General features: G+C 41.6%; 13 protein-coding genes, 1 long non-coding RNA gene, 3 other non-coding genes and 2 pseudogenes across 30 annotated transcripts; 9 read left to right on the forward strand and 10 right to left on the reverse strand.

The window, feature by feature from the left end:
* Nucleotides 1–250: 250 nt before the first annotated feature.
* On the forward strand, nt 251–8,483 carry Tmed6 (transmembrane p24 trafficking protein 6). Its single transcript, XM_047529829.1, has 4 exons — nt 251–643; nt 2,874–3,000; nt 4,448–4,596; nt 8,097–8,483. The coding sequence occupies exons 1-4, from the start codon at nt 347–349 to the stop codon at nt 8,328–8,330; spliced, it is 807 nt and encodes a 268-aa protein (XP_047385785.1). The 5' UTR covers nt 251–346; the 3' UTR covers nt 8,331–8,483.
* A 671-nt stretch (nt 8,484–9,154) lies between these two features.
* Nucleotides 9,155–11,584, reverse strand: Nip7 (nucleolar pre-rRNA processing protein NIP7). Its single transcript, XM_047529830.1, has 5 exons — nt 11,390–11,584; nt 11,185–11,271; nt 10,952–11,090; nt 10,142–10,282; nt 9,155–9,925 (listed from the first exon to the last, which is right to left on the reverse strand). Exons 1-5 carry the CDS (start codon nt 11,443–11,445, stop codon nt 9,806–9,808), a joined length of 543 nt encoding a protein of 180 aa, XP_047385786.1. The 5' UTR covers nt 11,446–11,584; the 3' UTR covers nt 9,155–9,805.
* Nucleotides 11,585–11,679: 95 nt separating this feature from the next.
* Nucleotides 11,680–22,466, forward strand: Cog8 (component of oligomeric golgi complex 8). Of its 4 annotated transcripts, XM_047529820.1 has the most exons (7): nt 11,680–12,094; nt 13,608–13,815; nt 14,774–15,601; nt 16,783–16,951; nt 18,250–18,425; nt 18,631; nt 20,409–22,384. In XM_047529820.1, exons 1-7 carry the CDS (start codon nt 11,712–11,714, stop codon nt 20,564–20,566), a joined length of 1,923 nt encoding a protein of 640 aa, XP_047385776.1. In that variant the 5' UTR covers nt 11,680–11,711; the 3' UTR covers nt 20,567–22,384. The 4 variants fall into 4 exon arrangements, with proteins under 4 accessions (XP_047385776.1, XP_047385774.1, XP_047385777.1 ...); XM_047529818.1 differs by lacking the exon at nt 20,409–22,384 and having other exon boundaries at nt 18,250–18,768; XM_047529821.1 differs by lacking the exons at nt 16,783–16,951; nt 18,250–18,425; nt 18,631 and having other exon boundaries at nt 20,409–22,395.
* Nucleotides 20,631–35,421, reverse strand: Vps4a (vacuolar protein sorting 4 homolog A). Of its 6 annotated transcripts, none has more exons than XM_047529827.1 (12): nt 35,236–35,420; nt 31,545–31,656; nt 31,303–31,450; nt 29,779–29,840; nt 29,555–29,674; nt 28,814–28,970; nt 28,110–28,258; nt 27,656–27,737; nt 27,070–27,289; nt 25,046–25,186; nt 24,268–24,381; nt 20,631–20,649 (listed from the first exon to the last, which is right to left on the reverse strand). In XM_047529827.1, the coding sequence occupies exons 1-11, from the start codon at nt 35,254–35,256 to the stop codon at nt 24,280–24,282; spliced, it is 1,314 nt and encodes a 437-aa protein (XP_047385783.1). In that variant the 5' UTR covers nt 35,257–35,420; the 3' UTR covers nt 20,631–20,649; nt 24,268–24,279. The 6 variants fall into 6 exon arrangements, with proteins under 6 accessions (XP_047385783.1, XP_047385781.1, XP_047385782.1 ...); XM_047529825.1 differs by having other exon boundaries at nt 20,634–20,649; nt 24,258–24,381; XM_047529826.1 differs by lacking the exon at nt 20,631–20,649 and adding an exon at nt 23,625–23,822.
* A 7,973-nt stretch (nt 35,422–43,394) lies between these two features.
* Sntb2 (syntrophin beta 2) lies at nt 43,395–132,381 on the reverse strand. The gene is made up of 7 exons (XM_047529389.1): nt 131,762–132,381; nt 79,959–80,172; nt 71,916–72,126; nt 63,719–63,861; nt 57,248–57,444; nt 49,641–49,825; nt 43,395–47,290 (listed from the first exon to the last, which is right to left on the reverse strand). The coding sequence occupies exons 1-7, from the start codon at nt 132,339–132,341 to the stop codon at nt 47,198–47,200; spliced, it is 1,623 nt and encodes a 540-aa protein (XP_047385345.1). The 5' UTR covers nt 132,342–132,381; the 3' UTR covers nt 43,395–47,197.
* Nucleotides 132,382–142,454: 10,073 nt separating this feature from the next.
* Nucleotides 142,455–142,893, reverse strand: LOC124966511 (small nuclear ribonucleoprotein G-like). Its single transcript, XM_047527814.1, has one exon. It carries the CDS (start codon nt 142,754–142,756, stop codon nt 142,526–142,528), a length of 231 nt encoding a protein of 76 aa, XP_047383770.1. The 5' UTR covers nt 142,757–142,893; the 3' UTR covers nt 142,455–142,525.
* On the reverse strand, nt 142,865–170,107 carry Utp4 (UTP4 small subunit processome component). Of its 3 annotated transcripts, none has more exons than XM_047527804.1 (17): nt 169,956–170,107; nt 169,055–169,215; nt 166,447–166,638; nt 164,849–164,933; nt 163,244–163,333; nt 158,930–159,141; nt 156,862–157,033; nt 156,669–156,760; nt 154,833–154,929; nt 153,728–153,792; nt 152,056–152,178; nt 151,454–151,610; nt 150,204–150,310; nt 148,249–148,344; nt 145,405–145,590; nt 143,877–143,987; nt 142,866–143,084 (listed from the first exon to the last, which is right to left on the reverse strand). In XM_047527804.1, exons 2-17 carry the CDS (start codon nt 169,211–169,213, stop codon nt 142,968–142,970), a joined length of 2,061 nt encoding a protein of 686 aa, XP_047383760.1. In that variant the 5' UTR covers nt 169,214–169,215; nt 169,956–170,107; the 3' UTR covers nt 142,866–142,967. The 3 variants fall into 3 exon arrangements, with proteins under 3 accessions (XP_047383762.1, XP_047383760.1, XP_047383761.1); XM_047527805.1 differs by lacking the exon at nt 169,956–170,107 and adding an exon at nt 169,662–169,938; XM_047527806.1 differs by lacking the exon at nt 163,244–163,333 and having other exon boundaries at nt 142,865–143,084.
* Chtf8 (chromosome transmission fidelity factor 8) lies at nt 170,065–179,676 on the forward strand. 2 transcript variants are annotated; one of them, XM_047527812.1, is made up of 4 exons: nt 170,065–170,160; nt 178,616–178,673; nt 178,929–179,046; nt 179,452–179,676. In XM_047527812.1, the coding sequence occupies exons 2-4, from the start codon at nt 178,651–178,653 to the stop codon at nt 179,674–179,676; spliced, it is 366 nt and encodes a 121-aa protein (XP_047383768.1). In that variant the 5' UTR covers nt 170,065–170,160; nt 178,616–178,650. The 2 variants fall into 2 exon arrangements, with proteins under 2 accessions (XP_047383768.1, XP_047383769.1); XM_047527813.1 differs by lacking the exon at nt 170,065–170,160 and adding an exon at nt 170,515–170,562.
* Derpc (DERPC proline and glycine rich nuclear protein) lies at nt 179,673–181,992 on the forward strand. Its single transcript, XM_047527811.1, has one exon. The coding sequence runs from the start codon at nt 179,673–179,675 to the stop codon at nt 181,293–181,295; it is 1,623 nt and encodes a 540-aa protein (XP_047383767.1). The 3' UTR covers nt 181,296–181,992.
* Nucleotides 181,993–183,604: 1,612 nt separating this feature from the next.
* Nucleotides 183,605–185,680, forward strand: LOC124966963 (U4/U6.U5 tri-snRNP-associated protein 1-like; annotated as a pseudogene).
* Nucleotides 184,950–185,026, forward strand: Trnaa-ugc (transfer RNA alanine (anticodon UGC)). Its single transcript has one exon. It is a non-coding gene; the product is annotated as a tRNA-Ala (tRNA).
* A 2,551-nt stretch (nt 185,681–188,231) lies between the features above and the next one.
* Has3 (hyaluronan synthase 3) lies at nt 188,232–206,193 on the reverse strand. 3 transcript variants are annotated; one of them, XM_047527808.1, is made up of 5 exons: nt 197,170–197,364; nt 196,692–196,959; nt 193,250–193,885; nt 189,975–190,076; nt 188,232–189,187 (listed from the first exon to the last, which is right to left on the reverse strand). In XM_047527808.1, the coding sequence occupies exons 3-5, from the start codon at nt 193,883–193,885 to the stop codon at nt 188,264–188,266; spliced, it is 1,662 nt and encodes a 553-aa protein (XP_047383764.1). In that variant the 5' UTR covers nt 196,692–196,959; nt 197,170–197,364; the 3' UTR covers nt 188,232–188,263. The 3 variants fall into 3 exon arrangements, with proteins under 3 accessions (XP_047383764.1, XP_047383766.1, XP_047383765.1); XM_047527810.1 differs by lacking the exons at nt 196,692–196,959; nt 197,170–197,364 and adding an exon at nt 206,135–206,193; XM_047527809.1 differs by lacking the exon at nt 196,692–196,959.
* Nucleotides 206,194–213,145: 6,952 nt separating this feature from the next.
* Tango6 (transport and golgi organization 6 homolog) lies at nt 213,146–384,683 on the reverse strand. Its single transcript, XM_047530021.1, is given in 19 exon segments — nt 213,146–213,728; nt 237,957–238,070; nt 247,525–247,676; nt 285,225–285,365; nt 313,545–313,602; nt 315,980–316,492; nt 326,031–326,044; nt 326,047–326,164; nt 335,107–335,298; nt 337,135–337,267; nt 342,216–342,392; nt 343,820–343,932; nt 366,129–366,211; nt 368,699–368,861; nt 370,117–370,253; nt 372,748–372,889; nt 376,470–376,586; nt 378,074–378,714; nt 384,587–384,683. Coding segments are annotated over 19 exon segments (3,282 nt in total). The 3' UTR covers nt 213,146–213,551.
* Nucleotides 303,074–303,192, reverse strand: LOC124967637 (small nucleolar RNA SNORA26). Its single transcript, XR_007105559.1, has one exon. It is a non-coding gene; the product is annotated as a small nucleolar RNA SNORA26 (small nucleolar RNA).
* Nucleotides 384,684–391,375: 6,692 nt separating the features above from the next.
* On the reverse strand, nt 391,376–465,530 carry Cdh1 (cadherin 1). Its single transcript, XM_047528055.1, has 16 exons — nt 465,346–465,530; nt 464,413–464,527; nt 417,106–417,332; nt 411,714–411,866; nt 411,417–411,572; nt 410,560–410,704; nt 408,564–408,739; nt 408,162–408,290; nt 406,323–406,505; nt 405,011–405,255; nt 402,020–402,165; nt 399,576–399,800; nt 399,053–399,280; nt 396,953–397,083; nt 395,145–395,288; nt 391,376–393,031 (listed from the first exon to the last, which is right to left on the reverse strand). The coding sequence occupies exons 1-16, from the start codon at nt 465,391–465,393 to the stop codon at nt 392,822–392,824; spliced, it is 2,661 nt and encodes an 886-aa protein (XP_047384011.1). The 5' UTR covers nt 465,394–465,530; the 3' UTR covers nt 391,376–392,821.
* Nucleotides 438,351–438,407, forward strand: LOC124967685 (uncharacterized; annotated as a pseudogene).
* On the forward strand, nt 465,186–485,261 carry LOC124966612 (uncharacterized). The gene is made up of 4 exons (XR_007105376.1): nt 465,186–465,314; nt 465,496–465,548; nt 483,624–483,790; nt 485,211–485,261. It is a non-coding gene; the product is annotated as an uncharacterized LOC124966612 (long non-coding RNA).
* Nucleotides 485,262–497,961: 12,700 nt separating this feature from the next.
* On the reverse strand, nt 497,962–542,750 carry Cdh3 (cadherin 3). Its single transcript, XM_047530015.1, has 16 exons — nt 542,614–542,750; nt 542,299–542,419; nt 516,076–516,158; nt 514,631–514,756; nt 514,243–514,398; nt 514,006–514,150; nt 512,395–512,570; nt 511,610–511,738; nt 510,440–510,625; nt 508,429–508,670; nt 507,654–507,799; nt 506,690–506,914; nt 501,376–501,582; nt 500,282–500,412; nt 499,808–499,954; nt 497,962–498,892 (listed from the first exon to the last, which is right to left on the reverse strand). Exons 1-16 carry the CDS (start codon nt 542,659–542,661, stop codon nt 498,683–498,685), a joined length of 2,478 nt encoding a protein of 825 aa, XP_047385971.1. The 5' UTR covers nt 542,662–542,750; the 3' UTR covers nt 497,962–498,682.
* Nucleotides 515,631–515,704, forward strand: Trnaa-ugc (transfer RNA alanine (anticodon UGC)). The gene has a single exon. It is a non-coding gene; the product is annotated as a tRNA-Ala (tRNA).
* Nucleotides 542,751–576,716: the final 33,966 nt, after the last annotated feature.

Raw genomic sequence — 576,716 nt, forward strand, 5'->3', positions numbered from 1 at the left:
GTCTGATAAGCTACTTAGTTTTTTGTTTTATTTTTTTGGGGTGTACTGGGGATTGAACTCAGGGGCACTCGACCACTGAGCCACATCCCAGCCTTATTTTGTATTTTATTTAGAGACAGGGTCTCACTGAGTTGCTTAGTGCCTTGCTTTTTGCTGAGTCTGGCTTTGAATTCAAGATCCTCCTGCTTCAGCATCCGGAGCCACTGCGCCCAGCTAAGCCACTTACGCCAGTTTTTGAGGCAAAGGAAAAAACTCTCCCATGAGTCAAACATGGGAGTTCTATGGCAGTTCTACTATGGCATATCTATGTATAGCTCTAAAATTGGCTGAAATATAACCCGAGTTAATGATTAGCCCAATGGTTATCAGAACTACCTGGATCTACAGGGCTTCGAGCAGTCCACCTGCAGAGGAGTCGACAGAAGGCAGCATGTCCCCTTTACTCCTTAGGGCTTGGCTATTGGTTTTAAATCTAGTGATTTCTGCTAGGAGCCAGAAGACAGAACCCTTAAGTGGCTCTGGGGACCAACCGCTGTTCCATAGAGCTGATCGACATGACTTTGCCATCATGATCCCTCCAGGAAATACAGAATGCTTTTGGCAATTTGCCCACCAGACTGGATACTTCTATTTCAGTTATGAGGTACTTGGGTTTCTCTGGCCATACGGGGAAGTTTTTTTTCCTTTTGTAACACGAGTCAGGTTTAGATCAAACCAAGTTCTAGCTGTCTATTATGCTGTGATCCCCACCTACTGATGAAATAGATCTGCAGTTAGAGGGAAACTCTTGGTGAGAGCTGGCGGAATAATCATTCGCCAATGGGAGGTAAAACATATGGCTTGGCTTCTCAAACTGGGGCTGCAGAAGTGTGCTCAAAGCCATGGGACCAAGGAGATATCTCTCCCTGGAGAGGCAACCATTTCATTTACTTGGATTTTGGGATGATAGGAGAAAGGATACATTTTAAAAATTTTTTAAAAATTGAATACATGAGTCCCCAGCATACAAAAATAAATAAAACATGAATATAATACAAAGCCCAATGAAAACACATGAACTTTGCAGATTGACCCAGAGGTTTTTAAAGAAAATTGCTGGGCTGGGGAGATAGCTCAGTTGGTAGAGTGCTCACCTCACAAGCACAAGGCCCTGGGTTCAATCCCCAGCACTGCAAAAAAAAAAAAAAAAAAAAAGAAAACTGCTGTACTGAATGGGGCTGAGGGAGCCACATCCACTCTACTAGTAACTTTTAGAGGTAATCATGGCAGACTGGATAATTGCTGGCTCAAAGTTTTCCATGCAGCCAGACATCTTTTAGCAAGGTAAATGTGTTCGTTACTTCTCTATAAGTCAAGTACTTCTTTTAGCAAGGTAAATGTGTTCGTTACTTCTCTATAAGTCAAGTACTTTTGCCCATATTGTGATCTTACACCGTATTGCTCAAGGATGATGAACACTTAAAGTTAGAAGCTGTTCTTTTCTTTCCTCCCTCCCTCCTTTCTTCCTTCCTCTAGGGATTGAACCCAGTGGTGATCTACCACTCAGATACATCCCCAGCCCTTCTTTCCTTCCTTCATTTTTTTTTATGTTTTTTTTTTTGGGTGCTGGGGATCGAACCCAGGGCCTTGTGCTTACAAGGCAAGCACTCTACCGTCTGAGCTATCTCCCCAGCCCCTCCTTCCTTCATTTTTAAAAATTTTTTTCTAGATGTTGATAGACCTTTATTTTATTCATTTATATGTGGTGCTGAGAATAGAACCCAGTGCTTCACACATGCTAGGCAAGTGCTCTACCACTGAGCCACAACTCCAGCTGCCCTCTTCCTTTATTTTCATTTATATTTTATCTATATATTTTTGGGGCTGGGATTGAATCCAGGGGTGCTTAACCACTGAATCACATCCTCAGCCCTTTTAAAATATTTTTCATTTTGAGACACGGATCTCGTTAAATTGCTGAGGGTCCTCATGAAATTGCTGAGGTGGCCTCAAACTTTAGATCTTCCTGCCTTGGCCTCCCTAGCTGCTGAGATTAGAAGCATGAGCAACCGCCCCCTGACCTTCCTTTATTTATCCCATACTGGGGATTGAACTCAGAAGCCTTCTACCACTAAGCCACGCCCCTAACCTTTGTTATTTTGAGACAGGGTCTTGCTCAGTTGCCCAGGCTGGGCACCGTCTTACTATCCTCCTGCCTCACCTGAGTAGCTTGGATCTCAGGTGTGCAACACTGTGCCTAGCGAGGCTGTTACCTTTCCTTTGTTCTTTATCTTAGAAACCTGTTAACTCTTCAATTTTTTTATATAGTAATAGATAATATTGATCTTACTCCACCCCACCAAAACTTTCAGAGCTTTTTCTTATCTCTGAATTTGTATTAAAACAGTAGCTACTATAGCTTGGGTTTATCAAGATCCAGTTTGGGGACAGGTGTCCATGGAATGTCTGCTATAGGCATGGGCTGCCAAGCAGCAAATGCCCAAATCTGGGACACCACCAGGGAGCTCAGCAACCAAGCAAGTTCAGCCAAGAACTCTACAGGCAGAATTGTACATACCAACTGATCCATACAAGCTGTGTGGCTGGAGACAGTCTTCTTCTTTAGCAGGGGAGCCATTGGCATTTTGGGCAATTATTTGTCCTACCGTGCCATGTCTGACATTGCAGATTTGTTCAGATGCGGCTCCTCACAACACCATTACTGTGACAACCAAAAAGCTCAATTCCAAACTCACCAGAAGGGGGATTGGGTGGTCGGTACCATGCCAGACTGAGAACCACTGAGCTGATGATTATGGGACGTCAATCTTACCACCTAGCTGGCTTCTTGGTGATGTAGCAGGGCCTTTTGTCCCTCCTTAATGTCTTGGCAGGTTCAGCGGATACTCGGGATGTCACATGAACGGCATGTTGCTGCCACTGCACATACCCCACAGGGTTTCCTCATAGGCACCTCCCAGGATGTTCGGGGCCAGATTAATTTCTTTGTCCAAGAGACAGGTCTGTTTTCCTCCCCACAGCTATTATAATAATCAGAGGTTTCTATGAAATTGGGAAAATAATGAGGAAGTACATAGAGATGGTGAAAACGGTAGGATGGTAGGAAGAAAATTTAGCCTTCACCTCCAAGAGTTTCTTGGAGACCTCTGACATCTAAGGATGTCAACTGGCATTCCAATGGCAGTTTGGGAGCAGGGTCTCAAGGTGAGCATTATAAACCCAGGGTATGGAAGTTCAATTTTGTTTTTTCCTGGTAAGAGGGACTGACCCCAGGGGCTCTCATGCTAGGCAAGTACTCCCACTGAACAACACCCACAGCCCGAAGTTGCCCAGGCTGGCTTCTAACTTAGATCCTCCTGCCTCAACCTCTCAAGTAGCTGAATTACAGGTGTGCGCCATTCACTGCACTCAGTGGAAACTCAATTTTCTCATCTCTCCAAATGATCAAATTCTTAGAAAGTGACTAAAACAGGGCTGGGGAAATGGCTCAGTTGGTAGAGTGCTTGCCTTGCAAGCACAAGGGCTTGGGTTCGATTCCCCAGTACCAAAAAAAAAAAAAAAAAAAAAGGAAGTGACTAAAACAAAAACAAGTTATAATACAGATTTCCAATTAACAAATTTCAGTCATTTAAAAGCAGATTCAGCACAAAGGAAAATGCATGGTCATGTGAGAGACCCACACTCCACAGCAAAGCACTTCTCCAGCCAAAGTACCTAGAGCCAGATCAAGCCTATTCACTTTGGACAGCACCAGGCAATCTTCGTAACTAAGCAAGTGTCCTAATAAACAAGGCAGATTTCCCAACAGAGGCATCAGACAGTCCTCCACTGTGTAGCACATGTGAAGGATACTCATTCCATACTAAAGGATGTTTACCATTTCTGGCGCCTGTGGCGCCAATAGTGCCTTTCAAAATTGCCACACTTTTATAATTCTGCCATGACCCCTGACGCACAGAGAGGTGATCCAGTTCAAAATAACTCTAATAGAAACCCCATCAGTTGCTGAATAGATCACCCTGCGGGCAATTACTCTAATAGGGCAGTTTTTTCATTCACGAAGCATCAATTTTTTTTCCTAGTTTCAAGTTCAAGATGGTGTCCTCAGCTCTAACAGTGTACAAGACACAGAAAAACACGTGCTCTAAATCCCAACAGTCTGTTGAGAAGGAATATCTTAATAAGAGATATGGCAATTACAGGTTAGGAGAAAGGGAAAACATTGTTATCTGCCCAGTATAAAACGAAAGTTATGATATTTAATAAAATATATTGATAATATTTAGTAAGACTAGAACAGTGTCCTCCATGTTTAAAAATGGGATATTTCCTAAGTAAAAAGAATGTGCAGCAGTAGCAATTTAAAAAGGGGAATAGGTATCTCCAAGAAAACCTTAAGATAGGGTGGGAGACCAAAGACTTGGTAATGATCTAGGAATTCCTACAGGTTATTATCAGCTTTGCCTAAAAACTCAGCAAAATCACTTTGGTTCTGTGCAAGTGTACCTCAACTTTGGAGTTTTCTACGAAGGGCCAGAGATGGACCACAAACACATTCAAAGAAAAAAACTGAACGATACCCTGGATGCAATTCAGGTAATATGTTCTGTGAGAAAGAAATAGCCATGGAAATTGATTTGATAAAGATTAAAAATTATGGGGGCAATATCCTTGAGGGTTCATATTTGTAGAAACCAAACAGACAAGAGGATCTGAATCCTTTAACAGATTTTTATGACTTAGAGCTCTTTAAATTCCTCCTGTTTTATTCCACAGGCTAGTAAACTGTGGCTCACAAAACCAAATAGGGCCTACTACCTGTATGTTTGTGTACACACACGCGTGCACGCGCGCACACACACACACACACAGATATAATCCATATACAATTCACTAACCTTAACTACATTTCATTGGCTTTTAGTATATTCACAAGGTTGTACAACCATCCCCAGCATCTAATCCAGAATAAGTTCATCACCCCAAAGAGAAATTCCACCTGCTAGTCACTCTCAATTCCCCCATGATCTCTCCACCCTGGCAACCACTATTCTATTGTTTCTACAGATTTACCTATCCTGCAAATTTCACATAAATGGAATCACGCATGTCACCTTTTGTGATTGGCTTCTTCCACTCATGTTTTCAAGGTTTATTCATGTGGCATGTATTAGCAATTTATTCCTTTCTATGGATGAATAATATTCTCTTGTGTGAATAAACATTTTATTACCCACTTATCAGTTGAGGGAACTTTGAGTTGTTTCCACCTTTTGGCTATCACAATCTGACCATGAAATGTGCCTACAAGCATTTGTGCTAGTTTCTACTTTGGTCTACCTAAAAGTAGAATTGTTGGGTTACATTGTACCTGTTTGAGGAACAGCCATACTATCTCCCACAGTGGCTAAATCATTTTACCTTCCCATTAGCTGTGTATGAGGATAATTTTGACACATTCTGACACTAATTTTATAGTCATACTAGTGAATATGAAGTGGTTTGTGGTTTGAGTTACATTTCCCTAATAATTAATGTTAAGCATCTTTTCATGTGCTTATTGTGTGTATGTGTGTGTGTGTGTGTGTGTGTGTGTGTGTGAACTAGGGATTGAACCCAGAGGTGCTTTACCACTAAGTCACATCCCTGGCCTTTTTATATTTAAGAGGTTCTTTTTTTTATTTTTGCGGTGCTGGGGATCGAACCCAGGGCCTTGTGCTTGCAAGGCAAACACTCTACCAACTGAGCTATCTCCCCAGACCAAGAGGTTCTTGCTAAATTGCTTAGGGGCTAAGTTGCCAAGGCTGGCCTTGAATTTGTGATCCTCTTTTCTCAGCTTCCCAAGTTACAAATGCTTCCGAGATTTAGTGCTCAGCTGCATATCTGCTTTAAAAATTCTATGCTAATTCTTTTTTTTTTGTACCAGGGATTGAACCCAGGGGTGCTTAACCACTGAGCCACATTCCCAGCCCTCTTGTATATTTTTTTAGAGATAGGGTCTCACTAAGTTGCTGAGGCTGGGTTTAAGCTCTTGATCCTCCTGGGTCGCTGGGATTACAAGTATGTGCCACCACGCCTGGCTTCCTTTGCTCATTCTTAATTTGGGTGGGTTGAGCTGGGGATTTGATTCAGTTGTAGGACACTTGCCTAGTATGCACAATTCTAGCACCCCACACTCCTGCCATAAATAGTTATTTTTTGTGGTAGTGGGGATTGATCTAGGGGCACTCTACCACTGAACCACACCCCAGTCCTTTTGAGATAGGGTCTTGCTAAATTGGCAATGCTGGCCTCAAACTTGTGATCCTCCTACCTCAAGCCTCCCAAGTCACTGGGATAACAGGCATGTGCCCAGCTTGGGTTGTCTTTGTAGAGTTGTTTTATTTATATAACCTGGACAGGAGTCCATATCAGATAAATGATTTGCAGATAATCCTGTGGGATGTTTTTTCACTTTCATTCTTTGTTCTCCTTGTGGTACTAGAGACTGAAGCCAAGGGCCTTGTGCATGCTAGACTTGTACCCTACTACTGAGCTACATCCCAGCACCACCCCCACCTTTTATTTAATATTTTTTATTTCAATGGACACAATACCTTTATTTATTTATCGTTATGTGGTGATAAGGATTGAATCCAGTGCCTCACATGTGCTAGGTGAGCACTCTACTACTGAGCTACAACCCTAACTCCATTTTAAAATTTGAGACAGGGTCTCATTAGGCTGCCCAGGCTAACCTCAAATTTGTGATGCTCCTGACTCAGCCTTCCAAGTGGTTGGGATTATAGGTATGTACCTCTGAGCCAGTTTTTCTCTCCTGATAGTCTCCTTCGTGTGCAAAAGCTGTTTTGTAAATGGAAGTTTTATTTTTATTTATTTTTGTGGTACTAGGAACTGAATGCTATTGTAAATCAAAGTTTTATTTGAAGAGTCATGCTCATATGACAAATACAAGGTATCTATGGCCACTTTTGTACTACAATGGCAGAATTTAGAGTTGCAAGAGGACAAGATGGTCTGTAAAACCCAAAATATTTACTGCCTACAGGCAGTAAGAAATCACCAAAAGTGTAATAAAGGGTGGAATACATGCCTAAGTACAGAGATCCTCTGGAAACAACTTTCTAATAAAGCACTGAAGCTTTTTCATCATAAAAAAATAAAACGGGGGCCTGGGGATATAGCTCAGCTGGTAGAGTGCTTGCCTCATAAGCACAAGGCCCTGGGTTCAATCCCCAGCACCACAAAAAAAAAAAAAAATAAAATAAAAAAAAATAAAAAAATAAAACGGGTTGGGGATATAGCTCAATTGGTAGAGTGCTTGCCTGGCATGTACAAGGACCTGGGATCAATTCCCAGCACTTAAAAAAGAAAAGAAAAGAAAAGAAAACAACTTTTTATAGGGGGACTAGGGATGTAGCTCAGTGGCAGAATATTTGCCTACCACAGATGAAGAGGCCCTGGATTCTAACCCCAGCACCACATACACATTTTTTTTTTTTTTTTTTTTGGCATGCCGGGGACTGAACCCAGTAATGTGTGCATGCCAGGCAAGCACTATACCACCAAGTCACATCCCCAGTTCCCCAATATTAAAAAAAAAAACAAAACCACTCTGCCACCCTGTTGTACAGACTACTTTTGATATACAGCAAAACTAACACTGTTTTTTTTTCCCCTTTTTTGGTACTAGGGATTGAAACAAGGGCCACTCTACCCAAGCCACAACCCTACCCTGCCTTGCCCCTGATTTTTGAGTCAGGGTCTCACTCACTCAGTTGCCTTTAATTTGAACTTGTGATCCTTGATCCTCCAGCCTCAACCTCCTGAGTCAATGGGATTACAAGAGTATGCCACCATGCCCAGCTTCAAAGTTAGCATTTATCAACTATAATAGTTTTACAGGGCTGGGGATTTAGCTTAGTGGTAGTGTTTGCCTAGAGTGTGCTGGTTTGAGCCCTAGCACTGCCAAATACATTGTATTATATACCTTAAAATCATGAGTAAATTACTTAACTTTCTGATAGGTTAGTGCTGGTGAGCACCCATGAGGATAGTTGGGGGGTGGATCCCTTTCTTTATTTTTTCTCCCACAGGAGAGTACACGAAAGGTGCACAACAATGTCTTCCACATGTGGCGATTCTACACCTTGACACGAATGAGGAAAACAGCTGACTTTTTCCTTGTCCAATCAAACTACACCTATGTGAACTGGTGGTCAGCAGCCCAGAGCCTTGTTATTGTTCTTTCTGGGATTTTGCAGCTCTATTTCTTGAAGCGTCTCTTCAGTGTTCCAACAACTATTGACACAAAAAAGCCAAGATGCTAAGCTGACTCCAGCATCTGGACTTTTCTTCTGGGGCAGCAGCTTTTTCAAAACTTTGGTCAAATCAGCTTTGAAAAGTTATTGAGGGAAAAAAATCAATTTAATATTTTAATCTATTGTGATTATCAACAAAAGCAAAAAAGGCAATAAAATTCATAGTGCAAATGTTCTGAGGTTATCTATTTCTAAAATAAGTATTAAATGCCAAGATCAAAACAGTGTTCATCACAAAGCAGTCCATTAGCCTTCAGTGATTCTACTTAGAGGTTAACAGAAAACCGTGGAAGGGAGAAGAGTAGAAAATGATGGGACAAAAGCAAATTTGCTTGCAGAGAATAAGAGGAGTTGGTAGAGTGCTTTTTGTAGTTTAAAGTATTTTATTTTTAAAGATGTCAATTTTGGAATTAAAAGTATTATATTCATTTAAGAAATTATTTTGTTTTACAGTACAGGTAGCTTTTAAAACTTCTGGCTCTAAAATGTTCTGTATAAAATATTTAATTCTATAAGTGATTTTGAGGAAGTATGAAGATGAAGGAGCTGAATTATTTCAGGGTTTGTAATTAGTGCTTTTTTGTTCAGTCTAGTCAGGTAAGTAAAGGTTGATAAGTGTTTTATAAAATCAAAGTAATGAAACAAAATTACAAACTGGGATCATCCCATCCAAGAAAAAGATTTTAAAAAATGTAAAAAGACAACGTAATCAAATTATACTCATAAGACCCTATGCTTAGTCAAAGAAATATGTAATATATGTAATATAAAAATAACTCCTCTACCATTTTCTCCAACACCTATTATTTGCCAGACACTGTGCCTTATGCTTTACAATCATGATTCCTAATCCTAAAAAACATTCTTAGGCTGATGGCTAAAGCTGGTTTTTAGTTTTTTTTTTTAAACAGAAGAAAATGAAGCTTACCCATGGTCATACAGCTGATAAGTGGCAGAAGTGGGATTCGAATCCAAGTTTTTCTTATACCATACAGCATTTACTGTATAGAAAAACAGCTGACTAAATTGCACTTATTATTTTAGCCAAATTCATATCTTAAAACCTCAGACATGGCCTACTATTCTTATATAGCAGTATCTATCTTTTGTGATATTAATAAATAACAAAGAAAATCCATTGTGTTCTTACCATGAGTCTGGAAAACAGTGTTATCACAGATAACAATTAATACTATATTCTTGTCCTCAGTTCCAATAATTTAGGAGCTATTACTCAGAACAAGAGCCCTCTGATTCAAATATAAAAATCACAAATGCAAAGATCTAAAACCTCACTTTTGAGTCATTTCTGTATAGTAAGAAAGAGCCTGCACTTGTCAGTGATAATGAGAATATTACACTAAGAAGTCCCTGTAGAGGTCACAGTGCTGACAAAATTCAACATGATGGAGGCATCTGCACAGACACAGGAAACAAAGCTAGGCCCTTCCACACAGCTGTTAAGTTCTCGCGATGACTTCATTTTAAGTCAATGTCTCTTCATGACGTACATATTCCCCAATGTCTGCTTGATGAAATACCACAATCGCCATGGGGTCTACTTTCCTGCAGTCTTGTGTGGACTTTGCTGCTACCCCAAAACCCTGGGATTCAAAAGAAGAGACACTAATTCACTCAAGTCATTCAACAAGCCCATGTTGAGGATTGAAAACAATAAAAATGAGAAAAAAACACAGTTCTTCTCCTAGAGGAATTCAAAAGGTGCTTAGAAATTAGTCTCTCAGGTGGACAGACTGAAAATATATCCTTCTTGAATAAAAGGACAGTTGGATTTTGTAACAGCTACCATCTTTACTTACCAAAGGGATGTCTGCCATGGAGTACACCACCACTCCCTGGTACTGAGAAGTGTTTTCAGTGATTCGACCCAGACCAGATTTCAACACATGGTTTCCATACAGGAAGGACTGCTCTGCTCCAGGCTTTATCCACACTTTATACTGTAAGACAAAATTAAAATACAAAAGAGAAAAAACAGTCATAGTTATATCCATGTAGACAAGTTACCTGCTGCTCTGTGATTAATTTCTGAAAAGAATTTGGGGAGAGGGGGAGGTGATGTTTCCCTCAAATTGTTCATCCGCTGAACAGAACTGCCATAAAGTTCCTCAGCTCTACAAGCAATTTTTCCCATGGACAGTTTAACAGCTCTTTTTCTGGATCCCAGTACTCTCCTCATCACAGTCATTTATTTGATTTCTCATCTTGAGCTGGATCTGCATAGGCTTTTCTACTTTGCTGGAGATAACTATACAATGCAGCTGCATGGCCAAGCAGCAAGTCCTACAAACATCCCCATGTGCTGGCACAGGGCCAGGTACTCTCAGGCACTCCACAGAAAAACAGCTGCCCAATAATTTGCGGGTTTTTTTGGTGGGGAGGGAGGTACTGGGGACTGAACCCAGGGTGCTTTACTACTGAGCCACATTCTCAGCCCTCGTTTTGTTTTGAGACAGGGTCTCACTAAATTGCGGAGGCTGGTCTTGAAATTGCCATCCTACTGACTCAGCCTCCCAAGTTGCTGGGATTACAGGCATGTGTCACCGTTTCAACGTGCCCCTCATCTTTGATCTACTTCCCAATGACGAAATGGAAGGCATCCCACAAACCTTGGCATACGGTGCAAGGTAATCCAGAGCTGTAATGTGCAAACGGAACTTGTGGGTCTTAGTGAACTTTCCAAAGCAGGTCCCCAGCGATACGAGCTTGTCCCCGGAGATATTGGCGCCCAGCTTCAAAATCTTCTCACTAACGGGATAAGCGGGAGGAAGGTTTCGAGTGAGGGAGGCTGACGGGACGCCAGCCTCCACTCGTCCACACTGCCTGCCCAGCAACGCCTCACCTCACGTAGTACACCCGGTCGTTGTGCAGCCTGAAACAGTAGGTGCCATCGGGCCTGTCGACCAGCAGCTGAAGATTCTCCCCGATGCTGAGGGTAAAAAGAGGACTGGAGGCCGCGCCCGAACGGATGCACCCCGGTACCGCGTCCCCACTCCACCCAGGGTCCACCGCACACACACTCCCTCGTCCGCCCCGAGTGCTCCTACTATTTGGCTATCTTCTCAAACATTACACGGGTCTCCTCCTCAGTCAAAGGCCGCATTTTCCCGCTGGGTTGAAACACCGGATCCTCGTGCCTCAGTAGTCAGAAACGGAAGTCGGGTACCGGCGGCTCCCTGGCAACCCAAAGCCTGCCCCTCTAGCCCCGTCCTGCACTAGTGCCCCCTTGCCTGGAGGACCGCCGGGAAAAGAAAGTCGGCCAGATAGGAAACCATAGAGACAGGAAATGTGTCCCGGTCGTTTCCGGTCCCCAATGCTCCGCCCGCGCCCTCGCCGGTCTGGAGGAGAAGTGACGCGGCTGCCGGGAAGATGGCGGCTGCGGCGACTCTTCCATCCTCGTCCACGGCCACGGCCGCGGCCGCGGCTCTCGGAGAGGTGGAGGATGAAGGGCTCCTGGCGTCGCTGTTCCGGGACCGCTTCCCCGAGGCCCAGTGGCGGGAGCGGCCCGATGTGGGCCGCTACCTCCGGGAATTGAGCGGCTCCGGGCTGGAGCGGCTGCGGCGCGAGCCCGAGCGCCTAGCCGAGGAGCGGGCGCAGCTGCTGCAACAGACGCGCGACTTGGCCTTCGCCAACTACAAGACCTTTATCCGTGGCGCGGAGTGCACCGAGCGCATCCACCGCCTCTTCGGCGACGTGGAGGCGTCCCTCGGCCGCCTGCTCGACCGCTTGCCCAGCTTCCAGCAGAACTGCAGGTGCAGCCGCCCGGCCCTAAAGGGCTTCTCTGATTATGATAACTGACATTTAGGATGATAGAAATAGCTAACACATTGCGCATACTATGTGCTGGCTCTCCGCTGAACACTTTATTAATCCATTTAAACCTCACAACAGCCTTCGAGGTAGCTACTGTAATTACCATTTTATAAATAAGGAAGTTGAGATACAGGTTAGTGATTTGTTTATTACACAGCTACTAAGTTTTCAAGTCGCGATTGGAACCCAGGAGCATATTCCTCCTTGTAGGGCTGTTGTACTAATTAAATAAAAAGAATCCACGTAAAGCATTTATCATTGGGTCTGACATAGCTCACAATAAATGCCAGCTTACTATATGTGCACATTTATGTAATTATGTATATATACAACAGCTCACATAGAATGCCATCTGCTCCAAAACACTGACAGGAGGCTGACTAGGAAATCCTCCCATTTTGGGGCATCACAGACAATAAAAATTTTGTTTTTGAGCTATATTGTACTTTCTTGGGTCACAGTCCAGTTTCCCTAAACTGTAGTCCAGACTTTTATGATTCAAGTTTAATTTTCCTTTTGATCCTTTAGATATTTAACAGCTTTTGTACCCTCCATGCCCCAAAATAGATGAGGGACTTCATAGAGCAAGTTCCTGCAGTTACTACAGAGAAATAACAAAGTAGATGTGATGGGAACTAAGGCGGAACAGTAGCATAGGACATTAAAACCTGAGGGAACTTGGGGCAAGGTTGTGTCTTGTAGGCTAGTTAGTGCTTTATTATGAAAGTAACTATTATTAAAGGAATATTTGTCTCTTTTACTCTGCCTATTAAGAATTAACAGTGGTGCATGCCTAGAATCCCAGTGACTTGGGAAGCTGAGGCAGGAGGATTGCAAATTTGAAACCAACCTCAGCAACTTATGGAGGCCCTAAGGACTTAGCAAGACCCTGTCTCAAAAAAAAAGGGGGTGGGGCGGGGGCTGGGGATACAGCTCAGTTGGTAGAGTGCTTGTGCTTGCCTCTCTTGCACAAGGCCCTGGGTTCAATCCCTAGCACTACCACTACCAAAAAAAAAAAAAAAAGGAAAGAAAGAAAGGAAAGGGCTGGGGATGTGGCTTAGTGGCTAATTAACCCTGGGTTCAATCTCTGGTGCCAAAAAAAAAAAAAAGATTTGCAAATGAGGAAACACTTCCAGAGAGATGAGCTCCCTTGCTGCAGTTACTTATTTCCCCTTTACAGGATCTAGAAAAATCTAGTCCTATGTGTGCCAGTCCATGCAGCTGGTTGAGATCTATCAGTCATTTATTAGTTGTGTGATATTGGACAAGTTGCTTCACCTATCTGAGATTAAAAATTTCCTCAGGTACATTTATTTACTTTATAGGTTTGGTGTAAGGATTAAATCAGGTAAGCCATTTAACCCAGTGCCCAGTTTATAGTAAGTGCTTGGTAACCAGCTAATGTTTGGGGGCAGAGCATTAAGGGACTAACATTATCTTGATTATTTCTAGGAACTTTGTGAAGGAAGCTGAAGAGATCAGCTCTAATCGCCGGATGAACACCCTGACTCTAAACCGGCACACAGAAATCCTGGAAATTCTGGAGATCCCTCAGCTCATGGATACCTGTGTCCGGAACAGCTACTATGAAGAAGCCCTGGAGCTTGCAGCCTATGTACGACGACTGGAAAGGAAATACTCCTCCATCCCTGTCATCCAGGTAGCCTACTTGCTTAGAATATTCAAGCTGATTTTTTTTTCTCCCCAGTATTAGGGATTGCCCTCAGACCTTCTTTTTTGATTTTTTTAGGACTGGGGATTGAACCCAGGAGTACTTCACCACTGAGCTATGTCCCTACATTCCCGGCCCTTTTTATTTTTTATTTTGAGATAGGGTCTTATTCAGTTGATAAGGGTCTTGCTGAGTTGCTGAGGATGGCCTTGAACTTGGCAATCTTCCTGGCTCAGCCTCCTGAGCGACTGAGATTATAGGTCAGGGCCATCACAAGTGGCTAAAATGATCTTATAATCATTAATTCTGTGATTGTGACTGAACTGTTAGATAAAAACCTTTGCATGTTTCACGTCAGTTTCTGTCAGGGAGGCAGGCTTGAGCAGAAAACATTAATTAATTCACTCAAAGATACATGTTAATCATGTGCCAGGCACTGATATAGGTGCCAGGACTATGGTTGATCAAAGTAGCCAAGGCCATGGCTCTCATGAAGCTTATATGCTAGTGGAGGTCTGATAATTAACAAATAAATAAATAATGTGATCATTTTAGATAGTGGTAAGTATCTGAAGAAAATAAACTAGGGACCAGACATTGTGATCCCAGCCACTCTGGGGGCTAAGACAGGAGGATTACAAATTTGAGGTCAGTCTTAGCAACTTAGTGAGACCCTGTCTCAAAATAAAAATAAAAAGAACTAGGAATATAGCTATATATGTATAGCTATGGCACCCCTAGGTTCAACTCCATTACAAAAAAAAAAAAAAAGAATTATAAGCAAGGGAGTTATGCAACCAGACCTTTTTTTGTGAACCTGGTAGCGTCAGCATTAGAGATGTATTTTGTATGTCAGGAAAACCATGGGAAGTTGGTCTGCAATGTTCAGGGTTAGCGGAGTGGGTTTCAGAGAGTGTCTGTTCTTACTCACTCCCTGTATCATCAGGGCATTGTGAATGAAGTGCGCCAGTCCATGCAGCTGATGCTGAGCCAACTGATCCAGCAACTGAGGACCAACATCCAGCTCCCTGCCTGCCTCCGTGTCATTGGCTACCTACGGCGCATGGACATCTTCACTGAAGCTGAGCTAAGAGTAAAGTTTCTTCAGGCCCGAGATGCTTGGCTCCGTTCCATCCTGACTGCCATCCCTAATGATGATCCCTATTTCCATATCACAAAAACTATTGAGGCCTGCCGAGTCCACCTTTTTGATATCATCACACAGTACCGTGCCATCTTCTCAGATGAGGACCCACTGCTGCCCACTGCCACTGGGGAGCACACAGTGAATGAGGGTGCCATCTTCCATGGCTGGGTGCTGCAGAAAGTTTCGCAGTTCCTGCAAGTGCTGGAGACTGACCTTTACCGGGGGATAGGAGGCCGCCTGGACTCTCTGCTGGGCCAGTGCATGTACTTTGGGCTGTCCTTCAGCCGGGTGGGGGCTGATTTCCGGGGTCAGTTGGCTCCTGTTTTCCAGCGGGTGGCCATCAGTACTTTCCAGAAAGCAATTCAGGAAGCAGTGGAAAAATTCCAGGATGAAATGAATTCCTATACCCTCATCTCAGCTCCAGCCATTCTGGGCAGCAGTAACATTCCTGCTGCTGTGCCAGCCACTCAGCCAGGGACACTGCAGCCACCAATGGTACTTTTAGACTTCCCACCCCTTGCCTGCTTCCTCAACAATATTCTGGTTGCCTTCAATGATCTGCGTCTCTGCTGCCCTGTGGCCCTGGCACAGGATGTGACTGGTGCCTTGGAGGATGCCCTTACCAAGGTGAGTGTATTCATTGTTTTTTCTCCTACCCTGGACCTTCTTTGGTAACAGATGGCCAGACTTTTGTAATAAACCAGTTCATGTGAAAGTGGTGTCTGCTGACCTGGAGAAGTTGTGTGGTTTTAAAGGTTTTTCTAGTTGAGAAGCTTCTGCTTTGTGGAACCTAGAACTGTCCATGAAGTGGCTCACCTGAGATCATGATTCAGTAATATATTAGTTTTCTACTACTGTATAACAAATTTCCACAAATCTAGCAGCTTAAAATAGTACATCTATTATTGTCAGGCACAGCATCCCTAGGTCCTATTTAGGGTTCTCACCAGGTTGTAGTCAAGTTATCTAGGCTGTGGTAGTGTCTGTAGCTAAAGACTCTCTTTCAGGCTCATTCCGGTTGGCAGTTTTCATTCCATATAGTTGGAAAAGTTGCAGGACTGAGATCCTCAAATCTCAACAGCTGTCCCCTCCACTGGCAGCTCACAGCAGGGCTGTTGGTTCTTTTTTTTTTTTTTTTTTTTTTGGTATTAGGAATTGAACCGAGGGGTGCTTAACCATTGAGCATATCCCCAGCCCTTTTTATATTTTTTTTAGAGAAGGAATCTCACTGAGTTGCTTAGGGCCTTGCTAAGTTGCTAAGGCTGGCTTTGAACTCGTGATCTTCCTCCCTCGGCCTCCTGAGCCGCTGGGTATACAGGCATGTGCCACCATGCCCAGCTATGGCTGTTTCTTGAAGGCCAGCAGGAGCGCATCTCCCCAACTTGAGTCTCTTCTTTTAGTATCCTATTTTAAAAGGTTCCTCTGTCATGTGTAACTAAAAAGGACAAATTAAAAAGAAAAAGGGTCATTTGATTAAGCATACCTATCTAGGATAATCTCCCTTTTGAATAATTCAGTCAGTTGCTTGATTTTCCTGGATCCTCTTCCAGCCCTGCAAGGATATCAAAAACCATGTATTCTCTGTATAATTCCATGACTCTCTTCCACTAGAACTGGAAACTATGTCAGTAATGAAACAAATTGGATAAGAAATATATCAGGAAAATGACAATTGCAAAGATTGACCACAATTCTGAGTTTAAACAAGATAGTATTGTTTGGAGTGACTTCATGAAAACCTGAAGGCTGCATGTTTGTGTTCCATTTCATGCACTGTGCAAGTGATTGATGGCATTCTTGTCTCTTAGGTAACTAAAATAATCCTGGCCTTCCATCGCGCTGAAGAGGCTGCCTTCAGCAGTGGAGAACAAGAACTCTTCGTCCAATTCTGCACTGTCTTCCTGGAAGACCTTGTTCCTTATTTAAATCGTTGTCTCCAAGTCCTTTTCCCACCAGCTCAGATTGCACAAACTTTAGGTAAGAGAAAGGAGAAAGCATTTTTAAAAAATCTTTTATTGGTATGTAATTTGTTTTTTAGTAAATGTACAATCACACCATAGGATATTATAACATTTCCAACACCTCAAAATAGATCATTCGTGCCCACTTATAGTTCCTCCTCAATCACAGCCTGAGCCCCAGGCAACCTCCCTTCTGTTTATTTCTGTTCCAGTTTATTTTTGTGGTGTTGGAGATCAAACCAGGGGCCTTCTGTTTGTCTGCAAGACCTCTATCCCTGAACTGTATCCCCAGCCCCAGAGAAGCATTTTTTGCTTTGTTTTTGTTGTACTGGGGGTTGAACCCAGGGGTACTCTACCACTGAGCTGTGCCCCAGCCCATTTTCTTGAGACAAGGTCTCACTAAGTTGCTGGGGCTGACCTCAACTGTGATCTTCATGCCTCAGTCTCCAAGTCATTGGAATTACAGGTGTAAGTCACCACACACAGCATTAGAGAAGTGTTTTTGTTATTTATTTAGGGTTTTTTGAGGGTCGTGCTGGGGATTGAACCAGGGTCTCAAGCACACTAGGCAAGGATTATACAGCCAGAGAGAGGAGGGGTTTTAAAAATATTTTTTTCCCCAATTTGCTTTCTCTTCACTGTGTCCCATCCTGATGGTGGTGAGGGAGGCACAACTTCCCAAAGGGCAGTAAGTTAGTGATCACATTGGCTAAGAGTGGCTGCCCTCCACCTTAGCCCTAATTTTCCCTTGGGTCTGTCCCAGGAAACTGTTTAGTAATCTTTTGGCTCTGGCTCCATCTACCCTTCCCTATGCTATTCCAAATTACCTTTGTGGTCTTGCTTTACAGTATAGCTTCTTGTCCCACATCACAAAGATGGTCTTTGCTGTGTTGAAATATATAATTGTGAGCGAGGCTTGATGTCCCACCCCTGTAATTCCAGAGATTCAGGAGGTTGAGGCAGGAGGATCTCAAGTTCAAAGCCAGCCTCAGGAACGGAAAAGACTTTGTCTCTAAATACAAAAGTGCTGGGCTGGGGAGATAGCTCAGTTGGTAGAGTGCTTCCCTCATAAGCACAAGGCCCTGGGTTCAATCCCCAGCACCGCAAAAAAAAAAAAAACACACACACAAAAAAACACAAAAGTGCTGAGATGTAGTCCAGTGAACTCTGGGTTCAATCCCTGGTACCAAAAAAATAAATAAATAAAGTAATTGGTGTATGTTCCTTACTCTTTAGTGTTTTTTCTTGTGACTTCTGCATTTGATTTTATTAATAACTTTTTTTCTATTTCACTTTCTCTACCGTCTGGGGCAGGCATTCCACCCACTCAGCTCTCCAAGTACGGAAACCTCGGGCACGTGAACATCATCCTTATCCAGGAGCCTCTCGCCTTTATCCTGCCTAAGAGAGAGATGGTCTTTTCTCTAGATGACAAGGAGCTAGCGCCCAAGCTTACAGCTTCAGCACCGGAGCTTCCTGCCGAGGAGCCAGTTCTGGGGTCTGCTGCTGCAGCCTGTCACACTGATGAGCCAGAGGAGATGGAGCCAGTGGAGTCGCTGCAGGGGAAGCTGATGGAGGGGGGCCCGTTGCTGGCCGAGGTGCCTAGTACAGGGTCTTAGCCTGTGTTCGCACCGCCCAAGAGGGGAACAGTGTGTGGTGCGTAGGATCAGGGGTTCCAGCAACACCGGGGAATAGAGTCGCTCTCGGTCAGGGCTGCCTCGCCCAGGACAGGCTGGGAGGAAGCTGGGAGGGTGTTCACCGGGACAAAGCGGGTACTTCCCAGTCACTCTTGTACGTCGGCAGAATTTAACAATAAAGCTGGACCATCTTCACCGTCTTGACTACTGTCCTATGGCTGATGGCCTTGCCCAAGGCACGCGGGAACTACACTTCCCGGCGTCCCTGGCGGCGGCGGAGCGGGAGGGAAACGGCGGGGGCAGCGGGTTCCTGCTGGTGCCATGGGTTGGCTGTTGAACGGACTGCTGCTGTTTGGACCGCTGCGGGCGCGTGCCTGCCCACGGACCGCCTGGCTGTGCGGGGCACAGGCGAGTGCCGCCCGGGTCTGTAGCTCTACGGCGGCCGCGGACGGCCTGGCGGGCCCCGCGCGCCGGCGCTCCTACTGGCACTACGTGAGACGTCTGATACTAGGTGCGCCGCAGCCGCCGTACCTGCACGTGTGCCAGGTCGGGGACCCGGTGCTGCGAGCCGTGGCGGCCCCAGTGGAGCCGGCTCAACTGGCGAGCCCCGAGCTGCAGCGGTTGGTGCAGCGGCTGGTGCAGGTGATGCGGCGCCGGCGATGCGTAGGCCTGAGCGCGCCGCAGCTGGGGGTGCCGCTGCAGGTGCTGGCCCTGGAGTTCCCCGAGGCGCTCTTCCGCGCCTGCGCGCCGCGCCTGCGCGAGCTCCGCCAAATGGAGCCTTTTCCGCTGCGCGTGCTCGTGAACCCCAGTCTGCGGGTGCTGGACAGCCGTCTTGTCACCTTTCCCGAGGGCTGCGAGAGCGTCGCCGGCTTCCTGGCTTGCGTTCCCCGCTTCCAGGCTGTGCAGATCTCAGGTGCGGGCGGCAGGGCCTGGGGACGGCTAGATAACCTTGCGCTCTCGCCCTGCCAGTGGAGGCGGCGGCACCGAAGCCCACGGAATGGTCTCTGCGAATGTCCAGCGAGAGTGCAGACATATGCATAGTTTGTCTGCAGAGCCTCCCTTGGGAGCGAAGCAGGACCTGGGAGCGCACGGAACTCAGGACTGACGGACGGGTGGGGAAGGAGGCGCCTGTCGGGCCAGGGCCCCTCGGGACACGGGTCGGGAGGTGCCCTAATTCCGCAGTTAGCTCCCAGTCCGGCCTCGACTTTATTCTCTTTCCCTGTCTCCCTCCCTGCTGCTCTCTTCCTCTTTCCCCACCCCACATTCATTCTCTCTCTCTCTCCATCCCACTTTCTCCTGCTCCACTTTATCTGTCAAGATGGGTTTGGAGAAGTGGAACCCAACTTTGCCCAGCCCAGGGCAATAAGCCATTCCGCCTCTGTCATACCGTAGATGCTTTGTGGAATGTGGTTCTCTGGCGGGGTTGGGATGATTGTTTTTCTTGAGCAGATCACTTGGTCCAAGAGCATCAGAAGGTGTTTCTTTATTTTCTACTGTACCAGGCTGAAATACCTTTGATAGGAAGCAACACTTGAGAAGTGGGAGGAGTCTTCAGAAAGGAGGCGTCTTAGCAAAAGTTTTTCATTGCCCGCCCCATACTGAGCACCACAACCTTATTATTAGAGGGGGAACCAGGTTGAATACTTGGGAGTGGCCAGAGGTGAGGCATCTTCTCTAGGAGGGGTAGGGCCTGCTGTCTATATTTGCTTCCTGATGTTGCCTCTTGTAAATAGGAGCAAACAGGGGAGGGAGCAGGGAACAGTGCAAGGAGGTTGAGAATGGTGCAGTTCGGCATGTCCTCACCTCACCTGGATCATCATGTAACTTCCTTTGCAGGGATGGACCCAAGAGGAGAGCAGGTGGAGTGGCAAGCAAAAGGATGGACTGCCCGCATCATCCAGCATGAGATGGACCACTTGCAAGGCTGCCTGTTCATTGACAAAATGGACAGCAGGACGTTTACAAACATCCACTGGATGGAGGTGAATGACTGAGGCATTCCTGCTGGAGCTGAGGATCTGGAAAACCCTTGAGCTGGGAACATCTTACTTGGCTTCACATTGGTATTAGTCCAGATCTGAAAGAAAACAGTGGACTGCCAATGCATGTCGAACTGATTTGGAGGAATATCTTAGGAATGTTTATTCAAGTCAGGTTTGGACAAAATACTGCTACAACTTGAGAAAAATAACCCCCCTGAAGTGGATGTTACCTGACAATTTTGTATGAAGAGAATTGGGGCAAGTAAATAACCATTCTCAGAAGTGATATCATAAAAGTCTTGTATAACCTACTCCCAAAGCCAAGATTTCATAATAATAGAGTCCCCAAATATTGGAAAACTGTGTTTAAAAATGCAGGTAAGGCAGAGGTTGACCATATTCCCTGAGTTCTGCTTTTTACAAAAGGCTGTGTCTGACTTGCAGAGTCCTTATTTGCCTTGGACATCAGCTGCTTATAAAAGTAAAACACAGGACAGAGTGGTCCCAATTCAAGAAAGTGTTTAATGACATTATTAATGTAAATAAGTATCCACACATTTTAACAGGTCCAGATAGTTTAGGTCTCCACCTTTCATTTTATTTTTTATTTTTTAAAAATGGCATCTTGCTGCATTGCCCAGGCTGGGCTCAAACTCCCAATCTTCTTGCCTCAACCTCTGAAGTAGGTGGGATTATAGGCATGTACCACTGTACCCAGCTCAGGTCTTTTACCTGCCACCTTTAACAAAGTTAGAAAAAAGTTTGCTGCTAAGATCTGTTGAATAGCTGGTACTTGGCTCATTGTTTGGGTGGAGGCCATGGAACAGGGCTGCAGGTGGGGATGATAACTGATAGCCCCTTCCTGTCATAATTAAAACGAATGAGCATTATACTGACCAGTGTTTAACTTTTAAGAAACTGTCAAGAGTTTTGTTAAGAGGTGAAGGAATTCCAAAAGTATTAGGTAAATTGTCTAACCTCATTCTTATATTGAGGTTTGAGGTATTCAGGTTTTTTTTTTTGTTTTTTTTGTATTGCTGGAGGCTGTGCAAAGGCTCTATCACTGAGCTACACCCTTAGCCTCTGAAGCAGGTATTCTTGTAAAACAAAATCCTCTAAATCAATGTATACAGTGAGGACTGGGGGTATAGGTCAATGGCAGATCAGAGCACTTGTCTAGCATGCAGGAGGTCCTGGGTTCAATCCCAAGTACTGCAAAAATACAACAACATGCATGGTGGTGCATGCCTGTAATTTTAGCTACTTAGGAGGCTGAAGTAAGAAAATTACAAGTTGGAGGCCAGCCTTGACAACTTACTGAGACTCTGTCTCAAAAACTAAAAAGGGCTGGGAATGTAGCTCAGTGATAGGGAGCCCAGTAAATTATTTAGAGAAAAAGTGTTTTAAACAGTAGTTAGACAAACCCAGGAAACACCCACTCTTGCCTGTAGTTTTCTCTAACTTTGGAGCAGGCTGACTGGCTGAAGATGGAGTGAAGATGGAGTCAAAATGGAGAGGAGTCACAAGGAAGCACTGCCCCAAGGTTAGAGGCTCAGCTATTAGGGATGTTTGTAGAAAGCACTTCTTTACACTGAAAACAATGGCCTTTAAAATTAGAATTCAGTGAGTATTCGTTCACTTGAACAGTGTTCAGAAGCTCCTGCAGAGTGACATCAAAACATTCTAATGCTTCCTTATAGTCTTCTGAGGGTCACAGCCCTTTGTTAGTATCAACAAATCTTTGTATTTCCAATAAAGAAAACTTCTCCCACCAAGTTATTGGCCACACAAACCACACATACATACCAATCAGAATCTTGAATTTTTTTTTTTTTTTTTTTCTTTTTGGTATCAGGGATTGAACTCAGGGGTGCTTAATCACTAAGCCACATGCCCAGCCTGTTTTATTTATTTTGAGACAGGGCCTAAGTTGCTTAGGGCCTCGTTAAGTTGCTGGCCCCCAACTTGTAATCCTCCTGCCTCAGCCTCTGAAGTTGCTGGGATTATAAGCTTGTGCCACCACCCCTGGTCCCATTCAGGTTTTAAGAGAGGAATTAAGGCTGGAGGTATAACTCATTGGTAGAGAATGTGCTTAATATGCTTGAGGGCCTGCAAAGTCCCAATAAAATAAAATATAGGATAATACCAGTTTTGGAAGGAAGAATGGCTAGACCATTCCTTCACAGGCTGTAGTCTTTGTTTCCTGTCAGGCCTTTTCCATGTGCATGTGGTTTGACTAGTGTATTCCTGTGCACAGGGTGAAGCTGAAAGTGCTGTGTCTATTCCATGTCACAAGGCATTTCTGGGACTACCAGCTTTGGAACCTTGGTGTCTATTTCAGGGGTCACCATGTCCATTGGCTGCCTGGCAGGCAACGTAAATGAGTGGGGAAGGGGAACTCCTAAACAGGGCAGCCCCTGTTCAGCAGCTGCTGATAGGCTGTCTCACAGGGATGCAGGCCCAGCTTTACCTCCAGAGCCAGAAATCTGCTTTTTTATTTTTTACTTTTGGTACTGGGGATTGAACACAGGGTGCTTTATCACTGAGCTGCATCCCCAGCCCTTTTAATTCTATTTTTTTTTATTTTGAGACAGGGCCTCACCAAATTGCTGAGGCTGGCCTTGAACTTGGGACCCTCTGGTCTCAGGCTTTCAAGTCACTGGGATTACACGTATGTGTCACCACCCGGCAAAATCTGCATTTTTATGTCAATTCTTGATTTTTAAATGTTGGCAGCAGACCAAACCAAACAGCTATAGATTATGTCTGGCACACAGGCCTCCCAGTTTGCAGTCTCTGATCTGGACACTGGACAATAGGAAAAGCTGACCAGGTCCCTTAAATACCCCCAGCCAATCTTCTGAGCCTTAGCTGGAGGGGCTCTTGCCACCTTACCAGAGAGCAGGCCTGAGAACTGTTAACAGATGGCCAGCATTCCTGCTTGCTTCCTACTCTGCTGAGAGGAGAGAGGAAGAGAGGAGGAAGCAAAGAAAATCAGAGCATCTTACTAGAATCAAGAGTGGCCTTCAGGTAGCCCCAGACAAGTCAAAGATGAGACCACTCCAGTGGCTCAAGAAGGGAAAAGGATTTATTAGACCATCTCCAGGATAGGGACCCAGGGCAGCGGCTGGGTTCAGTGCTCTTACACTCGGGAGGGAAAAGGCAGCAGTGAAGATGCACCTGCCTTCTCTCCTGATCAAAACAGCTTTGTGCTCACAGAAACCATCTCCTCCTCTTGCAAGGAAGACACAGGGCCCTGGATGCAAACCTAGGAGGTTGGGAATGGCTTTTCTTACTCTTCATCAGTCTGTTCTCAAGGAGTCAAACTTGGACATAAAAGGAGCAGGGAGCTGGGGCCTGGCTACCCCCACTCCTGGACACTTCCAGGGGATTTTATCTTTATAAACAAGACAAATCAAAGCAGCATTAATTTAGGGGAACAAAAATAAAAAATAAAGATATGGAGGGGCAGGGAAAGAACTGGTCAGCATCCACAAGAGAGAAGTAGGAAGAGCCAGTATCCACTGAGTGCCAGACCGCAGCGGAGCGTCGGCTGCCATGGAGGCCCTTTTCTTCCTGCTCCCTGGCTGGCGGCCAGACAGCAGAGGAGACACTGGTGACTTTAGGACAAGCCCTGGAGCCCTGTCTGGCCACCAGTGTAGGGAGTACTGTAGATCTGCCCCATTCAACCTCCCACCTTCACCTTCACCCACGTGAAGAAGCTTTTAACTCTCCTGTCCAAAGTCCTCTGAAAATTTCTTCACTTTCAGGAGGTCATCTGCATTCACTGTGGGTCGGGTGGTGGCCAAAGACCGGAGCATGTCGGACTGCAAAGACAAGAGCATCCTACTGAGAAGCAGCCAGGCTCCAGGTGCTCGGCCTCCTTCCTTGCAAAGCTGTGCCATCTAGGTTAGCAAGAGGCCTGTCTTCCATGTCACTGCCCAGTACAGAACTCCCTATGTTTGCTCCACTTGAATCTGCCTGTGACAGGGACCCTCTTCCATACTGAGGCAGCACATATCATTTCCAGAGGCCTGATCTGAATGAATCATGATTCTATCATCTCATAACTCCCATTTTTTAATTGCACGTCCATCACACCAGGACAGAATGAGCACTGTGACTGGTAAGACTAGGAGATGGAGAGGGCCAGACTACTTGGGTGACAGGCTTGCCTCTGCCACTGCATTAAATGAAACCTTGCTGACATACTTTTTCTTGTTCCTTCTGGACCACTAAGTCAAACCCCTGGAATGACAGTCACATTATCTAGACTTTACTCTTATTGCTAAAGAATATAAACTGATAAAGCTACTGCCTCTGCCCCCCATTTAGTCACAGCAAGAGTCTCAGCAACCCAAACCTGCAAGGACACTGTTTCAGAGGAGCCATGATAACCCAGGACACGGAAAGAAACTCAGTTTTCATCTTGAACCCAGGCCCCTAATTTTTTGGACTCTGTAAAGCCCTCTCTCCCAGCTGTTTACTTACCATGCAAACCACAGGCTCTAAGAGTTTGTCACCAGGGACATCCATCCAAGTCATTTCTATGGCCCCTGGGTCCCCTGGAGAGCATGGGGTCAGGAGGTCATCAATCACAATGCTAGGGTTGGTGCGAGAAGGACCGCAGACCTGAAACCAAGCAGGAATTTGACAGGCTGGTATAGCTGTTCTTAGGGGACAGCAGACACCTCAAGGATTTCTAAGGATGTCTTTAAGGAAGGGAATGGTTGGTTTTCTAGGACATCAGGATCAGAGGAGGAATAGGCTCTTTCAGAACTCCTGGGCTAGCTGGGCACGATGGCACATGCCTGTAATCCCAGGAACTCAATAGACTGAGGCAAGAGGATCATGAGTTCAAAGCCAGCCTTAGTGAGGCTCTAAGCAATTTGGTGAGACCCCATCTCAAAAAATAAAAAGGGCTAGGGATGTGGCTCAGTGGTTAAGCACCCCTGAGTTCAATCTCTGGTACCAAACAAAACAAAACTCCTGGGCTAGCAGGACAGAGTGGCACATGCCTATAATCCCAGCTACACAGGAGACTGAGGCAGGAGGATCACAGATTCTAGGCCAGCCTGGGCAACTTAGCAAAGCCATGTCTCAAAATTAAAAATAAAAAGGGCTACCTGGACACAGTGGTGCATGCCTCTAATGTCAGCAGCTCTCAGGAAGCTGAGGTAGGAGGATTGTGAGTTCAAACCCAGCCTCAGCAACTTAGTGAGACCCTGTCTCTAAATAAAAATATTAAAAAGTGCTGGGGATGTGGCTCAGTGGTTAAGCCCTTGAGTTCAATCTTCAGCATACACAAATACACAAAAAGGGCTGAGGATGTAGCTCAGTGGTAAGGGCCTCTGGGTTCAATCCCCAGCACTGGAAACAAACAAACAAAACAACTCCTGTGCTGAGTGGTCAAAGTGGCTCAGTCAAATTTCAGAGTGTATTGACAGCATGCTCTGACAGCTACTGACCTCTAGAATCTCAACTAATATTCCCAAACATCTCACCTTCCTTATTTTACTTATTTAGGATAGAACCCAGTGCCTTGCACGTGCTAGGCAAGCGCTAGCAAGCACTCTACCACTGAGCTACAAACCCAGCCCTCACCTTCCTTATTAATGCCACTAAATTTCATCAAAAATGCAGTAGCAATAAAAAAATTTTTTTCCACTGAAGTGTATGCCCTAGCAAAACATTCCCCCAAATACCCTAACACTTTTTCCATTACCTTCAATTTTTGATTCAAATGTCACCCTGGTGTTGCCTGACCTTTAATAGTGCAACCTGCCTGCCCCCTAAAACTCTGGCACTCCTGGTCTACCTTACCCTGCTTAGTTCTTCCTCATCACCTGCTAAGGAACTGACTTTTATCTTATTTATTATTGGTGTCCCCCCACTTGAAGGGAGGCTACTAGAAAGAAGGGAGTTTTGTCTGTTATGGTCACTAATGACTTCTCAGCACCTAGGACCGTCAGGCACACAGGACACACAGCAGACACTCAGTAAAGATCTGCTGAAGGAGAGCGTGGGTCCTCCTTACAATTAGTAACATTCAAGCATTTACTTGGCATCTACTCTCACACAACACAGTGCAGCTTGGGGAGGCTGCAGAGCTGTGGAGACAGTGCCCATTTTTTGGCTCCTCACAATCAGAGACAGACACACTTAGGCAAGGGCTGCAGTGATGGCAGGGCAGGTGCCAGCCTGTCCCCTGGAACCAGCAGGCACACCTGACTCTTTTCCATGGTTCTCCAAGAAATTGAGAAATGTGTTCTCTGAGCAGCCAGGGAGCTGGCAAAGAAAACAGATACCCGTTGGAGATACTGCCTAAGCCAGTACTGGCCACTCACCTGATTTTTTTTGGTACTGGGGATTGATCCCAGGGATGCTCTACCACTGAGCGACATTCCCAGTCCTTATTCTTTATTTTGAGATAGGGTTTCACGAAGTTGCCAGTTTTGGCCTCAAACTTGCAATCGCCCTGCCTGGACTTCCCAAGTCACCCAGCCACCACTCACCTTCTTGAAGTGTGTTGCTGACTGCACTTTTCTGACGGGCTGCATAAGGGAGTCCCTCACAATGATGCTGATGTCTGCACCCGAGTAGCCTTCTGTCTTCCGGGCCAGCTCGTGGATGTTGGCATCTGTGAGGTTGTGGGGAGTGCTCCCCAGATGCAATCGGAACATCTGGGCACGGGCAGCTTCTTCTGGCAGTGGGATATAAATGCGCTTTTCAAACCTAAAGAGCCAAATGCAAAGCAGGAAATGAAAGCTGACCACAGAATGGAGTTAAAGAAGGCACAGCATGAAGATCAAATGGGATGTACTTTCAGGCCAGCGTTGCTGGCACCTCAAGAAGCTGGCTTCAGGGCTGGGGATATAGCTCAGTTGGTAGAGTGCTTGCCTTGCAAGTACAAGGCCCTGGGTTCAAATCCCCAGCACCACAAAAAAAAAAAAAAAAAAAAAAAAAAAAGAAGCTGGCTTCATAAGGGCTCTGCTCCAATCAGACCAGGGAGGACACCAGAGAATGAAGTCAGAGTGCACCCACAGGCTGCCAATGGCCTGAGGAAGAAGTTAGTCCCCAGCCCGTCCGTGGAAGACTTACCTCCTTCTAATAGCCGAATCCAACACCCAGGGGATGTTTGTGGCACCAAGAACCAGAGTTCCGTCATTGTTATTCCCCACCCCTATGGAGAAAGGGAGACAAAGATGTGGACACTTGCAAAGGTCAGTCAGAATTCTTGGGACAGACCTCAGGGGAAGCCATCCCTGTGCCACCATTGGCAGGATCCCAACTGAAACTAAACCATACCCTAGTCTGGCTTTGCTGGGGTGAACAGACCGACAGCACCATCTGCCACAGGAAAGGTAGAGTGGCTGGCTGGCAAAGGCCTCAACAACCTCTCTGTGGTGAAAACCCACTTAAGGACTGAGGAGATGATGCCAAGAAGTGCTTTTCCTCCACTCCGAGGACAATCATCCAGCTACAGCAAAATCTGGAGCCCTGAGTTGGCTTTAGGTGGAATGACGACCCAGGGGGCACCCAGACTGGCACGCACCCTGCATCTGGACCAAGAACTCTGTTTTGATCCTTCGGGCAGCCTCACTCTCATTTTCATTCCGGGACCCACAGAGGGAATCCACCTCATCGATGAAGATGATGGAGGGCTTGTGCTGCCTGGCCAGCTCAAACAGATTCTTGACTAGCCTGTAAGGGTAAAAAAGGGGTTAGGATTGGGATGTTCCCAAACATGCCCACCCAGGGTTCCAGTCACCACTTCTGCCCTTCCTGCAAGGAGGTTGAAAATTAATGTCAAGGAGAATGGTGGTGACAGATTCTTTGGCAGCAGTGCACTAAGAAGAAGAGCATGCCTTGGCACCAGCTTCAGACCCTGGGGGCCCATGCACTAGTTCTGGACTTAGAACAAGTCATTTCTCTTGCTCTAAGCCTCAGTTTCGTCATCTGCAAGATAGGAATCAGTGTGGGGAGAAACTAAATCCTCTGATAGGACAGTCAGCTCATACTCAGTCATGGTTAGGTCCTTCCCTTTCTTTCTTGAGTACTTCATCTCTCCCAAGTTCTCTTCTAGTCACTTATCAGGATGGTGTCCCAACCAATAAGCTGGTAAGATTTCACTCTCCTGGCTACTTTTCCTGAATATTAAACAGCAGCTTGTCTTGGTGGCAACTCCAAGGGGCAAGGAAGCTGGACCACCACAGCTGCCAGAGCTGCCAGGAGAGTGCAGCCCCATGGCTGACTTACTTCTCACTTTCCCCCAACCACTTAGACATCAAGTCTGAGGAGGACACAGAGAAGAAGGTAGAGTTGTTGGCCTCTGTTGCCACAGCCTTGGCCAGATAGGATTTCCCTGTGCCAGGGGGTCCAAAGAGCAGTATCCCTCGCCAAGGGGTACGCTTGCCTGCAACAGAGAATAACTGAAGTAAGCCTCCTGGTTGGAGAATGGGAAAAGGACAAACAAACAAAAAGAGCAGAGGGTCTGCGGGCACTGTAAGTACAGTAAGAAAGAGAAAGGCCTAGAAAACAATCGATTCTAGGAACAAAGTGAGGAATTAAACACCTACTGGAAGCTTAGTTTTTGTTTTCTGTTTTTGTTTTTGTGATGCTGGGGATTGAACCAGGGCCTCACCCATGCTTATGCTCTATCACTGAGCTACACCCCCAATCCCCTAGCCCTTGTTAATGATCTTCATTGTTCTTGCCAAGTGATACTGGCTGGCACTGGTTCCTGATCCTGCCCACCCACTAAAATGGGTCAACTCAAAGTTTTAGTCACACAGATGCTTTTGATGCCACAGTAGATAACTGATGAGCAGATCTTGGGGCTTCTCCTGACAAAGCACATGGCAAGGCCAGGCCTGATCTTCTTGGGCTAAGGAAGCTGATGCCATCTGCTCCAGGACATTTCAGAGGGGGAGCCCCAGGATGGCTCCCTCAGAAGCCTGATAGTGTTATACCTGAGCTTCAGGTGGCTCGACTCTTTACCTGTGAACAAGTGTGGGAATTTAATTGGCAAAATGACAGCTTCTTTGAGAGCCTCCTTGGCTCCCTCCAGCCCTGCCACATCATTCCATCGAATGTTGGGCTTCTCCATCACAACAGCACCTACAGAGGGAAGCAGAACCAGAGTCCAACCTGTGATCATGAGTCGAGCCAACAGGAGACCATGCCACATTCCTCCCATTGCCACATGCCTGCAGGCTTCTTACCCATCAGTTGTTCTTGCAATTTCTTTTTCTCTGGATTATCCCCTTCACTGTCACTATCACTGCTAGGAAAGGAAATAGAAGATCACAAGCTGGCCCTTCAGCCTGGGAGCAGGGAGGCCCTCAGGGGGAGGCCACACTGCTGTAGATAAAGAATGCCCCCTCTTCAACACTGGTAAGGGACTGGTAGGCAGGAACCTTGAGACACCAGGGCCACTGGCTATCCACCAGCCCATAACCTATTCTCATTTCTTCATTAAGGGAACAAGGATAGAGATTTCTGGCCTCTCCCAAGGGCTGGTAAGGGAAATGTGCTTTGGCTAAGTCTGAAGAGCAGTCGGTCAAGCCAATGTAGCTGTCAGGACCCTTTCCTATGGACTTGGAAAGAGCACATGGCAGTGACTCCAAAACGGTTCCAAGGACAGAAAGGAGGTAAAGTTTAAATCAAAAGATGAGGGGCTAGGGTTGTGGCTCAGTGGTAGAGCGCTTGCCTAGCACATGTGAGGCACTGGGTTCAATTGTCAGCACCACATATAAATAAATGAATAAAAATAAAGGTCTATCAACATCTAAAAAAAAAAAAAGATGAATGTGCTCTCATCCCAAGAGCCAGCTCCTATCCTATCATTTATTCATCATTCACAAAACTCTTCTATCCCTTTTGGAGACCCTTGGCCTCTTAGTTCTTTGGTATGTCTCTGGTTCTAGGGAACCAGACCACAGGCATGGACTCTCTGTCCAGGAGAGCATCTCACCTCTGATGAGGCAGCTGACACATACTCACTTCTTTCCTACCCTGTAACTCTCCAGCCCCAGGGGCCCTTGCCAGACTCCAGATACATTTGTTCTTATCTGACTGGGATCACTGTGGTAAGTGAACCCCAGACCTGAGATGAGAGGCCACAGAGAGACCACTAGCTGTGGGATGAGAAAAAGAGGCCCTGGATGGGGGTCCAGACTCTAATCATGTTCTAGCTCATTGACCTTAGCTAATCTCAGCCTCTCAGTTTCTGTTGCCTTACCTGTCAGATGAAGATAATGGTTCTCTGTGATAATAGCAGCTGATGTTTACTGAATGCTTACTGTGCACCAAGCTCCCATCTAAGGTTTTACCCATATCATCTCATCTGCTCCTTACAAAACTAGGAGAAGAGGTCTATCATTTTCCCTTTATGACATGAGACTATAGAGACATAGAAGTCAAGGTCCCATGGCAAGGTAGTGGGAGAGCCAGGGTTCTATTGAGCCGCACTGCAAAGGCCAAGGCTCATCACCCCATGCTAGGCCCCCTACCTCCCTATGGCTTTTCTATACAGATCCAATAACATAACATGGGTGAGTATTCTGCAAAGTCTTAATGAAAACAGCTGTTGGCATTATTGTTATGAGTGGAATTCCCCAGAAAGAGGATGCCATGAGAGTCCAAGGCAGCATTAGCACCAAGAATAACAGTGATATGCGAAGAGGGCACATGCACATGGTGCCTCAGTTTCCACCAGGGTCAGTAGTGTGCTCCAGCACACTCACCCCTTGCCTTCGCTCTGATTCTCTTTGACTGGCTTTTTGCCGTGTTTCTCTTTGTTTCTTAAATAATCCTTCAGCTTCTCCGCCCGGTCTAAGTACTGCACGCACTTGGCTCGAATGCTCTCCTTGGCCTTGTCACTGTGTGCCTCATCTGCAAAAAGGGAAGCAGAAAACGGACCCATGAGCTTTGTGTGCCCACCCTGCTCCCGAGAACTCTGAAGATGGAGGGCCCTGACGTGACTCACACTTGATAGCGTGGAGGAAATACTCCACAGCATGCTGGTAAAGCCGGAGTGCCTCCTCGTAGTTCTTGGCTTTATCCTCTTCTGTGGCTTTTGTCACCAGATCAATGGCTTTCTGGAAAAACAAGGCAAATAGCTCAGGTTGCTTCCTAGGAGATTCAGAAAGCCCCTTGGGGTCACAAGCAGCAGAATGAGATATGAGGAGAGAGTGCCAGACCTGTGGATTCATTGGTTGCAGATCAGTATATTGCCCTATTTTTCTCACATCAACTGAGGCCTTAAAGGCAGCTTTAAAAGACAATCGTCTTGGCTGGAGATGTAACAGTGGTAGAGCGCTTGCTTGCCTAGCATGGGTTTGATCTTTGGTACTGCCAAAACAACGACAACAACAAAAAACAATTGTCAGGCTGGGGTTTTGGCTCAGTGTTAGAGCGCTTGCCTGGCATGTGTAAGGCCCTGGTTTTGATCCTCAGCATCTCATAAAAATAAATTAATTAAATAAAGGTCCACTGACAACTAAAGAAAAAAAAATTGTCCCTCTTCCCAGAGAGATCATATAGTTCAAAACAATATCCTCTCCAGTTCTCTGGAGCACAGCAAGTGAAAACCTGACCTAATATCTGGGGTTTGGGGTTCAAGGAAGAAAACCAGACTAAGCTGAGAAGGAAAACTGGAAGCAATTGATTGCTGTGTTGCTCAGCAAGGAGGTCAGACACTGCACTGGGCCTTGGGGCTGCGAAAGAGCCAGTCAGGTAGGAAAGCCTTTCACAGACCCAAGAGAAGGGCTTCAGTACACCTACACATTCTCCACGGGCCCACCTCAACTTGCTTCCCTCAGCTGAAAAGGGAAGACCGTTTTCTTAAACTGCCTGAAGGTGACACTTGGCCACATGGCTCCATATAATACCTGTAGTTCCAGGAAGGAAAATGCTTGCTTACTACAGATGACATATGCTGCCAGTTGAGGGAAACTCCCTTGGAACTTCTTTTATTTTTTTATTTTCTTTTATTTTTTTGTAGTTATAGATGGACAGCATGTCTTTACTTGTTTATTTTTATGTGGTGCTGAGGACCGAACCCAGTGCCTCACACATGCGAGGCAAGTGTTCTGCCACTGAGCCCCAGCCCCAGCCCCTCCCTTGGAACTTCTAAGAACTCTGTGAGCAATGTCTTTGGGAGTCATCTAAGTCTTATAGGTCTCTATATTGGCTAAATTGCAAACTGGAAGCACCTACACATTCAGTTTTAGAAACTGCAGCTTCCCCAACCCACAAGCTGGACCAGAATTCATCTCTACCCGGTGCAGCTCTAGTAGCTAGGCTGGCAGATCCCACTGCAGACCTAGTTCCAGTCACAGCAAATGATAACCTCCTGACCAACTCTGGCAGGGTCAGAGCACTGGTTCAGTCTTTCATCTGTAAGAAGTCTCCCAAAGAAAGGCACAAGGAGAGCTCTACGAGACTGACAGGGAAACAAGCCAGGTATCCCCTCCCAAGTGTCAACTTTAGAGTTAAAGAAAATTATCTTCTCTTTTTGGCTGAGGGAAGCAAGCTGAGGTGCACCAGTTGAAGGATGTATAGGGTCCTCACTAGACTGAAAAGACAGGAAAAGTGAGTGTTGGCTACTACTGTCAGTCTTTGCTCCTTCCTCTGCCTACTGACAGAGGAAGACTAGGAGTCCTGAACCTTCATGCACAATCAGCTAAAGCACAAATCCTGTCTATTTACCATAGACCTTTAGATAAGGCATGGAGACCATATTCCCATCCTGGTGGCTTCTCCAGAACAAACAACCCAGTTCCTTGGACTTTTTTCACTCAGTACTGCTCCTTGCTTGGGTCTGTCCTTTTGAAGTGGGGGCTCTGAACAAAGTTCAAGGTATGCTCTGCTCCATGGGGCAAGGGAGGGGCTCATCCCTGCTGTCCTTCTAGACATTCTTACTAATGCACTGAAGTGCCTTAGATTTTTCAGGCAACCAATACTGTTTTTACACGCAGGGTGCAGTTTTAATGAAAAACAGCTTTGCATAACAAGAGGGTAAGGTGACAAAGCTGCCAGCCCGCCACATCTCTAGTAACAAGTATGGCAAAGGATGAGGATGAAGGAAAAAGTAACAAGGGTGTGCTAACAGAGGAACTGGCAAACATTTTTCTGAAAAGAATCAAAGAGCAAATATTCTAGAATTTGCTAGTCATACAATCTCTACTCAACTACTCAACTCAGCCACAGATAATATGTAAATGAATGAACTGGGATGTGTTCCAATAAAACTTTATTTATAGGCTCTGAAATTTGAATTTCAAATTATTTTCATATGTCATAAAAGTCTTTTTTTCCAGCCATTTAAAAAATGTAAATGCCTATGGCATTATGTTAAGCCAAAGAAGCCAGCCACATGTTGTATGATTCCATTTAGAGAAAATGCCCAGAATTGGCAAATCTATAGAGAAAGAGAGTGGATTAATGATTTCCTGAGAGGGACAGAGGGAATGGGGATTCTTTTCAGAGGGATGAAAATGTTCTAAAAAGTGAGGGGTGATGGCTGCACAACTGTGATTACACTAAAAACATTGAGTAGTATCTTTAAATGGGTAAACTGTGTGTCATGTGAGATGAGTTATATTCTAATAAAGTTGTTTTCAAGAAGCTGTAAAAAACATTTTTGGCTCACAAACTATACTAAAACTGGACTGGCAGATGGTATCTATGGACTGAAGTTTATAGATTCCTGTGGCAACATCTGAGTTTCTGCTGGTCGATAGTGGGTGCTGGCTTTGGACTCCATCTAATTCCTAGCCCAGTACCCCAATTCATTCCATGCTGGTCCCTACCTGGGGTAACCATCTCTCCTCCACCATCAGGTATCTGAATGCTACCTATCCTTTGATGCTCTAGCCAAATGCCCCCTTTTCCATGAAGTCTTGCCTGATTCTCCCAAGTGTTTATCTGCCATTGCTTACTGAGCAATTACTATGTACAAGACCTACAGTAAAAATGCTTTACCGGAATTATTCAACCTAGAGGCATCTTACAACAACCATATCCTACATCGCCCCATTTTACAGATGTGCATACCGGAGATTCCAAGATCAAAAACCTAGCCCAAGGTCACATGCTAGTGCGTGGCAGAGCTGGGGTTCGCACCCGGGTCTGAGGCCTGAGCATGTATGTTTGTTTTTTGACGGCACCTGGAGGACCGGCCCATCATTCATCCAAGCGGCGCCACCCAGCACCACCCTGCACAATCTAGGCAATGAATGAAGGGTCTCCGGCTAAGAAGAGGGAGTAGTAAACCCAAAAGGACCGTGGCTTGTTCGCAGAGGGCCGAGGAGCTGCCAGGGCCTAAGGGCAGGAGGGAGTGAGCATCGCTCCCTGAGCGACCGGAGGAACCTGGGTAGAGCCTGCCAAGGAGGCGGCCCGGGGCCCAGGAGCAGTTGTAAAGCGGCGGTTCTGGTCGCCGGCTGCACGTAGTGGCCTCTCGGCTCCGCCAGCAGGGCAAGGACCGGGGACCGGGGGGGTGGAGACCTCCCTCTGCTCCCAGTGCGTGAAAAGAGAAACGGCGGAGACGGGCCGGGTGCTCAGGCTGGACCCCGAGGCCAGGGCTCGGAGGTGGCCGCCCGCCCGCCGGCTCCAAGGCCCGCAGGCCCCGCCGCACCGCCTTCGGCCTCCGCAGCGGCCGGGCCGCGCCGAGGTACCTGGAGGGTTGACGTTGTCATTTCATCTCCTGGGTCCGCCCCACACCCCGCGGCGCTGCTTGCGACCTCGGTCCGACCCCGGGGAGCCGAGGTGCTGGGTCCGGCGCGGGGAGCCCGGCGGGTCGGCGCTGGGCGCGGGGAGGGCGGTCGCTCTCAGCCGGAGCCTAGTCGGAGGGCTAGCGAGCCGCGCGGCCCAGAGCGGTCGGGCCAGAGCCGCGCGGCTGCCTCCAAGCGGCCACGGCCGGCACTGCAGGCATCACTCTCTTGTGTTGGCCTGGCTGCAGGGTGCCGGCAGGGGGCGTGACGAGGACCGGGCGGGGCCGAGAGAGGGAGGGGGTGGGCCTTTCGGGACCTGGGTGAGGGGCGGGGCCAGGGTAGAATCCGGAAGTTCAGAACCACCCTCCAATGATAGTACCTGTAGGTGGTTTTAATCACACAGTAAACAAAACTCCCCGGAGCTGTGGTTTCCAGTGTTTAATAATGCATGGCAATTAATACCTACCCTGTCTGGCTTTGGGGGGAATGTATAAGCAAGCTAATGTACAGAGTCACGCACATTTTGGAGGCTCAATTCCTGATAACTTATGATCCTGGTGACTGTCTAAAGCCAGTTTTATTGTCTTTTAAAAATATTAGTCCGGGGCTGGGGAGATAGCTCAGCTGGTAGAGCGCTTGTCTCGCAAGCGCAAGGCCCTGAGTTCGATCCCCAGTACCCAAAAAAAAAAAAAAAAAAAAAAAAATTAGTCCTACTTTTCTTCTTCGGAAAGTGATTCTCTTAAATCTCCGATTCTGGGGCTTTACTTAGGTGAACTTCAGCACAGCAGATCGGTCGCTTAAGTTTGTTTATTCAGTATTTAGTAGGAAACGTCTGTGTGCTGGGTTCTGTACTAGTTTCTGGGGCTACAGCAATGATCACAACAGTTCAAGGGGAGTCCGCAGTCTGGGAAAGGAAGTTTATCAGGAGGTAATAAGCGTGTTGAGGCCAATGTGTAGAGACCCATGTGCTATGTGAACTCTGTATTTACCCAAAACACTGCTCAGGGAAGGCTCCAATTTAAGTGGAAATTTGAGGGATGAGGGAAAATGCATTCCAGGTTGGTGAAACAGCCTGTGCAAAGGCTCCAAGAGAAACTGGAAGATTCTGATAGCTAGAGAGGAAAATCAACGTGTACCACGAACATTTCTTGGGGAGGTGAACCAGGGCAAGGGCATTGACTGTGGTAAAGATTTCGGGTTGTATCTTAACAATAATAAGAAAATATTTTTACATATGCTTTTGTGCTTTTTAAAAAAAATAACTTTTTTTTAGTTTTAGATGGACACAATATCTTTTTTTTTTTTTTAATGCGGTGCAGAATAAGGATCGGACCCGGTGCCTCACACGTTTTAGGCAAGTGCTCTACCACTGATCCCCAGCCCCAACCCCATGTTTCTGTAATTTTTGAGTTTTTTTTTTTTTTTTTTTTTCATTTGATTAATTTTTTTGGTACCAGGAATTGAACCCAGGGGGGCTTTACCACTGAGTCACATCGTTTTTTAATATTTTATTTAGACAGGATCTCCTTGAGTTGCTTAGGGCCTCTCTAAATCGCAGAGGCTGACTTTGAACTCACCCTCCTTCTACCTCAGCCTCCTAAGACTCTGGGATTACAGGGGAGCACTACTGCACCTGACCCTTTTTTGCATTTTAGATAACGCTAATCCTGTTATAGAAAACAGATTGCAGGAATGGGATGGCTATTGCAGTGTGAAACTGCTGAAGAGAGGGAGGGAAATGTGGAGGGCTATAGAGAGAAGCATACAGAATGACAAGTTTTGGAAGACAAATCCTGAGTTTGGAAGTGGGTTGGATGTGGGGTATGAGGAGTAGGAGAGGAAAAGATGACTTCTGGCTTCAGCACCTAGACTGCTGGTGCAACTGAGATGGAGAATAATGGACAATACAGATTTGGGTGTCAGGAAGTGAGGAAGATCGTGAGTTTGAGGTTGAGGTGCCTTTGAAAGAGTCCTATGAAAACATTGTCAGTTGGAGATATTATATTTACATATGGAGCTCAAAAGAAAGATGAGGGGTGGGGCTCACACCTGGAGTCATCTGAGCGGAGGTGGGAATGAAAGTTGTGAGAGTTTCTAGGGAGTATAGAATACCATGAGGAGAACCTAAGACAGAGAGCTTTGAGGTTTGTTGATCAAGCAAAGACCACAAGCCTGCAAAAGCAGCTCCCAAAGAGCTGGAGGTAGGATAGCCAGAGGAACGTGTTGGAAGTCAGGGAAGAATGTCTCAAGGGGCGGGGAAAGTATTGATAAAGAGAGGGAACAACAGTACTTAGTGCAGATGAGAAGGCAGACAGTAATGTGCACGCAAGATGAGGGTGATGGGATGAGGAGGTGGGTGGGGAGAGGGGAGAAAGGAAAAGGGAGTGGAAAGCAGTGGTCTTGGTGGTTGGGTTATTAGTTACACTGAACAAATACATTTATTTAGAATAAGAGAGGTTACTTACTGAGAAGGTATTTACAAACATGGAAGTGGGGAAGTTAGAATCCTTATGTCAGAAGTGTCAGTGTGAACCCATGCTTTCTAAATATGATCTAGAAATCTATATAGGTATATTTGTGTACATAATCATGCACATTTTCCTTACTCTAGTAACAAGTATACCAAGCACTCAGATCTTGGTTTCTTTTTATCACCCTTCACTAGAAAGCCTCAGGGTCCCACTGAAGAATGGCCAAGTGGAAAATACAAAATGAACCTTTGTTGTGCCAAAAGTTAAAAAAAAAAAGTGATGACATATCAGAAGGACATAATAGCCAATTTCAAGGGGCTCCCCTTGGTCAAATCTAGGATAATGTGCACATCAAAATGAGCACTAGATGAGACCCTGGAGAGAGCATGGTCTCATTTTCATGGTTCCTGCCAATGAGGCAGGACCTGATCTGGTACTGAGGCAATACTAAATGGAGCCAGGTAGAGGGTTAACCTGCAGAATAAAAGACCTGTGTTCTTTGAGATGCTCAGGCACTTGAGAATCCAGAAAAAATTGAGGAACTGTTCCAGACTGAAGATACTGAAGAGACATGACAATCAAAATCAGCATGAGGCACTGGAATCAATCCTGGACCAGAAAGGAAAGGGAGGCATTGTTCTGGTAATTGGCATCATCTGAATGGGGTCTATGGAGTGGGTGGTACTTCTGTATCCATGTTGATTTCTTTTGGGGGAGGGGGACCAGGGATTGAACTCAGGGGCACTCAACCACTGAGTCACATCCCCAGCTCTATTTTTTGAATTTTATTTAGTGACAGGGTCTCACTGAGTTGCTTAGCACCTCGCCATTGTTGAGGCTGGCTTTGAACTCACTATCTTCCTGCCTCAGCCTCCCAAGCTGCTGGGATTACAGGTGTGCACCACTGCATCTGGCCCAACGTTGATTTCTTGATTGGGGGGTTGGATAGTGGCAATGCAGGGAGGGCTCCTTGAATTTTGGAGATATACACTACATAATTTAAGAATGTCACTTAAGGTTAAGGGTGTCATTTGGGCTGGGTTTGTAGTTCAATGACAAAGCAACTGCCTAGTACATGTGAGGGACTGGGTTAGATTGTTACCACCACAGAAAAATAAAATAATGATACTATGTAAAAACAAAACAAAAAGAAGAGTATCATGTAAGGAAAAGATAAGATGGGGAATGGAATGAGTATGAAAAATGTTAACTGGGAAATTTGGGTGAAGGGGATAGAGAAGTTGTACTGGTTTTGAAGCTTTCCTGTAGGTTTGAAACTATTTCATCATTTTTAAAAATAAAAAAATAAAGAAGTCTGAAAGTAATTTTTATTTACAGTATAAAGGTTACAAAGGTATATATGTATTTATATATATATATATAATACCCTTAAGTTACAAATTTTCATTGTAATATACAATGCTATATGTTGATGTGCAACTCAAGGCCAAGTGTTGTCTATGCATTTATAGGGTATACATAAAGCTTTTTTTTTTTTTTTTAATTAAGAACAAAAATACTGCCCTGTTTTATGCCATGGTTTTTTTGATTTGGTAGACAGAAGATTCAAGAGTTAAATTTTAAACAAGACTTAAAAAGAAGTCTTAAATATGGGATTCTAAAAAGAAGAAAAACCAGAATATCACATATTTCTAATTATCCATTGAAGTATTATTCTAGTTTTCTAAGTCTTTGTACTTAACAATAATGAAAATAGTATGGGAAAGAATACATACAAGTGGATATTATCAGAGTTTGCAGAGATTAACCAAAATAGGCCTTCAGTAGGTAGTGTTTTCCGTATTATCTTTTTTTTTTTTTAAATTAACTGGAGATTGAACCCAGAAACACTTTACCACTGAGCTACATCCGCAGTCCTTTTTTTATTTTTAATTTTGAGAAAGGGTTCTGCTAAGTTACTTAGGGCCTTGCTAAATTGCAGAGGCTGGCCTTGAACTTGTAATCCTCCTACCTCAGCTTCCCAAGTTGCTTGAATTACAGGCATGCACCACCATGTATGGTTCCCACATTATCTTCTAAAAGACCTCAGGACTGGTACCAAAAAGGAAACATTCTTTGAGCATGAAAGTCTTCTAATGCTGAACTCATCCCAGAGACTGTAAACATAACACTAACATCCTGTATTGGAAATAAAAAATTCTGAACCCAGTTCTTATGATTAGGGCAGATTGCTACAGGCAAGATCATGGAGACTGGTGATTATGCAAACCTGAAACTTAGTTTAAATACTTTCCTCTCCTCCAAATTCAATGAATTCACAAACAGAAGTGAAAAGACAACTGATACCTGTTCTAAAAGGACTGAGATAGAAGGAAAGCATTTCTTCCAAACTAGGAGGAACAGACACAATACTTATGTGCTGGTTTCAATAAAGTACAATCATTAGCACCTGGTTGTCAAAGGGCAGGTTTAAAGAAAAGATCAAGACCCTGAAAGCATGACCTAATTTTTGTGTACAACTCCAGGACACTTCAGAACCAAGGGGAAGGAGTCCTTATGCCATTCCCTCACAGATAGCTCAGGTACTTTCTGGGCATGATTAAGGATATTGCCTTGAAAGGTGACCATAATGATCAATGGAAGGCAAAATGGATAGAAAGGGACTGTTAACTGTATGAAAATCACGGAAAATTTAATCAACCTCTTTTATTTCCTTCAGGTGCCCTTTTCACCGAGTTTGAATGCCAGTGTTCTAGAACATTTCGCTAAATTTTAAATATCTTTAATTCAGTGGATTAATGGAAAAACACTCCATATACCATATGTCTGGAACTTTTCAGCATCATGATGCTGAAATGGTGTAAGTGTGGAAATTAATAGGTAAGCAAAATTTAAAAATAAGGGTTGAAGAAATATACACTTAGCTATGCAGTTTACAGTTAAGCAGTATTTAAAAAAAAAATTTCCCATTGATCCACTTTCAGCAATAGTGCTTATTTTTTGTTATGATTTATCTTACTAGGGATACTGTACACTATTCTCTTTCCCAAACTAAAGTCTAATTTTATAAAATTAAGCATGAAGACCAACCTACTTTAATATGCTTGGATCCTTTTGTGTTGGTATGGATCAAAGCTGGAGCATCCCTTCAAGTGTCTTACAGTTTGCCAGATCCAGATAAGCAGAGCAGCAGATCTACTATGGTAAAAATATGAAATGGCTAATCATTTAACCACTGATTGATAAAGAGATGGCATGAGGTGATTGTATTTGTAAGAGACTTCTATTGCTCTGGAGGAAGTGATAGAACAATCATTCCAAGGGTATATATATGACTGGAATAAAGAGGAACTCAAGCTGGGTATGAAAGTGCATGCCTATAACCCAGCAACTTGGGAGGCTGAAGCAAGAAAATCACAAGTTTGAGGTCAGCTTCAAAAAATTATCAAGGGGCTGGGGATATAGCTTAGTTGGTAGAGTGCTTCCCTTTCATGCACAAGGCCCTGGGTTCAATCCCCAGCACCGCAAAAAAAAAAAATAAATAAATAAAAAAGCAAAGCAAGGCCCAAATCAACTCCATGAGACCCTGTCTCAAACTTAAGAAATAAAAAATTAAGAGCCTGAAAAACAGTGTTGTATCAATGGCCTGAGAAAGGAACATAGAGGACTCGAATTTAGAATTCTATCCATATTCCTAGTCTTACAGTATAATGAACTATCTTTTCTATGTTGTATATTTTTAGTTTTAAGCAATCTATTTAATTTATTTATTTTTGGTACTGGGGATGGAATTCAGGGGTGCTTTACTATTGAGCTACATCTCCAGCCCTTTTTATATTTTGAGATAGGATCTCACTAACCAATCTATTTTCAATCAATTCAATTGCAATTCAAGGATTACAGTTCATATGGTAGATTTTTGCTGAATATAGTCAAATGGTCATTGAAGACCATGCAACAATTTGCAAAAGGCATAATTATGCATTACATTTTGATGTGAATTCACATCTAAAACTAGAATGTGCTTTGGTTTAGTCACCTGAGGTGGGAAAGAAGAATACAGGTGGCAAGAGATTAAGCTCAAGTTTACATTTTGAAGTAAAAGAAGGGCAGAAGGTACAGCTCAGTGGCAGAGCTCAGGTTTAGCATGCTCAAGGCACTGGGCTCAATACCCAGCACCAAAACAACAAAACAACAACAAACTTGTTGAAATATTCTTATTAGTTAATATTTAGCTGGGCACAGTGGTGCATGCCTGCAATCCCAGCAACTAAAGAGGCTGAGGCAGAAGGATCACAAGTGCAAAAGCAGCCTCAGCAACTTAGCAAGACCCTGTCTCAAAGCGAACAAAGGGATTAGGATGTAGTTCAGTGTTGATAGTGCCCTTGGTCCAATCCCCAGAACCATGAAAAAAATCTTGCAAGATAATACCTAACAACCATTCTTCTAGTTGGCAAAGTAGCCAGTGTCAAAAAGAGATAAGAAAACAGATGTGCTCTATGTGCCTATTTATTGTACCTTATCCTTAACTTGAAATTTTATCCTTTAATAGAACAAACTCGTATCACTGATCTACCAAGATGTTTCTGGGTTTTTTTAGAAAAGGGTTAGTCACCTAAGCAGTAAAATAAATTCCATTTAACATAATTAAAGCATAGGAATAACTATATTACCTAAAACACAGAATCCTGACATAAAAAGCATAATGACTTTAGAACTGTCTATCATCACAAATTTATTAAATGTCTATGTAACCAACATAGGGAATGATAAAAGTGTAAAACAGCGGGGAGGGTGGACTGCTGCTACCAGCTTTTAAAGACAATATGTGGAAAGTCAAAATAATTCTAGATTACCAAACAATTAAAATAAAGGACACAAAGAGAGAATGGTGGTAGATGACAGATTTCTCTCCTTTTTAGTGCAGCAGAGGCAAGGAGAAAAGACACAATAACAACTAAAATTTTAACTGGGATTTCCAAACTCAACATAGAATATAATACCACCTGACACAAGGTAATATTATACCTGATAGAGATACATAAAAAGAATGAATATGACTATGGTTAAACTGAACTCATTTATGCAGAATCCCAAATTTAAATCCCCTTTTATTACATAGATATTAAGAGCAGACCTGAGCAATCTGCTTTGAGACCAGAGATATCTGGCATTTTACTTCTTCATTAGGTAGGAAAAAAGAATGACTTTGGTTATCTAACCAGCCATTTCATTCATGGCATCTATAGCAGATGGCAGCCACATGGAAATGTATGCTGGTATTTGGATAGTTTAAATATTATGTACAATCTATAGCTTATAATCAGTGAAAATAAGAACATGGTTTAAAGTAAGTTTCCAAGATAAGATACAAAAGAGCAGAGAAAGTGCTTGAGTCTACAGGTCTTCCCTGAAAGTTTCAAAAATGTTTAACTCTTTAAGTAGGTAGGGCTTTTAAAATAGTTTGCATAGCAGCTTAGTGGGTAATTTGCATTAAAAAACATGGACAGATTTTTCCATAGTTTTGAAAACAAATATCCACCACATGCATATAAATTAAATAAGAAGACCTACAGTTTCTCACAAAATTAAAAAGAAAATCCATCATAACCTTTTCTCACACATTTGTCCATCAAAATAATTTACAGTGAAACCTCTTACTGGGAGAAACATAATCTTATTCAGATTCCACACAGTCTAAATTTTTTATTTAAAGAAAAAATTTTGGTTTATCAGCTAAGTACATTTAATCAGATGAAGAAAAGCTCTGTTGCCATTCTGCTTAGGAGGATAAGTTAGGAAAGCAATCAGAAACAATGTTAGCCATCTGTTGAATACAGATTTTTTTTTTCACTTACAAAAAAGTAAGAAATTCAGTCTCTCCTGCCATAAATAATTTTCAGTAACAAAGTTTATGAGAATTTCAAATGATAAAAACACACACTATCGGACTTTCCCTAGTCTAAAAATTACTGAACATTGCTTTTAATATAGGTGAATGGAATTTAAAGTAATATTTTTGATTGCCTACCCACGTCCCGATATTTAAATTGAAACTCTACTAGGTAGGTGAGTTTATAGTTACAACTATCTAATAAATACTTTATAAACATACATTTAGAATTTCTTCATATAGAATATTAGATACTAATTTCCAGGTAAGGTCTGTTTAATTGTTTCAGGAAAGGACAACCTTTTTAAAGAAAAATGGAGACTTTTATTTTATTCATTTATTTTGTTCCCTTTCTTTTCTTTTTATGGAAAGAAAGAAGTTTTAGGGAAGAGGAGGAAGACTTTTTATACACAACCTGGCTGTGTATAGCCATCTGTGCGGAATGTGGAGAAGATGCCTAAGTCCCTGGTCTCAGAGGTCACATCATGCTGCAATTTCCTTTCTATTCTACACATGGGAGCCCTCAACATCCTCATTAATTTTCTTAATTCACAATGAAAAAGAAATGAAATTTTTGCTGGTTCTATAAAGAGGTGGAATATAAAAATGTCCATTTGAAAATAATTTGCCATATTTTGGCATCTAAATATAAAATACATATATCAAGGTATTTCATCATAAAAAGCACTTCATTTATGATTTGAAATTCCCACAAACACACTTAATTGAAACAACCTTGACTGCCCACGACAAGAAAGCTGTCAAAGTATGTAAAACAATCAGCTTAGGGCTTTTGCTCTTGGGGCTCGTTAGTAGACAAAAACCCACCCACATATTTTCATTTTACATCAAACTCAAAAGATATTATTAAAAACCCTGTGAGCCTCAGTGCTATACATGACATTTAGTGATTTTATATATATATATATTTTTTTCAATTTTATTATTTATTTATTTTCTTCGAGGATTAGGGATTGAACCCAGGGGTGCTTTATCACCGAGCTACAAAAATTATTATTATTATTTTAATTTTGAGATGGGACCTCATCAAGTTGCTGAGGTTGGCCTTCAACTCAAGGTCCTCCTGCCTTAGTCTCCCAAGTTGCTGGGATTATAGGTGTGGGCTACTGTGCCTGGCACTGTGTGACAGTTTAAATTTGAGCAAAATGGGTTGAAATGCACAATGCCCTCTCTCTGCCCAAAAACTTTGTTATGTTTTAATCACACATATTTTACAGATCTTCTTCATATTAATAATGAGCAGGGTGGCTCAGAAATTTCCTGCAAATCTCTGTGGCTTAGATTTTCATATCAACACAAAAAGCTTCAACCAGATAGCTTTGCTGCTAACATCTGTGAATGCATCATTCAACTTTCACCTTAACATGAGTGTCCAAGCTCTCATCTGAGCTCATTATTTGTTGACCTTTTGCTTCCAGAAATCAGAGGTAGACCTTCAAAACATTTCCTCCATCAATTACATATATAGCTCAGATGCAACCACCTTAGGTTTCTGAATTTTCAAAATAAAAAGCTTTTGGGCTGACCACAGTGGCACATGCCTATAATCCCTGTGACTCCAGAAGCTGAGGCAAGAGGATCACAAATTTGAGTCAAGTAGCATGGTCCTGTGTCAAAATAAAAAGGGCTAGGATGTAGCTCAGTGGTAGAATGTCCCTGGATGCAATCCCTGGTATCAGGGTATGTGTGTTGGGGGCACTCCTGAAAGATATTCTTGTCTAAATTTTCATTTCCAATTTTAAATGGATCAGATCCATCATTTTTGGAGCTTCAACACTTACTTGAAGCTGGGGGCAGGACAGGCATCTCTCCCCAAGCTCTAATACTGTTCATCTCACAGCACAGGGTAAGAAGGACTATTTGTATGGGCAGAGGGAGGGCAAAGGGAGGACGTGGGGTCACAGCATCTGCTAGGATGTCTGCTCTCATGTGGCCCACTTATCAGTCAGTATGCATTCAAACAAAATAGCTCAAGTTTTGCATGAAAAGTTATTTTCCTTCCTTTTTTCTTCCCATCCCATTTGAAGTGCCACCCTCCTTCACCCTCTGTAGTGCTCACATTCCCATGTGGCGCTCCTGATAAATCTAGAAAATGAGAACTATTCCTAGATCTAGAGCACATCCACGTCAAAGTCTCCTCTTCTTTCAGATTCAGGGACTACACTATTCTTGACATTTTATGTAGATATTATACTATTTAAAAATGTTTTCAGAGATATATACCCCCTTCAAAATTAGGGAAAATAAGCTGAGTATGATTCTTCAAGACCACAAAAATCAGCAGTCTTACAGCTACTCTGTCCTAATGATGACACCTGACAATACTCAATACAACGAAAGTAACTGTGCCATGGTCTCATCACCCTGCCCTCTATAGGATGTGTTATGAAGTCAACAATTTGGCAGTGACTTGTCAATACCACTTTGCTGCCACAAAAGAGGACCAGTGCCAGGGCCAGGATCCTGTATGGGCTCACATAGTCCAAAGCAACTTGACATGATGCTGTGCAAAAGAACTGGCTTTGCCAACAAAGCTTACTCTTTAATCAAGATAGTTCTTTTGGATCTATTTTCCTCAAAGATATCTGCCAACCAGAAAAGATGCCATTAAGAAAGCTCGCCTCAAAGACTACTTTATGAAATTAGGATAGATAATACACCCAGTATGGCAGTGATATCCAGTTATTTAAATAGTGACTCATAAAGCTCCACTAACCCTAACGAAAGGCACATGTGGTAAGCGATAAAAGATGGCTTAGCTTAAAATGAGGATTTTCTTTTAAAATAAATCTTATAACGTCCCCTGGCTCCTACCAAAAACAAAGTCAGAAAAACCTAAAACAAGCAAAACTTTTCTTCCAAATAAGTGGTATCCAACTTGCTTTTCAGTTTGGTTACCACCAGAAAAGGAGTAGAAAGCAAGGCTAATCAAATTTGCAAGTTCTGAGCCCTAAAGTTAGCACTTATGAGTGGGAAAGCTGGTGATAAGGTGGGTAGTGATGGGCAGGTGGGGCAAGAACCAGCACAGATGAAAGAACCCTTTGGTGATGCAACTCAGAGACTTCCTAAAGTTGAAAGAGTAAGCTAAGGCAGTACACTACAAAGCATCCAACATCTGGAATGACCAAGAAGCAATAGCTGCTGTATACTAGCACCTGGGAAGGGATAACCATCCTAATAAGACACCAAGGCTAAGCCTAAAAACAAATTTTACAGGAAAAAACAAAACAAAACAAAATAAAACAGCAGCTCTTGGTTAGTTGATTATGTCCAAAAAAAGAAAAACACAGAGCCACCCTTTTTTAACAGGAAAAATAAACCTAATTACTTCTAAACCAAATTATAAAATGAAATGACAACAGCTTCATTTTGGAGCTTATTAGAGTCCTTGAATTTCTGACCAAAGTAGGCTCTTCTTTAAACCCAATATGGTTCCGCAGTGATTTGCAGGTCTTTGGGAAGGCACTGTGCTGGAGTAGAGAGAGCAAAGAGCTTTCTTTTTGTGCTTTTTTTTTTCTTTTTCTTTTTTTGGAGGCGAAAATACTTCTTGTGACAGTCAAGGTTCTTTCCTTTTTGCTGCTCATACAAGCAGTCCCATACGAGTGACTTTGGCCGACAAGAACGTGTGCAACACAAAAACAATCGGCTTTGGACAAGAGTGCAGGTCCACCGTCTATGGAGAAAAGACATTAATTATCATATATATGTACTTTAATAGAAAAATAATAAAATGAACAAATTTAGATGTGATATTCTTCTCATTCTACTCCTCCCTCTTGCCCCCAACACTAGAGATTAAACCCAGGGGTGTTTTGCATTGAATTATATCCCCAGTCCTTTTTAAAGCCCTGTTTTGAGAACAGGTTCTTGCTAAATTGCCAAGGTTAGCCTTAAACTTGTGTTCTTCCTGTCTCAGTCTCCTGAGTTGCTAGGATTACAGATGTGCACCACCTCCATGTGATATTCTAGTTTTCAAAAAGAACTTGGAAGGACTGGGGTATTGCTCAGATATCTGGCATGTTCAAGAAATTGGTCCAATTTCCAGCATGTGTGCAAACAACACACACACACAGAATAAAAGGAACTTAAAGAATGTGCCAGAGTAATGGAAACTCTTGGGAACCTAAAATAACAAACAAAAAATGTACTATGAAGAAAGGTTATTTCATGTCATAATTTCTCTTCCCCTAGTACTGAGAATTGAACCAGGGTTGCTCTAGCACTGAGCTATATCCCTAACCCTTTTTATTTTTTATTTTGAGGCAGGGTACTGCTAAATTTCCCCAGACTAGGCTTGAATTTGCAATTATTCTGCTTTAGCCTCCTGAGTAGCTAGAATTAAGGCCTGAACCACCATGTTCACTTTTTGTTTGTTTGTTTGTTTTTGAAGTGCTGGGTCTGGGCGCAGTGAAGAATGGCTATAATTCCAGTGACTTGGGAGGCTGAGAAAGGAGGATCACAAGTTCAAAACCAGTCTTAGCAACTTAGTGAGACCTTGTCTCAAAATAAAAAATAAAAAGGGCTGGGGATATGGCTCAATGGTAAAGAGCCTCTGGGTTCAATCCTCAGTGTCCTCTCCCCCTCAAAAAAGTGCTGGGGATCAAACTCATGACCATGCACATGGTAAGCACATGCTCTTCCACTGATAGTCTTGGGTTCATCATTTAAGATTTCCAGCCATGGGACCGGGGTTGTGGCTCAGTGGTACAGCATTTGCCTAGTATGTGTGAAGTACTGGGTTTAATTCTCAGTATCACATATAAATAAATAAAGGTACACTGACAACTTAAAAAAAAAAAAAAAAAGATTTCCAGCCATAGTTTTTCATTTGGAAGTAGAACTACATTATCTTTAAGATCTCTTTTAGTTCTAAAATTTCCAGATTCAGTGTTTCCAAATTCACAACCTACTGTGACTGTGTCAGGGGACATAGGATTTCATGTATGAGAAGACTTATACTACTAGTTCAATTTTGACAAATATACACAAAGACATTACTTTACTCCTTTATTAAAATTTATAATTTCTGAAGTACATTTGATATATCTTTCTAGTCCCTTTAAGAGGAATCATGACTTCCTGTTGATATTTCTTTGAAAGCACAAGGAGGTCGAGAAAGATGATAGTTGTGTGGAAAAGTTTCTTTTCTTTTTTTCTATTTTTCTGGGTACTGGGGTTTGAACTCAGGGGCACTCGACCACTGAGCCGCATCCCCGCCCTATTTTGTATTTTATTTAGAGAAAGGGTCTCACTGAGTTGCTTAGCACCTTGCTTCAGCTGAGGCTGACTTTGAACTGCAGATCCTCCTGCCTCAGCCTCTTGAGCTGCTGGGATTACAGGTGTGCACCACCACACCCGGCTGAGAAGTTTCTTTTTTCCTGATCAGCAGGCTTCTGTAGCAACCGAGCCACTTTATTACTCAGTTCTTGGGCTGGGGATGTAGCTCAGTGGTAGAGTACTGCTAATTACAGTAATGGATAGAATTACTTATTATGATAAAGACCTGTTTCTTAAAATGGTTATTTCTTGTCTTTTTCACATTTAAACAAAACTTTTAAAAAAGAGAAGGGTTTTCTAATGGGAAAAGAAAACAACACAAAAAGCCAAACCCAGCTGTCTGTAATCCCAGCAACTTAGGAGTCTGAGACAGAAAGATCTCAAGTTCAAGACCAGCGTCAGCAATTTAGCAAGATCCTATCTCAAAATAAAAAATAAAAAGGGCTGAGGATGTGGTTTAGTGGTTAAGTGTCCCTGGGTTCAAATCCTGGTACCAAAATATAAAAATTAAAACAAACAAACAAACAATAAAATAAAAAATAAAAAGGGTTGGGTTAAAGCACTCTGGGTTAAATCTCTAGTACAAACAAACAAATAACAAATCCCAAACCTAATGCTATCTTGAAAACTGAAGAAAAATTTCCTGGCTTCAAATGGAAAGTCAGGCCATGGTTTTCTATATAAGAAACACTGAGAAAGAAGGAGAAGATCTATTATTATATAAAGTTTTTCATCAACACTCTTACCAGTTCTCCCTCAGGACCACCAAAATCCAAATAGAGATTTCTGATGCCATCATCAGCGGACATTTTCAGTCGTTCAAATGGGTAGCGGTATAATATGGTGCTGGAGCCTCCATTTTCCCTGGAGATAGTGAACCCATTTTCATAGTGGACAGTGAATCTTACCTCTTGGCCATTTAACGTGCAGCCTGTCAAAGACAAGAAAAAAGAAAAGAAGAAAAATTAGTAGAGTCTCTACTTTAGTTGTCAAGTGGAAAAGGATTCTTCTGTCTTTGAAAAAGGAAAAAGAATCCTTTCTTTCCTTCTTTCCTTCCTCCCTTCCCTTCTTGGTACTGAGGATTAAACTCAGGGGTGCTTTACCACTGTGCTATATCCCTAGCCCTTTTTAAAATTTTGAGACGGGGGTCTCACTAAGTTGCCCAGGCTGGCTTCAGACTTGTAAACCTGTGATCCTACTGCCTCAGCCTCTACAGTCTCTGGGATTACAGGAGTGTATGTACCACTGCACCTAGTCAAGAATCTTTTCTTGAGAATATATGATGCCTATCCTAAAACTGCATATCAACTGAATATCAATTAGTCACTTGTACTGGCAAGATTTTATAAACTGTGTAGGTGTGTGTGGTACTGAAGTAAGAGGTGGGTGTTGTGGGGCATGCCTGTAACCCCAGTGATTTGGGGGGCTGAGGCAGGAGGATCACAGGTTCGAGGCCAGCCTCAGCACTTTAGCAAGGCCCTTTCTCAAAATAAAAAGTAAAAAGAGCTACAGATGTAGCTTGGTGGTACAGCACCCCTGGGTTCAATCCCCAGTCCAAAAAAAAAAGAGGCACAATCCCCATTCTCAACAAAAGCATGTCATGAAATCCCTTACTGTGTAAGACAGAATGTACAGAATGTGACTAAACACCAAACTAAGGAAAGGTTTCCTGGAAGAGATGGGCTCTATAGATAAAACTGGATGGGTACAGAGGATTAAGAAGGATTCAAGTAAGTGAGAAAGAGAAAAGAGCAAAGGCAGAGATGTCTTTTAGGGGCAATAACATGATTCAGTTGGTATTTGGGAAGGAGATAATGTTCATCAAAGGGAAAGGTTATGCTCAGTTGAAAGTCTTGTTGTCCTTTCAAAGATAAAACTCAAAGGTTACATCTAAATTGACAGGACACAAAAAATTTTGATCATCAAAACTAGCAAATACCTTCTATCAAGACTGCTGAGGGCTGGGGAGATAGCTCAGTTGGTAGCGTGCTTGCCTTGCAAGCACAAGGCCCTGGGTTTGATCCCCAGCACCGCAAAAAAAAAAAAAAAAAAGACTGCTGAAGTCTGTTTAGAGAAGACTTTGAGAAGAGATTATTAATGCAGGGGCTACAAGTAAGACTCTGAGACTTGGGAATTAGCACAGCTTAAACTGAACTTAAAAACATTTAAGGATCAGAACTGATCTTTGTTTGATCACTTTAACCAGAAAGAATGGCTCTTAAACAAGCAAGTCACCATATAAGTCCAATGTATCCTTTTTAAAAAAAATATTTTTTAGTTGTAGGTGGACAAAGTTTTATGTATGCATGTATGTGTGTATGTACGTGGTACTAAGAATTGAACCCAGTGCCTTACACTTGACAGACAAGTGCTCTACCACTGAGCCACAACCCCAGCCCCACGAGTTCAATATATTCTTCCACTGGATATGCAAAAACATTCAGTGAATCAAGGCAGCTGGTATGTTTAAGAAACTGGAGAAATGGAGAACAGATAAATATTGAAGGTGTTCTTGGCATTACTCAAAAGTTTTAGACAATGGACTTTGAATGGATGAGGGGTTTGGAGGAAGAGCTGGACGACATTCAAGGCAATCAGGATACAGTCCTATTAAAATCCCTAAAGCTACAGGACAGTCAAGAGTACGGAGGACTAAAGAGAAAAGAGGAACAGTTTTAGTCTATAAAACAAAAGTTCAAAGAAAAAAGGATCACCCAGGTCCTTGTATTTCTGGCTGGAGAAAGTGCAGTGTAGGCATGGAGTCAGATCACATGATCACAGCTAGGGAAGGCAATCTGTTAACTCCACAATAAGGTTGTTGTGCAAGAGATTTCTTCCATATTCTATTTTGAATTGTTTCCCCTCAGAAAGGAAGGAAAGGAAAGTGTGCATGTGTGTGTTACTTTAAAATATTGTTTATGATTACCTCAACCTTTAAAAGGGGATGTAAAGAATATCTGTAGGAGGGCTGGGGAGATAGCTCACTTGGTAGAGTGCTTGCCTTGCAAGCATAGGCCCTGGGTTCAATCCCCAGCACCACAAAAAAAATAAATAAATAAAAAATAAATAAATAAATAAAGAATATCTGTAGGAGTAATGAACCACAAGGAAAGAAGCCTTTGACTCTAACAACTGTGTGTCCCTGGAGGGCAGGCACCCACTATGATGAGACAGGAACCAAGGTCTGAGCTGTTGCAGTTGGCTTATTATAATCATCCTGATATCTTAATTCAATCTACCATCCACTCCAATTTATAGGTAACTCAGTAAAAAATTCAAAATACTGATTTTGCTTAATGGGGTTACCAGAAATATAAAAAGACAAACAATAGGACAATCGCCAGATATCAGATATTTGTTGAGATAATCAAGGGAGGGAGGTAAGCAAAACAGTGCTCAGCAGTAGGTGCTGTGTTCCTTTCGTTGAGTACAATTTGGGGTGAAGCTGGTGGACAGAACTGAAGATAAGGAAAGCAACTTCATTAGCCTGGACATAAAATATAGAAAATATATGTCAAGACTAACAGTCCAGGGCTGGGGATGTAGCTCAGTTGGTAGAGTGCTTGCCTTGCATGCACAAGGCCCTGGGTTCAATCCCCAGCACCAAAAAAAAAAAAAAAAAAAAAAATGGAATTCACAATGGAATTGTGAATTATGTCTTTACTAATTTTCACAGCCATTAATTAATTCATTCATATTTCAAATCCCTACTCTCACAGAGCAGAAGGGAAGACAGACTGGTAATCAAAACCAATATGCACTAGTGAAAAAAAATTTTTGTGCTCTATTTTGGGCAGCACTATGTTAGGTGCTAGGAGACAGAACTGAGTAAAAGAGCTGGCTTCTGTTCAGACAAGCAAGAAAGGAAAGTTAACATGGGCATCATATAATGAAGTAAGAGCTACAAGAGAGATGCACAAAATGCTGTGGAAAAGCTGAGAGGGGAGAGTAATGGGAACTAGAAAAGGCTTAAAAATAGGTGCAATTCAGGTATATCTTAAATAATAATGAAAATTATAACTGGTCATTTTGATAAATGTGTACTGTATTAGTTAACATAGATATTTTAACTCATCTAAAAATTAACATAATAAACTTTGAGGACTTCAAAAACTAACATCTTTAACTAGTTGAGAGTCAGCTCATTGCTATACCTACTTCAATACCTATCTGCAAGCTGGGGTAGGGGGTCAGGAACAAGGTGCTGATCAGGGATGGAGTGAGAAGATGGAAGAGAAAGGCCTGTGTGGATGAACCACACAGACCCAGGAATCATTCATCTAATATCAATCTTTTCTTTCCCTTCTATTTGCTACTGAAAATTAAAATAGTACATCAACATTTCCTTTTATTTCAACTCAAATTTTTGAAAACCAGAAAATCTAATTATCTACTCTAATTATTACACTCTAATCAAACTACCTAATATTCTCTTCACATCTCTGAGTTTTATTTCATGGATTTCAGGTTTTCTACAATCCACAGGAAGACTTGAGACCTATGGGTACTTCTTGGGGTCAAATAGAAAAGTAAAACTGCAGTATATTGAAGTCATTTATGTACATTTTAACTGCACAGATTCCTTATAAATTACTGGCTTTAAGGCATGAAGAAATCCCCAACACCAAAAACAAACAAATAAACAAAAAAGTAGAAAGAAATGCAAAAAAAGATATCACAGAACTCGTACATAAGCTATAAAAAAGGCTGGGGAGATAGCTCAGCTAGTAGAGTGCTTGCCTTGCAAGCACAAGGCCCTGGGTTCGATCCCCAGCACCGCAAAAAAAAAAAAAAAAGCTATAAAAAAATCATTGGTACACAGTCTAAGCATAGAAAAGCATGCCTAAAATTATCATCATGAAGAACAAAATACAACTTATGCTTATACTGACTCTGTGTTATAATCATTCCCTATTCTAGCATTCTCAGAAGGATCCTATCTATGATATATGCAGTAACTGCAGGTACATTTGAATGGTATGCTTCGTGGTTCACTCTGAATTCCCTTAAGATTGTTGTCTCTTTGTTGTTCTTTTCTTTTCTGGTTGTAGATGAACAAAATAACTTTATTTATTTATTTTTATGAGGTGCTGAGGATGGAAACCAGTGCCTCATGCGTGTGAGGCAAGTGCTCTACTACTGAGCTACAGCCCCAGTCCCTGTTGTTCTCTTTCAAGATGGGAAAATCTTACACTTAGGAGATATCTCCACTTTGCCACATGTTCTTTCCGTGTTGATAACAATGTTTGAACTCTTTACCACCTGTAGGGAAAGCCACTTCTGACCTCCCATAAGATTCTCTCACACCTGTCCTGTGGTTGGGGTGGACCTTCTGGCAGAAGGGAAGGGCATTTAGCAAGAGGATTCAGAGTCAAGTTATGAAGTTACTTTATTAGCATTAGCATTTCTGACTGCTTGAGAGTCTATTGAATCTTTGGGAAATTTTCTTCATTTTCAGATATCAGAAAAGACTCCTAGATCAAGGTCGGGTTAAATTTTTGCAATGGGTCCATTGGGAGGTGAGCTGAACCCTCAAAAAATTGCTCTGACACAATGGCTCAGGAGGCTGAGGCAGGAGGATCTCAAGTTCAAAGCCAGCCTCAGCAATGATGAGTACTAAGCAACTCAGTGAGAGCCTGTCTCTAAATAAAATACAAAATAGGACTGGTTGAGTGACCCTGAGTTCAATCCCTGGTACCACCAAAAAAAAAAAAAAAAAAATTACTCCAAGGTTGCCAAGGAAAAAAAACTGTAGCCCTGAAAGAGACTGAACTCTCAAACTTCAGCAGATGGTGAAATAAGTCAATCAAGACCAATCATTTTAAAAAGGTCTGCAATGAGCATTTCCCAGAGGCATAAATAATCTATACTTCAAAAATCTGACTTCACCTTGAAAACTTGTTATTAAACTAATTTTTCAAAAAATGGTTTTATTGAGATACAATTCACATATCATACAACCAATTCATCATTTGAAGCGTACAACTCAATAAATTTTTGTCTATCCAGAGTTGTAAGTATTCATTTACTTTTTATTTTAAAAAATTGTTTTTAGTTGTAGATGGACACAATACCTTTATTTTATTTATTTATTTTTATGTGGTGCTGAGGATTGAACCCAGTAACTCACACATGCCAGAGAGGCACTCTACCGCTGAGCCATAACTCTAGCTCTTCATTTATTTTTAATTAACAAAGAAAACATATCGGTTTTCTTTTTGGTACTTGGAATTGAACCCAGGAGCACTTTACCACTGAACTACATCCCCAGTCTTTTTATTTTTATTTTTAAAATTTTGAGATACTGTCTTGTTAAATTGCTGAGCATGGCCTCATACTTGTGATCTTCAGCAAGTTGTGATCCCAAGTTGCTGAGATAACAGGCCTGTGCCACTGTCTGGCCATATTGGTTTTCATCTACAATCTATAGCAGTGGTTCCCAATCCTAGTTGGATGTTAAAATAATCTGTGAGACTTTTAATGCCCTAGCCAAGTGAATAAGACTCTATGCTATGGAGACAGACCTTGGCCACTGATATTAAAAAGCTCTCTAGGCGTTTGTATGGTACAATCAAGGATGGGGAATGCTGATACATGGCATGAACACTTGGTGTTAGTAACAATTGCTGATTATTATGCTAATCTTTTTTCTTCTTCCTGGTATTAGGGACTAGATCCAGAGCCCTCTACCACTGGATTATATCTTTAGCTCTTTTTATTTTTTATTTTGAGACAGTGTCTTGCTAAGTTGCCAAGGTTGGCCTCCAACTTGAGATCCTCTTCTCTCCCACTTCCCAGTTGCTGGGATTATAGGTGTGTGCCTACTGTTCCCCAGTTCTTATTTATTTTTACTTCTCTTATTATAAAGCAAACACTTGGTAAATATTAAAATGCTCAGTAAATACTTGCTGATCTAAAGACGTAAGAAAGACTGACACTGTCCATTAGTTATCTAATATGGTCATAAGAACACATCATCATGAGAGGGAAATGCATGGGCCAAAGTAACTGGGCTTAGAGTCAGAAGACCCCAGTTCAAGCTCCAGTCACATTGACCCTAGTTTCTGTTAAATGAAAAACAATCTGGGACATCTATATGTATGAATGCAGTTATTGTAGTATATATGAAACAATACCCCAAATTCAGAGACTGATAAACACTGGCCACAAGAGGGCACTTTTACAATGGAAAGTGACATCAACTTTATTTTCTTTTAAGTGCTTAATTTGAGTAAGTATTGAGCACATATTTTTATCCCTTTGAAGAGAAATTCCTATTGCAAATTCTTTATTATTATTAGCATTGCCAGTACTGGAGACTGAATACAGGGGAACTCTACCACGGAGTCCTTTTTTGTTTAACTATTTTGGTATTGGGGATTGAATCCAGAGGCACTTTATCACTGAGTGACAACCCTAGCCCTATTTATTTAATTTCATTTTTGTACTGGGTAATGAACCCAGGGGCACTTAACCACTAAGCCACATTCCCTGCCCTTTATTTTATTTTAAGTTTTGAGACAGGGTCTCGCTAAGTTGCCTAGGGCTTCGTGAAATTGCTGAAGCTGCATTTGAACTTGTGATCCTCCTGCCCCAGCCTCCCCAGCTGCTGGGATTACAGGTGCGCATCACTGTGCCCAGTTTTTATTTTGAGACAAGGTCTTGCTTAGTTGCTTAGGACCTTGCTAAATTGCTGAGGTTGGCCTCAAACTTGCAATCCTCCTGTCTTGGCCTACTGAGTAACTGGGATTATAAGCATGTGCCACTATTCCTGGACAAATACTTTACTTTTTTCTGTAGTCATGAGTTTGCCAGATGCCCATACTTAAGAGTGTTTATTGATAACTCAAGATTCCAAACTTCTTAACTAGAGATTCAATGCATTTAATACTTAGTGAGTCCTTAAACTACTAAATATAGATGAAAATGATAGGCAAGAAAAATGCCATATTGAACATAAGGTGTTATGAATGTGCTTAGAGTCATGTGCCAGGCCTAGGAAAACCGCTTGTGATACATAGACACCAGGTTTCTTTCCATCATCGCCATTTTTAACTGCCACATTTTAGCACATTTTATAGTCTGGCACAAATGACAATGGTTGTACTTTAAAATGAAGCATAACAGTTCCATTTAGTTACTACTGGAAATGAAATATCAGTATCCTGCTGGGTGTAGTGGTGCACGCATGTAATCCCAGTGACTTGGGAGGCTGAGGCAGGAGAATTTAAATTGACAGGTCAGCCTCCACAACTTAGTGAGGATCTGTCTCAAAAAAAACTGGGGATATAGTCAATGGTAAAGCACCCTCAGTTCAATACTGGTACCAAGAAAAAAAAGTCAGCATCTCTACCTAGAGAGATTTCCTTGATCAGTTCAGCAGCAGCATGGCAACCCTGAACCAGTATCCTGGTCCAGGTTGATAGATCCCGATGTGTCTCCACCCTGAAGAGATGCATTTCAACGCCCTGCCGAGAGCCTGTCCTGGTGGCAAATGTAAGATCAGATCCCAGGGAAGGTGATCGACATCCAGTGCCAGAATGAACCAACCTAGGACCAAAACAGAGCATTACAGAAAGAATGTCAGGGATTGATGCTCATTGATAAGCAGAAACTTATAAAAGCCACCAGCAGTTTTTGGATAAGTACATTTCAAAGCAAGATAGTAGATACTATTTCTGTTTTCTCATAGAATGACCCCTAGTGATTGACATCTGAAAACAAGATACTGTCTTCATAAAGAAAATACCCATAGAGCTGGGTGCAGTGGCACATGCCTGTAATCCTAGCAACTTGGTAGCCTAAGGCAGGAAGATTACAAGTTTAAGGTCAGTCTCCACAATTTAGCAAGGCAAGGCTGTAGCAACTTAGTGAGATGCTGTTTTAAAATAAAAAATAAAAAGTTCTGGGGATGTGGCTCAGTGGTAAAACACCCTGAGTTCAATTCCCAATACCCACCCCAAAAGAAAGAAAAAAAAAGGGAAATCCTGTGAAGTCTCTCACATGAGTCTCTCACATGGATGAACCTCAAGGACATTATGTTAAATGAAATGCGTAAAGACAAATATCACACCATTTTATTTATAGAAGGTATCCGATACAGAGTAGTTCCAGAATTCTGGTTTTTTTTTGTTGTTGTTGCTGGGGTTTGAACCCAGGGCCTTATGCATGCAAGGCAAGCACTCTACCAACTGAGCTATATCCCCAGCCCTGTCCAATTGTTTTTGAAAGCTAGAATTTTATCACTGTTTTCATGTCAGCCTCATTTTGGTCATTTTAGAAAAAGTATCTGATAAATACCCAAGCTCTTCCAATTAAAAAATAGTCATCCATGAGGAAAACATCAAGTTCAGTTCACTTCTCGAGCTTTTCCTTAAGACAATAGCAGATCATACTTCAGTGTGAGTCAGAAGTGTTCTCTGGGGGCTGGGTGTGGGTGACAGGGATATTCTACCATGTTCAGTTTGATTGCTAATCTCAAGTCAGACATTATAAAATAGTCTAGAATAATTTTTTCCTACAGATTTGATTATGAAATATTTTGGACAGGGAATCTAATTCAAACCAGCTGCTGGATTCTTGTTGAGCAGAAGTTGGTTAGATACATTGCCAAAAGTCCCCTCTTATGGGGAGGCCAGATGAGCTCATGTAAAGGCATTTTAGCAGCCTTTGCTCCATTAGCACAACACTAACCCAATTTTCTATACTGTAAAATAGTCACTCTTTCTTTGAGCACTTTTTCTCTTATAAAAGAAGGCTTATAGGAAAATATTACAAAATCCACAGCACTTATGAAATCAATGTTTTTCTACCTGCATCATGTATCTGGCTTTAACCTCTTCGATATTTAATTAAAAAAAAAAAATTTCTGCCAGGCATGGTGGTGCATGCTTGTAATCCCAGTGACTCAGGAGGCCGAGGCAGGAGGCTCACAAGTTCAAAGTCAGTCTCAGCAACTTAGTAAGGCCCTGTCTCAAAATAAAAAATAAAAAGGGCTGGGGATGTGACTCAGTGTTTCAATTCCTAGTACAAAAAAAAAAAAAAAAAAAAATCTAGTTTTAATGTCAAGAAATGTATAAAATGAAAATGCTCTTTATTTCTCACTTTATGTTTTAATTCCTCAATGGCCTGAAATGTAGCTATTAAAACACACACACACACACACACCTCTCTAATCCAAGTATGCAATCCAATATAAACTGTAACTCAAGTTAATTTACATCACCGTAAAAATGTTATCATATTTTGAACTACAATTAATTTTTTTGTGTGTGGTAGTGGTCCTTGTGCATGCTAGGCAAATACTCCTACCATTGAACTATAGCCTCAGTCCCAAACTACAAGTAATTCTTTTTTTTTTTTTTTTTTTTTTTTGCAGTGCTGGGGATCAAACCCAGGGCCTTGTGCTTCCAAGGCAAGCACTCTACCGACTGAGCTATCTCCCCAGCCCCCAAACTACAATTAATTCTTATCAGGGATTATTTAGTTTGGTGCATGGCCAAGAGCCTTAATTTCTTTTCCTTCCCTGTATGTTTATGCTCTTTTCCCTATTTGCTTGTAAGAACATGTTACAGAGTATCGGAAATAGAAATATAGAAAACAAACATTCAGCCTTCTATCTCTCTTTTTTTCGGTGGTACTTGGGATTGAACCCAGGGGTACTTTACCACTGAGTCATATTCCCAGTCCTAACTTTTGAAGTTTTTGAGACGGTCTTGCTACATTACCCAAGCTGGCTTAGAATTTGTGACCCTCCTGCCTCAGTAATCTGAACAGCTGGGATTACAAGTATAGAACCCCATACCTGGTCTATTAAAATTTTTATTGAATACTAAATAATCATTATTACACAGCTAACACTTGAGCAGTTACAATGTATCAGGTACCACTCTAGGCATTTTATAAATATTAACTCATTTAACATCCGTATCCACCCTTTATTGAGGGTCCACTTAACAAATGAAAAATCTGTATTACAGAAAGGTTCAGGGCTGGGGAGATAGCTCAGCTGGTAGAGTGCTTGCCTCGAAAGCACAAGGCCCTGAGTTTGATCCCCAGTTCCGCAAAAAAAAAAAAAAAAAAAAAAGGTTCAGTAAAGGGCTCCCAATTACCTAATACTGGTGGTAGAATAGGAATTAGTATTCAGACTTATTCAGTCTTATTGTGGGTTGGTTTCAGTTCCTTTCATTAAATCTTTTTTTGGGGAATTTAATTGTTAATATCTTTATTGAGAATAATTCACACATCATTTATGTTCAATGGTCTTTAGTGTATTCAGGGTTGTACACCCAGCACCACATTCTGATTTAGCAGATTTTTATCATCCCAAAATTAAATCCTATGCATATTACCTCCTTAATTCTAGTAACAACTAATGAACTGTCTTCATAGATTTGCATATTCTGGATATTTCATATAAATGAAATGATATACTATGTGGTGCTTTATATTTTCAAGGTTCATCGATGTTGTAGCATCTATCGGAACTTTTTTTATTGCTAAATAATATTCTGTTATAGGGATATATAATTTTTTTCCACATTTTGTTTATCTAACAAAATTTTTGGATAAACAACCACTTATCAGTTGACAGACACTGGAGTGTTTCCATTTTGGGGTTATTATGAATAATACTGCTATGAATATTTGTGTATAATTTTCTGTGTGGACACAAGTTTCCATTTCTCTTGGGTATATAATGTAAGAGTGGAATTACTGGGTCGTGGTGACTCTATGTTTATTTAGCCTTTTTAAGAACTGCCAGACTATTTTCCACAGAGACTGTACCATTTTACATTCCCACTAACAGTGTATGAAGATTCCATTTTCTTCACATATTCACCTAAACTTAATATTATTATCTGTCTTTTTAATTATAGACATCTTAGAGGAAATGATAATTCACTAGTTTTGATTTGCATTTCCTTGATAGCTAATCATGTTGAGCATTTTTTCCTGTGTTTATTGGTATATCTTTCCAGACAAAAGTGTATTCTTTTTTTTTTTTTTTTGGGTATGTGTATGACACAGGATCTTGCCATTACCCAGGCTAGTCTCAAACTCATGGACTCAAATGACCCTCTAAAATAGCTGGGACTATAGGCAAACACCACCATACCTGGCTTTTCCCACTTTTTAAAAATTGTGGCACTAGGGATGAACACAGGGCCTCACATATGTCAAGCAAGTATTCTACTACCTAGCTACAACCCCATCCCTATACTCACTTTTCATTGGGTAATTTATCTTTTTATTATTGAGTTGTAAGGGTTGCTTATATGTTCTATATATAAGCTCTGATCAGAAACATAATCTTCAAATATTTACTCCTATTCTGTGAGTTGTATTTTCATCTTTTTTCATGGCAACAGTTGAAGAACAAAGGTTAGCTGGCCTCAGGGGCACATACCTGTAATCCCAGCACCTCAGAAGAACAAGCCAGGAGAAAGTTTGAGACTAGCCTCAGAAACTTAGCAAGGGCCTAAGCAACTTAGAGAGACCCTATTTGAAAATAAAAAATAAAAAGGGCTGGAGATATAGTTCAGTGATGAAGAGCCCCTGGGTTCATGTCCCAAAATAAAAAAACAAACAAAAAGTTGAAGAAGAAAAGTTAAGCCTTATTTATTTATTTTTTCCCCTTGCGACTTGTGCTTTGGTATTATACCTAAGAAGGCTCTACCTAATTCAAGGTCATGAAGATCTACTTCTATATTTTCTTCTATGAGCTTTATAGTTTTAGGTCTTAACTTTTGTCTATATCATTTCCCTAGATGCAATTTAATACCATATTGACAGTATAAACACAAGCACCCCATTTCCTTCTTTAGTACCAAAGTGCTGAGGTGATCTATATCCTGTCTAGCCTATGGCCAGAAATTATTTATTTGTGGAATTGTAGTTTCTAACTCATCTACAGGATGTGGGAAATTTCTGCTTTATCCTTCCAGGGATGCAGACTTTAAGGCAGGAGGATCACAAGTACAAGGTCAGTCTCAGTAATGTAGTATGGCCCTAAGCAACTTAGTGAGACCCTGTCTCAAAATGAAACATAAAAAGGGTGAGGCTGTAGCTCAGTGGTAAGGCACTACTGAGTTCAATCCCCTTTCACCACCCTCCCATCAAAAAAATAAAAAAATAAAAGAAAGGCTGGTGATGTAACTCAGTGGTAGAGCACTTTCCTAGCATGTGTGCAAGGCCCCAGGTACCACTAAAAAGGAAAAAAAGATGTTTAAGCCTAAAGCTACCCTCTTTGTTTTATCAGAACTAGAGTGTAAGACTCTTCCACAAAATTTAAACTTAAGACATCTCCAGAGTCATATTTACAAGTTCTAAATCTTTGGAAAATATGAACTTAATTGCTCTAATTATAACTACTGAAACATATCCACATATTTTTGTAGGATTCCTGTCATGTTCCCAATGTACTGTGAAAAAGTAACTACAATTTAAGTATAAGAACTTAAATAAGATTTATTGGTAGCCTATTATATGCAAAGCATCATAGGAAGTCCTAAAATGACTAAGTAATAGTTCCTGACTTCAATGAGATTATAACTTAGTTTGTATAAATAAACTGCAAAGAAACTGATAGTTAAATTCAGTCTTCTGCAGGTCTCTTTTGCCCTGAAGGCATTAAGGAGAGCATGCCTCTAATTCTTTTTTTTTTTTTTTTTGCGGTGCTGGGGAATCGAACCCAGGGCTTTGTGTTTGCAAGGCAAGCACTCTACCAACTGAACTATCTTCCCAGCCCCGCATGCCTCTAATTCTGAGGCTCAAAAGATCCTTTATCTTTATTCTGTGATCTAGGAGTTACAGCTAAATTATAGAGATACTTCTGGAAAGTTACATGAAAATTACATTTTCATAAAAAGAACAATACATGTAAAAGAACTTGGCAAGTTGAAGGAGACTCTATATATAAAGTCCAAGTCTTGTAATGCAAATCTTTATCTCTACTCAAAGCAGGAAATACTTTGTTCCCTATGGATATACCAGACAGTTCCATCATTTTGCTCTTTCACTATCACTTTTCTGTGGAACTCTTTGGTAATGTGTGGTTTTTGAGTTATTTCAACACCTGGTTCTTTTTTTTTTTCTTCTTTTCGTGGCCGTGCTGGGGATTGAACCGGGGGTCTCACCACACACACTAAGCAAGCACTTTACCACGGAGCTACATTCAGAGCCTAACACTTGATTCTTTTTTAAGTCCAAGTAAAAGTGAATTTGAATATGCTTTCTAGTTTTACAGTTATATACTTTAAGACATCCTGGCCCCCCCAAATCTAAATTTCTGTATTCTAATTCTCTTCCAACTCCCCACATATGGCATGCTGAAAATATTCTGTTGCTTTAGGTCAAAACAATGTTTGATGGAATCAAAATGATATGTTTCTTATATTAGGAAGAGAAGTGAAAATATTTTGGTTAAATTGTGTGGTTTATTCATGGTACCACATTTAGTTTTAAATGATTTCATCACCCAGTCAAAAGGCTTCTACAATATCAGTGGTTTTCTACTCACAGTCAATAAAATAAAGAAAAAACCCTATTATCTCTATGACTAAGCAAATCTTGAAGGGAGTGATTAGGAAGTTGCTTCAACAATTTAAAAGGGGCAAAGAAAAATACTAGTGATAGGAATACTTTATTCAGAGCTAGGAGCTGCAAAACGATAAACAGGTTATAAAATTTTTTGTCTACATCAACTATCTCAGCTACTTAAATGTTATCTTATGACCTAAGATAACAGAACTCACATTAAAATTTGTTAGTAGATTTAGATTCTTTCTTTCTTTCTTTTTTTTTTTTTGGTCTTTAGTCTTACCTTGTAGCAACAAGAGGGTAGCTATGGCACGGTGATGCCCAGGCATCTCTTGTCCATGGCATACAATCATAAAGCAGCAAGTCTTTCTCGGTCACAGCCATGAGGACAGGTCTCCATTGTTGTCTCCCACCATCTAGTTTTGCCTGTTACAATGGTGAAATCTAGAATCAGAGCTAATAATATGTCTCTGTAAAAATTTCTTCAGTGGTGTATTAACATAGTGGGTCTCCATTTTGTTTCCTTCTCCTAACCAGACTTGAGATACAGAAAACATCCCCATAAGGTTCCTTCCCACTGGTAGGGATTCTTCACTGTGAGGTGTAAGGTGGTGTGTCTATTTGAAAAAGCTCCCCCCAGCAAGTTACGATCTAGTGATATGACATAGTTCCTCCATTCCATAGTGAGTGAGTATTAATTATAATGAAATACATAGTAATGTGTTCAAAATGATAAAAGTTTCAGTATATCTGATGTATGAATAACATCTAAGTACAAGACAGAAACTCCTGCTACCTATTTCAACTATTAGCGAAGAAAATCTTCCTTTGAAGTAAGTCTATATACCTTTATTTTTTATGTTACGCTGAGGATTGAACCCAGTGCCCTTTATATGCTAGGCAAGTGCTCTACCACTGAGCCACAATCCCAATTCCAGTCTATATAATCTAAATAGCAACATTTTTCAAATGCTTTTGATCAAAACATGCAGTAAGAAATAAATTTTACATTTCAATACAATCTACACACACAAGTAAATGTTCTATTTTCCAAAATATTTTGGAATATATTCTGAGGTAACATTATTTTGTACAATGAACTCTGATAATTTCTATTTTATTTTTAAAAAAATACTGATCATATAATGGGGGGTGGGAGGTGTTAGCGTTAGGGTTAGGGTGAGGTTTAGGGTTAGGGATAAGGAGGGTGGCAAGAATGGAGGAAGGAAGGACTGTATAGAGGGAAAAGAGGGGTGGGAGGGGTGGGGGGGAAGGGAAAAAAAATAACAGAATGAATCAAACAACACTGCCCTATGTAAATTTATGATTACAGAAATGGTATGCCTTGACTCCATGTACAAATAGAGAAACAACATGTATCCCATTTGTTTACAATAAAAAAAAAATACTGATCATGGGTGGATATAACTCAGATGGTAGAGTGCTTGGGTTTAATCCCCAGCACTGAAAAAAAAAAAAAAATACTGATCATATACATATATGAAAACAGCAGTGAATCCCACCATTGTGTACATCCACAAAAATGGGGTCCTAATTAGAATCATGTTTCATGCTTGTATAATTATATCAAAACAGAGTCTACTGTCATGTGTAACTAAAAAGAACCAATAAAAAAATACTGATCATGATCTACTATGTTGTATTTTGGAAAACACAGATGTAAGAGTTCTTTTATTTTAGGAAATGTATTTTTCAGCTTTGAATGTACCACCACTTCATTTATCTGTATAAAGCTCTGTTATCTATGTAAGGGTTTAAAAATGTAAGAAAAAGTTGGGTATGATGGCACATGCACGTAATCCCAGGGATTTGGGAAACAGAAGCAGGAGGATCATAAGTTCAAGGCCAACCTTAGGAGGATCCTCTCAAAACAAAAAATAAAAGGGGCTGGAATGTAGCTCAGTGGAGAACACCCCTGGGTTCAATCCCCAGTACTGCAAGGGGTCAGGGGGAGTAGGAAAACAAGTGTGTATGCATATTATCAAGGATCCATTGGAGACAAAAAAAAAAAAAAAAAAAAAAAAAAAAAAAAAAAAAGCAAAAGATTATGTTCAAGAAAAGCCCTGTTAGCTGGGCATAGTGGTATATGCCTGTAATCCTAGCAACTTGGGAGGCTGAGACAGGAGGATCATTAAGTTCGAGGTCAGCCTCAGCAATTTAGCGAGACCCTAAACAACTTAGCAACACCCTGTCTCAAAATAAAAAATAAAAAGGGTTGGGGGTGCAGCCCACTGGTAAAGTACCCCTGGATTCAATCCTTAGTAGCATCCCCCACCCCAAAAAGAAGAAAAGCCCTGTCATCATCAAAACTTTTGGCCCTCCTCAGATGAGACCTTTGATCAGGGACTGCTTAAATAAACTGTATTTAACACTGATTCTTTAGCTCACCATCACTGCCTGTTTCAAGGAGATTTCAAGTTGATGAATCACTTGTCTCTTAAAGAATTGTCTTCAGAGCCACTTTTCATTTTTTTTTTCCTCTTGATTTCTGAAGGTAATCTGGACATGGCAGAACATCTTAAGGATACATTTATAATCCTCAAGTGGCCTGAATGGTTTTGGTCCTGTGGTTTTGTTTTGGTTCTGAGTATTGAACCCAGGGGTGCTTTACCACTGAGCTACATCCCCATTCTCCCTGCCTGGCCCCCCGTACTAGGAATTGAACCTAGGGGTGCTTAACCAGTGAGCAATATCCCCAGTCCTTTTTATGTATTTTTTTAGAGAATGGATCTCAACTGAGTTGCTTAGGGCCCGGCTAAGATGCTGAAGCTTGCTTTGAACTCATGATCCTCCTGCCTCAGCCTCCCAAGTCACTGAAAGTATGTGCCACCATGCCACTTTTTATTTTTTTATTTTATTTTAATTTTTTTGGGTGCTGGCGATTGAACCCAGGGCCTTGTGCTTGCAAGGCAAGCACTCTACCAACTGAGCTATCTCCCCAGCCCCTTATTTTTTATTTTGAGACAGGAATTCACTAAACAGCTGAATCTGGCCTGGATCTTGTGATCCTCCTGCCTCAGTCTCCCGAGTTGCTAGGATTACAGGTGTGCACCACCCTGCCAAGTTGGTTCTGTGTTATAATATCTACCACTGGGTCTCTCTTCTCCTAACCAGAGCCAGGAGCTAAATCCAGGAGCGGGAAATAAATTCTTGCCAGTGAAGAGACTCATGTTATACTACATACTGAACACAACAAAAAACATGACCTGACTCTCAAAATCAAGCAAAATATTGTAGAAATAATTATTCTTATCAGTGAATCTTAATTTTCTAAGCCTCTTTATTAGTTTATCAGTAACTCCACAATATCTGGAGGGTGAATATCAACTCTAAAGAGGTTGGTTCTCTTAGGTGCTTACTTTTTTTTTTTTTTTTTGTACCAGGGATTGAGCACAGGGGCACTCATTGAGCTCACTGAGCCACATCCCCAACTCTTTTTTATATTTTATTTAGAGACAGGGTCTCGTTGAGTTGCTGAGGCTGGCTTTGAACTTGTGATTCTACTGCCTTAGCCTCCCGATCCCCTGGGATTACAAGTATGCGCCACCATGCCCAGCAGATGCTTACAATTTTTTTACACTGGAACATAACATAGACACCCCAAAGGGATCTCTATGTTATGTTCACTACTAAATCTTGTTCCTTTCAATAGGGAAAATAATGTAAAATTTGTCTTCCTAAGAGGAAGATAATAATAATAATCTCATTTTTTTCTCTTTCCACAGTTTTTTATTAGAAATAATCTGATTTTTAAAACACTCTTCCCTAAGTTACAAGAGACATTTTGAAGGGTAGACCATAATATATGTATTTGGAAAATCTAAATCAAATGTATTTTTTCCCCAAAAAAGGTATTTTGAGATTTAAAGGATAAATGCTAATATCAAATTTAACTAACAATCTTTTAAAAAATTTGTATCCCTTAGATCTTTTAAGTCCTTAGATAATAGATAATAACTTTTCCCTCTTCTATTCACCATTGGAGAAAAATGAAATCTCAATTTTAGTTATTCTGTTCATCTATGTGCCTTAACTTTTAAGGATACTGTTTGCTTTCAGTGGAGTCAAAAATGCTTCCTGCTATATATGGTATGTGTTTTGGATTGTGGTATCAGCATAAGCAGCCTTGGGGCTCCATTACTGAGTTTTTGGCTAGAGTAAAAAGGGATACTAATGTTAGGGTTTCAATTTGTTTGTGTTTCAACACCCACACATACATATACCTGGCCAAACAACGATCTTTTCCAAATTTTATTTTCTAATAAACAGAGATGGATAGCACTAAAGGAAAAAAAAAAAAAAAAAAACTATTCGCTACTACTCATTCTTTAAATTCCTCAACCCTTAAATGGTTTTTAAAATGTTTTTTATTTATAGATAGACTCAATACCTTTATTTTATTTATTTAATTTTATGTGGTGCTGAGGATTGAACTCAGTGCCTCACACATGCTAAGAGGGGTTCTACTGCTGAGCCACGACCCCAGCCCTAAATGATCTTTTTTTTTTTTTTTTTTCTGAAAGATGATATACTTCTGTTCTTTATTACAGTAGAAAACAAAGAACAAAAACCATTCCACTAATCCCAATTTAGTGTATATGTTCCTAATTTGACTCTTTGTCCAATATGCCATTTATCACGAACAAAGCAGGAACAAAGCTTTTCTTTGATTGTCTTAGATTTTCTCATCAGTACCAAAGTGCTGCTAGGGGCAGTGGTGCATGCTTGTGATCCCAGTGACTCTGGAGTCTGAGGCAGGAGGTTTATAAGTGCAAGGCCAGTCAGCAACGTAGCAAGGCCCTAAGCAACTTAGTGAGACTCTGTCTCAAAATAAAAGATAAAAACGTTTGGGGATGTGGATTAGTGATTAAATGCCCTGGGTACCAATCTCCAGTACCAAAAACAAAAACAAACTGAACCAAACCAAACAAAACCTAAGTGCTTTTTAAAAAACCTAATTATATAGGTAACACATGACTTCCCTTTGGTGAACTAAAAGAAAATTTCCTTTTAAGAATATAACCAGACCCCAAAAACACAGGCAACAAAAGCAAAAGTATGGGAGTGTATCAAATTAAGAATCTTCTGCACAGCAAAGTAAACAATAAACAGAATAAAAAAAAACAACCCACAGATTGAAAATATTTGCCAATCCTTTATTAGATAAAAGGTTAATATCAAAAATATATAAGAAACTCAAACTATTCATTAACAACAAAATAACTCCATTAAAAAAATGGGCAAAGTATTTGCCTCCCATGTGTGAGGTCCTGGGTTCAAACCCCAACACCATGCATATACACACAAAGGTAAAGACTTGATCAGTCATTTCTCAAACAAAAACATATAAATGATCAACAATTACAAGACAAAAATGCTCAACATCTCTAATCATCAGGGAAATGCAAATTAAACCACCATTACATATCACATCACATCTGTAAAACTGCCTATTATCAAAAGGATGAAAGACAGTAAGCACGGGCAAGGAAATAAAGAAAAGGGAACCCACATACACTGTTGATGAGAAGTAAATTTGTTATGGTCATTATGAAAAACCTAAAAGTAAGCCAGACACGGTGGTACACACCTATAATCCCAGCTGTTCAGAAGGCAGAGGCAGGAGGATTGTAAGTTCAAAGCCAGCCTCAGTAATTTAGCATATCTCAAAATAAAAAATAAAAAGGGCTGGAGATGTGGCTCAGTAGTTAAGCTCCCCTAGGTTCAATCCCCAGTATAAACAAACAAACAAACAAAAACCATAACAAAAACCTAAAAATAGAAGTACTACTTCTGGGTATTTACTTAAATATTTGAAATCAGTCTGCACTCCCCCTTTTACTGGAACATTATTCATAACAGCCAAGACACGGAATCAACCTATGTGTTCTTCAATGATGAATGAATGAGGAAAATGAGGTACATATACATAAAAGAATCTATATAAAGTCTTAAGAAAGCAGTAAATTGTCATTTGCAACAACATGGATAAAACTGGAGGACATAATCTCTAGTGAAATATACCAGGCACAGACACAAATATTGTATTATCTCACGTATATGCAGAATCTTAAAAAAAGTTGATTTCACGGAAGTAAAGACTAGAATGGTGGTTACTGGAGGCTATGGGACAAGGAGTACATGAGAAAATGAAAGATGTTAGTAAAAGGGTACAAAGTTTCAGTTAGGAGGATTAAGTTCTAGTGATCTACTGAATAGCATAGTAACTACAGTTAATAATTTATTATATATTTAAAAATAGCTAAGAGAGGATTTTAAGTGTTTACACCATGAAGAATTTATAAATATCTGAAATAATGAATATGTTAATTAGCCTAATTTGATCATTTCACAATATATGCATATATTTAAACACCACATTTGGAACCCCAAAAATATATGCAATTATTATTTGTCAATGAAGATATGTGAACATGAATAATTTTTAAAAAAGAATATAACTAATAAATGGTAAAATATCAGTCACATAAAAATCAGTATCAATAAAAAGATGGAAATTCCTGTACATAGAACAGATTTTTTATTGGTTATCAAATATGTGTAATATATGTATTTCCTGCTTTAAGTAAACTCAATGTTTGACAATGTGAATGAAAAAAGATAAGGAGAAAAAATTTAAACAAATGATCCTTTCTAATATCTTTCTTTCTTTTTTGGTCCCAGGGATTGAACCCAGGGATGTTTAACCACTGAACCACATCCCCAGCCCTCATATTTTATTTTGAGACAGGATCTCACTAAGTTACTTAGGGACTTGTTGCTAAGTTGCTGAGGCTGGGTTTCAACTCTTTATCCTTCTGCCTCAGCCTCCTTAGCCACTGGGATTACAGGTGTGCACCACTGCACCCAGCATCCTTTCTAATTTCTCTGTCTAAAATAAATATCTTTTCTAAGTGCAAAAGTTTCATTTATCATTTATATATAAGCTTTTCAAGAAATACACCTTTGCAAAAAGAAGTATTTGCCAACATTAAACAGATTACATGATCCAAATTTTTCTTGATCATTTTCATACTCATATTAATCAACCCTATAGGAAGAAAGGGGTTGGTATTTACCTAGTTCAATGTTTATTAGATATGTGAACTCTTTATAATACTTCTGAGAAATGGCATTCAGTCTTGTTTGAACACCATATTCTGAGAATGAAATTTGACTTGGGTAACCCATAAAACTACTTCAAAGAGTGAAAATCAAGTCAGGTGTGGTAGTGCACCCCTGCAATTCCAGCAACCCTGGAGGTTGATACAGGAGGATCCCAAGTTCAAAGCCAATCTCCACAACTTAGCAAGGCCCTAAACAACGTAGTGAGACCCTGTTACAAAATGAAAAATAAAAAGGACTAGGGATGTAGCTCACTGAATTCAATTCCCACAACCAAAAAATATATATATAAATAAAAAATAAAAATAAAGAGTATTTTAGAAACAGTTCAAATTAGCAGAAATGTCTTTAGGATGGATGAAACTTCTCTTAAATTTATTTCCTAACTTGTATTCTTAGACAATATTTTATAAATATTTTAATTAAAAATTAGTGACTTATTTGCTTGCTTTTTATATGTATGTATGTAGACAAAGAAAACAAAACGATTGAGTATACACAAACCACTAGGTTAAGTTCTCTGGAAGCAAAAAGGATTTGGGAAAAAGTGTGCTCCTGTCTTCAAGTGAGTTGTGGAACTACATGTAAATATAGTACATAAAAAGCAGTTGTGATGAATCGGTGGCTTTACTTTTTTCCTTTTTAGAAGAAACCCAATTAAGTTCACTTAAAAGTCTGGCAATTTTCAAACATTTCTGGTGGAAAACTAAATTATTACAACCCCAACTGAAGATAACTTGGCAATATTTATCAAAATTATAAATGCACATATACTTTGTGGTAGTTTTAAAGTATAACAATAAATTCAGACAGCTCTATGTAAAGGAACTAAGACATCTGCCAATATCCAGGAAGAAACTGAGGCTTTAGTAGCCACAGAATGAATCATTTTTTTCTTTAATTTTAATTTTTTTTGATACTGAGGATGGAACCCAGGGGTGCTTTATAACTCAGCACATCCCAAGTCCTTTTTATCCTCATTTTGAGATAGGATCTTGCTAAGTTGTTGAGGCTGACTTCGAACTTGGAATTCTCTTGCCTTACCATCCTGAGCTGCTGAGATTACAGGTATTCACCACCATATCTGAATTCCCCAACCCCTTTTTATTTTGGGGTAGGGTCTCATTAAATTGTTGGCCTCAAACTTGTGATACTCCTGCCTCAGCCTCTCAAGTTGCACAAATGTGTACCAACATACCTGACTCAAACAAAGATTTGCACGGTAGACATTCAGGACCTAACTGCAAGATAAATATTACAGATAAATGCAATAGGACAACAATTCTGACTCTGAATGGGGGACCAATGAGACTCTGCTCTTCTTTTCAGCCTACCTGTTCTGCCAGCCAGGCAATGTGCTTGACTTCCTTGCTGCCTCCTGCTGTACTAGTTGCACCAAGCATGGCATTAAGCTCAGCCAACACCTGTGGGAGGAGAGCCATTATGTTGGTGTGGATAGCTATGAACCAGGAGTGTGCTGTGGCTGTATCCTTGCAGCGGAGGATCAACGTGTTCCTGCTATCAGGAGAATGTAGCTCTATCAATCTGTGTAAAAATAGAAAAGAAAAATGTGAGCTAGGTCAGAAGTCATCACACCTACCAGAGTTTAACATGCATAACTGCAAATTTAATTATACATTCCTCACAGAAAGACACTTTCTCTTAATTTCCTAGAGTACAATTTCAAAGAAAATCACACATGGAAATGTAATCACCAGAAACTGTAGGATGTACTGTATGTTAATGTAAGGAGTTAGGACAAAGGAAACTATTAGGGTCTTTAGTAGAACACTTGGCTTTGCTTTGGTTTTCATGTCTAAGAAGTGCAAAGTACGCTGGCTGAATGTCATAGGTACACTTGTAAATAAAGAAATGGTATTTTAAATTACTAAGATAATCCTGGTATAAGGTATTGCCAGGTATTTAAAAAAAACAAAAATTGACAAATAAGATGATGAAATTAACACTAAAGCTACATGAAGTAAGAAAGAAGGAAACAGAAGAATATGAAAATCTGCAATTCTTTTAGTGTATGGGTAACATCATATGATAAAATTATCTACTGAGTTTGGCAGAAAAATAGTTAAGAGACTGTCAACACTACAGCTGTTCTGCATTAGTTAATGCTTAACTAAGAACAATCTTTATGTCAAGAGTAACTTTTAGAAATTAAAAGAACTTTTTAATGTGTTCTGTGTTCTACATACATACATACATCTTTCAAAATGGAAAAAGGAAAAGCTGTTAGGAGTGATTCCCCTGGTAGGCTAGAAATTGACAAACTATTAGTGATCAAGAGGAGATTGTTATTTGTTGCTTTGAAGCACTGTCATCAGATTCTGCTCTACCTGTCGAAGATAAGCAATTGACAAGTGTGCTCTGATTTCTGCCTTGAAGCTGGAATTCTCTTCTGCCATATTTTTAAACCCTTCACAATTCAAAATATTTTAAGCTGCTACTTTTTATATGGCAAACATTCATTCTCATTTGAACTCTGGTTGGTTTATCCTCTCTTAAATAAACATTTATTGATCCTGTATTGTAATGGTAGATACTGTACTAGACACTGGTCTTAGACCAACATAGTGGGATCCCATCTCAAATAAGTAACGACGTAAGTGAACAAATAAAACTAAAACAGCACATAATACTATAATAATAAAACACTGCACTAAAGGGGAGTGTCATCTTTGTTTTCCTTATTATTATTATTATTATTATTATTTGCGGTGCTTGGGATTGAACCCAGGGTCTTGTGCTTGCGAGGCAGGCACTCTACCAACTGAGCTATATCCCCAGCCCTCATCTTTGTTTTAATCCTTGTATTGAGTTCATTATTCTGAGAAACTGCTCAAATAGCAATTAAAGTAGCTAAGCTTATTTTAGGGTAAATCTACTTAATGATAAGAAGTTATCCATAAAATACAATGCTAGTTTATGAGGTAACATTTGACTATAAGCCAAAAGCAAGTTATTTTATATTTTATTACTTATACTAATCTTAAAAAGTATTTCCAAAAATTCCTACATAAGATGGCAATGAAGCATATACAACTATTTTATTCCTTCTGAAATCCAATTAAAAACAACAGCAAAAAGGGATTATCTTTTAATCATATTTGTTTGTTTTTATACTGGAAATAGAACCCAGGGGCACTTTACCACTGAGCCGTATCTCCAGTTCATTTTTATTTGTTATTTTGAGAAAGGGTCTCACTAAGTTGCAAAGGCTTGTCTCAAATTTGGGATCCTCCTGCCTCAACTTCCTAAGTCTCTTTTCACTGATTTTTAATTTTATTTTTAACTGACATGTAATAATTGTTCAGCTAGGCATGGTGCCTTACCACTGAGCTTCATCGCCAGCCCTTTTTATTTTTTATTTTGAGACAGGGTCTCATTAGTTGCTTTCCTTAAGGGCCTCAGTAAATTGCTGAGGTTGCCCTCGTACTTGTGATCCTCATGCCTTGGCCTCCAGAGTTGCTGGGATTGCAGGTGTGTGCCACATTGCCTGGCCTGTTAACCCTTTTTTATTGAGTTTTCTTATTTTTGAATTGCATATTTCATTTATTTAGATTTTTTTCTAGCCCATTTATTATATGTATTATTACATGTATTTTGCAAAGATTTTTTCCTAATCTGTGGCTTGTTTTTTCATTCTCTTAGAATGTCTTTTGCAGAAGATATTTTAAATTTTAAGTTCAACCTGTCAATTTTTTCTTTATGAATTGTGTTTTTTTGTATTGAAGGTAAGAAGTCTTCATCAAATTTAAAGAGGATTTTTTAAAAGCATAATATTACCTACCAACTCAGGAAGAATAGGAAAGGAAAAATTATAGCAATATTTTAGAAACTGGCAAGAAGACAAGGGAGTCAAATGACTTTTCAGAAAAGTCTGACAAATTCCAGCTAATTTGTGTTACATAATCCCTAATAGTCTGGGAAATTGGTGGTACCAGTTACCTTCAAAAGTGGGAATAAAGCGTGCCACTAATATAAAGTGGCTGGTTGTGCAGACACAATGGCACATACCTGTAACTTCAGTGATTTAGGAAGCTGAGGCAGAAGGATTGAAAGTTTGGGATTAACCTCAGTAACTCAGTGAGACCCTATCTCAAAATAAAAAAGGGCATGCTTGTAATCCCAGTGGCTCAGGAAACTGAAGCAAGAGGATGGTGAGTTCAGAGCCAGTCTTAGCAATGTAGTGAGGCCCTAAGCAACTCAGTGAGACCCTGCCTCTAAATAAATATGAAAAAGGGCTGGGGATGTGGGTCAGTGGTTGAGTGCCCCTGAGTTCAATCACTGGTACCCTTCCCACCTAAAAAAGATACTCATTATTAATAACTGTAAGAATGAAAAATAAAGCTGTTATAAAACTAAGCAAGTTTAAACAGGAGTAAACAGTAGGACCACAGGGTTCAAAGATGAAAATAGGTAGTAAGTTATTTCCCAGGGCAGGATCACTTTTGCAGTTTCTTGAAAAGGCATTATGAAAATAGGGAATTAAATGAGAAGAAACTCCAAAATAGTATTTGTGAGTCTAGGATGCAGAAAAATCTGCCTTTGAAGAAGTCCCTAAAACTGAGAAGAGGGACAGAGTAATGCCTACAGCCTAGTGCTGTTTTAAAAATTCAAACGAAAACTCTGCTAATAAAAATGTGGAGGCAGTCTGCCAGTAATTGGGCCCAAAGAAGAGAAGAGGAAACAGCTATACAATGTGAAAAGTTTTAGTCTCAAACCACCAAGAATTTGAGAAATGCAATTTTATTTTGATCAGAAAAATCAAATCAATGTTAGATACATAAAAGCATAGGATTCTTTTAAGTTCAACATACTTTATTTCTTTTGTTTAGTAGAGTATTTGACATAATTTGTGTGCTCAATTTAGTAACATAACTTTGTCATAAATTCAAAATTCATCTTTACATGGAAAATAGCCAGTGTGAAGATGACCAAGACATTGTGAAACAGTGCAAAAGACAGACTTAGATTTCTGAAAAGCAGCATTTAAAAAAAAATTTTTTTTAGTTGTCAATGGACCTCTATTTTATTTATTTATATGTGATGATGAGAATCAAATCCAGTGCCTCACACATGCTAGGCAAATGCTCTGCCACTGAGCCACAACTGCAGCCCCCGAAAAGCAACATTTTAAGAACATTTTGATCTTGCTAAATGTCAACTGTCTACAATGCTGTTTGCAAAGGAACCAGCTCATGTTCTCTCCCCGGACTTCATCATTATTATTTAGCTTTCAGGTTGAATGAAACACTTATAAATTATCAGAACCATCTAGTGAGGTAGTGAAAATTCAAACTGGGAAAGGGGAGTAATTGGGTCCAGAGAAGAGAGGAGGAAATAGTTACAAACTTCCTCCTCCCACTTCAGAACTTTTTTCAGCTCTATGTAATAGAACCAAATCAAAATAGTTAAGTTGCTCTCTAATCTAAAATAATTTTATGGTTAGAAGTAAAGCCTTTACATAACAATGAAAAGTGAACCACAACAAATTCTGCTAAACACCCTCCAGAATGATTGATATTAAAAAGACGCAAGGTTGGTAAAGAAGTAATCAATGGGAACTTTGATACATTATTGGTGGGAACATAAAAAGGCACAACCAATTTGGAAGGAAGTTTCGGGAGTTTCTTTCCTTTTTATTTTTGTATCAGGGATAGAACCCAGGGGCACTTAACCACTGAATCAAATTCCTAGCCCTTTTTATTATTTTGAGACAGGGTTCAACTAAGTTGCTGAGGCTGGCTTTGAACTTGGGATCCTCCTGCATCAGTCGCCCATCCTCTGGGATTACCAGAGTACATCACCAAGCACAGCTGGCAGTTTCTTATAAAACAAAACATACACCTACTCTTGGACTTAATGATTTCACTCCTATGAATTTATCCAAGTGAAACAAAAATGTATGACCACAAAAGACTTGTAAAAATACATTCATAATAGCTGGGTGTAGTGGCTCATGTCTGTAATCACAGTTACTCAGGAGGCTGAGGCAGGAGGATCATAAGTTTGAGGCTAGCCCCAGCAACTTGGCAAAACCCTGTCTCAAAATTAAAAGAAAGGTTGTAGGGGGAGGACTGGGGGCTGGGGATGAAGCTCAGTGGTAGAGTGATTGCTTAGCATGCATGAGGCCCTGGGTTCAATCACCAGTACCATCACAAAAAAAAAAAAAAAATAGTATGTGTTTATAATAACTATCTCCAAACTGGAAATAGCTCAAGTGACTATCAATACAAAAGAAAAGAAAAACAAATTGACATTTAAGAGCTGGAGAATATTAAGGACCAAAAATCTCCAAGTGATTTATAGATATTATCTTACTTATTCTTGCAGTAATTCTTTTTTTCCCCAGTTTCAGATACATAATTTTCTGTGGTAAATTATAATTATATATAATAGTGGGATTCATTGTTACATATTCATACATGCACACAATTTAACAGTATAATTTGGTCAATATCATTCCCCATATTTCCCCTTTCCCTCTCCCTGGCCCTTTCCTCTACTCTTCTGATCTCCCTTTGATTTTCATGAGATGCTCCCAACCATTCTTTACCTTTTTCTCTCTAATTTCCACATATGAGAAAAAAACATGACCTTTAACTTTCTGAATTTGGCTTATTTCACTTAACATAATGTTCTCAAGTTCCATCCATTTTCCTACAAATGACACAATTTTGTGCATATTTATGATTGAATAAACTCCACTGTGTATATATACCACATTTTCTTTATCCATTCATCCACTGATGGATACCTCGGTTGGTGTTTGGTTACTATGAATTGTGCTGCTATAATCATGGGTATGCATCTATCACTATAATAGGCTAACTTTAATTCTTCAGAATAAAAATACTGAGGAGTAGTATAACTAGGTCATATGGTGGTTTCATTCCTAGTCTTTTGAGGAACTTCTATACTGATTTTCACAGTAGCTGCATTAATTTACAATTCCACCAACAGTGTAAAAGTGTTCTTTTTCTTCCACATCCTCTCCAGCATTTATTATTGTTTACATTCTTGATGACTGCCATTCTAACTGGAATGGGATAAAATCTCAGTGGAGTTTTATTTCCATTTTCCTATTGCTTAAGATGTTGACCATTTTTTCATACATTTGTTGGTCATTTGTATCTCTTTTTTGAGATGTGTCCATTCATTAATTGAGTTATTGCCCATTCATTAGTTTTTCTTTTTTAACTGTTAAATTTTCTGAGTTCTTTTTATAATTTTGGATATTAATCCTCTGTCAGAAGAGTAGCTAGCAAGTTGGGCACAGTGGCTCATGCCTGTAATTCCAGCAGCTTGGGAGGCTGAGACAGGAGCACTGGAAGTTCAAAGTCAGCTTCAGCAAAAGGGAGGCACTAAGCAACTTATTGAGACTCTGTCTCTAAATAAAATACAAAATAAGCCGGGGATGTGGCTCAGTGGTTGAGTGCCCCTGAGTTCAATCCCCAGTGCCAATTTAAAAAAAAAAAAAAAAAAAAAGTAGCTTGTTAGCAAAGATTTTCTCCCATTCTGTGGGTTCTCTTCATATTTTTAATTGTTTCCTTTGCATGCAGAAGCATTCCGTTTATTAATTCTTGGTATTATTTCCTAAGCTTTCAGGGTCCTATTGAGAAAGTCATTGCCTATACCTATATGTTAGAGTGTTGATCCTACATTTTCTTTTATGAGTTGCATACTTTCTGGTCTAACTCCTAGGTCTTTGATCCCATGTGACTTTTGTGCAGGGTAAGAGGTAAAGGTCTAGTCTCACTCTTCTATATATGGATAACCAGTTTTCTCAGAACCATTTGTTAAAAAGGCTGTCTTTTCTATAATATATGTTTTTGGCACCTTTGTCCTTGAAGTAGTTCTAAAGCGTCAAGTTGAAAGGCATTATGTCCATTTTACAGAGAAAACAGGAAAGAAAAATTAAAGAGCTTACTTAAGGACACTAACTATAGCTATAATATCTTAAGGACTTACCATGCCACCTTTTCAAACATTTTTTCATTAAATACTCCTATAATCTTTATTTTATACAGGAGGAAATCAAGGTATAGAGAAAAAAATAGGTTGGTCAAAGTTACAAAGCCTATCTTCCTAACATTTACAACTGAGGTGCCATTTGTCAATGGTTCTGTGTACTTTTTCTGCCAAGACACATAGGATAGATATTTACATTCTAGTAGTTACACATAATTCTACTGTATTTCTTTTCTCTTAAAAAAAAAAAAAACTGGAGCAAAAGTTAAAATATCATCATACGCTGGGCACAGTGGTGCACAACTGTAATCTCAGTGACTCAGGAGGCTGACGCAAGAAGATCTCAAGTTTGAGAACAGTCTCAGCAACTTGGTGAGGCCCTAAGCAACTTAGTGAGACCCTATCTCAAAATAAAAAATAAAAAGGGCTGGGAATGTAGCTCAGTGGTAAAGCATCACTGGTTTCAATTCCCAATACCATTAGGGGAAAAAAAAAGTCCAATCCAACTCTCACTTTGTAGAAGAGGAAACAGGTCAAGAGAAGCAAACCTGCCAGAGTAAGACTGCTAGCTGAGATAGCTAGATGTATAATGCAGATCTCTGACTCTTAACACCACCTACAATATAAGAATTTTCCTTATAAAAAGATACTTAATTTTTTTTTTTGTTTTTTTTTTTTGTTTTTTTTTTTGTTTAACTGGCACACACCAGCTGCACTAGCTACCTTGGGAAGCTAAGACAAGAGGATCACTTGAACCCAGGAGTTTGAGGCCATTCTAAGCAACACAGAGAAACCCCCTCCCCCAACAATATATATATTTTTTTTTGGATTAAGCATTGAACCCAGTAGCACTTTACCACTGACCTGGGTTCCCTGCCCTTTTTATTTTTTATTTTGAGACAGGGTTTCACTAACTGCTTAGGGCCTTACTAAGTTGCTAAGGCCGGACTTGAACTTGTGATCCTCCTGCCTCAGTCTCCTGAGGTTATAGGCAACTGCCGCATGCCTGACTCAAAAAAATACTTGTTTTTTCAATTATAAAGTATTCAAGTTCATAGGTTTTATTATTTTTTTTTTAAAGTAATAGACCTACAGAAAAGTATAAAATGAATAGAAGTGCCAACTTTCCTTCTACCCTTTGTTCCCATTTCACTCCCTAGGGGTAAGCACCATTAACAGTTTCATGTGAGTCTATTCAAAATTTTACTCTATATATACATGTATACATATTTGAAATAATTAAATATGAACTTAAAAAGTGAATATCTCATCTCTTATTGATGCTTTCCTTTGTATAATTTAGTTAATGGAGTCATGTATATATTTCAGCAAGTCCTTAAGTTTGTAAAGCTAAAAGTACCATGTTGATGTTCTTGTTAGGTACAGCTCACCTGTTTTCCAGATCCGGCATGCTTAGGTTTCTAGCAGCAAAGCACATTTTGAGAGGGATGACCTTTCTGTCCTTGGTGCTGTTCTGGTGTTTTGGAGAACCAGAGTCCTCACTGCCACTAAAGCTTGGTGACTGGGGAGCTGCACCTTCCCATGGCAGGTCTGATACTAAGGATGGCTTCTTGATATATGGTGTTACTTCTCGAATGAATTTTACTATGAACAAAAATCAAAGAAAAATTTTAGTATTTTTATTTCCTACGAAAAATAACAACCAAATTACACTTCTTCTGCCAAGATAGGATAGACATTCGCATGCTGATGAGTATAACCAAAGTTATGCATAATTCTTGTCTCACTACTATACTCATACTGTTTTTCTCTTCTCTAAAAAGAATACTATATGGAATGTTAGTGATATCATCATAGGAATAACCTTGAAGATATTATGTATCACATATAGGCAAAATCCAGGACAAAGTATAAAACAAAGGTCAAGAGCCATGAATCTACTTGAGATAGATTCAATGCCTCCTGTGACAGTGACATGTAGACAGATTTAGTCTCTCTTCCACATGAAAATCTTTCAAATATCTGAAAGACAGATTATATTTCTCTCTCCACACTAATCTAAGTATATCTAGTTCATTTCAATTCAGTCAACATCATCTATTAAGTGCCAGGCATTAGCTAGTCATTAAGCATGAAAGAACAAAGGAGGCATGGATTCTGCTCTAAAGGAATGCCCAGTCTACTGGAGAACAACTATGTAAACAGATCATTTTACAGTTCTGAAAAAAATTTACACAAAAATAAAATAAATTCAAGATAAAAACAAAGCAGAAACAACTGATCTCCCTGCTTATTCAAAACACCCCATTTCCATGAAAGTAGTCCCAGATTAAAATATGGCTTTTAGTGGATGGGAAACTTTCTTTTTTTGGTACTGGGGACTGAACCCAGATGTGCTTAATCAGTGAGCCACCTCCCAGTGCTTTTACTTTTTATTTTTGAGACAGGGTCTCACTTAAATTACTTAGGAACTTGTTAAATTGCTGAGGCTGGTCTCAAACTTGCAGACTTTCAGAGTCACTGGGATCTGTGCCCAGATCTGAAACATTTTTCTTTTTAGTTCACTTTTAGGACTCATAAAATACATTCTTTTACTTCACTCATGACTGACATATCATTTTTGAGGCACAGTACTCTTCTTTTCAAAAACTAGATAAACTGAAAATTATTAAAATCTTAAATAGCTTTAAAAAATACATAGTTGAAATTCCAGCTACTTGGTTATGAACTGAAATTTTAGCTTATATGATTGAACCCAACCTACTATGTATAACTATAAAGCTCTAAAAAAAAAACAAAACAAAACCCAGCTATTGAAGAGTCTGAGACAGTAGGATCGCAAAGTTTGAGGCCAGTCTTAGCAACATAGTGAGACTCTGTCTCAAAATAAAAAAATAAAAAGGACTGAGGATGGGGGGCTAGGGGCTAGCCTAGCATGTGTGAGGCACTGGGTCCATCAACAACTAAAATATATATTAAAAAAAAAAAAAGAACTGAGGGGCTGGGGAGATAGCTCAGTCGGTAGAGTGCTTGCCTTGTAAGCACAAGGCCCTGGGTTCGATCCCCAGCACCCCTCAAAAAAAAAAAAAAAAGAACCGAGGATGTAACTCAGGGGTAAAGCCCCCCCTAAGTTCCACTTCCAGAACCAAAGAAATAAAATAAATTAATTTTTTAAAAAATTATTTTAGTTGTCAATGGACCTTTATTTTATTTATTTATTTATATGTAGTGCTGGGAATTGAACCCAATGCCTCACACATGCTAGATAAGCACTCTGCCACTGAGCTATAACCACAGCCCTAATAGTTAATTAAAAAATAAGGGGGTGGGCTGGGGTGTGGTTCAGTGGTAGAGTGTCCTGCGTTTAATCCCTATTACTGTAAGAAAAAAAAAAAGTTGAATGTAAATGAATCTATTATCATTACCTCTATTGATATAATACATATTACATTAATATTCTACCTCTTTCAAATTCTAATGAGATAGGTCATTACAATAGTATCATACCTTTTAAAAACCTGAATAGATCATTGTCAATGCTTATCAATATCATAATAGCTAGTATTATTTTATAGCATTAGAAGTCTCACAAACCTGTGAAACTTCACTATCAAATAGACTAGTAAATATGAAAAATAATTAGATGTTTCTGAAAACCTAACTAACAACAATCCTTAAAAACATTTTCTTTTGGATAGGTAATATAGGTTGAATATCCTTTATCTGAAATGCTTAGGAGCAGAAGTGTTTCTGATTTTGGAATATTTCCATATACACAATGAATATTTTGGGGATGAGCCTCAAATCTAAACACAAAAATTAATTTAGGTTTCGAATACACATTATAAACATAGCTTAAAGGTAATTTTATATACAACAGTTTAAACACACCTGCATTTTGATTGTCACATTAAGTCAAGTGTGGAATTTTCAACTTGTGGTATCATGTTTGAGCTCAAAAAGTTTCAGATTTTGGAGTTTTTTGGATTTTGGATCTTTGGATGAAGGAAGATTAATCTATGCTCATACAATGCTCATAAAATGAAACTCAAAAGAAGATAGAAATGGGTTTATAATAAAAGTACAGATTTATAGCTGCCTAGTTCCATCCCAGAAGGCAATCACTGTATGGTCTTCCAGAGAGATACTAGATATGCTAAGCCTATATAAAAACAGACATACATTTTGTGCATCTCTCTATATAGATGTACATATATAGATGTACACATATTTCACACAATGGCAATATATATACACACTGTTTTCCATCTTGCTTTTTAAATTTAGTGATACTGACACTACTCCTCCCGCACTTTTCTTTTTTTCTTGAACAGTCTTTTACAAGCAGTCAACAGCTCTACCATACTGTGTGGTGATTCCATCTTTGAAATCTGACATATTTCAAATTCTAACTGCACTTGCATACTTTAAAACTGTGTGGCCTCACTCAACTGTTTTGAGGTCCTCATCTACAAAATAGGAGAAACTAAACAAGCAAAAGTTCTAGACACACACAAATATTCAATAATGAGTAGTGTCTTTCTTTTTCTTTTTCTGACTTAGAGTAGAAGTTAAAAACTTTAACACTAATCAGTAGGCAAAATAAATCCATTTCTTATACTAAAGAATACAATAATTCTAATGCCAATATTTAAATATAACATATGTACATTTGTGAACTTTCTCTGCACAGTTATATACGTATTTCTGGGTGGAAAAAATAAAACTGGCTGCCTCAGGTTACCAAGTAGATTTTTTCATCCTAGAAAAATGAGCAGTAGTACAGTTAGTATATCCCTTGAGCAGCTGACTTGGACTTTTCAAGACACTTTAACTCTGTGTTTTCAAGACAGTATTAGATCACAATAACTTGGCAGAAAATTCCTAAGTTTCTAATCACCAGAGCATGGTAGAGATACGATTTTTGAACATTTAAGGCATTATATCAACTATTGGGCTATCAACTTGGAAAAATAAAGATATTCTAAATGCCTATTCTAGAATATTACAGTGATTAGAAAGAACATTAGGGGCTGGAGATGTAGCTCAATGTGTGAAGTCCTGGGTTTGATTCCCAAGAAGAGGGAAAAAAAAAAAAAAAAAAAAAAAAAGAGAGGAAGAAGAAGAAAGGAAGAACCTGGCATGGTAGTGCATGCCTGTAATCCCAGCAGTATGTGCCACTGTATCCAGCTGGCTATATATTTATACCAAACAGAAGAAAACAAAACAAAAACTTTTTAAGAAACAAAGAACTTATTCTGAAATCTGGAAACTGCCATAAGCTGAAATCTTGTTTGGCCTTCAAAACATTTAATGTACTGGATGGGCTCCCAGATTCAATTGATTCAGGTACTAATGAATAAGGTTACAAGGAGTTCCATGTCTGAGACATTAGGCAGCATCTGATTTTAAAATGCATGCTGCTTATGTGGCTTTAAAAAAAATTTTTTTTTTTTTTTTTGTTACAAATGGACACATACCTTTATTTTATTTATTTTCATGTGATGCTGAGGATCAAAACCAGAACCTCGTGTGTGCTGGCAAGTGTTATGTTATGTTATGCCTTACCACTGAGCTACAACCCACCCTTTTATGTGGCTTTTTAGAGTTTATCCTGAAGATCCTTCATAGTATAGATACAGGCTATAGCTGTATATGTGTTTGGGTGAACTCATCACCTTCCCTTATAAAAACCACCCTCATATAATCATTATTTTCTTCTTTTAATATATTTAGTTGTAGGTGGACACAATACCTTTATTTTATTTATGTTCATGTGGTGCTGAGGATTGAACCCAGTGCCTCGTACATGTGAGGCAAGTGCTCTGCTCTACCACTGAGTTACAATCCCAGTCCCATTTTCTTTTTATCTATATCTTTTATTGTTTTCTTAACCCAGTTGGGGATCTTTAATGTAAGTTTAAGTGAAACTAAACAGGTCAAACAATGTGAGGTGCCATATTCCCCTTGCTTTTGCAAGCTAGCTTGTTTCTGAGTTATCCTCAAGGCAGAAGATGTGGCTCTGCATTCCACACAGGAATGAGTTATATGCTGACATCACTATTAAAGTATTCTCCCAAGGTTCTCCTCAACCTCATCCTAGCTCCCCATCAGAGCTGAGATGATAGGAGTTGGAGGAGGGTAACAGGAATGAAGGTGGTTAGAGGTAGTCAGATGCTATGATTCAATTGCAAGTAGATCTACTTAGATGTCTCAACAGACTGGATAAGGGGGTTGGGTGACAAAAAAGGGTCAAGGATGATTTCAAGATTTTTGTCCTGAACAAATGAAAGGAATAGAGTTGCTACTGATAGGTTTAGGAGGAAAGATTAGGAACTTGAGATACACATTAGAAAATCAGTCTCACAGGCACTAAATATGACTCTGCAGTCCAGGAAACAGGTCTGGGCTAGAGACATATATATGAGAACTATTAGCAAATAGTTGATGCTTAAAGACATGAAACTGGATCAGACTATTCTCTATCTCAAGGTCCCTGCAGGAAACAAAGAGTACAGGATTTAATACAAAGAAAATTTATAAAGGGGTGGGGCAGAGTACAGGGAAACCACAAGGGAAAAATCGCATGGTACCACAGGACTATTAACAGAGTGGTTGTTTCCACACTCAGGCCTGAAGGGACCAGGAGAGGAAGTGGCACCAGACCCATAAGAAGGATCTGTAGAGACTGACTTCAGAGAAGCAGGACGGTCAGTCAATTAAGTTAAACTAAGGTGACCTGACAGACTAGGAGTTGAAAGAATAACTACTACTCCAGCCCCACTCCAGCCTCCTCTTTTCTCTCCAGTGTCCTCCTTTGGCTCTTCATTGGTCCAATGCAACAAAAACGGAAGACCTGAGAAGCCTGTCAAAATGATCAATTCAGGGCAGTCTCCTGCCACAGACAGCAGGTAGAGGAACAGGAGTTACCTAGAGGGGCAAATGAAGACTCCAGCATAGTCACTAAGGACATGAGCATGAACCATAAAGAGGACATTCCACTGACAGAAGGCTGGGAAGAAGAGAAGGAATGCCAAAATAGACGGGTAGGCAGGCAGAGTCTCACAAGAGACAGACAAAGAATCCATAGAAATACTGGTCTAAAATAGTATCAAGTTTACCCAAACTGGAAAAGCCCTGTCTTGACCTGACTAACCCTGACTTGGCTCCTCCTTCTTTTTGCCATTCCTTGAGGAAAAAACAAAACAAAACAACAACAACAAAAAACTAGGTCATGCTTGCTGTTTCTATTTCTCCTTTCACTGCTTAATCTCTTCTGAATCCATCTGAATTCTTAAGAGTCACCAGTGTTTTCTTACCCAAACGAAAGGCCCTTCCTTCAATCTTTATGTTTGATCACTTTTATCTATGACAATGCACACTACTGACTGTTTTCTATTTCTCTTTACCAGCCATGTAATTTTTATTGCTTCTTTTCTCCTTCTATCCCTTCTATACAAGGTGGGTGCAGGGTTTGATTTTAGCACTTTCTTCTCACTTATCCTCTAGCCTCTGGCAACTTCCGTGCTAGATCTCTGGAACCATTATCTCTCCTTGGCCCTAATTCCTTCTAACTGGGTGCTGTCCCATCCTTTCACTATAGCCAAATGTGAATTAATCTTCATTATCCTTAATCCCCTCATCCTGTGTGTACTGTTTTAGTTATCAGCATTAGCATCAACATCTTTCTAGTCACTCAGACTCTGAATGAGTGGTATGGTAAGCCTAGTATAAGGTAACCTGTATTTTATTAAAGGTTGTCCAGGTAGTTGATTTTCAGGCTCACTCAAGGTTGGGAACTGCTTCTCTAAACTTCTGTAAGCTCCTCCCTCTCCCTAGCAACATATCTAATCAGGTGCTAGGCTAGCCCCACCACTAAATTGTTCTCTAATTTACTCACTTTCCTCAATTCCCACTGCCACTGTGCCTTTGGATCACACAGATTGTTATAATGGCCTTTCTTCTGTACTCCTTTGGTAATTGTGAAATATATACAAATTAAGTTACTAATATATACAATTAAAAATTATCATTTTCATCATTTTTCTCATGTACAGTTCAGTAGCATTAAGTACATTTACACTATTGTCACCACTATCACCACCCTCTCCATACTTTTCATTTTCCCAAAATGAAACTCTGTCCCTGTTAAACAGTAACTCCAGGAAGTCTCCTCCCCCTAGTTCTTGGCAACCCCTGTTCTACTTCCTGTCTTTATGAATTTGATTATTCTAGCTACCGGTATAGGTGAAATCGTACAAAATTTGTCTCTGCTTTTAATGGCCTCTTAACTGATATCCTTGCCTTCAGTCTCCCTGTTCTCATTCCTTTGTAAGAGGCTGCCAGGTTGGTTGTCCTGAACCTAGACTCATAATAGTCCACTCCCTATTTTGAAGAACCTCAGTGGTTTCCTATTGATTGAAGAATTCAGTCCAGCCATGCATGATGGAGTATACCTGTTATCACAGCTACTTAGGAGGCTGAGGCAGGAGGATCACAAGTCCTAGGGAAGCCTCAGCAATTTAGCAAAACCCTGTTTCAAAAAAGAGGTGGGAGCGGGGATATAGCTCAGTTGGTAGAGTGCTTGCCTTGCATGCACAAGGCCCTGGGTTCAAACCCCAGCCACTACAAAAAAAAAAAAAAAAAAAAAAAAGTGTGTGTGTGTTGGGGGTGTAGCCCAGAGGTGAAGAACTTGCCTAGCATGTGTGAAGTCCTAGGTTCAATCCCCAGTACCTACCTCGGGCCCCCGCCCCCAGGAAATACAGTCCAACTCTTTCTAGTGTAAATGAATTTTTCCAATCAATTCTCTTCTGTCTTCCCTTCTTACTATTTAAAGTGCTTGCAAAGGAAAACCCCTAAAAATTTCAAGGATAAGTACCGGCCAACACAAGTCACTGAACTACTTGTAGAAAGGCATATTCTGACTTTTCCTAGATGTGTCCTTATTCTTACTCCTACTCATTCCCTTATCTCTTTGTTTCCATCTTACACATTTTCCAAAGCACATCTCAATTCTATATCATCTGTTAATCCTAACACAAAAGTAGTAGGAACTTACTAAGATCTAATTGGGGCAAACCAATAATTTCATATATCCAATGGGATTGCAAGAAAGTTCATACGGCTCCAAGAAAAGTTGAAGAAGCTGTACCTAATAGGTTCAACTCACATTTCTAGGATATTTGAAGAAACTTTACACAGCAGCTGAAGTTGCCCCTGTTATTGGTCAGATATAGACATTTGTTCATTATAGGTCTGAAAGTAGAGAAGAAAAATCCTGGTACTATGTTATTAGCCCTGTGGAAACAGCAGTTTGAAACTGTCATATTGATATCAGGGTTTTTTTTGTTGTTGTTGTTCTTTTGGTCCCTTTCTTCCTTTCCTTTTAGTTCTTTTTCTTCTAGGTCCCATTACTGGGACTCTCACAGATATTCTTAAGGTCATTTATGGCAATCAAAGTCTCTGAAAAACTCTACCTTTTTCTATGCAGAGGTTACTGAGGAAAGTTTGGACAAGATGTCACACATGCTGTTTCTAACACATGGGTATACACTATATGGGTTTTGAAATACTATTTAAGATTTATTGCTTAGCTGGCACAGTGGCACACACCTGTAATTCCAGCAGCTTGGGAGACTGAGGCAGGAGGATCATGAGTACAAAGCCAGCTTCAGCAAAAGTGAGGTGAGACTCTGCTCTAAAGAAAATACAAAATAGGGCTGGGGATGAAGCTCAGTGGTTGAGTGCCTAAGTTAAATCCCTGGTACGCCGCCCCTCCCCTCCCCGCAAAATGATTTATTGCTTAGGATAGTTCCAGACCCAGGAAGTGAATAAGAATAGGGAAGACATCCCTTCTGCTGCTTCTTTTTCTTTCTTTTTGGTACTAGATATTTAACCCAGGGTCTTTTACCACTGAGTCACATTCCCAGCCCTTTTTCTTTTTTTATTTTAAGACAGGGTCTCACTAAATTGCTTAGTAACTCACTGAGTTGCTGAGGGAGACTGGCCTTGAACTTGCGATTCCCGTTTCACCTTCCTGGGCTGCTGGAGTTACAAGAGTATACCACCATGCACCGCCCCATTCTGTCTCTTAAAGTTGAAATTGGCAAAGACATTACTAATCACCTATCAGAAACCAAGTTGTACCACGTGCAATCTCCTCTGTATCTCCATTCTCTGGACTTGTTTCTTCCCTTATCAGCTGTTTGAAGATAGTCATTAACCCTCTCAGTTGGCCTCATCATTTTCTCCCAGATAATTAAACTGAAAATATAGAAAGAAAAAAAAAAAAATACAAAGATTTCTAATTTCACCCTATTTCTTCCAGACTATCTAGTCGTTTACTTAACACAGGAACTAACATTCTCCCATGTTTTACAAACTCCTCCAAGCATCATTTAAAAATATAGCATTCCATTGTGTGTTTACCACAATTTATTTAGGCATTCCCTAATTCCTAGGCTAGGTACTTAGTCTAAATAAGACTACAATAAACAACTTTTTCAAGGGAGAAATTATTGGTCAAAGAAACGTTATTGCCAAATTGCTTCCCAAAAGAACTGATCATTTACACTCTCACCAGCATATCCAGGTCAGCACATTGGTCAACATGAAATAATCTTGCATAAAACAATCTTTGCTGTTTTAAGAGGTGAAAAATTCTTTATATGCCCACCCAATCTTGATCTCCTACCTTTGCAATGCAGGATGTTATTATTTTATTCTCCTTAAAAGCAGGAAATCCAAGTTTCTTTATGTTTTTTTTTTTTTTTTTTGGTCTGAAGAGCTGAAGAGTGATTTGAGGAAGTGAGGAATCACAGGACAATCACCAGAATCTCCTATCTATCATAAATTTGAATCATATTTACTGATGTACCAATGTCTTATTTAATTTAGCATTGTTGCCTTAGGATTTAACTCTGTGACGTTATTAGTTCTTTTCTTCTAGTTAAGCACCAGAGAGGAAATGTTCACAATAAGGAAATGAAGCATGTCCTCAGAAGCAACATATGTGCTTGTAAGAGACATGATTTCAAAAAGCAGCTGTGGGGGGCTGGGGATATAACTCAGTGGTAGCACGCTTGCCTTGCATGTACAGGGCCCTGGGTTCAATCCCCAGCACCACCAAAAAAAAAAAAAAAAAAAAAAGTGGTTGGGTTGTGGCTCAATGGTAGAGCACTTGCCTGGCAAGTGTGAGCCACTGGGTTTGATTCTCAGCACCACATATAAATAAATAAATTAAATAAAGGTCCAAAAACAACAATAATAATAAAAAGCAACAGTAAGTATGTTTGGCAAAGGCATGGCAGTATATGTCTGTAATCCTATGAACTCGGGAGGCTGAGGCAAGAAGACTGCAAGTTTGAGGCCAGTCTCACTAATGTAGCAAAACTGTGTCTCAAAATAAAAAATAAAAGGGCTGAGATATAACTCGGTGGTAAAGCACCCCAGGGTAAATCCCCAATACAAAAAAAAAAAAAAGTTTATAAAATTTGGAAAATGCTTCATCCATCAATCATCAATCAATCAGGTTATGTATTTTTCTTTCCTTTTAGGATTGACATGTATATGTATTTATATATACATATACATATATATATATATATATATGTTTCATAAGCCAGTTCAACTCTTTGAACTTCTTTCTCCTCTTAAAAATATTATTTCATGTGAAACAATGTTCTAATTTGCTTCCTATCCTTCTGCTTACTTAAAATAAACAGATAAAAAAACTGATAGCATCAGTAGAAAAGTTTACACCACCTACTGGATTACATAAAATAGAGAGAACTTTAATTTTATTTTCATTAAAGCAGAGGCAATGAGAGGCAGTATAAAAGAAACAAGTTAGCTAGGAATAATTTTTATTGCCTCAGTCTCCTAAGGAAATTAATATCAAAGTAGAGACTAATTTTTTGGGAAAAAAAAAAGAAGAACCCTATCAAAATTCCAAAAATATAAAATGACTCATACCCTATAAAACTGAGGGTATCAGAGTTCTGCTAAAGATAAAAGCAAGTTCTCAGTTTCATACATAAAAAAGATTATATGTATAGATCAGTATGTTCATAAAGTTCTCAAGAAAATATGCCAATTTGCTAACAGTGGTTTCATTTGTGAGTGCAATTACAGGAACTTCTATTTTAGAAGTTAAATATTCCTATAATGTTTGAAACCTTTATAAAAGCTTGTGTCTGTAATAAATTTCAATATATGTAGTGTTCAAATACATGCCTTTAGATAATAATAGAAGAAAAAAAAGGAATTAGAAAAGTAACTTCCCTGAGTGCTGCATGCCTGTAATCCAGCTATTTGGGAGGCTGAGTCAGGAGAATAAAAATATCAAGGCCAACCTGGGCAATTTAGTAAGACCCTGTCTCAGAATTAAAAATAAAAAGGGCTGGGGCTGGGGATACAGCTCAGTTGGTAAAATAAATAAAATTAAAAGGCTGGAGTCCTAGCACCCATCTCTGCCCCAAAAGTAAAGTATCTAACAAGACCTGGAAGATAAAAGACACTGAAATGATCTACAGAATATGATTATTATGTAACACTGATAAATACCTGGATATGTAATTAAGATAGCTCAAGAAAGACAGCGAGCTAATTGTTCTGTCTCTCACAAAAAGATAAATTTTTACAGAATATAGCCTTCATCACATTCCACATATCACTATCCTAGCACTTATTATATGTCAGTTTGTTCTGTCCATCTGGCAATTGACCAATGATATATTGAAGAGAATAAAACTCAGAATCTACAGAAGTCAATAATAATTGCAACATTTCTACAGTGTTTACTTCTACAGTTCTTTCACTTTTTTCTTAGTTACCCTTCGGAACTATGTGGCAGTTTGTGCAGGACTATTTAACACCCTATTTAACATCACAGTCCCTATGTGATCTTTGTTTCTGACTGGCTTGATATCATACTTGCTTCTAACCTCCTCAGAGCAAGGTGTACCCTATTCCACCTAACATCATTACCATATTATGTCGACTTAATTGTAGTACAAATACATTTTTTCACTGATCAAAATTTGGCAGGGCATTGATAAAGGGTTTGTAGCAGGGATCATTAACACACAAGAAACACAGTAAATATTGGTTAGATGAATTACGAAATATTCTGTCAAAACTATAGCTATATTTTTGCAGTATTGATTCCTCTATCTTGTGGAAATCCTGAGAAATAATTATGGCATGAGTAAACAATTTGGTTAAAGATTGTTACTAATTGCTCTTGATTAAAGATTTTTGTAAATATTTGCATAATGGTCACTTTCTCTACATAATGAAAGGTGGTGGTCTATTGAGCTACATCTCCCTCCCTTCCTTTTTTTTTTTTTTTATTTTAAGTTTTTATTTTGCTAAAATTGCCCAGGTTGGCCTTGAACTTGCCATCCATCCTCCTGCCTAAATCTCCAAAGTTGTTGAGATTACAGGCATGCGTCTTGGAACCTGGCTTGCCATACACTCTATATGCAAGATTTTCTTTGTTAAGACCTACTCTGCTTAATTTGCTATTAAAACAAATCTGCCATTAGAGAAAAATTCTTCTTAATAAACTACTTTCATCTTTAACACAACTTATGGATGAGCTTTTTGCTCATGTAGTAATTTAAAAAATGCAAATTTATGGGGAAAATGAATTAAAACATTGTAAGTAAAGAAAGTTTTTACCTCACAACTCCTAAGGCACATGCTTTTATCTATTCCTAGGACAAATAAAAAGAAAACAAGATTTTACTTTTAAAACTGTTTCCCTCTTTTCAACAACAAAGGGCTATCCCACAAAGCCTGAGGGATATTAAAAATGTTTTATATACAGATTTTGTCTCCAAGTTTGTTTAGCTAAGGAAGAAAAAAAAAAATACATACCCCCAAAATAGGTCAACTAACAAAATACAAATTATAAGGCAAAATTTAATAAATTCTATAGAGATATAAATAAAAGGCTATGTATAATTGAATATAACAGCAAGCAAAATGAAATAACTGAAAAATACTTAAAAAATAATTAATATTTTTTTTCCACCAAATGAAAAAATTTTAGCACTTGAAATGCAAGGAAATCCTTAACCATACTTTTTGCTGCTAAGTGGATGTACCCTGGACTAGCTGGATAAACCGGATGGTTTGTTTTAGATCAGCACCCTGAGTGATAAACTATAGACGGAAATACAATATTAACCCGACACAATAGCTGTGTTCAAGGGGTCAGCAGCCACTCCATCCTGAACATCCACTCAGAGTCACCACTGGGGAGTAAGAAAGTCATCCAAGTTTCCATATCTTTAAACACTTTGTAATTTAAAAAAATTATACAAAAGAACTATTAGTAACTGCTTATTTTCATTAGGGATTTTCTGACAAAATTGGCAGAATTAATTGTGTTGAGGAAGAGGAGAAAGACAAAGATGTGTTCATGTTCTTTCCTTCTTCTTCTTACATAACACATGACTAAGGAATTCAGTTGCAGAAAACTGAACTATCACAGATAATAGAAACCAACTATGGAGTAAGGCATAATGGTGCATTCCAGTAATCCCAGTGACTGGGAGGCTAAGGTGGGACAACTGCAAGTTCACGGTCAGCTTAAACAACTTAGTGAGACCCTGTCTCAAATACAAATTTAAAAGGGCTAGGGGTGTGGCTCAAAGCCTTCAATTCTCAGTATGAAAAGAAATTAACTACTGAATGTTGAACTACAGAATAATAAGTTGCTCAACTCATATCAAGTAACTATTCACTGATAATGTTGTAAGTTAAATAGAGCTGGGGATGTTGCTCATAAAATACACCTGGGTTCAATCCCCATTAGCAAACCAAACCATATCAAAGCAAACAAACAAAAAGACCCCACTGGCTGGGGTTGTGGTTCAGTGGTAGAGCACTTGCCTAGCACATGTGAGGCACTAGGTTCGATCCTCAGCACTACATAAAAATAAATAAATAAAATAACATATTGTGTTCATTTACAATTTATTTTAAAAAAAGACCCCACTATAGTAATAATTTTTTAAGGCAAGATCCACTGATTAATCCTTAATATCAGTGGTTGAAAAGTTTAAAGAATAGCAGAATTTTGCCTTGTCTCAACATGTCATCCAAGATATTTATCAATTACAGGCAAAAAATAGTACTCTACGTAGAGAAACCTGACAGTAATCGAAATTTACATGAATATTAAAACATATCAATGTTACCCCCCCCATCAAGATACACTAAGAAGGTTATGTCACTTCTGTGGGTTTTTGTTATTGTCCTTGTTTGTGATGCTGAAGAACGGACCCAAGGCCTTATGAATGCTAAGCAAGCATTCTACTACTGCACTGAGTCAATTCTGTGGTATTCTTACCAAAAATGTATAACTTCCATCTATCAATGATAGGACAAGAGAAAAACTCACAATGAAGGATATTCTACAAAACCACTCATTAATATTCTTCAAAAGTGTCAATGTAACCAGGAGGGCTGGAGCTATAATGCAGTTGGTAGAGTGCTTGCCTCCTAAGTCGAGGCCCTGGGTTCAATCCCCAGCACCGCAAAAAAAAAAAAAAAAAAGGCAAGAGCAGTGGCTGTAATCCCAGCAGTATGGGAAGCTGAGACAGGAGGATCTCAAGTTCAGCAACTCAGTGAGACCCTGTCTTAAAATAAAAAAACAAAAAGAGCTGGGGATGTGGCTCAGCGGTAAAGCAATGCTGGGTTTAATCCCTGGTGCCTCCTCCTGCAAGAAAAGTCAAGGTAATGAAAAACAAGAATGAAGAACTGACAAAGACTGGAGGAAATTATGGAGATATGATAACTAAATCTCATGAGAGATCCTTGAACAGATCCTGAATCAGAAAAATCCCTGGTTACCCCCGCTCCTCCCCTGGCAAAAGATCAAAATATGGAGTACAGAGAAAATAGTCATCTATAAAACCAATAATTGTGTGTTTCTTTCTAGTTTTTTGTCTTGCTATTTTAACAGCTATAAATCATACCATATGTAAAATGCTGTATATTATTTTTTAAAAGAAATCTTACAGGATAGAGGTATAGCTCAGTGGTAGATTGCCCACCCAGCATGTATGAGGCCTTGGGTTTGATCTCTAGCACCACAAAACAAGAATAACAATTTAAAAATGTTGTTTTTACAAATAACAATGAAGCAGTATTTAAAAGGAACAATATTAGTTTATTGTTCTTTGTAAAAGTTATGTGTATTTAAAAAATGTTTTTAAAGTGGTGCTGAAGATCAAACCCAAAATCTCATACATGCTAAGCATATAATACACCCAGCTCAACTATATCTATTATTATTATTATTATTATTATTATTATTATTATTATTTTGGGTATTGGGGATTAAACTCAGGGGGGTAGTCAGTCACTGAGCCACATCCCCAGCCCTACTTTGTATTTCATTTAGGAACAGTGTCTCACTGAGTTGCTTAGCACCTTGATTTTGCTGAGGCTGATTTTGAACTTGCAATCCTCCTGCCTCAACCTTCTGAGCTGCTGGGATTACAGGCGTGCGCCACCTCCCCTGGCCACAACTACATTATTAAAAATAGAAACATATTACTCACAGCTGACTTTTTATGTTAAGCAAAATCAGGAAGACTAGAAAATAACTATAAAGAATCTATTGCAAAAAAGAACTAATAAAAATGATACCATAAACATCTGTGATTTAAAACCCGTTTGCTTTTCTAGAGTACCTAGGAAAGATGTTTTAGAATGTTTGTGGTAGAGGTGGCACATGTCTATAATCCCAGTGACTCAGGAGACTGAGACAAGAGGATCATAAATTCAAGTCCAGCCTCAACAACTTACCAAGACCTGTCTTTAAAAATTAAAAAAGGGGGGCTGGGGATATAGCTCAGTTGGTAGAGTGCTTGCCTCACAAGCACAAGGCCCTAGGTTCAGTCCTCTGCACTGCAAAATAAATACATACATACGTACATACATACATACATACATACATACATACATACATAAAGGTAGGGGGAGTGGGGCACAGTGGCATATACCTGTAATCCCAGCAACTTGGGAGGCTGAGGCAGGAGGACTACAAGTTCAAAGCTAGTCTCAGCAATTTAGTGAGGCCCTAAGCAACTTAGACCCTGTCTCAAAATAAAACATAAAAAATATGGCTGGGGATGTGGCTCAGTGGTTAAACACACCTGGGTTCAATTCCTGGTACCAAAAAACCCACAAAAATCAAAAAGGCAATGGAGAGCTGGTGATATAGCTTAGGGGCAAAGCACCCCTGGGTTTATTCCCCAGTAAAAGAAAGAAAAAGAAAGAGAAAGAAAAGAAAGAGAGAGAGAGAAAAAAAGAATCATACAACTAAAAAGGGTAGATGTTATTGTGTGTAAATTAGACCTCAAAAAATCTGACATGAAAATATTTATTTCTTGCAAAAGAATATGCATTTGCTATTAAAAAGCTTAAATAAGTTATGGGCATCTTCGTCTTAGAAATACACAAACTGGGGCTGGGGATGTAGCTCAGTGGTAGAATGTTTGCCTAGCAAGGTCTTGGTTTTGATCCACGACATCACAAAAACAACAAAAACTGGTTTCTATGATTATATTGGGTACAAACTATTAAATAACTGAGAAATGTACAATCACACAAGAGGATCCCTTAAAATATGACTGAAAACAGTCACTGTCTCAGAGATCTGCTCTACTACTGACTCCCCCTATGTAACCTTAACTCACTTAATCTCTTGACTTGCATTATAATCATCTATGTAGTAATAACTATTATAATGACATTACATGCTCTTAAGAGTCTTAAATATAAATTATCACACAATGCAATACTGTCTGTTCTGCCTTTGGGGAGACTGCTCATAATTTCAAAGGCATATCAGAATATTCTGAGTTGACTTCTCCAATGACCCAGACATTAAACTAACATCTCCCTATTCCCACTCAAGGTGATTAATAGCATCAGCAGCTGCCTAAGTTAGAAACTCAAGAGTATCTTCAGTTCTTCAGTCTATATCAGTTCTTCAAATATGAATACAGGGCTGGGGAGATAGCTCAGTCGGTAGAGTGCTTGCCTTGCAAGCATAAGGCCCTGGGTTCAATCACCAGCACCACAAAAAAAGAAAAAAAAAAAAAAATGAATACATAGGTAAATAGATCAGCAAGTGTCATTAAGCCTTCCTTTAAAATGTCTACTCTATTCTCCATTTATAATGCCATGCATTACTTCCCAATGGAACTAGAAAAAAAAAAAAGAAAAAAAAAAAAAAAAAAAAACCCTCTGTCCAGCTGCTTGACTGTCCTTCCTAATCCATCTTTTACACTGCCATAAGTTAAACTTCTAAAGCACAGTACTATTAAGTCCTTTAGTTTTGCTTAGGGTAAAAAAGTTCAAACTCCTTAATATGACATAAAATGCCTTTTTTTTTAAAACTGGGGATTAAAAATGGCTCATTTACCACTAAGCCACATTTTAATGGCTAGCTCAAAAATACTCTTCATAACCTTTTTAGCCTAATTTTTTAGCCATTCCTTCAATGCTTCAGCAGCTTAGATCTGTCAATGCAATTTTATTTATATCACTGGGCCTTAACTCACTGTGTTCGTTTTTCATGGAATGTTCTTTCTACTTCCCAAATTCTATCCCATATTCCAAGAGGATTAGGACAGCATATAAAGAATTCAGCATTTTATTATGAGTGCCAGTTCTACTATAAGGCTGGGTTCTTCAAATTACATACTAGCTCAGTTACCTTAACTACATTACCTAATTTTCAAAATCTCAATTTCTCAATTTGTAGAAGAGATATTAGATGATAGACTGGTTTGTCAATTAAATTAGATAATTCATGTAAAGCACCTAGATACTGTACACATGTCATGATGGATATTTTTGCTATATTTGTTTTCCCAGTGCCAAGTTGGGTGCCTGGGACATATGATATCTGTATCATATATTTTTAAATATATGTATTTAAAAAATACATATTGAGTGATGCAACAGCACACATCTGCAATCCTAGTGACTCCAGAGGCTTAGGCCTAAGTAATTTAGCAATAACAAGACCCTATAGATAGATACAGAGGGAGAATGAAGAAGAATTTTTCAATATAGTAATTAGTGGGTTTTTCTGAATATTGTTTAAAGTTGGGTTTTATTTTATTTTTTGGTATTGGGGATCTAACCCAGGGGCACTTTAGCACTGAGCTACATCCCCAGTCCCTTTTTACTTTTTAATTATGAGACAGGAACTCACTACATTGCTGAGGCTGGCCTTGAATTTGTGATCCTCCTGTCCCAAACTCCTGAGTTGCTGGGATTACAGGCATGAACCACCACACCCTGCTAAGGCTGGTTTTTAAAAGCTATTTTTAGTATACAGTGATGCAGGCTTAAATGGGACTAAAAAGTGTGTACAAGGATTAATACAAACCAATTATCAGTATCAGGACATTGATTTTAAATAGAATACATATTTTATTACATATTAAGTAGATATTATTATCATCATGCTATTTTTACTAATTGTAAAAAAAATTAATGCTATACCTAGGAAATAAATATATACATATAATTTTTTTTCCTTTGGTGCTAGGGTTTGAATCCAGGCAAGGTCTTAACAATGCTCAGGAACTTTTGAAATTTGATACTCAAAAGAAGTATCTCCTCAAAACACTCTTATGAGGAATGATAAATGGAAGAACACTTTTAAATCATACATTTACAAACAAGTATTAAAAAATGTGTTAGCCATGGGCAAAGTATAGAATACAGATATGAGATTCCAATAGACACTTTATTCAAGTCACACTATCAGCCTCTCTCTGCCATTCCATTTTTGAAAATGATTTGTAAATTCTTGTGAAAGAGAACATGCTTCTCTATAGCTGGAACTTTTTAATAATGAAAGAGGATCAAGAGTTCATATAGGTTTATTTTTGAATTTTAATCTGTGCTTTGTAAGTTAAGTGACTTATCCAAGGCCATGCAACTAGTGAGAAACTACACAGATCTTCACATGGCATGGACTTGAATTTGTTCTACCATTTTGGCTGCCCACATCTGACTGAACGCAAACCATCTTATGTTCTTATGTTTTATGCTTAGCACTGAAGGATGTATCTTGGGTGTACTTTCAACTTTGTAAGTTAGATCAGGCATTTTCCGGAGTTTGCACACTACATTTTGTTCATTGAAGCATGAGCCTTAGTGGGTATTACACCACCTGTGGTCAGTCATCTCATCTACAAAGGGAGTAGTTTCCACTTCTCCTCACACAGATAGAAACACAACAAGATGATGCCCATTGGCTCCTTCCGTGACCACAGCAGAAACTGCTAAGAGGTCACAGAATTTTTCCTCTGTTTGAAACTGGTCTTGGCTTCTCAATCCGAAAGATTGAACTCCAGGCAACTTCTTCTAATTGGAGTCTGATGATTATTACACACTTTTAATCATATGTAGTATATACTTGTAGCATATTTCTACATTGGTATGCATTATAGTTAATTATATACAAATATTTGCCTATCAAAGAATTAAAAATTCATGTAGACTAGCAAATGTCTTATGTATCTTTGCCTTTTGCTCAGCACATACTGCCAAATGTAATGACTTTCAAATGGTAGATATAATTTTTTGTGTATCTTAAAAGAATGAATAGAAATTTAAATGATTTTAGATACTTTTAGTTAAGACATTAATTTCCTAGGCACTGGAATTTTTTATGAAAAAATATATTTATGTGCACTTTCCATTCAAAGACACTTAGGTTATAAAGTGTAAATTATTTTTTCCCAAACCCAGGTATTTAATATTTTATTTTATCTCCTGGTCACCAATAATTTCAAATGTTTTTCCTAGTATATTCACTTATTCACTTAATTTTTCATTTAGTCAAAGTTATTCAGAATGTAGTCCAAAATAAATCTCACTGATTTCAAATGGAGACTATTTCAATCATCTATCACTTTGTATAAAAAATCTTTAACATCATTATATTCTAGTCTGTAATTACTTTTTCATTTCCTGTATCTTTATCTGTACACAGCATACACTTTTATAACTTTCTAACATCACTGCTTAAGCATTTGTACAGTATATGTTCTTCCTTCATCAAGTGTGACATTTTATATATTCCAACATACTTAAATCTTTTTCCCCAGAATAAATCAGGTGACTTAAGAGCAAAAAAAAAAAAAAAAAAAAAGTGTTAGCCAGCTTGATAGTACACATCTGTAATCCCAACAATTCAGGAGGCTGAGGCAGAAGGACTGCAAGTTTGAGACCAGTCTCAGAAGTTTTAGCAAGACCCTGACTCAAAAAATAAATAAGAGGTCTGGGGTTGTGGCTCAGGAGACTGAGGATAGAAGTTCAAAGCCAAAGCCACTAGACTGTTCACTTTGAAAGACTGAAATAAGTCACATCCATGGTCTCCTTCCCAGTCAAGGGCACTACAGCAACGGTATGGTGAGAAGGTAGTTAGAAAAGGAGTATGGTAGCCCAGTCAAGACAAAACTAAAATAAGAGACAGTAGAAAATACTGTTTTTCAAAGAAGGTTATTGCTTTTTGGAAGAAGATTGTGTCTCCCATGTATTCATTCTTTTAGAAAACTTATAGCCATACAACTGGTTTAATTCCGTTTTTAAAATTTTAGTTTTTCTTTATGTATAATCATAATAGCTACCTTTAGGTAGTTATTATTACTATTAAGTGAGTTAAGATACAAAAAGGGATTTCAGAAATTGTAAAAGTCATATAAATTTGAAGTACTACTATTATGAGGAACTTGATAAAACATTTTATGGGCTTCAGAAATAAGCACAATAGGGTGGGGTTGTGGCTCAGTGGTAGAGTACTCACCTAGCATGTGTGAGGCACTGGGTTTGATTCTCAGCACCACATAGAAATAAATAAGGTCCATCAACAACCAAAAAAAAAAAGAAAGAAAGAAACAGAAGCACAGTAGCACAGTACTTGGCAAGGAGCAGGTGTTCAATAAGTGTTTGTTGAATGAATTTGTGCATAAGGTGACTAGAACTTTCTTACAAGAAGCATTACCATGTGTATCATAGATTATGGGTGGTGCAAATTCAGAAAAATTACCAATGTGCCTTTCTGGGTCTAACCCATACATGCCACAGAACTACAGTGAACGTTAATAAAATGAAGCCCTTAAAAGTAGAACAGGACCCCTAAGGAATGAGGCTCCTTCTGAAAGAGGTTCCATCTTCAATATATGAGCCTATCGCAACAATATCACAAAAGGCCAGAATAAAGCTGAAAATTCAACCTAAAATATCCTCTTAAGAGTGGATAAAATTGTTTAAATTTTACAATTTTATTTTGTTTTGGTGGAAATCCTCAAAGTAGAAGACCATTAAACAAATACTATCCAGGAACAATGTAAGGAAGATGATGCCTGGAAACAGTGAGTTCTTTAATTAATAGGAAATATATCCTTTTTCTATGTAGGTGCTATGGTCTGAATGTATCAACCAAAATTCATATGTTGAAACTTAGTCCAAGGTAATGGTGGGTCCTACAGAAAGTGATTGAGTAATAAGAGCAAAGCCTCAAGAATTGGATTAATGGCTTTATAAGCACCCCTGGGTTCAATTCCCAATAACTCTCCCCACCAAAAAGATGTTCATTAGACTTTTATATGTGTTAATATTTCTCATAGTGCAGCCCATTAAAATAATGAAGAAAAAAAAAAGTACATTAATAAGAACCTAAAAGAAAATGGGTGTGGACTGGGGTGTGGCTCAGTGGTAGAGCACTTGCCTAACAAGTGTGAGGCACTGGGTTCAATCCTAAGCACCACATGAAAAATAAATAAATAAAATAAAGTTATTTTAAAAAAGAAAAAGAAAGTGGGTGTGAGGATCCCAGGGGAGTGGACAGTTACCATTCCATGGTATAAGAATCTACTGACCATACCTGTCATCAGTAAAGTACTGGGGAATTAAATATATAAAACATTCCATGAGTTATAGGCATGGTAGCACACACCTGTAATCCCAGTACTCATGAGGCTGAAGCTGAAGGATCGCAAGTTTGAGGTCTGCCCAGGCAACTAATTAGATCTTGTCTCAAAATAAAATAAGCCAGGCATAGTGGGGCACACCTGTAATCTCAGCAACTTGGGAGGCTGAAGCAGGAGCACGGCCAGGTTCAAGGCCAGCTTCAGTAATTTAGGTAGGCCCTAAGCAATTTAGTGAGAGCTTGTCTGAAAATAAAAAATAAAAAAAGTGCTAGGGATGTGGCTCAGTGCCTCTGGATTCAATTCCCAGTACCAAAAAATAAAAAAAATAAAAAAGAAAAGAAGAAAAGGGAGCTTAAGATGTAACTCAGTGGCAGAGCCTTTGCCTCCATGCACAAGGCCTGCAGTTCAATCTCCAGTTTTACGAACAACAACAACAACAACAAAAACTCCAAAACACAAAAAAATGACACATCCCATGTTTTCAAGAAACCAAATTAGAAGATAGCAGTATGCAATCTCCACTTCTGCTACTCATTTAATGTTCAATATGTACCAAAACAAAGTTAAATACTGTTTTATGAGTATAATTTCATTTAATCTTACAACAACCTTATGAAACATACATTATTACTCTCATTTTGCAGATAAGGAAACGGGTCTTAAGGTCAAAAATATCTTGCCATTTGTCACTCTGAATTAAGTAGCAAAGATGGGAAAAAAAAATGATGCATGTGTGTAACCACTACTATATTAGTGAACAATTACAACTATTATTACCACTTTTATAGAACTATATACAAAATTATACAAAGTAAAAAGGTAACAAAAAAAGAACACTCGATTGTGGAGAAAGAAGATGGAGTGCAGTCATCCAGGAAAACTTTTACAAAGGAGACCTTGATCACTAAGAGACAAGTAGAAGTGCCCCAGGCAAACAAGGTGGAAGTGAACATGTCTGGCTGGGTTTACAGCATATAGACAAAGACACAGAAGCAAGGAGTAAATTAAACATTCAGAGAAATATAAGTAACTAGGAAAGACTAGACTGTAGAGTTCAAGGTGAAAAGTAGTACTCTACTTTTGAAAGGTTACTGATATTCAGCTAAGGGTCATCAGATGTCATGAAAGATGGTCTTAGCTTTTAGGGACTATTTCTCCTTAAAGAGATACAAATATAAGTATATAAAAGCAAAGAAGTATCCCCCAAACTACAAAGGACTATTTTCCTCAAAGTAAAGCTTGAGATTACCACTAAAACACAGACCCCACAAACTTAAAAAGAAAATGGACAAACATATATGTTTAAAGAATTTAGTTATTTAATAACTCAATCAACAAATAAGCTAAGGATATGAACAGATACTTCACAGAAGATCTACAAGCAATCAACAAACATATGAAAAAATGTTCACCATCTTTAGTAATAAGAGAAATGCAAATCAAAACTACATTAAGATTCCATCTAACCAAATTAGAATGGCAATTATCAAGAATACAAGCAACAATAGGTGTTGGAGGGTATGTGGGGAAAAAGGTACACTCGTACATTGCTGATGGGGCTGCAAATTAGTGCAGCCACTCTGGAAAGCAGTGTGGAGATTCCTTAGAAAACTTGAAATGGACCCACCATTTGACCCAGCTATCCCACTCCTCGGCCTATATACCCAAAGGACTTAAAATCAGCATACTACAGAGATACGGCCACATCAATGTTCATAGCTGCTCAGTTCACAATAGCCAGATTGTGTAATCAACCTAGATGTCCTTCAACTGATGAATGGATAAGGAAACTGTGGTATATGTATACGATGGAATATTACTCAGCTATAAAGAATAATAAAATTATGGCATTTTCAGGCAAATGGATGAAATTGGAGAATATCATGCTAAGTGAGATAAGCCAATCTCAAAAATCCAAAAGACGAATGGTCTCGCTGAGAAGCGGATGATGACACATAATGGGGGGTGGCAAGAATGGAGGAAGGAGGGACTGTACAGAGAGAAAAGAGGGGTGCGGGGGGGGGGGGGAGGAAAAAATAACAGAATGAATCAAACATCATTACCCTATGTAAATGTATGATTACATAAATGGTATGCTGTTACTCCATGTACAAACAGAAACAATGTATATCCCATTTGTTTACAATAAAAGTAAATTAAAAATTTTAAAAGTGGATAAATAAATAAATAAAGATGCTTTAAAAAAAAAGAATTTAGTTATTTAAAAGGGGCAAAACAGATCTCATCCATTAAACACATCACAACCTGTGAGCAGGCTACTGGGATAAAATGTGCTAACATGTTCCTGCCCTCAAGTAGTAACATGTCATCTAGTAAAAGCACTCTTTGTTCATTTCAAAAATACCTGCACGGGTTATCCCAAATTTGGCCATAATTTATTCTACCAATCTAAGTAAAACAAACAAACAACAGAAGACACATAGGAAGTCACTTTCAATTCAACCTGTTTCTTTTTATTATTTCAAGTTCAAGTTGAAGAGTAACTAAAGAATAATTAAAAAGCATTAGGGTCCTGCTACAGTTTGGATCTTGAATGTACTCTAAAAGCCCAAGTGTTGAAGACTTGGTCTTCAGCCTGTAGTGCCACTGGAATGTGGTGGAATCTTTAGGAGGTAAGGCTTAATGGAAGGAAGTCAAGTCATTGGGGGAGCACCCTTGAAAGACATATTGGACCCTGGCCCCTCCTCTTTCTTTCTTTTTGTTTCTGGCACTATGAGGTGAGTGGCTTTGCTTTATTTGCCACATGCTCCCCACTATGGTGCTCTGCCTTGCCACAGGCCCAAAAGCAACAGAGGTAACTAAATGTGGACTAAAATACCTGAAACCATGAGCCAAAATAAACCTTTCTTCCTTAGGAACTGATTATCTCAAGTATTTTGTTATAATAATGGGAAACTAAGTAAAACAGATCTTTATATTTGAAATGGTTAATAAAAAGGACTGGGAAAGTAATTCCGTGGTACAGGACTTGCCTAGCACATGCAAGACCCTGGATTCAATAGCCAGTACTATAAAACACACATGCTTACACACACACACACACACACACACACACACACACACAATAGGACATGTGCTTGAAAAAAAGTTGTTTCTCTCCAAAGTGTCCCAGGATATTATCCTTAAGACTTGATCCAATTAATTACAAGATTTTTTAAAAATTTCATTGCTTTAAAATTAAATAATTTTATCCTTATTGCTTTTCTGATTACAAAGGAACTGAGCATTCTGTAAACATATTCATGTTAAAGTAGTACATAATAGAATAGATGAAAGGGCTCTGTGAAACTTACCTAAATAATCATTGTGAACAGCATGAAAACACAGGATGTTCTATTGTAACTATGACCATTATAAAATGTCACATACTGTATAAACATCATAACAGTATAATAATGTATTTTTTCATCCTATAAAATGAACCAAGGAAACTGTATCATTCGAAATAAGTCTAAGAAATGGAAGAACCTTTAATTTTAAAAAGTACTTGATTATTTTGTGATAAAAGTTTATTTTAAAAAATTAGATAGGGGGCTGAGATTGTAGCTCAGTGGTAGAGCACTTGCCCAGCACATGGGAGGCACTGGGTTTGATCCAGCACCACAGAAAACTAAATAAACAAAATAAAGGTACTGTGTCCATTTACAACTAAAAATTTTTTTAAAAAAATTAGATAATGGGGGGCTGGGGAGATAGCTCAGTCAGTAGAATGCTTGCCTTGTAAGCACACAAGGCCCTGGGTTCGATCCCCAGTACCCCCCCCCCAAAAAAAAAAAAGATAATGGGCTGGGTTGTGGCTCAGCGGTAGAGTGCTTGTCTAGCATGTGTGAGGCACTGGGTTCAATTCTCAGCACCACATATAAATAAATGAATAAAATAAAGATCTATCAATATCTAAAAATTTTTTTTTTAAAAATTAGATAGGGCTGAGGTTGTAGCTCAGTGGAAGAATACTTGCCTAGCATGTAAAGGGCTCTAAGTTCAAACCGTAGCACTGCACACACAAAAGAATAACAAAATAAAATTAAAATTAGATAAAAAAAATGAAAATATCAAAACATAAAACTTCCTAAAATAGAGTTAATTTCAAGGGTGGGGGTGTCTCCAAAATTGTGCCCTTGTATATGCTATTTTGCTAACATTTAGCCTTTTTGTCTTCTGAAATTGCACATATTCCTAGTTATGTGACTACTTCGACAACATTTGAGATGAATCCTAAAGGTAACTAGCATAGTAGTTAAGGTAGTAGGCTCTGGTGCCACACTGTCTGGGTCCCTATCACACCTTTTCCTCTTGGGCAGATCTCATTGTCTCAAGTTACTCATCTTTAAAAAACAGAGGAAACAACAGTATCTCCTTCAGAGTAGGTGATAGAATAAATTTTAAAGTACTTGGACTAGGACCTACCACACTCTAAATGCTCAATAAATCTTAGCTATTATAAGCACTAACAGTCTTAAGAATAGTAGCATTCATTCTCTTTAAATATGACAAATATTCTGTGTCTAAAGTAACAAAGATTCAATGAGAATGTTTCTAAAACCAACATTTCCTCCAATAAACAGTCTTTTTATTCCTTTTCATTTTGGTAAACACACCCTTAACTTCTTCAGTGATACTTCTTTTCATCCTCTCCTTTCAAATGGTCCTCTATCCAAAATGTATAAACAGATATTGTAGTTTTCCCAACAGATACTGAAGTTTCCATCTTTGTTTTAATTTTCCAAAAATAAACCAATGTCAAGTTTCTCTAGACTTGCCCTAACATTTCAATCACTAAGGAAAATTCCAAATTGACCTCAGCTCTGCTAGGGTGTGATATGATCAATCTACTGTGTAGGCCTAATGTAAATGACCTTTTCCCAATAGTTTTCATTCCACAAAGATAAGATTTCACCTCAAAGCACTGTCAAACTGGCCAGAGTTGACTCTGTTCCCATTAAATGTAGAACCCAAACTGATCAGTTTAGGTGACAAAAATAATTTAAATAATGGAAACAAAGTTTAGGTAAGAAATAATAGCACCATCATAAGCCAAAAGGAAGGAAAATATAGGGTAACTGATAGCAAAACAAAACCCTAGTTACTCTCTCTGATTATATTGTGGAAACTTATAAAATTGGTGAAAAAGTTTCACCTCTTTAGAAGCAAACTACCATATTAATACCCTAGGTTTCAGGCTGGGGTTGTGGCTCAGTGGTAGAGTATTTGCTTAACATGTGCGAAGCACTGGGTTCAATTCTCAGCACATATAAATAAATGAATAAAATAAAGGTCTATCAACATCTAAAAACAATATTTAAAAAATACCCTAGTTTCCTTCTAGTTACACTATACACCATAGTTTTGTTAAATACAGGTTATTCAAGTTTGGAAATTCAATAAAACATTCATTTAAGCAAAAAAAAAAAAATGTGGAGAAGAATTGAGGACATTCTGTTATGTAGGAAAAGATTAAGCTTGTACTAATCTCTCCTAAATTAGAGGTAAATTCAAACTTGGCATGAAGAACTGAAGAAGAAAATTTCCTAAGCCATTCAACAAAAACATACTCTCGAGAAAATAATGTTCATTAAAAACAGTGAGGCCTGGTTGCACATGCCTATAATCCCAGCTACCGGGAGGGTGAGATGGGAGGATTGCAAACTCAAGGTCAGTCAGGGCAATTTAGCCAGATTGTTTTGTTTCAAAAATAAAAAGGGCTGGTGATGCACATCAGAGCTAGAGCACTTACCCAGCATGCCCAAGGCACTGGGTTCAATCCTTAGTACCATACTCACAGAGAAATTTCCTGTAGGGAAATTGGAGATTAATTACCTATATCTTATACCAACAGTTTATTTACTAGAGAGATTAGCTAATGATTAGTATAATATAGAATAGTATATTTACTAGAAAGATTAGCAATAATGAGTGCTAAACAAAAAGTTAAAGGCAAGAGCAAAGAGCTCTTATATTCCCATTCCTTTTTTTTTTTTTTTTTTTTTGTTGGTACTAGGGATTGAACCAAGGGACACTTAACCACTGAGCCACATCCCCACCCTTTTAATTTTAATTCTGAGACATGGTCTCACTAAGTTGCTTAGGGCCTCGCTAAGCTGCTGACGCTGACCTTGAACTTGTGATCCTTCTGTCCCAGCCTCCCCAGCCCCTGGGATTACAGGTGTGCACCACTGTGAAGCCTCTTTCCATCACTTCTTAATAAGAATAGTATGTACAGGACTTGAGTGGAAAGAAAAGATTTATGGCCAAAATGAATTATTTTAAATAACACATTGGTTAAATTTATTTTTAAGAAGCATTTTTTAGAAATTTTATTTGATTTGAGGAAAAGTTATTTATCCCAGCTCTTCCTCTTTCAAATCTGTACAATGTTACCAGACCCTTAAATGTTCTTTTTGGGGGATCACTAGGGACCATACTTGTGAAATATAAAAGAAGGTTAGGATTCTAGATGTAAGGAAGAGGAAACAAAAGAAGATATTATTAAAATAAAAGAAAAATCATTATGTTACCCTGCCAAAAAAGATGCCAGAACACACATCCAAGGATCAGTGGACAGGACAGGGAAGGAAAGAGATAAAACTGGAATGCATAGCTGTTAAATATGAATTCTAGCAACAATCTCTTTCCCAGAATGGAACTGAGGGAGATGTGGATAAGTACTTAAGATTTCCTCCTTTGAACTCTAGAGAAGCAAACTGGGTCATGTATGTAAGAACTCCCCCTTTTTATTAAGCAGATCTACTCTGTTGTGTCACTTCAAAATGCAATTTAGGGAAACAAACTAAGACCCTCAGTATAGAGGCAGCAATAACATCACAGAATTTTTCTTGGAATAAATAATTTCCAATTCACTTCCCAACTGCGTTTGACCCAACAAACTAGCATTTTGAATTAAGTAGAAAGGTAATATGCCAAGAAAGATGTGGTAAACTAGAGACTGGAAAAATACTTGCCTAGGCCATAGACCATTTAATTGGAATGGATTACTGAAGAGGACAATGTTCCAACTTTGTTGAACAGATCATATAAAAATATCTTCCCTCAGTTTGAGACTGAACATTTTAAATATGTTTTAGGTTTCCTAAAACCTAAACCCACAGCAATTCATTTTGGTTATGGGTATTAATTTGAGATCCTTTCTTTCCACAGAACAAAATTAATGATTCATCTGTCCTTGTAAAGAATTTGTGACTGAAAGAATTTTAAATCCATGCTAGGAAAGGCCTGAGGTGCTATGTGTAAAAGGAACTGTGGCAAAGCCTGCCTTCTTACAAACTACTGTCTCAACATGTTTTTCTTAGAACCAATAAAATTCCATATATGGAAGAAGACCTGATAGCATACAACCCAATGAATCTGGTGCCTAATGGGAGATTCCTGGTTCTCCTAGTGACCTTCCAAAAGCAACTGCAGTTGAGCAGAAATACTGATATCTCTTCTGCTTCTTCATACTCTAAGCAAAGGAAAATCCTCACCAGTTTCCCATTTATAACATTAAGGGGAAGCTCTCAATAAATAATGGGTTCCTACTGCAACAAAATGGGAAGGGAAAAGTTTATGGAAAGAGTTTTAAATGGGAGAGAAGAGGCAAAAATCCAAAGGTTAACAGCATTTTTAAATATTCCATAATGCATAAAATTCCTGACCTACATTTACCTTGAATAGTAACCATCATACTACATTCCATTATTAGCTCATAAGAACTATGAATGAGTGTGTATTCAAAATAATGCAAACTAACTAAGGAGTTATGGAGCATAGCTTCTCCATAATCCTTAACATAGAAGTCGGGAAGGACAAGAACAATGAAAAGGTAGAACAAAGAGAACAGAGATAGGGCCAGCAGAAACAGTAGCCCTTAATCACACAGTCAATGACTGTACTGAAGTTTGCCTAGGTCACTGTTAAATCTGATATGTTCTTCAGGGATAGCAGAAAGATTGGGGAGAAAAAAGCAGTAGCTAAACATCATTGATACTCAGTTAATAGCTGAAATTTTAAGAAACAATGACCTAAATATCAGATATACACAATGGGGATGAATCAGCTTGTGTTGCTGTATTGACCTACTCCTAAACTAGCTAGCACCAGTTTCTCTAGACAGGAAGACTGACTTCCTAAACAAAATTTCCATCCAGTTATGAAGTACAGAAAGGGGAGGGGATTAACATTTTTGAACAGCTATTTCATACAAGGAATTTTATGTAAAACATTTTACATAATTTTCATGATCACTTGGCTAAGGAAGAAATTGAACCTTAAAGAATGTTACATTTCTGACATCATATAACTGTCAGAGATTCCCTTGGGTCTGATCTGCTCAGGGGACCTTTTACTTGCCTTAGAAGATAGGCAATCGTGGCCTGTTCTGATCGTTGTACTTTGATCACCTATGGATTTCTGGATCTTTTCATGTCTCCTGGACCATAATAGCCCATTGATTCTCTTGCCTTAACTGTAGCTCCCAGGGTGTGTGTACAATGGCTTACAGCAATTGAACAAATTATTACTACTGAGGGGGAATTACTGGGACCATGTTTTGGAAAAGGCATGGATAACCATGGGCAAGTTAAAAACACCTAAGAAGCAGAATTCTACACTGTCAGTACTAATAAGTCTATCATCCTCACTACTGGAAATGATGAGGATAGTCCACAATAATGGATATTTCAACAGTAAATTAAATCTTCAAAATTTTTGTTATTTTGCAGCAACAGCTTTATCTCTCTATATTTTGTTCAAGCAAATATTAAAATTCATCTTCCTTTCCAAAATAAACACAACAGATTGTTGCAATTCAACCTCCACTCAGAGGAACCAAAAGAAACCTAAGACAAAATATTTTAGAAAAATGATCTGCAAAACTGATCTATCTTACATGAATAATTAAGAAGATTTCTCACAGATTATGTTTTGACCAAAGTCAAGATCGTTACTTTTCAAGTAAGAAATCTAAAGTAACTGTTGAAATTTTTCTGACAACCCAAGAATAATTTCTCAAGTGCTTTTGGTTTTTTCACTATGCTGTTTTTTTGAGGAATGTTGTTACTAATAAGTATAGTCTCACAGAATTAATATTCCTTACAGCTGTACTCTATAAACCTGGTAAATACCTAGTGCTTTAGCAATAGTTCCCCACCCGAGTTAAAAATACATTCCTTTCATAAAGAATTTTAGATTCCCCTGGGTGTGGTGATGTACCCAGAGACTCAGGAGGCTGAGGCAGGAAGATCACAAGTTCAAACCCAGTCTTAGCAATTCAGTAAGGCCCTAAGCAACTTAGGTAGACTCTGTCTCAATATTAAAATTATAAAGAGCAGGGAATGTGGCTCAGTGGTTAAGTGCCCCTGGGTTCAATTCCTAGTACCCCAAAAAAGAATTGTAGATTTCTTCAAATGGATAAAATTAATACCTTATTAAATGATTAAAAATTTATGTTCATGCCTCCCTGATCCTTTCTATTTTGCCACTTCCCCCCCTCATTCAGCACATCAAAACCACAAAAATAAGTTACCCTGCTACTTTTAAGTACAAATCTACATAAGAGAGTTTTACAAATTATAGGAGTATAGCTGTTTGGTTCAGTGCATTCTCTCCCATTTATTAATGTTAATGAGGCATTCTTCTAGTTCTGTGACATTCATACCAGACAATGTTAGCAATATGAGATACTTGAAAACAAGTAGAGGAGGCATCAAAATCCACTTAATGACCATCTGTACATATATAATGCTTTATTGTTTCAGGTAGCCACTTTAAATCCAGGATGCTGTTTTCATATGGTTTTCCTGAATATTCTGCTCTCAACACAGGTCCTTGAAGGCCCTGAAAATGTGATGGAGAGTAACTGTTTTTAAAAAGAGAGGAATGACTCTGTTTGTCTAAGATTTCAGTGAGAAATCACTGACGAGGGAACACACATGAATTACACATATGAAACGCTTGATTAAACAAGTGTTTGGCGAAAGTCACAAAGCAGCCTTCTGCCATTACCCCCCAAAGAAAAAAATGATGAGGATTTCTAGGGAAGAAGAACCTTATCAATCAGGTGAGGGTAGAGTAATGATAAAGGAAATAAATGGATCACAGGTCCAAACTTCAAACCCAGAACCAAAAGGCTTATAGAACAAAGCTTAGAAGATCTCAACCTTGAAGGAGGCAAAGATTTCTTCGGGGGCTAGGGAAATAGCTTAGTTGGTATAGTGCTTGCCTCGCATGCACAAGGCCCTGGGTTCAATCCCCAGCACTAAAAAAAATATATATATATATTGGGCAGAAGATACAATACTAACCAGGAAAAAAAATTTTTCTACTCATCAAAATCCTCCATGGAGAAAATGAACAGACAAACTACAAACTGGAAAAAATACAACACATAATCTGATAACACACTTGTAAGCAGGATATATAAAGAGTTATTAACAAACAATAAAAAATCCCAGACGAGTATAGTGTGGAGGTGCGCATCCCCCACAGGTTAAGACAGGAGGATTACAAATTCAAGGCTAGCCTGGGCAACTTGGTGAGACCCTGTCTCAAAATAAAATAAAAGGGCTGGGGGGCTGGGGTTGTGGCTCAGTGGTAGAGCGCTTGCCCAGCATGTGTGAGGCACTGGGTTCAATTCTCAGCATCCACATATAATAAATGAATAAAATAAAGATCTATCAATATCTAAAAATATTTTTAAAAAGGGAGGGGCTGGGGATGTGCCTCAGAGGGTAGAGTGTCTCTGATTCCCAGTACTACACACAAAAACGAAAATAAAATCTGGTAAATAATAGTCAAAAAACTAGGACACTTACTAAAATAGATGGTCAATAAACACATGAGAAGGAGCTGAGCATTTTTACAAATACTGCAGATTGAACCCAGGGCCTCAAACATGCTTGGCTACCAAGCTACATCCCCAATCCACATATTCTTAACATACTTCTACCTGATAACCCAGAAAGTATACTCAAGTATTTAACCAAGAGAAATGAAAAAGCATAATTTAACAAAAAAAAAAAAAAAAAGAAAGAAAGAAAGAAAGAAAGAAAGGAAAAGAAAAAAAAAAACCCATAATTTCCTTCTTTCTCCTGATTTTTGTACTAGTAGGAGGAATTATTTGGCATCTAAGTCCTGAACTTTGAACTTTCTTTGAAATATTAAGATTGCAAATCTTCCTTTTGAGAGTCTTACCCTAATTCACTTAAAAACAATGAAGAAACCTCAAGTTACAAAGTAATCAGTGACAAAATTAATTGCAATCTAGACCGTTCAATATTTCTCTTTTCCTTAAGTGATTCTTTTTTCTTGGAGAAAAAGACTGCTTTAATACACCAACCTGTGTTGATCTAAAGGAGATTAGATACAAATTATAATGAAAAATGGGAGAGCAAAAGCTGATTTATCTGCAAATCTACAACATAAAAATTTATCTGGTACATTGGTGAATCTTTATCATAACAATAAATTAAGCTTACAATAAGAGGTTGCATATCTGGGTTCCATCAGAACCAGGATTCCATCTGAGTTATCAAAGAAATTACATCTGGAATATTTTAGTGTTAAAAATTTTTGATGGCCCATGCTGTAATCTCAGCTACTAGGGAGGCTGAGTTAGGAGTCTAAATTCAAGGCCAACCTCAGCAACTTAGGGAGACTTTATCTCAAAATAAAAATAAAAAGGGCTGAAGATATAGCTCAGCGGTAGAGCAGTGGGATTGAATCAGTGGATTCAATCCCCACTACCAAGGGGAAAAATATTTTTATTACATTCTCATCATCTAACAATCCATTCATTTGTATATAGTCAGTTTATATTAATTTTAACTCTTCATTTTCTATCCCATATTAGAAAAACAAAATATGAGAGCAGGAAGGTTTGTTTTTGTTTTTGTTTTGTTTTGGGCAGTACTGGGGATTAAACCCAGGGTTGTGTTACCACTGAGCCCTTTTTTCATTTTTCTACTTTGCAACAGGGTCTCAATAAAAATTGCAGAGGCTGGCCCTGAATTTGCAATCCTGATCCTCCTGCATCAGCCCACAGAGTCACAGGGATTACAGGTGTATGCCACCGCAACTGGTGGTATATTTTTAATGTATAAATATGTAAGGGGTTATTCTAAAAATAGTGAAATTTTTTCCCAAGATCATAGAGTTAATGGTTGTCCAAAACGCACTGCTGAAATCCCCCCCTAGAAAAATCAAGTAATATCTATAACTACATGTAGAGGGCTAGAGACTCCTAAGGATACCAGAGATATTTCTTCAGACCCAATCAGAGGAAGTAGGTTGTAATATGAGAAATTAAAAGAATGAAAGAAAGTGGGAAAATAGAGGAATAAGAATAGACTAATCTCCCTCCCAACCATAATCTCCTTAGAGAATAGTGGAGAAAAACATGCAAGGAAAACTTGTTATCCCCCCAAAATATATATATAATGCTAGAGATGCAGCTCAGTAGTAGAGTTCGTGGTTTTGCACATGAGGCTCTGGATTCAATTCCCAGTACCAAATAAACAAACAAATAAAAAATAAAATATACACATAAATATAACTGACTGCAACAACCTGCCAGACCTGGTTGCAAAAAAACAGCTTGGGAGCATTTAAAATCCTTTTCTTTATTGTCCAGCATAAATGCTTTATGTCAATCTTGTACTGTCATTATTCTGTATCCTAAAATGAAATTAATAAGTATGAAAGAACAATGGATGTAACAGATCTAATAACAATGTAAATGGATGTAACATCAATAAAAACATCCGGGTGAGCAATGATTTTCAGAAATTCACTTTAGTCTTTTTTGCTGTTTATTGTAGAATTTACATTTGCCCAGAGTCAGCATTAATTTTTTTATTGTAAAAATAAACTCATTATTCTAGAATATAATTAATAATCTTTGAAGAGACTAATGCAGGATAGTCATCCTAGTACTCTGAAATATGGTATATGCTACTAATGGCTTTCAAAAATGTAGACATCCTTATTGCAATGAAAATAGCAATTTAAATTACTGGCCAACAATTAGAACAGAAGGAAGCAAATTCATGACACATTTTCTAAAATACTTTTTTTTTAGTTTTGGAAGGACACACTACTTTTCTTTTATTTATTTTTATGTGGTAATGAGGATGGAACCAGTGCCTCACATGTGCTAGGCAAGTGCTCTACCACTGCTACAACCCCAACCCCCAAAACACTTCTTATTCAGTGAAACACATTGTGTATCATTTGAATATATATTTATTTGTAAAGGTGAACAAGGTTTCTAATACCCCCACAACCACTGCTAATACTGAGGATTGAATCTAGGAACACTCTACCAGTAAGTTATATCTCCAGTCCCACTGGCTTGCTTTCTCCCCCGTACTCCCACTTCCTTCCTTTATTTAATTTATTTGGTCCTAGAGATTGAAACCAAGGGTGCTTTACCACTGAGCCACATCCCTATCTACCCCTGCATTTTTTTTTTTTTTTTTTTTTTTAATTTTAAGACAGGGTCTCAGTTGCTTAGGGCCTTGCTAAATTGCTGAGGCTGGTTTTGAACTTAGGATCCTCCTGTCTCAGCCTTCCAAGCAGTTGTGATTACAGGAAGTGGATCACTGAGCCCAACTTGCCACTGACATTTTCCAAAATTAAGATAACATTAGAAATATGCTAAAATGCAAAATTTTAACAAAAAAACTGTGTAGAATAATGAATTTCTGGGCTGGGGAGATAGCTCAGTCGGTAGAGTGCTTGCCTTGTAAGCACAAGGCCCTGGGTTCGATCCCCAGCACCAAAAAAAAAAAAAAAAAAAAAGAATAATGAATTTCTATATTATAAAATAGTTAGTAAATAATAAATAAAATTGTTACCAGGGCATTTAAGAAGTCAGCGGTATCATTTTTACTAATAAACATTAAAATTATTAAAGAGTCAGTATCCAGAGTCTTGAAAATATGAAGTCTCATATGTGTGTTTACTGGAGTCAAATATCATTTTCATGTTCCCATCATTGCCCTCTGGACACACCATTCCCGTCATGTAGAATATCTTCATCTTCTCCACTTCTTACACATTCTATTACCACTCGTCTCCTCACCAGACCCAAACTACTTTACTAACATCACTCGATTCTTTAATACAAGTTCTCTCAGCATTTATCTATCACTTGTATAGAATAATTTGAATTTGTTTATGCACAGTTTATTAGTATTATAAGAGCCCATTTTGTTACTTCTTAAAAATAGGGGCTATGTCTGGGAATGGCAGTGCATACCTGTAATCCCAGGTACTTGGCTTTGTCTCTAAATAAAAATAAGCCAGGCATGGTGGCACACACCTGTAATCCCAGCAGCTCAGAGGCTGAGGCAGGAGAACCATGAGTTCAAAGCCAGCTCAGCAACTTAGGAAGACCCTGTCTCCACATAAAATAGAAAAAGGCTGGGGATGTGGCTCAGTGGTTGAGCACTCCTGGGTTCAATCCCCAATACCAAAAATAAATAAATAAATAAATAAAAATAAATAAAAAATTAAAGGGCTGGAGATGTAGCTCAGAGGTAGACCTGATAAAAAGTAGGGCCCATGGGGCTCACAGTAGTCCATATGTGTTGATTAATCCCCTGTAGCTTTGTGTCCCACATGAAAAAACAGAGGAGACGAAGACTGAGAAACATTAATTGGATGACCTTCAGACAGATGCAACAAAAAATCACATAATTTTCCTGACATGAAGCCAATCATACAATAAATCCTGTTAGTCTTTAGACCTGCTAGCTTTTTTACCCAAACGGATTCACCAAAGAGGCAGTCTTATAATGGCTAATTACCAAAAGCTATGAAGTCTGATGAGTAATCTTATCTCTATCACCTACAAATGCTATAACCTTGGGCAAGTTATTTAATCTTCCAGGTCTCTCCCCCTCTTAATTTTTCAATTTCCCCATATTTAAAATGAAGATGGAGCCCAGTGCAGGGAATATGTGCTCAGAGTCCCAGCTACTTGAGAATCTGAGCAGGAAGATCACTCGAAGATCACCAAGTTGGGGACCAGCCTGTGCAACACAGTAAGACCCTGTCTCAAAAAAATAATAAAATAAAAATGCCACCTGACTCACAGATTGTTAAAAGTTGTGATAATGAATTGGGTGCACTGGCCCATGACTGTAATCCTAGCTACTCAGGAAGATGAGTTAAAAGAATATAAATTCAAAAATCAGTAATGGGCAATTTATGAGAATCTAGCCTCAAAATGAAATTCTAAAAACGAAAAAAAAAGTTGCTTTAATGCATATAAAGTCCTTTAAACCAAAGTAAACTATCACAAGCCATTATTATTTATATTGTGTTTAATTTTTTTTAATTTGCAATTTAAGCCAGGTGCAGTGGTGCACAACTGTCATCCCAACTACTCTGGAGGCTGAGGCAGGCAGATCCTAACTTCAAGCCCAGCCTGAGCAACTTAGCAAGACTCTCTGAAAACAAAACAAAAAAAGGGCGGGGATGTAGCACAGGGGTAGAACATAACTCTAGGTTCAATCCCAATACTGCAAAAAAAAAAAAAAAAGAAAGTAAAAATTTACAATTTAAATACAAAATGATGTAAGCTCTATAGCTCAATGTTGCATTGTTATAGAGCAAATAAATTTGCTAGCAATGACCCCATTCTACATTTCATTTGGTGCATCTGCCACTATTCACTCATCCAGGAGTGGGCATGTGACCCAAGCCTGACCACAATCTCCATCATCTAGGTAACAGAGATAGATCCAAGGAGTAAGCAAAGCAGAGTTTAATCAGAGTCCTTCCCTGAGACTGGTAAGTGGATTGCTAGAAGAAAAAAAAATTTTTTCTTTACAGAGGCAATTAAGATAGACAAATATATTTCTAGAATTGCAGTACCATCTTAGCTGACTATACAGAATTAGTACTCTCCACAACAGGAACTATGACAGGCCAAGATAATTTGAGCCTTTGGATCCTACTGTACCTAAATCTAGATCCATCCCCAGTCTCAGGAGTTACTTGAGGCAATGCATTCCACTTTTGTCCACTACACCTAAATCTAGATTCATTCTTAGTTCTCAGAAGTTACATGAGGCAATATATTCCATTTTTGTTTAAATTTATTTAAAGGAGCTGGGCATGGTAGTACATGCCTGTAATCCCAGCAATTTGGAGAGGCTTAGGCGGACTGCAAGTTTGAGACCAGCCTCAGCAACTTGGTGAGGCCCTAAGCAACTTAGCAAGTTCTTTTCTCTAAATAAAAAATAAAAAAAGGACTGGAGATGTAGCTCAGTGGTAAAGTGCCTATGAGTACAAGTTCTAATATCCCAAATAAATAGTTTGAGGGCTTCTGCAATCAAATAATTCTTAATTATAAAAAAAAAAAAAAAAAAAAAATTCTATGAGCTGGGTGACCTAGCATATGCCATAATCCCAAACTATTTGTAGGGTGACGTAGGAGAACTGCTTTAAGCCCATGAGTTCTAGATCCGCCTGGCAACATAGGGAAACCCTTTCTCAAAACCACAACAACCAAATCTATATATCTCTTTTTTGGTGAAGATTTTTCTTTATCCTAGCCAGCATAGTGGCGCATGCCTATAATTCTAGATGCTCAGGAGTCTGAGGCAGGAGGATCCGAGTTCAAAGTCAGTCTCAGCAAATTAGTAAGGCCCTAAGCAATTCAAGGAGACCCTGTCTCTAAATAAAACATAAAAAGGGCTGGGGATGTGGCTCAGCGGTTAAGCACTCCTGTACAAAAAAAAAAAAAAAAAAAAAAAAAAAAAATTCTATCCTAATTTAACTCTAACTTCAAGACCGACCTGAGGTCTATATGTTTATGTTATTGTCCTAGATAGAAAACTGGAATAATAATTAATACTTGCAAAGTTGCTATGAATTCACAGAAAAGTGGTGCTCAAAATACTACTCTAAGTGGTGAGAATAATTTATTATTCACATGGTATCAAGCGTTTTTGAAAAGCTCCTGTACCCAAGCAAATTTAGTCTTCTTTTCCTTTCACAACTGTCTATAAGATTCCTAATCTCTCAACTAATATGGTGGTCTCTTAATCTCTAATGTCATCTTCTAATGTTTTTAGAATAATGTAATGGATGCCTATTGTTTATGTCTGCCAAGCATCCATTCTCATTCTGGCAACATCATCTTCATTAGCCTTTGAGAAAACCCACTTCCAGTTCATATGAATCAAGATCCAAGGTGAGTTCTTGATCTAGGTTTGGTCTATCGGAACATTCAATAACTGATGGCCATATGACTGGGACATGGATGAGTCGGGTCTAGAACTTTTGGCAGGAATGACTGAAAAGGAGACATCACAACAATATCATACTCTCCAAACTGATTATGGATTTGATATAATTTTAATCAAAATCCCAAAGGGTTTAAGAATTATTAAATCATGTTAAAATTTATCTGGAGAAATATCTGTAACAAAAAAATTGTTTCATTATTTTTCAGAATTTCTTTTCTGGTATCATAAAACTTCAATTACCAGTCATTAAACGTTAAAGCTACAACATACAATGTTCTATGTTACAAAATACTCAAATGGACTATAACAGAAAATTAAGCATCAGCCTAAGGAATATAAAAAATTAAGCACATAAAAAAAGGCACATTTCAAAGTAATGAAGAAAGGACAGGTCATTCCTAAGGTAGCAAACAGGTAGCATGTGTATTGTACCCCACCTCAATGCAGATATCACTAACACAGCACTCATTCCAGCTGAACCCAGAGACGGCTTCAAATCTTACATAGCACTTCAGGCTGCCACCATCAATCTTACCTCAATTATCTTGCAAGAGGAATATCTAACAAATATGCTGAGACATCAGTTATCTATTTGGAAAAATAAAATTAAATCTCTACTGTATCCCACATAACAAAATGAATTCTACATAGTTTAAAAAATTAAACATGAAACATTAAACCATAAAAGGAATACATCAAAACTGTTGCAAAGATACAGGAAAGCTGAGGGTAATGGGGGGTAAAGGGGTTCATCACTCCCTTGGTTTCTGCTGTTTCTAAGGCCCAGCTGCTTAGTTCTTCTTGGAGTCCTAAGAATTGGGGTACAGTAACTCCATGAAATCTGATTAGGCTTCTGTGTTTTGAAACCCAAAAGCCTTGAATAAAGCACAAGCATATTCTTTTTCTTTAATTTTTGGAAGCCAATAAACTCCTTTTACTATAAAGAAATAAATCTATACATTTGTGCAGTCTAACTCAATGAAAATTGAAGTTTTTCATCTTCTAAGTTTAAGTTGTAACGTTTTATATACATGATGAATAGAGAGAAAAATTACCACTATACATTCTCATCTCTTTGAACCATCAATATTACTTTTCATAAAGCATTCTAAATTTGTAAATTTAAGAATAAGAGGGTCTGAAGATGACAGGAAGCAATGTTGCAGAAAATTCAAAATAATAATTTAAAAAACTGTGTACCTCACATAACTAGTATATGTCAAAAATATTCTAATAAGTCTTAGGGCACTGAAAACAAAGCCAAGTTTGAATTATGTAACTCTTATTCTTTCTAAAAGGCAAGTCTACTGACACCATAATCACTGGCAGATTGTTCTTATACAAAATTATTTAATAATTTTTTAGTTGTCGAATGACCTTTATTTATTTATTTATATGTGGTGCTGAGAATCTAACCCAGTGCTTCACACATGCCAGGCAAGTGCTCTATCACTGAGCCACAACCCCAGTCCCTCATAAATTTTTATACCAAAATCAAACACAAATTTTATGACAGGAATCAGTGCATTTCTATTTTTCTAGGCAAAAAATATTAAACTCAACTGAATACGTCATCATTTCTCCAAAGAAAGGAAGACTATACTCTTCATGTGACTAGATGTAGTATATGTAATGTTGTATAACTAAAATTTTTTCTTCTTAAACCTTGCAGATAGTGGATATAGTTACATCACCTAAGCACTCTATAAAAAACCTAAATTATATAAATGTAACCCTCCAAATTATTCCTTTTTTTTTTTTTTTTTTTTTTTACTGGTAATCAGACTCTTATTGCCCTGAATAGAAATTCCACAGTTTTCTCTATATCCAATCTTCTATCATATCCTGTCATTTCTTCTTTTAAAACAGTGACTCAATTTTCTTTACTTTTTTGTGGGGGAGAAGTAGCAACCAGGAATTAAACCTAGGGGCACTTAACCACTGAGTCACATTTCCAGCCTTTAAAAAAAAAATTTTTTTTTTGACACAGAGTCTCACTAAGTTGCTTAGGGCCTTGCTAAATTGCTGAGGCTGGCTTTGAACCTGTGATTCTTCTGTCTCAGGCTCCTGAACTGTTGGGATTACAGGTGTGTGCCATTGTGCCCAGCAAGTGACTCAATTTTATACACCAAGGTCTCTGTGAGATCAAATACCATGCTTAATAATAGAGCTCGTTGCAGAACTGTTTTCACAAATCTCAAATCTCTGGCTGCACTAATTTGCAGCCCCACCAGCATGTATGAGTGTACCTTTTTCCCCACATCCTCTCCTACACCTGTTGTTGCTTGTATTTTTGATAATCACCATTCTAATTGGAGTGAGATGGAATCTTAGTGTAGTTTTGATTTGCATTTCTCTTATTACTAAGATGGTGAACATTTTTTCATATGTTTGTTGACTGCTTGTAGATCTTCTTCTGGGAAGTATCTGTTCATATCCTTAGCCCATTTGTTGATTGGGTTATTTGTATTCTTCAGTAACAACCTTTTTTTAAAAAAAATATTTTTGGTTGTAGAAGGACACAATAACTTTATTTATTTATTTATTTTTATGAGGTGCTGAGGATCAAACCCAGTGCCTCATACATGCTTGGCAAGCGCCTTAATAACAAGTTACAATTTCAGGCCTGGTAACATTCTTTTAATGATAAAATTCCTTCACAACATAGTTTAGTGGAGCAAATTGAATAAGATAGGAAACATGTTAAGGCATTGTTCTTTCCAGTTCATTTATAAACTAAAAGTATTTAAAAAATAAAATAAAATAATAATCTTCCTCTCTGTTCCCACTGGAGTCACTCTCCCTCTTCAATGGTTATCACTGCTGGTTTGGATTACTTTTACAAACAGCTGTAGTTTTTTCTACCTTTCGTCTTCCTCTTTGGCTCTGCAATCCAGTATATCCCACTGCTGCCAACCCAAAATTCTGTTCCCATCATGTCACTTCCTGGCTCAAAACAGATTGCATCAGTTCTCCACCCCTTCTATCTCTTCAACCTTTCTCCCACTCTGTTGGCCTTTTTTCCTTGCTGTATAAATAGGTCCCAATCTTTCCCACTCAAAACAGAATACGAAACAAACAACCACAAAAGTAAAACCTTCCTTCATATATTATTCAACTATAGTCACTGCCTTTGCTTTTTTTTTTTTTGGCTGAGCTTTTTTTATTTTCGAGCAGTGCTGGGGACTGAACCCAAAGATTCACACATGCTAAGCAAGCACTCTACCACTGAGCTACACCCCAATCCCCTATTTTGCTGAGCTTTTTAAAGGCATGTTCTACTCACTGCCCTAGCTCCTGCCATCCTGCTGAAGCAGTTCTTAGGAGGACTCCAAGGATCTTAGTTTTCTAATTATCATATCTAATGGACCTTAACTAGATTCTGGTTTTGTTTGCTTTTCTTGAGACAGGGTCTACCTATGTTGTACAGGCTGGCCTCAAACTCAAGATTTTCTCGCCTTAGCCTCCTGAGTAGCTCGGATTTAGTTCTCAATTTACTGTCTTTAGACTCTTGCCTGTTAAACCATCACAGTATCAGTTTCTCCCAAACCTTCTCCTACCCCCTGGGCCTTACCTTTCCACATTCCTCTCCTTTTAGTCTGGCTTTAAATATAGGGGTTCTGCCAAAGGTCAAATGTCTCTCTGATATGTGGATGCTAACCCCACAAGAAGAAGGGAGGGGAAGAATAAAAGTTCAAAGGGTTAGACAAAGGGAATGAAGGCAAGGGAGAGGGAAGGATTATGAAAGACACTGGAATGAATCTGACAAAAATTTCCTATGTACATATATGAATATACCACAGTGAATCTCAATATCACATATATCCACAAGACTGGGATCCTAATTAGAACAAGATATATTCCATGCTTATATAAATATATGGAAGTAAATTCTACTGTTATGTATAACTAAAAAGAACAACAACAAAAAGTTTAAAAAAAATGTAGGGGTTCTGCAGATTGCATCCTGGTCCTACTTCTCTTTTTTCATCTGCATTACTCTCTCATGACTTCATTCACACTTCATGGCTTCACTTGCCACCTGTATCCTGACACTCATAAATAGTTCACCATAGTTCTCTGACATTTCTCTCAATTACAGAACTATACTTCCAACCAGCTACAGGCCTTTTCCAACAGGATGTTACACAGGTAACTCAAATTCAACATGACTAAAACCAAATCTCTTGTCTCTTATATTCACCCCAAACTAGTTCTTCCATGTTCATTTTGGTCTCATTATTATCCAGTTTTCCAAGCCAGAAGTCCAGGACTCATCCTCAACTCCTTTTTTCTCCTTAAGACTCCAAACATTTAAACTTCATGTTTCTCTTTAATATTTTTTCATCCTCACACTACCCTATCCACTCTCACTCTCATGACATTGCAATAGCATCCTAACTACTTTCCCCATCTCATGTCTTGAGCTCCATACTCCATCAGTCACCCTCACTTTTACACTTTCTCATCTAAAGCACTTTGGCAGCTCAGTGCCTAAACTTTTTGACAGTACACATCCATGAATAAAAATCTGAGTATATCTTCAATGAGTAAATATCTATTAATGCACATATATTATAAAACATACATAAATGTAGAAATCAAGAAAGAATGAGATAAAAATACACAAATATAGCCCTGATTAAGCCATTTTAACATTAGTACTGTATGACTCAAAGTGCAAAATACTCTTAGAATGAAATTCAATACTGATGATATAATACGCATATATGTATGTATTTCAAATAGTCTTCTTGACAATTTCATTTTTCAGACTTATTTCCCAACAGATATAATTACCTTAAAATGTGACAGAGAGCTCACATTAGGAGGGGAAAAGACAACTCTATCATTTTATTATTGTTTGCAGTGTGAGAATTATCTTCAATCTATAGTTTGTGTAAATCCGTCCCACATTCATTTTGTGAAGATTAATTTAGCAAAACTTAAATCCACTCAACTAGGGTCAAGTAATCCATAATAAACTGCAATATGAGAATAGCAGGCAAATTATTAACATCACCACTATCAACTCATCTGCTTTGTGAAACATCCACTCTTCCCTTGGAACATCGCCTTATATACTGAGTTTGTAATGGCACCACCTAAGAGACTGACAGAACCAGTGTAGTAAATATAAATGAAGTCCAATTTCTTTTTGTCAACTTGCAAAAATAAATATAAACCGTATTAGAGACCACTGCGTAGCACTGCATAGCACTGTATGATCTGGCCTCTGCCCATTTTCCTGCTTCTCTGCTTGCACATACTTACCATACCTTTCTCTGCTTTACTTCTCTCAACACAAGAGTGACTTATCATTTTTTTACCTTCAACATGCTGTCTCACGGACATCTACCTGTGTTTTCCAGACAATGTGTTCTCACCTGTATTAAAGCACTTACTGCAACCTGCTACAGTTGGTTCCTTACCAGTTTAAAAATCAGGGATTACTCCCAATTTGAAATTCTCAGCATCTTGTTTGCAGTTGATACTTAATAAATATTGACTGACAAATGAAAAAGGTTCAAATTCTTCTGGCTGGACTTCAAAGTCTTGCAATAATCTAGCTTCAATCTATCCAACTTTACGTTCTTCCCCCAAGTCCATACCAATTAGCCCATCACTTCATTTCCAATCATACATCATAACAATTTTGGCTTTTGCTCAGGCTATCCCCTGAACTTGCTTGGACTGACTTCAATCTACAGAAAAGCAGTTTGTCCCTCAAGTATCAGTCAAAATTTCCTCTCCCCAGGAAGTCATACTTAACTCTCCCATTCCTCAACTGATTGTTCCCTTCAGAGAACTCTTACAGAGTGAGTACTCCACATTTTAGCAATTCTCCCCAGTTTCACTCTAAGTTTTCTGCTGCCAGGGACTATCTTCAGCTTCTTTGGCACTGATCTCACAGCACATCTGGCTGTCTGGTTGTAGATGTGGGTGGTACTATACAGGGCAAAAAGCAGAAAGACCAGGCTCTACCACCAGTTCGTAAGATGATTTTTAATTTTTTATTTTTTGTACTGGAGACTAAACCCATGGGCACTTTACCACTGAATTACATCCCCAGTCATTTTTTATTTTGAGACAGGTCTTGCTAAGTTGCTGGCCTCAAAACTTGTGATCCTCCTGCCTCAGTCTCCAAATCACTGGGATTACAGGTATGTGCCCCCATGACCAGCTTATTAGGTGATCTTAATCATATAACTTAACATCTCATTTCATTGTTCATTCCTCATTTGTAAAATGAAGCTTTACTTTTTTTGTTGTTGGTACAAGGGATTGAACCCAGGAGTGCTTGACTACTGAGTCACATTCCCAGACCCTTATTTATTTATTTATTTATTTATTTGTTTGTTTTTTGTGGTGCTGGGGATTGAACCCAGGGCCTTGTGCAAGGCAAGCACTCTACCAACTGAGCAATGTCCTCAGCACCTCTAGCCCCTTTTAAATATTTTATTTAGAGACAGGGTCTCACTTAGTTGCTTAGGGTCTTGCTAAATTGCTGAGGCTGGCTTTCAACTTTTGATCCTCCTGCTTCAGCTTCCTGAGCCACTGGGATTACAGGCGTATGCTATCACACCCAGCAGCAGGCTTTACAATTTTTAAAATGCCAGGCAAGATACATCTTCTTGTCCAAAGGAAACATTACAATCTCTTCCCTAAAAAAAAAAAATCAAGAGAAGTCAGTTGAGATCTAAATTAAAGCCTGGTTATGATTCCCAAAACTGTTTTTAGAATTTTTATAACCACTCTGTACTAGAATCAATCAACTTCTCATATTGTGGTAATAATTTGGAGAGCAAATTTTAACATGAAGGAAAGGAACTATAAGAAACAATCTGGCCACAATAGCAGCTTCTCATGTAAGCATGTCTAAACATTCAAATGAAACAAAGAAAGGCTAAGGCTAATTAAAAAAAAAAAAAAAAAAAAACACAAAAACAAGTACAGAAAAACAAACATCCTTAGAGTTTAGTTGTTCTTTAAGAGATAACTAATAAGCCAGGCACAGTGGCGCAGGCCTGTAATCCCAGCGGCTCCAGCTCCGGAGGCTGAGACAGGAGGATCCCAAATTCAAAGACAGCAACAGCAAGATTAAGCAACTCAGGGAGACCCTGCCTCTAAATAAAATATAAAAAAGGGTTAGGAATGTGGTTCAGTGGTCAAGTGCCCCTGAGTTCAATTCCCAGTACCCGAGGGGTTGCGGGGGGCGGAAAGGAGAGAAAGATAACTAATGAATACACATACAAAATCTCAAAGAAAATGTAGGTACTGCAAGTGTTGTTCAGTGGTGGAGTACATGCTTACTAGCATGTGCAAGGCCCTAGGTTAAATCCCCAACTCACCCTCTCCCCACAAAGAATGTAAAATGTTTTTCCTAGGGGCTCTCAACTTTTTAAATATCCAAGAAGAAATCAGCAATGTGGGAATTCAAACCAGTTTCAATTTAGCAACCTAAAACTGTCAGTGGCATTTGTTATATGTCCCTGACACATACGAAAAGAGCCATTATTAAATGCGATACTAAAATTTCAAATAATTTCAGATATGAAAATTATTTTCAATTCTGAAGTTAAATTTCACACCAGTCTATTTCCTCCATACATTTAACCATTTTCTTTTCAGCAGAGTCAATAAAACAGTATTTTTAGAAAAACATTCTGGCAATAAAAAATGATTTTTCAACACTATTTCAGTGAGAATTCCTTCAAATTTTTGTTTTCCTCAAATATCAAACCTCAGCTGTACACTTTAAACCATCTTCCCTAACCCCACTGGAACCTTTTTCAATGTGTAGCCTAATTCTTTAAAATATAAATTCTAGAAACTTTCTGGATAAACCTTAAGTCTAGAGTAAAGGACTCAGCAAATTCAACATATAGTACTTGATTGTTTAGAGTTACCCCCATGAAGCTTAGAATCTGCATTATTAAAAAGACTATCATAATAATAATATAATAATCTGCATTATTATAAAGACTAATTTGCATACCTTTATTTCAATGCTAAGTAAATAGCTTAGCTTAGTCACTGCAAGTATACACTTAATGGCAAGTCTTACAGTTTTGAGTACCAAGTGTAAAGGAAGAGAAAAATCAGAGAAAAAGGAAACTAAATGAAAATTTAAGGACAAAAGAGAAGAAAAACAGCAACACAAGATTAGAAAAAGTTGTTTGCATCCAAGAAACTCAAACTCATTCTTTTTTTTTTTTTTTGGGTGCTGGGGATCGAACCCAGGGCCTTGTGCTTACAAGGCAAGCACTCTACCGACTGAGCTATCTCCCCAGCCCCTCAAACTCATTCTTAATTCATTCCTCTAAAACAATTGTTTACTTTTTTTTTTTTTCCTGGTAAAATGAAGTCTTGGGTTTTAACAACTTGCTCTCCTGGTCTGGAGTGTCTCTGTTAACTCATGGCATACCTCATGGCCAGCCCTGCCTTCTTCATTCACTATTGTTGTTCATGCTTTATTTCCAGGGCCTAATAAAGGCACTGAACACATAAACTGTCAAATGAATAACAACTGTTTGAGGAAGGTATTATTACCACCCTGATTTTACAGATGAGGAAACAAAGGTGTAACAAAATGAAGTAATGTGACTAGGAGTTACAAATCACTAACCAGAAACAAACCCAAGACTGACCACAAAGTCTTTCCATGTACTGTACTCTTACTGGGCAACTGAGCAGTATAACTTTCTTGTTTGTTTGTTTTATTTTATTTTTTGGTACTGAGAATTGAACCCAGGGTTTTTTTATTTTTTGAGACAGGGTCTTGCTAAATTGCTGAGGCTGACCTCAAACTGTGCTCTTCCTGTGTCAGCCTCCCCAGTCACTGGAATTGCAGGCATGTGTCACTGTGCCTGACCAGAATAACTTCTTAAGGTCTTGTACTACAGTGTCTTTACTGATACCAGTACTTTTTAGGGAAGGCTCAATTTAAGCATCAATTTTCCATCAACCTTTTCCTGGGTATTCTCAATCTGATTCCCCTTAGGACCATGTAGACCTCTGTCTCCATTATACTGGGCTCTCTTCAGACTATTATTTTAACAGTACTTTAGCTTTTTGCTCTACTTAATTACTTCTCTCTCTCAACTCAAAGCTTACCCAGGGCAGGAATCAAGTATCTTGAAGTGCCTTGGCTCATAATTAACGTTGATTTGCTGCTAAACATCCTATAGTGCCTAGAACAAGAGAATGGTCTGGCCCAAAATGCAAATATTGACAAGGATTGGAAACCCGGGTTAGAAATTTCCCTCTTGGATTCATGTAGCTCCTCTCCTTTATGAAGAGAGGATCTATTAATTTCTCTGTAACCCACAAATAACAGGGGCTGAAGGTGGGAAGGAACTATGGAAAATACACAAAATGAAAACTCTGCTCCCTTTAAGAAGTTCTGTTTTGGGCTGGGGGTATAGCTCAGTTGGTAGTGTTTGCCTCACAAGCACAAGGCCCTGGGTTCAATCCCCAGCACCGCCAAAAAAAAGAAGTTCTGTTTTGGGGTCAGGGCTATAGCTCAGTGGTGGAATGCTTGCCTAGCATGTGTGAGGCACTGGGTTCCATCCTCAGCACCACATAAAAATAAACAAATAAACCAGGCAAGGTGGCATAGCCTGTAATCCCAGCTGCTCAGGAGGCTGAGGCAGTAGGATCTCGAGTTCAGAGTCAGCCTCACCAACAGAGAGGCACTAAGCAAAAAAAAAAAAGGGCTGGGGATGTGGCTCAGTGGTCAAATGCCCAAGTTCAATCCCTGGTACACCCCCTCCAAATAAATAAAAATAAATAAATAAAATAAGACAAATAAAGGTACTGTTTCCATCTACAACTAAAAATAAAAAATTTAAAGAACAACTGTTTTATTAAGGAAAAAAAGTTGTTTTTCCAGGTGTGGTGGGTCACACCCATAAACCCAGTGGCTCAGGAAGGTGGGGCAAGAGGATCTCAGGTTCAAAGGCAGTCTCAGCAATTTATGGAGGCCCTAAGCAGCTCAGCAAGACCCTGTCTCTAAATAAAATTTTACAAAGGGCTGGGAATGTGGCTCAGTGCTTAAGTACCCCTGGGTTCAATCCTTGGTGCTCCCCGCAAAAGTTCTGTTTTTATCCATCCTCACTCTGCATTCCCTTACACTGTCACACTCATATTGTTTACCCAAACTTTTACACCTCTCTCTCTGAACTCCTAACTTACTGAGGGCAGTAATTAAGTATCTTTACATGCTTCTGGCTCATAGTAAACTAATAATAAAAGTATATTATAAACTTTTTGGATTACCAAAAATGGATTCTACCTTTTATCGATCTTTACATGTAGACAAGTCTCTAATTGTACCATTCTTTGGCTGAAATGTTTTCCTCAGACAGAAGATGCAAATTAGAAAACAAAATCACTACTAGGACTTTCCCCTTGAAGGAGTAAGAGGAAAAAGAGTAGAATAAATGTTTGATGGATGAATGAATGAATGAATGAACAATCCCTAAAAATTCCTGGGATAAGAAAGAACCCTTTAGCTAGGTTGACTAACCTCAGGCAACCAAAAACTAGATTTCCTTGGCATGGAGGTGGAAAGAACATGCCTGAAATTCCCTGCCCACACCACAAAAACAGCATCACTGTGCCACTGTACTATGTTAAGGCAAGTTTTTTCAAGTGTTCAAATACTGAATGAAAGGACAATATAGTGTGAAAAATTGAAGAGCTAAGAATAAACTTAATCCCCTCCACCCTGCAACAGGGTCTCAATATGTTGCCCAGACTGCCCTGTCCTGGGCTCGTGAATAGCTGGAACTACAAGGCACATGACTAAACTCTATCCTTTAAAAGTGGCCTACCTGGATACACACACTTTCAACTTTAAAAGTTTGGGTTATTAAATTACTGTTTTCTGTGATTATGTATATTTTGAGCAATTTTATTTTATACCCCTTGGCTTAAAAATGCAACATCATAAATCCACCATACTGACATACCCACACCTAAAGAACAAAAACTGTTTGTCTTATACAAAATAGGAAAGTAGAACCTATGTGTTAGGTAAAAAAGCATTCAATAAATATGCTATTATGCTGCCCTGTGTAAACCTTTCTAAAAGCACATGTGGCCTATTTTAGACTAATGAATACTAGGAAGCATTTACTAGGTAGTTTTCATTTTACTGGTATGAATAACAGGTTCAAATTATATCTAAACAAAAACTGGGGGTTTTGTTTGTTTGTTTTTAAATAGATGTGAAGGGTTGAATTGCTTACCCAATGAATACTATATGAGTTGTATGAAATTTTGTACTCTGGCTTGAAGAATTCATAACATTTAGCTAGAACAATTTCAGGATATATGTTTTAGAGTAGCAATTTTTTTACACACTCTGTAATTAAGCCACAATCTGTTATTTCACTCCTTTTATTAACACTAATTTCTGAGCAATGTCTAGCTTCACATATAAGTAGACTAGGATTACAGTAAAGCTGGGACACTGAAATTTCACAACTGCAGCACATTAAATAATTTCCTGGCAAACTAACATTTTCCAATTATTTACAAGCAGATTTATTAAAAAAGATGAAAAGACTTCTGGCTTCTCAGTTTATAGAAGATTGCTCCCTCCCCACTCCTGTCCCCCAGTCCTTCCCTGCTCTGCCAGGAATTTCTCCTGACTCATCTCTGCCCATCTTTGACCATTACTTCCTTGGAGAACTGGCTCAAGATTTAGCTCATTTAAAAAGTCCTCCCTGGCTAAGCCCATCTATCTCCATCAACTTAATTTTTAACTTTGCATTCCCTTGGCATTTATACATACTGTGCACTACAAAATCAAGTCCTCCCTCTAATGTATTTTGCACTTTTCTATTATTTCCCCAACTAGAGACCAAGTAGGGACAGCATCTTCTTTTACATTATCTTTTACACAGTCAACAATAAATGTTTTTGAAATATTTGAATCACCAGTGAAAGGAAGCTGATCATTCAAAAATTTCTGAAGCAACCAACTCTTCATTTACAATACTCTTATTATCAAACACAGACATGAGTCCTCAAGGAGAGTAATTTTTATTTTTTTTGGGGGGGGACTCATACATGCTAGGCAAGAGCTGTCTACCAGAGCCACATCCCCAGTCCCAGATGATGAGATTTATTTCTGCTTCATCCCATACATTCACCATAAAATATTCAGGACACAGATCACATACATACTTAAGGTAAATAATAATCCTGGCTATCCAAACATTTCCTGTGATGTTGCATTTCAAGTTTCTTATAAAACATCTCCTAGTCTTAAAGCAGCACGCCTGTCAGCGGTAGGAAGCTGGCACCAGCCTCTTGCAAATGGGGCAAAACTCTAGTTGGCAGTAAATGTTCAAACACGTGAGGCTCCACTGTTAAACAAGTCTCATTAACCACACGAACTTGCTGTTTCAGCTCTCTGGCTTCAATGAAGTGCTATGATCTTCTTTAGTTATTGTTGAGAGCCAATGATGGGTTAAATTCCCATAAATTAACCAGCATTTTGGTGGTTTACCCAAGCATACCGGTGGCATCGGTGTGGATGGTTTTCTTTCTTTCTTTTTTTTTTTTTTTTTTTCCATAGACCCGCCCGCCTGGGAAGCATGAGTGGAGAGAAGCAAGAGTCAGCCCGGCACTTCTTAGCAGGCAAAAGGAGAACTACAGAACTCGAGACGATCAGCCTCCTCCTAGTTCTTAGTGTCAGCTTATCGTGCAGGCAGGGGGGAGCTTCATAAGCGGCTGCTTTTTGCTAAATCTCAGTCGAGTTCCTCAGGGGCAGCAAGCCACGCTTCGGCGGCCGCCCAACTTTCCCTGGAAGGAGCATCAGTTTTTCCACACTCAGAGACCCAGAAAGGGGGGTCTGCTGGAGAGGCGGAGAAAAGCGGCTCGCCCCGCAAAGGGTGGCAGAAACAAAGTGCGCGCGGGTGAGCCCAGCGGCCGCCGCCCGCCCGCCCGCCCGGCCCCACTCACCCTCGAGCAGCACCTCCTTGCCCGCGCGCTTCAGCGCCTGCACGGCCTGGTCGTGGGTGGCCTGGCGCAGGTCCGTGCCATTCACCGACAGGATGGCGTCGCCCAGCTGCAGCGCCCGGCTCTGGTCGGCCGCCAGTCCCGGGAAGATCTTGGAGATGAGGATCGGCATCCGGTTCTCGCGGCCGCCCTTGATGCTGATGCCCAGGCCGCCCGCCTCCTGCTTCACCACCCGCACCCGGCGCACCGGCGGCGACGCGCCCGCCTCTCCCGTGGGGCCCCGAGGCGGCGCGGGCGGGCTCGGGGGCCCCAGGCCGCGGCTCGGACTCTCGGGCAGCGAGTCGCCGGCGCCGCCGCCGTTCGGGAGGCCGTTGAAGGCGGCCGCTGCCGGCCCCAGAGCGGGCTCCGACTCGGCCGCCGCGGCGTCGCCCGTCAAGCTCAGACACTCCCCGCTCAGCTCGGCCACCACTCGGACCCAGCGCTCTCTCAGGAGAAGCTCCACCAGCCCCGCTTTAGTGGCCCGTGTCCACACCGCCATGGCCGGCCCCGCTCCCGCCGCCTCAGTCGCCGCAGCTACCCTCATTCCAGTCAGGCAGCCTCCGCGCTTCCCCCTTCCCGCCCGAGGGGGCGGGCCCAGCCCCTCCCCCGCGGCGATTCACTATTCATGAGGGCCACGCCCACCTTCCGGAGGGACGCGGAGCGGCCGCTGCAGCCGCTTCCGGGAGGTAAAGAAGTTGTCGGGTCTCGCTCGCAGTTGGCCGGACTTCTGCAGCCTCAGCGCGGTGGGGCGCTCACATTCTCCCTCCGTTCCTCACATGCCCCCAAACTCCTGACCTTTACCAAACGGGCTGTCCGGACACGAAAAGCAAAATCAGCACGAAGCACGTTGCAAGCCTGCAGGACTTGGGTGGCACGTTTATCTTGTATTGATTGGTTCAATCCGTATGTACTGAGAGCTCAGCAGTGTGCAGGCTCCTTTTGAGGCCCTGGTGATAAACTGAATAAAATGTACCAACAGCTGAGAGCTTGTGGTCGAGTGGGAGAGAAAAACAGAACCAACCAACTAGGTGTGATACTATGTGGTTAAGAGACTATGTGGTTAAGAGCACAATTAAAAGAACATTTGGATGGGCCTGGAGTCAACTTCACAGAGATGACAATGGAGGAAACAGCTCAAGCAGAGGGCACAGCTTAAGCAAAGGTTTGAAGGTGTGAGTGCAAAACTCTCTCACCTTGCTTTGTAACCTGTAAATAGAGGGAACCACGTCTTCATAAGCCCTGCAGCCACAATAGTTGGGCCTCAAAGTAACTTGCAAAATGGTGTTTTAGGTTTTCCAGAGGAACAAATCAATGGGATATACAGATATATGGAGTTATTGTGAAGGAATGGCCAGGAGATTACAAAGGCTAAATCTCACACTCTGCCATCTGCAAGTTGGAGCCTCAGAAAAGTTGGCTGCTGTACTTCAAATCCAAACCCAAACACCTACGAACCAGAGACAATGGTGTAAGTCAAATACCAAAGGCCTGAAAAGGGGGTGGGGAAGGAGGTGGTTGATGATGTAAGTTCTGGTCCCAATCCCAAGGACTGAGAACCAGGAGCACTCAAGTCTGAGGACAAGAGGGATGTCCCAGCTCAAGCAGAATGAATTGGCCCTTCTTTTGCCTTTCTGTTCTATTTCAGCCCTCAACTGATTCCTTGCCCAAGTTGGTGAAGGCAATCTTCTTTATATGGTTTACCATTCAACTGCTAACCTCATTTAGAAATATCCTCACAGACACACCCAAAATAATAGTTTACCAACTATCTAAACATCTCTTAGCCCAGTCAGGTTAACACACAAAATTAACCATTGCAGATGGTTACTTAGGAAGATGTCAGAATTCCAGCATGAACACAGTATAGTGTTAAGTGGAAGTCATAGGACAAGTATGAGAAATACTGAATATAATAAATAATATTATAATAATATAGTCGAATATTGAAGAGTTTGAAATGGACTGTAGATAAGACTTTCTTAGCCTAGAGGCCATCATCTTTATTGGGACACATGTAGATGAGCATCCCAAAAAAATGCATGCAAAATTGAACTCTAAGGTATTTTTTGGAACCTGTGACTTTTAATCAATTCACAGAGAAATCCCATGACCAAAGGCAATAAGCCACCACTACACACTGCAGAGCCTGCTAGACTTCTATCTGAAGAAGTGATGTAAACTACCCGCAGTTCAGCTCCATGGGATAGGAGAACTGAGGAAACTGAGGACCAGAGAGTTAAAGATTCTGGCCCAAAGTCCACACTGCGGAAGCAGACAGACTTAGCTCTCCCAGCCTCCTGTTCCAGTGTTTTGTTCACGATAGAACTCAGACCTCAAAAATCAGAGGTTCCGAAATTACACTGTTGAGAAGGCAAGCTCTCAGCAAAATCATGAGGTCAATGTGACCTCTAACTTTCCTTTAGCAGTAAGAGCAAAATCCCCATGCTTTTATTTGGGCAGGGGCAGGGGGCAAGCTGAGGGAGTGTGCACCAATTCCTGTAAAGGAGGTTGTTTACTTGCTTGCTCAGGAAGAACACAGATTCTTAAACCATAGCCATGCACCACTCTATGAAAGCACATTCATGTGCAGACAGAAACTTCCAAAGATCCTCCTTACCACAAATGAAAACAATAAAAATAAAGACTGGGAAGCATCTAGAGCTCAAATGAAGAAAGAATTCAAAATGAGATGTTATTTTACCAAAAAAAAAAAAAAAAAAAAAATCATTACTGCAGAATTTAAATTGTGATTAGTAGAGCAAGATATTCTAAGCAGCAAATGTCAGCAAAAGCTTAACCCTCCAGTCCTCTCCTAAATCAACTGCAAGTGAAGGCAGGATCCAATGTACTTAAGAGCACCTGCAGTCATAGACATGTATGGCTTTGTTCCAGCTGAGGCGTGAGCCCCCAGAGGCCTGAATTATATGAAATTTCTGCTTATTAGAGAGCATTTGGCAGCTGATTCCTTAGAGTATGAACACTATTTTTAACATTTCTGCATATGTCATCACCCAAGGGTTGGGTACTTGAGGACACCTTTATTAGCAAAAGGGAAGTGCTGGACATTCTTTCCAAGAGTATCAAGGACTTTTTGTCAATAGAGTTGGAGGAAGTCACATATCTAACTAATAGTAAGGACACTTACATAAGATAGCAAGTTATATAACAAAATATTTAACCCTGGGAGCAAAGAAGATAAAAGAGATTGGTATTTGGATCACTTGGGAGTGTTTCCTTTAAAAAAATTATATAAAAATCTATCTATAAAAAAATTCCCAAATCTACCTAGCAAGGCCCTAAGCAACTTAGCATGATCCTGTCTCAAAATAAAAGGGGTTGGAGAGGGATGTAGCTCAGTGGTTAAACACTCTGGGTTCAATCCCTGGTACCAAAACAAACAAACAACAACAACAACAACAACAAAAAAAAAAAAACCCAAACTATCAAGTTGTATTTACATAGGGCCTTCATTAGAATCCAAATGAACTTTTCAATATTCTCTTTCATCACCACTTTCAGGTCTGCTAAGCTCACCCAAGTCATTGACTCTCAGTGATGTCTGCCACATTCCTCCTTGAGTCCTTCCTTCTAAATGCCTCCTGCCCCTTTCAATCACTTTCCCACCTGGAAATGGACATGTTTCCTGACTACACAATTCTTGGGATTTTCCTTTTGAACAATTTAACTGTATGCCTGGCTGGTTTGCCTAAGTAGCTTATAAACTACAGGAGGACACAAACCACCCATCAACTTATTTTTACTCCCCACTATTCCAAAAATATTGCCTTGCTGAGAAAGAACTCATTAAACTTGTGATTGATTGAAATTCAGTGCTCTCTGTGTTACATCTTTTCAAATAATCCCCTGAAGGTTACTGGTTCCTTGCAGGGTGAAAATTACCATCTAGGAAATCTCAAGTAGTCAGTCAGTAGAAATCTACTTACTGTGGATAATGCAATCTGAAATAAAAAGGGTATACATCTGTTTCCACGGTTTCCTAAGAACAGCAAGAGAAGCTTAGACAATTCTTTGAACAGGCATGTTATTTTATCTACCTCTTAAAAAGGAAATGGCTAAGATAATTCCTAATAACCTTTCATTCCTGTCATCAGAATCTATTCTCCTCTGCTCAAGCTGTTATCTTAGTATTTCTCAGAACAAGCAGACATCATTGCTCCTTTAAAATGGGTTGTATTAGCTCTCTGGGTTCTATAATTTCATCCTACCATTCTATGACTCAGGCTGATTTTATGCTGTCTTGGAACCCAATGTTCAATTTTTTTTCCTTCTCCATCATAGAAATAGGATATAGCATAATAATTAAGAGTATGGGTTCAAATAAGTTTGGTTACTTATTAGCTATATAATATATAATGGTCAAAGGGCTGAGGTCATGGGCCTCAGTTTCTTCTTCAGAAAAATTCAGATACCTTCTGCTTCTAAAGGGGTTGTGAGGGTTGCCAGTTGAGTAGGTTGATGTACACGACACGCTGAACAGCACAGTACTATCACAAGGCAGCAATCCCATTAAAAAGTACCAGCTGTTGTTATTTTTACCTGTTGACCTTGACCAGCAACAACAATAAAACCTTTGGTAGAAACTCTCTAGCTGAGATTCTATACTTTATCTAGGAATGGGTCTGCCATAATACCATTTGATTCCAGGCATAAAGGGCAAATGGCCAAATTAATTTCAGTGACAAACAGGTCTTGTATAAAGCTACACTCTGGCTGAAAGGAACATACATTGCCAAGAGTCCATCAAAGAAAAGAATTAGTGGATATGGGGCTGCTTCCAAGGTTTGAGTGTTGTGTAATTTCACAAGGAAGGAGGGCTCCAGGCAAAATTGCAGCCCTTAGCAAGCCTGAAGGTCACTGCCACAAAGGCCGCCTGACGCCAGACAACAAAAGCAGGAGCTGCTCAATTACTACTAAGAAAGAGGCTAAAGGGATTTGAAAAGAAGCTTATAAAATAACCAATCCAATATCCAACTCTGAAAAATTATTCACGCATAACTCTTCCCTAGTTAGAAAACAGTGAAATCAACAATCCTTTTTAATGGACAGTACTACCTTGCCTTCCAGGAGAAATAGCCCACAATAGTATTTCCTCTCCAGTGCAAACACATAGTAAAAGGAAAGGTGTATATACGCTTTAGCTGATGCAAGCACATTTTTAAATCCATCCTGCCAAGATAAATCACTATCCATCTGAAACCCGCAAAAATGGATTAACTATCTCATGCATTATGACTATGAAAACCCACATCTGCTAACCACATTCCTAATGGGAAGCAGCTGGTAGCAGTGTTATAGTGCTGTGACTTTCTTTTTAGGAAAATATTAGCAAGGACATACCAAGCCAGTTCAGCTTCGTTGAATGCACACTTGGTTATGGAAAATCACCAGTGCTTTTTATTGACAATTATGGAAATTACATAATTTGCCATGAAATTCAAATAAGGTCTAAAAATAAAAGTCTACTTTCCCTCATCACCAGTTCTAACAGAATTTTCAGTGCCTCACAACTTTGCAGTCTTTTTTTTTTTTGGTGGTGATGGTACTGCAGATTGAACCTAGGGCTTCATCCTTGCCTGGCACTCAGTGTTAGTACTGAGCAGCATCCCTAGCTCCTCCTTTGGAGACAGGGTCTCACTAAGTTGGCCAGGTTGGCCTCAAACTTGTAATCCTCCTGCCTCAGCCTCCAGAGTAGCTGGGATTACAGGTTGTGCCACTGCTCCTGGCTACAACTAACTTTGTAGTCTTAGAGTGAGTTTCTACTGTCATTCTTCACATACCATTGAACACCAAGTCATGTTTACTGACACGTATGGTATTTCTAGGCTTTAGGCAACAGCTTTGACTGCTTCCTGAGTCAATTTGTGCAATAGCCATTGTGAGGGTTGATGGTACCCTTTGGGAATCAGCTGCAAGATATGGATGTGCCTCATATAAACAACTGACATTTGAGCACAATTCAGCATTCAATCTTGAGGATATTCGAAGCTCCTGAAACCCTTCCACAGACTTTATTATGAGCTAAATTATGTGGCCCTCCACTCCTGAATTCATAGGTTGAAGTCCTAATCCTTAACCCTGACCATATTTGGAGACAGGGTCTTTAAGTTAAAATGAGGTCATTAGGGTGGCTTCCACTCCAATATAACAATACAGTTATCTTTATGAGGAGATTAGGGAACAGACATATGCACAAAGGGAAGACTATGTGAAGTCAGGGAAAAGATGACCATCTACAAGCAAAAGAAAGAGGTCTCAGAAGAAACCAATCCTCCTATACTGTCTTGTTTCATGCCTCTTGTGCTGAGAATGCTCCAGAAATTCTTTTTTCTTCTCCTACCCGCTATTCACCACACAACTCCAAGTGATTAACTCAAGGACTACCTCCCAACTCCAACCCAATCTAACCCTATTGGTGAGGTGCCCTTTCCCTGTGTTTGTGTCTAATGCAGCATTATTGATCTACTTGTTTCTCAACTATGCAGTGAAATTCTTGAGGGCTAAGACTGTATATCATTCATCTGTTGTTGGTGCATAGCATATAGTGGGCAACCAATAAATGTATCTTAAGTTCTAAAACTTCCTAAAGACAACAGACTGACTCAAAGCTAAGCCTAAATATTTAGATCCCTATGTCCAATATAAAAAGTCATTAGCACATGTGGCTGTTTAAACTAATTAAAATTAAAAATTCAATTCCTTTGTCATACTAGCCACATTTCAAATGGTTAATAGTCACATGTGGCTAGTTACTATCTTATTGTCCATGACAGATCCAGAATGTTTTCATCATCATAGAAGGTTTCTTACACAGTGTGGATCTACATTATAAAATACCTTGAAATATAAAAAAGGCACATTAGAAAAAAGAGAGAAAAGATTATAAGTATGCAATCTATACAACCAAACAGCCAAAAGAAAGTGAGCAACTTCCTTAATCAATAGGAAGATGCAAGATAAAATGAAATACTATTTTCACCCCTTTGAGAATCTCAAATTAGTCTACCCATACATTGGGAAGGTGTAAGGAAATGAGTACCTTCAAACACTGCCAATGAGAATACAGCCAGTCTGAAGGGCAATTAAATGTGAAAGAAAATGGGCACAGTTTGAGCTAGCATTTCCACACGCAGGAATTATCCCCAAGCACCACAAATAAGCAATAGAAGACAATGTACCAATTTGTTTATCACAACACTATATGGTTAACACAAAAGATTGTCCACATTAGAGCTACATCAATGTTCAGGCAGACAAATGCTTAAACACCTTCTCTGCAGCCTATGAAATGGAAAATTCTTAGTGTACATACCTGCTAGTCATCATATTTATAATCAGGTCCCTACAACTAAAAGAGAGTCAAGGGATAACCCCAATAGTATTACCCTTGGCCTCTAACAAATCACTGAATGATCACAGGGGGAAAAAAAAAAAAAAATCACTTTTCCTCATGGTCTCCACTTCCATGAGTATAAAAACTGCTGTTTCTTCCCCTACCTTCAACAACTAGAAAATTCCACTTTTCTCTACAGTATATACTGTGGTTCAGAACAAAATTTCACTTAAAGTTTTGTGGGGTTTTTTTTTTTTTGGTACTTTAGATTGAACCCAGAGGCACTTTACCACTAAACCATGTCCCCTGCTCTTTTTATTTATTTATTTTTTTAATTTGAGACAGGATTTCACTAAGTTGCTGAGTTTGGCCTGGAACTTGTAATCCTCCTGCCTCAGTGTCTTGAGACACTGGGATTACAGACATGCACCACCAACACCCAACTTGAAGAAAGTTAGTTTTGATGCTCAAAAGAAAGCCTTAAAAAAAACAAAACAACCCCAAAAGATGACTTCTAACTTCCTTTCAATATTACAAGATTTCAGTTTTCCTCAGTCTAATTTGTACATATACCTCCATGGTAAAGGTGAATTGTCTAATCAGATATCAGATTACTAACTAGTACATGGTAAAAATAAATTTTTAAAGCATTTGAATCCTTTTGGAAGAAAGACCATTCCTAGGTTGATCTCATATCAAAACTTTTCTATAAAACCAAGTTTGAGCAGCACCCAGGAATACCCCAAACAAACATTATGGCAAAGATCAAACTACTTCAAATATCCAGTTTACATAATTCCCCAATGTATGGGAAATGTACACAAAAGTGTTCTTCTAACATTAGCTTGTCTTCTATCCCACCCCCTGCCCAATTTCTCTAACTTGCTTCATTTTATCTAGTTTTCTACTTAAGAACAATTTTAAAGTCCAATGCTTTTTTACTTCCCATACCATTTATGGAAGTTAAAATCATAGGCTGGAAGCCTTGCAAAGAAATGCTTTTCATTTTGTTTTACTTCTTTACTCAAATGATCTGAGGCCTCTGTCAGAAGTATATCCTCTACAATCCATGAGCTTTTCTTTTTATTTTGTAGGGGGGTGGGTACTAGAGATTGAACTCAGGGGCACTCAACCACCAAGCCACATCCCCAGTCCTATTTTGTATTTTATTTAGAGACAGGGTCTCACTGAGTTGCTTGGTGCCTTACCATTGCTGAGGCTGGCTTTGAATTCACAATCCTCCTGCCTCAGCCTCCTGAGCCCCTGGGATTACAGGCTTGCACCACTGTGCCTGGCTCCAGGAGCTTTTAAATATGGCTAAGTGGACTGGGGATGTAGCTCAGTGGTAGAGGACTTGCCTAGCATATGTAAGGTCCTGGGTTTGATCTCTAGTACCACTAAAAAAAGAAAAAAAGAAAAAAAAGTTCAAGTCAAATTGCAAATTAGACTCTAGTTAATAAGGATTTCCTGGATTTAAAGCTTTTTAAACAGTGAAAAGTAAGCAAGTTAATATTTAAGGCATACTAGCCTCCCACTAATCACATTTAATGTAAACCAGTGACTTGGACTTTGGTTTCAACCACACAAGACTTTTTTTTGTGGTACTGGGGATTGAACCCAGGACCTCACCTGTGGTAGGCAAACACTCTTATCACTGCATTACATATGTACCCAAGAGCCTTTATTTATTTATTTTTTTAATATTTTTTTTAGTTGTCAATGGACCTTATTTTTATTTATTTATTTTGGTGCTGAGAATCAAACCCAGTGCCTCACACATGCTAGGCAAGTGAGCTATAACGCTAGCACCCAAGAGCTCTTTATTTTGAAAAATTTTGAAATTCTGTTTGGAAAAATAAAGAATAAAAACTCTGCTGCCTAGGCTGCTCTCAAAAGTTATAATCTCCCTGCCTCAGCTTTCTGAGTAGCTGAGATTACTGGCATGAGTCACTGTAACCCTGCGACCCATGACATTTTTTTCCCAGGACCAGGATTGTCCATGTTATTGAAAAGGTCATCGGTAGTCCAATTTAACACAGACTGGGAGCAAGTAAGAAGAAAGGAAATCATTTTACACAGATGATCAAAACAATTATAGTTGTTTCTTTAAAAAAAAAAAAAAAATTAAGTTTTTTTTTTAAATTACTTTTTTTTTTTTTTTTGGGTGCTGGGGATTAAACCCAGGGTCTTGTGCTTGCAGGGCATTTAAATTACTTCGATCACTGTAAAACCTAAAAAGGTGAGGCAAAGAAGTGCCAACCATTGTAAACCTTGTTGTATTTGTTCCCTCTTGTCAAATGGAGATACACTGTCCTTTTTCATAAATGATTGTGGGCTATTTGGCTCTCTTCTAACCTGTTAATTCTCCTCCCACACATCTGCCTTAAAATTCCCACACTTATTTTCCTTTCTAGATTGAAGGGTGGGGTTCACCTTAGCAAAAAGGTTTTTCACCAGCACTTCACTCATGATGCCATCAGAATCCACATACTTTTCTGCCTGTCCTTCAGCCCTCCTCCATCCCCTGAACAAAACCCCACACACTAGGTTTTCCATAGGCAGACAACAGAATACATCCACTGAGATGGGAAAGAAATCTACCTCCACAGTTCAGGTTAACTATGGTTCTTACATTCTAACTTAAAGATCACACTGAAACTAGTCAATCATAACAATGTCAAAGCAGGTAGAAGGGAACAGAAAAGGTGATGTAGATGGTGGGTTCTTGAGTCCCTACCTCTCCTCCTACTCTCCAGCAAAATCCCTGCCTAATGTTTCCTTACCTTTCAAAACTGGCATATGACAGGTGAAAAGATGGGTAATGGCTGATTTTTTTTTCCTTTAAAATAAAATGTCTTTTGGCAGTCAGCTGTTAATTTATTTTAAAGGAAAAAAAAAAAAATCAGATGGAGCTTTTCCCTCATAATGTTACAGTTAAAATTCTTCCTTGAACCATGAGGTTGATTGTGGCTGTTTGTTAGTAGTGAGGCTATCTTTAATATGTCACCACAGTCCCCTGTGCTCCAGGGTGATGCCGGACATGTTCCCATGCCTTTGCATAGGCTGCACATTGGCAGGAAGAGGCAGTCAGCCCTCTGAAGATTCAGGCACATGGTAGAAAATAGAGGGATATATCACCTTTTTTTCTGAGTCTGAGATCTAAAGAAAACAGGAAACTGGAAAAGCTAGATGAGTTTATGGCTACTCACATTATCCCCACTGCGAATACCTTGGAGTTTTTTTTTTTTTTGTTTGTTATTAAAAAGTTTATTTAACAAAAAGTTTAATATGAAAATGTACATGACCTGATTTTTATGTCATAGTTAAACAGGCCCTCTGGAAATGGGACATGGATTTCTGTGCTGAATAGTCATTATTTATACTCGTTCCAAGACTTCTAACATGATGATACTATTTCCTCGTATTACCACCATTCCAATATTGTTCTGTTGCCCACTAGTTGCCATCTCTACACATTCGTCTATCACAAGATTCATAAAGGGGTCAAATCCCCGCAATATTCCTTGGACATGTCTGCCACCATTTAATTTCAATGATAACTTCTTGTCCATAAATTTTTTCAGCTCGGGAGGGTGAGCTTTGCTCATGCTGTCTACTCCGCAGGCTCAGAGATGCTTTTTACCTTGGAGTTTTGTAGGAAATCTCCACTCACTTTTACCCAGTGAAGGGAAATTAATGCCCAATGTTTTAGAAGATAACATTAATAATGACTAGTTCTAAAGAATAACTTTGTTTTATTATCATGATTTGTGAAAAGAAACAGAGTAGACAGTTCAAGGAAGGACACAGTGCCCTGTTCTAGGTTCCAAATTTCTTCTTTTTGATGGGTGGTGGGAGTTGAGCAATGATGTCATCCAGGGGCCGTTCTACTGCCACGAGTGTCCTTTCATCCAAAAGATCCATGAAGAGTAAGGGCTGCAGAGAGATGACAGTAAGGCCACCAGGAGTTATAATCTAGAGCTAGTTCTGAACAGACAGAACTAAAAGATTAGCCTCATTCAAAGTTCAATGAACCTAAGTCTAATGATTGTTCCTGAACGTAGACTCAAAACAGTAGGAAAGGGCTGGGGTCCTGGCTCAGTGGTAGAGCACTTGTTTGCATGTGTGAGGCACTGGGTTCAATCCTCAGCACCACATATAAATAAATGAGTAAAATAAAGGTCCATCAATAACAACAACAAAAAAAATTTTTTTTAAAAACAAACAACAACAAAAAACAGTAGGAAAGGTTGTGAGCTTTTAACTGAATCCATCCATAAAAAATCTGCATCATAAGCTCAATGGATATGTTTAATATACAGTGAAAAGACTAGCCAGAAAAAGAGGAACTCCCAACAAATTCAGTGACTTGCATTTGCTTAAAATTGAACTCATGGAACATTCTCTAACAAGAACTCAAATTAAAAAAAAAACAGCTTTCACCCTTAAAAGATCCCCCCACCTGCGCACCAACATCATTTCCAATAAGTTTTGTACACCTGCCTCTAACCTAAGTACAATGAAATAGAAATACCTCTCATCTACTAATTCAAGAACAACAGAATAGAGACACAGGGACAGATAACCTCAAAATGGTCACTTGTCTCTCCCAAACCAGGATCTCTGCATATAAAATGAAGGTGTTCTTTCTTCTAATTGTGGAGCTTATTACATTTTGATAATATCAGGAAGCGTCAGCCATGCAAAGTACAACACAAGATGTTTTACCTTATATATTTTAGAAATTTTAAAGGCATGGGCCGTGCGCCTCCGGAAGACATCTGATTCATTTGTGGGAGGAAGTGGATTGTAGAGTAAGGTTTTGTCATTTGGAAGAGGCTAAAAAGACAAAGACACATTATTTAAAATGTTAGTTTTATTGAACTTGCACAGACCAAAGGACTGCAGTGGTTTTTCAGGCCAACACCATCTTCAAACCACCACGTTGATTATTCACAACCTCCTTACTTTACCTCGATTTTCTTTACTTTGGGAAGATAGCTGTGGAACTATTCCAGTCATACTGCAGTGAAACAGGGCAGGAGGAGGCAAGAAATCACTTGGTACACCACACTGGCAGGATCAAAGGGTCCAGCTAAGGCTTCTGGCCAGTCTCATCAGTAACACTTTGTCAGAATAGAACAAATCAGCATGTGCAGAAGCTCAGCCCACACAGGCTCTGTGCTTTCTGGACTCTTCCCCAATAAGATCACAGATTGGCTATCTGACTGAAGTTCTCCCCAAGTGAAGCTTCAACACAAACCACTCCCAATGATGTCACTGACACCTCAAGAGATGGCCTCTGGCCAAACAAATGATACTTCCATCTCTGACTTCCTTGGGAAATAGTTGTGCCCAGTTTGAGGAAGTGATGGACTTATCACCAGGGCTTGGGAAAAAGCCATCTGGGCTGAGTTACAGAGAGGCAAGCGAGTGGGAGGGGCCCTTCCTGTATCACTCATCTTGCAGAAGGCACTTGTCAGCCAACTCTGCTTCCCACACCCACAGGACACAGGGCCCACAAGATGAGTTTCAGTGACACATCCCTATGCACACCTCCTTTAGAACCATCTGCTGGTTTCCCCATGCTCCTTCCACCCCCACCTTCACAGATATACCAAATCAGCCAAGGTTGGTTGTAATCTAAGCCTGAAGTTCAATGCTGATATGGCCATAGCCCACAACACTCTCCTAGAAAAGCAAGCCCCTGCCCAGTAAAGACATGTATTTGGAGTAAATCAAACAGCAGCTAGCAAAGAAAATGCTCACATCCTACCTAAATCACAGTCATGAAGAAAGGATTTTTCTGACTGGGCTTTTTCAAGACTTTAAGACCAATTCCTCCCCGCTGCAAGGGATACAGTGGTCAAAACATCAGTCTGTATCTAATTTAATGAAACCACATTATTCAGCCACCCCAGGATTTCATGTTGAAAGTAAGTTTCCCATATCAATGATGTTCCATGATAAGAGTCACCTTGTGAATATCAACCCAACACTTTCCTGTTTAAGTTTGTGTGCTCATTGGCAAAGTAGAAAAATATTTACAGCAGCAAACCCCAGCACACAAAGGCTAACCCCTTCCCTGAAAGCCTCCTGAGAGTAGGAATGCAAATAAGGAAATCTGTCAAAAGCTGCTTTCCTCCAAAGAATATACTAGGAACCTTTATTCTAATTCTTTCTCTCACTAGTCTCTTTGTGAATTTGAAGATTCCTAAGTGAAAAACATTCAGGGAAAGGGTAGTGCAAAACTCACCAACGACTTGTCAATGATGCAGAACATGTAGGCATCGTGGAGGAGGATGTGCATTGGTCTCTTGGGGTGAAAACTGATGTGTGTGATGGGAGTATCCCTTTGAAGCCAAAGATGGTGAAACCCCTGTTTCTGGATATTCCGGCTCCACTCTGTGTACTGTTTTTCTGGGATACTGTACTCAAATACCTGACAAAAGTAATGATTCATTTGTGTGCTCAGTTTTTTTAAAAAAAATGTAAAGGTAAATTACAGAATAAGAGAAAAATTATCCTGTAATCCTCTTTTTTTTTGATATGGGGGGTTGAACCCAGGGGTGCTGTACCACTTGTACCACTAAGCCACATCCTCAGTCCTTTTTATTTTTTGAGACAGGGTCTCAGTAAGTTGCTTGGGCCACCATAAGTTGCTGAGGCTGGCTTTGAACTTGCAATCCTCCTGCCTCAGCCTCCTGAGTTGCTGGGATTATAGGTGTATGTCTCCACACCCAGTTCCCCTGCATTCTTGGTATCTCTCTTCCAAGACAAGAGCAACCTTCGATTTCTTTTCATTTTTCTTTTTTAAGTGGTACTGGGGGACTGAACCCAGGGGATTTCTACTGCTGAACATCCTCAATCATTTTTAATTTTTTATCTTTGAGATAGGATCTGCCTAAGTTGATGCTGGTCTCAATCTGTGATTCTACTAACCCTGCCTCTGCAGGTGCTGGGATTACAGGTATGTGCCATCACACCCAGCTAGACTTCAATTTCTTGCTCACATTTTTTCAGAGACTTTTATGCATGTATGATGGTAAAATACTATTCTTTACCATACTTTTTAAATTTATTCTTATACTGTGGAGACTGGCACCTACTGATACATACACAAATCAATAATGCCCCCCTTTTTCTTTTATATTTAAAAAAATTTTTTTAGTAGATAGACACAATAGTTTTATTTATTTATATATATGTGGTGCTGAGGATTGAACACAGTGCCTCACATGTGCTAGGGAAGCACTCTACCCCTGAGCTACATATAACCCCAACCCTTATATATTTTTTAATTAAAAAAAATATTTTTTTTAGTTGTAAATGGACACAATACCCTTATTTTATTTATTCATGTAGTGCTGAGGATCGAACCCAGTGCCTCATGCGTGCAAGGCAAGCATTCTACCACTGAGCTACAACCCAGACCCCTTATATATATATATATTTTTTTTGCGGTGCTGGGGATTGAACCCAGGGCCTTGTGCATGCAAGGCAAGCACTCTACCAACTGAGCTATCTCCCCGGTCCCTTATATTTGTTTTTAACAGACATAACAGTTATACTTATTTATGGAGTACAGTGTTGTAATTCAGTACATGTACACAAAATATAATAAACCATGGTAATTAGCATTTCCATTTCCTTGAACATCATTTCTGTTTGTTGGGAATCTTTATGCTCTCCTCTAATTGTTTTGAAATATATAACTAATTTTTAATTGTGCCCTTTTGTAGAACACATAATAATCAACTCACTTTATGGATTCATCATGATTTACTTATCCCATCTGCTATATGGATATTAGGTTGCTTACAATCTTTGGCTATTCCAAACAAGGCTGCAATTAATTCTCCATTAAAATGTAAAAGACACAACTGAAGACACATAGGAAGAATGCCTAGAAGTAGAAATTCTGAATCAAGTCTATATGGACTTAAAATTTTTGAAGATACTGACAAAATGTCCTCCAAAAGTGTTACACTAATTTATGCAATTCATCAGAGGGCTGCTTTGCTGATAACTCTTTATTAACTCTGTAATCTTTCCTAATCAAACAGGTACACCAGTTTTAAAAACTGAAAAACTTACAGGACCAATGGGCAGTAAAAGATGTCAGGTGAACATTATTATGTGTGACAAAAACAAGGCTGCAGCTTCACTATCTTTCAGCCCTTGGTCAAGGACTAAATGAGAGATTTGTTTTTGGACAGAGTTTGTGTATCTGAGTGTAAAAACTCATCGCAGTAATAAGAAGCATTTGCCTAAAGAGCTACTCAAATGTGCTTCCAGATCATATTTAATCTTTCTAAGAGTTAAGTGGTGTATGTGATGATGCTTCTTATCTCCACTTCACAGATGAGACAGAAGTATTGATGATGCCTGATTTCCTCACCTGAACAAGTAAAAATGGATTATACAGGGGCTGGGGCTGGGGCTGGGCTCAGTGGCAGACCACTTGCCTAGCACGTGTGAGGCACTGGGTTTGATAACTAGCACCACATAAAATAAACAAAATAAAGGCAAGCTGGGGCTGGAGTTGTGGCTCAGTGGTAAAGTGCTTGCCTAGCATGCATGAGGTACTGGGTTCAATTCTCAGAACTACATATAAAGAAATAAAATAAAGGTCCATTGACAATTAAAAATATTTAAAAAGAAAAAAGGAAAAGTTTAAAAAAAAAAAGGCATGCTATCCATCTGCAACTATCAAAAAAAATTTTTAAAAAGGGGGGATTATACAATTCTTTAGTCACTTTCAATTCTCAAAATCTTATCATGCCATTTCCAGTTAAAGACCTGAGCCAATGTCATCTGTTAGTCTAAAATAATCAGTGGAATGAGCACATCAAAATTCCTTCATCCTCCTGTGTTTCTGTGTTCTAAAATCTCTGTTTCACCAGGCAAACTGCCCGTCAAACCAATGGGTACTGCTGGCTTATGATGAGTCCAAACCATGCACAGAAGCTTCTCTTCATACAGGAGAAAATACCTGTAGACACACCTTCTGAGAAAAGTTCCTTCAACCATTCATTACCTCAGCTTCCAGATTATTATCTAGTAGAAGGGAATTAGAAAGCACTAAATTTTTTCTTACCTGCTGGTCAGAATGAGCGATGACAAGGTTGTTGGTAATGGGTGCAATGGCCAGAGCAGTCACTGGAAAATTGTAAGCAGGTACTGTGCAGTGAAGCTGGGAAAAAAACAGAAAGAAGGGGTAACTCTTTAGAGTACCTTTTTTCAAGAAAGGCTAGATGATGTAGGTCTGTTGTTTTTTGGTGTGTGTTTGTTTATCTATTTATTTATTTATTGGTACCAGGGATTAAACTTAGGGGCACTCAACACTGAACCACATTCCCAGCCCTTTTTCTGTATTTTATTTAGAAACAGTCTCACTGAGTTCTTAGGGCCTTGCTAAGTTGCTGAGGCTAACTTTGAACTCGAAATCCTCCTGAGCTGGTGGGATTGTAGGCATAGGCCAAGATGCCTGGGTTGTTTTTGTTTTTTTGATGCTGGGCTTAATCCCAGGGGCTTGTGCATGCAAAACAAGTGCTCTATCACTGACCTATACCTTTAACCCCTGAGTAGGTTTTTGTTTTCCTTTTTTTTTTTTTTTTTTTTTTTCAAAAAAAATCGCTCCTTGGAACTCAAAAAGAATTCTATGGAAGTTCCTCTAAACTTCAGGCATTTCTTCATCAATAAACTTGACTTCATTTATTTTTTTTAAAAGAATGTACATGTAATATTTAGAAAACTGACATCATCTGCAAAAAATTCAAGAGGCAAGCTTTTCCAGCCAGGCATGGTGGTACACACCTTAATCCCAGCTACTAGAGAAGATGAGGCAGGAAGCTCTCAAGTTCAATGCTATCTGTTGCAATTTAGAAGACCCTGTTTCAAAATAAAAAATAAAAAGGTCTGGAGATATGGTTCAGTGGTAGAGTGCTTTAGGGTTTAATTCCCAGTACCATCAAAAAAAAAAAAAAAAAAAAAAAAAAGAGAGAGAGAGTAAAGCTTTTCCCTCTAAATAATGTCTGAATGAATTGTTCATAAATATGCTGAACAGGAAACCTACAGCTCTACTCTACACTGGGTTTTAAAGAAATTAATGCCTAGGAAGGATATTTATGTACAAATGCAAAGTATGTGTGCATTACACAAAAATGTTCTTTTATTTTTGATGCTGGGGACTGAATGAGCCTTTCACATACCAGGCAAGTGGTCTACGACTGTGCTACTCCCCTAAGCCATAAACATCCTTTGAAATAGCAGGTGAGGCTCCAAGGCAAATGTTCAGTAGATGTTCCTGTCACCATATAATAAAGATTAAGTTCTGTACACAGTAACACACAAACCTATGAAAACGTATTTTGGTGTCTATAAACTTCAATGCTTACTGAAAGTTTTGAATAGTTCTAATCTGATTTTAATGAGAAAGATGAAGGCTTGTAAGTGATCATTTGTAACTCAGGGTATGAATATCAGTTTTATTACTGATTGGTAAAAAAAAGGTTATCCCATTATTGTTTTTTTCAAATTTCTGGTTCTGTTTGATTTAAAAATACCCTGAAATTATGAGGTAAGCCATGAAAGGAAAACTATTATTTTCTCCAACCAGTTTTCTATGTATATCAGAATATTCCCTCCTTCAAATAGACTCATTATCATTAGCCACATATCCTTAATTTCGAATTTCAATGTATGAATAGTTTCACTGTTTCCACTGACTGATTTTAACAAAATAAATAAAAAATCTAAAACAGGACATATTTTTGGTTAAAAAATAAATTCTAAGATGAGTGTTGTGGTATATGCCTGTAATCCCAGCAATCTGGGAGGCTGAGGCAGGAAGATTACAAGTTTGAGGCCAGCCTTGGAAATTTGGCAAGACTGTTTCAAAAAAAAAAAACAAAGAAAGGGATAGGGGCTATAGGTCAGTGGTAGAGTGCTTGCAGAGCACGTGTGAAGCCCTGGGTTCAGTATTCAGCATTGCAAAAAACAAAACAATAACAACAAAAAACCCCGGATGCTGCTATGAAATCCTGCACTCACCTTTAGATGCTTTACGTTGTACACATGCACTCCAGCACTAGTTCCTGATGCAGCCAGCCAATTCCCATCTGAACTGACTGCCAAAAGACACATGGCCTCCACTGTCCCTGTGAGAGAAAGAGAACAATTAAGTATCTGAATTCACAATGTCCACAGCCAGGCTTCCCCTGAAGATGATGACAGAAGCCAACAAGACCAAGAAGAGTTTTAAATCACTGTGAGGATAATTTGTTGAGATTTTTGCAAATTAGTTCTAAATGTTAACTTGTCTACTTTTTAATTAGCCAACCCTCATGTAAGAAACCAGAGAGATAAAAATGAAGACATCATTTGCTCAGATCTGAGTAAGACAGTTTCTGTGCCAAAATATGTGCTACATGAACCCCCACAAACAATGAAAAAGCTTTCTAACAGGACATACACCAGTGGCTAAAGGATGGGTGGGGATGCTAAAAGCATAAGTCTAATGAGTTTTGTAATAAAAAGCATATAAGGTACTTGATAAATGCTGTCAGTTTAATTTATCTGACCCCTAACTAGGAGGTTTCTCTGTATGTTTCTAGAGCAGCTTACGAATAGGCAAAGTTAAAGTCCAAAGAGTTGACTTCTCAGGCTGATGGAGACTACATGAGAATGAAACAGGTAAAATCCAAGGGATGGGAAAAGTCCATGAGAAGTATCCAATTGCTAATTTAGCTGAATGCTAAATCTAAGGCACAACAGTTGACTCAGCCATAGTCACACTCACTCAAGCAACTCATGCATGAAAAAATGGTTATAAACACTAAATGAACGCAGGTAATGAAACTGCACAAAAGGATATCTTCACTTTATACAAACAACTAAACAAAAAGTAACATGTCTTCAAGGTTCCTACACACAAACACATTAGAAAATGCCAAAACATAAAGGGTAGTTATTTCTGGGTGAGGGGATTAAAGATGATTTTTAACTTTCTTCTTTCTCTGCTAACAAAATTCATAAGAAGGATGATAAAACTTCTCTGGCTCTAAATAAGGAATCAAAAACCCAGTGAAAAAAAGAGTAGGTGTGAGGAACATTTCAGATCTCCTCCAGTATCTTCATCTGCCAGATACCTCCTCCTACTTTAAATTGCAAACATGTGAGTGAGTGTATTTGCCGGGTGGGAAGAGCATGCAGGAAACCCCAACACCGAGGTCTATGAAGAAAAAAATGTTACATTCAAAACTCTAACAACTCTCCCCCATGGCTAGTTATCAAACTCCCACCTGACTGAGGCTGGAAAGTATGGAGGTGCTTGAAACTTCCTTCCAACAGCTGAAAGATATGTAGAGACCCTTGATTTGATGCCACAAAAAGCTTTTTTGAATCCTCAGAAAACAAAATCTGAAGTGCAGAGCGAAGGAACGCTGGCATTTTGGAAACCTTTGGGAGAACCAATAGCAAAGACCAGTGAGAAAGAAGGTAGATCTACAGCCCAGTGAAAATCATCACATCCAGGCTTAAATTACACTAACACCTCCCATCTCTAAGCAAGTCAATCAACTCAGGCCCTGGAGCATGCCTCCTGTAACCTGTGTGTCTCCCTTTTCATCATGACAGCAAATGCTCAACTTCCTGCAATGAAACACTAAGCTATATATGAAACTACTAAGTAGGAAAGCATACACTTTACTGCTACCTCTGGCATCTTCCTACCCCTCTCAAAACATAAATCAATTCAAAATAACAATAAAAGACTGTTTTGTAACAGCTGTCTCTAAAAAGCTTTTCACTGAGCAAGAATTTTCATCCAATTCATTTCCACCTCATGCAGAAATCACATGTCTAGGAAGTTTTTTATGCAACCACACATTGGACTATGACTTACCCTTTTGAGACTTATGTTGTCATGTTCATAATTCAACCGATAGAGAAAAACCCGAGACACCGTAGAATAGGCTATCCAGCTTCCACATGGGGAGATACAGCTGCAAATAATGTTCTCAGGCCCCTGAAACAGTAGGAAGCAAGACTGAGAGTGTAAAAACTTCTCATGCTTTTGCCACTCTGGACATTTCCACAAATGCCTATACATAATTCTCATAAACTATGTGTCACTATTATTTCAAATCTTTTTTTTTTTTTTTTTTTTGCAGTGCTGGGGATTGAACCCAGGGTCTTGTGCATGCAAGGCAAACACTCTGCCAACTGAGCTATATCCCCAGCCCTCACTATTAATTCAGAAGCAGAGAATCTAACTGATGTGACTTTGATTTCCAAATCCAAGAACAAAGGTCTATCAATACTGTGTACTTACCTGCCCCTTTAAGTTATTCACAGATAGCCTTGTACTAAATCCCAACCCCAACTTGGAAACCAGAGCAGGGAGGCATTTAATGCAGAAAAGCTTGGGAGGATGGTACTGGTTTTCTGTTTTGCCTATTAGACCCTGCTTTTAAAATCTGCAAGAACAATTGAAAGGGCTGGGGTTATGGCTCAGTGGTAGAGCGTTTGCCTGGCACGTGTGAGGCACTGGGTTCCATTTTCAGCACCACATAAAAAAAAAGATAGATATCATGTCCATCTACAACTAAAAATATTAAAATAAAAAAATGAAAAATATTTGGAGAAGAAAAAAGAAAAGTACAATGTAACATTTATAGAATTTTTTAAAACTCAGAAAACAAAGTGATGATTTCCTTCCTTCTTTTTTATCTTGCAGTAGTGGGGACTGAACCTAGGGGCATTCTATTGTTGAGCTTTTTATTTTTCAGATAGGGTCTCACTAAGTTGCCCAGACTGGCCTTAAACTTGCAATCACCCTGCCTTTACCTCCTAAGTAGTTGGGGGTTACAGGCACATGCCACCACGCCTGACAATTTCTTTCTCTCTCTCTTTCACACACCCTAAGAGGAAAGGATATAGGAGAAAGGCTAATAACTAAACAATAATTTCAGATGATGAGAATAAAGAGGTGGTAAAAATATAAACTACTGATATTGGTTGCCTCGTTTTTCTTTGGTTTGTTTTGGGAGTGCTAGGGATTGAACCTAGGGCTTGGTGCATGCTGGGCAAGGACTCTGTCACTGAGCTATATTCCTAGCTCTTAAATTTTATTAGACTGTGATCACAAATATTTGTGTAAAGATTTTTTTAAAAGAAAGATAAAAGCAGTTTGTAGATGCAGCCCTATTAATGTAAAAAGGACATATACACATACACCCAAAGGTGGAAACTTTTTCTGCCTATATAAGTTGTTGGCAGTGCTGATCCCTAGGAGGGTATAGTTGGGGGAGGATCATGATTCATTGTATATCCTCTGTACTATCTTATTATTTTCATAACAATATTAAGAGGAGGGTAATAACCAATTTCTTTTATACATTCATCTAATAAATACTGAAAGTCCAACTTATCATCACAGGGCAATCCAGCTCTGGATTTCCTTCATTCAAATAGTTTTAGAATTTACGACACAAAGTGAACAAAGTAACCCTCAGAATGGGAAAAAAATTCTGAATTTCAGGGCCTAACCACAAAGGGTTTGTAACCCTCCTTACCTTTGTCTTGAGATGTAGTAAATGATCTGCATTTTTAGAGAGCGGAAGGGTATCCCCATTCTTGCCTGAAATAAGAAGATTTGCCTGAATTTTTTCTTATCAAAGGAAGATTATTTGTACAGTTTTCTTCTTAAAAAAGTAATTTCTTGGTAGAATGGACTGTCTACCAGTTGACATGCACAACTTTAGGGATATATGGAGAGAAAACCAGTGAGTACTTCTACCCTATGATACATCATCAAACATTTGAAAGTCTACTCCCCAGTGGCATGCTGGTGGGTAAAAGAGGAGTTTGCAAGGTCTCAACTTTACTCCACTTTAATAAGAGGACTCACACATTTCCTTAACAGGAATCAAAAAATTCTACTAGGTTGTCACTCCAGCAAGATCCATGTGACCTTTGTTTCAATGCAGGACTGTCACTACCCATTATTGCATTTTGTCATTTTTTTTTTTTAACAGACTGATGCCATCTCAGTCAAGTTAGGGCAAACTGTGACCCTACCCTACAATCCTTATCTATTATACTCTGCAGTGTATCGTACAGACGTTTAAGCTTTAAAGAGATGATTCAGTATTCTATTCAAGATTTTTTTTTTTTTTTTTTTTTTTTTTTTTGTTCCAGGGATTGAACCCAGGGGCACGCTTAACCACTGAGCCACATCCCCAGCCCTTTTTATGTCTTATTTTATGTCTCACTAAGGTGGTTAGGGCCTCACTAGGTTCCTGAGGCTGGCATTGAACTTGCGATCCTTCTGCCTCAGCCTCCCAAGTTGCTGGGATTACAGGCGTGCACCACTGCTCCTGTCTCCTACTCAAGATTTTTTCACTATAATTTGTGTGTTTATTCTTATGCATGGGAAAACCATAAGTTCCCTTCAACACAGAAAAATCTCTTTGCATAAGTTGAATATAAACTGCAATTCTGATTTTTAGTATTCTCTCTACAGTTATCTCTTCTTTCTTTTTCTTTTTCTTTTTTTTTTTTGCAAATTGGGAATCAAACTGGGGGCCTCATGTATAATAGACAAGCACTCTACAGCTAAGTCACATCTCCAGTCCTATGGTTTTCTTATTGGGGGAAAAAAGCTTTCTCCTGTCTTACCTGTTGCCACTGTGGATCCCAGTCGCCAAAGTTCCAAGTGATGAGCAAACTGGAAGAGTAGAAGCTGCTTCTTTTTAGAACAAGAAATGAGACATCGCTGTAAGGAAGAATTGAAAAGTTATAAAAAGGCCAGGGTCATTTTCTGCCTCAGTACTAGATGCAGCAGCGACTTTTTAGCACATTTTGAAATCCACTGACTTGATAAACATTTCAATAACTACTACCATAGGCCAGGCCCTGTCCTAGGATTTAAGAACAATTAGTGACTAAAAACTGTTACTGCTCTCAAAGAGCTTCTGGTTTAAAGGGGACATAAGTAGGCAATTACAATCAGACATGGTGGCACAACTCTATAATCCCAGCTACCTAGGAGCTACAGCACGTAGCTCCTAAGCTTTAAAGCTTTAAAGCATGGAGCAATGAATAGAGTTGCTTTTCAAACAGATCAATGGAGAATAGCAAGTATGAGGCCAGTCTCAGCATTTAGGGGACCCTATCTCAAAATAGAAAATAAAAAGGACTGGGGATGGAGCAAAGTAGTAGGACACCCCTAGGTTCAATCCCCAATACCACAATAAAGAAACAGACAATTATGCTACAGTATGCTTAAAAGTTTAACATGCCTAAGTACAGCATACAATGGAAAAAAGTGGAAAGGACATCTAACCTAGCCTTGTGGAGGTAAAGATAAGAGCCCAGATGAGGTTCGCTGGTAAAGATTAGTCAGGCAAAGAAGGCAAGGCAGGATGTTCTAAGGAGGTCAATGGTAGGTAAAATAGTTCAAAGGTCAAAGAGCATTCAAGGGAATAAAAACACACTTTTCAGAATGGCTAGACTGTTGGGGGTGGGGGTGCTACAAATGTGTGAAAGGAGAAGCAAGGGAAGCTGAAGGACCAATCTGAGAGCAAGACAGGTCAATATGCCACACTGAAGAATGAGGTCTCTATGCTGCAAGCAATAGGGACAACCAAAAGCTTTAAAGCATGGAGCAATGAATAGAGTTGCTTTTTAAACAGATAAATGGAGAACAGGCTAGAATGACCACATGGTAATGAAAGGAGATCACTAAGGAAGCTACTGTAGGGATGGTGTTGTGGCTTAGTGGTAGAATGGTTGCCTGGTATGTGTGACGCCTTGGGTTCAATTCTCAGCATCACATATAAATAAATAAATAAAATAATAAAATAAAGATTCACTGACGACCAAAAAAAAAAAAAAAAAAAAAAAAAACTAGAAAAAAAGGAAGTTACCGTAAAGGAATCCAGATCAGAAAACATACTAATCCAAACTAACAATGGTAGCACAAAGAAATAGTTTCAAGAGACACTAACAACTATGTCCACCCTTGTCAAATCATATAAACATGTATACTTTTATATATCATGTAACTCAAGAAAGATGTACGTATGTGTATTATATATGTGTATATGTATACATACATAATGAGACCGGGAGACGGTAAAGTTGGTGATGAATGGAATGTGGAAGCAGGTGTAGGGGAGGACTACTCACTTATGAAGATGGGCACCATTTACCTAGAAACCCTAGAAGCTTAGATCTTACTCTTTTCACTCAAAACAATAGAGCCCTCCCTTAAAAATAAACAGGATACCATAAACCACAATTATTTGGAAAAGGAAATTATTTCTTCAGAAAGTATACTAAGGTGTTGCTATGAATCTCCTGCCCCCAAAAATTATTGCAGGAGGCTTGCATCAGAATAGAAGAATAAAGAAGACAACTATAAAAAAATTCCATAAATTTACCCAGCAAGTAATCTTATAGGACAAAGGGTCAGGGAGATGAGGGGCCAACAGGGGATGGGATGATACTTACATGAGGAAAGGTGATTTTTCGGAGAGCAGCATCATAATTCTTTACCTCCACCTTCTCCATGAGAGGACGAATAACCAGGTGGGTGTCAGTGCCTGGGCAAGGTGGTGAGGAGGTTACAGAATGAGAAGTTAAGTATGAAAATAACCAGAGCCGAGCAGAGTAAAGCAGCAGCCTGACAGGGAGCAGGACCCACCTCCAGAGATCAGTGCGGTTGGGCTGTGGGCCACAGCACGCACATCGTGTGTGTGGTGCTGGAATGGTTTTGTCCGCACCCACTGCTTCTCACTGCTATTGGAAGTCACAGAGACCAGTTGAAAATGGAATATTGTGCCTTCAGCTGTGCCCACCACAAAACTGTCTTCTTGCTGAAAAATTAAATCATGAGCAAGTACATGTGAACAAAGCAGGGTCCAGATGTAAAAATATTCTGTGAGACTTCTGTCTAGGCAGCTTAGGGGAAAACTCAAGCCCAGAAGTAGAAGGGAGGTTCTGGGCGCTTCTTCCTTCTGGAAGTTAACAATTCCACTAGAGAAGCAAGGTCATCTATAGGTGACGATGCGCCCTCTACTGACAAAATTAACAATCAGTACCTCCAACTGTTTAAATTTTACAGTCACACACTGCATGTTTCAGTCAACAACAGGCTACATTCACAAAGGACAGTGCTCATGTAAGATTAAAACGAGTTCAAAATTTTATATTATCTAGTGACATTATAGTCATCAAATGTTGTAGCATGAAACATTACTCACATGTTCACAGTGATGCTGATGTAAACAAATCTGCACTGCCAGTTGTGTAAAAATACAGCACATACAATTAGGTACACTAGTTGTGTACTGTAGGAGGCTGTATCTACTGGTTTGTGTAAGTACATTCTATTATGTTCACATAACACCAAATCACCTAATACCATATTTCTCAGAACATGTCCCTGTCATCAAGCAACACATGACTGTATACAAACGAGGCTCTTTACAAAAGAAAATAAAAAAGAAATACATTAGATCCTTCTGAAATTTAAATTCTAAACTACAAAAGAGATACCTGAACGAAGAAATCTATACCATGTTTTTTAATAGGAATGTTTAGCACGATAGAGACATTGCCATGAAGAAAATGCAGAAGTTTACATAATGTAATAAAAATGCCAATTGTACTTTATAAAAAGACTTTCACTTGAAACTAGAAAAAGGTTTCTAGAATTCATATAAAGAAATAAATAAAAAAGACCCCAAACCCAAATACACAAACAAAAATCCCAAACAAGAATATAACAAGGTTATACAAACAAAATAATTGAAAGTGGGGATTCATATAGATATTTGTATATCAACATTCATAGCAGTATCATTTATAATAGTCAAAAGATAAAAATAATGCAAATAATAGAAATAACCCAAACGGCCATTAACACATGAATAAACTAACACGGTGTATAAATACACACAGTGGAATATTACTTAGCTTTAAAAATTGGGGATGGGATTGTAACTCAATAGTAGAGTGCTTGCCTAGCATGTGGCAAGGCACTGGGTTTGATCTTCAGCACCACATAAAAATAAATAAAATGAAGGTATTAGATCCATTTACAACTAAAAAAATATTAGAAAAAAAAAAGGAATGAAATTCTGATAAAAGCTGAATATCCCTTATTTGAAATGCTTGGGACCAAGTATTTTAGATCTCAGAGTTTTTTAGACTTTGGAATATTTGCATAGACTTTACCGGTTGGAATTTAAAATTCCAAAATACTCCAGAATCTAAAACTTTTTGAGTGTTGCTCTTTATTGATGGTAGGGAGGCAACATGTGGACATTGAGAATGGACAGAAAAGTGATTTGAACTTGCAATCCTCCTGCCTCAGCCTCCCCAGTCCCTGGGATTACAGGCACCCACCACCATGCCCAGCACCATGCAGTTATTTCCTAATGCCCCCAAATAGGATGCATGAGAGCACTTGTACAGAGAGGAAACAGTAATTCTCAAGATTCTTCTAGGCTGCTTGTGCCCCATCTACTAGCAGACTGGATTAAATAGGACAGAGGGGCACCTGAAGAAAACCTTGTGCTGATCTTTCAGAGAATTCTGTGATCATTAGATACCACAGAAACGGTGTGGGTATTCAGACGCATTTTCCCAACCTCATCTTCTTCCAATATAACATCCAAATGATGCAACAGTGTTTGTAGTGTTCACTAACTCACACCACAATCCCTTCCATTTAGACATTAATTACTCAAAACTGGGACCCTACTCACATCTGCTACGGCAATGGACTGCACATCAGCATTTGCGATGAGATGGCTCTTGACAAGTGTCCCAGTAGCTGAGTCCCAGAACTGCACTTTCCCAGCAGAGTCCACACTTATGACTGTGCCATCGGACAAGAAGGCCACACCCCATACGATACACTTCCGCTTAGACACACCCATGTACTGCCTGTCCACAATCATCTTACGAATAGCACTACCTGAAAAAGAAGAAAAGCACACCTTTGGATATAACTCATTTCTCCTTCAGTTTTCAAAAACCACTTGTGGCAGGCATGGTATAAGTTAGTTGCCTGAACATAGTAAAGGGTAGTCATGTTGAACAGAGTCTTGAAACTCCAAAATGGTTACCTGAAGAGGAGAGGGGAGAGAGGGAGGAGGGCAAGATCGAGAACACAAATCTCTTGGAAATGAGATATGTGGGACATTCACTTCAATCTGGCCCATTGCACACATACATTACACTCTGCTCTTTTCTAAAACCCCATGCATGGGAAAGGGAAAGAAAGCAAGGATGGCAAAATTTGGGGAGCTAGAAAGTAGACTGGATGGTAACTGACTTAGCAGAACCCTGAAACTAAGACCCAAGTAAGTCATGGGAAAAACCAAGAAGCCATCTAATTTCTACTATAGAATTCTCAGAAATTGATAACTCCAGACACTCTAAAAACAGGTGGAATGAGACAGACATCATTACCCTAAGCACATGTATGATTACATGAATGGTATGAATCTACATCGTGTATAACCACAGAAATGATATGATGTACCCCATTTGTGTACAATGAATCAAAATGCAGTCTGTAAAAAAGTTTTTTTTTTAAATTAAACAAAACAAAACAAAACAAAAAACAGTAAAAGCAGGGGCTCAAAGGAACAATAGGTTGAAAGTAAATTTAAGAAGCTGGTGGAATTCTGAGAAGCCAGGCAACTCCCTAAACTCAATCTCAACAGAAGACTGGAGAGTTACTCTCTGAAGAGGGATATAGGAAACAACGGAGGTGGGGAGTACTATATGAAAAACAGGATTAAGTGAAAATTCTAACTGAATATCAAGTACACCAGTTTTCTTCTCTTCAGAATGCTTAAAAGTCAGAACTAAACTCACTTGGCAGGAAGAAAAACCACTTTTGAGGGAAGAGCTCATAGGTTAAGCCCATGTTCAGAATGTACGGGGCCCTCAGTTAAGCCCTAGTACAAAAACAAAAACAAAACTTCTGAGGATGATGAATGGCCCAAGAGAAAAAGATCTAAAGATCCTGATTTCAGAAGTTCCCCAAACAACTTAGATTGTCCTTCAGGGAAGCCAACACTCAGCAGGCCCCACTGATGTAATGGTGAACACTGGAACTGAGGAAAGCTTCTAATATGAAAGGCAGAGGCCACGTGAACTAATGAAAACAACAATAAATGAAATGAGGAAACTGGAAGTGTGAAGAATGCCTGACAAACAGTATCATCAATAGTCTTAAAAAGAGAAGAGTTCATTTATAGTTAAAAAAAAAAACAACAACAACAACAAAAAAAAAAAAAAAACAAGAAAATGTTACAAAGAAGAATATTCAGGGTTAGAATGTGATCAGTGGTAGAGCGTCGGCCTAATATGCACAAGGCCCTGGGTTCAATCCAAAGCACCCATTAAACAATTTTTTTTTCATAAAACAAAAGAAATGGAAATGGCAAAACAAAAACTTCACTTGAGGGGCTGGGGAAGTGGCTCAGTGGTAGAGCATATGCCTGGCATGTGTGAAGCCCTGGGTCTAATCCCTAGCACTGCAGGGAAAAAAGAAAAAGTTCACCAAAAGGATTAAAATATAAAGATATCAGGTATGGTGGTGTACACCTGTAATCTCAATAAACAGTGCAGGGATCTGGGGGGCCGAGAGAGGAGGATCCCAAGTTCTGTGTCAGCCTAAGCAACTTAGCAAGAGGGTCTCAAAATTTAAAAAGGGTTGAGATGTGGTTCAGTGGTAGAGTGCTCCTGGGTTCAATCCCCAGTACCATGAAAATAAAGACAACAAACTTATAATATTAAAGTATACTAAAATATCAAAAAGATAAAAAATGGGAGTGAAAAAATAGATAAGAAAAATTAGAAGACCCAATATCCAAATAATAAAATTCCTGAAAGAGAAAATGGAAAGAAACTCATCTACAAAATAATTACAAGAATTTCATCCAGAACTGAAGAATAAAGAACGTGGATTTTGGATTAAAAGAACCTCTACAAGGTATCCAGTATAATTGGTGCTTAGGATTGAACCCAGGGCATTGATGCCCCCCACAAAAAGTTTACACACCAAGAGCACAATTATGAAATTTTGGGATGAAAGGACAAAGGGGAATGAGGATGTAGCTCAGTAATACAGCACCTGTCTAACATGCACAAAGCCTTGGGTTTAATCTCCCAGCATAGATAAATAAATAAATAAATAAATAAATAAATAAAGGGGATACACTAAAAGTTCCCATAAAACAAACAACCCAACCTCAGGTGTTTGTATGTAAAAAGGATCAATTCTCAGAATGGCATCAGATTTCCTAACATGGAAACAGAGAATCATATACAACAGAGAAATAAAAGTGACCAAAAAATCTGTGAAAAATCAAGTTTCAGATCTCATGGTGGCTAAGACAGACAAGAATAAATCAAAAGGTCTAGGACAGACATATTCAAGGGCACAAAAGTAGCTGGGCAAGTTGGCAAATGCCTGTAATCCCAGCAACTCAAGAGGCTGAGACCACAGGTTCAAGGCCAGCTTTGGCATTTTAGCAACACTGTTATCAATTTAGCAAGACTGTCTCAAAAATTTTTTTTCAAAGGGCTGGGGATATAGCTCAGTGGTAAAGCAACTCTGAGTTCAATTCCCAGTACCCCCTACCCCACAAATAGACCCATAAAATTAGCAGAAAAGAAAAATCTCAGATGTGTTGGATCCTAATTTCCCCAACAGGGGAAAAAAAAAATCTTTTTTTTTTTTTTGTACGGGGGATTGAACTCAGGGCCCCTCATGTGCTAGGTAAGTGCTGTATCACTGAGCTACAACCACAGCCTACAATTGAAAGAATTCAAAGATGAATGCGGAGGGGACAGAGAGCCAGAGAGGGAGGATACTAAATAAAAAGTATACAGGAAAGGAAATGTAATTTACTATGAGAGTAGTATTTGTATAGTCATAAGAATGAAAACATTGACTACTAATCTGAACAAAGTTACAACATAAGCATAAAGGGAGATCAGTAGAAAGGGTAGGTATCTGACAAAGTGGAGAAAGCGGGCTCAGTTGTAGAAGTCAGTGAATAATGGTAAAAACAGCAAAAATCAAAATATAGTATTGTAAGCTATGGACAGCATAAATACCAAAAGAATCAGTCAAGAGTCTCAGTGGTTGCCTTTGAGAAATGGGAGAAAGGATACAAGGGAGTCTTCTGCTTTTTTGTAATAAGTTTTGACTATATACATGTATAACTGTTAAGAAAATTTAAAATCTTAAGCATTGAGTGAAAAGAAAAATGAAACATGGTTTGCCTCCATATCTTGGGAGTACAGATGTGCCCATGTAACAAGGTGTAGTCAATGTCATCACTAAAAATTCTATTAGCCAATATTTCAGACCAAGAACAGGGAAAAAAAATCATGGTTCTATACCTTTCTGGTCTCACCAACTATATAACCAAGACCTTACATTCCATTTTTATCAAGGACTGGGATATATAAATAGGCATTCTACTGATCACTCATACTAAATGTAGAATTCGTTATGGATGAATTCTACTGTGAATTCTTTTTTTTTGCAGTGCTGGGGATTTGAACCCAGGGCCTTATGCTTGCGAGGCAAGTACTCTACCAACTGAGCTATATCCCTAGCCCCTACTGTGAATTCTTATGATGAAAAAAATAAGGCATTCCACTAAGCAGCAGAGCAGTAGTAATTCAAGAAAAGGGTGAAATGCTTGGTACATGTCTCAGTTTGCCTGTTTTTGGGGGGTTGTTGTTTCTTTTTTTGGTAATGAGGACTGAACCGGGGGCACTTTACCACTGAGCTATATGCCTTGTCCTTATTTTTTATTTTGACATCAGGTCTTGGTTAAGTTGTGGAGGCTGGTCTTAAACTTCTGATTCTCCAGCCACAGCCTCCCAAGTTACTAGGATTACCACTGTGCTGGGGTGCCATCTCAGGTTTATGAGAAGTTAGGTCCTCAACGTCAATGATAGCATGACAAGTTAAGCCTTTGGAAACTCAGAAATGTGAATCTGACAAACAAAACCCACATCCCAAATGAACTGAGAAAAACAATCACCTGATTTGACATCAAATACACTAATGTAGTCTATGGAACCAGCTGCAATGTGGGTAGCAGAGGGATGCCAGCTGAGACTCAGGATGCGACCTTGGGATTTGTACAACAAAAAAGAAAGTGACATACACATAAATACTCAGCAAAAGATAACTGAGCACTCCAGGGCTAGTGTTCTACTGCCATTGCTCTCTCATCCACCACACTCCTATGAAGCACTGTTTTATAATAGATAAGAAACTGCCTGGGATTCACAATGAAATATTTGATATTCTAATAATGTACAATGATTGATGGGAGTGTAAATGAATACAATCTATTGAGAGTATTCTAGTATTTAATTAACAAAATCTAGAAGTGTGTATTTTGGGTGCCCAGTAACTGCACCATGAATTGATCAAAAAGAGATATTGGCATGAATGCTCAAAAATGTCTACGTCATGAGCTGCATGCTGCTATTTTGATCAATAACAGACTGCATATATGATGGTGGTCCTGGAAGATCATATTGCCTAGTAACATCATAGCCATCTTAGTTTGTATAAACACATACTATACTGTTCACGACATTACCTAATGATGCATTTCTCCCACCCCCATTGCTAATCAACACATGACTGTATAAGAATTTTCACTGCAGCACCTGTTGTAAAAAAATAATATCCATCAATAGGAATTTGGTTAAAGACATTATGGAACACTATAAAATAAAAAGCCATGAAGACTGACATCCCTGACACAGAAGGATGTCTGTGATTTATTAACTGAAAAGAGTAAGATGAAAAACAAGTATAAGAACTTTTCTGTGTGTACTTGTTTGAATACATTGAAAAAAAAAAAGTCTAGATGATTAGTTTCAAAATGTTGCCTTCAGAGTGGAATGAGATGTTCATTTTCTATTTCGCACTAGGTTAAAAGTGTATTATTTCTTAAGAGCGTGTATCACCTTGGTAATTAAAAAAGAACATTCAACAGATACTAAAAAAAAACAAAAATCTGATTAGCAGAGAATATTACTAATGGACACCGAATACAGACAGTTACTATTCCCTAAAAGAGGATCAGCAACTACATCCCATTACAGGTTTTTATAAATAAAGTTTCATTAGAGTACAGCCACGCTCATTCATTCAAGTATCATTTATGGCTGCTTTTAAGCTATAGTGACAGAGCTGGCAGAGAATATATGATCAGCAAAGTCTGAAATATTTACTAGCCAGTCCTTATGAAAAGTGCTTGCTGATCCCTGCTCTTTAGGTCAGTGCTGATCCAGTTGAACTAGGATTAAGAACCACAGCTCTTACTGATGAAATTCTAGTTTCAAGACTTTATGCACACTTGGTAAAACTTCACAAAAATAAGCGATAGTTAACAAATAGATGTCCACAGAAGTGTCAGTGTTCCTAATTTGGATTTTTGGTTTTTTTGTATCGTTACTTCACTATGTTACACAATAGGATGGTTTCTAGTATATTCTCTGTGCTCAGATAAAATTAGGATGTAGATAAAATATTACCTGTAGCCATGGGAAAATATCCCATCCCCAGTGGCACAGAAACATAACTTCTTGTTAAGGCTATTCACTGCCCCACCTAAAACGACCCTTACTTTTCTGCCGATCAAAATTTCTTTCAAACTGGATTTTGTCTGGGGTGATTTGAAAGAGTTTCACAGATCCATCTTCACAGCCAACCTATTAGGGACAAAGAGGTAGAAAACAGAGAAAATAAACATAATTTTACAGAACTAAAACACATACACACACCTCACAAATATATAGATAATTCTTCTCCAAAACTATCATTTGCCCTGAAACAAAAAGTCTGTGGGAGAAAAAAAGTATTAGTATCTAGAAATTGACAGTAAATCCCCGACAGTCTTCATATCCTAGCTAGAAAGCAGGGTGGGTGATATTAATGTTCTTATTGGTAGCCCAATTCCTGCACTTGACATATAACAAAAGTAGAATTTTACAGTGTATCTGGTAGAGACCCTAGCCTAAATAAAAGATCTACTAACCGTATAACCTAAAAGTGTATATTACCTTAATACACAAACCAATGCACATTTTAAAAAATCACAGACACCACAGAAAATTAAATCTCTGCAAACATTTACTCTAATGGCAATCATCCTCAACATTTTTGAGAAACTCAATTGAAACACAGTCACACAGGTTAACTTGCTGAAAAATCTCCCAAAACTTTTAATACTTGAAAGGATAAAGCAGAATGAGAATAGGTTCAAGGTTAGCAACTTAACAAGACCTGTCTCAAAAATAAAACATAAAAAGGACTGGGATATAGCTCAGAGGTAAAGCACCCCTGGTTCAATTCCCAATGCCAAAACAAAAACAAACAAAAAACACTTTAAATGTAATACATACACGGTACGTGTACATACATATATGCATAGGGTTTACTATGCGGTATTCTGAATCAAAATTTATCACAAACACACAGCACACCAAAACAAAAACTAGTCTCTACATCTCCCTGTTCAAATGAACATAGCTTGGGAAATACTGAACAGATTAACCCTCTCACCTAATTACCAATTAAATGAGGCCCAAGCTAGCAGCAAAAAGAAAGCAAGATGACAAGGAATCCTTCTTGGGTGGGGTGGGAGGGTATCAGGGATTGAACTCAGGGGCACTAGACAACTAAGCCACATCCCCAGCCCTTTTTTGTATTTTATTTAGAGACTGGGTCTCACTGAGTTACTTAGCACTTTGATTTTGCTGAGGATGGCTTTGAATTCAAGATCCTCCTGCCTCAGCCTCCTGAGCCTCTGGGATGACAGGAGTATGTCCAACTTCCTCTGTCACTTTCTGTCCCACCGTTCCTGGAAACAAGGGATTTTTAATCCTCAATATTAATACCAACGGCTGGGGTTGTAGCTCAGTGGTAGAGCGCTTGCCTAGCATGTGTGAGGCACTGGGTTCAATTCTCGGCACTGCATGTAAATAAATAAAGAAAATAAAGGTCCATCAAAACTGATATATAAACATATACATGTATATTTATATATAAATCGTATTAAAAATAGCAATACCAATCTTGGGGTTGCGATTACTGGGACCCAGCTAAGACTGGATTTGCTATGTACCATAATACAACCTTATTCACCTCAAGAACACAGGGAGGAAAGTCAAAAATGGGCACAAGAGAAATCTCAGTTTGAATTATCAATAGTTGCTTACTGACCAAAAGTTGAGAGCCACTGGGGCTGGCAGTCATACTCCAAATAGGTCCTCCAAAGGCATCCAAGGCATACTTGACGTTTAATGCCTGTAAGTCATACTCAAGGATTTCTCCATTGAGTCCAGCACTAAAGAGTCGCTGTCCTTCTGCCCAACACAGAGCTTCTGTAGCTCGAGATTCATGACCTGGAAAAAACTAGAGAAACACCCAAACTTAACCTGTGAGGAATTCATCAGTCACCAGCATTGACTGAGTGGTTATAGGCAACATGGTGAAAATTATTTCTCTACAAATAACTAGTGTGGGATTTTGTTCTATCAGAAGATCACACCTACTAGACACTTTACATTGTAATTTTTTTCAGGTTCAAATGTAGTTACTTAAAATCACACTGTATAACGTTGGTCCTTTTTTTTAAAAAACTAGATCTAGTTCAATAAAACCCTTTCACCTCGCATGGCAGCACATGTCTATAATCCCAGTGGCTTGGGATGCTGAGGCAGGAGGATCAAGAGTTCAAAGCCAGCCTCAGAAATTTAGTGAGGCCCTGTCTCTAAAAATCCTTTCAGCAGAATAAAGTATACTGAAGTTTGGTTAGATGTATTCAATTGTACTCAATGTATCCGATTTCTTAAAAATTAATGCAACTATCTCGATTGGGTGATGGTCTTACTGCATGTGCATGCATACATAGTTTTTCTGTTTTGGATTTTTGGTTTTCTGAATTATTTCTCAATAGGTAGTTACAACTATGCTGCACAAGGGATATCTCAGTGTTAAAAAAATTTAAGTGTATAGAATATGGATACAAAGAAACATCATACAGTTGTACAATGTACTTTTATCTTAAGTTGTTTTTACAAAAGACTGGAAAAGTTTATAAAATAAAAAAGTTACAGAGAGTTTAAATTGGGGAGGTGGGTGGTTATTGAGGATTGAACCGAGGGCTTTTTAACCACTGAGCGACATCCCAAGTCCTTTTTATTTTTTATTTTAAAAATGGGATCTCATTAAGTTCTTAGGGTCTCAGTAAGTTGCTGAGGCTGACCTCAAACTTGCAATTCTCCTGCCTCAGTCTCCCAAGTCACTAGGATCAGACATTTGCACCATGTCCAGCTAAGGTTAATTTTTTTACTGAATGAATCTGAAAATGGAATTGTCATTTACTAAATGATAGGAATAGTCAAGTACATGTCTAACATGGTTCCTATTCTAATAAGATGTGAAGTTTAGCAGGGAAGGACACCAAACAAATACACAAATCATATAATTACAATTGTTATAAATGACAAATGGAAGAATCAAGTACGCAATAAATATGCACAGAGCACATTTTTCACACTGTAGAAGGTAACCCACCTGTGGAAGGCAATAAGAGGCAATTTTTATACTTCTATTAGTTCCTCAGGGGTCAGTTCAACAAGTCATTCCTTCCTAGATTTCCTAAACCCAGCTCTCAGTAAGGTACTTTTCCACTAAGGTTTTATTTATAACAACATTGTTTCAACTTATTTTATTAATCAGAAACTGTCTGTATACTGATCTTTCTCCCACTTGTCTTTGAGCTTTGGGAAGAGAGGGTCTCTGATATATGTCTTAATGCTCAGTACCTGCCACTCATTCATTTAGAAACATTTACAGATGCCTAAATTCCAGGTATGAGGCTGCTGGAAACTAAGTACAATCATTTACCCATCTCTTCTCTTTTGAATCGAATTAGATGTTGCACCTGAAGAAAATTAGTAGTTGGTGTCCTTGAAAAAAATGGTGCTAACAGTCCTCTGTGTATAACCAAAGGATGTTTCCTCTAATTAAATGTTCTTTGTTCCCAAATATAGTATGGCATTTAAGTCAACATTCTCTCAGACAGCTAAACTTAGGAACACATCTTCCTGTCATCAGAGTTTCTGATATTAAGGAGCTGGGGTTGTAACTTAGTGATTGAGTACTTGCCTAACATGTGAGCACTGTGTTCCATCCTCAGCACCACATAAAGATAAATAAATGCCCATCTACAACTAAAAAAAAAATCTTTAAAAAAGTTTCTGATATTAAAATGTTTCATCATTTCTTCTAACTGACAATGAAACAGGTACTGACACTACCCAGCAGGAAATGTCTTCTTATCAAAGTTGCAATGGTCTACACAATTTCCCTTGTGGCTAAAAGATCCAGTAAACCTGTTTCCAAATGATAAGCAGCAGTGATATGCCAATAAACTAGGTAGGATTTTTCTAACCACATCACAAAGGTCAAAACTCTGAGCTTCTCATGCTGGGGCTGTTGCTTGCACTAGGCTTGTGGCTCAGTGGTAGAACACTTGTCTGGCATGTGTGAGGCCCTGGGTTCAATCCTCAGTACTGCATATAAATAAACAAAATAAAGGTCCATTGACAACTAAAAAAATATTAAAACAACAACAACAAAAACTCTTGAGCTTTTCTGTCAGACAAGAAATCTCACGGTTATTACAGAAATTCTGAAGTTCTAAACAACTACTATAAGCAGTAGGGAGTCATTTGATTTCTTTGAATATAAGACTCACAAGTTGTAGAACTGAATTTAAGAAATTAACATCTGAAACACCAAATCAGTCTCCCGAATGACTTACTTTCTCTTGAAAGTAGTTTGCTGACAAGTTATAAATTTCCACAGTGCCATCTGTTCGTGAAACAGCCAATCTGTTTGACTGATTATTGTAAGCCACACAACGGATCCCTGGTGGAACATAATTAAAGAAACGTACTCGATGGACCTTAAATTCACCCATTCCTAGGGAGGGAAAAAAAAGTCATTATTGTTAAACATTAAGTGTAATATGTCACATGTACTCAGTTCCATATTGTCACTGTTCTGGATGAAAGGTTCCAAGTAAATCTCACTGAAGTTCATTCCTAAATATCTAATGAAGCTTTCGTGCCACATGTAAGAACCTATCAATCTCCAGAAGCTCAGTATAGTTTAAATAAGGATGCTTCTGCAAATAAACTCCAAAGGGCCCTGCTCACAGTTCCAGAATTCCAACCTCTTGGAATTTTTACTAAAATCTGCATTTTAGTAAGCACCTCCCCCCAGTTCTACTGAATGTTGTCTGCAAATTACAGACCCAAATCTAAGGTAGTGACATGGGGTTGATACTTAAGGGGGAATCCAGAGTTCCTTAGGGAAGAGGCGACAGAACTTGGTGATTTACTCTGGCTGCATGGTCTAGCACCTACCCGGCAACACACTACTGGATCAGGGCAGGTCCGCCCTTCTCTCATCCACCTTCAAGGTTAGAAACCCATAAGTAGAGCGCGTGCATACGGCCTTGCCCGGCCCGGCCAAGGGAGTCTGGAAAGCGCGTGAGTTCTTCGCCACCTCTTTCCTTCCTCCCAGGGTCTACGAATTAGTCTCCACTCGACCTCGAGACAAGGGAATTGGCGAACTCTGCGGGGCGCCGGCCCCCAGAGGACCGCACCCCTACTGACTCGGTCCTCACACCTTCTCCCCACGCCCCTTCCCCAACTCACCGCGGCCGGACGACCGCCTGCCCCGGAGCTCGCCTCTCTCCGCCCCGGCCCACGTGCGCGCGCGCTCTCAAGCTCTGCCCCGGAAGTGCTCCCGGCTTGAGGCCGGAAGTGCGCAGGCAGTGCTCGCGGCGGCGGCGACGGCGGCGGGAGGTTCGGTTGTCGCCCGTTGGCCGCGCGGCGCCGCGCTCGGCGGCCGCCATTGCAGGTCAGGCCGCGGGCAGGGGGCACGGGAGGCCGCGGGGAGCAAAACCCGAGTTGGAAACGGGGGCGAGGGCGCGAGGGAGCGGGAAGCTAGGGAGCCGGGGCCGGGCGGGGCGCGCGTCTCGGGGAGAAGAATGGCGAGCCGAGGGGCGGGGATCGGCGGGGCGGGGGAGGGGCGGCGGGCAGGGGGAGGGAAGCGGGGGGGCAGCGCAGAGGTGGGGGTGAACCCACCCGGGCCCGGGGCGGGAGGGCTGAGAGACGTGGGGCAAGGAGCAGTGTAGACACGGGAGGCGGAGGGAAGGAAGGAAGGGAGCGAGCGAGCGGGGCGGAGCGGGAGAAGAGCGGAAAGGGTGGCCGAGCGCGGGCGGAGGACGGAGAAGGGGGCGGCGCGGGCCTGGACCTCGAGGTATGTGCGGGAAGGGGCTCTTCCCCGGGTTGGGAGGGAGCCTAGATCGCGAGACTGGCAGGAGTGGGATGGAACTGGAACCCAGAAAGTAGCGGGAATAGTGATCGCAGGGCGGGGGGAGGGTGATAGGATTGTGAGGTTTGTTCCAAGGGACATTTTAAATCATGGGGGATGGAGAGACTGTTGGGAGAGAAGACGACTAGAGGGTGGTTGGAGAGCGATCCCAGGTTCTTTTGTGGGTGGAGTGAAGCCGGGAGAAGAGTGGGGTGGGGTCCTGAAGAAGCTTAGAATTTCAAGACTGGGAACAATTTAAATAATGAGGGTAGTAGAGGAAGACCGTTTAGAGTCTTTGGGAAAAGGGTGAATGATAAGACCACTCCGGTGGGATATGTGGAGGAAGACAGTTTAGGGAACGGGAAGGGAGAATAGTTCCTGTGGGTGGAAGGTGAAGGGGTTAAACATGTTGGCAGACATGTAAAAGTCTGGGGGGTAGTCGGGAGCGGGTTGGAGAAAAGGGGGGAAGCGGATTGAGGAGTTCCAGAAAGTGGACTGGAGTAGAAATAGGAAGTGCTCGTAGTTCTAGTTGAAAGGGTGGGAGGGGGCCAAGGTTGGCAAAGGTCGGGGGAAATGGGAGGAGAATCCATCAGGAGGATGTGGTGGGCTAGAAAATAAGGGGGCTGGGGAGAGAGGGTATTGTGGCAATAAGAGGAGGAAAGGTTGAGATGGGGCTGCAGAGTAGCAGAAGATGGAGAAAACTGGAGTAACTCAAATCGACTGAAGCCATCCTTTTCACCCATTGTCTACAAATACCAGTAATTGATTCCCTCCAACATGGGAATCCTAAAATGTGATGGGAAAGTACCACGTGTATGCATAGTATGTACACATGTTTTTGAACACACTCTTCACTAATGAAAAGTTTGGAAGCATTCAGTTCCTCTATCCTCCATAGCCCCTTTTTGGAGGGAACAAGCATCTCATTTAAAAACAGGATTTTAGACTTAGTAACATAAGCCTGTCAAGAGACAATATCCCCTTGGAAACTAAGACCATTCCCTTCAGTCACAAAACCACAATAACACTGCTAATAAAGGTAATCTGTTTTCAGTTGTATGTAAAACTTTGTCAGTTGTTCATTTGGTGCAAAGGCACATAGAAAAATAATCATGATAGAAATTACTTTCCAAATCTTAATCCCTAAAGCAGTCTGGTGAATCCTGGCTGCAATGTATGAATTGTTCTTATTATGTAAATGCACTCTTATTCTGATGACCTGCTGCTTTTATTGGATTTTTAGTCCATTACATTAAAACATGTTGTAGTGTGAGAACATTATATTAGACATAACAAAAAAATGCCAAGTTCATTCTGGTAATCAGTAGCTTGACCCTAAAGACTTAATCTTTTCTTCTAGGCATATTTTATTCTTACAAGAAACTTTTGTGATGGGTGTTTTATGCCTGATTTATTGGTCAAGAGACTTACACGGTTAAATTAATCCATTGTCATACATAGGATCAGTGGTGTAGAATTCAGGTTGACCTGACAGGTGTATCCCTAAACAAAATGTAGACCCTAGGACCAGACAAAAACCTCAATAAATGCTATTGGCTTAGCAATTTGTAGATGTATTTTGTGTCATATACTTAAAACTAGTAGAGCACATGCTTACCATGCTCAAGGTCCTGGGTTCAGCCCTAAGCACCAATCAGTCAATAAAATTAAATGATTGGAAATGTTCTAAGGAAAACTTATAAAACATTTGACTTCAGAAAAATTTATTGTTTGTATTTAGGTTAAATCATTGGGTCAAAGCCCTTTGTTTTTCTACTAATTATATATATTTAATTAGATACTTCTGCCAAAGTTAATTTTGGGAATAGTTACCATTATGAGGATCTCTGACAGGATCTTTACCAAAAGTCAGACGTTAGTAATCTTTTAACAAATACTTAATCATTCAGAGAGCAAAAGATAAGAGAATTTAGATTTGTCAAAGATTAAATGAATCCATGGCAAAGAATGCCCTCTACCCTCTTTTTCCTTACTAAGGAGCAGAGGTTTAGGGCAAAGTTTTGAATTCTGAAAGTGGCATTAAATCAATTTCTTCACGTATTGGATATGGATAAAGCAGGCTTGTTTTTAACTGCCTATCCCACAGATGTGTTAGCTACTTTGGTAGCAGTTTATAAAGTTACTTTTTGCTATTTTGTAAGAGATGCTGTGAGAATGAGGCCAATACTTGTAAAGCAACTGGATCTCCTACAGAAGTAGCATATGAAAGGGACTGGTGAGAGTAGAGAAGTTAGAGCCCATGTCCTAGCTCTGCCACTTTCTGGGTGTGTGAACATTTGCCTAACCTTCAGTTTTTCTAAACCTGTTTCCTCAATCTGTAAAAGGGAGTGAGAAGACCATTCCTACCCCATAGAGTGGTTGTTAGGGTGAAATGAGAGAATTCATTATGTGTTAGGAAAAATTGCTGTGTGAAATGGAGTTTGTTTTGCCTTCTGTATTTTTAATTCTGTGCCTGGACCGCTCAAGAAGTCACATGGTGGTGTTTTGACTTAGAGGTTTTTTTTTTTTTTTTTTTTTTTTTTTTTGCTTTTGTTTTTATTTTGTTTTGGTAATATTTACTTCCCAATAGAGTTAGAAAGAAGCCAGGTGACATAAGGCATACCCAAATTGATCTGATTCAAGCCAAAGCTTTTGGGTCTGGGTCTGGATTGGTTCCTTGAGTGCTGGTTCCTTTGTAGCTCTGATTTACTCAGGGACCTTGAAACACACTGTCCTCTGAGAAGCAACAGTCCTGGCTTTACCTCCACACTAACTTAAGGGCTGGGGTTGATGTAGGACAAGTCTAGTTAATTTTCATTAAAAAAAAAAAAAAATTTGTAGTTGTAGATGGACACAATACCTTTATTTATTCATTTATGTGGTGCTAAGAATCAAACCCAGTGCCTCACATGTGCTGGGCAAGTGCTCTGGCTACCTTAAAAACAGAATAAACTTTTTAGCATTGAAGAATGTTAAAATTTTGAACATAATCTAATGCATATTTGCTGTAGTGTAATTTAACTCATTAGCCTAGAAAAATCAAGTAGAAAAACTTTTTTTTTTTAATCTATTCTGAAATTGGGAGTAAGAGGACATCATTTATTGCAGGGGAAAGAGGTTTAATTTTCTCTACACCTTCCCATCTCTCCAGTTTTGGCTTATGAGACCGATTCTATTCTGGAATCTAATGAGTTTGAATGATCTTTTTTAAAAGCTACATGACAGAAATTTATTACTAGTTCTACAGTTACTCTATCAAACTGGAATTATTGTTTGTAACCAAAGACATATTGGTTGTAGTGGAATCTGGGCTTGAACTGTCCTGGGAAGAGACTTGCTGGGGGAACTCTCCCATTAACACTCAGTTTTGCAGTTTGATACATAGTCTATTCTTCATGCTGCCTTCAAATGTTGCTCTTGATAGAGCTACAGTTTCTAAATAAGCCAAATCTTAGACCAAACAACTAGAAATTGCTTTAGGTGTTTCATTGAGATTGAAGACTTTGAAATCTGTTACAGAGAGAATTTTCATTGTAATTTTAGTATATTTGTTATTATTAATAGGATTTGACTTGTACACATTTAAGTATTTCTTATCCAAAATTCTTGAACAGAGTTTCAAATTTTGGAGTTTTTCAGATTTTGGAATATTTGCATAAACTTTCATTAGTTGAACATAACCTAATATGAACCCAAAATGCTCTGAAGTTTGAAACTTTTTTCCTGGACCAGGGATTGAACCCAGTGGTGCTTAATCACAGAGCCACATCCCCAGCCCTTTTTATTTTTTATCTTGAGGCAGAGTCTTGTTAAGTTTCTTAGGACTTTGCTAAGTTGCTGAGGCTGGCTTTGAACTTGAAATCCTCTTGAACTGCTGGGATTATAGGCATGTGCCATTGAAATTTGAGACTTTTTGAGTGCTGCCATTATACTCAAAGTTTCATATTTTAGCCTGGTATGGTGGCACATATCTATAATCCCAGTGACTGGGGAAACTAAAACAGAGGAGGATTCAAGTTGAAGGCAGTCTCTACAATTTAGTGAGACTTCATCTCAAAATTTAAAAATGGGGATATAGCTCAAAGGTAGAGCACCCCTGGCTTGAATCCCTAGCACCACAAAGTTTTTGGGTTTTGGAGACTGTCAGGTTTTTGGATAAGGGTCATTCAATTTATGTTATACTTTGTTCCCACCTGTATTTTTTCTTGTGTGTGTGTGTGTGTGTGTGTGTGTGTGTGTGTTTTGCCCACTTGCAAGGAAATGGGGACAGACTGAGCTGTGTGTTCTCATATCATCTCTTACTCCCCACCCCCATCATGGGGATTGAACTCTACCACTGAGTTACTTCCCCTGCCCTTTTTATTTTTTTATTTTGTGATAATATCTCACTAAGTTGCCCATCTTGGCCTTGAACTTGTAATTCTTCTGTATTAGCCTCCTGAGTTGCTCAGATCACAGGTTTCACCATCAGGCCCAGTTCTCATATCTTTTTAAATCAGCTGCCCCCTAAAACATACTTACAGTCCCTGCTATCTCCAACAGATGTATCCTCAGTTCAGTACCCAGCTAAACCTACCTACTCCAACCATGAGGACAGTTGCCTAAAAATCTCCACGCAAGAGAAGGAATAATAGTTCAGGTATTGTAGAATATTTTAAGGCACTAAAGTAGAATTTTAAAATTCATTAAAGGGATGCCTTCCCCTAATTTTTACAATTGTTTTTTACTTGTTAATGGATTTTTATTTTATTCACTTATTTATATGTGGTGTTGAGAATCGAACCCAGTGCCTCAAACATGTTAAGCAAGCACTCCACCACTGAGCCACAGCCCCAGACCTATATTTCTTAATTGGGTAAATACTCCCTCATGTGCACACATTATGTAAGTGTAACAAAACCACACCACAAGTTCCTTTGAGCTAAACTCTTACCAGCTGGACTTGTACTTCATTTGTACATACATCAGAAGCATACCAGATGATCTAGCGTACGTCACTTTTTTGCCAGCTTGAATAGGGTATGGCAACTGAATGGCAAGGCTATGGGCTACAGAATTACTTTTAGGTGCATTGCTATGTGTCTTGCAGTATTAATAGACATACTCAGGACTTTCTCCTTCAATGCTCATTGTAATCCCAGGGATTGGCATGCAAGGGCCACCTTATCCCAGGGAACAAATATCTGTTTTCCTTTGTCCACTTAAGTCACTGTTCTGAATTCCTTTTCTAACAGGAAATTGTCCAGGAAGTGAGAGATGCACTGAAAATATTTTTGTGTCCCCTTCTCCTAAGCAGTCCATACATACCAATCTCAAACTTGTGACTGAAGGATGTAAAAGTTGATTTGGGTTGTTAGCAGATAGTTTCTGTCTCCTGCTTGAGCTTCCCAGAACACATTCACCAATGTGAAAACCTTGATTTTCTTAAGCCACCTTATTTTACTATAACATATCAAGGAAATATACAGCATAATTATTCATCAAGAGCTTATTCGTAAGAACCTCTCCTTAATCTGTTGTGTTATCATATCAAGCCTTTTTTGATTCATGGCTAACATGCCTACCATTTTCTAAGTTACAGTCAAAATTCAGCTGACAAAATGCTGATTTGCTTATCCCACCCTGTGAAAAATTAGCTCTTTTTTTTTTCCAATAGAACTTGAGGTCTTCAAAGCAATTTTTTTTGTGTTATATTTAGTCATCACAATAGTTCTGTGAGTCATTAATCTAGTTTTTAACCCCATAGTCATGATCAAACTGTAGAGTTCCATGCTCCCAGGCTGGAATCTGAATTTAGGCCTTCTGATTTTGAATTGTTACACTTTTGCCTTCAAGAAATCTGAGAGTTGGACTTGGCATGGTGGCACACACCTGTAATCCCAGGGACTCGGGCCACAGTAGGAGGATTAAGTTCAAAATCAGCCTCAGCAATTTAACAAGACCCTAAGCACCTTAGTGAGACCCTGCCTCAAAATAAAAATTAAGAAAGGGCTGGGGATGTGGCTCAGTTTAAGCACCCCTGGGTTCAATCCCTAGTACCAACAAGAAAAAGAAACCTGAAAGTTGGGCATGGTGTCACAGACCCAGAGTCCTAGGTACTTGGGATGCTGAGACAGGAGGAAATTTTAAAAGGGTCTGGGAGCCCCTTTTAAATCCCAGTGACTCAAGAGGTTGAGGCAGGAGAATCACCGGTTTAAGACCAACTTCAGCAACTTGGAGAGCCCTCATTTCAAAATAAAATAAAAAGGGCCGGGGATGTAGCTCAGTTGTGAAGGGTCCCTGGCATTCAATCCCTGGTAACCTTTAAAAAAAAAAAAAAAAGAGAGAGATTATACTGGCAGTATACTTTTCTCTGGAGATCTAAAATGAAGATAAACATATTAATAAACCTGTTCAGTATTTTAATCAGGTGCTTACTGAGCTTGAGCAGTTACACCTGTTAACTTTCCATAGTAAAGTTGATGAACACTGGACTAATAACCTTCCACTAAACTCCATATGTACATTTGAAAGATTTAGAAACTGTAGTTTTGGTCCCTCTTCCCCTTAACCCTTGTGAATCCAACCCTTTCCAGAAAGACACAAGTGCAAGTGAAGTCAGTTTTCTTCAGAGAAAATGTCCCAACTTCACTCATTCTTGTACAGTACTTCAAACTTGCCACCAGATGGTGCTGTTGTATAAAATGAAAGTATGTCAATGTTGGGATATTTTCATATCTAAGTGAAAGGTGACCAAAGCATTTGTTGTAAGTCTACAAAGACTGTAGCTCAGTGGTAGAACACTTGCCTAGCACATGTAAGACACTGGATTTGATCCTCAGAACCACATAAATTAAAAAAAAAAAAAAGATAATATGTCCATCTACAACTAAAAATATTCTTTTAAAAAAATCTTAACAAGATGGTACTGTGGGGGCTGGGGATATAGCTCAGTTGGTAGAGTGCCTGCCTTGCAAGCACAAGGCCCTGGGTTCAATCCCCAGCACCGCAAAAAAAAAAAAAAAAAAGATGGTACTGTGGTGCATGCATGTAATCACAGCAGCTTGGGAGGCTGAGGCAGAAGGATTGTGAGTTCAAAGCCAGCCTCAGCAACTTAGCAAGACCCTGTCTGTAAATTACATATAAAAAAGGGATGGGGATCTGGTTAAGTGCCCCTGGGTTCAATCCCTGGTATCATAAAATAAAGAGATCAGCTTACTAAAATGAGTGCAGTAGCCAGTAATCTCAGCACTTTGGGAGGCCAAGGTGGGAGGATTGCAAATTCAAGGCCAGCCTAAACAACTTAGTAAAACCCTGTCTCAAAAAGACCTGGGGATGTAGTTCAGTGGTAGAGCATCACTGGGTTCAGTCCCTAGTATTGAGGAATAAAAAGTTAGCTTACCATTCACTAGTTATGTCAGAAGGACTTTTTCAGTTGTCGTGACTTTATTTTTAGTTTAAGAAAGGCTCTTTAAACCTAGAAATTAAAAGTAACCAAGTGGTAGATCTGACATTTATATCATTACCAATGAAAAAAAGTAACACCTAACAGTTCTTCAGTTTTTTAGAAGCATGCAGAGTCGAAAATAGAATATCCTTGAGAAAGGCGAGTGAACAGGATTCAAGAGTGGTCCCTGTGGTGTGTATCCTGGTTTCACATTCTGTTTGACTTAGTAGCTCTTCAACCTTGAGGACAATTGTGATACCTATTTTTTCCATTCTGTAGTTGATGGTGATTTGTGTGTATGTGTGTGTGTGTTGAAGATTGAACCCAGGGCCTTGTGCCTTTACCACTGAGCCACATCCCCACCCCAGCTATTGAGGATTTCCAGCAACCTTGTCTGAATGTACAGAAAAAGTAAGAAAATTTATCCTTTATGGAATTGGTATGGAACAAAGTAATGTGTTTAAAGCATTAGAAAATGCCTACCTAACACACAGGTGGTAAATACTAGCTGTCCTTTTGTCATTGGCTATTATTTTTTTCTTAAATATTATTTTTTTCTGTTTTTCTCTACAGTTTATTTTCAGTTGCTTTTTAAAGAAGGAAAGCTCATGGTGCAAATTGTTATTTCCAGGTGAGTACATTTTGAGGTTTTATTTAGCTTAAATAATTTGGGTTATATAGGTTTCATGTCTTTCTGGAAGAATCAGGGTCCTCAGGTGCATCTTGCATTAATGTTTGCATTCACATCTATAGTTCAGTGCCTAGCACTGCCCAGTTTCCCAAGAGCTTGTGCTCAAGAGTTTCTTTGGACCTTGAATGGTGGTGTAGGACACTATTCATCCTTCACCCCTCAAAAATATTGTAACCGCCAGCCCTTTGCTTGCAGTACGGGGGCTGGAGGCCTGGCAGAATGGGTGCTGATGGAGCTACAGGGGGAGATCGAGGCTCGCTACAGCACCGGATTAGCTGGAAACCTCCTGGGAGACCTACATTACACCACTGAGGTGAGGGGGCTTTTCTTTCCCTGCCTAATGCCTCAGGAAAGCAAGCTACACCAAGGTGGTGCTCCCAGGACCCAGAGTGAGGACTGCCCTCAGGTTTGTTATTCAAGGTCTAGCTAATCTGCAGAGCTATCTCCTTGTTCTTCCCCCACCTCTGCAGTAGCAGGGAAATTTAGCTTTGGGTTTTCTGGAGAGGTCACATTTCTGAAAGCGGAAATTCTCTTACACGGGGCTAGAAGGAATAAAAAGGGCACAAGGGTGGGTCATCCGTTGTGGTTGCTCAACAATAGTAGAGCCAAACCAGGGAATGAAGGTGCCAGCATTGCCTGCCAAGAGCAGCTTTAAAAGGCACCTGAGTTGAATGGCCTTGCCCTGAACCTCAGGCATCTCGTTCTTGTTCTGCCAAAGGGAATCCCTGTGCTGATCGTGGGGCATCATATCCTGTATGGGAAAATCATCCATCTGGAGAAACCTTTTGCAGTCCTTGTCAAACACACTCCTGGGGAGCAGGACTGTGATGAGCTTGGCCACGAGACTGGCACCCGGTACCTGGTGACAGCACTCATCAAAAACAAGATCCTTTTCAAAACCCGCCCCAAGCCCATTATCACCAACGTCCCCAAGAAAGTATGAAAGAACCCCGGATTTTCCCTAGAGAGCGGCCAACTCCTTGGACTCGTGCTCCGCTGCCACCTCGAGGACGGCTCGACGGTTCCCTGGGACCACAGGGGGGTCCTGTTCTGAACACAGGCCACCCACTGGGTGTGAACTCGGATCCTTTCCTTATGGCAGCTGGTTCTCTTGGTGGAAATCTGGCCCCATTTCCAAGGAACCCATCTCCTTTTCCATCTTCATCAGGCCCGTTGGCTTCAAATCCAGCACCTTTCCCTGTTGGTGCTCGTGACCCAAGCATGGCTTCTTTTCCAAGAGGGATGAATCCTGCTGGCACAGGCGCGGTTTCTTTTCCAAGGCCCGGTGGCCTCTTGGGCCCAGGACCAGGACCAACTCTAAACCCTAGAACGGGGGCTCTTCCAGGCCCAGGGCCTATGTCTAACCCCAGGTTAGGAGGTCTCCCAGGCCCAGGTCCTATGCCCAACCCAAGGGCAGGTGGTCTCCTGGGAGCAAGTCCTGATCCTAGAAGTGGTGGCTCCTTGGGCCCTGGATCTGGGCCCAACCTGAGAGCAGGTGGCTTGTTACCGTCTGGGAATGGTCCTCCTAATCCTAGGCCAGTTAGCCTTGGTCCTGGACCAAGTCCCAATCTGAGAGCAGGCTTTTTAGGTACAAACCCTGCCCCTAGGTCAGGTATGTTTCCAGGCCCAGGCCTTGGGCCCAACCCACGAACAAGTGGCATGGGTCCAGGTCTTGGTCCCAACCCAAGGGCTGGTGGCCTAGGCCAAGGCCCAAATCTAGACACCAGAGCAGGTGGCCTCTTGGGTACAGGATCTAGTCTTAACTTAAGAATGACTGGACCTCAAGGCCTAGATCTTGCCCCTATTCTAAGAGCAGCAGGTCTTTTAGGAGCAAACTCAGCTTCTTTCTCACAGGCTTCTGGAAACATGGGCACAAACCCATCCACCATGGCAAGAGTGCCTGGCCCTGTAGGCCCAAACATGGGTCCTGGCTCTCGAGGAATTGGCCTTCCAGGGCCAAATCCATCTCCCATGTCAAGGGCTCCTGGTCCCATAGGCCCTAATTCAGCTCATTTTTCAAGACCAGGTGGCCCGATGGGGGTAAATGCCAGTTCCTTTCCAAGGGGAACAGGTTCTGGGGGACTGAACCCAACTGCCTTCTCTCAGTCTTCTGGGACACTGGCTTCCAACCCTGGTACCTTCCAAAGGTCTGCTGGCCTCCAGGGCTCAAGTCCTGCAATTTTCCCAAGAGCCTCTGGGCCACTGGGCCCCAACCCAGCCAACTTCCCAAGGGCCACTGGCCTTCAGGGTCCAAGTCCAGCTGCCTTCCCAAGATCTACTGGTCCATTAGGCCCAGGTCAAGTTGCTTTCCCCAGGTCAGCTGCTGGGCACTTGGGTTCTTCTCCAGCAGGCCCTGTGGGTATGAACCCAGCTCCTTTTGCAAGGCCAGCTGGGGCCCTGGGTCTAAACCCAGCATCCTTTCCAAGGATGAATGGCCCTGCAGGTAAGAGTTTGGTCCCATTTCCTAGAGTGGGGAGCCTCCCTGGCACAAACCCAGCTGCTTTCCCCAGACCAGGTGGTCCAATGGCTGCAATGTACCCAAATGGAATGTTACCCCCTTAAACACCACTTTGTCTCCAGGACCACCTTGTTTCCAGGCACTGTGGTTCTGGTTGGGACTCTCTCTTAGGCAAAAGGGTTGATATGGAGCTACTGTCTGAAGAACATAGCTGGGGCTCAAGTTCAAATGAGCCATCTTTATCCTCTGCTTTTCTCTTGACTGAAGTGAAATGTTATTTGTGGGACACTCACTGACTGTGGCAGGAGGGAATGATCCTGGCCTCAAGAGAAAGAATCTCCTGCCTTCCAGAAACCTGCTGTGCTTTTGTCCCACAGCTTTCTGCCCCTTGTTTCTTACTAGTTTCTTGAATTGTTCTTGTGGACTTTTCCTCAGGGATACATTGGCCTGCAGGTCCCAATTCGTGTGTAATCCCCTGCTCCCCACTGGAGAATCAGCTCACTGCTCTCTAGAGATGTGGCATTGGTGAACGGACCATGCTTCAGTAGCTCTGACCTGGGCATCTTGGACCTGGTCATCCTCTACTGCCAGACCTTTCCCTGGGGGCTTGAACACAGAACACAGGGAGGTGGACGACGACTTCACAGACCCACCAAATAAATTTCTGCTTGAGTGACTGGGCCTGCAGCTCCTTTCTCCTGGGACTTAGAGACAGCTGGATTTAAAGGCTCCTCTGCTCATCCAGCTCCCTCTCCACTGGTACTCCCAATCAAAGAACCTCAAGATTTAAACTGATGTGGGTGGGAATTGGGGTGGGGGTGGGGGTGAAGGGGAGAAATCACTGTGCTTCGTTCAGCCTGATGTGAAGGATGGTTGGTGTTTTTCCCACATTGTATCTTTTCTTACTGTTTCTCTAATAAATGGGATGAGAGGGCTTCTGCTGTCACTCCATTTTGTTACCTGTTCCACAGGAGAGGTTACCCTCTGCTACTCATTGTTTTGGCTTGGCCACAATCCTACATTACTTGCCAGCTAAAATGCTTCCACTTAAGGAAGAAGCAGTTTTTGAATTTTAGCTCACTCATTTGCCAATTATTTTACCATAGACCCTGCACCACCTCTACAATAAAAGCCACTGTGGGTGTGCAGTTATCAGTATAGGATTCTGGATTCCTCTTGTCAAGGCAGCTATAACAACTCACCTACTTTTGAGTTCCACTGATTAAACTGTTTCAACTTCCAGTCCTTTTGAAGCTGGAATAAAGGGCCTAAAATTTCTTAAAAGTACAAAGAAGTAGTAGCTGAAGGAGACCTGCTATTGTGGTTTGGATGTGAAATGTCCCCCAAAAGCTCTTATGTTGAAAGCTTGCTGTCCAGGGCAGCAATGTTTGGTGGTATAAAGTGATTGAATCATGAAGTCTCTAACCTCATCAGTGAACTAGTTTACTGATAGATTCATTTTTTTTTTTTTTTTTTTTAATGGAATTGAACTCAGGGGCACATCCCTGCCTGCCCTCCCCACTTCTCTTTTTTTTTGAGACAGGGTGCTTAGTTGTTTAGGGCCTCACTAAATTGCTGAGGCTGGCTTTGAACTTGCAGTTCTCCTGCCTCAGCCTCCTGAGTCACTGGAATTACAAGGCATATGCCACCATGCCCAGTACAGATTCACAGCTTAATAGGCTGTTGAGGTGGTGGAAACTTTAGGAGGTGGGACCTAGTTGAAGGAAGTAGGCCACTGTGGGTAACCCTTTGAAGGGTGTATTTTGTCCAGACCCCTTCTTCTCTGAATGTCTTTGTTTCACAGCAGTGATGAAGTGAATAATTTTACCCGCTCCCCACATGACCCCCACCATGTTATTCTGCCTTACCACATCCCCAGAAACAATGGAGCCAAGTGACAATGGACTGAAACATCTGAAACTTAAAGCTGATTTATGTCAGGAATTTCAGCACATAAATGGAAAGCTAACACCAGCATTATGTGAATCTTTATTTTGACAAATAAGTGCAGTATAAAATTTTTGACCTGAAAAATTAAAAAAAAAAAAAAATAATTAAAAAAAAGACTTCAAGGCAAATGACAGAAGCAGCCCTTCTTGGTTTCCAGCCACAAACAGGACAGCAACTGTCATGTGACCTGGAAGTGTTCCCATTTTGTATCCAAGGCTTTGGAGGAGGCCAGGCTCCAGGCTGATGCAGCACCATGGGGTTGTCAAAGAAGCACCAGGAGTGAAAGAGGCAGAAGGACCACAGAGGCTATGGGCACCCAGCACCAAAGTGTTAGCAGCAGTGGGGGGAGGGCTGAATGTGGGAGCAGGCGGTGCAGGGCAGGAGCCAGGCTCACTGCAGCATCCAGCGGAGGAACAGCAGCCAGGCCAAGCCCTCCAAAGGGGTATGAAGCAGGAATAGCACAATGACAGCTACAAGGTTGCTGCCAGCTGCAAAACTAGTGCTGGAGGTGCCTCAGCAGTCAGCATCAAGAAGACCAATAAACTTGGGTAACACTGGAACTGAAACCCTTGGGAATCAATGCCATCAAGAAAGAGGTGGGGGGCTGGGGAGATAGCTCAGTCGGTAGAGTGCTTGCCTTGTAAGCACAAAGCCCTGGGTTCAATCCCCAGCACCCCCCCCCCCAAAAAAAAGAAAGAGGTGGGCATGAAGGAGCCTGTGGCAACTGATGTCAACCCCATGGCCTTGTGACAGCAAGAGGAGCTATAGAAGCAAGTAGTTGCCAAGGAGAAGCATCTGTTGGACCAAAAGTTGGGTTAAGCTGGGTATGGTGGTAAATGCCTATAATCCCAGCTGCTAAGGAAACTGAGGCAGGAGAATTGCAGGTTCAAGACCAGCCCAGGCAACTTAGTGATACCCTGTCACAAAGTTAAAAATAAAAAGGGCTGGGGATGTAGCTGAGTTGTAGAGTACCCTTGGGTTCAATCCCCAGCACTAAAGCAGGTAATCAAAAGTTGAAGAAGATAAGACACTAGGGAGGATGAACCCTGGCTTGACACCACAGCCTGTCACAGCTGCAGAAGAATCTAACAGAACAGGACTGAGCTGCTGAAGGAAATGGTCCAAGTTTGGTGTCAGTACTCTAGTGGAGGAGGAGTTTGGGCAGAGTTGGCCAGACCTATATAGTGCCTGGGACCTGCAGGGCCTCACTGTGGAGCATGCCATTGATTCCTTCCAAGAGGGGATGACTACAGTCTTCACCTCAAGGACAGAGGTGTGCTACAGGAGGAGGATATGCTGGTGAACTTGAACCTGGTGGATAAGCAGGAGGCATAGAACATAGAACTGTGGAAGAAGCAGTCTAATTGCCTGCCTCATACAGAGAAGAGAGCATGGACTTGGCACAGCAAAAGCCTCGCTATGTCCTGACCAAGTTCAGTAGTAGCTGGAGCAGGAGTGGTTACAGTCTCATTTGAACCAGGGCTTGTATGCTCAACAAACTTTGGGAACTGGCTGGAAGAGATCTGGACTTGGCAGGGCTCTGGCTTGCCTCCAAGTACTTCACACCTAAAAAGACTGAGCCAGGATGAAGTAAATCTCTAAGGAGAAGGAGGTGGTAATTTGGGCAAATGACTTGCTATCTTTTGGGGGACTAGACTCATGCTAGGGACTTGTGTTCTAGGCTGCAGGGGAGTGCCCAGAGCAGAGCAGGTGTCCCCAGAGGATAAGCAGCCTGTGTCCCAGCCCCCTCCATTAGATACTACCACATGGAGAAATGGATATCAGCCTCAAGACAGTGGTGAGAGGGGGGCTGGGGAGATAGCTCAGTTGGTAGAGTGCTTGCTTTGCAAGCACAAGGCCCTGGGTTCAATCCCCAGCCCTGCCAAAAAAAAAAAACAAAAAAACAAAAGACAGTGGTGAGAAGATAGTAGAGATCATGAAGAAATAAAGTGGATCCCAAGCAGAAGAGGACCATCCTGTTCAGCACCACCTTGGAGTTCTGTCGTACCTTTGGTGAGATCCCCACCTACTGTCTGGCTGGCAATCAGAAGGAGCTCAAGGACTGAACAAGACTAGAAGCAGTGGTGGCTCTGAATTAGACACAAAAGTGAACATTGGCTAGAGCAATCAGTCTGGATAAGAAGCCACCACCATCCTGAGCCAGGACTCTTGTGAACAAAGGGCTGACCACTGCCCTGTTCCTGTGTCAGAATAAAAGACTGCTATAGACCACAGTGCAGAAGGTGACCCTGGTAAAGGCCCCCTAAACAAGTCCCTGTCCTTGAGGTGTACTGTACTGGGGACAAGATGGCCATAGGTGATAAGGAAAATTGGTGGGAGGAGTACCATGGCTTCATGCAGGACTTGAAAGAGGATGGCTACAAGCCCAATGTGAAGATTGAGTACATGGATGAGAAGGACTGGAAACACACCCAGGGAGGCTTTCTGGCACCTGTCCCACCATTTCCACAGGAAGGGCTCAAGCCATATGAAGATGGGAGTGCTGGATGAAGAAGGTGGACAAGGATATGGCTTCTGAAGAGCTCCAGCGACATGCCCCCTGGGCACCATGACTTTGCTTTGTACATCAGGCTTAGTAGCATCAGCAAGAGTAGAAACATGAACACCATCACCAAGTGAAGCTGCCTCCCTTCTAATCCCATCCCAACTTTAAAGTTCCCTTATTTAAAAAGGTAAAAATAAATATGTTTACAAATTATTGTGAAAATAATACAAAAGAGGATTACAATTCTCAAGGAGGAAAAACCAAAATGTGTCCAGTTATATAAAGACTCTTCCCTTGCAAGAAATGGGGATAAAGCTGAAGACCCAGTTTGGTTTTGTTGCTGAAAAATGTACAAAATAACTTAGAAAAACCAGTCGAGGTCAAATGTTGTGAGCACGCTACCTATACTTGCCTTCTTTTGGTCTGAGGAAAGGTGACCACAGTGCAAGGCAGAGCTGATGGTAGGACAGTCAGGAGTCTTCCATCCAGAGTCCATCATCCTGCATTAACCTTCAAGTAAAAACTGAAGAAAAACAAGCCCTTAGTGAAGTCTGAGCTCTGCAGTGGGTTGACCGGATTTCCTCCATTGTGATGCTCAAAATAGTTTACTTCTTGGCCAGCAGAACACGGAAGAGCCTGGAACAACTGCCTTTGGCAAATGCCTGCTGCTTCCCAGTTATCATGGCTGGGCTTGACATCAACCAGCAGTTTTATTAGAAACTTGAGGTCTGTGTGATGTAGCAACTTGGCTACACGTGGAAATCTCTTGAGCTCATGGGAGCGGAAGGAAAGCACCAGGGTTTGCCCATCTGGGGTTCAGAGCACACTTTTTTCCTTTGTAGGAAGCACCTGGGTACACTAGAGGATTGCCCCCTCAACTACTCCACTTTAGTGCTGGTGCTGAGGAGTTATCTGGCTCCCCTGGAAAAGGGTGTTCAGAAAGACAGCAAGTGGACAACCCTTAAGTCAAAGGCTTAGTCAATCCCAGGTTTCAAATCACTAGAAAATGGCTTCCCCTGGCTCCACAAAAGCAGAGGGAAATCAAACAGTCTTGGGGTTGTGTGAGAGAAACCTAGAACCTTAATATGTAGGACCCAATTCCATCTCCTAGTTTGGTTTCTATTCCAAAGCAAGCAAATGCAGTAGTGACTATCCTTAACCTGGCTGTAAGGTTTCCCTGCAGAAGCTGCTAAGGAAATGAACAGTCTCAAAGATGACCAGCTTGAATCTGAGGGTTCACTTTGGCAACGCTGAATAGCTTTCTGTTGGAGATGATTGTCAAGAACAGTAACTTGAAAGTCATGTATGCTCAGAGACTGTCGAGGAATCTGTCCAGTTCCAGGATGGTAGCTAGTTTGATCAGAGGCTTCCAGTATTCTTCCAGTATGTGAAAAGAGCAGACATGCTATTGCATGGCATCCTGTAAGAGCTCTAGTTGCCACCTTAAGAAACTTACCCATGATACTGAGGGTAGAAGAGGTAAATCATTTTATTCCTCAAAAAAAAATGTGCCTTTGAAGAAAGTGAAGTAAGGAGGATGGAACATCTAGCCTTAGAGCTAAATCTGAGAGGAATTCAGGAGTGTACAGATTAAAATACCCAAGACCTCACTTCCTTTTTTTTTTTTTTTTTTTTTTCTTCTTTTTTTTTTTGTGGTGCTGGGGATGGAACCCAGGGCCTTGTGCTTGCAAGACAAGCACTCTACCAACTGAGCTATCTCCTCAGCCCCCCTCACTTCCTTTCTGAACACATAGGGGTTTGATCTTCCTGGTAGTTGGCTAAAACATTTTATCTGCCCAGCAGAGATCACAGCAAGGTTAAAGTCTGTCTAGAAGTCTGAGCAGTTTTCCAGGTGGAACGCCTTCAGCCCAAGGCTTCCATGTAATCCCGTGATCCTTAGCACCAACACAATCTGTTTGTTTCTCCAAGCAAACTTCCCTTTTTAATAATGTACTTTTAAAAGCAATTCAGTGCTGGCTTGACTCATCCATGGGATGTGGAGATGAGGAGTGGGTTAAATCTCATGAAGCACCATTCCCAGACCCTGTTTTCTGATACCCAAAGATCAAGCTTCTGGGCCTTGAATCTCAGGCACATTCTTACTGCATTAATGACTAGTTGGGAGTTGGGGAAGGAGGGGACACTAACTGGCCCTGATATCTCAGTGGAAATTCTTCCCACCAACTCTGGTTATATTAAGAAAGACTAGGAGGATCCCTTCCCACAGGCTGTTGTTCACTTACCTATCATAAGTTGCCACTGAATAGAACTTACTACTTGGTTTAGCACACTTCTGAATTCCCTCTGGATCCCAGGGGCAGGACATAGAATCATTCCCAGAGGCTATTATCTGTGTGCAAGAGGAAGCAGACAGGCAGCCTGAAAATATACAAGCCCCCTTTGCCCTGAACCTGAAGAATCAGATGTCACCCTCCTCTGGGCAAAGCTGCCCAGGCTATATTATGGTCACCATTCTTTGCATTTCAGATTTGTCTTTCAAACCATTAAGAAACTAAAACACAGCACTCCCTCTTCCCTCCCACCCCGTCTTTTCTCTTTCATTCCCCTTCCCTCCCATACCCATTGCACTTTTCCCGCTCTACCTGGGGGCCTATGTCACACCTCAGCAAAAGCCAGGCTATACTGCTCTGGTTTCTTCCCACATCGCCTGGCAATGATAGCCAGATAAAGCATTAGGAGGGCCACCCAGTAGCAGCCATACAGGATGGCCCCAGAGACAAGGAAGGCTAGCTCAGTCTCACTGAACAGGTCCTGGCAATAAGCTGTGTAGGCCAGCCCCCCAAGAAGAACTGCTACCCAGATGGACACAGGGATAAGACCAATGAAGTTCACCACAATGGTTTTTCGGCCAGAAGTGCCCCAGCCAGACTTGTTGATGGTAGCAATGGCAAAGATTTTGGCTGGCAGGAGGCTGGACATATAGAGAAGGGAGTAGAGAGACATGAAGATCATCTCCGCATTGCCCCGAAGGAAGCAGGCATACGTAGCCTTAATAATTCCCACCAGCTGCACTGTCAGCAGGAAGAGAAGAATGTTCCAGATGCGACCACGGTAGAAAAGCTGTATTACTGTAGCAATGAGGAAGAAGGGAAAGAAACCTGTGACCACTGATTCGTAGGTCATCCAGAGGTGGTGCTTATGGAACCACAGAGAGTTGTAGAGCCACTCGCGAAAATAAGACTTGCTCCAGCGGGTCTGCTGGTTGAGCCACCGGAGGTACTTGGTGGGGGTCTCTGTGAGGCACTTGGAGCGTGCTGTATACTTAGTCCGGTAACCAAGACTCAGGACTCGGTTGGTAAGGTGCCGATCATCCCCAAAGCTGCACTTGCTGCCTAGGAACTTCTGATGGTACCAGTCCTCCAGGAATTGCTGGAGAAGGCTATTACGGTACATGCCCAGTGGCCCGCTGATACACTGCACACAGCCAAAGTAGGACTGGCAGGCCCGCTCCACGTTGAAGGCCATCCAGTACCGCACGCTGCTTAGGAAGGAGATCCACGAGTCATATTTGTTGAGGATCTGTAAGGGAACAAATATGCTGGGCCTCCTCATCTAAGGACGTGAGCCCTAGAGGAGTCAGGCACCAGAGATCATGAGGCCTCCCTACCATGGGTTCTGTGGCCCATTGCTCAGATTCCTGGCCATCAGTTCTAATCCCATCAGACCTAAGAAACCCAAGGCTCAGAAAACTCAACCATACTCACTGACTCTCCCCAGCACCAGTTCCACCTCCCCACTGTGTCATCTGCATTGATTTTTCCAACAAAGCCACCTTCAGTCTCAGAAGGACAGATGGTGGCAGAGAAGAACTTGAGAAAGAAGCAAAACCCCACCCCAGCCACCTGTTCTGCTCCTTCTACAGTTGGAAAACTTCTGGAAAGATATGATACATTGCCTGCAGTATCCTCTAGAAGATGATCAGCCTTTCAAGCTTACCATATCACCCAGAGCTCTTCAACCCAAGTTCCTTAAAAGCAAGGGCTTCTGGAGGCCCTAACTTGGGAGCTGTCTGCTACACTACCAGCCCAAAAAGGAAACGCTCTCTGGGATCTGTGACCTTAGAATCCTTCCTGCAGCGTAGGCTCTCCATAACTATTTGGTAATACCCACCCCCAACACACACATTGAAAAAGAACAGGAAAGGAATTGGGTAACAAGTTAGGTAAGCTCTTTGTTACTAGTGAAGACCGCCAGAGGGGAACCTCCCCCCAAAAACTAGCAAGTCAAAATACCCATTTCCCAGGTATATCCTATTGGATTAGGAGAGTCTGGATCCCTACCCCCAGGAACCCTGGTTGCTTCTTACTTGAACATCTCCACCAACACCCCCTACTTGGGGATCCTCCTCTAGGACTCGAAGCATCTCCATGGTACAGGCCGGGTCCAGCACAGTATCAGAGTCACAAACCTGCAAGGGAGTACACAGCCCATTTGACCTCAGGCCTGCACACATACCCTCCCCCTCCACAAGGCTGCTTACTGCCTGAGGGATATGACCCCCTCCCTCATGATTCACTTCCAGCAGAAAGATCTAAACCAGATAAAAGGGAAGAGAGGAAAATAAGGGAAAGGTGAGTTCATATACCAGGCTTGACAGCCTCTAAGCTGAGAGAAACCCAGTAGACTGGCCTAGAAAGGGAAAAAAGCTTGGCACTGGGTAAGTTTTTGCCCTTTCAGATCCATAATCCACAGAAGTGGTCTCAAAATATTTCTTTGGGGTCCTTGGGCAGAAATGGGGAATAAGCCACCGAAATCAGAGACAGGACAGTGGGCTAGACCAGGGCCAGCAGACATTCCTCAGAAAGCTGAGAAATAGCTCCTGTCAGGCTAATCCCTAAAGTGATCTCTAGGGTAGTTGTTACTGGTGTCTTCATTTCAGCCCCTGGGTTCCTGAACAACCTAAAGCCCCCGTGGTGAGGATCTGTCTAGCTATCCATAAGTCCCTCCATGAAACCACAAACAGTCCCCATATATTCTGTGCTCCCTTAGCACAGACTCCATTGACCAAGGCTTAAGATTGGGACACAGGGGTTGGGGATATAGCTTAGTTGGTAGAGTGCTTGCCTTACATGCACAGGGACCTGGGTTCAACCTCAGCACCACAAAAAAAAAAAAAAAAAAAAAAAAAAAGGGACAGTATGACCAAAGAATGCTCTTGCCTGGGATTTACTCTTTGAAAGCTTGTGGAAGCCAGCAATAGCTGCCTCAAATCAGATCCTGGTCCTCTGTTTCTCAGAAGGTTCATGGCCCAATGTGGTCCTATTATTAATTGAATCTGGGCTCCAAACACTTAACCCTGATGACTTACTTCTTGTATATCTTCTAAAAAGACACTGAGATAGTACAGAGTCTATATAATCATTAAGCAGGGGAACTGGTTTATGTACTTCTAATTGAGCTCTATGATCACAGTTCTCAGAATAGAGTATCCATAGGTGAAACAACTCTGTTCACAGCCTACAATCCTTTCATTAAAGTTACTTTATATATAAAGTCCTGGGTTCAGTCCCCAGCACCAAAAAACTAAATAAAGTTTCCCATCAGCCTTCAGGGAGATGGCTGCCTCTGACACCCCAAACTTTCCCAGTTTTCTCTGTGTCAGAAGAGGGTGGCCACAAGTGAGGAACGGTAAAAAGCTGAGGAGGAACCAGGCATAGCCATCAGTGCCAGGCTGGGTCCCTCACATGTGCTCCGTCCCACCTCCTTATCAGACACATCCTTACATCCTGGTACCCAGAAGATCCCAGCTAGCCTTTGGCCAGAATCAAATCCTCCTCAGCCTACAGAACAAGCTACCCAGTGCTGCTGGTCTCACTGCCACTTCCTGTCCTCACCCTAACCCATTCTCCATGCTGCTCTGCCTCCTTCATGCCAGGGAGGTGGTTTTAGCTGAGCAGGGAAGGAAGAGTCCTGAGCTGCCTGGCTTTCCCACTGGCAGGGGCAAGGTTCTCTCCCACAGAGGGAAAGACACACACTCTCAGCAGGGCTGTTGGAAGGCAGACTGAAATCCATCAAGCTTCATTGGCTCTAGCCCAAGGCTGCCTTAGGCAGTGGTCCCAGGGCCATAAAGAAAAAGGTATGTCTCAGGTGGGGGCCTGTTTGCAGATCCACCAGACTGCACATGACTGGGAATGGGAGCCATGTGGCAGAGCAGCTTTGGGGGTCCTGTGATTCAAGGGAGTGGATGACAAAGTCACTGGCTTGAGCATATATCAGGGCTCAGGGCTTATTATAAGCTTTTGAGTTCCCAGGAAGTTTTCACAAAGGCCCAACCCCAGGTGCACTACAGAATCAAACAGCCTTCTAGGCTCATATCCCTCCCTCCATGACTGGGAAGGTCCTTGGGCCTAGGAAGACAGAAAAAGACAAAGGTATCGACTCTCGCACAAGGACATACCTTTAAGGAAAAAAAAAAAAAAATAGTGCCAAGCAAATTGTGCACACTAGTTCTAGGTAAGTATACAAATAGAAAATATAAATAATACCAGAGGCTTCATCATGCTGTCAGCGAGACTGAACAGCACACAGGTGGCTGCCAGAACAGCTACTATTCTTTCAAGCACTTATGAAGCTGTGGGCAGAACTCTACAGCAGGTGCACAGAAGGGCAGAGACCAGAACAGGCAGTGTGGATGCTGTGAAAAATTCTGGACCAGAACCTAGAGTTATGGGATTTCAGTTTCTGTGTGGGACTGAATATGTGATTTTTAATCTTCTCAGTTTTCTCTAGGTAGTATTATTTGAAAATTGAAGCTATAGCACCATGTCAACCTAATAAAATTTCCAGGCTAGTGTCAGTGACACACACACTTTGACCAGAGCTGGGTAGAGTCTGCTCAGGGTTCCAGCCCTGTTAATGCTGCTGAGAAATGAAGCAGTTAGATGACTCACACCCTGTGTCCCTTCACTCCTGCCTCACAGACATGAATTTGACAGTAGGAAGAGTGGGACTTTGGGCCTATAACAAACATTTGGGTACTTTGGAGTCAGATTTCTTTTGCTCTTCTCACCCCTATGTTGCCAGTGGCCAAGGAGTATTGCTGAGGACTAAGAGCAGACCTGAGACAGCTGCCTGGCTCTGCACCTCACTAGAGTGTGACATTAGTCAAGTTACTTTCTGTACTTCGGTCTCACCTTCCATGAACAGAGTTAATAATACTAACCCCTGGGAGTATTATGAGGATTAAAATAGCTGCTATAAGGGTAGCAGTGGTAGGGCACTTGCCTAGCACATGTGAGGCACTGGGTTCAATCCTCAGCACCATATAAAAAAAATAAAGGTTTAAAAAAAAAATAGCTGATATGTCCAAAGTGCCCACAGCAGTGCCCACAACGAGGTGAATGCTGTTCTAACAGTTTTCTGCTCTTATTGGCACACCAACTCAAAGAGAAGCAGGACCGAGCTTCTAATCCAGCCCTGCCTGACCCCAGGGCAGCTTCAGAACCATTATGCTTCGTTCATTGCAAAGGACGGGTGTGCACAACACAAGGGACCTAAACTGGATGTAAAACTCCTGGAAAAGAGTATGCCCCATTGGCCCAATATGTGCCCATCGACACCCTCTTAGGGAGTCACCCTTACCTGGATATAGTCCACGGAGTCGCCAAGGGCCTTAAAGGCTGTGTACATGACCTCTCGCTTGCCTCCCCACTTCTGCATGATGCATGAGAAGGTGCTGGAACGTACCACTGCCCGCACTCGCTCCATGCCCTCCTGCAGGCTGGCCTCAGTCTCACCCTCACCCGCCTCATGGAAGTTGCTGCGCCATACAAAGAAACCAGCTTGTTCAGTGCCACCCAGCACCTCATGGAAGATGTCCAGCATGTAGGCATCCTCCTGGCGATTGCCATCCACCACCATGACCACCTTGAGGTCAGGAAAGGCGATACGCTGGGCTGAACGCAGGCACTTGCGTAAGTAGTCAGGGTCCTCCTGGTAGGCCGCGATGCACAGCGCCACCGAACGCTGCCGCTGGCAAGACAACTTTATTGGCCGCCCTGCCCTGCGCATGCGCCGGTGCTCCAGGAAGGCAAACAGACTCTGGATGAGCAGGTGCAGGCCCAGGATGGCGCCGTACAGGCCAAAGGACAGGTAGTGCTTTTCTGTGTGGATGAACTGGTAGCCTGTCACATAGGCTGCCAGGATGCCACCCAGCACCGCCAGGGCAAACAGGCTGGTGCCCACCACACGCAGGGCTGTTGTCAGCTGCACCGGCATCTAGCAGAAGGTGGGAGATGTGAGGTCAGGCAGGACACAGTATTTCCAGACATTGGGAGAGTGGGCATTCTCGGAGTCTGGCCCAAAACAGGGGAAATGGCCCACTAATAAAACCATTATTACCACTTACTGAGCATGGCTAAGACTGGTGACTCAGAAGCCAGAATACTAGGTTCAAATTCCAGTTCTGCTATCCGTGTGACCCCTTTGTTATTTCATCTGTAAAATGTGGGCTGCAGTACTAATCTCATAGGATATCCAGCGGGTGAATGGGCAACAAATGTAAAGAAAGCAGACAAACCAGCTGGGCATGGTGGTGTACGCCTGTAATCCCAGTGGCTGGAGAGGCTGAGGTGGGAGGCTGAGGCAGGAGGATCTCGAGTTCAAAGCCAGACTCAGTAACTCAGTGAGGCCCTAAGCAACTTAGCAAGACCCTGTCTCAAAATCAAATATAAAAAAGCTCTGGGATGTGGCTCAGTGGTTAAGTGCCCTGGTTTCAATTCCTTGTACCCCCCCAGGCCCCCGCCAAAAAGCAGACAAACCAAAGGCCAGAGTTTTGTGCTACCCCATAGATGGCAGAATGGGATCTGCCTGACCAGAAGTCTTAATAGGTAAGCTTCAGTGGGGTGAGCCTGAGGCATTCCTGAGCATAAGGGAACAGCTCTGCAGACAATGTGGTAGAGGAGTGGAAGAGTGGCTTATGAGCCATGACCCCTAGAGAGGGTGAGTGACTCCATTCTAGGAGACTGTTCATTGATAAAGCACAGCATAATGCCCTTGAAGAAAGTGGGGAAGGAAAAGATGAGGGGAAACAGCAGGAAATAAAAGTGGGGGGAGGATGCAAAGGGCTTCCCTTTCTCATGGCAAATTCAGCAAGAGAAACTTCCCAGGGTTCTGCTCTCTTCACCTTTTTCTCATTTACTTGAGAGGCAGGAAAGAAAGGGAAAGCCAGGGGGAAAGCAAACAAGGGAAAGAAGAGGAAATGAGAGCTGGGGTGTGGACAGCCCTCCTGGAAGCACCAGAGGGAACCGCAGCCACCACTGCAGCAGCCTGAGAGAGGTGGCTGCGTGGAGAGCCCCATCCGCTTGGTCCTAGTGCCCTGGTGGAATCTCCCTGTTCGTCCCTAGGCTGGCCACTTCTGGAGATGATGCCAGGAGGCCCGGTTTCTATTCACAGCCAAATCAGGGCTCCCAGCATCTGCCCTGTGGAAACTTGGTTTGAGACGAGCTCCACTACCTCCTGGCTGCCTGAGCTTGCCTGGGTTCTCTAAGACTTGGTCTCCCCACCTCCACACACATTGGGGGTTCTAATGGTTCCTTCCTTCATAGGTCTCAGGTAAGTAGTAAATAATTTCCCTGAAAATGGAAACATGTCAGCCCTACAGGGCTGCCCAATAGTAAGGCTGATTGTGAGTTCCAGTGGGGGACAGCAGCATGAAGAAGAGGTGGGACGGACAGGCGGACAAGGATTGCTCCCTGCCCTCCATTCCGACCTAGGCCTTCTCCCCATTTCCTCTCCTTACCACCTGCCCTCCTGGAGAATCCCCGTTTCCACCTGGAACTCCAGACAATGATGTCTCACTTTCAAGCTTGTTCCAACTCTAGGACTCCCTGAAATGCAGCCACCCACCCCAACACAAAATCACCTTCCTGCCAGCGGACACCTCACATAGGAGTGAAGAACAAGCAGTCACAGCCTAAATCAGTCAGAGACTCAGACACTAGCAGCCTTCCAGCAGCTTGGATCAGAAAGCTGTTGGCAGACTAGCCTCTCCGGGAAGCGCGGCCTCCGGGCTCTCTGCCCCGCCTGGCCGGCGGTGTGCTTCCTCTGCAGGACTCCAAGCCCTCCCAATCCTCCCTCTCTGCACGCGCCCGAGGCCCAGAACCCCCTGGGCCTGCATCCACCGCCCAGGAGCGCCCCCGCCCCCCGCGTCCCCTTCTGGGGGTTACAAGATGAGGGGGCGCCGCGGGCCTCACGGCCAGTCTGAGCTCTGGGCAGGAGGTGCCGGGCCCAACCCAGCAACCTGCAAGGCCCTGGCGCCCCGCCTCGGCGCAGTGACGATGGCTGTGCCCACCAGGTCAATGCGGTCGCGAAGGCACTCGCCAAGCTTCTCACCCGGCTTGGGCTTCGCCTACTGGAGAAGGCGGTGCGGGCCACACCCACGTGCCCGTTTCCCACGACCCAGCCGGGAAGGAACGGGAAACCCAAGGAATCACAATCGGACCAGACCCTGTTCATCTTCCCGGGTCCCAGCTACCTTGGCAAAAGTGTGTCTGCAGACAAAGGCTGCATCCCCGGTGTCGCCAGTCCCTTCTTTCCCCGGGCGGGACCCCTCCCCCACAGGAATTAGAGGCACTACCTCTGTACTGTCCTCTCAGAGGACCCAAGAAGGTCCTGCTGCCGGATACCCCATGTCCAGTCAGGCGCTGGTGCGGTCTCTGGTTTAGGTCCCCTGCCCGGGCTGTCACCCCCAAGTCGGCGGAGGCTGGGTGATCCTACAGCCTGGATCGCCTCCCCCCACCCCACCCCCATACCCTTCGTTTAGGAGGGGTTCACGGTTAGCCGGTGGCTAACGAGCACTCGGGTTCAAGGTCATGAGGTTGGGGATTTCCCCAAAACCTGTCCCACCGACTACAGAAGGAAAACCCTCCAGCCAAAGACGCACGCTTCCCTGTCTACCGCCCCCCGCCCCCAAACTTTGAGGGACTGCCTGGTCTGCAGCGTCTCTCCCGCTGACAGGTGCGCCCTGCTGCGGGGCCCTCGTGCAGCGGGATGGAAACTTATGCGCGCGGTGGGGGCTCCTTGCCTTGCGCCTGGGCGCCCTCGGGCTCCTCTGAGCCGGCAAAGGAAAGGCAGCTCAGTCCGGCGGACGTGCAGCCCTGGCCAGGCAGACCCGCAGGAACCAGGGCTCCGGGAGTCTTGGTGTCCCCACAGGTGTGAAGACCCGGGCTGGCGTGGATGGGGGGAGGGGTGCTCCAACCAGCCTCGTGTCCCGCACGGTCGTCCGCCTGCTAATTCATTCACAAAACAGTAGCCGCAAGGGAAGAAGGGAGGAGAGGCTGGAGGAGGAGAAGCTGGAGGAAGAAAGGGAGGAGGGGTCAATGGGGAAGGGGCTGCAGGAACCGCCGCCGAGAAGCCTGGAGCTGCCACGGCTCCAGCCGGCCACCCGGCACTGGACACGGTGCCCTAGGGCTCCGGCAGAAGAGATCCCCTAAGCCCGGCGCACAGGGCCCTCAGCGCAGCCCCGCGCGGCCCGCCCTCCGAGGTGGCCGGCCCGCGCTCACCGTGCCGCCGGCCGCCCGCGCTCTGGTGCTCAGCAGGCCCGCGGCGGCTCCATGCCCCTCCTCTGGCTCCTATCGCCGCCGCGCCTCCCTCCACGGTGCGCCGCTGCCGCCGCCGCGCGCTCCGACTGACGAGTGCCGGCCCTGCAGAGCCGCCTTAAGTACCGAGCGCGTCCTCGCCGGGAGAGGCGCCCTCCTCCAGCCCTGGGGCCGGGAAAGTTGGCAAGAGTGGGAGGGCTCCCCGAGGGCACCCCGTTCCTGGCTGGGTGGAAGGGAACTCCACAGGCCGGTGTTTGGCGGCTTGTGGGGGTCCCGCGTGGACAGAGGTCCTCTAGCGCGCAGCTACGCACAGCCTCTGCGCCCTCGTGGGTTTCCCCAATGTGGCCCGAGGCAGAGCTACTCCGCGCTGGTCTCCGGGCCAGCTGCCCAGGGGAGGCGGTCATTGTGCCCAATTTTGAACCTGAAGCTTCGCTAACTTTCGAGATAACCCATAGGGACCTACTTACTCTCCTTACTCTCCGTCTCCGCTTCCAAGCCCCTCTTTCTAAGCCTTGAAAACCTACTCACCCTGCAAAGCCGGCAAGCAGAACAAATCTCCCCGCTCCCCCGACTTTTGCACGCCAAGGGGCTGTTCGTTGTATAGAAGACTCCCTAAAATCAAAGCAGCAGAACCTTCCTGATGGAAGAGAATAGTTATCAAATATAAAAAGGCTGGTCAAAGAAGGCGTTAACAATTGTGACCAGCTTAGCTTTGAATCCCGCAGTGGGGCACTGATGACATTAATGCTGTCTGCAAATGCTGCAAATGGTTTAGCAGGAAGCTTGCAGGTTCCGGTATCCTAAAGCCAAAACATTTCCTCCTCCCCTTTTTTACACCTTTATTTCAGATATCCATGACCTCCTAAATTCCCAACTGACCTCAATGCTAGTAGTTTCCAAGCTGGGGCTAGACTTGACTGAGATGAAAGGGAGCGGGTAGGAGAGAGGAGGGCATTAACTGAAGAAAGTTTTAGAACCAGTTGATGACCCTGAGCTTTTACATCTCAGAAAAGCTTTTAAGAGAAATAAAAACTAGTAAACAATGAATTTGCATGTCCTCCAAACACACCCGCGGTAACTTCCATCCCTTTCCAAACTGCAACTTTATAGGCACATGAGCTGCAGTTTATAAGTTGCTCCTCCCAGAAGTCTTGGGGCGCAGGGACTTACCTGTCCACCCTCACTTTGGGCTACAGAGCTGAGCATCAGAGGCAAAGCCTCCAGGCACTCGCCTGGCTCCCATTCTGCAGCACAAAAATCAAAACCATTTCACACTGCTTGGGAAATAACTAAAAAGTTATTTATGGGTTAAGCAGGTACACTAAAACAAACAAACAAACAAAAAACACTACCCTATGTACATATATGACCACAAGACTGGTGGGATTCTTCATCATGTACAACCAGAAAAATGAGAAATTATGCTTCATTATGTATGATGTGTCATGGTGCATTCTACCATCATGTATAACTAATTAAAACAAAAATTTTAAAAACTAGTATTGAGGGCTGGGGAGATAGCTTAGTTGGTAGAGTGGTTGCCTTGCAAGCACAAGGCCCTGGGTTCAATCCCCAGCACCACAAAAAAAAAAAAAAACCAAAAACAAAAAAAAACACCTAGTATTGAATCCACAATCGGAATGGGTTCTGTACTTCAGCTAACCCGGGGGACCCTCCTAAAGCTAGCAACACCAAGATGCAGAGAGAAACGGTAGCATGGGGAAGAGGAGAGCTTGGGAGTCAGCCATCTGGTTCTGCTATTAGTTGTGTGGCAATAAGCCTCAGTGTCTCCATCCCAAAACGAAGTTGTCATGAGGATTGTTAGAAGGTTTGAAGACACTGGTTGAGAGAAAGTGTTTAGTAAGCTCCCGTTAATCTCAAATAAAGAGGCTGTGCCCGTGCTCATCCCTCTAGAGTACTCAGTGATAGAAGTCCAGGAATCAGTGTTTCAATAAATGAAAAGTATCTTGTCTCTATTGCATTACAATCCCCTGGATCCCTGGGTTACCTGCTCCAATTGAGAGGCATCACATAGCCTGGAGATGCCAGAGACCTGAGGATCCACCTCTTTCCCCATCCCCAAAGTTGCAACCTATAATAGTCTAGATCAGGGGAAGCAAGCAGGGGCTTGTGAAAATGGATGCATGGGCCTTTGAGGAACGAATGCCCCATGTATAGGATCATCTCCCTGCAGAGGAAGAGCCCAGAATCTCCAAGAGCTCTGTTGTCAGGAGAAGCTAGAAATCCAGACTTTTATGTGAAATATACTTTTTAATTCAAATGTTGAAAAAAGTACTCTGCAGGCCAGGTAAAATGTGTCTGAGTCACAGCCAGCCAACTGGCTTCTTGTAAGTGACCTGTTGGTTAGCGAATGGAGAAACCGGTTTTGAAAGATCCTTTCTGGTCTCAGCAAGACAGCAACATGATTTCTCTGGGTGCATGTTCCTTTCCCTGGGGCTGGTCTAGGACTTTCTCATGTCTGATTAGTTTCTAAGGCTCCAACTATGACCCACAAGTGCCTTGTGTGTCTCTCTTGGTTGACTCCAGAGTGGGGCTGGTTCAGCACAACATCACTGGTCAGTTAATACCTCTGAAATGAATAGCAGCTGGAAATAACATCACAAGAACAGTCAACCCTCTGCCCAGACCAAGAGGCTTTGCTCCTAAATGGCTTCCCCTGATCTGCCTGGTGTTATCAAGCAGATAAGAGAGTCTTTACCTTTATGGTGGATCTATGCCAGGGAGGATTTGCCTGCAATTAGCACCCAGTTTGAGGTGCCCTATTTGCATTCTTTCCTTCCCAGAGAGGTGGGTGTGGGAGTCTTTAAGGGGTGACACAATAAAGCTCGAGTTTATCTCTTTTTACCACTGAAGATTTAGAAATAATGCTAATTCCATACCCAATCACTTACAAATATGAATTCAGATGTTGCCAAATTGACTTTTACACTGATTCAGAGGCCAAGCCTCCTTACTTGACTCTAGAAGATTCGTACTGTGCTTGCATCTTCGTTTAACAATTGCTGAAGGCCTGCTCTGAGCAGAGAAGGGTGTTCTGGTACCCAGAGTGCTTGGGCTAGTTCCTGCCACCTAAAATGTTATCCATCTTGAAGACAAATAGAGTTGAAAAACTAAATCACTACACAAAGTTTAAATATGGTAAAAGGATTCAACTGGAAGAGGTTGAGAATTTCAGGAAAGAAAAATCTGCAAGCTGCAATGGGCTGGGCAGAGTTCTGTAAAAATCTGGGGAGCTGTTAAGGGCATTCTCAAAGCTGTAGAGGGTTTGAGATAACTGAAGCTGACAGTTCTACAAACAAAAAATTTCACCTTTCAACTAATTTTCAAATTCAAACTCACAAAACGCTCAAATCTCTTGCACTAGGAGTCTGCCATTCCATCTCTGTGTCACAGGTGCTTGGAGCTTGTAACCTTGCCAGGAACCAGGTACTCCCTCAAGCCTTCTGTTCCACTCTGCTGGCCTCCTAGTGAGTGACTTGCGGGAGGGAGGATCAGGGAAGAGGGATTGTAGTTCCCGGGCTCCCCTTGCCTTCTGACCTCAAGCTTCGGTGCTCCTCCCTGGCATTCAGCCCACCATTTCTAGCAAAGCAAAACCGAATGAGGGCTAGCAGCCAAGCTCCCCAGATTTCCTCAGTCCCTCTAGGTTTCATCCTGTTACCCTACCCTGGGCCGACCACCATAAAAACCTTTTGAAGGTAATAAAGATGGATTTAAAATGGCTTCCAAAGCTGGGTACAGTAACATGAGTCAGTAGGTAGGCTAAGGCAGGAACCCAGGAGTTCAGAGCCCGCCTGGACAATAGAGGGAGAGCCTGACTCAACATACACACACACACACACACACACACACACACACAAATCCCACATACAGAACATGGCTTCCATATAGTAAAGTTTAGGTTCCCTCCACTGACTAAATAGGGTTTTCTTTGCAATAGTTGCTAATACATAATTCAAAGCGGAGTGTGCCCTGACTACAGCAGAGCAGCTCTGCGGAACAAAGTTTTGCTTTCATTACTTTCCCCTCTTACTGACAAGTACTCTGCAATCGGTACCTGTTTCTAGGTGCTCTGTTTAAAGAAGCAGACTTGAGGACTTATCTGTGCTGCAGTTACAGTGGTTAGATTTTAACTTCAGCTCCTCTGTCCTTTGATGAGAAAATCCTTATCATTTCAAATCAAGGGGACTTTGCTCTGCTGGAGGCACAGTGGCCAGTCCCTGCTAAGGAGTCGGGCTCTTTGATGCAACCTTGGAGGTCAGGACTAGAAGGCACACCAGACTGATAACCAAATATCAAACCAGACCTGAGGCTGGGCACGGTGGTGCACCCTTGTAATCCCAACAAATTCTGGAGGCTGAGAGGTAGGAGGATCACAGCCTCAGCAATTTAGCAAGGCCCTAAGTAACTTAGTGAGACCTGTCTCAAAATAAAAAAATAAAACGGCTGGGGATGTAGGGTTCAATGACAAAATGTCCCTGGGTTCAATCCCCCCAACAAACAAACAAACAAACAAAACAGACCTAGGATGCTTTTCTTGGAATTTTAAACAGGAAAAACTCTCCTCAGCCATCTTTCCCTTCCCTTCTTCCCTAGGTGAATGTGGGAAAAAAATCCAAAAGGCAATTGTCGACCATAATCTACCTTCCTGGTGAAATGTTTTGGAGTTACTAAAAATTATGTTCATGAAGAAGATAGAAGAATATACCAAAACGCTATGAAGCACTGTTAAAGATATAAAATTGTTGTATATGAATGAACAAAATTGTTTTTTATGAATAGTTGTATAACACTTCTGTTGTTTTTTTTTTAAATTCTGTGAATTAGAACTGAAGGTAGAGCTCAGTGGTGGAGTACTTACCTAGTGGGCATGTGGTTTTGATCCTCAGTATTGAAAACAAAAACAACTCATGAATTAAAAGGCAGGAGAGAAGTTCTCCCCAAATATTAAAATCAGACCTGATATTAAGATCAGGGTTAGGCCTGTACAGTGGTGCATATCTGTAATCTCAGCAACTCCAGAGGCTGAAGGAGGAGGATTGCAAATTCAAGCCTTGTCTTAGTAATTTATGAATACCCTGTCTCCAAATAAAGTTAAAAAAAAAAAAAAAAAAAAGGCTGGAATATAGCTAGGTGGTAGGGCACTTGCCTAGAATGTTCAAGGTCCTAGGTTCAATCTCAATGCCAAACACACACACACATGCACACACACACACAAGATCAGGCTTAATACTGTTTTATTAGTTTGTTTGTTTTTTTTTTTGTTTTGTTTTGTTTTGTTTTTGGTATGGGGAATTGAACCCAGGGGTGCTTTACCACTTAGCTACATCCCCAGTCCTTTTTATTTTTTATTTTGTGACAGGGCCTCACTCAGTTGTAAGGCTGATCTCGAACTTGTGACCTTCCTTCTTGCCTCAGCCTCCGAAGTCACTGGGATTACAGGTGAGCACCACATCCGGCATATTATTAGGTTTGATATTATATTAAGATCTGGTGGCTGAACAATAGGTTTTTTCACTTTACCTTTTTCTTGTATTCTCTGAATTATCTATTTTATTAATTTTGTTATAAGGTTATTTTAAATGATCCAAATTCAGAGTTTACAGAATTTCCTTCTGAGCTGGGGCTGGTGGGGTGCAGCTTACATGACACATGGGTTTGTGTGAAAAAGGTTTGGCAACCTCAATCTGTGACAAAAGCAGTGAATGCAGTTGGGAGGGTCAGGATATGAGGTTGGTGGTTGTCTTCCTTGACATTCCCCACGCTGGCCCGTTGAGAGACTTTAGCAGGGGAGGAAGAGCCCCCAGAGCTCTGCCAGTTCTTCCAGCACCTTCAAGTGGATCATAAAAAGGCACTCGGCTTACAGTTCCCACTGCCCTCCTCATTCAGGACCACCGTGATCCTTGGTCAGGGAGGAGGGGCATGCTAAACAGGGGATTGAGGAATTCCCTAAAAGGATGATTTCCCTAAAGAAAGCATTTCCAAGAATGATGATGTCAGTGGTAGTGTCCTCCCGCCCAAGGAAGTCCCAGAGAGCCTTTTCCTCTGGTGTTGTAAATCTACCCCATGCAAGTACCCACGTGCCTGTCCACACCCACACAAGCACATAACTCACTGTGACAAGTGCACACATGCACGCTCAGTTACCCAAGTGCACACGCATTTCCCCAAACCTTGGAGGAACTCAATTCTAATCTACAGCTCAAGCTGCCAGATCTGTAGAAGGGGAACAAATCTCTTAATGTTCTGATGTCATTTGCCTCCTGTCATCAACCACAATTTTTTTATCTGATACTAGAGAATGAACCCAGGTGCACTTTAACATTGAGCTACATCCCCAGTCCTTTTTATTTTTTATTTTGAGATGCTTGCTAAGTTGCAGAGACTGGCTTTGAACTTTTGATCCTCCTGTTTCAGCAACACAAGTCACTGGGATTATAGGCCTGCACCACTACCCCAGCTCATATCAACCACGGTCCTTTTTTTTTTTTTTTTTTTTTTTTTTTCCAGGTACTGGGGATTGAACCCAGGGGTGCTTAACCACTGAGCCACATCCCCAGCCCTTTTTACTTTTTATCTGGGGACAGGGCCTCCTAAATTGCTAAGGTTGGCTTTGAATTTGTGATCCTCCTGCCTCAGCTCCCCAAGTCACTGGGATTACAGGCATGCACCACCCTGCCTGGCCCCATCCACAGTTCTTAAATGTGCTGGTACTTTTGCTCTCTGTCTTCTCTTTTTTTCTTTTTTGGTTCCAGGAATTGAACCAACGGATACTTAACAACTGAGCTACTACATCCCTAGCCCTTCAGCCCTTTGTATTTTTTGACAGAGGGTCTTGCTAAGTTGCTTAGGGCCTTGCTAAATTGCTGAGGTTGGCCTTGAACTCATAATCCTCCTGCCTCAGACTCCTAAATTGCTGGGATTGCAGGCCCTGCCCCACTGCACCAGCTCATGTCAACCACAGTTTCTAAGTGCGCTGGTACTTTTGCTTTCTGTTTTCTTCCTATTTTTTTGGTTCTAAGGATTGAATCAAGGGGCACTTAACAACTTAACTGAGCCATATCCCCAACCTTCAGCACTTTTTGTTAAACTAAAAAAGAAAGAAAGAAAGAAAGAAGAGTTTTTCTGGTACTGGGGATTGAACCCAGGAGTGCTCAAGCACTGAGCCACATCCCCAGCCCTTTGTAATATTTTGAGACAGGATCTTGCTGAGTTGTTTAGGACCTCGCTAAATTCCTGAGGCTGACTTTGAACCTGTGATCCTCCTGCCTCAATCTCCCAAACTGATGGGATTACAGGCTTGTGCCACCACGCCCAGTTCTGTCTTCTTTCTTGATTAAAGACATCATTCATCACAATGCTGAACCCTTTTTAAAAACATTTTTTTTCAGTGCTGAGGACTGGACCTGGGCATGGAACATGCTAGGAAAGCGCTCCTACTGCTGAACTAAAGCCCCGGACTCATAAAAACATGTACAGAAGAACTAAGGATAGGGACAGACACCCATCAGTGGCTGTGTGAGGAGGTTCCCCCCACCAACATATATTCTACTTGTAGCAGATTTGGAGGAGCGAGAATAACACACACAAGTCAATGCAGTGATTCTCAGTCTGACTAATGGTTGCACATTAGACTTTTAAAATATGGGGAGCTTTTTCAAAAACACCAAATGCCTTCTCAGGTTGATTTGCTTGGAATTGCTGGGGGTGGGCCCCAGGCTTGAATATTTTACATTTCCCAGGTGATTCTATTATGCATCCAGGGTTAAGAACACATTCCCAGGGTTCTCCTCAGCTGAGATTTGCAAGTGCATTTCTGGCAGGGAGAGGCCAACAGAGAGCCAGCTAGTCAGGTGGGTAAGCCCTAGAGCGTGGAAAAAGAGTGTCTACCTATTTTTCTCTGGCACTGCTGCCCCAAGTGTAGGCACCTGTTTGAACTAACTGACCTTAAGAATTTAACACTGGGCTGTGCTTGTGGCTCAGTGGTAGAACGCTCGCCCCTCATGTGTGAGGCACTGGATTCAATTCTCAGCACCACATAAAAATAAATAAATGTATTGTGTCAACCTACGTACGACTAAAAATAAAAAGAATTTAACACTGAACAAATGAACTATCAAGCAGGAAGGAAGAAAGTAAAAAGAGAAAGGATGTGGATTTGAATTAGAAATTAGGAAGGAAAGCCAAGGAGAAACATAGGAGAGCAGGAGCAGATGGGCGAGATCAGTGTCCAGGTCTCTCCAACGCACCTGGAATGGGATTTCAACAACCTTTTCACTGGCAGAGGTGCTGCCTGCTGTATTCCAGGAGAACCAGGCTGGCTGGGGCTGGGGGTGGGGGTGGGGTCCGCCAGCCCTGCCAGTGGGAGGACAGAGTTGCCAAAACACCTAGGATTAACTTTTGCATCTAAATCACAAACTTCTACACTTTGGTGACCATCCCAACCAAAAAAGTGGGGAAGGGTGGTCTCTAGAGGTTCATAGGGGACCTGAGCAGCTTTTTTCTGGGAATAGACTCCCTGGGAAGACTCTCCTTTGACCCTCATGGCTGCCCCTAGAGCCTCATTGTTTTAAGTCTCTGAAGAGCGCCCTTCTGTGGGTTCACCGCCCCCAGCTCTTGAAAGCATCACCATTCCCTTCCTAGTGAAGAAGTCTACTTTCAGTCTGGCCTTGCTCTAGGATTCACACAGTCGCCATGCATTTTGAAGTTTTGAAAGTGGTGTGTGGTCCAATAAAGGCTGGGGCGGGAGGTTTGTTCTGGAGACTGCGGAAGTAAGAGCAGCTTTGTGCTCCCCAGCACCAGGTGCTACCTGTGCTGTGATGTCTAGAGCTGCACATTAGGAAAGCCCCACCCAGGCACTGTTCCAAGCTGGCTCCAGCTCTTAAGGCAGGCGGTGAAGATGACGTCTTACCTCATTTAATAAACCCCTTAGAGGCCCCGCAGCTTTCCTAGTCTCCGTGGAGAAGTGCTCCCATGCTTCCCGGCCGCTTTGCAAACCTCCCTCTCTTGAAATACCTCCATCAGTCCCACAGCAGCTCAGACCCAGCTCGCTGGTTCATATTATGGCCTAGGGAATGAAGGAAGAAGTTTCTCTGCTCCGCTGAACTCATGCCTCACCTCTTTGCTTGCTTGCTTTCTATTGGCAAGAATTTACCTCTCTGGATCTTACTTTTCCCTTTTCCAAAAGGAGGGTCATTCATCTAGCCTACTTTTTCTCTCTAAAGGAATGGTACGGGAACGGAGCTATTAACATATATGATTTGAGCCTCTTCCAAGGAATAACGGTTAAAAATGATGTGTTATGAGGGTGGGAATTTAATTCAGTAGTGGAGGGCTTGTCTCGCACAGGCAAGGCCCTGGGTTGGATGCTCAGCACCAAAAGAAAAAAAAAGAGAAGGAAAAAGTAAAGAAAAATAATCCATTGTAATTCTGAAAATGAAATCTGAGAACTAAAGCCCTGCTTACAGGAGATGAAAGGGCTAAAACAACCACCTTCAGAAAGGACGTTTCTGGGCTTTGGTTGGAGGTTCATGGGTAGACTTGCAACATTCTCTAAGTAACACACTTGGGACATGGCTCTCTGCCACCCCTGTTCTCAGGAAGTCAGTTTTAGATCTCTATTACCTTGATGACCCCATGGAAGAAGAAAAAAGTCACCAAAGTAGAGGAGCAGGTGAGCAGGAGAACTTTGATAACCCTGGTCTCTGGCTTCTGGGAAATGTACAAGGTCAGACACAAAATGTATAACAAGTGCCAGTGTCTGATGTAATAAAACTATTTTGAGGGAATTGGGGGTGAACTTACCTTGACATAGGTGGTCCATGTAAACAAGCAGATTACTGCTTTCTTTATTCTACTTCCACTAAGAACAGATGTTTGCAATTTGGAAACAGATTTGGGTAGTAGCAAAGCCTAGTGGTGAAAAGCACAGCTTTTGGAGTCAGACTGCTTGGGTCCAAGTACTGGTTTGGCTACTTCTTACTAGCTATGTAATCCAGGGCAAGTAATTAGAGTCTTGTGTGCCTCAGTTTTCCCATCTGTGAAACAGATAATACCCATCTTGCAGGCCCATGCATGAGGATTAAGAAAGTTAATACGTGTCAAGTTCTCTACAGGAGAAACTGCAATCAGGATTACTACGTACAATGATGAGGAACCACAACCACTGTTCTTCCTGGAGTTTAAGGGATGAATCCGATACTTTGAGGGACCATCAGAACATATGTCCTTGAAAATTTAGGAAATATGGTCACTCTGCTGGGGACACTCCAGACCCCATCAGAAGGCATTTCCTACACACTAACAGCAGAGTATCAGTTCTGGCAAAAACTCCTTTTTATAGACCTATGGAGTTTTAGGATTTCTCCCTGGGTGAGTACTTTATAAACCAAAGCTGGGACATGGTGCTGCTGATAACTGTACTTGCAAAACATGCTAGTGTGCCCATGCTGGTGGTTTTGGTACACAGAATACCCCAGTTTCTGGAAATTTCCTAATTCTGAGTTATTTGGAGAATGTGTCTGTGCTTTGTTTGGAGTGTGTGTTTGCCCGACTGGGGTTTGAACCCAGGGTCTCATACATACAAGGCAGGCGCTCTACCACTGAGCTACATCCCCAGTACATTTTGTGGGTATTAAAGTAATGTCAGCTGAGGCTGGGGGGAAATGTAGATCAGCATAGACATTTGGGTGGATTTTTTTTTTTTTTTTTTGGCTGTACTGGGGATCGAACTCAGGGCCTTGTGCTTGTGAGGCAAGCACTCTACCAGCTGAGCTATCTCCCCAGCCCATGGGAGGATGTTTTGGTATAACATTTAAAGTGTTCAGACCTCTTTGATCCAGCATTCCAACTTCCTAAGACTTATCGTATAGAAACACTTACCTATGAAAAATTATGTTGGAGAATCATTGAAAATTAGAAACAACTGACCATCCATAAATACTTAAGCAAGTTGCAGTTCACCCAAACAATGGAAGACATGCCACCACTGTAAAAGGGATCTGTAAGCACAGAGATGTATTTCTTAGATGACTAAGATATATATATACATATATTCACACATATAAATAGAAATGTCATTATTTATAGTGGCAAAATATGGTAACTAATAAAGATCTGGAGGGATCATGTCCCCAATCTGTCAGTGGTAATCCTGGGGTAAGAGTGGAGATGAAATTATGGTTTTTTTTTTTTTTTTTTTTTTTTTTTGGTACTATGGATTGAACCCAGGGATGCTCTGCCACTGAACTACACCCCCAGCTTTCACTAACTTGCTGAGTCTGGCCTTGAGATCTTGCTGCATCAACCTCTGAGTTACTAGAATTATAAGCATGCGTCACCATGCATGGCTAAGACTCAGGTGACTTGGAGCCAAATCCCACCAAAGGCGGGCAACGATAATTTGCCTCTCCATTCCACAAGGTGGTTGTGAGCATCAGATAAGCTCTGGATGGGAAATGAATTTCCAAACTAAAGGAAACACAGAGCAACTGATCTTGCTACTCTGTGTTTCAGGGACAAGGATGACCTCTCTAATACTGAGTGGGCAAAGCTCCTCCCAGGGCCAGCATGAGGGTCTGTATTCCCTCTTCCCTTGCCAGCACATGCACCCAGTAGTCCTGAGCTGGCCAGTGGGGAAGAGGCAGCAGCGGTTACTATAAGAAGCCAAAATTCCCAACCCCCAAGTGGAGATTCAGTTCCAAGCAGAGTGGCGCATGAAGCCCAGGGTGCTCTGTACTGCAGGAAGCCTGCTGCATGTGACTGCAGCAGGACGGAGGCTGCAGAACTTGCTGGAGGAGCTCTTGGAGGTTAAGGCTTTTGTTGGTGGGAGAGGGGCTGGAGTTACAGATTCCGGAAGGAGACTATGTCAGGGAAGAGTGGCCAGTTTTCACAGCCCACCTGGCACTCGGCTGCTGTTTCTTATTCTCCCTGCTGAGAGTTTGGATTTCTGTACAAAAACTGCAGAAGGAAGCCTACCTGGTTTTGTACAGGTCAGATGGATTACCGCCCCCCAACTTATTCTTACGAGCTGATCAACTCTCCCAGGGGGTGGCCATCCTCCACTGCGGCAAACCGCTAGCGAGTCACAGGCAGGTGGCAGGCGGTGGTGCTTCATGCAGTCACCCTCTCAGACAAAGAGACGGGCGGGTGGGTGGACCAAGGGCAGATCCACACATTTGCTTTCCTCTTTCATTTTGCTGCCAAAGAAGAGGAACTGTGACAACATATAGCAACGAAGCCGAGCTGGGGCGGAATGGGGGAGAAGAAGGAGGGGTCTGGTCGCTTTTGATTGAAGGGAGGAAAAAAAGTGGCTGCAAGTAGTAACACGTATTTCCTGTTTTTTTTTTTTTTTTTTTTTTTTTTTTAAATTTATTTTTTTTATAGCACTTATCACCTTGGCCTGAAAGCACTTTCCAAAAACAAGCTCAAGGGGCTTCAGGGAGAGAGGTCTGTGGCTGCCCCTTTGCTCAAAGTGATCATCTTCCTCACCTCCTCAACTCCCCTCTCCTTGAGTTCAGGCTCTTCCTCCAACCCTCCAGACACCCCCTCACCTCTGGGCCCTTTACCCAGAATGCCTGTCCCCAGCTGTCTCCACAGGTGCTCCTTCCCACCTTTACTCACTTACAAACTTCTCAGCAAGGCCATCTGAAGATGACTTCCTCTGATCACACCTCCCCTCCTCTCTCCTCTGACCCCCTGCTTCCCACCTGTCTTCCCAGCTTACTCTCCACGGCATCTCTCACCATTCAGCATCCTACCCATTTCACTGATCCTATTTGTTGTCTGTCACCTTCCACTAAAGTGACTACACAAGCTCCCTGAGGGTGAGGATTTGTCTGTTTTGCTCAGTGCTGTGCTCTTAGGGCCTGGTACAGCATCTGGCACATAATAGGTGCTCAATAAATTGCTGTTACCATCTGTGATTTGCTCCCTGACCCCCAGTCCCTGGTATGTGGATGAATGAGCAGAGCCATAGGAAAGTAAAGAAAGGGAAGAGAGAGATGAACAGATGCAACAGAAGACAGACAGGAGCATATCAGGAAATGTGGAAAACTTAGTATGGAGGGATGATAAAGAGCAAAGCAAGACTGCTGATTAAATAGCTAAGGATTTGTAGAAGGGCAAATTTGTGCCAAGGAGAAAGAAAAACAATGCAGAGAAGGAAAGTCTTCCAGAAGGCTAACCTGAACAAGCAGGCGATTCCTGGGCAGAAGCCTGGGGCTTGGCTGCAGTTGCTGCTTTGGGCTCATGCATGTCTCCTGCCACAGTGCTATCAGCTGTAGGCCAAGGGGTGTGGACAGGGAATCAGGGACAAGGAGGAAGAGAACAGGAAGGGAAAGAAGGGATAGGAGGAGGGACAGGTCAAGCAAAAGACCAAGTGAGTGCTACAGGGGAGTCCAAGTGTCTAGATACTGGACAAGGGAGGAGCTGAAGGTGATGACCGGGAGAACCTCAATGGCAGACGTAGAGAGAAGGAACAGGAAGAAAGCAGCTTCTGAGGGAGAAGAGATGATGGGAGGCGGGTGGAAAAACATGCCTCAGAGGCTCCACTGTGTAGGAAAATTTCTTGCCATGTGTCCTGGGCCCTTGTAGTTCTATGCCTTTTAAAATTGGTTTGGGTTTTCATCATCCTATTGTGTTCTTTCTCCAAGGATTTTTGTCACACACACACACACACACACACACATATGTGCACGCGCACACATACGCATGCATGAGTGCACATGCACACACACACAAATTTGAAAGAATTGTTAAAAAACTTGCAAAATTTTAATAATTTAGTCATGTTTATTAGAAGGGTCTCACTAAGGAATCTTCCCCTCAAATTTGGTAACAAAGTCAGAAAGAAAAAGTCACTCTCTTAGCCAGGTGCGGTGGTGCACGCCTGTAATCCCAGCAGCTCAGGAGGCAAAGGCAGGAGGATTGTGAGTTAAAAGCCAGCCTCAGTAAAATTGAGGTGCTAAGTAACTCAGTGAGACCCTGTCTTTAAATAAAATACAAAAAAGGGCTGGGGATGTGGCTCAGTGGTTGAGTGCCCTTGGGTTCAATCCCCAGTACCCTCCCCACAAAAAAGTCACTCTTCTTAAATTCCATCAAAATCAATAAAGAACTGATGGGCTGGGGAGATAGCTCAGTCGGCAGAGTGCTTGCCTTGCAAGCACAAGGCCCTGGGTTCGATCCTCAGCACCACAAAAAAAAAAAAAAAAAGAACTGAGGCTTTTAGTCTCTTGCCAAATAGTTCAAATTAAGACATTTTATAAATGGAAACACAGGGACTAGGATGCTCTGAGAGGCTCTTAAGGTTTTTAGACTAGGGAATTTCTCAGTCTAATTGAAGTGATCAATTAGGGTATGTCCTCGGAACTAGAATGCATTTGATGCATATAAAGTAATAAGTATGATCAATCATCGAGAATATGCAATCTGGTTATCTGGTTATCTGAGTGGGTTTTGTGCATGCTAGAGGAAGTCCAAGAAACAAGCATTTTTAGGTGCACCTGGTTGGTCCAAAGGAGATTGATTCTTCCCTGATCTGAAAGCTACAATCCTGATTTTCTAGACATTGTTTATTTGGAGAATAGAAACAAATGCCACTCCACTAGCTAAATAAAAATATTCCTTAAAGGTGTCTAACTACCTCTCACTAAGCTAACCATGACCCATAACTGTATATAAGTCGGCCTCTTGAAATGGTTGCTTACCAGGAAGATTCTGAGATTACCTGGTGTGTAATCTGGCCAGAGAAGTATCCCAATGTTAACTGGCAAATTGCAAGTTTATAGATAGATCCTTTGGTCACTTGAGTTCAGTCACAGAAATTGTGTTTTGGTTCCCCAGGGTCTGGATAGCCTAGAAGGCAGGGATAAAGTTCTGTGATAAAATTCCACGCCTACCCCTACAGAGCAGAGGACTGATTAAGGAACTCTGCATTAGTCTTGTTAAAGTGTGGACAATGGGGAGGGCTTATCTCAAGTGGCCAACCAGTTTCTCCTTTTTGTCATTTCTTTTAGCTTTAATTAAAATGCATTGGCCAAAATGTATAAACAGAGACTACACTGCTACATCTGAAATCGTTTCAATAAACCTGGCATCAGGCCACCAGTGTGTACCCACTTGCCATGTGCATTTCACATCACTTCATTGTTAAAGCACTCAAGTTTCCAAAGGAACAGCGGACTGAATGGAGGACACCAGTTCTGAGATTCTGTGGCTCCTTCCCCCTGATAACCAGGGCAACTCCTTGCAAACAGTATTAGAGGGAGTGAGAGGACATGGCGCCAGTAGACAAACAGGACTTACTTTTTTTCTCTGGAAGATTCAACCATTCAACCAGCATATTTTCTTTACTGAGGATCAAAGCCTGCTCTTTCTTTACTGAGGATCAAAGCCTGCTCAACTCCACGGCTTTCCATCTCAATACCAGAGGACCAGATTCGGACCCGTTGCTCTAAGCCAAGATAATTTTATTCCACTTTTATGTTTTAGACACTAATTTTTTTCCCTGACCCCCAAGTACATCTCATAATCAGATGCCTCTTTAGCACCAAGACAACTAGCTCTACATATTCCTTGTTATCCTGTTATCCCGAGGAAGAATAATCTCACCATTAAAGAATATCAAGATATACAATGGGTGGTGAACTCCTCAAGTAGCAAGAGAATGGTCATTTAATCAAATTCCATCAGTCATGTTAGCATTATACTTCCATCTGGAGACATCTTTTTTTGGTGGGCGGGGTACAGGGGATTGAACCCAGGGGCACTTAACCACTGAGCCATATTTCCAGCCCTTTTATTTTTTATTTAGAGACAGGGTCTCCCTAAGTTGCTGAGGCTGGCTTTGAACTCACGATCCTCCTGCCTCAGCCTCCCAAGCTACTGGGATTACAGGCATGTGCCCCCACACCTGGCTCCCAGTTCTTTTAATTTTTTATTTTGACATACAGTCTTGCTAACTTGCTGAGGCTGGCCTTGAATCTGGGATTCTCCTGCCTCAGCCTTCTGAGTCACTGAGGGACTGTAGGCATGCACCACCACTGCCAGCTAGGACACATCATCCTTTAAATTCTACAAGACAGTGAAAAACGTGAAGATCAACGAGATTTATAATATCTTTTCTTTTAATAGCACATGCTTCAGGCTCAGTGCTAGACTTAAATAGATGCTTTAGGATGGCTGGCCTGAAGACCCAAGTGATCAGTGTCACCTCAGGGTCAGCCATATTGCCAGTGCCAAAGAGGCAGTGGGGCCATCTGCTGGAAATCTTAGGCACTGCTCTGGCTGCTTGCTCCTTCCTGGACTCCTCCAAGTCCCTTGAATCAGGTCTATGGCAAGACCATGATCTTTTTCTCCAGCTTCTGTGGTGGGAACAGGAAGTTTCTCATGATCTCATCCAGTTCCTCCAGGGCCAGCTGGGCATGAAGCCTGGCCACATCATCAGACTCCAAATGCACCACATGCTTCAACAGGTGGTAGAGATCCTTGAGGACATCCCTCAGCACCTGCAAGAGAGAGACAGGGTCATGACCATCTGTCTACGAGAGGAAACCAAGAGACTCCCTTAAGAAGATAGTGCATGGCCCTTGGGTTGGAGCAGCAGGGAGGGGTGGCTGTGGCACTTGTCCTGAGACAAGTTTCCCTTGTGTTTCTCTTTACCCCAATGTCTCACTGCATAGCTTTTGGGACTGCTGCTCCTCTTTACTCTAGGATCAAGGGTACATCCCAGACCCATCCCTTCAATCCCAAAGCCTGGCAGACACTTCTGGACCACACATGAGCAAGGCTGTCCACTCTCAAAACAACTGATTACCATCATGTTTCTCTCAAGTCCCCAGAAAGCCCTCTGCCAACATCCACACAGGTGCTTACCTTATGAAACCCAGGAGGCTATTTCTTTGCAATTATGCCTTCATTGTCCCTACTTTTACAATTTTTCACCACAGTTCCATTTCCATGCTTTCCCCACTCATTTTATATATATATTCCAAGTGCAACTCCGTGAAGGGAAACAAGAGGACCACATGGACAGACCCACACCCATTTGTCACTACCAGTGCTCTGATCTCACTGTCTGACATGGAATTTGGAAGGGTGCCAAAATCACCTGCCTCCAGGACCTACTATTTCCCTAAAAAATCCTCCTGGCTTGGGAGTGAGAACTGCTGGCAAGAAGCAGATTTCAAAGAAATAGGGAAACTCAGTAATGGAGACTTAGGGACCATCTGATCAAACTATGGACAGAAGATAACAGGTCACAAGGAGTCATCTGACTTGCCTGCAGCTAACTGCAGGGTTACTTCTGGTCTACGGTTTATAGCCTCAAAACCTACTGTTTTTTGGATTAGGTACTATATTAGGTACTTTCTATATATTTCTTAATTTTATGCCAGTCATATAAAGGAAGGTTATCAGCTCCATTGTATAGATAAGAAAACTTATTATAGTTAGCAGGTTAAAGTTAACTCAGGCAAAAATTGGTAGAGGGTTGGAGAAGTTGCTTAGTGGTCGGGGTGCTTGCCTAGCGTATGTGAAGCTCTGGGTTCAATCTTCAATGCCCCCTTAAGTTAAATTAAATTAAATAAAAAGCTGGTAAAATCAGGTTTCTAATGTCTGGAGTCTGTGTTCTTATTTTGTTTATATATATATATATGTGTGTGTATATATACATATATATGTGTGTGTGTGTATGTGTATATATATATATATATATATATATATACACTTTATTTATTTTTTTAATGTGGTACTGAGGTACCCAGTGCCTCATATGTGCTAGGCAAGTGCTCTATCAGAGTCACAATCCTGGTCCCTTATTTTGTATTTTTATTGAAAAGCTAATACAGTACAAAACACACACACCGAAATAAATAAATAAATAAATAAAAATAAATAAAATATCCCACATGCATACACATTAAAAAGTCAGGCTCTTGCTGGGCACAGGAGCACATGCCTATAATCCCAGTGAATCTGGAGGCTGAGACAGGAGGAATGGCAAGTTCGAGACCAGACTTAGCAACTTAGGGAAACCCTGTCTCAAAATAAAAAAATAATATATTTTTAAATGTTATTAAATTTTTAATAAATTTAACATAGCTCAGTGGTAAGGCACCCCTAGGTTCAATCTCTGGTAAACAAACAAACAGACAAACAAATAAAATGGGTTCTCTTTTACTCCAGATTCCTCAGAGGACAGCCTCCACCCCATGTGGGGGATCAAACTAAGGGTCTTGTGCAAGCTAAGCACATGCTCTAGTACTGAACTACACCCAAGCCCCCTTTTGTACCTTTTTAATATTATATTTTATGAGCATATTACCTATTAAAAATGAAGAGGTGCTGGCTGTGGTGGCACACACCTTTAATGATAACTACTCAGGAGGCTGAGGCAGGAGAATTCAAGTCTAGCCTTAGCAACTTAGCAAGACCCTAACTCAAAATAAAAAAATAAAAAGGACTTGGGAGGTAGCTCGATGGTAAAGTGTCCTGGGTTCAATCCCTAGTACCAAAAAATAAAATGAAAATAAATAAATAGGCATACATATAAGTGAATTAACTACTAAGCAAAGATTTTTGTTAAGTCCATTTAACAGAACAGAACATATTCTTAAAAGGCTTACCATCAGGAAAAGGAAAGAGAAGACAATGTGCCTTTTATAGGGTAAAGGCCCTATAAAAAGCAGAGAAAGTGATGAGCGTTCAGAGGGAAGGGAAGGCACATTTTAGCAACAGGTAGTGAACTGAAGATGGCAAGTAGAAATGATGAGAAGTGAATTTGGTGAGTGACAAGCATGTGGTCTGGTCCCAGGGTCCCTGGGGCATTTCACATAAGCACACATGTGTGGCACAACATCTTGGACTTGCTATGGGAATATAGAATGAGCCTTTCCATCTTTTGGTGATGTTTGTAGTGTGGGTATTGGGGAATTGGAGGAAAGCAGGGGAAAAGGCTACCTGGGACCTGCCTTTGTCACAGCTGGTCTCCCTCTGGCTGTGGGGACCCTGTGTCCAGCTGTGTGGACCTTCTTTATTTCCTTTCCTGAGCAAAGCTCCTTCCTACATCAAGGCCCTTGCACATACTGTTCCCTAGTGGAAGATGTGTGCTTCCTCTTCACCCTACAACTCTTCCACCCTCTGCCTAAACTGCCATTGAGTCCTCAGGAATTCCTTCCCTAACTCCACCTAGTTAAGCCTTCCTACCCTTCCTGTGGTTCTGTTTGTAGCCCCCATCACAATTATGATTTAAATATTATTGGGTGATTTTATTTATTTATTGGAACTGGGGAATGAATACTGTGTAATTTTAAAATGTTCTTATAAATCATAGGCACTATTGACACTGAGGCCAGATCTTGCCTTTTTCACTCTGGTATAATAGCCATAGTGCCTCATATCTGCACATGGCAGGTATCATAAAATACCCAAGAATGAAGAAGGCATGTATGTCATTGCTGGTCAGTCTCTGACTTTGTAAAAGCCCAAATTCTAAGAATATCTACTGAGTAATGCCAGACAAATAGGGCTGGCTTCATGACTATGTGACCTGTGAAGTCACACTAGATTCTGTGGTGAGGGGCCTCATGCTGCTTGGTTTAATGATCTGCTATTGCAATCTTGAAGTTCTTAATTTTGTCTTTGAACTTGTGCTTTGTAAGTGAAGTTCAATGAGACAATGGAGCATGAATGTGAGCAGAGGAGACTGGTGCTATTTGTGTGTCAGTGCATTTGCCTATAGGTCACCATGCCCATGAGCACAGGATTCTGGTGTACTTATGTGTGGGACAAGACTCAAGCAAGTACAAGGTCAGCTTGTCCGTTACACATACAATTAAGCAAATGGAGGTGCTGACAGCCTGGAGAGGCCATACTTTCCACTCCAACTAGAACTTGCATCTAACACAGAAAGATGGCAATAGCTTTCTAAGAAACGTGGATGAACAGGAACCCCATCAATCCTTTTTTACTTATTTACTGGCATGTTTTAGCCAAATATTAACATCAAAAAATATGACATAGAAGGAAGAAGGATATCTACAGTGTTTTTTTTTTTTTTTTCTTTTTTTTTTTTTTGTCCTGGAGATTGAACCCAGGGATGTTCTACTACTGAGTAGCTGGAATTACAGGTGTGCACCACTGTGCCTGACCTTTTCATTTCTTGTTATCATTAAAGCAAAGATAGTGTTGGTAGCAGGTGCATGTATCATACAAATTCTGTAATTTTGGTGATTCTGCCTACAAGTTAAAGGTTCTTACATTTGCATTTAAAATTGGTATCTCACAAAATAAAGATGAGCAGTAAACTGATGCTGGTAATTTCACATTTTAGTTTCTCTCTACTTAGAATAACATTAATAGCAAATAATAAACACTGTGACAAGTTGAGAGAGAAACTGTAGAAGAAAGAAAAAAGTTCATATTTTATTACTATTAAAGGAATTTTTTTCTTTTTCTTTTAACATTTTGATTTTGCACTGGGCTGCACAGATTATACAGTCAGCCCTGCAGACCACTCTCCATGCTCCTTGTCCAATGTCACCATGTTAAGTGCCTCAGTCACTTAACTGATTGGGGGCCAATCTCACAAAGATGCCTGCAGGGTGGTTATCTCTTGGGCTTTCTCAGAGAGCTTCAGAGACAGAATGGGAGTTGTGTCCTTGCCCTAACTAGGGCACTATCCCTCCTGCCCTTTTATAACTTATCTTTAGGTGAGAAAGTTCTTTCCTCAGGCTGAGAGTGAACATGAGATGATTCCCTGGAAGGCAATGACTCCCTGCAGCTGTCTTCTCACTACCACTCACTCACACAGTAATCATTATTCAGAGGGCCTCCCTCCTGTCCTGGCAATGTGCTGGTGACAGAAAAGGATGAATAATGCATACACTGCCCCTCTGGCAGCCACAGCGGGGCAGGGAAAAGGCACACACTCTGAGAGAGAGATGCACACAACTTTGTGGAAGTGAAGGAAGTCATTTCACCTCTGGAGGTGGGTGGTGGAGGAGCAAGGCCCTGTATATGAGAAGGCCTTCATTCTCATATTAATTGGGTGGCACCAGGGAAGCTTTGGTGAGTCTCTTCACCTCCAAAACACCTCAAACAAAGGCAGTTTCAAAGCAAAACCAGCTTGAAGACAATTCTCCTACACTTTCCAGTGGATTACAGCTCAACACATCTCACTTATAGAAATTCTAGAGTTTCCACTGTTTATTACATGCTCCTCTTTTGTCTCAACTCTACAGGAATCTTTCAGCTGGTGAGCTGCACATTAGAGATTTTTTTAACCCCAGCCTCCTAACAAAAAGTAAGGTGGCTTCGCCTTAATAAATCGGAAGTTCTGAAGTATTCCATTCTTTCTTGGGTGTGGGTAGGAATTTTCCCCTTGGGCACTGTTGTGTCCTTAAAATAACAATAATATTTGTGCAAACATCACTTCAACTGTGAGGGATGCTGCCCTGTTAGCAGGCACCGGATCTCCTTTTTAGGTAACAGGGTTAAGCAAAGGCTCCTTCTTAATTAATGGGTCTATCTTAGCAACCCACCCTTGTAGGCTTCTCCCCAATCCCTGTAACTCTAGGGATCCCATACATCACAGGACTTCCTCTGGACTCCCCAAGGATCAAAGCTTCCTGCCAGCCGGGGATTGTCACCAAATCCCATGGATCAGGGGCTGAATACAAGGAGAGTTCAAAGGTAAAGTTACTCACAGGAGCCTCTGAGGTGGGCAGGATATAGGCAATCCAGCAGAGGCAACCTCTCATTAACACTTAAACACACCTGCCATTCATCCCTGTCTGTATCAAACCCAAGGATTCCCCAGGGAAATGGGGAGAGGGAGGGGTTTAAGTGTGAGTGGAGGTGGCTGCCTCTCATCCAGGGAAGAGCTGGCTCAGTTTAGTGCAGTAGGTGGTTCAAAGAAACATTTTTATCATCTAAGAAAGTTCTTTGGCCAGGGATTATCACCCCCCCCCCCACTTTCTTTTTGGTGATGCTGGGAAATCAAACCTACTGCCACATGTATGCTAAGCCTATGCTCTACCACTGAGCTATAAATCCCTAGACCCTGGCCAAAGCTATCTTAAAGAAGTACCCAGATTCCTTGACTGAAAACTCTTTGGAAGAGGCTGCAGTACCTTATCAAGAGAATTTAGAGAGTGCGGTGTCCTCGGATAAATACAGCAGGTGCAGGTTCCCAGAAACACACAAAGCTGAAGCTTCCAGGACAAGGGCAGTGTTTAGGGTTAGATGTGGCTGAGAAAAGCCCAGAACAGGCAGAGCTGATTGAAAAGGGAACAGTGTGAGCGGAAAAACTGCCTTAGGCACACAGGTGCACTTTCAATGGAAGAGCAGGAAAACATTTGACTCTTTGAATATGCTGGACTGGGACATCCCTGAAGTGGTTTTTCTTTGAGTTAAAATCAAAAGAAGAAATAAATGGCAGATATCTTTCTTCTTTATAGTTCCAAAATTTATTTATTTGCTTCTAAAACCAAATAACCACAATCCAAAATATCTGGAAAATAGAGGAAGAAAAAAAGTATCTCCAGTCATACTACCTCCCTAATATGAGCTCCATTAGTAAGGACATTTAATAATGAAGAGATTCATTTATATGAATAAACTGTGCCTGGTTTATAAATTTGAGGCCAGCCTTAGCAGTTTAGTGAGACCCTGTCTCAAAAAAATAAAAAAGGGCTGGGGCTATAGCTTAGTGGTAGAGCACCTCTGGGTTCAATCCCTGGTACTGCAAAAAGAAAAAAAAAAAAAAAAATATATATATATATATATATATATATATATATATATATATATATATATATATATTTCATGGTGGTTTACTAATGGAACTTAGGTTCATAAAACCGCTATTCTTCTGTCATTGTTAAAAAATGATTACAAATAAGACACTTACAGGAAGAAAGACTCATAGAAAGATGTGTTAGCAGAGGCTTTTCCATCTATAATTTCTTTTTCCTTTTTTTTTTTTCTGTTTTGGTGATTGAACCCAGGGCTTCATGCATGCTAGGCAAGCACTCTACTCCAGAGTCACACCCTCAATCTATCTATAATCTCTTAATATTTGAGGGGGAAATGGGTTCCTAAATATTTAAAGATAAAAAGTTAAATGCTAGCATACACTAATTGTACTTAGAAATTCAATTTTCTTTAGAATTCATAAATGAGGCAAAAAAAGATCAGAAGGAAAGAAACTAAATTCCACACAATCCCATCAACCACCAATGTCTACCTTTGTGGCTAAGAAATAAGTACTGGGTACAAAGACAAAAGAGGAATAACAGGAAGTTAGACACTGAAATAAAAACCAGAGAGCTGGGCACAGAGGAGCATACCTGTAATTCCAGTGACTCTGGAAACTGAGGCAGTGGGATTGAAGGTTCAAAGCCAGCCTCAGCAATTTAAGGGGCCCAAGCAACTTAGCGAGACCCTGTCTCAAAATAAAAAATAAACGAAAGGCCTGGGGATGTAGTTCAGGGGTAAAGCTCTTAGGTTAAATTCCTAGTACCAAAAAATAAACAAATAAATAAAATATGCACACATACATACATACATACATACATACATACTTACATACATACATCAGGAGAGAAGGGGGGGGGGAAGAAGGTGAATTGGAGTCAGTAGTTGGAGACTATCCTGGCAGAGAAAACGATTCTCTAGTTTGGGACCGAGAGGAGGAAGAGAACCCAGAACCTGATTTCTTCTGTTTAAAAACATGCTGGAATAAGCATTGGATGCAATATGAATCTGTCAGGAAGCTCCCAGCTTTTTTTTTTTTTTAAATAAGGGGTCTCAATATGTTGCACAGGTTGGCCCAGAACTCCTGGAATCAAGTGATCCTCCTGCAGCAGTCTTTTGAATAGCTGGGGCAACAGTATGGGGTCCCTACATCTGGCTTTGGTCCAACTCCTAAGAACCCTCACTTTGACCTCTGTGCCTCCATGTCAAAACCTGTGTGATTTTGTGTTTGAGGGAAGTGAAAGTGAATGGATGAGACTAGTTATGGGGCAGGGAGTCCAGGATTAACAATAGAGAACAACTTAGCAAATACGTCCCAAATTGTGTGCAAGGGACTATGCTAAGTGGGGAAGGCAGATATGTAGAGCTGAGCCCAGTGGGCTGGAGGCAGGCAACCTGTAAAGTGAATCCTGGAGCTTCCAATCCTCAGCTAGGGAATCCTGAGCGAACATTTTCCACCTCAGAACCTGGTGATCTCATCTGTAAAATGGAGATACTGCTGCCTCTTTTTGAAGGTTTTGTTATTGTAATAATTTATTTCCAAGGATCCAAGGACATGCTTATGGTGGGTGCTAAGGAAGTGGTGGTCTGTCAGTTTCCAAGACAAATACTGACATCCTGTGAGGCCAGGGCAGCATCTAGCTTGTTACTCTCATTATCACTGAGGCCTAAAAACCGTGCCTGGTAATTCTTTGAGGAAGGAATGAACAAATGAATGGATAATGATAGCTAATCCTTACATAGTACTTGGTATGTACCAGGTATGGTTTGAGACAGCTATATTAACATTTAATCCTCACAATGCAATGAAAAAGGTACTATTACTATCTCCAATTTCCTCAGGACCACACAGGTAGTAACAGGCAGAGCCAAGATTCAAACCCTGGCAGCGGGTCTCCCATGTAGCTGGGACCATTTTGTCCTCTGTGCCTCTGTCAAACCTGGAGCCAGTGTTCATTTTTTTTTTTTTTTTTTGCAGCGCTAGGGATTGAACCCAGGGTTTCATACATGCAAGGCAAGTGCTCTACCCCAGCCCATTTTATTTTAAGGCAAGTTCCCTCACTAAGTCATCCAGGCTGGCCTTGAATTTGTGATGCTCTTGCCTCAGCCTCCTCTGTAGCTGGGATTACATGTGTGTACCACTGCACCAGAAAAGTCAGTGTTCTTTATTAACAACCACACTATTTTGCATCTACAAGTGGTTGCTGTTTTTACCATTATAAAGTGGGGAGCATGAAGCACATATACTGCCTACCTTACAAGCTTGTGATAGGGGTCAACAGAGATAAAGTATGTGAGAGTATTTTGTTATCATAAGCAAAGTGATAATGTAATTCAAAGTATTATTACCACCACATTGAGGAAATTTGGTTTACCATTAAGGAGCTAAGAAAACAAGGGTAAAGGTACATCTCTGAAAACAAGTAGAGGACAGAGCCAAAACTAGAAGGCCACGCCAACCAGTAAGTGAACGGGAGCTAGAAGAGGGAGAGGGGGATAAACCAGGAAAACAGACTCGATGTGAGTGCAGCATCGGGCCAGTGTGAGTCAGGTGGTGGTGGTGTCAAGCGCATTGGAACACTCTGACTGTGCTGCTGTGCAGAACTGAGGGCACTGGGAAGAATTCTGCTAGGCAAGCAGGAAGGAGATGGACTCAGGGTTTGGAAGGCAAGTGGCCTCTCTAAGATAATGGACAGGAAACAAACTGGGGGCAAAATGGAGGCAGATAATCTGGACCTCATTCAGGGAGCTCTGGCCTGAAGGGGAATAATGCTCCACTGAAAAACTCAAACCTTCACTTTGATGGGTTTATGAAAAAGAAATTAGTGCCAATTGAAACAGAAAGCCCAGGCTTTTGAGACACTTCACTGAAAGCACTGGGAAGGTCAGCAAAGAAAGGCAGGATCACACATGTCTAAGGGATTTCTATCCATGCCTGATGGATAGAGAATCTCACACATGCTGAAGTCCAAGGTGACATTATTACCAACCGGAGGTTACCAAGCCTTTCAAAAACCTTTTATTTTCAAAGTATTTTTCTATGCTAGACCTAGAGATAAATGGCACTTTCACCCTTTCTGGATGTATCTAGCTGTTAAAAGGCGAGAACATCCCAACTATGAACTGGAGATGGGGTGGGAAGGGGATGGGGGATATCGTGCATGCTTTTTCATTGAAGAGAAAGGGAAAACATTTAACTGGTCAAGTGCCAAAAATGCTTACAGGGATATAGACAGGCAAGGCAGTCTGGGGAAAGAACAAGATCACAGCTGGCAGTTAGCTCCTGGTAGGGGCGACAGATCAGGGGTCCTAAACAAAAAGTGAGCAGTCAGACTTCCTGACCCAGCTCCTGCTGAGGCATGCTATCCAAGGCTTCAGCAGGTCACAGACCCTGTGGCTCACTGTGGCAGGGACAGGAGTGGCAGCTGCCATAGCAGTAGAACAGTGATGGCAGCATCTTTCAGAATGTCTTTAAATAGCAATTTGAGGAAGGCAGCAGCTTTCCTGCACCCCCATAGGCACTGAAATAGAACAAAGGTGACAAGGAAAATGGCTAAAGCCTGTGCAAAGGCAGCGGGCTGAGGCTTGTTGGGGTAGAGATCAGCAGCAACATCCTGAGAAAGTGATTGCAAACTCAGTTTGCTTGCTTGCGTTTTTCTTTCTTTCTCTCTGTGTGTGTGTGTGTGTGCGTGTGTGTGTGTGTGTGTAACTGGGGCTTGAACCCAGGAGTACTCTGCCACTGACCTGCATCCCCAGTCCTTTTTATATTTCATTTAGTTTTTGGAACCAGAGATTGAAGCCAGGGGCACTTAACCACTGAGCTCTGTCCCCAGCCCCCCAATCCCTTTTTTCAAAAATATTTTCTTAGTTGTAGATGAACACAATACCTCTATTTAATTAATTAATTTATTTTTGATGTGGTGCCAAGGATCAAACCCAGTGCCTCACACATGGTAGGCAAGTGCTCTACCACTAAGCCACAACCCCAGCCCCCAATTTTTAATATTTAATTTAAAGACAAAGTTTGCTGAGTTGCTAAGTATCTCACTAGTCTGCTGAGGCTGGTTTTGAACTCGTGATCCTCTTGCCTCAGCCTCCTGAGTTGCTGGATTACAGGCATGTGCCACCATGCTTTATCCTTCAAAGTGTAATGCTGGGGGCAGGGGGGAGGCTACACTGTCTCTGGCCATGAGGATCTCCATGCAGATACCTGCTGAGGGCAGCACAATACTGTTTCTTTTCTGCGCCTAAGACTCCAGTGTGGAACTAGACAGCACCTGAAAATGGCCATTGCTACCACTTATTGAGTGGTTACTACACCCAGTCATCGTGTTAAGCTCTTTCTATACATTATCTCATCCAGTCCTATGAGGTAGGTATTATTAGTCCCAGTTTACAAATCAGGGAAAGGGGTTTAAAGAGATTTGTGATTTGCTTGAGAATACACAGCTAGAATTCAAACCTGTATCTGTCTGGTTAAGCTCCATAAACCCTACTTTTAAACATGTGTATTACTAGGAAATTTGATATGCAGGAAGATACTATGGGGAGAATTTGGTCTTTCCCTTGTATCATCAAACTTAAACAAGTTTTTTTTTTTTTTTTTTTTTGCGGTGCTGCGGGTTGAACTAGGGCCTTATGCTTTCGAGGCAAGCGCTCTACCAACAGAGCTACATCCCCAGCCCCAAACGTCTTTATTTTGATGGTGCGTGGCTGGTGAGGGAAAAGGGGCGGATTCTAAGGCATGGGTTTCCTGTGGGGTGTCAGTTAGTGTTGGGGCATCATGAATCATCCCAGGTTTACCCTGGTCACACAGCCTTGAGTCTAGCTTGGCCTGGTCATGCTCAATGGGTAGGGGAAGCGTAGGCCATAGTCTTAGGGCATTTGATCAGTGGAATTCAATGCTCTGTGTATGATGATTCAGAAATAAGGTTAAGGGTTAGACCAAAAATCAGAGAAAATTAGTTATGAGGCATCCATCAGAGACCCTGGTAGGATCTGTATTATGTGCTAATTTATACATGGCATGTACCATGCTGAAGAGCACAAACCTCACCCCAACCAGAAAAGTACAACTACACTGCCCAGAGGGTCTACCACTGCTTCTGAGTGATTCATGGTTTCTAGTCAGGGAATCCCCACCCGTGCTGCACATTAAAATCTCCTGAAGAACTTTTAAAATGCCTGAGACTCACCTTACAGCTAAGACTCAGAATCTCAGAGGTTGGGCTTAGACCTTTAAAAAAAACTTTCTTTTTATGCCCCCCAGCTGACTCTAGTAACCTATAACACTTAGGTGTTCCCCAGGAAAACTCTAATAATATAATAATAGTAAAGATGCAGTAAGGCAGAATTTGGGGGAAAAATACTGGATAGGAGACTCAGTAGGAGATGCACCATGGTTTCAAAAGAAGAGGTCACCGTCTTGGTTCTGCTTATGAAACAATCTATCAATTACAAGGGTGAAATGATGTAGACACAACCTATTCTACTTCTTAAAACTTTCATAGTTATCAGCAAAGAAGTTTCCTTTTGGAGTGGTCTATATATATATATATATTGGAATTGGAATACTTTAATATTCAATTGGAAGACTTTAATATTCAATTGGAAGACTTTAATATTCAAAAAGTCTTTAAGACACATTAAAAATAAAGGAAATTTCATGAGGACATGAAGCTTCCAATTCAGTTTTTGTGGCAACTTTTAGAAGAAGAATTACATATAAATACAGTATATTTTACTGTTCCCAAACTTCATAATTTTATACTGTGATTTATACAGCTTCTCATGTTTGACTTATCCCACCTTGCTCACTTAACACACCCTAAATCTGCACCACTTCAGAATATGAAAATAATAATAAAAGAGAGTAAGCACATTGAGAAGTAATCAGAAAAACATATGACTCATGAATTAAGACTGAATATTTTCCTCAATTATTAGGAGAGTTTGTTCTTAAACATGTGTATGTGAAGCCTGATTCTGAAGACACAGAAAGTCTCAGGCTATTGACATGAATTTCGTAGGAAAATGAAAGGGCAATGAAAGCTGCCTCAGTTGCTGGGAAAACTGACATTACAGCAGAAACCTCTGCCCAGTGGAGGAATTAAGGGAAACACACATGCTAAAATTTCAACAGCTTGTGTATCTAGCAAGGAGAAGACAAATTCTGAAATGCAGACCAATCCTGGTTATGCATCAATATTCATTCTCTCACTCTGCCTCAGGACTCCTTCCCCCAGCTGATTTGGGGACAGCATATCTATAACCCAACTACAACTCGCACCCTGCCAAAAAAAAACAAAAAACAAAAAACAAAACTTTAGGCATTTCCAAATAAGGGAGTCAAAATTTCCTCCTTAAGAAAACTTGTTCAGACAACTTCAGCTCTTGGGAAACCTGAACACTGGAAGAGGTTGGAAGTCCCAGATTTTCCAGTTTAAGATCTAAGTCTATTGCAAAGGCAGTACAAAGAAACTCAAGAGAAGCATTCCATGCCTCTTATAGAAATGATTTCATGCACTCGCTCCTCCTCTCATGAAGTAAAAGTGGAAGAGCCTATGGCTTCCTGCTGCCACAGGCCTGTAAACCGATCACTACACTAATCCCAAGGCAATACTGTGAAGTGCTATAAAGCCAGAGAAGTAAGGGCTAATTTTACCTGAGAAATCAGGAAAGACTTTTTACAAAGGATGTAACACTGAAGATGAAGGATGAAGGCAAGTTTATCACACTGATAGGTGGGGGGAAAAAGGCATTTGAGGCATGAGAACATATGGACCAAGATATGGAGGCATAGTACTGTGGGCTGCCATGAGGGCTTTGGGGCATCTGGGGGACATATGGGAGAAAAAGCCATAGAAAACAGATGGGTCCAGAGTATGAAGGGTCTTATAAATCTTGCTAATGAGTTTGGTCTTTATATTATCATTTCTTGCTTCCTTCTGAGGTGCTGGGGATTCGAACCCAGGCCAGTGCACACGCTTGACAAGCGCTCCACAGATTGAGCTAATCGCCTGCTTGGTCTTTATATTATCAATCACAAAACACACTGAAAAAATATTACCTGAGGATTGAACTTTAGCAGACTGGCCCTTCAGAAGATCTCTCTAGTTTCCTCATTATTAGTAAGTGAATGAATATCAGTTGATCCAGGAGAACCAGAGAGAAGAAAGCCCAGTGGTAAAGGACAGAAGTCCCAGAAGTCCATCTTTGTTCCAATACACCTGTAACAGTTCAGCTCTTCCTCAAGTTTAGTTTCAGGTCAGTTCTGAGGAGTTTCTTCAGAGCAACCAGGCTGGCAGTAAGACAGCCCTCAGTTCTACTTCTAATGGCTGTGTGACTTGAGCATCTAAATGTAAACTTTCTTGGCTTCAATTTTCTTATCTGTAAATAAAGTTAATAAGCATATTTATCTTATAGGGTTTTTTCTTTCTTTTTTTGTTACTAGGGATTAAACCCAGGGGTGCCTAACTACTGAGCAACTTTAAAAAATTTTTTTGAGACAGGGTCTCAGTAAGTTGCTTAGGGCCTCACTAAGTTGCTAAGGCTGGCTTTGATCCTCCTTCCTCAGCACCTCAAGCCACCAGATTACAGGTGTGTGCCACTGTGCCCAGCACTCTTGTAGGGTTTTTAGGAGGACCCAGGGAGATATTGGATGTGAACAGCTTAGTAGCACACAAGTGCTTTTAATAAATGCTAGTAATGTTATTACTAAGTACCAAACCTTGGAGGCCATGGAATTTATTTGGAGCACATTTGCCATGAGCAAACCAACCATGGGACGATGAGCAATGAGCTGGAACAAACTTTGGAGCATCAATCTGGGAGGTTATCCTCTGTCATCCCAAGGAGAGAGTACACTAAGGACTCATTCCTTTCAGTGGATGGAGCAAAGATAAACGGGTTTTGCAACCTAGAGGCCCATCAGATTATCAGCATAATCACTCTCTGAGGGAGAAACAAGTCCCAAGTCAGGCTGTAGGATAGGAGGAAAAGTTCCAACATGCTCTCTCCCCAGCCTGGCAGCCCTGAAGGTGTTTGGTCTCTTTTGGTTTCTTTCTGCTCCCTGCTTTTTCCAGTTATGTGTACGGTATGGGAAGTTGCTGGATGGTGTAGTCCGTGGTTGGGCTGTGATTTTGACAAAAGATAGTGGAACACAAGGAAAGGCAAAAGAAAAACCAGGCTGTTTCCTCTCTCTGCTCTCTGAAGAGTTGCTGGCAGGTCCTAGAGGTCAGGGGACCTTGGTCCAAGGCTGGCCCAAACACTGGCCTATTGTTCTCCCTTCATTCTTTTGGATAGTCAAGACACTGAAAGCAGGTGTTTGGCTTGTATTCCTTTTGGATATCATGGTTTCCAAGATCTGAAGGAGCCATCTGTTAACCATGATCTGTGAGGGAAAGTCCAGGGGACTTGGTTTCTGAATCCTTCAGATGACAGGGACATAGAAGAGGTAAGGATAAGTTCTGAAGCTGCACTGCCTGGGTTTGTCTACTGCTCTGTCACTTGACAGTTGTTGGATAACTTATTTATCCTCTTTGTCTTAGTTTTCTCATCTTTAAAATAGGGACATTACTCATACCTATATAGGATTATTATGAAGATTGAATGAATTAATTCAAGTAGAGCACTCAGATCCAAGTGCTATCATGTAATAAATGTTCAAAATCAGAGTTCTGGGTGGTTTTAATACACATTGAACTTTTCAAGAATGCAATTATCATATAAATTGAGAGAGAATATGTTAGTTTGTTTGGAATTTTGCCAAAAACAATTTACCATTTTGGAAAAATCAGGCTATTCAATGTCATTTATGGTACTTCTGAGTTGTCAATACAGGACATCTGAATTAATCTGTAGTCATTAATTTGGGTGATTCTCAATATGAGCGCAAATGAACAGTTCATTATGTGTTAGAGCTGGCCTACATAGTTGTACATTAAAATACAGTTGAGGCATTATATTGGTTTTAAAAATATGCATGTAGGTTAAGGTTACGAAGCTATATGTTTTATTTTAGCAAAATAAAGGGAGCACTACAAAATATTTGCTATTAATAATAAAAGCTCACTGAGTCTGATTTAAAGGAGACTGGCAGAATATACTTTTGCAAACCTGGTGCCTGATCTGTGTGCCAACTCACCTTGCTGATGTTACCTTGGATAATATGACAAACCTTGTTCCGGATGATGAGTGAATTAAAAACAAGGAAGAGTGGGGAAGACATGATACTTCTAGCACTTGGCCAACATAAGTCACCAGCAACAACAGGACATGAGTGCTCATTCTTCCTGGCATTAGACTTGGAAAATTATAACCACAGTCTTTCATGAGCTTTAGTTTCCTCATTCATAAAATAAGATGGTAGGATTCTTTCCCAAAGCATGTTTCATGGAACATTGTTACTTAGCATGCTTATGACAACAAAAGGGTTCCTTAGTAAATAAATTCAGGAAATTGTCAGTTTTCTTTGCTATGGAACTTCTTAGACTTCTTAATAGGCTAAGATGCTCTGACTCTCCAGAAAGGGAACATAGTTGTATGGAGCACTTACCAAACTTAATTTGACCATGAAGACCTTATTTCAAAGGAGCAACTCATGCCAAGAGAAAGTCTCTAAAGTCTCTTCTACCTCTAATATCCTAAAATTCTGTGACTTTGAATTTCTAAACAAGACAATCTTCTTGGTCATTTTAGATCAGAATAAGAAGAGTAAAAAGGAAGCCATTCTGCAGAATGATGCAGAAGAAGAAGACAAACCACAGTCTAACATATGTAGATCTATGAAAATGATTATGCAGAAGAAGCAGAAAGGGAGCAGTTTTAAATGTTAGGGCTTCCAAATTGTCACTTATGTCATCACTAGAAAAGGCTGAACACTTATAGTTTAGCAGTAGCAGTAAGGTACTAGGTCCTTATCTTTTCAGTTTTATTTCGCAAATCTATCACCATCATGATTATTTGGCCAAATCACTTAAGGAAATCTGTGGGACTATTCCCTAGTCCAAAGCACTGACCAGGGCCTAAAGTTAGTTCATACAATATTAGCTGGAACATTAAGTATCTTCCCTGGAGTTTCAGCATTTGGGGCCAGGGAGGGAATCTGAGTGTTGGAGGGATGATGTATCTTTGGATCAGTCAGGGGTCATGCTGCTGTCATAAGAAGAAAGCTGAACTTTGGTGCAAAGGATAAAGCCCAAGTACAAGAGAAGTAGAGATTAAGAGGTGGAGTATTTCTGCTCTGTCCTAAAACCTCACTAGAATGATAGTAAAAGACTTTAAACATAGTATTGTTATCCAAAAAGAACTAACAAGGCAAAAAACCGTGGGGAGAAAAAGCAAGGTAAGGGGAAGAGGAGAGTCTTGAGTTGTTGATAAAAGCACGCCATCATTTTACCTCCTTGGTCGTCAGCAGTGGCCTTGCAGAAGACTATCCCTGTCTGCCTGGGCCTGGCTCTCTCCAGGTCACCAACTTTACTCACACTGTAACTGTCCTTAGCCTGGCACCATTTTCTTCCTGACATCCGCCCAGCCCTGATCTCTCAGGCTCCTGACCCAGATACTGAGAGAAATATGTTCCTAAAATCTCCAGGGTCATCTAGCTGTAAACCCTCTTCAACTTTGGAATCTGAGGCTAAGTATGAGTAGCTAACCCATGTACAAAGCTTGTATTTGACTGACACTGGAAATCCTTGGAAAAACAGGCATTCATTACTGACTAAACATTCAAATTTTAATATGTGGGAATAAACATTTGAAAAGTTGTGCTTCTGTTCTGACTGGCTCTTTGGAAGTAAAAGACAGCAAATGAAGCTGGACTTGAGACAAAACAGAATAAGACAAGCTTCTAAGTATACATAACAGGTGTAAAAAGCCATTAAAATTTTTAGCAACAACTTGCCACAGATATGCAATGAAAACTTTGCTACTCACAAAAATATAGAGTTAAAATAAACTAGAAATGTAAGAGTCTCAATGCAATTGACTAGAATGTCACTTTAAATATGTTCAGCACGGGAAATTAAGCCTATGACTGTTGGTGTGTTTCTACTCATCCTTGGTGCAAGTACTTGCCTTAAAAATATATTTTTTTGGCTGGGTGCAGTGGTGCATACCTATAATCCCAGTGGCTCAGGAAGCTGAGGCAGAAGGAACACAAGTTCAAAGCCAGCCTCAGCAACTTAGTGATGTCTTAAGCAACTTAGAGAGACCCTATCTCAAAATAAAAACTAAAAACCCAAAAAGGGCTGGGGATGTGGCTCAGTGGTAAAGTGCTCCTGGGTTTAAGCTCTAGTACCAAAACAAAAAACAAACAAACAAAAAAAACCTGTGCTTTTTTTTTTTTTTTTTTTGGTGGTGCTGGGGATGGAATCTAGCACCTTGTGCTTGCTAGGCAAGTGCTTTACCAGAGCTACAAACCCAGTCTTTGTGGCTCTTCTTTCTTTCTTTTTAGGTATTTTTATTTATTAAAATTTTTTTCCTTTGTGCTCTTTATTTATAAGCAGTAGTTGGGCATGGTGGCGCACGCCTATAAGCATGCCAACAGCTTGGGAGGCTGAGGCAGGAGGATCAAGAGTTCAAAGCCAGCCTCAGCAACTCACCCTAAGTAACTTAGCAAGATCCTATCTCAAAATAAAAATGGGATGGGGATGTGGCTCAGTGGTTAAGTGTCCTTGGGTTCAATTCCTGGTGTTCCCCCCTGCAAAAAAACCCCCCAAAAACAAAAACAACAACAAAAAACACCATGAGCAGCCTAATAAAGTCAGGAGACAGCTAACTTTTTCTAGCTGCTAATAGCAGCTAGAGCACAGACTTAAGGGTCAAATGGCCTGAGTTTAAAACCCAGCGCTGCCACTTAATGTAACAGTGAGACCTAGAGCAGTTGGCTTAATCTCTGTGCAGTTAGTCTCTGGAAAAATGGGGATAACCACACCTACCCCCAGAATTCCTGAGATAATAACTGAGATAATTGATAAAGCATCTAGCTCAGGGCCTGCTTTCTGAAATCAGATGACATTCCTCTTCTTCCATAGGTAATAAAGAAAGAGAATAATAGTCAAATTAAGTCCAAATACATGCTGTCCTTTGGTTCAATAACTACAGAACATCTAAGGTCTTATGTTTTCCCAGTAGAGTAGGTCAGTATTCATCATGAGAAAGAGGAGATGGCACTCATTAGAGTCTTGAACAGTCTAAAGGCTGAATTCCTAGTGATAAAGTTTGTCTCCTAAAGGTTAAGATGAATCATGGTGAGAGTCCAGCATGATAAAGGGTAAGGTACTGGGGCTGGGGTTGTGGCTCAGTGGTAGAGCACTTGCCTAGCACATGTGAGGCACTGGGTTTGATTCTCAGCACCACATTAAAATAAATAAATAAATAAAATAAAGGTATTGTGTCCATCTACAACTTAAAAAAAAAAAAAAAAAAAAGGTAAGGCACTAAAAGTTCCAGCTCAGATTTAAGCATTACAAATGTATATCTGTAACTAAACAGTGCGTGTTATACTACTGTGTATAATTTTTATGTTTTTATGTATCAGTTAAAAATAATTTAACTTAAAAAATTTCAGCCATCAAATAAATTATCTTCATTCTATTGATATGATTTGATAGATTAATATAAACTTATCTTTGGTGGGTTAAAAAATCATTTAAGGGGCTTGGGATATAGCTCAATGGTACGGTGCTTGCTAAGCATGCATTAGGCCCTGCGTTTGATATCCAGCACCCCACAAAAAATTAAAATTTAAGGAACCACCCGGTTATAGTAGAAGTGATGATGGTGGTGGTAGTAATGATGACAATCATAATGATAATTAGTGGTACTCATCATCAAAGTTGTCTTATACAGCTGGGAGCAGTGGTACACACCTGTAATCCCAGTGGCTCAGGAGGCTGAGTCTGGAGGATAAAGAGCTGAAACCCAGCCTCAGCAACTTAGTGAGGCCCTAAGTAACTCAGTGAGACCCTGTCTCAAAGTATTTTTAAAAAGGGTTTGGGATGTGGCTCAGTGGTTAAGCGCCTCTGGGTTCAATCTCCAGTACCAAAAAAAAAAGAGTTGTCTTGTATATTTACAACTCTTCACAGTATGCAGAGTTTCACATGTTATCCCATCTCACTCTTGACACAAGCAGGTAGGACAGATGTGAAAATGACATTCAGAGAGGTTCATGGATTTGCATCAAGATCAGAACTTCCACCAAGTCTAAAGTCTGAAAAATTATTCTAGACTCCATCATTATTTTCTCTATTCAAATATGAGAACTGATGTCTTTCAAGGTAAGCAGGTCAGAACCATTGCTCCTCTTAACTTCCTAAGGCTAGAGGATGTGGTATGGAACATGGGGGAGGAGAAAAAAAGGAGGGAGGAGATAGAGGAGGAGGAAGAAGGGAAAAGGGAGGAGAAGAAAGGGGAGAAGTCGCCATTTTTATATGTGTTTTTTTTTATTGCTTCCCATATGAAGCCTTCTATTTGCTCAAAAGAATCAAAGTCCATAGAAGTCATTCTGGGAAAGACACTGCACTGGTCCATTTACTGTGCCCATAGCACAAAACACACCAAATGTTGTCCAAATAACTTTCAGGATAACAAAAAAAGGAAGGGAACTTTCCATTTGGCCTGTCTGTTCACTTAAAACTTGCCATTTGTGCTGTGTCAAAGATTAAGCATCATATCCTAGTTCCCATTTGGTCTGGAGAGACAGGCACAAGGTGAACTAGGGACACAGGCACTAAATCTTCTGGATGGACCATGAGCACCTTCTGTAATTAAAAAGCAGAGTATCATGCTCAAAATCTATGCAATTTTTTTTTTTTTTTTTTTTAAACCCAGGGTAGCCTTCTCTCTCACAGAAATGGAACAAATGCAATTCAGAAGTCTGAGTAAGGAGGAAGTGTTTGGGGGTAACAGACATTTTATTCACAATATATTTTTAAATCTTTCTATGCCCCTGTCTCCTGTGACGCTGTGAATAACATCCAACAATAATAATTTCGTATTAAATACCTGGTGTTATTAATATCAACCCTGTAAACAGTCATGCCCTCCAGATGAAGCAAGGTTAGTAAAACCACCATTTATAATGGTATGAGAAAGAGGCTTCTGCCATCTTAGTTTAATACTGGGCTCAAAGGAAGGAATTAAAGTCACTGCAGAGTGGAGACATGGGTTTGGGTCATAACCTGACCCAGCAATCAATTAATAACTAATCCCAAACTCTATTTTTATGTGTGTGTGTGTGTGTGTGGTGCTGGGGATTGAACCCAGGGCCTTGTGCATGCAAGGCAGGCACTCTACTGAATGAGCTATATCCCCAGCCTATTCCAAACTCTTGCTCCTGAAAATGCTTCTAAAGTTTTGCTTCCCCTGCCTCCACCCCCTTGGTACTGGGAATTAAGCCAGGAACTTTACCACTGAGCTACACTTTCAGCCCTTTTTATTTTGAGACAGGGTTTTGTAGAGTTGCTGAGGGCCTTGTTAAATTGCTGAGGCAGACCTCAAACTTGTGATTCTCCTGTGTCAGCCCCCTGAGTAGCTAGGACCAGAGCATGCTCTACTGTGCCCGGCTTTATGGCCTGACTTATGGATGTTATCTGAAGGTAGGCCAGTGTGATGGGTTAGTGCTCAGCTATTACTGCCCCAATTATTGTTTTTGTAACAAATTCATAAAAACAGATGTTCTAAATTTTAATAATAAGTAGAGTAAACAAAGTCACTTGCAAAGATCAAACTTGTGAAGAGCAGGTGGTTAAGAACACTTTCCTCGGGGCTGGGGAGATAGCTCAGTCGGTAAAGTGCTTGCCTTGTAAGCATAAGGCCATGGGTTCGACTCCCAGCAACACAAAAAAAAAAAAAAAAAAAAAAAGAACGCTTCCCTCATTCTGTTGCTTACGATCATTTCTCTGTGTTGAAAAGGCCTATTTTTAACATTGAGACCAACACAAATTGCTCGCCTGGACATGTCTCCTCTCCCGGGTATTCCTAGTAAGCTTATTTTTCAGCAAGAGTAAGGTAAAATGGGCTTAAAGAGGGTTCCTTCTAGCTTGTAATGAAGCTTTAGGCTATATTACAAATAGACACAGTCATAAAACTAAAACAAAGCTAAGCAGAGAACAGGTTTTTCAGTAAGAAAGTGAGTGTAGTGTTTGCTTCCAGTATGAATACTGTGTTGATTATGTAAAACTGGCTACTTTGAAATATGAAAGAAGTGAAAAAAAACCTCATGAGTCAGGTTGGTGATGTGTTCCTTCTTGGTTCCAATCTATCTGCTCTACTGCTCTTTCCAGTTGCTATAACCACAGAGGTCCTTGGCCAGCATATCCACAAACAACAGAGAATTCACAGAAACCAGGTATTATCTTTTGGCACTCCATAGCTTAAGAGATGGTGATTAGAAGGAAATAAAAAACATAAAACTTCATCAACAAAGCAGCATTTTCATTTCAGCTGTTCCTGGGGGCAAAACAGAGCTGTAAAGAGAAATCCCAGATTGAAAGCTTTGTGGTTATCTCCGCTTCTCATTAAAGTGCCCCTGATTATAATTACACCTACGATTACAAGATTTAACACACCTGGTCTCAAGGATGCACTAGGAAAAGGAATCTTACATTCATCCCACCCCATTTCCTTTTCTTTATTCACTGAGTAAGCACAATTTATAAGGTTCAGTGAAAGCAGACTAAAGATAGTTCGGAGAGTACAAGAGAGGTTTTTCATTCACATGGCATTTGGAAGGTGACAAAAATTCTCCATGGTCACAAATTATTTTAGTACTGGTGAGACAAGCAATGTTGCTTTCATTGGCTACACACAGATGTGAGAAATCTGGAGTTTCTATTTCTCCTCTCCGATAGCCAGATGTTTTACTTTACACACATATATTCTTCCTCTGTCTCCCTCTCTCTCACTCGGGAAGGATGTGTGCACTTAAAGAATTTGCTCTTGCTCCTGGGGGTTGAACCCAGTATAGCATATTAAGCACATGCTCTACCCCTAGTCCCTCAGTTTTGTAGATTAATGCTGTGATTTAAATACATTTTTTTTTGGTGTTGGGGATCGAACCCAGGGCCTTGTGCTTGCAAGGCAAGCACTCTACCGACTGAACTATCTCCCCAGCCCCAATACATTTTTATTTTGAAATAATTTTAAACTCAGAGAAGCTGCAAAGATAGTATAGAGGGCCTGTATTTTCCTCACCCAATCTTCCCAGTTGTTAACAACTTACATAACAACGATATATTTGCTGAGACTTTTGGAGATCTTAATAATGAATGAAAAACACTGTCCTTTCTTGACTCCCTTTTCTACAGTAGATTCTCAACAAGAGCTGTATATACCCTATAGAAATTCATTTAATTATATGAATTATCAAGGTGTGCTTCATACATCCCTGTCCTCATTAAGGTCCTGGATGACAACCTGAAGCTTCCAACCTCCAGGTGAGAGCTTTCAGTTTCTGAGTAATTCTACCTCTATAGAGGTTCTATGAGTCAGCCAGATCAGTATTTCTCATTCCCCACTGTGTCACTATTAGTCACCTTTCCAATATCCATTTCCTGCCATCTTCTTTGCTAAAGAAAATGCAATTTTGTTCACAGCAACAATGTCCCAGCTAAATTCACTGTCAGGTTCCCTTGCAGTGAGGAGTAATTATATGAGACAGTTCTGGAAAACAGCTGGTGGGGGTAGTGGTCCTAGGAAACTATTCTAGTTCCCCAGAAAAGGATGTAAAAGTGCTCAGGGCTGCCTTTCTCCTATCTTCCTGCTTATTCATTTATATGGGCTCCAATGGCCACAGCTGCAGCAGTTAGCCTGTGCTCACAAATGCCATGAGGATTATAGAAATACTGGTCCTGTTGATACTGGTGCTAGTGAACAGCACCTACCTGTACAATTTTTTTTGTGAAATGAGAAAAACAAATCCTTTCTTGTTTAGGCCATTGTATTAGAGTTTTTATAATTTGTAGCTGAACATGTTCATAGTAGATCAACTCATTCAATACAAACCTTAACCTATACAAGGCAGAAAGGAGAGAAATGCAGTTGAGGATAAAGATCAGGGGAGTGGTCATTTGGAAATTCAATGGTCTGAGCTGAAACAATAGCAAGTAGACATTTACAGAGAAAATGTGCCTGTGCAGGAAAGGAAGGGGGATAACTAATGAGTCCATGTTTTTACAAACAGGCATTAGGCACTTTTATGGTAAAATTCTAACATGAATAAAGCCTCTGTTTGTGACAAAACAATCACTCTTACAATGGCTTCCCTAACACTTGGTTAAATACTGATGTACAAGCCACAAAAGAGCACTGTGGATGCCAGGAAGTGAATTATTAATGTAAACACTCTAACTGAAATCAACTGGGAATGAACTGCCATTAAAATCAAGAAGAAAATTAATTTTGAGGTTACTCAGTCTTAGCACACATATGGATATATAAACTCTCTTCCTGTATTGGCCAGGCACTGGGGAGAAACCCAGCCAAACCCACTTAAGGAAGGAAGAAAGTTTAATTTATGCAGCAATGAAAATCTCATGGACTGAACTTAGAGCTAGAAAGGAAACATCTTAAATGAAGCTCTTCAGTAGTTCAGTATGAACCATGAAATATGTCAGGAAGACAAAGTCACTTCAGTTCAGACCACAGATACAGGGTTAATGTGTTCCAGCTAGCTCACCTTGGAACTTGCCCCTAAAAGGAGAGTGCCAAAATTCAGGGCCTTTATCTGTAAACTCATGTTCTGGTTTTTCTGTAGGAGTTACTGGATTTGCACAGCATGGTACATAGGAAACAGAAACTCTTAATGAAGACGCAAACAATACCATTTTCCTGCTACAAAATCCCTGTTGACTAATTCAACAGGAATTCAAGAGTCCATCTAAAGAAAAAGCTTGAGACTGCCTGGTAAAAGGAAGAAAACTGAAGTCAGAAAACAACGAGGTGGGGAAGCTGCACTCAGCCACAGACTGACTTACCTCAGTAGCTTTCTGGCTGAGTCCTCGAAGCAGCAGCACAATCACATGGATTGCAGCTCTGCGTACTTGAACTTCATGGTCGGTTTTAGCTACAGCAATCAGGCAAGCTGTCACCTAGGAGAGTGAGGGAAGAAGTCACTGAAAATCAGGATTGCACAATTATCTGTAGCTTTTCAACTGTGCTCTACTCACTCCACATTCATCAAGCGCAATCTGGTTTAGAGAGGGGCGGATTAGTTTCCTCAGCTTTAATAAAGAAGCTGAGATCTAGTGGTAGAGGTCTTGATGCAGTCTGGCTTTTCTGGAAAAGGACAAAACCTGGTTTGGAATTCAGAAGGGAGATCAGGGAGTGGGAAGGAATAAACATATATAATATATATTTAAAAAATGGTATAAGGTCAAATGAATATTTCCTTAAAAAGTAGGAAAAATTAGCCAGATGTAATCCCAGCTACTCAGGAGACTGAGGCAGGAGGATCACAATTTCAAGGCTACTCAGTAAGACACCATTTCAAAACAAAAAATATTAAGGGCTGGGGGAGATGAGTGCGGTGGTGCATGCCTGTAATCCCAGAGGCTGGGGAGGCTGAGGCAGGAGGATTTTGAGTTCAAAGTCAGCCTCAGCAACTTAACGAGGCCCTGGGCAACTTAGCAAGACTCTCTCTAAGTAAACAATTTTAAAAAGGGCTGGGGGGCTGGGGGGATAGCTCAGCTGGTAGAGTGCTTGCCTTGCAAGCACAAGGCCCTGAGTTCGATCCCCAGTACCGTGCAAAAAAAAAAAAAAAAAAAAAAAAAGGGCTGGGGATGTGGCTCAATGGTTAAGTACCCACTGGGTTCAATCCCTGGTAACATAAATAAAAAAGAAGGGTAAGGGGGGGCGGGATGTAGCTCAGTGTTAAAGTGCCCCTGGGTTCAATCCCAAAGTACTGCAAAAATAAAATTTTTAAAAAGTGGAAAAATGGTTATGTGCCCCTTTGGGGACATAAAATCAAAGGAAGGAAACAGTTCAAAGCACAGCTGCTTCTAGAGAATGAGGAACGTGGAGATTTAGCTAAGAAGGGTTTCATAGCTCAAGGTCTGACATAAACATGAATGCACCATTGATGAAAGTTTCAGCCCAGGGATACAGAAATAGAGAAATATTCAAACTGATCTCCTTTGGCATGTATGTGCAGACATGCAGTCCTATATCTAATGTACTACCCAGTCAGCGGGGGCCAGTTTCAGAGACTCCCTGCCTGGCCTTCTTCATCTTTGAATAGGTCTTTCTGTGCTTAGTTGCTTTCAAAGACAGTTCTATAACAGAAAAGAAAGGCCTGAAAGTACTTGCAAAACATGATGCCAAATATATAGCTGATAATTATGTATGTCATAAAACGAGACAGTTTCTATACTCTGTACCAACCATTCTAACCCTACTCAGTTCCTTGTAGACACAAAAATATTCTAAAATTTCAATAAAGAAACACCACTAACAATAACAATAAAAACAACAATAAACTTTTCAAAGGTACTTATGTAAGATTTAAGAAGAAAAAGCACAATTTTTGTAAGTATGACCAATGCAGCAATAATCTAAAGGTATGTCTAAATTATTCAACTGGTCCCTCATGTATGTTTGTTACTGGATTTACTGTGTGCATGTATTTCTTGGCTATCAGTAGAGGGATTTCTAACCATGATAAGAAAATAGTCAGATCGTGTGTTTGGAAACACATATAAATAAATATTACGTTTAAAGAATGGTGAGTATAAGCACAAATGAGGAAATAGGCTTGTACAGAAATTTTAACTATGCAGGTTGTATTTTTCACAGCTTTCAAACATTTGGGCATAGATCAAAGTGTCTAATTAATCAGTGGTGGCAAAAAGATTAGAAGAAATAGCTTGTTCTTGAATATAATTGCATCTGTGAGGTGCTGGCATTTAATCAAATTGTGCATCTATTAGACAAACTTGCAGTTTCCAAGGAAAGAGAAATCCCAGAAAACTTAATTTGTTGGGGGCTGTTTTCCAATAAAATTCAGTAAACTGCTTTTGCCTTTGACCTGGGACCCCTGACCCTAAGGCCTAGCAGTGGCTTCCATGCCTCTGGCATTAACGGTAGAAGCAATTCAGTCCTCAGAGGAATTCCTTGGGCCACCTCCAAACAGGCAATGATATAATAGCTACCTCCACTTTCAGGCTTAGTATTTACAAGGTAAGAGCTGAAGTCAGAGAAACAAGTTTGAGCTAGGTCAGAGTCCTTCATTTTTTTTTTTTAACTTTACATTTTTTTTTTAGTTGTTGATGGACCTTTATTTATTTTTTTATATGTGGTGCTGAGAATTGAACCCAGTACCTCACAAATGCCAGGCAATCGCTGTACCACTAAGCCACAACTCCAGTCCCACCAGAGTCTTTCTTGACACACTAAAGTTTAGTTTATTTTGTCTGATAACTAATGTAAGAAAGCCAGCCTAAGGTCACATCACAAAGGTTCCCAAATGTTTGCCTGTTCCCCTTGAGGTTTACCTTGGGCCCAGGATTCCACATTTGGCAGAACAAGGTTCCTAACCTAGAACCCTGTTGGTGTCTGTCTTTGCCTCCTCTGGCCTCTCTATGCTGAGTGGGACATGCTTCTGCCTAGGCTCTCAGTGTAAAGCTGACTCTGACTGTGAGACATTAATTCCACAATTATGATATCCAGGCAACCAGTGTCCTAGCTGGCAAAGGGCTTTCCCTTCAAGGTCGATACTTTTTTTTTTAAATTTAATTTAATTTCTTTTTAAGGCCAATTCTTGATCCCTGTAGCATCTTGAAGATATAGGGGAGAGAGGAGCTGGCAATTATAGGCCTTGCTGAGGTCAGCTAAAATAGCCTCCTGCTTGCTACAGGCTGCCAGTGACTTATGTGCCAGGCGCTATCAAGCCCAACTACAATGAAATGTTCTGGACAATCCAGAGGAGGCCAGAGAATGAAAGAGGTCCATGAACCTTCTCAAACCTCTGCCACCAGGACCAAATCCTATGAAATATGGAAATGCTGCTCATAAAGAGTGTTTTCAGGATATCAGGATTTTAATATGGTCTTGCAGATATCATCTGGAGTAAGAGCAGCCGCCTCCTCCAGCACTCATGCCAGGCAGCTTTCCTGCTGCTCTCCTGCACGTGAGGTCTGTGAGACAGACCCCTTGTCTAACACCAGAAGCAGGGAGGATGCCAGGCTGCTCCCTTCCACCTACCCAGTGGGAACAAGTCACTCCATAGCTAGTTTCTCACTTCTAACTCCAAGGACATACTCAACACTGCCTTCCACCTCTAAAAGCCTTGGTGAATGATAGGCGGATGATGTAAGGTCTTTACTAATGTATTAACTGGAGTAATATTTCCATTCTCTGCTTCTGAATCCTCCCAGAGGGCAGAATCTGATTCTGTGTGATCTTCATGACACTTTCCCTGAGGGTCAATGTACCTAATCTAATAAGTGATACTACGGAAGGCTTTCTTGTCACTGGGCAAATCATGTAAATCATATCCACTTCTGAAAGCCAAACGGACAGAAAGATGAGGGCTGCTCTGAAGACATTAAAGGTCAGCTTAAGCAATTTAACACTTCACAAGAGCCAACAGAAATACGGAAAAACATCACTCCCCAAACAGCTGGCACACACCGAGCATAATCAGAACTATAAAAATAAAGATAATACACGTGGCAAGATTACCCAAAACTGCCAGGCATGGTGGCACCCGCTTATAATCCCAGCTATTTGGGAGGCTAAGGCAGGAGGATCATAAGTTTTTTTTTTTTGTTTTGTTTTGTTTTTTTGGGGTGCTGGGGGTCGAACCCAGGGCCTTGTGCTTACAAGGCAAGCACTCTACCGACTGAGCTATATCCCCAGCCCCAGGATCATAAGTTTTAAGTTAGCCTCAGCAACTTAGTGAGACACTGTCTCAAAATAAAAAGGCTGGGATGTAGCTCAGTGGTAGAATGCTTGCCTAGCATGTGTGAGGCCTTGGATTCAATCCCTAGTACTGAGGGCTGGGGGGAAATACCACCACCATCACCACCAACAACAACCAAAAAAACCCCAAATTACCCCAAAACTGACTTTGGAAAACTCTAGGACAACAGGTACTAGAGTTGAGGTATGTATGGAGGAAGCATGACTTCAATTTTCCAACTGCATCTCTGTCCTTTTCCTAAAACTTCCTTTGTTAAAATTTGATTGGTTTGCTAACTTGTCTTAAAGTAAACCACTGGTGAACTAAGAAACTTTAATAGTGAAGGCAGCGTAACCAATAATTATTATGAGTTCTGCTTATTCAATCACTGCCAGGAAAGAAACCATGGTGTCTACTTGGGCTTCCTTGGGGTTTCCCATAATGTCTGACAGTCCTCATCTCAGGAGTTGACATATCCTCAAACTGTGTGGGCCCTGTCATTTAGGAAACTACACTGATGGTAGCAAAACTGGTAATAAATTCAGAGCATGTAGTGGGATCAGATGTGGTAGCTTTGTATTAGACCTCAAAGCTCAGGTATGTGGAATTTTAGGCACAGCATTAAAAGTAGACTCCTCCATGGACCTGTCACCTGTGGCACATCTTATTTGTTGGATTGAGGACAGGCCTCTTACTACATTTCACTTAAATCAAATTTACAACTTAAAGAATGTGATAAGATAAAAGCCCATTAAGATTTGGTTTCAAGCAACGCAGCTCTTGGCAAGAACAATGAGAAACTGGTGGAAAAAAATGCTCCCTAAACAGAGTAAATCTTGACATCAACAAAGAAGAAAAACTTGAATTCTCAATGTGAAGACTGTGGTAGGGGTGAGCCTACACTTTCAGTGCCCTCCCTACCAACCAGCGCTGTGGGGAGCACAGACAGTGCCCACAGTTGGACCACCCAACATTAGGACAGCTCTCTTCTGATGCTCATGTGCTATATAGCGAGAGGAAGGGCCAATGCCTACAGATCAGATCATGTTAGAAGAGACTTCAGTGGCTAGTTATGTTCAACTTTATATCAAAATAGATCATGCTTCTCTTCTTCCTCTTCCTGGTTAACATCTGATCAGTGTAACCTTCCTGATGCCCCGACATGTCTAACTCAGGGTCCTAGCTCTGTTTCCTCAGCCCCTTGTGTTTGCTCTATTGCATAATTCTGGTCCACTGTCCATTTCACACTCTACTGAGATTTCCTTAAGGGAAGAGACTAGGTCCTTTATCTGTGTCCTCTAGCACTGCTGGCATAGGACCAGTGCTTACAAAGGAGAAGTCCTTCAAACTGCAGTCAAAGACGAGTTTCTTCAAAGTTAATGTGCCTCTCCACCAGTGCACACTGGAGTATTTCTGAGACTACAAAGCTTCAAGAGTTTTCATGAGACATTGAAAGAGCTTTCACAGAAGACTCAGCAATCTAAAAAAAGTGAGTTTCACTAACTTATTTCATTCTGCTCTGGCTTCTCATGTTACTCGTGAGAAAAGTCTGTACAAGGCCCCATTTGGACTGGCCACTACCTTTTTAATGACAGCTCCTATGATTCTTTCTCTTGCCCTCTTCCCTCCAGGTATGCTGGCCTTGCAGTTACCTATATGTCAAGCCTGCACCTGCCTCAAGGCTTCTGTGCTTGTATCTGGAATGCTCTCTCCCCAGGTCTCTGGATCTCCCTGTTGCTTCCTTAGGTCTTTGCACAAATGTCATTCATTGGTGAAGTTTTCCTTCTCCCTCTGGTCATGTACAACAAGTTCCCTTTGTCCCCCTAATCTTATTAGATGTACCACCCTGATATGGTATGGATCTTCTTACTTGTTGATTGTATACGTCTCCTCTCCAGAATGTCAAGGCCATGAGCACAGGGACTTTACTGTGTTCATAGCTGGGTCCCTAGCACTGCATACATGGCTTGGTTGTATGTCCAACTGACACAGATTACATGCTTAATAAATATCTGTTGAATGAATAAATGAATGAAGAACTACTAAGGAGCCATGCCAAAGATCCCACTTTTCTGTATGAATGGGCTACAGTTTTCTGAGGACTAATAGCTCAAATGCTAAAACTGGCACCCCTCCAAGCATGTTCAGACTTGCAGTCCACCCAAGGTAGCTAGTTTGGACTGATGACAAGGCAAGCGTGGGATGCTACATAAGAAGGAACATTTAAAAAGAGGAGACAGAAATTATATGGGATGGAAACACCTGGTTTTTCAAATCAGAGAGAATATACTGCCTTCTGAAGTTCACTGCCAAAAGCAAGCTCTATTAAGTCAGAGCTACATGACTCTTCCTGCCTGCAGCTTTTCTCCTATGGCAGTGCTCTTCACTTTCAAAACACAAAAGCAATCTTACAAAGGAACAGAAAACATTGAGAAACAATACTGAGGAGTGGGTAAGAGCACGAGTTCTAGAACTAACTGCCCACATTCAAACACCAACCATGCCACCTCCTATCTGCAAGACCTTGGCAACTTACTCAGTTTCTCCGTGCCTTACTTTCCTCTGTGAGGAGTGGATCAGTTGACAGGTAAGGCACTCAGAAGAGTATTAAGGGTTTTCTATTATGTTCTATTTTTTAATTTTTACTTTTTTAGATATTGGGGATTGAACCCAGGGCCTTGCACACACTTGGCAAGTGCTCTATTCCTGAGCTACATCTGCTATTGAGTGTTTTTTAAACATGTAGGTACTAGTCTTCCCAACCGGCCTTATCGTCTTCTTCATTTGATGCCAATCAGCCAACACTTAGCACCCACTAATATTCCAAGCATTGCGATGGGTACTAGGGGATGTGAAAAGGTGAATAAAGACTGGTTCTGCCTTTGTTGTGCTCACAGTTTATTATTGACTGTGAAGACTCCTGGCATTGATACAGCAGAAACAGCCTAGGTCTCTAGTAGTGGGGCAGGGTCTCTGGATTGGGATGTGCTGGCAGATACCTCCTCCACAGCAGCCGGTCCTCACCTTAATTTGAAGGTTGAGACAAAAAAGTCTGAGGATATCTGAATGGTGCTGTTCTATGAGTCAGCACCCATGGCAGGCAAATGGCCATTTACCTATTGCATTTTACTTCTGAAGTCTATATAAGCAATGCTTGATTCTTGCTGTGAGCCAGGAAAGCCATATAATAACAAAGCCCTTCATGACATGGTCCCTGCCTGACTCTCTTGTCTCAGCTCCTGCCAACAACTAGCTCCACCCCTATTCTACTCCATTCATCTTCGGGATTATCCCATGGCCTCTCTCACACCCTCCCCCCCATGCCTTTGCACGTGCTGCTCCCTTTGCTGAAATGGTCACCCTGCCTTCTTACTTAACTTCTACTAGTTCTTCAGATTCAGCTCTGGAATATTGGTCAAAACCATCAAATATGTCCCAATACCCACCCCATCGGCTGTCACTGTAATCACTGATCATTGTGTCTTCCACCAGATTCCCCATCTCCAGAAGACAAGGTGGTAATGAATGGGCTTTGTAGCCCTAGTCCCCAACAATAGGCCCAACATATTTCAGATGTTGAAGGACACTGGTTACCCCATTTTTCTCATTTCCTTGCTGCTCATCAAAATGTCTTTACTCAGCTGTCACCTTCCCAGTAAGGCATAACTGGATACCTATTTAAAATTGTCACCTCCCCAGCACCTAACACTACAATCCTGATTACCTTCTCCTGCTCTACTTCTCTCCTCCTTTTCATAGCACTTATTATTTAACATATTGTATTGATTATGTATATTCCTTTATGTCTGTCTCTTCTCACTGGAATGGAAGCTTTACAAAGATAGGAACCACTAACTATTTTGAAGAGTGAAATATCTTTGGTAATTAGAATACTGCTTGGCATACAGTAGGCTCTCAGTAAAAATTGAACAAATTATTACATCAAGCATATCCATCGTCTCTAGATTCTTGTAACCGTACTACACCATAGGTAATTCAATTCCATTTTCTAGATCAAGAAAGCATGGTCAGAGTCTTAGAGTCATTTGCTCAAGTGAACACAGGAAAGTAGGTTATGAAGTTGGACCTTCATTTATTCCTATTCCCAAGATCACCTGGTTATTTATTTTTCTTTCAACAGGTCTGTAGGTTTCCAGAAAGATGATGCTTCTTTTTTTTTTTTGGTACTAGGGATGAACCCAGGGGTGCTTAACTGCTGAGCCACATCCCCAAGTTCTTTATATATTTTATTTAGAGACAGGATCTTGCTGAGTTGCTGAGGCTGGCTTTGAATTCATGATCCTTCTGCCTCAGCCTCCCAAGCCTTTGGGATTACAGGCATGTACCACTGTGCCCAGTTTAAGATGACACTTTTTGAATGTTAAATATCTGCTTTAGATCAATCTTCTTATCAATCAAACCAAGAAATTTCTCCAAATTTCTGACAGCAAATCGTATGCCACCAATATGCGATGTTCCCTTAAGACAGAGAAAGGGAAGAGCTTAAGGATACGAAAAGAAATAAGAACATATGCCAGGCATGGTGGCACATGCCTGTAATCCCAGTGACATGAGAGACTGAGGCAGGAGGATTTCAGATTTGAGAGGCAAGCTTGGGCAATTTAGCAAGACCCTGCCTCAAATAAAAATAGGGCTGGGACCTAGCTCAGTGGTAGTGTCCCTAGGTTCAATCCTCAGTACCGTTAAAAAAATAAATAAAAAATAGTAGTAGTAATAATATTGTTCAGGTTTGTTAATTTTAGAAAATGTATGAATTGCATCAGGTCTGAGCTGATCCATTTGGTCTTGTGACCAAAAAGGGTTAGAGTATTAGACCAAGGTTTTTCTATAATTACAGATAAGACTCACATATAGCCCAGAGACCCAGGGTAAAGGTCTAAAGCCTTTCTCAAGGTTTCTTCAATTCTGTTACCTCAGAATAAATCATCTAATAAATTTCTTTTTTTTTTTTTCTTTTGCAGTGCTGGGGATCGAACCCAGGGCCTTGTGCATGCAAGGCAAGCACTCTACCGACTGAGCTATCTCCCGAGCCCCATCTAATAAATTTCTAATAAATCATCTTTCATTGCTTAAGGTAAGTGAAGATGACTTCCTGTCACTTGTAAGTAAGAGATTCTTACTTAGGGTTGAGCATTCCTTATCTGAAATGGTTAGGACCAAACTTTTTTTGGATATCAGATATTTCTTTTGGATTTTGGAATGCTTGCATATACATAATGAGTTAGCTTGGAAATTGGACCCACTAGACGTCTAAACACAAAACTCATTTTTGTTTCATATAAATTTTATCCACAGAGTCAAAAGGTAATTCTACGCAATATTCTAAATAATTTTGTGCATGGAACAAAATTTGATGGTGTGGGGAATTTTCCAATTGTGGTATCATGTTGGTGCTCCAAAAGTTTTAGATTTTGGAGTGTTTGGGTTTAGGATGAGAGATGCTCAACCAATACAACTTTCAATACACACAAGAGATGAATACAGCCTAGGGAAATTAAATGATTTACTTGACCCATCTCATAGGGAGGCAGTGGCAGAAGTGGAAAAAGAACACAAGTCTACTGACTCCCCATCCCATAGGCCCAAGAGAAGAGAAGTATTAGAGGGGAATAAATATACAGCACCTCATGGACCACGGGACCCAGCAGGAAGTCTAGGCGTTGGCACAGCTCTCCCAGGTTGGCTAAACTGCTGGCCCTGTGCATAACATCTGGATCTCTCACTCCCCTCAGGAAGGTGTGGATCAAAGGTTCTCGGTACTTTGAGACCATGTCCCCTGTAGAGAAAAGGAAGAAATCAAAATCTTTTAAAATAAAATTTCAACTCTTTATTGCAGACAACAATGATATTACCATGGTATACTGAATGATGTCTTATACTTTTCAAAGCACTTGTACAACCATTAAAAAAATCACTGGGGCTGGGGTCATAGCTCAATGGTAGAGTGCTTGCCTAGCACATGGGAGGCACTCAGTTTGATCCTCAGTGCCACATAAAAATAAATAAATAAGATAAAGGTACTGTATCCATTTACATCTAAAAATATTTTTAAAAAATCATGCTTTGGAAAAATAATTGATTTTAGGGAAAATATTCATGAGGTATTTTGTGAACAAGTGAGCAGGATCCCAATTTTACCTTAAAAAATCTATATGTAGAGAGAAAAAAATATGAAGAATATAATCCCCATGAGGTTAGTACTTTTCTTCAGAGAGACAATATGGGGAACCTTTTAAAATTCACATATATATACACGAGAAAAATGTATGTATTACAAATACACAGCTTAATAAACTTCGCAAACCCCACACAACTGCCATTCACCCATAGTTACACAAATAGCAATGTGGTTCCCAGGTTAGATCCTAGTCATCAGCCCAGTACATTTCCTACACTATCACTGTTCACATATGCAAAATGAATGAAAGACGAGGCATTCTGGATCCTAGAGCAATAAAATTCATTCACTCACTTGACAAATATTTATTGAGAGGCCTAGTGAGTGCTCGGCCCTGTTTCAGACACTTGGCATATGCCAAGAAGCAGGAGGCAATGTTTCTTGTCCTCGTGGAGCCTACATTCCAGTTTAAAATATATAGTATATGAGATGGTCATAAATGCTATGGGGAAAAAAATAAAGTAGATAAGGTGAAACAGGGACTAATGGAGATGCAGACAGTCTTCAAAAAGTGGTCAGGGGAGGCTTCACTAAATGGATATTTAGGCAGGACAGGAGATGTCAGCTCTGTGGATATTGGGGAGGAGCATACAGGAAGAGAGGAAAATAGGAGCAAGCCTGGCTTGTCTGAGGGACACTAAGGAGGCACAAGATGAGGCTAGAGTGGTATAGGGCTGGGGTGTGGTGTGGATCTTGAATGTCCTTGCAGGGTACTGTAAGGACCTGGACTTTTTCTCTAAGTAAAACAAGAGGTCTTTGAAGGATTTTAAACAGAGAAGTGCAAGAAGATCACTCTGGTTGCAGTGTTGGCAACACACCTCCGGGCCTGTGTGTGTCAGGGATGGAGCAAGGAGACAAGTTAGGAAGCTAGTGCAATAAGCTGCTGGAGAGGGCATGGTGACTAGACAGCAGAGGTGGACATGCTCAGGGCCTGGTTCCATTCTCAGCACTGCAAGTAAAAAAGTATGGGAGGTCATGACAGAAGTACATGCACTGTCACAGAGAAATTTCCTCAAGACATTAAGTGAAAGAAATCAATAGAACCAGCATATTCCACTTATTATGAGGAGCATACACAACTTCTTTTACTATTAACACACCAAACTTACAGGTTTAAATATCTATATTAAATATACAAATGCACAGAAAAAACATAGAAAGGATACACAACTAAGATAAAGGGCCTAAAGAATTTATCCAAGAGAGCTAAAATAAAACTTAGGCTAATACCTAATTCCTATTATATATCCCATGTAAGATATTTTCAACTATAAGGGAAATTATATTCTATTTTGCTCATAGTACTTTCCATTTCTGAAATTAGGAAGGGGCTTGCTTGTTCTGTGGTGTAAGATGTGGATCCAGAGTTAAGAGATCTGTGTTTTAGTTTTGGGCTGTTGACAACTAGCAGTGTGACCTAGGTCAATTTGCTTTACCTTTCTGGACCAAGTGGAGATTAGTCATTTAGAAAGATCTCTCTGGTCCCTTCAATTTTTAAGTGTGATCAAAGGCTGATGAATCCTTTTGTCATCAGGGGAATAAGATCTAGGAGACCCAAGAAGGAAGAAAAGGCACATATTCATGGGCCCTGGGGCAAGGATTTGATGTGGTTAAAAGAAGGTTCCTTGTTGGGAAGGAAGGCACAGAAAATGAAAAAACTTTGGAAGTCCATAAGGAGGGGAAATTACAGGTTGAAAGGGATAAGGACACATGAGAAACAAGTTAATGTTTAATAATATAGGGACTTAAAGTTAAAAATAAATGGCAAAGAAAAGGCATACTAAATTTATTTTATTTTATTTTCTAGTACTGTGAATTGAACCCAAGGTAGCTTTACCACTGAGCTACATCCTCAGTCCTTTTCTTTCTTTCTTTGTTTTTTTAATTTTTCATTTTGAGACAGGGTCTCATTGCCTATGGTCTTGCCAAGTGGCTGGAATTAGTGTGTGCCAACATACCAACCTAAATTAATTAATTAATTATTATTATTTTTGAGTGGTGCTATGGGCCAAACCCAGGACCTCTGCATGCTAGGCAAGTTCTCTATAACTGAGCTACATCACTGGCCTAATTTATTAATTTATCAAATATTTATTAAGTTGTACCATGTGCCAGCTAGTGTCGTAGGCTCTAGGGAACCAATTATAATCAAAAAAGACACAGTTTGTGCCCTCATGTCTCTCAAAGCTAATTAAAAAGACAAAAAAAAAAACAAAAAACAAACCAAAACTGACCAAGCAGAAAACCGGAGTGAGATGTACAAAAATGGTGACAGAGAGAGAACTTAAAAAAATATATATACATATATACATATATTATACATATATGTATATATATTTAGTTGTAAGTGAACACAATACCTTTATTTTATTTTATTTTTTTATTTTTTGTGGTATTGAGGATTGAACCCAGGGTCTTGTGCTTGTGAGGTAAGCACTCCACCAACTGAGCTATATCCCCAGCCCCCTTTATTTTATTTTTATGTGGTGCTGAGGATCAAACCCAGGGCCTCATGCATGCTAGGTGAGTACTCTACACTGAGCCACAACTCCAAAAGTAGATACTTTTACTAGTAATGTTTGATCTGGTTTCTATTCTATTAATAACAGAGACAGCATTATCTTATTCACCCAGCTCCAAAAACATAGTGTTCCTTTTTTGACTTCTCCCTGTTACCCTTCAGTCAGTCAGTTTACTTACAATTATACCTTCTTCATTTTCTTCCATAAAAGATTTGAGGAAACTCACAGTAAGTAATATTGAAACCATGTATCATTAAAATAAATATTTTAAAAGCTCTATGATGAGTGAGAGGAGTACAGACATTACAAGCTACAGATGGTTATTGCAAATGAACATAAAACTTAGTTTAGTAATTCCTAGTAGTTAAGGATAAAAGACAATAGAAAACACAGCTTTCATTATCCAATAAAAGAAAGAACATCACTTCACTACAAGAGAAAAAGTTTAGGAAGAATACTAAGAGGTCTCATTCATTTATTCAGCAATCTTAGTTGGAGGAATGAATATTCTACCTGCGTTCTTGGTACTTGAGATAAGATAGCATGAACAAACAAGTGAAGTTCCTATCTTCATGAAGCTTACTTTTAGTGGAGTAGAAAGACAAGAAACCATGACTAAGTATTCTAGCTGTAATCAAGGTTGTGAAGTAAACTAGGGAAGGGGGATTGCTGAGAATTGGGGGTGAGGGCTTTGAGAAAAGTTCTCAGCACAGAAGACCTGAAGGAACAAGCCATGTGATGACCTGGGGGAAAGGCAAAGAATAGTAGACAACATAAGTTCATATTCAATGTAGAAATAATATGGTTGCTTCCTATATTGACTCACCAAATAAGTAAAGAGCATATCCATTACACTAACACAACTACAAATTAATGTTCCATTGATGTAAATCCTGGCCCTACCTGAGCTTCTCTATTCCTTTCAAAATGGGCATCCATTCAACTGCACAGTCTACCAACCCATAACCCCACTGCACCTAAGAACCAGAAGGGCCAGCAAGAGGGTGGGCCTCTCAACAGCCTGCATTGTACCTGGAGTCACTTGCTACCTTGTTCTCCAGTATTGAACTGGAAGAGCTGAATGCTCACTGCATCCACCTTGACTTTTTAGCACCCTGCTGTCATATTCTCTGCAGACTGGATCTCCTTTAGATTTCATGTACATAGATGAGATCTGTCATACCCTTGTTCAAACTTCTTGTTCTTTAGGGGATTTACAGATTTGCCCATATTTTCTGGGGCTCTGCTAGTCTCTAACTAATCTTTCCTCTCCTGTGTGTGGCTGGCGTCTTATTTACCCTGGTCCCCATGTGGGAGCTCCCCTGACCAGGTTTCTATGGAGAATAAAACAAATGTACTTGGTTGAAAACAAGTACTGAATTTAAAGATCCTACATTAGAAGTTCTTAATTTGGCTCTAGGCATTCCTAAATGTCAAATTTTGTTGTGTATCCCACTGGCATTCTCCCATTCTTCAAACAGCACTTAAATTGTGTTCAAATACCCACATTTTACCATCTCTTCCTATGTAATCCCAGCTATGGTCCTCACTGGTCTAAACAAATTATGGTGCACATGCGTCCCTTTGCCTTAGCTGGTTTAGGGATGGGCATGTGACCACTGTTTGGGACAATAAAGTATGAAGGAAAGTCTGCGACAAGACTGAGAAAAGTTGTATGAGGACACGTGAGTAGGGTTGCCTCAGAGTTGTTACAGCCAACTTGAAGTCATGAAGGACTAGAGGATAATGTCTATAAAGTGAGGTTGGCTGAGCAGAAAGTTAAAAAGAATATGAGTCTTGAATGTCACTTAGCTGAACAATTACTTATCCTGGACTTTTTGTCACATTGATAAGTCATTCCTTATTAAGCCAGTAGACTTGGGAATTTCTGCTGTCTGCAGCCAAAAGCATTCTAACTGATGTATCATGAAAACTGGAATGATCCTTAAAGTTGTAAAACCCTTCTATGGCAGTTCTGTGCCTATTAATACAAAATACCAGAAAAGTTAGATTTGCTAAAACAAAGAAACTTAAGACAGTACATTTTTTAAAAGATTCAAAAGTCAATTTTATACCCAATGTAAAACAAAAGAAAAAAATTAAATCTAATACTTTCCTTTTTTCCAGTTATAATTTTTATTGGGATAATAACTTGGCATACAACAGGTCTCACCACATCAGCAAATATACACATGACTTTCCAAAGAGCTAAGTCATCTTTATACATCTGTTAATCTACTTAAAAAGAAAAAGAGATGAGTAATTATTTACAGTAGCAGCTTGCATGAAGAGGTTTATGCTGAGCACATTTCACAACTCTTGGGCAACCTATTTATGAATTAAAATGTGGGGCCATGGGTTACCCACTATTCCTTAGTTTTTGATTAAGCAACAAAACAACAATTATCCCATCCAAGAGGGTTTTTTGCTCCTTGCTTATTTTTTAAAATATTTTTCTTTATCCAGATAAGATGTTCCTATTACTTCAGTACAAATTTATTTGGACTGCCAGACTCCAAGATCCTTTTCAGGAGCTTTTGTCTGGAAGATGGTACACACTTGCCCCCCAATAAAAGCGAACACTCATTACTATCCTGTTGTCTCCTTATCCATGAAACTGGAGTTGGAGAGACCATCGTCTTTTTTCTCAGACATTTCTAAACAGCTCAGGAAACACAATGAATCTAAGCCAACTTCTAGAAATCAGACTAGAACTGGGAGTGGTCGCGCATGCCTGTAATCCAGCAATTCAAGAGGCTGGGATAGCAAGTTCAAAGCCAGGCTCAGCAACTTAGTGAGACCCTGTCTCAAAATAAAATATAAAAAAGGCTGGGGATGTGGTTCAGTGGTAAAGTAACCTTGGGTTCAATCCCTGGTTATAAAAAAAAAAAAAAAAAAAAGAAAAAGAAACCTGATTAGGTCCTAGTCACTGGGGTTTATTATCATAGTTTAGCTCTAATGATTTTACTTTGTAAAATGCTAATACTAACACCTGTTTGCATCTCCAGTTCTTCTCAAAAAGTCAGCAATAATCAACCCTACTAAGAAGCAAATAGCTGTGTGTTCAAGGAAGTCACAGAGGAATCTAAATTTGTTTGAACAAACTTGATAAAAACAAGATGCTTTGGAAGGTGAAAAATCAAGCACATAGTGAAAAGAGAGAGCTGAAAAAAAATTTAACCCATCACTTGTCTGTCTCAATTACAACATTGTGAAAAAAAATTTTTTGACAAATTAGGATTTGAAAGATTTTTTTCATCAAGCCTTTCAATGGTACTTTTTTTCCCCCCAATGGTACTATGAAATTTAGACTGATATATTCATTTATGCATATCAGATCCTATTTCTTCCATAAAGGATCTGAGATGACTTGTAACACCACAGTGAAGAGACAGTATCAAATGTGAATTAACACTTTCAGGTCAGGAAACCTGCTGATTTCAAGGACCCAACCATTTCCTTAGTTCAATGAAAGAGGTCATAAAAGTGATGAGAGCTGGGTGCAGTGTCACACGCTTGTGATCCCAGCAACTCAGGAGGCTGAGGCAGGAGTATTACAAGTTCGAGGTCATCCTGGGGAAATTAGGAGACCCTGTTTCAAAATAAAAAAGGGCTTGGGATGTACTTAGTGGGTTCAATCCCCAGTACAGGGGGAAAAAGAGTGACACTGAGAAAAGTTGAGGGAGAAAGAAAATCCCACTTTGGCCAAACTCTTACATAATTTTTGTAAAATTCTGTTAATGTCTTAGGGCAGATGTGGTTCTCCCTTTTCTCCTGGTTTTGTTTTGTTTTTTCATTTTTGTTTTTGTTTTGTTTTAAAGACATAATAATTAAATACAGAAAAAATTTTTCTTAACAACTTTCTCCTATGTACCAACAGGAAGTAACTAAGGGGATTTCCTATATTCATAGCTACAGGGCAGCTGGGTAAAACCAATTATGTTTTCCTAAGATCGAATGATCATTTCCAGTCAGTGCTTCTCTATAATCAGAAGTTTACATATATTCTGCGTAATGTCTTAATCCAACGTTTCTCAAACACAAACATGGGCATTGAAATTGTACAGTGCAATTTGATTATAATGTGGATCCAGGTGATTCAGAATTATCATTAAAGTGAAAACATAAAAATTTTAAAGTTCTTTTAGAGAGTTCACAGATCCCTGAAAAGTTATTAGAATTTAATCTCCAAACTTCAGTTTGTGAGAATGTCCTCCATCTAGCCAATTCAATGAAAACATTTAATCTGTATGGGTGAGGGACTCTATGGGCATTAGAGATTTAGAGATGGAGATTTTGTCCTTGCTTCTAGAAAAGCAGAGGTACTAAGTATCATGAAAGTAATAGGAGCAACAGGGCAGCTGATTTCTTTAGGAGGAAGACTTCATAAGGAAGAGGAGGCATCTAAAGCTAATCATTTGGTTTGTGGGTGTGGTACTTAGGGCCCTGTATATGCTAAACAAGGACTCTTACACTGATCTACACCCCCTCCCCCCACCAGGACTGGGGATTGAACCCAAGCAGTGTTTTGCCATGTTCTCTTTCTTTCTTTTTCTTTTTTCTTTCTTTTTTTTTTTTGGTACCAGGGACTGAACCACCCAGGGGCAGGCACTTAACCACTGAGTCACAGTCCATCCCTTTAAAATTTTTTTTTTTATTTGAGATGGTCTCACTAAGTTGCTTAAGGCTTGGCTAAATTGCTGAGGCTGGCCTCGAACTTATGATCCTCCTGCCTCGCCTCCTGCACCACTGGGATTACAGGTGTGGGCCACCATGCCTAGCTCATCCCCAGCCTTTTAAAATATTTTATTTTGACAGGTCTCACTAAACTGCCTGGGTCAGCCTTGATCTGGTGATCCTCCTGCCTCAGCCTCCTAAGTCACTGGGAGTATAAGTGTGTGCCACCATGCTTAGCTCCATAAACAATCTTAAAGACTGGTTAAGAGTTTTCATAGGGACGGACAAGAAGAGTGCCTCAGGTAGAAGGACTTGTGTCAGCAGAGGCATGAGAGCAAGGTAAAAGACAGTAAGATAGATGACATATTAAGAAAACAGCAGCTGTACCAGGTGACTACAACAAAGGGCACACTGAGAGGTGACCATGATCACAAATAGGCAGGGTCAAATCACAGATGACATGATGTTAAAATTTGAACAACGGGGGAAACTGATGATACTTTTTTCTTTAAGGCAAGGAAGTGGGTTAATTTGAGAAATATTCTTGCTTGAATTTGGTTAAGTTGGAACTTACACATGTGTTCAGTGAGGGTGGAAGTCTTTGTTCTTGATCAGAATGAAGTTTGCATAGAGAACCCAATAATTAACCTCCAGTTGGACAATTTCTATTGCAAAGCCTTTAGTATACTCTTAAACTTCAAAGAACCAAGTAACTAATCTACCAGCCAAACAGTATGATAATCTTTTAGAGATCGAACCTCTCTTCCAAATGAATGTTAGCACAAATAGTACTAGGAATGCTCTACTTATGAGGGTAGTAAATAGAATGATAAGATGCACAGAATGACTGAAAACTTTCTAGATTCTTTGGCAAGAGAGTCTTTTTCTATAATATGCACAGAAGAATCAGGTGATGAATGCATAGATGTTATAGGATGTGGCCTCACCAACTCAGAAATGCTGATACTTTTTCATTCTCATCACATGTATAAAAGTAATTTACTTTTCCTCACGCAAGTGACATATCCTAATATCTCCTGCAGTTCCTGCTACCAAGGGTCAAAAGTAAATATTGAGACTAGCAATGAAATAATCTGAAAATGAGATTAAGAAAAAAATTCCATTTACACTTGCATTAAAAAGAATAGAATACTTTAGAAAAAGTTAAGAAAGAAAGTACAACACTGTTGCAAGAAATTAGACTGGAAAGATACCTTATGTTCATGGATTGGAAGTTTTAATATTGTGACGATGATAATACCCTAATGTTAATTTACAGTGTCAATGCAATTCCTAAGCAAAATTCTAGTCACCCTTTTTTTGGTTGTTTTTGCAGAAACTGGCAAGCTGACCCTAAAATTCATATAAGAATGCAAGGAACTCAGGAAAGTCAAACAATTTTGGGGGAAAAAAAGAGGACTCACATCTCCTGATTTAAAAACTTAACTATAGTCAGATGCGGTGGCACATGCCTGTAGTTCCAGCAACTGGGGAGGCTGAGGCAAGAGGATGGCAAGTTCAAGGACAGCCTCAGCAACTTAGTAAGGCTCTAAGAAACTTAGTCAAACTCTAACTCAAAATAAAATATAAAAAGGGTTGGAGGGCTGGGGAGATAGCTCAGCTGGTAGAGTGCTTGCCTCGCAAGCACAAGGCCCTGAGTTCAATCCCCACTACCGCAAAAAAAAAAAAAAAAAAAAAAGGGTTGGAGATGTAGCTCAATGGTAAAACACTCCTGGGTTTCATTCACCAAAACAAAACATCAAAACATCTAGTCTATTAAAAAACAAGGGGGTGGGGGTTAAATCCCTGGCATGATAAATAACCAAAAACATAGCTCAGTGGTAGAGCACTTGCCTAGCATGTGCACAGTCCTGAGTTTGGTTTCCTAAGACTATCAAAACAAAAGGAAAGTGATAAATGCAACCCATAGAATGGAAGAAAATATTTGCAAATGATTATCTGTAAAGGACTTGTTTCCTGAATCTATAAAGAACTTTTATAATACAATAGAAAGAAGATAACCCAACTAAAAAACAAGCAAAGGGTTGGGCATATTGGTTCATACCTACAATACCAGAGATTCATGAGACTGAGGTAGGAGGATTGCCAGTTCGAGGTCAGACTCAGTAATTTAGCAAGTTTCAGTATCAAAATAAAAAATAAGGGGCTGGAGTTGTGGCTCAGTGGTAGAGTGCTTGCCTGGCATGTGTGAGGTCCTGGGTTTGATCTTCAGCACCACATATAAATAAATAAGTAAATGAATTAAAAAAATGAAAAAGATCCATTGACAACTAAAAAATATTTTTAAAAAATAGTAAAAAATAAATAAATAAAAATGACTGGAGATGGAGCATAGTGGGGAAGTGCCCCTTGGTTCAATCTGCAGTACACACACACAAAATGGTAAAGGATCTGAACAGATATTTCTCCAAAGAAGATAAACAAATGACCAGTAAACACATGAAAAGGTGCTCAATATCATTAATCATAGGGAAATACAAATCAAAACCACAACGTGATACCACTGAGGGAGCTATAATCAAAAAGGCTGACAATAACAAACACTGGTAGTAAAAACTGTATTCCTTGTTAGGTATAAAGCAACCTTTCTCTCCCGTTACAGGAATTTCCGGCTTAGTCGCTGTAACCTTCCTGCCCCCCCACATTACGTTCCAATATGTCATTGGTCCATCAGTCAATCTGTAATAATTCTCCTCCGCGATTGGTTCCTCCCAGCCCGCGAAATTCCAATATCTAACAAGGAACCCTACGCCATCTTCTTTCCCTTTCCCCTTTCCCCCAAGCGGACACGTTTTGTCCGCTTAGAATAAAAGTTCCTCCTGTGAGACCTGTATCTGCGGAGCGTTTTTTCTGGGAGTTATCTACGAACCAAAACTGCCCCCTTTACATCTAACTAACATTCCTCATACGTTCGTTGATGCTGGGTATGTAAAATAGTGCGGCCACTTCGGAAAACATTTGGCTGCTCCTCAAAAAGTTAAACATAGAGCTACCATATTGCTTAGCAGATCCATTCCTTGGTATATACTCAAGAGAACTGAAACACATTACCACATGAAAACTTTTATACAAATGTTCACAGCAGTTTTATTCATAATCGTCAAAAAGTGGAAAAAATTCAAATATCTGTCAACTGATGAATGGATTTAAAAAATGTGATATATCTATACAATGCTTTAATACTCAGCAATAAAGTACTAATACGTGTTATAACATAAATGAACATGGAAAACATGCTGAGTGAAAGAAAGACCATGTTATGTAATTTCATGTATATGAAATGTCTACTATAGGTGAACCCTTAGAAAGTAGCTGGGTATGGTGGCCTATGCCTGTAATCCCAGAAGTTTGTGAGACTGAGACAGGAGGATTGTAAATTTGAGGCCAGACTCAGCAATTCAGCAAAATAAAAAGGAAAAAGGGTTAGGAGCATAGCTCAGTGGGAAAGAGCCCTTGGGTTAAAAGAGAGAGAGAGAGAGAGAGAGAGAGAGAAGGGGAGAGAGACAGGGAGAGGGAGAGGGACAGGGGGAGAGAGACACACACAAACACACACACAAAGAAGAAGGAGAGAGAGGGAGAGAAAGAAAGCGGATTAGTGACTGCCTCCCTGGTAATGGGTCTGGTAATGGGTATGGTAATGAGGTGATAAAAATGAAAAAGACAACAATAATTGTATACTGTGTGGGTGGAATATATGGCATATGAATTTTATCTTCCAATAAAGTTGTTTTTCTAAGATAAGTAATTACTGAGTAGGTGAGGAAGAAGGAAGGCTGGAGAACCTATATTTCAATAAAGCTGGTAAAAAAGAAACAACTCATATAAAAATATTCACGGGGCTGGGTTGTGACTCAGTGGTGGAGCGCTCGCCTAGCATGCGTGGGGCCCTGGGTTCGATCCTCAGTACCACATAAAAATGGAACAAAGGTATTATGTCCACCTATAACTAAAAAAAAAAAAAAAAAACAAAAAAACCAAGAATATTTAAAAAAAAATATTCACATACTAGAAGAGAAGAGGTCCACGTGCAAAAGCAGAAGCTGATATGAAACACACTCTCCCTTCCATAAGTTCAGAGCCTGCAAGCTTGGAGCTGATCTTGAGGACAGTTCACGAGGGTTGCTTCCCTAGAACATCAGAAGGCACGAGACCCAGTTTCTTTGGTGATATGCCCACTGCAGGAACCAGGTCCTGCCCTTCCTAGTCAAGCAGAACCCAAAGTTTTCCAACTGCTCTATGACTGGCATTGCTCTACTAGATCTTTGTCTTTTAAAATTTAATTTAAAAATTATTATTATTTTTTGGTACTGGGAATTGAACCCAGGGGCACTTCACCACTGAACTCCATCCCTAGTCATTTTTTGCTGGGGGAAGGGTACCAGGAATTGAACTCAGGGGCGCTGGACCCCTGAGCCACATCCCCAGTTCTTTTTTAAAGAGTTTTATTCTGAGACAGTGTCTTACCACTTAGTGAGTTTAGGGCCTCACTAAGTTGCTGAGGCGGGCTTTGAGCCTGCGATTCTCCTGCTTTCAAGATGCTGAGATTACAGGTGTGCACCAATGTGCCCAGCACTGACAGATCTTTGCTTCCTTATTTGTCAGTAAAGAATGGTGACAATCTAATCTCACTCTATACTACTTTGGAGCTGGCAGTTTGAAACACGTTTTAAACAAAATATTAGTGTAATTTGAAAGTCTCTTAACAGAGTCAAGAAATTTGTTAACGATTTTTAGATTCCTGGAGGTCCTACGCACAGTGGGCCAGCTGGCCCAATATCCCATCTGTAAGTATGGCTGCATCAAACCACATTTGACAAACATTAACCAAGGGAGAGTTAAGACCTCCTGCCAGAATTTAAAAACCTTTGTGCTCCAGCCTTTTTGTTAAGTCCAATCCAAACCTCATTGACTCTTTTATTTCTTCTCATGGGCCAGACGGAAGGGGAGATATATAACTGGAATCTTTTTCAGTAGATCTTTGAGTCTTAACCTCATCTTTCCAGGCTCTGGCATCTCAATTACAGTACTTAAATCCCCCCTGTAATCTAACTAGTTCAAGTATGTCCTTCCTTTCCTCAGAACTGTTCTGTACTTTCAGTGTGATTTTACATATTTTTGGTAAAAAAACAACAACAAAAAAAACAGGGTAAACATGTGAAATGGTCAAAGGATACAACATGTATTTGACTTTACTAAATCAGTGACTAAAAAAGGGACCTAAGCCTGGCATGGTGGTGCACGCCTGTAATCCCACTGGCTCAGGAGGCTAAGGCAGGAGGATCATGAGTTCGACGTCAGCCTCAGCAACTTAGTGAGGCTCTAGGCAACTCAGCGAGACCCTGTCTGTAAATAAAATATAAAAAAGGGGCTGGGGATATGGCTCAGTGTTTAAGTGTCCCTGGGTTCAATCTCCAGTACCAAAAAAAGAACCCAGATGAACTCCTTTTCTCTCATTGGAATTCCCATTTATTTGGAAACTAAAGTTTACAGATCCCTAGGGATGAAATCCTGGAGAGCCACTTATCCTCACAGAAATGTTCTTACTGATCTAGTCCATGAGGAAACAGCAGACAAAATACCGTTCTAACTCTGTTCATGTGTCCTTTTTAGTTCTCACTATCATTACTCATTTTTCCTGCACTTCAGGGCTTAGAACACTCCTTGGTTACTCAAAGAAACATGGTAGGAGAATGACTAGTTCCTTGTAATGTTTCATGAATGCAACTCACTGCGCCACGTGTGGGCTGGTGTCAACCGAGACTACAATTTCTGTCAAGATCTGAAGGAAATTAGATAGACATGGCAGATCCTGACAGGCAGGATTTCCTCCCGAAAGTCTTTTAGAAAATTAAATAATTTAAATACAATTAATTTTTGATGAAATTCATCATTAAAAAAATTCATAGGTAAATTCTGATCTACTAACAATTACTTTTCAGCCTTGAATTTCCCCTGCAGCTCTGGGGAAATCATCTCTTTTCTGACGTCGGTTTCCCCTCTTCTCCACATAGCCATTTATGAACAGGAGGAATATTTTAGTTAATATAAAATATGTAACTACGCTGCAGCCCAGACATATGATGCTGTGGAATAAACCAACGGTGTGTGCATTTAAAAGCCTCTTTATGCAGAGAATGTGTGTGCATATTATTTTGCCTGAACCTCACAAGAATTTGAGGTAGGTAGGAAAAAAACAAAAATACTGTTAGTTCTGTATCACAAATAAAAAATAAGTAAAATAGAAAAAAGACTGGTCCCAGGCACATAGCTACTGAAAAGTAAAGTTCTTAAAACCAGACTCCTGTCTCCCAGGCAGAGGGCTCCTTCTACTGCCATTAGGACCTTTACTGGGCTCTACATTAAGAACAGCAGGAACTTCTGTTCTAAAACAAAGAACAAAAATGCAGCCAACTGATTGCCCCACATCTCTGACATTTCATAGTCCTTGCAGTTTTCATATTTCTTTGTTTAACTTAAGAAGGCATGGGTAGGGGTGAAGCCAGAGACTTATATCTTTAAAAATGGTGACCATAAAAAAATAAAAGAGTACAATGGGAATAAGCATCTCTGGTTCACAGGCAAACTGAAGAATTATCACTTAATAGTCATGGTTAAGGGCTAGAATCCTATTCATTGTAGCCTGAAGAGAACAAAAAATTCCCCTCATCTTTCTTATTTTCGAAAGTATAGAAAGAACTGAACACTTGAGATTTCCTAATAAGAGATGACGATAAATGGTGTTGTGAAAGCTGCTAAACTCTCATACTGATGCATACATGCATACATTAGGGCACTGCAGAGTGCTGGAGCCAAAGCCATCTTCCCTCTTGATGGGGCTTGCCAGGCAGGCGGGTTGCAGGAGTCACTGGGCAGGAATGCTGGGTAGTCCCTAGATAGATTTCCCCCACTGGTGTCTACATGTCAGGACCTACTTTTCTCCCTATGGCTAACTCGATCTGCTGCTTTTGGTTTTTCATTTAAACTGTTATCCTTTATAAGGTAATGTAACCAAGAAGTGAGCCTGAACTAGAAGTAAGCTAGGAAATTCAGGGGCTCTTAGTTCTCCCTTTCCTGGTTTTAGTTTCATTGTATCTTGTTACACAGACAGCATAAGCAGGAGTGATTTATTTTTATTTAGTTCTAATTTTTTTGCTGCACTGGGGATTGAACTCAGGGCCTGCCACTTGCTAGGTGAGCGTACCAAGAGCTACATTCCCAGCACTTAGGAGTGATTTACATGCAAACTGTACATAGATGACCTTAACAGGCTTAGATGAAACCACGTGAAGACACCTGTGGACAAGATATTTAAAAAAACCAAACTTGTTATGTGACTACTGTTGGTACAAGTAACCTTCTAAAATGTTTTAAAGATTCAGAAACTTCTTGCCTCCAAATATTTCTTCTATTAGCAAATTGTATTGCCTCAGATTCTATTTAATCATTCAAACTTCATTTCTTTGGATTAAATAGCTTCCTTGTTAAAAATGCAAATAATCCCAGGAAGGGCAACACAATAGAAGACTGTCATCTACCCTTTACTAAGAGGTAATATATCTGCCACCTGTAATCCCAGCAACTCAGGAAGCTGAGGCAGTAAGATCACAAGTTTAGGGCCAGCCTCAGCAACTTAGGGAAGATCTAAGCAACTTAGTGAGACACTGTCTCAAAATAAAAAATAAAAAGGGTTGGGGATGTGGCTCAGTGGTAAAGTACATCTGGGCTTAATTCCCAGCACTGCCCCTCCCATTAATATACCTGCCATCCACTTTTTACAAACTGGCAAAGAATGAGAAAGATTTGAAGTTAGGACAATTTCTGAAACTTGTTTACTTTCTAGTGATGATCAAACCTGGGTAAGGGTCTATAGAGGGAAGTTTTAAATGAGAGAAGAGAAGGAAAAAAGAGGAGGACAAGGGGCACTGAAGGAGAGGTAGAGGCCCTACTTTATTAGTCAACTTGCAAAAGGATGTTTTCATTCCGGATCTTCAGATAACAGGGTGATGTGCAAATAAGAATCACAGATAAATATCTTTCAGACAGAGTAAAACAATGTACAGGAAATGCTTTGTATCAGTGGATTTTTGGCAACTCAATGAACTAAAGTAACACAGAAACTGAAAGTTCGAAATAGGAGACGTCAAGATTTACATAGTTATGTATTAACCAAGTTACTCATTCCATCTCAACAGCTCATTGAACTCCAAGATGGATTTAATTGGTATATAAGGTTTCAATTTATACCAAGTTACCCTACAAGGAAAGTCTGTAATAACCAACTCTTCTGACAAGACAAACAGATTAGATGTCCTGAAAAGAATGCTCCAGGAAGTAATAGATTCTAGAAACTTTTCTTAAAGGATGAAATTGGCAAAGTAAAGTCCAGCAAGAAAAGTTTCAGGTTTATGGCAAGTTACATTAAAAGATGAAAGAGGAAAAAAAACTAGGTATTTTAAGTGAAGGAGACTATTTACAATTCTGTAACAATGAAAGCATTAAAACCATTCAAGTGATTTAATTAATTTAAATTGCTACATAAATGTTCACACTCGTTAAATCATGCCCAAAGAGTGAGTTAGTCTCTTAATATTGACAAACATGATTCAGGAAGTCTGAGGCCTCAGTCTATAACTTCATGCTTAAATTATTAACAGAACATCCTAAACTACAGGGAAAATAATTCCTATGACATCAAAGTCCAGTAAGAGAAAAATCAAGTTACATTTTCTTCCTAGAGGAAACACCCTCTTTCAGATCATTGGTTTACTAACTTTCAAATCCATAAGTCAAAATGAATACAAAAATCTACTTCAAAACTTGCAAAGAGGGCTGGGGATATAGCTCAGTTGGTAGAGTGCTTGCCTTGCATGCACAAGGCCCTGGGTTCAATCCCCAGCACCACAAAAAAAAAAAAAAAAAAAAAAAAAAATTGCAAAGAGAAGAGCGAATCAGGTGCTTCACTATCCTGTGTTCTTTCACATCTACGCTGAAGCAGAACCCAAATGAATGCCTTAATTTACTCTAAAATGAAAAAGGGGAGTGAGATGAGAAGACAAAAGTATGAGGACACTAAAAATAAAAAAAACCCCAGCAGAATAAAATGCTGAAACATTCAAGTATAATTATGTTTTATCTTTAAAGAAAGGACATCTTGCCAATGGCATCTTGTATATACTGAGCCTGTGACTCTTGCAGCTGGTGATTTTTAGAAAAGAACTGCAGTATCTACTTGAATCTATTTAAAGAAATCTAATTATAAAAGGTAAGAGTTCTGCTTTTTAGAGTGGGATATAAAGCTTGATTTGGGGAGAAAAAAGAATGTAAGAATGATTTAGAGAGAATTTCTAAAAAAATGTGGTGAAAAGCAAACAATGAAGGACTGCCAAAGAAACAAGTACATGAACTTGCATAATGGTTACTTAAGAACGGGGTCAGCAGGCTTGTTCCATTAAGAGTCAATAGTAAATACTTCTGGCTTTGGGTCATACAATTTCTGTTGCTACTACTCAGCTTTGCTGGTGTGGTATAAAAGCAGCCACAGGAAATATGAAAACAGGTAAGTATGACAGTTGCATTAAAACTTTACTTATGGATGCTGAAATTTGCTTTCACATAATTATGACATTTTCACAAGATTATTCTTCTTTTGCTTCTCCCTACCCCAACCATTTAAAAATGTGAAAACCATTCTTAGCTTACAGGCTATACAAAAACAGGTAGCAAAGTAGATTTGATCCTTGGGCCACAGTTTGCTGAAACCTGCAATTTCCACACATTAAAAACCCCTTGGGCTTTTGTTACAGAAGTTAATCCCCGGTTGCTACTGAAGTCAACAATGTACATTCAACCCCTAAGAGTACAGGCCAGTATCAGGCATCTGGTTTTCTAATTCTAAAGCATAATTTGATTTTTACAATGTCCTTACCAATTAAATAATTTTTTTTTTTTTTTACAAAGTTCACCAGGAACCCGAAGTTTATTTATTATATATACACAGGTTATGTCGGACAACTGAGAAAATGAAATGCTAATTACAAACAATATCATAGACTAAAAATACACAGTATTTGTTAAATAATTTTTTATTAAAGCAAATAAACAACTATGGATTTATTATAGTGTAGTTAAGAGTGTGATCTTTCTAATCAGAAAGATCTGGCTCTTTGTCCCTGATCCAGCACCAGCTAGCACAGCGATCCTAGAGAAGTCACTAACTTCTTTGAACTTGTTATCTTTCCTATAAGATGGCAATTTTAGAAATAGTATTAATAGGAATTAACTTGTAGGACCACTACAAAGATTTTGTGAGACTGTGAATATAAAGTGGATTAGCCAGGCATTTGCCATGTAATAAGTACTTGACTTTGATATTTTTATCCAAGAGTAGGACAGGGTGATCAACATCTAATAGTGGATTGATGGGATACTTACTAGGGTTGGCTTTTGCCTTGGGAGAACGAAGGAATAAGATATACTCATTAAAAATAACAAGAAAATAATAGCAACTACTATTTCTTTACCCCGACCATGGTTCTGAATGCCTTACATATCTCATCTTATTTAGTTTCATAACCACCCTGTCAGGTAGTTGCTATGATTATCCCCATTTTATATACAAGGAATGGAGAGGGTCTACCCTGTTCAGGTGAAGATCAAAACTCAAGGAGTTATGACTCCAGGGTCACAGTGCACAATCCTAATAGAGAAAGGTAAAAACATGGCCAAGGTAAAGTCCATATGTCAAATTTGTATTTACCTGTGCAATGGCTGCACCTGTAGATGCTCTGCCCTCTCTATTCTGGTATCTGCCACCCTGCTACAGGAGTTAATACAGTGGTAACTATATCTCTGTAATGACACTCATGAATTTGTAGGTGATTCATACATATTATTCACTTGGACTTCAACAATTCTATGAGAAAAATAGTTGCTGGATGGATTATAACTCCATATCTACTAAATGTTAAAAAGAAAAAAATGACAGTGTCTCATTTCTTCCTCTGATTTACTTATGGTATCTACCTTTTCTCACTATTCTTACAGACATATCACTAATTAAATTCTTGAAATACTACAGCAGCCTTCCAGCTTCCTCTCTGGCTCCAGGCTCTCCTTCAGTTATTTTTCATGACCCTGCCAACCACCCCTCAGATCTTTCATCATGTTGCTTCTTTTAAGGATGGACACTGGTTCCTAAAGGCCCGTTACTTCCAAGTTCTATCTAGCCTTACCTCCCCGGGGTATCCAACATGATCTGCTATGGGGAGACCATGTGCATCCCACTTCTGCTCTGTTTTCATGCTTTCTCTCTTATCTAGGGACATCTTTTTAAATTCCTTTCTCATATGTAACCCCTCATTTAAGATTCACTGTCATCTCTTGTACAGACTGTTCCAATAATATTCTGATAGGTCTCTCTGCTTCAAGTCTTGTCCCATTCTAAGTCATCCCTCAGAGAGTAATCAAAGTGATTTTGCTAAAATGTAATTACAATGAATTCTTTCCTCCTTTAAGGTTTTTAGTGGTTCCCAATTAAAGTTAACATAAAATCCAAATCCCTTAACACAACACATGTGGCTTTTCATGATCCTGGCTCCTTGAGCTAAGTCAGGTTGTAGAACCTAATATGAGTTTAATGATGGATGAGAATGATGATTTCTTCTCTTTTAATTTTATCTATTCCCAAAGCAGAAGACAATCAGTACAAAGATTATGAATAAGATGAAGATTCAGGTGGGTGGGCTGGGGTCGTGGCTCAGTGGTAGAGCACTTGCCTAGCATGTGTGAAGTACTGGGTTCAATTCTCAGCACCACATATAAATAAATGAATAAAATAAAGGTCCATCAACAACTTAAAAAAAAAATATAGGGCTGGGGAGATAGCTCAGCTGGTAGAGTGCTCGCCTCACAAGCACAAGGCCCTGAGTTCGATCCCCAGTACCAAAAAAAAAAAAAAAAAAAAAAAAAAAAAAAAATATATATATATATATATATATATATATATATATATATATTTAAGACTCAGGGGCTGGGGATATAGCTCAGTTTGTAGAGTGCTTGCCTGTCAAGCACAAGGCCCTGGGTTCAATCTCCACCACTGCAAAAAAAAAAAAAAAAGATTCAGGTGGGTGTATAAACCTCCCCCCATTATTGCCTATCTTGGATCTTAGGAAATGTGCTAAAATTTAACATGTACAGAGTAGAATCAAAGCAGTTTGCAGTTAAGGCTAAAAGAAATGAACTAAGATTTGAACTGCTGCCCACTGCAGGCAAGACGAAGTTTGTCATTTGAGTCTAAGTCAATTACCTGCTTAAACAAAAAATTTACACTGTTCAGAGGGCTATAATAGAATCCATCATCTCAGAAACATAATATTCATAAGGTCCAGAACATAATCCAAAATTACTCATTATATAAACCTATAACCCCATTCTCAAGGAAAAAGGAAATCAACAGAGCTCAACACTGAAATGACACAGATATTTTACTTATCAGATAAAAGTTTAAAGTAGCTATTGTAACTATGCTCAATGACATAAAGGAAAACATACTACTTCTTCTGTGATTTTTTTTCTTTTCTTTGGCACAGGGGATTGAACCCAAGGGCACTTAACCACTAAGCTGGATCCCCAGCCCTTTTTATTTTTTATTTTGAGATAGAGTATTGCTAAGTTGCTGAGGGTTTCATTAGATTGTAGAGCCTAGTCTTGAATTTGAGATTCTCCTGCCTCAGCCTCCTGAGTTGCTGGGATTATAGGCATGCACCACTGCACCTGGCAGAAAAATATATACTTCTAATCAAGGAAAAGGTAAGAAATTTCAACAGAAAAACAAAAAATATAAAAAGAACCAAATGGAAATTCTAGAATGAAAAATATAATATCTAAAATTGAAAAAACAACTCCTTGAGCTAATTAGCAGAATGAAGACAATAGAGAGAAGTCTATGAACCTGAAGACAGATTAACTTTATACTATCCAATTTGAACAAGATGACAAAGAGAAAGAGACACAGAGAAGATTGAAAGGGGGTGTAAGGGGTAGGAGATGTGGCTCAGTTGTTTAAAAAAAGTAGATTGGAAAAAAGTAATCAAACAAGAGTCTGAGGGACTTGTAGGACAATACCAAAAAAATTCTGTCGTTTGTAATTATGGTCCCAGAATGAGGACTTTTAAACAAAGAGGTAGAGTTAATATACCAAGAGAGGAGACTAAGAACAGTAAGATAGACTGGGGAGGAGGTCACTCATAAAGCATGTGTTTAGCATGCATTAGACCCTGGGTTCATTCTCCAGCATGAAAATACATACATACATGCATGCATATGTACATGCACACATACATAAAATATTTGGTCAACCCAAAAGAAAGAAGGAAAAGAAAGGGAGACAAGAAACAGAAAACAAATAGCATGAAGATATACTTAAACTCAAATGTATCAAAAATTACATTAAACAAACAGTCTAAACTGTTTAAAAGACTAAGTTTAAAGCACAAAGATAGGGCTGGGATTTTGGGTCAGTGGTAGAGCACTTGCCTAGCACGTGTGAGGCACTGGGTTTGATCCTCAGCACCACATAAAAATAAATAAAATAAAAGCATTGTGTCCATCTAAAAATATATATATACATATAAATAAATAAATAAACATATATATATATATTTTAAAAAAAGAACAAGGGCTGGGGATATAGCTCAGTTGGTAGAGTGACTGCCTCATCAGCATAAGGCCCTGGGTTCAATCCTCAGCACTGCAAAAAAAAAAAAAAAAAAAAAAGAAAGAAAAAAAGAACAAAGATTATTGGACTGGATTTTTTTTTAACAAAGTAAGACCCAACAATATAGTGGCTACAAACACCAACTTCAAGGGTTTGGGGTTGTAGCTCAGTGGTAGAGCACCTGCCTAGCACATGTGAGGTACTGGGTTTGATCCTTAGCACCACATAAAAATAAATAAATAAAAGAAAGGTATGTCCAGGCTGGCGATATGGCTCAGTTGGGAGAGTGCTTGCCTTGTAAGCACAAGGCCCTGGGTTCAATACCCCCAGCACCGCAAAAAAAAAAAAAAAAAAAAAAAAAAAGAAAGGTATGTCCATCTACAACAACAACAACAACAAAAAATTAAAAACAACAACAACAACAAAAATCTTCAAATATAAAGACATAGAGAAAGGGATAAAAGTTGAAAAAAAGACACACCATGAAAACACTGACTATAAAAAAACTGGAATGACTATATGAAATCATAAAAATCAGACTTCAGAACAAGGATAGACAGGACATCAAGGTGATGTCACTATTAGGTACTGACTCAAGAGAAAAAATACACAAACTTTCACACAAAGACTTGAATCAGAATATTCATGGCAACTACACTGATAATAACTCAAAATTAGAAACAACCTGAATGTCCATCAATAGATAAATGAATAAACAAATTGTGGTAGATTCATTCAAAGCAATATTACTTAGCATATAAATAGTGAACTATGGATAATTACAACAGGGATGAATCTCAAAAACATTATGCTGAGCAAAAGAAGTCAGACACAAAAGGCTACTGCTGTGGTTTGGATATGATATGAGTGTGTCCCTCAAAGATAAATGCGCTGGAAGCTTGGTCCCAATGTAAAGGTATGGAGGGTGGTGGATCTCTAGGAGGTGGGGCCTAGTGGAAGATAAATAGGTCACGGGAACCACCCTCACATGGAATTTATGTAGTTCTTGCAGGAGTGGGCTCGTTCTGAAGAGGAGTTTTTATAAAGGAGGGAGCCTGACCCTCTCTGTTGTTTCTTCTCTCATCATGTCACTTATCTCTTGCATACACTCTCTTGTACACTCTGCTATGAAGCCCTCCCCAGGAGCCAATGCCAGTGGTGTGCTCTTAGACTTCCAGAACTATGAGCTAAATAAGCCTCTTTTCATTATAAATCACTCAGTTTCAGGTATTGTGTTTTAGTAATACAAAAATGGACTAAAATAAGTATATAATGCATGATTCCATTCACATGAAACTCTAGAAAGGAAAAATGTCATCTATACAGTCACAGGAAGCACATTAGTGGTTGCCTGGAGTAGGAAGTGGAATAGGAGATTAACGGGACAGGAAGGAACATTTTGAGTTGATGAAAACATTCTGTTTTGATTAGGATGACAGGTATATGGGTTTATACCAAACCTAACTAAAATGTATCCTTACAATGGGAGCATTTTATTATATGTAAATTATACCTCAGTATAGTTTATTTCAAAGAAAGCAAATAACAGAGTAAAAGTAAGACTCTTGTTTCATATATGGGGGAAGCCCATATGCAAAGCCCATATATGTTTGCATATTTCTATATGAGTACAGGCAATGGTGTTAAAAAAAACAAATACACCATGCTAATATCATGGTCTACCTTAGAGGGTGAGATCTAGGTGAGAAGAGTAAATGTGATTAATATTTGGGAGAGACTAGATTTTTCTTTGTATACCTCTGTATTGTTAGATTTGTGGCAATAACCATGCACTAATTTTTTGTTTGTTTTGGTGCTGGGAATTAAACCCAGAGCCTCACGCATGTTAAGCATGCATTTTACCATTAAGCTACATCACACCTCAGCCCACATGTACTACTACTTTAGAAGGTGTGAAAGTTAGTGTGTACTTATAGTTCCCTATATTTATAGCTGCCATCCCCAAACACAATGCTGTTCTTCTCATCCAGAAATATGAGGCCACTTCCCCTCTCCTGGAACCTGGGTTGGTTTTGTGAATTAGTTTGCCAACAGAATGTGGCAGAAGTCATACCAAGCCAGTTCTAGGTTTAGCTTTTAAAGAGTTCTGGCTTCTCCAGGAAGCCATTCACCATGCTGAAAAGAAGTCTGGTCTAGACTACAGATGATGCATGTCCACACACAGGGACAGATAAGCTACGTGGAGGAGCAATGAGATGCCCTGTTAAGATCCCAGGTGAATGTGACCTCCTGTGTTACCCTGGCCTATACCTCACATACAGATGGACCACAGATGAGCCCAGACAACACTGTGTGGGGCAAAGAGTAGGAAGAGCTCTCCCTGCCAAGCCTTACTCATGTTACAGAATTCTCAACTAATGATTTTGTCTTAAGACACCAAATTCTGGGGCTTAGAGTACAAAGAAGAAAACTAAAACATATATTAAGAAATAAAAAGTCTGTAGATTTCACATGACTGAAATCCCAGTGGCTCAGGAGGCTGAGGTAGGGAAACACAAGTTCAAAGCCAGTCTCAGCAACTTAGTGAGACCCTGTCTGAAAATAAAAAAACGCCTGAGGATGTGGCTCAGTGCCCCTGGGTTCAATCCTTACCCAACCTCCAAAGCCTGAAAATTAAAATTTTTAATCAGAAAATTAAGTTAAAATATTTCTGGAAACTCCCTAATTAGAATGCCCTTAGGTATTTAATTATAATATTGTAGTTTAAAAAAAAAAAACTTTTTAAAGTTGTCAATAGACCTTTAATTAATTGTTAATTATTTATTATTAATTATTTTATTTATCCTGAGAATCAAACCCAGTGCCTCATACATGCCAGGCAAGTGCTCTACCACTGAGCTACAACCCCAGATACTAATATTATAGTTTTAAACAAAGTTTATTGAGTAAGATTCTCCTCTTTCTCCTTTTATTGCTGTGCTGGGTATCTAACCCAGGGACGTGAGCATGCTAGGCAAGTGCTTTACCACCGAGCAACAACCCCAGCCTGAGTAAGATACTTCTAAAAGTGATGTACTTCATCATTCTTTGACTAGACTTAAGTTACTTAGAAAAATGTACTTTTTAAAATGACTTTCTCTCCCAATTGCAATTTAAAAAATACAAAAAGAGGACTTTCTTAGTTCATTCACTCTGAAAAAACACAATTTTCAAGACATTTTTCTCTATTTGACAACGGACATAGTTTAAAAAGCCCTACCACTTCAGGAAGTCATCTGTTCAAATCTAAACAATTTAAAATATAAATAGTGTTTGAGTCAGTAATTTCACTTTGGCAAATATCAGTCCAATAGAAATAAAGGTACCAATACTGTAGCATGTGTTTATATTCAAAACATATGCATATAATGTATATTTTATTAGCACACATAGATAGGAATTTATATTGCTGTGCTACATGTCATAGTAAAGAAAACAAAAAAAAAAAAAAAAAAAGAAGAATTCACCCATTCTTCATGGTTTACATCCATACTATAAAATATTATGTAGCTACTTAAAAAGTTCCTCTCCTCTTAATTCCCAGGCCAAACTAACTGAAACGCACAACAGCCTGCCTGACAAATCCAATTACAGTTGTGCCTGGATATTTGTGAAGAATTGGTTCTAGGAACCACCCCACATACCAAAATCCAAGGAAGCTCAAGGAACTTATCATGTAAAGTTGTATTTGCATATAACCTATGCATATCCTCTCATACACTTTAAATCACCTCTAGATTGCTTATAATACCTAATATCTATATAAATAGTCATTATTCTTTTTCCCCCCTAAGGGAATAATGAAAAAAAAACAAGTCTTTATGTTTACTACAGACACATTTAAAAAATATTTTCAGTCTGAGGTTGGTTGAATTAGAAGACGTGGATACAAGGCTGGGTTCAACATTCCCTTGTTTTCTACAACTGACTGGAATAAGGTGGTTGTCAGAGTAGGATTTGCGGTTGAATTTCCTTCTCTCTGGACAGATGATAGGTTTTCCAAAATAAGATTATGGGCTTCATCCTGGAGCTAGATAGGTTGTTAAAGACCTGGATCCTGGGTTGCTCATTGCTTGAATGAACTATGAGGGGGCAAAGTGATTGCTAACCTAAAACATAAAAATTAACATGATATGAAAAAGAGTTGACAGAATATTTTGCAAGTTTTAAGAGTTAGAAATATGCCCTATATAGTCTTGGAGCCACTCTTTTCCTGGAGTGTAGAGTAATTTAAGAAAAGACACCTTCTAACCTAGGAGGAAGATGCTTTGCCTCAGGATTCCTGGGTTAATTATCTGCCATGGCATACTCCAATAGAGATCAGAGATTTAAATCTCTCCTTAGTCCTCATTCACAATATTAATTCTTGATCTTTTTTGTAGGCAAGCTCTCCAGATAGGGCAACATCACTATCATCTTCTATTTTTGCTCTCATTTTTAGAAGCCTCTAACCTAGCATAAACTGGAACTTGTCTGAGCTTGCTGATTATAAGACTATGTTATACCTCTAAAAATAATTAAGGAATGCTTTCCTTTGCATTTTGTGATGATACTACCAAACCTGAGTTACTCTTTTAGAGCAGCAACAGGTTCTCACTGAGTCACACATCCATCAGTTCATCCCTCAGTCCCTCTCTCCCTCCGTCTATCCACCTATGTTTTCTGACAGGTTCCTTGATTATCCTGGGAGCAAAGGTACACACACATTTTGGAGATGACTGGTCAGGGACAGAAGTTTGTCTGAAGCCATGGAATAATTTTTCTCTGTGAGACATTAACAGTCTTATTCACTGCTGACAAGATGTACATTTCTGGAGGACAACTTAGCATGGAATATCTTATAACCACGCATATACTTTGACCTAGTAATCTCCCTTGTAGGAAAAAAAATCCTAAGAAGGAATCAGAGATTCACCAAAGGTAGTTATGTGAGAGAATAATCACACACAGAGAAAGACTAATCTCTTCTCACAATCAATAAGAAACTGGCAACAACTTGATTAAATAATAGGATCTACCTAGAAGATCATTAAATACAATTATGATAAATTCAGGTTTTTGAATAAATACAACCAATAAATATATTTTCGGTAAGTATTTAATCACAAAGAAAAATACTTATAAGCTGGGCATAGTTGGTGCATGCCTGTAGTCTCAGCTACTTTGGAGGCTAAGATTTGAGCCCAGGAGTTTGAGGCCAACACTGCAAGACCCTGTCTCAAAAAAAAAAAAAAAAAAAAAAAAAGAAAAGAAAAGAAAAAATACTTATAAACGACATGAAGTAAGTATGGAAAGCTAAACAAAGGGTTAAGGGTAGAGCTGAGGGGTAGGGCATATGTATGCATGAGGCCCTACTTCAATCTCCACACTAAAATATATCTAAACAAAGACTGACTACTTTCAAACAGCAATTTTTTTTGTACCAGGGATTGAACCCAGGGGTACTTAACCACTGAGCCACATCCACAGCCCTTTTTACATTTTATATTGAGACAGGGTCTTGTTAAATTCTTTAGGGCCTTGGAAAGTTGCTGAGGCTGGCTTTGAATTCATGACCCTCCTGCCTCAGCCTCCTGAGTCACTGGGATTACAGACATGTACCACTACATCAAGCAAAATGGAAAAACTATAAGTAATAATTTTATTTTTTATGCCTTTAAATATTTTCCAAATTGTCCAAAATGACTATATATTATAAAATAATTAGGGGAGGGAAAGGTCTGTTAGTAGATATTAAAGTTACACCTTTCAAATAACTGACATTAGGAAGAAAAAGAAAGGAAGAGGAAAAAATAGTTATTCAGTCTGGGCTTCAACCTTTAACTCTAGTTATCTTAGTATTTCTAACTTATATTAAAATAAATGTTTGTTGAATTGAACTATACCAATGCTAACCTAGGCTGACTTGGCAAGGAATATTTCATTTGATCCTTTGAATTTTGCTGAAAATTTTTCCTTTTAGGATATGTGAATTCTAAGCCTTGAGTATTGTTTAGGCTGCTGAAAAAGATGAATGCTAAACTCCCATACTGGTATTCATACCTACAATCCACCTTTTCACCTTAATTTGATCCTATGCTGTGAGGTGACAATTTCTGGAAATTCTCATACAAAAGCTGTTTTTCAAAAACTGACCTGCTGTGGTGTGATAATGATGAGGAATTGATGTGGCCCTGTGCACACTGCTACATTCAACTGTAGGACCTGCAGAGGAAAAGGACAGACAATACCATTCCTCTCTGTTCCCTCAAAACCCTACACAGCCTCTCCATGGCAGGTCACCTTAGCAAGACTATTTGTGCGTGAGCTGACCTCTGACTAAAATACCAGCTCCCAGCAGGAAGACTCTGGATTTTTCATGTTCCTCTTTCCAGCTCCTGCACCAAACCTGCCACCTAGTAGCTACTACTAAATGTTTTTTTTTTTTTTTTTTTAATATATTTTTAGTTGTTGATGTACCTTTATTTTGTTTATATGTGGTGCTGAGAATCGAACCCTGTGCCTCTACACATGGTAGGCAAGTGCTTTACCACTGAGCCACAACCCCAGCCCCTACTAAATGTTTTTTAACCAAACTGCATTGATGTCATCATCCCCAAGATTAAGATAACAAAAAATAAGACTATTCAAAACTAAAGAATTTTGAGTATTTGAAAGAACAACCAAATAACCTAGGAATTTAAATGATTTAGAACTTGACAAAAACAGGAAACTAAAATTAGAATTCAGAGTGTTTGGGTGTTATTATGGGTAGAGATGGAAAAAGTTTTGCCATCAAAGACTTCTGACCCAAGCTGGGAGTGAAATGAGAATCACATACAAATAAAAAGCAATTATAGGGGTTGTGGGGGGGGGTTAGCTCAGTGGCAGAACATGTGTTTAGCAAATGTGAGGCCCTGGGTTCAATCCCAGCACACACACAAAAAGAGATAGGAAAGAAAGGAAGAAAGGAAGAAAGGAAGAATGGAAGAAAGAAAGAAAGAAGCACAACTTCATTTATTTTCTCTCTCTTATCCCTCAAAATGAGAAATAAATCTTTATAAGGGACATAAAATATGCCCTAAATATATAGGATAATTAAAACATGTAATATAGTTCATATTATGGTCCATTAAAGGTAAAAGAAAGACAAAAAGAGTGAGAATATGTAATCACTTCAAGGGTGGCACAATTTCTAGTAAATAGATAACACAAAGCTGTCCATTAAATTATGCTAATATGTACCTCAGTGGCATAGTGCTTGCCTAGCATGTGTGAAGCCATGGACTTGATCCCCAGCACCACACACATACATACAATATGCTAATGCTAATAACATTGGTAGAAAATAGATGAAATTAGCCATGTGAAGAAGCTCCTACATCCAAAAGGATTTGTAAATGTATTATAGAAACGAATGAACAATTGTTTTCTGAATTAATAATTAATTCTGCCAATCTGAAAGGCAATTTAGGATGTGATATAGGCTAGAATTTAGTCAGGTCACAGAATGACTGCACAGGTTGAGTACAAATCTGGGCATGCCATTCATACGATGATGCCGCTTAGAGTTTATACAACTGTGAACAACCAGCATAACTGTGTGTGGCAGCCCTGGATTTAACTAACACATGTGAGTGATATTATAAAGCAGAAGAGAATGGCCCACATGAGCTCCAGAACAGGGTGTCCTATCGACATTTTGTTGTTGGGGCTATATTGTGCATTGTAGGATATTTAGTAGCATCCTGGGTTTCTACCTACTGGATGCCAATCACAACCCCCATATGTACACCAGTTGTCTCCAGACACTGCCAAACATCCCCTGAGGAGCGAAATTCCTTTACCCACTGGTCTAGTGGAATAAAGAACTGGGTAGTGTTTGTCAAGCTCTGCAGAAGAGAGAGCAGATATTCCATCAGGCAGACGTGAGAAAGGAGCGTAGGGTACAACAGAGCAGATTAATTCTCTAGACAATCTTGCAAGGAAATAACTCCCACAGATATATTTAATCCCTCTTACTTTAATTCCATTTGCCAAGTAATTACCAGTTCAATATCTTAGGCACAGTACATTATATTTTTAAAGAAGTTTTTAAAAAATGCAATGGCAGTCCACAGGTTATTGTCAACATCGACATTGGACCATGTAAGAGGAAACAGATGGAAAAACATTTGGAATGTAACAATGTGTTAAGATTAAATTTCTAGAAGTACAAAAAAAAGAAAAAAAAAACCCCACAGTTTCTTAAATAAAAAAGACTAAACCAAAATCCCACCACAATATTTTCTACATTGAAAAGGAAAGACAAAAATATACAGATTCATACTTATAAAATCATGGTTTAGGAAAGTCTGCCTATATAAAAAAGAAACCACACTGGAAAAGATGGGATTTACCTACATCAAAATTAAAAACTTCTGGTTTCAATGAAACAGAAAACATGAATAAAAGTACAGGATAACAAACTGAAGCAGAAAATATTTACAGCATACACCCAAATGGTCCAAGATCTTTAAATATGTAGACTTTCATAAATGAAACAGTAAAATCAATACCCCAGTAGAAAAAAAGGACAAAGGACATGAGCACATAATTCATACATACACTCAAATCCCCTCCACATATAAAAGCTTAGCTCATAAATATATGAAAAATATTTAACCTTATCTATTGAATAGATGGGAATAAAACCAAGATAGCATTTCTTTATATATCTGCTTGATATTTATAAAAATCATAATAACCTAGAATGTATGGTGTTCATAAGAATGCAGATAGACTTTGTCAAGCATTGATATAAAGTGGTACAACCTCTCTAGAATATAATTTAGTAATAAATATAGTTTTAGTGAACATTTGTGTGTGTGTGTGTGTGTGTGTGTGTGATTCTGGGGATTGAATCCAAGACCTTAGGCATGCTGGGCAGGCCCTCTATAACTGAGCCATCCACTCCCAGTTCAACAAACACATTTTACTTTAAGAAATTTTTCCGAGCTGAAGAAATGGCTCCTTTTGGAGAGCGCTCGCCTTTCATGCCGAAGGATCCCGGTTCAAATCCCCTGCCGGGAAAATGAGAGGGAAAAAAAAAAAAAACTACGAAAAAAATTAAAAAAAAAAAAAAAAAAAAAAAGAAATTTTTCCTAGGAAGTTATCATTGATCTATACAAAGATTTAGCTATAAGAATATCCATCTCAATGTAGATTTTTTAATTTTTTTTTTTTTTTTTTTTTTTTTTTTGGTACCAGAGACTGAACTAAGGGACACTCAACCACTGAGCCACATCCCCAGTCCTATTTTGTATTTTATTTAGAGACAGGATCTCACTGAGTTGCTTAGTGCCTTGATTTTGCTGAGGCTGGCTTTGAACTTGCAATTCTCCTGTCTCAGCCTCCTGAGCCACTAGGATTATAGGCATGTGCCACCATGCCCAGCTCAATGTAATTCATTTTTTTTATTTAAATTTTTATTTTTACAGACTGCATTTTGATTCATTGTACACAAATGGGGTACAACTTTTCACTTCTATGTTTTGGTAGGCGATTTGCTAGAATGTTATTAAGGATTTTTGTGTCTATATTCATCAGAGATATCAGTCTAAAGTTTTCTTTAATTGATGTGTCTTTTGGTATCAGAGTGATACTAGCTTCATAGAATGAATTTGGAAGGGTTCCTTCCTTTTCTATTTCATGAAATACTTAGACGAGTATTGGGAATAAGTTCTTCTTTGAAGGTCTAGTAGAACTCAGCTGAGAATCCGTCTGGTCCCAGGCTTTTCTTGGTTGGTAGGCTTTTGATGACTTCTTCTATTTCATTGCTTGAAACTGATCTGTTTAAATTGTGTATGTCCTCCTGGTTTAGTTTGGGAGGATCATAGGTCTCTAGAAATTTGTTGATGTCATCAAGATTTTCTATTTTGTTGGAGCATAGATTTTCAAAGTAGCTTCCAATTATGTTATGTATTTCAGTGGTGTCTGTCATGATATTTCCTTTTTCATCACAAATTTTAGTAATTTGAGTTTTCTCTCTCCTTCTCTTTGTTAATGTGGCTAAGGGCTTATCTATTTTGTTTACTTTTTCAAAGAACCAACTTTTTGTTTTGCCAATTTTTTGAATTGTTTCTTTTGTTTTAATTTCATTGATTTCAGCTCTGATTTTAATTATTCCCTGTCTTCTACTACTTTTGGTGTTGTTCTGTTCTTCTTTTTCTAGGGTTTTGAGATGTAATGTTAGGTCATTTACTTGTTGACTTTTTATTCTTTTCTTCAATGTGCTCCAGGCAATGAATTTTCCTCTTAGTACTGCTTTCATAGTGACCCAGAGATTTTGATATGTTGTATCGTCATTCTCATTTACCTCTAAGAATTTTTTTATCTCCTCCCTGATGTTTTCTGTTATCTATGCTTCATTCAATAGCATATTATTTAGTGTCCAGGTGTTGGAGTAGTTTCTGTGTTTGTCATTGATTTCTAAATTCATTCCTTTATGACCTGATAGAACACAAGGCAGAATCTCTATTTTTTTTTGCATTTACTAAGGGCTGCTTTGTGGAATATCATATAGTCTATTTTAGAGAAGGATCCATGTGATGTTGAGAAGAAAGTGTATTTGCTCATTAATGGACGGAATATTCTATACATGTCTGTTAAGTCTAAGTTATTGATTGTGTTATTGAGTTCTATGGTTTCTTTGTTTAGTTTTTGTTTGGAAGATCTATCCAGTGGTGACAGCATTGTGTTAAAGTCACCCAGAATTACTGTATTGTGGTCTATTTGATTCCTGAAATTGAGAAGGATTTTTTTTTATTTACCTTTTAATTTTTTTACAGACTACATTTTGATTCATTGTACACAAATGGGGTACATAATTTTGTTTCTATGGTTGTACACAATGTAGATTCATACCATTTGTAATCATACATGTACACAGGGTAATGATGTCTCTCATTCCACCATTTTTCATACCCCCATCCCTCTCATTTCCTTCTACATATTCTAAAGTTCCCCCATTATTCTCTCATTCCCCATCCTCCACCCCCATTATTATCATTCTCCACTTATCAGGGAATACATTCGGCCTTTGGTTCTTTGGGCTTGGCTTATTTCACTTAGCATGATATTCTCCAATTCCATCCATTTATTTACAAATGCCATAATATTATTCTTCTTTATGGCTGAATAGTGTTCCATTATGTATATATACCAGAGTTTCTTTATCCATTCATCTGTTGAAGGGCATCTAGGTTGGTTCCACAATCTAGTTATTGTGAACTGAGCTGCTATAAACATTGATGTGGTTGTGTTTCTGTAGTTTGCTGATTTTAGGTCCTTTGGGTATAACCGAGGAGTGGGATAACTGGGTCAAAAGGTGGGTCCGTTCCAAGTTTTCTTAGGATTCTCCATACTGCTTTTCAGAGTGGCTACACCAATTTGCAACTCCACCAGCAATGTAAAAGTGTGCCTTTTTCCCCTCATCCATACCAACATCTATTATTGTTTGTGTTCTTGATAAAAGCCATTCTAATTGGAGTAAGATGAAATCTTAGAGTTGTTTTAATTTGCATTTCTCTAATTACTAGAGAAATATTTAATAACTTTTTCATATATTTAATAACTGCCTGTGTGTCTTCTTCTGTCAAGTGTCTGTCCAGTTCCATGGTCCATTTATTGATTGGGTTCTGTATTTTTGTTGTAAAGTTTTGTAAGTTCTTTATAAATTTTGGAGATAAGTGCTCTATCTGAAGTGCGTGTGGAAAAGATTTTTCTCCCACTCTGTAGGCTCTCTCTTCACATTCTTGATTGTATCTTTTACTGAGAAAAAGTTTTTTAATTTGGGTCCACCCCTTTTATTGATTCTTGCTTTTATTGATTTCTTGTGCTTTGGGAGTCTTATTGAAGAAGTCTGATCCTAAGTCAACATGATGAAGATTTAGGCCTGCTTTGTCTTCTACTAGGTAGAAGACAGGGTCTCTGGTCTAATTCCTATGTCTTTGATCCATTTTGAGTTGAGTTTTGTGCAGGGTGAGAGATAGAGGTTTAATTTCATTTTACTGCATATGGATTTCCAGTTTTGCCAGCACCATTTGTTAAACAGGTTATCTTTTCTCCATTGTATATTTTTGGCTCCTTTGTCAAGGAGGTGACTGTATTTATGTGGTTTTTGCCTCTGTGTCTTCTATTCTGTACCACTGGTCTTTTGGATTTGTTTGATGTACATGGATACACCGTTGTATGGGGCATAAATATTTACGATCATTATTTCTTCCTGATTTATGGTACCCTTAAGCAGTATGAAATGTCCTTCTTTATCCCTTCTGACTAACTTTGGCTTAAGTCCACTTTATCTGATATAAGGATGGAAACCCCCACTTTTTTTACTGAGTCCGTGTACATGGTAGGTTTTTTCCCATCCTTTTACCTTTAGTCTGTGGATATCCTTTTCTATGAGATGAGTCTCTTGAAGGTAGCATATTGTTGAGCCTTTCTTTTTAATCCAATCTGCCGGTCTGTGTCTTTTGATTTATGAGTTTAGGCCATTGACATTCAGGGTTATTATTGAGACATGATTTGTACTCCCAGTCCTATGAGCTTATTTTTGGTTTTTAACTTGACTTGGTTTCTTCTTTGATTGGTTTTTCCTTTAAGGTAGCTCTTCCCTTTGCTGACCTACATTGTTCTTTATCATTTCCTCCTCATGGAATATTTTGCTGAGACTGTTCTGTAGCGCAGGACTTTTATTTGCTAATTCAATGTAATTCTTAACAGCAAAAATATGAACACCCTACAAGTTGGTTAGTCAAAAGAATTATGGTACATTCAAATAAACAGCTATCATGCAATCATTAAAAATTATAGAGGATGTGAAATATACCCATGTTAATGACAGAAAAAAGATGTTGAATGACATGGAAAAAATGGCCAGGATGCAGTAAAGTGTACTGGATAAAAGAAAACGTTTAGAGTCAGATTGCCTGGGTTAAAATTCTGGAACCATCATGAGTTAGTGGCATCACATTAGGCAAACTAGTAACCTTCTCTGTATCCAGTTTCCTAACCTGTAAAAAAATATAATTTCTATGAAATAATAAATCTGGGCAAGGATCATCCATGGCTACTTAAAGCCATTAGAGGGAATGTTGACAGAGAAGTTTCCAACCAATGAACCCTACTGGAAATATCAGGATCAATCTCTCAACATCACCGACAGAGAACAATGTACTGTGTGTCTCCTAATGTGAGGAAATGGGAAATACAGCACACAGCACGGTCCACAAAGTACTCGAGGTCCTAAATTTGACCCAAGTTCATCCAAGTATCTCGAATGCTCAGTTTACTGGAAACATGGGAATTTAATGCCATCAAAATGAGGTTCAAGAACAATCAAAATAAACTGATGATGATAAAAAGTCAGAAGAGTGCTTACCTCTGGGGCAAGTACAGAGTAGGAGGGAACAAAAGGAAACTTTATAGATTACTAGAAGCTTCTGACGTGGTAAATAGGTTAAAAACCATGAAGTTACACTTTTTTTTCCCTACAGTTCTAGAGATTAAACCCAGGGGTGCTCTACAATGGAGCTATACCCCCAGCCCTTTTTATTTTTTATTTTGAGATGGGGTCTTGCTAAGTTGCCCAGGCTGGCCTTGAATTTTTTTTGATCCTTCCCGTTCCAGCCTCCTACGCCCCTGGAATTGCAGGCAGGCATGTGCCAGCTTGCCCAGTGACAAATTAGTATACTTTATAAACGTTAATGTGCATATAAAATTTTTTAGATGTTGATAGACTTTTATTTTATTTATTTATTTATATGCAGTGCTGAGAATTGAAGCCAGTGCTGCACACATGCTAGGCAAATGTTCTATCACTGAGCCACAACCCCAGAACTAAAGCCTCAGTTTTTAGAAACAGAAAGTAAAAATTCTTCTGCTGCTCTTCCAACATCACCCAGCAAGACAAGCAAGTGTGGCTGGGAGATTAGCAGAGATGCCAAGAGGAAGCTGTAGTATATCACACCCCAGCTCTTACCCGTGGGTCTTGTTCTTTCCCCAAACTCCCATGACTGCAAACTGGGAAGTGGGGAGAGAGTGCAAGGCCCAGGATATGCAACCAGAGTTCTTATTAGGGAAGTCTTAAAAAGTGGCTGTTCACAAGGATTTCCACAATATCAGCAAACTAAGAATACCGGCTGTGTTGTAAAAATGGTCTTTATCTTCACCTAAAGAATTTAGTAAATCAGTTGTCGCATGCCTGTAATCACAGTAACCTGGGAGGTTGAGGCAAGTAGATCACAAGTACAAGGCGAGTCTCAGCAACTTAGGAAGTCCCTGAGCAACTTAGAGAAAACTTGCCTCAAAATAAATAAATAAATAAATAAATCAAAAGGGTTGGGAGGTGGTTCAGTGGTTAAATACATCTGGGTTCAATCCCTGGTACCAAAAAAAAGAATGTAACAAGTCATCTATGTAAGTTAATACAGGTTGACTATCCCTTATCTGAAGTTCTTGGGATCAAAGTGTTTTGGATTTTGGAATATACAAACAGACATTTGGGGATGGATCCCAAATCCAAACACAGAATTGATTTATGTTTCATAGACACCTTGTATACCCACTGCCTTAAGGTAATTTTTTATAATATTTTAAATTTTTTTTGCATGAAATAAGGTTTCATGGTATGAAATTTTCTATTTGTGGCATCATATCAAGAGCTCAAAAAGATTCAGATTTTGGATTTCGGATTTTCAGATTAGGGATGCTCTGCCAATAATGGGAATCAGAAACTAGCAGCTAAAGCTAAGACTATGTTTAAAGCTGGATACTTGGAAGGGTAAGCTACAGAAATTGGAAATGGGTAGAATTTGCTTTGAAATGCCAAAAGACTGTTTTGGAAACTGAGCTGATTGTAAGAGTATATAAAGAGGAGTAAGGTCTCTCTGCCATTCAGCACAGCCCCCTCACCCCTACCTCCACTCTCACCCCTCAAGATAACCTGAACTGCCCAGTGTGGACTGAGAAATTTGCATTTTCAGTGTTCATCATCCCAACGTAGAGGTTTACCAGAGGGTTATGGAGAAAATACATGTTATATTGATGATGTCTCTGCATGGTTTACAGTCCTCCATTCTGACACTCCTAAGAGCACATATAAATAGAAGTCAGAGGTTAGTGTGATACTGTAAGCTTAATATTCACACTACTATGAGAGAACAACTTCTTATAATGGTGTACTTGTCTGGTATATTTCAAACCCAATTTCAGGACTAAGGTGAACTTATAAAGTTCTCCTTTCTTCAAAGAGCAGAAAAAAATATTTTTATTATTTTTTTGTGTCAGGGGGTGCGTGGTGCCGGGGATTGAACCCAGGACCTCATACTTGCTAGGCTAGAAAAAATATCTTTTAAAATTTTTAACTGAAAAATAAAAATTATACATATTTATGGGATAAAATTTTCAAATTTCACTCTCATAAAAGTCTTATTTCACTGATGAAAGGATTTAAATGGCTGGAATTCTAGGTTCTACCTTTAACCAGAACAGGTACCCAGAAATCAGGAAAATTAAGGACTATGTCCAGAGAAATAGTGTGCAGCTATGTAGAATTTAATGAATTCTTTGCAATGCTGGTGAATAAAGAATCCATTTGATCTCTTGATTCAAGCATCCAGTGTGGCATTGTTTTTTAAGCCAAAATATTACCTTTGGTGGCTAACCTTCATAACACAAACTGATACAGGGCATGCAAGGTGAGAATACAACCCCCAAATAGAAAATAATTCTCAAAATTCAACATTGCAGCTATCTGGGTAAAATGGATTCTGTCTTACATTCTGGCTCTCATGTGTACAATTGGTTTGCCTTACAGTAAAGATTCCATTGATACACAGGGTGGCAGTCAATGGTTAAGTCTACAGAACACAGGTTAAAAAAGTATTCCTCTCAATTCTATGTTATACAGGCCAGTTTTTCAATATCTAAAGTCCCCTACTGGCTAATGGAGAAGTTTACATTAATTTAATCTCTGTCTTTAGAATGAACAATTATTTTCTTTGATCCTGCTCCCCAGTATACCACCTTCTAGCTCCATATGGACATTCAATAAATAGTAGGGAATTAACTCATCTCAGCCCCAATCTGCCCTCACCCACTAATTCAACAAACCTTCAGGACACAGACTCCGGTTTCAAAGCCACTCTTCTCCACCCTGTTCCAGAAGGATAGAATAAGAAAACTCACCTAATGCCCTGACAATTCGCATCAGGACTTCCCCGAATTTCATTCTGGTCTCTGGTGTGTGCTTATCTTTACCAGTGTCATACTGAGCCAGCAGGTCAACCAAAATTTTCTCCGGGTACACATCTGAGAGCAGGGCAACCCCTGGGGTTTGAAACAAAAACAAAAGAGTTCATTATCATTTAGGACTGAAAGGCAAATAAATCCAGACATCCAGGGATGGGATGCAGGTACATTTAAACCCACCTACTACCAAGGACTGCCTTTTATTTGGAGAGACAACAAGGTCGAAGAGGATGGGGCTGGGAGTTCAGACTCCTAGATTCACCTCAACCCATCCTCATTTTGAAGGTCCCTCTCTCAGCATGGACATTGTATATTCTATAGGTTATGGACCCTTAAAGCAGAGTCTAGATGACTACGTATCACACAGGATTCAGCAGCAGGAGACCACTAGGGACCTTCCCAATTCTGAGGCTCTAAGGTTGGATGACTTGTACTGCCCCTGACAACATATCGGTCTGAAGTGCAGAGTGCTTCCTGCCTTTGCTGTAGTTTTCCATTCCTAGTAATTTCACAGCGCTCTGCAAAACTGTCAATGAGGAGAGCAATTTCCAGAAGGAAACATTTTCAGAGCATTCAAGCTGAGTTCCCTGATGAACAGAAGTAGGGAAGATGCTGCCTTTGAGTCCCCCTTCCTAGGATCCCTTCTCCTATCCCTGCCAGGGCTTCCTCAATACATAGCCCGCAACAGTGTTACCATACCTGAGTCCAGCACTAAATTGAGCAAGCTCTGCAGGGATGGAATAAGGGGAGATATGACCTCAGGCAGGATCAGAACAAAGTCCCTTGTCTTCTTCAGACTATATAAAAACAAATTCTATTACTCAGGGAAAAAAGCTTCCATCCCTCTAAAGTACAGTGAGGAAAAAGAAAAAAACAGTAGGAAATAGAAATTTCAAAATAAAATATATCTAGGATGAGAATGCTTCTCACCACTTCTATCTCAATCACTTTCATCCCTGGTGTCTTCTCTGGATTTTCTCAATAATCCCTCAATTGGTCTCCCCTGCTTTGACCTTTTTCTTTCATTGCAGTTGCAACAATCTGGTTGAAAACCCAAGTCAAGCCCTTCATTCTTTTGCCCAAACTCCACAATGGTTTCCTTCTTCCCAACACAGAGCAGCTCCCCAACCCTCTGCCGCCTTGGTCCTCTCTCTGACCCCATCTTTGACCCTATTCTCCCTTCTTGCATACTGTCCTCAGTGACTCTGGCTGCTCTGTTATTTTTTTTCTTCAAGGAGACCAAGCTGCTCCTGGCTCAGACCCCAGCCCTGCTGCTCCACCTCCAGGAAGTCTCACAGCTTGCTCCCAAACTCCTATCATGTCTCTGTTCATATATCACATTCACCAAATACAAAGTGGCAGCTTCCTTCCCTTGCCACTCTTTATCCCTCTCACCCTGCTTCATTTTTTTCTTGGCAAATAATATTACCTGACAGGTCATATATTTCCTTATTTACTGTCTGCCTCTCCTCCCTGGAATGCAAACGTTACAAAGTCAAGGGATTTTGTTTTGTTCCCTGCTGTGTCCCCAATGCCTACACAAATGCCAACACAGAGCAAGTGCTCAATAACCATTTGTTACAGAGTCAATGAATGAATGAGTAAAAGGGGCTCAAAGATATAGTTGACATAAATTTGAGGGATGTAGAAAGAGAGGATGGGAGAAAGTAATAAATGTTTGAGAAATCCATAATTAACTTTTCATCTGAGTTTACCATTCCCCAGTTTAAACTGACAACCTCACAGCAACATTTCTATAGTATAGGTTGTGACTGCAGTCTCTTATAAAATCACGTGCTCTCTCTCTTCACTCCTCCCGCATCTGGGGGTCCATGAAGGTGGTGCACCTGCTGAGGGCTGCACCTGTCTGCCTATCTTCTTTTCTGTCCTCCCTACCCCCACCTTTTCTTTGCATCCAAAGAACCAGGGAAGCCTCTGCACGTGGCCCTAAGCCACACCTCCCTGCATGTGGGCTCCAATTTTACACAAGCGGAAATCCTGCTCTTAAGGAAGTTTCAGGACAAGGCCAAACTTGAAATACACAACTCCCTGTAGGCAAAATGTGACACTGGCTATAATTCATTCTATTGTGTAAAATGATGAAGAAGTCCTTGTGGGTTCAAGGTGGAGTTAGGGAACATTCTAGCATAGGAAATCGGTCTGTGGCTTAGGAAAAGGTAAGGAAGAGAAAGGAAACATCTTCCAAGTCCTAAAAGAGTACCCAAAGATAAATGAATTGGTAGGTGGTAACTTCAATAATGGCTATTACAAGGCCTGGTGTATATTAATGTAGAGATCATACATGCAGCTATCATAACCACTTTTTCACAAGAAGTTCCCAACTCAGAGATCTGCTAGATTTGTTTTCTTTTAGGAATATAGTCATGACTTTGTAATGGAAAACAGTGGTAAAATGGGATTTGCTATATAAAACTCTGATCTATATCCAGTTTTTCTGAAACCCATCTATTACTAAAGTCCTCCCACTGTTGTTTATTCCTATATTCTCTTATTAGTCATTAACACAAAACAGTTATTTACTTCTATGCACATATTATCCTGGTCAAATTGTTTCCTGATGTCCTCTCTGCAGTGGACAGATGTGTGGTTGTGCACAGCATCTACTTTCTTCTGGCAATCACACTCTGGTACTGCTTTGGGAAAAATAGCTCTCCTCTCAGTTTGTGTGGTTTCAGTGGGCTAACTACCCTTTCTCTTCCTCCCTCCCCACACTGGTGAATTATGATATTCTATGCCACCCCAACCTTGACGATTGGTTCAGGAATGGCCAATAAGACTTGATCTTGGAACCCCCCTTGAAAAATGCTAGGAGAGATAAGCTTCCTTTACCACACTCACACTAAAGTTACTAACCTGCTGGTGCCAGAGACTACCATGTGGAGGAAGTACACCAAGAATGTTCCACAGAGAGTCAGGCCATGAGAGGGACGGAGAAGGCAAGCTTTGAGCACCAGGATCCAACTATATTTTTACCCACTAAACTTTTTTGATAACATACTTTTATTGTCCCCCCACCCCCACTGCAACCAAAGGAATTCTAACATACCCCTTTTGCATTTTTTTTTTTTTTTTTTTTTTTTTTTGCGGTGCTGGGGATTTGAAGCCAGGGCCTTGTGCTTGTGAGGCAAGCACTCTACCAACTGAGCTATATCCCCAGCACCCCCACCTTTTGCATTTTTAAAAAGATTTTTTTACAATGTTAACCTTTAAACTCTACCAGGGAGCTGTCATTCTTCCCATTCTTGTATAAAGATTGGCAATGGCAAAGAACAGTTTCCCTGCTTCCCGCATTCCTGGGTATGTCAGCCTTTGTTTCTCTTCCTGTTGGCCTGCTCCACAGACTGCTGCCAAATGGCTCTCTGAGTGTTGAGTTTTACCTTCTAGGATACTGTTGCTACCTAAAAGTTTATGAATCCCTGGAGGATAAGGTCAGTTTCTGTCTTACTCACCAAATAGTGAAGAAAATCATATGATGGTTAACACCGAATGGCAGTGAAAGAGATGAGACTTTTTGAGGTTGTTTTTGTTTCTTATTTGAAGGATTTTCTAACTTAGACATGCTGAGGTTACACTTGACACTTGATCCCTCACACTTGATAATTCTTTTGTAATCTGAAAATGGGGTAATTTCTGGGTCAGCACAGGCTTCAAGGAAACATGACACATCAATCCCTTTGGCAATAAGAACCAAATGATCATATGCGAGATACCTCTCCCTACTCTGATCACAGGAAAATGACTCTGCATTTCAGGATGTGGTGTAACAGATAAGATACACAGAAGGTAAAGGTGAACCCAAACTCACAAAAGTTCATGAAAGCATTCTAACCCATGTTTTGGGGTCCTGCATAGGACATAGGTGAATTAGCTTAACTGAAAAAATATTATTGAAAGTACTTCTTGTAATAAAACAGAAGTAGTTAACCTTGCAAAATAACTGCCCCCTGTCTCCCACCAAAGATGTTCATTATGAAGCTAGAAATGTATTTTTGATGGGAACAAAGTGGAATGCCTTCAGCAGTGGAAGGAGTTTAGGTGTAGTCTCACTTGACATAGTGTTCCTACATTATAGGAAAGATGGTCTAATTCTAAATATTTCTGCTGACTGACTCTATCAAGGAACCTGCTAAGCCATGTCTACTTTGAAACTAACCTTCATAATTTTTCCTGGGCAGATAACAACCTCCTAAAATACACCCACTCAAACTGGAAAATCATCTATGCACTTGAACATATCAGGTATTTTGCCAAGAAACCACAAGAAACATAAAATGCCACATATTACATGATTCTCTTTACATGAAATGAACAGATTAAACAAAACTATATAGAAAGTAAGTAGATTTAGTGGTTATATAGGGCTGTGAGAGTTGGGAAGAAATAGGGAGCAACTGCTAATGGATATGAAGTTTCTTTGGGGTATGATAAAAAATTCCAAAATTGTGAAGATGGTTAGACATTCTGTGAATATACTAAAACCCATTGAATTTTATACTTTAAGTGGATGAACTATATAGCATGTGAATTGTCTCAAAAAGTTGTAATATACATGTACCGAAACATCACATAGTAACTCATAAATCTGTATACTTATGCTCTTTGTTTTTGTGGTACTGGGGAATTAAATCTAGGGCTTGGTACATGCTAGGCAAGCATTCTCTTACTGGGCTATGTTCCTAGCCTACAATTCTTATGTTTTTATGTGTCAGTTAAAAATAATAAATTTAAGCTTTAAAAGTTTTTATAAAAATGATAATAAAGGCATTTCTCACTCTAGAGATGGCCCATATTCGTCCTGGAATTTTTTGGGGGGGTTGGGGAGGATAACCAGGAATTGAACTCAGGGGTGCTCAACCACTGAGCCCCAGCCCCAGTCCTATCTTGTATTTTATTTAGAGACAGGGTCTCACCGAGTTGCTTAGTACCTCGCCGTTGCTGAGGCTGGCTTTGAACTTGCCATTCCCCTGCCTCTGTCTCCTGAGCTGCTGGGATTACAGGCATGTGCCATCGCCATAGCTCTTCCTAGAATTTGTATCTATCTTCCTAAGTAAATCTGTCTATGCCTTTGAAAAAAGAAAAAAAAATGATAAGAAAATATTTCATATCTACTCTTTTAAAAGGCTTTTAGGTGGTAGAAAGTGGGATAAAAGAGCATATCTTAAATGTAAAAGGAAATCCACCACCAAGGGCACAGTATCATCTTCCTTTCGTATTCAGATTTTCTTTGGTTATCCTTGCAGTTTAAGAGTAGAAAAAGGGAGAAATGACTTGATATTTATGAGTTAAATGGGAAAACAAACATTTCACATTTTACAGACGTATTGCATTAGTTAAAAAAAATGCAGTATTATGTTTAAAAATCTAATTTCTGAGGCTGGGGATATAGCTCAGTTGGTAGAGTGCTTGCCTTATAAGCACAAGGCCCTGGGTTCAATCCCCAGCACTGCAAAAAAAAAAAAAAAAAGAAACTAACTTCTGTGGTAAGCCAGAAATTCTACTCTTAGAGTTCATCATAATAGATACACTAGCAGAAGTAGAAAATTATGCATAAAATCCCCACTGTAGCACTATTTATAATGGAGAAAGCGCGAAACAAATTAAATGTTCATTAATGGAGGACTGATTAAGTTGTGACTATTCATACAATGGAATATAATGCACACACTACCTCTTCCCCAAAACAAGCTTTTTAAGAAATTTTGGAATGAATTCTAAAGTCCATTATTAAATGAAAAGTAAGGTACAGAACTGTGTGCCTAGAATTCAAGTAAATTTGTGAACAAAAGAGAAATATATACTCATCAAAGATTTCTGAAATGACACACAAGAAACTAATAACACAAGTTGTTTTTAGGGAGAGTAACGGGGTGACTAGGAAAAGATTTGCAACCAAATGTAGCAGAATGGCCAGAAACATTTATACTTCTTCCTCCCAAAATTCTACTATAGTGACAATTAAGGAGTGAAAAAGGAATAAACCCACAAACAAGTAAAAAGACAACAGGACAGGTGTGAAAGGCCGGCATGTGGCAAAAGAGTATGAAGATGGTATAAAATAATGATATGTGCTTGCCTGACAGAGCTGTTGGCTCTTTGGAAAAATGTAGCAACACGTACATGGAAACGAAGCAAATGTAAAAGAAAGACTGATAACATACACATAGAGTTGGCAGTGAATGCTGCCCAATGATTTAGCCAAACCTTTAGATGGGAAAATGTTAGCAGGGGTCTGAGTGTGTGTGCCTGTGTGTGCGCGCGCGCGCGCGTGTGTGTGTGTGTGTGTGTGTGTGTGTGCCTGTGTGTGGGGGGGGGGGGGGCACTAAGTCCACATCTAACACAGAAAGCGAGTAAATAATGTCCCCAAATTTAAATCAAAAGAGACCTGGGTGAGCATTTTATTTAAAAAATGGGGAGGTAATTAGTTGAAGAAACTACTTTTAAAAGGTAGAAAGGTGAAAATTGTAATCTCTGGGGATTAGAAACCTGGGTAGAAGTAAGAAACAGGGCAGAGGACGAAAAGTTTTTTTAAAGTATGTTCAAAGTAATTAATAAAGTAAGTTTATCTTAAGAACTAGGAAGATATGAAAATACCTATTAATCTGCAGAGGAAGCTCTAGTTTGAAAAGAACAATGAGTGATAATTAAGAGAAGTGGTCAGATACAAAGAAATTTTCCATCTGATTATGAAATGATAATCACCAATCTCTATTATTCTCTCTTGCAGCTCCAAGTCACAAAAACAAGAAAGGTAGAACTCCAAAGGGAAGGAAAACACTACCCAGTACCAGAATCCTTCAGCTGTTACATTTGAAAGCTCTCATTATGATGAAACTAATAATAATGCCAGCACTGAGAATCCAGGAAGTTGCACAAACTGGGGAAGTTGGTTGTTAGATCAAGGAAGTACAAGGAACTCAATAGCTGGGCTGCCTTTGTAATTAGAGTAAATGACAACATCTAGCATGCCAATTTGATGTTTAGTTTCTCTAAAGCTCTGAAGCTGTGGTAACTGTGGACAGGCCCCAACAGATTTATAAAGATTTAGGATGAGTGAGTGTTACTCAGGCCTGAGGAAAAAACGGTTACACTAATAAGTAGTGATGCCTAACAGCTGATAATCTGTAAGAATCATACCTAGTGTCTATCTCTATATCAGGATCCAAATAATATTCAAACTCTAAGATAATATGTGCTTAAATTGTTTTCTAATTCCCATTTTGGAGGGAAAAAAGGAAAAGTGAGTGAATAATTTATGTTATTTATAGTTAGCCATACTTACCTAAAACCATTTGGATCATGAAATATTATAAAAAGTAAAAACCTAGCAGGAAAGACTAACACACTGAGTGACTTCAATATGCCAGGCATTATCTAAGCACTCATGCCTTTAGCAATCCTAACAGTCATTTGAAATAGCTATTATTATTGTTGTTGTTGTTATTATCATTATTATTTGTGGTATTGGGAATTGAACCCAGGGACATTCTACCACTGTGCTATATCCCCAGCTCTCTCATTCCTTATTTTGAGACAGGGTCTTGCTAAGTTGTTGGCCTGGAACTTGTGATCCTCCTGCCTCAGCCTCCTGAGTCACTGGGATTATAGGCATGTGCCACTGCACCCAGCTTGAAGTAGGTATTATTATTCCTCCTAAATTTACTGAGGGAAAAGTTGAAGAATAGAGAATTAAGAACAGAGAGATGAAATACATGACCCAAGATCACAGAGCTGTCATGTGGTAGACCAGACTGCCAATCCACACACTCAGTTTGCTACACCACAGTGGACCTGGCAAAAGCATTCAGGAGAAAGTTATGAAAATAGTACTAACTTTGCAAATCCTAACACAAAAGATAGCAAACCTTACATTTTCAAGTATATATAAAATTAGTCTTGCCAGGCTTGTGGAGCATGCCTGTAACCTCAGCAACTTTGGAGGATGAGGCAGGATGATGGCAAGTTCGAGGCTAGGCTCAGGAACTTAGCAAAACCCTGTCTCAAAAAAAAAAAAAAAAAAAAAAAAGGAGTGGGGATGCAGATGTAGCTTACTGGTTTTTAACCCTCTGGGTTCAATCCCCAGTACCAAAAAAAAAAAAAAAAAAAAAAAAAAAATTAGCCTAACTCCATCAAACGTACTTTCCATCAGATTCCAAGGTTTGTGTAAGGAGAGGGAACTAGCACTTTGCATCCCACATGAACAGTCAGCTTCTCCATCAGGTCTAGCTGGGTTTCCTAGGGGCTGCTTTGTTCCTAGTTAGTATCTTTATTTAGTATGTGGAAAAGGGAGGTAGTAATGTTAATGAAATTCATGAATGATTCTAACTTGAGATGCTGCCAACATTAGTGATGACAGAAAAGCCATACAAAAGGGAAATGGAAAATTAAGATTTTAATGAGTTTCAGTTTTCTATCCAGTGACTCAAATCTCCACTTGGTAACATCTTTATAGGCTACTGTAAACCCCTAAATCTCTTATTCTGCTCCCAAATAAATAAAATATAATCTGCACTAAAAACAGCACTAAAACTTACAGTCTGCCTTATCACAGTTGCCTCATTCCAATATTTACAGTCGATTCCAGAAAGGAAAGAAAGAGAGCATAAGTCAGAAAAATTGTATGTCAAGAACATCACGACGATCAAAGGTACTACAGTATAAGATCAAAGCTGCCCCAACTCTGACTGAAAATAAATGGAAGGAAGAATGGAAAGTAGGAAGGAAAGAAAGGAAGGGAAAATAGTAATTAGCACTACTTTGAAAGTAATTACTGCTCTATACATTCAGACCACCTTACAGTTCAGTGGATCTTGGGTAAGAAAGAAGCAAGATGTCATTCATTAAATTCATGAATGTAGCTTTCAAAGAGTAAAAAGGAATATCAATATTCTCTTTGTGCTATCAAAAAGTTACTGGTAAAAAGAAAAGAGGAGGTTCTGATAGCCAAGAAAACTTTTAGCTGATTCACTCTTTGAGTCTAGGTAAGAAAGTAAACCATTTTACATTTCCTGAAACGCTGAGATGGGTAATCTCAGTAGGAGGGGGACCACCTGAGCTTCAGGATCATTAGTTTCAAAGTTTTCTACTGGAATTCGACTTCAAGCCTACACCAACTGCCCAGTCAGCAAAACTGACTGATGTGTCAGGTTCTCCCCAATTAGGAGAGAACCAAAGACTCCCAAGGGGAATAGTTGCCTGCTCTAAACACTGGCAAGGCAGGGCTTATCTTTCACATTCTCCAGTGTCCTGAGGAACACCTGGTGCACTAAGAGACTTGTCCTGTGCCTGGGTACTAGCCAGTGACTGAGGCAAGACAGAAGCTCTTCCTAAATTCTCCTTTTTCCCTTAATTAAGCCTAGCAGATGTCCTGATGAGATGATTAGGCAAGTCTCTGCGATAGGTGCTCCAGGCTAGTACTGGTTTAGAGAAAGTGATCATTGCGAAATCAGCAATCATGACTTGTAGGGCTTAAAACTACAGTGTCACACAGAAACCAAGAGGATCTACAGTAAAATTCCTCCAAAGACCCCTTCTCTCCTGAACAATGCACACATACGTTGAACACTGCCTATCATTTCAGGCATATCAGGTCTAGTTAGGGACTCTCTTGGGGCCCGCACAGGAAGTTATCCTGACTTTCACCCACTCAGGTTCAAATCCATTACTAAGCAGTGAATTATAATAGGACACCTATAAATAGAAGAGAAAGGAGTGCCTTTAAAAACTAACTTTGCTTCTATATTCCAAAGAAGATGACGTTGTTTTTCCTGATGAATAATACATGGTCACTAAAAATTCAAATGCCACAGAGATGTATAAAGTAACATAAAACCACCTGGGGAGATATAGGAGCCTCAGGGAGTGGAGATGAAGGAGGGCAGGTTACTTTTTAGGATAAGAAAATGTCTTGAAATGAATAGCAGTGATGGATGAATAAACTAAAATCTACTGTATTACACTTCTTGTTGTTTTTTGACTGGGGATTGAACCCAGGGGCACTTTACCACTAAGCTACATCCCAGTTCTTTATATTTTTATTTTGAGACAGAGTCTCCCCAAGTTGCTGAGGCTGGCCTCAAACTTGTGATCCTCCTGCCTCAGTTTTCCAAGTTGCTGGGATTACAGGTGTGCGCCACTATACCCAGATGTATTATACACTTTAAAGACTATATTGTAGTACCTATAATCCTAACTACTTCAGGAGGCTGAGGCAGGAAGGATGGCAAGTTCAAGGCCAGGCTGAGCAATTTACAGAGACCTTGCCTCAAAATAAAATTAAATTTAAAAAGAACTGGGGATGTACCTCAGCAGTTGAGCGCTTGACTAGCATAGGAAGCCTCTGGATTCAGTCCCCTGCACTGGAAAAATAAAAAAAAGTATATTGCATGGTATATGCATTAGATCTCAACAAAGCTGTTTTTAAAAAACACCAGAACACCAGATGTGGTGGCACACCTGTTATCCCAGTGATGGGGGAGGCTGAAGCAGGAGTATCACAAGTTCAAGGTCATCCTCAACAACTTAGTGAGACCCTGTCTCAAAATAAAAAATAAAAAAGACCAGGAATGTAGCTCAGTGGTAAAGCACCTCCGAGTTCACGTGAGGAAATACAAAGCAAAATTGCTCTGAGATTTCATCTCACTTCAGTTAGAATGGCAATCATCAAGAATTCAAATAACAATGTTTGTATAAATACATCAAAAAATTCTACTGTCATGTATAACTGAGAACAACAAATTAAAAATTTTTTTTAATTTAAATAATAAATGCTAGTGAGGATGTAGGGAAACAAGGAATACTTATACACTTTTGATGGGACTGTAAATCAGCACAACCATTATGGAAATCAGTATGAATTTTTTTCAAAAAACTAGAAATGGAACTACCATAAGAACCAGCTATACCACTCCGCAGTATTTATTCAAAAGAATTAAAGTCAGCATACTATAGCAATACATACACACTCATGTTTATGGCAGCGCAATTCATAATAGCCAAGTCATGGTATCAGTCTAGTTGTTCATCAACAAATGAATAAAGAAAATGTGGTACATATACCCAGTGGAGTTTTACTTGGCCATAAAGAATTAAATTATGTCATTTGCAGGAAAATGGATGAAACTGAAGAAGATCATGTTAAGCAAAATAAACCAAACTCAGGAAGTCAGGGTCATATGTTTTCTCTCATATGTGAAAGTTAGAAAAAAATTTTAAAAAGGGACCTAAGTGGTATATAACTATAATCCCAGCAACTTGGGAGAAAAGGCAGGAGGATCACAAGTTCAAGGCCAGCATGAGCAACTCAGTGAGATCGTGACTCAAAACAAAAAAAAATAATTAAAAAAAAGGGCTGGGGTATAGCTCAGTGGTAGAACACTCCAGAGTTCAATCCCTAGCAACACAATACATATACCATACATACACACAAAGGACTTCACAAAAATAGAATAGGGATTAGTAGAGTAGAGGAAGGAGTTCAGCAGGAGGCAGGAGGGGAGGAAACGGATAAGTACTAGAGAATGAAATTGATTATGTCATGTGCATGTACAAAGAAGTCACAATGAATCCCACTATTATGTATAATCATAATGCACTAACTGAAGAAATCACCTGAAATCTGAAATCAACACAAATATCATGATTTTTTTTTTTTTCACAGACCATTCTTATAAATACATACACTGTTTTATAGAGGACAATTTTGTTTCATTTTTAATGTTTTTTTTTTTCTTTCTCTCGTGGTGTTGGGGATTGAACCCAGGGCCTTATGCATGCGAGGCAAGCACTCCAACTGAACTATATCCCCAGTCCCTTAACAGTCACCTTTGGTAGAATGAAGCGGTCTTATTATCTCAACTGGCTTTCCCACTAGATAATTCCAAGTCATCCAAGAAAATGTTTAAAACTTTAATAGCAATATTATTACTTAGGGTAATAACAGAAATAATGATTATTAGAAATAGAAAAGTTTTCTTTAAAAATTTCAGTTTTAAAAAGGGGAAAAATTGGGGAAAAAAATATAAGACTATATAAAGGTAATAATCTGCATCTAAGGCATACATTGCCAAGTTTGGAAAACAGCTTTAGACCAAGGGCAGTGGAAACAATTCTTTCATGCATTCTTATAGTAACAGAGTGACTACTATGTGCCAGGTACTATTACTTGGAGTTACAAATGCAGTAGGGCCTATCTGGAGAGGAGACAAAATTAGCCAAGGATTACAGGATAGTGTGAGTTAATCCTTACATTCTGTGTGTAATGCTGGCACAGAAGTAAAAACAAAGGTAGAGAATAAGGGTGGGGCTTCCGAAGGTGGACAAATGAGCAATATTTCAAAAAGCACCAATGTTCTTCAAGGGAGAACTACCCCTCCATGATCATCCACGTAATTATTCAATGTGGAAAGATTTCATAGGCTTTCCTAGAACTATGATAGGCATCCACCTCCAACTTGTACCCTTGGGGTAGACTCTCCGAGGAGGAATAACCGGCCCCAAGAACACCATTTCCAAAAAACATTCCAATTAATTTTCTTACCAAGGGTACTAAAGTGTGCCCATTTCACTATATTTAGTTAGCACTGGGAGTTCTCATTTTAAAAAAAAAAATGCCAATTGCTAGCCACGGTGGCAAATGCTTATAATTCCAGGGACTAGGGAGGCTAAGGAAAAAAAGTGGCAAGTTTGTAGCTAGTCTCAGCTATTTATGGAGACCCTGTCTCAAAAGTAAGAAAAGTAAGCTGGGTCTGGTGGCACATGACTGTAATCCCCACAGCTGAGGCAGGACGATTGCAAGCTCAACGCCAGCCTCAGCAACTTAGTGAGGACCTAAGCAATTTAGCAAGACCCTGTCTCAAAATAAAAAATAAAAAGGGCGGGGGAATGTGTCAGTGGCTAAGCTCCCCTGGGTTCAATCCCTGGTACCAAAAAAGAAAGAAAAGTAAAAAGGGCTGGGGGAATAGTTCAGTGGTTGAGCACCCCTGGGTTTACACACACAATGCCAATATGATTTTTATCCATTTATCTACTGAATATTTTTTCTCATTAATCTCTAGAAACTTTTTTGTTTTTTTTTTTTGCAGTGCTAGGGATTTGAACCCAGGGCCTTGCACTTTTGAGGTAAACACTCTACCAACCGAGTTATATACCCAGCCCTCTAGAAACTCTTTATGTAACAAAGGTATTAACTGTTTGCTTGTCCTTTAAAAAAGGAAACAGGCCGGATGTGGGGGTACAGGCCTGTAATTCCAGTGGCTCAGGAGACTAAGGCAGGAGGATTGAGAGTTCAAAGCCAGCCTCAGCAATTTAGTGAGGCCGTAAGCAACTCAACAAGACCCTGTCTCTAAATAAAATATAAAAAGGGGCTGGGGACGTGGCTCAGAGGTTAACATTGCTCCTGGGCTTAATCCCTAGTAAAAAAAAAAAAAAAAAAAAAAAAAAAAAAAAAAACAGGTCTATTGAGACATAATTAATATACCATAAAATTCATCCTTTTAATGTATATAATTCAGGGTTTTTTGGACATTCACAAAGTTGTACAACCATCAGCACTATTTAACTCCAGAACATTTTCATGGCTTCAAAAAGAAACCTCCCACCCATTAGTCAATTTCCTGTTAGTGACATTAGTCACTTTCTTTTTTTCATCCAGAGCTCCTAGCCAACTATAAATCAGTTTTTGGTTTCAACAGATTAATGCTTGTTTTTGTTGCAGATTTTTTTTTGTTGTTGTTAATTATGCTTTGCATTTAAATTAAAGTTAAGTTGTTTTGATGTAGGTGAATTTAAAATTTTTAGGAGATCAAATCTCTTAATCTTTCCTTTCTTATTTCTCTATCTGAGAATAAATATTCTCTCTGTGCTGTCTTCTTTATAATTTAATCTTTTCTATTTTCTGGTTTGTTAATTCTATCTTTAGCTGTGTCTACTGCATAACGTACCCAATTAGTTTTTAATTTTACTTTTTATTTTAGATGTTCCATTTTTTTTTCATATCTATCTTTTTCATTTCAGTTTTTGTTGTTATCTAAAGTCTTCTGGGACCTAGTTTCCTTCCTCCTTCCTTCCTTCCTTCCTTTCTTCCTTCCTCCCCTTTCCTTTCCTTTCCTTCCTTCCTTCCCTCCTTCCTTTCTTCCTTCCTTCCCCTTTCCTTTCTTCCTTCCTCTTTCCTTTCCTTCCTTCCTCTTTTCTTTCCTTTCCTTTCCTTCCTTCCTTCCCTCCTTCCTTTCTTCCTTCCTTCCCCTTTCCTTTCTTCCTTCCTCTTTCCTTTCCTTTCCTTCCTTCCCTCCTTCCTTTCTTCCTTCCTTCCTTCCTTCCCCTTTTCTTCCTTCCTTCCTTTTTCCTTCCTTCCTTTCTCTTTCCTTTCCTTCCTTCCCTCCTTCCTTTCTTCCTTCCTTCCTTCCTTCCTTCCTTCCCCTTTCCTTTCTTCCTTCCTCTTTCCTTTCCTTCCTTCCTTCCCCTTTCCTTTCCTTTCCTTTCTCCCTTCCTTCCTTCCTTCCTTCCTTCCTTCCTTCCTTCCTTCCTTCCTTCCTTCCTCCCCCTTTCCTTTCTTCCTTCCTTCCTTTTTTGTGGTATTGAAGATTACACTCAGGGACAGTCTACCACTCACCTATATCCTCAGCCCCTTTTATTCTTTATTTTCAGATAGGTTCTCACTAAGTTGCCCAGGATGACCTCTAACTTTCAGTCCTTCTGCCTCAGCCTCCCAAGTAATTGGGATTATAGGTGTGTGCCACCATGCCCCACTAGGACCTTGTTTCTTGCGTTTGGTTATTGTGTGGCTATGTACTGGTTACTAGTCTTAAAAAATTATCATGGGGGAGGGAAGAAGTGGGAAGTTATTGCTCAATGGTTACAGTTTGTTTGAAAGATGAGAAGTTTTAGCAGTAGTGGCACAATATTATAGTGTAATTACTGCCAATGAATGTGAAAATAGCAGAAATGGCAAATTTTATGTTATATATACACATATACAAAACCACAATAAAATATTTTTGATTATTAAAAAATCTGAAAGTTAAAAACTAAAAAATGATATTGGGGATTATTTAGGGTCTGGGATGAAGGTGCTTTCTTCCACTGAAGATATGCTTTTTCTCTTGCAAGATACCTATAGGTATTTTATTTTATTTTATTTATTGTTTTTGGTTCTGAGGATTGAACCTAGGGGCACTTTACTACTAAGCTACATCTCCAGACCTTTTTATCTTTTTATTTTGAGACAGGGTCTCACTAAGTTGCCAAGGCTGGCCTTGAACTTGTGATCCTCTTGCTTCAGTCTTCAGAGCAGCTGGGATTTCAGGTGTGTACCACCCTGCCTGGTACCTACAGTCATTTTAAACTCAAATTCCCTGAAATTTCCTGAATCCCAATATTGTGCAAATCTGCAAAGAGGAGGTCCATTCAGTGATGACAATGTCTACGACATAAATTTTCTTTTCTTATTCCCTCCTGTTCTGCTTACTGCTAAGACTACGCCACTCCCAGGGCCTTGGGATGGAGGTAAAGGATAGTGCATTTACTTCCAGTTCACCTGTGGTGTGCTTCTTCCGGGTTTAAGCTTAAGCTTAATGTTGGATGGTATTCTATTAGTCTCTCACTTAAAGTGGGTCTGGGCTTTCATTTCTGTAACCTGTCCTTCAAGGCAGTGAACCCATAGCTTAGTCTCAAGCAAATGCCTTTAGGATAAATGTGAGTTTGAATGCTGAGCTTACCTCTTAGTATTCTGGTTTTCTCTGAAGACATTGGGTTGGTAATTTCCTGCATTTTTGTTAGTTCTTAAAGCTTTAAGGTGTTTTAAACATTACCTTGTAAGGTAACTGTTTTCAGCTGAGCTATCTGATCATTTCTGGAAATAGAAGACAGAAATCTATTTTCTTCTAGATTTTGTATAGTTTGAATTTATTAAGTGTTTTAATTCACCTGACAAATCTGGTACATGTTCTGGTTTCTTTGTTGTTAGTAATAATTAGCATAACAGATTTTACATTTATAAATTCTAGCGTTCTAAACAAGTGTCTTCACTCCTGGGTCCTTCCTTTAAACTGCTGTCTCACTGAGCTTAGTTTGAATTGAATTTATTTTTGCTTTTTACATACAATTTTTGACCCACTGACCTAACTGATCCTCTCAGCAACCTAATAAGTGTTACATGTAATAGCTCCTAACACATGCTGGTAAAAGATCAAACCCACTGTGCCATTGTAAAATCACAGCTAACTGTGGGGCAGGGTTTATCTAGGAGCTGTCATTTTCCTGGTAGGTCCCCGTTAGGAACAGCATCTGGACAGACACATGCTGGATGAAGTGTTGCTGATGATTTAACCATTTGACTGCTGAATTGTAAGATGAGAAATAATGGATATGTTCAGTTCTATCTAATTAGTATTCTCTGACTTAATAACTTTGCAAACTGAATTACTTACAAACTAAATATAGAAAAGTTATTATTATGGTCTGGTTTCTAAGCAACCATTTCATTAAGAAAAGCGCCACTTGGAAAAACATCTGTTTGTCAGTAAGGTTTCTGCTGTCATCATATAATTTCATGGTGAAAATGCCACGGTCATTCTGTGCTTTAGTAATCCCTAGTTGTGAAAAGGTCACCAGGGGGTACTACAACAGAGGGAGCCATCTGTTTCAATCTGTACTAGTCCCTGAACCATGTTATCACAAAACAATTCAGTTTCCCTAAACAGCTATATAATTTAAAGACATTCTCTTCTGATTATAAAAGCAATACATGTTCATACTAGAAAATGTTAAAAACCATTAGTGAAAAGGCACAAAGAAGAAAACAAATCACTTGAGCTTTTGATGACTTCAGTTAGATCTCATTTGAAAATGGATTCTACTACTAAGAAAAAAAAAATTATTTGACTACCATTGGCCTGAAATAACTCCACATATTTTTGCCTTTTTCATCTGTAATTAGAATGCTTTTTATAAATAAGGACTGTGTTTTGGACAATTGAGTTCAGAGATTTGTACAGATATGTTCAGACATTCTCATTGCCTTTCAAGAACACAAGTTTAAAAAACAGCAGCATTCTGTGTCAGTGGTGAAAAGGTTATGCAGGGTGTGTGACAAGACACGACGTGGTACAAAACATCCTCACTAGGGCAGATAGATGTCCTAAGACAGACATTCTTCAAAAAAAAATTTTTTTTTTAAAGCAGCAGAAACTTGTTTTTACATAAAATCTTCAAAAAGGGCTCAATGAAAGAGAAGTAGAACCATCTGGTTAGATGGGGCTGCACAGTGTGCTGAGCCCACTTGGCCCTCCCTTCTTCCCTGATCCTGAGGGTTCTGGAACACAGGCAGGTGTTCAGCCAGTCTTTCCTGTCTGCCACAGACTGCTGCTTTGCTGTTCCTGTAGTGTGGGACATTCTCCCCTCCTCTACCAGGTTAATTCCTACCCATCCCCCAGCTCTCAGCTGATGGGTCGCTTCCTCCTCCCTGTCTCTCTACCAGGTGATATGTCCCTTAAAACAGGCTCTGAGTACTGTGTGCCTTTTCTTCAGTGCACCAATCAAATAATCACACTTTTACTTGTGTGATCATTTGATTAATATTTGCCTTCCTCCAACTGTAAACTCCTTGGGGCAGGGCATGACTCTTTTTTTTTTCAGCTAAGTACCTACAACAGTGCTCTCAAAATAGTACTGATAAATATCTGTTAAATGAATGAATAGATTTTTTTTTTTTTAACTACTAAGGGGAAAAAATAGCCAAAAAAAATATTTTATGATTCCTTCCACCCTGGTTCTGCTAAGACACCAGACAGGATCCAAAGGGGAGTTTGAAAATCTCTTCTCTGGGTTTTACGGAGACTTATTTTACCCTTCTGTGGTAGCCACTTAAAGTACATCAGCCTTAAAAGGGCACAGGAAAGGGTGATAGATTTCTTTTTTCATCCCTATCTACAGTCAGATTATCAATAAGGGAAAACAAAAATTGGACACAAAATACAAACAAGTTTCTAAAAAAGGCTTTTGGGGTTGGAGATGTAGCTCAATGGTAGAATGCTTGTCTAATGCTCCAGGCAAGGGCTTAATCCCCAATACCATCAAACTAACAAAATAAATAAGTCTTCTCCTAAGAAAGAAAACCTTAATAATCATGTCCTGGCAGGTGGATGGAGAGATGACCTAATTAGGTCTTTGGTAGCTTAATGTCTGTGAGCCCGGAGGCTCAATTCATTCCCAAACTACTTGCCTCCTCGGGGACAGCACAGATACCACAAGGTCAGGAAGTAAAACCATGTACCAAAGTTTAATGTGAAAGTCAAAAAATGAGGTGCCAAACTAAACAGGCATCATTTAACTGTACTTTTCCACAACTGCCCAAGATTTGACATGACCAGAGAGGGGGGGAAATTGATGCTCCATTAAGTTAAAAATGCTAAACTTATGATTCAGCAACAAAAGGAACTATGTCAGGATTAATAAAAAATATAATTGGGCTTATTAAGTGTGTGAGCAACTTCAAGGATCATCTTAATCACATCTGGTGAGATTATGAATTTTAATTTGTATTTGGAATGAAGGGTAATGTAAGCTACTTGTTTCTTAGTACGGGAAAGAAAGAGAGAAACGGGGTACCCCTCTAGCTGTTACCTCAACTGAGCTATAGTGAATTGTAAGGGTTCCTTAGAGAATACAGGATGCTGTACTTAAAGATAAGTCAATTTTACTTAGGTGTGCTCTTACTATTCCATCCTCCTTAATTTGTCTTCAAATGATAACTTTACTAAAGAAAGGGTGGCTCCAGGGCAAAATTTAAATAGCTGTTCTGCAGGGAAGGTACTTACTGACTCCTTAATAGCTTATAAAGTAGACATTTAAGCAACTGACTCTTTACCCCAAGGTATCTCACAATTGCCTTCTTGGTAGAAGATCCTTCCTTTGTGACAGCTAGCTACATGAGGTGAAGGATTTTAAATGAGCCCTGGAAACCATCAAATTAAGAAGCATATAATTGCTTAGCTGAAAATGTCAAGATCTGCTGGTTCCATGGCTTAATTTTCCTGTCTACAAGAGAAGTCATGGTGGTTTGAGAAAGGTGAGAAAATAAAATGGAATGAGAAGGGAACTGCATAGTTAGTTGTACAAGGGCGTTGGTTTGAGAGTTGAATGCAAGCTCTATCACCTCCTGGCTGACTCTACCTTGGTTTCTTTGTCTGAAAAAAAAAAAAAAAAAAAAGTGGAGAAAAAGATACTAATGCTTGCAGGGTTGCTGGGAGGAGTAAATGAAATAACCTAAGTTACACCTGATATATTGGTGTTACTTAGCAAGTTGTGACTGAAAGTAAGAACAAATAAATAAGAACCATCAATGAGCATACTCTCAAATCTGGGAACCCAGCACCAAGCCATTTCTGGCAGGCTGGCAACTACAAAGGTTCCCTGTAGCCCTCAAGGAAAAGCCCAGATGCCTTCTCTTGGCATTCCAGAAACTTCCATGTCCCTCACCTTTGTGCCTGAACTGTTTGCCCTTTTACATTTGCCCCATTCCTGAACCTCTTCCTGTCTGTTTTCCTTTCAGTTTCACAGGTTGAAATCCTGCCCATCCATCTTTTATGCTCCCAACAGACCATCACAAACTCTTCACAATTTTCAAAGTTTTTTTTTTTTAAGGCTGTGAAATGATCACCATTATCCAATCCAAAAATAAGTTCATCTCATCAAAAAGAAACCTTGCACCGGTTACATCCATGCCCAAGTCCCATCCCTTCATCCTCTAGAAACCACTACTCCATTTTTTCATATCTGTACATTTGCCTGTTCTGGACATTTCATATAAATGGAATCAGACAATTGTGGCCTTTTGTGCCTGGCTTCTTTTACATACCTTTTCATCCATGCTGTAGTCTGAATCAGTAGTATCTCATTCCTTCTTACTGCCAACTAATATTTCACTGTATAAATATACTAGATTTTATTTACCTATTTACCAGGTGATAGATACTTGGTTGATCCCATTTTGGGGCTATTATGAATAATGCTAATATATAAGCTTTTGTGGACATATGTTTTCATTTCTCTTCAAATGGAGCATGAGTAGAATTGATGGGTTATATAATAACTAAGTTTACCCTTCTGAGAATTGTCAGACTGTCTTCCAAAGCAACTGTACCATTTTACATTGGTATACTAAATGAAGGTTCCAATTTTTCCAGTCTCATAATTTGTATTTTTTAAGGTTTTAAAAATATCATTATTGGCATCAGAAATACAATAAATCTCAAAAGTTCTATACAAAAAGCTGCATATTTGCCTAACTCACAATCTCAGTGTTATGGTTTAAATGTGTTCCCCAAAGTTCAAGTGTTAGAAACTTAATCCCTAGTGCAACAGAGAAGAGGGACCTTTAAGAGGTCATGAAGACCCTGCCCTCATCAGTGGATTAATGCCATTCATCCATTTCATGGAGTGGCTTCCTAGAAAAGTCCCTTCCTCCCCATCTCTCTGACTCTGCGTTTCCCTCCCTCTTTCTTTTTTCCCTCTCTCCCCGTCTCCCTCCTACAAGGTCCACCTTTAGCCTTCTACCATGGGATGATGCAGAAAGAAGGCACTGGCTAGATGTGACCCCCTGGATTTCCCAGCCTCCAGAAGAGTAAGAAATAAGACTCTATCCATTATAAATTTCCCAAACTCAGGAACTGTTATAGCAGCACAAAACAGACTAACATAGTAAATTGCATAAATCCCAGAATTGATTTCTGAAGACCTTCCTGATGCTCCCCAAACAGTGCTGATACCCTCAGTGCTGAAACAACAATGACGAACAGCAGGAAGAAGGGCAAGCAGCGTGAGGTAGGAAGATGAGTTTCAAAAATACGTACAGAGATTACTTAAAAATTAACACTCTACACACTGCCAAATAAGCAAAACAAAACAAAACAAAATCAGTTAGGCATGAGATCAGCATATTATTAAGTTATAGGAAAGGCTGATTTATAGAGAAACAATTTCTCATAGGCAGGCTATTAAACTAAGACCATAAGGAAACTTGGCCTTTCCACTTGGGAACAGGAACAATGTGGGCACTATGATTCACTATCTTTCCCTCGGGCAAGAACAAGGGCATCAGAGCCAGAGAGACTTAAATTCAAATCTGGATGCTGTCACTTAAGATGGGTGTCACTCTGAGCCAGGTTCTTAACCTCTTTGAGTCTCAGTTCCCTCATCTATAAAATGACAGTAATAATTCCTAACCTGCAGTCTTGTTTTGACTGACACCTACTAGGCACTCAACAAATGAAAATCCCTATATTACTTATTGTTATTTCTCTTACATGGCAATTATCTGGGACAATCTTTCTTTCTCTCTCTCTCTCTCTCTCTCTCTCTCTCTCTCTCTCTGAACTGGGAGTTGAACCTAGCAGCACTGAACTACAATCCCCAGTCTTTTTTTTAACTTTTATTTTGAGGTAGGATCTTACTAAATTGCCAAGGCTGGCCTTGAACTTGGGATCCTTCTGCCTCAGTCTCCTGATTCACTGGGATATAGGTATGCATCATCACCATGCCTGACTATCCAGGGCAATCTTGGAAAGTGAAAAAAACTAATAGTGAAGTAGCTAGCTGATCTTTTATTTACAGGTAAAAGTACTAAACTGCTAAATATTGATACAAATCTGTGTGTATCAATCTTTGACTGATGAGTAAACCACTGAACAGATACTCCAAAAATGAAGCTAGTATAAAATTCAAGCCCTCTGGACTTCAAAATGCAACCTCTGACTTGAGGAAGAGGAAGGAGGCATCATCCCCGGACTGTAAGATATGGTGTAAGAGAGTAGGAATCCCTGCAAAGTGAGTCAGTCCCTGCTCTAACACTCTCAACTTGTGTGAATATCACCAAGTCAATTCTTCATTTAAAAAGGAAGGGTTATGGCCAGGTGTAGTGGCACAAACCTATAAACCCAGTTATTCAGGAGGTAGATGCAGGAAGATCACAAATACAAGACTACTCTCAGCAACTTAGTGAGATCCTGTCTCAAAATAAAAAAATAAGTGAAAAAGGCTGGAAATGCAGTTCAGTGGTAAAGAGCCCCTGGATTCAATCCCTAGAATTGGGGGGGGGGGAGGAAGAATTATGTTTGCTCTTACTATATTTCAGGATTGTTGACAGAATCAAAGATTTCTAGATGACTAAGTATTATTCAATTTTAATAAATATTGATAGTCATACTCATAATGGGACCAATTTCTACCATTTTTTGAAAAGTACTAGAGAAGCAAACTATCATACTGGGGAGAAAATAAGATGTGGAGGAAAGAACAAGGTTTGAATGATTGGTTATATGATCTTGAAAAGGGGAATTAACCTATGGAAATGTCAGAATCTTTAGCTATAAAATGGGACTACCTCATATCACACCTAAAAATTAACTCAAAATGAGTCATAAACCTAAATGTAACGCCAGGCGTGGTGATGTATACCTGTAACCCCAGTGGCTCGGGAGAGTGGGGCAGGAGAATGGCGAGTTCCAAGCCAGTCTCGGCAAGTTGGCAAGGCTCTAAGTAACTCAGTGATACCTTGTCTCTAAATAAAATACAAAATTGGGCTGGGGATATGGCTCAGTGGTAAAGCACCCCTGGGTTCACTCCCCAGTCAAAAAAAGAAAAAAGAAAAAAAAAAAAAAAAAGAGAGAGAGAGAGAAATTGGAACTCTTAGATTTCTAGTAGGGATGTAAAATGGCACAGCCATTTGGAAAATAGTGTGGCAGCTCCTCAAAAGGCTAAACATGGAGTTACTATATGACTTAGCAATTTTACTCCTAGGTGAATGCCTAGGGGAAATGAAAACATGTTTGTACACAAAAACTTACACATGAATGTTCCTAGCAATATTATTCATAATAGACAAAAAGGTCAAATAACCCAACTGTACATTAACTGAAGATGAAAAACAATCTGAGTAATCAATATAATAAAATATTATTCAGTCATAAAGAGGAATGAAGTACTAAACCAAGCTATAACATGGATGCATTTCTAAAACATTATGTGTAAGTGAAAAGAACCAGAGGAAGAGACTCATTGGTTCCACTTTATTGTATGAATCCATTTACATGAATGTCCAAAATAGGCAAATCCACAGATAAAAAGTAGACCAGAGGCTCAGGGTGTTGCTCAGTGGTAGAACACATGCCTGGCAAATGCAAGGCCCTGGATTTGCTCCCTAGCACCACCATCCCACCCAAAAAAAGTAGATCGGTGGTTGCCAGGGGCTGGTAGAATGAGGAATGGGAAGTGACTGATAATGGGTATGGGATGATGAAAACATTCCAAAATTAGATAGTGGTGACGGTTGCACAACTCTTTAAATACACTAAAAGCCACTGACTTGCATATTTTAAGCTGGTAAATTTTAGGTATGCAAATTATATTTCAAATAGGAAGTTTAAAAATGGGGATAATGTCTCTTCCCAGAACAACTTCATGAATTGACAGAGGTAGCATATATGAGAGATAACAAATGCTCACTTATTCATTAGTTGCTACAGAAATCAAGTGAAGACAAAAGAAATTTTTCCATTTCAAGGACAGAAGTGAAGATGACAAGCTTCATAGGACTGCATTCCAAATTTCCATGCTAGATCCAATTAGATGATCCTTTAAGGGATAGAATTATTTTCAGTTAATGGTTTCTCAACTTACTTTATTTGAGGTAGAAATATGAGAATGAGATAGGGTTTGATTTCTGACAAGTTGAGACTTGTAATTCTGCTCAGTTTGAAACTCTGTAAAAATAATGTCATCTAGTATCTACAGTCACCCTTCAGGGTCTTTTGCCTTCCTTCCCGCTAGCTTTTTTGACAGAAATGAACTCTTCTCTGAAAGGAAGAGCATGGAAGAGTGATTTGTCTGGGCATGTCCCTTCAGTCTACTCACAGTGGCATATTTCACCTCCCAGGCTTGGCTTAGGTGGTTTTCTGTATTTAATGAGCTTGGCAGTTTTATAGACTGTGGGTATAGTTAAGTGTTCAAGTGCCTGCTTACCAAGCTTGAGGCCCTGGGTTCAATCCCCAGTAATGCCCCCTCCACCAAAACAAGAGCAACAACAAAACCAAAGATCCCTGAGAGGGACCACTTGGATCCCTAAAATCACTTAAATCTGTTGCTTTCAAAATGTTTTTTATTGAATGTGACAGAGAGGATACATGAGCAGAGTCACATTATGATAAATAAACTGGCTATTATACCTCATTAAAGAATATCACAGCTGGGCACAGTGGCACACGCCTATAATCCCAGCAACTTGGGAGGCTGAGGCAGGAAGATCACAAGTTGGAGGCCAGCCTCAGCAACTCAGCAAGGACCTAGGCAACTTAGTGAGACTCTTTCAAAATAAAAAATAAAAAGGATTGGGATGTAGATAGGCGTTTGTAAAACACAACTGGGTTCAGTTTCCACTTTACTGGTCACATTCATTATTAAACAACTATTTCCAAACTTTCATGTAAAAAATGTCCCAAACAACTACAACACATTATGGGGCTCTCAAGGACATATTTTATCTCCTATTTTGGGAAAGAAAAAGACTTCTGCTTCTCACTCTATATACTTGTCATTAAAATTTTTAAGACAATGAAAACGTATTATTTGTATAATAATGGTGATAAAGACAGTGAAGACCATACAAGGAATGTAAAAGGGGAAGACCAGTGTATTTAACATCAAGCTGTCTATCTGTAACTCCTAGTAGCTGGGTACTTGGCAACTTTGTCCATAATTCTCTACCTGAAGAAGAAGCTGATTTTGAGTAAGTGGGAGCAGTTGCCAGGACAACTACATCAAGCAGAACTTTCTTAGTAGGAATAAACAGAGCTGCAGACAGTCATTCATAAAACTCAAATTGGAATTTAGTTCTCAGATTCTTAAATCAGGCACAAATAAATGCCTGCTTAATGAATGAGTTTATTTAATGCCTTTCTGCTCTTTGCCTAGATTGCAGACAGAGTTGGTAAGAAATTATAAAAGAAATCCAAAGTATCAATAAATAAGTAAGAAGTACACTGTAACTCACCAAGAGCCATTTAGGCAGCCTAGAAAAGGAAAACTTAACATATACATACACACAGTCCCCCAAACTACACGCCATTCAGAGGACAGCTAGGCACCCCCTCTCCTGCAAGACTTGTGAGAGTCCTAAAAAGCTTTGTTGCTAGAGTGGTTTAAGATTGGGCAAACTACATTGGCAACACAGGTGGGAAAATTCAGTTCTTTCCTTTCTTAATGGGAACTTTACCTAAGGCCTTGGCTTTTAAGTGCATGTTACAAACACCAAAAACATCAATTAGTTCAATCTTGTCCATCTTGAGGAGCTGAGAAGAAAAATTACATCTCCACCTCCCATGTTCTTCATCACCAAATTAGCTACTAACTGATTAGCACACCAATTAAAATTACTAAAAACAAACACAACACCAACAGTTGTGATTTTTATAGCAGATTCTAGAGGCTAATGAGCTCAATGGGTTAATTAACTAAGAAGATTATTCCAAGTAGCAATGTTGCTACTTTAGAATGACATGCTTCCACTTCCCGAAAACCCAGTCATAAAAAAAAAAAAAAAAAAAAAAAAAAAAAAATCAATGAAAAAACATCTCCTTGACAGTATCATAGTTCCTTGGAGAAAGTACAGGATGACTTGTTTTCTGAGACTTATTAATTAGAGACATTTTAAGTTCTTGCTTCATTGATTTATTTGATTTCCACAAGTACCATTCCATGTCCTGTAGCCTCCTGTGCCCTCCCCCCAGGGCTCTCTGACCATTAAGCTGCAGGTTAATTACTTTCTTTCTTGAAATTTTCTACTCTTTGGCAACTGCCATCACCTAGCTGTCCCTTTTCTCTTTGGGTGGTCATTTTGTCTCTTTTGAAGAATTCTCTTTTTACCTTTCAACCTAGTCACCCCAACTCAACAGTTAAAGTGTTTTGTATAGAGGGGCACAATAAATGTTTGTTGAATTAAAAAAAAAAAATTCCCAAGCTCAAGCAACAAAAGAAGTTATAGTGAAAACAACCATGGTAACAACATTACAATATTAATAACTAACATATTTTGAACATTACGTGTTAAGCACTTTCAAGGCATTAATTCATTTAACTTAGTATAAGCACCTCCACCCTTTTTTTGGTACTAGGATTTGAACCCAAGGGCACTTTAACACTAAACTATATCCCTAGTCTGTTTTATTTTTTATTTTGAGACAGGGTCTTGCTAAGTTGCTTAGGGACTTGCCAAATTGCTTAGGCTGGCCTTGAACTTGCAATCCTCCTGCCTCAGCTTCCCAAGTCACTGTGATTACAGGCATGCACAACTGCATCTGGTAAGCTCCCCTTTTATAAACAAACATTTAATGAAAGAATAGTTGCAGATTATGGAATTATTGAGAAAATATGGAATTATTGAGAAAATATACTTCACACCCAGTTGTCCCTATTATTATTATTGTTATTATTATATATATATTTTTAATGAGATGGGGTCTCACTATATTGCCCCAGGCTGGCCTCAAACTTCTGGGCTGAAATGATGTGCCTTCCTCAGTTTCCCAAACAATGGACTACTGGCATGTGCCAACATGGCCCTATTATTAATGTCTTACATTAATATGGAGTAGTTGATAATGAACTATTAATACTTTATTATGAAGTAAAGCCCATAACTTATTCAGATTATCTTAGTTTTTCCCTAAAATTCTTTTTCTGTTCCAGGACCCCATCTACCACATTACATTTAGTTGTCATATTTTCTGAGGCACTGACAGTCTTGGCCCTCTTCCCTGTTATTAAATTTTGTTTTATAAGTGGCAGTTTTATTGAGATATCATTCACATACCAAACAATTTACCCATTTAAAGTATTCACAAAATTCAGTGGGTCCCTTGCACACTCATAGAACTGTACAACCATCATCACGAACAATTTTAGAATGTTTTTGCCACCACATACCCTTTAGCTATCACCCCCAACCACATTCCCCTTCCTCCCAGCCCTAGGTGGCCACTATTTACCTTCTGTCTCTATTCTGGGCATTTCATATAAATGGATTTATATAATATGTAGTACTTTGTGACCAGCTTTCTTTCATTGAACATAATGGTTTCAAAGTTCATCCATGTTGTAAAAGGTAATAGTACTTAATTATTTTTATAGTTAAAAAAAAATTCCCTGTTATGTATATACCACATTTTGCTTGTCCACTCATCAACTGATGAATATCTGGGTTGCTTCCACCTTTTGGTGACTGCAAACAATGCTGCTATGAACATTCACATGCAAGTTTTTATGGAGACATGAGTTTTCATTTCTGTTGGGTATATATCTTGGAATAGAATTGTTGGATAAGCCTGTTTTTACTTTAAAGGAAATGCCAGACTATTTTCCAAAGTAACTATTTTCCATTTCCATTTAGTCTCCTTTTAACAGATAGGAACTTTAAGACCAGAGGGATTAAATCATTTGCTGAATCCATACAGACAAAAAGCAGGAGAGTGAGGAGGTGCATTCAGGCAGTCTCCCTCCAGACCCCCAGTTCTTGACAGCTATACCACACTGAGTGCTCAGGGAAACCGAGTTAATTCTAACCTTCTCACCATGTCTGTATCTCACCTTCCCATGACTAATTCTCTATACTTTCTCTAGATCTAGAATCCCCAAATTAATGAAGATGCAGAGAATAATGAAGAATCCCCAAAGAGAAATAAAATGATTGAAAAAACTTTGATGAAGAAACATTAAATACCCCAAGATTGGGGTTGGGGCCATAGCTCAGTAACAGTCATTTAGCATGTGGGAGATCCTGGGTTCAACACCCAGCACAAAAACAACACAACACACACACATAACACACCCTGAGATTCTTTTAGCTTAGAGAACAAAGGTGGGTACTAATAATAGTCCAATACAAAAGGTTAATGTAATAAGAGGTCATGTGTGAACCCTTCTTTACCTCTTTAAATTAGAGGAAATGGGACTTAATATATAGCCTTATAAGTGATATGAATAAAAAGTTATGAGACACTGAAGCTCTAAAAACACCCTTTAGGAACCGTCCAACAATATTATTATTATAACTTGGAGTGCCTGAGTTAGGTGGCAGGAAGTTGGACAAAACGACCAACAGTGTCTTGTGGCTGCGTAACTAGAGATTTAGTGCGAAGAAACATGATACCATTTTTGTTTCACAGACACAAAGTCCTTTAACCAGGATCGACTTACCCTGAATGGCAGACAGATATACAAAAGTATCTTCATGTTCCAAGTTCTCCAAAAATATCTGGAACCACAAAAAAAGAGTGATATGACTCACAAAGATCAAGGAAAGACTTGAGACCCTCTTATGCATAGCCTCAAAACAGCAAATTCTTCTTGTTTATCTTAGCTAAAAATTATTCTGATATAGCATCTTGGGAGGAAGATGGTGTATATGCTTGAAGTCCCATTCTTATAACAGCTAACAAGGGGGAAGAATTAGGGGAGATACTTCTTAGTGACGTATACACCAGCAGCAATCATGGAAATCAATGTCTGGAAGAATAATCCTCCACATTTTCCTGACAGTTCATGGTGGACATTCTCATATATGACATGATTGACAAAAGGTTGACACCTAAGTAGCAAAGTGTGGAGTTCTGTGAATTGATGGCATATGTGCTGCAATTTGATCCTTTTCTCTTGTACTCAGAAAGCATATGGAAATGCAAACGAGGCAGATATTATTATTGTAATAAATTTGAATCTGTTCTTTATTTTTAAAAATCTGGCAAATTTTTATACTTCAATTGACATTTGTAACAAATTACTCAATATATCCCACAATTTGGGAATTCACTAGGTTATTAACTGCAGTGAGCATGGTTTATCTAGACGATACCACAGTGACAGGTTAGATTTAGGACTGAACATGAGAGTCAGGGAAAGACAATGCCCATGTGCCCATGTTTTTCTTGCCTGGTGTCTAGGGCAAGTTGGGGATGTCTGTTCCATTTACTGTGTGCCATGTCCTTTGCTGGTACTATGGATTTTTTTTTTTTTTTTTTTGGTATTGACTTGATGCTGTCAGTCTCTACATCTTAGGTATGTTAGGGAGAGCCTATGATTAGTCAAGTAGGGAAGATGACAAGTTTGGAAGGTGTGGGGATCATGTATGGAGTAAGGGAAGTGGCCATGGGAATAAAGAGGAAGAGATACATTTGAAGGACTTCTTTGAAAAAAAGAATTGACAGGATTTAGTGACCAGTTAAGTATAACAGATGAAGGTTATATGAAGTTATAGAAAATTCCAGCCTGGGGTTGTGGCTCAGAGGCAGAGCGCTTGCCCAGCATGCCAAGGTACTGGGTTCGATCCTTAGCACCACATTAAAATAAAGATATTGTGTCCATCTACAGCTAAAAAAATAAAATTAAATTAAATTAAAAAGAAAATTCCAGGGGGCTGGGGAGATAGCTCAGTCGATAGAGTGCTTGCCTTGTAAGCACAAGGCCCTGGGTTCGATCCCCAGCACCCCCCCCAAAAAAAAGAAAATTCCAAAGACATTTATAGCATTCATTATCTAAATAGGGATATTTTTAATGATTACTTGAAGAAGATACATTGAAGTTTTCAGTAATATTTCAATGACAGCAAATCCTTGTGTCTTAGTTTTCTCATCTATAAAATTGGGATAATACCAGTATTGCAGCTATTGTGAGGAACAGAGGCAATGCAAGATATATGGCCTATGATCCCCAGTATGGGGGAAAAAAAGATCTATGAGCTGGTTCAATAAATAGCAGTTATTATTATGCCACTGGTTCTAATACCTTAGTGACTAAAATTGATGTTTTCAATTAGAATTATAATTCTTAGTCTAATGAGGAGGGCAACAGAAGAGATCATCATCGTTACAATTAATGCCCAGAAGGCTTAAGTAAATTCTCCATGAAACTGCTCTGGGATCTGAACCTAGGAAGTAGTTTCTAGACCCCTTGCTCTTCACTGCTAATACATACTGAGGTCAGGACAATTCCTATAATTAAAAAAAAGATCCCCAACTAAGTATATGTATTCTACCACATAAATTTAGAACTTAAAGAATAGTTTTTTCATTGTGATTGAGAAAGGGGAGTGGAGGAGACCCAGTCCTGCCCAATATTCCTCTAAAAGAGTCCCAGAAAGACAGGTGGCTTACCTAGGCTGGGTCACAGTGCTGAAAGTAGACCTACTTACCTAAAAAGGTACTTACCCATCTTTGGGAATTTGTTCATGTTATTCCACATGCCCACCTTTCTTTTATCTACTCAGATGTTTACCATGTGCTAAGGTCATACAAAGATCTACCTCCCCAGAAGATTCAATTCTTTTTCATATCTGTCCATAGCATTTAATGAATATAAAATTTTTGGCACTCTGTTCATGTTCAATTGAGTAGCTTTATGTGGTCATCTAACTCCTTTCTGTGTCTAAGTCTAGCTTCTTCTAAATAATTATAAGTTCTTGGAGGATAATCCAGAGCAGTACTCAACACAGTCAATACTCCAGAAACACTTGAGCCGAATGCATACTACTGGACCTGGTTCAATAAATAGCAGTTATTATTATGCCACTGGTTCTAATACCTTAGTGTCCCACTGTCCCACTCTGTACCTATATCTTCATAGTATGTTCCACTCACCTTGAGAAGCTGCTCTTGCCTCTCAAGGGCTTTTGCTTCTCTCTGCTCTATCCAGCAGGAAAGAGTACGCAGAGCAGCAGCCCGTGTTGGGATCTGAGGATCATAAGCTGATAAAAGAACCTCTTGGAACCGTTCTGTGGTTATGCTTCCAGATTTCTGGTTTGCAGTAGCACTGGCCTCATTTATCCTCTTAGGAATGAATGGAGCATTAGACTCCTGGGCTATATGGGGTGACTTCTGGTTTTGCTGTTGTTCAACATGGCTCTGAGCTACCTCTGTGTATCTGTTACAACTAGTTTGTTGATCCTCTTCTGTATTCCCTTCTGGATCTTTTTTTTTCAGGGTACTTTGGGCGGCCACAGTGACAGCCTCAGTGGCAAAGGCTCCATGGGTGGAGATGGTAATACGAAGGTCAGCAGCAAGTTCTTGGATGACAGGGTCAGGGTATGTGTTGGAGACCTTCTCCAACAGAGGCAGCAACTGCTTCAGGACTGCAAAATCACTTGATTTCAACTATAAAATGAAATTTTAAAAATGTCAAAAATGAAATTAATATGGCAAATGTTAATATAACCCGAGCCCAGGAAACATTGTAAGTATAAGGAGCAAGGATTGCATCTTGTTCCCAGCATAATCTGTGAATCACCTGAATTGAACACTGAGTAACTATTTGTTAAATAATTAGAGCTAACATTTATTGAACATTTTCTGTGTACAGATATGTCTCTAAGTTAAAACACACACATTCATATCCTTATGATAGAGTTACTATTATTTCTACATTTTAAATAGGGGGAGACTGAGGCACATAACAATTAAGCAACATGGTTAAGGACACAAACTGGAAGACAGTATGATGCAAACTCAAGAAGTCAGGCTCCAGAACCTATACTCTTACTCAATACCCTACACAGTCTCACTGGAATGAATGAAACTATTAACTATGTGAACTGAAGTGGCAAGACGGCATATGAGGGCACCATTGAATTGGAATGGATCTGGGTGATCTAATTCTCCTAGAAAGGAAGAGTAAAAATTACATAGGCTTTTTTTTTTTTTTTTTTTTATCTACAGAAGCTTTGTTCTAATAATGCCCCATGCCTAAGAAAGGTGTGCATGTAGCCAATTGAAAGTAAGAATCCATTTTTTCCTGTTTGAAAATACTGGTAGAATGATTATATGAAGCTTCATGAGGCCCTGAAAATGTGAAAACTTCAGGGGTCCTAAATCCTTTTTGGAACAAGGTAGAGTATTTACTATTTAATCATATACTCACTTCATCATCCAACCAATCAAACAACTGTCTTTGTAGTATCTGCATAATATTCTCATTTCATACTACTCTTTCACAGAATGGTTACTATTCACTTTCCCTACCACTGTCCTCCTGGGTAAACAAAAATTTGAGGTACAAGTCAGGTTTGCACCTGTGAAATGATACATTTCCCTCAGACTTCTTTCTTTACACAGTTAGATATGAATGAAAAATCTATGTAAGGTGGAATTTCTAGTTCCATAATGTGTTAGCTTATCTTCATGGGGAGAAGAGTATGCATTACTAGAGTAAAGGCATATATCGTCCAAGAAAAGGATCAATTTTTCCTGGAATCTATGTGTAAATGGACAAGAAACTTCAGAATAATTTTGCTAGTGTTACCATTGAATGCTAAATCTCATTCAATGCCTTTGTAGCATCATGGACCTTTGTTTTTGTTTTTTCTTAAGCATCTGAAATGAGAATACCTTCTTATTACCTACTATATGGCCTCTTTTTCACTTCTATTGTATACAACAATTTCTTCTACAACAAAACCAAAAACAATCTCAACTCAAATAGACAAATGGAATAGAGAGCCCAGAATAGACCAACATAAATATAACCAACTGATCTTTGGCAGAGAAGCACAGACAACAATGGAAAAAAGATGATCTTTTGTTCAACAGTGTTAGAACGACCGGATGCCTACATTAAAAGAAAAATGCATCTAGACTCAAACTTTACCCATTTACAAAAAATAAATGAAAAATCACAGAACTAAATGTAAAGTTAAGTCTATAAAACTCCTAAAAGATAACACAGTAGCTGGGCACTGTAGCACACATTTGTGATCCCAGCTACTTGGGAGGTTATGGAAGGAGGACAGTAAATTCAAGGCCAGCCTCGTCATTTTAGCAAGAGCCTGTCTCAAAACAAAATAAAAAAATTTTAAAAGGGCTTGGATGTAGCTCAGTAGTAGAGAACTTACCTAGCATGTATGAGGGAGGCCCTGAGTTCAATCCCCAGTACGGAAAAAAAAAAAAAAAGAAAGAAAGAAGGATAGCAGTAGTAAATCTAGATGATCTTGGTTATGGTAATAACTTTTAAAAATAAAACACTAAAGTCATAATATATGAAAGAAATAATTGATAAGCTTGACTTTATTAAAATTCAAAACTTCTGCTCTGCCAAAGACACGTAAAAAGTGAGAAACAGTCATGCATATTGGCACACACCTGTAATCCCAGGTACCTGGAAGGCTGAGACAGGAGAATCACAAATTCAAGACCAGCCTGGGCAACTTAAGAGAGACCTTGTCTCAAAATAAAAAATAAAAGGGCTGCAGATGCAGTTCAGTGATAGAGCACCACAGAGTTTAATCCCTAGTACCCCCCCACACACACACACAGATATTATCCACAGACTGGGAGAAAATATTTGCAAAAGACATATCTGATAAAGGACTATTAGTCAAAATACAGTGAGGATGAGGAACGACAGGAAATCCATTCTCTGCTGACAGGAATGCAAAATGGTGCAGTCACTATAGCAGACAGTTTGGCAGTTTCTTATAAAACTAAACATGTTCTTACCATACAGTCCAGCAATCACACTCCTTGGTATTTACCCGAATGAATTAAAAACTTACATCCACACAAATACCACAAATGATCTTTAGCCATAACGGTCATGATGTTTCTTTATAAGGTGAATGGATAAACTATGGTAGATGAGACAACAGAGTATTATTCAGCACTAAAAGGAAATGAAGCTATCCAGCCAGGTAAATATATGTACTACAAATGCACATTACTAAGTGAAAAAACTTAACCTAAAAAGACTACATGTTATACAATCCCAACTCTATGACACTCTAGAAAAGACAAAACTATACAAACAGTAAAAAGATGAGTGGTTGCCAGGGGCAATATATTATAATGGTGGACACATGTCATTAAATACTATCAAAACCTACAGAATTGAGTTGGGATAGTGTAGATCAGTGGTGAGGTACTCGACAAGCATGTGTGAGGTCCTGAGTTTAATTCCCAGTACAGCAAAAACAACAAATTTTTTTTTCCCCTGTTCTCAAATTTCTTAGTCATTGTGGGACTCATTCAACTGATCAACTTTTCCTATCACCAAGGGCAGGTAAGTGGGTTCTGAATCAAACAGAACAAGTAAAGCTCTTCACTCATTCAGCTTCATAAGCCTACAGATTTTCCACTATGAAAATAATCAAGGATTCTCCATGACTATGGATGCCAATTATTTGTTCACAAATACTTGAGAATTTTTTTTGATTTTTTATTGGTAAAGGAGAAAACTGAATTATTATTTATTTTTCAAGGGTCACTATTGAGAACTGACCATGAAGTCCCAATTTCTATTCACTACTTTCAACACAAATCTCATATCCAGATCTTAGAACCCGGCACACATGCCCTAAGGCCAGAAGTAGCAGCCCCCAAGTGCAGATTTATTAATTTGGTTGCCTCTCTTCTGGAGTTTCTGGAATGTTTCAGGAATGGAGTACAGATAACTTCATCAGCCCACACAACCATGATATCTCTCAGGAGTGGCAGGGTGAACCAGTTAGATGGTTAGTTGTTCTGAATTTCTGCAAGTTCTCAAATTTGTTTAAAAACTGGGGGCTGGACTGGTAAGACAGAGGTTGAGGATGGGGGTTGAGAAAGACAGCAGCCCTCCAGGAGAAATGTATCAGAACTGGGGTGACAGTCAGAGAAGGGCATGTGTATACTCAAAGTCCCACATGAGATTTTTTTTTTTTTTTTTTTTTTTGTGTGTGTGTGCTGGGCCTTGTGCATGGAAGGCAAGCACTCTACCGACTGAGCTTTATCCACAACTCCACACATAATTTTTTTTTAAAGTTCTCCTAAGAGGACCTTTTATCTTGTCGGTAAGGGTGATCAGGTGACCCTATCTTGCCTTAACTGGCTCCAGTGAGGATAATTGTTTTAGAAGAATCCAGGGGGCTCTTTTAGCAACAAAACTCTGACCTAAAAATTTCCAATTCTGAAAAAATTACATTTATTCTTTGCATTCTCAGTTCTGTACATTGCCTATGATCCCTTACACACTTAGCCCATCAGTTTGTAGGTTGGGTCCCTCTCATCATTGAATTTATTCACAAGTGGTATCTTCACTTCCACTCCAAGACAGCATGTAGTGTTCCATATTTTATTTTTTCTGTTTTTTGTTTGTTTGTTTTTGGTGCTAGGGTTTGAACCCAGGGCCTTGTATGTGCTAAGCCCACACTCAGCCACTAAGCTACACCTCTAGCCTACCCTGTTTTATAATGAACTATATATAGATATATACACAAGATAGAGAAAAGTGAATTTTTAAAAAAAGAAAATGATTATAAATTCATCAGATTAATCACAGCCACTCTACTGTATGCTCCATGAGGGCAAAGACACAGTTGAATATTTACTGAATGAGTTAATTCTAAGATACTCTCAAATGATGTGATATGAAAGAGATAAGCACTGGACTTTGGATTTTAAGATTATGGATTCAAGTCCCACTATCCTGAACCTCAAAGTCCTCCCCTGTAAAATGGGACTGACACTTGCCCATTTTGATTGGCCAACTCATTCACCATCTCCCTTGCCACTACCTCTACAAAAGCTAGATGCTCTCTGTTGTAGCCTTCCTTGCATGTAAGAGAGGACAGGAGACCCTATGATGACATGACAGGGAAATCTGTTAAGATTCTGGGAATGCTTTTGTTTTCCCCATTCAAAGGATAATGAAAAGGCAGAAAAGTCTCTAATCTTTCATAGTACAGGAATACTTGAGCTGCTTAACTGCAGGCTTTTGGTTAAGTGAGACTATTAAACCTTGTTTAAGCCATGGCTAGTTGAATTTTAGATTATCTGTAATAAATACATTCCTGATAGTCCCTACCTAGTAAAAGGTTTACTGTGGTAATCAAATCATATAATTTTGTCACCTATAAAGTTCTATAAAAATGCAAGAAAACCAAATTGCAATCATAGCATTCAAACTTACTATTGTCCATGTGTTACTGTGTTAAGAATAGTAGAGAAGCTGGGGATATAGCTCAGCTGCTAAAGTACTTGCCTCACATGCAAAGGCTCTGGGTTCAATCCCCAGCACCACACACACACACAAAACAAACAAACAAACAAACAAACAAATAAAAAAAGCAGTAGAGAGGTCTCAATGAAATAAATCAACTTTGTGCCTGTAAATAGCAACGTAACTCTCTTAGTGTCACAGTCTATTCTCTAAGTCAATAACCTACCTAGGAAAGGGGTAGCATAAAACCTAAGAACACAGGAAATAATGAAATGGAAAAACAAACTATCATAAAAAGTCATATTTTAGAATATAACAATCAAATCTTGGCCTAAAAATCACCCTTCAACACTAATTCCTGTTAGATGTTTGAGTGATGGTTGTCCTGGAAGATTCTAGATCTTTGGAAGCATTTGGATCAAACGCTCACAGTGACTTATTTACTTACTTATTTTTTGCAGTAGTAGGAATTGAACCCAGCAGTAGTCTACCACTGAGCTACATGCTCAACCCTTTTTATTTTTTGTTTTGGGACAGGGTCTCACTAAACTGCCCAGGCTGCCCTCAAGTTTGTGATCCTCCTGTCTTAACTTCCTGAGTAGATAGGATTATAGGTGTGTACCACTGTGCCAAACTGCACACAATGATTTAAAACAGATGAAAACCTTTTTCACAAGCCACAGGTGACAAAAGAAATCATTTTATAAAATTATATAAAGCTCTGAAAATCTTTAATGATGTGTATAAATGAACACAATAAATTCCAGAAATAGATGGTTTAATTTCACAAGCAAAGAGATGTAGAGTGACCTAGTCTTTAATTAACTGAAAGATCATTTTTAAAAAGATATAAAACTAGGGCTGGGGATGTAGCTCAGTGATAACTGCCAGTTTAGCATGTGCAGGACCCTGGGTTTGATCCTCAGCACCAAAAACAAAACAAAACAAAATTATAAAATTGGAGGCACTATGTTTTCCAAATAAGGACTTTTTCAGCCACTTTGACCACCTACATGTAAGTGGCTGAAGGATGTCCTATCGCTCTAGGGAAATTCTCAGAAAAAGTCTGGGTTGCCTAGAGGATAATCAAGCAAATACCTGTGAAAACACTCGGAAGCACGGCTCCTCTTCTCCCTTAGCAACACATGACTAACATTCACAACATGCCCCTGGGTGGATCCAGATCTGAAGGTTGCTCACTAAGGGAGAGGGCATGTTTTCACACTTTTTAAAGCCTATGACCTTTGACAAACATTAAAAATAAGCCATCTTAGTTAAAAGTACACCTTTCCTTTTTTTCTTTTGTTCTTCCTCCACTTATACATCTTTTTATCTTTTATTCTTCCTTCCATTTATGCATCTACCCAAAACTATTAATTACCTACCATGGAAGGTTTATTAAAAATGACAGGAAGATGGATTCCATGGTGTAATGGTGAGCACTCTGGATTCTAAGTTTAAAAATGGCAGAAAGCACATTTCTAAACTAGGCTGCTTGATGGGCAACAGTAGTTAAGAATGACTAAAGTTCTAAGCTGGGCACAGTGGTGCACGCCTGTAATCCTAGAGACTAGGGAGGCTGAGACAGGAGGATTGTGAGTGCAAAGCCAGCCTCAGCAACTTAGCAAGGTCCTGAGCAACTAGGTAAGGCCCTAAGCAACTTAGCAAGACCCTGTCTCAGCAGGTGTGTGTGTGGGGGGAAGCTGGGGATGTGGTTTAGTGGTTAAGCACCCAAGGGTTCAAGCCATAGTATTAAAAAAAAAAAGTGAGAATTTTCCCAAGTTGTTCTATAGAGTACCCAGTTTCAACCTAGTGAAGAAGAGAAAGGACAGTATTCCAGTGCTGAAATGCAGTCAACCAATTCGCCTTGCCTTATACAAGACTTCAGTAGTTCTTCCCTCTTTCTTTGCCCCATTCTATAGTATACCTCTAGCTTGATTACCATTACTTCCACCCTAGTGTCTTAAGTATTTGCTATGATTCTGATATATAAGTCAATTACATCTACAATATAGTCACATGCTCAGGACAACTTTTTAACTAAAGAGTTCAAGCAATGGCCTCTGGTCAAAAGCAAGATCTAAGCAGCATAGTGTAGGATCAAAAAGATCTAAACAGTATAGTGTAAGATCAAGCTAAAGACCCCATCCCTTTAGAAAAGAGATGTACCTTTGGTCTCCCTGTAATGAACCCTCTCACCAACAGAATGTAGATTTACAGATTAGGAGTACAGCCTTTAAATGATAAGACTCTGCTTTCTCCCTGGGACAATATAGTTTGCTCTTCCTAAAAGTTCTAGATGGTCTGCTCAAATTCATGCTGAAATGTTTTAGAGAACCATGGACTCTGCAACATCATGCAGATACTGCTTCCTGAGGGACAGGGAAGAGTTACCAACATAATACTTTTACTGATGACCAACCCTGAAATTTAGAAATGAGTTTGGAATTACAGTTGTCTTGTTAGCAGTCTTAAACCTACACTTTTTCCAAATTAACTCCTCTTCCCAGACACGATGTTTTAATAATCAACTTAATTATATAATTAGGAAGAAAAGAAAAAAGATTCAGATGCTGTTAGATTCTGTTTTATTAGCCAAACAATTACTTCTAACATAGAGCATGATGTTCTAGACTCTCAAGCAAAGACTTCAACCTGACGGTGGTCAACCATAATTCAGAATGGTGACTTTTTTTCCTAATGCAAAGATAAAACCCAGCATTATTACAGAGTCACTTATAAATACATGAATCAAATAGAAAAAAAATTAAGAGATGTAGGGCAAAAGTATGGGGGTGACGTGTTTATGTTCACTTAACAAACTGCAAAGTCAGAGGAATGCAGGATGTAGTTAGTGATGTCAGGATGGCTCAGAGGAGGGCAGTGACAGGTAAGGGCTGCACACCTCACATCAGTCAAGAGGGCTCTCTCAAAATATAACCAATGTACACAGCCAGCCCCTAACAGTGGACTTCTACAAAGCGAAATAGAGAGCTCTACAATCTATTTTACATTTGGGACATGGTTTAAATAAGTGTTAAATAAGGAGAAAAAAAAAAAAAACACATTGTCAATTTATGGAAATAAAAACTATTCAAATTAATATTCAAACAGAAAAACAATCAGATGGCCAGTTAAATCCAACAACAATGCAACTTAAGGAAAAACATTCTGTCTGTGAACCCCTCCTTATTCTAATATGGCTTCAAAAACTGAACCAAACTTTTTTTTTCCAAATGACATGGAAAATATAAAATTAGAAGTGCTTAAGTAAATTACTAAGAAATGGGTTTCACATTATCAGCCAGCCAAATAAAATTCCTTTCCCTTAAGAACAGGCTAGAGAGAGGCAAATTCTAATTTATCAAGAATCAAATCAGATTTGAATCATCAAACTCAAAAATGCATTCCCAGAGGGTTCCTTACTCATTGCTAAGTATATGACAAGCTGGTTTCAAGTTGGATTTCACAATACCTGCACTAAGACTATTCCGCTTCCTTGCTGTCTCCCAACCCAATGTGTTATATAATTAGCCAGTCACAACCACATGCATGATCTAGCCCTTGCTTATCCTTTCCCTTGTTAATACCACTTCTTCTCTTGGTCTCTGAAGGTCAGTATACCAACCCTCAATCAGTGTCTCAAGTACTCCAAGTTCCTTCATGCTTTTGAGTTTTAACAAATGATGTTTCTTTAATTGGAAGAGTTTCCTCTATCTGTACTACACATATATTCACTCCTATTCATCCTTCAAGTCTGAGCTTAGTAGAGACCTTCTCAACCTTGTTAGATGTTTATGTTCTCTCCACTTCTCTTCTGATGCACTTCCTTCAATTCTAAGTGTATGTGTGTCTGTATGTGTGTGCATGTGTATGTGTGTATTTTTTGTACTGTGGATTGAACCCAGGGAAACTGAGCTATATCCCCAGTCTTTTTCATTTGAGACAGGGTCTCACTAAGTTGCTGAGGCTGGCATCAAACTTGCGATCCTCTTTCCTCAGCCTCCTGAATCACTGGATTACAGGTATGCAACTGCCACCCCGGGCTTTAAGCATCTTTTTAAAACAGTCGTTTAGCACCTGATGCCCTTATTGGACTGTAGTGTCATGAGAGTAGAGGCCATGTCTGTCTTGTCCAATGCTATATTCCCAGCCCCTTAGTTCAGTATCTGACATATGGCAAGGATACAATAAAATAATGTTTGAATGAATAATTAAAAATTATAAATTAAACATGTAAAGATATATAATTAAAAGAGGTTGAAAACAAACCTTTAACATGCTACATGACAGAGGTTTGAACAATGGATCTTGGGCTAAAATGGAGTTGGTCACAATAGCTACAGTCCTAGGAACTAGGAGGTTACTAAACACTTCCAACTGACTTTGATGGTAGGAACAATAGCTGAGCTTTGAGGAATGAGGGCCAGAAAATTTAGTATTTGTTCTGAATGCAAATACTAGATGTAAAACACTATGCTAGATGTTTCCAAAGCAAGCATCTACCATGTGTAAATGGACAGTGAATTTATTCAGGTAACAGGGTGGAAGTGGTCTTTTCCCTTATCTCTACTTTAGAGAGAATTCTTGTTAACGACCTAACTTGTTCATCTGATTCTCATAGATACAATATCTACTCATATTTTCAAAAAAGGTATGGAAGGGAAGCAGCAAGGATTTTATGTTCCTTTTCCTCCATGAGTTTGGCTCATGTCTACAACTCACCTGAACAGCTCCTCTAGCATGACAGCCACCAGCCCCATGGACATGCTCAGTGTCTGTGGACTCCACAGGCTCTCTGCCTCATGAATCAGGCTTGCACATGCTATCTGCAGTGTCGCTGCTACAAAGTCTACTACCTACCAAAAATGGAAATTAGAATTAGTGTGAAGTTAAAAAAAACCCAAAACCTCAAATTATTCCTATGTTTGAGTTTGATTGTCTTTTTTACATTTACTAGTTTATTTTAAAAGACAGTTCAAAAAATACAGAAGACAACCAGATGAAGAGACAGGACAAGGCATGGGGCATGGGGTTGAAAAGATTCTACAACTTCTCTGAGCTAGTCACCTCCTAGCACCTCCTCCTGTTCAGCCACCCAAAAACTCCTAAGTGTTTTATGGAACAATCTCATTAGTTCTCATATCAACTCTGGAAGGTCATAATATTATCCTCATTATGAAATGAAGAATCTAATATTATAAATGAAGAAATTCATAAATGAAGACTTAATGAGGTGATTTGCTCAAGGCTATAAAGTTACTAAAGGATAAAGCTGTTTTAATATACTATCTACCACCTTTACTTTTTATGAATTTTTGCCAGGAAAATAAAGATAATTCACGAATTAACTCAAAATAGATCACAAAATTGAATGTCAAATGCAAAAATATCAAACTGCTAGAAGATAGGAAAAAATCCTAGATGACTCAAGGTTGGGGGATGAATTTTTGAGACACAACACAAAGGCACAATCCAGGAAAAAAAAAAAAAAGTGATCAGCTAACTCATTAAAAACAAAATAAACAAACAAAAAACAAACAAAACTGCCTGTGAAAGATCGGTTAGAGACTACAACGACTGGGAGGAAATACATGTAAAATACCTCTGATTGAGGGACTATTAACTAAAATACTTGAAGAACTCTTAAAACTCAACAATAGGAAAACAAACAACCTGACTGCAAAAGACCAGAACTGTCTTTTTACCAAAAGACCTCTAAATCCTCACCAAAGAAGACAAACAGGGTGACAAAAAAACATGAAAATATGTGCACATCCAATGTCCTCAAAGAAATGCAAACTAAAACATCAGTGAGACACTACTATACACCTATTAGAACAGTCAAATCCAGAACACTGACAATATCAATGGCTGCTGAGGATGTGGAGAAACAGTTGAAACTTTCACTGTTGGTGGGAATGTAAAACAGTACAGCAACTTTGGAAGACAGTTGGCAGTTTTTGCAAAACTAAATAGATTAGCATGGTAGCATGCTCCTGTGGTCCCAGCTACTCAGGAGGCTAGGGCAGGAAGAACACTTGAGCCCAGGGTTTTGGGGAGTCTGGACAACATAATGAGACTTCATCTCTTAAAACACAAGCCAAAAACAAAACAAACAAAACAAAAACACACTAGATATACTTTTGCCATATAATTCAGGCATTGCACTCAATATTTACCAAAAGGAGTTGAAAACTTATGTCTGTCCACACAAAAACCCACGCATGGTTGTTATAGCAGTTCTAGTCAGAATTGCTAAAACTGGAAAATAATCAAGGTTTCCTTCATAAAGTGAATGCATATGGTACACTGAGACAATGGAAGACTATTTAGTACTAAAAACTGACTATCAAGTCATGAAAAGACATGGAGGAAACATAAATGCATATGTGAAAGAAGCCTATCTGAAAGGGCTACATACTGTGTGATTCCAACTCTATAATATTTAGGAAAAGGAAAAACTATCAAGACAGTAAAAAGACAATGATTGCCAAAGATTAGGAGAGAGGGAGAGATGAATAAGTGGAACACAGAGGATTTTAGGACACTAAAACTATTCTGTAGGATACTATTATGGTAGAAACATTTTGTCCAAATTCATAAACTATAAACACCCAGAGACACCTAATGCAAACTATGAACTCTGGACAATAATGATGTGTTAATGCAGATTCATCAACTGCAACAAAGAGGACTTGGAATGTAACTGTTGACTGAGTGCTTGCCTAGCACATGGAAGACCCTGGGTTTGATCTCCAGTATTGCACAAACAAAAACAAACAAAAAACCACTACAGGGCTGGGGAGATAGTTCAGTTGGTAGAGTGCTTGCCTCGCAAGCACAAGCCCTGAGTTCAATTCCCAGTACCGCAAAAAAACAAACAAACAACAACAACAAAAAAAAACACTACAGCAAAGGTAGCACTCGGGTGGAGGATGGCAATGAAGGGGAAGGCTATCTAACTCGTGGGCATAGGGGATAAGTGAGAAACCTCATGAGAAACTTCAGTACTTCTGCTCAATTTTCTTGTGAACCTAAAACTACTTTAAAAAAACTACATTTATAAAAAATGATTTGTTACTTTCTAACCATTTCAGAGGGTCTCCTAAGGAGTTTTTCTCCCTTAGGGATATTTTTCCCCACATTTGACAGTTTAATTTTAGTAAGTAAAGGAGGGAGGGAAGAGATATTTAATTTTATCTAGAAGCCAGTATCCTCAAATAATCTGTACAAATGATCTAGATTTATTTTTAAGTATCAAATATTTTTAAATTCCAGCTACTTTGGGGGCTGAGGCAGGAGGATCACAAGTTCAAGGCCAGCCTGTGCAATTTAGTAAAACCCTGTCCCAAAATGAAAAGGGCTGGTGCAGCAGCATACGCCCATAATCCCAGCAATTTGGGAGGCTGAGACAGGAGGATTGTAAATTCAAGGTCAGCCCCAGCAACTTATGGAGGCCCTACACAATTCAGCAAGACCTTGTCTCAAAATAAAAAGGGCTGGAGATATAGCTCAGTAGTAAAGTGACCTGGGGTTAAATCCCCAGTACCAAAAATAAACAAATAAGGCTGTGGATGTAGCTCAGTGGTAGAGTGCCACTGGAATCAATCCCTACTACTATAAAAAAAGAAAAATTAAAGGCTTAAGATTGTTCACATAGAAGATTTAATATAGCATTTGACTAACAACTAAGCTTTAACTAGAATTAATTTGGTCAGCAGCATTTTAACTGAACTTGGATTAATCACCTCAAGAAGAAACACCTTTGAATAAAGGATAAAGGCCAGCAGACACACATGCACACATGCCTATTTAGGATTAATGGCTCAAAAAGGAGATATTTTGAAAATGGGAAGGCTGAGATAGGTCATAATAAGCCTCTAAATACCATGCAAGCTTGCATGTTTAACTATCTCGACAAATCACATGCTGTGCTAGAATCTTTATTGCAAGCCTAAAGTCAGGAGAATGACCTGTTAACACTTGTCTTTTGGAGCAAAGCAGGAAACTAGAAAGAATATTTAAAACTTCCACTTACTGAAAAGAACAATACTGGTTATAGCAATTTTCACCATCCTCTCCAGCCAGAAGACTTCATTGATACTTGAAATTAGGGACACCAGTCCTTTCCGGAGAAACTGTTTCTACCATCTTAGCCTACCTATTTTGCCTCAGAGAGTTTTCAAAAGTATTCCTTGTTTATATTAGCTTCTATATCAGCAGAAGTACTGTGAAGTCACTAAAATAGAATTATCTAGCCTTCCAACTTTTTCTAGGTTCCTTTCCACAATAAATATATTTTTAAAAGGATGTGAAACAAGTACAATGATCCTGTTTTTGAGAAAGAAACTTTCAGGGCTGGGGGTGTAGCTCAGTGGTAGAGTACTTGCAAAGTAGGTACAAGGCCCTAGGTTCCATCTCCAGCACTGCAAAAAAAAAAAAAAAAAAAAAAAGGAAAAAGGAAAAGAAACTTTGTTTGTATTCTTATAAACAAAACAAAAAACTGGTCACTGTTAACTGTAAAATGATGGCCAGCTATTATGTACTATCATCTATGAAATACCTTTTCCCTCAAACTTTGTTCTTGTAACACCAAAACCACTGTACTTATTTGGACAGCAGCTCCTCCCCCTATACCCATGTCTGTGATTCTGGTAGGGTTGCCAGTCACAAGAATAGATATGTGACTGAAGCCTGTTCTAGAATTTATGTATGTTGCAAAGAGCGGGGAGAGACTTTTACATTTTACTTAAAACTTTTATAAAGGTACACAATTTTATTTTTTATTTTATTTTATTTTTTTGCGGTACTGGGGATTGAACTCAGGGCCTTGTGCTTGCGAGGCAAGCACTCTACCAGCTGAGCTATCTCCCCAGCCCAAGGTACACAATTTTAAAAGGCAAAAATGCCTGAACGTTTATAGTGAAAAATGGCTGTGCCCTACCTCATTTCTCCCCATTTGATTCCGGCTCTATATAGAGGCAACTTTTAATTATTCAGCTGTTTAATAACATTAAGTATTCACTATCTACCAGCACCATTCTAAACACATTCCAGGTATTAACTCATTTACTCCTCTTAATGACCCTCCGGGGATGCATAAACTTGCTCCCCAAATGCTGACAACGAATGGAAGGGCGCTGAGGCCTCCTTGCTGAGTCTGTAGCCCTCCTCATAAGCCTCCTGTTTTTCAGTTTGCCGCACCCACCCAAGTCCAGAGTGCCCCAAGTACAACATCTTTCGAGAATAAACCTTTGGCTTTTCACTGGGGAGATAAAAGGAAGAGAGTTGGAAAAGTTTCAGGAAAAAAGGGGTCTCCTGAATCCTATACAGCCAGTCAAACTGTGTTGGGCTGTATATTCTGTTCCACATTTACAGCTTCTCTGGTGCCTCCAGTTCTCCCACAGCTCTGCAGTGTTCCTTTTATTCCTTTTCTTTTCCTTAAAAAAAAAAAATCTTAACAGTCTTATAGACTTCTTGATTTCTCTCCATGCAGACATTTAGCTTTCCAATTTCTCAAGTTCCTATATCAGCTACTATTTTCAAGTTTCCAGGTTGTTATTCTCTTTTAGCTGCTGTCTCTTCTCTACTCTGTTGGTCTCTTGGTTTCTAGACAGAGTGGGTAAACACATGCGTTCAATACATTGTCTTCAACCAGAAGCCCCTACTTTTTATATAATGCACTTCCATGTTGTTTAAATGTTTTTACAAAGAGCATGTGTTACTTATGTCAAAAAAAAATTAACATCTGAAAAAGGAAAAAAAAAAAAGCCACATAGAAGCACTTCTACTTTGCTGATTGAAGTAATGCCATTATAGTGAGGAACAAGTAATGGCAGTTTTCTAAAGGACAGAAAAAAGGGAATCTTGCTCAGTTCACAACAATGATGCTGGCCTTCTTGCTGACCCACCACATTCTGGGCATGCTCCCTCTATCTAAAAAACACTCTCACACTATGGATCTCAACAACCCCCTCCTTCCCTGCCTTTAGGTTTTTGCTAAAAGGCACTTCCTCAGTGTTGCTGTCCATGACCACCTATTTACCACACTCCTCTTAACATCCCTCTTTCTTGGTTTGTTTTTCTCTCTAGAAATTCCCATCATCCAGCACACTATGTATTTTTGCATTCTTATGCATCGTATCTCTCCCCCATATGAATATCAGCTCCAAGAAAGCATGTTTTGTTCACACTGCGTACTTGGTACCTAGTAGAGTATGTGGCCCTCCACACATAGTGTGGAATGGAAGAACTTGGGAGTTGAAGCAGGGTCCTGATTAGGACAAAGACCACAGCATTCCACATTCCTCTCAGTACCTCACACATATAATGTATCATCTTCCAATATATTCTACTGAATAATTAATCTTTTATCCAGGCATCTCTTCAACATGCATTTCTAACAGATAAGGATATTTGTTTTGTATGTAACTACTACACCATGATTATACCTAAAAAGAATTCCTTAATATCTCCTGATACCTGATCCATGACTGTAACAATACTTCTACAATAATACTTCTTACAATGAATTTGTTTAAATTAAGGTTTCACTCCTTTCTTATGCCATTTATTTAAGAACTGAACCACCCTTATTGTAGAATTTTCCACATTCTGGAGTTGGCCAATTGCTTCCCTGGATCCTCCAGTCCTTGCATTTTCTTGGTTAGATTCAGTTTCAAGTTTTAAGTTTTTGATTTTTGGATAAGCATACTTCCCAAGTGGTGCCGCATACTTCCTACTGCATTACAAGAGGAGGTATGTATGATCTGCTTGTCTACCTATGACAATGGGCAATCAGCCAAGTCAGGCTAAAATATTTAGAGGGATTTATGCTGTTATCTGCACTTAAATATACCAAAAGTAAGATGGGTATAGGGACATACACATGGATAACTATGTGATAAAGCAAGTATAATAAAATACTAATGGCAATATCTTGATAGGTAGGTGGGTATACAGGTATTCACTGTAAAATTCTTTCAATAAATAAATATTCCTCATTAATATGACAAAGTTAATTTATGTTAAACAAGAATAAAATAATTTCAAAAATTATCTCAAATTTGAAAATTTTCATAATAATATGTTGGGGGAATTTTCAGTTGCTTTGAGTGTTTTTGGCTTAACACATTCATTATACAGTACACTGTTGACAGTTCATCTAACAATTTTGGCAGACATCTATGACTGTTACCTAGGTTCATTATCTCACTAGACGGTTGCAAAATATAATTTTTTACTTCTCACTTTGAATTTCTTGACTGTGATTATCCTATAAAGAAAAGTTTTCCTTTACTGACTATTAGATTACACGGAAGTATAGTTCCTCTAGGAAAGGTGACACAGTACTTTATTCTCTCTCTTTATTTATCAATTTGGAAAATAGTCAATGCTCTACCAATCTTCAAAGATGTGCTGTAAGGGGTTTTGCTCACATTTTCATATCTTTTATGTACCTTAATTTATTGCAGACATTATTCTTTTTAATGCTATAATTGTCCTATCTATGGCCAATGGGAAACCTTTCACGTCGACTGCTGAGTGTACTGACATGACGCCATCAATCTGATAGCTTCCTTGCATTTGCGCACAAGAAGATGCCTTGAAACTTATAATGTATTACTCCTACTCCAGACCTCTAATCCAGACCTCAACTCAACCTTATTCCAAAGCACTTCAAGCAAGCCAGACACAGTGGCACACACCTATAATCTCAGTTGCTTGGGAGGCCGAGGCAGGAGATTCATGAGTTCAAGGCCCACTTGGGCAATATAACAAGATGCTCTTTTCAAAACAAAAAACCAAGCAGGTTTTGAGTTCTTTTAGAAAATGGTATTTCAAGTCAGGCATAGGGGCACACACTTGTAATCCGGGAGACTCAGGAGGCTGAAGCAGGAGGATCACAAATTCAAGGTCAGCCTCAGCAACTCAGTGATATTCCATCTCAAAAAATAGAAGAAAAGGACTGGGGATGTACTCAGTGGTAGAGATCAAAAGAAAATGGCATTTCAAAATGGTACTAAGAATGCTTATTGCTAATAGGTTGTCATTGCTTCTTGGCACTGTTGGTGGACCATGCTAGGAAATACCTATTTTTTAAAAAAGAGAAAAATTAGTCATGAGTTCATACTAATACTTCTAACTAAGGTTTTTATTCTAGTTCTTTGATTTCATATTTACATTTTTTCTTATGCTAAAAGTCTTGATTCTTAATTATATCAACAGTTACTTGGAACTTATTTTCTTTATCCATGTGTTTAAAATAACATACCAATATTATCAGTAGCAATAAGATTATTAAATTCAGTTTAATATTTCCTTGTGTTTCCTTTTGTTCTAATACACACATTTACCTTAGCTACAGGATAATCTAATGGGACAAATAATTTTGTACCAGTCCAACACCATTGTTCCTTAATTAGGGGTAAAGGCAGATAAGTGTAAAAGCTCAAGTCATATCAGTTTTTAGGCCATTTCCCCTTCCAACTAGCATCCTGAGACAAAAACACAAGGTCTGGATGAAAGAGTCTTCAGGGAACAGATATAAACACAGGAGAAACAAATCAACCTACTGAGTAACATGGGGTCAGTGAACTGAAGGAATAAGAGGCCAGGAAAGAAATCATGAACATAATTTTCATTAAACAGGCAAGATAGGTCAGAGCTGACAGGCAGCTGCAAATTTTCTCAGCAGGAGCTATAGCGAAATGCTGCTTAGCAACACCCGAAGCAGATGACAATGAAGGCCATACAAAGAGCTAGAGAATCAGATTTAAGCGTGACATACTGTCTCACAACCGACTATACACCAACCAGAGAACAATTAATTCTCATAAAGTATTAAAGATGGTGAATGCATTCCCTATGCCATATTACTTTTATTTCCTATTTTTTATACAGGTAGTAAAAATAATGTCTAAGCCAATAAAATTCAGCACTGACTCATAAATAAAGGTGTAACTACTCTGAAAGCATTTTTTTTTAAACATCTTAAAATTTCACAGGGTGTTGTAGAGATAAGTTGTCAGCTAAAGTGTCTATGAAATTTTTAAAGTGATTATACTAGTAATTTTTTTTTCAAATTTGTGTTTTTTAAAATATTTTTTTAGTTGTAGATGGACATAATACCTTTATTTTATTTATTTTTATGTGGTGCTGAGGATTGAACCCAGTGCCTCACATGTATTAAGCAAGTGCTGTACCACTGAGCTACAACCCCCAGCCCTCAAATTTGAGTTTTCAATCATTTTCAACTTCTGATACACATGAAGTTTTAAAAAAATAAAAACACTCAGGCTCTCATGCAGATGTGCTAAATCAAAATCTCTAAAAGGTGGCCAGGTATCAATATTTTGAAAAAGATTCCAGATAACTTTATTTGTACTCAAAGTTGAAAACCACTGTGATATAACATATCAATATATAAAACAGTTCTCAAAGTTTTATGTACATGAGAATCAACTCAGAAGCTTGTTAAACAGGTGAATTCCCAGGACCTAAGAAAGTTTTAGATTCAGTTGGCCTAGTGTGGGGTCAGTATTTGCATGTTTAACCAGAATTCCAGGAAATGCTGACACAGGTGTCATCAACTGATATTCTAAGCAACATTTTTTGAACTATTTTTTTTTTTTTTGTGGTACTGGGGATCAAACTCAGGGCCTTGTGCTTGCAAGGCAAGCACTCTACCAGCTGAGCTATCTCCCCAGCCCCATTTTTTTTTTTTTTTTTAAGAATGTAAAGAAACCAAAATAGACTAATACCACCAGGCTGGATCCAAAATATGGCAGCCACTGACCTGAGTGATGTTTGTGAATATCTGCTCAGACATTCTCTCACACAGGAGAGCCAGTAGCTGCAGGACCAGCAGCTTCCGCTCCTGGCCTTCCACAAGAATTGCGTGGTATTGCTCTAATTCCAAAAGACTTTTGCTGGAGGAAGGTTTAGGTTTTAACTCTGCTTCACTTTCCACAGCCAGATGAGTCAACTCCTGGAAGCATGGGAGGAAAGTAAAAGTCAGCAGAATTAAGAGCTTTGCAAACAGCTAGAAACCTGTTTGAAATGCATATAGTACACATGCAATGTGTTATAAATAGCATTATTTATAACACACAAAAATTGGAGACAACTTATATGTCCGGTATGAGAATAGTGATATATTTATTATGTCACAACAGTTATAATAAATGAACTAGGTTATCATCAACATAGAACCCAAAGATACTAATGAGTGAAAAAAATGTAAGTTGCATAATAATAAGCACGATGATACCATGTATATGAAATTTTAAATTTTCCTAATAAAAATATACACACATACTTCTTACTTTATCAGTATTTTCATGATCTCTTCCACTAGCCTTCCTTGAATTGAGCCCTCAGACCACATAATTTCCCTAAGGTCCTTTCAGAGGCCATTAGATGCCCTTCCTTTAATATATTCAGAACTCAGTTGGGAGCAGTGACGCATACCTTTAATCCCAGGCAAGGGAGGTTGAGGCAAGTTCAAGGTTAGCCTGAACAACTTAGCAAGCCCCTTTCTATAAAACCAAAACCAAAACCAAAAACAAAAACAAAACAAAAGAGGACTGGGGGTTATAGCTCAGTAGTAGAGCACCCCTGGGTTCAATCCCCAGTAACACACACACACACACACACACACACACACACACACTTAGAACTAAACTTCTACTAATGGATAATTAATGATATGGGTTTTATAAGCTTTTACCTACCTGTCTACATTGTAAATTTCCTTGGGTAGGGAAATCCTTAAGTTCCCTAACAATCAGCATTTTATCACAATAATTGACAGCTTACAGCAGTAGTGCTCAACTGTGCCTGAGCAATTTTGCTCCTCAGGGGACATTTTGCAATGTCTGAGGGACATATTTGGTTGTTATAATTGGAGGGTAATACAGGCATTTAGTGGGTATAGGTCATGGATGCTGTTAAATATTCTACAATGCACAAGACAACTCCACACAAGAAAAAAATTATCTGGCCCAAAATGTCAAGCATGCTAAGGTGGAGTAAAACTGGTTTAGAGAAAAGCCTTTTGTTTTGTAAGAAAAAAAATTAAAAAGCATACAATTGAGCACACATCTCCTGGGAATGCTGTTTAGATTGAGTGGCTGGGTGTGGGGATGGATGTGAATATGGGAGGTAAAAAAGTACCAAAAAAAGAGTCTCTTATTTCAAATTCTAGAAATGTTAGTCCTGATTTTCTTCTTGCATTCTCATACACCCATAGAGATCTTAAACTCCACAGACGTTATCTTAACACAGACACCTTCTTTATGGAAATAGTGGAGAAAGCAAAGCTAGATGTCACTGGCTGGTGATTATCAGACAGTGATAACATTATGAGGTACCTGCTGCCACTGCAGATGAAGGCAAAAGGAAGCACAACTTCTGCACTAAGAAACAAACCCAGAAGAGGTTTCAAGTGCCTACAGAGTGAAATGAAGGAGGCACAACTGCTAAATCTCCCTTCCAAATACCCAGAAAGGATAAGGGATTTACTCTGCAGCTGTAAAACCCGCTATTAACTTCAAAAGAGTTCTTACTGTCAACACAGAGTAAAGATTAACCCTTTCATAGATTAATAATTTTGCTTTGTTCATCTCTAACATTTCAGTGCAGACCACCTTGGAAAGTAGTTAGATCACATTACTACTGTTACACTTAGGTATGTGGTCTGTTCATTTTCCCTAAAGTGGGACCTAAATTTGAGGATCTAAAATTATGAATGTCTTGAAAATTCAAACGGACTCCTGGAACTACCTCAGAATAAAACTTACCAAGTCCTATATGGAATTCTTACCTTCAAGCAGAAGATGAAGAAGTCTCCTGCCAAACCACACTCCTGGCAATGGGACAGCAAGTCCCCAAGATGCTCCACCTGACTCTGCTCTGAGGACAGTTTCTGGTACAGGACTTCATCTTCATCTTCATCACTGCAATGCAGAGCAAGATTTATCTTGGCAGTGTCATGCAGAGATACTATCTTTTGAATCCTCATAATAATCTTCTAAAGTAACATGTTATTTCCATATAGTTAATCATTAGAAAGATCTCAAAAATTTCATTTAACTTAGTTTCCTATTTCTCCATGCTGACAAAACATGAAGTATTTATTCTCAGAAACCAGGTTTTTTTATGTCCTATATCCTATATGTTCATTTGCTAAAATAGGAAAACATTCATGAAGGAAGTGGCTTTTAAGATGAATGTTGAAGAATTACAATTATTTCATAAGCTGCCAAAGCAAGGAGGAATTAAAGTATAAGTTGTACTCAGATATTCTGGTTCTTGGGAAAGAATGGAGAAAGATCAAAGAGGGACTTAGAAGTCATTTAGAAGAAGTTTGACTTTATATGATGAACCACTGAAAAGTTATGGATAATGGGAAAAGACATAATCATCAAGGTAGGAGATGCAGTCAATCTCAACTCATATGAATCAATGGATTGAGATAAGAAAATGTATAAAAGTTCAGAAAAATGAGCAAGGGAGTGGGCTGGGGGCTGTGGCACACACGTATAATCAATCCCAGTGGCTTGGGAGGCTGAGGCAGGAGGATTGTGAGTTCAAAGGTGGTCTCAGCAATTTAGTGAGGCCCTAAGCAATTCAATGAGACCTTGTCTCCAAATAAAATATTTACAAATGGCTGGGAATGTGGCTCAGTGGTTGAGTATCAATCCCTAGTACCAAAAAAGTTCAGAAAAATAAGTAGATCAAATATGATTGCCAACTAATAAAATTTGGTTGAGTTTCTAAAAAGAATTTTATGCTCATGCATAAAATTTTAAGACACTTCTTGTGAAGTATGGTGGATTTTGGTTTTAATTCACCCAATAAATGAAAAGACCAAGAATTGATATTATTGTACCATGTCATGTAAAAAAAAAGTACAAAGGTACAGAAGATTCACAAAACAAACACTAAAATAATAAAAATAGCAAATAGGATAGTGGTTGATTTTTGTTTTTTTATGCATTTTTGTATTATACAAAGAATATGTTATTTTTGTGAACAGAGAAGGAACCAATTTTTTTTCATACTAAATTGAGAAAAAAATGGCAGATGTTGCTCTACCTCACTGAAAAGCACAATAGTTAATTTGGGCAACCATCACCTTAGGTAGGTTATCTTAATTTGCCAGCTCACAAATAACATGGCCTTCATGCTCCTATAGCAGAATGAATAACTTATACATTTAGCTTTGGTTTATTTCTATATTACCCCAGAATCCTTCATATCAATCATGTTTTCTCCATCACATCTATGCCAGTAGAAAAGTTAAAATGGACAAATATTATTTCCAAGATTCTGTGAACCATCCTGATGGTCAAAAAGAAGTACTATATTTAGCAGGGCATGGTAGTGCCTGCCTATAATCCCATAGGCTCAGAAGGTTGATTCAGAAGGATCCGAAGTTCAAGGCCAGCCTCAGCAATTTAGTGAAGCTCTGTCCCAAAACAAAAAATGAAAAGGACTGAGGATGTGGCTCAGTAGTTAAGCATCCTTGTTATTTAAAAAAAAAAAAATACAATATTCATATATATATATATATATATTTTAATTTTTTAGTTGTAGATAGACACAATACCTTTATTTTATTTATTTTTAAGTGGTGCTGAGGATCAAACCCAGTGCCTCACGCATGCTAGGCAAGAGTTCTACCACTGAGCCACAATCACAGCCCCCAATATTCATATATTCTTAAAGAGATATGACAATTAGCTTAAGAAGCACTATTTTAGTCATTCTTAGAATGTGAACAATATAGAATCAATTCAAAATAGTGAGACTTAGTTATAGAAAGTAAAAATTTTGGATCCAAAGAACATGAAATCAAAGACGCTCAGATAAAGTTTCTATAGTCTTTTTTTTTTTTTTTTAAAGCAGGGTCTCACTATACTGCCCAGGTTGTCTCAAACTCATGGGCTCAAGTGATTCACATGCCTCAGCCTCCTAAGTAGCTGGGAATATATGCATGTATTATCATGCCCAGCTTATACAAACTTATTGGTAATGCATCCTGGGTGAATGACTGAATGAGAGGTTATTGGTGATACAGACCAAGGTGCCTGAGCCTGCTCCTGGGGGACTAACAACAGAAGCAGGAGCTATAGAGCAAATGACAATCACACATGCACATATATATTCTTATTTCTCTGGTACAGTGACTGTCAACCTTGTGGAAACCCAGATTGCTTTCAAGAATCTAATGAAAGCTGTAGACCTTATCTAGAAAAAAAAATTGTATATAAAATTTATTTATGTGTATACTTTCAAGAGGATTATAGTCCATGCAGAAACCCCAGGTTTAGGAGCTATTGGCTCTGATAGCCTATGAACATTCAATCATTGCCTACTTATTTTTTTCTACCTTGAAGAGAAACTATAGTTTCAATAAGAACTGAATGGTGGAGTAGAATTTTTTTTTTTTTTTTTTTTTTCCTGTGGTGCAGGGGATTGAACTCAGGACCTTATACATGCTGGGCAAGCAATCACTTTACCACTGAGACACATCCCCAGTCCTTTTTTTTTCCTTTTTTGTACTGGGGATTGAACCCAGGTGCACCTTATCACTGAATGATATACCCTAGTACACAAGAACCTTCTATTTTTTATTTTCAAACAGAGACTCCCAAAGTTGCTGAGGGCCTCACTAAGTTGCTGAGGCTGGCCTGTAACTTGAAATCCTCCTGCCTCAGTCTCCTGAGATGGCTGGGATTACATGCATATGTCACTGCATCTGGCTTAGAACTGAGGAGTTTTATATACCTGCACTAAGAAGTGCATCAAAAATTTGTTAAGATAGCCACAAGTTACAACTACTAAGCTAATTACTGCAAAATTCTCTACACCATCACTAAAGTGGTTCCAGGTAAAAATAGTTCCAAAGTATTTTTTAAATAAACATGCCAAATAACTACAGAGATATAGCCACAACAATGTTCATAGCTGCTCAATTCACAATAGCCAGATTGTGGAACCAACCTAGATGCCCCTCAATTGATGAATGGATAAAGAAACTGTGGTGTGTATATATATATATATATATATATATATATATATATATATATATATAACTCAGTCATAAAGAATAATAAAATTATGGCATTTGCAGGCAAATGGATGCAGTTGAAGAATATCATGCTAAGTGAAATAAGCCAATCTCAAAAAACCAAAGGACAAATGATCTTACTGATAAGCGGCTGATGACATATAGGGGGTGGGAAGGGGGCAAGAATGGAGGAAGGAGGGACTCTATAGAGGGATAAGAGGGGTGGGAGGGGCGGGGGGAAGAAAAAAAATAACAGAATGAATAAAAACTATTACCCTAGGTAAATGTATGATTACACAAATTGTATGCCTCTACTTCATGTACAGAGAAACAAGATGTATCCCATTTGTTTACAATAAAAATGAATTTAAAAAAAAGATGAAAATGTGAATAAATAAATAAATAAATAAATATGCCAAATAATTTTACTCTTTCAGTTTTTGGACATTATTATAACCATATACTTACTAATGTTCAACAACTCTCAGTAATCTAGTAGTTTTAGTTTGTTCTGACAATTCTATTTGAAATTTATGTGGTTTTCTATTTTCCTCAAGTCCGTCCTATTGAGAGTATTGAAAGTATTACAGGCGCATGCCTGTAAGTAATCCCAGTGACTCTGGAGCCTGACATAGTAGGATCATAAGTTCAAGGCTAGCCTTGGCAACTTAGTAAGGCCCTATCTCATAATAAAAAACATAAAAAGGGTTGGGGATATAGCTCAATAGTAGAGAACCCCTGGGTCCAATCCCCAGTGCTGGAAAAAAAAAAAAAAAATCAAAACTTTACTAAGTTAACCATGAATATAAAATTAAATTTAAACACTTCAATAAAAAGCAGTACATTGAATGTGACATGAAATCCAGTAGCGGGGTGGGGCTGTCGCTCAGTGGTAGAGTGCTTGCCTAGCATGTGTGAAACACTGAGTTTAATCCTCAGCACCACATAAAAATAAATGAATAAGGGGCTGGGGAGATAGCTCAGTTGGTAAAGTGCTTGCCTTGCAAGTACAGGGCCCTAGGATCGATCTCCAGCACTGCAAAAAAATAAAATAAATAAATAAATAAATAAAGGCATTGTGTCCATCTACAACTAAAAATAATATTAAAAAAAAAAAGAAAAAGAAATCCAGTAGGGGTAGCTGGGCCAGTTAAGTAGTACATGGTCTATTACCTACAGGAACTTCCATTTGAAGGTAATAACATACTTTGAGATCACCCAGAAAGTGAAAATAATTTAAACATACTGGTGGTGCTTGAAGTATAGCTCAGTGGTACAGCGCTTGCCTAGCATATAAGAGGTCCTGGCTTCGATCCCCAGGACCACAAAAATATTTGTCATATGGAGAAATAAATTATCCATTCTACTAAATTTATTAAGTACTTTCTATAAATTCCTATGAGAAACAAGTCCCCATTGTAAAATTACCTCAAAAGATAGCTGTCAGACAATTTTTTCTTAGGAATAGCCTGACTATGAATACACACCATTTTGCAAGTCAGAAATAGAGCAGGATTATTCTGGTGTTAAGGGCGAACATGTGCTGCCCTTTCCTCTGATTAACTAGCAGACTCTGGGAAGTGGGCTTGTTGTGATGCAGTGCTGTGAGGCTCCAGTAAACTGTACTGACTATTAGCTGGCATCTTGGAAAAAAACCTGGAGGATCATTTAAGGCTCACATTTCATTTGGAGATTATAAATAGCAAGCACCTCAGCTACTTGAATTTCTGGTTTCTTTTCTATCAGCGCCCCTCGGTGGCTGAGTCACAGAATGGTCTTTTGGGTAGAATTAAATCTAGAATGGGACAGTAGAGGATGGGCGGACTCACCTAATGGTCTCTTTAACTGTAATCATGATGCCACCTTGGGTGGCAGCTCTAAACTGACAGAGAGAATGGAGAGAGGGTATAGCTTTGTCCAATCCTGCAAATCCTTTTAGGCTAGCAATTGCCTTCCTCCTTTCCAGTTTCTCCAGGATCCATAATAAGATCTCTTGGCAAAATGACCTGGCAGAAAAAGCAGTTATGAATGAGCTTGTCATCTTACTCTAAGCTTCTAACAAGCTTACATAAAAAAGGAAAGTAAGATTGTCAGGTTCCACTGCATTCTAAATGCTGGCACAATCACCTAGTTCAACTGAAAACCAGGAGTGGAAAGTAGGCATCTTGTGAATTTTGGAATGCAAATATCCTGCAATTCAATGAGTGACTGACTAATCCTTGGCTCTGGAGGCAACCCTGATATGCCATGTGAGCTGCATGTGATCTTTTTTTTAACCCCTTTTGGTAATTCCAAGTGTACCACTGCCTTTGGATCAGGCACTTGAATGAAAGCTTACACTGATAAAAACCATCTATTCTCAGGGTGACCAACAGCTGGAGACCAAGGAACAGCATACCAAAATATTGCAATCTCCTCATACCCTTTTATCTGTGTCAATCAACCAAGAGAGGAAGGGAATAAACATTCATATCTTCCTCGGTCAGTCTTTGATAAGGACATTTTAGTGCTGTGAAGACTTAAAGATTTTAAAACTAAAACAAATTATTATATGGACAGTCCTTTGAAACCAAATTCACATTTTCAGAGCTGTCATCATCTACTGCATTCTTACTTCTCACTGTCATTGAGCTATGGGCTACAATGATGTGCTAACTGAAACCCGAAGAACCAGATAGTATGTAAGCTTTGAATAATAAACAGAGTGAGTATCTTCTTTTGCCCCTCATCAACCATGCTAATGATATAGCTACCACTTACTGAGCTTACTATTTGCCAGGGACTGTGCTAAACACTCCAATGCATATTTAGTGTTCATCATAACCCTGTGAAGTAGTACTATTATTGTTTATCAAATTACATATTAGGGAAACACCCAACATCAGAATTCTATAGGACTTTAGAAGGATATATATGAACTCTTACCAGGAAGAAGAAACAATATAAGTGATTGTGAAAATCTAGTTGATACATAATGAGTCCTACTTAAATTTTAATACAGAATATTTTCTGGGTTACTGCATCATCAATACAAAATCCCAGGTTAACTCACAATGTGCTATAGTCACCCAGATTTTCCAAACTCGTTATCTAACTCCCCACAAGGTCATTAGTACCCATCCCTTAGTTCCTCCTTTCTAGACATATAATTGCAGTATTTCTTACTGATCAAACAGTGGCATGTTTATATATGGAAAAAATTTAATCTCCATAGTCTAGGACTGAGGCTGAGGAAAGTCACTCTAAAAATTATATCCACTCCCCCTGAGCTACAAAATTCTTTTTTTTTTTTCTAGGCGAGGAGAATAAAACATTCCCCAAATGTTTTCCTGACTTGTAAAGGAAATAACAAAGTGGTGTAAGTCAAGAATTCCCCACTTATAAACAAATAATATTCTACTCATAAGCAAATAAGGTTTTGCTGCTTATTTACCTTATATGAGACACACTCTCCTTGGTATAACAGTAGAGAGAAAAGAGCACCCCCAGGACTGGAAACAGGGAATCCAGCAACACTGTTAGAGGCTCATTCCCAACCACATACACCTAGGGAAAAGGACATGGTGAGACACACTACAGATGCAAGGCCACAGCAGTAGGAACCAGACACAGACACTTAGCAGGGGTACAGTCTTATCTTAAGCAACACTCTTTTCCTAAGGCACGTGATATTACCCTGAAGGGAATACCTAATATGGTGATGAAACCATTGGAGACAGGCAGATGGGCTGAAACAGAGACTGAACTTGAGCGCCTTTCCACATGTGCAGCTGAAGAAATGTCCAATGAAATGTGTAAATTAACATGTTTTCTGACCTCTTCCTGTTCTAATTTTGGCTACCTCGGAGTTTCCTAATTTCCCTGTTATTCATGTATATACCAATTGACCTTCTGCCAAAGGTCTGCTATTTGGAACCAACAATTACCTGCAAATAGAAAAACTTAAAACTAGACTTAAGGGGCTAGAGATATAACTCAGTGGTAGAACATGTGCTCAGCATGTGCAAGGCCTGGGTTCAATCCCCAGCACCAGAAAAAAACAAAACAAACAAACAAACAAAAACCCTAGATTTCAAATAAAATATAGCTCACTCTAGATTGATCATTCTTTTTTTTGTGTGTGTGGTGCTGGGGATTGAACCCAGGGCTTTGTGCATGTAAGGTAAGCACTCTACCAACTGAGCTACAACCCTAGCCCTAGATTCATCATTCTTAAGATATAACCGCCACACGGGCATGTTCTATTCTCTCCAATTCAATAAATATTCAAAGAAAATATATTGCACCTACAGTTAAGTATGTGAAGATGTTGGTTTTTTTTTTTTAATATTTTTATTAGTTGTTGATAGACCTTTATTTTATAATAATTTACCTATTCATATGTGGTGCTGAGAATCAAACCCAATGCCTCACACATGCTAGGCAAGTGCTCTACCACTGAGCCACAACCCCAGAACCAGGATGTCGGCTTTTAACAAAATTCTGTTATATATTTTAGCTATCCCTTTCAATAAATCTAGCATAAATGCATTAAATTCAACAAACTTTTATTGAACACACATTAGGTTCAAAGTACTGTCTTAGGCACTGCAGTGAATATAAGAATAAGTAAGAGTCATTATCCCTCAGATTGCTTGTAATATAACAAGAAGAATTAAAAAATCAACTCTAATAGTTCAAGGTAGATAATTTAAAGTGTCTAAGGAAGTGAAAAATGCTACCCCAAACTCGAATCAAACACGATAGAGGTTGGGAGTGATTACCACACACGTGTAATCCAAGTTATTCAGGAGGCTGAAGCAGGAGGATTGAGAGTTTGAGGCCAGCCTCGAGCAACTTGGTGAGACCCTGTCTCAAAGTAAAAAATAAAAAGGTTTGGGGATGCAGTTCAGTGGTTAAATACCCCTGGATTCAACCCTAAGTACAGAAAAAAACAAAAAACACAACAGGATTTCAAAATGTAATTCTGTGATAATAAATTATTATCTGATAGTAAGACTGGGCACAGTGACACATGTAATCCTAGTGACTGAGGAGGCTGAGGCAGGAGGATTCGAAATTCAAGGCCAGTCTCAGCAACTTAATAAGACCTTGTCTCAAAATAGAAAATGAAAAGGGCTGGGCATGTAGTCAGTGTCAGAGTAACACCTGGATTCAATGTCCAATACAAAAAAAAAAAAAATTTTTGATAGTATGGACAATGATAATGATGACAAAAAGAGAAAGAAAAGGAACCAACAATGATTGTGTTCTCAGTATATTCCAGAAATATGGTAGGGTTTTTTTGTTTTTTGGGGTTTTGTTTTTGTTTTTGTTTTTTAATGGTACGATTCTTATCTTCCAGGTACTATGCTAGATTCTTTAAAGAGTTCATTAAAATCAACACTCTCCCAAAGTCAGTTTTAGAAGGCCTATTTAAAGATGAGAAAAGGAAAGCTTTGAGAGGCCCTTATTTCTGGAAGGAACACTGAGGTAGAACTCAATGATCTTTATGGGAAACAAAAGGTCATGGAGGCACATGTACAGGCTGGAAAAAAACCTCTGTGCTTTTCATAATTTTTCACATTCCTTAAGCCTCCCCCCCGATTCCTCTGTGGAGCCTGATAACCAAAGAGCCAGTTTCCTGTGCGTGATCTAATCTCTATAAGTCCAACTAAATGAAGTGCCTTGTATGGCAATGTTCAGAAGTAATACACAGACCTAATTATGGTACCAACAGTTACAGGAGGTAAAAGAAGAGATTCCCCCAGATAACAGAAGGCCACGTTGTTTGGTCCTGGATCCTGTGTTCTCTGAGGAAATCTCTGTGGAGTCATCCTTGTTAACCTTCTTTTATCATACAAAAAGAAAAGAAAAGAAAAATCAAAAAGCAAAAAACAAAACAAAACAAAAACAGATGGAGCAAATCTCCATTATTTACTGGTTTGACAGGGTGAAAGTACCTCAAACTTAAACATGACTGAATAAACACATTTCTTGGGGATATATGTTATTACTGATAAATTTCTCTAATTTTTAATATTCTTCTTGTATACTTTTTGGCACTTTCTTACAAGGAATAAGTACTGTTTTATAATAAGAAAAACTATACAGCTATTCATACATATATATTATTTATTTTATATAATGGTTCAGCAAATGTCTACTGAGCATCAGTTACATGCTAGGCATGCCTGTGGTGCTCTGAACACAATAGTGAGCAAAGCCTCTTCAAAGGAGCTTACATTCTAGTGGGGAATAGGCAATAAACAATCACTAGACAACATCAGGTAGAGACAAGTGACACAGGGAAAAATAAAACAGGCTAAAGAAATACTGATGGGGGGAAGAGCCTGTAGAAGGAGAAAGAAAATTTTTAAATATCCTTATCAATTAACCAACTAATATCCATTAAGTTCACAAACAGGAACACAGAAATAGGGTTGTTTTTCTCAAAGTGGAAAGAATCAGAGATAAGGTCTCCTTTTGGCTCCATCTAATAAAATGATTTTTTTTCCTATTATATCTCAAAGAACTTCATTGGCTTTTGCTTGATATATAGCACAACTGACTGTCACCTCTCTGCCAATACCAATAGCAAATTCTTCCTTGTACTAAGTACAAATCTACTTCTCTTTAAACTGCCTTGATGGAAGTACATCTGGTTTTCAAAAGTTTTGGACTCCTCATCTAAAAATAATAATCAAAGTTCAATTTCTTACTCAGCCATAAAGAATGAAATTAAGAATTTGCCAGTAAATGGATAGAACTGGAGACTACTTGGAACTAGAGACTATCATGCTAAGTGAAATAAGTCAATCCCCAAACACCAAAGGCTGAATGTTCTCTCTGATATGTGGATGCTACTACATAATAAGGAGGGGGAGAGGGAAGAATAGAAGTTCATTGGATTAGACAAAGGGGAATGAAGGGAAGGAAGGGGGAATGGGAGTAGGAAAGAATGTAGAATAAATTGGACATAACTTTCCCATGTTCATATATGAATACATGATCAGTGTACCTCCATATCATGTGCAACCACAAGAATGGGAAGTTATAATTCATGTATGTATAATATGTCAAAATACACTCTATTGTCATATATATCTAAAAAGAACAACAAAAAAAGTTCAGTTTCTTTCATCTGCCTCAACAGTTGTCATTCATCTCAGTGACCAGATTGTATTTTGTATAAAAAAGACAAAGGCACGTATAAAACTGACCCAACTCAAGTTCTACCTCTTCATAGGCCTGCTTTATATTTCACGTTCAACAGTTCATTCATTCACTAATTCAAATATTTATTAAGCATATAACCACTATGAAATGGTTTTTTTCCTTCTTTAAATTCCAAAAGCATTTTAGAGCTTATGACACATGAGAGTTCCATGAGGTCTGGTGTGGAGGCACATGCCTGTAATCCCAGTGACTTGGGAGTATCTCAAGTTTGAAGCCAGACTCAGAAACTTAGCAAGACCCTGTCTGAAAAATAAAAATTAAAAAAAAAAAAAATTAAAAGAGCTGGGGATGTAGCTCAGTAGTACAGCACCCATAGATTCAATCCCCAGTACTGCCAAAAATAAAAAAATAAAAAATAAATTTAAATTTAATTTCCTACTCCAGCCCTTATGAGAGATATTCTTATGTTAGGTGTCATCTGAATTTTGAGGGAAGAAGCAGTTTGAATATAGTAGTATACAACATGATATACTTTTTTTTTTTTTTTTTGAGAAGGGGTCTCACTATTTGGCCTGGCTGGCTTTGAACTTGATCCTCCTGCCTCAGCCTCCCAAATAGTTGGGATTAAGGGTATGCAACACCATGCCCAACTTATTGCTTTTATGAAGCAAATAATAACTAGGAGGTCTTGCATATCCAAAGATAAACCAGATATTTAGATAAATATTTAAAATATAATCAATTCTCATAGGGTTCTGCAGGTTAAGAACTTTTGTCCCTGTGCTAAAAGTGTGGAAAACCAGGCTCAGAGAAGCTAAGTCAGTTGAGCAAAGACATACCAGTAACAAAGGCAGTGCCAGAAGGAACCCAGATCTGTCTGACATAACCCAACCACAATCCACAGAAAGAGAAAGCAGATTAGTGAGCAGGGGCTAAGGAGAAAGAAGAAGGGGGCCTGATTCCTTAATGAATATAGGAATCCCATTTGAGGTGATGAAAAAGTCTGGAACTAGGTAGTGGTGATGTTGGCAACACTGAATAAATTTAATGGCACTGAACTGTGCATTTTCAAATATTTAAAATGAAGTTTTGTTTTGTATATTCACTATTAAAAAAAAAAAAAGTCAGTGTCAGGGGTATGCTTCAGTGGTACAGCATGTGCTTAGCATACACAAGGCCCTGGGTTCAATCCCCAACACCAAAACAAAACAAAACAAAATAAAAAGAAACCCAAAACATGTACCCCTGGCCTCTTGATGCTCACCGTCCCTGTGTACAATATTTTCATTGCTATAGTTCCTAAACCATACCAATTTTATTCCCTACCCTCAGAATCAGTAGATCCCAGTTTATCAGGCTATTAATAAACTCTAGTCCTTCAACCTCTGCAAGACAGAGTTGAAGTTTCTGAGAGGCACCATGGACAGCTGCTTCAGTAACACCTCCCGTTCCTCCTACTGAAAGTAATTTCATGCAACTCTCTTCTACGAAGTCTTCCAGTAGATCTCCAGGGCCATGACCTAGCCTGCACTTTTCTAGGACAGCCCCCTCTTTTTAATAATGTGCATAGTACTGAACTCACATGCAGTTTAAAGGTTTGGTCTACCCCTAACATTTAATGTTATCCTCTACTTACAGTCCCAAAGGAGAATTGGTCATTTCTCCCTTAATGTGAACTTCTCTGATCACTGGTTTACATCTGCGGTTTAAAACCTATTCAGGAACATTGGTGACTGATCAGCCAATGCTGCACCATGATCTCTTGGCGCCAGCACTGACAATGCACCAAACACCCCAGAGAGAAAATTGTCCTTTCCATGAAATCATACCGGGGCCAGTTCCTTCCAGTCTCCTCCACACTAGACTGGTGACATGCTGACTGAGGAAGCAGTAAAGGAACGGTATGTCCAATGTTCCTGCTCCACTGATGTGAGGGGCCTTCCTGCCCCTGCTCTGTGCCCTAACATCTAGACACGTGGAATCTCCTTGGACTGTGTTTATGTGTAATATCTTTCTAGTGAGTTTGTTTTTTGGGGGAGATGGTCTTCCCTGCTCAACTGGGGGCAAAGTGGGATGAGAATTCAGTTCTGAAGTACTATCTAATACTTCACATATGTTTCTACCTGTAGTAAAAATATTCCTACAAAGCATGTCATTGGAAGTTTCCTTTTCCTGTGGTATAACTGTTGAGCATTTATCACATCAAGTCATTTGTAAATATTCCACTGACCACTTATATTACTTAACACAAATCAATTGGCCTCTTTTGGATCTGCTTCCCTATCTGTTAAATGAGGGGGTTGGATTAATCATGCTTTAATATCTCTCTCAAATCTATCATTTTCTGACTTGACTGTAAATTTGCTCATTTTCTTTGAACACTTTTGGTACCTCAGTCTTTAAGAAGTAAAACAGAGCTAGGGATATAGCTCAGTTGGTAGAGTACTTGCCTCACAAGCACAAGGCCCTGGGTTCAATCCCCAGCACTTGGAAAAAAAAAAAAGTAAAACAAGTTGACGAAAATAAACCATCTCTCCAGATAAAGTTGAAACATTTGCACTTTCAACCTGACCGAGATAAAGCAAATGTTTAACCCCTCCTCACAAGTTTTCTGCTCTATCAATTGTGCAGTTAGTATTTTTAAGATGAAATCCTGGGCTGGAGGTGTAGCTCAGTGGTAGAGCACTTGCCTTAGCATGTGACAGGCCCTGGGTTAGCCCCCTGGCAATGGCAAAAAACAGAAGATGAAGTCCTGTGTAGTTGAAAGGTTTTCTGGTTACTCAAGGTATTTATACAACTGGTAACACCAAACAAAATAACTAAGAGATGGGAAAGTTCAAGCACGGAAGGGAGAGAGTCTCGGAAGGAAGCTTTTCAATTGTTCAGAATGGAAAAGCCTTTTGGAGGGAGAGTGAAAGGATGCTTTGAAGGAAAGATGAACTTCTGTATCTACCTGTGGTTTTCTAGTATAAACATGTAGGAAGAGCTGATGGGAAAAATAAGAGGCCAGCATAGATCTATGAAAATCATAATGGCTCAGAGCAGACTGGACAAGGAAACAGACTGGTACCAATGACCCCAGTGGCACTCGGGATTTCTTTGTTCCTTTCTGGGGGATTTGCACATTCCTTTCTGACTGGAACTCAGCTTTTGTTCACAGATCCAGCTGTGAGATGAGGTGTCTGTGGGCCTTAGAACCTTTCATCTAAGCTCAGAGGACTGCTCTCTGCCAAGAGATAGTCTTACTTCTGATATTCTCCACTACGAGCTATATACTACTGTCACTCCTTGTCTACTTCCTGGGAACTCCTTGAAGGCAGTGGTGGATCTTAGTTACTGCTGCATTTGTAAACCTGGCAAGGTATCTAGCATCCATAGGTTCTTGGTAAACATTTTTATGACTGACTGAATCAAAGAATTAGAACAAAGAGGATTGCTACTTATTTTCTCAAAATCTCAAATTTATGGGTATGTTACACGGTCCTGTGTATTTTCTTTCTTTTTTTTTTTTTTCAATGCTGAAGGTGGAGACTATTCAATCAGTGGTAATTAACAGAATCATAGGACTTCAGCCATGGAAGGGAAAGCAGTTTGAACAAAAGAGACTGGATTTTATATTAGTTAATTCATCTATATTTAATATCTGGAGATTGAAACTTCTCTGGAAGGATTTACTAAAAATTTAGATTCTTTTAAGAGTGAAAAAAAAACTTGGTCAAAAATACTGAAAATGTGTTTGTTTCAGAGCAACAAAATAAGACAAATGGAAAGGCAACCTCACATGCTCCACTTCTCATTTCAGAGACTTCCATTACATTGTTAAGCACATGCCTCAGAGACTGCTGTCCACTGAAAGAGCACCAGGAAGTCAGGAGTCAGGACACTTGGGTGTGAATTTTACCTCTGTCATCTATTTGACTGCCCCAAATCCTACACTGAGTGAGTAAAACATGGACCAGATACTTAAATCTCTCAGTCTCATTTTTCTCATTTACAATGTAGATTTTATGCTTTTGGTATAAGGACCCAATAAGATAGTTCATATTCAAGTATTTTGTAAAATGCACAGCCCCATGCAAATGTTCAATTTATTCCTACATTTAATTACTACAGTAAATGGAGCTGTTTTCTTAATGTATGATTTCATCTTTTATAGAGATGTATACGTGTGGAAATACAAACTTGATGAGTTTATTCAGAATCAAGCTGCCTAATACTAACCCTGAAATTCAGTACAGGCTGGAACTTGTTTTACCCCTATTTAAAGATTAAACTAGTCAAATACTGCATTCTATAACATTACTGTGATCCTTTTGATAGTAGTGTTCCAGAACTTCTAATGTACTTGTGGAGTTTAATTAAGACATGTGAGAAGAAAAAGAACAAGGCATGTTACCTAATATAGCAACTATTTTGCACTGTGCATGCTTTCAGAACATATTGCATAAAATTGTCTTTTTAAAAAAGTTTCCCTGAGCCAAAAAGGAACTGACAGTTTTTTGAGCACTTATGTGCTGCTGTAGTATGTTATGAACCTACCAAAAGTTACCTTAGTTCATCCCCACAACTGAGTGTGAAATAAGATAAAAGTCACATGGATAGTCGACCTTTGAGACAAATTCCAGCCAGGTGTGGTAGCATATGCCTGTAATCCCAGCAGCTTGGGAGGCTGAGGCAGGAGGATTGCAAGTTCAAGGCTAGCCTCAGCAACTTAGTGAGGCTCTAAGCAACTTAGCAAGACCTTGTCTCAAAATAAAATATAAAAAAAGGGCTGGGGATATGGCTCAGTGGTTAAGTGCCCCTGGGTTCAATCTCTGGTACACACACACAAAACAGATTCCAACCTAGGTATGTCCAATTCAAAGGCCCTGGTGTTTTTCTCTATACCACACCACAGATTCTGAGATGTAGCTTTTAGAAAATCAAACATCTGTAACTCCCACAGATTTGAAGGGTACTTCTTTTAGTTCTTTGCTTTGAAATACAAGGTCACAGTTCAATTATAGGTGGAAATTTCCAGAAAGAACTGTTTTAGAGAGGGACCCAGGTGAGGAGACTAACTTTTTGCTATAAAACCTTTTACACTCCTTAATTTGTACCATGTGCAAATATTATGTTTTCTAAACACTGAAAAAGAGATAGTGAGAAAGACAGAGAAGGAAAGATTGATTCCCAGATCAGCTACACCATTCACAAACTATAAGTACCTAGTTCTTCAAACAATCTTTGATTCTGTTTCTTTTACTATAAAATAAAGAGTTAATTTATCAAAATCCATGAAATGTACAATACCAAAAGTGAACCCTAATGTAAACTGCAGACTTTGGGTGATGCCGATGTATCAATGTAGGTTCGTCAATCCTAACAAATGTAATACTCTGGTGCAGGATATTGCTAGTAGGGGAGGCTGTCTGGGGGCAGATTGATGGGAACTTTGTATTTTCAGCTTAATTTTGCTGTAAACCTAAAACTGCTCTTATTTTATTTAGTTTTGTGGTGCTGGGGGTTGGCAAGCCCTCTACCACTAAGCTACACTCTAAGCCCCTAAAACTTCTCTTAAGTATATAGTCAGCCTTCAATATCTACAAATTCCATTCCATAATTTCAATCACGACTAAGAATATTTGGGAAAAAAAATTGTATTGAACATGCAGATGTTTTTTCCTTATCATTATACCCGAACAAATATTAAATAACTATGTAGCATTTACATTGTATTAGGTATTACAATTAATATTGTGATAATTTAAAGTATATGGGAGCTTGTACATAGACATTAAAATCTACACCATTTTATATAAGGGACTTGAGCATCCTTGGATTTTGGTATACTCGGGGTGCTGGAACCAATTACATAAGGGATACCAAAGGGCAATTGTAAAGGCTGTATTTCTTTTTTAAGTGAAGCGTTATACTAAATTATTTTTAAAGTTACTTCCAATTCTAAAATTTTATATTATTCTAACTTACTCTGTACAACTAATTAGAAATTCAGAAAGAGGAGTCAAATGCCCAATCCGACAAAGTAACTGTAATTAGAAATTCATTAAATTAAGATGGGAAATAAGACTTGGATAATTAAAGTGAAGATTCCCTGAATCTGGAAATAGATAAAATGAAAATGAGAACGTATAAAATAAACTAATTAAATACCTTCTAGTCTTTCCTACTCTGACATTTCTTCTGCATTTAGGAAGCTTCAGGCAAGTAGTGCAAAGAACGAAAGGAAACATTTCGCCCCACATGAGAAGGTCTGTTCCCTTAAGAGCAAGAAAATGTCCAAATAAAAAGAACTGCATGTATAATTATATCAAAATGGATTCTACTGTCACGTATAACTAAAAAAGAACCAAAACAAAAAATTGCAAGGCTGGAGATTTAGGTCAGAGGTATGGCACTTGCCTCACAAGTGCAGGACCTTGGTTCAATACCAAGCACCACAAAAAAGAAAGAAGAAGAATTATTGTAACAAAAGAACTGAAATTCTCTTACCTCATCCTACCCCAAGCCAGTCTCTGTGCAATCTAGGCCTCTCTTCACCTCCCTAGGCAAAGAAGCATCCCATTAATCCCTCTCATGCCCAGGAGAATGAAGAATTTAAGCATCGGAGGTACTAACCCTCAGACACTTAAGTTAGGAGAAGGAATGAAGAGCCACTGAACTAAGTTATTTGAGCTATATAGCCCTCTTTGGCTTAAATAATTTTATCAGATGTAAGGTACAGATTATATAGAAATAAAAGAGAATTACTAATGCAGATGAAGTATAAGTGATTATACCAAGTTTTCAATTCAATTTAACTAGCACCTATATATACCTATATGTTGACAACTTTCCACCTGGCCCACCTGAGCTATCATAACCATGCTGTTCTGCTCTCTGCTGCACTTGAAGGATGCAAGTCTGAAAAAGCCTTACCTTGTCATTGTTCCCTCCATAAAAGTTTCATTCAGAGGGCTGGGGGTGCTACTTAGTGGTACAGCACTTGCTTAACATGCACCAGGCCCTGGGTTCAATCACTAACACTGAAAATAAATTGTTTTCATTGAGAGTTATGGTTTATTTCTTTAAATACCAAGGTGTATTTATATTTTAATGCTTTCAGAACAAAACATTTCTAGTCCCTGCTTTTAAACAAAGTATACTGAACATATCATCCCTAACACACTTTGATTTTCAAATTATTATGCTCTTTTGGGTAGTTTTTGTGTCCTTTCTCATTCTTCTCTACTGGCATTCTTTTGTTATTGTGTCTTATTTAATCTAACTAATTTCTAATCTGTTACTTCTAATTCTGACAAGACAATAGCACAAACCTGTAATCCCAGCTACTAGGCAGGTTGAGGCAGAAGGATTGAAAATTCAAGGCTAGCCTACAGAACTTAGAAAGATCCTCACTCAAAATAAAGAACAAAAAGGGCTAGGGCAGGCTAAGGTTGTGGCTCACTGGTGGAGCACTTGCCTAGCATGTGTGAGGCACTGGGTTTGATCCTCAGCACTACATAAAAATAAATAAAGGTATTATGTCCATCTACAACTTAAAAAAAAAATGATAAAGGGCTGGGGGTGTAGCTCCATTGTAGAATGTCTGCTTAGCAATGTGAGCCCTTAGGCTCAATCCCTAGTACCACAAAAAAATAATTTTATACATCAGATAACCAATATGGTCAGGATTGTGTGTAAAGTAAAAATAAAACTTGCTCTAAGGACAGAGGGGCTTGCAGTTAGTGCACAGTCTTGGAGACAGCAGCAGGATGGTGGCTGTAATAGCACGTGTGACACAGGATGTCAAACTGGAAGTGCCAAGTGAGGTACCAAATCAAAACAGACCTAAAACTCCAAAGTATATATCCAGATGAACTACAAACACTCCTCACCCAGAAGAAGAGTGAAGAAGGATCAAAACTGTAGAGACTAGGAGGAGATTGGTGAGGAGGATTTCTCTGGAGAGAGCTATTGGTGAGCCAGGAGTCCTACCCAACCCACCAGTAATAAAGATAAATAACCCAATCCAAAAATGAATGAAGGAGCAGAGCACCGTGGTACATGCTTGCAATCCCAGTACCTCGGGAGGCTGAGGCAGGAGGATTGTGAGTTCAAAGCCAGCCTCAGCAACTTAGCAAGGGACTAAACAACTCAATGAGACCCTGCTTCTAGATAAAATATTTAAAAAATGGTTGGGGAGCACAGCGCTTGGACTCGGAGCAACTACTGGGGCTCCGGGCGGCTTCCTGATGAGGAGCTGCGTGGCGAGCTGTTTAGACCCAGAACGACCGCTTCTGAACACTGGGGGGTTGCCCGGAGGAAGAGGAGAAGCGCAGCGGGTCGCTTGGTCTAGGAGTGACTGCATCAGAGCCACAGGCAGTTGCCAGAGGAGGAGCTGCGTGGCGAGCTGTTTGAACTCAGAACGACCGCTCCTGAACACAGGGGGGTTGCCCGGAGGAAGAGGAGAAGTGCGGCAGGTCGCTTGGTCTAGGAGTGACTGCATCTGAGCCACAGGTGGTTGCCAGAGGAGGAGGCGAGTGGTGAGATGACTGGACTAAAAGCAACCGCTCCTGAACACCAGTGGCCTGCCTGGAGGAGGAGTGTGGTGGGTCACTTGGTCTCGGAGCCACTGCTCCTGAACACCCAGGGGGCTACCCCGAGGAGGAGGAGGAGAAACAGGGTGGGTCACTTGGACTTGGAGTGACTGCCTAGGGCTAGGGGCGGTTGGCGGGAGGAGGAGACTCGAAGTGAGTTGCTTGGGCTCCTAGTGACTGCGTCGGAAACCCGGCTGCTGTCTGGAGGAGGAGGTGTGTGGCGGGTCTCTGGGTATCGGAGCTACTGTACGGGGCTCCAGGTGGCGGCTCAGAGGAGGGGCCGCATAGCCAGGTGATTAGGTGCAGAGCAGGGTCCCAGGAGCTAGGTGGCTTCTTGCTGGAAGAGCCGCACAGAGACACGCCTAGGGGCGGAACGAAGTTTCCAGGACTGCGGGCAGATTCTCTGGGAGAGGCAGCCTAAGGAGACTCGCCTGCAAAGGGTGAGGCTCCCAGGCCCAGGAGGTAGGTCCGGGCCCCTGGGAACATTGCAGAGGAAGACAGCCCAACCCAGGCGGTAGTTGTAGATTGAGGGGAACCTCTAGGAGGGGAACTGATCAGCAAGACGTCCCCACGGAGTGAGTCTTCCCTGCCGGGTGAGGTTTTCCCACAGGGACGGTTAAACCAGAGACACAGGCACAAACAGGACTTGCCTCAGCCCGCAGCCTAGTCCCCCGTTGGATGACCTCTGCCCACTAGCAGGGAATATACGCCACCTGAGGGTCACCACCCCTAGAGAGGCAGTTTCTTCGTGGAGCTCCGCATTATCAACTTCCTCCAAGACTGCAGGCTACTGAAGGATAAGAGGGGATATACTAGCAATCTTCAGGGACATTATAAGTCAATAGAGGAAATCTGCAATATCTTAATGACCCACTGATTCCTGAACATTACAAATCTAGATGTTACATCAATAAAATCCAACGACAACATGGCAGAAGAAATGACAGAAAGGGAGTTCAGAATGTACATAATTAAAATGATTAGGGAAGCAAACGATGAGATGAAAGAGCAAATGCAGGCATTGAATGATGAGATGAAAGAGCAAATGCAGGCATTGAATGATAGCACCAATCGACAGTTAAAAGAGCAAATACAGGAAGCAAAAGATCATTTCAATAAAGAGTTAGAGATATTGAATAAAAACCAAACAGAAATCCTTGAAATGAAGGAAACAATAAACCAAATTAAGAACTCCATAGAAAGCATAACCAATAGGATAGAACACCGGGAAGACAGAACTTCAGATATTGAAGACAAAATATTTAATCTCGAAAGCAAAGTTGAACAAACAGAGAAGATGGTAAGAAATCATGAACAGAATCTGCAAGAACTATGGGATATCATGAAAAGGCCAAATTTGAGAATTATTGGGATTGAGGAAGGCTTAGAGAAACAAACCAAAGGAATGAATAATCTATTCAATGAAATAATATCAGAAAATTTCCCAAATCTGAAGAATGAAATGGAAAATCAAGTCCAAGAGGCTTATAGGACTCCAAATACACAAAATTACAACAGACCCACACCATGGCACATTATAATGAAAATACCTAACATACAAAATAAAGACAGAATTTTAAAGGCTGTGAGAGAAAAGAACCAAATTACATTCAGGGGGAAACCAATACGGATATCAGCAGATTTTTCAATCCAGACCCTAAAAGCTAGAAGGGCCTGGAACAACATTTTTCAAGCTCTGAAAGAAAATGGATGCCAACCAAGAATCTTATACCCAGCAAAACTTACCTTCAAATTTGACGATGAAATAAAATAATTCCATGATAAACAAAAGCTAAAAGAATTTACAAAAAGAAAGCCAGCATTACAGAACATTCTCAGCAAAATATTCCATGAAGAAGAGATAAAAAACAAAGAAGCATATCAGCAAAGGGAGGAATTACCCTAAAGGAACTGTCAAATAAAGGAGGAACCAAGATGTGTCAAAAAATAAATAAATAAATAAATAAAATTTTAAATATGAACCAAATGACCGGGAATACAAATCATATCTCAATAATAACCCTGAATGTTAATGGCCTGAATTCATCAATCAAAAGACATAGACTGGCAGATTGGATTAAAAAGAAAGATCCAACAATATGTTGCTTGCAAAGACTCACCTCATAGAAAGAGATACCCATAGACTAAAGGTGAAAGGATGGGGAAAAACATACCATGCACATGGACTCAGCAAAAAAGCTGGAGTATCCATCCTCATTTCAGATAATGTGGACTTCAAGCCAATGTTAGTCAGAAGGGATAAAGAAGGACATTTCATACTGTTTAAGGGAAGCATAAATCAGCAAGATATAACAATCATAAACATCTATGCCCCAAACAGTGGCTCATCCATGTATGTGAAACAAATCCTTCTCAATTTTAGAAACCAAATAGACCATAACACAATAATACTAGGTGATTTTAACACGCCTCTCTCACCACTGGACAGATCTTCCAAACAAAAATTGAACAAAGAAACCATAGATCTCAATAACACAATCAATAATTTAGACTTAACAGACATTTATAGAATATACCATTCAACCAAGAGCAAATACACTTTCTTCTCAGCAGCACATGGATCCTTCTCTAAAATAGACCATATATTATGCCACAAAGCTAATGTCAGCAAATACAAGATGATAGAGACACTACCTTGTATTCTATCAGATCATAATGGATTGAAGTTAGAAATAAATGAAAGAGTAAAAAACAGAAACTACTCCAACACCTGGAGATTAAACAATATGCTATTATATGATGAATGGATAACAGAAGATATTAGGAAGGAAATTAAAAATTCTTAGAGGTAAATGAGAACAAAGAAACATCATATCAAAATCTCTGGGACACTATGAAAGCAGTACTTAGAGGAAGATTTATTTCATGGAGCGCATTTAATAAAAGAAGTAAAACTCAAAAAATAAACGACCTAACACTACAGCTCAAAGCCCTAGAAAAACAAGAACACACCAACACCAAAAGTAGTAGAAGACAGGAAATAGTTAAACTCAGAGCTGAAATCAACGAAATTGAAACAAAAGAAACAATACAAAAAATTGACAAAATAAATAGTTGGTTCTTCGAAAAAATAAACAAAATTGATAAACCTTTAGCCACACTAACAAAGAGAAGACGAGAGAAAACCCAAATCACTAAAATTTGGAATGAACAAGGAAATATCACAACAGACACGACTGAAATACAAAACATAATTAGAAGCTATTTTGAAAATCTATACTCCAACAATATAGAAAATTTTGAAGACATCAACAGGTTTCTAGAGACATATGAATTGCCTAAACTGAACGAGGAGGACATACACAATTTAAATAGACCAATTTCAAGTTATGAAATAGAAGAAGTCATCAATAGCCTACCAACAAAGAAAAGTCCAGGACCAGATGGGTTCTCAGCCGAGTTCTACAAAACCTTTAAAGAAGAGCTCATTCCAATACTTCTCAAAGTATTCCATAAAATAGAAGAGGAGGGAACCCTCCCAAACTCATTCTATGAAGCCAATATTACCCTGATACCTAAACCAGACAGAGACACATCGAGGAAAGAAAATTTCAGACCAATATCCTTAATGAACATCGACGCAAAAATTCTCAACAAAATTTTAGCAAATCACATACAAAAACATATTAAAAAGATAGTGCACCATGATCAAGTGGGTTTCATCCCAAGGATGCAAGGTTGGTTCAACATCAGGAAATCAATAAATGTCATTCACCATATCAATAGACTTAAAGTCAAGAATCACATGATTATTTCGGTAGATGCAGAAAAAGCATTTGATAAAATACAGCACCCCTTCATGCTCAAAACACTAGAAAAAATAGGGATAGTGGGAACATTCCTTAACATTGTAAAGGCCATCTACGCTAAGCCCATGGCTAATATCATTCTAAATGGTGAAAAACTGAAAGCATTCCCTCTAAAAACTGGAACAAGGCAGGGATGCCCTCTTCACCACTTCTATTCAATATCGTCCTTGAAACTCTAGCCAGAGCAATTAGACAGACCAAAGAAATTAAAGGGATACAAATAGGAAAAGAAGAACTCAAACTATCCCTATTTGCTGATGATATGATTGTATACTTAGAGGAACCAGGAAATTCCACCAGAAAACTTTTAGATCTCATAAGTGAATTCAGTAAAGTGGCGGGATATAAGATCAATGCACATAAATCTAAGGCATTTTTATACATAAGCGATGAATCTTCATAAAGAGAACTCAGGAAAACTACCCCATTCACAATAGCTTCGAAAAAAATAGAATACTTGGGAATCAATCTCACAAAAGAGGTGAAAGACCTCTACAATGAGAACTACAGAACACTAAAGAAAGAAATTAAAGAAAACCTTAGAAGATGGAAAGATCTCCCATGTTCTTGGATAGGAAGAATTAATATTGTCAAAATGGCCATACTACCAAAAGTGCTATACAGATTCAATGCAATTCCAATTAAAATCCCAATGATGTACCTTACAGAAATAGAGCAAGCAATTATGAAATTCATCTGGAAGAATAAAAAACCCAGAATAGCTAAAGCAATCCTTGGCAGAAAGAGTGAAGCAGGGGGTATCGCAATACCAGATCTTCAACTCTACTACAAAGCAATCGTAACAAAAACGGTCCATGGTATTGGTACCAAAATAGAAAGGTGGATCAATGGTACAGAATAGATGGACACGGACACAAACCCAATAAATACAATTTTCTCATACTAGACAAAGGGGCCAAAAATATGCAATGGAGAAAAGATAGCCTCTTCAACAAATGGTGCTGGGAGAATTGGAAATCCATATGCAACAGAATGAAACTAAACCCATATCTCTCACCATGCACAAAACTAAACTCAAAATGGATTAAGGACCTCGGAATCAGACCAGAGACCCTTGCATCTTATAGAAGAAAAAGTAGGTCCAGATCTTCAACATGTCAGCCTTAGGACCAGACTTCTCAACAGGACTCCCATAGCACAAGAAATAAAAGCAAGAATTAATAACTGGAATAGATTCAAACTAAAAGCTTTCTCTCAGCAAAGGAAACTATCAGCAATGTGAAGAAAGAGCCTACAGAGTGGGAGAAATCTTTGCCAATCATACTTCAGATAGAGCGCTTAATCTCCAGAATCTATAAGAACTCAAAAAACTCAACACCAAGAATGCAAATAATCCAATTGACAATGGGCTAAGGAAATGAACAGACACTTCACAGAAGAAGAGTACAAGCAATCAACAAACATATGGAAAAATGTTCAACATCTCTAGTAATAAGAGAAATGCAAATCAAACCACCCTAAGATTCCATCTCACCCCAATTAGAATGGCGATTATCAAGAATACAAGCAACAAACAGGTGTTGGCGAGGATGTGGGGAGAAAGGTACACTCTTACATGCTGGTGGGGCTGAAAATATTGTCAGCCACTCTGGAACGCAGTGTGGAGACTCCTTAGAAAACTTGGAAGGAACCACCATTTGACCCAGCTACCCACTCCTTGCCGATACCCAAAGGACTTAAAATCAGCATATTACAGAGATACAGCCACATCATGTTCATAGCTGCTCAGTTCACAATAGCCAGATTGTGGAACCAACCTAGATGTCTTCAATTGATGAATGGATAAAGAAATATGTGGTAATAATATAACCTGGAATATTACTCAGCCATAAAGAATGATAAAATTATGGCATTTGCAGGCAAATGGATGAAACTGGAGAATATCATGCTAAGTGAGATAAGCCAATCTCAAAAAACCAAAGGAAGAATGATATCGCTAATAAGTGGATGATGACACATAATGGGGGGTGGGAGGGGTTAGTGTTAGGGTTAGAGTTAGGGTTAGGGAGGGGGGCAAGAATGGAGGAAGGAAGGACTGTATAGAGGGAAAAGAGGGGTGGGAGGGGTGGGGGGAAGGGGAAAAAAATAACAGAATGAATCAAACAACATTACCCTATGTAAATTTATGATTACACCAAATGGTATGCCTTTACGCCATGTACAACAGAGAACAACATGTATCCCATTTGTTTACAATAAAAAAAAAAAAAATGGTTGGGGATGTGATTCAGTGGTTAAGCACTTCTGGGTTCAATTCCTGGTAAGTAAGCAAGTAAGTAAGTAAGTAAATAAATAAATAAGTAAAAAAGAACAAAGGAATTGGGCATGGTAGTACATGTCTGTTAACCCAAGCAACTCAGGAGGCTGAGGCAGGAGGATCTCAAGTTCAAGGCCAGTCTCAGCAACTCAGCAAGACCCTGTCTCAAAATTAAAAAGAAAAAAAAATTAAAAACAAAAAGGGGAACTGAAGATGTAGCTCAGGGATAAAGGGCCAAAGTGAATGGGGAAGGGAGGGCAATGAGTCCTGATAGACATTTCTCCAAACATGCAAATAACTAATAAGCATATGAAAAACTGTTAAATATAATTAGCTATTAGAGAATATAAATCAAAGCCACAGTGAGATGGTACTTTTTACCAATTAGAAGGGTTATGCAAAAAAATAGGCAATAACAAGAATTGGCCAGCATATCGAGTCTTGGAACCCTAATAGACTGCTGGTAGGAATGTAAAATGTTGGGCAAACAGTTTGGCAAGTCCTCGAAAGGTTAAATAGGGTCACCATATGATCCAACAAGTGCATGCCTAGGGAGGTATATGTGTACCTAGAGAGAAATAAAAAATACACATAGACCACACTGTACACCAGTATTTACAGCAATATTATTTGTAAGAACCAAATGGTAGAAACAACCCAAAAATCATCAACAGAGGAATGGATAAAGAAAATAGGTATATCCATACAATGAAACACTATTAGGACAATAAGAAGGAACAAAGGTCTGCTTCATCTACAATATGGATGAACCTCAAAAATACCATGCTAACACCACACACTTTAGATCCTTATATATGGAGATGTATGAAACAGGAAAGCCATAGAGGCACAAAGTGCATTAGTGGGTTGCCTATGGCTAGAGCAGGGGAGAGAGAATAAGGAATGACAGTTAACGGATATGGGGTTTCTTTTACGGAGGACAAAAATCTTCTAAAATTAGATTTGGTGATGATTGTACAACTCTATGAATATAATAAAAAATAAACTGCATACTTGAAATGGGTGGACTGTAAGTTTTGTGAATTTTATCTCAATAAGTCTATCAACAAGAAGAAAAAGAAAGAAAGAAAAACAGAGTTGGAAATGTTCCCCAAAGCATCTCTCAGACTAAATGCCCTTGTTTCCTACTGAGAGGCTGAATCAATGCAACTATCCCAGATGTTTTCCTTATTTCCTGCCTTTGAGCAGTACTCTATAATTTAGTATTAGCAGAAAGTTAATGAAGGCAATACACCCGTTGTTGCTAAATTTTACAGTGTTTACCATTTTCCTCCAATATACACATTTCCTCTGTTTTCCAACTGCAGCTGGGCTGCCAAAAACTTGTAGAGAGAATAATTACCCTTCTACACCCTCCTGGTTTCATGACAATACCAATCTCTGGTATGTAATCCAGTATCCACAGCAGACTAATGGTTTGCTTGCCTCTCTAGGAGGTTTTAAATTGGCCAAAATGTTCACTAAGCTACGAGGGGTTCCCTGGATAGGATAAATGGAAGCATTTATTTACAAATCTCTCTCTCTTTTTTTAGAGGCTAATTTCTTCACAAGGAGGAAATTCTGTTTTGCTCTCTTTTTCCTCGAAAGGCAGTTTATTGGCTTCCAAGGAATACTACGGGGGGTTTGCACCGAAGTTCAGTCACAATTTGTCCTACCCTCTGTTTCTACAGTACTTTACAAGTCTGATACTCCACACCCAACCATTTTACAGTTTTCCATCCCAATATTCCTTAGGTGGGATATAAGTGAATAAGACAGTCTGAAAGTTAGTGGGCCTTATTCTCTAATTCAGAGCATTTGCTTTCTAGACTACTCTGTGTAATTTCTTGGTCTTTCCATAATCTCAAAATCTTTTCTTACCAATATTTAGAACAGAATATAAGACTGATCTTTTTAGGGAGTCATTTGGTGGTACTGGGGATCAAACCCAGAAACTAAGGAATCATAGGAAAATACCCTACCACTGAACTATATCCCTACGCCTTTTTATTTTTATTTTGAGATGCGGTCTTGCTAAGTTGATAAGGCTGGCCTTGAACATGCAATCCTCCTGCCTCAGACTTCCAAGCAGCTAGAATTACAGGTGTGTGTCACCATGCTTAGATTGCAGATTACAGGCCAGCCAGGAAAATTTAGCAAGACACTGTCTCAAATAAAAAAATAAATAAAATTAAAAAATAAAAAAGGGTTGGTAAAATAAAAAATAAAAAAAATAAAAAAGGCACTGGTAAAGTGCCTCTGGGTTCAATCACTAGTACTATCAAAAATAAATAAATAAATGAAGAAAAAGAAAAAGAATCACTATATTCATTAGCAGCCACTCCCAATTTCTCATCTCTATCCTTTGTCTCTGGACAAAGGATAAATCTATTTTATTTGTCTGTAAATTTGCCAATCTGGACATTTCATAAAAGTGGAATTATACAACATGTGGTTTTTTGTGTCTGGCTTTTTTTACTTCACATAATTTTTATCATTTGTCCATGCTCAAGTATGCATACACACTTCATTTCTTTTGATGGCTGAGAACTATTCTACTGCATAGACATAGCACATTGTTTATCCATTATTAGTTGACAGACACATGAGTTTGTGTCCAAATTGTAGTTATTTTAAATAATGCTGCTCTGAACATTCACATACAGGTTTTATGTGAACATATTTTCATTTTCCTTGGGTATATACTTAGGAGGGGAATTGCTGGGTCATATGATAACTCCATGTTCAACTTTTTGAGGAAATGCCGAACTATTTTCCAAAGCAGCTATACTTTTTCACTTGGAATAAAAATTTGAAAGTTGTAAATATTTTCAAAAGTAAATATTATAAATTTATTTAAATAAACTTTAAAGAAGAATATTTATCCCAACTCCATCTGGCTCTAACACCATGAATTTAGTTTTTGTCTGAAAATATATCTCATATATATTTATAAGACTGCAATCATAGCAAACATACAATTTATATATTTTTTCATTTTGGTTATATATTTAGGTAGTCATTTGCAGGATTCATTTGTATAGAATAACTTCTCTATGATAGATTACCAACAAAAGTTATAAGGTAGATTCGATATTACCATATACTTTTAGGAAGCCTATGGTGCTGAAAAATGCCTGTCAATTTCATCAAGATAAGTTTTCATCAGTAGTGTGTGCCAGTTAGGAATCTAACTGGAGGTTGAATCCAGGGGCACTCCATCACTGAGTTATATCCACAAACCCTTTTATTTTTTATTTTATTTTTATTTATTTATATGTTGATACCAAGGATTGAACCCAGGGGCACATAACCACTGAGCCACATCCCCAATCCTTTTTGTATTTTATTTAGAGACAGGGTCTCAATGAGTTGCTAAGTTACTGAGGCTGGCTTTGAACTTGCGATCCTTCTACCTCAGCCTCCCAAGTCGCTGGGATTACAGGTGTGTGCCACCATGGCTCACTAGTCATTCCAATTCTTAAAGTACCTATTAAAAGGCAAAACTGCCAGGTGCCATGGTGCCCGCCTATGATCACGGTGGCTCAGGAGACTTAGGCAGGAGGATTACAAGTTCAAAGCCGGCCTCAGAAACTTGGCAAGGCCCTAAGCAACTCAGTGAGTCCTGTCTCAAAATAAAAATAAAATTGGCTGGGAATGTAGCTTAGGGGTTAAGTACCTCTGGATTCAATTCCTGATACAAAAAGTAAAAGAAAATAAAGGTAAAATTATTTTAAGGGCTGAGAATATAGCTCAGGGGTAGAACACTTGCCTAGTGAGCATGAGGCCCCCTGGGTTCAACAAAAAATAAAAATAAAAATAAATAAATAAATAAAATAAAAATAAAAGACTAAGTACAAATACAAGCTAAAAACATTAGTGACTTGAATTACCAACCTTAAATATATCTTCAATACATCTACTAAGTTCTTCTTCTGATACCAAAATCGTTCCTGGTACCATATCACTCTCTGGAACCTCTAGAAAACAAACAAAATTATCCACACTCAGTGCCTCACTGAGGTACTAACAGGAGAAAGTTTTACTAGAAAGATGGTTCATACTTTACACTGTTGAAGAGACTATGAATTAGTATAATCACTATGGAAATTAATATGGAGGTTCCTCAAAGCACTGGCATGGAATATGATCCTTATGATCCATATGATCCAACTATACTACTCCTCAGTATTTATCCTAAAGAATTAAAGTCATTAGACAACAGTGGTACATGCATACACATGTTTACAGCAGCACAATTAAAAATAATTAAACTATAAAACCAGCCTAGGTGTCCATCAATGGATGAATGGATAAAGAAAATGTGGTATATATACACAATGGAGTTTTATTTAGTCATAAAGAAAAATGAAGTTATGTCATTTGCAGGAAAATGGATGGAACCGGAGACCATTATGTTAATACAAATAAGCCAAACTAAGAAGGTGAAGGGTCATGTGTTTTCTCTCATATGCAGAAACTACAAAGGAAAAAGGAAAAGAAAGGGTCAAGGATCTCACGAAAATCAAAGGGAGATCAGTAAAGGAAAGAGACAAGAGGGGGGCCTGGGGATATAGCCTAGTTGGTAGAGTGCTTGCCTATGATGTACAAGGCTCTGGGTTCAATCCCAGCACCAAAAAAAAAAAAAAAAAAAAGAGAGAGAGAGAGAGGGGTGGGTGGGAGTTGGGGAGGGAGGGAGGAAGTACTAGGGAGTGATATTGGCAAAATTATATTGTTTTATGGTATGCATGTATGAATATGTAACAACAAATCCCATCATTATGTACAACTATAATACACTGATAAAAATGTGAAAAAATAAAATAAAATGTAAAGAAAGAAAGATGGTTCACTAATTAACAGCTAAGATCTAAAAATCAACATGGTTACCATTGTACAAGATGTTATTCATATGTAACATTTCATGGAATCTATGTTGCTACTGTTCATAAATATGCATTACTAATTTATGTATCACTAAGAAAAAAGTCAATTAACTTACTATTTCATATCACAAAAAATTTTAATTTTAAAATTTATAGAATGAAAAATTGGGGATTAAATAAAATAAAAATGACAGAGAGTTGAATAGTTGTGTACGGGTGACAGGCACTCAGGAGTTCATTATATAATCACTCTAAGTATGTGTTTGAAAATTTTCCTTTAAAAAGCTCTTTTTTGGAACTAGGGATTGAACCTAAGGGCAGTCTACTACTGAGCTACACCCCTAGCCCACTTCAGTTTTTATTTTGAGTCAGAGTCTTGCTAAATTGAAGAAGCTGAACTTGAACTTGCAATCCTCCTATCTCAGCTTCCTGAGTTGCTGGGATTTCAGGCAGGTGCCACCAAGTCCAGCTCTATTTTAAAACATTTTAGCCAGGCACAGTGGTGCACAGCTGTAATTCCAGCAATTCAAGAGGCTGAGGCAGGAGGATCACAAATTCAAGGCCAGCCTTTACAACTTAGTGCCCTGGGTTCAATCCCTAGTACTAACGGAATGAATGAATAATAAATAAATCCTCCATTTTACTACTGTCATCACAATTTTTTTTCCAAATCACTGATATCCATTCTCCAAGCATTGATGCTCATGTAGGAACAGACAACGTCATGACTGCTTTTGGACCAACAGTGATTGTGAGATACATCTGATACCAAAATAGCTATAATTTGAAAAAGATTTCCAAAATAGAAGATGTTTGTTTAATTACAGTGCTGGGAGTTGAACCCAGGGTCTCACACTTGCATGGCAAGTCCTCTACCACTAAAGCTCATCTCTAGTCCCCAAAGTTGTTTTTTTTTTAAATATAAAAAACAAAAAAAAAATTGTGTATTGTGAAACTGATAAAATATGACATTCATCATAATTGCTACATAACCCTAACAACGTAATAACAAAATGAAATACAAAATAAGAAACCTTATTGTGTAGATTGTTTCTCCAGTGGCAATGATACCACTATGTAAAATCAGTCATATTCTTATCTAATCTCATATACAAAATATGTAGCTGGTGTTGCAAATATAATGTAATACAAGAAGGAGGCTTGGCACAAATAAATATTCCTTGAATAAATAAACAAGGTCCAAGACAAATACTGGTACCATTATGGGTGTTAAATTTTCTGAGTGGGATCAATGCATTGTGGTCATGAAAGGCACGAACACTTTTCTTTAGAGAAACATGCTTAAGTATTTAAGGGGGGAATGTCATGATGTCTACAACTAAATCTCAAATGCTTGCGAGAAACAATGTTCGTGTGTAAAAAGGAAAGAAGCAAATGTGAGCAAAATGTGAACAGTTGGTAAAGCATATGAGTGGTTCAATGTACTTCTTAAAACTTTTGTGGAATTTTCAAAATAAAAAGTTGGAGGAAAAAAGAGGAAAACTAAATCACTTAAATCTGAACCACTGAAGAAGGCCCTTTAGAGGGAGAGACTCCCAGCCACCAGACATTCTCCTTTACCTGCTGTATTCAAACATCGATGAAGAGGAGCTAACACTGGCTGAAGCAAATACTTTGCTGCCAGTTGTGGCTGTTCTCTTGACATAGTTACAAAGGCAGTGGTGGCAACTCTTTGAAACTGCCGTGCTGTCAATTTATCTTGAAAATGAAATAAATCCAAAATCTACAAGAAAAATTACATGAAACAAATATCAGGTTCTTTGCAAGGAACATGACAGTAATTAAGAAGAAAAAACATTTATTTTTTTTAAGCCCAAAAAGAAAGTTGCAGTGATAACACTGACTTAACAGAATGGTTTTAACAATCCACTATCAAAGGACGTAAGCACTAAAAAGAATGTTCATTTATTAAAGTTTTTTTCAAATTTATAAAATACAGGTTCATTTCTGGGTGCAGGCTGAGGCAGGAGGATTCCAAGTTAAGGGCAACCTCAATAAATTAGAGAAACCCTGTCTTGTTTTTTTTTTTTTGGGTGCTGTGGATCGAACCCAGGGCCTTGTGCTTACAAGGCAAGCACTCTACCAACTGAGCTATCTCCCCAGCCCCGAGAAACCCTGTCTTAAAGTAAAAAATACAGCTCACTCTCCCTCTGGAGATGCCTTGCTTTCTTTCTTTAATATGTACTTGCTCCAAAAGTCTCTCTCTTGAGATAGCCCACATTCCTCTTCAAAGTGCATATGCTTTCATAAATCTATGTCTCTGAAAAACAAAATGTAATAAAAAGGGTTGGGGATATATAGCTCAGTGGTAAAATGCCCTTGGGTTAGATCTCCAGTAGCGTCAGGAGAAAGAGGAAAGAAGGACAATGAACAAGATGAAACTATTTCAGGTTCTAGTTCCGAGAGCAATTTTAGCTAGTCCTTTAATAATGTTATCTTTTGTTTGTTTTTTGCAATGCTGGGTTCCAAACCCAGGGCCTCACACATACTACAAAAGTTCTTGGCCAGTGAGTTCCATCTCCAGCCCTGGTAAGGGGTTTTTAAATCTAACAATTAGGCCATTCTCTTCCACAGATTTTTATTTACTTTTTGAGTAGTTCCATCACTTAATTAAAAAAAAAAAAAAAAAAAAAAAAAAAAAAAAAATGAATGTTATACTACTCTTACTTCAGTTTCAGAAGAACACTAAAAGTCCTTTTTCTAGCTGGGCACAGGCGCATGCCTGTAATCCCAGTGACTCAGGAGACCGAGGTAGAAAGATCGCAAGTTCAAAGTTAGCTTCAGCAACTTATTGAGGCTCTAAACAGCCCAGTGAAACCCTATCTCAAAATAAAACATAAAAAGGACTGGGGATGTGGCTCAGTGGTTAAGTGCACCTGGGTTCAATCCCTGGTACCAAAAAAAAAAAAAAAAAGTGTCCTTTTTTCTATAAATTAGCAGATAATTCTTGAATGGTCAAAAGAAACAAGACGATTTACCTGGGGACAGATGTCCCTGTAGTAACTCTCTGGTGAAAGAGACTGCTGGGGACACGAAGCCAGAATCTTTGCAATCAAGTCGCATTTCTTCCAGTCAGCAGCTGTTGCCTCTGCATCACTTCCGCCAGCTGCCCCAGCTGTCACAATTCACAATGTAGAGAGATGTCAAACATTCATAACAGTTTCCTATGTAAGGTTCCATGTGACAAATCTGCTTTAATTTTAGGGTAAAGGGTATGTCTTTTCTCTGTTAGAAACTGTTTATTTCTCCCAGTGACTTGGGAGGCTGACACTGGAGGATCTCAAGTTCAAAGCCAACAATTTAGGAGGCCCCTGTAGTATGATTTGCAAATGTAGGTAAGGAAAATACCCCAAGGTCAAGCGAAGTACTAACAGAAAGAAGTCGATGTAATAATCCTCAAGTTCACAAATGGGTTTGTGGGCTAGGGTTGTGGCTCAGTGGTGGAGTACTTGCCTGGCACACGTAAGGCACTGGGTTCGATCCTCAGCACCACATACAAACAAATAAATAAAATAAAGGTATGTGTCCATCTATAACTAAAAAAATTTTTTTTGAAAAATGGGTTTGTGTTCCCACTTACCAGCATGGAAACACCTTCTAATACATAAGGTATCAAATAAGAGTCCTCGGAGGGTTTTATTGCCTTTGTAATGGAGCCAAATTACCTTAAACTGAAAATTTGCTGTAGAATCACACTAACAACCTTTAAAAGACAGGATCATGAGCTGAGGATGTGCCTCAGGATTAGAGCACTGGCCTAGCACATACAAGGCCCTGGGTTTAATCCCCAGCACCATATACATGCACAAAAAAAAGCCAGGGCCAAAGGAATCAAATAGATCCCAACAAACTTCACTGCATCACTGAATAAAACCCAACAAAGGGATACAACAAAATCTAGCATGCAACAAGGTAAAGTAAAAACACACAGCATCAAGTCAAATTACCAGACAAGCTAGGTGCAGTGGCTAAAGCTGGTAATCTCAGCAACCAAGGAGCCTGAGGCAGGAGGATCACAAATTCAAGGCCAGCCTCAGAGATCAAGTAAAGTCCTAAGCAACCCAGCAAGATCCTGTTTCAGAATTTAAAAAAGACTGGGGAATGTAGCTCAGTGACTAAGTGCCCCTGGGTTCAATCCCTAGTACCCCCCCTGCCCCGCCCCAAAAAAATTACCAGGCATACCCATACAATGGAATATCATATAGTCATGAAAAGGAATAAAGGACTAAGCTGGGAATAGTGGCGCACACCTGTAATCCCAGTGACTCAGAGGCTGAGACAGGAGGATCGCAAGTTCAAGGCTATCTTGGCAATTTAGCAAGATTCTGTCTCAAAATAAAAAATAAAAAGGGTATAACACCCTTAGTTCAATTCCCAGTACCACCAAAAAACAAACAAATAAAAGGAATAAAGAACTGATTCATGTTACAACATAACCAAACCTTAAAAACATGCTTAGTGAGCCGGGTGTGGTGACACACTCCTGTGATCCCAGAGACTCAGGAGGCTGAGGCAGGAGGATTGAAAGTTTTAAGCCAGCCTCAGCAACTTAGCAAAATCCTATCTCAAAATAGAAAACAAAAGATACCAGGGCTATAGCTCACTGGTAAAGCACCCTTGGGTTCAATCCCCAGCACACACACAGACACAGACACACACACACACACACACACACACACACACACACACATCCAAAAGAATGACAGCAGAATTCTCAAACAGAAGTCATACAAGCCAGAAGACAATTCAGGAACATCCTTGAAGTATCAAAAATAAACTGTCGGGCTGGGGAGATAGCTCTGTCGGTAGAGTGCTTGCCTTGCAAGCACAAGGCCCTGGGTTCGATTCCCAGCACCACAAAAAAAATAAATAAATAAAAAAAAAAACTGTCAATCCAAAATTTTGTACTCAGGAAAATATCTTTCAAAAATAAGATGAAATAAAATCTTTTTCAGACAAAACAAAAGCTAAAAGAATTCACTGCCAATAGACTTAAGAAATGTCAAAGGAAGTTTAGGCAGAAGGAAATCTGGTTGGAAATTTGTTTCTATACAAATCAGTGAAGAGTACTAGGCCTTGCCTATAATCCCAGCTACTTAGGAGGGTGAGGCAGGAGCTTCTCAAGTCAGGCCCAACCTTGTCAATTCAGCAAGACTCCATCTCAAAATAAAAATAAAAAGGACTGGGGATATAGCTCAATGGCAGAGTGCTTGCCTGGCATTCATGAGGCCCTGGGTTCAGTCCCCAGTACTGCAAAAAAAAGGAGGGGGGGAATACCAGAAATGGCAAATATGAGAAAAAAAAACAAACTATGAATAGATAACAGCAATATACACATGCACAAATAGGAAAAAACTCAGAAAAATAAGGCTCTAATTTTCGTGTAGCAGCTCTCCAATCTGCATGCTCTTGGATAAAATCTAATCCCCCTTTTCTTTTCTTTTTGCAGTGCTGGGGTTTAAACCTCATGCATATCAGGCAAGTGCTCCCCACCAAACTATACCTCCAGCCCTCAGATTTAAAGGCAAAGGCAAAAAGCCTGTGATTCACCTCAAATCTGACTCAAAGGGAAATGGAAACCAAAGGAACAGAAATATGTTATTTCTTACCGCCTGCTCCTTCCAAAATGCCCCGGACCACTGCCTGAACACCACTGGGTCTCATTAACCTTTCTGAGAGCAGTTGTCCACACAGACGCCGAAGCCAAGCTGGGGCCCGACATCTAAGCTGTGTCTTCACATCTGTGCAGGACTGATAAAAGGAAGGGAAGATATGAATTGTGAATATCAATGAAATATATAGATATATTTTATATATATAGATATATTTTTAAAAGGTACTGAGTCATACTGTCAACAGTGTACTGTACAGACTTGAAAACAATAACATTTGGGGCTGGAGATATAGCTCAGTGGTAGAGCATGTAATTAGCATGTGCAAGGTCCTCAGTTCAATTCCAGTGTCAAAAAAATAAAACGCAGTATTTTTTTCCTTAAAACAAACCACCAAGTCTCTCCTTTACAAAAACATTCTTCAGCATTACTTTCTTTTTCTTTTTGGTACTAAGGACTGAATCCAGAAGCATTTTACCACTTAGTTATATTCCCAGTTCTTATTACTTTTGAGAGGATTTCACTAAGTTGCTGAGGCTGGCCTTGAACTTATGATCCTCCTGTCTCAGCCTCTTGAGTTGCTGGGATTATAGGCATGCGCCATTGTGCCCCAGCCAGCATTACTGTTAAGAAAGTAGAAATACAGTAAAATATTAATGAAATTTCAAACCTAGAAATTGACAAACACATCAATGAGTAATATGTAGAATTTGGGAACATGACTAATCTCTAAATGTAGTCCTTCCAACCAAATCTAACATCCAAAGAAGATTCTTATGAGTGTTAAGAATGCCACTAAGAGGGCAGTTTATAATAGTGAGGGAACATGACAGATGTTGCTTAAATGATCTTGAATACTGATTCCCATGATCCAGCAGTTTCTAGTAAGTGCTGGATTTCTTCATGGGCTCTCTTTTGAGAGATCTGTGGAGCCATCATGAATAAAACAGACTTGGTGTTCTTAATTTTGGCCTAGAATGTTAACCATGTAGCTGACAACAATTGCACTTAACTACATAAGCATCAAAATCAGTGACATAGATATTTAATCCTAGTGTTGGAATGTAGCCTAGCCTATGGGTTCAATCCCCAGCACTGTAAAAATAATAATAATAATAAAATTAAAGAAGTATTTAATTCTAACTAGCCTGTCCTCTTTTTTGAGAATTAATAATTTAAGTTAATAATCTATTAAGAGGGTTATGATGTGCTACACAGTATGCTAATACCTCCCACATAATCTCAAAAGGTACTTAAGGAAAACACTATCATTATCCCCACCACTTAATGGATAAGCAAACTGAGGAATGGAATTCAGACACCTGCATGCTGGGTTGAATCCAGTGGCCTAATCCCAGAGTCTCCGCTTTACACAATGCTCTTACAATGCATTTGGTTTCATCTGGCAAACTGTGAACTCAATCACAGAAACAGGATGTGAGGCACAGAGGCCCAATGGAAGGCTACCGTAACATTCGAGGGATTAGATGAGGTCACTGGAAATATGATCAGCTGATCACTGTTCTTACCTACAGGCTGTTCATTTGGTTCCTCACTCTTCTTTTTTTTTTTAATTTTTATTTTTACAGACTGCATTTTGATTCATTGTACACAAATGGGGTACAACTTTTCATTTCTATGACTGTACACAATGTAGATTCACACCATTCATGTAATCATACATATACACAGGGTAATACTGTCTGTCTCAGTCTACTTTCTTTCCTTCCCCCTCTCCCTCCAACCCCATTTTCCTCCACACCATTCAAAGTTCCTCCATTCTTCTTTTCCTCACCCCACCACCACCCCCTCATTATGTATCATCATCCACTTATCAGAGAAACATCGGTCTTTGTTTTTGGAGCATGGCCTATTTCACTTAGCATGATATTCTCCAACTTCATCCATTTACCAGCAAATGCCATAATTTTATTCTTCTTTATGGCTGAATAATATTCCATTGTGTATATATACCACAGTTTATTTTTTTTAGATTCTTTTTTTTTAATTTTTTTTTATTGTAAACAAATGGGGTACAACTTGTTTCTTTGTACATGAAGTAGAGGCATACCATTTGTGTAATCATACATTTACCTAGGGTAACACTGTTTGATTCATTCTGTTATTTTTTTCTTCCCCCCCACCTCTCCCACCCCTCTTTTCCCTCTATACAGTCCCTCCTTCCTCCATTCTTGCCTCCCTCCCACCCCCCATTATGTATCATCATCTGCTTATCAGCGAGATCATTTGTCCTTTGGTTTTTTGAGATTGGCTTATCTCACTTAGCATGATATTCTCTAATTTCATCCATTTGCCTGCAAATGCCATAATTTTATTATTCTTTATGGCTGCATAATATTCCATTGTATATATATATATACCACAGTTTCTTTATACATTCATCAATTCAAGGGCATCTTGGTTGGTTCCACAATCTGGCTATTGTGAATGGAGCAGCTATGAACATTGATGTTGCTGCATCACTGTAAGTATGCTGATTTTATGTCCTTTGGATATAAACCAAGGAGTGGGATAACAGGGTCAAATGGTGGGTCCATTCCAAGTTTTTTGAGGAACCTCCATACTGCTTTCCAGAGTGGTTGCACCAATTTGCAACTTCACCAGCAATGTATGAGTATGCCTTTTTCCCCACATCCACGCCAACACTTATTATTGCTAGGCTCCTCACTCTTTATATAACTAGATTCAAAACCAAAATTTAGGTCCTAAAAGCAAATTAAATCATTTCAGATAAATAGTTTTTTTAAAAAAAGAAACTATCTTCTGCCTAGTTATATATTAGTACATTTTTAACTTTGAGTCAGGGTCTCACTAAATTGCTTAGGGCCTCACTAAGCTGCTAAGAATGGCCTTGAACTTGACCCTCCTGACTCAGCCTCTCCAGTTGCTAGGATTACAGGTATGCACCTCACATCCAGCTACTAGTCTGTTTTTTTTAAAAAAAGAAACTAAAAATAGAAATCATAATTGCTCTAGTTTTAATTTCTTAATTTCCAAAATTCCATTCAAAGAAAAAGGTGTCCAAATACTTCTGCCAAAAGAGTACATTGTCAGACAGTCAAATTTTAGTTAAAAAAAAAAAAAAAAAAGATCTAGTTTCAGAATGAATAAAATATATTTTACATAAAACTGCCATGAGACTTAAAAAAGTGATCATAGGGCTGGGGATATAGCTCGGTTGGTAGAGTGCTTGCCTTGCATGCACAAGACCCTGGGTTCAATCCCCAGCACCATTAAAAAAAAAAGAAGTGATCATAATGGTCTTGGGAAAGTGTCAATGATTCCATAAAGAAAAAGTCTTTTATGTTATTCTGAAGGTCAAGGTCTCTTAGTTTTATTGTACTGGGGATTGAAGTTAGGGGTGATTTACCACTGAGCTACATCCCCAGTTCTTTTTATTTTGAGACAGGGTCTTGCTGCATTACTGAGTCTCACAAAATTGCTGGGGCAGTCCTCAAACTTGTGATCTTCCTGCCTCACCCTCCTGAGTCACTGGGATCACAAACGTGTACCACCATGCCCAGTTGCTGCTGAGTTTTATAAATACCAGTTTTAACGATCTTAAAAAAGAAGTCTCAACTAGATCATTAAATAGGTAATTAAATAGCTAATTAAAATTATCTAATTTTCCAAGAGAAGACAGCACACCACACATTATCATTAACAGTTCACCCAGGAGAGTCCCCAGGCCTGAATACCTGGGGAGGTCCTCCCTGGAGGATAAGTAATTCCCGGACAGCCAATGGCTGATACACTTGATCCAAGAGGTCTTTCAAGGCTCCCCTGGATAAAGTCCTTTCCTCTTCAGTTAAAATCTGCAAAAAGTAGGGACTTGGTTTTAGTGGAATACAAACCAGGCAGGAAATAGAAGGCAATATTTTACAACACCAAAGGTACTTATAAATAGGAAGGCTTCTTGACTTCCTTCCACATGAAGGAAACTGCGACAAAACCACTCCTGGCCCTCTCTCCATCCCCACTCACTCCACTTCTAGGCAAGAGATATGGTTTGCCTTACTGGTGACTACTAAATACATACACTCAATCACTGGCCAGTTTCAGTATGCACTGTTCAGCTCACTTCTCTCTCGTGTGAGTGAGTTCACGTTCTGTTCTGCTCTGCCTTGCTGAGCATGGGCACATCCCCTGCCATGGGACAGAAGGCAATGCAGTTTTCCAGCACTGCTGAAACTAGGTGAACAATAACTGTGTCTCACTCTGGAGTACACCATGAGGAAATGTCTCTATGAGCTATCTCCTCCAGCTGTCTTTATAAGCAACAGAGGTGATATTTGTCTGGAATTTTCTTTCTTTCCTTTCTTTCTGTACTGGGGATTAAACCCAGGGATGCTAGGCAAGCACTAAGCATGATAAGTAACCACTCTACTCCTGTGATACATAACCAGCCTAGAGGTAACATTTTTGACTTTTCATCTCTCTTATTTTGTTAGCTAGTGTTTCCACTCATTCAGAACCTGGGCAGTAAATAGGGGTTCTGTTTTGGGGCACACCTGAGCCCCAACAATACAGCCCCTTTTGGTAACTAGCACTCACAGTCAAACCGTCAGGGTCTTGCCTATACATTTAGCACACTGAGATGTGAGTGCTACCCAGAGCAGCAGCTATTGGTGCAACTTTTTCCAGCTTCATAATGTACACTCATCAGGCTGCCCTCTGTCAACTCCTTATCCCACTTTCCTACTTGGTTCTTAGTTTTCTGTCTCCTGCCTGAGACTCCTGGGGCATTGCTTAGCTTCAGAAATAGCAAACAGACCTGTTGACCAAGGTCCCCCATCTCAGGGAACTGCAAGCTGTAGGCACTGCTAGAACTGCCAATATGCATCGCCCTGAAGTGAAGAGCGCAGGGCTCTGCTGAGGCATCAGGGGAGCTTATAATTTTGTGCCACTGCTCAGATAATAGTGGCTTTTCAGCAAATGCTTATGAACACAGAAAGGAAAAAGAAAAAAAAAAGTGAGCAGGAAAGGAACATGTATGAGGGTAACAAAGCAAGGGAAAGAGAAGTGAGGGCATAGAGCATGGCTGTGGCAGCTAAGGGTCACCCAGCACATAAGCCACACGGACCCTTGCTACATTTACATCTTAACAGTTTCTGATTCCTATGTTGACAAATGAAGCCTATAACCCTCCCAATAAAGATGAATTTACCCACTGGTTATCCTTTTACATTTAATAGGAACTCCAGATATCCCAAGGGCCCATTTCAAAGAACTAAGAGTTATCTTTTGTAACGACCATACACAAACACGCACATTCTCTCTCTCCATCTCTCAGTGTGTTTACCTCTTCCATGGGTGTCGGTAGTTTTCTTTTGGTTGGGCAGAATCCCAGTTGGCACAGACCTGCAGTGATATCCCCAAAGTGGCGGCAGAAAATCAAGCTCCCGAGAGATGTATGCTGAGCAACACTGAGGAGGACCTTGCAGCTGGTGTACAGTCTCTGGGTTGCATGGGGAGCAGCATCCAGACATACCACATCTTGAACAACGGCACCAAACTCAGTCCTGTATCTCAAAGGGACTCCAACACCAGGCATAAGATAGGGACACACACCCAGAGTGACCACAAACTGTAAAATGGACTGGACTGTCTTCTGCTGTGAGATACTAAGTGTATCAGGGCTCAGGGAAGGAGCAACTTCTGGAGTCCTAGGGTTGGGTTTACCTGGATTGAAGGCAGCTGCAAGGCGGATCATGGTTTCCTTCAAACACAATAGCAACAACAAGGCTTGAGAGGTAAAACTCCAAGTGATGTCCACAGAGTTTTGAGGCCATTCTGCCTTATTAGCAATTTCATCTCTTAGGAGTTTCAATTTCTTCCACTGAGGATCCTTCAGAAGCTTATCCTCCAGGGCAGACATATTCGATTTTAAAGTAGCCAATAAGATATCATGTTTTGTGATCTGTAGTGAACTTGAGCCTGATCCTTTGAAATTAAAACAAAAAAAGATTATATGCAGAGAAAACAAATTATATTTCCCTCTGTGTGGAATGCCTTGCTACTCCAGCCAGAAGACTGGAAGTGAGGAAGAGACTAGATGGAGCATGGATTTTTAGGGAGCTGAAACCATTTTTAAAAATAATTCTGGGCTGGGGATATAGCTCAGTTGGTAGAGTGCTTGCCTTGCAAGCACAAGGCCCTGGGTTCAATCCCCAGCACCGCAAAAAAGAAAAAAAAAAATTCTGCCTGGGTGTGGTGGCACATATCCATAATTCCAGTGACTCAGGAGGCTGAGACAGGAAGATCATAAATTTGAGGTCAGCCTTAGCAACTCAGCAAGGTCCTGTCTCAAAACTGAAATAAAAAGAGCTGGGGATGCAGCTCACTCAGTGATAGAGCAAGTCTGGGTTCAATCCCCAGTATCATATACACACACAAAATGAATAAACAAAATAATTCTGTACGATATTGTAACAGTAGATATGACATTATATATTTGTCCAAGTTCACAGAACTGTGTACTACCAAGATTGAACCCCAAAGCAAACTATGGATTATAGTTAATAGAAATGTATCAAGACTTGTTAATCAATTGTAACAAATGTACCATGCTAATAAAAGACGTTAATAATAGGGGAAACTGGAATTGGGGTGGAGAAGGGAGTATGTACTTCATGCTCATATTTTCTATGATCCTAAAGATGATGTAAAAAAAAAAAAATCAAACCTAGATGGATGTAATAGCACACACCTATAATCTTAGCAATTCAGGAGGCTGAGGCAGAAGGATATCAAGTTTAATGGCAGTCTCAGCAACTTAGCCAAGACCCTATCTCAAAATAAAAATTAAAAGGACTGAAATGTGGCTCAGTAGTAAAGCACCCCTTGGGTTCAATACCCAGTGCCAAATAAATAAATAAATAAATAAATAAATAAATAACAACAATGTTGTTACTACATTTTTTTTTTCTTTGCAATGCTATCAAGCCCAATGCATGCTAGGCAAGCACTCTACCACAGAGCTACATCCCAAAACCATTGTCCCTTCAAAATAATGAGAACAGAAGAGTAAGAATAGTTCTTACTGTCCAGAGCTAGTGTTCTAATCTACTAGTTTTAAAATCTGATTCCTTAAATTTATATATACCTAAAAAGGAAATAGGTGATCTCATAGCTTGTTGTCACTAACAATTAAATCACTAACCTACCTCTATATGACTTCCTGTGACCTTATAAGATCTTTGAACCCAAACATGGAACACAAAGAAAGTGATCCGAAATAACTCTTACTGCAGTTTTTTCCAAGAGCCTCTTAATAAAGTAGTCTTCTCTGCCCTCTACTGGTGATGAAATGAAAGCTATGATCCTTGAAAATAAATGGGAGCATTCCTTTAAAGCAGTGGTTCTAAAAGTGGTATAGAGACCAGAGGAGGATTCCCACAATTCTCTCAGGGGGGTCTTCAAAATCAAAACTGTCTCATAATGGGTTGGGGTTGTGGCTCAGTGGTAGAGCACTTGCCCGGTATGGCAGCACCTGCCAAAGCCTGGGATCAATTCTCAGCACCACAAAAACAAAACAACAGAAAGACAAACTATTTTGTGATAACACTAAGACATTATTTGCCATTCCATTCTCATTTTCTTATGATTCTAAAGAGGATGAAAAGTTCACTAATATGAGTTCAGAATCTATATTGGTAAGAAATTGCCTTATTTAGTCTTAGTATATTACAAAAGAAAAATATATATAACTCTCTGAAAATGTGATTGAAATCCCTCCCTTTTCCAACTATAGCTATGTGAGTCTCAGGGGTCTGTCACCTACTTCAATCATGACAGACTGAATGGAGCAGACATAAAAATCCAGCTGTGCCAGGTGTGGGTGCATACCCCTGTAATCCCAGCTACTTGGAAGCTGAGTCAGGAAGATTCGAGGTCAGCCTCAGCAATTTAGAGAGATTACCTCAAAATAAAATAAAATTTAAAAAAAATGGTGGGGTTATAGTTTGGCAAAGGAGCATTTGTCTCCATGAGCAAGGCCCCGAGTTGAATCCCCAGTATCACACACACACACACACAAACCCAGCTGCAGTCTGGGGATGTAGCTTCAAGGTAGAGTGCTTGCCTAGCACATGTAAGGTTGAGGATTCAATCTTCAGCATCACTTAAAAAAAAAAAAAAAAAAAAGTCTTCTAATAAGCCAGACATCAAATATTTATAAAAAACAATGATGTTCTTCCCTCTTGTTATTTTTCATTAAAAACGTCACTACATTAACATGTAATGGGTTTATTTGGTTTACTGTCACTTTTAAATAAATTAAATATTTCAAAGGTGTTTCTTAATTAAAAATCAATTTTTAGTGCAGTAAATGCTGACACATATATTCCACATTAAAGCTCTTTGAAGTCCTCAACATTTTTTTTAAAGTTCACCAAATCACTGATAGATAAATACTAGGGAATAAACCCAGGAAACTACCACTGAGCCACGTTCCCAGTCCTTTTTATTTTTTTATTTTGAGGCAAAGTCTCACTAAATTGCTTAGGGTCTCACTAAGTTGCTGAGGCCAGCCTTGAACTTGGAATCCTTCTACCTCAGCCTCCCTTGTCATTAGGATTACAGACCTGCACCACCGCACCAGGTTTGGCCTCCATTTTTTTTTTTTTTTTTTTTTGGCGGTTCTGAGGATTGAACCCAGGGCCTTGTGCTTGCGAGGCAGGCACTCTACCAACCGAGCTATATCCCCAGCCCTGGCCTCCATTTTTTATAAACAAAATTTCACTAACATTAACAAACAGCCTTCGAATACCACTTAACACAATTCATAACAATGGAAGTGGATATATCCTTATTTATTCCATGGTTGAGAAAGGACACACCTGTAATCCTAATGACTTGGGAGGTTGAGTGCTGAGAATCATGACTTCAAGGCCAGCCTGGGTAATTTGGCAAGACCCTATATCAAAATTTTAAATAAATAAAAAAATTTAAAGGCTTGGGATGTAGTTCAGTGGTAAAGCATCCCTGGGTTCACTCTCCAGTACCACAAATGCACACACATGAGGCAGGGGAAGAGAAAATGTTTAAAGTAACAGAACTTTTGAAGGCTCAAAAGTGAAACCCTATCTATTTGGTACCCAACCTCAATTCCTTTTCCTTCTAAGATCTTTAAAACCTCACCCACACATAACTTCTCTATTCAGTTGCTGTGTACACCACCCATTTACCACTTGTTATCCTACCATGTTGGATATCTCCCCACACAGACAAGCAGACAGCACACTGCATTATGTATTTTTGTATTCCCAATAGCACTGAGGAAAGAATATAAGTTGATTTCCTATAAATATTACCTCAAAGACAGTCATCAAAAAAGTTAGACTGAATGTTTAATTTAGTTGGATATAATTTTAACCAATACTTTCACCCTATCTCCTCAAAACCCCCTCTGTTCATCAGGGCCATTCTTACTATGTACAGGTATTTTTTAATTCCCTTAGCAGCTAACAGGATAAGGAAAAAAAAAAAACAGTTCAGTGATAGAGCATGTGCTGGGTTCAATCCCAGCACAAAATATTAAATGAAAGAAAACAGCAGGCAGGTTTACACAATATATAATAGGCTACATATATGAAACAATATGATCTTACCACAACATATATTCTTTTTCAAATAAGGATGCATGAATTTTCCTTAGTTAAATGAATACGCATATATAACTTCACCACATATTAGAGATTAGGAGAGCCTTCTGCAAATGGAGTTATATGTGTTTTGTGATAGATGACTACTTCCAAGTTTTTGCTTATCTAACCTTCTTCTCAATGGTGTTGAAGATAGCTGTAGTTGCTAAACAGGTGACCTCTCTGTTAGCAAAGTAAAACTTTATTTTGCAGTTTGACTCTTATTTGGGGCAATGTAGTATGTTTAACAAGTTTTTAGTGGAAGAACCTAAATTCAAATCCTTGCTCTGCCACGTCTTAGTTTCACATTGGGTAATTTCCAATGTACCTGGAGCCTTGGTTCCTTCATCTGTAAATACAGAGCACAAGTAATACCTCTCTCATGGGATTGCTCTGAAGTTTAAATGATAGACACATAAACAGCATACTACGGGAGTGGTATTTGGCACTCATTTACTATTATTAATAACTTCTTTTCACTTCCCATTTCTATGCTTCTTCTTCTTGTTACTGGAGACTGAACCAGGGGCATTTAACCACTGAGCGACATTCCCAGTCCTTTTTATTTTTTATTTTGAGGCAGAGTCTCCCTAAGTTGCTTAGGGTCTCACCAAGTTGCTGAGGCTGACTTTGAACTTGCACCTCCTGCCTTGGCTAGGATTACAGTTGTGCACCACCTCACCCAGCTCCCATCAGCATGGTGTAATGTTTGCAGTTGTTACAATTTTAGATCAAAAACTGACTGAGAACATCATCTTATGGCCTCTTATGTGCCCTTGTAATCCTAAAATCCCTCCCCCCACTATACATATTTCAATTAGGAGCAGGGTCATATTGCTGTTTTATTTCTCTATTGTGTGAGTGATACTGTGACTTGAACCCAGGGCCTAGGCACATACTAGATAAGAGCTCTACCTCTGAATTACACTCTTTTACTGGGAATTGAACTCAGGGGCATTCAACCACTGAGACACATCCCTAGTCCTTTTTTGTATTTATTTTATTTAGAGACACAGTATCATTGAGTTGCTTAGTGCCTGGTTGGTTGCTAAGGCTGGTTTTGAACTTGAAATCCCCCTGCCTCAGCCTCCCCAGCCGTTGAGATTACAGGCGTGCACCATGTTGCCCGGCTATACCCCCATCCTTTCTAAAACTTTTATTTTGAGACAAAGTCTGGCTAAATTGCCCAGGCTAGACTCTAATTTGCCATCCCCTTGCCTCAGCTTCCGAAGTAGCTGAAATTACAGGCCTGTGCCACAGTGCTCTTCTATCAGGATCCTATTTCTTAGGTCCTTTCCCCAAAATTCCAAAGCTCCAGATAATATCAGAGGCTCTGTACTGAATAATCTATCTTAGTCCAAGAAGAGGATTAGCTAGAGCTCGGTTCTAGGTCTGTGTTCTGTCACTGATTCTAATCTGATCACCTGATTTTTTTTAAAACTTAAGATAGGGTCTCTCTAAATAGCTGAAGCTGGCCTCGTTTGCGATCTTCCTGCCTCAGCCTCTGCTGGGATTACAGGCGTGCGCCACCGCGTTCCGCTGGACCACATGAACTTGGGCAGGTTACTTAATATCTTCTGTAAGCCTCCTGTCTGTGAGAGTAGGAGGTTCAACTATTCCCAAGATACCTTCAGAATCTAAACTGGGAAGACCTTGTTAACTCACCACGGAAGAGTAAATGTGACTGTAAATCCCTCCCACCAGACTGGAAATTTCTAAACATTTACTCTCCCCGGACCCAACGCAAACTTCACTGCTTCCTATTTTGGGACTCCAGGGCATTTTGTGAAATCTCGTGTCCACAGCAGCGCCCTCAAGCGGTTAGGACCTCACACGACACCTCACGGCGCCTAAATCCCTCCGAAGCTGTTTCCGCAGTGCCCACCTCGGACTGGTGTAGAATGAAATAATGGACACCGGGCGCTTAACAGTGCCTGGCAGGGAGAAGCCCTCAAGAGATGTTGGCTAGTACCAGTCTTGGACAGTTCCCATGCCCTCCTTGAGCCTCAGTCTCCCCAAGTTTGAAACGAGCCTGGACAATGCCCAAATCCCCTCAGCAGCAGGGTCCTGGCGAGCCTGAGGGGCGCACGCTGAGGGAGGAAGGCAGCGCTGGAAAAGTGGCCGCCCTAAGAATTCCGGGCGCTGCCCGGGGCCGAGATGTGTCTTCTCACCTCCCGGGCTCAACAGCAGTTTCAACGCTTCCAGAATCTGCTCCAGACCGCACGTCTCCACAGCCCCGCTGCCCACCGCCGGTCCCGGGGCCGCCATGACTGGAGTGGAACGTGACGCGTGCGACCTGCTCAGGCGCTTTGGTGGAACAGCGCTGTCGCCATGTTGAGTGTGGCAGGAGGCGCTGGGCGGGCTAGGGAGTGGAGCGTGCGGCGTGGGGCGGGGCCGACTGGGTCAGGAACGCCCCCTTCGCATAAATATTGGTTTTGAGTCGTCTTCCTCCCTGAACCTGGTGGTTGACAAAGGATAAGGCAGTTTCAGAACTCAGTATGATTAATTGCGGTATAAAGCAGAAGGTAGCGAAGCGGGAGGATCAGCGTTCCAGGCCATCCTGGGCAACTTGGCAAGACGTTGTCTGAAAATAAAATGAAAAGGAAACTGTGGATGTAGCTTGGCTGTGACCATAGCTCAGTGGTAATTCACCCCTGGGTTCAGCCCCCAGTTGTGGAAAAAGAAAGCAAAGGAGGGTGAGAGAGAAGGGGTGGGGGGCAGAAATCGCTTATCATTAAATAATATGTATTTCACCCGGGCGCGGTGGCACACGCCGGTAAATCCTAGTGACTCAGAAGACTGAGCCAGGAGGATCGCAAGTTCGAGGCCAGCCTGGACCACCTAGTGAGATTTTTGTCTTAAAATAAAAAGGACTGGGGATGTAGTTCAGTGGTTCAGTCCCCATATTGCAAATAAATCCCCAGTATTGCAAATGAATGAAATTAAATGTATTTCAATATGAAAATACTTGGGTATTGCAACATGGGAAGACAAAATGAGGTAGGTATCTGTTTACATATACTTATAGATAAGTTTGGATAAATAAAACCATTCAGGGCTGGGGTTGTGGCTCAGTAGTAGAGCGCTTGCCTAGCATGTGTGAGGCACTGGGTTTGATTCTCAGCACCACATAAAAATAAATAAAAATAAGAATATTGTGTCCATCTACAGCTAAACAATTTAAAAATAAAATAAAATAAGATAAAGACATTCAACGGAATACTGCTGATTTCTTTATAAGTAAGTGACATTTAAGAATAAATACATACAAAAAAGAATAAATATACATATATGCCCATCATGAATGTAATAGGTACAGATGTTGCTATTTGTGATTTTTTAAAATATTTTTTAGATGTTGATAGACCTTTATTTTTTATTCATTTATTTATGTGTAGTGCTGAGAATCGAACCCAGTGCCTCCCACATGCTAGGCAAGTGCTCTACCACTGAGCCACAACTGTGATATAGTTTTTGAAAGGGACTTCCAAAATTGATCTTTGTTCTACTTATCTGCTTGCTGTATTTCTAGAAAATTCAGGGTAGCAGGTGCAGTGGCACAGACCTGTAATCCTAGCAATTCCTGAGGTTGGGACAGGAGAGTTGGAAGTTCAAGGCCAGCCTCAGCAACTTAGTGAGGCCCTAAGCAACTTAACCAGAACCTGTCTCAAAATAAAAAATAAAAAGACTGGGGATATAGTTCGATGGTAAAGTGCCCCTGGGTTCAATCCCCAGTACCAAAAAAAGAGGAAAAAAAAAAGAAAATTGAGGGTATATTAAAAGAGTGCTCTCACAAGTTGTGTTTATATGTAGAACAGAGTGGGTTTAAAATTCACATAATCAGAAAAAAAAATTTTCACCTATATAAATCATGGTGGGCATTCAAAAGTTGCAGGACAATGCTTCTAAGGGCAGAACATTAGTGTACCTGAGTCTTCCCTCACTAAGTTGATTACGGTCCCCTATCAGGGTCACAATCCAAGAACACCACCCCCACTCTCACCACCCACTTTGAAAAAATCCTCTCTGAGACTCTGTAGGCTTGATTTCTTGCAGATGGCTGACCTTCAGCTTTAACTGCGTGGAGTCTAGGGGAGCAGATGTGCTCCATATGCAAGCCCATGGCCCTGGAGAAAGAAACTTTCCATTTAGTTCCTCTCTCTGAGCCTGTTAGGCCCCATTTCTCTGAGTTCCAGCCCAAATTTATTGACCATTTCCTAATCTCTAAAGTGAAGTGAAAACAGAATCATTTTCATAAAGCTACCAAAGAAAGTTAAAATGACACTGCTCCAAATACTTGGCAATTAGGAGGCTTAATAGAACCTGATCTTTCTCTCCATGTCTTCAAATAAAATCTTGCCAAAACATCTTTAAATTGGAAAAAAACATCTTTGAAGGAGAAATAAATGACCAACAAAATTACCATAACAGGGTGGACACAACCAGTCATCCCCTTGGTTAATAGAGGTCCTATAAAGAGTAGGGATGGCTGGGGATATAGCTCAGTTAGTGGAGTGCTTGCCTAGCATGCATAAGGCCCTGGGTTCAATCCCCAGCACCACCAAAAAGAAAAAAAAAAATAGGGACAATCCCAGGTAGAATCAGAGTCCTCTTCTAAGACTAATATACAGGCAATGAGAAAGTACTATACCAAGCACTGCCTGGTAGCCAGGGTCCTAATCCCTCCTAAATAGCCCAGCTGATCTTCGGTAGCTGTCGCAAGTACACAAAAGGGAAAAGCAGACTCAGAGATGTGGAAAGTGTTATGATGAGAAATGTGCTCCAGTTCCTGGGGTGCTGGTCTGTGTAGCTCTTCCAGTGTGTGAACCACTCCAGATTGCTTAAACTAACTTAGTGTTTGGTTACTAGCAAAGGAAAAAATAAGGATAATTTTGTTGTTGTTGTTTTTTTGTTTTTTTCTGTGGTGCTGGGTATTGAACCCAGGGCTTTGTGCATGTGAAGCAAGCGCTCTACCAACTGAGCTATATCCCCAGTCCAGGATAATGTATTTTTGTCATGCTATAATTGTATGTTGCTCTGATTATAAGGGTTTATAAAAAATGGTGTTTAAAAATTTTTTAAGGGGCTGGGGAGATAGCTCAGTCGGTAGAGTGCTTGCCTTGCAAGCTCAAGGCCCTGGGTTCGTATCCCCAGCACCCAAAAAAAAAAAAAAAAAAAAAAATTTTTTTTAAATTACCATAATGCTATTTCATTGTGTATTTTACCCTCCAGTATTTGTCACTAAACAAGTTTTTCTCAGTTACTATGGGTACAAGTTCATTTTGAAAATAATATTAAGTTGATTTAGAGGAGTTAAATATTTAGTGAAATGGGTATAATGCATTTTGTGGGGAAAACCCACCTCTGAGACTTGTGAGAATAGGGGCAAAAATGCAAGTGGGGGGCCCTCACACCACATGTGAGGGAGTGACTCGGGAGGCTGAAGCAGGTAGATGACAAGTTCAAGGCCAGACTTAGCAAATTAGCAAGACCCTAAGCAACTTAGTGAGACCCTATATCAAAAGAAAAAATAAAAAGGAGGGGGATGTGGTTCAGTGATAAAGCATCACTGGGTTCAATCCCCAGTATCAAATAGGTTGCTAAATATTTTATGTCTTCCTACCTAGAAAACGATAACATGTCAAAGTGGAGAATTCTCAGACTTCATCTCTGAACTCCACACTGGACATGGCAGCATGGGGGTGTCAGCCCCCTACTTGTAGCCTGACCCTCTTTACTCCTCACCATAGGCTCCATCCTGCACCATGAGGACTTTGTACTCACATAAGTGGATGCCCCAGCCCTGCACGTCCCTAGGCAACTTGCCTGCCCTCCACCACTCACTGGCCTGTGATTGCTCACATAGGAAGCTTGGTGCATCTTACCAAGGCAGACCAAGTGAAGAGGCCCACTTGCCCTGGAAGCAGGCTCAGGATGGTTGGGCAGGGAATTCCAAGGTCCTGGAACTGGAATTTGAAGATTTGGGGAATGGGGTAGTCAAGACTCCCAGACCTGATAGATTTCTTACTCAGAGGTAGGGGCATGTGAAGAAGGCCAGCTGGGGCCTCTGAAGCTTGGGTCCCAGGACTAAGGCCCTACCAGGCCACATAAAAAGGAGGTACTGGTGTGGAATTGACAAAAAATAATAGAATTCCCAGAACTGAGAACCCTTTATCTCAAATATTACGGAACCACACATCACTTTAATAATAATCCTTTAAGCTCTGTAAGCTTTGATATTGCAAATTTAAATGCATAATTTCAAAAGCAATGAAAATCTCATAAATTTTATTTACTTTTTCAGTACAGGGGACTGAATCCAGATAGAGGTAAACCCTCTATCACCAAGCTATGTCCCCAGACCATTTTATTTTTTGAGACAGGGTCTTACTAAGTTGCCCAGTCTGACCTCCTATCTCAGCCTCTCAAGTAGCTAGGATTACAGGCATACACACATGCCTGGCTCATAAAAAAATTTTTTTACAACAAAAACCAGATAAATCCCAGGTGGAACAGTGGGTGCACTTTAATGTGTGATAAGATGTTAGGAGTGTCGCAGTTTAACAAGACTTCAGTGTACATCGAGCTGTGTCTGAAGAAGGAAACATTCCCAGGCTTCTCTCGGCCTCAGGTCACACAAATAAGTTTTTAAATATTCTTTAGAATCAGATATCAAAACTTACGGGATTTTTAGCTTATAGGAATTAAAAGCATGGAAACTCCTTCCTCAGTTTGCTCTGGGTAGTTTTTTGTTTGCTTGTTTTACCAGGAATTGAACCTAGGGTTGCTTTAGCACTGAACTACATCCCCAACTCTTCAGTTGCTTAGGGCCTTGCTAAATTGCTGAGGCTGGTCTCAAACTTGTGATCCCCCTGGGATTTCAGGCGTGCACCCCCAGGCCTGGCTGCTCTGGGCAGCTTTGTTAAAACATGGAAGTACAGCCTGGGGAACCCCTGTAATATGCTATTAAATAAACAAGCATTACCACCCGATCCTCACAAAAGCTGTATCTAAGAGGGATCTGCCCCTTTGCAAAGAGCTATCTGGGGCTGTACAAGACACACACAATGCACTGTATTCATGTAAAACATGATCATTTGAAGCTGGCCAACAAGGAACCCATTACCAGGACTTGAGGGACAGCAGCTGAACAAGTCATCAAAGCAGGCTGTGGGTGTTTGCTTAACCCAGAACCATCAACACTAAGAGCACTCAATGACTATCAATGGCTGTTTTACAGAAACAGAAAAGACCCTAGCAAATTAAGTGATCTTAGGGAGATTATCTTTTAAAGTCACAAGTGATAACTAGAATGGTTGCATTCTATTTCCATAATTGGCCAATTTTTTTTTTTTTTTTTTTCTTTTGGACAGTGCTGCAGATTCAACCTAGGGCCTTGAACATGCTAAGCAGTACTCTACCACTTTCCCGGTTAATTTATTGAAGGTTGTCTCTTCCCCCATGGAGTGGTTTCGGCACCATTGTCAAATACCATTTGACCACACATGAGATTTATTTCCGAGCTCCTTATTTCTCCCCAAAATTTTGTTTTGAAATACCTTAAACCCGAAGATAAATGGAAAGAGTACAAGAATGCTTATATACCTTTCACCTAGATCTAGGCATTATATTTTGCCATATTTGCTTTCTCACTAGCTCTTAGTCTAAACTTTGTTTGAACAATAAGTTAAATTCCAGATGTCATGACACTTTATCCCTTCAGCATGTACATTCTAAGGGTTCCCTTAGAACCATGCACCCATTATTGGCACCCAAGATTCATTTAGAGATATCACTTACTATATGATTCATATTCAACCCCCCAGTTTCGCCAAAAGGTCTTTTTATAGATTTTATATTTTCACTCCAAGCCATTCCATGGGTGGCTCCTCAAAAGTTAAACATAGAACTAATTACATGACCCAATTCCACTCCTAGGTATATTCCCAAAAGAATTGAAAGCAGGGATTTGTACACCAGTGTTCATTTCAATAGAAAAATGCAGAAAAAGGTAGAAACAACCCAAAATAAGTGGATAAACAAAATGCGGTATATGCATACAACAGATTTTTCAGCCCTAAACAGGAATAGGATTCCAATACATCCTAAAATATGAATGCACTTTGAAAATTATACTAAGCACGCCAGAGACAAAAATACAAATAAATTTCACTTATATGAACTATATAGAATAGGCTAATTCACAGAGAAAGAAATAGAACAGAAATGAAAAAGTTTTAGAAAAAGAGATGATGGTAATATAACATTTTGAGTTGAATTATATGCCTAAAAATGGTAGAATGAAGAGTTTCAGTCTGGGATGGTGAAGAGTTTTGAAAATGGACAGTGATGACAGGTGCACAATAATGTGAATGTGTTGAATTTTATACACGACAATTTTAAAAAGTATACAAAGGGAAAAAACTCACATCCCTCCAGTGGGGGGGGGGGGGAGGAGTTGTCAGCCCATCCCAAGCACTCTCGGCAGCACTATTGACATTTTGAGCTGGATAATTTCTTGTGTGGGACTGTCCTGTGCATTTTGGGATGTTTAGCAGCATCTTGGCCTTGACTTGATGACAGAAGCACCTCCGAGGTGTCTCCAGAGATTGCTCAATGTTCTGTGGCAAAGGGGGCCACAACCTTCCTCAGTAGAAAACCACTGGCCTATGCTGGCATTGCTGACTAGGTAAGTGTTGCTTGAAACTTTGCTTTTGGGAGTCTTCCATTGACCTTGGAATTTTATTGGTTTCACCACAGGCTATATGGATGGACAATCTTTGAACAGTTACCTTTTGCATATAGTTTCCCCTTCTCTGTCCCAAGTAGAATAACTAAAAATTCTGGAGAGGTCATTTCACCCTGAGGCTTCTTTCTCCACACCTTGAATGAGTTCACCCCCACCCTCTTCCTTTTGCCTTGCTTAGAATTCCAGTGGAACCAAATCAAACAAGTTTGACAATGATTTAACAAAATTCTTTAATAAAATTTATAAAAATGCTTCCTTGAGAATAAATTTCTCAGCTTGAATTGTTTTCTTCTTCCACTCCCAAAGAAAATACAAAATTATTAGCACCCACACACATACACTCAAAACTACAGTGACATTCTCTATGACAACTATATCAGATAGTTTCAAACACAAAAATCAAGACAATTCCAACAATTGATTGCAGACATGATTTTTTTTCCTTCCCAAAACAGTTGACAGTAAAACAATTTTATAAAACTCTTCAGTACTTGTCAAAAGTTGAAATTTGCATTTTGAATTAAAAAAAAAAAAGAAATTCAAATTAGTCATTTTCCTCCCCTTAACACCAATTAGGGCAGTATTTACTTCTTGCTTCTAAGAGGGAAAAAAAAAAAGGAATTTCTAATAGCTACAGTTTTTCTGTGCACAGTTGGAATCAGGCAACTATGTCCAGATCAGCAAGTGTTTTCTGTAGACACCATTAAAAGCAGGCACTTGGGGATTCTGGGCTTTGGGTACGAACCATGGTATAAAGATCCTAGGTAGGAAACATGCTGAGATCCCTCCATTCTGCCAGAATTTTCAGGGATAGAGACAAAACCACCTTAACTGTCCTCAGCATGTTTGCTAAAAGACCAGGCTTAGTGACAAGCTCTCCACCATCTCCAAGTCCATCTTTCAAACTTCCTCTCTGGCTTTGGCTGCAGCACTGTAGGCACTACTCTACATCCCAGAACATACTGCTCTTTTGTGTCCGTGATAAATAAACAATAAGCATTAAGTGGCACCGGAAAATTCACCACACTTTCTAGTCCAGGTTCCCATACAGAACCAAAGTACCCTGTAATGACATTCACATAGCAAACCTGGACTGAGAACAAGTAAATGCATAGATGCCCATTTCAAGTCAGTACTCAGGAGATGGAGAACCCCTGTGTGGGGCAGAGCAACAGAATTCAGGATTAAGGGTGGAGACTAGAACACAGGACACACCAGTGCACTGATGGGGAAAAAGCACACAATTAAAAAAAAATCTTTATATATATATATATTTACACACAAAACAGAGCTAGGACAATTGCTCTTCCCCTTCCTTTTAGACATGAGACCACGTCCCTTAGGGAAATCTACACGTGGCTAGGAGAACCTTCTGAAACTAAAGTTTGTTCTTTTGAAATACTAAAAATTCGGGGAGCTTTGTGACATCATCACTCTGTGAAGACTGACAAAAGAAAAAACCAAGATTCAAGCACTAAGTCAAAACCTTTCTAACATACACAGATTAGCGCTACAAAGTGGAAACAACTATCTGTACTGCATCGCCCATCAGTCTCTCCCCCAGGAACTCAGGTCAAGGGAAGGCGGCTGAAAACCCCCAGCAACATCGCTCCGCATTTCCCATCACTCGGGCCCAAGGACCCCACTCTCGAGTGCCCTAGTCGTCCTCGCCACCCCCGTACATGTCCGCCAGTTTCTTGAAGCGATTGCCCCATTCGTTCAGGTAGTCATAGTCCTGGTCCTGGTCCGACTCCGAGGAATTCAGCGAGCTGAGACTAGCAGCTTCAGAACCGCTTCCTTCATAGTCAAACACGAGCAGAGAGTCATAAGGGGGCGCTGTGGGGTCACTATCAGCCGCCTTCAGGTTCTGAAGAAGAGAGACAAGGAGGTGTTTCAGTAAAAGGAACAGTATACTCCCGGGCACCAGAATGCACTGGAGGCAGGACGCCCCCTGTGGTGCTTCAGGTCACACGTGATGCAAGATGATGCAACCAGACTGTAGGTCACCACTGAGCAGTTAACACAAACAATAGCCATTTATAGTACAACCTGGCATCCAAAGGCGGACACAATATATTGTTGATGAGAAGGGAAAATTACAGGAATACATGAAGAATGTTTTCCCCCTAAATCAAAACTATAAATTTTATATAGGTAAGGAAAGAACAGGCACCAACCAATCAGGATGGGGCTTTCTTAAATCAGGGTGGGGATTCTCATGTCCCCAGTTAAGATGGAGAGAGGCTAGAAATAATGAGGATATAGTATATACAGACTGCATTTCAGTTGGAAAAGTCTAGAAGGATGAAAGTGTAATTATTATCATTAGAAGTTAATTCTGAGCCAGGTGCAGTGGCACAGGCCTATAATCCCAGTGGCTTGGGAGGGTGAGACAGGAGAATCTTGAGTTCAAAGCCAGCCTCAGCAACTTAGCAAGGTCCTAAGCAACTCAGCGAGACCCTGTCTCTAAACAAAATATAAATAAGTGCTAGGGATATGGCTCAGCACTCCTGGGTTCAATCCTCAGTGCCCCCCCCCCAAAAAAAAAGTTAACTCTAGGAAGTGGAGTGGGGGAAACTGAGGAAGGGCTTGCATGTTCTTTTCTTTATATACCTTTTCAAAATTTATATTTTTTAAATAGCAAGCATAATTTTAAAAAACTACAAATAAATGTGATGACTTGCAAACGAATGTGAATTGGGAATAGGATCTGAATCCAGATGTATCCAAAATGAATGGTGAGCTGGATGCAGTGGTGCACACCTGTATTTCCAATGATTTAAGAGGCCAAGGCAAGAGGATGGCAGATTTGAGGCCAGCCTCAGCAACTTAGACTTTGTCTCAAAATAAGAAGTAAAGAGGACTGGTGATTGTAGTTCAATGGTAAAGCACCTCTGGGCTCAATGTCCAGTACCATAAAAAAAAAAAAAAAGGGAGAGGGGGTCCTTCCTGTTTCCCAAGAATCCAGTGATTTGAATGGATGTAACTTGGCTACCCCACCTTGCTGCATTGTTTTGTATAGTCCTCAGTGTTAGTGACTCCCACAAGAGACTATGTAAAACCAGTCTCGGCCTCCAATGACCACTAGACTATCAGACTTGTCCTGAAAATAACTGAATAAATGATCAGGTGAAATAGTTTAAGAGAAGGAAAGTCTTTGTTGGACTGTTCCCTCACTAGGTTATTTGGTCATCTCACTCCTAGTTCTTTATTTTATCCTGAGCTAATGAATTTAATGCCTTATTTTTCTCCCCTGCAGGTAGGAACCACCTGTGCCAGTTCCGGCCAGTAACATTTTGGGCCAATTCCTTTCTTGAATACAAAGATGATGTACTAGAAGAAAGATTTCTGTCTTCGGCTCTGCCCCTCCTGCTTCTTCCTGATTGAAATATAGACTCGAGGCCTGGCAGTGATCACAAGGCATCAAGCATGAGAACAAGGATCCCAGTGCTTAAGAGCATACAATGGAGAGTGGAACAGCCCCGTGTACCAGCCAGGACAGTGTACCCCAGCCTTCTGTTTACACAAGGTAAACCCACTCCTATCTAAGTTTCTCAGTCTAGAGCAGAATGAATTTCTGACACATATAATATAGATTTTATTTTTCTGGCCCTCAGGTAGACTGTGATGCACATTTAACATTATGCCCCAACCAGTGGTGAGATCCCATTGAAACCAAACTCAACTTACTTTGCATCCCTTAATGGCATTTCTAGATCTATTAATTCCGTTCAAGCAATTCTTGGTTTTGTCCTGTAGACTTTGCAAATCCCCTAAGACCAATTCAAAGAGCTATCCGTTCTAAAGTTCATAGAAGATAAAAAAATAAAGAATAGGACTCAGGGATTAGGCAGGCTAAAAGCATGATAAAGGGATGAAGCTAAAGATTCTTTTTCTTGTTTTTATTATTTTGTTTTCCTCTCTTTTACTCTGGAGTTTAGAGATACATTGTGCTTTGATTTTCAACTTTGCTTACTTACTTCATCGATAAAATTTCCAATTTCATCAGGATTGGCAGGGCGGGGACGATACTGGGGTACACTCAGGAGGGTTGGTGCTACATCATTACGAGTCACTTCCGGCCGGGCATCCAGGCCTCTGTGCAACTGGCTCAAGTCAAAGTCCTTGGAGAAAAATGTAAAGGTATGACAAAAAGAAAAAGCCACATATATAAAGCTATGTTTTCGTTATGCCTTGACTGCCAACTATATGATATTTACCAGCATGTGCCCAATTTAATATAAAATGACAGTTTTCAAATTAAGTGTCTCTCAAGTAGCATCGAAAGAAAACAGCTTGAGGGCTGGAGAGGTAGCTCAGCTGGTAGAGTGCTTGCCTCACAAGGCCCTGAGTTCGATCCCCAGTACCGCCAAAAAAAAAAAAAGAAAACAGCCTGAAACATGTAGCACTGGAGATGAATATAAACTGTTGTGTCTTACTTGCTTTCCATAGGATATAATTATTAGGTTATTAGTCAGCAGACATTCACTCTCTTCCCACCAGTGCCTCTGTGAGAAGAGTACACATGCATTCATCTTGGCCTTTGTCACATGACTTGCTTTCAGCCACGAGACAAAAGGCAAAAGCTTGAAAGGCCCTGGCCTGCTTGTACGGAGCAGGAGTAGACCTGGACACAACTTGAAACTTAGAGTCATTCAGCAAAAATCTGCCCAGGTCAGTGAGTGTGAACCCCACTGATAGTAGCAACTGCCCCAGCTAATCCACAAATGCCTGAGAAAGACACGTTTATTATTGTGCGCCACTGGAATCCTGGGCTTGTGCACTATATGGCAGTATCCCGATAACTGCTCATTGATAGAACATATCTGGCACCCTCCAATTAGACTTGAAAATGCCTTGAAATCTGGAACACTTGAGTAAGGCAAGTAAGCACATTTGCACAATCAGGAAAAACAGAGACCTCAAGAATTAAATATCTCAGACTGGGGGTGCAGCTCAGTGGTAGAGCACTTGCCTCACATATTCAAGGACTGGGGTTCGAGCTCCAATCCCACACTCAGACACACATACAAGGCATGGTAGCACATACCTGTAATCCCAGTGATTTGGGAGACTGTGGCAGGAAAATTGCAAATTAGGACCAGCCTCAGCAACTTAGCAATTTAGTGAGACCCTATCTCAAAATTAAATTAAAAAAAAAAAAAAATCAAAAAGGTATAGCTCAGGAGAAAACTATTGAGTTCAAGCTCCAGTACTGAGGGGGAAAAAAGATTTAACCTCTAAAAAAGCAAAAACCAGTTTGGCCTAACTAAAAACTCAAGAGAAACCAAATATTAAAGTAGGTCAGGGGCTGGGGAGATAGCTCAGCTGGTAGAGTGCTTGCCTCGCAAGCACAAGGCCCTGAGTTCAATCCCCAGTACCAAAAAAAAAAAAAAAAAAAAAAAAAAAAAAAAAAAAAAATTTAAAATAGGTCATTACTCTACAATAATTCCTTCAAATTATCTCCAATGACAACTTGATTGAAGTTCTTTGTTTTGTCCTAACCATACAAAGAGTGTAGGCTCTGGAGCCAGACTAGGTGTGTGACCTTGGGCAAGTCACTCAACTGTTCTCTGCCTCAGTTCTCTCATCTGGATGTAGGACAGTAAGCAATGAATAAATGCTAGCTATAATGATGACACCTAATGACAATGCCCATCTTGGGGGTGGTTTTCCTTAAGAACAATACGCAGAGTGGCATGGCTATTTCCGACGTCTGCCTTCTTCTCATCATTGCTTCTTCCACATAAGCAGATCGCCACTGAGCTTTTATGTTTTTAAAACTCACCTGGTCTTCTTCTCCGCCTCCTTCTTCATCATAGTAATAAACATTGTCCCTGGTGTCATCTTCTGGTGGCAGTAAGGGCTCTTTGACCACCCCTCTCCTCCGAACAAACAGCAGAAGCAGCAGAAGCAGAACTGGAGGGGGAGAGAGGGAGAGAGTGATGGAAGCTGGCAAGGAAGGCCGGAAGCCACCGTCACAGAGCACCGGCAACTTGCATCCTAGACCGGAGGCAGCAGGCAGCCACTGGCCACCTTTAACACATATGTAATCAACCCACATGACACTCATGTCCTTGAAGTTAATAAATGTAATACCACATAGCAGACAATGATGCTTGAATTTTAGTGTGTTCTTTAACTTCCAGGTGGATCTTAAAACCAATCATGGTCATTTCTTCAGATTCTGGGGCAAAGTGTTCTAGGCAGAGGAAACAGTAGGGGCAAAGGCCCTGAGGCAGACGTGTGCTTGATGTGATTGAGGAAGGGTGAAGAGGCCAATGTAGCTGAAGTGGAGAAGAGGCTGGGAGGGACCATTGTAAGGACTTTGGCTTTGATTCTGAGTTGGAGCCATTCAAGGTTTGTGAGCAGGGCTGCTGGGCCAGCCTGATGTGACTAATGCATGCCTGTGATTGTTAATCTGTTACAGGAAGTGGACTCAGAATCAAAATCACCTGACATGTTAAAATAAAGATTGTGAATGAAGGGAAGGGAGGGGGCAGGATAGGAAAGACAGTGGAATGAATCTATTTTACCTTTCCTGTATATGTATACAAACACACCACAGTGAATCTCCACATCATGTAAACCACAAGACTAGGATCCCAATTAGAATAAGATATATTCCATGTTTGTATAAATACCAAAATATACTCTACTATCATGTATAATTAAAAAGAACAAATTAAAAAAAAAAAAAGATTGTATAAGCAAGCTCAAGCTTTGAACTCTATTTCCAAAGTTTTCACCTGATCTTGAGATTATATATAATTAGGATACATATGTCACTTAAAAAAATGATATTATATTCTTCATTGTGAATGGAAAAAAAAAAAGGACTCTGTTTTTTTTTGTTGTAACAATGTAATTCTCTAGTTTAAGATCTTTGGATGGAAACTCTGTATACTCACTGCTCTGCCATGGCCTGTCTCTGCCTAGGGGATGTGGCATGGATGAGATGCTCCAAGCTGCAAACAGTTCCTATCCACGCAGAACTTACAGTCAGAAGCACCTTATGGTTGGTTTCCCAAGGGATTTTTTTTCCCCCATTTACTTTTAGACCTGTTTATTTTTGGCTTTACTTAGAATATCCATGAGGATAGATATTTTGTTTTGTCCACTGATAGCTCCAGCATTCAGAGCAGTGCACAGCACTCAAATATTGAAATAACTGCATGAATGAGCAAATGAACATACTGTTGCAACAGTGTAGCTTTAGCAAATAGGTTAAATCTAGCAAGTTTGTATTTGGAAATTTCTCATTAATTATATATCCTGGAAAACCTGGTTATTGATATTAGTATGCATGGTTCTGGCATAATGATTTTTCGTTGTTTTTTATAGATAAACATGATAGTAGAGTGTATTTTGATAGCATACATACATGGAGTATAACATTCTAATTTGGATCCCATGCTTGTAGTTGTACATGACGTGGAGTTTCACTGGTGGTATGTTCACAAATGAACATAGGAAATTTATGTCCGACTCACTCTACTTTCTCAAGGGATGCTTCTTATCAGTGCTCCCAGTGTCTGACATAAAGCCTGGTACCAAAAAAGCAGTTAAATACTGGTGGAATGCAAGAAAAGCTTCATGTGCTTGTGTCCCACCTGTGTGCACTCAAACTTGGGAAGCATTGAGGGAGGAAAAGAAACAAAACAGATGAACCCCGAGTCCCCCTGACTTCATGAACAGGGTTTCTCCCATGCCTGGATGGCTTACCTCCAACATGTTCAGTAAAAGACAAACTTCTCCTTTATTTAAACCACTGTACTTGAAAGTCTCTTTCATCTTCTAACCAGTACCTTAACAAAAGTTCTTTCTAGGAAATAACCCCTCCCCACTTGAGAATCCAAAGGCTGAACCACGTGCCAGTTGCACTTACTTAGGAAAGCAAGGATCCCGCCAAGAATCCCTAGAATGGCAGGAACTTCCAGTGTCGCTTCTGCGAACTTCACCCTTATGCAGTTGTTGACAGCTCCCTCACAGTCACACACATGGACGTCCAAGGTGGTCACCTGGTCTTTGTTCTGATTATCCATGAGCTTGAGATTGATTTTGTAGTCGCCCACCTCTAAGGGTTTCTTTGGCTTCAAAATGATGGACTCTTGGGCTGGGGGAAGCAAAACAAATGAATGGGATCAGGAGAAGACAGCTAAACAAACAAACAAAAGTAAATTGAGAGGGAAATAAAGATGCTCCAAAGCTGAGTGAAGAAAACAGAGCTGCTTGGGGTTTTGGTTACTGGGCAGTAGGTCACAGACAAAATAAGAGGAAAGGAAAGAGACCTCTGGGGCAATGCCACGAGTTTAGAAGGCACCAGAGCAAATATCAAAGGAAAGAGGTGGCAGGTAGAGCGGGAAGGGAAATTGAGCAACAGGCAGGGAGAATCAAGTTCAAGTTCCCACCTGGATCATTGTACTCAATGGTCCAATTCACACTTGCGCCATGAGTTAGTTCTGCTGTGAAAGGTGAAGTGTTGGGGGGAAGATCTGGATCTACGATGTTGATGACATGAGGTTGTGGATTCTTCTGGCAGAACTGCACATTTCGAGGTTCTGGTATGGGAGCATTGTCATTTACGTCAGAGAGAATCAAGAGAAGGGTTCCTGTTCCAGTGGCAATTGGAGAACCTAAGAGAAAACACAGAGGAGATGTCACCACTCAGAAATATTAATGAAGCCTGGCATGGTGGCGCATTCCAGCAACTCAGGAGGCTGAGGCAGGAGGATTGCAAGTTTGAGGCCAGCCTCATCAACTTAGTGAGGCTGTAAGCAACTTAGCAAGACTATGTCTCAAAATAAAAAATAAAAAGGGCTGGGGATGTTGCTCAGTGGTTCAACACTCCTGGGTTCAATCTCTGGTACCAAAAATAAATAAGTAAATAAATAAGCAAACAAGCAAACAAACTTTACAGAAAATTTTCTTTTAATGAGCTAGTAGATTTTTCTGAATAAACTTCATTCTCCTTTTAGACTGTATGTTAAAAGGCAAGGCAAAGGCTGGGGATAGAGTGCAGTGGTAAAGTGATTACCTAGCAAGTGTGAGGCCCTGGGTTCCACACTTAGCACTGCAGGGAAAGACAATTTGCAAAATTAAAGCAACACTTAACTCCATTTATGTGTGATGTGTCAAAATGCATTCTACTGTCATGTATAGCTAATTAGAACAGCAATGAAGAAAAAAAAAAAAAAAAAAAAAGCAACCCTTACAGAAACCACTCAGAACATCAGCCCTTGGCTGTGATTATTTAGGTCAGGGTCAGCATCTCTTTATGGATTTTCTATGGCTGGCTGCAGGCTACAATAGCAACAGAGACTGTATAGTTTTGTAGAGCCTGAAATGTTTACTCCCTGGTCCTTTATAGAATGAGTTTGCCACCCTTGGTTGACTGGAGAGTCCCCAAGAAGCTGGGGTTCGCTGCAGGTTGAAGCAATGGGCTAGCTCTCTGCTCTGCAAATGGAGCCTCATGATGGTCTTCCTTGCCTGGCCCTTTCCTTTCCACATGGTCAAACCAGATTACTACTTCAACAGGTTAGCGGGTGACAATGGGAAGAAAATTAACCACGGGAAGCTTGTAGATCTCTTTACAAGTAATTTGACCTCAAAACATCTATCTGAGGGAAATGCCTGTGAACAGAGGCATATACAAGGATGTCCACTCACCAATCATGGAATAAAAATTGCAAACGACCCGTGTCCTTTGATATGTGAATGACCAAATTATGCTACACCCAGATAACTTTTTGTTTTGGGGGGTAATGGAGCTCGAACTCATGGCCTCATGCATGCTAGGCAAGTACCCTACCACTGAACCACATCCCCAACTCCAGATAATACCATTCTTAAAAAGAGATATGTCTATCCTATGCCATGGCAGACCTTTGTGTCTTTGGAGGAGGGATGGGGGTCTTGGGAAAGGGGAGATTGAACCTAGGGGCCCTTAACCACTGAGCCACATCCCCAACCCTTTTTATTTTGAGAGAGGGTCTCGATTAGTTGCTGAGGCTGGCTTTGAACTTGTGATACTCCTCCCTTAGTCTCCCAAGTTGCTAAGTTTATAGGCATATGCCACCAGGCCCAGCAAATCTCTGTCTTAAAGACACTGTCAAATTAAGAAAAAAAAAAAAAAAAAAAAAAAAAAAAAGTTTGTTTTTCAGTGTTAGAGGTGGAACCCAGGGCCTTACACATGCTACACAAGAGTACAACTGCTCAGCTATATATCAGCCCCCAAAATTTAAAATTTAAACAATATGAATAATGTTTTTATAACATAACAAAATTTAAAAAACCTTAAACCAATATAATAAACCATATTTATAAAAGTGTATTCAAACATACAGACATAATCTGTGCACACTCACACCTAACTGATGATAAAAATGCCAGTCCTGGGCTGGGGAGATAGCTCAGCTGGTAAGAGTGCTTGCCTCACAAGCACAAGGCCCTGAGTTCGATCCCCAGTAACGTGCGCAAAAAAATAAAAAAGCCAGTCCTTAGATAATTCGTGACAGACACTATTCTAGGAGTGTTTAACACCCGTTAACTCATGTAATCTGGATGGAGTGTATCGTTTTGCTAGATGAAGGAACTGACAGGTATAAAATTAAAAGTAAGTGCGAGGTCACACAGGTGTTAAGCCACAGACCTGGGGCCCCCATGGGAAAGGAGGGGGTGGTAGGCATAGACAGGGACAGGGGAAAGGAATTACTTGACTCAAATTATTTGTATTTTTGATACAAATAATGAGAATTCTCATCTAAAATTAAAAAGACTGAACTCATCTCCAAAAGAAAAGCAAAGGGGCAAGGGAGGCAAGGGGGCCAGGAGGGTGGGGCCACGGGTGACCTACCATTGTCTGTGGCAATGATGAGGGCCGTATACGTGCTATTCTTCACATGCTCAGTGTTCTCTCTGTCCAGTTCAGCCCGAGTGGAAATAGCACCAGTGTCTGGATTAATCTCCAGCCAGTTGGCAGTGTCCCTCCAAATGCGATACCTGAAAAGTTGCAGGCTCTGGCTTAGCGTGGGAACATCAAAATGCACAGAGCTAGAGAAGACCAAGGTACCTCCTTATTTATATATGGTTATTTCCAATATTTTTATTTTAAGAACTATCAACTCTGTATAAAAGTTGCCAGAATAATAGGATGGCCATCCATGTACCCTGCTCCTAGATTTACCCCCAGCCTGTTTTAGAAGGGCTGGGGATCAATTCCAAGGCCTTGCACAAGCTAGGTGAGCATTCTACCACTGAGCTACATCCCTAGCCATTGTTAATATTTTGTAGCATTTGCTTTCTCAAACTATATATTCTCACATACACACATAATTTCTTATTTTGTTAAGTCATTTGAGAATGAGTTGATGGTGTCATGTTCCTTTACTTACCTATACTTCAATGTATTATCCTAAGAACAGAAGCATTCATATATACATATGTGAATAAATATGTAAGTCTGTAAAATATGTAAATTTGTATAGTCTCAATCACAAATTGATTTTCTTTTCTTTCTTTCTCCCTTTCTTGTGTGGTACTGGGAACTGAAGTTTATTTTGGAGACGGGGTCTCACTACATTGCCCAGGCTGGCCTTGACTTGCAATCCTCCTGCCTTAGCCTCCCAAGTAGCTGGGATTATAGGCGTGTGCCACCACACCAGCCTCACATATTGATTTTCAGTTCAGGAAACAAAACTCTTGACAGAATACTATTATGTCTTTTATAGTGATCTTGTGCCCTCCCCGATTCAGAATGCAATCTGCTGTTAGTAGCTCCAAGTTCTCTCTGCCCAGCCCCAATCACACAGAAATGGAACCAGTGTCCAGATCAATATCCAGCGATCCAATGGCTCATCAGTGGCATTTGGCTGACATGTCTCTAGTTTCCATCAATCTGGACCCACGCCTTGCCTTTTCCTTCTTGTACCTAACATTTTTAAAATGGGTGGGCCAGTTGTTTGTGTGCCTCAATTTTAGATTGTCTAATTGTTCCCTTTTGCAGGGTGAGAGGGGATGAAAACCCTGTAGAGGTGAGGTTGTGTCCTTCTTGGTGTTTCACCTTAGAAGGCACATGATGTCCCTCTGTTCTTTTATTGGTGATGTCAACTTTGATCACTTGGATAAGGAAAAGTCACTGGACTTCTTCACAAGAAAGGTATCTTCTCTTTGTAGTTAATCTATAATCTAGCAGAAGACCATTTGGGAATATCCTGTTCACCCATTTTACACAATGAACTTAATATCTATGAGTAATTCTTGCCCAAAGCAATGCTTACTAGGAGCCTTATATAATCATAATCATCATCATCACCACCACCACCACCACCACCACCACCATTTTTGGTACTAGGAATTGAACCCAAGGATGCTTTACCACTTTGAGTTATATTCCCAGCCCTTTTTATTTTTTAGTTTGAGACAGGTTCTCACTAAGTTGCTCAGGGCCTCACTAAATTGCTGAGGCTGGCCTCAAACTTGCAGTCCACCTGCCTCAACCTCCCAAGTCACTGGGACTACAGGTGCTGGGATTACAATCCTGGCTCAAAATCCTACATTATTTTATTCTGCTTTTCATATTCTTTCCCACTCTGATTAAAAATACTTTTACCAGGCCTTACATTTTAGACAACCTAGAAGTATCCCCAGGATAATGAACTGTACACTGACTATCTGTACAAAATTAGAGTATTTCAAAGCAAAGTGTTATAGGCACCTTCAAATTTAAAACAAGAGACAGTAAACTACTTAAAATACTTATCAGGGCTGGGGAGATAGCTCAGCCGGTAGAGTGCTTGCCTCTCAAGCACAAGGCCCTGAGTTCAATCCCCAGCACCGCAAAAAAAAAAAAAAAAAAAAAAAAAAAAAAAAAAAAAAAAAAAAAAAAAAAAAAAAAAAAAACTTATTACACTTCACCACTGCATAAATCAAAACCATATTCCTACAGCCAAGTGCAGTGACTCTGGGTACTCAGGAGCCCAAGGTAGGAGGATCACTTGAGCCCAGGTCCAGGACATCCCAGGCAACACAGTGAGATGCCATAAAACAAAGCAGCCAGACACATGATGTATTTCTGTAATCCCAACTACTCAGGAGGCTGGGAGAAGAGGATCACAAATTGGAGGATAGCCAGGGCAACTTAGTGAGATCTTATCTCCCTGAAAAACTGGGGTAGTAACTCTGTGGTAGAGCACTTACCTAGTGCAAAACCCTGGATTCAATAACCAGTACCACAAACAAAACAAAACAAAGCAAAGCCGCTGGGCCTGGTGGTACACGCCTACAGTCTCAGCAACACGAGAGGTTGAGGTAGCAGCATCACCAGCCTCAAAATAAAGCACCCCTGGGTCAAATCACCAGTACCAAACAAAGCAAACAAGAAAACAGAATTACATTCCTACTGTATTATCATAAGAACTCAAAGCTGGGATGCTTGCCTGTAATCCCAGCAATTTGGCCGAGGCAGAAGATCATAAGTTCACAACCAGCTTCCGCTGGAGAAAGAGAAATGATGTGGGAGACAGGGACAAAAGGGAATAAAAAAACGGAACAAGGGAAAGGTGTTGCACGGTCCAACCACGCCAGGAATGAAACAGCCATGTGCCACATAATAAGGATCAGTCATCCAAAGACTGCGTGCGTGACCACCTAGTGACAATGTGGCGAACTTAGCTTGTGTAACAATCGTGTTTGCACAATGATGACATGGGCCAGAGGAACTTCTCGGAATATAGTCCTCTGTCACTAAGTAAAGAGTAACTGTGTGTGTGTTTACCTGAATAAAAAACATATAGATACATCGCAATACCCACTTGTCACAAGACCATTGAGAAACCCACACACTCACGTAATCCTCTGTTCCATGAATGTGTCTGGCTCCCGGGCCGTGTAGGATGTGATTTCCAGGCCCACACCAAAGTCTTCGGGCACATCCACTCTCTTTTCAGGAGGCACAAAGATGGGGGCCTCGTTCACATCCAACACATCCACAGTGACGGTGGCTGTGGAGGTTGGGAGAGTCACGTCAAAGGTGGCCACGTTTGTCACTGCCACATGTAGAATGTACTGCTGCTTGGCCTCAAAATCCAAACCCTAGAGAGAAGAAAAAAAATGAGATTTAAAATAAAATACAAGGGCCTGATATGGTGGTGCATGCCTGTAATCCTAGTGACTCAGGAGGCTGACAGGAGGATTCCAAGTTCAAAGCCACCTTAGCAACTTAGAAGGGCCCTGTCTCAAAAAATAAAAAGGGCTGGGGATGTGGCTCAGTGGTTAAGTGCCCCTGGGTTCAATCTCTGGTACCGATAAATACATAAATAAATAAGATAAAATACAAGGACCATGGGTATAACTCAGTGGCAGGGTGCTTGCTTGCCTAGCATGCACGGCATGCCGGGTTCAATCCCCACTCCCACACAGTAAATAAATAAATAAATGTCAAGAAACATTTTATGTTAGCAAAACCACACAAAAATTACATCTTTAACCATTGCTTTTGGTTGGTGATAAACCAGCTGTCCTCAAACATGACTGAAGAGGATGTCAAAGCTCTGAGGCAATTCCAAGCATCTGCCTTTTCCTAACTTCAATGAGCAACTCACCCAACTTCTTAGTTTCCAAGTTTCTAGGACATTTTCCACACACAATAAAGTATCTGCCCCCCCCCCCCCACCTTATAAAATAGTCCATCAAAACAGCCAACAGCAGTAAACCATGTTCTCTCTTACTTGCAAAACAGAAAGGGGATTAGGGCAGGCAAATATTTCCAAGAAGGAGCACATTAAAGCAGATGGTACTGCTGGGCACCATGGCGCCCACCTGTAACCCCAGAGGCTCGGGAAACTGAAGCAGGAGGATTTCACATTTGAAGCCAGGCAGTAAGACCCTATCTCAAAATAAAAACAAAAAGGGCTGGGGTGTAGCTCAGTGGTAGAGCACCCCTGGGTTCAACCCTTAGTAGCACCAAAAGTGGGGAAAAGTAGATGGTATGCCTCTTCAATTTTAGGTTTAGTACCCCACGGGCACTGAGCAACGGGCCCACCAGAACCTGGGCGAGCTGTCCCACCCCTGCCCGCCAATGCTAATCTACTTCTGAGAAGACAGTGGGGGACAAGGCAGCAGCCAGCAGCTGGGGTGCATCTTGCCAGGCATATACAAACCTTAGCTGTCTTCAGAATGCCATCATTGGTCACTGGGTCTGTGATGACAACAAACTGTTGCTCATTATCGTTTAATATGGTGTACACCGCCTCCCACGCTGGGGTTTTGGGGGCATCAGCATCAGTGACTTTGAGTGTAGTGATGACGGCATTAGCTTCATTCTCAGGCACCTGACCCTCATACTGCAGGACAAAGAAAGAGATGGGTCGTTGACGGCATACTGACATGGAGAGTGGAACCAGGTCCCAGTCTAAAGGGAGCCCAAGCCTGGAGGAGCTGGCGTGACAGACCAGGTCAGGCAGGGCACAAGCTGTCCCACTCTGGAAGCAGGACCTCATTCCTGTGCATGGAACGGTTAGTACTCATGAGTACCCGCCTCCTTGAGTACTTCAAGCAGGTTTCTGCAAGGTCCTCACTGCCCAAGCCCCTCAGCACATGTCCCTGGGCATCGAGGCTGACAGTGATTTTGGTCAGATGGTCTTAGTTCATTCACCTCCAGCCCCCCTTCTGTTCTCCATCAGTCAAGACTGGTCATTACGTTCCTCTCCTTAAAATCCTTTGACAGGGCTAGGGCTATAGCCCAGTGGCAGAGCGATTGCCTAGCATGGGTGAGGGATTGGGTTCGATCCTCAACATTATGTAAAAATAAAGGCATGCTGTCCATCTACAACTACAAAAAAAAAAAAAAAAAAAAAAAAAAATGTGACAATGATCCCTTGTGCTCAGGGTAACATTCTTACCCCAGGCTACAAGGTCCTCTAGGACTGCCTTACTTGGTTCATTACACCTGGGTCCTATTGGCTGTCTTTTAGTTCTTCCTGTACATTAAGTTTCTTCTTGGTTCAGGACATTTTGCACATACTGATCCCTCTGCCAAAAATGCTTTTCCCACTTCCCTGTCCCATCTTGGTTTGATCTGCTTTCAAGTTTTACGATTAATATCATCCACTGTCTTTGTGATACCTTCTTGTACTCAAGTGCTGGTTGGGATGACAGACACTGCTACTTGCCTGCTAATATGCATTCTCTTCTTTCCTAACTATATTTTTGGTAGCAGCAGTTACAAATGGCTGTCACCAATGAGATGCAAGTGAAACTTGTGGACAGTGTTGTCACAGAAATATCTTTAATAGGAGGACTTGCCTCAGCAATGCCTTTGTGCCCTCTGCCCTTCTCCTTCCTGTATGGAACATAGACATGACTGGCTGGAGCTACAGCAGCCATCTCAGGCCACAAGGTGACATTGAGGAGAAAAGACTTGCACTAAGGATGATGGAACAGCAATCATCTCTGTTTTTTTGTTTGTTTTGGTGACATAAATGAAAAAAAATGCCAGCTATTTGTTTAAACCACAATAGTCAGGTCTCTATTTCTAAGCATTAAATCAATTTTTTGCCAATTCAATAGGATTTAAAGTTCTTCTATTTGGCTCTCAGAATCTCCTTAATTGCATTTAATACTCTTGGTATTAAAGTGAGCTGTATAACATCTTCACGGTTAGACTACTAAGCTCCATGAGACTAGCCTTGTATGCTTTGTGAATCTATCTTCAGTGTCTGACACAGTACCCAGTATAAATTTAGAAAATATTTCTTTGATAAATACATGAAACCTGGTAAGATTTGCTACAAAGAAGCACAATACAAGGAAATGTATACAATAGGTGCTTTTTGCAACTTTATAATCCTTTGCTAAATGGGCTCCAAGCTAAGGATGGAACAAAGATGCTCACAGTAGGTTTAGAATTAACATTCACTAGTCTGGGGAAGAGTTCTCAAGGTCTTGACCTTGTATGACAGACTTTTCCTTGGAAACCACCTAAGAAGTTGCAGGCTTACTGTGGTTGGATGGAAGATGGGAGGGTTATCGTTGGTGTCAGTGACCGTGATCATGGCTGTTGCTGTGGTACTCAAGCCATCACCTTGAAGATCAGCAGCTTGAACCACCAGGGTATACTCGGGAAAACTCTGCAGACAAATCACACATACTTGAATCAGAACCAGCAGCAATAGCCACGTAGGCCCAGCCAAACCCATTGCACATATAGAACCACAATATTTTATCTACTTAAATACCAGCCTTCATGCACCCAGGCACAGAAACCCTTGGCACCTCGGTTAGGTGCAAAGTTCAGACCACCACACTAACTGACCACTGGCCACAGCAGAGTTTTACAAAGGGATTTAGCCAATAGACATTTGCTTTCAATTCCCACTGGATCCTCCTGAGCTCTGCCTGACCTCTCGGTCCAGCCCGGGAGTGACCACGCTGATGACCCCCGTTTCCCGGTTGATGGTGAACATATTGCGGTGAGGCGACTCGGGTTCTTGGGAGAGGATGGTATAAGCGATGGCAGCATTGTAAGTGTTCACATCGTCGTCTGCATCCGTGGCTGAGACCTGCATTACGGAGGTTCCTGAAAGCACCAAAGGAGAGGAAGATTTAGACAGGCTGCCCTCTGGGACCTGCTCAATACTACTCCGTCCCATCCTGCCCCACGGGGTGAAGGAGGACCCTGCAGATGGCACTTTGTCATAGTTGCATTCTTCCAAATTGCTAGGGGAAGAAGAAAGCACTACACCATGTGAGCTGTGTTCAGGGAACTCAACCCCCCAGGACAAATTTTTGGGTGGGATGAGGAGGAATATTTTAAATAACTAAACTTTTACTAAAACATCTTGCCACCAGGCATGGTGGCGCATGCCTATAATACCAGAAACTCAGGAGGCTGAGGCAGGAGGACGAGAGTTCAAAGCCAACCTCAGCAATTTAGCAAGGTAGTTAGCAAATCGGTGAGACCCTGTCTCTATATAAAATACAAAAAAGAAAAAAAAAGGGGGGGCCCTCCACCCCCCCCGCCCTCCGCTGGGGATGTGGCTCAGTAGTTAGGCATCCCTGGATTCAATCCTGGTACCAAAAAAAAAAGTCTTGCCATATCTCTTATACTGAGTTGAATGGCATGTAAAACAAGAACAATTCCAGAATTCTCTACATTAGAGAATGATCATTGGCATCATTACTTTCAAAGTGGAGTAAAATACTTAAAACATACGCGACTGATGATGGACCAATATCCAGAATATCTAAGTAATTAAGAATTAATAGCAAAAATACAAGTGATCCAAGAAAGAAATAACAAAAAAAAGGGAAAAATTTCAATAGACAAATCATAAAAAAGAAATAAATTAAAAATAGCCAGTAAACATATGTCAAGATGCTTAGGCCATCAGTCACCCCAGAAATGAAGGTGGTTGTTGTTGTTGTTTTATTTTTTTGCAGTGCTGGGGATTAAGTCCAGGGCCTCATGCATGCTAGGCAGGTGCTCTACCACTGAGCCACACTGCCAGCCCATAAGTGCAATTTTAAATAGCACCAAGTTGGCATCACATGCCCAACAGATTGGCAAAAGCTAAACAGTCTAATAATTTCCAGGAGTGTAAACTGATTTTAACCACCTTGAAAACCTGCTTGACACTATTAAGTAAAGATGAATACAGGTGATCCACCATTATGAATGTGTATGCTAGAGAAATTGTCATGTATTTGCACTAGGAGATATATTAAGGATATTCTGAGAGTGCTGTTCAGAATAGCAACAAAATCAAAAGGCCCCAATTTCCATCAACAGTATACTAAACTGTTTTACATAAATAACCACAGAAGGGAACCCTATGTAGCAATGAAAATGAATTGTCATCACCAATGAAAATCTTACAAAATGAAAGAGGTCATAGAAATATATGTATAAGCCAGGCATAGTGGAGCATGACTAATTCCAGTGGCTCAAGAGGCTGAGGCAGGAGGTCATCCTCAGCAACCTAATAAAGCCCTAAGCAACCCCTCTGCTCAAAATAAAAAATAAAAAGGGGTGGGGATGTGGCTCAGTGGTTAAGCATACCTGGGTTCAATCCCTGGTACCAAAAGAAAAACAACAACAACAACAACAACAACAACAAAAAGTCAGGACAATAGCTACCAATAGAGAAGACGTGATCAAGAAGTGTTTATGGGGGTTTAAGGTACTGGCGAGGATCTGTTTCGTAATCAGGGAAGTTGTCTTACACTGTTCCTGTTGTATGTGTTTCTGTAGGTAGATTGTTCCACACACACAGTGGCTTCTAAAGAAAGCTGTCCATATCAAGAGTCAGCTTCAGTGGCCTAACCCCAAGCACCAGGCCTAACACTTTGGGACCTAAAGCAGCTCAGTGTCTCTCTGACTCCTTGCCATGCATGTACCTGGAAGAGCCCCCTCCATGACAGACCCCTGGAAGACTGGCTGGATGAACTCGGGCTTGTTGTCATTCTGATCTGTCACTGTGATCACAATCTCCATGGGGTCCTCCACTGCATTCCCGTTTGAAGACACGGCGTGAGAATAGAGCTGCAAGAGCCAAGTGAGGGTTACTCAGGCCCTGCCGAGGAAGATGAGGCGGAGGCGGGGGCTGGCTGGAGTCCCGCGGGCTCACCTGGTCTCCACCCTTCCCACTGTGAAACCCTCAGAGAGGACTTTCCTCACATGTGTGCTGCTGCTTCAAGATCAGGATGAGTTAGGACCCATGGGCTGTAGAACACATGCCCCCCACCCGGCAGACCTCCATGTCCCACAGGAAGTCTGGGGCACCAGGGTCAGAGGTAAAGGCAGAAGCATAAAAACTTCTGACTCACTCCACTCAGGGTCAAGTTTGCTCTGGCCTCTCCAGTCTGGTGTTTCTCCCAGATTTTTCTGCCTTTGGCATTGTTACTAATCTCCCTCTCTCCTAAGCTCTGATTTCTACCAAGTCCCAGAAATAGTTTCTGCTTCCTAATATCACCCCTATCTTCTTTCCTCAGGAACCTCCAGCCTCAAGAACAGGTTGACATCCTGGGTCTAAACTCCTGCATGACCTATGAACACTCTTCCCCCATATTTTTCCTCATAAGGAAAAAAATGAACTGCCCTGGGTTCTCCTGTCATTTCACCTTATCAACAAGTCAAGAGATGTCAAAAGCTAAACTCTTCACATGCTCAGATCTGTGATGTGGGGACCCAGCAGGAGTGGGCCACAGAATTTTGGACAGATGTTACCCCCGGTCAACAAGCGAGAGGTACTTACGATATACTTGGCAATTTTTTCTCTGTCCAGAGGTTCCGTCACCTTCAGCCATCCTGTTTCTCTTTCAATAGTAAACACACCAACAGGGGGAGTGTCAGCTCCTTGGCCAGTGATACTGTAGAAAACCTTGGTCTCTTTGTCCCTGTTGGATTTGATCTGAAAAAAAAAAAAAAAAAAACAGAAAGAAAAAAAAAAAAATTGGCAAAGGAAGATTCCTACCTGGGGTTTTCCCCCTTCTCTTCATTGGTTCTACTTTGCCAAATTCCTTCCAGAGAAATAGAGAATTTTCTTCTCTACCTGAACCAGGTCTTTAGGAAATGGACCTTTTTCGTTTTCTGGGCAGCTGATGGGAGGGATGACCCAGTCTCTCTTCTGTCTTCTGAGACCATGGTGGGAGCTGGGGAATGTGAGCACTTCTGTGTGGGTTCCAGGGAGAGGCTCCTGAGAAGACTGGAAATGAGGAACAACGGGAGAGAAGTCAGGAGAGATACTACAAATCTCACTGTGCAACCTACCTGCTGCAGCCTGGGGGCTCTGTTGGTTTTAGCTTAATGACATGTCCTCCTCTCCATGAGAAATTATATATCCATTCCAAAATGAGCAGCCAAAACAAAAATCAACAAACCCCTTTGCCACTGCCATGGTTTGGATGTTGAATGTCTTCCTAAAGTTCCAGGTGGCTTGGTCCCCAGAGTGATGCTATTGGGAGGTGGTAGAAACTTCAGGAGGTGGGGCCTATGATAGGTCTTCAGATCATTGGCAGGGGGTGTCCTTAAAGAGAATTTTGGTACCCAGTCTCTTCTTCCTCCTCCTCTTTGCTTAGGGAAGTGGTTTGCTCTGCCATATACGCCCACCATAATGTGCTATCCTCACCAGAGGACCAAATTAAAAGGGTCACTTGATCTTGCATTGGAACCTCCCAAAACCATGAGCCAAACTAGACCTTTTCTCTTTATAAGTTTATTGCCTCAGGTATTTTGTTATAGGGATGGAAAGCTGACTGATACAGCCACATAATAAAGGATATGTCCTATTTTGATCCTTCTCAGTGTCCAAAATTCAAGTAATCATTATAAATACATAACTGTAGTTTGAAGTTTGATATTATAATTTATAAGTTATTTCAAGTCTGTGCAATATATCTGTCATTTTTATAGCAACATTACAGTCTGGTGATTTAATATCAGAGTTTATTCAATAACTATCAAGTGTTTTCAATTTCTTTTCTTTTATGTTTTTCCCAGGGATATAGTTCCCTAAAGTTGAGTTGTCTGCCAAGTTAAGTTTGGGGAATTGTCTAACTAAGAACTACTTTGAGATGAATACAAACCTCTTAATCTCACTGTTCTGTATCTCTAAGGTTTCCATTTGCTCGAACAGAAGCTGTTTGGATGAGCACCAAAAACACCCTTTGAGACTCATACTGAACAGTTTTCTTGTGCAATAAAGATAACTTTATGCACAATCAGGGAAATAGGAGAGTGAAGTGAGAAGGAACATATCTCCCAAATTGTTTATGTTTGCTGCTGTTGCTCGTAATGGGGATTAAACCCAGGCGTGCTTTGCCACTGACTAACATACCAGCTCTTTCTATTTTCTGTTTTGATACAGGGCCTTGCTGAGTTGCTGAGGCTGACCTCTATAACAAGCGATCCTCCTGCCTCAGCCTGCTGGGGTTGCAGGTAAGCGCTGCCACGCCCAGCTGTGGAAGTATTTGAGAATGACTAGCGGTAACACACGGTTTCTAGTGGAAAATTCCACCTTCCTCCCTCCACAGAAGGATGCTCACTCATATTCCCTGATCACTGTGTGCCAAGTTTGATTCAAGCCCGATTTCCTGGCCTTTTTTTTTTTTTTTTTTTTTTTTTTTTTTTTTAATTTAGATTCAAAATGTAAAACATGGATATGAGACTTGCCCAGGTGTGGTTCCCAGGGCACTTCCACGATCACGCATGCACGCGCAGGGGGCACACCCCTTCTCCGTCCTGCTGAGCCTTGCATTTGTCTCCCACAGAGGCAGGCCAACCAGGGCCAAAGGCAGGCTCCTGGGCTAGGCTGTCAGGCTTTGATTCCTCAGTGTGGCACCTCCTTGTTCAGGACAGATCACTTGACTTCTCTGTACCAGTCTCCTAATATCTATAACAGGGGTGATATCAGTACCTACATCATAGGTCACTGGAAGGATTAAGTGGCACATGTAAAGTACTTAGATTAGTGCCTGAAACATAGTAAGTGCTCAATAAATGACTGTTAAAAAACACTGAGTTATAATATTTTGGGATCTATTCCAAGAACAAGAATAATATAAGAAACTGACCATCCACAGCGTGCCCTAGGCTTTAAAATGATCATCGTGCACAGCCATGGTACTGAGGAAGAATGAAAAGCCATTTGCCAGATTGAAAAGGAAGACAAATGTATGCCTTGCTGACATCAGGACTGCAGAACACTTTCAGACAATGATAATAAATAGCCGGGAACACTGTGCTGGCTAAGCATAGGATGAACATTTTCATGTGTGAAATTAAACGGAACAGTGCCTCTTCTTCCATACTTAACATGGAATGTATCCCTCAGAAAAACAGGCTACCAAACTGCAAAAATTCTCTCAAATTAAGTGAAAGAACGGCAAAGTTAGATCTATTCTAATACAAAATTAAAACAGGGTAAGAAGGATTGGGGGTGGTACTCGGGGGTAGAGCTCTTACCCAGCCTGCACAATGCCCAGGGTTCAATCCCTAGTACTGGGGGTGGAAGTCAGGTAAGATTACTGTCCCTTCTCTTAACAGAGCACCACCTGGTTCCACAGGAGTCCCTTAAACTGGAGACAAACCCAGGGGAAGGTCAAAACCGTTATGGCAGAGTTTGCCACCACCCCAATAGCCATTTTCGCTTTCTTATTAAATACAAAACAAATTCAAAACCTCTTTTTCTCTATCTTAATGTGTACCTGGCAATGTACCCACAGAAAAAACTACATATCTGTAAAAAGTTACACTTGTATCCAGGTGTGGCCAATGTGACATAGTCGAAGTACTGCTTTGGAATTCCACAAAGGCAGGCTGGGGTGGTGGCTCAGAAGCAGAGCACTCGCCTAGCATGTGTGAGGCACTGGGTTCAATCCTCAGGACCGCACAAAATAAATCTATAAAATAAAGGTATTGTGTTCATCTACAACTGAAAAAAAAAGAAGAATCAACTAAAGGTTGCTTAAAAGGCAGACAGATAACTAAGAAGTAACACACCTTCATGCTTCTCTTTCTTTTCTTTTTTTTGGGGGGGTGAGACAGTGGAGGGCGGTACTGGGGATTGAGATTGAACCAAGGGTCCTGCATATTTAGGCAAGCACTCTACCACTGAGCTTATACCCCCAGTTCCTTTCTCCTTATTATCACATAGAATGAAGAAGGGTACCAAGTGCAATGGTCCATGCCCTATAATCCCAGCTACTCACAAGGCCAAGACAGGAGGCTGACTGTATCATGATGTAACCACGAGAATACAAGCCATGTGCTGAGGGCAGCAAAGTGGAGAGGAAAGGAGAAATCTGGGTTCTTGATGACTGTAAAATCTCCATACTGGGCACAGCTTACCCCTGAACTTCTTTAACTTAAAAGAGAGTATTTTTCAGAAAAAAAGAAAAAAAACCCCTGTAATTTGGGGTTTCATGTAATATATACTTGAACCAAATCCTGATACAGCAGAACAGGAAGAAGAGGCAAAGTTGGCTGAGGTGGAGATGGAAAGTTGGAAAAGAACCAAGTTCAAAACTGTCTCAGTTGGTCATAAGATGTTTTCACAGGCGACTGCCAAGCAAGAATTCATTGTGCTGAACTTATTCCTGTACCCTGAATGCGCCCGATCTCGCCTGAACTCCTTGCTGTGAATGCTAGGCCACCTAGAGACTGCAGACAGGGAGACGCATGAACATAGTTCTACTAATTTCCTCATTTTTTCTGATGATTCCACTAGGGAGAAAAATTAGCTCTATCAAGAAGACTATTAAGTACCAAGAGCCTCAAGCGTCCTGAGGGAGACAAATGGGAGGCACTCTTAAAGGCTCCGGCATTTACGGCACAGTTCACCTTGCCAAGGCGGTAAGCAGGATGCAACTAGAATGTTCCCCCAGAGGCACATGTTGGTAGGAAGTGCCATGGGAGCAGTTTCAAAGCTGGCGAAGGCATTTGGCTTTTGATAACACCCTCCAGAAACACTCGTCTCCAGAAACATACATCCTTCCATTCGTGGCCAACCCCATCTCTCTGGCCATTCAGTACTTACGGGGCCCTGGTGTGCACCAGTGCTAATGACCAGGCACTGCAAACAAAATGGGGATGGACCCCTGGTAAGTGACAGGTCAGTGGGGCATTTGCTTCCCTCTGGTTCCTCCTAGTCTTTGCCAAGATGCACCCACAGGAAAGACCAAGAGCAAAAGATCAGAGAATCCACCTTTTATCACTCTGCCTCCAGGAGGAAAACAATAGCAGCTAACAACTAAGGAGTACATAACAGTCAGCCCTACAGATCCACAGGATCACATCTAGGGATTCAATCATCATGGATCAAAAATATTAAAAAAAAAAAAAAAAAGCCAGGCATGGCGGCACCCACCTATAATCCAGCAACTCAGGAGGGATCACAAGTTCAAGGCCAACTTCAGCAACTTGGTAAGGCCCTAAGCAACTTAGTGAGACCCTGTCTCGAAATAAAAAAATGAAAGGGTCTGGGGATGTGGCTCAGTGGCAAAGCATTCCTGGGTTCAATTTCCAATAGCTCCCTCCACTCCACCCCCCCCAAAAAAAAAAAAAAATCACTGAGCATGGTGGCCTATAATCTTGGCAACTCAGAAGGATGAAACAGGAAGGTCGCAAATTCAAGGTCAGTCTCAGCAATTTAGCAAAATCCTGTCTCAAAAAACAGGGGTGGAGGGAGGTTGGGGATGTAGCTCAGTGGCACATCTCTGGGTAAAATCCCTAGTACCATCCCCACCAAAATTGTGTCTGTACTGAACATGTACAGATTGTATGAGAATGATTTACATTGTACTATTAGGTATTGCAAGTAATCTAGAGAAGATTTTAAAGGATACAGGAGGAGGATGTGTGTAGGTTATATGCAAATATTATGTCATGCTACATAAGGGACTGGAGGGGCGAGGTGAGGGGGAGTCCTGGAACCAACTTCCTATGGATACATACAGGGTCCATGCCTTTACCCACTGTTCTGTATTACTTGATCCCTCCAACCCAATAAGAAGCCCAAAAATCCAACAAGAGTTAGTTCAGTGTAACAAAAAGTCCTCTCAATTGGAGGGATTTTGCAACCCCCTACCCCAAAGGACCACTGGCAGTATCTGGAAGTATTTTTTGCTTGTCAAAAGCAGCAAAGGGCCGGGCCTGGTGGCGCATGCCTGTAGTTCGAGTGGCTCAGGAGGCTGAGGCAGGAGGATGGCGAGTTCAAAGTCAGCCTCAGCAATGAGGTGCTAAGCAACTCAGTGAGAGACCTTGTTTCTAAATAAAACACAAAATAGGGCTGGGGATGTGACTTGGTGGTTGAGTGCCCCTGAGTTCAATCACTGGTACCAAGACACTGCCCCTTTTCCCGGAGTTACCTAGCCCCAAACACCAATGGTGCCAGGGCTGAGAAACCTGGTTTGACGGCAGATGGAACGAGCGTCACCCCAACATACACGGTGGTGGTGGCGGCGGTGGCGGTGGTGCTCCACTGCCCGCAGCGTGACTTTGGCGGAGAGCTTCCTGTGGGAGGAGTCCCAGGCGTGGACCATAAAACTCGTCTCCGGATTATGAAGCTGTAGAGGCCGTTTGACGGTGATCACACCATCCGTGCCTACTTTGAATCGGGAGTCTTCAGAAAAGTAGACTGTCCTTGGTCGACCCGTGCATCCTTCAAAACCCACTGTAGGGCAGAAAATCACAGCGGTTAGGAAAGTGGGCAGATTGAAGACAAGAGCTCTCCTCCAGAAAGCAAACTCGATTCACCCACCAAAAGTGCAACTCACACAGAACAAGCAAGCAAGACCATCCCCGCGGACAGAACAAAGCTGTCCAGGAATCAATATTGTCATTCAGGGGGCTGGGGTTGTGGCTCAGTGGTAGAGCGCTTGCCTAGCACGCGTGAAGCACAGGGTTCGAGCCTCAGCACCACATATGAATAAATGAATAAAATAAAGATCTATCAACATCTAAAAATATTTTTAAAAAAAATATTGTCATTCAGTTCTTCATTCGTAATTACAGGATGGCTGCTCACTGTGGTCTGATTTTTTCCTGATACTGTTCGTCAAGTGAAAACAGTGTCTTACCTAGAAAGTAGCTTTTCTGTTTCAGTAATGATAACCAAAAAAAAAAAAAAAAAAAAAAAAAAAAAAAAAAAAGGCCTCTTCTTCAGGTGACTTTTGCCAACGTGAAAACCTATCACGAAAATGACTGAGACAGTACCTGCAGACCCCACAGGTTAGAGACCAGACTACAGTGAGATGCTGTGGATAGTCTCCCTTTGAAAAAATAGTATCCATTTTGACAAACAGTGGCAGATACTAAGAGAGACAGTACAGCACAATGGTTAAGAGTAGACTCTGACTCAGGAGGTTGAGGCAGGAGGGTCATAAGTTCAAGGGCAGCCTGGACAACTTATTGAAAGTGTCTCAAAATTAAATAAAAAAGGCTCAGGACATAGCTAAGTGTTAGAGTATTTGCCCAGCATGTGTGAGACCCTGGGTTCAATCTCTAGCATCACAAAAACAAACAAAGAAAAGTAGACTCTAGACCAAATTAACTGGGTTCAAGTCCCAGCTCTGCCACTTACTAGCTCTGTGACCTTGAACAAGTTATCTAACCTCTCTGATTCAAGCTACCTATCAGTGGTATGAGAGCAACAATAGCAATTATATAGTAGGGTTATTTTAAGACTTGTAGGAGAGTGCCTGTCACATAACAAATATTAAAGTTTATTAAATAAAAATAATAAAGCACATGCAACTTTGGCTAATCATCAACTTAGCTCCCATGAGTATTAAACAAAACACACTGATAATAGTATCTATCGAGTGCTGATTATGTTTATTACATGAAGCAGAGAGCTAATTCCTACTTGCAGTGTGAGGCACAGAGAGCTAATTCCTACTTGCAGTGTGAGGCATGGAGGAGAAGCTGATCATTGTCAGAGGAGATGATGAAGGTTTCAGAGAACAGAGTCTTCGTCCTGATCATACAGGGCGCTAAGACAAATGCAAAAGCCAAAGAAGGACTACCTGATGGAGGAGTGCTATGATCCACGGCTTGGAGGAAAGACTACTTAAAGTATTACATTTACTAAAGTATTAACACCTTAAAAATTATTACTCTCCAAAGCTGGGGAAGCTATGGTGAAAAGTTTGTATATGAAATATCAGAGTCCCAAAGGACTGATTCAACAGTCCTTCATCAAGCTATGTGCCTGACACTGTCCTGGGCTTTGAGGACCCAACGTGAACAAGATAAATTAGGTGACTGCTGCCGTGGACCTTATGCCATGAAGGAAGAAAGCACAACACAAAAAATAAAAAATTTCAAGGACTGATAAGTGATCCCAGCTAGTAGGGAAGCTGAGGCAGGTGGATCCCTTGAGCCTAGGAGTTCAAGGCCAGTCTAGACAACACAGTGAGATAAACAGACAGACATAGATACAGATACATACATACATGTATGAAATTTCTAAATAAACAAATAAAATTTAAAAAGCAAAAGAAAAATATAACAAAGAGCCTCCCAGGCAGAGGGTACAGTTGAAGACAGTTCATTCCAGGAAAACTCAGAACTTAGCCTGTTTTCCTTCCTTTCAAATAATCTTCCCTCCTCCATCCAATGACATTTCTATTTTATCCAAGTGTTCTTTTATACAAACTCCTGCTGTCAAGCCTACTTTACAAGGCTAGACTCCTTTATGTTCAGGAGGATCAGGTGTTGGTCAGGAAGCCCCAAAGCCACCAGTGATGTCTGGGCTGCAGTTCTCATTTCCTCCACCAGGGGCCACCCTTGCAACCATGTCTGAAGCCCTTGCTTCATTTTTCCTGCTCTTGAAAGAGAAAATAAGACCCTGGATATTTGGGGTGAGAAGAGTAGTACTGAGGCTGAGAAGTTAAGAAGTTACCTGACATCCCATAACTAGTATATGGCAGAGCCATAACTGGGCCTTGAAGGAAACCAGAATGTCACCCCAAAATATGTCTCTTTGACATAAATATTTTTGAGCCAAAGGCACTTAAGAGGTAGGGTTTTAGGTCTGTCTGAACTGCCCTTCCTTACCCACAGACAATCACAAAAACTCCTGGGAGAGAGAGCTGATATTCCTGTACCAGCAAGATAGGCCCTGTCATCAGTGACTGGGAACTGGTGCTGCAAAGATCTTTATAGATAAACTTACTGCCGCTTAGGAGACTGAGGTAGGAGGTTTGCAAGTTCAAGGCTAGCCTCAACAATTTTAGCAACACCCTAAGCAATATAGTGAGACCCTGTCTCAAAAATAAAAAAATAAACAAACTTACTAAACTCATTGAAATAATCCTCATCCTCCATCCCTCTATTTTCTCCTAGTGACTCACATAGCATTTACTGCCCCTAGCTCAGACCCCTCTGTCTTGTCATTTCTTCACAAAATGTATTGTTCTTTGTCTAGAAAGTATACAACTTTTTGCTTTGGCTACTTTTTCAAGCCTTCACTCGTGAGGGTTCTCATGTACATGTAAAAATTAATGAAATGTATATGCTTTTCTTCTGTAAATATGTCCTGTGTTAATATCCTGGTTAATAACTAACATGGACTAGATGCAGTGGTGCACACCTGTAATCCCAGTGACTCAGGAGGCTGAGGCAGGAGGATCACAAGTTCCAGGCAACTGTGAGACCTGGTCCCAAAATAAAAAATAAAAAGCTCCCCTGGGTTCAATCCCTAGTACCACCAAAAGACAGGGAGAGGTGATCTAGAATCTCTCCTATGCCCCTAACCTGTATTGCTTTGGAGAGATGCTTGGCTTTTTTTTTTTTTTTTTTTTTTTTTTGGTGGTGCTGGGGATTGAACCCAGGGCCTTGTACAGGTGAAGCAAGCGCTCTACCAACTCAGCTATATCCCCAGCCCCTTGTTTTTTTTTTTTTTTTTTTCAATGCTAGGGATGGAACTTGGCCTTGCACATGCAGGCAAGTTCTCTACCAGTGAGCTACACCCTTAACCCTTCACCCCAAACCTGGACGATTTTTAAAGGATTCTGCCTCCAAGTTAGGAGCCTAAGGATGATAGAAATCTGAAACCACCGCAGCCCTAACTGGGAGTCTGTTAACTGGCAAATAAACTGAGTGACCAGGAAGAGTTAACTCAGAAGAAGAGAACTTGTCTTTCATGGCCCTCCCTCCTAGTTTCTTAAGAACAACAACAAAATTCCCTAACCCTTCAAGCTCAGTTGACAATTCACTTTGCAATCTTGATGGGCTGGGGGCAGGGTAAGCAAGGGCCAGCTATAACAAATGGTGGGAAGGAAAGCAATTAAAAAAAAAAAAAAGACTGGCTGCAGTTTTGCCACTGGATTATAAATCCAGATTTTACCATCTTTTTGCTGGGTGGCCTTAAGCAAATGACTCAGCCTCTCTGGGCCTCCATTTGCTCTATTTTAACATGAAGGATACCACCAAGTGGGGAGCCTACCACTTCAGAATTTCATGAAGATTAACCAAGACGGTGAACATGATTACGCTGCTGCAGAGTAGTGCAAAAGGAAGTGAGGATGCTTTTCTGTGCTTCTGGACAGACGAGACAGAAGTATTTTCTAAATGTACAGACGGGCCATAAAATGACAACAGAAACTAGAGAAGAAATGCCAAGTCCTTCAAGGATGGGAAAACACCACCCTTTGAGTCTATAGTAGGAACTTCTTTTCAAACTAAAAAACAAGATGCTTTTCCAAGAACCCTCACCTACCACTGGCACAACTAATGGCGCAACTGGGCTGCATCTGGGGGCTCGTGGTGTACGCAGGGAACATGAGCTGCCCTGGATTCCTTTCCCCAGCTCATCCAAATCTGGGCAGTGAAAGTGGAGACAGGCATGATTGGACTTGCCAAGGGTGGTGGCCTGAAAAAATGAAAATGGTTTTGCAAATAACTTGACGCAAGGCACTTAAACTACCGGGGCCTCTCGTCTTGACGCTGGCTAAGCCTCGCCCTTTGAGAAGTGACAGAGTAAGTGTGACAGGGAGCCCCAACCTGAATTACCAGGTGCTCATTAAGACTCATTATCTTTCTGTAAAACTGGATCCTCTGGGCTGACAAATTGCAAGTTGCAGGGGCTCTGGGAAGCTCCTCTAGGAGGCGGGCGGGGCGGGGCCTGATCAGCCCCTGCGCATTCCCACAGCACCAAGTGGGTAGCAGGGCAAAATGGGAAGCCAGAGAGCAGCACATGGGGACTGAGGATATTTGAAGAAAAAAAGTTAACAAAAAGTGAGACAGCGGGGGAATGAGGAGCCTTTAACCCAGTGTGAAGGCCTTTCCTCAACCTGCTATTTGGTCACGTGATCTAGAAACCAAATCCCAGTAACAACAGGTGAGAGAGTCCAGTGGCCCTGTCTACGTAGGATAATCTTTCTTCCACAAAAAGATCACCACACCATCACCATCATCAAAAACCACAGACTCACTCAACAGCTGCAGCTGTTCTATTACATTTTAATTGTGTAGAACATTGACTAACACACCCCGCTCTATTTTAAGCACTTTACAAATATTAGCTTATTTAATACTGGGATTCTATGAAGTTGGTGTACCTGGTGTCCTCCTCTTACACATGGAGGAACTGAGGTAGCTGACAGGTGGCGGAGCTGTGATTTGAACCTCGGCAGTCCAGAGTGCTCCCTAGGTGATGGTCCTTGCCCTGAGCTCCTTGTGTCCAATTTTCTGACTTCATCCCTGCGTCAGGTCCCTAGGGCAGGCATCAGCAACACTGTTTTCTTTTTCCTAAAATTACACACTGGGGAATGCAGGGGCTGAGCTGGTTCACCCCAAAGTGAGGGCTTTTCCCACTGCTTTTCCTTCAAAATGGGGGTGTGCTTTCTAGCAGGAATTAATAAAATAAAAAGGCTGGGGATGGAGCTCAGTGGTAGTGTCCCTGGGTTTAAACCCCATTCAAACAAACAGACAACAACGACAAAAACCAAAACCAAAACCAAAACCAAACCAAACCAAACCAAACCAAACAAAACAAAACAAAAAAACAACAACAAAAGAGAGGGGAGAAAAGGAAAAAGATGGTCCAGAACAGTATGAAATTACACAGCAGGAAGTTAAACCAGTGAGACAAGCCAGGCACACTTGCCTGTAATCCCAGCAACTCAGGAGGCTGAGGCAGGAGGATTGCAAGTTCAAGACCAGCATCAACTGGTCTTTGTTTAGTGAGGCCCTAAACAAAGGAGGGGGGCTGGGAGATGTGGCTCCAGTGGTTAAGCACCCCCTGGGTTTAATCCCAGGTGTCAAAAAGACAAACAACAACAACAAAAAAAAACTAGTAAGAATGACTTTTTGAAAGTGTCTTTAATGTGGGGAAATTCTCACTGTTATTCTTCCTGTTTTCTAGTGTATTTGGCAGAAATAATAAGCTTTGGGTTGGGGAGATAGCTCAGGCCCTGGGTTCAATCCCTAGTGCTGGAAAGAAAGGAAAGGAAAGAAAGGAAAGAAAGGAAAGAAAGAAAGAAAGAAAGAAAGAAAGAAAGAAAGGAAAGAAAAGAAGAAAGAAAGAAAGAAAGAAAGAAAGAAAGAAAGAAAGAAGGAAAGAAGAGAAGAGAAGAAAAAGAAATAATAAGCTTTAGACAGAAAACCCTGGAAGAGATAGCTGAAGTTCAAATACAAATAAAACCCAAGTTCATGAAAGCATTGGGTCTGGAGTGGGCAGGCTCTGAGCACTCAGCAACATTCCTTCCTCGGAATTGCCCGCCTGCAGGGAACCCCACCCGCCTCTCCTCCACCCACGTGCAGGCTGGAATGTGAGCGGGTAGGATGGAGACACTCTCAAAAGCTTCTATAGATCCCCAGCAGACGCTGGGATGTGAGGACAGGGCCCTGATGGCTGAGCTGCCCAGTACCAGTGGGGAGATGCAGTCTCTGAGGACGCTGCTGGGAAGCAGGGCTGCACACAGTTACACACCAAGGGGACATCATGGATCATCTCTCCTCTTCAGAGCCAGGTCACTGCACTCAGCTGGACTTCAAGGACCATTTGAACTCAAGCTTACGTGTACAAGATCAAAGAAGCTTCTGAGGCTCCTGGGGGCCACGCTGCCATTATGTACCCCCAAACCAAGGGCTTCAGTTTCTAATTTAGTTTGATGTGATGAATGTAAGGACACCCAGGGAGACAGACAACCTCATTTAAGTGAAATGAGAGTTTTTCCTTTAGGGTTCAGGAGTGATGTTTCTAACTCCAACCATAAAGCCGTGAGTTCCCACAGGTGCCTATACGAAACTTCCCTTCATGTTGACCAATTTCTTAGGTGGCACTGGGTAATGCTGGCAGGGCTTCCTTTGATGGACATCCATGAAATCACAAACACTACAGGCTAATTAAGCACCCATCATCAGCAGAAAATTGCTTTGATGTTTAAAAAAATGGGGGGAGAGGGACAAGTAGGCTTCTGGGCTGCCCCATCTGGGGCATGATGAAGAGGAGACTCAGTCCCCTGGGAAGACCGGCCATCTCAATTGTAATGGGTCTCTATTTCTACGTGTCCATCTGCTACTGAGAACTGGCAGTAACGATGATCTAAAATCCTTATTAAATTCAGCAAGCCCATGAAGTAGGATTTAGCATCCTCTGTTTATAAATGAGGACACTGAGGCACAGAAGTGAAGGGAGGTGGCCAAGTCACGCAGCTCTGAAGAGACAAAGGCTGTGGTCCGATACACTTAACCCATCAAGATTTAACCACCAGGAGGCCTGGCTCTCAGCACTGAGGACCCACTTGAGAAACTCCGCTAGTTAAATGAATTCCTGGAGGTTAAGTCACACAACGAATGGAACAGTTAAGAGAGTAAATAGAAGGAGAGTCATAAATGCAAAGCATCGGCAGACACGCACCTTCCCTCTCTCCTAGGACAAATACGGAGCCTTAGAAATCCAGTTCCAGACATCAGAGAACTGATGTCTAAAGAACAAGGCTCTTTAGACAATCACATGGAGGAGGAAGTTTGAGACTCCAGATTCAGAATGTTCTGAATTATGTCACCGCTTTGCACGAGCTGAAATAAGATTTCCTCTAACTAGCCAGCTGCAACCCCAAAGGCTTCTCTGTGGAAGAATTGGAAGTGTCCTTGCACAAACACAGCTCCCAGCATGTGGCCCCAACACCTGTGCACCCACCTGCTTCCTGTGTACTTTGGTTTGGTGAAGGCAGAGGCAGCCACAGTACTTGTTGAGAGGTGGCTCCCTTGGGTTCCCAGGGACAGGAAACTTATTTGCAGGAAGCTTATCAGGTTGTTTCTCCTAATCTCCCCCAAATTTCCTTGCCCAGAACAAATTCACTAACTTCACCAATGTGCACCCTCAAATCAGATGTCAACAGTAAATGCTGCCTGGGTAGGAAGCAAGGAACAAATCTTCAAGAATCAGAGAAGGCTGGGTGTGGTGGCACAAGCCTGTAATCTCAACAACTTGGGGAGCTTGAGGCAGGAGAATTGCAAGTTTGAGGTCAGCCTCGGCAACCCTGTCTCAAAAGAAAAAAATAAAAGGGCTAGGGATAAAAAGGCTCAGTCGTAAAGCACCCCTGGGTTCATTCCCTGGTAGAAAGGGAGAGAGGAGAGGAGAAGCAGCAGCAAGCAGATGGGCAAGTGGGGTGGCAGTGGAGAGAAAGGTGTCACGTAGAGAGAGGATTAGATGAAGATGAGCTTAAGGATGAAGGAAAACCTGGTCCCAGCCATTTATCCTTTATTTCCAGAAAGGGAGTAAGCAAGGAAACGATCATCCCTGCTTCTCGATGGCTCCACCCCTCTGTGAATTTCCCCTCTCCTGGGAAGTCACTAATGCTACCTGGGTCATTGATGCAGTGCCTTTGCTTGCCAGTCATGTTTCGACCCCGGCTGATGCATTTTCTTCTCGACAGCAAATACCAAGGATGCTGATCAGAATCAGCCTGGTGAAAAATGCTATCGGTGCTGGCACTTCTGGCGCCGGTTAGCAGCCAGTGCAGTTTGTTAATATTTTGCATTTGTGTGAACCGAGGTCAAACCAACTCTGGTTCAAATCCCACCTTGGGTGCCACTGTTAAAATGACCTCTGCTGATGATCACTAGGTGTTTGTGGAGCTTAGCCCTGCAAGTACAGCAGCCAACTAAACAAGAGGCTGCCTGTGGCGGAGGGGTGACATTCCAGCGGAGAAGAGCCTATTGAAAAGTAAATTAGGGTCAGGAACTAAAAGCTTTAAAACTGTTAGCAGGTAAGGGGGTTCCCAGGGGGTTAGTTGCCAGCCCATCTAATGAAGGGAGTCTAAGGAGGGCCTCCAGAGGGCCACTGGAGCAAGGGCTCTGCGTGCAGAAGCCAGGGAGGGAGGGAGCTGCAGGGAGGCACAGGGGGAAGAGTTCCAAGGCCTAGCCAAGAACTGCGTCCTACTGTGAGACCCTGAGGGCCAGGCCCTGGGCTGGTACTGAAGAGTCACCTGGGGACACAGTGGATGGTGTGACATTCTAGAAGAATTTAAGTAATTAGTGGATCCCACACTGGGTCTGTGTCCAGCACTTACTCCTGCTCCTTCAGTCCAAAAGGACGGAGGGCCTCCCCATCCCCTCTGTCCTTCTTGTCAACAAGATCAGAAAAAACTCAGTTTAGGATCATTTTCCTTCCCAGGCCTCTCCTGGACAGCACAGGAACCACCAGCACCCGCAGATAAAACCTCACCCAGTTTAATGGCAATGTTCCTGCCTGGACAGGGTTCTAATGGTTCTGCTGGGGAAACTGGGGTGAGTCTCCACTCAAGTCAAGACCCAGGACTGGGTTTCAGTTTTCCAAGGGGGTGGGCACTAACTGGAAGGAACCTCACCTGAGTTTAAGAGGTGGGGGAGGAAATGAGCAGTTGATCTCCACTCCCTCAAGGGGCTGGGGGCACGTGGGCCTCCTGCAGAGGGGGAAGTGGGGGGGCTTTGTCCCTGCCTGCCACAAGAGGGAAACTTGTTTGGTTTCTTGAAAAAGCACGAGGTGAATGGGGAGGCCCTCTGGCTTCCATGCCAAATTGGAGGAGTTTTATTGTCCCGGCTTCTGGCTGCATGAGAAGTGCTCAGACACCCCACCCTGCCTGCCTAAATAACAGAGGTGCTAACTGCTCATTCCCATGGGCTGCAACCCAGGAAACATTCCTGCGGCCAGCTTGGGCAACTCCAGGAACTGTTTGCTTATTGATTAGAAAGAAAAGGCTCCCACACAGTACCTGCCCACTTTTCCTTTCTGGAGGGTTCCATGTTCTGAATTCCAAAGCACCTGAGTTCCCACCCCCAGTCCCCACTGACCCCTCACTGGAAGGGGCAGCTGACAACCTTGGAGCAGGGCAACTGGGTCCTGAGCCCTACTGTGTCCCTTAGGGCTCTTCAGGTCTTTAATTCTCACAAACTAAGGCCCATTGATCAAAATTTCTGGTTCAGGTTTTGGTTTCCCAGTACTGGGGATTAAACTCAGGGCCTCAGGCATGTGAAGCCCAAGGTATGCATTACTGAGCTACATCCCCAGCCCCGACCAAGAATTCTAACATCTTCTCCATCCAGGGTCTAAAATGCACTGCACACCCTCTTCTGGGGCACTTTGGCAAAAACACCTAGGCCTGGGTCCTGCCCCTGACTGAGTCCAGATGTCCAGAGCTGGGAGAGCCCAGGTGTAGGTACATTTAAACCTTCTGCAGGCACTTGTAGGAAATGTGATCTCAGTGACTTCCCTTCTATTTACCTTGACTGTTGAGCCTTCATGTAAGAGGAGAAAAAGAACCTGTCACCTTCCTCAGTCACTTTATGTTCAGGGTGCCTTGTTATCTGTGTCTATTTCTTGCCCCCAATCAAGTTTTGATTTTAATTCAATAGCAGGACCTTGTGTATGTGAGAGGGGGAAAGTTACAAAACACAGACGATACAGCCGCACTGTTTACAACAGCCAGCTCATCACATGAGGAATGGGTAAATAAGATGTGTTCTATCCATACAATAGAAATTGTTTGGCAATGAAAAGAAATGCAGTAGCAACACATGCTACAACATGGACGATGGGTTAAAACATCATGCTCAGAAGCCAGAGCCAAAGACCACATGTCGCATGGTTCCATTTACTGCATGTGAAATGTCCAGAGTGGGTAAACCTACAGGTAAGAGTAGATTAGAGGTTGCCCAGGGCTGGGAGGAAGCTGGGGTGGAGGCTCTGCTGGGATGCCTGTGCAGGGGGAGCTTTTTTGAGGGTTGGTGAAATGTTTTTAAGTTGATGTAATGATGGCTGCAAATTCTATGACTAATACTAAAAACCCACTAAATTCTAGATTTTGAATGAGCATACTATAGGATATGTGAATTGTATTTCAAAAAAACTGTCATGAAGGAAAAAAGAGCCCACTCCCAGAGACTCGGGAGGTTGAGGCAGGAAGATTGCAAGTTCAAAGCCAGCCTTAACAGAAGCGAGGTGCTAAGGAACTCAGTAAGACTGTGTCTCTAAATAAAATACAAAATAGGGCTGGGGAGGTGGCTCAGTGGTCGAATGCCCTGCGTTCAATGTCTGATACTCTTAAAAAAAAAAAAAAAAAAAAAAAAAAAGTCAATCCATAAAGTTTTTAGGATGGATAAAGTGTGGTATAGCCTCTCAGTGATAAAAAGGAATAAAATAGAAAAAAATGCAATAGCATAAGAACCTTAATAGCACTATTCTAAGCGAAAGAAACCATTCACAAAAGAACCACACAGCTACTTACTAGAGACACAAGCACACCCATGGTGTCCTGGAGCAGGGGGTAGGTGGAGGCTTGACTGCCAAGAGGCCCAGGGGAACTTGTGAGGTGACAGAAATCTGAAACTGGGTTCGGGTGATGGCTGAACAGCTGTGTATGTCTGTAAAAATTATCTAATGTATATTTACACTGGGTATAATTGTGTGGCATGTAAATTACATCTCAATGAACCAGAAAGAAATACAGTTATTAGGGTTTCTTTTAAGAACCCCATGAATTGAAGTCCCACCATTCAAAACAGATACAGTCTAAACCAATAATGGCAAGGCTATGAAAAAGCAGAGAGAGAAAAGAGAAACCATAAATAATCCTTAGTGAACAAGAATTAGAAAAGTAAAAATAATCCACACAGTCACCTGTGGACACGGTGTGAGGCTCTACGCCCACTCAGGCTATGTGAAGCAGGGGATTTTCTGATCCCCTGGATGCTGAGGCCCAGAAAGGCTCAAGTCACTTGCTCACAGTCCCACCTGTGAAGTGACATTCACACCTGGGACTCGCCCAACACCAGAGCTTCTGTTCTAACCACTAAGCAAAACTGTCCTGCCTAGAGGAGGAAGGGACACTCTGGTATGAGGGTAAGAGTCCAAGTTGGAGGTAGATGGCTGAAACCACACTTAGTCTCTGTAAAGAACACACCCAGAGAGACATGCACTAATCCAGGGCCACATTTCCAAAGCCTGAGGACACAGAGATGTGGCAATGCTGACTGTGAAAACACAGGAAAGTTACCATGGAATTTGGAATCTTTGTCTTTTTTTTTTTTTTTTTCTTTTCTTTTTTTGGTACTGGGGATTGAACTCGGGGCACTCGACCACTGAGTCACACCCCCAGCCCTACTTTGTATTTTATTTAGAGACAGGGTCTCACTGAATTGCTTAGAGCCTCGTTAAATTGCTGAGGCTGGTTTTGAACTCGCGATCCTCCTGCCTCAGCCTCCCAAGTCACTGGGATTACAAGTGTGCACCACCATGCCCAGCTTCTCTTTTGGTTTTGAGATGGGGTCTGTCTGTGTTGCCCAGACTGCTCAGAAACTCCTGAGCTCAAGCGACCCTCCTGCCTCAGCCTCCTGAGTAGCTGGGACTACCAGAAATTTGGAATCTTTGAATCATTCAGTCATTCAAAATTGGGCTCTGGAAACTTCTCAAAGAATGAACACGAGGCCTGTCCTATTCCCAAACATGGGTTGTGCTGGAAATGCTCAGACCCTCTGCCTCTGACCTTTGGAACAAAACTCCTCTCACAGCCCCAAAGACCGGCTGGAAGCCAAGATGCAGAAGTGAGGCATTTCCCACAGTCTCCAGGTCACATGCGCTTGCGTATGACTCCACGATTAAGCCCTCACTTGTCCAACACGACCTCCGAGAGCAGCTTTCCTTTAATGGACCCGAGCATCATTTTTCTTTAACTCCACAAGTAAGCACTGACCCAAGAGCAGCTGAACCTACTCAGGCTGCCCGAAAGGTATCTGCACAGACTCCAGAGAAATACACCCACAGCCAGTGCCACCTACCTCCGAGCACCAGGAAGAGAGAGAGGGAGAGATGGAGAGAAATAGAATGGGGTGCTCCCTCTAAGAATCCCAAATAGGAAAAAAAGGAAAACAAGAAGAGAAAATAGCAAAAAGACGAGTTGGTGGGCGCCACATGCAGACTTCCATATCTGGTGGCTACAGCCATGTGGCCAACTCTCTTCTCAAGAGGCCACAGAAGGTTGCTGTGGGACTGTCCCAGCAGTGATTCTCTCTACCTTCTTAGTTTTCTGGTTGCAGCCCTTGCCAAAAAGACTCCATGATACATTTATCTGGCCTGTTCCTACTTTCGATTGTAATTCATAGTTGGAAATTGACACACACACATATATGACGTATGTAAAAGATAAGTGTGGTAGAAAAATGTGAGACCACCCAAGTATCCATCAATAGAGGGTTAGATAAATAAATTATGGAATCTTGCTTCAGTGAAATATTATGCAGCTATAAAACAAATAAGAGAGCCGGGGTTGTGGCTCAGTGGTAGAGTGCTTGCCTCACATGTGTGAGGCACTGGGTTCGATCCTCAGCACCACATAAAAATAAGTAAATAAAAATTAAAGGTATTGCATCCATCTACAACTAAAAATATTTAAAAAACAAAGAGCCAGTCATGGTCAAGCACACCTATAATCTCAGCAACTTGGGAGACTGAGGCAGGAGGATCACAGTTCAAGGCCAAGCTCAGCAATTTAGGGAGGCCCTAAACAGTTTAGTGAGATACAAAATAAAACATAAAAAAGGCCTGTGTTCAATCTGCAGTACTAAAGGAGCTAGGGATGTAGCTCAGTCTGAGATGGTCCAAACCCCAGCACCACACAAAAAAGAAGAAAGCTCTTTGTTCTTTATGTCCTGCTGTGGCATAAACTTCAAGATATATATTATTAGGTGATAAAAAGCAAAGTGCAGAGTGGGACTGCCTTTTGGGTAAATAAAAAGGAGGTGGGTGGGTGTGGTAGTACACGCATATGAGTCTAGCTTTAGTTATTGTTTTATTTTTATCAACAGTGTGAACACTTTACCCATTTTTTTTTTTTTTTAATGTGGAGTCATGTTGAAACTTACTATTTACTTTCTATTTGAGAGAATTTAGGATAAAGGGTATAGCTCAGTGTTAGTGTTTGCCTAGCATGTGGGCCTTGGGTTCCATCCCTAGCACTGAAGAAAACAAATTTATTTTGGCCAAATACTTGGAGGAGTTGCGAAATTCACAGGCCAGTGAAATGGAGAAGAACCAAGGTAATGCCATTTTGTTTTGACCTGACTCCATTGTATCCTTGCTTGTAATGCTTTCCTTTCGGCCTCTGAAGCTGTACCTATGTTGACAGTAGAGGGGGTTCTTCCTGCTTCCCTGACTCTGGCCCTGATGTATAACAAAAATGACTCTGAAATGTGTAATCAAAACAATTCTCTCATGTAATCAAAATATCTGTCTCAACAAGGTCTTTCCTGACCTACGGGTGTCTCAATTATCCTTGTGGTTTTGTGAATTTTGCCTTTATGAAGTCTGTACTTCCAAAATTCAGGTGCTGGGAGTTCTTCAGGCATTAGCCTGCTCCCAGCCACGGCTTGCCTGGCATGCTCATTGAAAAAACCCTTTTTCAACCTGGCTCAATATGCATAGTGGTTTGTAATTTTCCCACACTCCCTAACAGCCAGTTAGAAGGCACCTGTGTCAGGCACAGGTACCTGTAATTCTAACTATCCAGGAGGCTGAGGCAGGAGAATCCCAGGTTTGAGGTCAGCCTCAGAAACTTAGTTAGACCTTGTCTGCAAATAAAAATAAAAAAGGTTGGAGATGTAGCTCAGTGATAAAGTGCCCTGGGGTTCAATCCCAGCACCTCACACAAAGGCACACTGTGTCCACTCTCGGGGGATTGAGAACCCTCTGAGAATCTCAGCAACATGGGATGCAGGAGCCCATGGGCGGTGGGAAAGAGGGAGGATGACCCACATGTGAGCGGAAAAGGAAGGGGCACAGCAGGCAGGACGCTGGTCAGCTGGTCTGGCAGAAAGTGGCAGATACCAAGTCAGGTGACCAGATTCTCCTTGCAGTACGCCAGGCAAGTCCCTTGCATTCTTTCTGTGTACGTGTTCTCATCTGTAATGTGCAGGGGCTGAGCTGTACCAGCACAGATGTGGGGCTCGGAGGCCTTGGATGTCATGGCAAGTCTTTTGGAGGTCACTCTGACCATGTTTCTAGATTTTACACGTGTGAATCCTTTCTTCCCACAAAGTCCATTTCCAGCACTTTAGAATGAAGTTTTTTATGGATTCAGGTAAACAAGGAGTCAGTACAGGCTTAGTCAGTAGAAAGGTAAAAACAGCATTCACAGAGGATTCAACAAAAATGCAGGTGATCGTTTAAAAAGAATCAAGTAACTGGGTGTTGTGGTACATGCCTGAAATCCCACCTACTCAGGAGACTGAGGAAGGAGGATTGTGTGTTTGAGGCCAGCCTCAGCAATTTAGCAAAACCTGTCTTAAAACGAAAATTTAAAAAATGGATCTAGGGATGCAGCTCAGTGATACAGCACTTGCCTAGTATGCATTAGGACCTAGGTTTGATCCCTGACACTGCAAAATAAATAAACTTAATTAAATAATTTTATTTACTTATTAATTTGAGGTACTGAGGATTAAACCCAGCCCAGTCCTTTTTTATATTTTATTCAGAGACAGGGTCTCTCTGAGTTGCTTAGGGCCTTGCTGAGTTGCTGAGGCTGACCTTGAACTCATGAACCTCCTGCCTCAGACTCCTGAACCCCTGGGATTACAGGCTTTCACCACCATGCCCAGCTGATTTTTTAAAAAAATTTAAAGAAAACAATGAAATGGGCTGGGCGTGGTAGCTGGGGACGTGGCTCAGTGGTTGACTGCCCCTGAGTTCCATCCCCAGTATCCAAAAAAAAAGAAAAAGTGAAGAAAAAAAGAAAAGAAAACAGTAAAATGGGATTGTGAAAAGGCTTAGACTGTCTGTAGAAGGACACAAGACATGGGGACACTGCTCATATCAAGAGACAAGCTGCCGATACCGGACGTTAAAGGGAGGGACACTTGCTAGCAATTCCAAATCATTTAAACTGGTTTGTGTTTATTTTCTGGTCTTCATGTGACATTTTTCTCTCCTCTAATGAGAGAGTTGAGCTGAAGGAAGGACTGGTGTAGTTGACTGTAACTTCAATGAGCAACCAGTTGGGTGCTGTGGCTTCCAAAACCCAAAATGCTGACTTTGGATGCATTATCAGAAATACAAGACTCAGGACATGGGAGTCTGCGGGTTCTGTTCTGTCTGATTCTATTTGTGGTTTGATAAGAACATTCTCAGGGTTGCAATCTAATGATCTAAACGATGGATGTCGTATTTCTTTCCAAGCATCATGCTTTAAGAGGGACATTGACCCCTGGCTCTGGCCCAGGGGCAAAGGGGAAGGATGGTAAGTAGTCCTAATGTAGAGGAAGGGACAGAAAGGGAGAGGCAATGGGATCTTTGCTTTTAGAATTTATAAATCTGACTCCTTTGAGAAGAATTGGTCACAATGGTACCAGAGGGCAAGTGAAGAGCTATGGAGAATAGGAAGAGCAAGACAATCCAAGAAGAGAAGCAGATTTCTTCTGCTAAGAGCTGACCTCAAACAAGACTGAACTGCCAGCCTCCTGCAGGCTGCTCTCTCCAAGTATCAGCACGGGTGGCTGCACCTGGTACTGCCTTTGCATGACACTGAGGCTGGTGTAAAAGCTTGGAGTCTACATAGATCTGGACTTTAATTTGAACTGTGCCTCTATCTGTGATCCTTTAAGGAAATTCATTAGCCCCGGAGTCTCTGACTTCTCTAAGACAGAGAGAATGGTCCCTATACACCACAGAATCGAAGGGAAAATCTGAAGAGAGTGGTATGGGGCGAGCCCTCCATGTGTTGCTGCTGTTATCACTACACTATAAATGCTGTTTGCAGAACTGGAAACTTCTGCAGCTGCTTCCAGGGCACCCTGCAAGACAGGCAGGGCCCAGGTGGCTGTGCGGACTTGGCAGGGCAACAGCCCAGTGCCTTCTGGAGAGGCTAGAATATCAGCAGTGCCTCTCTCTGGCCTTGGCCCACACCCCCAGGACTGGCTACTCCTGCTTGCGGGTGTGGTGGCCCCTGCCTGTGGGGAGTGCCCACAGAGCCAGAGGAAGCTTTGGACTTGGGAAAGTCAATCCTTCCCCTCCCCTTCTGATCAAAGTTCTGGTACCACAGGGAACAGTGTCCGCCCACACCAACCACTCCCTTCTTAGGCCACCTGAAAACAGCTCTACGGCCATAAAAGGAAGTTTCCTGATTGCTGCTCTGCTTTGCCTGATCCACTCCTTGAGGCCTTAGCAGCAAGAACTTCAGAGTTGGGCCAGGGTTGTTAGGTCTGTGAATGGATGTCAAAGAAGGCACCAGTGCCCTGGAAGGTGGCTAGGATGTGGGAGCCTCCCCTAGGAGGCTCCACAGCCCTTGACGGTTTCTTAAATGGGCCTCAGATCCCAAAAGAGAATCTCTGGATTAGAGACAAAAGTAGGGGTTAAAATGGTTATTGATAGTAGGAGAATGAAGGGGTCTCAACTCTGACCACCATATCTGGTTGTTTCCAATGCCCCCGGCCTTCAACTCAAACCCTGGGGGCACCGTCAGAAAAAACTCCAGGTTTCCTGGGAGCATGCTCAGAGGGCACCGTCAGAAAAAACTCCAGGTTTCCTGGGAGCATGCTCAGAGAGGGTGAATAATAACACCTACAAAGTACAAGTGAGGAGTGGGGACAGGGTAGTCAAAATGGGGGATGAGAGAAGAGCAACGAGAGCTTTCTCCCCACAGACACAATCCATCTCTCTCTCTCTCTCTCTCTCTCTCTCTCTCTCTCTCTCTCTCTCTCTCTCGTTGTGCTGGTGATTAAACTCAGAATTTGGTGCCGTCAGGCAAGGTGGCACACACCCGTACTCCCAGCAGTTTGGGAGACTGAGGCAGGAAGATCGCAAGTTCAGAGCCAGCTTCAGCCACTTAGCAAAGCCCTGAGCAACTCAGCGAGACCCTGTTTCAAAATAAAAAATAAAAAGGGAGGGGCTGGGGAGATAGTTCAGTCGGTAGAGTGCTTGCCTTGCAAGCACAAGGCCCTGGGTTCAATCCCCAGCACTGCAAAAAAATAAATAAATAAAAAGGGCTGGGGATGTGGCCCAGTGGTTAGGTACCAAAACACAAAAACAAAAACACCTGGAGCAAGCTGGGCATGCGCCCTACCACAGAGCTCTGCCTGGTCCGGACCCATTCATCTCTTGGCGCCTGGACTATGGCAGCAGCCTCCTCACAGCTTTCCCAACCCTGGCTCAGGTTGCTCCAGACTCTGCTCTGCACAGCAGCCCCTGGGAGTAACTGAGGGGCCTTACTCTACCCAGAGCCCTCAGAGACCCCTCCCCACTTCCTTTCTCTCAGAATAAAAGCCCAGCTCCTACCATCAGGTCGCAGCCGCCTTGGTCACCCGTTCCCCCCACCCCACTTGATTGCTCCGGACAGGACCCTGGCTAGGCCTGTTCAAGTCTGCATTTGCTTCCCCCTCTGCCTGGAATGTTCTTCCTCAGATGACTGTGTGGCTCCCACCTCCCTTCCAGAGTCTTCGCTAAAACGCTCCTTGCTGTAGGGTCACCTTCAGGCAGCCCCGATCCCTGGATTTTAAATGGCAGCCCAGTGCCTCCAGCACTCTCTCGTCTTCCTTCCTGCTTTGTTTTTTCTCCACAGCACTGACCACCTTATTATATATTTACAACTAAGGGACCTTGGGGTCAGCCCAGCCGAAGAGGGGCAAGGATGCTCATGAGCCAGGAGTACTCATTATGACTGTCCGAGGCTTCGCCAGCTGGCCAGGACTGCACCTCAGCCTAATGGTTTCATGCCCGTGGTCACCTCTAAGAGCTCAGCTGTCAACCCAGTGAGAAGCATCATGCAGAGGGTCAGTTCATCTTCACTGTCCTGAACGAGGTAGGTACTGTATTATCCCCACCTTACAGTGAATAGACCAAGATGGGGAGTGATCTGCCCAAGGGCACATAGCAGCCACCAGCAGAGACAGCCTGCCTGGCTCCAGCAGCCACCTCCTCTTGGCCCTATCATTTGTTCTGTATGTGTGCCTCCCTGCTTCTCTCTGCCTTTTCACTCCCTTCCCAAAGTCACCACATGGGGGTGGCAGGTTCCAGGTAGGGTCGGTTTATTCCTGAGACAAGCCACGGGGGCATCTCATTACACCTGGCACTACAGGTAGAAGGCAACAGAGCTGACGGGGCAGACGGTGCTGACAAGGCCTCTGGAGACTTGGGGACTTGGACAGCCCAGGAATTGGCTTCAAGAGCTGTAATAAGTTGGCTCCACACCTTGACTTGTCAGCCTTGGCAAACCTGATAGGCCACCTGGCCATTCCCAAAGTCTTAATTTGCTTAAATAAGAGTAAAACCTTTGGCTGTAATTTCCAGAGAAAGTCCTGTCTTCTGACATGAGAAGACATGACAGAAAAGTCAGGAAGACAGAAATCTTTCTCCCCAGCTCCATCAATTCCATGGTAAAACCACGCATTAACTAAACCTGGGATGACGGGGCAAATGCTTGCCATCCTTGCCAGCTTTAAATACCTTCTCTTCTCAGTTTTAATGCACCACTTCTGCTGACTGGGCAGGCTACAACTTTCTCTTTTAAACACCCTCTTAAGCCATTAGCTTAAGAAAAGCTGGAAAGCCTGCCTGCCTTTTGATTACATAATACATCAAATTTATCTGGGGTGTCCATTTCCTTGGGAAGGTAGATAGTTAGGGTTTCCCAGAATGCCTTCTGCTTATGAGAAGGATGCAAATCAAGGCCCTACACAGGGCGCAGGGCCAGGTGGAATCACTGGACATTAAGGGCTGTTTACTGTTTAACTTTAGCTCAGAACAATAGCAGTACTAACCCAATCCAGACCTGTTTTGCTAAAGATCTTATTCCCCACCTTAGTATTTTCTAAAAATCAAGATATAATTAACATAACACAAAATTCACTCACTTAAAGTGTCTAATTTCAGTGGTGTTTAGTATATTCAGCCTAATGCACAACCATCAGTAATTTCTAATTCTGGAACATTTCCATCACCCCAACAAGAGAGTCTACGTATTACCACTCATCTCAGTTCCCCGCATCCTCATCCCCTCACAATCCCTCATCTGCTTTCTATCTCCATAGATTTGCCCACTCTGGTTGTTTCATACACAAAGGTACCTGATTGGCAGTGGTTTACTTTTTTTAACTTAATGATGGTTTGGAACTGATACGTGTTCAATAGAAGCCAGAAATCAAATTTTTAGTTTTGATTTTTTTGTTTGTTTTTGAGTTTTGATCTTTTCCCAAGCTGGCAAATATGCAGTGTGCAGCATAACACGCTGTAATTTCTTACTCAGCTATGCTGTTCAGCAAGTTAGGTACATTAAGTGCGTTTTTGATTTCTCAGGATCCAATCCCATCACAAGTCCAGGAGCAAGTGTAAGTGAAATTGTGCAGTGTGGTCTTTTGTGTCTGGCTTTTCCACATACCATAATGTTTTCAAATTCATCCATGTGACGCTATATGCTCCGTGTCTTGTTATGACTGAATAATATTCTACGACATGGATATATCACCTTTTAGTTATCCACTTATCGGCTACTGAACAGTTGGGGTGTTTGGGCCTCTCTGCATAATGTTATTTTGAACATTCATGTACATGCTGTTGTCTAGACACATACCTTCCATTATCCGGGGCATATTCTTAGGAGCTCAATTGCTGGGTCATATGTAATTCTATGCTGAACCTGCTGAGGAGATGTGAGACTGTCTTCCCCAATGGCCACAAAATTTTACACTCCTCCTAGCAGTGTGCAAGTGAGAGTGCACTGGTTCCTCCACACCCTTACCAACACTTACGTTCTGTTCCCTAGTGAGTGACATGTTCTTGTTGTGGCTTTGCTAATGGTCTTTAAGGGGACACCGTGATGCTGAGAGCAGGGCAGGCTTTCTAAGGACACTCCGTGACAGGCTCTGTGTATCAGTTCTCTGATCCTCACAGTAACTGCCAGGTGTGGCGGCACACACCTGTGACCCCAGCAACTCGGGAGGCTGAGGCAGAAAGATTCCAAGTTCCAGGCTGACCTGGGCAATTAGTGAGGCCCTGACTCAAAAGAAAATTATTTTGAAAGGGCTGGGGATATACTCTGTGGTAAAGCACCCCCAGTTCACTTTCCAATACCCAAATAAAACAAAAATGTTGCCTGTCACAGGGTAATAAACACAGGAGGTAGGACATGGGTGGCAGACGAAGTCAGACACTCCTGGAGAAAAGGGGGTTTCAGCTCCACCACTCGGACCTCCAATCAGGTTAGAAACCTGTCCTCTCGTGCTCGCTTCGGCAGCACATATACTAAAACTGGAACGATACAGAGAAGATTAGCATAAAGCTTGGAATGGAACCACCATTTGACCCAGCTATCCCACTCCTTGGCCTATACCCAAAGGACTTAAAATCAGCATACTACAGAGATACAGCCACATCAATGTTCATTGCTGCTCAGTTCACCATAGCCAGATTGTGGAACCAACCTAGATGTCCTTCAATTGATGAATGGATAAAGAAACTGTGGTATATACATACAATGGAATATTACTCCGCCATAAAGAATGATAAAATTATGGCATTTGCAGGCAAATGGATGAAATTGGAGAATATCATGCTAAGTGAGATAAGCCAATCTCAAAAAACTAAAGGACGAATGATCTCGCTGATAAGCGGATGATAACATATAATAGGGGGTGGGAGGGGTTAGCATTAGGGTTAGGGTTAGGTTTAGGGTTAGGGTTAAGGAGGGGGGCAAGAATGGAGGAAGGAAGGACTGTATAGAGGGAAAAGAGGGGTGGGGGGAAGGAAAAAAAATAACAGAATGAATCAAACAACATTACCCTATGTAAATTTATGATTACACAAATGGTATGCCTTGACTCCATGTACAAACAGAGAAACAACACGTATCCCATTTGTTTACAATAAAAAAAAAAAAAAAAAGAAAAAGAAAAAGAAACCTGTTCTCTCTGAGTTTCAATCTCCTAACCTATACGTGGGTCAATGGCTTGAATGGCAATCTTTAAATCCCAGGACGGTTGTGGGGATGAAGTGAGAAAGTTCATGGTGTGAAAGGACCCACACAAACCTGACGGACAAGCCTGCCAGTTTTGATAACAGGATGTTATTGGGAAAACTGTGCATGACTTAAAATGTGCTAAGTCTCCCTTTAAAAGCTGATGTGAAGCCAGGTATGATGGTACACACCTGTAATCCCAGCGACTTGGGAGGCTGAAGCAGGATCACAAGTTCAAGGTCAGCCTCTGCAACTTAGTGAGGCCCTAAGCAACTTAGCAAGATCCTGTCTCAAAATAAAAAATAAAAAGTACTGGGGATGTGACTCAGTGGTTAAGGGCCCCTGGGTTCAATGCCCAGTACCAAAAAAAAAAAAAAAGAAAAGAAAAAAGTTGATGTGAAGGATTCCCATTATTTAAAAGCTGTATATAAAATGTATTTTACTATATTAAGAATGTTATAGTGCAGTTTCAAATCTGAATGATTCAAATTCACACCACTTCCAATGGCCAACACGGCACTCCTACTGTGCACCAGGCCCCCTGCGGAGCACCCTAATCTACTGTTCATGCTCTGCAAACGTTGATCATTATTCTTCACATTGGTAAAACCAGTCACGTATGGTGGTAGGCACCTATCATCCCGGCCCTCCCGAAGCTGAGGGAGGAGACTCGCTTGAGTCCTGGGAGTTCAAGATCAGCCTAGGCAACACAGCAACCCCTTCTTTAAACAAACAAATGAATGAATAAGTAAATAAATAAGTAAAAGTGGCTGTGTGTAGAGTATGTGCTTACCATGTGCAAGGTCAAGTCCAATCCCCAGCACTTAAGGGAAAAACTAAACATTACATGAACTACGATTGCTACCTCCGTGAAAAGAAATCTAAAATGCTATGTTTGGGCTGGGCTTTTTGTTTTGTTTGTTTTCAATAGCTTCCTTTCCTAAATTTCTCCCTTTTGTGGAGAGACGTCTGTTGAAGACGGATGGACCAAAAGTGAGCCTGGAAAATGCTCCCGCCTGGACTTACACCATCAAGACCCTGAAATCTAATTTCAGGGCTTGTTAAATCATGACCTTTTGTTCCTTGTGAAAGCAACATGCTGACACCATCAGGTTTGCTTTCTTTAGATGCCTCAGATCTGGAAATGCCAGCTTTGCTTTATTACAGGGGAGGGGAAATAAAACAAGCCTTTTTGAATTACAAACTTAAATTCCACGTATGGCTGGTGTGCGTGAACACAGTTTCTGTGAGAGTGGTGTGCTCATAAAGACAAACAGCAACTTCCCACTGCTCCGGAGTACAACAGAGGCATCCGTCTCTCCCAGAGGTGGGAGAACAAAACAGGGTGCGGCTCATCAAAGTCAAGAACACCGGCTTCTCTCTCACATTCCCTACTGTGCACACCGGTGGCAGCCATGGAGGCGATGTTTGAAATGGCTTGTGTGTTAGATTCTATGCTAAATAAAAGACATTCTTGGGATAGTTGAGGATATTTGAATACGGAGTCAATGTCAGATGATACTGTAGATTTTCCTACTTGGAATAATGGTACTTCAGTTCAGACAGCAAGTCTTCTCCCTTAGGAGAGACGGGTGGTGAGCCACGTGAGCCACTTTTTTTCTCTGAATATGAACTTAATTTGTTTAATGGACATAAAAATTGTACATATTGACAGGGCACTGCGTGAGGTTTCAGCATTTGCTTACATTGCACAATTGTTTGATGTTCAATAAGCATATCTAGCCCTCAAACATTTATCGTTACTTTGTGGCGAAGCATTTAATATCCTTTCTTCTAACTTTTTAAAAAATTTTTAATTTTTTAATTTTTTTACAGACTGCATTTTGATTCGTTGTACACAAATAGGGTATATCATTTAGTTTTTTTTTTGTTTTTTTCAGTTCATTTAGTTTTTATGGTTGTGCATGATGTAGACTCATACCATTTGTGTAATTGGACATATACATAGGGTAATGATGTCTGTCTCATTCCACGATTTTTCATACTTCCCCATTTCCTTCTACATAATCTAAAGTTCCTCCATTCTTCTCTCATTCCCCTTCCCTTCCCCCATTATATATCATCATCCCCTTACCAGGGAAAACATTCGGCCTTTAGTTTTAGTTTTTTTGGGGATTGGCTTATTTCACTTGGCATGATAATTCTCCAATTCCATCCGTTTATTTGAAAATGCCATAATATTACCCTTCTTTATGGCTGAATAATCTTCCATTGTACTAGCTTTTTTTGAAGTACACAGTACACAATTGTTATCTACAGCAACCCTACTGTGCAATGGAACACAGAACTTATTTCTCCTGTGTAACCAGCTTCCCTGCCCCTGCCTCCCCTCTGCTCTCTGCCCTCTGGGAACCAGCATTTACTCTCCACTCCTCCTCGGAGCGCAGCATACTTTCAAATGGCTCATCACATACAGATGAAGCAATGAGAAAGGCAGCGTGCACTGTGAAATGAGGTTGTCCATTGTATTTCTCAACTTCTATGTATTTGTAAAATTTTTTCTAATTAAAAGTTTTAGAGATGGGGGAAAATTCTAGGAACAACAACAGAAACACTAACCAAACTAACCAGTCAACCACCTATGTATGTGTGTATGAATGTATGTATGTATGTATGTGTTTATGGTACTGGGGATTGTATTCTATTATTGAGCCACATTCCCAGCCCTTTTTATGTTTTGAGACAGGGTCTTGCTAAGGTGCTCAGGACCTTGCTTAGTTGCTGAGGCTGGCGGTGAGTTTGCACTACCACTTCTGGCTCCAGTTGTTTTTTGAGGATGTAATCAGAACTGACTTCCACCTAGCATGCACTGACACAGCTGCACTAATGGCTGAAACATGGAAGATGTCTCCAGTTGCTTGCTTGATGAGCAGCCTCCACCCTGAGCCTCCTGGGGTCCCTCCCTCATGCCAACACCACCCTCTAGCTACTGCCCAGGACCTCAGGACCTGGCATCCACTTTGCCTACAAAAGGTCCATGCTAAACTGGTCATTGTTAAAAATTTACAGTATCACTTGAACATTTTTAACTACTGGCCATATGCCACCAGCATCCCTTCTCCTTTAGGAGGGTTCCAACATCTCTCCTCTAGGTCGACAGTCCACATAACTTATTCACACTGAAGTTTTTTTGTTTTTGCTTTGTTTTGTTTAAGAGACAGGGTCTCAGTGGGCATGGGAGTCAATGCCTGTTAATTCCAGCAACTAGGGAGACTGAGGCAGGAGGATCGCAAGTTCAAGGCCAACCTCTGCAATTTAGGGAGACCCTAAGAATAAAAAGCAAAAAATAAAGGACTGGGGCTGTAGCTATAGTGCCCTTGGGCTCAATCCTCAGTACTGGGGGAAAAAAAAGACAGATAAACAAGGTCTCCTTATGTTATATTGGTTGCCCAGGCTAGCCTAGTATTCCTGGGTTAAGTGATCCTTCTGCCTCAGACTGCCAGGTAGCTGGGACAGGTGTGTGTAGAACTCTCTCAGTCCCAATCCCCTAGCCTTTTTATCCTGTAAGCCTAATAGTTCGTGCTGAACTATTTGCCACATCATGGTGATTTTTTTAGGAAGGCCTCTGTCACATTTCAGTAGAACGATATAGTTCCTATCTCACAGGGTATGAGATAAGGCAAATACAAGGTCTGAATACAGCCCAGGGCAATGGCACAGGCCTGTTTCCCAGCTACTTGGGAGGCTGAGCTGGAGGATCACAAGTTTCAGGTCAGCTTGGGCAACTTAGGGAGACCCCTTCTCTTTAAAAAACAAAAAAGGAAAAAAAAAAAAAAAAGATATTTATACAACTGAAGGTTAGGCCAGAGCTAGGCCCATTGTAAACAATGAATAAATACCAACAATCACTCATGGCAGACAGAACTTGGTGCATTTCAGATGCTCAGTGAACATTTGTTGAATGTGCCTTATAAGGTCTATGACTTATTAATCTCAGTGGGCTAATTAAAGAGAAACACTCTTTTCTCCCAAGAGGCTGGGGTGGGGCAATGACTGCCCAAAAGGCAAATTAGAAATGAAGTTTCAAACCTTTTTTGTTTGTTTGTTTTTTTTTTGAGTTACTGGGGATTGGACTCAGGACCTTATGCCTGCCAGGCAAGTACTCTACCACTGAGCTATGTCCCTAGTTTCAAGAGTGCCTCACCCTCCATGCATGGCATGAGGATGACCAGCATCATGAAAGACAATGACCCTGTCAGCAAGGATCCTGACAGATTGGGTGGTAGACAAGGCAAGGACATAAACTTCGGTCACCACTGGGCTACAGGGGGTCAACTCTGAGATGAGGAACTGAGATTCTCTTTCCTTACCTCAGGGTACACTATCGTATTCTGTGGTTAGGAGCTCAGTCAGAGGTCAGATGATCTGAGTTCAAATTCCAGCTCTCCTTATCAATTAAACCACCTCAGCATGTGACTTTGTTCCTCTTGCCTCTATTTCCTCCTCTGTAGAACAGAGCAGTGACAGACCCTGTTTCCTAAGGGGATGGAGTAAAGGGTCAACGGCAGACCCTTAACACTGTGTCAGACACAGAATAAAAGCTCAATGAACATTGGTTGCTTATTCAGGACTGGAGAAGAAAATGAGACAGATTCAAAGTAGGAAATCAAAGGTTTGTAGAGCAGAAAGAGAAAGTCTGATTTAGCTGTGCCTGACGGAGGACACTGTGGGCAGAAGTAATTTCCATCAACCGTCCATCCCAAATACTTTCTGACAGAAGAGCCTGCGCTGAGCCGTGTCCACTAAAGAAATAAGCCTTATTGTTCTGGTCTCCTGAGCATCATTTCCAAAACACCCAGCACCTCCTCCGCTGGAGGGGAAAGGGCCCTGTCCAGCCAGGAGGCTGCATCAGTCCAATGGACTCGTTCGCATCACTTCCTCTTGGTGGAAGCCGGTAGATGAAAGGCATTTATCTGTCCTTCAGAAGAGATCATCTGACCCAGGGACAAGCTCTGGTCTCTGCCCAGCTTCAACTTCATTTCCTGTGAACCCATGGAGTCTACAAGGCCTCAGCCAACGTGGCCACTTCCTCCTCAGCCCAGGGCACTTATTCCTATCTCAGACTCCATCCCCTTCACGGAGTCGTGAAGGCCATGGGTGTAGGAAAGATACATAAGATGGAAACATTTTGTGGGGTTTACTGCTGCTGGGGATTGTACCCAGGGCCTCATGCATGCTAATCACCCAATCCGACCACTGAGCAACACCCTGAGCTCAAGTTAGTACCATTCTGGCGTTTTTGTTTTTAAAGAGCCGATGAGCAGGACATGGTGGCACACCCTTGTGATCCCAGTCACTTGGAAGGAGGATCACAAATCTGAGGCCAGCTTCAACACTTCAGCGAGACCCTGTCTCAAGATGAAATAAAAAGGGCCTGGGGATGTAGTTCAACGGAAAAGTAACTCTGGCTTCAATCCCCAGTTTCAGAAAAAAATATTGCTAGAATTACAGGAAATGAAGAGCTCTTTGGAGAAGCAGGATCCTGACTCCCCCACTAATACTTAACATATGGGAACCCAGATCCACAACTGATCCTATTTCCCTCTTTCCATTGGCAGGTGGGAATGTCCAAGTCAAATTTGTGGTCCGCTTTTGGCAGGGATCTAAGCTTACAGCAATCATTTTGTCACTGCCCCCTTCATCTTAACTTTAATCTTTATTTTATCCTTTGTCCATTTCCTTTATACCTGAGATATATGTGTAGATATTATCTATCTGGACCTCCCAGATAAATATTATATTTAAAATTCTTCTTTGGAGTTAGGAATAAACAAAGTAAAGAAATAGACAGGTTCTTAATCAAGTCCTAAAAAAGGAGTATTGTTTTGGAAAGTCTTGGCTACAGGGGAAAGAGAATCCCCATTTCTGGAGATACCCCCAGGTTCCCATTATTGGAATATGATGGTCTAGAATGGTGCAGGGATAGTTCAGTTCACCAGGTTCAATCACAGAAAAGGGTAAAATGTCCTTGAGCCTTTCGAAGTAGATTTCCTTGTCATGGCGGACTATGAGCAAAATCAACCTCTCAGGGCCTGTTTCCTCATCAAAAAGTGGCACCTGAGGGATGGAGGTGTAGCTCAATGGTAAAGCACCCCTGGATTCAATCCCCAGTACCAAAACAGTAAAAATTACAAGACTGGAGATGTAGCTCAGTGGTAAAGAGCCCCTAGGTTCAATTCCCAATACAAAAAAAAAAAAAAAAAAAAAAAAATTACAATTAAAATAACAAGCAAAGACAGAGTGACTGAGGAATCCTCAGCTTTATGACTAATTGTCCATTCTAAAATTTCAGGAGTGTATTTATAATCGAGTATCTAAATGCCTTCTATGTTCAATGGATCTATTATCAAATCCCAGGTAGATTAATCATAAACCAACCTTCCCACCAAATGAAAAGCAACCTAACTTCCAGTCCACAGCAAGGAAAGTCCCTAAAGTTCTTAGTTGGCCCTACCTAAAGCTGAAACTGCAGCTGCCTTATCTCTATGGCGGATCTGTTTTCTGCTCAGCTTGAGTTTCATGCTGGCTTCTCCAGGACAACAGCAGGGCTTAATGGTGCATTTTAATATTGGGCTGGGTAACTCATAAACTAGGGAGCTGTTTGCAGACTCATAAATGACGCCTCAGACTACAGCCAAGTGAGTTAACTTGTCAAATCATGCGCTGGTCTGGATTATCCAAGCTACCCTCCTAACTCCAGCAGCCTGGATCACTGGAGAACTTGAATACAGTAGGTGACCAATGATAACTACATAAATAGAAGAATAAATGATGGGGTGACTGATGTACAGAGAGATAGAAGGAAGGCCCCTTGGCCAACTAAGTTGTCCTCTCCAAATCCATTGGAACTCTGTCTCACATCTAGCATATTTTGCTTACTTATATTTAGTTCTTCAGGAAAACATGAGGAGTTGGGAGTATTGGTGTATGTCTGTAATGCCAGTGACTCAGGAGGCTGAGGTAGGAAGGATTGTGTGTTCGAGGTCAGTCTCAGCAAATTGGGGAGGCCCTAAGCAATTTAGTGAGACCCTGTCTCAAAATAAAAAATAAAAAGGACTGGCCATGTGGCTCTGAGGTTAAGTGCCCCTGGGATCAATCCCTGATACGAAACAGAACAAAAAAACTGGGCAAGCAGCTCGGTGGGTAAGTCACCTGCCTAGCATGCACCCTTGCTAATAAAAAGACCACATGGGAGTGTGCAGGACTCAATTTCCCTTCATCTCTTGCCTTGAAGGAGTCATTCCCACTTCAGACTGGTCCTTCTGTCCAGGACCGAGCCTCGACATCCTTTGGGGGAATTTACATTCCTCAATAAAACTGATGAGCCTTGTATCCCCTCTGCACACACACACACTTTCCACAACTTCCAGTGACTTCATATTCCTGCCTCTTCCTCAGCCCAACTGAGAACCACCTGGGGAGTGTTCTAAACAAAACATCAAGTCCCCCAATTCCTGAGGTTTCTAGTCTCTGGGAGGGAAGGCCCCTTAAAGAGTGCACTTTAAAGCACTGGTGGGTCGTCCTCTAGCCCAGGTGTAGGAACAGTGGCTCTGGTCCAGTTTGCCCTGATGGGATCCAAGAACCTCCAATTCAAGCACAAGATTTTTAAAATGTAGAGTCATAGATCCCACCCCAGATTTATAAATCAGAATGGGGAATTGGACAAATCAGTTCATGGTTTTAATTAGTTACTGAAGTGTGTGTGTGTGTGTGTGTGTGTGTGTGTGTGTGTTGCTGGGGAATTGAACTGAGGGGTTCTCTACCACTAAGTTGGAATATTAGGCTGAAGGTCCCCAAACAATTGTTAATTAACTAATCAGCATTTCAAAAGGAGTCACTCAAGTGAAGGGGAGGGCAGGTGGCTTTCCCTTCCCTCCCCCACTTCTGGGTCCCACTATCTTCCTCCAGTTCTCTGGCACCTTCTCTGGGTTTTCACTCTTTCAGCTGCCTAAGGACCCCCTGCAATGCCAGTGGTTCCCCCTCTCTAACCCTCAATCTCTACATCTGTAAAATGGGAATGAGTCTGGAGTCAAAGGATTGTGGCCACAAAGGAATTGGAGGTACAGCTCCCACTTCAAGACCCCTGTTCCTGTTCCCCCTGCTGTGCTTGACTTTTTTTGGCCCCAGCAGGACCACCAAAAACTCTACTTAATCTGCTGATGGTTCTAGTTCCTCCCCCCTCACTCTCCACTGTAATGTAGATTCCATTCAGAGTGTGGGGGAGTGGGAATTGTCACTGACTTTTTTCACCACAATGTCCCCAGGGTCTGGGGGACACTGCAGGCTGGGTACAGGGTGGGCTCCAAAAGGCTGAAGGGTAATTTGAAGTTTTGGCCTCAGAGCCCGCCCCGCGCTAAGCTGAACACAGTAGTAGCTCTCACCGTGATTTCCCCTGCATGTGGAAAGCAGGGGAAGGCACAGTTTAAGCTGCTTTCTACCACTGGCTTATCTCTGGGAAGCAAACAGTTTGGGAAGGCAAGGGGAGAACATTACTGTCTAAAAGGACGGCCAGAAAGATGGCACCAACTGTGTGTGTGTGTGTGTGTGTGTGTGTGTGTGTGTGTGTGTGTCTGCCTGTTTTGAGAAGAGGAAGGACAAATCTGGAAAAAAAAAAAAAAGAAGCTTCAGGAACCTGGCTTCTTATTCACTATAATGCACTACCCCAAAAAGTCCCCCAAAGATGGAGATAAGCCACCCCCATCCCTGGGGACTCTGCTGCCACATCTCAGGCCCTCATCAACTACTCATTGAATAGTGCCAGTGCGGCGACCAGGCACCTTGCTAGGGTGAGAGGAGGACACTGATCCCTAAGCGGGAGAGGAGCAGAGGGTAGGAAGTGTCCTGACCCCGACCCTGGGGAGAAGATCAGAGACGTCTTCCTCGAGGAAGCCAGGAGCACTGACAGTTGAGTTAGCCAGGCAGGGAGCACAGGAAGGGCGGCTAGAGAGGACAGAGCATGCAGCAGGAGGCAGGAGAGCCTGGCAGCACCATAGGAATGTGAATCCATGGGCCCCACCTAGGGACAAATGGATCAGCGAGAGGACCCAGGCCTCTGCTCAACTGCGAACCTGAGCAGTCAGGAGCTGGGGTCCAAACTAGTGACCACCCAACCCCAAGGCCTGGAGCAGAGGAAGGAGAGGAAAGACAAAGGAAGACCTTGTAATGAACACAAACCTAGGCAAGGTGCTGTCCCCCTTTCTCCTGCCACTTCCTGCCCCTTGAGTCACACACACTGGCCTTCCTGCTCTTTTCAGGGGCTCTGCCCTGGCTGTTAGGTCTAGAACACCTTGCTCTATAAAGCCACGTGGTCTGATCCTTCCCCGCTCCTGGGTCTTTGTTCAAAGGGTCCCGTCGGTCTTCTCAGGTCACCCCAGAGCTCCCCAGCAATTCCTCAACAGACTCATTTTTCCTAAACATTTGTCACCAACACCCCAAATGTTTTACACATCTTGGTTTATCGCCTGCTCCCTCTGACACACCAGAATGCTAACTCCAGCAGAGTTCGGCGGGGTTCTCCTCTGCTGTGTTCCTAGCCTCAGAACAAGGGCGACAGCTCTGGATGTCAGTGAATGAACGAATTGCACTGGACCGGCGGCGCCCTCTGGACAGGGCAGCCCCAGGGCAGGGAGAGGGAAAAGGACCTGCTGCTCCAGTTCTCCAGGTTCTCCAGGCTTGCTCACATCCCTGCCAGCAGGCCCCACCCAGTGGCCACACTACTGTCCCTCTGTGGCCTTATGAGGGCTTCAGCCCTGAAGTCAGGCCTGAAGGGTGAAGAGGGAGTGTCCTCACAGCCCCCTCACCTCGTGTGGCGACTCCAGAGTCTGAGGACCCCTTTCACTTCAGGTGCTGAGTCACTACCCACACACCCCCTTTTCATGTTCCTGGCCCCCAGAATCTGCACAGGAGGCCCCTCCCTTCTGCTTTGGCTTATAGCACCCACCTCTCCACCAACAACAGAGGCTGCCTCCCCGTCCCCCGCCCACCCTGGCTTACAAGCCACCCCTCGCCCAAGGCCCAGCTGCTGGCTCCCCTGCCTCCCCTGGGGCCTGCCAGCTGCTGCAGCCCACACAGGTCTGGCCCCACCTGGATACTCAATGTGCCTATTGTCTGATAACTTGGCAGCTCAGCATTTTCTACCACCCAGAACAATCTCTAACCTCTTGGGACAGGGGAAGGCTTGGGATGGGCACGAAGCACACAGTAGGCACTCAGTCACTGTGGTGAAAAAGAAAGCACCTGTGGTAGTCTGAGATATGAAATGTCTTTCTCAGGTTAAAGAAAACGAGGGAAAAGTTCTACAGACTGACAAACTTTTTTCCAGGGCAAGTTATAAAGGAGGGGCAGGGAGGCTGATTCATAGAACAATTCATATTTCCATTTATGGAAAACTCCAATTAAAACAAAAAAGGATAAATTCTATAAGTGCATAGGAAAACATCAAGGGATTCACACAATTGTTAACATAGGTCAGCTGAGCTGGCATTTTGGAAAACACTTGAATTTTCTATTTCAATCATTATTCAGGCTTTAGTAATTATATATATTATTATATATGTATTATACGTACATATCCCTCCACCCTGTTGCCCAGGCAGGCCTTAAACTACTGGGCTCAAGTGATCCTTCAACCTCAGCCTGCTTGTAGCTGGGAGTATGGATTAAAGCCACTGCACCTGGTTACCAAGATTCAGGTTCACTTACAGAACTCATTTAAGCTTCATTAGAGAGACTGCCGCCTACATATCCAGAGAAGAGAGATATTCAGTGAGTTCCATGTTCCCAGCACCTATGATCAGCTGCAGCCAGTCTTCTTTCATGTACGCCCCTGTCTCCTCACTCACTCCAGGTTTCTATCTTTATCTCAGTGTGGATCTCTAATGGATGGAGAACCCCTGACTTTTTTTTTTTTCTTTTAACATAACTACATAATTCTTATTATGAATTAAAAAAAAAAATGCTTTCCTCAAGCTGGGTATGGTGGCGCTTGCCTGTAATCCCAGAGACTCAGGAGGATCCCAAGTTGGAGGCCAACTGCAGCAACTTAGGGAAACCCTGTCTCAAAATAAAAAATGAAAAGAGGTGGCGATGTAGCTCAGTGGTAAAGCACCTCTGGGTTCAATCTCCAGTACAAAAAAAAAAAAAAAAAAAAAAAACCAAACTTTCCTCCGATTCTGTCTGTGGCACTTTTAGAGTTAACTGGTCTATCCTTCCCCCACCTCCCACTCCCACCAAAGTGATTATGAAAATCCTTAGGTGGTAGTTTGGAAAAGAAAAATAATAATAATTAAAAGAAACTCTGGCATGACTGCTTGTAAACTTAAGTCCCCAGTCAGCCATTCAGATTTAAAATTGGGCCCAAGGGGCCCAGTCACACCCTTTAATTCAGGGTTTCCGAAGAGGGGGCGGGAGCTTGAGCCTTCGTTTACCCAAAGGCCCAGAACCGGGAAAGGGCTGAGTGCTGCTGGGGGGGCGAGTGGCGCACACACTACCATCCCAGGGACTGGGGAGGCTGAGAGAGGAAGGCCCCAAGTTTGAGGCCAGCCTCAGCAACGTGGCAAGACCCTGCCTCAAAATAAAACAAAACAAAACAAAAAAAATAAAACAGAAGAAGGACTGGTGAGGTCACTGGCTGTAAAGTGCCCCTGGGTTCAATCCCCAGTACCAAAAAGAGGAGGAGGACGGTGGGTGGGGTGCTGCGTGACCGGAGCTCGAGGTTGCTTTCCAGGCTCCGATGCGGAAAGGGAGCCGCTGACACAGGGAGGAGTTGAGCGGGAGCCTCTGGGAGACACATTTTCCACGGCAGATTCACTAGCTGCAAGACCTTGGGGTAGTTAATAACCTCTAGAAGCTTCTATTCATTATCTCAAAATGAAATTGTCCACAGAGCACCTACTTCAACAGTGGGTGCAAGGTTTTAAAGAAACAAGATCATACATGAACACTTATTTTAGTACCAATATGTGGATGCAACGAACATTATGGTGCCAGGCAACTGCTCTACCATTGAGCTACATTCCCACAGAAACTAGGAAATTCTTTTTTTGGTACTGGGGACTGATCCCGGGGCACTTAACCTCTGAGAGGTCATCCCCAGCCCATTTTATATTTTATTTAGACAGGTCTCGCTAAATTGCTTTGACTGGCTTTGAACTGGAGATCCTCCTGCCTCAGCCTCCTGAGCCACTGGATTTATAGGAATGAGCCACTGTACCCAGTAAAACTAGGCAATTTTTAAGGCCTCTCCTAATCATGCCCCCAAAGAATGGACTTTTAAAAACACACTTTCACTTTGTCTATGAACTTAGTTTGAGACAATTCTAGATCTTCCTCTAGAGGGAGGATTATGAGGTCTGCAGAGAACTTGGCATCTATTCTTTGGTTGCTGCAGCCCCTAAGGTAGGGGCAGGAGAAGTGACCCTGGTGTGACCCCAAGTAGTTTAGAAGTCAAAATTGGGAAAGGCGCCTATTCAGAACATGCAGGCCGAATCCTTTCACCTCCTCTCAGAGTCTTACCCCAGTCCCTCCTGCTGCCATTTCTGCCCTATTTCCTTTCATTCCATTCTCCTTGGGACCACATGATACCCTTTACAAGTATTTAAAAGCATCTTAATTGGCTCTCAGCTTTCTCAAAAGGCCAGCAGCAAAGGTGGCTAGAGAATCTGTCATCCAAAGAACTCTTGGCCTCCGGAAGGCTTAAAGGATCCTGGGAGGTGGGGAAGAACAGTGTCACTGAACTGTTGATAGGCACAGTGGGAGTCTGAGCAGGGACTCCTGCAAGAACAAATTCTCAACTTTGGTGAGAGAAGCTGCCTGAGGGATTAATATTGATCCTCTATTTCACACTTCAGCAAACTCTGAGACCTAGTACCCCTCCCACAGGTTGTGGGAGGAATCTGTCCCCTGCCATTGCACACCCCAGAGACTAAGACACCACCATATCTGCAGACCCTCCTGCCCTTAGGATCTAATATGCTCTTGAGAGCTGGGGGGATATTTGACTAGTTTGTGAGAGGCCCTGGATTCTAACCCCAGCCCCAAAGAAAAAAAGAAAAACATTGCAGGCAATCTCTAAGATACTACTGAGTGAAGAAATAAGGTACATACCCGTGTATAATATGCTATCGTTTGTTATAAGTTGCAGTGCGGGGGGCATAAGAGTCTATAATCCCCATTCAAGAAACACTGGTACTTGGGCAACAGGAATTCTCCAGAAAAGCACCAGATACAGATACATAGCTGGTAGCATAAGCTTTGGGGTCAGCAGACCTGGGTTCAAATCCCTGCCTGCCATATCCTTGCTCTGTGGCCTAGGGCAAGTCAATAACTTTCTCTGAGACTTGATATCCTCCTCTGTAAAATGTATGCAACACTAGAATCGATTTCATAGGATGGTGCAGCTACGTAGGTGGTGACGATCAGTTGACACAGATTGGCTGCATGATGGCATGCACAGCTGGCAGCACTTGAGATGTGAACTCGCCATCTGCCCTTGAATGGGTGCTGGGTCCAAAGGGATGGTCAAAAGGGATTTGGGGGTTGGGGCTGTGGCTCAGTGGTAGAATATTTGCCTAGCACATGTGAGGCAATGAGTTCGATCCCCAGAACCACATAAAACTAAATAAACCAAGTTTAAAAAAAAAGGGATTTGGGGAAGCCATGCAGCAAAGGGAGGTACCTCTCCTTCATCTTTAATCCTTCTCTCGGGCTCCTTCAGTCTTTTATCACTTACACATTTGTCATTCCATCGACAGAAATCAAAAGCAGAAGCACCTAATAAAACCTGGGGCTTTTGCCAGGCATAGTGGTTGCACACCTGTAATCTCAGTGACTTGGGAGGATGAAGCAGGAGGCTTGTAAGTTCAAGGCCAGCCTCAGCAACTTGGTGAGATCTTGTCTCAAAATAAAAAATAAAAAGGGTTGGGAATATAACTCAGTGCTCTGTCCTGGTGTCAATCCCCAGAACCAAAAGGAAGAAAAACTTTTTTTTAAATGATTTTGTTTTAGTTGTTGATGGACCTTTATTTTATTTATTTGTAAGAGTTGCTGAGAATCGAACCCAGTCTCACACATTCTAGGAAAGTGCTCTACAACTCCAATCTAGGAAAAAAAAAAAAAAAGACTTTTTAGATTTATTTTTATTTATTTTATTTATTTATATGGTGCTGAGGATTGAACCCAGTGCCCCACGCATGTGAGGCAAGCGCTCTACCACCGAGCCACAACCCCAGCCCCAGAAAAAAAAATTTTTAAGGAACGTTTGTATGTACAGGGAGCACTTTCTGAATGCTAACTCATCAGATCTTCCCCACAACCCTGATATAGGAATTATATTTATTCCCTGTTTACAGGTGAGGGGACTGAAGCACAAGAGGGTTAAATTTAGGGACTAGAATTCAGCCTCTCAGACCACCCTTCCCAGTTTATCCTCTCTCTCTGAAGCAGGCTCAGAGACTCATCCTGAAAGTCACAACCTTGACATTAAATCTCCTTTGAAACAAGAAATAAAACCCCATGCCTGGCAAGTGACAGTGGTTTCTTTGGTTGAACAGCCTGCCAAGTATTTGATTCCTTAAGTCTTAAATACTCCCATGGTTCAGGTGAGAGGATTAGCAGAAAGAAGAAATGAAAACAAGAAACCATAACTAAATTTCAAAGTCCAAAGAAAAATCAGCACAATTTAAGTTTCAAAATCAAAGACCATGTGACAAGCCCTGAAACTCCCACTTTCAAGGTGAAGAAGATTCCTTTCTTTCTATCTCAGTCTCAACCTGAGCCTGGGCTCCAATTAGACAGTAACTGGGATTATTATAGTTGAGTTAGAGGATTTCTGTTTTAGAGGGTGGGGTACTGGGGACTGACCAACCCAGGACCACTATCATTGAGCAACATCCCCACCGTTCTGCTTTTTATTTTGAGACAAGGTCCCTCTATTGCCTAGGCTGGGCTCAAATTGGCCATTCTCGCCACCTCAGCCTCCACAAATTCCTGGGATTAGAGTCCACGTGATTATATAGGCCTGCACTACTGTGCTCGGTCTGGAAGATTTCTTTGTAAATGCAGACTTAAAATAAGAAAGCACAAGATCTAGGAAGTATACCCACAAATCCTGTCGTCTCCAGAGGTCACCACTGCAAGCCTGGAAGTTTGTTGAGATGTTTAATGAAACCTCTGTGTGAACTTTACCAAGCCACTGCTGAACTCGGTCATCTCCCCAAACCTGTAGAAGAAGCTAGGAGGAAAGAGACCTAGGGCCAGTATCTCCTGGGACAAATGAGTAAGAGCTGGCACCTGAAGTACCTGTTACTCTGAAGGGTGATGTCATGGTTGATTCAACCTTTGAAACAGAATGACCTTCCCAGGTGAGGCCTCTCCACATTGGTGACTCAGGGCCCTGCCCCACCTGTCAAGAAGCACCCAGGTTATTTGTCCCACCGCTGACTCAAGGGGTGACGTTTTCTGATAGGAAAGCCACAACTTTTCCCACAAACAAGTTGGTCATCTTGTTCCCTTTTCAAACACTCCTACACAATTGTGGTGAGGAATCTGTGGGGGAGGAAGTCTGCAGTCTTTCAGAGGGCTCACCCTGGCTTCTTCCTGAGGAGCAGGTCCAGGACGCTGGTAGATCAGTGCCCGGAGTAAGACGACCTCTGCCCAAGAGGTCATGATGGACCCCCCACCCCTCCTCCACGAGAAGCCTGGGAAAACTAGAGGAGAGCCACATTCCTCTGGGGCAACATGCCAAGGGGCGGGCCGGCTTGAAAAGAGCATTAGATGCTGGTTTGCATCTGATACCCTTAAAAGAAGTGGTAGCATTAGCCTCAGGATTGTTCCTCTAGCAAATGCTACCAAGATGAACTGGGAAAATGTGGGAGTCAGTTCCCATAAGACTCAGTCTAACATTGACTAAACGACTCGCTTCTTCAGGTCTTTACAGGAACGTTATTCTTCTCGGGGATGACATCTCCCACATTTCTTCACCCCACCACACACAGTCTTGATCACCCTTCCTTCCATAGAGCACCCTCTGTCTGTCTGTCTCCTCTTGTCTTCTTCACTGGAAGTGATGTTCCAGCAGGGCTTTTGATCTGCTTGGACCCTTCTGGATTCCTAATGCCTAGAGCTACCGGGGGCAGTGCTCAATGTCAATCTGTTCAGTGAACAGACAAGCGAATGCCCCTGTCATCTGGAAGAACTTCTCTCCCTCTGAGATCTTCAGAACAGAAATCATCTATCTCTCCAACTGACTGACCACAGACCCACTTACTGGCTGCGTGACCTGTGCTGTCCACAACTGTCAGCTCTCATGGGGAGGTCATGAGATAGGAAGGAGACAGAGCACGGGAAGACCTCGACACATAAGTGCTAGTCAGGATGTTGCTGTTCACAATCAGAACAGACCTAGCACTTTTTTTCCTGCTGCCGTGGGCAATGGAAACCTGGGCCTCACACTTGCTAGAGCATTCTATTCTACGCTACCACCGAGCCATACTCCCAGCCCCACCAGATAATTTTTTTCTGGTTAAGTATGCCTCAAATATCATACAGGATGTACTTTTGTGTGTGGCAGAGTGGGGGAGTGGAACTGGGGATTGAACCCGGGGGCACTCTACTGCTGAGTTACATCCTCAGGTCTTTTTTTTTTTTTCCTTTTGAGACAGGGTCTCACTAAATTGCCAAAACTGGCCTTGAACTTGTGTGCACCCCTATACCCAGCATGGGATGTACTTATACTAAAACTTAGCCACTGTTTATTTGAAATTCAAAAGTAACTGAGTGTCTTATATTTTTATTTGCTAAGTCTGGTGACCCTACCCATTAGGCAGTGATCTTCCAGAAGGCAGGGTGACATATCTTACATAAAGATTTAAAAGTTTACCCCACAGCTCTCTCTCAATGAGTCAATGAATATCCAGTGGATGGGTTTTGGAGCTATGAGATTTTTATCCTGGCTACTATCTCATTAAGTGAGCCTTAAACTTTTACCTTTAAAGTTTAGGCATCCCAGGAACCCCCCAAAAAAGTTTCTGCATCTCTCACCAAGGTCCTTCTAGGTTCACCTGCAATGCCAAGAACTAGAAGTATACCAGGTCTTGAACAATTAATGGGCTGCAGGAGAGAGCAGGTGGAAGGTTCTGGATATACCTGGGAGCCTTATTCAAGAAAGGTGTTGCCTGACAACAGGGAAGTGAACAGGTGACCTGGCAGGCTCAGATGTCTGTTGAGATTTTGATCTGGTGCTTCCTTACACCCAGAAGTGAGGGGTAGAAATGGCTCGTCTGACCTTTAGACTGCAGACTGCAAGCTGTTTTCTGACAAGACAATTAGGTAAGGTTACACCGGGGTGTGCAGGGCTTGGAGACACTGCAGAGTGCCACGCAGAAGCAGCACATGCTCTGAGAGCATCCCTTCCTCCTTGTGTGACTCAATAAGAAAGCCCATCTCAAAACAAAAAAAAAAAAAAAACAAAAGGAGACCCACCATGGCGAGTGACATGTCATCTAAAGGAAGAAGATCATTTTGTATAGACATGAGTATACATTCTCATTAACTCATTCAATAGATGCTTACTGAGCACCTATTATGTGCCAGGAACTGTTATACCACAAAAATCTCTGGTCTCTCATAGCTCACATTTTAGTGAGAGGAGATAGGGAACAGGAGAAATAAGCAAAATACACAGCACGTTAGAAGGTGAAAAGTACTAGAGAAAAACGCCCAAAAAGGGAGTGAAAGAAAGGCCTCACTGAATGGGGACATCCGAGTAGTGTCTTGCAGGACACAGAGAATGAGCTCTGCAGATATCACAAACAGGTAATAACCAGTGCAAAGGTGCTGAGTAGATGTGTAGCCAGTGTGTTCCAGGTACAGCCGGGAAGCAAAGCAGCTGGACAAAATAAATACACTTGTAGGGGATGAGAAGAAAGAAGGAGCCAGAGTAACGGAGCCAGGCTGGGGGTGCGAGGACATGGCAGAAGACTCACAAAAGTCAAAGAGAGGACTTTTATTCATGTAAAATAGGGAATTCACCAGCAAATGAACCTGGGGCACTTTATCATTGAGCTATACTTTTTGTTTTACATTCTGAGGGTGGGACTCACTAAGTTGTTGAGACTAGCCTCAAACTTGTGATCCTCCTACCTCAGCCTCCCAAATAATTAGGATTTCAGGGTGGGACGAGCTGTAACTTCATTTTTAAACCATCACTCTGACTGCTGAGTGGAGAATAGATTGTGTGTTGGGGGAGAAGAGGGACCAGGGAAGCAGAGAGAACAGGAAGGGGCTGCTAGGACCATCTCTTTTGGGAACAGAGACAATATCTATGCATGTTTGAATGCCAAACCACAGAAACAGATGTTCTTGGTCTTGAACTTGCCCTGGTAAAATAAATCTGAAAAGCTTTAAGCTTGTTACAAGCTCTCTCAATTGCAAAGCCAGCTAATTATTATCTAGGACATGGTCAATTATCCCTCGAGGTCCTGTGCCTGCCACCGTTTATGATCTTGCTCACAGGGAACAGAGTCAACCCTTCCAGGGAGGCCCCATTAAGACCTAATAGTAACAACGGAGCTCACAGGGGAATTGACATATTCCCACTCTTTGGGGAGGGGTACCCTCTTCCTGGCTCAGAACCTTGAGCAAGTCCCAGTTGGAACATGAGTTTGTTTAAGACAACTTCCCTGTCTCTACTTCTCCAGTCATGAGTGCAAATTTTGGTAGATTTTTCTGGGACTCAGAAAGTTGTAAGACAGAAAAAGGAAGACAAGTGCTGTTCGCCTAGCATTCATTTCTGGTGAAGGTCAAGAGGTAAACAGACCAAGGCAAGAGAAGGACTGTAAGTTCAAGGCCAGCCCTGGAAACTTAGATCATTTCTCAAAAAACAAACAAACAAAAACTTGCCTAAGGATCCATGGGAGATGCAGGATTTAGCAGTAAGACGTAAAGGGGTTGGATAAGAGTTTCTGAAGATAAAAAGTCCTGGGCTGTAGTCCCAGCTCTGTCACTACCTGGCTGGGTGACCAGAAGCATGGTCCAACCTCTCTGAGCCTAGTTCCTCTTCTAGAGTGGAGAATAAGGACAGTTCCCACCTTGGACCATGACGAGGATCAACTACACTGTCAGGCTGGCAAGGCAACCCCTGTGGTTCATCCTCAGGCTTCCTCTTCTTGTCCAGGAAGGCACAGCTCCTGCTCCGGACTCCAGCAACACGCCATTTGGCACCCCACTTCCTTTTCCTAGAATCCCTTTCCCTTTCTGTGTCTGGCCAACGCCCTCTTACTCACGAGCCCTAGCGGGTGAAACTGACCATCCTGCCTCCCTCTGAACATTTCCCCACCTGCAGCTTTCTCAGAGTATACTGAAACGACCACCCAAGGGTCTCTTAAATGTACAAACAGAGAAACAACATGTATCCCATTTGTTTACAATAAAAAAAAATTAAATTAAATTTTAAAAAAAAAAGGGGTCTCTTAAGTGGATATTTTTGCAGAACCTTCCTAAGGAGCTGTTTCTTTAGTTTGGTACACTGGCTGCTTCTCTGGGTCCCCCATTCCTAGCTCACCCACTTGGCATCCAGAGTACTCCGTGGTGTGGTCAGCTCTCTCCCTCTCTACCTCCTCAAAGGTGCCCCGAGATCCTTGGCCTCAGACTGGACAACCACGTGCCAAGTGCCCACACCCTGGGTGGCACCAGGTATTTACTCATCCAACACCTCTGACCTAGCCCCTAGGGTTGCCCAGGGCAATGAATGGGTCACAGATATCTGGGGAGCTTTATAAAAATGCCAAGTCCAGACCACCCCCCAATTTCCCCTCCCCACGGAGACCATAGCTAAGTGAATTGCAAGAGGGAAAATCAGCATTTGCAGGTGCTCCAGGTGACTAGATGCTTACCCACAGGAGTGAACCACAGTCTCAGGGGCTAGGACAGCACATTTTTAGCAATGGGAGAACAGACAGGTATCCTTAAGCATGAGTACTATGAGCCACTTTTAAAAATCAAGTAGAACCAGACGCAGTGACACATGCCTGTAATCCCAGCGGCTCGGGAAGCTGAGGCAGGAAGATCACAAGTTCAAAGACAGGCTCAGCAATTTAGCAAGACCCTGTCTCAAAATAAAAAATAGGGCTGGGATGTGGCTCAGTGGTTAAGTTACCCCTGGGTTCAATCCCCAGTATCCCTAGTACAATAAATAAATAAATAAATAAATAAATCAAGCAGAAGCTGACAGGCCGACAGATTCAAGGTCATCCTGACTTCCCCACCACCAGACTCCTTATCCCACTCCTCTCGCCCCAACTCTAAACTGTGGCAAACCCCCTGCATCCCACCCCAAGCACACTGCACAGTGGCAAATAAGAAAACTGCCCCAGAATTCCCTTTCCCAGCAAAGGCACTCTGGTGGAGTCACTGTTTGCAGAGCGGTGTTTGCTTAACACAGAAGCAGGAGGGTAAGGAAACTGGTTTGGCTGGTTTGCTGGGCAGGAGGGAGCTCAGGGGAACTTTTGAACTAAGGGTATAAAACATGGGAGAGTCTCAAATTCAGACAGCACGTGGCACCCCAGGGACTCTCATATTTAATATTCATAGGGTACTTGACACACCACCCTAGGACAAGAGTGGGGATTCCCACTGTACAGATGAGGAAACCAAGGCTCAGAGGAGTGTCTTGGCCAATGCCCCTCACTGGCAAGAGGCTTTAGGGAAGATGCCACAAGGACCTTGGGAAGAAGTGGAGATGGGAGGAAGGAAAGGGAAGAGGAAAAGGGCAGAAAACACTGTAATTAGCATAGGCTGAGGCCTAGGAAAAGCAGACTTATAAAAAGGAAAGCAGTGGATGGGGATGGGGAGGACAATGACGTCTTTTTAACTGATCAAGATGAAAAACACTTAAAAAGGACTAGCTGCCCTTCCACTTCTGGATTCCGATTTGAGGCCTCTCTTCTCTGGCCTCCACAGCTTTCAGAGGGAAGTATTGGGTGTACAGCTCCCCAAGGACACGCTCAAGGCAAGTGAGTGACCGACTGCCCAGGCGGGCAGCCCTCACGAGTATATTTAAGAGTTCCAACAGACCAGCTCCTCCCTGCCCATCTACAGGCAACCTGCAGGGCTGAACCGAGGTCACAGATTAGAGTCTGAGAGGAAAAGCGTAAGCCAAGGTAGTGAGTACTCATTCATCCGTCCATTCATTTGTTCAAAATGTTACCTGGGTGCCTTCTACGTCCCTAAGAAATTATTAGCTGCCATGTTGTTGTATGTTTTTTCTTTACATTCATTCTCACCTGCATTTATGTTCAGTCTTACCTGCTTTATTCATTACTAGAACCCTAGGTTCAAGTTCTACCTAATACTGGCATAAAACAGGCATTCACGTTTGTCGACTAAATGAATAAATGTGGACACCCAGATAACCACAACCCAGCTGGTGCCAACTAATTATTTACCAAATATGAATTGAGAGCTGGAGATGTAGATCAGTGGTAGAGTACTTGCCTAGCCTGCAAGAGGCCCTGGGTTCAATCCCCGGTACCAGAAAAGAAAAAAAAAAAAGAATGAATACAACAAACCTATATGTATCATTACACCCATTTCATAGATGAGGAAATGAGTTTCACGAAGTGACATCTGAACTCACATAGCCAGGAGCTGAAATTCAAACCAGGATCTTTCCTATACTTTTTCACTGAATTATCCTAACTCCATTCTTTTCCTTGGAAAGCCTCCTGTCCTGAAAGGAGAGGAAAGTGAGGCACAGTAGACACCCCAAAAGGCAAAGTCTGGACTGTGACAGGTGCCTCTCGGGGATTTTAGGGTTTTGGCAGCTTTTCGGAGATGGGGAGCTGATTGCTTCACAGCCTCTGGCTTATCTGGGGCTATACTTGGAAGGGACTGTGTAACAGACACCAAGGTGAGCATTTCGGAAGAAATAGTTTGCCCAGCCCAATAAAAAGCCCCAGTGCACAAACAGGGATTTCCACAAGCACCTGGCGGAGAGGGGTGGGGCAGGGAATGGCAGTCAGTCTTCCTTAAATGGCCCTGCAGGACCTGGGGACTTCTCCGCCTCCACTGCTTTTGGAGACACAAAGGGAAGGGCAGGAGGCCCACTGGTCTCCTTTCCCTGTAATCTCTGCATCAGTCCTTGTCACAGACATGACTAATTGGGGAAGTGACTATAGGAGTGGGAGGGGTGGAGGAATGGGTATCTGATGAAGTGATCCCAAAGCAGGTTTCCATGTTTGCTTTTTAAAGTCCACTTGGTGAAGGGACCTGCTATGGTTTGTACCAGCTTTCAGCACATCTTTCAGAAAGGAGGGGAAATGGGCCTGTTTAATCCATGCAGGTGGGTACCTGTCAATCTATCAAGCAGCCAAAGCTCAAACCCAAAACATGGCCCTGTTTGTCCAGATTGTAGTAAAAGCAAAAGAAGGAAACCATCACTTTAAAAGCCTGACAGCTTTTCTTTATTCCACCCCACATCAACTTAAAACTGTGCACTAGGCTAATAGCACTGAGATTCCAAACCATCTAATATCCTGGGTTTCTCAAACCAGTTTGTCCTAAGAAAAAGGAAAATAGCAACTCTAAAGAATCAATTTATTGGGGCTGGGGTTATGGCCCAGTGGTAGAGCACTTGCCTAGCATGTGTAAGGCACTGGGTTCGATTCTCAGCACCATATATAAATAAGTAAATAAAATAAAGGTCCATTAACAACAAATAAAGATTAAAAAAAAAAAAATCAATTGAGGTTTTTTGGTTTTGGTTTTGTTTTTTTAAAACATTCTCCACTCTAGAAACTAGAGGAAAAACCAAAGGAATAAACTCAAGACTTGATTGTGGAGTTAATCTCATGGGCACAAGAATGACCCCCCATAGAACATACGGAAGTCCCCTCAGTTCAGTCAAAACCCTATTTGTGACACTTCAGTCACCAGTTCTTTATTTTGAAATTCCCAGGCAACAAATTCTCCACAAAGTCCATTTCTAAACCTGGTGCCGATGTCTTGTCCCTTTATTTCCCCAGACTGTCCAAAGAGAGCAAGGTCACCATTCTGACTACATCTTAAAATCACAGAGCCGGTTCTGGAAGCCAGAAGTGTAATTTTACAAAAGGGCACTTCTGTCCTGGAGCAATCCTACATTCCACTGCTGCAAAGAGACCCCACTGCACAGAATGGCAAAAAAGTTAAAAGGCAGGAAAATTGTAGAGTGGGGTGGGTTCTGTAGTCACAAAAGGACCAGGAACCAGCCACACGAGAAGCTTGTGGAATGTGCTTCTACAAAACCACCAGCCCCAGGTCACCCTCCACCTCCCACCTAATCAGCTTCATCTCCCTCATCACTACCTGCTCTCTGGAGTCCCCGCGTCAATACCTCGGTCCTCAGTCTACTTCACAAAGGACACTAGTTCCCCAAATACCTTCCTTCTTATTTCTTTTCTCTCTCTCTCTCTTTCCCTTGGTTTCTCGAGGGAAAGAGGAAGGGAAAGAAGGAGAGAAAGATCAACTGTGGATCCTTCAGCAGGTTAAATTGGTTTTTGCCTCAGTTTCCTTACTTGCAAAATAGAATGGTTTCCACTCTCTTAAGACTAGTAGTAGCTGGGTGCAGAGGTACACAATCCCAGCTACTCAGAGATGAGGCAAGCAGATCACAAGTTCAAGACCAGCCTCAATGACTTAGCAAGACCCTATCTCAAAAGAAAGAAGAAAAAGGGCCGGGAATGTAGCTCAGGAGTAGAGCATTCCTGGGTTCAATCCCTGGGGGTAAGGCAAAAACAGCCTAACCCTCCCAGGCACTACCAAATGAACTGGCACAGGAGTACAAAGCAATCAGCACTTGTGTTGGGACACCTCATACATGTGCTCACACACACTCCTGCTTTTCATTTCTAACCCCTGCCCTGCTCTCCAAGTCTGGGTCAAGATTCCTTCCTCCTAGAAGCCAGTTTTCACCGCCCACTAACACCTATCAGAACACCCCAGGCCACCCATACCCTTTTCACACCTCACTGTCCATGGTCCCACAGTGCATCTAAAGGGATCTTGGAATACTCAAGAACCTGCTAGAAGGTGCAGTTCAGAGGGCAAGGCTGGAGTGTCCCTAACCCTACATCTCAATTTACTCCTTGGGCAGCCAAGGCATCAGTAGAGAGTGAATAAGTAAATCATTGACCTACCCAAACATCAGACAGAAACAGCCTTTCTGATTCCACAGAAAGTTCCAGACACCGATGGGAAAAGCAAATATGGTTAATCAATCAAGCTGCAGTTTCTCTGTACAACACACACTGTTGGAACAAATTCCAAAATTTAAGACAATAGCATGATTTCTGTAGATTTTTCAAGTGGTCAAAAACTAGAAGAAGCTTAAGAAATAGCTCTCTTTGGAGAGTGCTCGCCTAGCATGCACAAGGGCCACGGTTCGAATCCCCCGCCCCTAAAAAAAAAACAAAACTAAAAAAGACTAGAAGAATAAACACAGTGGAAGTATTCCCTCTAGGAGGAAATGTGGATGATTTCTCTTTAAAATGTATTTATTTTACTGTTATTACTGCCCAATCAACAACAATCATGAGGAAGGAGAGAATGTGCTTTTGATACAAAGTAAGCACCTGGGAATTTGTGAAACCAGAAGAGAAACCAGTCCCTTCCCTTGCTTCCAGCCCAGCAGCAACAGTGAAGTGGAATGAAGCAAACTCTAGATTATCACAGTGATAAGACCTGAAATACATTGGGTGTTTGTATGCATTTCCATCCTGAGTCAGAGCTACTGTGCTTTTATTTTAAAAAAAGGAAAAAAATCCTTATTCTTTGGGGAAATAGTATCTGTATCAAAATGTTTTCATCACTATGAACAAAAGTCACAGCCCTGGTAACCAAGAGGTGGCTCTTCAGTCATCCCCCAGGTGGTGCATAATGGGGCCTGGTTCAGATTCCTGCTCTGCTGACCCTAGGCAAGTGGAGCCACCCTCTGAGCCTCAGTTTGCTCATCTGTAAAACGGTAATACTCGTGTCCCACCCGGCAGGTTTTTGCAGTCTGAAATGATAAGACTGTCTCCAGTGGCCAGGACGATATGAGAAATACTAATGGCCTCTAAGTGCGGCCGCCCACCTCCAGTCCTATAAAGTTAACCAGACAGGGCTCAACCGCGATAAAAGTTTAGACCCCTACATTCGTGTAAATTCCAAGGGGGTGCTTGAGAAAGTGAGGGAGGGTTGTCCACTCCACCTCAGAGGTGTGGAAGTGCAATTTCTAGGCACCTTCCCTATCCCTCCTCATTCTGCCCAGGGACACCAGCAGTGCGCCCTCACCTCTGCCCAGAATGCGGCCTCTCTCCAGGTGCCGCCGGGGCACTGTGAACGTGTAGCTCTCAGCGCTAAAGCCGGGATGGCAGGAATTCGGTTCCTGGCAGAGCCATGATGAAACCTGGAGTGAAAAAAGGTACCCAACAGGGGTGACTTGGGGGGTTCCCTCCCGCCCACACCGAAACCAACAACGCGGCTGCCTCTCCCTGGCTCCCGGCGTAGGGATTGTGGGAGGCCACCCCCAACCCCCACCCCGGGGCAGAAGCGACGTCATCCTCTCCCATTCCGAAACCGGCAGCTAAGCCCCCACGAACTCCTGGGAGAGGAGGCCACTGGGTCACCTTCTGACACTCCAGCCCACCTTTCTTTCCCGTCTCCTTTTTCATCTCATTGGAGACGTCTGCACTCTTCGCGACCCCACCTTCCTTAGACCTGGAGCGCTCTCGGTCCTACTGCCTCACACAGGGGCGCTACACCTTTGGCCCTCTTTCTTATCCCAAGGGGCCCTGGTTCCGTTTACTATCCTTCCTTTACATGGAAGGTGCCTTTATTTCTACTAATGCCTCTTATCTGACTCTAGTTTTCTTGCACCGTGTCTCCCCTTGTCCACATGCCGACCCCCATCGTGTTTCACGCCCCCAATGCCCGCCCCCAGCCCATTCAGCGGCCAACCCGGAGTTCCGGAGTTTGCAGCGTGGCGCGCCCCCCACCTGGGTATTGGCCGGAGGGGGAGGGAAAAGTAGCGCTCGCCCTCATCCCCCGCCCAGTCCCATCTCGCCGCAATCCAGAGCTCCGCACAGCTTCTAAGCAGTTCTGGCCCTTTGGACCCAAACTTCCTTGGAAGAAGGGAAAGTAGGGCAGCAGGAGAGGAAAGGACTCCGGGCTGGCGCGCATCCTGGGACCGGAAGGTATTCCCCCAAGTCAGGGCACCCGACTTACCTGCAGCAGCAGCAGGAGCGCGGAGAGGCTGCGGCACAGAGGGCCCATGGCGGGCCGGATAGGTGCCGAGCGAAGGCGGGAGCCGGGCGCGGTCGGGTCGGGCGGGGATGGCCCAAGCTAGAGACTAGCCGGATTTCCGCGACCTCACAGGTGCCGTGGAAGCTCCCGACGCCACTGAGCCGGGCAGCGCAGCAAGCCGCCAGGTGAGCTTCAAGGCACCACCCCCGGTGCCGCTGATTGGCTGAGGACGCACCTGCCGGCTTCAGCCAATGAGCGGCGGAGCTTTCAGCTTCCTCCGCGGGCAGGGCGCTGCCCGCTCCGAGCCCCGCCTCCCAGCCTAGCGCGGAACTAGTGACCCACTGGTCTGTACATCGTAGTCTGTAGGGTCCTTATTCCACGGCGTTCGAATTCCAGCACCGAGGGAGATCCTCTAAGACCTGGGATGAGAAAGCGCTTTACCCTTTACCCTTTTTCTGGCATCTGATGATGATGATGATTATTATTCCTCCTCCTCCTCCTCCTCCTCCTCTTTTTCTTTCTTTCTTTCTTTCTTTCTTTCTTTCTTTCTTTCTTTCTTTCTTTCTTTCTTTCTTTCTCTCTCTCTCTCTCTCTCTCTCTCTCTCTTTCTCTCTCTCTCTCTCTCTCTCTCTCTCTCTCTCTCTCTCTCTCTCTCTCTCTCTCTCTCTCTCTCTCTCTTTCTCGGGATTGAACCCAGGGTTTTGTACCACTAAGCTACATCCCCAGCTATTTTTATTTTATTTTGCCACGTTGAGAACTTGCCATCCTCTTCCTCAGCCTCCCCAGTCATTGCGATTACAGGTATGCGCCACCACACCCAGGCTTTAGGTTGGTTGGTTGATTTATTTGTTTGTTTATTTGTTTCTGCGGTGCTGGGAATTGAACCCAGGAGGAGCACTCTACCATTGAGCTCTTGCCCCAGCAGCTCCCTGCCCCTTTTTTTGGTACTGTGGTTTAAATCAGGGCCTCTTACCACTGAACTACATCCCCAGTACTTTTTATTTTTATTTTGAGACAGTCTCACTAAATTACTAAGACTGGTCTCGAACTTGAGATCCTCCTGCCTCAACCTCCCCAGTCTCCAGGATTACACGCATAGGCCATTGCACCAGGTTCTAGCTCTTTTAAAAAATTTTCCCCCAATCTTGGTACTGAGGATTGAACTCAAGGACCCTGTACCACTGAGCTACCTCCCCAGCTCTTTTAAATTTTAATTTGAGACAGGAGTTCACTAAATTGCAGAGGCCTCCAACTTACCATCTTCCTGCCTCCGTCTCCAGTAGCTGTGATTACATACACCACCCCTCCCAGCAAAATCTGCCCCTAACTGCAATCCTCCATGGGTTAGTGAGTCAGCAAATTGATCCACTGTGTGAGAACCATCTCTTCAAGCCTTAGTTCCTCTATCTTGAAGTAGGAATAATGATCCCAAATGCTTCCATATGGTGTTATGAGATGCCCATACAACTAATAAGACCAAGTTTCTGAGCCAAAGAAGTTCTGCCCAAATGTGAGGGGCAATCATAGAAACTGTAGGTGCAGGGTCTTGAAGGTTTATCTGCCAGGCTGTGTGCCAAGTATTTGACACTGACTGTCTCCTTTACTTTCACCTGGAAACTGTATAAAGGGCTGGGGGGGTGTTAATACTTGTTAGCCATGCATAAAGCCCTAGATTAAATCCCCACCACTGCAAAACAAAAACAGAACACCTAAGAGCTGTGTTACTATTCCCATTCAATAGATGCGTAACTGAGCATGAAGAGGCTGGAGCCAGTAGGAGCTGGTGCAGGGGGAGGTGGAACACACCTCCCACTGATTCCAGGGCCCTTTCTCCATCATCTTCACTTCATGTGGCCCCAGACAGTCTCCCTCCCAGCTGGAACTGCAGTTGTCAAGCTGCATTTCTTAATGCTGACCTGGAAGAGAACCTTAAGAGATCTCTCAAACCTGTTATTGGCACATAACTCATTCAGTGTCACATAATAAGTCAATGTGAAAGCCAAGAGCAGCCAGTACGTTGGCGTATGCCTGTAATCCCAGCCATTTGGGAGCCCGAGACTGAAGGATCCTGAGTACAAGGCCAACTCAGCAACATGGCAAGACCACCCCACCTCCACCCCCACCCCCCAAAAGAAAAAGAAAGAAAAGAAAACTCAAGACCAGAACCCAAGATCTCCTGATCAGCAGATTTGGGATCTTAATACCACAGCCACCATCACCTTCTCTAGAGAATTCTGTCCCTGGTAAAATAAATTTAGGATCAAAAACAGAATAGACAGGCAAAACTTAAGTCAGATAGCTTCCCTGTCTGCTTGTGGTTGGCCATGTCTGCGTGGTTTGGCTCCACTAACAAAGACACCTTCCTTACCTTCATCCAAACACAGTCAGGACCATGAAGCAGTATGTTTCTGCCACTCTGCAACTGTGTGACCTTGAGCAAGTCAGTGTTCTCATGTGCATAAATGAGTTGACACTGGCTAATGGAAAAACAATCACTAAGCAGGGTACTTGGCATGTAGCAGCAACCGCTCAATAAATGTTCGGTGTGGAAAGGCTCAATCCTATTTGCCTCCCTCGTGGGGAAGGCCATATTGAGTATTTCACCCAGAGTTGAAAGTGAATCTGAGCCCATATGGAGTAGGAGTACTTTCTCCTCTGCAGAGGAGAGGTGTTGTCTCAAACCAAGAGAGTTTCCTGGCAGCCACTCCCCCCAGGTTGACCCTTCAGTTTTAATGAGTTTCCGAACACACACCCAACATTTTGGATTTCTGCATGCTTCTTAACCTGCCAGGAGGCTCAGAGGAAAAAGGCTCCGGTATTTCCTTTCCCACTGAGGCTCCTGCTGGACTGTGCATTAAACAAGATAATGGAAATACAGAAAGAGGCGTTTCTCCCATGGGGCAGCCTTGTCCGTTTATTTTCTTTCTCCCAGTTATGTAAAAATACATATTTCATACCATCACTGGACCCAGGGAGCCTTTGGGGCTTTGCTTTCTTCTACCCAGCAAGACCTGACCTTGTAAACTCTGCGGTGACTCTGACTCCTCCATTACACTAGGATAATTCAATAAAAAGGATTTTAGAAAACAATTAGGGGCAGCAAGGACAGGTCAGGCCTGATGCGTTTTTCAGACTTCTCGGCAAGTCCTTCTTCAACCTCCAGGAAGGGTTGCCACCCCTTGACTGTTCAGACTGAGGGAACACAGAGGGGCTCCGTGAGGTGGTGGGCACAGCGTGACTGTGGGCAACACAGGGAATTGCCTCTGTCCCCTCTTCTATTAAACAGGAACATGTCGCCTTGGGGATCAAATGGCCAGTGTGGTGAGCCTGTGCTGTTGATATTGAACTATGCTCAGGGTATTGATCTCAGACGGGTGCATCGTTCAGATTCCAATGTGACCACTATCTGGGTAGCCTAAGTCACATCAATCTCCCCCAGCCCTGGTTTCCTCCTCCACAAAATGGAGACCTTTATAGCACTGAATTCACAATCTTTTTCTGAGCGTGCCCAATACTTTCCCTTCCCAGTTCTACGAAAAAAAATCAAACGTCCCCAGGGAGCCTCCCCAGCCCCAGGCTGTCCTTTCCCCTACCCCCACCAGGAAAGCCTGGTAGGCTCTCTCTGTCCTCATTGGGAAAACCTTTCACACGGGAGGGTTAGTCATTTTGACCCTCCAGGGTCATTTGCATTTTAAAGAGAGTGTTGGGGGCTGACCTTGCTTTTTTCAAAGCAATGAAAGCCTTGGAGCTAGTGAACTCCTTCCCAGGTACTTAACCTGCTGACTATGAATGGGCTTCTGGGGGACCCATGAACCCCCTTGAGCTTGTATCGACCCTGTCGATGTGGTGGGAAGGTGTTGCCTTCCTTAGCTTCTCAACCAGAGGAAAGGAAAAAAACCGAAACCTAGGAGTCGAGATCTTGGGAATTTCAGGCACCAACAGGGAAAAGAAATGTGGTCCAGAGGCCCTACGGGTGCCCTTGAGATCACTCCAGGAAGATAACAGACCTTCCCACCAGGTGCCAACTGGCATCCATCCCTCCGTGGATTATAAACTCCAGGTTTCCTCATTGCAGAGTGCTTCTCTGATGGACTTCCATTTCCCAGCTGCCCTGGTGACTGGTCAGGCAGGAGGCTAATGATTAATCCCCCAGGCAGTCTTGTGCCTTTTATCTCTGGCAACGGGACTGTAAAAATGGTGTTCAGACCGGGAGAGGTGCCCCTTCCTTGCCCTCTGCTAGGGGAGCTCAACCCCCATCTGACTGGATAGGAATCACCAGGGAAGCTGGAATTGCTAGGGATTGTAGCAGGATCAGGATTCATTCCTGCTACCCTAGGGGGCCCTCCTGACACCTCTGCTGGGCCACCTGCCAGCATGCAGGGGAGGAACTGGATAAACTGCTCCAGCCTCCTGTTGAGCTGAGGGTAACTGATAGGGGGCCTGCCCTTAGTAGCTGCTGGTCTGCAGTTTCATTTCAAAAGCAAAATAAAAAAATAAGGCTGGGGATGTAACTCAGTGGTAGACTGCTCGCATAGCACATTCAAAGTCCTGGTTTGGATCCCAGCACAGTAAAAAGAATTTTGTAACATAAAAAATAGGCCCAGGGCGGCCTTGAATCCTTTCCCTTACAGGCAGGGAAAACTACTCATGGTCAGATGCATTTAAAAAAAAATTCAAACTGTTGATGGAATTGTCAGATATGTAAGGCCAACTGTATAATGAAACCTCATGTATCTATCACCCAACTCCAAATTTTCTTAATTTTTTAAAGTTTGCAATATATAAACTTTGTACCAAATCTTTTTTCATCATTCTACACCAGTATTTTTATTTTTGTTTTAAAAGAATTTAAAACAAGTTGAGAAAACATATATCACTTCTACTTTAAGTATTGCAGTCTGCATCTCTGATCTGAACATGTTTTATTTTGTTTTGCTTTTTGGTACCAAGGTTCAACCTAGGGGTGTTTAACCACTGAGTCACATCCTTAAATCATTTTGTTTGTTTGTTTGTTTGTTTGAGACAGGTTCTCACTAAATGGCTTAGGCTGGCCTGGAACTCATGATCCTCCTGCCTCAGGCTCTGCTATTTCCCCAGTCCACCCCCCAACTTTTTTTTTTTTTTTTGGTACTGGGGATTGAACTTAGGCGTACTCAGCCACTGAGCCACATCCCCAGCCCCAGCCCTTTTTTTGTATTTTATTTAGATGTAGGGTCCCAAGGCTGGTTTTGAACTTGTAATCCTCCTGCCTCAGCCTCCCCAACTGACTGGCTACCCGAGAACCTTTTATTTTTTATTTTGAGACAGTCTCACTAAGTTCCTCAGGCTGGCCTTGAAATTGGAATCTTCTTGCCTTAGCCTCCATAGTAGCTGGGATTATAAGCATATACTACTATGCCTACTTTTTTTTTTTTTTTTTTTTTTTCCTGGTACCAGGGATTGAACTCAGGGACACAACCACTGAGCCTCATCCTCAGTCCTTTTTTATTTTGAGACAGAGTCTCTAAGTTGCTTAGGCCTTCCCTAAATTGCTGAGTCTGATCCCAAACTTGCAATCCTCCTGCCTCAGCCTCTTGAGTCCCTGGGTTTAGAGTCCTGCACCACGGCACCAGGCAAGCCTTGTTCAATTTTTTCAGGTATAATTTACCTATATTTAAAATATTCAATGACCAGGAACAGTCACTGTAATCCCAGTGACTTGGAAGGCTGAGGCAGGATGATGGCAATTTTGAGGCCAGTTTGGGCAACTTAGCAAGACCCTCAGCAACTTAGTGAAACCCTGTCCCAAAATAAAAAATAAAAGGACCGGGGATGTGGCTCAGTAGTAAAATGCCCCTGAGCTAAATCCCCAGTATAATTGTTCATTCAGGCGTGGCCGTGTATATCTATAGAGCCAGCACTCAGGAGGCTGAGACCAAAGGATTTCTCTTTTTTAAAAAATGTATTTTTTTTTTTTTTTTTTTTTTTTTAGTTGTAGATGGACATAATACCTTTATTTTATTTATTTATTTTTATGCAGTGCTGAGGATCAAACCTGGTGCTTCACACGTGCTAAGCAAGTGCTCTACTGCTGAGGTAGAGGAGCCCCTACAGAATTCCTTGAGACCAGGAGTTGGCCAGCCTGGGCAGCATAGCACTCTGTCTAAAAAACAAACAACAAAACAACAACAACAAAGTCCATAGTGAGGTAGGGCACAGTGGCACTAGCATATACCTGATTCCAGGAACTTTTGCAGGAAGAGCACAAGTTCCAGGCCAACCTGAGTCACTTATCAAGACCCTGTCTTGCAATGAAAAATAAAAAGAGCTGGAGATGTAGCTCAGTGATGGAGCCCTTCTGAATCCAATCCCCAGTACCACCGGGGTGTGGGGGACATTTACCATAGAATACTCAGCATTTTGTAATTTGTTCAGTACATCCTTGAGATGTCATTAAATGTGTTCTTTTCTCCCATATGCAGCATAAACTACAAAGGAATGATTTGATCCAGATCCATTTTTTTTTTTTTAAGCAAAAAAATTTCATCAATGGTGAAGGGCATTTCCCACAGCTCAATATCAGGATGCAAGAAATTGTCCAATTGGTTCTCTTTTAAGATGCTTAATTCAATTGGTATCATCTGATCTTTCCATTATCAAGTTCTCTATCACCTTGTGTTTGGTAGCCCCAGAGATGAGGGCTGTACAGATCCATTATCTCATTAGAGCAAATAGCAAGCATTTATTAAGCAGTCCCATGTGCCAGGCATTCTGCTCAACACTAGGAAGGAAATAAACAAAATATGGTCCCTGTCCTTAAGGAGTTCAGAAGGTAGTGGGGGGCGGGGTGCAGACAAGTAAACATTCATTTATTTATTTATTAAATATCTATTGAATGCCAATCGTGTGTCAGGCGTTGTGCTGGATGCCAGTAACTGCATTATAAGTGTGTGATAAAAATGGTAGCTACTGTTCATTGGAGTTCACCATATGCTATATACATCTCTCACCAGTCTTCCTACAAGACCCTTACAGTCAAGACATCCATTTTAAAGATTTGGAAGCAGAGGTGTACAGAGAGATAAAGAGATTGGAGAAAGTTCAGCATTCTCCAGAGAACAGAAGCCAATGAGATGCACACTGTATATAGAGAGAGGAGAGGAACAAGTGATTATGGAGACTGCAGAGCTTTACACTGTGCCATCTACAAGCTGGAGAACCAGAAAAGTCTGTAGTGTGGCTCAGTTCAAGTCCAAAGGCCTGAGAAATTGGGGGGCCACTAGTGCTAGTCCCAGAGTCTGAAGGTAGAAGAACCAAGACTTCTGATATCCAAGGGCAGGAGGACATCCTGGCTCCTGGGGAGAGAGGGAGAAGGAGAAAGAGAAAATATGAATTCAGCTTTCCTCTCTTCCACAATTTACATTTGTCTGTTGCGTTCCTTAAGTTTCTTTGTAAATTCCTCCCCGCCTCTTTTTTTTTTTCGTACCAAGAATTGAACCTAGGGCACTCAACCACTGAGTTACATCCCCAGCCCTTTTAAATTTTTTTAAATTTTTTAAATTTTGAGACAAGGTCTCGCTCAGTTGCTGAGGCTAGCTTTGAACTTGCGATTCTCCTGCCTCAGCCTCCTGAGTGACTGGGATTACCGATGTGTGCTACTGAGCCCAGCATTTCCCTCTTTCTTTCTTTCTTTCTTTCTGTCTTTTTTTCTTTCTTTCTTTCTTTCTTTTTTTTTTTTTTTTTTTTTTTTTTTTTTAGTATAATTGACTACATGTATTTAAAATATACAATTTGATGAGTCTTGGTATTTGCATAGACTCGGAAACCATTGGCATAACCAAGATAATGGACAATGGCACCCTGGGCCAATTGATGGTGCTCACCCACACTTGGTGGATCTTCCTTACTCAGTCCTCTGACTCAAATGCCACTGTCTTCTGGATACACCCTCAAAGACATATTCAGAAATAAAGCTGCATCAGCTAACTGGGTAACCCTTAATCGAGTCAAGAAGATGGCTGAAATTAATCATCACACACAGAAAAATGGTCAAAGCTGGAATATAAACTGTTGGCCATTTACCTCCAAAGCCTCTTAATCTCCATGCTACACTGCTAAGATTGAGACAGGTTTTTATTTCCAGGTGCCATCTGAACTGAGTGGCAAATCTTAATTTAGCAAGAAATGGTCTGTTGTGTGCTGGGCTTATAGATCAGTGAGAGAGTGCTTGCCTACAATATGCAAGGTCCTGGGTTCAATCCCAGCAGTACAGAAACAGAAAAAAAGAGGGCTGGGGATATAGCTCAGTTGATAGAATGCTTGCCTTACCTGCACAAGGCCCTGGGTTCAATCCGCAGTACCACCAAGAAAGAAAAAAGAAATGGTCTGTTAGATTGGCCTGAAACTCCAGACTCTAGAGCAGGAAAGAAAGAGGCAGGCAAGAGTCTGAGGTGCTTCTTGTCCCTCTAGGATGGTGAGATGAGGGAGAAACACTGGGGAGGGGCAGGCCCTGGGGATCTGGCCACTCGGTCCCCCAGCTTTGTGTAACTGGGCCTGGCTGATCAGTCAGTTTGAGGGCAGAGGCGGCTTGAGACTGGTGGTACAGCTCAAGACCAGTCTGGCAGAGTGGTTCCCAGCAGACTTGGTTCCTAAATGCCTGGGCTGAATCCTGCTTTTGCACCGGCTAATTATAAGTCTTTAAATGAGTCACTAAAACTCTCTCTGGACTCCTAATCTCCCCACCTTCCCAATGAGAATAATTATAGCATCTACCCCCTGAATGGTTTCAAGAATTAGGTGAGACAGTCTAAGTAAACAGGGCAAACAGGAAGTGCAAAATAAACATTAACTATAGGGTTCCATACTGCACATTGCTCAGGGGCGGGGGTTTTCCCTGAGCCAAGCTCTTGGACAGCAGGCCCCCTCCAACCCCCTTAGCTAACCCCAAAAATGGTCTGCAGCGCTCCAGGACCAGTAGATTCCCTCTCACAGGACTCACCTTTGCACCTAGTCATTTGAGAATGACAGTGCTGGCTTTGGCAACACATGTAGTAAATTTGGAATGACACAAAGATTAGCAGGGGAGCATGGTTCCCACATACGGATGACGCGCAAATTCATGAAGCATTCCATTTAAAAAAAAAAAAAGACAAAGTAAGGCGCCATGGCGCTGGCTTGTAATCCCAGCAAACAGGCAAGCTAAGGCAAGAGGATTCAAAGTTCAAGACCAGCCTTGGCAACTTAGTGAGAGAGCCTGTCTCAAAATTAAAAAAATAAATAAATAAATAAAATAAAATGGGTCTGGGTATGTGCCCCTAGGTTCAACCCCTGTACTGCCAAAAAAGAAAAAAAGCTAAGGCACTTGCAGAATAATTGTCAAGGCCCCAAAGACCTATGACTACCTGTCCCCCACTTCTAAGCCAAGAAAGCTCCACTCCTTCTCTCAGAGTTAGGGAAATCAGGCCAACAAAGATGCTGTCCAATAAGGACCCTCCCCAAAGTCAACCCCCTGAGTCTGGGTGTTGCTCCAGGGTAGAGCCCTTGCCCAACATGATCTGGATCCTAGGTTCCATTCCAGTGCCACTGCCCCACCCCCACCCCTGTACACACACACATAAAATAATAATAATAAAGGAATGAGAAAAGTGGAGACAATTCTCTGCTTTTATTTTTTATGATTAAAATATTATTATTATTTTTGGCACTGGGGATTGAACCCTGACTACATACTCCTTCCTGACCACATACCCCTTTATTTTTGAGACAGAGCTGCTAAATTGCTGAGGCTAGGCTTGAACTGGCAATCCAGCCTCAGCCTCCCGAATCTCTGGGCTTACAAGTGTGTGCTCCAGTGCCAGGTTCGCAATGCCTTCTTTTCTGAAATATCTGGAATAGACAAACCTATGGAGAGAGAGAAAGCAGATTCACGGTTGCCAGGGACTGTGAAGGATAGGGGCAGGATGGAAACTGGGCTTCTTTTAGGGGAGCGAACATGTTCTGAACTTACACAACCTTGTGAATATACTGCAAAACACACAACTGATCGCCTCACATGGGTAGATTGTATGGCATGTGAATTATATCACAATAGAGCTGGGTCTTGTTTTGGGTTCTGGTTTTTTTTTTTTTTTTTTTGCGGTGCTGGGGATTGAACCCAGGGCCTTGTGCTTGCAAGGCAAGCACTCTACCAACTGAGCTATATCCCCAGCCCTGGGTCTTGTTATTGTTAGTGTTTTTTAGGTTTTTTGTTTTTGTATTTCTTACTTATTTTTTGTTTTTGTCATCGTTTTTTGCACTGTTGGGGATTGAATCCAGGGTTGCTCTACCACTGAGCTACACTCTCATCCCCTTTTATTTTTTATTTCCAGATAGGGTCTTGCTAAATTGTTGAGGCTGGCCTCAAACTTGTGGTTCTCCTGCCTCAGTTTCCCGAGTCTCTGTGATCATGGGCATGCAGCACTGTGCTGGGATGCTTGTTTTATGTGGGGAAGAGGGTCTTCCCAGGTGCAGACTAAGTAGAGGGGTGACTTTTTTAGTCTTATACTGCCAATTGTCTTTTATTTGCTTCACAAACTGAAAAACCTAGAAATCTTTCTTTTGTGCACATAAACAATAGTAATAACAGCAATAAAAGTAATAATGGTCATCATTTCTGTAACACTCATTACATGCCAGGCGTTATGCTCCAAGCACTTTAACTTTGTATTAATGCCTGTGCCTCAAAGAGAAAGATATTATTTTGTTTCCACTTGAGGAAACTGAGAGGTGGCCTGATTTTCCACAGCCAGTAAGTGACAGAACTGGGGCAAACCCACCTTGGGTCATATACTGTGCTGAGCATCAACAACACAGAAATCCATCCTGAAAGATACCACCCTCCCTGCTGTCTGCAAATAACCCAAGCAACGCAGGGCTAGTGTGACCAATTGTTCCCATTTGGCTGATACCAAGGTTCCCATGCTGTAGGTCCCAGGTAAATGGGGACAACATTAGAACCAGTAAGCATCCACAGGTTGATCATCCAGCCCTGCTCCTGTGTGCGCATGCGTGTCTGCGGGCACACAGGTGCTCACCTATGCCTGTGTGGGTAGAAGGACTGTGACTTGGTCCACCCAGGTTTTGTAGGAGGGGAGGGTGGAGTTGGCCTGGTTAGGGCCAGGCTAGGACCAGACTAGGGCAGGTGGCAGGATAAGAAAATAAAATGTGGGCAATAAAGCGTGGGCAAAGGGCAAGGTTTCCAGTGCAGGCCCAGAAAACTCCAGTCCAAATTGAGGATGAGGGGCCATCATTTTCCAGAGGGTCTTCCGATTTTGCAGGCCGTGATCTTTTATTCACTCCTGTTTTCTCATTCACTCAGCGAAGGCTCCAGGGCACCTAGCACATACCAGATGCTTAGCTGGTGAGGGAGGCGCCGCCCTGCCCTCAAGGAGCTTATGATCTGGTTGAATAAACAGGCAAGGGATTTACAACCCAGGGATTTGCATTCCAGAGCGATAGTCAAGGATGATATGAACAATATTTAACAGCTGGGAGAGCCCAGGCACCAGTCCGATCAGAATGAACACCAGCCACTAGCACCGGGACACGGTCCCAGGTCCAGGTTGCTGGAGAGTGAGGAGGTGGGGGCTGTGGGAGGAGCAGGGGTCTTGAGGGACACCAGGAAGCAGCTGCTTACCAACGGATATGGAAAAATTTAATAGAGTATTTTAGCAACTGGGATAGCCATATCAGTGGTTCTGGTTGAGGACTAGACTGGTGATGAGTGATTTGTGATTAACCAGTGGGTATGATGGAGAGGCACAGGGACTCAGGGAAGACCTGCAGAGAAAAATGAATCTACCCAGGAGGCCGAGGCAGGAAAATTGCAAGTTCAAAGCCAGCCTCAGCAACTTAGTGAGGTCCTGAGCATCTTGTTGAGACCCTGTCTCTAAACAAAATATGAAAAAGGGCTGGGGAGGTGGCTCAGTGGTTAAGCACCCCTGGGTTTAATCCCCAGTAGAAAAAAAGATAGGAAGGAAGGAAGGAAGAAAGGAAGGAAGGAAGGAAGGAAGATGGATGACAGACAACTAAGTTGAGTTAACCATAGTGTTCCTGGCAAAGGTCACCACCTGGCAAAAAGCCCAGAGGGGAGGAGCATTCAGTCTAGCTGGAGAAAAGAAGCAAGAGATCATACACAAGAGACAGGTACAGAATAGTCAGGGGCGGGAACTCTGTTATCAGAGTCAGTAGCTTGCACTATGTCCTAAAATCAATAGGGAGCCATTGCAGGATTTCATTTTATTTAGTTTTGGTGCTGGAATGAAACCCAGGGCTTCACACAGGCTCAGCACATACTCTACCACTAAGCATATTCCACCCCTATTGCAAGGGGTGGAATATCCACTGCAAATCTCCCCAGAGAGACACCAAAGGATTAATTTTTTCAAAGCAAGAACGTAGGCTCAGAAAGGTTAAAACATCTAGCCAAGGGCAGTGCTGCACGCCTGTAATCCCAGTGACTCAGGAAACTGCGGCAGGAGGATCACAAGTTCAAGGCCAGCCTTGGCAATTTAGTGATGTCCTAAGCAATTTAGTGAGACTCTGTCTCAAAATAAAAAATAAAAAGGGCTGGACGTGGTGGCATGCTCCTATAATCCCAGCGGCTCGGAAGACTGAGGCAGGAGGATTGTGAGTTCAAAGTCAGCCTCAGCAAAAGCAAGGCACTGAGCAACTCGGTGAGAACCTGTCTCTAAATAAAACACAAAATAGGGCTGGGGCTGTGGCTCAGTGGTCGAGTGCCCCTGAGTTCAATCCCCAGTACCAAAAAAAAAAAAAAAAAGGTTAAAACGTCTGTCAGTTGTTACGCAGTGAGATAAACATGGGGTAAATGGAACCATTCGCTTCTAGATCACCTTTCCATTGGACACAATTGCAGCAAAAGCTGGCCTCTTGTGTATGTTGCCTTACAGTTTGCAAAGTGCAGTACAGATTACGAAGCACTTTCCCATCTACACTCCTTTTATTTCCTGGCACAACTCTGTTCCCTTTACATGGTTGAAGGGACCGAGGTACAGAGCTGTTTCAATACCTACTACACAGTTAAATCTTAATTCAAATTCAAGTCTTAAAACTCCTGGTCCAGTGTTCTCTCTTTTGTCTCGTGTCTTGGCATTGTGGACTCATCACTTTGGGTTATAAATGTCAAGAAACACAAATATCTATGCAGAAAAAAAAAAAAAAAAAAAAAAAAGGAGGGGTGTAATTTGGGGGCTTACATACCAAAATGTCCAGGAAGAGATGAACTTCAGGCATGGCTCCAGGTAGTCAAGTGTTATCATCAGGGAACTGTCTTTGCTTTCCTCTAATCTGACTTCATGTTTAGGTTCTCCTAGAAAGGCAGAAACAGGCACCCACCTACCAGTTCAGCAATCCCAGAATCCCAGCCATAGGGAACTATACCTACTTTTCTTTTTTTGGTACTTGGGATCAAACCCAGGATTGCTTAACCACTGAGTCACATCCCCAGCCTTTTTTTTATGTTTTATTTTGAGACAGGGTTTTGCTAAGTCCTTAGGGCCTCCCTTCCTTGCTGAGGTTGGCCTCAAACTTGCAATCCTCCTACCTCAGCCTCAATAGGCACTTGCTACTGTACCCAGCTCAGGTTTCACTTTTATGGACTGGCTACTTAGCTTATATACACACCTCTGCACCAACTCCCTTTGACCAGAGAGATACCTCCAGGGTTTTGATAAGCTAAGGTCATGAACCCAGTCATGAAGTGAGACAAGAGGATCCAGGCTCCCGGACTAGGGAAGATGTGGTGGCGCACACCTGTAATCCCAGCAATTTTGGAGGCTGAGGCAGGAGGATGGCAAGTTTGAGACCAACATCAGCAACTTAGTGAGGCCCTAAGCAAAAGCTAGCAAGACCCTGTCTTAAAATAAAAAAATAAAAAGGGTTGGGATGTAGCTCACAGGTAAAGCACCCCTGAGTTCAATCCCCAGTACCAAGAAAAAGAAAGACAGACTAACATTCAAGCCCCAGCATAATCCCCAGTTGCCAGGAGGAGGCTGCTCTCCTTGGGGGTTGGGAAGGGTATTCTCTCTGACTGAGAAACTCAATGGTAGCAGACATGACCTGCCTGGATCTGTCCCCTTGGGGTAAAAGCCCTTGCCACATGTAGATCTTCACACTTACAGATTGACCAGGAAGTCCCAGTCCAGCTTGGAGTCCCACAAGCCTCTATTTTTTTTTTTTTTCTTTCTTTCTTTCTTTCCTTTTTCTTCTTCTTCCTCTCCTCCTTTTCTTTCTTTTTTATTTTAAATTTATTTTTAATTTTTTGTAGTACTGGGGATATAAAGCAGGGGTACTCTACAACTGGCTACATCCCCATCCCTTTAAAATTTTTTTTTTTTTTTTTTTTTTTTTTTGGGTGCTGGGGATCGAACCCAGAGCCTTGTGCTTACAAGGCAAGCACTCTACCGACTGAGCTATCTCCCCAGCCCCTAAAAATTTTTTTTTATTCTCAAATAGGGTTTAACCAAATTGCTGAGACTGACCTCAAACTTGAGATCCTCCTACCTCACAGCCTTCCCAGGAGCTGAAATTACAGGTGTGCACCATTGAGTTTGGTTTTTCTTCCCTTTTGCTTTTGGTACTGGGATTGGACCCAGGAGCCCTTTACCACTGAGCTACATCCGCAGTCCTTTTTATTTTTTCTTTTGAGACAGGGTCTTGCTAAGTTACTTAGGGCATTGCTAAATTGTTAAGGCTGGCCTTGAACTTGTGATCCTTGTGCCTGTCTCCTGTGTTGCTGGGATTACAGGCATGTGCCACCAAGCCTGGCCCTCTTCCCTTTTAAAAAATGTCAATCTTGGGTCTTTTCCTTTGGGGGTTAGTTTGGGGAGACTGGTTTTCCTGAAGATGTTCCTCTTGGACATAATTAATCATAGTGTGAACTAACAATCTAATTATGTATTAAAAATAAAAAAAAGTCAAGAACTCAAAATAGCCTGACTTGAATGGATGCTGGGGCCAAGTTCAATAATTTCTCTCCATTTGTGAGACTCACTTACCTCATCCCATCTCTGGTGAGAGCTGGTACCCAAAATCCAGAATGGGGTGTTGGGCAGTGCTGTAGGACACAGAACCTACAGACAGGACAACTAGACTCTGACTGGCTGTGTGATCTTCAGCAGCTGGCTTCGCCCCTCGGAGCCTCAGTCTTGGCCTCTGTCAAATAGATCAGATCAACCAGGTGGTGTAGACAACCTGGCCCCTCTGAACCTTTTTCTGTCTCCACAGATTTTTATGTTCTAGATTGTCATATAAATGAAACCACATAGTATGTAGGCACATGGTTTCTTCCACTTAGCAAAATGCTTTGGAGATGCATCCATATCATATCTGTAGTGATATCATTCTTTCTGGCTTAACAGTATTCCATTGTGTGGATATACCAAAAATTGTGTAATCGCTTCTCCATTTACTAGTTATGGGGCTTGGGGCTACTTCCAGTTTGGGGCTATTATGAATAAAGTTGCTTAGGAGCATTCGTGAGTCTTTATATGAACATTTCCTTTCATCTTGGATAAATACTTAGGAGTAGAATTGCTGAATCATATGGTTAGCGTATGTTTATAGGAGATTAGCAAACTGCTTTTCAAAGTGGCTATGCCGCTTTTATAATGCCATCAGTAATGTATGAAAGTTCCCATGGAGCCAATCTTTGCCAGCATTTGGCTACTTGGTCAGTCTTTTCATTCTAGTGTAGTAGTATCTCATCGTGGTCTTAATTTGCATTTATCTAATGACTAATGCTAGCCACTGTATATTCTCCGCCTCCCTTCTTTCAGTGCTAGGAATTGAATCCAGGGCTCACACATGCCATGCCCCTTCTCTCTTTATTTAAAAAATATATATATACAAGTAATAAATATCCACAATAGAAAAATATTTAAATGCAAGGATAAGAAAAAAGAAGAAAAATACAAATGAAAGTCACCTGTTATTCTAGAAATGACCACAAATGACATTTTGAGGGCTGGGGATGTAGCTCAGCAGTAGAGCAATTATAAGGCCCTGAGTTTGATTCCCAGCACTGGAAAGAAAAAAAAAAAAAAGAAAGAAAGAAAAATAAAAAGAAAAATGATGTTTTGAGCTGTATCCAACCTTTTCTTTTTTTTTGAGGGGTGGGGTGCTGGGGTTGAACCCAGACCTTGGTGGATGGTAGGCAAGCACTGAACTATACCTCCAACCCCTCTATCCAACCTTGATTTTTTTTTTTTTTTTCAGACCAAACTATGATTACATTTTATTTATCGGCGTAGATAATAAACACACCTGGTACAAAGTTTGGAAAGGGCGAAACAGTAAGTGTGGTGCAGGTCTGTGTTTCAGTTGCCGAAATGAAGAAGCCGAATGAAGCCCCAGGCAGCGGAGGGTGTGGATCAGCAGCGTTTCCTTAACCCGCTGCCCCAAGTGTAAACTGGTGGGATTTTAGAAAAATTGAACATCCACAAATCCTACACCCCAGGGCTTTCATTTAATCAGAGAAAACACCATAAACACAGATAGCAGGGAATCTTGCACAAGAATGTTCATAGATGCTTTATTTGTAATAGCAAAAATCTGGAGAAACCCAAATCCATTGACAGGAGAATAGATTAAAAAAAAAAAAAATGAATCAACCGTAGCTACACACCCAGCATGAATGAATCTGAGTAATGTCATGTGGAATGGGAAAACTAGCTTCGAGACATTCCAAACAGGGTACCCCTTTCTTTCCTTCCTTAGTGCTGGGGATTGATCCCCAACCTCATGCAGACTAAGCATATGCTTTACCACTGAGCTGTACCCTATCACTTTAGTATTTTTATAAAGATTAGGAACAACTAAAAGTAAACCATAGTATATTTAAACCATATGTGTTTATGTGTTAAGCTATACCAAAGAAGCAAGGGAAGGAAAAGTGCAATCATCTGAAGACTGATTAGCTTTAGGGGGATTCAGGGAAGCAAGACAGGGAGGGATCCCTAGGTAGATGCAAGATGTCATTATTTCTATTCTTTGAGTTCAATGGAGAGGTGAAAATGGGCACAGAATTCAAAGAGTAACCAACAGCCTGGCGTAATGGTGCATGCTAATAATCCCGGGTTTGGGAGACTGAGGCAGGGGGATTCCAAGTTTGAGGATGACTTCAGCAACTTAGTGAGGCCCAGTCTCAAAATATAAAAAGAGGTAGAATGCTTGTCTGGAGTGTTTAAAAAGAAATTAATAAAGTGTAGTTATTCAATAGTTATTCAAACAGAGGAAAAGTAGCCATTAAAATTCTATTAGGGGCCATGTGCAGTGGCACGTGCCTATAATCCCAGCAGCTCAAGAGGTTGAGACAGGAGGATTGCCAGTTCAAAGTCAGCCTCAGCAATTTAGCAAGGCCCTAAGCAACTCAGCGAGACTTTTTCTCTAAATAAAATATTTTTAAAAGGCTGAGAATGTGGTTCAGTGTTTAAGTAGCCCTGGATTCAATCCCTTTTACCCAAAAAAAGCTATTGGGGGGGGGCTTGCAATATAGCTCAGTGGTAGCATGCCCCTGGGCTAACTCCCCAATACCATAAAAAATTAATTAACTAATTAATTAATTCCTTTTTGATGGATCTGCCCCCCCCCCCCCCCAGTCTTAAGGCATTCCTTCATATATTCAGCTTTGGGATTTATTTTGAGAGGTCTTTAGTATAAATTTCTCCAATTGGAGTTACTGGGTCAAAGATGAGAGGCCTGTTTTGGCATTTCGAGCCTTCTATTGTGCTCACCAACAAGGACAGAGGTGGCCCTCTGTGAGAGGTCTGGCATTAGACCTAATCCTGTGAGGTCCTTTGTCTCTAAAACTGCCCCAGAGGTTATTCACTCAGCAAAGCAATGCTAACCATTCCCAGGACCTCCCCATGCAGTGGCAGGAAATGGGCAGAGAAGAACAAGGAGTCTTTATTAACATGTTGTTCACCAAGAGCACTTTATTAGTGCAGACCTCAGCTTTGCTCTTGAGCAATTCCCTGCACACTGACCTGGGACTCTGTCTCCTGCGGGAAGATGAGCAGGAGTCCCGGGAGGACCTGGGCTCCTGGAAAGGGGGGGCACTGGCTCCCATTCCCTTCACCCAGTGATACAGTTCAGATGGTGCAGGCGAGGGCTAGACTCGAGTCCTTGTTCCTCCGCTTCCCAGCTGTGTGACTGGTCAAGTTTAGAACTTCTCTGGCTTCAGTTTGCCCCTCCACCAAATGGGGCTAATATCACCCTCCTCACAGGGTTGTCTTTGCTCAAATGAGTCAGGACACAGAGTGCTCAGAACAAACCTGGCATCCTGACATTTCTCCACACCAATCACCACTGCTTGGTGCCTTCCTTGGACTGGATCCACAGCTCCTGCCCCCAAGAGGCGTCCTCAAACTGGTCCTGACTGGGAGATGAACGGGTAAAGAGGCAATTGCCGTTACCATGTGGCATGATCACTGCATGAATACAGGCGCTGTGGACACTGTCTGAAGAGATGACAAATCCAGAGAGCTTCCTGGAAGAAGTGTCATCCTGGCAGGAACCGCGTCACTTGTAGCTTAAAGTAAAGTAGCTTGGCGAGACCAGCCTTTAACTCCACCCTCCCTATTTTTCCGTAGTGCTGGGGACTGACGCAGGGCCTGCGAGCGCTCTACCACTGAGTTACATCTCCAGCTCTGTTAACTGCCTTTACTGAATATATGACCATGAGACTTGGAGACAGTTTTCAATGTCAGACTTTAATTCAGCAATTTCTCAGCCCCTGTCTGGGTTCTGGGTACCGTGCTTGGCGGGGTGAGAGTGGATGCTGGAGATAAGACATCGCCCTAAGACTGGGCTGGGGAGATAGCTCAACTGGTAGAGTGCTTGCTTCACAAGCATAAGGCCCTGAGTTTGATCCCCAGTACCGCCAAAAAAAAAAAAAAAAAAAAAAAAGACATCGCCCTAAGACTAACAGGGGAGATGTATCTGAAATGCACAAGAAGCAGGCCCTGGTGAGGCCTGCAAAATACGCAGGGAGCCACTAATTCTGGCAGACCCAGGACTGAGGAGGTTGTGCCCAGGAAATGCGTAAGAACTAATTAGCCGAGGGGAACAGGAGGGTAAGAAGGAAAAACACCCACGTGGGGAACAATGTGAGCAAAAGCCTGGCAGAAGCAAAGGCTGTATTACGGGCAGAAAAAATGTCCAGTGTGGCTGCCTGGCATGTGCCTGGGAGAGGGACGGGTGGCCGGGAGCTGGGGTGCTGGGCTCAAATTTGAAGAGCTGCACATGATCTGCTGCTTGGACTTCTTCTAGTAGGTCATGGGAATGGAACTGAAGTGTCTGAGAAAAGAAGGGTCCAATGAGTTCTGTGTCTCCAAAGGTCACTCTGGCACAGATGGGGAGAAGTCCTTGGGGAAGATCTTTGGGAATTATCCTTTCGGAGGACTCCTGTGGGGACAGGAGCATAGATAAGGATGCTGCAGTCATCTTGGTGAGGAATCTGGGGTCCGGTCTGGCCCAGGTGAGGTGGGCATGGAGCAAAGAGGTGGAGGGTTTGTCAGTAGACCAAAATCAAAACCCTGGAATTATTTCCTAGTGCCTCGTGAGTCAAGATGTCTAATATTCCTGGAAAAGTAAATCTGTTCCTGACATCAGCCAGCAGGGGCGAGAGTAACTTGATATGCTGGCTGATTAGGGTTAGCTTCCTGCCCCTGACCCCTTTATTGAAGGTCCACTGAATTATCAGAAGGAGTGAAAAGAGAGAGGTATATACAAGTGAAATGACTTAGTTTTATTGTTTTTCCTTAACAGAAAAAAATACATGAAATTAATCAACGTCTAAAAATGTTTTTCAGGCTGGGTGTGGTGACTTTCCCCTGTAGCAGCTGGGGAGGCTGAGGCAGGAGGATCGCAAGTTCAAAGCCAGCCTCAGCAACTGGGTGAGGCCCTAAGCAACTTAGCAAGACCCTGTCTCAAAATAAAATGTAAAAAAAGGACTGGGATGTGACTTAGTGGTTAAGTGTCCCTGGTGTTCAATCCCCAGTACAAAATAACAAGTATACACACACACACACACACACACACACACACGTTTTTCAAGTCAGGCGCAGTGGTGAATGCTAGAATCCCAACTTCACAACTACTTGGGAGGTTGAGGTTGGAGAATTTTAAGTTCTAGACCAGCCTGGGAAGTTTAATGAAATAAAATTTATAAAAAGGGTGATGGCTAGGGATGTTATTCAGGGAGGGAGGCTGCGGCCCAGAGCAAAGGGGATTGCTTAAGAATCTTGGAGGACTGGGGATACAGCTCAGTTGGTAGAGTGCTTGCCTCGCATGCACAAGACCCTGGGTTCAGGCCGCAGCACCACAAAGGGGAAAAAAAAAAAAAATCTTGGAGCCCTCTGCAGTGGTGAAGACCTGAAATCCCAGCTACTCAGGAGGCTCAGGCAGAAGACTCACAAGTTCAAGGCCAATCTCAGCAACTTAGTGAGATCATGTCTTAAAACTAAAAATAAAAAGGACTGGGGATGGGTTCTCCTGTGTTCAATCCCCAGGACCACAAAAAAATTTTTAAAAAGAGGACTTTGGAATTGGCAGTCCCAGGTTCGTTTCTTGGCTGAGTCCCTGCACCCTTCTTAGCCTCGGTTGCCTTGTTGGTCAAGTGGGGTCATAAGGTCCTTTCCATGTAGCTCATTGAATGCTATTGGGTCTGCATCTTAGAAAGATTGGAGTGGATAAAAGAGAGCGTACTGCAGACCAGCTGGTGCTGAGCAACCTCTTCAACCAGGGGGCTGTTGGCTTATCATTGTGATGTTACCATGATTAGTTTTAACGAGGGTGATTTCAGTTGGAGACTCTGATTGGCCACCTGTTGCAGCTCTACAGCTGGCCTCTGTGAAACCCTTTGGGCTTGCTGCTTCCTGGGGTGGGGAAGTGGGGTGGCACTGGGCACTGGGCGGGCCTCCTTTCCCAGGCCTGCTTCCTCCATCTTCATGGGGCCGAGCCAGGAAAGGCACCAGGCAGCCTCGTTCCCCTCCTCCCCTGGCTGACCCCACAGCCGACATAGTAGCGTCCCTGCTGCTGTCTTGTTGGCTGGTTGGTCTGTGCCCTGTGGGCAGGCCTCAGCCCTGGCTTTTACTTCTGTCCCTGGGAAGCCACCCCCAGGAGAAGAGGAGGGAATGAAATAAGGATGTGGGTTCCCTGGGGCCACACTTCCCCTTCGCTCTTCCTCTTCCTTCCTCTGTGGCTGGAGGTGACTTCCCTCTCCAAACTCTAGTGGGAAGCTGGACAGAGTTTGGAGGAAGCCGGCACCGGTGCCCCTTCCCTCCAGGGTGCCCTGGCTGGCGAGCCGCGCAGGCCTCTACACCTGGCACCGTGTGGAAGTTTGCTGCACCCCAAACACCTCTGCTGCCACGTCCCTCAGACGCCGCAAAAGGTTCAAAATCCAACTCGTCGTTGCCCATCTCCAATCTGCTCCTCTTTCTACCTTCATTTCAGGAAAATGGCACTGTCATTGCAGCCCAGCTGCCCAGGCCAGGAACCTGAATCCCTTGTCCTTAACTCTTTCCTCTCATCTACTGCCATGTTGATCAGCCACGGAATCCACCGTCTCTGTCCCCTCCCCTCCCCCTCTTCATCCCAGTGACCGACCGTCACCCTGCGGGGATGACCAAGGTGGCTTCTGTGCTGCTCAAGTCCCTCCCCCACTCCACCCGTGTTCCTTCCTCTTGCCCCTGCCCTGTGCCCTAGGCTGCTGACCACTGTGCATTGCACCCCCGCTGGCTCCCTGCATTCTGGCCTTTGGTTGGTCAAACTGAGTGACTGAACCCACAGAGATGGGGCGGGAGGAGGTGAAGTCGAAGCATCTCTCCCTGCTCCATCCTGACCAGGCCATTTGGCAGTGGCTGCCTGCTGCCACCTGTGGCCACAGCCCCTGCGGCGGGGACACCCTCCCATGGCTTTAGCTCTCACAGGGGACCGAAAGACTGTCTCCTCCCTTTGCCCCATTTGGGTGCATTTGGAAGGCAATGGTTTCCTTTGCTAGCCTGAGGATGTCTTGCCATCCCCGTTGGTCACCCTTGACAAATTGTTCTCAACCAGGGACGATTTTGTCCTCCTCCCTGAGGGACATTTGGTAATGTCTGGAGACATCGTTGGTTGTCACCAAGGTGGGGTGCTAGTGGCATCTAGTGAGCAGAGGCCAGAGATGTTGCCAAACATCCTACAACACATAGAACAGTCTCCCAACTAAGAATCAGTCCTCCCAGACAACAGAGGACTTGGACTGAGAAACAGCCCCGCTGGACACACAGGAAATGGTATCCCCTTAGCGCTCCCCAGGTGGTCTTGAGCTTGCCTGCGCTTGACAGCACTCCCGCGGATACATCTCCTCTCCATCATTTCCTCTCTCCATCCATTCTCTCCACAGAAGCCAGAGGGCTCTGCCTTCCTCCCTCTTACCCTCTTTCCTTTTCCTTTTTCAAATCTAACTTTGGGATGGGTGAGACATTCATTTGGTTCAGAAATATCAGAATACAGAAGAGGTATAAAGTATCTAAGCGTCTCTCCCCACCAGGCTGCCACCTGCTAGTTCATCCCAAATCAGGGCCTCACACAGGGCTACTTCTTTAAAAAAATTTTTTTTGGGCTGGGGAGATAGCTCAGTTGGTAGAGTGCTTGCCTTGCAAGCACAAGGCCCTGGGTTCGATCCCCAGCACCGCAAAAAAAAAAAAAAAAAAAAAAAAAAAAAAAATTTTTTTTTATCTTGAGACAGAGTCTCTCGAAGTTGCTCAGGCTGACCTGGAACTTGGGATCCACCTACCTCAGCCTCTTGAGTAGCTGGGACTGAACGCGTGTGCCACATGCCCAGTTGCCACCTGGAATCCTGCACATGTGCAGATGTACCTCTCGGACAAGCAGAGGGACCGATTCTCGAGCACTAACTCCATCACAGCCCTCCCCTGTCAAGCTCACACTGACCCTGATCTCCTCCAATTCCTGCAAAACTCCTCCGTAGCTGTCCATCTGAGCTCAGATCAGCGTCCTGTCTTCTGGGAAGCCCGCTCTGACTCCACACTGGGATCATGGCGGTCGCCTGGTTCTCGCTTTCCCCTCCCCAGGCTGGAGCTCCGTGAGGGAGACTCGGGGGGGCTATTCTGTTCCTGGCTGTATCCGGGGGGCCCAGCCTTGGGCCTCATACTCAGGGGGGCTTCGAACAATGTTTGTGGAATGATGGGTCAAGGCCAGGTTCTGTTTGTTCTTTCTAGCACTCCCTGGGCTCCCACACTTCACAGAGCTGGAAAGGAGCACCCCTAGAGAGCAGCTCACTCATATGGGGACATTGAGGCACAGAGATGGCAGCCTTTTGACCCATTTCTTTGACTCCCAACCTCTTCTTTTCCAATAAAAACAAAAATTCAGGGGCACAGTGGTGCACACCTGTAACCTGAGCAATTGGGGAGGCTGAGGCAGGAGGATTACAAGTTTGAGGCCAGCCTTGACAACTTAGTGAGACCTGTCTCAAAGTAAAATATAAAAAGGGTTGGAGATATAGCTTGGTAGTAAAGTGTCTCTGAGTTTCAATCCCCAGTACCCTGCCCCCTGCCAAAAAAGGCCCCAAAGCACCTCCTGGGACAAGTATTAGGTTGAGCTCTGCTCTAAGTGTGTTCCAGGTACTTGATTGGAGTAGCGGCTCTCATCGATCTCACCTTTTTTTTTTTCTTCCTGGTGCTGGGGATACAACCCAGGACTTTGTGCATGTTAGCTGGGTGCTCTCCCACTGACCTATGTCCCCAGCCCCTCTCATTGGACCCATCTTACCAGCAGAGAAATTGATATGCCAGGGTATTTGAAGTTGTCACAAATGGCAGAGAATGATCTGAATCCAGGTAGTCAATTTAGAGTCCACATTTAAACCCTCTCTCGCAGCGCTATCTGCTGATTCTCCCCTCTTCCAGAGGCTGCTGTGGTAATTTCCTGCCTTTAAGACCAAGGCCTCGTCTCTTGTTGCCCCTCCCTGTCCTGTACCATCTCTTTGGGTTTGACTTAATTTTTTTTCTTTCTTTTGGTACTGGGGTGAACCTGGGGCACTTTACTACTGAGCCACATCCCCAGCCTTTTTTTATTTTTTATTTTGAGACAGGATCTTGCTAAGTTACTTAGGGCCTTTCTAAATTCCTGAGACTGGTCTTGAATTTGTGATTCTCCTGTATCAGCCTCCTGAGCCTCTGGGATTATAGGCGTGTGCCATGGCACCAACTTGAATTGATTTATTTTCTACTCTATTGGTATTCTAGTCAGCTTTCAGTCACTGTGACAAAACACCTGAGATTAACAACCTGAGATTATAGGAGGAAAAGATTTATTTTAGTTCACAGTTTCAGAAGTTTCAGTCCATGATCACTTGTTCTGGTTGCTTTGGGCCTATGATGGAACAGTACATCATGGCAGCAATAGCACATGGCAGAGGAGGCCTGTTCACCTCAGCCAGGAAGCAAAGAGACAGAAAGGGACCAGAATCTCAATATCCACTTCAAAGGTATATACCCAAGGCCTAACCTCCTGCTATGAGGCCCCACTACTAAAGGTTCTGCCACCTCCCAGTAGCACCCTGTGCCAAGCCTTCAACACATAGGCCTTTGGGGATATTCAAGATCCAAACTATATGTTATGGGTTGGACATGAAGTGTCCCCAGCAAAGCTCCTGTCTGTGCAGGAATATGCAGAGATGAAATGACTTGATCATGAGTGCTCTAACTAGTCAGTCCATCCTAGTTCGAATGGACTAATTAGGAGGTAACTCTAAGCAGGTGGGGTGTGGCTGGACAAACTGGGTCACTGGGGGCATGCCCTGGAAGGGTGCAGCTTCCCTACCCTTTCCTCCTGGCCCTGCCCTGAGCTGAGAGCTTTCTTCTGCCACGCCCTTCCCCCATGATGTGACTTCACCTTGGGCCCAGACAATGGAGATGGTCGTCTATGGACTGAGATCTCTGAAACCATGAGCTTTGCCTCCTCTAAGTTGTTCTTGTCATGTATTTTGGTCACAGCAATGCAAAAGCTAACCAAAACACTGTAACGATTGAGTTCCCCCTGGAACAAGATCCTGGCCAGGAGCCAGTTGGGACACTCGTATTTATTTGGTATAGCTGCTCTGTGGCCCTCAGTTTTCTTACCTATACCACATGAGACTCTCTAAGGGTCTCATGTAAAATTCTAATCCATTCTTTCCCTGGCTCCTTTCAGTGCCTTATCCAACTCCTTCAAGACCAACTTAGTTGGCTTCCTCTGTCAGGCACCTTCCTAGATTTCTGTAGCCCCTGAAATTACCTCCCACTCTTTCTCCAACTACAGGCAATTTTGAACACTCGGGTTAGCATTTAGTTATTCTTTTATGGATATAAATAATCTCTTTCCAAAGAAAATGAACATTCTTTTTGGAAGAACCTGTAAGATAAAATGGGGGGAAAAAAAGTCTTGCTAAGTGCAAAGTGTAAAAAGGAACTCTCCTCAATGCAAGCAGGACTGAAGAAGCCTGAAAAGGAAATCAGTTTCTGTGAGATTCAGTGGCATTCAATATTTTAATACCTTGCTCATCTATCACCTAACATTGTCCCACATTCCACTGCCAGCACAAAGCCTAAGACACAATGGCTTGGTCAGGACACACAGAATCGGTGCCAGCTCCCACCTCTGCCACTCTCTAGCCTCTGTTTGCCCCTCTGTAAAGTGGAATAATGATAGCCATGCCAATTTCTGCTGCTGTAATGAAACAAGATGCTGTATATGGTGTCCCTGGATTCTTTTAGCTCTGTAGTTTACCATCTGGGTACAAGCCTGGGTGACATGGTTTCCTTTTCTCTTTTCTTGCCTGCTGGGGATTGAACTTAGGGCCTCACACATGGGAGGTGAGCCCACCACTTAGTTATACCCTCAAGCCTGGGGCCTTGGCTTTCTCATCTCTTCTTGGGAAGGCTGTAAGAAACCTTTTTTCAGCAAATATTTATTGAGTATCTACTAAGTACTAGGTACCATTTTATGAGTTGGGGACACAGCAGTGAAGAAAATAAAAAATCTATGTCCTCACAGAGCTTATGTTCAGAGAGAGGAAGAAGGCACATAGCAGGACAATTAGACAAAATAGAGTGTGGTAGCCAGGTGCAGTGGTACACACCTGCCTGTAATTCCAGCGACTCAGGAGGCTGAGACAGGAAGATTGCAAGTTCAAGGTCAGACCCTATCTCAAAAATTTTAACAAGGGCTGGAAATGTAGTAGAGTCCCAAGGACTCTACTCAATGGTAGAGTCCTTGAGTAGCATGCACAAGGCCCTGGGTTCAATCCACAGCATTGCAAAAAAAGAAGAAGAAAAGTACAATATGGTGAATCAATGCTATGAAAAAAGTAAAGTCTGGTGGTGCAGCGTTGTACATTTCAAAAGGTTATCCAGCCAAGCATGGTGGCATGCACCTGTAGTCCCAGTTACTTGGGAGGCTGAGGCAGGAGGATTACGTGAGCCCTGCCTGAGCAACTTAAGAAGACCTTGCCTTAAGAAAAGAGTCGGGGGTAAATCCAGGGATGGCAAGTCTGACAAGTTGGCATTTGCATGATGTCTGAAAGAGGGACAGGGACGAAGAGGTGGCTGGAGGAATGGCATACCTGGTGGAGGACAAATATAAAGACCCTGAGGAAATCTGGTTTTGATTTATAGAGAAACTTTAGCATACAGTCTGGCACATGGTGTTAATTCATGATGTTCAAAGAATAATTAACTTTGTAATCAGTTAGCATTGGTTTCCCAGAGTGCCTTGGACTTCAGATTCCCTGGGGTGACACACTGAGGCCTTCTCTGCCCTGCCCTATCAGCCACCAGGACTGACTTCCTGGAAGGCAATGGGGACAAGAAATGGTTGGAACCGAGCCCCACATTCCTGACCCACCCATCTCTGCTCAGATTCCTCTTGGGCTGCCGAGCCCTGCAGCTCGCCAGGCAGAGGGCACAGGAGTGCTGGGCAGCTGAGGGGTGGCAGCTCGAACTCCCGCTAACGTGGAGAGGGCCTAAGAACCAGCAGCAGCAATAACAGCGGCTGGCACTTCTGGCTCCAAAGTACACAAGTGCACGTCAGGCCTGGCGCTGAACACTGGGTGTTCTTCTGATATCCCTTTTGGGGCCTCCTTTCAGTCCCTTGGGAGAGGTCAGGCTGAGTCGCCCCCACCTCTACCACCTCAAGGACTGCCCCCTTAGATTAGTGGTCCTTTCAGACAGGGTCCCTATTCAGCCGTGGGGCTGAGAGAAAGAGAGAGAGAGAGAGAGAGAAAGGAATCTTGCTGCTCCTGCCTGCCAACGCTGGAGCTGCCCACAGGCCCAGACAGGCCCCAGACTCCCTTTGAGTGACTGAGGATGGCTCAGAGGAAGAATCAGGTTTTGCCAGCTCCAGGGTCGAGCTGAGTCAGGTCTTTTCCCAGGCTTTGTGGGACTGGGCCTGGCCCTTGCCCATGCCTCCGGCCCAGTGTCCTTACTTCTCTAACCTCACCTCCTACCGAATGTGGGTCTTTTTATTTTCAGTCACTTATTTGCTTATGGTGCTGGGGACTGAACCCAGGGCCTCAGGCATTTAGGCAAACACTGTACCACATCCCTAGTACTTTTCATTTTAAATTTTGAGGCGGGGTTCGCCCAGTTGACCAGGCTGACCTTGAACTTTCGATCCTCCTGCCTTAGCCTCCAAGTAGCGGGGCTTACAGGTGTTCCATCCAATGCCACGTTCTCAACAAGGCCTTCCCTGGCTACTGGGGACGTGATTCCCCCACTCCAGCTCCTTCTTCCCCATGCCCGTCTTCCTTGGCCTTATCTTTTACCACATGGTGTGTTTCATTGATTTGTCTTGTTAATGGTCTGCCTCCCATTGAGAATTTCCTTAGGTTACGCAGGAAGGGCCTCTGCCCTGAGCATTAGAGGGCTCTGCTCTGGTCCCTATGCCCCTCTCCATAAAGTTAAGGAGTTGTGACTACTAGAACCTACCCCTGCCCACTACCTTCTAGATCATTCCTGCCCAAATGGCCCCAGGTCTTCCCCAGGCCTGTCCTGAGGGAACAGCCAGCATAGCCCACCTGCGTACTCCTAGGTCCAAGGAGTGGTCAGTGGAAGCTGTTTTGGGTGACTAGTGGACAGAGCTGGGATGCATGGGCTGGGGTGTCCACACACGTGTGCATAAGGACCCTCAAAGTGCAGGGTGGAGCTTGGGTGGGAAGAGGAGGGAGCGGCCATGCTTCCTGGGGTGGGATTCCCCCAGTCCCCCCAGTCCCTTGTGTACCAGAATCCAGATACAAACCTGGCTTCCTGATCCCTGTGAGGATAAGCTCCTCCACAAAGGAACTCAGAACAGGCTCTTTTTTTTTTTGTTTTGGTACCAGCAGTTGAACCCAGGGGTGCTTGACCATGGAGTCACATCCCCAGCCCTTTTAAAAATTTTGTATTTTGATACAGGGTCTTGCTAAGTTGCTGAGGCTGGCCTGGAATTTGCAATCCTCCCATCTCAGCCTCCTTGGTCTCTGGGATTATGGTTGTGTGCCACCACGCCTAACTCAAAATAGGTTTTAACCTGCATCCCTGGCACATGGTGTGGGCCCTACACATATTTTGTCCCACATGGGACTGTTGTTTTTGTTTTTTAACCTAGAAAGTGCCAGGCACAGAACACAAACTCATTAAACAGATACAAAAGCCCTGGCTGTTTTTTTTTTTTTTGTTTGTTTGTTTGTTTTGTTTTTGGCACTGGGGATAAAACATTGGAACTCTCTACCACTGAGCTGTATCCTCAGCCCTTTTTATTTTTTAGGGTCTTGCTAATTTGCCCAGGCTGCCTGGGGAACCCGTGATCCTCCTGCCTCAGCTTTCTGAATTGCTGGGCTTACAGACCTGAGACTCCCAATTTCCTTTTAAAAGCCTAACTGTAAATCCTCTCTGCCTGGTTAAGAAGTGGGAGAAGGTACCAGGCATGGTGGCGCATACCTGTGATCTCAGTGACGCGGAAGGATTACTGGGAGGCAAATGCAAGGTCAGCCTGGGCAACTTAGCAAGAGCCCGTCTCAAAATAAAATTTTAAAAAAGGGCTGAGGATGTAGCTAGTGGTAAGGCAATCCTGAGTTTAATTCCCAATTAAATTCCCAATGGCGGGGGCAAGGACTCCGCGTGTGCGAAGGCTTTGGCAGTCATAGCCCAATAACACCCGCCACCACCATCGCCGCCCTCCTCCGCGTGCCCATGGCAGTTCCTGCCACACAGCGGACTCCCTTCCGAGGTCCGTAGCAGCCGGTGCGACTGTTCTCTTCCCACAGATGTGGTTCTTGGCGGGCCAGGCTGGGAGGTGCTGGCTGCGGCTGTGGTCCGGGTGCGTGATGCCCTCTGCTGGGCACAAAGAGAAGGGCCTTTCAGGAAACCACAGCCGCCTGAGCACTGAACTTCCCCACGTCTGGGAATTTCTGAGAATTCCTCCTGGAATGCAGTCTCCACTCAGGGTGTGAATGTGGAGAAAAGGAGCAATAACTGGTCCTGTCAGTCCCTCGACGACCACATTAGTAGCGATGGCAAGAATGGCGGATCTCTCGAGCAGGAGGCGAGTGAGGCAGAGAGCAGTGATTTGTCCAAGGCCTGGGCATGGGAGTGCCAGGCTCCGCTCCTGTGCTCTGAGCCATGCCTCCCGGGTGGGCTTTTCTTTTGGACTGGGATTGAACCCATGGGTGCTTTACCACTGAGCTACATCCCCAGTCGCTTTTAATCGTTTTTAAAAATTTTGGAGTACTGGTGATTTAACCCAGAGGGACTTTATCACTGAGTTACATCCCCCAGTCCATTTTTAAAAATTTGAAAAGGGGGCTGGGGAGATAGCTCAGTCAATAGAGTGCTTGCTTTGCAAGCACAAGTCTCTGAGTTCGATCCCCAGCACCACAAAAAAAAAAAAAAAAAAGAAAAGGGATTTCACTGAGTTGCTTAGGGCCTCACTAAGTTGCTGAGCCTAACCTTGGAACTTGCAATCCTTCCTCAGCCTCCCAAGTTGCTGGGATCATAGACATGAGACACTGTAATGGGCTCTGGTGGGCTATTTCAGTGGGAGGTAGGCGTCTCCTTTAATCTGAGGGGAGTTGGCTCACGGAGTTGAACTGGACACACAAGGCATGTGCTGCTAAGGGGCTTCCCAGGGAACTGCCCTCCATCCTGTCAGTGCCAGCCTCATGACCCAACTGACTTCAGGGACCCTCCCTAACTGGCCATCCCTTAGCAGTTCCCTGGCTGGGTCTTTGCCCTGTTGGTTAAGGAAGCTTAGCATGGGTGGGAACAGGAATTTGGGTCTTCTTGGTGTCTGCTGACCTTCCAGGGACAAGAGCCACCCTGCTGGTGCCTCTCAAGGGCCTGGGCAAAGGGAAATTATCTACACCCCTTTGAGAAGGAAAAAGGATTGTTGGTGTGACCGGGCCTGGCTGGTCTCAGGCTCTGCTGGAGGGGACTGAGGAGTCCCTTCTTTGGAGTGTTTCCTCCTGCAAAATGACAGCAGATTGGGGCAGTTTTCAAAATGTTCTGCATTTGGGGTTTGTAAGGAGACACACTGGAAGGATGGGGCTGAGGCAGCAGGTCTCTGGACACCCAGTCCCTTCTTCTAGTAAAGTTCTACTTTTTAAAATTTTTGGTACTGGAAATTGAACCCAGGCTTACCACTGAACTACGTCCCCAACCCTTTTTATGTTTCGTCTTGGGACAGGGTCTTGCTAAGTTGCTTAGGGCCTTGCTAAGTACTGCAGCTGACCTTGAACTTGCGATCCTCCTGCCTTAGCCTCCCAAGTTGCTGGGATTACATGTATACACCACAGTGCTCAGCTTCAGGCCCATTCTTTCCAAATCAGAGGTTGGTGACTGGCTCCATCACTGGGAGAATCTAGGTGCATCCACAGAGGCCAGGCTTAGGTGGGGAAGGCTGCTTTTCCTCCTCGACTCTCTCCAAAAGTCTCCGGAAAATAGTCCAGGTGAACAGTGGCTGTTTGGTTTTAGGATTCACTGTAGCTTAAGATAGGGTTTCCTGCTTCATTCAGGCTTCTGTGAAGGGAGTTGAAGATAAGAGCAGCAGAGGCAGCTGGCTGGGACACCCAATCCTCCCGTACCCCCTTATCAGCAAGAGTAGCAGGGCCCTGGTGGAGGGGGATTATCAGCCAAAGCAGGTCCCTGACAGTGGGGAATCCGAGTCAGTGGGAAGCAGGAGCTGTGGCTTGGTAGGAAAGGCAGGAAGCAGACTTGGCAGAAGGCTAAGGCACTAGAGTCCCTGTTGATTTCTCCATCCAAGGACCTCAACTGTCAGAACCTTAGTGAAAAACCTTTGTGTTAGAATCACCGGGAGGCTGGTTAAACCACACTGCAGGCCCGATTCAGTAGGTGGGGCTAATGTTGTTGGGTCAGAAACTGGACTTTTGAGTAGTACTGCTTTGAAGAATCAGTGACTCTTACTGGGCACAGTGGAATCCCAGCTTCTCAGGAGGCTAAGACAAGGAGAATCACAAGTTCAAGGCCAGTCCCACTTAGTGAGACCATCTCAAAAACAAAAGGGCTAGGGATGTATCTCAGTGGTAAATCACCCTTGGATTCATCCCCAGTACCTAAATAAATAGTATTAATTAAAAAAAAAAAAAAAAGAATTGATTACTCTTGGAGAAGGAAATACTTATTTCAACCCTCGAAATTCCTTTAGCTCTACTTCAGATTCTTTTGGTTAGCTGAAAAATTTGAACTTCCCTTTAACAGAGGCACAAATGGAATCGTTCTATCCTTACTGCCTCATCCTTACTCCTGCATTTGAGCCTGGGTCTTATCAGAAATGTTCCAATTTCCCTGACATTCTGGGTGGGTTCTCACTTTGTATTATTACTATTATTTGTTTGTTTTGCCTGCTTTTGATAGTAACCAGGTATTAAGAAAAACAAAAACCCCACCATGAGGCCATTCTTTAAAGCAGAGAAACCTCCTCAGAGACTGAGTATGAGGGTATGTTTAAAGGAAATAATGGAAGTAAAGTGCCATCTGGATCTAAAAGTTCTAAGTAGCAGTGGTTTCCACTTAACAAATGGCACAATCCTTGCACCAGATCTTTTTTTTTTTTTTTTTTTTGGGTGCTGGGGTTCGAACCCAGGGCCTTGTGCTCACAAGGCAAGCACTCTACCGACTGAGCTATCTCCCCAGCCCCAGCACCAGATCTTAATTCATTTAATCACTATAAAACTCCCCACTTTATAAATGAAAATCTGAGGCAGACGGAGGTTACACATCCTCACCTGGGCTCTGGTGGCACTCAGCCCAAGGGGAAGGAGGTGAATGGTTCTGCCATAGAGGAGCAGCTCTGAATTTGCAGGGGAGGAGACAGGTCTGTACCCCTCCACCATACTAACCTCACTGGGCCCACCTGAGTATGCAGGTGAATCCGGAGCTTCCTGGGAGGAAGAGCTCACTCCCTTTGCCCAGTGCTGAAAATGGTAATGACCATTGACAGGAACCTTCAGCATGGGGAAATGGTGTGGTGAGGGACTTAGATTTCAGTAAAGAAGTTATAAAAAAATTTCACTCCCCTGGCATCTCTGGGAAAAGTTCCTTTAATAAAAAACAGTTCTAGTACATTTATACGATTGTCATCACCTTCTACAGCACACAATAGGGAAAGTAAAAAATACAGGACAACCTAGACACACACAGTATAAAAATGCAATGATCCATCCAAGTGGGAGGCCTCAGGGATACACGAGGGCAGTAAACCTGGCAGGCTGCTCTTCTGGAGGGCTGAGAGGACACTGGGAAGACTTGAAAACAGCATTAAAACAAAACAAAAACAAAACCCCAGGGGCTGGGGGTGTAGCTCAGCAGGAGAGCTCTTGCCCAGCATGCTCAAGGCCTTGGGTTCAATTCCAAGCACCACGAAAATAAAACAAAAAATGGGGTGCAATAAGAGGCCTCTTTCTAAGATAAGGGTCCATTCCAGAGAGAAAGACATCGTGGAGATCAGAGTAGGTCCAGGCCCAGGACGCTGGGCTGAGCACTTTATGGCAGAAAAGAAACATCTGGAAATTCAGCTTGAGGCAACCCTGACCCAGGCTGCGAGGTGGTCAGGAGTGAAGTCCGTCTGCCACATCCTTCCACACTGAAGGGCTTAGATCCAACCTGTTCACGGCGGACTTGCATCCTCTTCCTTCCAAGTTGCTCAGGTCTCTTCTTGACAAGCTCTGAAGTCCTTGGCTTAAGTGGGGACTGAGACCCCTTCGAGAGGCTGCTATGGCCTGACATTTTGTTCCTGGCAGGGCAGCCTAGTCATCCTCACCACCTCCGTACATGTCCGCCAGCTTCTTGAAGCGACTGCCCCACTCGTTCAGATAATCGTAATCCTGGTCTTGGTCAGAGGCCGAGGACGTAAGGGAGCTCAGGGAGGCCGCGTCAGAGCCGCTGCCCTCGTAGTCAAACACTAGTAGGGAGTCGTAGGGTGGGGCTGCAGGGTCCGTGTTGGCTGCCTTCAGGTTCTGTGGCAAAAGAGAGCAGGAGTCAGCTTCGAGGGCTCAGGTCATCAGAGGACCTTGCGGAGCCTCCCTGTCCTCAGCGCCAGGTCAGCTTTCCTCTCCTTCAAGGCTTTGAAGGTTGAAATGAAACAGTGCCTAGAAAGCGCTTAGTCCAGGGACTCAGCATGGCAGCTCAGGACTGCACACATCAGTGGTGAAGGGCAGGGACTCTGACATTCTGCCTGAACTCAGTCTCCACACACTGGTTTTGGGACTTTGGGCATCTCTTAACTGCTCTCTGCTTCTGTTTCCTGTCTATAGAATGGCAATACCCCACAGCTTTAGAGGAATAAACGAATATATGTAAAGCCGCCTGACCTCCCACCCAGGCTTTTGTTCACTGCCTCAGATGAATGTGCCCCACCCAGTTGTGAATTTCAACCGAATTTTTTCTTTCTCATTTTCTGCCACTAAGGACTGCCAATCATTGACTGCTATGCTGGGCTCATATCACAGACCTCCCATATGTCTAGTTTGCTGGTTCTGCATATTTGATTTACTTCCAGAATTAAAGCCCAGATCCTAGCCAGATCAGCTTCCTCGTTCAATCATGAAGTAATTCACAAGAGATTCCAAATTTTCCTCTACTTGGAATCACCTAGGATCTTTAGAATTCAAACCCAGCTAGTCTTTCCTAACAACTGCTATGTTTGAATAAATGAACAAATGATTTCTAATCCATTCTTAGGTAGTCTGCAAAACTAGATTTTATGGAGTAAGAAACAGAAGCCCAGAAATACTCAAGCATCATACAGCTGATTGGTGGTGGAGCCAGGATTCAAACCCAGAGCCAAGACTCCAGGGCCATGCTTGTTTTCCTGAGTGGCTGGTGCTAGACTTGATTAAAGGGCTATGCTAGGCTGGTCGGCCATGTCTTACCTCAATGATGAAGTTGCCGATTTCATCTGGGTTGGCTGGCCGGGGCCGGTACATGGGTGTGGGGATGAAGGTTGGTGCAACATCATTGCGAAGAACTACCTCAGGCCTGGCTTCTAGACCCCGGTGGAGTTGGGTGATATCATAATCCTTCAGGAAAACAAATGAGAACACAGGAGTGAGACCTCTCTACCAGTTACACTTCACCCTGAATGCTGTGGTTCATGGGTAGGTCTTGGAAGACTGATAATGTCAGAAATTACTATAAGCACAGATTTGACTGAGGTCCACTTGGCTGTGCCACAGAGACCAGTGATGGACCATATCCCCTCAGAAGAGGAGCTAATAGTCAATCCTGCTTGAAGTTTCTTTCAGGACTGGTCAACGTAGTTAATGTGGTTAGTTAGTTGACCTAACAACCCCTGCCAGTTGCCTTGAGGGCCTCCACCTCCAAAACCCCAGACCCCAATGGCTCACCTGGTCCTCTTCACCACCACCCTCTTCACCATAATAGAAAACATTGTCACGCGTGTCATCTTCTGGGAGCAGAAGGGGCTCTTTGACCTTCCGCTTCCTTCTCGCCAATAAGAGGAGCACCAGCAGGAGGACTGAAGAATTGGGAAAAGTGAATATTTACCCCCAACCACATGGCCAGCCAAGATTTCAAGCCCTTAGAGCCCCATTCAGCCTTCGAGGCCTCACTCAACAGCCAAAGCTTAACACACTGCAGTGGCTCTCCCTGCACCTAGGAAAAACCCAACTACTTACCAAAGCTTACGTGACCTGGCCCTGGCATATGTCCCCCTCCCCCTACTAAAGTCTAACCACATTGGCCTCTTCTGTGTTTCTCAAATATACCCAGCGGTTTCCCACTTTGGAAACTTCCATGGACTCTCTCCTCACAGGACCCACTCTCCATGCATATACACGGCTTTACCTTTAGGTTTCACATAATCCCTTCCTTCCCATTTCCCACTATAATTCTGTGTCAGTTACTGTCAGACTTCCCATACTGGGTTTTTTTTTTTTTTTTTTTTTTTTTTAATGGTGCTGGAGATTAAACCCAGGGAATACTCTATGGCTGTACTATATCTCTAGCTATTTCTATTTTTATTTTGAGACAGAGTCTAAATTGCTGAGACTAACCTCAAACTTGGCAATCCTCCTATCTCAGCCTCAGGAGTAGCTGGGATCACAGGCAAGTGCCACCATGTCCGGCTTCCCTGAGAGTTTGTTGAAACAGAGTACTGAGTCCTACCCCTAATTTTCTGGTGGTCTGAAGTGGGACCTGAGAATCTGCCTTTGTAACAAATTCCTGGTATGACTAATGCACAAGAAACCACAAGCCTGAGAGGACATGACGGCGGGACCACATCTATTTGCTCACCACTGTATCTCTAATGCCTGGCACAACCCAGAAGCTCCAGAAGTATGTCTACGGAATGACATTCCTGGAATTTAAAGTTTAAGGAATGGATGGGCAATGTTGGTGGCTTTTTGGTCACAGTTCAAAATAGAATCAGGTCTCTTAACTATTCCAACATCAGAGTGGGAAGGTGTGTGGTACTCACGTAGCAGAAACAGGACAGCCCCCAAGACGGGAAAGATGAAGTTGCCTTTCCAGGGTTGGGGGCAGGTCTTCACATGGCCATGGCAGTCGCACACGGTGGCACTGATCACTGTTAGCTGCTCCTTGTTGCCATGGTCAGATAGAGAAAGGTGTACATTGTACGTGTCTTGCTTTAGGAACTTCTTTAGGGACAAGGCCACTGTATCTCCTGGATGGATAGATCATTTATTAGTCTGGGGATGCCATAAATGATGAGAACTGAATACATTATGATGGAGGTTTGCATTTGAGCAAGAGAGAAATATCCTGAAAACAGCCTTTGGCCAAGTATCAAAAATTAATATTTGGGGTTGGTACTGTAGCTTAGCAGTAGAGTACATGCTTAGTATATGCAAGATCCTGGAATCTATCCCCAGCGCCAAAAAAAAAAAAAATAATTAATACTTGGTTAAAGCAAAATTCATTGTCTCAGAAAGAATTATTAGGATATAAAAATTAATTTGTCATTCAATTAAAAAAAAAAATCAACAACTGCCAAGCACAGTAGCACACATGCCTGTAATCCCAGCTACTCAGGAGCCTGAGGGTTGTAAATATGAGGCCAGACTGAGTAACTTAGTAACCCTGTCTCAAAATAAAATTTAAGAAAGGGCTGCAGATGTAAGTCAGTAGCAGAGCATTTGCCTAGTATATGGCCCTGGGTTCAACCCCCAACACTGCAAAAATAAATGAATAAAATAAAATGACAGTATTTTTAAAATGAGAGCTCTAACAGTTATGTGCTATAGACCCAATCATTTATCAACACATCAGCTCCTAGACTGTTCTTTGCCACAAAAGAATATATCATTCTTCCTAATTGACCTAAATCATTTAATATTCATATTAATCAGTCACTTGTTTTCTTATTTGACTGTTCACCATCATTTGTTATTGAATTATTTTGTTTTATTGTTCTTGTAGTGCTGGGGATTGAATCCAGGCCTTGTGCATGGCAGGCAATTGCTCTACCCTTGAGCTGCATTCCCAGCTCTTATTAGTGCATCATTTTGCCTTTTTTTTTTCGTGGTAATGGGGACTGGACCCTGGGGACTGAATCCAGTGCTTTGTTCATGCTGGGCAAGTGCTCCATCACTGAGCCACACTCCCAGCCCTTATAAAAAAAATTTGAAGCTGGACATGGTGGAACAGTCCTACAATCCCAGTGACTCAGGAGGTTTGAGGCAGGAGGATCCCAAGTTTGAGGCTAGCCTCAGCAACTTAGTGAGGCCCTGTATCAAAATAAAAAATGAAAAGGATAGGGCATGTGGCTCAGTGGTAGAGGACCCATGGGTTCAATCACCAGCACCAAAAAGAAAAAAATAAAAAAAGAAAGATAAAAAACAAATTTTGAAATAGGGTATCATAGTTTGGTTGTAGTTCATGTGTAAGGCAATGTAGTAATGTTCAAAAGTGAAGTGATTGTGAGAGCTACAACCTGGATTAATGGTACATTACTCCATTTGATGGATTAATAATTTGAATGGACTGGGCTGGAGTTGTGGCTCAGTGGTAGAGTGCTTGCCTAGCATGTGTGAGGCACTGGGTTTGTTTCTTAGCACCACATATAAATAAATGAGTAAAATAAAGGTCTAGCAACATCTGAAAAAATATTTAAAAAAATAATTTGAATGGACTATTGGTGATAACTACAGGCAGGTGGGGCGTGACTAGAAGTAGGTCACTGGAAGTGTGCTCCGGGGGATTATATCTGGCTGCACCCCTGGCATGCTCTCTCTCGGCTTCCCAATGCTATGAGCTGAGCAGCTTTCCTCTGCCATGCCCTTCTGCCATGAAGTTCTGCCTCACCTTGAGCCCAGCGTAATGGAGTTAGCCAACCGTGGAATGAACCTTTGAAACATTAGCCTCAAATTAACTTTTCCTTCTCTAAATTGTTCCTGTCAGGTGTTTTGGTCACAGTAACAAAAAGCTGACGAACACAAAGGGTCTTGCTAAATTGCCAGGCTGGCCTTGAATTTGTACTACCTCCTGCCTCAGCTTCCTGTGTGGCTGGGATTACAGGTGTGCGCCGCTGTGCCCAGTTATTATTTTGTTCTTACAATAAACATTTATACCTCAACTACATAACTGAATTTTTTGGGTGTGTGTGTGGGGGGGGGTACCCGGGATTGAACCCATGGGCACTTAACCACTGAGCCACATCCCCAGCCCCTTTTATTTATTTATTTATTTATTTTTTTAGTCAATGCAACCCTTTTATTTTTTATTTTGGAACAGGGTCTCACTAAGTGGCCTAGTTTGGCCTTGAACTTGTGATCCTCCTGCCTCAGCCTCTAGAGTCGCTGGGACTTCAGGAGTGCACCACTGTGCCTGGCACGATGAAATATGAAATACCTCTATTTCCAAGTAAGCATGCGATGACAACTAAATCCAACATCATGGCACTCCCCACCCCCCAATCACTGGGGTAATCACGACCAACCTCTGAGTTTCTAACCCCACCCTTCAGGCTCACCAGACTATTTCAGCGCTGACCTTAAGGCACCTCTAGTTAAAAGACTTCGTACACTCTAAGTAAGAAGGCCAGAGGTAGAATTCACCCTGTTCCCACTTAGCAGTGGGAAGCAGAGATACTTCTGCAAACCGAGTGTCTGGTCTACTATGTGGAGAGGCTGACACGGGATATGTCACCAAACATCGGCACCATGCTCTAGGGCCGATTCTCAGTTGCTGTTGATGATGATGGTGGCAGTGAATAAATGGATGCTTACCATTTGCCAGGTCCTACCCTAACCCTCACCATGACTTTGAGAGGCAAGTAATGTAATTAAGTTCATTTTACAAAAGCAGAAATCGAGGCTGAGGGAGTCAAGTAACTAGCCCAAAGTTACATATGTAAAGTGTGGATATATTTCCCTGATAACAAGGACAAGGGCAAAGCAAAAAAGTAAATTAACACTGAAAACCAGATATCAATACTAATTTCAAGGATTGGTCTCTTGGGGATTTGGGCATGATGCTCCCACTGCCAGAGAGCCAGATCTGAGAATGCTACTGGGAAACACAGGCCCTGAAGATGACTGCTCACATGAACTAAGTAAGGACTTTCATGTATTCACCTAATTAATCCTCATAATATTTAATTTACTACATCATAATAAGGAAGTAGGTACAAGTACTGACCCATCCCACAGATAAGGAAGTTGAGGCACAGGTTCAATAACTTGCATAGTCACAAAGCTGGTGAAAATCAATGGAGGAGTCAAGTGTTGAACCAAGGCATTCTGGTTCCAAGGTTTGAGCTCTTCCATGATATACTCAGGGAGGAAAACATGGCTTCTAGGCCACAAGGGGGTGACAGGAGACCAATTTGGACTCCCCAAAGGAAAGGTGGATATATACATTCAAATCACAGGAATCAAAAAATTAGATGATTGGGTGTTTGAAGCAGGTCTCCTGAGTTCTTGCTGAGCTGGGTTTAGCAGCAGTAACAGAAACTGGGTTATTTGGTTTCTTTGGGGTAGAAACTGAATGTACTGATTCTCCATTTCTCTCTTGGAGCACCTTAAGCCAAGGTAAGGCAGTTTTTCTTGTAGCCTTACTGGCACTCAGGGTCAGACTCACTCCTCTCCAGTCTATACAACAACTGAAAAATCCTGAAGGCTAAGAACTTCCAAACTGGTGGCCTAGAGAGAGGCAGGACAGGGAGGTAGGTGGGAACAGGAGGGCCAGGGCTCTAGATTCAAAGCCTGGCTTCGACTCCTAATTACCACCCATGCTCTGCCTTTGGGCGTGCTATTTAACCTCCCCAAGTCTCATCCTCATCTCGATGTGGGGATGAAAATGCTGACCAGAGTTTGTTAAAAAGATAAAATAAGGAGCTGGGGAGGTAGCTCAGTTGGTAGAGTGCTTGCCTTGCAAGCATAAGGTCTGGGGGTTCAATCCCCAGCACCAAAGAAAGAAAAAAAAAAAAAAAGATAAAATAAGGAAAAAAAGAAAAAATTTTTGCATATTGCCAGGGTTCAATCAGTGGTAGGAAGCAGAATATCATACATCAGATACCTGGACTAAAACCTTGATGCAATTATTTTCTAGCCATAATGCCTGGCAAGATGTTTAAGCTTCTGTAGGCTTTGGTTTCCTCACTTGTAAAATACATGTGTGAGATGGAGACAACAGTACCTTCTTCATAACACTGATGTGGGGATAAGAGTCCAGGGTGAGGCATGTGCAGTGGTGTCTGGCCCACTGAGCTGCTCAGAGAGCGTTAGCCACGATTGCTGTGCCGAGTCCTTTTACTTTCTGCAGTACTGAGGATCCAACCAAAGGCTGTGAGCATGCCAAGCATGTGCTCTGTCACTGAACTACATTCCCAGCCTGTACTGGGGATCCATGGGCATTCTGTCACTGAGCTACATTCCCAGTTCTTTTATTTTTTTGGAGGGCTCACTAAGTTTCTGAGGCTGCCCTCAAACTTGCGATTCTCCTGCCTGAGCCTCCTGAGTTGCTGGGATTACTGGCAAGTACCACGACAGGCTTGGAGTCCTAACTCTTGTTAAGTAATATTGGACAAGTCATTCCCTCTCTCACTGGGCCTTGTTTTTCCCATTTGTATAGAAAGGTTGGATGTGCTAGAAACATCTTTCAGGGTTTCTATGAGATTCCAAAGGCTTGCATTAGAGCCCTTTACACTGAGCCTTCTTTCTTAGCCTTTCTTTTTTAAAAATTTTTGAGACAGAGTCTCGCTAAGTTGTTTAGGGTCTCACTAAGGTGCTGAGGCTGGCCTTGAATATGTGATCCTCCTGCCTCAGCCTCCCAAGATGCTGAGATTACAGGAGCACACCACCATGCCTGGATTTTTTTTTTTTTTTTTTTTTTTTTTTTTTTTTTTGGTGGTACTCGGGATTGAACCCAGGTCTCACATATGCCAGGCAAGTTCTCTACTACGGAGATACATTCCTAGCCCATTTAAAATGGTTTTTATTTTGAGACAAGGTTTTGATAAATTGCTCAGGTTGGCCTCAAACTTGCTATCCTCCTGTTTCAGCATCCTGAGTATTTGGGATTACAGGCCTGTGCCACTAGGCCCAATTGCTTTTTTTGTGTGTGGTGCTGGATATCAAATCCATGGCCTTGTACATGCTAAGAAAGCAATATGTCACCGAGCTACAACCCTAGCCTACAGACAGCATATGATTGATGTTCTTGTGGAGATCATTATCTGTGACCCACAAGATGCTAGAATAAGAATGTGTGCGTGGGGCAGACACCCACCCAGCAGAGCTGGTATCCACCAGGTACTATCACTCAGTTACCTTTTTCATTGACTTCTGCCATCCAGTAGATGTCTGAGTCATGTGTGAGCTGGGCCTGGAAAGGGGAAGAATGGGGGGACAGGTCCTTGTCCGTGATGTTCAGCACTTGAGGCACAGGGCTTTGGTTGCAGATGGTGATCTCACGGGGCTCAGGAATCGGGCCATGGTCGTTGATGTCAGTAAGGGTTAGGAGAAGGGTTCCTGTTCCAGTGGTGGGAGGGTTTCCTGTTTATAATTACACATATGATGTCTTTTCAGCATGTGCCCTTGGTTGGTGGATGAACTGATGTTAAACTACCCTAAAACTGACTGAATCCATTTCAGAGAGACTCCTGCCCTAACCTCTCAAGTCCCTCCATGTCCAAGCTTTATTATAGATTAAGCCAATGACGACAAATACATGGAAATCAAGTCATCTCATGTGCCAATGCAGACATTATCAACCTATCATAGAACAGCTGCAGTCACTTTACCCAAACAGTCATTATAATCTATCACAGAGTGAAACCTATTGATTGCCTCAGAGCTAGTCTGGTGTTTGCAGATCAGCTTCAGGGAACCTATGTGCTAAGTAGAGATGGCAATTATATCATACTCCCCCACTGACTGTGGTATGATATCACTAATCAATCATGGTATTTTCTAGGTATTCCATTATTCAAATATAAGGGGAAACTAAAGGTCAATTTAGGGTTCAGTGAACCAAAAACTTAGGCTGAATGGAGTCTTCAGGACCTCTCCTGACTCCTGGGTATGAGAAAAATCATAATCATAATCATAGCCAATCTCCCTGGGAACAGTCTTTAGGAGACTCCCCTGAAAGACCCCCTTCAACCCTCCTGACTGGTTTGGTGGTACCTGTTCCCACCACCATCCTCTGTATTGAGGGAATAGGCTATGTCATGTGACCTGGGGACCAATGGGACCTGCATCCCATGTGGAAGACCTGGGAGGAAGCTCTCACCATTGTCTGTGGCCAAGACCATGACTTCGTAGACATTGTTCCTCACAAACCGCTCATCCTCACGATCTAGGACGCCTGCAGCAGTGACCTGCCCACTGTCTGGGTCCATTGCTAGCCATCCTGCTGGGTCTCTCAAGATGTGGTAGCTGGAAAGAATTGAGGAGGGTCACATGAATTCTAGTGTCATCATTCAAACCTCCTTAGGCCAAATGCAGATGGTCTCTTGCCTCCTAAGCAGGATCACACAGGAAATGTATCTCATTGAAATGGAGACTAAAACAGCAGGTAGGGACCCAGCAGGGATATGTGAGTGAGAGAGGACACACCTTCCCCCTGAACCTCGACTCAATTGAACCCAGGGCCTTGTGCATGCTAGGTAAGCACTCTACCAACTGAGTCATATCCCCAGCCCTGACTCAGGGTTTTTTGTCTTCAGCACGGCAGGAAGCAGAGGTCCAGTGCAAGAGTGATACTCAAAATATTGCACATTTTTTTTTTTTTTTTTTGGTACTGGGGATTAAACTGAGGGGTGCTAACCTCTGAGTCACATCTCCAGCCCTTTTTATTTTGAGACAGGGTAAAGTTGCTTAGAGCCTCACTTAGTTGCTGAGGCTGGCTTTGAATTTATGATCCTCCTGCCTCAGCTTCCTGAACCACTGGGATTATAGGCATATGCTCTATACCTGACCAAGCTGAACAATCTTTACGGTTACAGAACAACCCACCCAACCGTACTGGTACATTTGGCTGACGGGAGTCAGTTCCCGAGGAGTACCTGATCTTTTGATCCTCCTTGTCTGGGTCCTGTGCAGTGTAGATGCAGATAGGCTCCCCAATGGAGATACCCTCCTGGGCCTCGACGACTTTGGAGGGTGGGACAAACACAGGGGCCTCGTTCACATCTTCCACATGGACCACTACGGTGGCTGTGGAGGTTGGGAGCTTCACCACAAAGGGATCCTCATTGGTCACTTCTACATATAGGGTGTGCTGGTTTTGGGCCTCAAAATCCAAACCCTAGGAGAGAAGAACGTGAACCACCATTTTGTGAGGAGGCCTGTGGGCATCAGAAGGAAAGGGCCCATAGTGAGGGGATGAGGCCCCTCCACAGCAACATCCCTCACGTGGAGCCCTCCCTGTCCCCAAAGTCTCCTCTGTTTCCTGAATAGACATCTAGTGGGGTCTCTCGGATCACCCCAAAGGCAACAAGCTTAGTAAGACCTAGAATACTGGTATCCAATGGGGTGGTGACACCCCTCTAGGGAGTTTAGAAACTTATGGAAGCCTGACTAAGTGTGCCACTGTCATTTATAGGCTGGGGTGGGGATGCCAGGCCCCACAAAGTTACAGACACAAAGAACTGACCCCTTGTCCTATGCCATTTGCCAATATCCCCTTAGACATTCATACATTTGTGGGTGTGAAAAACCTGTTCATAATTAGAGTCTAGAATATGTTTTACATATAAACCAAGTTTTTGGTGTGGTTTTAATATATACTAATTCTCTAGGAATGCAACTTCTGAGAGAAGCTCCTAATTTGTTCAGGACTTTTTCAAGAGTTTGGTCACTGCTCTGAAAAGACATCAATACCACTTGTGTTCTGCATTGCCAGAATGACACACGGTACCTACCATATTTGGATGATTTACAAAATGATGCAAGTAACTATTTCACTGTTTTCTAGTGTAGTTGAACCCGAAAGCTTATATTCAAAATGTTTTATATTCAGTAATTTTTCCTATTTCTCCTTTATTTTATAGTTGGGCATTCTGTTTTTCTAAAAACTATAACTCAGCTAAGTTAGATTATAAATGAACTTCATTTCACAGTGTAAAAGGGACATTTATCAGAAGAAGGGGACATTTAACCCAAGATAGTCTTTTATTTTTTGAAGTACTGGGGATCAAACCCAGAGCCTATTGTATGCTAGGCAGGTGCTCTATCACTCAGCTACCTCTCCAGTCTCTTTTAAATTTTGAGACAGGGTTTCACTAAGTTGCCCAGGTGGCCTTGAACTTGTAATTCTTCTGCCTCAACTTCCCAAGTATCGGATTATAGGCATGTGCCCAGCGGGACCCACCTTCTTTTTTTTTTGTGGTGCTGGGTTGAACCCAGGGCCTTGTGCTTGCAAGATAAGCACCGTACCAACTGAGCTATACCCCAGTCCCATCTTCTTGAAGCTTCAATTTTATTCAAAGCTTTTTTTTACCCAAATCTTGTCCTATTCTCTGATAAAAATAAAACTTCACAAAAGTTTAAAAAAAAGAGTTTTGAGAGACAAAAATGTGCCTACTAAGTAATTTATTTATTTATTCTATTATTATTATTATTACTTGGTACCAGGGATTGAACCTAGGTGTGCTTAACCCTGAGCTTCATTCCCAGCCTATTTTATTTTTTGAGACAGGGTCTTGCTAAGTTGTTGAGGCTGGCTTTGAACTTGTGATCCTCCGGCTTCAGCCTCCTAAGCCACTTGGATTATAGGTGTGCACTATTGCACCTGGCCTACTAAGTAATTTGAAACTTTTTACTGTGTAAATACCTAGATGTGTGTTGCAGAGTAAATGCAAAATTAGCCTGATTCTAATAAAACCGAGTTTCTCTGTGAGAGAAGACTCTGTAGGTGGCCTCTGGACACTGGGTTCTGGAAAGAATGCCCCTGATCTGCTTCAGTTGAATCAGTGACTCGCCTGTGGCTCAAGGTAGGCGGTGCCCCCTTGTCCTGGAGGCTGCAGTCCTGGCTGCCCTGGGTGTGGCCTCTGTTTAAAGTCCAAAGAGACTCACCTTCCTGGTTGTCAAGATGCCCTGGTTGCTCTCAGGGTGGGTGGTGATGATAAAATGGTCCCCACTGTCACCTCCCACAATGCGGTAGTTGGCATGCCATGCTGGTGAGTTGGGGACGTCCAGATCAGTCACTGTCAACTTCTGCACCTCATGGCCCACTGCATTTTCTGGCACTCGGGCTTCATACTGTCAGTGTGGGAAGCACAGAGCAATGAGCAGAGACTGATGCAGGAAAGGAAACTTAGAGGCTGTTCTACTCTTCAGCAGCCATGTGTCCTCCATCTTCCTTCTGGGGAGCCCCATGGCCCTTATCCTTTCCTGGGCCACCAATACCCTTAACAGGTTTCCAGGGCACACAGAATTTCCCAAGCATCAGCTTAACAGCTGCCAGGACAGACCACACCAACCTTGGGCTGGCCTGCTTTTTCTCCTCCCAGGAGCCTGATGCTCCAGAATCTCACTGGTCAGGGTGTCCAAGTCCCTGCTGGGTATAGTCACCTATCTAGCTGAGATCAATAGTTTAGAAGAAAGATGACAAGGGTAGGAGCCTGTTTGTGTTGGGGAAATGGACAGAAGGTTTTTGGAGGTTCTAGGACGGGTAAAGACTAGAAAATCAGCTCCTCAGAACAAAAAAAGTTTTTTGGGGTGCTGGGATCAATCCCAGGAACTTATGCATGCTAAGAAAGTGCTCTACCACTAAACTACACTCCCAGCCCCCAGAACAAATTTTTAATCAGTCTAAATAATGTTAGTAGTCACAGCTATCTACAAATGGAAGGGGTGGGGCATGTCACCCTGAATGGCCCTGAGTCCTCTGTCACTGGAGATGTACTCTTCACTGGGGGAAGGTGAGGAGATGTAGATTCAAAGGAAAGTAAGTTTTCATATCAACAAAGATTTTCATCTGCAGCACTTATTTTGCCAGGACTGTGTTAAAAACTGTACATAGATCATTTCATGTGCAACTCAGGACAGTGCAGCATGTATGATCATTGTCTCCACTTCACAGATCTAAAAACGGGAGCAGAGAGGGTTAGTAGCTTGCCTAAGGTCACACAGCCAGGAAGTGAGGCAAGGACTTGAAGCAACGTAGGCTGGTTTCAAAGCTTTATGAGAGGAAAAACCTTAGTCCTGTATTATGATGAAGGAAGAAAGAAGAATGGGTGTTACCTTCTGGGGGTCAAACACAGGAGCGTTGTCGTTGGCATCAAGGATTTCCACTATTGCCACGGCTGTGGTGGTGGAGCCGTCCCCGTCCATGTCTGTGGCCTGGATGGTCAGTGTGTATTCAGGGACTTTCTGGGGAGAAAGGAAGGGGAAGAGGAGCCCACCGTTAGTCTAGTCTGAGGAGTCCCTCACCTGGGCTCCGGAGGCAAAGCCTTGAGCGGGTATGAAGAGAGACGTGCTCCTCTCACAGTACTCGTGGCCCCTTGTCCCACCCTCACTTACCAGAAGGAACAGAAGCAGAGGGCAGCGCCCGGGCAGGAGCCTGAGGCTGCAGCAGTTCTCCTGAGCCCCAGCCCTCAGCTGCTCCACTGTGGGAGCTTTGAGCAGGGATTTGGGCAAAGATATTAATTAGGAAACAGAAGGCAACTCCAATATCCACGGAGCTAATTCTACTTTGTGGCACACGAGGGACAGATCTAGGCAATGTGCACGCTAAGTGAACCATTCCAAGAGGAAATGAGAAAACCTTCAGAAAATATCAAAAGTCTTCATTTTATAGCTACCTCCTCATCCTCAGAGGAGAGTCAAAGAGGTTGTTTGGCAGCAGGCCACTGACCCAAGGGAGCTTGGGACATCAATGTGTGAACACCGTAGCAGGCAGCCAGCCGACTTGGGTCCCCACTGTTCTGCCTTGACCTCGGGGACAGGGACAGGAGTGCCTGCTCTGAGAGTGAGGGCCCAGCCTGGGCACACCTAGGTTGGCAGCGCTTTCCCTCAGGGCTCTTCACCTCACGGTCCAGGCCACTGGAAATGACACTGATGGTGCCTGTGCTCCGGTGGACAGTGAACATGAGGTCATGCGGGTCCTTTGGTTCCTGGCTATGGATGGAGTAGGCGACCACCCCGTTGTAGGTGTTGATGGCATCATCCTCATCCGTGGCTGTCACCTGCATCACTGAAGTACCTGGAGAGGAGGAGGGATGAGTGAGAACCTTTTCCTCCCAGGTCCAATTCCTGCCTTGCCCACTTTCGGAACTCGAGTTTCCTCCGTGCTCACTGACTTGGACCTATCTACTTGGTGACAAGTCTGTTAGTCTGGCGCCCCTTTCCCATTCTTTCCTTCTGTCTTGGAAATGCCATTCTCATTTTAGCCTGGGCATAGGCAGTCTTAAAAACAAAAACAAAAACAAAAACAAAAACAAAAATGGAACAAAGGGTATTTCCCATCCCTTGGGCACCTTCCTGTGAACGAGAGAATTAAGTTTGATAAAATGGGACATACAACTTTGGGAGAAATGTTTTTACAAATATGGACTTGTTCTTCCTACCTCTCACCTCCTTCCAGATGTAATGGCTACACTTCAGCAGTCATTATAGTAACTTTGAGAACAAAGGCCAAAAGAGCAGAATAAGACAGAAAAAACATAGGCCTCTAACCTTTGGAAGCACCATGCCAATTTAGATTGAGTGTTCCTAAAAGTCTTAAGTATGAGGAAGGAAAAAAAGAGATTTCATTTTGTTTAAGACTTTTTTTTTTTTAACTTTATTTTTATGTGGTGCTAAGGATCGAACCCAGTGCCTCACACATGCTAGGCAAGCGTTCTACCACTGAGCCACAACCCCAGCCCCTTGTTCAAGGCTTTTTATTTTGGGAATTTGTTATTGTCTGTCTAATCAACTCACAACCCCCTCCCCCAGGGAGTGCCTGTCTTGGGGTTATTAATATGCAAGCACTTTAATCCCCAGCACTACACACACATGAAAAGGCATCTACTTCCTCTTCCTGGTCCCCCACCACCCTCTTTTCCAGCCCTGGCAATTTACTTTTGTTCTCCCTAAGCCACGTGCTAACACCTTCCAACCCTGGCTCCTTTCCTTGTAGCTGCCTTGGCTAAAGAACTTTATGTCAAGTGTCAAGGCTGAAGTAGGAGGATCACAAGCTTGAGGTCAGCTGAGGCAACTCAGCAAGACCCTGTCTCAAAAATAAAAAAAAAAAGGTGGGTTGGGCTGAGGGTCTGGCTCAGTGGTAGAGGCTCCGGATTCAATCCTTAGTACAAGTGGGGAAATGAAAAAAGGATTTCATGTCGGATGCTCTGTTGAATATAACAGCAAGTACAAGTTATTTTTCTTTTCTTTTCCTTTAGTTTTGGAGATGAAACCCAGGACTTTGTGTATGCTAAGCCCCACTGAGCTACACTCCTAGCTGCAGGTGTTATTTCTAATTTTCATAATTCTTCAAGGTTGATATTATTTTCTGATGCACCAACAAGGAAATCAGGAGTGGTGGGGTCTTCTGATATTTGAGGGTGTGGACTAACTTCCAGATGGTTCTAGAAGTTGACCCAAAGCTAGGTCCGGGCCTAGCAAACCCACAGCAGTTTCTTCCCCAATCCTCTTACCAGGGAGTACGCCCTCCAAGACGTTCCCTCTGAAGACAGCTTGGGTGAAGTTGGGCTTGTGGTCATTCTGGTCGGTCACGATGATGGAGATGTTCATGGGCTCTTCCACTGAAGCACCATTCTCTGACACAGCATGGCCAAAAAGCTGTGGGTACAGAGATCAACGATCAACCTGATCCCACCCTGCCCGCCGGGGCTCTGGGCTCTCCTTCTGACAGGACACTAAAGGCTACTTGCCTCATACTTGGCGATCTTTTCCCGGTCCAGTGGCTTATTCAATAACAACCAGCCTGTCTCCTTCTCTATGGTGAAGACACCCTCAGGGGGGCTATCTGCTCCAGGCCCTGTGATGCTGTAGAAAATCTTGGTGCCCCTGTCTTTATTAGATTTGAGCTGGAAGCAAAAGAAAATGGCAGCTGACAAAGTGACAAATACCTCATGACTATAGCAAAGGATCTTCTGTGGCAAGGTTGGGGAGGGGCACAGCCTCATTAGAATCTGCTTCCAAGACAGGGACTTTCCCCTGCAGGTCCCAGAACTCAGTGGCAAGAAACCTCACATTCAGGCCTTTGGATGGAGCTCTCTGCAGTCACCAATGGCTTCAAGGGGGAAGACACAGTCATACCTGATTTAGCCTCTGGGGGAAGGGACCCTTGCCATTCTCAGGGATAGATATTGGTGGGACCACCCATTCTCTCTTGCGTCTTCGTAAGATGCGTTTGGATTGGGAGATCTTCAATGCTTTCCTTTCCTGAAAGGAGAGAAGCCCCCTGGATGAGGAAAGAACTGGAACACTCCCAACAGCCTCTTACCCATAGGAGTTACGAGCCAGGAGAGGGGTCTAGATGGGACTACTGCACAAGGAAACTTGGAAATAATCTAAACGTCCAGTTGTAGAGGTGACCATACACTACAACACACCTATGCAGCGGAATATTACACAACTCTAAAAAGGAGGAATGAAGATGTTCTTTAAGCTGACAAGGAAAACTTTTTGATATATACTGTTAAAAGATTAAAGAACAGACAGCTTAATATGGTTTAGAATTTTATTTTATTTAACAAACAGAATGCTAAATATGTTCCAAACACCATTCTATCTTTTGTGTAAGGGGATAGGAAAATAAGACCTGATGTTCATATTTTCTCAATACAGATAATGTCTGGGAGGATACAGAAGAAACTAATAACAGTGGTTATCTGTGGGATAGGGACTGGCATTGTACTGATTTAATATACTGTTGAATGCAAAAAGAAAGTACAGATGTGTGAATAATGTTAATTTTTGCATAAAAAGAAAAACATTTTGTATCTGTATATACACAAACATATAACCTATCTAAGTATAATATTGAAAAGAAATACATGACATACAGAAGTAAACTCTGGAGGGTAAGAACCTGCCCACAGTGGTTATCCGTGTTTTCTCTTGTGATGTGTGTGTGTGTGTTTGTGTTTGTGTGTGTGTGTGTGTGTGTGTGTGTGTGTGTGTTGGGGGGAGGGCTGCTTTGGACAGATGGAGACAAAGTGAGAGTGTTCAATGTTAGTTTTAAAATATTTTTAAAAGATTTTAATCATGGGGTTATATTAGCTAATCAAAAGGTTAAAAGAAACTAAGAAGGGGCTGGGGATGTAGCTCAGTTGGTAGAGTGCTTGCCTTGCAAGCACAAGGCCCTGGGTTCAATCCCCAGCACCGCAAAAAAAAAAAAAAAAAAAAAAAAAAGAAACTAAGAAGTGTGGCCAGGCACCTCAGGTCCACCTTCCTAGAGACTCATGGGCTTGCAATGGTGCATGGAATAACCTTTACTTGGGGTTAACCTGGATGATACAGGAAAGAAGGGAAGGGAGCGGGGAGAGGAATCCCACGGCACTGTATTCACTGTGTAGGTAGCTTTTCAAGGGCCCCTGGCCCGACTCTCTGGTGTCCCTAATGGGCAGCTGCAATCACTTCCCCGCTCAGCTCTGTCCTAATGCTCATAGCAGCCGTAGCAGCCGAGGACTCCTGACTAGCAGCCATCTGGGCCTCCGTGGAGAACTCCCCTTTGTCCTGCAGGAGGACTGGCGCTTTACCTGGACTGCTCCCCTGTTCAGCACAGTGACGTCGTCATCAGTGCCGAGCAAGGCCAGTTCTTCCTCAGGGCAGCCCGGGAAAGCTACAGAGGGGAAGGAAAAAGAAGGCATTAGAACAACCCTAGAAGCCACTCGAGGGAAACGAGACCTGACAAGGGTCGCCTGACTGGATCAAGGACTGTTACCAAGTGCTGCAGGTGGGGACTTGCCTTACTTTCTCTGACCAGCAGTGTGACTAATGTCAACTCCAGATAGGGCTTCCGTGTTAGGTCTCAAGAGGGAGGGCCTTTCATGGTCAGTTTGTGGGTCAAATCCCTCTTTGATCACGAGGCCAGAGAACCAAGATTATAGACATTGAGTGATATTAGTCCTGGACAGGCCTGTGAAACATAGGGGTGACTGGAAGTCATAGTTAGAGGTAGAAGATTTTCTCTCTACACACAATACACATCATCATGCTGTTGCCCACAGATCACTCTGGTCAACCTCTGATTGTTTCAGTTTGTCATACCCCTTCTGAATTTCCCCTACTAGACCATCCTTGAAACACTGAGCCAGGTATGGTGGCTCATGCCTATAATCAGTGACTCTGGAGGCTGGGACAGGAGGATCACAAGTTTGAGGCCAGCCTGGGCAGTTTAGCAAGACCCTGTCTCGAAATTTAAAAATATAAATACAAGAAAGGGCTGGGGATGTTGCTTGGTGGTAGAGCACTTGCCTAGCATGCTTGGGGCCCTGGGTTCAATCCCCAGTACCACAATTTAAAAAGAAAAACAACTAACCAGTCACCAGAGACTGGGCCTGTTTTATCCTTATAATAACCCTACCTAGGTAGGTATTAGCCCTTTTCAAAGATGAGAAAATTCATGCTCACAGCGGGTGGCTGATGATCAAGCCACCTTCTCTGTAGGGTTAGCTTGACTCACAATGGCTTTAGCAACCAAGGACTTTTGGCCAATAGTAACCTGAGCAACTGCCCTTCCTTGGAGCCAAAAAAATCAGGGAAACTGCCAGGGTACCCACCCTGGGCCTCATAGGAACCCAGATCTTGCCCAGTACTCATAGTTTTGCTAGGCTGCAGCATAACAAGGATATTACTGTCCCTGGGTCATTCAAATGTCCTGTTTGGAAAACTTATCATTTGGATTAAATATCTTTTTTTTTTCCTCCCTCAGTATTAGAATTGTACTGGGCATTGAACCCAGGGACACTCTATCACTGAGCTATATCCTAGCCCTTTTAATTTTGAGATAGGGTCTCACTAACTTGTCTCAAACTTGTGATCCTTCTGTCTTGACTTCCCAAGCAGCTAGGATCACAGGCATGTACCACTGTGCCCAGCTTAAAAATATTTTTCCTAATAAAAAAGAGAAAGGTCCCCCTCTCCCAGTACTGGGAATTGAACCAGGGGCACGCCACCACTGAGCTACATCCCCAGCCCATTTTAAATTTTGTTTTCAGACAGGGTCTCGCTAAACTGAACAGGCGGTCTCTCAACTTTCAATCCTCCTGCCTCTGCTTCCTAAGTAGCTGGGAGTACAGGTGTGTACCACTGTACATGGCTGAGATTTTAATTATAAAAGTAATTTGAACATGACAAAGTATTTTAAAAAATATAATATAAAAAGTAGAATTTTAAAAGATTAATTCCAGAATAGATAAAGAACTCCTAAAACTCAACACCGTAAAACAACCTAATTAAAAAAAAAAAAAAGACGAAGGACTTGAAAAGACATTTCTTCCAAGATAAACAAGTACATTAAAAGATACTAAATATCATTAGTCACTAGGGAAATGCAAATCAAAGTCATAATGAGATACCACTTCATACCCTCTTGGATGGCTATTAAAAAAAAATGAAGGAAAATAACAAGTCTTGGCAAGAATGTGGAGAAATTGGAACCCTCACACATTGCTTGTGGGAATGTGAAATGGTGCAGCCAAGGCGGAAAACAGTTTGGCCTTTCATCCAAAAGTCAGTGTAGAGCTTGGGGTGTAGCCTGGTGGGACAGCATTTGTCCAGCATGCGTGAGGCCATGGGCTCAATCCCCGGCACCCCCACCCCCAACACACAAAAGTCCAATGGAGAGTTAGCATGACTAGAAATTCTCAGCATAATTTTGTTTTGTTTTTGGTGCTGAGGTTGAACCCATGGCCCTGTGCCTGCTAAGCATGTTCTCCAACATGGACTACATCCCCAGGCCCAGCACAATGTTTTCAAGATTTATTGATATTCTTGCATGTCAGAACTTCATTCCTCTTAAAGTCTGGATTATATTCCCCAATAAGGGTATAACATGTTTTGTCCCCCACCCACCCACCTCTCTCTCTCGGCAGTGCTAGGGATTAAACCCAGGGGCACTTTACCTCTGAGCTACATCCTCAGCCCTTTTTATTTTTTGAGACAGGGACTCACTAAATTGCCTTTTTAACTTGAGATCTTTCTGCCTCGACCTCCTAAATTGCTGGGATTACAGGCATGTACCACTGTGCCCAGCATAAAATGCTAAATTTTATGTTTTGGATATTTTACCACACACACAAAAGGGGTACAAGTCTGACACAGGTGCGTAAAATGGGACAATCTTTTGAAAAAATTCTGTTAATATGTATCGAAATTAAGTGTGTACATTTCTGAAGATTTAGCAATTCTACTCTGAGATACAGACCCAAGTACATGTACATGTGCCAAAAGACTGACAATGTTTATTGAAGCACTATTCATAACAGCTAAAAACTGTAAATAGTAAATGTTCATCAAGGTAGGATGGAGAGAGACACTGTGGTATCATCGCATTTTGAAATAAATCAACTATGAGAACACCAAATATGGGTGACTCTAACACATATATTGTTGAATAATTGAAACCAGATCCAATTGAGGACATATGTATTGTTTGAAAAGAAAGAAATATCATTTCTCTTCAACCCTCAGAGGGCCCCAGTCAAGACAGACCCCTATAATAAAAGACAGATTAACAAGAGCAACAACAAAAACAAAAGTTATTCATGTGTGCAGTATATAATACATGGGCAGAGCCTCAGTGAAAGGTAGTTTAGAACTCTGGTTTATACAGCACCGGCAACGAAGAACAATAAATTTCAGAGATGACAAGACAAAGGAAAGCAGTTCCAGGCTTCCAGAGGGAGGAAATTATGGGACAGTAAACACATGAGAGTAAATGAATGGAGCCAGATTTGCAGAATCCTCTGGAGCAGTCTATCAGCTGATAAGAGCTGTCTCTAGTAAAGGAGAATTTATATCCTGTCACTAGGTAGAAAGGTGGGGGTGGGTGGGTAGAAAAGAACTCTTCTCCAGTTAGGCACTTCTTGATATTTATGTCAAAGATGCATATTTTGAGGTGATATGTTCTGGTATCCATTAGTATATTTCCATCCACTTATAGCTCATAAAGAGGCAAAACTTATCTAGGTAAAAGAAGGACAGACACTGCCTGTGTTTTGGAGCAGGGTTGTGAATGGAGCTGACAGAGGTGCCTAAGGACGATGAAGAGCTTCCTTCTGCTCCTTAGAGCTCAGTGCCAGCCCCCAGAGCCCACGAGCTCACACACCCAGGCAGGATCCTCTGAGGGAAGGCTGGAATGTGCCTGTGCGAAAGGGAAGATTGCTTAGAGACCAGCCCTGCCTCCTTGACGACGTCCCCAGTGAGGAGTCCTAGGTTGTGACATGCTTGGCCAGTGGGAAGAAGGGAAAAAGGGATCTAGCCCTGATTCCACTTCAGAGAGTCCCAGGAGCCATGAGATCCCCAGTGCAGCCATGTCTTTACCTTGAGACACACCTCTGTAGTCTCATCTGAGGAATCTTGTTTGGCCTTAAATCTAGAAAGACCAGGAATAATAAGTGACAAAGGTTAAACCATCTTAAATACAGGGCAAAAGTTAAATATCAAAGGGGTGCTCACTACATGGACTTACCCAGTTATGCAAAGGGAAGTTCTTATGCTGTAAAGTGAAAAACAAAGGATGCAGAGCTACGTATATAGTATGTGTAACAAAGGCTCAGAAAAGAGACTAGAGGAAAATGAACCTTCCCAATGATTACAACTTATTTATTTTTAAAAAAATACTTTTTAGGGGCTGGGGAGATAGCTCAGTTGGTAGAGTGCTTGCCTTGTAAGCACAAGGCCTGGGTTCGATCCCCAGCACCAAAAAAAAAAAAAAAAAAAAAAACTTTTAAAAGTATTTTTAAAAAATATCTTTAGTAGTAGATAGACACAATACCTTTATTTTATTTATTAACATTTTTATGTGGTCCTGAAGATAGAACCCAAGGGCTCACATGTGCAAGACAAACTCTCCACCACTGAGCTACAAGCCCAGCCCAGATTACAACTTATTTCTAAGTCTGGCACCCTAACTGCTTGACTGTGACTACCTGCGAAAAATTTTCTTAATTTTTGAATAGGCCCAAGTTTTCTCTTATCATAAACTCTCATGATCTCCACCTCCCACATCCACATGTTGAGGTCCTAACTCCCAGTACCTTACACATGACTATATATGAAGATAGGGTCTTCCCCCACTCCTGGTACCGGGGATTGAAGAACGCTGGTTGCTCTACCACTGAGCTACATCTCCCACCCTTTTATTTTGAGACCGCATCTCACTAATTTGCCAAGGCTGGCCACAAAGTTACAATCCTCCTGTCTTAGTCTCCCTGGCAGCTGGCATTCCAGGCATGTACCATGGTGCCTGGTTGAAAATAGATAGGGTTTGTTTTTAAAGAGGTAATGAAGCTAAAAGGAGGTCTTCAGAGTGGGCCCTAATTTACTATGCCTGGTGTCCTTAGGAGAGGAAACGGGGACACAGATAGTACAAGGGAAAGACCAAGTCAAAACATAAAAAGTGGCCATATTCAAACAAAGGAGGGGCCCTCAAAAGAAACCAACCTTCCCATGATTTTAGACTTTTAGCTTCTAAAATTGTGAGAAATAAATTTCTGTTTAAGCCACTCACCCAGGTACTTTGATATGGCAGCCCTAGAAAATATGTCACAGACTCAAGAGTCAAGAATTCCTTCCCTCATGAACTACCAATAGGTAACATACACACTTATTCAATCTTTACCAAGCAACCTATGAAGGAAAACATATATATCGAAAACACACATATATACTGAAAAACACATCTGAAAGGTATGTGTATGCATGTACACACACACACACACACACACACACACACACACACACACATATAACTATATAAATGATTTTTTGTGTGTGCTGGTGATTGAACCCAGGGTCACTTTACCAATGAGTTGCATCCCCAGTCTTTTTTATGTTGAGACAGGGTCTCACTAAGTTACTCAAACTTGTGATCATCCTGTGTCAGCCTCCTAAATCACTGGGATTATAGGTAGTGCTGTCCACTGCGCCCATCTACAAAGACAATTTTGTTTTTTTGTGTGTGTTGTATTAGGGATTGAACCTGGAGCACCCGACCACTGAGTTATGCCCCCAAACCGTTTTTTTTTTTTTTTTTTTTTCCTTTTTGAGACAGAGTCTAAGTTACTTGTGATCCTCCTGCCTCAGCCTCCAGATTCATGAGATTATAGTCGTGTGCCACCATACCTGACTATGAGAAATATTTGAATGTGTATTTTCTAGATTAGGAAACTGAGAGGCTAAACAAGTTCATTAAAGGTACATAGCTAGACAATGAAACCTGAGTCATTTCCTTAACCACTATGGTCACACTGTCTTTCTGATGTGTCTAAGGGATTTTAATCTTCCCTCCACTTCCCATCACTTGTTCCCATTCTCTACTTATTTCTTTTTGTTTTGTTTTGGTACTGGGATTGAACCAGGGATGCTTAACCACTGAACCACATTCCTACCCCTTTTTTATATTTTATTCAGAGACAGGTTCTAAGATGCTTAGGGCCTTGCTAAATTGCTGAGGCTGGCTTTGAACTTGTGATCCTCCTGCCTCAGCCTCCTGAACTGCTGGGATTACAGGCATATATCACCAAGCCTGGCTAACAGACTGTTGTTTAGATGCCAAGTAAGGCAGTGTGATATCTGGAAAAAAGCACTAAACTTGGGGGTAATAATAATAATACCTCCTTGTAGGGTTGTTAGAATAAACATAAAAGGCTGATGTGAAGTGACTGGTATATGAACAGCATTTTGGAAGGGTCTCCTGTTGGTATGACTCAGGGAGACAGGGACCCCCAGTCTTATGCAGGCACTGATGGGTGATCCTAGGTAAGGTACTTGAATTCTCTGGGCTCCAGAATCAATTGTTTGCTGAAGCTTTGAAACTGAGATCTGTTTTTCCTTGTCTTGAAAGAAAGAAAAACATGTTATTAAAAAGTTATTGAGAATTTGTTCAAGATGTAGTAGGAACACACACACTTTCTTCTTGATGTAATAAAAAGATTAAGAGAAGAATAAAGGAAACACCTACATTCACTAGGTGCTTCAGTGTTACTTAAAGCTATGCTAAGAAACCATGTAAACTTTGGGCATGGTGGCACACTGGTTTAATCCCAGGGACTCAGGAGGCTGAGACAGGAGGATCATAAATTCAAGGCCAGCCTCAGCAATTTAGCAAGGTCTTCAGTAACTCAGCGAGACCCTGTCTCAAAATAAAAAATGTAAACAAAGCAAAAAAAAAAAAAAAAAAAAGAAACCATGTAAAATGCACCTCAAAAATGTGTTAGGGAGTCTAATACTTCCATGCCTTAGGCATGTGATAAACTTGAGGTGTTCTTTTCCCTATATTTTAAAAACTCTGTTAGTTGAAAGCACTGACATGTTGACGTGGAACTCAGTTTTCCCTGCAGTACTGGGGATTGCAATCAGCTTTGCACATGCTACACTCCACCGCCAGGCTCCACCCCTACCCTTTCTCTTTCACTTTGATACAGGGTCTCACTAAGTCACCCAGGCAGGCCTCAGACTTGCAATCTTCTTGCCTCAGCCTTCCAAGTGGCTGGGATTAACCTATGAGGAAGTTACAGTCTCACATTTGAAAGATGGAAATAAGATTTCACAAAGCTATCATCAGTATCACACAAGAGGAAACCTAAAAGCATGAACTTGCAAACCCCAGACTCATGCAGCATCATCTACCTGTCATGTGAGGAAACTGCGGCTCTGAGGCCAGTGGTTCCTGGGGCCCTATAACATTCTCCAAGATGCCAGGGACAGGTTGGGAACAAAAAGATCTACCCTCAAGTATCTCTCAAGTCTTATAAGATACTCCAAAATCGCTTTCCCACAGGTTTCTACCACACTAATCAACCTCTATAGTAAAAGCAACAATTCAGAGGAAACCTAAATGCCCATCAACAAGGAACTGTTTAGCTTGTGTTATGTCATCTATGCAAAGAAATACTAAGCAGTCATTTTAAAAAAGTGCTATAAAAGATGAGGTAGGTCCTATTCCCTACTGACATGAAAAGATCTCTATAACAAAAGGAGAGATTAGGTAGTAAAGAAAGAGGCACAAAGTGGTGATATTTTTAAAATAAAATGGATATTTTTGGTAAATAATCATATTAAAAAATTGCCTGTTTGGGGGGTGTATAGTTCTATAAATGTTAAGACAGCTACAGATTCATACAACCACTGCCACAATCAGGACACAGAACAATCCCATCATCCCCCAAAGCTCATTCGTGTATTGCCATCATACTCCCTACTCACCCTGGACTACTGATCACTTCACACTGTAATTGTTCTTTTCAAGAATATTGTATCATAAAGTCTATAATCTTTTGACATAGGCTTTTTTTTTCTTTTTTTGCAGCATAATGCCTTGGAAATTATGCCAAGTTGTTTTATATAGCAATAGTTTATTCTTTTTCATTGCTGAGTAATGTTCTATAATTCAGACAAATGCGCCACTGGCTTATCCATTTACCAGTCGTAAGAATTTGAGCTGTTACTAATTTGGGATTACAATGAACGGAGGTGCTATAAACATTTGTGTAAGTGTTCTTCAAGGGACAGGAGTTTTTATCTTTTTAGAGCAATGGTCAATAAACTGGTCTGTGGGCTGGTAGCTGTTTTTGCAAATAAAGTCTTTTTGTAAAGCAGGGGAAAAAAAAAGATCTCTATGGCAATTATTATTTTTTTTTAAAGATGTAGATTACACATCTGTAATTCTAGCAACTTAGGAGGTTGAGGCAGGAAGATCACATGCTCAAGACCAGCCTCAGCAACTTAGTGAAGCCCTAAGCAACTTAGCAAGACCCTAACTCAAAATAAAAAATAGAATGGGTTCAGGATGTGACTAGGTGGTTGAGTGCTCCCGGGTTCAATCCCCAGTACTGAAAAAAAAAAAAACGTAAAGGTGTACAGCAATGTATTCTATGCTAATATGTTAACATTTGTATTTTAAACAGTATTCAAAAAAATACCTCTGAAAGGCAACCCAAGAAACTGAACTTGTGGGTGGATGAACCAAAGTGACCGATGACAGACAGGGATGAGACCTTTTACCATGCACCCTTTCAAATATGACCATTGTGACTGCATTAGCTATTCAAACACTGATAACAAATTAACTCTTTTTCCATCTTTAAAACAGTCCTTTTCCTAAGGGAAGGTCTCTAGTCAGCAGAAGACTAGCCAGATGATTCTGTCAACTCTCCTGAGCTCTCCAATCCTCTCCTACTGAGTTACCCCGCAGGAGGCTAATGACTCCCCTATTACTCAGAAGCCCTAAACCCCAAAACTCTAGGAGCTGCAACTTCCTCAAGATGCCGGTAACTCAGAAATCCTCTTCCTGCTGTCTATAAAATCTGCTCCCCAGGAGTGTAAAATATACCCCACTACCTTGTCTCTCGGCACATTTCCACTATTATATCGTTCCAAGCATCTGTAGCATAGTATCTGGGCTCTCCATCTATTCTTAGAAGGGAAAATGCCAGTATCAAGGAGAATCCAGTAGTCACGTACTATGATTGTGGATGTCGGTGCCTCCCACACAGGCTGTGTATTCCAGGCGTGCCAGGTGGTTGGTCCTATCATCTTTAACCTGCATTTGGTTAGATACAGAACACAACCAAAGGGCACAGTCCAGGCAGGCAAAAACAAGTTTCAAACACCCACTCTGCCCAAGACACCCAGCTAAGTGTTTTCCTGCCTGAATCCTCATGAAATAACCTGCAAAGTAGATATTACTGTTTTCAATCTGACAATTTAGGAAACAAGAAGCTGCCAGGGATTGAACAGCCTCAGGAAGTCGCCTCAGAGAAGCAAAGTATATAAGGCCCTATAGCAGGACCAGGCTTCAATTCTGAAGGCAGGGATCTAGAGTCCAAAAACTTGGGTTCCAATCCACAGAATGCTACTTACCTACTATATGGTTGGTCAAATTGTGTAAGCTTATGGAAGCTCTGTTTTGTCATCTGGAAAATGGGAATAGTAATACACACCGCATAAGGTTACTGGGGTAACAAGACAGTGTTTGCATAGCATTAAGCACTGTGCCTGTTCCAGAGTAAACCATTAACCCAAGTTACCATTAGTTTATGCACAATTATCCTAGGTTTCTGAGTTCAAGTTGTGGCCTCTTTCTACACCACAGAGAAACTCTCCTAGTCTGGGAAGGAATTAGCTATAGTTACAGGAATTAACTTTGCCTGATGGATGAAGCATCAAAAGAAGAGACAGATGCACAGGACCAAACAAAATAGCAAGGAGCCTGCTCAGTCTGCAGCTAGAAAGGGCTATTCTGTAGGGTGCTCTGTGGTTTACTGGGGGAGGCAGAAAATGGAGATCTCACAGAAATGCTGACCTTTCTAAGGAAACTTGCTGGGGCACCTGTAGGAACATGAGTAGTTTTCTCTGTAAGCTGTGCAGGAGAGATGGGTTGGTGAACAGCTAAGCCCTGGGGCAGATCATTACAACTTCCTAGATGCTTCCTGGCACCACTGGCTTTGTAATGCTTTCAAAATGAAATTGATCCGAAACCAGGTCTCATCATCACTCATCCTTCCTCTGCCTCATCTTCTAATAGCCAGTGAAGTAAGCTGATTCCTGTTCCTGACTGCAGCTTCCCAAGGCCACGCATCTTGGCCAAGTCATGGGAGCATGAATGGGCTTGTGTCAAACTCTTTCTGAGGTGAGTTGATGGCCACTGATGAGCATGTGGGCAACAGTTCAGACTTCAAGTCTGGAAAACAAAGACCTAAACACAGCTCTTACTTCATACCCACCTGGGCCCTCAGACAAAGTCGTTTTACCGCCTTAGTCTGTTTCCCCCACAGGGATTGTGAATCACCAAGTCAATGAACCTGAGGAAGAGGTACCTGCTTTACCAATATAAACTGGCAACTTTCAGGACTGAGCTGAAAGAATACTGGTGGGAAAGGGGGAAAATAAATCAGTAATGCCCAAGTCTGATTCAAGAGAAATTAACTAACAAATCAGAGCTCTGTGTATCTGCACTATAAAGAAGACATCCAGTGGAACCAGTAGTCCCTGATTAGGCTCAAAGCTCCTCTCCAAAGCCCATCCTATTAAGGGTAGCCTTGCATCCTGAACAGGATGCCACTATAAAACTAGGGCAAGAGTCCAGGCTCTGGGATATTCGAGCTGTTGAAAATATAAAGTTTTTTTTTTTTTTTTTTCCTAAAGACAGATTTATAAGAATTGATGGACACTGAACTGAGAACTCATCCTCTTATGTTCTATGTCTGCTTTTAGGTTGGAATTTCCTGAATCCCTCTAAACTCCCAAAGAAACTCCTTGAAAGCCAGAAATTTGTCTTAGTCACAATATGAAGGTGCTATATAGTTCCAATGTCCAACCCTATTGGATATCCTGGCAAAATAAAACAATCTATCTTTTGGGGGATAAAATGTCCATCAAGTGGATAGTCTTGACCAGTTTCCTTGCTGACCCCTGGGCATTCAGACTAGAAGGAAAAAAGTGACATCAGCTCGACCACATCGTGGTCAAAGGCAATTTAGAAACTGGAAGGAGAGATTGCCTAAGATATCTCTATTCTAACTTGGTTTAGAGACATATCCAGCTTATAAAGCAAACAAACATTTCCTTATAGCTGTTACTACCGTCTGTTAATGGACTGGTATAAGAAGGCACAGAGGGAAAGTATAGGGATTGACTCAATATTCTGGTTGGGCTGGTGGCGCACACCTGTAATTCCAGTGGCTTAAGAGGCTGAGGCAGGGGGATCATAAGTTCAAAGTCAGTGTCAGCAACCTAGGGAGGCCATAAGCAACTCAGTAAGACTCTGATTCTAAATAAAATACAAAAACAGGACTGGGATGTGGTTCAGTGGTTAAGTGCCACCAGGTTCAATTCCTAGTACCAAAATACGAAAATACAAGCAAAACAAAACAACAACAAAAATGATGATGCTGGCACTTTCCTAAGTAAAACTATATAGAGGGAAAAATTAACTTACTAATAAATACTAATTAAAAGGTCAAGTGCTATGGAATAGTTGGGAACCAGTCGCTGCTATATATTGTCAGGAGCAGGGAAGAATGCAAATTGGCATTCTTGGCAAGTAAGAAGCTTTAAATAAGTCCTCTGATCCAGACAGCGCACCTGAAATCATCCCAGATGGGACAAAATCATACCTGAAAGATCTTCATTACTACTGCTTAATTAGAAGGGGAAAAAAAGTCTCAATAACCTTTCAACAGAATACCGAAATCATGCCATGCTACAGTCATTCAAACGTCTAATCTATAGCTCTAAATGTCGTAAAAGAAAACCTACCCGGGAAAAATAATGCTGTGTAGCGGGGGAAAAAAACAGGTCATAAAACAGCCATTTTTAAAAAATATTTATTTTTAGCTGTAAATGGACACAATGCCTCTATTTTTTATGTGGTGCTGAGGATCCAACCCAGTGCCTCACACGTGCTAGGCAAGCACTCTACCACTGAGCCACAACCCCAGTCCATAAAGCAGCCATTTTTTAGGATGAGCCTGACAATTATAACATAAAATATTAATAGTTTTATACTTGTACAAATGAGAAGAAATGGGGCTAAGCTCTGGTACCAGAAAGGCAGGATGGCTCTCCCCGACCACCAAGCATCTTCTGGGCAAAGGAAGGCGAAGAGGGCTGGCGGGGAGCAGGACCGATCTCTGGGGACCAATAGGAAGAGGCCACAGGGCAGCAAAGCATGCTGGGGGCGCCTGCCGGCGTAATGCATGCTGGGACCTCCAGGGGCTCAATGCCTTTTGATTGGCTCCCGAGTCACCCCAGGGCATGCCGGGAGGCCCATTTCTTCAGCCATCTAGTTTGTGGAGAGGCAGCTCCACAAGCGCCTGATAAGAGTCGTGGGTGCACTTCAGAGGGGGCAAGGCTTCTGGAGCTTTCACCAGGGTTCCTCACCACCAGATCTCCCTCATGAAGGGAGGTTAAAGAGTAGAGTACCTGCTGGAGTTGAAGCAGTAGCTGCCCCTGCAGCAGTGACTTCACAAAGAGGACAAGCTCCAGGACAGTGGGCCCCCCATCTCTGCACTGACCTAATTTCGCAAATAGGGCCGATGAGGTGTTTGAGACCCTCAAATTTGGAGCACTTCTACAACCCGCCCAAGAAGAGGAGGTAGCTGCATTACTAGGAAGCAATGCCACAGGTCCACCTGTGAAGGAGTGGGACTTGGCAAAGCTCTCTGGAAAGAGCTATATGGCTCAGGTTCTTCCTTACCCTTGGAGGCTGGCTCCTCCCCTTTAATCCTCATAGATAAGCCAAGGACAGGCTACACTCCACAGCACTCTTTGGAACACAACTGAGTCAAAGCTCAGCCTGAGGTTTGTTGTCTGCCTCCCTGCCTCCCATCCTCATCAGAGAGATCCTAGTGATCAACCTGGGGCATCAGGGATAGCAATAAAGGGTTTGATGGGTTAAAATGTTGCACATTACCCCTGCAGCCTTGGGTAAGTCACTTTATTTTTCAACTGTTTAACAGTAAGCACTTTATCAATAAATGTAAGCCCTTGTTAATGTCTAGTCTCCCTTCTTCTTCTTCTTCTTCTTCTTCTTCTTCTTCTTCTTCTTTTTTGGTACTAGGGATTAAACGTAGTGGCACTTAACCACCGAGCCATATCCCCACATACCCAGATCTTTTTATTTTTTACTTTGGGACAGGGTCTCACTAAGTTGCTAAGTTGCTGAGGCTGGCCTTGAACTTGCAATCCTTCTGCCTCAGCCTCTGGAGTTGTTGGGATTACAGGTGTGTGCCCCCATGTCTGGCAATGTCCAGTCTCTAAAATGAGCCAAGATGTGCTGAAGTGAAGTACTAAAAACTAGGGTTGGGCACGGTGGGACACACCTGTAATCCCAGTGACTCAGGAGGCTGAGAATTGCAAGTTCAAATCCAGCCTCAGCAACTTAGTGAGACCCTGTCTCAAAATAACAGATAAAAAGGGCTAAGAATGTGGCTCAGTGGTTAAGTACCCCTTGGTTCATTCCCAACACAAAACAAAAACAAAAACAAAACCTAGGGACAGTGATTTAAAAAGCAAAACAGCTACATTCCCGTACCCAAGTCTATTCCTTTCTGTACGTCTAGCTCTTCACAATGACTTAATGCTGTCACCGAGTAATGATTCACGAACATAGCTGACAAAATCACCTGGTGAACTAAAAAATCTACATTCCTTACTTCCAATCTACCCATCATGTCCACTGCAGCAGTTTCTAGGAATCAGTCTTGTGAAGGCAATTTGTTTTACATTCTTGATTCTGTCATTTATTTCTCATAGGTAAATTGGTTATGGCTCTTTGGTGGCACTTTAAATTACAGAAATATCAAAATTTCAAATGTCCAGATCTTTCCTCTAACACATGTTTCTGTCTGTTCAATATCTCCCTTTGGCTGCTTTAAAGATCTCTTGAAATCAATATGTCAAAAACCAAACTCTTGAACTTTTTTAACCTTAGCACAAATATGGTCTTTTTCTAACATTTCCCCCACCCTCCAACAGTATATCATGCACTCAGCTGCTCAAGCCTAAAATCTGGGCATCGGAAGCAGCCCAGAGTTGGAGTCAGAATGTCTGGGCTCAAATTTCAGTTCCACACTGACTTTGGACAAGTAAGTTTGCTGATCTCTCTGGACCTATTTGCACAGCTATGAAATGGTAATGATGATGATAATATCTACCTCAGTTAAATGAGTTAATATTTAGCACAATGCCTGGCATTTGGTTAGTTGACCATTCCTCCCTTACATCTCCTCTTACCAGTCAACCATCAAGACTTAGACTTTTCTACTTCTATCCCCACCGCCCCAGTACATATGACATCACCAGTCTAAATGCAAAAATCTCCATTTAGAAAGATTAAAAAAAAATGCATTAGTGTAGTACATTGTTTGAAACTCACCAATGGCGTGCCATTGTTCTTAGGATAACAACAAAAACCTTTACTATGCAATTCCAATCTCCAGTTCCTGGCCACATTGCTCCTGCTGCTGCTACTCCTGCTCTTCTTCTTCCTCCTCTTCTTTTTTTCTCCCCAGGGCACTTTAACCACTGAGCTCCAACCCCAGTCCTTTTATTTTTCATTTTGAGGCAGGGTCTCACTAAGTTGCTGACCTTGAACTTGTGATACTCCTGCCTTAGCTTCCCAAATGGCTGAGCTAGCTGTCCTCTTCTTAAATGTACCACGAACACCCTATCATAGAGCTTTTGCACACATTATTCCTTGTCTGGAACAGTGTCTTCTTGTATTCCCACTACAGTTTTACCCAGTTAACTCTTAGTATCTCTCAGCTCTGGATCCAAAAGTTACTTTCTCAGGGGAACTCTCCCTCTGCCCTTGCAAAGTGGATCAGTATTCCCTGTTGAAAAGCCATGTGTAACTTTCCCCCATGGAATTAGGTACAACTTATGATTATATGCCTACTGATGATTATCTAATTGTCCATCTCCCCCACGAGTCTGTATAATGTACAAAGACTGTTAGAATTTGCTTATCACTGTATCCCAACACCTAGCACAGTGCCTGGTACAAAGTAGGTATTCGATAAGTGTTGAATGAAAGTTCTTTGATCCAGCAGTTTCACTTCTAGGAATTCAGTCAAAAGAAATATGCATACAAACTATTCCGGCTGTTAAAGTACTACTATTGCTACTACCATTAACTCCTGACATTGATCTACTCACTAATGCTGTCTCATATACTAATTCATTTAACCCTCACTTCAGCTATATGAGATCCCTGTTATTACCCCCATTTTACAGATGAGAAAAACTGAGGCATAAGGGGTTAAGTAACTTGCCCAAGGAGGCACAGCTAGGAAGTAGGCAGATTCAACCAGGTCTCCTGGCTCTAGACCCTAGCTCAAGCACTCTATACATTATGTACCTTATACATTATAATAGATATATTTTATATAAACCGCAACTGATGAAATTTAAAATTATGCCATATGGGTTGGGGTTGTGGCTCAGGGGTAGAGCTCTTGCCTAACATGTGTGAGGCACTGGGTTCAATCCTCAGCACCACATAAAAAAGAAATCAATAAAATAGTACCGTAAATATTCAAGCTTCGTTTTATATGGGAAGTTTGAAGAAATACAAATCCCCCAAATTAAAAAAAAATTTTTTTACAAAGTCACATAATTACAAAACTGGAGAGACTACTGAATTGTAAACACCCCCTGGCTTCCCCACCCCCTGCACCTACACTTCACATATGGTCATATGAGAATGCAAGCCTCGAGTCATGGGATTTAGGAACTATTTGAGGTTTTGCAGAATGCATCCTTCACATCAGTGCAATTGCCTGTATGAGACCGTTTCCTACAGCAGCAATCTTTGGGATTAAGGAAAAACTCATCAGTCACTCTTGGGGGAAAATGAGATCAGAAATGAATGTCTGCCTTAAGAATGGAAATCAACTTTTGTTCAGCAAAATTCTTGCTAACTAGATTTGGAAATCTAAATGCCGTGTTTTCAAGCTCTTAACACCAACAAAAATAATGCTAGTGTGAGTAAAGTTGGTAGTTTACTTGTAGTAATACAATTTGAAAATTTTAAAGATCTTTTTTGGTGATTTCAAATGCTTTTGAAACATTATACAGATAATTAAATCATAAAACAATGGTTACTGTGAAAACTAATGATTTTTTTTTTTTTTTTTTTTTTTTTTTTGGGTGCTGGGGATCGAGCCCAGGGTCTTGTGCTTACAAGGCAAGCACTCTACCGACTGAGCTATCTCCCCAGCTCCGAAACTAATGATTTTTAATGAAATAGTTACCTTATCTGAAGCTCACAGCACAGTCTGGTTAAGGGCCTTGTTCCTCCAGAAAAGCTCAATTTATCTGGACGGGGTTAAGATGCACAATTCATTCTATCTTCTTTCTATGACAGTCTTTCCTAATAAGGTGATTCCCGATAGTTGGATTTCTAAAAATCCAAACCCAAACACTTTACAATTTTTATGCTAACTCCTCCCTACCACCACATCTGTGAAAGATAAAAATAGAGGATTGGCCAAATATATAATCGTCCATTCACTACATAGGAGACTGCTGAGTTGTTAAAACCAAGATAGATTTGTATTGCATGGTCTGGAAAGATGCCTGTAACAAAGTTAGAAAAGCAAGTTGTACCATGGCATGTTGGCGCACACCTAAAATCCTGGTTACTGGAGAGGCTGAGGTAGGAGGATCACAAGCTCAAGGCCAGCCTTTGAAACTCAGGGAGGTGCAGGGTATGAAAGATGGTGGAATGAGACAGACATCATTACCCTATGTACATGTATGATTACACAAATGGTATGAATCTACATTGTGCCCAACCATAGAAATGAAAAGATGTACTCCATTTGTGTACAATGAATCAAAATGCAGTCTGTAAAAATAAAAAAATAATTAAAAAAATAAAAAATAAATAAAACAAGAAGGGCTGGGGTTGTAACTCAGTGGAAGAGTACCCCCCCATACTTACCCTTTGCCCCCAAAAGACTAAGTTGTAGAATAACATTTGTATGCATGACTTAGTCCAATTGCTTTTAAAATTCTTGTATGCATACTTCAGTCTTTTGAGCAGAAAAAGGTCTAGAAGAATTCACATTAAACCATTAACTGTGCTTGCCCTTAGGGAGCAGAATGGGAGAAAAGAAGAACCATTGTACGTTTTCTGATTTGCTTCTATGAACAGGCAGCAGGATCCGGTGATTAGAGCTCAGGCTGCTGAGATTTGAATCCAAACTCTATTACTTATTTAGCTGTGGGATCTTGGGTAGGTGACTTAACCTCTCTGATCTCAGTTTCCTCAACTGTAACAATAGTATCTCCCTCAAGGGGTGTCTGAGAATTAAATGAGCATAATTATATACACATATAACATGAGTTAAATACATGTAAAGTGCTAAGAACTATACCTCTCACATAGTAAGTGCCACATATTTTACTGCAAATTTTATAGATTAACTGAAAATCCCCACCAACCAGCCCTGCATAAACAATATGAAATAATATATATTGGGGCTAGGGTTGTGGTTCAGTGGTAGAGTGCTAGCCTAGCCTGTGTGAGGCACTGGGTTCGATTCTCAGCACGCATACAAACAAATAAAGGTTCATCAACAACTAATAAAAAGGAAATATTATGTCTGGGGGTGGGGTGATAAAAAAATAAAAAGCCCCAGGCAATTTTGATCATCAGCTAAACTTGCTATTGACTCAGAAGCCAAAGGCAGGGCTAAGCCAGTGGGAATGAGGTTGAGTCCCAGCTGGGGAATGCAGGAGAATTCTGGAAGCGGAAAAAGACCATAAAAGACAAGAAAACTGCAGGTCTGAAGGCCGGGTGGGAAGCGCAGGCTGGAGGGACTCCGCGGGGAGAGGGCAGGGAGTGGGCCTGGAGTCCTGCCCTGGCTTGTGTGGGAGAGCCCACAAGCAGCTATTTTCCCCCTGCCTGAATCTATGACAAGATGGGGCGCGCTGGGCAAAGGTAGTCAGCAAGCCGCCAGCCTTGGCTGCTGGGTCCTCTACCTGGGCCCCTGTGAGCAGAACCCCGCCTCCTCAGAGCTCCCGGGCCTTGGAGACATTTCCCACTCAGGACAGTTAAAGCCTCAAGGCCTCTGGTCAGCCAGTTTGGGGTGAGAAGCCAGGCCTATAATCCCCTCTGGCCTTACCAGTGCCCCAACGCACACCATAGTCCTGTCCCTGCTGCTCGCTGGGTTGACAAGAGTCTGAAGAATTCCTGATGGTAGTTCCTGCTTATCTATAGAATGACTGGCCCTTGCCTTGCCACAGTCCTCAAATTTGGGGGAGGAACCTTCCTAGAGAAATGTATGAGCTTTCCTGTACATGATGCATTCCAGGGAATCAGAGGCTTCCTGAAGCAAATGAGACCCACAGGTCAGAACCCTGGGCAAAATAAACCTACTTTCCCAAGTATTCAGTGCAGGTTTTCAAGGTTTCTTGGTAACAGAAATATCATTCTAAACTAATCTTAAGTGGTTCTTTTTCTTTTTGTTGCTGGGGATTGAACCCAAGGCCTGGGGCATGGGAAACCACTGATACCACTGAGCTATGCTCCCAGCCCTCTGCTGTAGTCTTTACGGTACTGGGGATTAGAACCCAGGGCAATTGTGCTTGTGAGGTAAGCACTCTACCAACTGAGCTATACCCCAGCCCTCTTATGTAGTCTTCAATCAGCAAAAGCGGAGTCACTGAGATTAAGGGGAAAGAGAAGAGGCTGGAACTGCACCGTCTTAGCCCCAATCGCCCCATTTAACCCCTAAGTTACCACAGTCCTAGGAGAAAACAGACCTCTCCTCGTTAGGGCTCTTTACGGCCTCGTGAGGGAGGCAGCCCACCAGTCCTCCCACCTCCTCTCTGCGTGGCCCTGGCCCTGAGCCCTCTTCTCAGATGTTAGACTGTGACAGACCCAGAGTTGTGAGCTCAAAGCTGGCACGGAGTGGGAAGGAATCTGTCCGCTGGGCTTGCTTTCCGAGGGTCAGGCACTTGGGTTCGTTGCCCAAGCAGCAAGACCCCAGCTTCTTGAAGTTCAGCAGCTTCAAGGCAGCCGCAGCCGGCAGGGATTTCAGTAGCTGGGGGAATCTGCAGACCACTGACACTCCAGGTGACCCAGAATCGGAACAGGGGTGCAGGATTTGGCTGGGGGAGTGGGAGGAAGGGAGACAGAGACCATAGAACTCCTCAACTCAGAGTCCGGGTTGGGGTGGGACGGGTGAGGAAAGACAGAAGAGGAACAAACAGAAGCAGGGCCTGCTGAGAACTGTCAGTGTGAGTGATATGGGCCTGGTATCTGAACCCTCCCCACTCTCCCCAACCTAAAAGGAGGCCAGAGCTCACTGGACAGAAGTGCCCCCACACTCCAGCTTCTGGTGATTAACAGAGGCCTTGGGAGGGAACAGGAATTCAAAGCTCTTGGGTCAGAAGTTAACTATTTCCCATCTTCCTCCAGTTTGGCTGGGTTCACTATCTTTCCTACTCCCACCCAGATTCCCAAATGGTTGGTAGCTCACACTTAAGGGGTCAGACCTGGGTTCAAAGCCTGTCTCTACAACTTGCTAGGTGGGTGACCACGGCTAAATTACACAACTACAAGCCTAGGTTTCCAAGTCAGTTAAATGGGGCCCATTCCACCCACCCCAGGAGGCTTTTGGGAGGATTAAAGGGGCTTATTACATAAAGTACATAGTGTGATTCTGGAATGCAGTAAGCTCTCAATAAATGGTATTTAGGTTGATATTTTGTTAACCCTTCCAAGCCAGTTCTGCTGCCAGCACTGGTGATGGTGGGTAACTAAATGAAAAGATGGGGGAAGTCCATGGACAGACAGCATCCTCTAGTCTGAGAAACGTCAAGGGAGTCAAGAAGGGAGCTGGAGGTGGGACCTGGTGGCCCAGTTCAGAAGAGACTTTGGGAACGCTGGACTCCATAGGACTACAACAGGGCCCTCAGTTGTCTCTCCTGACTTTGCCGCGCTGCCTCCTCCGTGGAGGGGCGAGACCATTCAAGCTGCTTCCACACTGCCTGCTGCTCACCGGCTCCTCCGCCTCGCGCTCCATGCTCCAGCCAGATTGAATGATTTCAGTTCCTGGAACCCATCGTGCTTGCTGTTCCCCTGCCAGCACATTCTCTGCCACCTCTACTGCCCCAGTTCTTCCTCTGCCTCCAATTCAGACATCATTTCCTATAGGTCCCTCCAAAAACATGTCAGCAACCCTTGCTACAGGACTCTATTATTCCCTTTCATCCCACATTCAATCTCTCTCACACACACCAGTATTTATTTTGTCTGTTTCTCCACTAGCATCTAAGTGACCTTTGAGAGGTTTTTGCACATTTTGTTTACTTATGTATCCCCAGGACCAGGTACTGTTGTACCTGACACTTAGTAGGTATTCAACTAAATAGTTGTTGAATGAGGGATTCTTTATCAAAATTGTCTTATGGGCCGGGGATGTAGCTCAGTGGTGGAGAGTTTGCCCAGCATGCATAAGGCCCTGGGTTCAATCCCCAGAATGAAACAAAACAAAACAAAACAAAAAAGAAAGAAAGAAAGAAAAAGGAAAAAAGCATTGCCTAGGGAGGACTGTTTCCTCTAATCAGGAGCTCACTGAGGTCAAGAGCAGTGGGCCTTGCTTACCTCTGAATATCCAGCACCCAGGAGATATGCAAAAACACTTGTTGGCTGAATGACCATTTCAACTTGGCCTTGGATCTCAGACACTTCACTTCTCTATAATAAGGGAGAAGCTGAACTTGACTACACCAGCCAAATGAGAAGGTTGCTGCCCTCCTCCTCCACACTGGCCAGGATTAAAATCTCACCCAGGAAGATGTTTTCACCTGAGGAATTCACAGCCCTTTCCAGATTTCCTTCCTGCTTTAGGGTAAAGAAGCATTAGGCAAATAACGGGAAAAATATTTTCTTCCAACACAAAGGACCAAGTACATAATAAAGACCTGCTGTCTCTTAGCATAGGACCAGATGAGAAGCAGGAGTCCAGAAAGGGTGGGTCTGATAAGAAGACTTGTTGGGGCTGGAGAACCCAGAAGAGATCCAGTTACTTCAGGACAGAGAAAAGCTGACATCTCAGTGTAAGACACAGTGCTAGGATCCTCAGGTAACCCTCATTTAACCCAGCAATTGTGCTCCCTGGTATGTACCTAACAGATGTGGGTATACAGGTTTATCAAAAGATGTGTACATTCAGGGCTGGGGAGATAGCTCAGTTGGTAGAGTGCTTGCCTTGCAAGCATAAGGCCCTGGGTTCAATCCCCAGCACCGCAAAAAAAAAAAAAAAAAAAAAAAAATGTGTACATTCAGACGTGGTACACACTTGTAATCCTGGTTACCCAGGAGGACAAGGTAGAGAGATTGCAAGTTCAAGGTCAGCCTCAGCAACTTAGCTGTGTCAAAATTTAAATAAATAAATATAACAAGGGCTGGGCTATAGCTCAGTGGAAGAGTGCCTAACCTAGCATAGGTAAGGGCCTGGGTTTGATTCCCAGCACCACCAAAGATAAATAAGAGAAAAAGAAAAAAAAGAGTTGGCGGAGGGATGGGGAGATAGCTCAGTTGGTAGAGTGCTTGCCTCGCAAGCAGAAAGCCCTGGGTTCAATCCCCAACATTGCAAAAAAAAAAGTTGATGGAACAATATTAGTAATAGCCAACAACATTACTCACATGTCCATCAACAGAACATATATGGTCAAATAGGAGGATACTATAGAACAATGAGAATCAACTACAGATGTACCCAGAATTATGCAAGAATCTCATGATGTACAGTGAAAGAAGCCAGATCCAAGAGGACACATGTATGATTCTTACATAAAATTCAAATATAGGCAAAAATTAATCTATGGTATTTGAAGTGGGTGCAGTGGCACAGGCCCATAATGCCAGCAACTTGGGAGGATTAGGCAGGAGGATTCCAAGTTCAAGGCCAGTCTCAGCCACTTAGTGAGACCCTGTCTCAAAATTTTAAAAAAGGACTGGGGGCATATAGCTCAGTAGTAGCACTCGTTGGTCCAGTCCCCAGTACCTACCCCCTGCCGCACACACAAAAGGAAGAATGGTGGCCATCTGGAGGGAAGGGGCATCTGAAGGGCTGGCAATGCTGTCGTGTGTCCTTCTCTCCCTCCCTTCCCATCATCCTCAAAATGCTTTGCAGAGAGATAGTTTGCGACCTCAGGAACTCCATGCTCATTGTGAACAATGCCCTCCTTATGCAGCAGGAAGGAGAGGACACCTGCATGGTAGCCTAGGAACAGAGTGCCGTGGAGGAGGTAGAAGGGAGACTAGAGGTTTGAGACCTGCTCCCCAGGTACCGCTGATGGCGATTAGCGCAGAGTCTTCTGCAATCAACCCTATTCTGCTGTGGAGCCAGGAAGGCAGCCAGCTGGGCTCAAAGGCCCAGTTCCCCAACCTTCATTCCTCAGAGGCTGTGGAGGCAGCCAACCAGGATTTAAAACCTGTCCTTACTGCCGATCGCCCCAGTGACCCCATTTCACTACTAAGGGGAAGTTATCACCACCTGCTTTGCAATATAGCCATAAACAGAAAATAACTAACATTAGACTAAGTTCCCCAAAGGCAAGGACTTTGTTTGGTTCATTGCTTTAGGTGCACTTCTAGATGAGGGTCTGATATACATGGACGCTAAACACATGTTTATTGAAAGGATGAAAAAGGCAGAGCCCAGAGGAGGGACTTTGAACTAAAAAGCAATTTTACACCAAACACTGAAATAATCATCCTCAAATTAACTCATGCTCAGATTCATTACCAAACTTTGACATTTCCTATGGTTAGCTTTCAATCATACCCAAAGGCTGACTAAGGGTCCATTGTACCTGCTGAGCGGCCATGATGATGTCCTGGATGACTGTCATTAAGCTACCTCTCTTAATTGCTCATCATTAAGGATGGGTAGATAAAGGTAGGTCTTTCACTCCTAATCACTGCACTAATACCACACAAGTTCCAAGTTCCCAAGTCCCATCTCTTTTTTTCCAGACCACACCTGAAGGACTGTGGAGCCTAGACTTGTAGGGGTCAGGGTAGGGGAACATTCCTGCTCAACTTCTCCATATTAATCTCTTGCTCTTAGTCTAGTCATGCCCCCACATCCTTCGAGACTGTATCTAAGCCAGCTCCCTCTACAGAAATGTTTCTGGAAAACCTAAAATAGAAAGGAATACATGACTACAGGTGTTATTGGTGGTTGTGGGACTGAGGATTCCAGCATTCCACTTCTTACTTTTTAGTATTTAAAAAAATGCCAGGAACTCAGGAATCAGAAACTTCCATTCAAATCCCCGCTGGTCCCTGCAACAATGACTTCAGTGAAACCACAACCAGTCAGATTTCTTCTGCAAAATGGGCTGAGCTTCACAAGGTCATCATGATTTGTGCAAATACCTACCGGGCATCCTATTAAGTACCATGTCCTGGACACATACCAAGAGGTAAAAGCCATGCCTGGGAGCTTCAAAGGAATCTGCAAGCTGTTCAGCCTGGAGAACTGAATACACAGTGTGCCTCTGTTTCCCCACCTTTAAAACCTCTGGCAGGGCTAGGTTTCAGAGTTTCTGAAGTTCCAACTCTGAGATTAAAAGCTCAAGTTACTTAATATTTACCTTACCTGCTTCAAGGGAATGTTAGGAGGATAAAGCAAGCTCAGAGTTGTAGAAGGACTTTGAAGGGGAAGAAACACATGCAAACAAGGCATTAATTATATCAGATAATTTCTTTGAGCTCAACTTCATAGACACCCATAATATTCATAACCCAGGGGCAAACAACAGGGGCAATTGTTTCTTAGCAATATGGAAACTGTTGTCAGCTTGGCCAATCTTGAGAGTTTGTATGTGCCTGCAGGATAACCCTTTCAACTGGCTGGATTCAGGCTAGAGTGCTCATGTTTTAAGAGTGGGGTGGTGGGGTGGGTGCAATGGTCATTGAAGACCAGGGGTAAAAATACCCATAATTTTTGTTGGGGAGTCTCTGTTTAGAATTTAAATTTTAAATTTTTATTTATTTTTTAAGAGATGGTGGCCAATGGCACATGCCTGTAACCCCAGCAACCACAAGGCTAAGGCAGGAGGATTGTGAGTTCAGTCAGCCTCAGCAATTTAGTGAGGTCCTAAGTAACTTAGCAAAATAAAATATAAAAAGGGCTGAGGATGTGGTTCAGGGGTGAAGTGTCCTGGGTTCAATCCCTGGTACCAAAATAAATGAATAAATAAGAGATGGCAATCTCCTTATGTTGCCCAGGCTGCTGTTGATCTCGTGAACAACAGATCCTCCTACCTCAACTTCCCAAGTAGTTGGGATTTATAAAAGCACACCCCTGCACCTGGCTTGGGAAATCTCAACTTACTGAGACCAATTGGGCCCAGAAAATTGCCTTTAAAGAAAAGGTGGTAGCCCATTTCATAGGAAGCCTGCCCCATGTTAGCAGAGAGGCAAGGTGAGCCAAGCACATTATCATACTCTTTGTTTTAAAACCCAGGTGTGTTCCTGTCACAAGCCCACCATTTTCACAACCATAAACCAGACATCCGAGAAAGCTGAATTTCCTCAAAAGGTTTAAAATGCCTTACGTCACTGGGAAGCACTGGCCAACTCAACCATGAAATGGAAAACCTGATCACTGCTTCCCCCCAGCAAACTCAAGCCTGGTGAAGTGACGGCTAATCTGATATTTCTTGCTTCAGTAAAAAAGATAAGGCACTGACAACACTCAAAACCATAGCCCGCTTTCAGACTAGAGCAGAGAACTTGACAATGGAGGGGGAGGGGTGTGGATTTGGCAGAGGTCTGGTTAGCAATAAAGCTTCCTCAGGGAGCCGGAATTGGATTTGGGGCCCTGCCCAAGTTAACGTTTTTTACAGGTTGGCTCAGTTGCAGTTTGTTAGCCAGCCAGTAATAAACTCATGTGCAAGAATTTAAAGTTTATGAGGCATAGCCTCTTAATGCCTCTACTCGGCTCCCTACAGCCAAGGGTTTAGGAGCCTGGCCTAGCCTGGGTGTTAATTGTTTTGTCAACGTGCAGAGTTATTTGGGAAAAAAAATTTTTTTTTTTCTTTTTCTTTTTTAAAGGCTTCTACAGATTCAAGGCCCTCAATCCTCTTTTGAAGAAACAAAGGAGAGCCCATTGGTCTTCCAGCACTGACACCCCCACACTCGAGTTATGGGCATTTGTGCCTAGGTTAAGGAGCACACTGATGAAAATACTAGGAAAATGCCAGGAGCCAATGGTACTTAATGTTTTGAAAGCCAAGTTACTATAAATCCCTTCTCAGAGAAATGCATAGGCACGTCCTCTGGAACTCCACCCAAGAATCCTGGGTTACACCCCGGTTTAAGAACGTGGGTTTGATCCCTGGGAGAAACCCCCCATTGTCCTCTCCACTTGGAGGGAAAGAACTTCCCACCAGTTGGCAGCTGCGTGGGTCTCATGACACACTTGTTCTCCGCACCAAAATGACCCCCCACTCAAGTTTTTGAACTTGCGGGGTGGAGTAATTAGATTAAAATGTGCTTTGATCTCTCATCCACCGACTCCATAGCCCAAGGCCGCTGGCTTGGGACACCACTCTCCTCCCGCACAAGTGATCTAGCATCCCAGTACCAAGACGCTGGGGGACGGGAGTATCCTTGGTGCGTGATGGCTTCAGCCCAGGTGTGCCAGGCCGTTTGCAGGCAGGCTGCAGGGACGCAGGCCCTCCGGGAAGGGCAGGGTTAAGAGTGCATTCCAGCTGCCCGGGAAGAAGGGGGACGGGGGAGGGGAGCGCGGAGAAGAGAAACAGACCCGGTCTGTCTGTCGGAGACACAAAGCACGGTTCACAAAGGGGGCCCGAGAGGGGCGAAGGGGGCTGCCCGGGGCACGGCTCATCCCCACACCTGCGCGGGGGTTGGGGAGGAATGTGGACCGCGCATTCCTCCGCTGAGGCCAGTCGGGGAGAGCTTTCCACGTCGGGGCTGGGTGAGGGGCTCAGCCGGGAGGCTTCAAGGGGTCAAGGCACGCAGCGGCTGCGGGGCAGGGAGGAGCTGGACGTTAGAGGGCGCTACGCTGTCCAGCCTTCTCCGTTAGCCATTCACTCTCACCCCAAACTCCAAAAGGTTTTCTGTGTCTCTCCGGAATCTGAGGTGGAGCCAGAAGTCCCCTGCCCTACCGTGGACACAACTTGCTAGGGTCACAAGGCAGCGAACCACGTGTGGTCCCCCGCAAGGAGGTTCCACACAAGCAGGCTTCGGAGGGTCTTACCTTTTCTCATCGCCTGGCCGGGCTCTGGTTCCTTGCCTCCTACCTCCAAGGTCACTTCAGACTCCCCGAAGCCCACCCGGCACGGCTCCGAAGCCGCGCACGGCAGCCAGCAAACCTGTGCCTGAAAGGCAGCGGGGAAAGGGGAGGCTGGGTCACTGGCGTGCCCTATTCCAGGGAGTCCTTGCCCGGCACCCGGGGCTACCTTGGCCCCAAGGAGTCCAGCCCCAGGTTCTCCCGACGCAACCGTCGCGTGCGGACCCCGCCCGCCCTCCAGGGAGCAGTTCCGGTTAGGGCCAGGGCAAGGCACAGGAGTACCTGGAGTAGGAGGAGGAGGGACGCAAGAGGCCCTCTAAGGAACCCCATGGTTGGAGAGAGAAGGATGAAGAAGCTGCCGCGACGGCAGAACGGTGCTCTGCTCTACTCAGCGCCGCTTGGAGCACCGCGACTCGCGGGAGCCAGCGGGAGGAGGCCAGGTGAGCGCAGGTAGGCGCTGATTGGTCCAGCGTCACAAGTTCCCGCCCCCTCGCAGGTGGGGCCGAACCCGGCGGGCTTCTGGCCCTCGCGAAGCCGGGTCCCTAGTGCACTCGCGCTCTCCAGCCTTTCAGGGGCTTTTCCAGCAGGGACTCGACAGTCTCGCAGGTCCCGGATTCAAAGGAAAAAATGAAAACCCACTCCATTCCTCAACCTCCGCAGCATCAGAAGACAAATGTTTCTTTGCCTTGCGGCTACAGCGGAAAAAAAGTAGGGTCGCATCTGAACTCTACTGAAAACAGAGGCTCCTCATTCATGCACCCGGAGGCGCTCAGTTGTCCAAAGCTTTGATGGAAGCCGGGTGTGTCCCCCACACCCGGCTACAGCGGAGGCTGCTCTCTGCTTCTTTCTCCACTTCCCCTCACAACCCCCCCCCCGTAACCACCCACTGGGAGGACCTGGGATTTAAAATTGGTGGTGTGGTCCCCAGGGACCAAGATACCGAATCTGATTCTCCTTGCTGGAGAATCTTTATTTCCGTTTCACAGATACACAAATGGAAGCTGGAAGAGAAGGCGCCAGAGTCTGGAAGCCCTAGTAGTACCAAAGGGTGCGAGGTAGGGGGATGGTTATTAGTGATTGGCCCACAATCGCCAGCAACATCACCCTAATATGAATAGTGCTTTCTTAATTTTATGGAAAACGTAAATAAGGGCAATTTTTAGACACTTTTTTTTATTGGTCTGAAATACTGGATATAATCTAGTAAAAACTGTTTGCTGTGCAGTGATTCTCTCTTCAAAGATCTCTCCTACACCCTTCCTGGGAGATAAATGGAGCAGCTGGGACTCGTTCCTCTACGTTACTCTTTCCACTACGTTAGACATGAAGGGCTTTCCTCTTCGACGCACTCAAGTGGGTTCTGGGCATAGAAACAGTTCTGAGGCTCAGTCACTCCACATGTCCCTTCCCCACTGAGATGAGTTTTCCCGGCCAGTCTCACCCTAGTTCCTTGAACCTTCCTTCCCTTCCGCTGCTCCCTGAGAATCCCAGTATGATGCCTCTTCATCCCTCTCTCCCCACCCCGCCCCCAGCTCAAATTTAAGTGTTTGAGGAGGGGACTGGACAGTTTAATTATAGATTCTTTGGCCTTCAAGGACTAACTTGGTAACCTACCCGTCCTTCTCACCACCAGGCCTCTGGCCAAGAGGTAGACCCTCATGCTACGACCAGAGGGAGTCCTTTCTCTATCCCTTGCCTAGCTTTGGCTCTGCACCCACACTGTCTGAGTTCGAATCCGGGCCCCACCACGTACTAATGCTGTAATTCAGTTCTCCATCTGTCAATGGAGCTATTACTCCATCGTAATAATGTCGTAATGGCTTGTAACAACTACCCTCTAAAGGTTTGCACTAGGATTGAACAAATTAACAGGTTTGAAACACTAAGCTCAGTACCTGGCACAGAGCAAGAGCCCAGTGTTGCCTGGTATTCTAGGATCCGGCTCATTTGGCCTCCTGCATCTTGCTAGACGTTTCTCTCCTGCCTGGAAGAGCCCGCGCCTCTCTCTCCGGATGGGGGCGCTTTCCAAGTCCAAGAGGAGGTTGGATGCCCGGGAGCCGGCGCTTGGCGACGGCGCAGGTCCAGACAGGACAGGGTGGCCCAGCCCATCCTCACCTCGTAGGTTCCATCGCTCCCGCCCGGAGCCAGACGAGGCCATTAGGCGGACAGTTAAACACAAACGAGCCTCGGGATACAGGTCCTAATTAAGTAAACGCCGGGCTGGAGGGCTGTAGAGCGCGCTCATTTCCGCCTCCTTCCCGGGCGCTCAGCATTCCTGGCGCGCGGGGTTGGGGAGCGGGCAGGCAGGGGAGGGGAGAAATTGAGGGTAAACCACTTGGACCATACGCTGTCTTCTCCGTAGCTCCCCTAGTCGTTCGTTCGTTCACATTCATTCATTTAACTGAATGACTCTCAATTCTGAATTTGTTAAATTTGCTGACAGCCTGCTGGGTGTCAAGCCCTGGGGATGCACTAGCAAACAAAACAAATCCTTGTACCCTTGGACTTTCCATCCCAGAGTGTAGAGGGATGTAAACAAATAAGTAAGTATATTAGAAGGTAATATGTGCTGTGTAGAAGAACAAAAACAGAAGGAGAAGTGCAGATTCACCAACAGGAGGTAGGGTTTAAAGAAACCCAGTGAGGCAGAAGGTGTTGCCCTCTAGCAGGAAACAGGATTCTGTTTGGGTAGTTGAAGTCCTTTTGAAAGGTCCAGAGGAATGGCAGGGTTCAGCCTGGGCAAAACAGTCAGGCCCTGTCTTTAAAAAAGAAAAAAAAAAAAAAAAAAAAAAAAAAAAAATGGGGGTGGAGAATGGAGGTATGGGAAATTCCAGGATGGAGCAGAGGGAGCTGAAGCATGGGAACCCCCACCTTGAAGGCAGCTATGGTTGAGAGAGGCAGCTCTACTGCCCAGAGCAGGGAGGGTGCAGGAAAAAATACCCAGCATCTCTCTCCTCTTGTCCTTCCCCTGGTGTGAATCCGCCAGACCAACCAGAAGCTTGAGGGCAAGAAAGGCAGGTGATGGGGCCTGAGAAGTCCTTCTCTCAAGGCTTTCTCCCTCTTTCTTTTCTTTTCTTTTTCTTTCTTTCTCTTTCTTTTCTTTCTCCTTCTCCTCCTCCCCCTCCTACTCCCCCTCCTCCCTTTTTTGTGGAGTGGAACCCACGACCTTGCACCTGATAGGCAAGTACTCTATTACTGAGCCACAGTCTCCCTCTTGCCACCAAATTTTCTAGTGGATGGGAGCTGGGAAGCAAACAAGGAGCCTGGGGATCTGGCTAAGACATGGACATTTGAACAAGGACTCCAAGCAAGTGATGGAACAAGCCCCAGCTGAGCGCATGGAGGGAGAGTATTCCAGGCAGACAAACATGGCAAAATGCCCGGGCCGTGGATTACAAGGAACAGCAAAAAGAACTACTGGGGCTGGAGTGGAGTGAGCAAGTAGGAAATGAGTCAGAGGGCTTGGGAGGGAAAGGAGCACATCTTGAGGAGTCTCGCAGACGGTTGTAGCTTCGGCTTGTACTTTGGGAAAGGAGGAAGCCACTGTTGGTTTTGAGCGGAGGAGTGCTGTCGAGAATAGGCTTCTGGGGACCAGGGCAGAAGTCTCTTGCAATCATCTGGGTGAATGATGGAATGACTTGGTTTGGATTTGTCATTGTGAAGGGGATAAGAAATGGTCAGATTAAAAAAAAAAAATCAGAGCCAGGCATGGTAGAACATGCCTGTAATCCTGAGGTAGGAGGAATGCCAATTCACAGCCAGCCTGGGCAATTTAGTAAAACCCTTTTTAAAAAAAAAAAAAAGGTTGAGGATGTGGCTCAGTTGTAGAGCATTTGCCTAGCGGGTACAAAGCCCTAGGTTGGGTCTCTATTAACAAATAAATAAATATTCTAAAAATATTTTTAAAAACACAATAGAATTATCATATGATTCTGTAATTCTATTTCTGGAAGAGAAATTACTCAATAGAAGTGAAAACAGACTTGAAGAGATAATTGTATATACATATTCATCATAACATATTCATAATTGTGGAAAAGGGGGTGCCACCCAAGTGTCCATCAACAGACGAAGGGGTTGACCAGATGCTCAACAGATATAAAGTTTTCATTTTGCAAGATGCAAGAGGTCCGTGGACAGATGCTGGCAACAGTAGCATAACAGTATGAATGTACTCATGCCTCTGAATTGCACACTTTAAAATGGTCTGCGTGGTATATTTTGAAGGATTGAATGTGGAGAGTGAGGGGCAGAAAGGGTTGGGGACGACTCCAGTGTTCAGGCCTGAGGAGTCAGCAGGACGGCAATGTCATTTCCTGAGATGGAGGAGACACCTGTAGCAGGCACTGTCAGGGCCCCTGCTCAGAATCCCTGGGATCCCTTTTATGGTTTCTGAGCTCCCTCCCTTGGCTTGCATGCTGATGTTCTAACAGCCTGCACCTGTGACACTTCAGAGGCCTGGTGTCTGGCTACTGGAGTCCCTTTGCCCTTGCAAAGAAGTATCCAGAAGTTTAATTCCTCAGTCCATCGCCAGTGATGCAGGAGTGTGAGAGCCCAGCTTTCCTCCCTCCAGGTGGACAGCTGGGAAATGTAGCCTGCGTGCTAGAGCTCCACTGTAGCTCAGGCTGATGCTACCCATGTGGGACCAGGTCTGCGCTCACACCCTGTGTGGTCTCTTGCTTTTCTTTTACTTTCAGTTTCTCTTGGAGCACTTCCTTAATAAATCACTCTGGCACATGAATCCTTGTCTCAGGGTTGGCTTCTTGGAATCCCAATGCAGGAAAGACATGCTTGGGATAGGGGGAAGACCAGGACTTCCATATGGGGCATGTTGAGGAGGCTGTGGTTGCAGGCACCAGTTCAGCGGAGACGTCTGGCATGAGGATATTCTTTTGTCAAGCTATATCAATTCTGGATCAACTTATGATAGAAGGCTTTCCCACCTGAATACAATCTTGGGCCTAAGGGCCTTCCCATCTATGCTAGTCAGTTTTTCTGTTACTATAACAAAATACCTGAAATAATCAACTTATAAAAAAAAATGTTTATTTTGGCTCACAATTTTGGAGGTTCAAGTCCATGATCTTGGCACTGATGCTTTGGGCCTATAGAGAGGCAGCATGTCATGATGGGAGCACAGGCAGAGCAAAACCCACTAACCCCATGGCCAGGAAGCGAAGAGAGGAAGAAGATGGGGCCTGGATCACACATACCCTTCAAGGGTATGTCCCAATGATCTAAAGACCTCCCACTAGGCCTTACCTCTTAAGGGTTTCATCCCTTTCCAATAGTGCCACCCTAGGCACCAAGCCTATAGCACGTGGGCCTTGGGAAGACATTGCCAACAGAGCATAAGCTGGAACTTTTTGATTTTTTTTTCTTTTTTCTTTTTTCCAGTATTGGGATTGAACCCAGGATCTTCCACCTGCCAGGCAAATGCTCTACCACCGAGCTTCACCCCAGCGCTTTTTAATTTTTTTATTTTGAGACAGCGTCTCATTAAGTTGCCCAGGTTAGCCTCAAACTTGTGATCCTCCTGGCTCAGCCTCCGGAGTAGCTGGGATTACAGGTATGGCCCACCACACCTTCTCTTCCATTCTTTTTGTTTCCCCAAAGAATTGCCCCTTCCCAGTGTCTCTTGTCTGCATTTCACATTCAAACTATCATGAAATCTCTGGCATTGTTTCTTTTTTCTGAGTGTCTCCTCTGCCTCACCTCCACCTCTTTTCCTCCTAAGAAGCTCCCCAGGTTCAGGCACCAGGGCTGTCAGGGGAGACTTCCTGGACAGCACCCACACAGGGACATCCCTTGGCACCGAAGTGAAGCTCCTCAGATCTGAGTCTGAATTGTGACTCTGAAAGTGACTGCCTTGGTGACCTGGGGTGAGTTACTTAGCCTGTCTGAACCCTCCGGAGCTAGGAACTCCACTGGGTGTGGACGAGATTACCCAGACTAGACTCCTGACCTTCCCCTTCACTTGCTCCTCCCACAATTTCCCGTCTCCTGGAAAGACAGTTGCATCCTTCCCTCACCCTCTGACCCATCGCTCCTCCCATGCCGGCCTCCCTCTGTTCCCCCAAGCGCCAGGGGACGTCCTGTCTCACGTTTTACCCTTGTTCTTTCCTCTGCCTGGCCTGTCTTTCCCTCCATGTCCCCCTGCCTCACTCCTCCCCTCTCTCAGGTCTCTGCTCAGAGGTGGCCCCTCAGAAGAGCTGTCACTCTCAGAGAGACTGACCACTCCGCACAGAGAGCATTCTCTTGTCACCCTACTGTCCTTTCTCCAGAGCACTTATGATACCTTGGTTTACTAATACAATATAATTTTTTGAGCAGTGATACAGCAATGGGTCACATGGCCTCACTTCGAATCCTGAATCCAGTTCTTCTTAGCGGTGAGACACTGTGCTAGTGATTTCGAACCCTCATGTAGTTCAGATGTCCTCATTTGTAAAATGGGATAGGTATAATAATGCCTTCCTCAGAGGTTATGAGTTAATATTTGTAAAGCTCTTTAGAACATCGTGAAACGCAAGAGTTCATCAAATTGTACTTACTGTCTCTCCCATCGTCGAGGGTGTCCTCAGTGAAAGGCAGGGAATTTTGTCTCTTTTATTTTTTTTTAAATTTTCTGTGGTGCTGGGGATTGAACCCAGAGCCTTGTGCTTGCAAGGCAGGCACTCTACCGACTGAGCTATCTCCCCAGCCCCTGTCTCTTTTATTCACTGCTAGATCCCCAGTGCCTAGAACAGTCTGGTATAAAAAAGATACTCATCTCTGTATTGAACGAGTGAGACCAACAAGAAAATAACTGTTGAGCCTCCCACGGGGCGCGAGGTACGTGGTAGAAGCAAAGTCAATGTTGGTCCTGACCCACCGCTCACAGCTCATGTGGGCTCCAGTCAACCAAGAAGGCAAAGTGTCTTACAAAGCGTCACACAAATCATGCACATCCTATAAAGTGAATTACCACCGTTTTCTGATTACTCAATACCGAACTCTGTGCTAATTACTTTCACATATGATCTTATTCTAATCTTTGTAATTCTACAAAGTAATTCATATGATTCCTATTTCACAGATGAGAAAATCGAGGTTAAGTCCCCTGCCCAAGGCCACATAGCCAGGGCAGAGATATTCCAACCCATTCCAACTCCCAAACTCCTGCCTGACTTACTTAACGCCAACCTGCTGCTAGGAAGGATTTGCTGGAAGAACGAATTTGGGGAACGGTTCTTTGATACATTAGGAAGAACTCCACAATCTCTGATCCTTTTTCTTAAGACTCTCTCAAAAATAAACATATTTGCCTTTGGTTCAAGGTTAAATTCTGGGTTCTCCAAGAAACATTTAGATAGAGCTTTTCTTCCCATTTTTGGTAGTATAATTCTAAAAGCTTCACTCCCACAGAGCACACTTATGTAGATGTGTCCCAAAGACAAGTGGGTGTTTTCCAGTCTTCCAAGAAATGGCCTGAAAGTGGGTGAGGCCCTATTTCCTGGCGCTTCTCTCTGGGGCTCCACACAAAGGATTTGACATTGTTCCTTCTTTGAATCTGTTCCTCAGCTTCCTGGGGCCCTCCTTTCTTCCCCATGACATCACTGGCCAGCTCTTCCCATTCATTACTCCTGAGTTACTCTTTTTAAAGGTGCTGAGGCAGCTGATCTGCGCTGAGGAGCTGCCCGCGTGCCTTCCCTTTCCCTGAATCTTGGGTGGAGCAATGCTGCCTTCAGCGCTGGTGCATCTTTGCAAGTTCTGAGCTGTCAGTTGGCAGAGATCAGAAGCCAAGCTTCTATGTATATGTGTATGTTGAGGACAAGGGATCGATTAATCAATAAGCACTCACGGAGCCCTGGATCTCAGTGACCGGCTGAAGTCTAGAAACTCTTGACAACTTTAGGGTCAGAAAGGACCTTAACATCATCATCACAATAACAAAATAACAATAAGCTGCCCTCAGAACCGTTTTCTCATCCTTCCCCTGAAAGGCAGGGTGACCCCGGCAGATTGTTTCCCAGGCTCCCTTGAGAGATGACTTCCTGCTGGGCTCTGCCAATGGGAGGCACGACAGGGAGGCTGGAGGACAGGACAAAGGAAAAGTCAGGGTGCTGCTTCTCCTTCACAGTGTCTTGTCTGCTTCTCCAGTTCCTGCTGTGGTTCAGCCAGGTGACCCCAGACTCTGGGCTCCAGTAAGAATTCTGCCTCCTCCTTTCTTCTTCCTGCTGAGGGGTAGATGACTTCATGCCATCTAACCTCTGAGAAGCCTCACTGTTCTCTTTGGCTTCTTAGCCTCCCCATTGCCTCTAAATTAAATTCTCTCTAGTTAAAATACTCACAGTCATTTTCACCCTCCTGATTGGACCATGACTGATAGAGTAGTTAAAACACACCCAGTCATGGCTACATGCTGGACACTGTTTTAAGTGCACTGTGTAAATTCACTTCTTTAATTCTGACAACAGAGAAATGATTACATTTTACAGATGAAAAAACTGAGACAGAGTTCAATGTCGTTCAGTAGGTCCTAAATCTGGATGCATATCAACAATTGCCCTGTGCTATATAGCTAGGATCTGGAATGTTCCCCAAAGCTCCATGTGATGTAGAGGATTTGTCCCCAGCTTGGCACTACTTGGAGGTGGTGGAACCTTTAAGAGGTGGAGCCTAGTGGGAGGTCTTCGGGTCATTGGGGGCCTGCTTTTGAAGGGAATTGTGGGACCTTGTGGGACCTCGGCCCTTCTTCTTCCTTTCTTTTGCTTCCTGGCCATGAGATGAGTGGGATGTGCTCAGCTGCATGTTTCCTGCCCTGCTGTGCTACCTTGCCACAGGCCTAAAAGAAATAGGGTCAACTGACCATGGATTGAAGCCCTCCAAAAGTATGAACCAAAAGAAACCTTTTCTCTGTGTAAGTTTCCTATCTCAGATTATTTATTACAGTAAGAGAAAGCTAACTAATGCACCCAGGAAATTTATTAAACAATAGAGGAGCAGATGCCATCCTAGCTCTGCTGAATTAAGTTCTCCAGTCTATGGGGCCCAGGAGCATAGAGATTTAATAAACTCCCCAGGTAATTTTGACACAGTCAACCCAGCACCCTTAAATGAACTAAGTTTTAGGAAACCCTAACTTGATTTTGGTGATGAGACCAAGGTTTAGATTAGAAGTGTCACCAACTCATACTGGCACAGCAAGCTCAGCGGCAGATTCAAAAGATCAAAGGACTGCACATTCTACCTACCCCCACCCCAAGCCCTACTTCCATGTTCAAGGTCAAATGGTTGATTCTGATGTGTGGATTTGTTCTTCCTGAGAGCCATCTGAAGCTACTTCCTATTAGAAATGTTCTGGTAAAAAAATAGTATATAAACTGACATGTGCTCAGGATTGCTGAATGGGTTAACCAGTGTTTGGGAAAAGGAAAAAGGGGGCAGTGTAATCACCTTAACCTCTTCTTTCCCACCTTCCTGGAGAACTTCACAGAGTTCTCCCATTCTTCCTCCCCCTTACTGACTCGGTAAGACTGGTCAGGCCAGGAATCTGTGCTATTTTCTAACAGGGCTCCAAGATGATCTGACAATTTGAAAGAATGTGACCAAAACCTAAAAATCCCGGAATTCAAATGGACTTCAGTAATAATGCCGACTCTGTGAGGCTGGCATTTCTGTTTGCTCCCCCCATTATTGTATCCCAAGCATCACAATATCACCTGGCACACAGTAGGCACTTAATTAATACTTATTGGGTGCTGGAGGGCAGTTCAGTGTTTTCAGTGTTAGAGTGCTTGTTTCGCAGGTGCAAGGTCCTGGGTTCAATCCTTTTTAATTTTTTTTTTTTTTTTGCATTTTGGAAATACTTGCTGCTGTACAATTATTCACTGACCCTCACATTCTCACAGAACAGGTATCAGAGTCCTCATTTATGGAAAACAGGAGGAGTTCAAAGAGATCAGGTGACTCACAGGTCACACAGCTAATGGGAGTTGCTACAGACTCCCTCCAGGAAATTCCCCTCACTCAGCTTGTAGAATGAATGTATGAGAAGCAGTAGCCTCTAATAGCCTCACTCTCTTCTTTGGCTTCTCAGCCTCTCCATTGCCTCTAAATTAAATTCTCTCTAGTTAAAATATAGTCATTTTTGCCTTCCTGATTAGACCTCGACTGATAGAGTAGTTAAAACTGGGCAGAAGAATACAGATCTGATTGCAAAATAAACTACTGGAATAAACACCAGAAAAAAAGAAAACAAGGATGAGGATAAGAAATTCTAGTATTTGTCAATGGAGGAGGAAACTGGAGGCTCAAAGATTCTAGGGAATACACAAATCCCTCTACCTCCTGGACTCCTGACTTTAGGCAATAATTCCAGCAGTTCCTGCTTCCCTGCCGTATTGCTAATAATAGCTCCCTCTTGTTCCACATCATTAAGTGCCAAGGGTTTTGTGCATGCTACTTGTTTAATTTTACCATCTTTCTCTTGGATAACTGCCATAACTTTCCTTAGTGTTCCCCTCCAAGGTAAAACCACCAGTGGCAGACTGGTCTGTTATAATTGTCAAATCTGATCGCTCTGTGTCTCTGATTAAAATCTCTAAATGCACAGAGCACAGTGGTACACACCTATAAACAGTTACAGGGAGGCTGAGTCAGGAGGATAATGAGTTTGAGGCCAGCCTCATCATAAAAAAGAAAGAAAGAAAGAAAGAGGAAATTCCTAAATGCTTCTTTACTGTGCTCCATCCAGCAGGGTTTATAAGATCCTTTCTAGTCTAGTTCCCACCTAACGCTCCATCATATTCAATATACATTTACTGAGAGCCTACTATATGTGTAATTTTGGGCACTGGAGACACAATGGTAGACCAAAGAGACAAGGTCTTTGCTTTTGTGGAGTTTGTGATAATAAACAAGTAGAGAAGTAAACAAGCAAGATAATTACAGACTATTGGAAGTGCTAAGAAAAACAAAGAAATGGGATAGTCACTGGGAAGCCCATTTCTGATAGAATAGGTCAGGGAAGATGCTCTAAAGAGGCCACACTGAAGTTAAGACATGAAGATTGAGAAGAAACCAGTCATGGAAAAAGCTAGGAGAACTAGTATTCCAGTCAGAGGGAACAGTATGTGCAAAGGTCCTGAGGCAAGCAACTCCTAGAAACCAGAAATAGAGAAGTCAGATTCTATGAGGCTCTATAGTCATAATACATGGTCTGACATTTATTCTAGGATAAGAAGAAGCTACTGAAGAATTTTAAATGAAGGAAAAATATCTGATCTGACTTGTATTGTTTAACCATCTCCCTGGCTGTTATGGAAAAATATTGAGTGGGGGCAGGAGAAATGGAACTAACGTGTCAAGGCAAGAGATGACACACTTGGATTGGATCCTGGTGGTTGCAGAGATGCAGAAGAGTGATCAGATTCTAGAGCTTTAGGTGGAATTGACAATTGGAATATTCTCTTTAGGACTCAAAATAGAGAAAACCTTTCAAGAGTTACATTCATGCTGCATTCAATGATGAATAGGAAGCAACCCCTTAACATGCTATTGTAGAAAAATATTTATTTTTATGAAAAGATGTATGCAATGTGTGGTTGAATAAAAAGAGAAATGTATTAATGGTTGGCTACAAAGGTAGCGAGCTGGACAAAAATGTGATGAAGCAAATACATCAAAATGTCAGCGGGAGAACCTTGGTGGTTGTGTATGGGTGCTCACTGTACAATTCTTTTGTGTGTTTAAAATTTTTTTAATACTACCCATTTTAAAAAGTGGGGAAAGGCTGAGCAAGGTGGCACAGCCTGTAATCCCAGAGGCTTAGGAGGCTGAGGCAGGAGGATCTCAAGGTCAAAGCCAGCCTCAGCAAAAGCAACTCAACGAGACCCTGTCTCTAAAGAAAATTCAAATTAGGACTGAAGATATGGCTCAGTGGTCGCGTGCCCCTGAGTTCAATTCCCAGTACCCCTCGCCCCAAAAAAAGGGGAAAAAATATCTCCTACAAAAAACCAATTTAATAGGGCTGGGATTGTAGCACAGTGTAGAGAGCCCGCCCAGTATGTGCAAGACCCTGGGTTTGATCCTCAGCACCACACACACACACACACACACACACACACACAATTATAATAAATGTTTGCACTTAAAAATTTTTAAGTTAAAAATTATATATAAGAATAACCCCATTCGTATATTAAAAAAGAAGCACACAGGAAAATAGCATAAAGGACAACTACTCAATCACAAATCCAAGGCAAACCTGAGCAACCTAGTGAGATGCTTTCTCTTTTTTTTTTTTTTTTTGGTGGTGCTGGGGATTGAACCCAGGGCCTTGGGCATGCTAGGTAAGCACTCTACCAACTGAGCTATATGCCCATTCCAAGAGCTGTTTTCTCAAAATAAAATGAGAAAGGACTGGGGACGTAGCTCTGTGGTCTAATACTTCCCTAGCAAGCCTGAGGTTCTGTATTCAGTTGGCACCCTCACCCCCCAAAAAAGAAAGATCGTTTCAAAAGAAAATCTGATAATTAAACACTTTAATGGTTTTCCATTAGCCCAAATAAGAATTCCTCAACGAAGTCCTCTAAGTGCTGCCTCACCGACACCTGCCTACTTTCCCATCTGTCTCCCTCTGCTGTAGCCACACAAGTCCTCAGTCTCTCCATATCCCAAAACTGTCGTGATCTTTTCTGCCACAGGGCTTTTGCACATACTGTTTCCTCTGCCTGTGGCATTCTTCTCTTCTTTTTCCACTTAATTTATCCTTTAATCTTAGCTCAATTGCTGCTTCCTGGGAAAAACCTCTCCTGACTTCTCTAATGAGGCCAGGACCCAAAAAGTTTTATCCTCTTATAGGACCAAATAGACCAGTCCTTGTCACTATTTAAATTAGCATTTCTTTGTATGCTTATTTGATTCATTTCTATCTCCCCTTTAGTCTGTGAACCATATGAAGGCAGAGTCTAAGTGTTTAGTTCACCATTAGATCCTCAGCATTCAAGTTAGCAAACAGTAGGTGCTCAATAAGTACGTATTGAAGGAACAAATGGAGAGTAGACACAAAACCACACTTCTTTTTTTTTTTTTCTTGTAAACAAATGGGATACATGTTGTTTCTCCGTTTGTACATGGTGTAAAGGCATACCATTTGTATAATCATAAATTTACATAGGGTAATGCTGTTTGATTCATTCTATTATTTTTTTCCCTTCCCCCCACCCCTCTTTTCCCTCTATACAGTCCTTCCTTCCTCCATTCTTGCCCCCCTCCCTAACCCTAGCTCTAACCCTAACACTAACCCCTCCCACCCCCCATTATGTGTCATCATCCACTTATTAGCGATATCATTTGTCCTGTGTTTTTTTGAGATTGACTTATCTCACTTAGCATGATATTCTCCAATTTCATCCATTTGCCTGCAAATGCCATAATTTTATCATTCTTTATGGCTGAGTAATATTCCATTGTATATATATGCCACAGTTTCTTTATCCATTCATCAATTGAAGGGCATCTAGGTTGGTTCCACAATCTGGCTATTGTGAACTGAGCAGCTATGAACATTGATGTGGCTGTATCTCTGTAATATGCTAATTTTAAGTCCTTTGGGTATAGGCCAAGGAGTGGGATAGCTGGGTCAAATGGTGGTTCCATTCCAAGTTTTCTAAGGAGTCTCCACACTGCTTTCCGGAGTGGCTGCACTAATTTGCAGCCCCACCAGCAATGAATGAGTGTACCTTTCTCCCCACATCCTCGCCAACACCTGTTGTTGCTTGTATTCTTGATAATCGCCATTCTAATTGGGGTGAGATGGAATCTTAGGGTGGTTTTGATTTGCATTTCTCTTATTACTAGAGATGTTGAACATTTTTCCATATGTTTGTTGATTGCTTGTAGATCTCCTTCTGTGAAGTGTCTATTCATTTCCTTAGCCCATTTGTCAATTGGATTATTTGCATTCTTGGTGTTGAGTTTTTTGAGTTCTTTATAGATTCTGGAGATTAGTGCTCTATCTGAAGTATGATTGGCAAAGATTTTCTCCCACTCTGTAGGCTCTCTCTTTGCATTGCTGATAGTTTCCTTTGCTGAGAGAAAGCTTTTTAGTTTGAATCTATCCCAGTTATTGATTCTTGTTTTTATTTCTTGTACTATGGGAGTCCTGTTGAGGAAGTCTGGTCCTAAGCCGACATGTTGAAGCTCTGGACCCACTTTTTCTTCACAAAACCACACTTCTAAGTGGAGAAATTATAAGTAATTTTGTTCTCTTACTTTTTGGAATATCTATGTCTTTTTTTCTATTAGTTTTCAAAAACAAAGCAAAATTTGTGAATTTAAAAAACAGTCTTATCTGAGCTCTGTCGAATCCAGAATCTATCAATCAAACCGAAAAGAACAGGCTGGGCATAGTGGCGCATGCCTGTAATCCTGGCGGCTTGGGAGGCTGAGGCAGGAGGATGGCAAGTTCAAGACCAGCCTCAGCAACTTAGCAAGACCCTAGCAACTTTGTGAGACCCTGTCTCAAAATATAATATAGAAAGGGCTGGGGATGTGGCTCAGTAGAGTTAAGCGCCCCTGGGTTCAATCCCTTGTACCAAAACCAACACAAAATGAGAAAGAACAGAAGAATCCAGGGCTAGGGATATGGCTCAGTTGGTAGAGTGCCTGCCTCGCAAGCACAAGGCCTTGGGTTCAATCCCCAGCACCACAGAAGAATCCAGTTCAATTCTCAATTCGGTTTGAGGTGCTACCGATTCTCCGTCCTCGGGCCCCGCACCCCACCAGTCTGCGTTTTCTAGGTCTGTGCCTCGCTTTCACGCCCTGGAACACAATGGTTAAGGACACCAAAGCCCATCTGTCTGTCCTCCTCAATGAAATAGTGACAGCGAGACAAAAACCTCACCCACGACTCTTTAAAAATTTAAACAACCTGATAAGCCCTCCATTTCACACCTGCCGTGCAAGGGGATCGCCCCCGGTGTCTCTGTCGCCCGGTGTCTCTGTCGCCCGCGCCCGGCACCTCCGCGCCCTCCAGCCACCCTCAGCCGGTCCCCAACCCCTGCCCGAGGAACTGCAGCTCGGGAAGCCCCGTACATCCTGCTAGCGAAACTAACCCGGAGCATCTGGAGGATCAAAGCCGAGATCGGAGGCCCCCTGGAGGCATGGGTGGGCCGCACCAGGGAAGGCCGCCACCTGGGCCTGCCCGCTGAGGGACAGGTGTGAGGGCCAGCCCAGGGCAGTCCCCAAGCTGATCCTGCAGGAAAGGAAGGAGTTGGCCCCACAGTGATTAAATGAAGGCAGGGCTTCGGAGAGGGGAGTGACCTCCCCAAGGTTAGGATCAGCCTGTTTGCGCCCAGGCTTCTTCCTGTGCATGACTCCAGGAGGTTTTGCAACTGGAGCCCTTTCTGTATGGTGCGCAAAAAGGACTTGGTGGATAAAGCAAGAGCCCTTCTCAGTTTCTGCGGAGAAACCCGTCCTCATCTTTGCCTTCAGAGGCAAACGCTCCCTCCTGCCCTCTCCAAGAACTCGCGCAGAAATATTATTACAGTTCTACAGTTTGCTTTTCTCCACATGAGAAGATATTTTGGAGAATAAATGTGACATTTACTCCTGTGTTTCCTGTAAAGAACTCCAGCACATGTATGAGCCACATTTCGCCATGTTCATATAACACGAACAACCAACGTGTAATGACATTCCTCTCTACCAGAGGACACCCTAAGTTCTCTTTTATGCTATTAACTTATTGAAATTTTTTTTAGTGTGCGTGTGCATGTTGAGGATCGAATCCAGGGCCCTTGCGTATGCTAGCGTGCTACCCCCGAGTGTACCCCCAACTCGAACTCCTTGAATTCTTACAAGGACATGGAACGACATAACATTAAAGTTAGATAAACCAGACCTGGTGGCACACTACTATAATCCCAGCTACTTGGGTGGTTGAGGCAGGAGGATCGTGAATTGGAGGCTGAGTTTAGCAATTTAGAGAGGCCCTATGTCAAAAAAATTAAAAGGGCTGGGGATGTGGCTCAGGGGTAGGGCGTCCCTGAGTTCAATCCCTGGTACTGAAAAAAAAAGAAAGAAAGAAAGAAAGAAATTTCTCCTCATCACACAGTTATTAAGTGGCACAGTGTGGGTTAAGGCCCAAGTATGGGACCAAAGTCCAGGTTCTTATCTACTCTACCATCCAACCAACACTTGGGTTGCTTCCCATTTTTTAATTCGAGCATGATGTCAGTGCTCAATTAGTTATTGCTGGATAACAAAACTCCCCTAAAACTTAGCAGCTTAAGACAATACTGGTTTATTTCCCAAGATTCTATGGGTTGACAAGGTGATTCTTCCTGCCTTACCCCGACTTAGTGGCCTTCAACAGCCTCACTCACGTGTCTGGAGTCCCAGCTGGGAGGTCTGGGTCTCTCTCTCCAGTGGGACTTTTTTGCAGAAGGAAGGAAGTGTTCCAAGAGAGTGTGAGCAGATGCGGCCAAGCCTTGAGACCTAGGCTCAAAACTAGACAGTAAACACTTGTGTTAAACTCCACTGGTTAAAGCAAGTCTCAAGACCAGCTCAGATTCAAAGGGTGGGAAATACACTCTTCCTCCTGATGTGTGTGTGAGTGAGGGGGAGGATAATGAGTTTACGGCCATTTTTATCCGACTGAAGCTCCTGGAGCATGGGAGGTATGTATGTCTTAGAGTATGTATCGCAAAGTCGAACTGCTGGAACAGGATTTTTCAATTTCAGTTATGCAAAGTTTTAAAATTGAGATCTAATTCACATGTCATAACATTCACAATTTTTTAATTTAAAAATTTTTTTGGTATTAGAGATTGAACCCAGAGGCACTTTACCACTGAGCCACATCTCCAGCCCTTTTTAACGTTTTATTTAGAGACAGGGTCTTGGTGAGTTGCTTAGGTAGGGACTCACTAAGTTGCTGAGGCTGGCTTTGAAATGGCGATCCTCCTGCCTCAGCCTCCCAAGCTGCTGGGATTATAGGTAAGCACCACCACACCCAGCAACATTCACCATTTTAAAGTAGTCACTTCAGGAGTGTAGACTGTACAACAATCACTACTATTTAATTCCAGGACGTTTTTATTTAAAAAAAATTTTTTTAGTTGTTAACAGACCTTTATTTTATTTATTTATATATAGTGCTGAGAATCGAAATCAGTGCCTCACACATGCTAGGCAAGCACTCTACCACTTAGCTACAACCCCATTCCCACCCACAACTCCAGTCTCTCCAGGATCCAGGAACCACAAAGAAATACTACCCATTAGCAGTCACTCCCCATCTGGGCCCTTCTCAGTCCCCTGGTGATCACCTATGGATTTAGCTATTTGTCACATTTCATATAACTGGAATCATACAATATGTGTTGTTTTCTGTCTGGTTCCCTAAATATAGCACAATGCTTTCAGAATTCATTCACATGGTAGTATGTATCGTTACATCATTCCTTTTTGAGGGGAAAGTAATATTCCATCATATGAATATGCTGCATTTTGTTTGGTTCAGTTGATGGACATTTAGGTAGTTTCTATTTTTTGGCTATTATGAGTAATGCTGCTGTGAACATTCAGGCACAAGTTTTTGTACAAATAAGTGTTTTCAATTCTCTTGAGTATATATCTAAGTAGAATGAATCATCTTACTTCTTAAGGAGCTGACAAACTATTTTCCAAAGCATTGTATCCCCCCCCCCCCGCAACCTTGGTGGTGCTGAGGGTTGAACCCAGGCCCTTACTCATGCAAGGCAAGCACACTAACACTGAGCTACACCCCCAGCCCAGTGCTGCCCCATTTAAATCCTCTCCCAAGGAATGTGGAAGTTTCCATTTCTCTACATCTTTGGCAATACTTCTTATCATATATTTTTGTGATGATAGCCAAACTTCTGCATATGAAATGGTATCTCAGTGGGATTTTGGGGGGGATTGAACCCAGGGGGCACTTAACCACTGAACCACATCCCTGCCTTTTCTTTATATTTTTATTTTGGAACAGGTTCTTGATAAACTGCTAAATTGCTGAGGCTGGCCTTGATCCTCCTGCTTCAGCCTCCTGAGGGGTTCTCAGAGTGATTTTGATTTGCATTTCCTAATCACTAATGATATTGAGCATTTTTTCAGATGCTTGTTGGCTATTTGCATATCTTTTGTTGAGAACTGTTTATTCAAAACCTTTTGTCCATGTTTAAAGAGGATTATTTGTCTTTACTGTTGAGTTGTAGAAGTTCTTTGTATATTCTGGATACTAGACCCTTTGAAAATATATGATATATAAATATTTTATCATATTTTGTGAGTTGTTCTTTCATTTTCTTCATTTTTTGCTGTACTGGGATTGAAACCAAGAGCACTCCACCACTGAGCAACATACCCAGCCCTTTTAAAATTTTTCTTTTGAGACAGCATTGAGCTAAGTTGCCCAGGTCAGCCTTGATTTTGCAATCCTCCTGTCTCAGCCTCCTAAGTAGCCGGGATTACAGGTATGCACCACCATGTCCAGTTTGATAATGTCTTTTAAAGCACAAGACTTTGATTTTGATGACGTTCAATTGATTTACTTTTTTCTTTGGTTACTGATGCTTTTGGAGTCATATCTAAGAAACTGCTGCAAAATCCAAGGTAATGAAGATTGATACTTATGTTTTCTTCTAGGAGTTTTATAGTCATCGTTTTTAGGTCTTTGACCATTTTTTAATTCATTTTTGTACATGGTAAGAGATGAGTCCAGCTTCCTTCTGTTTCATGAGAATATCCAGCTGTTTAACCATCATTGTCGAAAAGACTATTCTTTCCCCACTGGCTGGCGTCGGCACCCTTGTGGACAGTTCTTGCCTTTATCATTCTTGCATCTTTCCTAGTTGGGAAATAGTTCTTCTGTTAAACCATCAAGTGTGCTTTTGATGTGGGTTAAAATATATGTAACGTTAGGTAATAATGTGTAATACATTAAATATGCAATATTGTGAACAGAAATAGGAATTTCCCTTCAATTCTGCTCACTAATGTTTACTCACAGGTGAGTATTGAATTTTATCAGCTCCTACTCTTTCCTACCGGTACTGAGGTGATTCTATTTTTCTCCTTTAACCAGGTAACGCAGTGTGGAACATGAACAGATGTCCTGCTGTTCAAATGCCCTTGCATTCCTGGGGAAACCAATTGCAATTATTTTCTACTGTGAGTTCCTTTTCTAACTCTGTCTCAGTTCATGCCTTGGAGGGGCAATGTCATTTCCTGTCTTGGCTCCTGGTCAAAAACCCCAGTTTCTTAGTTGGAAATGTTCTAGAAGCCTCCGGAAGCTTGGATTTACTCATTAATGATGTGGTGGGAGGAGTCAAGAGGTTGCAAGGCAGAGTCTGGTGCTCTAGGCTGTGTGGGTATTTTCTTGCAGAGGGAACAAATGAAAGCCAGGTTGGGGGGGCGGAATCTTCTGAAGTTACCTATTTTTCCTGCAGCAACATAATTCAAATTCTCTGCCCTTGTCTGTAAAGTTGATTCTGTCCCATATACATTTTGCTTGTGAAAAGTGTAACTTTTATCATCTTATCATGGAGTTCAGTGATTCCCGTGCCTTTTTATCAATGATGCCAGCTACCATTTATCTTTCCTCAGTTCTGGGCCCTGAGCCCAAATAGTATCTCATCCACTCCCTTCATCACCCCACAGGGTCGGGATTATTATCTCTGTTCTACACTTGAAGAAACTGAGGCTGAGAGAGGTGAACTTGGCCAATGGTCCTAAGGCAGAGCTGAGGTTCAAAGTCAGGTTTGTCCCATGCATAGCCTGAACTCATGACCACTGCTCTCTGTGCTCTGGGTAACTAGCTCTGCCAGCCCAAGCGTGGCATTTATAAAGTGGCCCATAAACTCCCATGATCAGCATTAGGTCCTGGCAGCAGCATGTGACCAGTGCATGACTGAGTATTGCCAAATGCGATTAGTTGGAGTCATTTGTGGTTTGACTGGTCTCAGTGTCAGTTGTGACACAAGCTCACATGCAGTCACGGTTCCCTGCAGGAAATTGTGGTGTGCATTTATTTTCTAGCTTTTTAAAAATAACAGCCTTATTTAAGATGTCATTCATCGGCCGCACAGCTCCCTGATTTTCAGTGTATAGTTAAATGGTTTCTGTATATTCTCGGACTTGTGCATTTGTCACCATAACCAATTTCAAAACACTTTCATCACCCCCTAAGAAACCCATAGACCCTCCCCTTTTTCTTCCAAACTCCCTAGACCAATGTAACCCATTAGTTTTCTGTCTCTGTAGATTTGTCTGTTCCTGATAATGGAATAAAACAAGAGTCTTTGTCCCTGGTTTCTTTCACTGTGAATGATGTTTTCCAGGTAGATCCATGATTTAGCATATACTTCATTTTTTAACATCAAGTAATATTCCATTGTACGGATATACCCTATTCTGTTTATCTATTCATGGGTTGATAGATCTTCAGGTTGCTTCTGCATTTTAGCTCTTATGAATAATGTTCTCAGGTTTTTGTCATAAATGTTCACACACAAGTTTTTGTGTGGACATGTGGTTTCAATCCTCATGATTTGGTTTTTAGACAAAATATTCGAACTACTTATTCCACCCTCCCTCCCTCTGTACTGGGGATTGAACCCAGAGCCTCACGCACGCTAGACAAGCACTCTACCACCGAGACAATCTCACTCTAAGTTGCCCAAGTTGGCCTCCAACTTTTGATCCTCCTGTCTCAGCCTCCCAAATGGCTGGAATTACAGGTGTGTCCCACCAGGTATGGCAAACGTGATTTATTCTAAAATAATCTTGGCCTATGTCCAATTTAATCTTCCATAGCTGAAGATACTCAAGAGTGTCCCCTTTAAGAAACAGCTGGGAAAAAAAAAAATATGTGCTCATGGAAGAAGCAGGGGGGTCACTCACCTCACGGACTGAAACTATGTGAATGAGGGGGAAATGGATTCCAGGGCAAGGACCACCCAGTCTGCATTGAAGGAATGTTTATTGCATCCTGGATTGAGTCAGACCTTAGCAGACCTGAGGTCCAGTTCCCCTCGAAGCTCATCCCAGTGATTCCAGAGTTGGCCCTTGTCCATCCCCATGGCTGACTTCCCAGCTCAGCAATGGCAACTCCATCCAGTCGCTTAGGCCACAAACCTGGAGGTGACCCTCGCCCCCTCTCTTTTCTTTTCCTCATATTCCATCCGGTAAATCCTGTCCGCTCCATCTTCGAGATGGATCTAGGATCTGACCCCTTCACCCAGGTCCGAGCCCCCCGTGATCTTCCCCTCCGTGAGGACTACAGTCTCTTTGCTGGTCTCCCTGTTTGTGTCTTTTTTTTTTTTTTTTTTTTTTTTTTTGGGTGCTGGGGATCGAACCCAGGGCCTCGTGCTTACAAGGCAAGCACTCTACCAACTGAGCTATCTCCCCAGTCCCCCTGTTTGTGCCTTTGTCCCATCATCTGTTCTCCCCACAGCAGCCAGAGCTCATCACTGCTCTGACCCAAACCTCCTGTGCACAGGGCCAGGGCCTCTCCTGGTCACGGGCCCTGCGAGCCCTGACCCGCTCCCTCTCAGGTCTCACCTCCTACTTCGGCCTCACTTCCACCTTTCCAGCACTCTGAGAGGCTCCCGCCCAGCGGCCACCCTCCTCCCCCAGAGTCACAGGGCTCCTGCCTCAGTCCTTCCAACCTTGGCTTAAAGGGCACTGTGGCCTAGAGGCCCTCCATGACCCCCCAGTGGAAACGCGGCTCACACCTGTCACACTCTGTGCCCCGACTCTTTCACCCCGTCCTGTTTTTCACCTTGGCCCCTCTCACCTTCTCAAGTAGTAAAAAATTGACTTTTAATTATGTTTATTGTTCTCCCCTCCTCCCACTTCCACCCACCCCTCCTGTCAACACAGGAGGGCACCGATTTTCCTGTGGTTCCTCGGAGCCTGACCACAGTACCTGGCAGACAGCGGGGAGGTTCAGCAGCTACCTGTGGAGTGAGTAAATGGCCAGCTGCTCAGCGGGATCAGCCCACCCCAGCTGCCCGCCTCCCTCCTGCAGACAGGAAGGTGTTGGGGATGCTTTTCCGGTTTTGGCTCCAACCTCCCCACAACTCTCACCCCAGCTAATTTCCCACCTGGAGGTAGGGCCCCTGAAGCCCTCCAAACTGCACTTTGGGTGAACATTTCCGTATGAAAAGTCTCCTACTTGTGTTCATCCCTCTGGGGTGCCAGGTGCACCGGGAGACCCTCACAGCCTTCTTGGAGGTAGAGGCCTGGGGCTCTTCCTGCCTTAAGTTTCTTTGGATGGAAACTTGTGTTCAGGGCAGGGGCTGTAGCTCAGTGGTAGCGCCCCTGCCTGGCATGTGTGAGGCCCTGGGTTCAATCCTCAGCACCACGTAAGAATAAATAAGCAAAGGTATTGTGTCCATCTACAACTAAAATATATATTTTTAATTTATATATATATATAATTTAAATATATATTATTTAAATATATATGTATATATATTTTTTATTTTTATTTATTTATTTATTTTTTAAAATTTAAACAACCTGTGTGCATTCATTCATTCTCTGGCAGATCCAGGTTCCTGGGATTGAACAAAATGCAGTTTGCGGAAGGCAAAAAACACAAACTCACAAGTGTAAAATCAGGTATCTAAGTCTTTAGAATGTAAGAATAAATTACTACGAACTAAAATTTTTTTAAAAACCTGTCAAATACACAAACACCACAAAATGCAGAAAATGTTACTTTTATTAACTAATGGTGTTGACACTTTCATACTTTTTTCATGCATTTTTTTTTGACCATAAACTCTTCAGTTATCTCTTCACATGGCAATGATTTTATAATATTCTCTATCAAAGTGCAGAAAAATAACTTTGTCTCTTTTCTAGAATAGTTGAAAAATTATTGATTATCATTAACAGGTTAGAAAAGTTTCTCATTATTAATGAGTAAATTTTGCAGTAAAATAATTTGTCTCTTTTCTAGAATAGTTGAAAAATTATTGATCATTATTAACAGTTTAGAAAAGTTTCTCATTAATGAGTAAATGTTCTATTATTTTATATGTGTTAAAAACCAAAAATTGTATATTAAAAGTAAGAAAATGTTTAGATCATCAAATTCAGGAAAAGCTCTACATCTTTTTTTCATACATATGCCAAATTCATTTCAGGGAATTTCACATTTTCTTGTGCAGAGATTAATCAACAACAGTCATTAGGCATATTGTAAGTTCTTTCTTTTTTCTTGTATTGAGGATTGACCCCAGGGGCACTTTACCACTGACCTACAACCCAGCCCTATTTATTTATTTGTTTATTTTAAAATTTTGATACAGGATCTTGCTAAGTTGCTGAGGCTGATTCAAACTTGGAATCCTCCTGCCTCGGCCTCCAGATTCACTGGGATTACAGACATGTGCCACCATGTCTAGCTCAAAATGTGCTTCTTAAAATAACCATTTCATTTACTGATGATTCTGTGGGTCAGCAATTTAAACTGAGGTCAGCTAGATGATTCTTCTGTTAGATTCACCTTGGATTGCTCATACAGCTAGCCATCTTGGGACAGTACTAGGACTGGGTGGCCTGAAATGTCCTCATTCACGAGTCTGGTGGTTGGTTAGTGCAGGCTTTTGGCTGGGTCCTTCTCTCCAGTGGGGTCTCCAGGAGGCTAACCTGGGCTTCTTTTTGCAGTGCTGGGGATTGAACCCAGGTCCTCATGTACGCTAGGCAAGCACTCTACCTCTGAGCCACACCTCCAGCTCCAGGCTTCTGCACATAGCAACAGAAGAGCTTCACAAGGGCAAGGGCGGAGGCTGCAAGGTCTCTTGGGATCTAGGTACGTGCTGGTAAGTTTATGTCAGCGTAACTGGATTAAGGATGCTCAGTTTGCAAACATTATTCCTGGGTGTCCCTAAGAGTGTTTCTGGGAGAGATTAACATTTGAATCAGTGTTCCATGGAAGAAAATCACCCTCTCCAATATGCGTGGGCATCATTCAAACCATTGAGAATCCAATTTTTTTTCTTTTTTTTTTTTTTAAGGGAGAATTCTCTTCCTTCCTGAGCTGGGACAGGTATTTTCTTCTGTTCTTGGGCCTTGGAGCTCCTGGTTCTTGGGTCTTCAGCTTTGGGGACTTGGGACTCACACCTCCATCCTTCCAATTACCCCTCTCACCCCTGTCCAACAGGCCTTTGGTGTTAAACCAGATCATACCATAGACATTTCTAGTTCTCCACAGGGAAGGGCTCCTGAGCCTCCATCAACCTGTGAGATGACATCCATAATAAATCTCTTCATATATATCCTATTGGTTCTGTCTCTCTGGAGAACGCTGCCTAAGAAAAGACTTGAAACTCCCACATGAATCCTGCCACATTCTGTAGATAAAAGCATGTCACAAGATTCAAGAGGTGTGGAAATAGTGTCAGTTACGATGGGAGGAGCACCACTATCACACTGCAAAAGGCATTTGTGCAGGGATTGGAAGAATTTTCTGTGCAATCTTTGCAAATGATCTCCAGAAGAGGGTCCCAAAGCCAGGGGAGGTGGCAGATGCTTATAATCCCAGTAATTTGGGAGGTTGTACCACAGGCAAATTTGAGGCCAGCCTCAGTAATGTAATGAGACCCTGTCTCAAAATAAAAAATAAAAAGGATTGGGGATGCAGCTCGGTGGAGTGGTACAATCTCCATTACCAAAAAAAAAAATTATGCGGGGCGTGGTAGTGCATGCCTGCAATCCCAGTGGCTTGGAAGCTGAGGCAGGAGAATCGCAGGTTTGAAGCCAGCCTCAGCAACTTAGTGAAGCTGTAAGCAACCTAGTGAGACCCAGTCACAAAATAAAAATTAAAAAGGGCTGGGGACGTGGCTCAGTGGTTAAGTGTCCCTGGGTTCAATCCCTGGTACCAAAAAATAAAAATAAAAAATCATGATGTGTCAGTGGAGGCACAGAGATAAGGAATACACATTCGAGGGAGAAGGCGGGGAGCCATCTCCAGAGTGAGGGACGTGTTTTCAGGTTTTTCTTTCAAAGAAAACTTGGTGAGGGTGGGTGTGGGAAGGAATGTAAGCATGACATCAGCCTAGTGACCTCAAGATGGGTTCTGGTGGTCTGGTCAGTCTCAGGATCCTCAGGCTGTCACGGTCTCCATTATCTGATCAACAGATCACTCTGGAAAGTCCCCCAAATTATAGGTTTCTTCAAATGTCATGTCTCTCCTAGTCTATTGGTGGGATAATTAACGGTGCACAAAGTAGATTTACAGGTTTCCCAGAAATCTGGGAAGGACAGGCTTGGAAGAGAAACTGGCTTGGACAGGGACAAGCCTAGAAAAGTATGTGGGACCTTGAGTTACATTTCCTGATTGTTCCTTTATGTCTCCTCTCTACCTATTTTCTAATTTTTATTCCCTACCTCAAGACCCTGACCATGAAGCTTTTAGTGGGAGAAAATAAACGATGCATGTGTCATATGTCCGATGGTGTGGAGCTCTGGAGAGTGGGCAGCAGGGTACAGGGCTAGGGATAAGTGGAGCGGGGCGTGGTGGGGATGGGGCACGGTGCTCTCAGACAGAGAAGGTCTGTCCCTTAAACTGACACCTGAACAGACACCTGAAGTGGTCACATTGGTGTCTGGCGGAAGAGCACCTTACACAAAGGGAAGGCCAGGCGCACAGCCTTGACATAGGAGGGCACCCTGCGTGTTTCAGGAAGAGCCGAGAGGCCGCGGAGGCCGAAACAGCTGGACAAAGGAGACACGCCAAAGGCAAGATTAGAGACAGGGAGAGAAGAGAAAAATCGTGCAGGGTTTCGAGGGACATTGTAAGGACTCTAACTTCTACTCGGAGTGAAGTGTGAAGTTCCTGTGGCATTTTGGGGATCAGAAGAATATGCGATTTGACTTAAACTGTGAAAGGATCCCTTTGCCTCCTGGGTGGAGAAAAGCAAGGAGGGATGCAGGGAGGAGACTCCTGCAAAAATCCAGGCAAGAGAAGATGGCGGCTTGGACCAGGCTGGCAGCAGTGGCGGTGGTGAGTACGGACATCTGGACATGTTTTGCTCGTTTGTTTGAGACACTGGGGATTGAACTCATGGCCGGGCATGTGATAGGCAGGTGCTCTACCACTGTGTTTCCAGCCCCTTTAATTCATTTTGAGATGGGATCCCAATAAATTGCCAAGCCTGGTCTCCAATTAGTGATCCTATGGCTCATCCTTCCCAGTAGCTGGGATCAGAGGTGTGCACCACCAACCCCAGCTGGACATGATTTAAGGTAATGATACATTATTTGCTGACACACTTGATGTGAATATGAGAAAAGGAGTCAAGGAAGAGTCCCCGATTCTTAGCCTAAGCAATCGGAAGAATGGAGTTAGCATTTGTCAAGATCAAGATTATGGGGCTGGGGTTGCGGTTCAGTGGTAGAGCACTTGCCTAGCATGTGTGAGGCTCTGGGTTCGATTCTCAGCACCACATATAACTAAGTGAATAAGATAAAGGTCCATCAACAACTAAAAAAATATTTAAAAAAAGATCAAGATTATGGGAGGAGTTTGGCACGATGGTACATGCCTATATCCCAGCAACTCCAGAGGCTGAGGCAGGGAAATTGAAGGTCAGAAGCCAGCCTCAGCCATCGAGGAAGATGAGATGCTCAGTAACTTAGAAATGTTGTGGGGTACAACTTAAGAACAGACCGATCACCACTGAGAAGTCCAAATTTGAGAGTCTTTATTAGTAGACCGACTGACTGTCTCACACAATGCCCCCAAAATGGCTATTGGGAGAACAGCCCCGACCATAGGGTTGCAGTGTTTTTATACCATAAATCAGTACATCAATCATAAGTTTCTGTTGTTATGATTCAAAATTGCAAACTAACATCATGGGATCTGAAATCATTAGCAGAGGGGGAAGTGGGTCAAAATGACCTTACTTAGATACAAATTAAAGAATTGCTACTAACATCTAAACCATCACTGTCGACATCAGTGTTAACACGGTACCTTGTCTAGAAAACTAGGAATCAAAAAGAGAACTACTTTTCATTACACAAGAATTGCCATTTCATCATTTTGTATTGCCAAACGAGTCATGCTAAGCAACTGTTGACAGGTACAGAGGTGGGGTGTTCCCATGGGAGAAGCATTTCCTACATAACTTGGAGTCTCAAGGTAAAAAGGAGTCTGATAAGTCATTATCCATATAGCCTGGCCTATAACATTTCCATGGAGTCAAATTTGTCAACTGTCACAGAAAGACCCTGCCTCAAATAAAAAAAAGAATGGGGGATGTAACTGAGTGGTGAAGCACTATTGCGTTTAATCCCCAGTATCAGACCATCCCCAGTATCAGAGATGGTGGGGATGGTGGGAGGAGCAAGTGGTAGAGAAGGTCAATCTTTTCACATCTATCGCAGGGAAATGAACTATCTCAAAACATACTGGCTTGAAACAATGACTTATTATTTCTCTCAATTATTCAGGTTGGTAATACAGGATTTTCTGCTGACCTTGCTGGGATAGATCAGACCACAGAGGTTATCCGATAGCCCCCCCTGGGCTGGAGGCCCACAGAGGCCTCTCTCACATTGCTGGCAGCTGGCTGGGACTCCTCACTTCTCCTCCACATGGGCTACCAGCCTCAATGGTCTGGCCTGGGCCTCTTCCCAGCAGTGGTATCAAGATTCCAAAAGTGGGAGAAAGAAATTTGTGAAGTCTTTAAAGTCCCAGGCTTGGAATTCACTCTTGACCACATTCTATTGGTCAAAGCAAGATGCAAAGCCAGCCCAGACTCAAAGGGGTGGGGGACTGTTCTAGTCAGCTTTTTATTGCCACTGTGACCAAAAGACCTGACACGAACAATTTTAGAGGAGAAAAAGTTTATTTGGCATTCATGGTTTTAGTAGTCTCCTTCCATAGACCGCTGGCTCCATTGCTCTGGGCCCAAGGAGAGGCAGACCACTGTGGAAAAAGTGTGGTGGAGGAAAGTAGCTCAGAACATGGCCACAGGAAGCAGAGGGAGCTCTGCTCACCAGGGACAAAATAAATACCCCAGAGGCACATCCCCAGTGAACCACCTGCTCCAGCCACACCCTCCCTGCCTACTGTCACCACCCAGTTAACCCATTCAAGTGAATTAATGCACTGATTAGGTTAATCTCACAACCCAATCGTTTCACCTCTGAACTCTCTTGCATTGTCTCACACATGAGCTTTTGGGGAATACCTCATATCTAAACCCTAACAGGAACTGAAGCTCACGTTGTAAAGGGGTACAGATCAGGAGTTCCTGTGATTCATTGGGACCAATCAGAAATTGACTCCTGGGCATGTTAAGGCTGAGATGCCTTTAATCCATCCGTGTGGAGATGTTGAGAGAGGCCGTGGAATAGATGGGTTTGGAAGAGAAGAACAAGGTCTAGGTTTGGAATAGAAGAACTAGGTCTAAAACTGGGGGAGAATCCTATAGTAATCAAATCCATAAAACTGCATATGGTAACCCAGGGAGAGGGTACATAAAGAAAATGATTAAGACCTGACCCCTTACCCATTTCAACTTTAAGAGATTGGGCAGGCAAAGAGAAACAAAATAAACTAAGGAGGAGTAGCCAGTAAGGAAAGGACACGGAGGAGAGAGTGCCGTCCTGGAATGAAGCAAAGAAAGTTTCATTAGGAGCAGGACATGATCAACTGAGTCAAATTCTGCAGCCGATAGGTTGAGCAAGACTAGGACTGATGAACGACCACTGGATTTCCCAAAGTGGAAGGCACTGGGGAGCCTTATGAGACATTTTGTGGACTGTTGGGACAAAATCTCAATTGGAGTCAGTGTGAGAATCAATGAGAGGAGAGGAATTGTACCCACGAGCTCAGACAAGACGTTCAGGAGTTTTTCTGTGAAAGAGAGTAGAGAAATGAAATAACAGCAAGAGGCAGATGTGAGGTCAAGATAGAATTTTCCCCCCAATATTTTATTATGAAAGTTTTCAGATCATACCAAAAAGTTGAAAGAATTTTACAGTGAACACATATAGACCTATACAGAGTCTACAATTCCTATTTTACTATACTCGATTATTATTGGATTGAACCCAGAGGTGTTTAACCACTGAGCCACATCCCCAGCTCTTTTTATATTTTATTTTGAGACCAGGTCTCATTAAGTTGCTTAGGGCCTCACTAAGTTACTGAGGCTGGCCTCAAATTTGAGATCCTCCTATCTCAGCCTCCTGAGTTGCGGGGATCACAGGCGTGTGCCACCATGCCCAGCAGTTTTTGGTTTTTTAGCATTCATAAATTGCAGGACTCTGAAGGTTGGTGGGAAGAAATGAGTGTGGGGAGGAGACTGATAATGTAGGAGGAAGCAGGGAGGGATTATTGAAGCAATGGACTGAGTGGAAAGGAGGGGCTGGGGTCTAGTACTATGTGAGGGGTTGGTCCTAACAAAGGAGCAGTTCCAGGAAGCAAGGTGGGGTGTGGGGACGGATGCAAGGAGGTAGGTGCAGGCGGATGTGGGAGCTTGAGGAAGTTCTCTTCCGATGAAATCATCAGCCGAGAGTGAGCACAGGGAAGGATGAGTGTACATTGGAAGAGACAGAAGAAGGGGTGAAATAGCTCTAGGAGAGTGGGAGAGCGAGTGGTCTAAGAAAGGCAGTGAGACTGCCAAGCTACCCTGAGGGTCCGCCTGATGGACGGGGCAGGCATTTAAAACCAAACAACCTGGTCGCGAGTTTCCCCCAGCCCTGTTCAGCCGCCCGGGTGCAGGTGCGGGGTAGAAGCGTTGGGTTTGAAGACGTTTTTGTCTGGGTGACTGCAGAGGAGGGGCAGGGCAGCTGAGCGTGTAGAGAGGAGTGACTTACGATCTATGATGAGGTAACATGGAACTTAAGGCACCCAAAGAGGGAAGTGAGGGAATAAGTGTAAGAGACAGGGAAGGGTGGTAGGACCAACAGGCTGCTGGTCTCGAGGGAGTCAAAGAACTGCTGGGGTTGGAGTGGGTTGGATGTGGAGGTGGCGATTGTGGAACGGGATGTTTGAAATCAGGATTACGGGGTTGCAGTTACTGGAATGATAAGGTCAAAGCTAGGCCCACCCATGGGCATGGGTGGCTGAGGTGAGGCAGAAGACAAGTTCATTGAGGGAGAAGAGGTCAGAGAATCAAGAGGGGTGTGCGTGTGCGGGCACGTGCTGAGAATTGAACCCAGGACCTCATGCGTGTTAACCATGTGCTCTACCACTGAGCAACACTCCCGGGTGTTATTTTTCTAGACAACTTTGTTGAGATGTACTATACCATATAATCCACTCATCAGAAGTATGAGATCATGGCTTTTAGCACGCTCACACAATGGCACATTCGTGACCACCATTTTCAAACGTTTTCACTATTCCATAAAGAAACCCGGCACTCTCTGCAAGCAATCCAGATCTCCTCGTCCTTCCCAGCCCCAGGTAACAGCTATTCCACTTTCTGTCTACATGGATTTGCCTATTCTGGAAATGTCACCTTAACGAAATCATCTGTGTGGCTTCTTCACTTAGTATAATATTTTTAAGGCCCATCCTCTTTACTGATATTGGAATGACAAAAAAATTTGGTTCTTAGTGTTGAAGAGAAGGACAGCGTGCTAGGAGATAAAATCACCAGGGATCAAGGAAGAGGGACTCAGGTTCTGTGGTGCCCACCACATGAGGGGCAAAGCCAGTTCACAGAAAGACAGATCCCAACACATGCAGTGACAGGAAACAAGAAGGTTGGCTAGAAGGAACTGTAGGCCGAGAGTCAAGAACCAAGGCTGTGCTCTCTGATTTCTGCCTCTCATTGTCCCTCCCCTCTCTGCTGCAGCCAGAGACCTGACATCTCACGTGACCTAATGTGACCTGCACAGCTTCAGTACTACACAACCTTGCCTTTGGACTTTCGCCTAACTGACTTGGTCTCTGTCCATTGCTTCAGCCCAGCCTAGGAACCAGCATCCCGTAGGTCTGTTGTCCACACTCCAGCCAGTCGACCTCAGCCCGGGTGGAGGGGCCGTGTGGCAGCATGGAGCTGAGGCCTTTCAGAACTGGATGTGGCAGGGGAGACAAGAGTGGCTTCACCAGCTCCCCCAGGAAGCACAGACACCAGCTAAACAAGGAGAAGCCAGGCAGCTGGGCTCTGGTGGTCCCTGGTGCCGCTGAGGTGGAGGTCAGCTCTGCACGCAGCCTGCTGGCCGTGGCCCCTGTGGAGCAGTTTCTGGCTCTCCAACCTCCCTGTCTATCCTGGCAATAAGCCCTCAGGGCCTCTCAGCATCCACTGGGCGGGCAGGATTCTCCCTTCCAGCCTGAGGAAGACAGGCCCATGGGCTCCCCCTTCACTGGCCAGTGCTGCAGGATTTCCTGGGACCTTTCATTTCATTTCTCAAAAGTGTCAGGAGAGAGAACTTTTTTCACAGGAGATCAGCTGGGGCCACAGCCTGCTGTAGCCCCTTGGCTGATCCTCATGGAGGGAGATAAAAAAAAAGGAAAATAAGATCAAAGGAAGGGACTCGGAGACCCTCCGGATTGTGGGAGAAATGAAGATTATTTTATGTATAGAAAGTAATATGATTTAAAAAAAATACAAAAACATGGTAAAACTACAGGCTTAAATAGGTTCACGGTGACAAAAGTCTCCTCAATCCCGGGGTCATTCTGTTCCCTTCCCCGGAGGCAGCCAACTCCTTCTGGGTCCTTCCAGAGATATTTTATACATAAAAAAACATTTCAAATGTATATTCCTTCTTTCATTTTTTTACATACTATTTAGCACCTCTTTTCAAGTAATAAATTAAATTTCAATTAATTTAGTTTGTGGCACTGGGGATTGAACCACTAAGCTACATCCCCAGTCCTTTTTATTTTAATTAATTTATTTTTTAGTGGTGCTGGGGATTGAACCCAGGGCCTTGTGCAAGCTAGGCAAGTGCTACCACTGAGCTATATTTTATTTTTGAGACAGAGTCTCCCTAAATTGCTGATGCTGGCCTCAGACTTGCAATCCTCCTGCCTCAGCCTTCAAATAGCTGAGATTACAGGCCTGTGCCACCAAGCCCAGCTATCACAGTATATTTTAGAGATCATTCTCTATGAGTGTACAGCAAGCTTTCTCAATTTTTCCCCTATTCATTTTAATGGATACATAGTATTCTACTGAAATGAATGACCCTAATTGATTTAACTGGTCATCTATTTGTGGATATTTGAGTTATTTCTGATCTTTTACCACTACCAACAATGGTGCTGTGAATATCTTCGCACATACGTTATTTCATACACACAAGGACATATTTGTAGGATACATTTCTAGATACAGATGTATTAACCATAAGAGGTATATGCATTTTCAACTTTTTATAGAATTATTTAAATTATGCTCTATATCAGAAAGGGTTCTGGGCAAGAAACAGAAACCATTTCAAGTAGAAGGAGATTTAGTGGAGGGAATTAGGTACTCATGAAACTGTAGGAAGGTCTGGAGGAGAGGGCTTTATCCTGGACCTGTAAGGAGGTCCTCAGGTCAGCACAGAGCTGACTCTCCAGGGAAGCCACTCCTCTGAGTTCACCGCTGGAGCTGCAGCCAGAAGTTGGGATCAAAATGTCACTCTTGACACATCTGCCTCTTGACACCCTGGAAGCCAAGTAATGACTCCTGAACACATTGCAGAAAAATCGCAGGTCCACAATCTTATTTGCCAACAGAAATAGTCCAAAGAACAGGGAAAATGGCCTATGTCTTTCTTTCCCCTACCACATCTCTCATTAATTCATCTAACTGACAGGACATAATTTGCATGTGAACCCCTACCTGCAAGGGAATCTAGGAAGTGTAGGCTTTAGCTTTCCAACATCTCCAGCTAGAAGAGGGTAAAGTGAGTGGGACTGACAGGTTTGTCCATAGTATTCGCTAGACCCTCCAAAGAAGTGGTACCAAATTACCCTCCCACCAACGTTGGATTTTACCAACTCTTTGAACTTTGACAATCCAATACACGAAAAACAGCACTTTATTAATTGGCATTTATTTTATTATGAGAGGACCAGCATCTTGTCTCATAGGCCATCAAAATGTATATCTCTGTGAATAAAATACAGTGTGAGTGCTGCCCCCTGGAGTTGTGCAGTATGGTGATATGGGCAAATGTATTTTGTATTCTTTCAGATTCTGTAATATGGGCAAATGCCAGTCACTAGTTCCTTCTGTGAATTCTTTATGACCCATGCCTGTACTATGGCCTGCCTTCCCCCCTTCCTCCCTTCCTCCCTTCCTCCCTTTCTTTCTTTCTTTCTTTCTTTCTTTCTTTCTTTCTTTCTTCCTTTCTTTCTTTCTTTCTCCCCCCCCATCTCTTCCCATGATACATTTGACTGAAAACATGCATGGGATGTTAGTACATAGCATCTTTGGCACCACAGTTTCCCAAACCTAGACATTATCTAATGAACAACAACTATTTTTCCTTTGGGCCATCTTCCCCCAGGGGATGGTCCTAGTGAGGGCTAAATAGGGGCAAACTCTAACTGAACTGTCACAAGCATATCAAGTTCAGGAGTTCTAGAATTTTGAAATTAAATTGTATTCAAAGTGCTTTCCCAATGCCAGTTTGCACAAAATTCTAGTTTGTCTCTTGCCTGCTGCAGGTTTAATTATGGATCCTGCTGGATGGAGGGATGAAGACACAGTGTTCCTAGTGGGTTGGGTGGTCAGTCCTGCCTGCTGGGTTTGTGCTCTTGTGGTTTATAATGTCTTCTCGGGTGAATAATAACCTCCTGTTCATGCCAGGCCTTTTGGTCTTTGTTGATGACCTGTGGGGACTGGAAGCCTAAGATCTCAAATTCAAGAACAGCCCTTTTAAGCCTGGTCAATCAATCAGGCGCATAGTCAGAGCCGCAGAAAGTACAAGCTGCTGATGCAGAGAGACCCAAGTACTCAGAGAAACACACCTTGCCAGGAAGTACAGGGTTGACTTTTGGGGATGGGGAACAATCCACACCAGATGTCATGTGACAGGTTGCAGTTAAAAGGCAGGGGCACTAAAAATATTGCATAAAATACCAGTGCCTAAGGGTCTGTGTATAAGGCATATATGAAACAAATTAATTTTGTGTTTAGACTTGGCTCCTAGCCCCAAGACAGCTCATTATGTATATCCAAATATTCCAGAATCTGAAAGAATACAGAATGCTTTTGGTCCCAAGCATTTAGCATAAGGGATACTCAACCTGTACCTACTTCATAATGTTGTTATTATGGGGATTTAATGAAAATGCTCAGCACATATAGCAAGTATCAAATAGACTTAGGGTGTTTTTTGCGGTGCTGGGGATCTAACCCAGGACCTCACCTGCTAGGCAAGCTCTTCACCACCAA

The sequence above is a fragment of the Sciurus carolinensis genome, chromosome 16, assembly GCF_902686445.1.
Source record: "Sciurus carolinensis chromosome 16, mSciCar1.2, whole genome shotgun sequence".
In the NCBI taxonomy this organism is placed as follows: Eukaryota; Metazoa; Chordata; class Mammalia; order Rodentia; family Sciuridae; genus Sciurus; species Sciurus carolinensis.

Coding starts and splice junctions, on each gene's coding strand:
- Sntb2 (XM_047529389.1), bottom strand. CDS start 132,341: ATGAGGGTAGCTGCGGCGACTGAGGCGGCGGGAGCGGGGCCGGCCATG. Junction 80,173..131,761: donor CAAGGAGGTGCTGCTCGAGG/GTGAGTGGGGCC, acceptor TTTTGTTCATAG/TAAAATTCATTCGAGAAGTA. Junction 47,291..49,640: donor GTGGTCCTGAGGGAGAACTG/GTAAGAGTGTTG, acceptor TTTTCTCCATAG/ACGGTGGACCTGCACTCTTG.
- Chtf8 (XM_047527812.1), top strand. CDS start 178,651: ATGGTGCAAATTGTTATTTCCAG. Junction 178,674..178,928: donor GTGCAAATTGTTATTTCCAG/GTGAGTACATTT, acceptor CTTTGCTTGCAG/TACGGGGGCTGGAGGCCTGG. Junction 179,047..179,451: donor ACCTACATTACACCACTGAG/GTGAGGGGGCTT, acceptor GTTCTGCCAAAG/GGAATCCCTGTGCTGATCGT.
- Nip7 (XM_047529830.1), bottom strand. CDS start 11,445: ATGCGGCCTTTGACTGAGGAGGAGACCCGTGTAATGTTTGAGAAGATA. Junction 11,272..11,389: donor TTTGAGAAGATAGCCAAATA/GTAGGAGCACTC, acceptor TTTTACCCTCAG/CATCGGGGAGAATCTTCAGC. Junction 11,091..11,184: donor GACCGGGTGTACTACGTGAG/GTGAGGCGTTGC, acceptor TTATCCCGTTAG/TGAGAAGATTTTGAAGCTGG.
- Cdh1 (XM_047528055.1), bottom strand. CDS start 465,393: ATGGGCCCTCTGTGCCGCAGCCTCTCCGCGCTCCTGCTGCTGCTGCAG. Junction 399,281..399,575: donor CATTGAGTACAATGATCCAG/GTGGGAACTTGA, acceptor TGCTTCCCCCAG/CCCAAGAGTCCATCATTTTG. Junction 393,032..395,144: donor TTGGAAATTTTATCGATGAA/GTAAGTAAGCAA, acceptor TCTCTTCTTCAG/AACCTGAAGGCGGCTGATAG.
- LOC124966511 (XM_047527814.1), bottom strand. CDS start 142,756: ATGAGCAAAGCTCACCCTCCCGAGCTGAAAAAATTTATGGACAAGAAG.
- Cog8 (XM_047529820.1), top strand. CDS start 11,712: ATGGCGGCTGCGGCGACTCTTCCATCCTCGTCCACGGCCACGGCCGCG. Junction 12,095..13,607: donor AGCTTCCAGCAGAACTGCAG/GTGCAGCCGCCC, acceptor GATTATTTCTAG/GAACTTTGTGAAGGAAGCTG. Junction 15,602..16,782: donor TGGAGGATGCCCTTACCAAG/GTGAGTGTATTC, acceptor CTTGTCTCTTAG/GTAACTAAAATAATCCTGGC.
- Tmed6 (XM_047529829.1), top strand. CDS start 347: ATGATTAGCCCAATGGTTATCAGAACTACCTGGATCTACAGGGCTTCG. Junction 644..2,873: donor ACTTCTATTTCAGTTATGAG/GTACTTGGGTTT, acceptor ATGTCTTGGCAG/GTTCAGCGGATACTCGGGAT. Junction 3,001..4,447: donor TTTCTTTGTCCAAGAGACAG/GTCTGTTTTCCT, acceptor GAATTCCTACAG/GTTATTATCAGCTTTGCCTA.
- Has3 (XM_047527810.1), bottom strand. CDS start 193,885: ATGCCGGTGCAGCTGACAACAGCCCTGCGTGTGGTGGGCACCAGCCTG. Junction 190,077..193,249: donor ACTCCGTGGACTATATCCAG/GTAAGGGTGACT, acceptor ACTCCCTTGCAG/GTTTGTGACTCTGATACTGT. Junction 189,188..189,974: donor GTGTTGGTGGAGATGTTCAA/GTAAGAAGCAAC, acceptor GTTCCCTTACAG/ATCCTCAACAAATATGACTC.
- Cdh3 (XM_047530015.1), bottom strand. CDS start 542,661: ATGGGGTTCCTTAGAGGGCCTCTTGCGTCCCTCCTCCTCCTACTCCAG. Junction 514,399..514,630: donor TCCCCCAGAGGCTAAATCAG/GTATGACTGTGT, acceptor TTTTGCTTCCAG/CTCAAATCTAATAAAGACAG. Junction 507,800..508,428: donor AAGGAGGATCAAAAGATCAG/GTACTCCTCGGG, acceptor AATTCTTTCCAG/CTACCACATCTTGAGAGACC.
- Vps4a (XM_047529827.1), bottom strand. CDS start 35,256: ATGACAACGTCAACCCTCCAG. Junction 31,451..31,544: donor TTTCCTCCACGCTATCAAGT/GTGAGTCACGTC, acceptor CCCTTTTTGCAG/ATGAGGCACACAGTGACAAG. Junction 28,971..29,554: donor ATTCCCACACTTGTTCACAG/GTAAAGAGTCGA, acceptor TCTCTGTTGCAG/GCAAGCGTACCCCTTGGCGA.
- Utp4 (XM_047527804.1), bottom strand. CDS start 169,213: ATGGGTGAATTTAAGGTCCATCGAGTACGTTTCTTTAATTATGTTCCA. Junction 150,311..151,453: donor TACTTTCCAGCCTCAGTCAG/GTGGGAGTTTGA, acceptor TTTCTCTCACAG/GGACAGTGGAGGCCATGTGT. Junction 145,591..148,248: donor TCGCTCATTCTGACCAGCAG/GTAAGAAAAAAT, acceptor TACTTTTGTCAG/GTATTTGAGTACAGTATCCC.
- Derpc (XM_047527811.1), top strand. CDS start 179,673: ATGAAAGAACCCCGGATTTTCCCTAGAGAGCGGCCAACTCCTTGGACT.